We start from the raw sequence: 576,716 nt of genomic DNA, 5'->3' as shown, positions 1-576,716 counted from the left end.
GAGGATTTGAGGAAAGACCAAGAAAAGCGTGGAGATGCCAGTTTCTCCACCGAGAGCTGTGGGCTGATGGTCCTCACGTCTAAGCTTCATGGAAGCGGAAAGAGGGGGTTCCGTTTACTGAGGTTGTAAAGTTGGTCAACAGAAGAATTTAGAATAAAAGTGGACTTAATACACCCCAAGGTGCTGAAAGAAAGGTGAGCTGCCACAAAGGAACGGAAGTGTCCATTTTTCATAGCAAGAGAGCCAATATATATTATCTAGCAATGGCAACCCTAGAAATCGGCGTACGTATCATCTAGAATAGTGGTAATAACCGCCAGGCAGCCCCCAAACAGCAGAAGTTATAAGTAAATAAACAGCCTTTGGGAAAGGAAGAATTTCACTTTTCCTTTACACCATGCTCTGCTGGGTGGTCTTTTACAGTCATTTATTTGCATGTTAGTTTTATAATTGAACAAAACAAAACACGCCCTGCATGTTCTTTGTAAACGCGGAGAGGGGTCTCGAAGCACATGAAGTGGGTAATTCCCGGCTCTGCTGAGTCTAATCCCCGCTGCCCGGCCGTCACCCCCCTCACCAGGACCAGCGTGAGCATCGTGGTGTCTGACGGGATAAACGGGGTCACAGGGAAACGCTGTCCTGTCCTCCACCAGCATTTATCGAGTGCCTGCTGTGTGCATTGCACTGAGCCCTGTGTGGTGGGCAAAATGGGTGGGAGTGGATCTTTCTTTGGGGGCTTTGCCATCTTGGAGGCTACCTCATGGTGAAAGGACCCCAGACACCCAGGCTACAGGGACTTTCAAGTCCTCCCCGTGGCCGCTCCCTACACCAGGGAGGGACCAAGGTGTAGGACGGCGTTTTAGGCGCAGTCATGATCTCTATTTCCCTGCCAGGCCACCCAGATGAGCCTGGAATCCTTGTCAAACAGGGGGCTTGCTATGGGGGCAGCCTCTGCAGGACCTCCAGACACCCCTCCAGTGGGACTGCCCGCCCCAAGCTCCAGCCCTAGAGAAATCCTGGAGCTTCACTGCCCGCAGCTTCCGGCCATCATCTGGGCTCCGAGAACTGTGACCCCCGGGCTGGCACCGACCCCCGAGCCCATCGGCCCTGACAAGGACAGGCAACCCTCCATCTCGTATGCAGAACTCGAGGGCAGCCACCCGCTGCTTCGGGGGCCCCGTGCCCCAGGCGGTCATTATCCAATGGGCCCCGGTCGGTTGGCCAGGAGAGCGGGGCGCAGACTGGAGCCGTGCCCGCTGCCTTGTCGGAGCCCACCCTCCTCTGCGTGGAGCCGCGTCCGCCCTCGGGGTCACTCCTCCCGGCACCGTGCAGCCCGGCTTCGCTGCGTGGTTTGCAGCAGGTCTGCCTGTGGTGTCCCCCACGAATCATGTCCTCATCGAAGTGGGCAGCGAGGGAGATCACCTCTGTGCTTTGTGACCACCTAGAGGGGTGGGATAGGGAGGGTGGGAGAGAGGGTGATGCAAGAGGGAAGACATATGGGAACATATGTATATGTATAACTGATTCACTTTGTTGTAAAGGAGAAACTAACACACTATTGTAAAACAGTTATACTCCAATAAAGATGTTTAAAAAAAAAAAACAAAGTGGGCAGCGAACCTCACAAACCTGCCCCGGGGAGGCCTGAGAGCCGCCCTTGGGGGCGTGGGCACTGCGCTCAGGCAAGGGGTGAGCTACCTGGACCCTCAGGAGTCTCTCCACCCCCCAGACCCCTGGAGGGTGAGGTGTGGGCTCCTGCAGATTGGAACGAAGGTCACTTTTGGGTTCCTGTTCCAGATTGGGGGCCACGGGCATGGCCAGGGAAGGGGCAGGGAGGGAACACCCAGGCTTCTTCTAGGGCTCTCAGGCCACAGGCTGCACACAGGCTGGACACTCCCCTGGAGCAGGAACTGTGGTGCTTCAGAGGACAAATGGCGGGGAGGGGGCAGGAGGCAGGGCTTTAACCCTGGGGCGGGGCCGGCAGGGGAGGATGCCAGGGAGGAGGGAGGAAGAGGCTCAGTCCAGACGGTGAACCAGGTACAGAGACCAAATTTAAAGCCTGAACAGAATCCTGCCCAACCGCCCATGTCACCCCCTTCCACCTTGGTACCTGAAAGCTGGCAGCTTCCAGGGTTGGGGGCCAGGCTCTGCCCATCTTGTTGTCACATCTTCCTGGGCTGGTGCTCTCAGGCCAATGGCCAAGATGGCTCAGCACCAGGTCTACCTTCCAGCCAGCGAGGAGGGGAAAAGAAAGACGAGGAAGATTCCCTGTAAGCGGCACAGCCGGGAAGTCAGACCTGGTGTTTCTCTTTCATCCCATTGACCAGAACCTGGACCCTCACCACCCCAAGCCGAGCGACTGTTCTGGGCAGCCCTGTGTCCAGGTAAGCATCTGAGGCTTTGTCCCTATAAACGAAGAGAGCAGGGATATCGAGGAACAGAAGGCATCCTGCTCAGAAGCCCCTGGCAAGATAGATGAGCTCACCACAGGACCACCTAAGCCTGGCCCAGCTCAAGGGGAATTAAAACAAATATCCCGTGGAAGTTCAAGCCCCTTCCTTGTCTGCTTCCAGCTGGGGCCACACTTACGCGGAAGCCAGCTCTCCACCACTGGCTGCTGTGTGACCACAGGAAGGTAACCTAGCCTCTCTGTGCCTTAGTTCCCTTATCTGGAGGATGGAGATGCTAACAACCACAGGTGGTTATGGCTATGAGCATTAAGTGAATTAATTTATGTGAAACATTCAGAACAGAACCTGGCCCAGAGTCAGTAAGCACTCATCCATGTAGCTCGGGAGAGAGCACTCAGAACTGAACTACGGTCGGGGCACACAGCACACCTGGGGGCGGCCGCCCTGGGCTCTTCCTAAGCCCTGACCCCACCCGGTGTGAGCAATAACTGTGATGCAGTCCTTTCCATTTCTGGAGCTCTCCGAGTGGCAAGCACTTTGACGCACGTCTCTCTGTCTCGGAGCCCAACAGTCATGAGAGGTGAGTACTCTGGCAGCGGCCCCATCTCACAGAGGAGGAAACCTTGACCCAGAGAGGAGGCGTCCCTGCTGTCCCACAGCCACGTGGCCGGTAAACCGCCGGGCCGGGATGTGAGCCCAGGACTTCGGAGGCCAGGCTCACCCACTGAGTCGTCCCCAGTCACCTGCTGGGCAGAGCCCCGTGCCAGGGGCAGCTGGAGGTACTGGCCACACGGGGCTCAGGACAGGCAGGTCCCTGACTCCTTGGAGCTCACACTCAGGCGGGGAGGGGGCTGCTGTGGGCAGGGTGGGCAGGAGGGGCTCGCCGAGGGACAGCATCCCAGCAGGACGAACGGCCGGGGCAGAGGCCCTGGGTGGGGACGAACCTGCCGTGTAAGTGGCATAGAAGGAAGGGCAGTGAGTCCAGGAGAAGGAGCGGGAAGAGTGGGCAGGCCCCCCCGCGCTTTGACCCCAGGGCCTGCGCTTCTGGAAGCATCTCTGTCTCTTCAGGCATATTTTCCAGGCAGAGAACACTCCCACGGGGCAGGGAGGGCTCCCTGTGTGGGCGGGGAGGGAGTGGGGGACGTAGAGGACATGCCTCCGATGAGCCTGGGGGAAGCGCAGGCCGCCTAAGCCGCCCGCCTCAGCCCAGGCTGGGTCTTTCCTCGTCAGGCCTCCCCCGTCTGGTTGGGGCATCTCAGGATGAGGAGCAGGAAGTGTGACTGTCACTGCGAACACCTGCCTGCAAATCTCCTGACTCAGGCAGCAGCCTGTGACCGGCTTCCCTGTGCCGGTGGCAGGGACACTGACACGGGGGTTCCCTCCCTTTTAATCCCCTTCTGGTTCTGCCCATGTGAAATCAGGCTGTTTGAGCCTGCTGTTCTCTGTTTGGTTTTTATACCTTCCAGACAAGATGTAAAGGCAGAACACATGCATAAGGCATAATTATGACACATGGATTTGTTTAACTTTATCCCTGCAATTTCTCAAATATTCACGCAGTTAAAGAGTACCTTTGCATGAGACGCTCTCGGGAACAGGGACAGGACCACGGCTCACAGGAGTGGAAGACACTGTAAAGACACTGAGTTACTCATTCAGTCCTGTGTGCATTCGCGTGTCCCGCTGGCGGGCACACCCATACAGCAAGCACCACAGAGACTCACTGGTCCCCTTGTGTGTTTAGACAACATGTCACTTTGCATCACAAAACACGCAGTGATGTCAGAGGCGCCGTGAATCGCAGCAAAGGCTCCGGGCCTGGTATCCAAGAGACCTCGGCTTGCTGCTAAGTCACCGTCCCCGCTGTGAGAACCGGTGGCCGTATTGAGCCTCCCGTTGAAGGGAACTAAATTACATCTAGAATGACCCACATTGTGCCGCAGCCAATGACCCAGTTAACCTCTGGTTCATTTTCTGCTTCTCGGTGTCCTGGGAACGGGTGGTGTTTACTCCGATTGGGACAAGCCTTCATGACCATGCGTTTGTGTGCCAGCGCGTTGGCTGTCCTGGGCCCAGTGCTTTAATAGAAACCGGCCGATGGGCCAGGGCCCTGTGAAGCTGCAGAAAAAGAACGAGGTCCTTTTCTTTACCCTCCCTCCTTCCTCCGCCCTGATTTGCATGACTAAGCTTTCTGCTTTTTTTTTTTTTTTTAACGTGTTTGTTTGTCGAGTATTGATGTGTCTCGTACAGAGGAACAAATTATTTGCCCACTGGGCGGTGGCCTAACTTTGGCAGAAGGCTCAGCCGTGTCTGCGGCAAACTGGAGCCGGACAGCCCTGCTTGTCCTGGTCGAGGCAATTCCAGGAGGAGGATTTCCAGGGATGTAAGGATCAGAATTACATTGGTCTCCAGCTGACTCATGAAGGGGGATCTTGGCAAAGGAAGCCTGGATGGATAGGAAGGAAAGAAAAGATCCTCTTCTGTGGTTTGAAAAAAATCTAGCTAAATTTAACAAAAAGCTCAAAATTGTCTCTAAATGAGGCTGCAGCTTCCCTGGGGAAAGAGAAGACTTGCTGATTTTTCAAAAAGTGGGTCTCACGTCTCTCAGCCCCCATGTCACCTTTTCTAAACAAATATTTTATAATTTCCACATTGGTATTTTGAAACGAAGTTCATAGATAATATAACCTTACCTACATGTTTTTTAAAAATTCAACTTAATGGCTTAACTGTAATATAAAAAGAACTATAAGAATAGTAATTTATGTACAGTAATTTGCAATAAAGCAATGCATATTTCAACACGCAAATGCCCTGGCATGACCACGCTAGAAGAACCCAGGAAGCGGTAAATGCAGACTGGGATCTAGCGAGCAGCGTAAACATCTGAAATGTCGGATTGAGGGATGCGGTGGTTCAAAGGGATGCACCACCGCCGGCAAACTTTCTCAACAAAACGAGTACGAGCTTCCCTTGATTTACGCCATGGTTTCTGTCCCGGGAAACTCGGGGAATATTAAAACAGTGCAACAAGCACTATTATTGCTTCCACGTAGAATGGATTCTCCTTTGGGGACTCAGAGCATCGTAAATAGGGTTTTTTCACACGAACATCCAGTGGAACCTTTGAAACTGATGCAAGATGCAAGACAGTTCTGCAGGGTGTGGGCCTGGCCTGTGTATTGTGGTCACCTGGTGTCCCCAGCCTCCACCCACTGAACACCAGTAGCCCACAGCCCATCCCTGTGCCATCGACGTCACCTCTTAGGGGACGACACCCCCGTTTTGTAAGCACGGCCCCACGGGTCAGCACACACGTGTCGGAGGCTGAAGCCTACAGTTGTCTCACCTGAAGTTCCCCTTGCATGTGGCCTTTCCCTGGCTGGCTGCCCACCCCGCCCAGAAAGAGAAAGGCAGCCCAAGGACACCTCGACTACCTCAGGCCTCCCCCGCCCCTGCCCCCAACCCCACCCCAGGCAAAAAAGGGCAGCGTCCTCAAACCCTGTCCCTGCAGAGGGGGCTGGCCTCCTGGTGTTTGAGGGCTCCGATACAGACATCCATCCCTCAGTATCTTCAAGGCATTTGTTCCAGGACCCTCCGCAGAATCCCAGGATGCTCAGGTTTCTGCAGACCGTCCTCCACGTCCACGGGTCCTATCCAAGGCTGGTTGAACTCACAGGTTCGGAGGGGCCGATGGCACCTCCGTTCCCAGCTCCTCAGGGGCCTGAAAACCTCCTCCCTCTGTAACACTGACTTAGGAAACCCCTCAACACCAGTTGTGCCTGTCATGTGGGTCCTGAGGGTCTCTACCAAGGGGCCTCTAATTATTTATCAGTTTCTTTGTTTATCCATTATCTCTATTACTGAAACTCTATCACGATAACTGCATAAGTCAAGATACGTATGGTCAACCCAGCCACACCCTAACCAACAGGGCGCGTCTCCGTGATCACGGTCCGTTTTCACATACAGGCGGACTCTGTCCACAACCATTCTCCCAATATTCCGCCACGCCTCCCTCCTTTCCAAGTCTGCTCCAGTGTTCACCCCCTACTCCGTCTCCTTCCCCCTCCCTGCCCCACTCCCAGTGAACAGCTGAATAAAATGTGCATCCTTTTGCAACTTCCTACACACTCCCAGACTCACATCCAAACTTAGACACACTGATAGGGATTTCCTGACCTCTCTTCGTAAGGATCTGGGCAGGGGGCGGGGTTCCCCCCCAAATATGATTTTACTACATAAATTACTCAGCACCATGCTTTCTCCGTCCTCAATATATTATGGACCTTTTCTGGATCAACAGATCAAGATCCAACTCAACATCCTGAACCAGCTGTCCAACAGTTCATAGTGGGCATCTGCTGCGTTTTAAATAGGTCGTTTTCAGAGTCTGGGGTCAACTGTAATCAGCTATAGGAGCACGGTGATGAATATCTCAGAAGACATGTCCTTGTACTGGGGAGCCTTTGTTTCTATGGGATACACTCCTAACAATAGCATCCGCTGGGTGGAAACGTATGCGTGTGTTGAAGTCAGAGGTGATGGAGAGATGAATTCTGCCAGGGGCGGGACAAGACAGGATTCGTGGTGGAGGAGGCATCTGAGGCAGTTTTTGAAGGATAAGGAAGGTGGGTGGGCTGGGGAGGGTATTCCCTAAGACAGGTGACAGAACCCCACTGTGCGGGAAGAGAAAGAAACCCACAAAGAAAAAGTCTTCCAAACCAATTCCATGGAGGGAACAGCACATTTTTTGGAAATCAGAAGAGCCAGATTCTGGCTCATTGTCTGCAGGTCACTCTCTGGGTGACCTTGGGTAAGTCCTTTCCCTCTCTGGGCTCCAGTTCCCTTATCAAATTAAGTAGTTGGACTAGATGACCCTTTAAACATCTTCCATGTGAAGTTTCTGTGATTAAATGAGAACCACGTATATGATAGTTTTCTGGAGTCTAAAGCACTAGTGGTCATAACAGATTCCTCCTCCAATGATGACCTATGTCCATTTGGTTAAATCTGATACAGCCCTCTCTTATGCCCGCAACACCTTCCCTCCCTCCCTCCCATCATTTCTTCCTTTTTTCCTTCCTTCTACAAACATTTGTGGGATGCCTCCTATATGTGAAGCAACGTCCCAGAAGCTGGTGTGAAAAAATCGACATGATCTTGCCATCATGGGCATCCTGAGACCATCCACCTGAGAGTTTTCTCTTGGCCTGTGGCCAGGGGTGCAGACAGTTGGTGGCACATGGGAATCAGGGGGTACGCGATCAGGACTGGCTCCAGCTGCCCCAGGAGGAATGCCCCGGCTCCTTCCCCTTCCCCAGTGTGCTTCCTGGGACCATCCCTCACATGGACAAGTTGCACTAAAATCCCTGTCTAGAGGTCTGCTTCTGGGAAACCCAACTGAAGCCACATAGAGATCAAATGGGAACCTGGGATAACAAGATAGAGAGTAAGCTGGGTGAGTGAGGTGCTCTGTCAGGGCTGTCCCCAAGGCAAGTGGAAGCTGCAGGGTGAAGGTCTGGGGGAGGGGCATTCCAAGCTGAGGGTCTGCACGTGCAAAGGCCCTGAGGCAGGAACAAGATCAGCATATTGGCCAATACTCCTGATAAATGAATCTAAACAGGATACATGATGATGATGCTAATAATAATAGCAGCCAATGCACACAAGGCACTGACTGTAGGCCTGGCACTGTTCTAAGCACTTTTGCTGTATCCTCCTAACAGCCTCATAGGGGATGTGCCCTTATTGCCCCATTTTCTGGAGGAGGAAACCAAGGCACAGGGAGGTGAAGCCGTCCCCCCATCCAAGGTCATCCAGCTGGTTACTGGTGGGGCCAGGATGTTCCTCCCCTCTGCTCACGCTGGGAAAGGTCTGAGGGGAGGGTGTTCACTTTGCACTCCCCCAGGGCCCTGCTCAGAAACTTGGCAACCAGTGGACAGCAGTACTAACTGCGACATTTGTCCAGCACTGACCCTGTGCCAGGCCCCTTCTATGCACTTCACACGGACTAATTCCTCTGATCCTCACATCAACCCCATAAGGTAGGGGAGGTGGTCACCGTGTGACGGAGGAGGAAACTGAGGCACAGAGAGGCTGAGGGCTGGGAAGGACTGAGCCCGGCTTCCAGTCCAGGCCGATCTAACTCCAGAGACCCTGCTCATAACTGCTGTACGTACACAAACGAGTGTGTGCGCGTACACGTTAGTGTACACACACACCTGCGTGTCTGTGAGGCCTCCACATGCGTGTGCGCACACAGAAGTCAAGGGAATTATATCGCAAGGGCTGAAGCGTTCTGCTGCTGATCACACAGCAGCTATGAACCAGAATTTAAGCCCAGTCAGGTTACTGTGGAGCCTCCCCATTTGGAGCAGAATAAAGCAGATAATCAAGGTTGAAATGATGGACACCAGGATTCTGTGCTACCCTAGTCCCTCCTCGCGTGTGATTATAAACCGAAGAGCTGAAACCCAGTCAGGCACCATCAGCGCAAAGCAAGCTCGCGGATCCTACCGGGGATGCTCTCCTCAAAGTGTTATTTGCTGGCTCAGTGTCCTCGTCTGTGAAATGGGGCTAACGAGCATCCTCCCCGCCAAGGGCTGTTGTGAAGATTAAATGAGATGACACCGTGAGTGGCTAGAGCCAGGCCTGGCACACAGTAGGTGCTCCATACCTGCTGGCTGATATAATTATTGCCCCAAGGATAAGCGGGCCCCTCCCCGACTCCACTGCCTGCCTTCCTGAAGGAGAGTCACGCTGGTATCATTGTTTCACAGCGTCCTGGCTCCCAAAGCCCAGTGAATGGTTACAACCAGAGACTCGCCAGCCTTTGTCTCCCTGCACTGGGCTGACATGACCCAACGTCACGGGATTTTATTCTTTTCTTTCCTTTGCCTGTTCCTTTCCTGTCCGGATCAACAGTCAGATAACAGCTGCCCCTGGATCTTGTGTTTTCACAATTTTAATAACGCACAGGAAATTGGGTGGCTTAGGGATTGCGACATCAGGGGGTGAGCTGTCACCGTGTGGACCGAAGACGGAGGGTCAAGGGCAAGAAGGAGCCTTGATAGGCTCCAAGGGCCCAAATTAAATTAAATGCAGGGAGTGCTTTGTTCTTGTGAGAAGTTTCCGGTCAGAGGAGGAGTGGGCACCTCCCAGCGGTGAGTTGCAAACGAAGGATTCGGTCCTTTGTTTTCCCTTTGGGGGCTGAGTGTCTCCCCACCAAGGCCGGAAGCCTGACCCAGGCCCTGCCGCCTCCCCGTCTTACTCTGCGCGCCCTGCTGCCAGGCACGCGGTCCCTGCTGTTCCCCGAGACACAGCCAGGTGGTGTCCCCTCCCCAGATTTTGTCCTTGATCCTCCCTCCACGCCATCTTCACAAACTGGCCTCCACCTCCACTCTCGGCCTCGGCTCTAACAGCGGCTCAGAGGGACACAGTGTCTTAGGGGCCCCGATGCTGCCCCCGCCCTCTGCTGGTCCACCGCCCTGCTGGATTTCCTCGTAGCCCTGTCACCATTTTAAATATTCTGAGTGTATCTTCAGTGTGAGCTCCAGGAGAATAAGGATCTCATCTTTCTTATTTACCTCTCTCTCCCAAACACCTAGAAGGTGCCAAGCACATAATATACATAAGTGCTCAATACAGAAATCCCTGTTGGGTGAATGAGTGGATGAATACCTGTGTGAATGAATGAATGAATGACTTGATCACTAGCTCCTCAGTAAGAACTGTGGCTGAATCATTTTGCCCTAGAGTTGTTGAGCGTTTTTCCTCTCAGCCTGTGTGAACCCCCATCTCACTGGTCATTTGACCCCGTTGGCACCAACAGAGCCCCCATAGCAAACTGGACGCTGAAGTCAGGGGTCCAGCTGATGGGAAGACTTATGGAACCGTGCCCACCTCTCTCTGCCTGGATGTCTTAGCTTTGGGCAGATTCAATCTTAGGTGACGAAATCAAGCTGTCCCTTCTTTCCCTCCACGCAACTATAGCCCTCTTTATACCACGACTGAAAGCTCATCTCCTCCACAAATCCAAGAAAATGGAAAATTTTCCCAGTATTGTCTCTAGTGCCTAGAAAGGCCCTGGTGGTGTTTTCTACTTTTCTTTACCAAACGAGTCATTGGGCACCAAATCCCAAGTACATGTGCTCAGCGATCACCTAGTGATGCCTTGAATGAACAAAGATCGTTTATTCTGGTTTCTCTTTTCATGCCTTTGCTCCAGGGAGAGCCCCCTGAAGGCAAGAGCTGTGTTTGAGTATCTTTGTGTCTCCCTTTCCTGAGGCAGGAGGAGCTCAGCAGACGTCTCAGATGTGATGTGATGTGATTTGTAAGGGACATGAAGAGCTGACAGTCATCATCTAGAAAGTGTGGTCACTCCGGGGGTATCCTAAACAGAGCAATCACTTTTCCTTCAGCAACAGATCTTTGGTCCTGCATTTTTTAATATCATGAATATTTCAAGCCAGTCAAAACAATATAAAGAAGAATATAATGAATGACTATGATCTCATCAGCCAACTCTGAAATCTTATCATACTGTATTTGCTTCAGATGTTTTTCTTCTAAAATACCACACAGCTTGATTAAAGCCCCTTGTGCCCCCTCACCCCAGCTCCTTCTCTCTGCCCACAAGCCTCCACCTGGTGCTTATCATTCCCCCGCAGAGCTTCATGACTTACCATATCTGTGTGTCTGCAAATATTATACAGCACGGTTTGTATGCTTCAAATGGTGCGTGAATGCCATGTGGCTTTCTGCAGCTTGCTTTTTTGTTTAAACCTAACTACCATAAAGCATTCCACTGGATCTAGGTGTAATAAGCAAATAAAAATAGACATGCTGTGTAGGGACAGGACGTAAGAAGTAGGATGGAGGGAAATCAAGTGGGGTTCAAGGATCGAGGGGGATATGAGGGGTGTGATTTTACACAGTGGTTGGGGAAAACTCAATTTGAAAAGGAGACATTTAAGCAGAGATCTGAATGAAGTAAGGGTGTAAATGTGGCTGAGAGTGACCAACTAACACATCACAGTTTCCCAGGGACTTTTTCAGCCCTGAGCGTCTCAAACAAACCAGGGCTCCCTGATGGAAGAGCATTCCGGAGGAGGGAATAAAAAAATCAGGGAGTAGAAAAAATCAGAGGTGAGCAAGTTTGGCTTGTTGAAGGAAGAACAGGGCCCAGGGTGGCTGAGTGGGATAAGCATTTCTGGAAGGGGAAGCTGATGAAGTCCAAGAGGTGTCCCAGGGGAGCACAGAGAGGTCCACATACACCACGTACATCACACAGGGGGACTAACGGGTGAGTTATGCACCACTGTGAATTCAAACTTCACTCCTGACATTTTTAAAATTTAAAATAAATTTTAAAAATAACTTAAAAAAATTATCATCCAGGAAAATTGATATTTTTTTCTTTTCTATGTGTATATTTCTAATAATTTTAACACATGTAGAGATTCATACAACCACCACCTCCATCAGGATCCAAAACAGTTGCATCATCTCTCATAATTCCCTCATGCTGTACCTTTAAGAAATCCCTGACAAGTATTGATCTGTTTCCCATCACTACCGTATTGTCTTTCTGGGAATGTCAAATAAATGGGATCATCACAAAGTACGTAAATTTGGGGAACTGGCTCTCTCCCCAGCACAGTGCCTATTAGACTCATCTAAATTGTAGTATGTAGCAATATTTCCTCCCTTTGTACAGCTGCATAGTACTCCATGGTGGGTTTGTTTATCTGTTTACACATTGGAGAACATTTGGGCTGTTTCCAGCTTTTGGATTTTGTATCTGTGTGTTATTTTTGAGAATTTCATAGCAATCGTACTCTGGGTATTACAATGCCTGCAGGAAAGTGCTATAGACAGAAGCTCTGCTCTATATTAGAATGTCCTGCATTGATTAAGATCTTAGGATTTTAGGGAGAATATCTCCTTCCCTCCTCTACTTCCTGGTGGCAAGCCCCTAATTTGTCAGGATGTTCACTTTAAATAGTAGAGAATAAAATATTTTCAAGCCCTATTTCTAGCTTTACTACATACCTTAGGTAATAATTTCTGCCCCTTCCTTTTAAAAGGACCAGGGCTATTCAAAAAATAATACATTTCGTTATGTAACTTTAAAATAAGAACAAAATCCAAAGATCAAAGAAGGGTCCCTCTGTTCCAAGTAGCTCAATCAGAATATCTAGAAAATATGAAACTTGCCCTGTCCCCTGCTGTCCGGATGGAAGGAATTGGGGTTACAAAGGAACCCACGGAATCTCACCACTAAATCTTTTCTGTTTATGAGCTTACTCCGTCAAGCCCTGGTGGGTTCGGTTTTGTTTGAGGTTTAACAGGATTTCAGACTTTTGGGGTGGTCTCTTTGGATTTTCTCCTTCTTTTTCCTTTTGATGCTTAAAAATACCCCACAAGACCAAAGAAACAACTGTGGCAGAGAAGATTGGAATTACACAGGCTGTAGTTCCTTTTCACATAAACGTTAAAGTGTGGATTGGAATTACACAGGCTGTAATTCCTTTTCACGTAAACGTTAAAGTGTGTCACCCCTGGGGGTGTGTGATTTTCTTGGCACCAGAGGCACAAAAAGTGCGAGGCTTGTTTCAATAAAGATGCAGACTTGGCTACATCTAAGTAGAATAAGTGTAAGCAGGTATCGATCTGTCTCCCTGCACTAGAATGAAAACTGCATAGGGGCAGGACTATGCCTGGTTTGCTCATTGTGAGTCCCTGGTGCCTTGCATGGCACAGAAGCTCAATGGACAGAATCGAGACACTTGCTCCTGGATCATGTCACCATACAAACATAGCCATAAATGTAACTGCCACGTAGAAAAATTTCCATGGGCCACCTAACTCACTTCTCCAAGCACCAGTGGCAAGCAGGTCACAATTTTGGAAGCATCGTCCCTGCCCCAGATCCCTCCTGCTGTTCGCCTCGGTGGACCTGCCCATGCTAGCAGAGCCTTATTTCCATCTCGGGCCTCTCCCTCCCCACCTGGCTGTTTCTGGGCCCAGGACCCCTCACTGCCTGAGGCTAAGCCCACTTGGGACCATATCCAACTCCTGGGGCTCCTGTCTCTTCTGGCCTGACCCGTCCCTCCCGCTTCCTCAGTTCAGGGCTCTCATTCTGACAGCCTCCCTCTGAGCCTGAGATGCTGACATAATTAGCATTCTGCATTCCACCTGGATTTGCATAATCATGCACATTTAGTGACCTCATCTGTACTGTAATTACTGACTTTGCTCTGACATTCCAAACTTCAACTCTGCTATCAATACATGTCTCTTCTCCCTCCTACATTTGCTGCAGTGGGATTTTTAAGGTGGTTTTTGCAGACCCCTGGCTTTCTCAGACATGACTCTGGCTACAAAAATGCAAAAGGATCAATGCCCCTTTATGTAAGCATTTCTCCCTCTAAAGTCAGGGCAGGTGGGTGGCATGGACTTCGGTGCCATCATATTTAGTACTTGGCGGAGGGACAGAGGAGGCCTGTCATACTTTCCATACAAGCATCTGCTCCCTGAAAACACACAAGACCCTCATTGTCCCCTGCAGAGAGGGAAATGTGTCCCGGTCCCAGTGAATCAGATAGAATGCCTTGACCAAGATTTCCAGGATAGCCGAGTCAGAGGAGTTTGCAAGCGGTGGTCCTATTGACTTTGGGAAAGATGGGTGGGCAAATTCTCTAGAGCAGGCTTTTCCACTCTTTTTTGACTGTGTTGTGGATTCAGTGTTTGTGCCCGCCCCAAATTCCTAGGCTGAAGCCCTAACTTCCAGTGTGGTTAGATCTGGAGATGGGGTCATTAAGGAAAGTAATTATGGTAAAATGAGCTCATAAGGGTGGAGTCCTGATCTGACAAGATGGTGGCCTCATAAAAAGATGGTGGCCTCACCAGAAAGCTTGTTCTTTTTCTCTCCCCCTTTATGTGTGGAGGAAAGGCCATGGGAACACACACAGCAAGAAGGCGGCCATCTGCAACCCAAGAGGAGATCACTCACCAGACACCAACCCTGCTGGCACCTTGATTTTGCACGTCCAGGCTCCAGACCTGTGAGAGAATAAATGTCTATTGTTCAAGCCCCCCAGCCTGTGGTATTTTGTTTTGGCAGCCGAGCTGACCAAGGCAGCAACCCACAGTTAGAGATGCATAGCTTCTCAGACACAGGGCAAGCACACGTGTACACTCACACACTCTCACACTGCATGAAAAAGCAGCACCTTCCCCACAAACGGACACGAGGTATTTTCTCTTCCATTGCATTCCATCTGATTCAATTCTGCTATATTCTGTTCTGTTTCCTACCTTTAAAATGCTGATTGTGACCAACTAAATTGATTTCATGACCCATTAATGGGTGGCAAGGTCAGCCTGAGAACTTTGCTCTACGAGGGCCCCGTTCTTTCTTCGGTTTTTGAAAGACAAGCCCCTCCAGATGCTTCCCTAGAAGAGACCCCAGGAGGCAAGATACCCGGCATCAGAGCATCGTGGAATAATAGTTTTTTTCAATGAAAACCTCCTATGTCCCCAGAGACGCAATCAGCAAATTCCACAATGCAAGAAATGACCCGTCTTTCTTCAAAAAAACAAATATCAAGAAAAAAGGGAAGGATGTTATACACTGGTGCCATCTAATACAGCAGCCACTAGTCACCTGTAGTGCACTGAGCCCCTGAAATGCAGCTAGTCTGAACTGAGATGTGTTCTAAGTGTAAAATACACATCTAATTTTAAAGACTGAGTATGAAAAAAATATTGTAAATATCTCTTAATAATGTTTAGATAGATTATATGTTAAAATAACATTTTGGATACATTGATTAAGTAAATATATCAGAATTAATTTCATCTTTTTCTTTTTTTTAAATTTACTGTCTAGGAAATTCAAAATTACACTTGTGGCTTGTTATTGAATGATGCTTTTATAAACTAAAACAGACTCAAGAGACACATCAATCAAAGAAAATATATAGAACTTTTCTGGATCCTGATTCAGAGAAACTAACTGAAAAGAAAATGAGACAATTGGGGAAATTCGAAAACTGACTTGGTATTTGGTGATATTAAAGATATTAAAAATTAGAATTTTAGGGGTGATGATTCTGTTACAAAAGAGAGTTTTTTTTAGAAATATGTACAAATGAAGTAATATTGGGGATTTACTTCAAAATAAATGAGAGGAAGAAAAAAAACAAGGAGAGGAGGTCACAGATGAAACGAGTTTGGCCATAGGTGTTGAGGAGTTCATTACGCCTTCTCCTTACTTTCACATCTGTTTTAAATTTTCCAAAATCTGAAATAAAGTTTTGAAAGGCTGTAAAAATCTACTGCATAAAAAAATTGTAAACAAAATCAAACCCCAGACAGACGGCACATGTATTCCATGTGGTAAACAGTGCTTATCAGGGTAAACTCCAGAGAGGGACTGCCAGCGTTCAGATCCGAACTTTCCCCCCACCAGTAAGCCGTGCGATCTCGGGCAAGTGACGTAGCTTCTCTGTGCTTCATTTTCCTCCTTTTTGAAAAAATATTTATTTATTTGGTTGCACCAAGTCTTAGTTGCAGCACGTGGGCTCCTTAGTTGTGGCATGCGAACTCTTAGTTCTGGCATGCATGTGGGATCTAGTTCCCTGACCGGGGATCAAACCCAGGCCCCCTGCATTGGGAGCGTGGAGTCTTATCCACTGTGCCACCAGGGAAGTCCCATTTTCCTCCTTTGTGAACGGAGATAATAGTAACTGGATGATGGGGGCATCCATTTCCAATAGCTGCTGTAACAGCTGACCACAGACTTAGCGGCTTAGAACGACACATTAGTATCTTACGTTTCTGAAGGTCAGAAGTTTAAAATTAGTCCACAGAACCGCGTTCCTTCTACAGGCTCTCAGGGACAATCTGTTTCCTTACCTTTTCCAGCTTCTACAGACTGACTGCATTTCTGCGCGCAAGACTCCGTCCTCCATCTTGAAAGAAAGCAGCGTAGATTTCGCTCTTTTCCTTGACCTCCTGCCTTCCCCTTATAAGGAGGCTTGTGATTACTTTAGGCCCACGTTGATAATCCAGGCTCATCACCCCATCTCAAGAACCTTAACTTAGTCACACCTGCGACATTTCTTTTGCCAAGTGAAACAACATATTCACAGGTTCTGGGGATTAGGACACGGATGTCTCCCAGGAGACATTATTCAGTGAGCACAATGGGGCTGCTATGAGAATTAAATATGTCGAGCACTTACAAGTGGACCTGGCACATTGTAACCACTAGTTAAGCATTAATGATTATTATTACATAGTATTCATTAATCAATTTTTAAAATTTTGAACCCATCCGAAAAAAAGTTGCAGCCAGGTATAGTTTGTAACTGAAGGAGTAAAAATGGAAACTACTTAGAAGAATCCTGGAGTGTGTCCTTTGCCCCCATTCAATTCCATCTCTTCCTCTTTCCTGCTGGCTGGGCAGTGGGTATAATGGCTGGAGCTGGAGCCACCATCTTGGACCATGAGGTAACCCGGGGAATGGAGGCCTCTTGTGGCAGAAAAGCTTGGTAGAGCACAGCTCCCACCCCCAGCCTGTTACACGAGTCAAAAATAAATTTATATAGTGCTAAATCTTCTTTAATCTGGGGCCTGGGTCACTCACAGCAGAATGTAATCCTACTGATACTTTAATTTTAATCTGTTTCCCATAAATCATAAGAGGCGCCAAATATGCAGAGAGGCCACAGCATGAAATAAGAAAACAGGCTGCATCTGGAGACCCAAAGGGCTTTGTTGTTCTCTTTCAATATACAGAACCGAGTGGGGAGCCAATGTAATCAGCCCAGTTTGTCCCAACCGGGGTTTCATGTATTTCTTCCTTTTTGATCATCTTTTTAAACATCATGATCCTTGATGAGGCAAAAAACGTGAAAAGAAAATTGAACTCATGCTATAAAACCACGTGTAGAAAGAAACGGATGGTTCAGGTAGAAAGTACGAGTGAGTGATGGTTCTGTAGCATAAAGCCCAGGACATCAGGGTGCTGCCCTGGTGCCACAACCAGCCCAGATCCCTGGTGGGCAGAGTAAAGTGGGAACAGAAACTAAGAATACGGGGATGGAAGCAGGGCAGCCTTGCCTAAAAAGCATTGAACCCTGTGGACAGAGAGAAAGAGAAAGAAAGATTCATCTTGAGAACACAACCTTGAATCCTGCCAGCCCATGGATGCCCGTGAGAACTAGCTGTGTGGTTTTCATTCCCTGCACATCCTCGGAGGCACCCTGTTTTGGAGGAGGGAAGCCCCATCCAACACTATGTTAACTTCATTTGGAATTCTAGCCAATTCAGCCCAACACACACACATGCTTAGGCCGGTACCCAAGGTGATCAAGACGCCTTTGTGACTGTGCAGGGGTGGGTATTGCTGACAGCTGATCTGGCATCTCCCATCTCTATCCTCACTACTAAGCGGTCCTTGGCTTGGTCAGGAATATCCTGCTCCCCTCTGCATCCCGGGAGCCTCAGGGAGGCGGACCCCACTGCTGCTACAGAGCTGCTCCGTCGGTAATCCCATCTTCCTTGCCTGTGATTGGGTGAAATGTGGACACGTGACCCAACCAAGGCCGAGGACATTCTAGGAGGTATTTTCTGGGGGTTTATGAGCAACGCTCCGGGAGAGAGTCCAGAAATGGCTCTATTTCCCCTGCTGGACAGGAGCAAAGAGGTCAGACAGGAAGGAGATGAAGCCTAGACTGTGGCAAGCAGAGTGTCCTCGAGGACACCTGCAGGTTGCCGAATCAACCGCCCCTGCAGCCCACCTGCCCCCTCCCTTCCAGTGATATGAGCCAACACGTGGTGTGACAGAGCAACCTTTATGAAAGTTGGGCAAATTCATCTTACTTCATATTGAATCCATGGTGTGTGATGGACGACTGTGAACTAGACTTTTTGTTGCTGTCATTGTGATCATTGTCATTTGTTTGTTTTGTCTACTTTTAGCAAGAATACCCACAACCATGTTTGAAAGTTACCTGATATCCATCACCCTGGAGATCATGAAGGGAGAGCACCACAAAGGTGATAGTTTAATGATCAAGAATGAGTGGACTTTTGAAAATATAATGGTATTAAAAAATAATGAATAAAAACGATCACAAGTTCTTCCTAAGATGATAAACCAAATAAGATGATTTTTACCCAAGACCAAACCTTTCTCTGATTCCATGAGCGGCTACCGTTGACCCTTGAACGATGTGTGGGTTAGGGGCACCAACCCTCCACGCAGTGGGAAATCCGAGAATAACTTATGGTTGGCCCTCCCTATACACCAGTCTTCTGTATCCGCGGTTCTGTATTCACGGAGTCAAGCAATCGCGGACCGTGTAGTACTGTAGTAGTCACTGTTGAAAAAAAATCCATGTATAAGTGGACCGGTGTTGTTCAAGGGTTAACTGTACTTACTTAAAATGATCTCTTTTTCCTGGGACCTGTTCAAGTTGGCCCAGCTGACCACGATCAGTAAGGAAAGTGTGCAAAGGTAAAAGTTGTGATCACACTTTCTATTTGATTGTTCTTTCATGTGCACAACATAAGTGTGCAAGGGATACACGGAAAGGGAGAATGAGACAAGTGCAGCTCATGCCTCCAAACTCATCATCTCCCATCTTGTTTTTAATCGGTTGAACTTCCTGTTAAACTCCACTCCCAGGTTGGTGACATGAATCAGGGGACACAAAGAATGTCATCATTTGTTATAGTCCTGAGACCCAGACCGGGAGAATCCCTTGGGAAGATTTTAATGTTTAACATTTTTTAACTTAATTTTTTATTTTATATTGGACTATAGTTGATTTATGATATTGTGTTAGTTTCAGGTGCACAGCAAAGTGATTCTGTTATCCATATATCCATTCTTTTTCCGATTCTTTTCCCATATAGGTTATTACATAATACTGAGTAGAGTTCCCTATGCTATACAGTAGGTCCTTGCTGATTATCTATTTTACATATAGTCGTGTGTATATGTTAATCCCAGACTCCTAATTTATCCCTCCCCCCTCAATGTTGAACATTTTCACTAAATTCCTATTTCCTATAGATTTGTCAGTATAATTCCCAATGTGATCCGTATAGATTTTTCTTTTTTCTTTTTTTTTTTGCGGTACGCAGGCCTCTCACTGTTGTGGCCTCTCCCGTTGCGGAGCACAGGCTCCGGACGCGCAGGCGCAGCGGCCCTGGCTCACGGGCCCAGCCGCTCCGCGGCATGTGGGATCTTCCCGGATCGGGACACGAACCCGCGTCCCCCGCATCGGCAGGCGGACTCTCAACCACTGCGCCACCAGGGAAGCCCTAGATTTTTCTTTTGTCAGGAGAAAATAGGAGTTCCGTGAGAATGCCGGTCTCCTAGATGCTCCCTGACGCCCTCCGCCCCGACGTGCACTCAGCACTAGACTCACTCTGTTAGGAGGGAGAGGCTGCGTTCCATATAAATGCAAAACGCTCCAGACACTCAGGATTATCTGTGCTTTGCATGAAGAACGACAGCAGCTTGCAAGTGGGCAGGACTTGGCGGAGAGGCCCCGTCGCAAATCCGCCACCACGCTCCTCGGAAGTGCCTGTGAAATCTGCCTTCAGTCGCTAATTTCACACTCCAGGGACAGAGCTGTGAACAGCTCAGAGCACAGAATTCCCATTTGCAGAACAGTTTCCTTACCCCTCAGCCACCCTTTTATGGCTTTTGTTTTTTTCCTTTTTGCCACCTTTTAAAAATCGGAATGCTTGGGTCCTTTAAGGTATCGGGCTTGCTTTTGCTTTATCATCGCTTTAATTTCCGTGACTTTACGAATCTCAGAGATATTGTTTTGTTTTGTCTTTCGACATTTTGCAAAGCTTTCTCTGGCTGGGTTGCATTTTTGAAAAATCAAAATGACTCGCTCGCATATTCTGCATTCATTATCCCCTCTCCTGCAACTTTCTAAATAATGTAGGGACTGGGGATGCTTCTGCGATGAGCACGAATGCATTTGAAATGCGCTGTTAAGACATGCCTTTCATCTCCCTTCGGATCATAAAATGAGTTTTCTTCTCTGGATTTCCGCAGACCTAAGAAATACTCTTCTCATCTAGAATGAGTTGCAAGACACAGGGAAGGTCCCTTTGAGACAGACAGGGGGCTAGTCGGTGTTGTCTGAGCCGATCAGATTGACAGACAGGAAGTCATCACTCCAAAGAGGGGAATTTGTAAGACTCTTGGCGGCCAGATTTATAAAACCCAGCAGGTTTGTGTTTGGGATCAGGGTTTGATTATTCCTCTTATTCACTAACTTGGTTGAGTTTTTGCATCAGTGACTCAGTCCAGATGGGACAACTATTATTCAGATCACACTCAGGTTTTTCCCCCCGCCTGTCACACCTCCCACTCCCTTCAAGACCAGCTCACGTCTCCCCTCCTCTGGGAAGCCTTCCCTATGCATGGGAGTTCCTCTGGATCTTTTCCTCTCCTGACTGCCTATATGCCTGCAACTTGGATGTCTCATTTGTCCTTTATCCATAACCCAGATCTGGTGCCTTTCTCCCCAACTGATGTCCCTAAAATGCAGGCATTACCTCCATCATAGAGAGTTCAAAGACTTCGTTTTGATACCCCCTACCCATTCAAAGGTACAGTTCTCCTTTGGGCAGATAGCTGCTTCAGACATGGCTGGATCCAGTAGCTCAAGTCATGTCAGGACTCCATTTCTTGACTCTGTTTTCTTCTGTGTTGGCCTGACACACAGGCTAGCCCTTCTCAGCTTGGGGCCCCAGTTTTCCATCCTGACAGTAATGGGTTCTGGTTTCTTTTTCCAGATAGCTCTTATCGGCCTGGTTTGGGTCATATGATCATCAGTGAATGACTTTGGCCAAAGAGAGGGGAGAGTAGAATATATTGATTGGTCAGACCCAGGTCATGAACCTAAATCTAGAACTGGAAGCCAGTGCAGCCAATTCTTTCAGATGGAGTAAAGAGGGGATGGGGGAGAAAAAGGTCACCAAAAAGGAAATCAGGCTGGACTTCCAGGAGAAGAAGAAACAGATGCCCGGCAGACAAAAGCAACCACTGTCCCTTTGTGAGTGAACGAGGCAGGGAAGAAACCCATTTAGAGTGTTGAGCATGCTGTGAGAAATAAGAGGACGCAGTTGGAGGCAGGGAAAGAATACATTTATGAGAAAGTCAGCAGGACTGTGGGCATTTTGTTATTATTGTTAGGTTGAGAAAAAAGTTGTAATGATGTGTAACACATAAATACTTATTAATGGAGGAAAATGTACAAGAGAATGTGTGTAAAGTATGACATATTATGCAAACCAAAGACACTGTGGAAATTACTGCTGAAGACTAAAGCCAGTAAATCCTTATTTCCCTCAGGACCCCCAGTTTCTATGGAGAGATTAAGTTTTATTTACCTGTTTTTAAATATTAAACTGGCAGTCTGGGGCCCTAATTCCATAGCCAAGAGAAAGGATGTACAGTTTTGTTTAATGAGGATCACTGGCTCCATTTCATCTAATGTTCTGTCTAAATCTTCAATCTGATTTGGGCCTTGGTTGATAAATGTTGATGTGTCTGCTCTTAGCTTCTGTTAAACAAAGAATAATGTCACAGGCAGTAACTGGATAGAGAGAATGGGCTTCGGTAGTGGTGAAAAGTCAAGAGAAAACTGGGGTGATCGTGGGGAAACTCTCCTCTCCCCTGATAATGAGAGTGGACCAAAAAATGAGAGAAAGGATTGAGGACCCCAAAACCCCACTGTGGCTGCAGGAATCAAACATCACTATTCCCTCCTCTTTCTGTCCCACTAAGCAGTTCGTAAGGTAGTTCCACGTCCTCATTTCCCCCACACTCACTATTCCCCAGCCCACACACACACTTGCCTCATTTCTGGTCCTTTGACTTCCCAGATCTCTTCCCTCCTCTGAGCCTTTGCATATGCTGTTCCCCCTGCCTAGCACACTGTTCCCTCAGATCTCTCCATGGTGACTGGTTCTCATCCTTCAGTACTCAGCCCACACGTCACCTCTGCAGAGAGACCCTCTCAGACCCCCTAACATGAGACAGTAGCCCCACCCCAAGTCACTATTCATCCTGTCACCCGATCTGTTTCCTTTACTGCATTTTTCACAACCTGATATTATGTTCCTTTGTAAATTACCCATCATCCCTCAGTAGACTGAAACTCCTGAAAACAGATGAACCTTGTCTACCTCGTTCACTGCTATTTGCTTAGAACCCAGCCTCTTTTCTGATGTAAAGTAGGCACTGAATAAATATCTCGTGAATTAATTTATTACTTCATTAATGGAAGGTGGTGTCACACATTTTCCTTTGGGGACGTGTTGCTTTGCATCCATTGCCTGTGTGTGCATCTCATCTCCAGTGAAATGATGAACCCCCTGAGGGGGTCAGCCTCTTGTATGACACCAGAGTTTCTCAATCTCAGCACTACTGACATTTTGAGCTAGGTAATCTTTGTTGTGGGGGTCACCCTGTGCATTGTGGGAGATTCACCAGCATCCCTGGACTCTACCCATAGATGCAGTAGCACTCCACCCCAGCTGTTACAACCAAAACAGTCTGCAGGCATTGCCATTATCTCCTGGGGGGCAAAACTGCCCCCAGTAGAAAACCTCTATGTTATACCAGTGCCAAGGTCAGTGCCAAGTGAATGTCCCATTTACCCTTGTTGGCTGAAGAAGTGGGCTTCCGTTTTATCTCCTTTGAGGGTTTTAGGCCACTGCTTTTTAAAAAACTTTGCACCTTTGCTAATGCATTGGTTCATGTATCAAGCACTTAGTGAGCACCTTATATATACTAGCACCAAGAAGGGGAGGACGGCCAGGCTGGGTGGTTGGAAGAGGGCAGCTAGGGTTCATAAAGCAGAAGTTCTCTTATGTTCACAGCTGCACCTCCAAACCATAGAACATTTCTTAGCCCACAGTAGGCTCTCAGAAATATTTGCTATTGAAACATCTCCAAGAGGAGTACAGATAGAAACACTGGAGCAGATGACAATACTCGTGACTCTGAATGCATGGCACAGAGTGCCTGTTTTTATTCTAAAGAGACAGATGAGCAAATTAGCTCCATCAGGAAATCTGGAAGTATATCACAGCCCAGAGTGGTTCTGGGGAAAATCCCAATGACTAACCTTAGGTAAGGAAAGATGTTCAATGTCATGAAAAACCCAGGAAATGTGAGTCCAAGTGACAATAAATTCCTTTGTCAATGCTTGAAATACAGAAATGGTATACACTTTTGCTGAATTCAGATATTCTAGTGGTGCATATAGCTCTCTGGGAAATCTCAATAAAAATGTTAATAATAACAATAATAGCTATTGAATATTAACATGTGTGGTGCATTGCTTTAACAATTATTTATTACCCATGACTCATTTAACCTCCACAGGAAACCTATGAGGTAGGTATTATTATTATGTATCTCTGACTGATGAGGAAACTGGAGATCAGAGAATTCACTTTTCCTAAATCACTCACCTAGTAAATGCCAGAGTGGAATTTGAACCTAGGCATTCTGCAAGAATATTTGAGCTCTCAACCTCACTGCTATGAAAGTACAAAAGTTCTTTAAAATAGATATAATAACTAGTTTAAAGAATTTAGAAGAAAAGATGGACAAAAGACTACGAAGTGGAGCATTTCAACAAAGATATTGAAATGAAAACTTTAAAATAAAGCCAAAAGGACATTTCAGAACTAAGAAATTCAATACCTGAAATTAGAATGTCTTTAATGAGCATGATAACAGGCTGAACATACAAGAAGAATCAGTGAACCCAAAGTCAGGTTGATAGAAATTATCCAAACTGAAGTAGAGAAAGAAAAAACTGAAGATTTTTCTAACAGCAAGAGAGCCTATGCAACGTGTGGGACAATATCAAGCAGTCTAACATATGTGTAATTGGAGATTCAGAAGGAAAGGAAAGAGAAGAAATGACATTGGCAGTCAAAATGGGTGAAATTTGCCCAGAATTGATTAAAGGCATGAAACCGAATATCAAGAAGCTCTGTGAACACTAAGTAGGATAAATACAAAAAAAAAAAGCCACATCTAGGTACATTATAATCAAACTTCTAAAAACCAAGGTAAAGAGAAAATCTTAAATCCAGTTAAAGAAAATACATGATATTCAGCAAAACAATCAAAATGATGGCTGCTGACTTCTCTAAGAAACAGTGGGCGTTGTGAGGCAAAGAATAATTTTTAAATGCTAGGAGGTTAAAAACAACAACAACAAAAAACAACAAATTGCCAACTTAGATTGCTATACACAGCAAAAATAGCCTTCAAAAATGAATATGAAATAAAGCTATTTTCAAACAAACAAAATCTGAAAGAATTTGTCACCAATAAGTTTACCCCACAAGAACTGTAAAGGAAGTTCTTCAGGATGAGGTAAAATGATGCCAGATGAAAGCACAGGTCTACTGAGAGGGATGAAGAGCAACAGGAAGATAAATATTTAAGTAAATATAAAATACTACTTCAAATAAATTAAGTACTGACTTAAAGTAACAATACCAATTAATATCTTGAGTTGATCGCTATCAACTTCAACTGGTCTACCCAACTGTGGAGCAGCGTCCAGTGAGAAATCTCCAGCACAAAACTTTGCAAACCACTTTGCTGGGACATGTTCGATCAGTCACAGCATCTTCTCCATACACTGCACAAATCTTTTTTTGCATTTCAGTTGTGTTTTTACCTTTCTTGAAATAATAAAGCCAAATAATAATAATAAATAATAAATAATAATAAAAATAATAAAGCCATATAATAATATGCCAAAAATGTTGCTTTTTTTCTTCCACCTTCAATGGAAGAAAAAATGGTTACACAAAAATTCACCAATTCTGACGTCTTTTTTTAAATGCACGCTGATATGACAGCTGTCACATACAATCTAACAAAATTGTTTTGAATGAAGTTAAAGACAACTAACTTGCTTCTCCCTCCCACCTTCCCTATCCCACCCCTCTAGGTGGTCACAGACCACCGAGCTGATCTCCCTGAGCTGTGCGGCTGCTTCCCACTAGCTATCTATTTTACATTTGGTAGTTATGTATGTCGACATTACTCTCTCACTTCCTCCCAGCTTACCCTTCCCCCTTCCTGTGTCCTCAAGTCCATTATTCTCTACATCATCTGTGTCTTTATTCCTGTCCTGCCCCTAGGTTCATCAGAACCTTTTTTTTCTTTTTCTTTTTTTTTTAGATTCCATATAAGATTCTATCATCAGCTCCTGCTCCAGGTTGGGCAGGGGAGTTTTCTTGTCCCTACATGGTCAAGCCAGGACTGTCATGCTGTTAGACCAGAACGGTCTCTGAGGGGTCCCAGTTCGCCCAAGAACCGCCAAGAGTCGAGAGTCGCTGCAACACGCAAGAGGTTTATTAGGAGCCGGTGCACCGGGGTTCCTTGGTCCTCACGCAGGAGGCCGAAGAGGAACCCCCCCAAGCGGAATTACATACATTTTATAGTTTTCATTATGCAAAGTGTGGATATATCAAGGGTTTTTTCCTCATTGGTTTGTTTGTTCCTGGACCGGAGTGGGGACTTGGCTCTAGTTCCTTGATTGGTTAGCTGTTGGATGCCTGCTTTACATTTACCGGAGTGGGGGTTGAGTCACATGAGTTATGGTTGGCTAGGGCGACCTTTAAACTCTGGCTTAATCATTCTTATCACCCGCCATACTGGTTTGCTGAGGTTTCATCCCCCGCCATACTTGTTTGCTCGGAGCGGTTTCTGCCCAGGGCGGGGACATTCCATTATCTTATTGCCAGCGAAAAAGCTTAAAGCTCAAAAGTATCGATAGGGAAGTAGGGGTGTAAGTATAGTTGAGGCCCTACATTCCCCCCTTTTCTTTTTGCAACTAATTTCAATCATGAAATTTCAGTCTCTCTCTGCAAGCTTTGATATTGTTGTCTTAGCATTAACACTTGTACTGCACTGACACGTTGTCTGATAAAGGCTATCAAGCGATTTAAAATGTATGGTCCAAAAGTTAAGAGCAGCAACAAAATAATGAGGGGTCCTAACAAGGTGGAAATTAAAGTAGTAAGCCAGGGTGATTTGTCAAACCATGATTGGAACCATCCTTTTTGATTTTCCCTTTCTTGTTGCCTTTTGTCCAGGCGCTCCCTAAGCCTGTCTATAGTTTCGGTGATAGCCCCAGAATGATCAATATAAAAACAACATTCTTTTTTTAATGCGGCACAGAGTCCTCCTTCTTTAAGAAATAGTAGATCTAATCTCCTCCGGTTTTGTATCACTACCTCAGAGAGTGAAGTAAGTGACTCCTTTAACTGAGTTATAGAGCTTTCTAATGCCCGGAGTTCAACATCCACAGCCTGTCTCAGGCTATCATAATAGTGAGGTTGCTGGATAAGGGCTGTTGCGCCTGTCCCTATTCCAGCCGCCATTCCCAACCCTAAAAGCACAGCCAGGGTAAGAGTCACAGGTTCCGGCCCAAATTTGAGGAAAAATTTTATCCGAGTTATCATGTGGGGTGTTAGCTAGGTCATAATGATCAGACATGCCCCATGCTGACATCCCAATTGCCAACTTACATACATCAGGAAACAGATCAGGCCACCAAGTCCAAGGGGGTGCGGTGTGACTAACCGACCAGATCACATCTCCAGTCTGGGAGATGACTTGCCAGGTCAGCCGCTGGGGCATGTGAGGGCTAAAGTCACTCACGATTAGCTGAGGCAGCAGAGTCGGGATTATGAGCCGGATGATCGCAGGAGCTTGAGCTTGAGCGGGTTGCTGGTTTTCTGGACTTTCCATTCTGGTGTTGCTGAAGTTGGGAATGGGGTCAAGCCTCCGGTGGATGTTGGGGCCGCCTTAACGTGCGAGGCGTGGATCCAGGCAGCTATGCCGTCTACCTTGACTGCAGTTGGAGTGGTGAGCAGTACAATGTAGGGGCCCTTCCAGCGGGGTTCCAGCGTCTGGGTCCGATGCCGGCGGACGTACACAGAGTCTCCGACTTGGAAGGGATGGGCTTCTGCAGGGGTCCCCGGCCGGTATGCCTCTGCCAACTGAGACCACACTTCCTTCTGAACCAGCTGGAGCCCCAACAGCCTGGCATACAGATCAGTGTTATTTTGACAGTCGGGGCTGATACCTTCCCCCAGTGTGAGCAGAGGGGGAGGTGCCCCGTACAGAATTTCGAAAGGAGTGAGGTGATAGCGAGAAGGAGTGTTTCTGGCCCGAAACAGGGCCAGGGGAAGGAGCACCGTCCAATCAGTACCGCCAGTCTCTATGGACAATTTAGTCAAGGTCTCTTTTAGAGTCCTATTTATCCTTTCTACCTGTCTTGAACTTTGGGGTCTATAGGCACAATGTAATTTCCAATCAGTCCCCAGGTATTTGGCCACACCCTGACTTACCTGGGCGACGAAGGCGGGTCCATTATCAGATCCTATTACCTTAGGAGCTCCAAACCTGGGGAAAATTTTTTTTAATATCTTCTTGGCTACCACATTCGCTGTCTCCTTTTTGGTGGGGAAGGCTTCTATCCATCCTGAGAAAGTATCTATAAAGACTAAGAGATATCTGTTACCGTATCTTCCTGGACGGATTTCAGTGAAGTCGACTTTCTAGTAAGCTCCAGGTCGGTCTCCTCGGAGCCTCTTACCGCTGGCCACATTTCCTTATTTTTGATTTTTTTTCCTGCCGAGGTCAATAAGCCCCTCTGCTGGTAAATGGCACCGTAGACATGTGCAGTGGCAAAAGCATACCTGCTGTCCGTATAAATGTTAACCTTTTTATTCTCTGCTAACTCTAAGGCCTTTGTCATGGCTATCAGTTCAGCCCGTTGAGCGGATGTTCCTTGTGGCAATGCAGCCGCCCATATGACTTCTTTTCCGTCTACCACCGCAGCTCCCGCCCGCCGCTTACCTTTATCCAGAAAACTGCTTCTATCCGTGAACCAAGTGAAGGCGGCGTCAGAGAGGGGCTGGTCCATCAGGTCGGGCCTTGTTCCATGGGCTGCCGCTAGTACCTCCTGACAATCATGGATAATTGTGGTGCCTTCTAGGTCAGGGTCAGGCAGCAAAGTAGCTGGGTTCAGCCCCGTGGCTGAAGTAAATTTAATGCGGTCCGAATTCAGGAGCAGAGTCTGATAATGTGTCATTCTGGCGTTGGTGAGCCATCTATCAGGCGGTTGGCGAATTACACTTTTTAGTGCATGAGGTGCAGTTATTGTCAGATTTTGTCCCAAAGTCAGTTTATCTGCATCTTTTACCAGTGTGGCCACGGCAGCAATTATTTTCAGACAGGCAGGCCAGCCAGCTGCCACAGGGTCTAATTTCTTTGATAGGTATGCAACAGGGCGATTCCAAGGGCCCAGCTTTTGAGTCAGTACTCTCTTTGCAATACCTTTGTTTTTTGCCACATATAGATGAAAAGGTTTAGTTACATCGGGTAGCCCTAGGGCCGGGGCTGATAGCAAGGCTCTCTTAATTTGGTCAAAAGCCCGTTGTTCCTTGTCACCCCATGTGAATGGGGTGCCGCTCTTGGTTAGGGGGTACAGAGGGGCTGCCAGTTCAGCAAACCCCGGAATCCATAGTCTGCAGAATCCAGCCGTCCCCAAGAATTTTCTGACCTGTTTGGGACTCTTAGGGGCAGGTATTCGGGCCACAGTGTCTTTTCTGCTTTCTGAGAGCCATCTCTGTCCTTCTTTTAGTAAATACCCCAGGTAACTGACCTGTCGCTGACAGATTTGTGCTTTCTTTGCTGAAGCCCGATATCCCAGTGTCTCAAGTTCCGTTAATAGCCTTTCAGTTCCCCCTGACGCAGTCTTCTTGGGTCTCTGCCGATAAAAGAATATCATCAACATATTGAAGCAGAGTTACCTGGGGGTTAGATTTTTTGTACGATGCCAGGTCCTGATGCAGCGCTTCATCGAAGATGGTAGGAGAATTGTTAAATCCTTGAGGCAGGCGTGTCCAAGTCAGCTGGCCTGCCATTCCCGAGGCAGGGTCCTTCCACTCGAAAGCAAAGTAGGGCTGGCTGAGGAAGGAAAGTCTCAAACAAAAGAAAGCATCCTTAAGATCCAAGACAGTGTACCAAGTATGTTGAGGTGGGAGAGTACTCAAGAGGTTATAAGGATTTGGCACAGTGGGGTGCAAGTCTGTTACCTGCTTGTTTACCTCTCGTAGATCCTGTACTGGCCTGTAGTCATTAGTCCCTGGCTTCTTAACAGGCAGGAGAGGCGTGTTCCATGCTGATTGGCATCTCACCAGGATTTCTAATTCCAGCAGTCTCTGTATATGCGGACGGATGCCGTCCCGAGCCTCTTTGCTCATAGGGTATTGGCGGATTGTTACTGGTGTGGCAGTAGCCTTAAGTTCCATTACCACCGGGGGGCGGTATTTTGCCATCCCCATCCCAGCAGTCTCAGCCCAGGCCTGAGGGAACCTAGTCATCCAGTCCTGCATATCAGTTTGTGGAGGTGAGGGTTTCTCATAGATCCTGTGTTCATCGTCTAATTTCATAGTTAAAATCTGGAGGAGCCTTCCCTGGCTATCCGTTATGGTGGGTCCCTCGGGCTGGAAGTGAATCTGTGCCCCGACTTTGGAGAGTAGGTCTCTCCCCAACAGCGGATAGGGGCATTCTGGAATGACCAGAAATGAGTGGGTCACTTGCCCCATTCCAAGATCTACAGTCCGGCGGGTGGTCCAAGAATATTGTTTATTTCCTGTAGCCCCTTGGACCCATGACCGCTTGTCTGAGAGAGGCCCTCTTGGTTGCAGGAGGACTGAGTGCTGAGCTCCAGTATCCACCAAAAACTGAACTGGTTCCCCCTCAACTTTCAGGGTTACCCTGGGCTCGGGGAGAGGGTCCGAGCCCTGACTTCCCTAATTTTCCTCTTCCAGGGGTAAAATTTTGTCTCTGGTTGGTTTTTCCCCATTCTTCTTTTTAGGGCATTCTCTTACCCAGTGACCTTTTTTTTTTTACAGTAAGCACATTGATCCTTGTCTAATGGTCGCCTTCCTGTCCGCCCTTCCTGTCTATTCCTGTCTCTAATATTTCCTCCTCTGACTACAGTGGCCAGTATCTTACTCAAATTCCTCTCTTGCCGCTTGTCCCGCCTTAATTCACGGGCCTCTTGCTCCCTCTGCTTCCTTTCTTCCCTTTCCTCTTCTGTTTCCCTCTTATTACATACTTTATCTGCCTCTTTTACTAAGTCCTGAATTGAGAAACCTTGTAGGCCATCCAGCCTTTGTAACTTCTTTCTAATGTCAGGGGCCGCCTGGTCAATAAAGGCCATTGCTATGGTGGCCTTATGTTCCTCAGAAGTTGGATCATAAGGAGTGAACCGTCTAAAAGCCTCCATTAAGCATTCTAGGAACACGGTTGGCGACTCCTGGGGCCCCTGAGTTACCTCTCTTACCTTGGCCAAATTCGTGGGGCGCCTGGCTGCTCCATGGAGACCTGCCACCAGAGCCTGGCGATACATCTTCAGGTGCTCCTTACCTTCTGGGGTATTGAAGTCCCAAATCGGCCTGACGAGTGGAAAACCGGCATCAATCTCGTTAGGCAACTGGGTAGGTTGCCCATTGGCGCCTAACACATTCTTTCTAGCCTCCAAGAGAACCCGTTGCCTTTCCTCAGTTGTGAGGAGAGTCTGGAGGAGCTGTTGACAATCGTCCCAGGTGGGTTGGTGGGAGAAGACAAGAGACTCTATTAAAGCAGTGAGAGCCTGTGGATTTTCAGAGAAAGTAGGGTTATGCATCTCCCAGTTATAAAGATCTGCAGAGGAAAAGGGCCAGTATTGGAGGGGCCTCGATCAGAAGGACTTGGGCCCCCCCACGAGCGGCGCCGGGGGAGGTGGAGCATGAGCGCACGTGTTAGAGCGCGGCGACGGGTCTGGTTCCCTCGGCCCCGGGATTCGGCGAGCCCTGCTGCCGGGGGGCTGTAACACTCGGGGAGGGGTGGGCCCGCCGCCGCCGACGCCGACGCCGCCGACGCCGGCGCCGCCGCCGCTGGCCAGCCGCCGAGACGATGACGACCGCGACGACGACGACGGGGCCCCCCCGAGCCACCTTCCCCACCGGCCTTCCCAGCCGTCCCGGAGCCGGTCGCGGCGCACCGCCGCGGTGGAAATGCGCCCGGCGGCGGCCGGTCGCCGGCCGGGGGGGCGGTCCCCCGCCGGCCCCACCCCCGGCCCCGCCCGCCTACCCCCGCGACCCTCCCGCCCCCATCCGCCCGCGGAGACGCGGGGGGGGGGAGAGGCGAGGGGCGGAGGGAGGGCGGGAGGAGGGGTTGGGAGGAACGGGGAGCGGGAAAGATTCGCCGGGCCGCCGGCACGGCCGGACCCGCCGCCGGGTTGAATCCTCCGGGCGGACTGCGCGGACCCCATCCGTTTACCTCTTAACGGTTTCACGCCCTCTTGAACTCTCTTCAAAGTTCTTTTCAACTTTCCCTTACGGTACTTGTTGACTATCGGTCTCGTGCCGGTATTTAGCCTTAGATGGAGTTTACCACCCGCTTTGGGCTGCATTCCCAAGCAACCCGACTCCGGGAAGACCCGGGCCCGGCGCGCCGGGGGCCGCTACCGGCCTCACACCGTCCACGGGCTGGGCCCTAGACTTAACTTCGGTCCAGTGACTTAGAGTGAGAGAGAGAGACGTCGTCATAGTTTGTCCCATTATCGTCCGTCAGGAGAAAGATAGAGCACAGGAGAACAATAAAATTTCAGAAGACACACATTAATATTGCCGCCGCGAGCTCGTTTTAAAACTGCAACTAACTCAGATTCAGATGGCAGTTTGTATATCCTGCCAGGACCGATGAAGGGGAGACAAAATTTGTCTCTCCTTCCAGATGGACCACCAGGGCGTCCCCCAGGGTCCGTGGACACCAGCTATTGGCACGTCTGCCTAGCCAGGAGTCCAATACAGATTTCACAGAGAGCCGGTTCGCACGGCTTCTTTCTGATGGCGGCTTACAGAGGACAGAAGACGAACAGACAGACAATTAGGCCTACCTGATACCTCCAACTCCCGAGGTTCCGGCGACCCGGGGCGAGTGGGGATCCCGGACGAGCCCCCAATCTGTTAGACCAGAACGGTCTCTGAGGGGTCCCAGCTCGCCCAAGAACCGCCAAGAGTCGAGAGTCGCTGCAACACGCAAGAGGTTTATTAGGAGCCGGTGCACCGGGGTTCCTTGGTCCTCACGCAGGAGGCCGAAGAGGAACCCCCCCAAGCGGAATTACATACATTTTATAGTTTTCATTATGCAAAGTGTGGATATATCAAGGGTTTTTTCCTCATTGGTTTGTTTGTTCCTGGACCGGAGTGGGGACTTGGCTCTAGTTCCTTGATTGGTTAGCTGTTGGATGCCTGCTTTACATTTACCGGAGTGGGGGTTGAGTCACATGAGTTATGGTTGGCTAGGGCGACCTTTAAACTCTGGCTTAATCATTCTTATCACCCGCCATACTGGTTTGCTGAGGTTTCATCCCCCGCCATACTTGTTTGCTCGGAGCGGTTTCTGCCCAGGGCGGGGACATTCCATTATCTTATTGCCAGCGAAAAAGCTTAAAGCTCAAAAGTATCGATAGGGAAGTAGGGGTGTAAGTATAGTTGAGGCCCTACAATGCCACTCTGGAAAAATTATTTCAGGTCTCAGTGCAATAGGGGGTCTTTCACTTTGAAATGTCACCTTTCCATAAATTATTGTTTTTTATGTGTGCAAAGAGCATGTCCTAGGGGTCATTAACTCACTGAGCTCACTGGGCAGGATGTGGGTCTCATGCCACCATTGTTTTATTGTTTTGGGGCATGTCTCATGCTTCTGTTGCATGGTTTTGTTGCTAAGCAAGCCTGCTTGGTTTCGTGGTTAAGCAAATCTGCTTTCTTGAGTGACCATTAACTTACAGGGGTCTCCGATATTTTTTCTTTACTTACAATCGCCTAGTGGGATTAACTATTTAATTACCTACTTTGTCCCTTTACTCTTTCCCTGTAGAGAAAAAGCAAGAGATCAAGGGATTGACAAGGCTTTCACTTGAAGCATGGGTGAGGGCTGACTGCGCTGAGGACACCTGAGGAGGAGCCAGCCCCCCTGCCCTCAAAGCCCAGCCCGAGGCAGGAAGTAGACTCAATGCTTTCCATTCCTCTGCTCCCAGGGGACTGTTCCCAGAGGCCAGAGCCTTTGTGTGCAGGGAGGGGGGATGGTTCCTTGTGGTTGGGCCACGATTAGAAAGGCATGCCAGGCTGTAACTGCAACAGATTTATCCCTCTCCTCACCTTAATTAAAGCCCCCAGCGCATTCCATCCACCAGGGCCTGGGAGCTTGGATCTGTCTGGACTTGCTGCTTCTAACCCAGGTGGCATGTCGGCCCAGGCGGTTCTCTAAACCGTGCCCCCTAGTTGTCCTAGGGCCAGCTTTTCTGGGTATAAACCTTACAGACTCTGACATTTGTAAAGAAAGAAAATAGGGGTAGAGAGTCGGGGAGATGAAACAAATTCTCCTGTGACCTTTATCTCAAAACTTTGAAACTTCAAGCCTCACTCAGGGCTTCTCAACAGTGGGTGCTATAGGCATTTTGTGCAGGGCAATTTTCATTGTGTGGAACTGTCAAGAGATATTACAGGACATTTAGTGTCCCTGGCTTATGCCCAATAGATGTCAGCAGATCACCCCTTTCCCTAGCCATTGTGACAATCCAAACACCCTCGCTCATTTCCATTCACTGAGGTTTGCATGCAAATCTGACACACAAAATGCCTTTGGAACTCAGTGCGGGAGGGTGGAGATGGGGACTGGGGTGGGGGACACAGTCCCAGCGGCATTACTGCCTGGGGGAGGCTCTTTACTCGATGCCAAGCCGTTTAGTTCTTAGCGCTGAAGCCTGTCAGAGAATCCCATTAAACCCTCACCATTTCTGCAAACAGAATGGGATGCTATTTACTGAGCATTCAGCGTCCCAAAATTAGACAGTTATAACAAAATGGGAGAAAAGGAGAGAAGGATTCCTGTTTCCAGCCAGCAATCAGATGCCAGGCACAGTGCCCAGTATGGGCAATGCCAATAATCAAAGGAACTGACCAGACTCACGGAGTTCATGGTCTGGTCAGCAGAGAAAAATCATCCATGGCAGCAAGAGCCGTGAGAGAGAGCCCTGTGACAAGGTGGGATTTTCAAATGGGCAGGTGAGGAGCTATTGTGGATCCTTACACCTATCTAGTGCATCTTGGACAGCAGTTTGAAGTTGGATAAGAATGGAATAGAATAGAATATTACCAGATAGTAAAAGTAGTGTTCATATTTTGGCTCAGATCTGTACATTCGAGTACATGTTGGCTCGTGATGCAAAAGAGTTCATATCATGAATCATGGGCCAAAAAAACTGAGAAGCAAAGAGTAAGCAGCTACAACGTAAGGGGCTACTTTTGCAATAACTGATCTTAAAACAGGTATATGGGCTTCCCTGGTGGCGCAGTGGTTGAGAATCCGCCTGCCGATGCAGGAAACACGGGTTCGTGCCCTGGTCCGGGAAGATCCCACATGCCGCGGAGCAACTAAGCCCGTGAGCCATGGCCGCTAGGCCTGCGCGTCCGGAGCCTGTGCTCCGCAACGGAAGAGGCCACAACAGTGAGAGGCCCGCATACCGCAAAAAAAAAAAAAAAAAAAAACAGGTATAAAACATGTCAGGAGAGCAACTACATACGCTGCACCAGTTTAGATGATTCCCCAGCAAGCCTGAGAGAAGGCAAGACAGGATAGTTCTTGTTGCAAACATGGGGAAAGGAGAATAAGCAAGGCTGAGACACTCTCCAGAGGTCACACAGGTGAGAGGCCAGAGCCCCAGGCCTGGGCCCCGAAGCCCCAGACTCTGACCCAGGAAGGTCCCATCACACCAGCTGCCGCCCAGGACAAAGGCTCCACCCACGTCACCCAGGACCTCTGCTGCTGCCACGCGCTCCCACCACACACCATCTCCAGGCGCCTCTGCAGTTAAAGCCACAGGCTGGTAAGAGTTTTAGGAAAGCAACTCCCCCGCCAAGACTTCGTGGGCACAAACCTCCCACAGTCCCCTCCTGGGAGAAGAGCTTCCTCCTGTGACCGTGACACTTTTCTTCAATGTCACCGACTGTCAGCTCCTAAGGACGCCACCTGGTTTGAGCTCAGGATGTGACAAGGGAAGCAAATCTCCCAGGTTTTTATTCCACCGCAGCCCATGGCTCATCATCACTCCTCAGACTAAAAGAGCCAAAAAAAAAAGAAATGTCAGGATTTTTCCAGAGGAGAAAAGCCATGTGAAATGGGGTGGAGTGAACATCGTCCTGGCGGGGGACGGTGAGCCATGCCCCTCCCCCGCGTATGTTCCATCCCCCCCAGTACAGGTGTGCGTGGAGGGGTCCTGTCCACGCGCCACCTCCCCGCTCCGTGTCCCTCTGAGGGGCGCGGAGCCGTGGTTGGTTGGTTTGGGACGTCCACGTGCGGTAGGACCTGGGGGCTGAGCTGAGTCTTGGGCACAGACGGCTTCGTTCTTGCCGGAGGGCCCATGGCGACCAGTGTCATGCGTGTCCACGTGGCAGTGCAGCCGGGGGGGGGGCAGGGCACGCGTCCTCTGTCGAGTGAGCAGCTTGGGGGTGACCTTGGGGATTTCTCCGCGCGCGTGTCGTCCATCCCACGGGCGCCGGGGAGCCCGTGCTCCGTGCCGGCCACGGTTCCAGGCCCTGGGGACGCAGCCCAGACCTTGCCCTCGTGATGGGAGACACACAATGAGCAAGAAATCAAGGCAACCCTGCAGACAATTCCAGAGAGTGAGACGTGTGCCGGGCAGAACTTTAACCAGGCTGCAGTGATGGAGTGGCGGGCGGGGGTGGGCCTGAATAGGGACTCGGGGAATGAGGAGGGGGCACTGGCCTGAGTCCTGGAGGAGGAGGAGATGGTGGGAGGGGTCAGGGACGGGGCTCCCGGCAGAGACCTTCACGGCCAACCCGCCCTTCCCAGCGGGCCCTGCGGACCCTGAGAGCAACAGGCTCTACCGGGCCCCGCACAGAAGTCTCTGCGCTTGCAGCCTGGGGCCCTTCTGGGGGCCACACAGAATAGTAGTTAGAATCCTGGAGCCTGGCACCAGGCAGTCTGGGTTCAAATCTCAGCCCTCTCACTTACTAATGAACCTAATTACTGCTCTGTGCCTGTTTCCCAATTTAGAAATAAAACAGAACTGTTGTGAGGATCCAATGAATAAATCCTCCTGTGGCACTTAGCCCAGCGCTGGTGCGCGGTGGAGTCCGAGTGGCTGGACAGCCAATCAGCAGATGTCCTATGAGGTCACAGCAAGCACTTTTAAACCAGCCCACAATCAGATCAGACCTCTGGGGAATCTTTAATGAGAAAATTGCACCTTTTCAGAATAACCAGGAAAATCAGTGCTCCGACTCCCAAATGTCTGTCTTCTGTCCTGACACCAAATGATCTTCCAGAAAACCAAGGCTTGCCCTCAGACCGGGGACACAGAGGTCAGGCTTGTCTTCACTGGGGAGGTAAGAAGGGGCCAGTGAACCACAGACCCTAAAGACAGGAAAGACCTTTGGGGCTATGGTAGAGGTTACAAGTCAGGGATCTGAGGCCAGATGTGGGTTCCAATCCCAAGCCCACCACTTACCAGCTGAGCAAGTTCCTTACCCTAAGCCTCAGTTTCCTCATCTGTAGAGTGGAGATACTAACCATAAGCGTGGTTATAAGGCACAAATTCCCTAAATGCACACATCCATCCATATAGTCATATAACGTAGCATCACAGGGATGTGAGTTGTCACCATTCATCCTGTGGTCATCACCCAGGGCGAGGGCAGTCTGAAATCCTCAGTGCCGGTGAGGTGTGTAGACAGGACCTCACGGGAGGCGGGGAGGGGACCCATGCTAAGCACAGTAATCCCAGGGGCCCAGAGATAAGCCACTGGGCCCCACGGCCCTGTCCAATGCCCGCAGCTGGGATGGAGGCATATTTCTGTGTTGTGGTCACACAGCACTTGCTTGGGGCTCAGCCCTTTGTTGACACGACCAGAGCCTACCGAACTCATTGACTCCAGGGCCTGCCACCAGCCAGGCTTCCCGCCTTCTCAATTTCTCCTTCGCTGGGATGGAAAACAATGTGCTCTTGTCCTGCTGGAGTCCTCACTCCCAACCTCCAGTACAAGGTCCTCTGCAAACCTGGAAATGTATTCCTTCCCTTAGAAAGTAACTGCTCTCTGGTAGGGTCTTCACATCCTTACCGCACAGAAACCCAGCAGTGCACGGAGGCTGCCAGCGGAGTGCTGTCTTCGGTCCCACCTTGGGAGCTGTCTCCCAACTCTGGGCGATGTAGAAAAGCCCCACAAATTGCACAAGGATTCCGCAAGGCAGTGAAACAGCCTGTGATTAAACCGAGATGTCAAAATCAATATGCAAAGAGTGTGATTACAAGACAAGCATGGTGGGCACCGGAGCATCACTGTTAATTGAGCCTGTGCCTACTTTTTTACATGCGACCAGGAAATTAACGACAGGGTGATAAACCTTCAAGAGAAATTAACTACCCCTGCTGCTTGCGCCTCTCCTGTGCTCTCTGTTTAACCTGCCCTCTCCCTCCCCGGCAGCCAGCCCTAGAAGGGCCCTGGGGTTGCTGATTATACATGCAGGGCTGCAGCATTCAAAGAGCCCCAACTCCTCCTCAGGCTCTGAGTGAGTTTGTTTTCTGGCCCCCTCTGCACAGATGCGGCCCTGGGAAGAAAGAGCCAATGGGTGTTTACCGCAGAGGAACAGAAGAAGGAAATAGACGGGGTGGGAGTCCGTGCAGGGTTAGAACGGGGTTGGTACATTGTGTGGTATGCCACGTGGCTTCCCCTGGGACTAGACTTGTACTCCCACAGGACTAGGGAGGGAGGGAGGAAGGGAGAAGGGGTGAACGTGGCGGTTTCAGCAGAGGCAGAGCTAATAAGCAGGGTGTGCTGGCCTTGGCAGGCCTAGGCAGAAGTGACACGTATACTATATGGGATGGGAGGTCACCAAGGGCTTCCAGAGTCATTGGGATTCGGGGCAGAGGCTCCAAGAAAAGAGATGATGGGAAAACAGGGGAAAAGGTGGAGATGAAAATTCATCAGCGCTTCCCCAACCCCAGGCGCTGCCGGGCTGCAGGGTGGGCTTTCTGCGGGAGGCGGACATCAACCCTGGGAGCGAGCCTGGGCTGTCACTGCTGGACAGACACCGAGAACCAGGAGTAGAGGAAACAATCACGGGGCAGGGCGTGAGGAGAGGGCATGAGCAGGCAGCACCAACGGCCATGACGGCGCTGAGAGCATCGTCTTTGCAGTGACCAAAGGGAGACAAAGTGCCAGAGGCTAGCAGGTTCCTGGGTGGCGGGTCCCCTCCCAGGAAAGTGGGTTTGGGAAGGCAGAATGCACCTTGGCTGTCTCGGCCACCCCAGGCTTGCTGGTCTCTACCACCTGCCGGCCCAGCCGCACTGAGACCCCACGTCTCAGCCCCTGGCACGGGGCTCCCACCTCCACCTCTCTCCATCTTTTGGGACTTGTCTGAGCACCGACGTCTCCATCCATGCTTCCGGCCCCAGGTGCCCACGACCTGTCCCTGTTTTCCAACCTCCCTCAGTCGTGTCCTGCACACCGGACCCCACTTTGTGCCCATGCGCGACCTCAGACGGGCGCCCCTCGGGATGGGGAAGGCCCGGGACACTGCCTGTGGCCCCTTCCGACAGCAGGAAATGGCGCTTGAATCACGCCCGTCACGCCTGGCCCCGGGGCTCCTGTAGACACAGGAGAAGGCCTTGGAGCCGCATCCCCGGCCAGAACCATCTTCCATCGGGGATGAGAAGCAGAAGAGGAGGCGGCTGGCCGATCCCAGCGGCCACAGTTTACAAAACATCTCCCACCCGCGGACGAGCGCCTGCCCCCAGGTGCACCCAGGCGCCTGAGACCAGCAGATAATAGGTGCCCGTGAACTTGCAGAGTCCTGCCCGGATTTCAGTCTTAAGAGTTAATTTGCAAGAAATAATTTGCCCGATTGATCAGCTGCCAGGAATCTGGGCTGACTGGCGTTTTCTCTTGGCCACTGTTCTGGACTCCGGAGCCAGACTGGGGCTGGGGGCTCCCCCTTGGCCTCAGGGGGCCCTCACGGTCTGCAGGGAGTGACAGAGCGCACGGGCTGATTTAATGGACGTCTATGCAGCCCCGCAGGAGGCCATAGCTGAGCATGTCCCCTCCTGATTAAAGGACAGCGGCCACTTGTTCCCCATCAGTGTGGACAGAAGAGGATTGCTTTGCTCCTGGGAGCTTATGGGAGCTCCTCAGATGCCAAAATCTGGCACCTGCCACCTGGCATTCTTAAAGTGACGCTTTCAGGAGAGAAGGCCACTCTGAGGGGGACGGTTGTTATGGGGCCTCCATCCAGGCTGGGGTGGGGGGGGTCTCTCTGCCCACGCAGGGGCAGGAGGACAGTGTCCTAAACCTGACCCTGCCCTGGCCTGGCGGGGAGAGAGGGGGTTTGCATGGGGGCGGGGCTACAGATGCAAATGCCTACAGGCCTGGGGGGTCAGGGGACTCCTGCAGAGGCTGGGGGAGGGGCACGGCCCACAGGATGAGCCCATCTCCAGCGTGGAAGCCACGTGGAAATACAGGCCCTGCATTGCCCAGCCTTCCAGCCGCCAGGGCAACCGCGGGAAAGTGGAGGTCACTGTCCACCCAGGGAGCGTGAGCTGCGTCAGGACAGGGCCTGTCCCATCGGGTCCCTGTAACCCCGAGCCCCGCCCCACCTTCCCTGCAGAGAGCCCTCCCCGGCCACCCAGGGGGAGCGAAGCAGGTGCCCCTCCACGCAGCATCAGCTCTGTGGGCGGTGCCCCCTGAACATGACAAAGTCTTGGGGGAAAAGCCCTCCTCTCACACCAGCCAGCCCAGCACCACACACACCTTGATGCTCACAACTTTCCAGAACGATTTTCTCTCAGTGAGTCAGAGGTCACACTGTGGACCCAAACCAGCCAGCAGATGTGTCGAGTTTGTCCCTCCGGGTGTTTTTTGAAAAATGTGAATCCGATGTCAACACGTGAAAAACTTGAGATCTCACTTGAGCATCTGATACTTTGATTCTCTCAAGGTGTCAGGACACGGCACCACTCTGCGCCCAGTCCTCTCCTGGTGGCTTGTGGTGGCACCGGGGCCAGGGCTCCAGCCCCTTTAGACAGGCTCGTGCTCCGCAGTTTGCCACCGATTCCACCCCTCCCCCTATTGTCCCCACATGGAGACCCAGGATCTGCCACCCAAACTGCTGTGCTGCACTGTCCACAGGCCACTTGCTGGGTCCCTCCCCGGGTCTTTCCCCTTCTACAGGGAAATGGTAACAAAACCACACCACAGGGCTGGGGGGACTGGCCGAGTCAGCATCCAGAACCTGCTTGGAACGTGGCTGGCAGGTGGGAATCCCTCAGGAAGTGCTGGCTGGTGGCTGGTCTAGCCCTCTTCACTCCTTTTGTTACCTGCCAGGCCCGTGGGGACATTGGCTTTGAGACCGGCTGCAGACAGAGGAACCAGATGTGGTCGTTTCTCTCCAGCTTTCTCCATCTCCACCGCTTTCCCCCAGCCCCACCTCCCACCTCGTCCCACACCCAGAGGGCGGGGGACGCAGAGCCTGGAGTCCCGCCACGTGGGTCCTGGGTCTTCCGCTGTCCTGACCCCCACCGTCACTGCCGACCCGTCTGATGGGCATGTTCCTATTTTCTCCCACGTCTCCTACCTGGATGTTAATCCCTCCGTGCACCGGCGACTTCAGGACCGCATGGGAGATTTGATCAGGCTTGCAAGGGTGTTCTTTCTTCTTACAGCCCATGTTCTATCAGTGAGACACTTCAGAATTCACTGGATGTCATATATCTGTGGGATTAATACACTGTGTTAAGTACTTTGAAAGCAATCAACAACTATAATCCAATTACTACTGGCTGTATTTTTAATGCTATTTTGCCCCCAGCCCCTCATCTCAACCGTGCGCCAGACTCACGCCCACACACACACGCAGAGCAGATGCCAACTTTGTGCCCCGCTGCCTCGCCTAACAGTGAGAGCCCTGAATAGTGAACAGCTGATCTGCGTGAAGTAACGTGAGAGCTCCTGTAGTCCTGGGGCTTTTAAACTTACAAACAGGTATCAGCCGGGTTGCCATGGAGAGCAGTGGACCGACGCCAGGGCTCACCCTCCGGACCCGTGGCCTCCTCTGATCAGCAGGGTCACGTGGGCTCTGCGAGGAGGCAGAGGCATGGCCTGGCATTTTAATGACACTGACTTGCTGTGTCTGAGCGGCGAGTGTGTACGGATGAGACAGGGCACGTGTGTGTGTGTGTGCGCATGTGTGTAAGTTCGCACGCACAGCCCCACACACATGGGATGAAAAGTGAATGGCCCCAAGGATCTGCTGGACACCTTTCATGTTCTAACAGAGACCGTGAGGCCTGAGGGGTCGCTGGATGGACAATTCGAGTTTCTGAGTCAGGGCGGCTGCTGACTCAGCACTGAGGAAGCTGCTCCTCTGGCCCCATCAAGACCCCCCTCGCTCCCTTCTCTCTCTCACGTGCACCCATCCCCCCTTTTCAACTTCCTCTTCCCCCTCCATTCACCGTCCTTGCCTCCCCCCCCGCCCCCCCTCTCATTTTCTTTCAGGGCTGCGGGCTTTGCCCTGCAATCCCCCTCCCCCGCCCCATATGGATGATGGGAGGAGAGCCACATCCTTGCTGCCTGACATATAAAACTCTCGACACCGGTTTGTACCCATTTTTCGGTCTTGCAAATCCACCCCAACTCAGGGAAAATACTTACACACATACATACACGCATCACATGCACAGAATGTAAACAGACCAGAAGAAAGCCCTCCATCCTCTGTCTCTGTTTTGGTTTCTCCAGAAGCCGACCCTGAGGCAAGGCTTCAAGTCGCAGGATTTCCTCTGGGGGCTGATCCCAAACAATACCGGGCGGGGCTGTGGGGCAGGGAGACCCGACAGGGACGGAGGCGACGAGCATCCTGCCTGTTCCTCTGGGAACCAGCCAAGGCGTTGTCTGCAGCCCGCGGAGTCCAGCCCCAGAGCACAGTCAGAAGATGGGCCTGAGGTTCTTGGGAAGGGGCGTGTGCCCACCTCCAGCAAGTTACGTCGTGGGAAACAAGAGGCCAGTCCCGCTGGGGAGCCCGCAGCACAAACAGGCAGCGCAGCCGAGAGAGCTGGGCGTGGCCCCAACTCCATCAGGCCTGGGCCCCCTGGGGCGTTCATTTCCAGCCCCTCGGGTCTCTGGGGCTCCCACACAGCCCAGCCTGGCAGCTGGGACCCTCAGGGACGACGCAGGGGCCGCAGCAGGAAGCCAGGCAGGGGGCACGTGGTGGGCGGGGCCAGGGGACTCGGGGACTTTCAGAAAGAGGAGCCCCTCCCCCTGCCGCGCTGCTCTCTGGGGCTCACCCCTGCGCGGCACACCTCCCCCCACCCCAGACATCCTCCCAACAGGTGAGGCCCTACTGTGCACCGCGCAGGGCTCGAGCTGGGGTGCATCGGGAAACGGGCTCCCAGGAACCGGCGCTCCAGGGAGGCTCACAGAAGAGAAGCCAGAGCCAAAGTCACCGTGGTAACATCTGACCTGATGGGTGCTGGGGAAAGCAGAAAGCGGGGACACGGGCTGCAGAGACGTGACAACGGGGCAGAGCGGCTTAGCCAGGGAGGGAAGGGGGGGCGGCCCGGGGCTCTTTGCTGCGCCAGCCCTGGTGCCATCTCCCGTGACCCATTCTCTCCCACCTTCATTTTCCAGGCTTTACAGTCTCCTCCCCGAAAGCAACAGAGCCCAGACCTGCTGGGCCACGGCGTGGCTGTCACACCTAGTCACACAAGTGTCCTTTGTGTGACACGAAGCCCATGAGACAGTCTGTCAATCATTTTTTAACGCAACCGCAGTAAGAAACACATGTCACATGGTGTTCCATACACACACACACACACACACACACACACACGCCTATTTATGTGACAACAAAGCAGAAGTTTCCCCAAACACCCCTTCACTGCACGCCACGCACTCTGATATTTCCTCATCTAGTCTATTCTGGTCTATTGCAGAGTTTAAGCCAGGGCTCCACCCTCCAAATTGATTTCAAGACCCACTCATGCACCACACCCTGCAATTTGATAAACTCTGTACCAGGAAACATCCGGTGGTGGGTGTGCTGGACCAGATGCCGTTTGTCCCACAGTGAGGCCGGGGAGGCGGGGGCAGGAGGAGGGCCGTGCCCACTGGAGCCTCAGACGTCACCCCCTCCAGTGTTTGCCCAGCAGCCTGCCAGGCCGGGGGCCTGGGGTTGGGGGCACAGACCGGACGGCAGGAACTTGGCCTGTGGCCGCTCAGCCCGGCATCCTCCCGAGCCCACCAGGAGCAGCCCCCCGGCGTGGCTGTGGCGGACAGGCCCCCGACGGACGTCTGAGCTGGGCCCACTCGCCCCTTCCCAAGAACCCCAGAGCCGCCCTGGACCCACACCCGGGAGCAGGCTCGGAGGGGCCGGCAGGCAAGCGCTCGGCCCAGAGAACAGGCAGAAGCCGCTGTAACCCCTCAGCAGGAGCCGCTGCTACTGCTGCCACGGGGCCCCGTCAGCTGACTTGGCCGCGGCCAGTGCACTGGGCCCTACGTGCGCCACCTCGCTTCCTGCTCCCGACGGCCCCCAGAGGCAGATACGGTGGTCTCACTCCTGGTACTCTTGGTGGCAGCAGCACGATGAGATCGCAAACAGCACCTGACTTTCCCGAGCACCTGCCAGGCCACCAGCACGGTGCCGAGGGCTCCATTTGATCCTCGCTAGTCTGGAGTCCTAACCACAGATAGCATCTGTGTGACCCCAGGTAAGTGACTTAACCTCTCTGTGCCTCTATTTTCTCAGCTGTAAATGAGGCTGCCCCTAGGAATTAAAGATGCTTAACCAGGGCCTCGCACCAGCAGGCAGTCCGTATAGGTTGATATCAGCCCCACTCGACAGCTGGAGAAACTGAGGCTCAGAGTCACTGGCCTGGTGGGAAGTGGGGCTCGCTTCCCAGTCTGTCCAACGCTGAGCTCTTTGGCTTCCCTCCCTCATGGCCACCTTCAGAGGGACAGGGCAGAGGGCCATCACCCCCCACACACAAAGGGGCTGAGCCTCTGAGGACCCCACCATCTGGCCAAGATGCCCTCCTAGCTCCCAGGAGACCACCAATCGCTCCTGTGTGTCCGACGTTCCAGCCTCCAACCACATGCTACCGACCGCGGGGGTATCTCCCCGTCCTGGGCCAGTTCTCTGTCTGCTGGGGACAGGTCTGTCCTTCCATCGTCCACGACATTCCCTCCTCTGGCTCCCCTCTGGACACATGCTGTCCCTCTCATCTCTGTCATTTCCACGCAGCTGACAGTGACAGCCACACCGGCCATGCTTGTGACACAGCCTTTTGGTTTCTGATAGACTAATTTACAGCCAGGTTTCACCTGATTCCACTTACAAGGGCAGGTTTTCCTTCCAGTCTCAACTGGGTGGTCTTGGGATTGGAGGCCTGGGACTGGGCTGCAGGCTTGGAGGATTAGAGGGGAGCAAATAACACAGCCCTCACCCCGGAAAGGGGTTAGCGGAGCTGGTTCCACCCTGGCCACCTGGGGACAGCCAGCACTCTAGGCCACCACAGGCCTCCCACCTGATCTGGGGGTTCTGGGTCCCACAGCCTGGGAGTCCTGTGCCATCCCCCTGCCTCCCAGAGAAATCTCTATAGTATTCCGGGAAGACATTCTCATTCCCTTTTGCGGCCTAGGAGGTGGCAGAGCCGACTGGGGAACAGCATGGGCTCTGGAGTCACCTCCCTGGTTCAAATCCAGCTCTGCCACTGCCTGCTGTGTGACCTTGGGTAAGTTGCTTGAATTCTCTGTGCCTCCGTTTCCTCATCTGAAGAACATACTATGCAATAATCTGAAGTGCGAGAGTCAAAACCTCACAGCCCCACAGGCATCTTCACCCATAGCCAGGGTGTGTTGGGGAGAGTGTGGAGAAAATATTTTTTAAATGAAAGTATTTGTCAACATTTTAAAGTCAGGAGGTTTTACATAAAAACAGAATTTCCAGATTCTCTTTAAAAAAGAGAGCATGTGTCAACACCGGGGCTCCCATTCCTGCCCAGCACTGGAGCTGATAGCAGCCACTCCCTTTAGACAAAGCAGAAGTTCTCCAGTTCTCTCCAGTCCCCACCACTCCCTCCTGCCTTACTCCCTGCCCGCCTCATTCTTTTATGTCACTTTCCTGCCATGATCAGCTTTGGGGTTTGCCACCCTGATGCAGCACCAGTGGGATCACAGTAAATAATCTGGAGGTGGGGATAATAAGGGCTGACATTTACAACACAACCAGCACTGTTCTAAGGATTTTACGGTCATCACTTAAGCTCACAGTCACCCATGGGGCGGGGACTAGCACCATCCCTATTTGACAGATGAGGAGACTGAGGCTCAGAGAGATTAGATGACTTTCCCAAGACCTCGGAGATGTCAGGGGCAGCCCCAGGATCTGACCCAGGAACCCGACTCCATACTCACCTGCCCCATTAGATGGAGAGCAGTAGGTAGGCCTCCCTTTCTCCCGGGTTCCTCCCATCTTCCCTCTCTCCCCTCTGCCTTTATCCTTGACCTTCCCTCCTCCTCCTCGATTTCCCTTCTAGATCTTCAGCCCAGCACCTGCCTTCCTGGGCATCTCCTGTCCTCAGCAACAGGTCCCACTGACACCCCTGAACCGCACACCTTCCTGCCGGGCCCTCTGTACAACAGCAGGAGCCTGGTCTGTGAAGACCCTGAGCACAGGGGTCCCTGATCTCACTTCTGGCTCCCCGAGAGGACCTTCTGTCCCTGCACCTCGTCAGAGAGCCCCTGGGGTCCGCAGCCCACGGTCTCTATGCTGAGCACCATCGGACCTTTGAACAAAGCCTGCAAATTCTAAATGAGGCTCAGGCAGCCCACCAGGCACCCACCTCGCAGAATGGTCACTAGAACGTCAGTCTTGTACATGCGGAAATTCCACGGGATGAGGACAGGTGTGGATGCAGGAGAAGCAACATTCCTGTGTTTGTCCCAGCTGCCGTCAGCTGCCTGGAAAGCTGCTCCCACTAATTGGCTGCCGAGGTCCCTTCGTGTCCTCCTGACAGATGGGACCCAATTCCACTGGGCTGATCTTCCCTTCCTGGGAGGATAACGATGTGCCCAAGGAGACAGGCAGCACAGCTATGTTTCACTGTTTTTCGGAATTGGCCTCACACTGCCTTGACTGCAGTGTGCCTTGACGGCTCCTCCCTCTCTCCATATCGTCTACCACCTCTCAGATGCCAGGTGCCCACTTGGCCATGAAGAAGAACCTTGTAGCAAACCTTGACAACCTTGTGTCATCAGTCAGGCCCTGTTTTCTTCTCACGTACATTATCTAACTTTCAACATTACTGAACAAATATTAGACAAGCACCTCCTGTGTGCCAGGCACTGTTCCAGGCACTGGGGACACAGCAGAGAATAGGCACAGTCCCTGCCCTTGTGGAGTCCACAGTCCAGTGGGGCAGACAGGTAATAAATCAATAACACAATAAACAAAAAGCTTTTTCCGACTCTGGTACATGCTATGAAGGAAATACAAGAGGCTCAGCTGACTAAGAGTAGTGGGTGGAGGTGAAGACTTTGAGGAAGGTCTCAGAATGTCTGAGACATGAAGGTTGAGCAGGAGCAGGCTTGTGAAAAGATGGGAAAAGAGTATTTCTGGCCATGAGGATAGCATGTGCAAAGGCCCTGAGGCAGCACAAAGCTGGTTCTAGGTGGTGAGAAACAGAAAGCAGGCCTGTGATACTGGAGTCTGAGCTCCAAGGAGAGAGGTATGTGGTAATGAGGGAGAAGCAGTCATGGGCCAGATCAGGTGGAGCCTTGGGATCATGGTGATAGAAATAAAGGGTCTGACAAGACCTGATTTTCTATCTGTCTTTAGTAGATCCCTCTGGCTGCTGTGTGGGGTGTGGGCTACTGGCGCAAAGGGGGAAGACCAGGACCAATGAGGAGGTTACTGCCACCATCCCTGGGGAGATGGTGGGGTCTGAACCTCCAGCTTTGAGCAGTTCTGCTTTCCTCCTTATACCCCAAGTGGTGAACAAACTCCATACTCAAAGGAAACCCCTCCTTTTTGAGCTCAGCCCTTCAACCCCCCGAATCTTTACTTTGAGGGTGCAGTTCCCCAAGCTCTCTGCCCTACCCGCCCCTCACTTATCACTACGCAAGCCTCACACCAGACCTTTAAGTCCTTCTGTGAGTTGAATTGTCTCCCCAAAAAGACATGTTGCAGTCCTAACCCCCGGCATATATAAATGGGACCTTGTTCGAAAATAGGATCTTTGAGGATGTAATTAACTTAAGATGAAGTCCTATTGGACACCAGTATGACTGGTGTCCTTATAAGAAGAGGGAACTTTTAACAGAGACACAGAGGACAACACCAAGAAGAAGAAGGCAGAGATGGGAGAGATGCAGCTACAAGCCAAGGAACGCCAAGGATTGCCGGCATCCACCAGAAACGAAGAAAGAGGCACAGCGCAGTTTCTGCCTCAGAGCCTGCAGAAGAAACCAACCCTGCCAGCACCTTGATTTTGGACTTCTGATCTCCTGAACTGAGAGAGAATACATTTCTGTTGCTTCAAGCCATGCAGTTTGCAATCATTCATTACAGCAGCCCTAGAAAACTCACACAGGTCCCTCTCTCTGGTCCCCTCCTTAAATTCTCTTCTGTTCTCCAACCAGGGTGACCAGCTCCCCTGCTGCACAGCCTCCACTCCACCCCACCCCCTGCATCTGGCCTGGTGGTATCTGGGCCTGTCATATTTGGATCTTGTTCCCACATTCTGGAATGCAGGATGCTGCAAGGCCACCATCCTGATATCCCCTAACAGAACCTGCAGGTCAGGATTCATTCACAGATTGTTTTTCTGACACAATAATTTTACTATTTCAAATTGGATGCTAAGATTTAAAAATCAAGAAGTTTCCTAATAAGATTCGGGTTTTTTAGGATTCTCCCATAAAGAAATGTCTGTCCACAATGAGCTTGCCTTCTCCAGTACCACAGTTAGCTGGATTGAGTCACGGATGTCCCTGTGTGGACAGGCCCTGCTGTCCCATGTGCCACATGCAGCCGGAGTCGCCCTGACTCATGGGGCCACATACACTTCTGGAGGAAGAGAGTCCAGGCTGAGGAAAGAGCATGTGCAAAGGCCCTGCAGTGGGAATGATCAGCGTGGCCTGAGTGGAGTGACATAGAGCAAGGGAGGCCATGAGGTCTGAGAGCCACCCAGGGCCCAGATCAGCACGGTGAGGACTGTGGGCTTTCTTCTGAGTAGGAGACACTGGAAGATTCTGAGCGGGGGGGGGGTGACACTATCCGATTCATGTTTACAAATGACATTCCTGTGCCTCCTTGAGACAGCTGCATTCTATCTGTATTTTCACCTGGTCACAATTCAGCTTTCAGTCACTTTTTTTACTCAAGTACCTTTAAAAAGGGAACTAGGTATTCCACTATCGCAAATGAAAAAATTAATGTCACTTGCCATAAATAGAAGAGAATCCATAAAAACAAATACAATGAAAACAAAGCAGTGATATCACTTTCTAGCCAGAGGCTGCTGAAGCCTGTGCCCCCTCCCTCTGGTGACGAGAGGTAGAAAGCCCCAGAGAGGCAGTAAAGTCACACCAGCACCGAAGGGCGAACATCCAGGAGACCGAGGGAGCCTTGGTAAGGGAATGCGTTTTGCACTGTGGGCTTCTGTGACGTTAACGCTGGTTCAGGTATTATCTCCTGTGGGCACCTGCCGCTCTTTGGGGAAACATCATTTTGAAATAGTCTCAATTCAACATTTAAGGTCCTCGAGGGTCAAAATCACAAGGTTTTGTCTTCCCCCCGCCCCAGCACCTGGCAGTGCTTCATAAATATTCACTGCTACCTTTTTACTGCAAAAGCCATAGACAACAGACACACTGTGTGTGGGTTCTGTTTTGTTTCGTTTGGGGGTTTTTGTTTTTTGCAAAATTGTTCAAAAGGTAACTGTGAGCCAAAGGAGAAAGAGTGCAGTTTGGGCTTTGCTTCTGTTTTTCCTTGACGGTCCTGGTAGGTATAATCACTCCCACACCAGTTTCAACCCATCTCCCAGGTCCACCCCTGTTCCCCTCAGTCTGCTGTCAACAGGGCAGCCTGAGGGGTCTTTGTAAAATGTGAAGATTGCGTCTCTGTCCTGCTCAAACATCCATGACGCCCCATTACTCTTAGAACAAAACCCACCCTCCTCGAGGCAACCTGTCCCATCTCTATGCTCCAGCCACAGGGACCTCCTTCTGACCTCTGAACTTGCCAAACTCTTTTCCATCTCAGGTCATTTGCACTGGCCGGTCCCTCTGCCAGGAACACACTCTTCCCAGATTTTCGCGTGCCTCGTTCCGCCTCATCCTTCAGACCCCGAACATCACCTCCTCCGAGAGGCCCCCCTCATCACGCCGAGGCTCCCACCATCACCGTCAGCTCTGTGCCCCACGTATGCCCTTCAGGACACTTACCCCGCCTGCAAATGTCTCGTTCACTTGTGAGCTTATGTCTTCACTCTCCCTCACCCTCCACTAGTACATAAGCTCCATGAGGGTGGGGACACGTGTGTTTTGTGCCGTGTCATGCCCCAGCACTGGGCACAGTGTCTGGCATACTGCAGGCGCTCCAGCGACGCTTCCTGAATAGTCACCTGGGAGAATGGGGCCAGTGCGGTCTGTCCGGGTTCTCAGTGTCACAGCCGGACGGAGCTTTTTTTTTTTTTTTTTTTTTGTGGTATGCGGGCCTCTCACTGTTGCGGCCCCTCCCGTTGCGGAGCACAGGCTCCGGACGCGCAGGCTCAGCGGCCATGGCTCACGGGCCCAGCCGCTCCGCAGCATGTGGGATCCTCCCGGACCGGGGCATGAACCCGCATCCCCCGCATCGGCAGGCGGACTCTCAACCACTGCGCCACCAGGGAAGCCCCTGGACGGAGCTTTGAAGGGAGTCCTTCGGCAAAGGGCAAGCAAAACCCCAGAACGGTGATGTGTCAGGGAGCTTAGGAAGCAGTGATAACTCTTCACCAAAGAATCAACCTGACGGGGGGTCTGAAGTGGTTCCGCAGGCCCTTTACAACACCTTCTAGAGACCCCACGTTGAAACCAGCCTGGATGCGGAGCATCTGTCCTTATCAGGTGTACGTGTGCTCTTGGGAGATTCCATAACCATCTCTGCCACGCATTCTGAGGGCAGACAATGCAGCCATCTGGCCAATGTCGATTGGTGGCTACTCTGTGCCAGGAAGTGCCTATGCCACTAGGCTGTGAGGAACTACACAAGGTCCCTGGTGCCCTGGGGCTTCGCATCCTGCTGGGGAAGACTGTCACTGGATGCCTAAGCGCGTGAAGTCACACAATAGGAAGACCAGTGAAGAGATAGCTGGTGTCAACCGGGCAGACGGCCTGGACCAGGTGATCACAGTGGGGAGGGAAGACAGAGAAGGACGATCTTCGGGGCTTCCTAGTGTCCAATTTGCACCCTGTGGCTGCATCTCATTCCTTCCCTTGTTCCGCACCTAATACCCATGTGGACGACCCTCCATCAGCCTGAAGACCTTTACGGAGCCCCAGCCCCGTCCTCTTCACCATCTCTTCCCAGACCAAATCCCATCATGCGAGTTACCACGGCCCTTTCATCAGGGTAGCGGCTCACAGCTGACCTCTGAACGGTTTCGAAACTGCAGCTGCATTTAAATGCCTCATGTTTTCCCAGGTTTTGTTAATCAGTGTTTTCCTCCCAAACATGAAATGGGGTTATCAAGGGTGTTCACTTGAAACTGCCTGAGTGAAACAAATGTCAGAACATTTCTGAAGCTGCTCTCTGTAGAGAGCTTTCCGGAAGGCCCAGCTCAGGGACCAGCATTAAATGGGTGTATTCGTTTTCTCTTGTTGTGTAACAAATTACCATACACTTAGCGGCTCACGGCAACATGTATTTATTCCCTCACGGGTTCTGTGAGTCAGGATTACGGGCATGGCTTAGCTGGGTTCCCCTTTTCCAGCACCTCGTGCAGGCTGTATTCAAGGTGTCGGGTGGGGCTGGGGTCTCACTTGAAGGCTCTGCTGCAGAAGGGTCTGCTTTCAAGTTCATATGGCTGTTGTTGGAAATTAATTCCTTGCAGGCCTTGGACTTAGGGTCTTAGTTCCCAGCTGGCTGTTGGCCAGAGGCCACCCTCAGTTCCTTGACACTTGAGTCTCCCCAACATGATAACTTGCTTCATCAAAGCAAGAGAGAGTCTGCTAGGGAGACAAAAAGTCACAATCATAAGCTAAGCCACTGAAGCGACACCCCATTACATTTCCATATTTTAGTGCTTAGAATCAAGTCCTAGGTCCCACCCACACCTGGGGGCTCGGAAGGGAGGTATCATCACACAAGACAGGAGTACCAGGAGACGGGCATCATTGGGGGTCATCTTAGAGTTTGTCCACCACAATCCACTGCAGTAGGCATCTTCTGAGATGACCCCAAAGATCCTTATCTCCTGGATCACCGCCTTGTATGATCCCTTCCCGTTGTGTCACTTGCTTTTCACCAATAGAAGATCTCAACATTGATGGTGTGTTGATTCACGATTAGGCTACATAAAATAGCAGCTTGCATCTTGCTAGACGACTTTCTCCTTTGCTAAATTTCATGAAGAATGTTACCGTGTTGGGGAGAACCCCACTGGAAAGGAAGCAAATGTGCCCCCCAGCCAAAGCCAGCTAGGAACCGAGGCCCTCAGCAAAACCACCCCCAAAAGAGCCAAATCCTGTCAACCACCACGTGAGTGAGTTTGGCAGTGGATCATTCCCCAGTCAGGCCTTCAGATGAGAGCCCAGTCCTGGCTGACACCTCAATTGTAGTCTGTAAGACCCCTGAGCAGGGGACCCAGAAAAGCAGTGACCAGATTCCTGACCCATAGAAACTAAGACATAATAAATGAGTGTTGTTTAAGCTGTTAAGTTTGCCATGGTTTGTTCACAGCAATGGTAACTAATATAGTGGGTGCTCAATAAATCATCACTGAATAACTGGGTGACTGAAATAATTTAACAGGAAATACCGTGTGAGTCCGGATAGGTGTGACCAGGAGAGCACTGGGGCCGATTTCCCTCCTTGCCTGAGTCACTGAGCAGAACCCATTACCTGACATTAACCCCGTACCTGCACATCTGGTGTGGCTGAAGCAGGTGCCAGGCACCATGTGCCATGAATCCGAGAAGAGACCTTATCCCTGCCCTCCCGGAGCTTACCGGCCTGAGCGTGGAATCCTCCAGAACCGCCTCTCCATACACACAGGGCTCACCTGGGTGGAGCCGGCAGGGGGGCTGGGGGTGGCCTGACCCCCCACCCCTCACCTGGGAGCAGCTCATGTAAAGTGCTTGTAGCTCACCCCGGGCTGATGGTTCCAGCCTCCAAGACACCTCGAGGCCTCCTCGGCTGCTTGGTAATCAGACCAGGTGTCTGTAAGGAGACGCGACTCTCATTTTCACTTAACTGAAAAATCCACATCATCAAAGAGGCGTAGATGCTCAGTGGCCCTTTCTTCCCTCGCCAGTGACCGTTAACCTTTAAAAAGATGCTTCATGAGCCGTTTGCTGAGCCTCGTTCTCTGTGCCAGATGTAATGAGGCTCAAACACGGGCCAGGCTCGGGAGGGGGTGAACGTGAGAAATGCCACAAACGGGAGGCCCCCGGGGAAGAGTGGGCCCCGGGGCCACTCAGCCTTGCCGGGGGCCTGGAGTGGGTGTGTCCGCTGCCATGCGCAGCCCAGCCCTGGGGCTCTGGGACAGCTAAAGCCAAGTCTCGTTCAACAAGTGAGTTCTACTGAGACAACGGTGGCAGAAATTAAAAAGCCAGGTCCTGTCACTCCTCTGATCTAAACCCTCTGCTGCTTCCACGTGACTCAGAGTAGAAGCCAAGTCCTCACACTGACCTTGGGGCCTTTCTGACTCGGCCCCTCCTCACCGCTCTGATTCCCCTGCCCCTCGACCCCTTCCTCTCTCCTATCTGGTTATACTGACCTCCTTGCTGAGCCCGGAGAGCCAGCTCCATGCCCACCCCAGGGCCTTTGCACGAAAGCTCCTCCCCCAGGGAGTCTTAGGGCTGCTCCCTCTCTGTCGCTTTCTCAGGGGGCCTCCCTCACCCCACTTTTAAAATAACACCCCGACCGCATCCTCCACACTCAGTGTCCCCCTCCCTGCCTCACTTCTCGCCAAAGCACCGACCAGCGCTGACACCGTCCCTTTTACCAGCTGACGGCAGCGTTCGTCCCTCTGTGTTAGGACCGACGGGTCCTGTAGGGAGGGGTCTTTCTGTTTGGTTCACGGCTTTGTTCCCAGCGCTCAGCACAGGTCGGACACGCAGCGGACGCTTCGTAAACATCTGTGCAGTGCGTGAATGAGTGAGTGAATGCATGAATGAATGAAGAAAATCATACCTGCAGGACAAAGCCCTGAGACCTGGAAGACTTGTTGATTACAGGGGTGAAGTTCTAGAGTCCACGTCCCTCCATTTGCTGAAGGGAGAGATTAAGAAATACAGTTATCCAGTGGGGCGGCCTCGTGCCCGGGGCCTGAGTTGGCAGCCAACTGGCCGTCACGGTAACGCCCTCCGTGCACAGGGGCAGAGACTCGCGCAGAACAGCAGGGCCAGCCGCGCGGCTGCTGCCGCCACCCCCCCCCCCCCCCCGCCAGCCGCGTGCCTGCTGCCGATTTAGAGGCTGTGGGGCACCTTGCTCAGGTTCCCGCTCTGCCTGAGCCCCCCCGCCACAAACCTCCCCAGGCAGCTCCTCCCCAGCGTCTGGGGCTCAGCTCACATCCAGCTCCTCAGAGAGCCCACTCCCCACCTCGGGATCCAGCGTGACGCCTCCTCCCCCGATCACGCGCCGTGGTTTCGATTCCTCGACGCACTCACCACTCCCTGACTTCCTCTGGTTCACTCCTTTATGCGCTTGCTTATGCTCGCCGAACCCCCCATGAGGACACCAGCTCCGTTTGGAGGGGGCCCTTGCCTGCCTTGCTCACTGCTGAACAACCCCCAGCCCCGTTCAGGGTCCAACACACAGTAGGTGTTCAATAAACATTTGTGAAATGAATGGCTAGAGGAAACCAAGTGTACATACACTTTGAAGATTTATAAAGTAATATGGAAATTACCAATTCTTTGAGGGCCTGCGAGCAGCATTTACCATCACCCCAGGGGGGTGAGATGTGGCCTGATGTGAAAATAGCTATGAAGACCGAAGGGTGGCCCAATTAGCTTCCCCACACCCCCTCAGGCTTTTCTATACTTCAATAAAAATGCTACATTTCCTTCTTTTGACTCTGTGTTCATTGAAGCAACCAGTAATGATGGAATATAGCAATTACTTGCTTTTTCTTGTTTCCCCTTTAGGACACAACATGATTTTTTACTGTTGGTTCAGTGTCTGAACGCCCTCCTCTGTCTTGGGAGGACCACGGGTGGTTGGGCTGCCCAGGAGTGACCAGGACCCTAGCGCCCCTTCTGCCCCTGCTACCTGCCCAGGTCACATCACGCCTGGGCCTCAGGGAGGCCGCTGCCGCTGCCACCTATGGGATGAGAACTGTGATGAAATGACCCCTGAGGTCCCACCAGCTTTGACCTGCTTTACTCAATGGGTCCCTGACAAGGTTGTAGCGGGTAGAATCCGGCCGGGGACCAGCTCCTGGAGTGGGCGTTGGCGCTCTGGCCCTGCTCCCTCCTACGGATAAGGGCCCGTCCATCCTCCTTGGAGGATCTAATTCACCCCGATTCCTACCTGTCTGTCCGTCTTGTCTCCTCCCGCGGCCCAGACCCCAAGGACGCCCTGGCTCCTCCGAGGCCCGGTGCTCTGCTTGCCCGTTTCCTCCTGGTCAGTTCCTCTTGTCCTGGCCTCAGAATCCAACCTGCAACCTCAGATCCCGGGTGACTCGACCTTTTACCAGGAAGGTTCCCGAGTCTTCAGGCCCCCAAGGGGCCTTCCTGGCACACCTCGGATAACGGAGCACCTCCAAGGAGCCGCAGGACCTCAACACCCTCAGAAGCATCAAGAGCTTCAGGAGGGACCCCCGTTGGGAGACCACCACGGGGACCGTGGGGACCGTGGGCCGGGCCGGGCGGGGGCACCACTCAGGCCTCGGCGTGCTGACTCGGGTCGTGGCTTCTGTTCCCCTGCCTCGACTCTCCCGCCAGCAGACCAGCCCCCAGCTCTCCCGCTCACGCCCCGTGTCACCTGTTTGGACCTGCGGGCTGGCCGGGCTGTCCTCACCGACCCCCACAAGGAGCAGGAGGCTGTGGGAAGGGGAGGGGCGGCGACTGCCTGTAAACACGGGCGTGAACAAGGTCAGGAGCTTGAAGTCCTCTGGGGCTGAATCGGCTCCGGGAATAATGCTCCCGCTTAATATTTAATTAGACGTTTATCAGATGTGCTTCCATGGGGCCCCATCTTCAGAGGGGATTGGATCCCATCACTGTAGCTGTCGCTTCACACATCAGCTGCATCAAATGATCAGACACACTCTGCTGCCCTCCCCTTCCGGCCGCAGTCCCCTGACCACATGTCCCCTAGGGCCCCGCCGTGCGACTTCTGTTGGGACCCAGCACAGAGCCTGGTGGGGTTCGTGCAGTTCCGTCAGGTGGTAAGTTGAAAATGACCGGGAACCGGGCCGTGCTGGGATCCGTGGTGACCAAGTCCCTCGTGAATTAAATCATTTAACAGATGAAATGGAAAAGGCCTCCTCGTTTTCCTTTTGAATGAGCCGTGAAATAGGCTCTGGGACCGGCCTCCAGGGCGAAGCAGTCGGCAAGGCCTGGCACCCAGAGGGACTGATGAGGTGTCAGGAGACGGGGCGCCAGGAAGACACGGTGCTCGGGAGAACCTGTCACCGTGCACAGTAGTGGAGCCTGTGTCCACGGGAACCCCGACCTCGAGAGGCTGGAATGGGCGAGAGGGGTGTCTCCGGGGTGCCCACTGCCCAATGCTAACGGGCGTCCCCGCTCTGGGCGACCAAGCACCAGAGCTGAAATCCTCGGCCTCCATCAGGGAGCGGGTTCAGATTCTGGTCAGAGAAGCTCCTGTCTACACTCTGGGTCACTGACGCAATTCTTCTCCACATGCTGGAGTTCCTCATCAGAGGGAGCTGCTGGGGCACAAATGACCCTCAGTCAGGCAGCGACTTGGTTTCCTCATTGGGTCGAAGGCGGTTCCATCCAACCCTGAGAAGGTGGAACCCAGGACTAGCGGGTCCCAGCAATGAATTCTCTGCAAATTAAAGAACAAAGCACATCAAATCAGATTTGCACACTTTTCAACATGTGGTACTCTGTGCCTGTGAGGACACAGCCACGTGGACACAGACCGCTCACCAGGTGGGGCTCTCAGGTGGGAGACGCCACCTCCCAACGCAGGATCTGAGAAACAACGCCAAGGGGCGGTGCTCTCGGGTGACAGACACACCCCTTGCGGACCAGCTCCCTGTGCGTCAGAGCCGCTCCATTGTCCTGCTGCAGCTCTTCTGCAGGGTCAGCCAGGGCAGGACCCGCTCAACTATGCAGGCTTCAGGGCTGGGATCAGACCTGAATCTCCTTGAGCCATCGAGAGTTGATTCACGTTCCCTATTCATCAAAAGTGGTTCCTAATTATTGCGAAATACTGATTAAAAGTAATGAATGCCTTAGAAATGTTCTCTTGAAATGAGTTTCTTAATAAAAATATGGACACTACTTGATCATCCAGTGGCCCATTATCCACCAGAGAGATGGACGGTGCCCTTGGTGTCTCTTTCACTCCCCTAAAGAATGAGGTAGAGTTCAAACCACATGGGTTTTGGAATCAGAATGCCATGGGTTCAAATCCCAGGTCTGATATTTGCTGTGTGACTTTGGGCAAATTATTTAATTCATCTGGACTTTAGTTTCCTCATGCGTAGAATTGGTATGATATCTACCACATAGGTTGACATAATAGTAAAGGAAATAGCACAGGTAGAACCCTCATCCCATACCTGGCACATTAGTTCCCTTCTTTTACGCCCGGCTGGGAAGCCACCAAACATGCTTTCACCACGCACTAGGTGGTCATTAATTCGGGTGATGCTGTCAGGAGCCTCTGAGGAGGGCACCAAATGCAAATCATCTCCGATCATCTATGTTTTTTCTCCTTTATTGCTAACGTTGGTGATTTAGAGATGGCACAAAGGGAGGTATTCGTGAGAGGTGCTGAGTGCTTTGTGTCACAGGCTCCCGGTCCTGGAACTGGATGGAAATCTTAACTCTCTCAGGGGGCAATGTGCTGATGGTGCTGGCGGCTGTAACACTCACTGAGCACTCACTGTGTGCTACAGGGGCACACGCTAGCTCACTTAATCCTCACACCCACGCCTGGAGGCCGATATTATCAGACCTATTTTACAGGTGAAGAACTGGAGGCAGACCTCAAGTTCAAGATCACAGAGTTGTAACTGGCAGACCCATGAGATCTGACTCCAGAGCCTGTGTATTTCACCTCTGGGCTCCATGAAAGACTGGCCAATGGCCACACTTCTGCAGGGGTGACCTAGCCCCCGAGTTGGCCTTCATTCCAGCCACACCGTGTCACCCTTACATGAGTGTCAAAGACCCTGTTGTTCCCAGGAATGGTCAGGAAGAGCGTGCCATGGCCTTGGAGGGTGAAGAGCTGCCCATGGTGGGCCGCTCAGAGAAGGGACAATTGCAGGGTGTCTGCAATTGTCAACCCCCATTCTCTGAAACCTGTGTTCAGGGAAGGCAGGCTTGGAGCCAGGAGTCGGAGAGGATAGGGCTGAGTCCTCCAGATCAGAGGGGGCAACAGAGACACATGCCCTATGAGCAACAAGAGAGACAGACAAGGATGAGTGTTCGGACTTTATAGGTTGGTTCACCTGCATCTGTCACTCCTTCTTCTGGCTCCTGATTCCCCTTTGGAAAAGCCACCTCTCCCCATCTTTTAGTCTCTGGGGTCTGCGTGGACATGACCCATGCCTGGTTCATCAGTATCTGCTTCTCCCTAGCCACTGCAATTGGTTCAAGGAGGAGCACATGAGAATAACTGTTCAAGTGAAATTCAATCGAAGGGTTGGTCTGGTATGAATGGAAATGGGGGTGGGGAGAGCTCCCTTTCCTCTGGGATGGCTCAGCGGGAGAAGGTAAGCCTGGACTTCTACCTGCAAATGAAGCCAGCACCAAAGAACATTAAACATGAGAGATGCAGAGAAACTGAGTCCAGCCAACATTTTGTGAGCATCTGGATACAGCCATACCTGAGGTCAGTTTGCCTCGGAACTCTTCAGTTACATGAGCCGTTAATTCTTCTTTGTTTTTCATTTGTTGGCTTGTTCAAGCCAATCTGAATTGAGATTCTTCATTTAACACCAAGAATCCTGATTCAAACAAAGACCAAGAAAATCATGGATCAGTCTCGTTTGGAGTAGCCAGGCTCATTCACATACCATCTCTATACAAGTATGTGGTATTAATTATGGAAGTCATCCCCAGAACTCAATTTCTCAGGCTCTACAATTCCCTGGGGGTGGAGGGGAGGCAAGAGAGGGAATAAAATTATTTTTTAATTCTTATGTCATTGAAAGTTGGCTAGGCACACTGAATAAGAAATCTCTTGCTCAAATTGCATATAATTTGATTGGCTTGTGAAAGAAATCCTTCTGGAGGTTGGTCCGGGTGCTGCTCTTGCCACAAAAGTAAAATTAATGGCCTCTGATGAACCTTACGAATTTCAATTATCATGAAAGGAGAAAGACTCTCACAGTAAGAACACTAGCTCTTCTGCTCCCCAAGCACGCCCCAAAGGAGCCCACTCATTAAAAAGGTGTTGAAATTTTTCTCCGACTCGGGATTCTAGTTTCAAAGGAGGGATCCTGGTAAGAGGTGGCACTGGAGGCTTATCGTTCTTCTGGCAGCAGGAGGGTGGGTGGCGAGAGTGTTCTCACCTGGGTGGCCAGACGGGCCATGGGGCCGTCAAGGCTCTTGGCTGGGAGCTGTAGAGACCCACGTGGGTGACGTGAGCACAGTGGGCTTTCCCTGCAGGATCTTGAGCCCCACAGACTAGAAGAGACGCAGAGGACCAGGCAGAAACCACGGGACTCGTGGGGCCAAGAAAGAGCATCTCACACCGGCACGGGCTCATCAGGACGCTGCCTGGGAAAAGCGACCTCCCTCCGGTCCCCCTTCTTTCCTTCTCTTGCTCAAAGCAGAGTTCAGGCGAGAGCGCGCGGGGGCCGGACTCAGACCAGTGCCGCCCCTCGGGAAAGCCGGGTGGAGGGCGAGGACCTCGACCCTCAGCTTTCGTGACGGGACGTGTCACCAGGGGCTACCCCGCACCCCGCCTGCCTGGGGGAGGAGTGATTCCCAAAAGGACGACTGGAGCTTCAGCGAGGGGATCCCACTGTGGGCAGCCGGAAATGATCCCTGTCCCCCCCACCCACGTGTCACTTGGGACAGGACCCCAGTGAGCCTTGGGCATGGGGCTCATGTCCGCTTCCCCTCTAGGGGCACCGGGGGGCGGGGCCCACATGGCGGATCTTTATAAAGGCAGCTCTTGGGACCCTCGACTCCAGCTGAAATGCTACAAGGCTGTACTCGTGGGGTTCTTTCTTTCTCCAATGAATATTTATCACTTTCATAGTAAAAGTGATTTTTCATTTAGAAAATTAAAAAGCTCCCGTCTCCGCGAGCAGCACACCCGAAGTTGGGGCTAATGGGTCCAAGTGCTTGCAATCAAGTCATCCGCACGCTTCTGGTCCCCACGGCGGCTCCAGCGCTGTGGTCGGTGCCCAGGGGTGCGGGGGCCGTAACAAGGAATCTCGTGGAAACACCTGCCTCCAGGGGCCCAGCTGGGCGGACCGTCCCTTAAATTGCCCGCAGTGAGGTTGATCCGGAACAAACTACCTGCCGCGCTTGCCTTGTGTAGACCCAGTCGACACACACACACACACGTCTCGCTGCCGACCTTTCTTGGGAAACAGTGTCGTTGTCAGATTTCCACTTGCTCTGCGGTGGCCCCTCTCCTTAAGGCCCCTCGTGCTTTGTCCCGAGCAGCACGTTTTCAGGGCCTCTCCCCCGATTCCCTCAAGAGCAGCACTGAGGCCAGCAGATGTGATCACGTGGTTTGCTCCCTGCACACCTCCAGGGGGCCCCGTTCCCACTGCGGTGGGCGTGAGTGGTGTCCCAGGGTGTGCAGTGCCAGCCTCTGCCGGCCTCCCTCTCCTCCAGTCCTCAGGGAGACCCTCACCCACCCTAGAATGTCAGTCTAGAAGGTGCCTCGGAGACATCTCATCCGGGGCTTTCATCTCCTTTCCTTCCAGGAGAACTTTGCTCCAAGTGGTCGTGCTCCTTGCCCTCAGGTTTTTCGAGACATCAGCCAGCAGAGAGCAAACCTCAACATCACGGCTCCAGGCCGCTGTCCTCGGTGAAAGAAAGAGGAACTTGAACCTGGAGAGGAGGCACGTCTGCCAAGGACGCTCTCCAGGCAGAGCCGGGGCGAACGACCGAGCAGCCTTTTATAATTTGCAAATGTCTCTCCAGCCCGTGTTGTTACATTTGACCTTCATGATAGCTGGTCACTGTCAGAGGACACTGCATTTCACACATCGAAGACAAAACTGACCAGATGATGCATCGTTGTTTCATGTGCCACTAAGAGAGAAAACACTGACAACGAAATTACGATGCAACAATGAGACTCCATCGATTCTGTGACACAACCAGATTCAAGAGATATTAACATGTGAAAAGGGTGCACCTTAGAATCAGTGCAGTTCGGTGTTCTTCCCATTTTACAGATTTAATTTTATGGAATCAGAAACTGATTCCAAGGTCTGGTCTGTTCACACACACACTGCTGGCCAGAGGACAAGCCTGGGATGTAACCTCAGCCCCCTGGTGACCACGTCCAGTCTGGTCCAGGACGGGGACACGCACTGCCCCCATCTCCCTTCCAGGACGGATCAGCCGCCCAGTGTGGGACCTGTGGTCAGCAGACAGCCCCCTGCTCCTTTAACAGGACTCCCCGAGCTCACTGAAGGACAGACGCGTGAGCTGTGTAACTAACAACAATTTAACGCTGTGCGTCCTCATTTCGACTGTGAAGCAGCGGCCTGGGCTCGGTGGGAGGACTGAGATGCACTGAAGTGAGTTGCTTGAAAAATTCCACAGTCAGGCAAGGAAGCGAAACCACAGGTGGTGGCAGGGCTGGGACCTGAACACCTGCCTTTGGCTCAAGGAATTTCAATGATGCTTCCACGTTTCCACTGAATGTTGGCATGTCCCTGAGGTTCTTCCACAAGAAGAAAGGATGGAGAAACTATGGCAGAATCAACAAGCTGTGCCTGGATGACTATGATGCTTCCAATAAAAGTCTTTTTAACCTGAATTACCTGGGACATCTACCCTGCTTTCCCTTTCTCGGTCTACGCTGCTTTCCTGAGTCCTCGGACATAAATCCACATTTGCATCTAAGCTTCTGTTTGTTTTCTTCTGCCCGTTGGAAGGAAGGCAAAGTAGGGGACATGTAGTAACCTGTTTCCACTCTCTGGTTCCATGATATTAAATTGACTACACAGGATCTTTAATGCTGCACCATCACAAAGACTCAGTTTCCTACATGAATGAATCGATGTCAAATGGGAGGAGGAGGTGGGGGGGCGTGTGCCATGTTTTCCTGACACCTCTTAAATGCTTTCTTATTTCATATTGATACAGATCGGGGACCGTGGATTATGCTGACAAGCTCATAAATTATCTGCTACTCACCAACAATACCAAGGTCTTGTTTTCTTGATGGAGTAGTTGATCTTGATTGCAGGGGATGTCTGTGAACTTGAAATTGTTTCGACTGCTGTTTACCCGCCAGGGACCTTGAACGTGAGACCTTCCTACTCCACACAGAGGTTCAGATGACACGCAGGGTGGCAGTACTGTCGAGGGACATAAATCAGAGCAACTAGAGTGAGATGGAGAAAGGGAAGGATGCATTACTAATTGAGGCGTCATTACAGGGCTTCTGAGAAGCTAAGAGAGATACAGTATCAACATCGAAACCCCAGAGTGACAGGCAGAAGTGACCACATCTAGAGCCAGAGGTCATTACCACGGGCAACTGACAGGCTTTATGACTCTGAGGGGGAGGCGAAACCACTCTGACATGTGACAGTATGTTAAAGTGGGCGTTTTATTATTTTCCAGAAGCCGTAATTTCAGATGATGACTTCAGGGATCCTTTAAGGAGGATAACTGATTACCTGACAAAGAACTTGTAGCACTTCCTCTTTACAGTGGAAGAGAGAAAAAGCAACAACCCAGCTCTTTCAAGCCGAAAAGGAGCATTTTTCAGAAAAAACATTGCAAAGTTTATAACAATGGGAGCCGGAGGAAACACAAATACATCTCGCCTTCTTGACAAATGAGATTTAATTAAGAGACTCTTCATGCTAGAAAACAAAGTCTTGCCTGTGCCATGAAGGGAAAAGCGACAGGCTGAGGGGGAGGGTGTCGCTGACAAACAGCCCTGCGTCGGCCCGTTAATTATTCATAAACGTCCTTGTGATGGAATTCCACTGCTTCACCTATTTTTAGTTAATTCTCTATATTTTTGCTCCAAGTGCTACTTGTGTTGATTAATGAAATAGTTAGTCCAGCCCACAATAAGCACAGATGAAACAGAGAGGCTTGGGTTTGTCCGTTCGAGGGATTTTAATAATTTTACACTTGGCAGGGATGTAAGCCACGGGCACTGAAGGTACTTGCACAGAGATGCACCTGTGTCTCCCCGCTCCCCACGCAGACCTGCAGTTTAGTGGGGTCTAAGCCTCCCGACCAGCTGGTGCTCGCCAGCCGACACTGCCAAAGCGGGGGGCTTCCATTCTGACCCTTTCGCCGGTGCCCCCAACCATGGTCCCTGTGACTCCAGGTGGTCCTGAGGCTTCTCCTCAAAGCCCTGCACCAGGCTCAGTCCCAGAACAAGATCCATTGCTGACTGACTCTGAGATCCCTGCTGGCCACGCCAGAGCTCCTTTCTGCATATTTCCTGACCATCTCTCTGACTTTCTCCTGAGTTGTGACCAAGGACCTAAAACTGAGGTGTGCCATCCCACCCAGGTTCTGAGCTATGAAGCAGGCTGTGGTGGGGAATGAGGTGGAAAAGAACAGCCCTAGACAAGGAGAACTTCCCGTTACAACTGGAAACATCCGAAGAGGCAAATCTGACCCCAGTCACACCCCTGCTTCAAACCTTCCAGAAGCTGCCCACAGCCCTCAGGATGGAGCCCAGACTCCCAGGCCCTGACCCTCACCAGACCCACCTCCCACCACTCACCTCTGTGTTCACTGGGTCCCGGCCTTGGACAGACCAGGCTCCCAGCACCTCAGGGCCTTTGCACATGCTGTTCCCTCCTCCTGGAATGTTTTCCCACCCCCACCCCAATTCCTCACCTAGTTACCTGAAGCTCACCTGCCATGTCTCAGATGAAATGTCACCTCCCTGAGGGATTCTTCTGTGATTCTCAGCATGCCCACATCCTGGCCCAGGGACCAGGTCAGTTTCCCCGAAGCTCCTCTCATGACACCACGGTGCCTTTCCTTCCTCACAAAAACCACATGTAATGACATGAGGTCTTTATTATCTGAGGACAATCCAAACAGATAAAAAGCCATTTGAGACAAATCCAATTAAATTGGGTACCAAAGCTTTACAGCAAATATTTTGTGATTTAACAAGCAGGAACCTGGGATTTACTTTCGGCAAGTGCTGTTCTCAGTACCCTACACGTACTAAATTGCTCAGTCCTCCGTACCGTGGATACTGTTACTATTACCTCCATTTTACAGATAAGAACACTAAGGCATGAGAAGGCTGCCCAGCTAGTAATTGGCACTGGCAGAGTTCCTGCTCTCAACCACCTCTTCTGAACGAAAGGCCTTGTCTAGAAAAAATGAAACTAAATTCTGCTCCTCAACGTCTGTCCGCTAAGCAACCCACGGCCTTGTTCTAGGACATATTCAGTCCGTACACGGATGTACACTGAGGGCTCACTATGTATCGGGAGCTGTCCCGGGTGCTGAAATGATTTACCTCGGGAGCAATCAGACGCTAAGTTGTTCAAAGATCTCAGACCTATGACTCTAGTTGAATTCACCTCTCAATCAAGAAGAGGTGGTGCTAGTTTTTAATAAACAGGCCTATCCTCTGAGGGCCAAGCACACACAAAAAACAGACGAGAGTGAAGAGTCAGTACCTCACTCCAATTCAAGCAACAGATCCCAACCCATGCCGTGTCATCACCGTGGCAGAGAAGCAGGTGGGGTTGGGGCTCCTCTGGTCACCTGCCCCCCAAGCTGTCGGTTGGCAGTGTGCCCTAAGTGTCACGTTCCCAGGGAGCACCACGGAACTGCACCTGAGCCAGCAGGGAGACTGACCACACACCCCACCAGCTCCCTGGACTGTTCACCCACCCCAGAGGCCAAACCTCTTCTGGTCCCCAGTGTAGCCAGTGGTCAGTCGCTCAACCCAGTCCAGGACTATGATGGGGGGAGGGGAGGACAGGAGCCACTCAAGACAACATAACCTCAGAAAGGAGCTTCAAAAACACAGTTGGCAGACTTCCCTGGTGGCACAGTGGTTACAAATCCGCCCGCCAATGCAGGGGACACGGGTCGAGCCCTGGTCCGGGAAGATCCCACATGCCGCGGAGCAATGAAGCCCGTGCGCCACAACTACTGAGCCTGCGCTCTAGAGCCCGCGAGCCACAACTACTGAGCCTACCTGCCACAACTACTGAAGCCCGTGAGCCTGGAGCCCGTGCTCCTTAACAAGAGAAGCCAACGCACTGAGAAGCCTGCGCACCGCAATGAAGAGTAGCCCCCGCTCGCCGCAACTAGAGAAAGCCACGTGCAGCAACAAAAAACCAAAGCAGCCAAAAGTAAATACATAAATTTATTTTTAAAACACACACAGTCGGACCCACCGCCTTGCGAAGCTTCAATAGCCTGCAAACTGGCTCTGCCTGCTCTGTCTGCTTTCACACATGGCGTCCATCTCCTCCCCGGACTGCTGTCACCTGGATCTCAAGAGACACCAGACACCAGGAGGTGTGGACAGAGGGGTCAGATCTGCCACATCTGACTATTTGATTAAGATCCTCATTGTTCTACTTTCCACAGATTTTTTCCTGTCACACCCGATATGTCATACGCCCTGAATGAATATTTTCCTGACGGAATGATAGAAACTTTGGTTTGCGAAGGTGCTGCTGGATTTTGACCTTGGAGTGAGAAGCACCTCACGTGCTTTCAATAATCAAGAGATCTTTCCTTTTAATTTGCTCATCAAAGATATTTTTTTCTTTCTGAGATGTTGATTTGTTCCCTCTCTCAGTTTCTTTGTCCATGTGGAAAGCAGACAGCAAATTGCGTGAATGTGAAGTCTTTAGCAGAGCTGCGGTGATCGGCTAATTTGCTTCTCTCTCTCCCGGAGCACAATCAGGGAGTGTCTTCACGGGAGGCTGGCACGGGAGCCTGTCCTTTCCTTCCGCAGCAGCGGGTGGCCTGGAGCGGGGGCGGGGCCGGGGGAAAGGTGGAGCAGAGCCCCACCGTTCACCCCAAATAGAAACATCCTAATTCTCACACGCTGGCCACTACATTGTAATACAGTACAAAGCAGAAACCTGCGTGAGTCCCAACAGTCTTGGGAGCTTTTCAAACGAAGGAGGAAGCCCCTCCGTTTCTGCTCGTGGAGTTCTGAATCCCATGCAGCACTGGGCGGGGGTCCAGAGGCCACCCAAACCAGACCCAATGCCCATCCATGGGCTCACCCCAGCAGGCCACGTCCCCACTGGCTTCCTTTCCTGCTGTGAAGCAAAGGGGAGGAGCTACCTGATCACTAACCGTGTATCAAGCCCAGGAGACGATACCGGCTTTTCCCAGACTCACCCTTGGGGGCCAAAGTTCAGCCTAGGTGAGAGGTCCGGCTGCCTCCACTGATATTCCAGCCCAAAGGACTCAACCCTTCCTGCTACAAAGATTTCTTTGAAAAACAGATGAACTGCAGTCGGAATTTAAAAAATCTCTGTGTTCAGGTTAGCTTTTGATCCTTTCTCCTTATGACCAGTTGGTTACACTTCTTCACTGGCACCTTTATCTGAGATGATGGGTTTTTACTAGGAAACAGGCTTCTGACTTCTCTACGACTTGATTCTCTGGTCTTTTAAAGGTTGTCGTTGGAGTTACATAACTAATGGAGGAGGAATGAACCAACACGAGAGGCTGCTCAGACGTCTGATTAATCAATTCCTGCCTTTCGCGTTTCACTCCCTCCCTCTTTTCCTCATTAGCTCTTTCTCTTGAATAAGAGAGAGAATTGTTCTTCAAATCTGCCTGGATGTCATCCTTGGGAGGTTAAAAAAAAAGCCTGGCCAGTTCCTCTTGTCACAGCATCAGCCTCAGCCTGGGACACGGGGGCCGAAAGCCCAGCTGCCCACAGTCCGGACCACAATTCCAACCCTTCTGAATTTTTTTTTTTTTGCTATGTTTTATTTTCTTTCTCCCAACTTATTTTGTTTTAATGTCAAACCTATAGAAAAGTTTTAGAGTAATACAGTGAATATTCACATAATCTTCACCTAGATTCACCAGCTGGCAATACCAGGCCACGTGTGGGTCATCTCTCTCCATGGGCATTATTTAGAGTGTGTTTGTGTGTGTGTGTGTGTGTGTGTGTGTGTGTGTGTGTGTGTGTGTGTGTAGTTTTCCTTTTCTGGCTAAATGATTTGAGACAATGGTGCAGAGATCATATTTCATTTCTAAACACTGCAGTGTGTATCTCCTACAGAAAAAGACATTTTCTTACATACTATCGATACCATTTTCACACTCAAGACAGTTAATGTTGACACAGTAATATAATCTGACAGTCCAAATTTAGTGGGGTTTTTTCCATTTCAGATCACGCACTGCATTTGGTTGTCACGATTCTTTCATTCTCTTTAACATGGAACAGTGTGCCATCATTTGGTCTCGTATAATGTGGACTTTTTTGAAGATTCCAGACCGTCACTTTGTACCATGAATCCAGGAAGTGCTCAGAGTATGACAAAAGGCTTCCCCTGGACAATGTAAAAATATTTGAGCATAAAAAAATGTATGCAAATGGATAGGAACACACTGAATATTTTTCTAAAAATCTGTGAGTTCACAGTGATTGAGGCCAGGGACAATTCTTTCTGAATAATGCCAGCTGATATGTGTAAGTAAGAAATGATAGAATTAGAAAAATAATTGACTCAGGTGCAGACCATCAGTGGGCCCCCCAAACCACTGGGGGAAACCATCTTGGGGAACACAAGATCCCAAAGTATCACCCTGTATGTTACTTAGCAATTACAAAGGGGAAAAGGATCCTTTACAACAGAGACATCTGGCAAACACCACCTTAACCAAGGACTCAAACCTGACGTCTCAATGACAGATGAACGGACATTATGTCCCTGAGATGGGCTCGCAGAGCCTCCCTCTGCAGAAATCCCGGCCTTAATCTATCAGGAAACACTCGGCCATTCTGTGGGACGTCCTCCAGGCCAGTGGGCCGGCTCCTGTCTGACCTCACCTGGGCAGTCAACAGACACTCCCTGCTTTGAGCTCTGCCTCGTGCCAGGCCCTGTGCTGGTGCCGGAGATGCAGAGATGCAACCTTGTCCTTCAAGGATGGAGACGATGCTCAGGAGTCTGTGTCCTCGGGTCTCAGACATTTGGATGACCTTGAAATGATTTCTAGACGACTGCAACTTCTCCACCAAAAGGAAAAAAGAAAAATACATATATTTGTTGTTTTCTTCTCCGGATCAAACCAGATGGGCTGGTTTCAGAATAACCTGTCACTAGAGAGGCGCACTCAGGAGCAATCTGTGGGCTCCTGGTCACCCCATCAAGCGAGATGGCTGGGGTAAGTGGGACCGTTCCCATCACGGCTGCCATCAGGATCTGTGGCCGTGACACCATCAAAGGGCATCAGCCAAGCACCCGCTGGAACAGGAGCTTTTGTCAGTGGGTCCGAGCCCCTCTGCAACGCCGCTGCTGTCGAGAAAGCAGACTGGGCCACAAGTGGCAGCAGCCTCAGAACCAGCCAAGAAAGCAACGGGAGTAAGGTCTGCAAAATGACAGGGTCAGATCATTCAGTCTAGAATTGGGGATTTTTTTTTTTTTTTTTTTTTTTTTTTTGCGGTATGCGGGCCTCTCACTGCTGTGGCCTCTCCCGTTGCGGAGCACAGGCTCCGGACGCGCAGGCCTAGCGGCCATGGCTCACGGGCTTAGCTGCTCCACGGCATGTGGGATCTTCCCGGACCAGGGCACGAACCCGTGTCTCCTGCATCGGCAGGCGGATTCTCAACCACTGCGCCACCAGGGAAGCCCTAGAATTGGGGATTTTTAAAGATTCTCAATCTCCTGCTCTACAGCCTAAGAGGCAGATCTCTGAGCCTTCACTCATTCCTTCTGCACATATGTCGGGAGGACCAACTATGTGCCAGGCACGGCTGAGGTCCCTGGAGATGCAGCAGAGAACAGAACAGATAAAGACCCAGCTTCAGGAGCTCATGATCTACAGAGGGAGACAGTGCACAACGAGTGACAGCCCAGGACAGTGAGCGTAGCACACAGTGGTACTGCATATCCCCTCGTTCCTCACCATTTTTGCCCCGTGGTGGCTTCTTACTGCCCCTGAGCCTCTCCCTCTGAGGCCTCCAGCTGCAGGGGCCCGCGTGGCTGGGAGCTGACATCCTGGGAAGCAGCCTTCAGCGAATGCAGAAGGCAGCTGGTGCAGCGGTCCCCGGCTGCGTCACCCTCGGTAGCGCATCCCCTCTGAGGCCTGTTCCAATCCGTCTACCAGGGCGGCCAGTAGGACGGAGCCTGGCGTCCCACGGCGGTCACCTGCTCAGGACGCCAGCAGGGTCAGTGTGATAACCCTCCTTCCGTCTCCCTTCCCCGGTCTCCTGCCGGAGCTCCCTGGGGTTTCCTCCTGATACTGCTGATCACACCCAGTCTCAGGGTCAGCTTCTAGAAGAATCCAGCTTTAAGTCATATGGAAGGCATAAAGCAGTCAGATGGCAGTGAGTGTCCTGTGAAAAACGGAGCTGGGAGGGGGTAGGGGTGGTCCCGGAGGGAGGGGCTGTGGTTGTATAGAGAGCAGGTGGAAGGCGACATTGGAGCAGGGGCTCAGGAGGTGAGGGAGCAAGGCGGGTGGGCGTCTAGAGGAAGAGCGGGGAGTGCAGAGCAAATCTGAAGACCCCGCGGCCCCTCCCGGGAAGAGCAGGAAGCCTGTGCAACAGGAGCAGAGGGTGCACAGAAGACAAGTGGGAGAGAGACTGGGGCGGAGGGAGCCAGAGTGAGGCGGGCCTCTTCCACCGCGGAAAGGGCTTCGGCACGGAGCGAGGTGGGGAGACGGCGGGCCCTGCGCAGGGGACTTGGCTGACCTGACGTCCCCCTAACGGGTTCGCTCTGATCAAAGGTGGAGAGCAGACTGCAGGGGGCGAGGGCCAAGCAGGGGGACCAGGGAGGACTCTGTGACGACAATCCTCAAAGAGATGATGGTCAGAGATCTAGGGGGCGGGTGGTCAAGTGCACGGATTCTGACCCATGTGGACAGCAGGGTGGAGGTGCGACCAGAGAGAGCAGCTGGCCGGCGTGAGAGGAGGAGAGGAGCTGAAGTGAGCGGAGCAGCCCCGGGAAGGGGAGAGCTGTCCCCCCGGGGGCTGGGGACCGCATGGGGTGTGAGGGAACCCGATGCCTGTTAGCCGGGGAGGGATCCAGAACAAAGCTGAGCCTGCGAACGTGGCCAAGAGAGAAGAGGTCTGGTCCCACGTAGAAATAACTATTTAAAAATAAGAATACCAGGCTATTCCCGATGTCTCAGACAAATCAGATCACATCACAACCCCCTGAATATGACAAATTTTATGTTTGTCAACCTGGAGCCCCTCCAACTGAGGAAACATGTGAGCTTCCCAATGAAAACGGAGAACCAGATGGAGCTTGTGCCATTAGAGCTGAACCACAGTCACTCCCCACTACATCCTCACACCAACCCATTTCTCATTGCTCTTGCCTTGGGTGCGAGTCCCCAGGGGCAGAGACTGGAGTTTTCAGTTCAAGATATTTTGGGGGATCAACACTTGTGAAGTGAAGTGGGGGAAGAAGGCCAGGCAGGGGAGAGTGTGATCTTTGATGCAGGCCTGACAAAACCTCAGCAAAACCTGTGGGGAGCTCTGGAGCTTGTAAGGGTCAGCCCACGTTGGGGCCAAATGTCCAGGCTTTATACCCCTGCCTCGTTCAGTCACCAGGAGTGGGCTCTCCAGGAAGGGCACGACCATGGACAAGAAAGCTCCCTGAAGCCAAGACAGAACCCGAAGGAGGCATCTTATGCCTTGTATAAAAATTTTGCCAGAAAATCTGGGATATTGCAAATACGATTTAGAGAGGCTGGTGAGACGTTACAAACCAAGATAGATAATCCTGAAAGCACAAAAGGGGGAAAAAAGACATATTGAAAATATTAAAATTTGCAACTTTTGTACATAAAATGATTACATAAACAGTATATATGTCTGTAAAAGTATTTGTAAGTCAATAATAGATGAAGAATTCATTTAATATAGTTCAATATACAAAGAACTCTTACAAATTGATAAGAAAAAGAGGCAATGGCTATAAATAGACAATCCATGGAAAAATGCATCTCTTCGGAGCTCAAAAATTGTTGGAAATACATCCCATAGAAGTAAAAGTACTTATATCTTGTACCAATACACACAAGGATGTCACTACAGTGTTGTTTTTAGTGGCCTGGAACCGGAAAACGAATTCCCTTTACTAATGGACTGGCTAAGTACTTTACGAGTATATCTGTGGAATATTGCACAGCCGCTGTAAAGAATTACTTTAACTTAGAGCTATAGACGGTGACTTGAAGTATTTAATTTTAAAGTAATGAATTACTTTAATTTAGAGCTATAGAAGGTGACTTGAAGTATTTCTACCAGGAATTGAGTGATAAAATCAAGATGCACGGGCTTCCCTGGTGGCACAGTGGTTGAGAGTCTGCCTGCTAATGCAGGGGACACGGGTTCGTGCCCCGGTCTGGGAGGATCCCCCATGCCACGGAGCAGCTGGGCCTGTGAGCCATGGCCGCTGAGCCTGCGTGTCTGGAGCCTGTGCTCCACAACGGGAGAGGTCTGCGTACCGAAAAAAAAAAAAAAAAAAAAAAGATGCAGAAAAATGTTAGTTATGGGTTTATCAACTCTGTGATCTTTGTAAAGAACTAACTTTTAGCTTTGTTAATTTTATCTATTGACTTCTGTTTTCTATTTCATTTGCTTTAGTTCCTTATCTTTTCTTAATTCAACTTATCTGGTGTTTGCTTTCATCTTTTTTCCTAGTGTCTTAAGGTGGAATCTTAGGTCATCGATTTTTTATCTTTCTTCTTTTTTAACATATGCATTTAAAGCTATAAATTCTCCTCTTTGCACTGTTTTGACTGCACCCCTCAAATTTTGATGTTGTATTTTCATTATCATTCAGCAAAATTTCTTTTTAAAATAAACGTATTTGGAAAAAAAACTGAGTCTATTTAGAATCTTTTTAAAGGCAAAAAATAATTCAGTTGATACACAAATGTGTCCAAAATGATGAAGGAAAGACAAAAGTTACTGAGGTTTGGGACATAATATTGTAGCATTAATTTGAAGAAAAAAAAACAACTTTGCTTCAAAATTTGTTAAAGAGGTTGAAAACCAAGTAATCTCCATCTGTCAGGAGTAAAACTGAAAGCTAGTTGAGAATCTCTGTTGAGACAGTAGGATTTTGTTTTCTTGTTTTTACTCTGAGTTGGCTACCTGTCTGCTTGCAGTAACTAACTGTCCCTCATCATCTATACACCCTTTCTTCCTTTAGTAACAGAACCCCTGTGGTTCAGCAGGCACATTTATCAGTGCAGAATTAGGACTACAGTTTCAAGCCTCCCTTGCAGTGATTTGTGGCCAGGTAAGTACTGGCCAGTGGAATGTGAACACAGGTAAGGAGTATCCCTGCCAGGCTGTGCCAATGAAGGGAAGCATGTGCCCTATTCCTCTCCTTTTCTCTCTTCTCAGAGTTGAAATGCAGACAACTGTGGGGCATCTGCCCCAAGTGGATCAAGCCAGTGGTTTTGGCATAGTGGAGCAAAAAGATAGAGGGGGCCTGGGCCCCTGACAGCTTCATGGGCCAGAACTGCCACACCAGCGAGTGAGAAATAAACACCTATCTTGTATAAGCCAAGGTCTCTGTCATAGCAGCCAAAACTAACTCCTAATTCAGAGCCCACAGACACTGGATAAAGACCTTACAGACATTCTGATTGGGGCTGTTGAGATATTTCCCACACAAACCAAACCTAAAGGAGAATAAGGGAATCAGGTTTAGAGCCTTTAAACATAACCCATGGCAGAAATAGAAAGAGCTGATTTTGTGGGTAGAAAAATTGAGTCTGAGACAGATGAAATGAATCATTCACCAAAGTTAAGAAGCAAATTTTGCTACTTAAAATGTAAAGTTTAGGGCTTCCCTGGTGGCGCAGTGGTTGAGAGTCCGCCTGCCGATGCAGCGGACGCGGGTTCGTGCCCCGGTCCGGGAGGATCCCACATACTGCAGTAGCGGCTGGGCCCGTGAGCCATGGCCGCTGAGCCTGCGCGTCCGGAGCCTGGGCTTCGCAACGGGAGAGGCCACAACAGTGAGAGGCCCGCGTACCGGAAAAAAAAAAAAAAAAAAAAAAAGAAAATGTAAAGTTTAACAGTGCACCCCAGATGGCAAGTAACAGACCTGAGACCACATCCAGCCAGGAGATGTGCTGTGACCAGCCCTCAACTCGCTGGTGTGTGCAATTGGTTTTTAACACTAAAAATGAGGGGTTTCCATGGTGGCGCAGTGGTTGAGAATCTGCCTGCTAATGCAGGGGACACGGGTTCGAGCCCTGGTCTGGGAGGATTCCACATGCCGCTGAGCAACTGGGCCCGTGAGCCACAAGTACTGAGCCTGCGCGTCTGGAGCCTGTGCTCCGCAACAAGAGAGGCCGCGACAGTGAGAGGCCCGCGCACCGCGATGAAGAGTGGCCCCCCGCTCGCCGCAACTAGAGAAAGCCCTCGCACAGAAACGAAGACCCAACACAGCAAAAATAAATAAATAATTTTTTTTTAAAAAAATGAGAAGATTCCATAATGTATATTTCAATATATCAGATCATCACGTTGTACACTTTAAATGTCTTACAGTATTAGCTGTCAACTGTACCTCAATAAAGCTGGGAAAAAAATAGAGAAGGTTTCACATAAAAATCTAGATTTCCAACTTCCTCTGAAAAATGAAAGCCATGGCAGGTTGGATGTACCTTCCATCAGGCAACTCATGACCTGAGCAAGTCACGGCTGCCCTCACTGGGCTGGGTGTGAGGCTGAACTTGACACAGTGCTTAACACCCTCTGTTGGCCCTGACGGTCATTACTATTTATCATCTCTCTGACTGCTGGGCTTTTTTTGGTAAACAAACCTCTTTACCCATGTCTCTGCTAAGAACAACAGAACAAAAGATGAATCAAGAGAGCCAAGTTTTTCAAGAAAAATGAGAGCATTTATTTACCATGCAAACAATACAACTGGGTGGAAAAAACACACTCAACCAGCTTTCCTCACATACACCTGCCCTCCGGGAGGCGCCCTCTGTAGACATGTGAGCTTTGATCCCATTCGCACAACCTCTGCGTGCAACCTCCTCTCTCCTTTCACAGTTCCTCTAACCAGAGCAAGGTTCCAGGGCCCCTTCATTCAGGGGAACCTGCTCATTTTTCCAAAAGACATCATCGCGTCTGGAGCCAAGTCTCTATTTGGAGGTGTTCTCTTCCATTCTTTGTTGCTTTTTCCTTCTTGGACCCAGGGAGCAACTCCAGCCTGCTCGCTTCCCCAACATATTAACACAAACAGCCTGCTTCCCAAACTAGAGAGGCACATGCTAGCTTAATTACAGTGAGGGAGACTCAGCCACTACTGAAACAGTCGAGTGACAGACAAAACCCCTCATTTGGGAGGAAAATTCGTTGTACACAAACAGGGACACATCTCATCTTGAATCAAAAGCTGCGACACTCCCTTGGCAGAGAACTCTGGCTATTTCTTTTCTCTTCTGCATTCTGTCTCCTCCTCCCATGAGGGATTTTCTTGGCAATGGGCCGCGCTTTGAGGCCCCACGAGGGTCCCTCCTGTAATCTCCCTTCATCGGCCAGCCGTCGAAGCTTCGGTTGCCCCAGCCCACCTGGAGCGGGACCCTCCCTCCCAGCCCTGTCCCCTCCTGCGCCCCGTCCCCTCCCCGCAGCCCCTGAAGAGTAAAAACTGTCAAGTCAGGGACAGCTGCTCCGCCCCAGGGCCCCGGCTCCTGGAGGTGAACAAAGGGTTAAACGTGGTGAATAACAGCGAGCGAAAGCGACACACGCGGGGAAAGTGCTCGCTTTAGCCCAAACTCCCCGATTGATGGAGAGGGCCACAAATAACGAAATCATCCATCTTCCACCCACGGAAGAGGAGTCCGCTGCGGCCAGCTGGAAAAGGGCAGTGAGAACGTCCCGTCTCCTCCTTGCAGTGATTCGTGCTCTGGGATGTCCCTGCTCCTGTTGCCCAGCTAATCCCCGGGCCCCTGGGGACCGTGCCCAGCGGACACCCCACAGAGGTCTTCCCTGGGGAGGGGGGGGGCAACAGCCGGACCCCACCCACAGGGGCCCGGTGGTCCCTAACCCCACAACCTGATAACTCACTTAGGACTTATACCCTCAGTGCCCCTGAGGAAAGGAAGCCAGTCAGCCCCTGCTTCCTCAGTCACGGTCACACTCATGTGTTACTGACATAAAACAACTCAATTTTCATCATTTCGCTGGGAACATCTCCATAACACTCTCCCAGGAATCTGGGATGGAAAAATGCATTTCAAGGCTGCCAGAATCCAGGACACACTTTCAGAACTTTCTATCATCCTAATGACCAAACCGTTGGGACAGGCACTGGAGTCCCAGCATCAGGTGGACGGTCACCACCTCACCTCTACTGTCCCCTGAGAAACACACCTTGCTGTTTTCCTCTTCGCTACCGTTATTATTACCTGAAGTACTCGAGCATTTCATCAAATCTAAGATGCCTTGGGAAGAAAACACGGGGATGTCAGGGAGCAAAGAAGTGCAGAAAAAAAGGGGACACCAGGGAGGGGCCGCTCCCCGTAGAGACAAGAGGGGAGGGGGAGCAAGGTGGAGATGAGGTTTTGAGTTCCGGGCAATGTAAGGACACCTAAAACTACCAATAGAATTAAGATTGCCCCATGCCAGAAAACACATGAGGCAGTTTTTAAGGATGTAAGGGGGAGGAGATCATTAAACTAAGTTACCAGGGCTTCCACAAGAGAGCGGGAGTAATTTCATGAGAGGCCCTGACATTGCAGAAAAATCTAAATTAATTCTTTGTTTGGCTGCTCTTGGAAGGGGATGAGGAAGTAGTTGCTGGAAATAAAAGGTAACTAGAATATGTGATTTTTTTTTTTAGGAGACAAAATGCGTGTGTGTGTGTAAATATACAAATATCAGAGAAAGTAAGCGAGATACAGAAGAAAGGTAAGTGGAAGAATGAGAGGGAAAAGGGAAATGATTTCCCATAATGAAGGGAAATCAAGGTTAATCATTTCTTGATGTTGTAGCGGGAGTTCCTCTGACACAATAAAACTTGAGAGGCCACCTTCAGCCTGCCCTTGGAGCCAGAGCTGATAGCTACCTGCAGGTATCAGCTCTGGCTAGGACCACGGCCGCCCCACAGAGTTCTGAGGGAGCCAGCACTGAGGCCACATCCACAGTCCTTTGCCCTGTAAGTCCTGCATCCCCCTCCCCCCACTGCCTGCATAGGGTCTCCTGACTCACTGCTCCAATGTGAAAGCAAGGCTTCCCACCCTCCCAGCTCCCTTCTCTGGCTTCAGAGCTTCACAAAGCACAATGCATGAGGTCATTTCACAAGACAAACATTGCACCCTGTAATGATTCTTCCTCACCTCTTCCAATTACCTCAAAGACAACATCTTGATTTGGTGCTAATATGCCTTTAGCACCTCTCTAAGTCTTGCGCATCATCCTTTGAAACAAAGAAAGAACAGGCAGGCCCCAGCTTAGTGCAGAATGCAGCCCCTCTGTTTAGGTGTACTGTTTTTATTTCTATGGTTACCATCCTCCTGAAACAAGACATGCTGGTTTCCCATTTACACCAGTGATATGCTTTCCCTCTCAAATAAGTCTTTCAGTGAAAACAAACATGGGTTTATTTAAAGAAAAATATTGAGTGAATATTCAGCAAATTTCGGGCCAACTACCTGGAGATGCAGGTAGTTGTAAATCAAGTTTTACTGGAACACTGCCATGCTGATTCATTTACATGTTGTCTCCCGCTAAGCAGAGGGAAGAAGCCGCCACAGAAAGCAGGTGCCCCACAAAGCCTAAGAGAGTTTCTCTCTGACTCTTCACAGAGCACATGTGCCCGCCCCTGGAGTGAGGGATCGTCCTGGTGATGGGTGGGTGTGGCAAAGTGGAGACGTGGCCTGGGGATGATTTAAACTGGGTGACCAACAGTACGGAGGTTCCTTAAAAAACTACAAATAGAACTACCATACGACCCAGCAGTCCCACTACTGGGCATATACCCTGAGAAAACCATAATTCATAAAGAGTCATGTACCAAAATGTTCATTGCAGCTCTATTGACAATAGCCAGGACATGGAAGCAACCTAAGTGTCCATCGACAGATGAATGGATAAAGAAGACGTGGCACATATATACAATGGAATATTACTCAGCCATAAAAAGAAATGAAATTGAGTTATTTGTGATGAGGTGGATGGACCTGGAGTCTGTCATACAGAGTGAAGTAAGTCAGAAGGAGAAAAATAAATACCATATGCTAACACATATATATGGACTCTAAGAAAAAAAAAATGTCATGAAGAGGTTAGTGGTAGGACAGGAATAAAACACAGACCTACTAGAGCATGGACTTGAGGATATGGGGAGGGGCAAGGGTAAGCTGTGATGATGTGAGAGAGTGGCAGGGACATATATATACTACCAAATGTAAATTAGATAGCTAGTGGGAAGCTGTCGCATAGCACAGGGAGTTCACCTCTGTGCTTTGTGACCACCTAGAGGGGTGGGATAGGGAGGGTGGGAGGGAGGGTGACGCAAGAGGGAAGAGCTATGGGAACATATGTATGTGTATAACTGATTCACTTTGTTGTAAAGGAGAAACTAACACACTATTGTAAAACAGTTATACTCCAATAAAGATGTTAAAAAAATTTTTTTAAATTTTTTTAAATAAATAAACTGGGTGACCAGTGAGCAATGGGTAGGAGCTTGGACTGTAGGGTGAGACAGCACCAGGCAAACCCCAATTCCCCCGATTACCATCAAGGCCTTTCTCCTGAATCATTCTCAGTTTCTTCATCTGTAAAATGGGAAAACAGTCTCTACCTCATGGAGCTCAGGTGCAGAATAATGAGATCATAAGGAAAAAGCACAGGCCCAGTATCTGGCATAGAGCAGACAGTCAGGAAGTGGCCATGAGTGAGTGTCAATGGGGAGAAAACACATCTCTTCTCAGCTGGGATGAGAGCTGCTCAGACTAGAGGAACTTCCGTAATTGTGAGGAAATTATCCTGAGAAGCCACTTGGGCTTGGAAAATGTAGGCCCCAAATCGGGAAAAGACCACAAAAAAATAACTACTCAGACCTAAGTGGAGATACAGAGGTGATATCGGGCTGGAGAAGGTAGAAGGAAATTCGGTTGCTAAGCAACACATCCTGATGCTGGATTTGAGAGAAATGGCCAAGGGACCAGGGCATACATTGATAAAATCACCAAATCACCTCGCTCTGTGTTGCTCCACAGTCCCCAGTAAAAAGTGCCCATTTTGGACTCCTGTAGGTGCAGGATTTGAGCACATCTACCAGCCAACACCTGGGTTACAATGAGATTCTGTGGTCCTTTCAAGGCAGAATTGTTTGTGACCTTAACAAAGCTGCTGTGAAAACAACAGGTGCAGGTAAGACAAGCTGGGTCCCCAGGCCCAGAACAAAGAGACAGGGAGAGCTCCTGTAATCCACGAGTTTTCAGAGCCTCGGGTGCTCTGACCACACTGTCCGCCTCCCCATCAATCTGCTGTGTTCCTTGAGCTTTACCAAGGTCGAGCCTGTCTGTGTCAGTGTGACCGTCATTTCACCTGGGGTGCCACAAAAGTGAGATGAAATAAATGTTTATCTTGTTAAAGAATGCCTCCCTTTGGTCTCCACTTCTTCCTAAGTCATGCCTGAGGCAGCCCTTTCTGGAAACATCCACGTGCCTAAGCCAAAAAAAAATCCCTTTTTACCTTGGCCTTGCAGTTGGGTTTTCCACCTTACGGCAAATGAAAAAATTCCTAATTTACAGAAATCAGAGGAAGTCAATACAATTACCTATCAATTGCACAAATAAGGAAACTGAGTGTCCTTCTGTCTTTTAACTCTGCATCCCTGTTCTCTCCCAGCCAATGGAAAGAGAAAGAGAGACGATGCTCACACCCCACTGGCCACTTCTGGTAACAAGGGAGTCTGGGAAATGTAGTCATTCTTCTAGGCAGCCAGGTTCCCTGCTTTTATGAGAGACGTGAGAGAGGGAAACTGGGTGGGGAGGGACACCCCGAAACCTCTGCCACAGCTCAGAACACCTGCCCAGTCTCCGACCAGGGGGACAGATGACCCTCAAGCCCGACACCAATGTGACAAGGTATCCTTTTCACACTGGCCTGGCTGGGTCGTCCCTGCAAGAGGACAGCACTCAGATCTGGGCAGAATCAAGCCTTCTGCAAACAACACTCCAGAAGGGGAAAGGTGGGGAGCAAGCATGCGGAGCACCACCCGCAAAGGACTTCACCCCCTTCCTGGGACTCCAGGGGAGTCCAGGTCTTCCCTCCATGCAGCTGGCTCCGTCCCACATCAGACACCAGAGACGGATGCTGAGCTGAGGGGACCCACTGGGCAGTCACTCTGCACTGAGTTGGAAACACCACCCTTTGAACGACATGCTAATTATAGTTCCCTGCGTGCCCTCTGTCACCTGCTAAAAATAGGCTGTCTTGTGTTTTCATCTCCACAGGTGCAGCTGAGTTTGGGGAAATAACGACGATTTTAGCACTGGTGCAAGTAGATGACTGACTCCTAGACTCAGGGAACCAGGTCTGTCTCTGCGGGAACTTGCTTCCGGGAGTAAGACCCATGGCAGCGGGCCAATCAGAAGAGGTTCTGCGAGCCCACGGGCTCAGCGGGGATGGTGGGGGGGAGAGATGGTGGGAGGACAGCGCTCCTGGGTCAGCCTCACACGTGGCGGCGGCCTGCAGGGCTGGAGCATCAGCGATCGGCTGCCAAGGCTGAGTCACTTGTCACCCAGGCAGGAGGCAGGCAGTTAAAGAAGGGCACTGGCAGTGCACAGGGGCCCCAAATCCACGATGAAGGCCAGGAAACAGGGATGTTGGAATGAGATGGGGAGGGGGTCCTGAAGGTGTTAGAGGTGTGGGGGGTGGGGGGAGAGGGGATTGAGAAGTTTCATTCATTCATTCACTTATTTATCTGGCAAATATTTATTGAGTCCTACTGCGTGCCAGGCTGTCTGCTAGGTGCTGGGTTGAAAGGGACAGATAGGATCCCTCATTCCTTTATTTTTTTGTTTTGTTTTGGTTCTTTTTTGTTTTTTTGGCTGCATTGGGTCTTTGTTGCTGCACGTGGGCTTTCTCTAGTTGTGGCGAGCTGGGGCTACTCTTCGTTGCGGTGTGCGGACTTATTGCAGTGGCTTCTCTTGTTGTGGAGCACGGGCTCTAGGTGCACAGGCTTCAGTAGTTGTGGCATGCAGCCTCAGTAGTTGTGGCTTGCAGGCTCTAGAGCACAGACTCAGTAGTTGTGGCGCACGGGCTTAGTTGCTCTGCGGCATGTGGGATCTTCCTGGACCAGGGCTCAAACCCGTGTCCCCTGCATTGGCAGGCGGATTCTTTTTTTTTTTTTTTTTTTTTGTGGTACGCAGGCGTCTCACTGTTGTGGCCTCTTCCGTTCCGGAACACAGGCTCCGGACGCGCAGGCTCAGTGGCCATGGCTCACGGGCCCAGGCGCTCCGCGGCATGTGGGATCTTCCCGGACCGGGGCACAAACCCATGTCTCCTGCATCAGCAGGCGGACTCTCAACCACCAGGGAAGCCCTGGCAGGCGGATTCTTAACCACTGCACCACCAGGGAAGTCCTCTCATTCATTTATTAATTTAACATTCCAACAAACACATACTGAGCCAGACACTGCCCTGGATACAACAATGAACAAAATCCCTTCCCTCCTGGAGCTAAAATTCTAATGGGGGGTTCAATACCCTCTTCCCCAAAAGCAAATGAACAAACAATGCCATGATCCAGTGATTTTTAGTAAAGGAAAACACCAGCTTCTGGGAGACCAGAACCCACCAGGCACTAAGAAAGGGCGTGGGAGTTGGAGGAACAGGTGTGGCCTTTATGATGAGGAACCTTCTTCCAGATCTGCAGGGAAACCCAGTGTTGGCTGCAGCCTGAGAGAGGGACCCATGGCTCCAGGGCCCCAAGCTCCCCTTAGATGAGCCCCTCCCAGCAACCGAGGGGATGCCCCAGGCCAAGAAAACTCCCCCACTGGCCCATTCCACCCCTGTGTGCAGTGAAGCCCCGAAGCCAGAAGAGTCTCAGGACAGGACGTGGGCTTCTGAGGGTCTGAGCCAGGATGTATGACATTGTGAATGCAGCAGAAGGGAGGCCCCACAGTTATAAATTTCTCACAATTTCAAGGAAGACCCAATTCTTCTGCCAGCTCAGTCTCAGGGAGCCGCTACTGGGCTCAGTGTGATCAGAAGGGTTTGCTGTGCCCTGCAGACACTGCACCAGCCGCCTGCAATGTCCAGATGGCAGGATTCTGCTCAGCTCAGATGCAGAGTTCACCCGGTGTGAATATTTAATCGTCTGGTCCCTGGAAACTGTGTTTCCATCATTACTGCTCCGGGACTGAATCTCCGCCAAGCTCCTCCTGTCCCTGGCAGGCACTGCTGTGAGCGGGTCGGAGACAAGCCTTAGGAAGCTGCTCCAGCCCAGCGGGGGTGGGTCTGTCTCCGCGGCACAGAATGGGGCTCAGGTTCAGCTACTCTCTGGCCTCCTGGGAGGGGCCATCGTTGCTGTCGTCTCTGGTTTTAGGGTCTCACGTGAGCGATGGAAACCTCTCAATCCAGGAATAACAGCTCGAAGCCCCTTGCTTTCCCCACTGCAGGCGGGTCCCAGTGTGTAGCGTGAACTTGAGCGCAGTCCATCGTGGGACATAAAGCTACAGATCCTGCCTATTCTCACCTGGAGGTGAGGGCCCAGAGCCCGCCTGCCAGCTCTGCAGCCCTGCTCTGCAGGCACTGGGGAATCAGGCTTTGCCTATTCTTAGCAGGGGCGGTGGATGAGACAGGAGCAGAGAGTGGGAGGTCACAGACGGGGTGGACGGAGTCTGGAAAAGAGGAAACACCTGGGTGAAGTATTTCCATCTTGCCTTTTTAGAGGCCAGATGTTGGAATACCAAGAAACGTGACCTAAGATGGTCACAGAGTGAAACCGTTCCTGAGTGTTTTCTGTGCAGGCAGACAGCACATCACAACAGTTAGCTTCCTGAGAGCACGGCCTCTGGAGAAGGATTCTCTGGGTCCAAATCCCAGCCGGTCACACCACTTACTAGCTGTGTGACCTCAGGCAAGTTATGTAACCTCTCTGTGCCTCAGTTTCCTCACCTGAAAAATGAGGATAATGAGAGTCCCTGTTGCACAGGATCATGGGACAGATTAGAGCAGAAAGTAGCAATGAAGTGCTCAGCACCGTCTGCCCATAGGACTCAGGGCTTAAACTTCTAGATGACATCATCGTCACCATCCTCATCATCATCACAACTGCATTTGATGACACTCTGGTGACCTTCATTCCTGGCCTTATCAGCTCCATGTGGTTTTTTGCTGGGACCAGTTCCATCCCCTGGTTCAGACCTTTATCCTGTAGAAACGCAGGCTGAGAAGGATGCTCCGAGGTCATCTCCCTCATCGCCGTCACCATCAACAGCCTCAGAGGTCACTGAGCCCACGGCAGGTGCTAGCCCGTCGTCCCTCAGATGGCGGCACTCTACAGTTTGCAGAGCGCGTAATTTCTCATTCACTTTTCTAGCATCAGCTGACCCTCGATGGGCCTGCCCCCCCTCCTGCTCACGAGCAACCCCAGTGGAAGGGCCCCTTTCAATGCCTGAATCAGATCACGGCTGCTCTCTAAGTGAAGCCCCCCAGTGCCCCCTCGCATGGGGCTGTCTCCTCTCACATGCCGTCTCTGCCTGCGCTCCCCGCACCCCAGCTGTCCTGCCCGTCACTGCTGCGTAACCACATCCCTCAGGCTTGTCGCACTTCAGGTCGCAACACCACGAGAGACCTTCCCTAAATATGCCTGCCCTCAGCTGCCTCCTTCTCATCAGACAAGGCAGGGTAAGTGGCCCCTCCTCAAAAGACCTGCCAACTCCCCAGTCCACAGTCGGCCACCCCTCCCATGTGTCATGTCAGCCCTCCTTTCCTTCATGGGACTCAGCATGGTCTGACACCACCCTGCACTTACTTCGTTCACACATTTACTCTCTATCTCCCCCATTCAAATATAAGTTCCAGGAGGACAGGGACACTGGTCACCACTGCATCCCCAGCACCCAGTAAGTGCTCAGTAACATTTACGCACGAATGATGAATCACAGTGGCCCGGGTTGAGGGGAGCGGGCAGTGTGCCGTTATTATAATGGAAGGTCATAAGTAACAACATCACCTTGTGTTTACAACCTGCTTTACAGCCTGCAGGTACTTAAACATCTGCCAGCCCTGAGAGGGAAAGAGAACACAAATCTAGACATTTAGCCAGAAAAGGGAGGGAAGGAGAGATTTAAGAATGAGCGAGGGGGGCTTCCCTGGTGGCGCAGTGGTTGAGAGTCCGCCTGCCGATACAGGGGACACGGGTTCGTGCCCCGGTCCGGGAAGATCCCACGTGCCGCGGAGCGGCTGGGCCCGTGAGCCATGGCCGCTGAGCCTGAGCGTCCGGAGCCTGTGCTCCGCAACGGGAGAGGCCACAGCAGTGAGAGGCCCGTGTACCGCGAAAAAAAAAAAAAAAAAAAAAGAATGAGCGAGGGATGCGTTTTCCAGCATTGAGTGAGAACACGTGTTTCTTCCTGGTCTCAAGATCAAAGAGGATACCCAGAGGACAAAAGCACTCAAGGAAGACTGTGCTTTATCCTCAAGACTGGTCCACTACAGAGAGTCAGGGAATCTGTAGTAATGGAGGCTTTGGGATTTTTTTTGTCAATTAGGAAGCAGGAGGAGAAAGAGCAGAGGCCCTGGGCCCGAGCTTTGGGAGGTGCGTCTGTGTCTGGCCGCCTGACGGCAGCTCAGGGTGGGCGCACCCCGGGGAGTCAGGCCGCCGTTCCCCCCCACCCGCAGCCCGTTCTGCTCTCGGCTTGAGGAGAAACGACCTTTTATGGCTTGTCTCTCGAGAGCTACTGGAAGCAAAGCCGCCAATGACGGGCTAAATCTCCAAGCATCCCTACAGAAATCTCTCTTCCTAAACCCAAAGCCCTGATTCCAGGGCAGCCTCTTGACCAGACTCATCTGTGACCCCGACTGGCGATCCGCTGACGACAACGGGCTGACCCCACAGGCACTTACCGCGTGGGGCCTGGGGCCTGGGCGCTCCTGTGCGTTAACTCGCTTAATCCTCACCTGGGCGCAGTCACACGGCCCCATCGGGAGCCTCAGGTTACAGGGGCAGAGTCAGGCTGGGCAGGGTTGACACCCCCTGGGGCCCGTGGCTGCAGGGCTACAGAGCCAGAGTCCCGGCCCGCAGCACTGACCCCTGACCGCCGGCCAAGCACTGGCTGTGTCCTTGTGGGTGGAAGAGGGGGCCTTGGCAGACACCAATATTGCTCCCAAATCCTCTTTCCAAGAAAAAGTACTACTCTCCTCCAGTGGACTTTGAAGGAGACTTTCCTGAAGGACTTGGAGTTTTGGCTGAAGTCCCAAAGCTAGAAGTGTTGTAACCTACTCATTCTGAAGAGAGTTCTGGAAACATCCATGGGAGCCAGTGACCACCACCGCACGAGACAAGAGGGACATCTGGAAGGAGATTCCCGGGAGGGGATCACAGCAGGAGACGCTCTTCGACCCAGGGAGAGTGACGGGGGGCTGTGAGAGACCCGAAGAGGCTGCGGTGCTGCAGGGAGGGTGTCACATCTCTCCCCCACTGGATGTTCCCAAGGCTGCCATGAAACCTGAGCTGAGGGAGGCCTCCCAAGAGCCTGGCCTGGGTTCCCTGCAGGTTGGAGGGAGGCCAGCTCATCCTGGATCCCTGGGGAACTGCACAGCTGCTGAATCTACCCACACTGAAGTCTACCTGACGGCTGGTCTCTGTCGTGGGAGATAATGAACTCCCTCACCATGTGAGTCAGGTTCATTACGAGCTGCTCTTACTTGCCACCAAAAGCAAGCTAATGGACACGCCATCACCTCCAAAAAGCCTTCTCTGACCCCCTGCCCCCAGCAATCCCTCGCTGCTCTGAACCTCAGGACGCTTCACTGCACTAACCCACTGTCCATCGTGTGCTAGTTACGTCCATGTTCATGTCCCCCACCAGCCAGGGGCTCCCTGAGAACAAAATCTGATTCAGCCCTCTCCTCCTTAACCAGGGCCCTATACTTAGTAGGTGCTTTGTAGATTTTATTGCACAAATGAATAATTAGAAGATGGGCACTTGCATTTTTATTTTAAAAGCTAGGTAAATGAGTTTTCTTGTTTCTGTTTTTAAAGAAACACGTCAGTGTCACAAAGAAACACATCACTGTCACATAAACTGCTCTTTCAGATTGTACAGCAAAACTTATCCAATAGCAGTGGATATTAAGATGTTTTATTTAATGTGATAAGCTACACGTCTATAAAAGCCCCTCCCTCTTTTATCCCAGGTGATAGCATTTGAAGATGCAGGACTCTCCTTGCAGCAAATATCCCTCATTAAAGTTCACACTCCCTGACAAACACACCTGGACAGAGATAAAGCTCCGCAATGGGCCCAAGGGACTTGGGGCCACCAATGAGTTTCAACGATTCATCCGCTCGCTAATTGTGAGGGCTATTCATCCTTCTCAGGAATAAACCTCGACTTCAGGATATAGTCCAGGCTGGGCTCCCTGGGCAACCTTGGAGCTGGGAATTCAGGAAGGGCCATGATGAGTGGACATGCCAGGACCCACCGTGCAGATGGAAAGAGGCCATGGGAACCAAGGGCGGGGCTAGCACTCAGCATCAGGACCACGAAACGCCACTGCAGGTTTCGGAAAGCTCCATCTCCCCCCAGAGCCTACCGCTCCCATAGCCTTCCTCGTCACAGTAAATGGCAACTCCACTTCCAGTGGTCCAGCCACATCCACCGCAAACACCATGGTCCAGACATCTGGCATCTCTCACTGAACTATTGCAGGTGCCTCCTCACTGGTCCCAGCTTCCACTCCTGCTCTCTGTACAGTTAATCCTCTGCCCACAGCCAGAGGGAGCCATCATCAAATCCTCCATCCAAAACCCTTCAGTCCTGTCCTACCTCGTCAGAATATAATCCAAATTTCTGTATCACGTAGAGCAAACAACTTGTCCACGTTTGTCTCGGGCTTTCCCGGAAAGTTGAAATTCGTGCTTCCTCCCAGGCCAGGGCTCCTTCCTGATGGAAGTTTCTGGGAGCCTTGGCCCTTCCCTCACCACTCCTGGTGAGTCAGTAGGACAGGATTACTAGAGCCCAACTTGGCAAATGAGGAAACTGAGGCACGGCCAAGGCAAGTGATTCACCTTTCTTCAAAGGGCTCATTACTGAGGGGCGATTACAGGTGGTTACAGTGTGGGCCTGAGCCAGCGGCCTGGGCTGGGTCCCGGCTCGGCCACTTTCAAGGTGAGAAATTGCTAACCTCTGTGTGCCTTGGTCTTTCCATCTGTAAAATGGGTAATAAGCACAATTGACCTGTGGCTTTTTATGAGCATGAGGAACCCCAGGCATCAGCATGGGGAGGAGCCTGACTCTGGAACCGGATGGCAGGTCAACCCACCAGCCCATCCACTTGCTGCCTCTAAGACCTCGGGAGGGTCACCAACCTCCCTCTGCAGATGGAGACGATGGCAGTGCCCCCCCCCCCCCCACACACACACAGCTGGCTGGAAATCACTGAGAATTAAAAACCCCACCAACCACCACCACCACCTTCCAACCAACGACACTTAGGAGTTAGTGTGTAAATAACTAACCAAGAACCCAGTGTGATTTCCTGATTTTCTCCCTCTGGGGAGGTTCTTGACCTGGGGCCACTGCTTTATTCTGAGATAAGGACTTCCAGCTTGCACCTTCCAAGGTCTACAAAAGAGAATCTTTTAGGTACAGTGGGTTTAGGAAACGTATCATAACCCTACCATTCCCACCAAGAACGTCGTTCTCCCCACACCAACTGAAGGGTCTTCCCTGGCTTTCCCCTCCCCGAGCCCGTGTCAGACCCCAGTCCTGTGAGATTCAGTCCAGAAAGGCCCTGAAGGCACCTGACTGTGAAAACCAGGAGTCAGGAAGGGCCTGCCTGGAGGTTTCCTCTGGAAGGGGCTGATTGCTGTCCATTGAAATATCATTACATGGCATCGATTACTGAGGGAGAAAAATGGGAATGGCTTTGATCTGCTTTGCAGTCTGAGAAGCCCGCTCCAGCTGCTGCTATAGAGGGTGGACTTGAGCAATGCCAGCGGGATGCCTGCAGCCTAATCAGGAGGTTGATGCGAAGGTCCAGGCGAGAGGTGGAGCCAGCCCGGGCAACGGGGGTGCTGGCGAAGATGGAGGGGCCGTTGCGGCTGATACAGAGCGTGACATAATAAAAAGTGTATTTGGTCTTTGTCCCCCGTTACTGGCCCAGAGACCCAATAGCTCTTGGGAGTGTTTTGCTATTCATAAGAATCCCCTTTTGAGTGCACCCGATTTTATGCTAATGAGGTGACTTAGGGTGGGGTCCCCAGAGAGCTTCAGGATGCTGGCCGGTCACCAGAAGAACCAAACAGGATTAGAGGGTGGAAACTCAGCCCCATCCTCTGACCTCTGGGAATCTGGGGAGGGGAGCGTGCAGCTGGGTTATAAACACTCTCAAACAAAGATGTTCAAGAGCGTCCGGTCAATGACCACATCAAAGTGCTGGGAGGGTGGTGTCCCAGGAGAGGGCAGGGCAGGTCCACACCCCTCTCCCCATGCCTTGTCCTATGTATCTCTTCCATTTGGTTATTCCTGAGTTTTATCCTTTATCATAAACTGTAAACGCAAATAAAGTGTTTTCCTGAGTTCTATGAAGCTGTGCTTGGAAATTATCAGACCCGAGGAAGGGGTTGTGGGAAGCCCCATTTCACAGCCAGTGGGTCGGTGCCAACTCTGGGTAGTTAGTATCTGAATTGAATTGAATTCTCCACCCAGTTGGAGAATTGGTGGCCGGTGTTTTTTTCTAAACACATCACACATAGGAAGTGAAATCAACAGGCATACGTAATGGATAACATGATGGAAATGAGGAAGAGGATATTCCTGACTTAGGCAAATAGATGGGTGAAGGTGCCATTCTCTGAGAAGACAAACACCGCAGAGGAGCATGGATGGGACGGGGGCAGGAGATCACGGGTAGCATCTTAGGCTGAGTTGAGCTGCATTTGGAATATCCTAGTGGAAATGTCAGAAAGCCTAACTAATCGTCCCTAACTAGGTCCAGGGGTCTGGAACCCAGAGAAGAGGTGTGAGTTATTGAGACCACCTGCCTAGAGATGGTAAATGAAGGAAGAGAACCTTGAATTACAGATGGGGAAACTGAGGCACAGAACGGGAAAGAGATTCGGCAAGGTTCACGCTACCGGTAGGTTAGCGGCACGGTATCTTTGTCTTGGTAGGCTGAATGATGGCCCTCTAAAGATGCTCATATCCTAATCCACAGATTTTGTCAACATTTCCTTACAGGGTAAAGAAGGACTTTGCAGATATGATCAAGCTAAGGATCTTGAGTTGGGGAGATGATCCTAGATTATCCAGGTGGGCCCAGTGTAATCAATGGGTCTTTGTAAGAGGGAGAAGGTAGTGTGAGAAGGGGTGCAGAGATTAGATTGATGCAGCCAAAGAACGCAGGCAGCCTCTAGAAGCTGCAAGAGGCAAGGAACAGATTCTCTCCTGGAACCTTCAGAAGGAACCAGCCCCAAGACACCTCGATTTTAGTCCCATAAGACTTATTTCCAAATTCTGCCCTCTAGAACTATAGGAGAGTAAATTTGTTAAGTCACTAAATTTGTGGTGATTAGCTACAGCTCCCTCAGGAAACTGATACAGTTGAACTTATATTACCGTTGACAGCATGAGCTTGGCTCTGCTGGGGAGTCTTCTGGCCATAAATAACAATGTTCTGAGGACATTTACTGTTTACTTAACAAGAGTTTCTGGGATTGGTTCAGCGGCTCAGGCTATCTGCCTCCTTCTCAGCCTTCAGGTTAGTAAAGTCTCTGCCCAGAATTAAAATAGGGCTGTCGTAACCCCAAGCATCATGACCTCAGATGACAGCCTCTAAAGCAAAGAGGGGACAGGCGGCCGGGGTCTCCACATTTTGAGGACCTCTTGATTTAATGGAGAGAAAAGTCTTTCTGCGAAGCCTTGGGAGACTTCCTTTTCCACCTCCTTGGCCAGAACTGCTCACATGCTCATCCTGGGATTGTACTGATTGGCTTAGAGCAGTGATGATCTATTTCCTTAAGCAGGAGCCATTGTTGTCTGGGGGAAAGAAATGATCAAATGTTCTGCTCTGAGTTTACTTCCATGATCCCAGGTTCTGAGAGACTAACCTCCACCCTCTGAATTCCTTCTTTAAGTCAGTGATTCTGAGAACAGGATATAGTGGACAGAGTCTGGCCACTTCACAAGGAAGTCCCTTTCTACAGGGTTACAACAGCTGTCTGGTCAGAACCCACCAAGGTGCAGCTGACACTCTGCCAATCTGCTTTCATTGCAGCATCCATTCCATTGCAGTTTGAGTCTCAAGAGGCTTTTGAAAGTTCAACATGCACCCCCAAAAAGCAGATTTCTATTTCCAAAGAAGAGGGGGCATTGGATATTGGGGCAGTGACCAGTAGTTGCTGCCACAAACTCTTTATCATGCTCACTGGTTATATCCATTTTACCTACTAGACTTTAACCCAGCAGTTCTCAGCCAGGGACGGCTATGTCCCCTGAAAAACACTGGCAGTATCTGGAGTCGTATTTGGTTATCACAGCTCAGGAGATGCTGCTACTAGCATCTAGTGGGTAGAAGCCAGGGATGCTGTTGAACATCTGACAAATCATAGGACCAGCCCCACAACAAAGAGTTATCTGTCCCCAAATGTCAACAGAATCGACGACGGGAGAATGCTCTAAGCCCTTGCGAGCAGGATAGGGTTGGCAGGTTTAGCAGAGGACACACTTGTGTTTATACTTAAAAAGTACTCATTGTTTATCTGAAGTGTAAATTTAACTGGCTGTCCTGTATTGTATCTGGCAACCCTAGAAGAGGATCATACCCTATACCGCCATGTTTGCTAAGGCCTGGTGCTGAACAACTTAATAAACATTTGTCAAATGAACAAGCATCTCACGGAAGATGTGCAAGGCGGCTGCATGCTCTAATAACCCCTGATCAAAGCATTTCCCCCAGGGAAGGCCTGGCTTCCTGTTCTGAAATGCACTGCTAGAGCAGAACTCAGCCAGTGGGTAACCTAAGAACAATGCCTGTTTGGGGGTCTTTCACTGTTGCCTACATCCAGGCTGAGGCAGACAGCCTGTGGCCTTTGGTCCAAAATGGTGTCTGCTAGTGGCGCCTGGGGGTGTGGTCTCTGTTCAAAGAAAAGAAACAAGCCCTCAACCCGCTTACAGTCTAAACAGACACCACCAAGAGCCCGTATGGCCTGGCTTATGATTCCTTACAAGGCTGAGTGAATGCAGCTATACTCAGGCCACACTGATTCCTTATCCACAGGGGAAACTTTTAGAAGGTTGATAGTAGGGCTTTAGATTTCTGGACCAACTGCCCTGGATTTTCAGTCCAATTTTGCAGACTCTCAAGGAGTCTCTCAGGGCCCATAACAATCCATTTCCGATTCTTTTTTTTTTTTTTTGCACCTTTCCAATTCTGATTCAATGAACACTCGTTGTACACCTTCTGTGCCCCAGGCATCCTGCATGCATTTTATCCCGGTTAATCTCACCTAGTCCACGTGACAACCTGCAATACCCTCAATATCATCCCATTCTCAAGATGAGGAAACTGAGGCCCAGGGAGGTCAGCTAAGGAGTCACCAGTCAGTAGGATCAGAGTCCAGGTTAGTGACAATGTCAGCCCCGGGACTGCTCTGCTTTTGCTAAACGCCACCAACATTAATCATCTCACAAGCGCACTTTCTGAAAGGTGATTGTAAAACGAGGTGTGCTCTCAAGACAGATGAAATTGAATTGCATTTACGGTCATGTGGACCCTGCTTTCCCCTTTAGAAAACTATCATCCCCCAGAGACCCACAAGCTCTGCCTTGTCCACGGAGATCTGCAGCTGTGCTGCCGGGGGCTGTAGTACTCATCTGAATACTCAGTTCCTTGGGGACTAACGCCACTTGGTGTCTGTTTCATCACACAGTAAAATCCATGTGTTTAATCTTTCACGTCCACTTACAAAAGCGAGCTATTCATGGACAGTTAAGCAGCTAGACAAATCGTCACTGTTATCTGTGCTCTTAGAACAGTGTCTTAACTGGATGCTGCCCCACTGTCTTTCACTGATAAGAAGTCTGATTAAATCTCATTGGTCTCCAGCCCCCAAGAGGCTGCAGTTATTCCTGTTTATAATTTTCCACCTCCCAAACTAACCCTTTATTCCTGAACACACACTTTTAGGCATTGGGCATTAGTATAAATTACACTTTACAATTATTTGTAATTAAGGGAGAAAATATGTACTGCGCTGCAAAGATGAGCCCTACTCGGCTGAAGTTAATCATGTCTGTGCCAGAGCACTGGCCCAGGGAGGCAGCATGAAACACGATTAACTTTCATCTGACTTAATGGAAGTTTATGTTGCTGTTTTTTCATAATCGTAATATCTCGAGACACATAAACAGTTTTTCTCCAATGTTATTGCATTTCTACCAACAAGACACCTTGGGTTTAACTGAAAGTTCGGGCAGAATTAACCACAAGTGTGTATTCTATGGATGATGCTAGGATTTTGTTATGAAACCCGTGCAGGACTGTCCCCATTCAGGAGCTGAGAAGTTGATCACAACCCCCTGAGGGAGACCCTGCAGCCTTTTCTGTTCTCCTGGAAATAAGTTTTGGCCCCATTTTTTGAACCATTAAAGCCCCTTGCTCTAGTCCTACGCCCTTGTGCTCTGGAGCGTCCAAATGCATCCCAGGCCACGTTTTTCCTACTTTTAACGTTTCTCCTCTTCACATCGATTTGTTTGAGACACGTTAAAAGCTCGACTTTTATAACCCCGATAAAATCCAATCTGCTCAAAGCTCCAACCCACACTCAGCCAGAAAGTACCAGGACAAAAATGGCTCAGATTGTATTTCAGCCTCTTGATGCAAAGATATACACACAGCAACAGCAATTACTTTTGTCACTGGGTGTAAGTCAGGTTTTCTCCACAAAATGCCTCCAAGAAGGATGCAGAAGGAAGAAATGAGGTTTATGCAAATCAAGGGAAAGGTCCCCCTGAGGTTAAACCAACAAGGAGGTGGGGAGTGGCGTGAAAAGCCTGATTATCCAGCCAGGACCAGGAGATCACGGAGAGAGATGCCATCAGGGTGAGGAGGGACACGGAGGAGAAAGGCTGGTGGGGTTGGAGCCAGGCAGGGGCTGCTGAATCAGGAGGTGGAAAGTTCTGAGAATTCCAGAGGCCCCACCCAGGTTCCCACCCAGTCATGGCTGAGTGACTTCCCAGGCTGGGGGGCATCTGAGCCCGTGGCCCCTGTGTTTCCCAGGCGGACCCTGAACTCCTGAATGGGGCCAGGAGTCCCCACCTGCCTGGAGAGAACCTGGAAAATTTAGGCTGAGGCCTCAGACCCCAAGAACTGTGGAATGAGCTATAGGAAAGAAACATGGCCAGAGGGAACTTTGCAGACCCTGCGACCTGTGAGTGTCTGAGCTGATGAGTTACATCCTGACCCCGATCCACAGCATCTGCCTGCAGTGGACACACACACGAGCTTACACGTGCACACAGGCACACGTGCATACACACAGGCACTCACATACAAACACACGCATAAATACAAGCATACACGAACACACGGCAATACTCAAGAAAGAGATCTTCCCCTCCTCCCTAACAAAAGAAAAGGAGCAAAACACACAGACGTCACCATGTCTGGTCTCTGAACAGCAACAGTGGGAAAAGTAATCAAGTGACACCAACTCAGCCCAGCCCACAGCCCCCATTTCTATTGTGAGCCTATTTGCCCTGCCTCTATTATTGTGTTTCCTGGATGGGGAGAGAGAGGTGGAGCCAAAACTGTGGGCAGGGCTCAGCCTGGGGCAGTGAGGCCTCATGAACTTGGGGCCTGAAGGAAGGCAGTGTGGTAATACAGTGGTTTTCAAAACTTTTTTGCCCCTACACATACACAAACACAGGCTGCCAGATATAGGGGGAGAAAATTGCATTTCAGATAAAGAATACTTTCTAGTATAAATATGTACCAATAATTACATGAGACATGGTTATACTAAAAAACGACTGGTGTTTATCTGAAAGTCAAATTTAACTGGGATTCCTGTATTTTGTCTGGCAACCCTACTACCCTCCACTGCCCTTCCACACATGCACACGCACTCACACACTTTTATCCCAATGAAGTCTCATCTACAACCCAACATAAAAAATAGTTAAAAGTCAGATCCTACCCCTGGCCAATCCCCATGGCCTTGCGGCACCTCCATGGCCTCTGAGGGCCCAGTTAGAAAAGTCACTGGTACAGTGGGATGGCTTTGTGTCCCAAAGCCGGGCACAGCTTCATCTGGGTCCAAACCCCACTTGTCACCCTTGTGACCTTGGACAAGACCTGTTACCTCTCTGAGTGCCGGTTTGCTCATAAGATTCAGCTTACGTTTGACTCTGGGTCTTTGCACACCTGTGCATGTCGGGAGGCCCTCCCACATGCCCCTCCATCTGTCCCCTGCCTCTTTCCCACAGTGCTGCTCTCCCTTCCTTTGGGGCAGAGAAGGGAGGCTGCTCTTGGGCAGGTTCTCTGGGGGCCAGAGAAGCAGGGAGGATGGGCTTTCCCTGGAGGACACCCAGTGTCTCTTTCCAGATCTGTTCATCTTGTGATTAATAGTGAAGAGGATTTCTTACTGTAATTCCACCTGACATTAGAGAACCACTGGAGGGTTTTAATTGAATTAAAGCCATTCATACATATAAGGAAGGGTGGTGAGGAGGACAGACCCGAAGATCCCTGACCCTGTTGCTTGTCCTCTTTTGTCAGAAAGGAGAGAAAAGTCATCACAACAGCCCGTCCAGGTGTGTGATTTGGTGTCCTCGTAAGTAGCTCAAAGGGCAATGGTAGCAGGAGGACTTGAGAAATGACATGTTGGACGTTTGCACATGAGGGATCTTCCTTTGTCACGCCAAGTTTATGGACGTGCCATAGCTGAGGGGTGGATGTGAGGCTTAGGCTTTGGGTATATTTGTTGTGTCATTTTGGTTTCCTCTTTTTCAATCTAGGAGTCCCCCTGGAACATTAGTAATATGTTACATTTGAGGACTGACGTCAGCAACATGGCAGAAGGAAACCTCACTTTTGTCTCCCCTCTTCAATCTCCAGCCAGGAAGAGAGCCACAATGCAACAAGGCACCTCTGCCCAACACACTAGGGCACCAGAGAATTCCACACATCTGTACATCTAAAGGTGGGTGGACTAGAACACATAGAGAAGGCAGAACTGGGGGAACAGTGGACGTGGTGCCTGCAGTTCCAGACCTCTGGCCACAGCAGCTGAGTCTGCAGCCCCAGAGAACCCAGTGGTGGCAGCGGGGACAACGCATACAACTCCAGCCTCCCAACCACAGTGGCACCTGTGGATACAGGTAACTGGGCAGCAGCAGCAGTGGGACCCCATCCCTCCAGCCACTGAGGTGCCCATGACTCCAGTCCTTCACCGCCCCCCCCAAGTGGTGGAGCCCACAAACCCTACCACACTGGACATGGCAGAGGCCCCTGGGTGACTCTGGCTTTCCCCCACCCTACCCTCCTCCTGCAGTGGCAAAATCCCCTGCGACTCAGGGACACAATGGAAGAGCCCGCCATCCCAGGGCCCCAGGCGACAACGTCAGCAACCCTGGCAGCAGGAAGGCACCAACAACTGCAGGGTTACAAGGAGCAATAATGAGGGCACGGGGCCACAGAATGACACCTCTGCCAGAGGTGGTGGAGTAAGGAAGTGCCAACTCTCAGAGATAAGCAGGGGCAGCTCAGAAACAAGCAGAAAGTTGTCCACTTCTTCAAATGCACTGGCGGAGGAACAACTCATTGAGGACCATGAAGAACCACAGTAACAATGCACCACAAAAATAAAACAACAGTTCTCCAGAAACCAAACTTAAAGTCACAGAATGCTGCGATCTAACTGACATTCAAAATAGCTGTCATAAAGAAACTCAATGAGCTATAAGAAAACTCAGAAAAGCATCAAATTAATAAATACTAAAGTATTTACCAAAGAGATTAAAACCCTGAAAAAGAACCAAAAAGAAATTCTGGAGCTAAAGAACTCAATAAATTAGATAAAGAATGCATTACAAAGCATTGGAAATAGGGCAGACCATATGGAAGAGAGAATTAGCAAGCTCAAAGACAGAAATCTAGAAATGATACGGGTAGAAGAGGAAAGAGAAACAAAATATGTTTAAAAAGAGGAAATTCTATGAGAACTATCTGACTCTTTTAGGAAGGACAACATTAGGGTAATGGGTATCCCAGAAGGGGAAAAGGGGGAGAAAGGAACAGAGTTTATTTAAAGAAATAATAGGTAGGCAGTTCCCAAACCTGGGGAAGTAACTGGATATACAAGTCCATGAAGCTAAGAGAACGCCTTTTACCTCAATGCAAAAAGATCTTCTCCAAGACACATGATATTAAAATTGTCAAAAGCTGATGACAAAAAGAATTTTAAAGGCTGCCAGGGAAAAAAGAATGGTAACCTACAATACAAAACAACAAAAACACACTACATTAGGCTATCAGCAGATTTCACAGCAGAAACTCTACAGACCAGGAAGAAGTGGAATGACATTTTCAAAATACTGAAAGATAAAAATTATCACCCAAGAATACTCTATCCAGCAAAGTTATCAATCAGATAGGAAGGAGAAATAAAGACTTTCCCAGACAAACAAAAGCTGAGGGAGTTCATTAACGCTAGACCCGCCTTACAAGGAGTGTTGAAAGGAGCTCTTCTACCTGAAACAAAAAGGCAGTATTACACAAAACTGAGTAAGGTGATAAGTAGACAGAATCAGAAAATTGCAACTCTGAAACAAAATAGGGTTTTGAATACTTTATTGTAACATAAAGGTTAAAGGAGGGGAAAGGCAGGAAAAAATAACTATAGCCACTTCAATTTGGCAACAAACTCACACTATAAGAAGGAACGCATTGAGACAACAAAAAAACAAAAGGGGAAGAGGAAAAGGATAGAATTTGTATAGATACATGAAGGTAAGACGCTATCAGCAGGGAAAGGACTATTTTATCTACAAGACATTTTATATAAACCTCATGATAAATATAAAACATAAATCTACAGAAACAAAACATTTAAAAAAGAGGAAACTGAGAAAAATATCATAGAAAACCACCAAACCAAAATGGTAGACAGAAACACAAGAAAAAAGAAACAATACAGAGCAACCAGAAAACAAATACAATGGCAGTACTAAGTCCTCATCTCTCAATAATCACCCTAAATGTAAATGGGTTGAACTTACCAATCAAAAGACACAGAGTGGCTGGCTGGATAAAAAACAAGACCCAACTATATGCTGCCTCCAGAAGACCCAACTCAGCTCTAAAGACAAACATAGGTTCAAAGTGAAGGGATGGAAAATGATACTTCAAGAAAATAGCAGCCGAAAGAAAGTGGGTATAGCCATACTCATATCAGAAAAAATAGACTTCAAGCCCCAAAAGGTAATAAGAGACAAAAATGGACAGTACATAATGATAAAGGGGACAACTAATCAAGAAGACATAACAGTTATTAATATATATGCACCTAACAGAGGGGCACTGATGTATATAAAACAGTTATTAACAGACCTAAAGGGAGAAATTGACAGCAACACAAGAATAGTAGGAGACTTTAATATCTCACTTATATCAATGGATAGATCATTTAGACAGAAAGTACACAAGGAAAGAGTGGCCTTAAATGAAACATTAAACCAGATGTATTTGATAAATTTGTACAGGACATTCCATCCAAATGCAGCAAAATACAGATTCTTCCTAAGTGCACACAGAACTTTCTTAAGGATAGACCATATTTTGGAACACAAAACAAATCTCAATATATTAAGTACGTTGAAATCACATCAAGCATCTTTTCTAATCGGAATGGTATGAAACTAGAAATCAACTCCAAGAGGAAAGCTGGAAAAATCACAAATGTGTGGAGACTGATCAACATGCTATTGAACAGCTATTGGGTCAACAAAGAAATCAAAGGAGAAACTGAAAATTACCCAAAGACAAACAAAAATGAAAACACAACAAACCAAAATCTATAGGCTACAGCAAAAGTGGTACTAAAAGGGAAGTATCTAGCAATACAGGAGTACCTAGAGAAACAAGAAAAATCTCAAATAAATCTAACCTTACACCTAAAGGAACTAGAGAAAGAAAAAGAAATGAATCCCAAAGTCATTAGGAGGAAGGAAGTAATAAAGATCAGAGTGGAAATAGATGAAATAGAGACTAAAAAGACAATAACAAAGATCAATGAAACTAAGAGATGGTTCTCTGAAAAGATAAACAAAATTGACAAACCTTTAGTTAAAGTCACTAAGGGAAAAAAAGAGAAGGCTCCGATAAATAAGAGGAGAAATAAAAATGGATACTACCGAAACACAAAGGATAATAAGAGAATATCATGAACAGCTATATGCCAACAAATTGGATGACCTAGAAGAAATGGACAAATTCTTAGAATCACACAACCTTCTAAGACTGAATCATGAAATAACAGAAAATCTGACTAGACGGATCACTAATACAGAGAATGAAACAGTAAGCAAAAAGCTCCCAAAAAACAAAAGTCCAGGACTAGACAGCTTCACAGGTAAACTCTACCAAACATTCAAAAAAGATTTAATACCTATCCTTCTCATATTGTTCCAAAAAACTGAAGAGAAGGGGATGCTTTCTCACTCATTTTATGAGGCCAACATCACTCTGATTCCAAAACCAAACAAAAAGAACACACAAAAAAAGCATAGGCCAATATCTCTGATGAGCATAGATGCAAAAAAATTCTTAACAAAATAGTAGCAAACCAAATACAACAATACATTAAGAGGATCATACACCACGATCAAATGGGATTTATTCCAGAGATTTAAGAATGGTTTAACATCTTCTAATCAATCAATGTGATACACCATATTAACAAAATGAAGGATAGAGATATGGTCATCTCAATAGATGCAAAAAGGCATTTGACAAGATTCAACACCCATTTATGATTTTTAAAAAACTCTCAATAAAGTGGGTATAGAAGGAACATACCTCAACATAATAAGGGACATATATGACAAACCCATAGCTAATATCATACTCAATGGTGAAAAACTGAAAGCTATCTCTCTAATATCAGGAACAAGACAAGGATGTTCATTTACATCACACTTATCCAACATAGTATTGGAAGTCCTAGCAAGAGCAATGGAGCAAGAAAAAGAAATAAAAGGCATCCAAATTGAAAAGGAAGAAGTAAAACTGTCACTATTTACAGATGACATGATTTTATATATAGAAAACACCAAAGACTCCACCAAAAACAATTAGAAATAATAAATGAATACAGTAAAGTTGCAGAATGCAAGATTAAAATGTGCAGAAATTGTTGCTTTCCTATACACTAGTAATGAACTATCAGAAAGATTAAATTAAGAAAACAATCCCGGGGGCTTCCCTGGTGGCGCAGTGGTTGAGGGTCCTCCTGCCGATGCAGGGGACACGGGTTCGTGCCCGGGTCCGGGGGGATCCCACATGCCGCGGAGCGGCTGGGCCCTTGAGCCATGGCCTCTGAGCCTGCGCGTTGGGAGCCTGTGCTCCGCGACGGGAGAGTCCACAACAGTGAGAGGCCCGCGTACCACAAAAAAAAAAAAAAAAAAAAGAAAAAGAAAACAATCCCATTTACAATCACAACAAAAAGAATAATATACCTAGGAATAAATTTAACCAAGTAGGTGAAAGACCTGTACACTGAAAACTATAATCACAGCATTACTTACAATACCAAGATATGGAAGCAACCTAAGTGCCAATCAGTGGATGAATGGATCAAGAAGAACATGAAATATATACACTGGAATACTACTTAGCCATTAAAAAAATGAAATCTTCCCATTTGCTACAACATGGATGGACCTTGAAGGCATTATGCTAGTTGAAATAAGTCAGAGAAAGACAAACACTATGATTTCACTCATAGTGAAATTTCACTATGACTTTTCAATTTCACTCATGACTTTGGGATTGTTCCCTCCACTGCAATTTTTTGGAACAGTTTGAGAAGGATGGGTGTTAGCTCTTCTCTAAATGTTTGATAGAATTCGCCTGTGAAGCCATCTGGTCCTGGACTTCTGTTTGTTGGAAGATTTTAAATCACAGTTTCAATTTCATTACTTGTGATTGGTCTGTTCACATTTTCTATTTCTTCCTGGTTTAGTCTTGGAAGGTTATACCTTTCTAAGAATTTGTCCATTTCTTCCAGGTGGTCCATTTTATTGGCATAGAGTTGCTTGTAGTAGTCTCTTAGGGTGCTTTGTATTTCTGTGGTGTCTGTTGTAACTTCTCCTTTTTCATTTCTAATTTTATTGATTTGAGTCCTCTCCCTCTTTTTCTTGATGAGTCTGGCTAATGGTTTATCAATTTTACTTATCTTCTGAAAGAAACAGCTTTTAGTTTTATTGATCTTTGTTACTGTTTTCTTTGCTTCTATTTCATTTATTTCTGCTCTGATCTTTATGATTTCTTTCCTTCTGCTAACTTTGGGTTTTGTTTGTTCATCTTTCTCTAATTCCTTTAGGTGTAAGGTTAAATTGTTTATTTGAGATTTTTCTTGTTTCTTGAGGTAGGATTGTATAGCTATAAACTTCCCTCTTAGAACTGCTTTTGCTGCATCCCATAGGTTTGGGATCATTGTGTTTTCATTGTCATTTGTCTCTAGGTATTTTTTTATTTCCTCTTTGACTTCTTCAGTGATCTCTTGGTTATTTAGTAATGTATTGCTTAGCCTCCACGTGTTTGTGTTTTTTACGTTTTTTTTTCCCTGTAATTCATTTCTAATCTAATAGCATTGTGGTCAGAAAAGATGCTTGATATGATTTCAATTTTCTTAAATTTACTGTGGCTTGATTTGTGACCCAAGATGTGATCTATCCTGGAGAATGTTCCGTGCACACTTGAGAAGAAAGTGTAATGTGTTTTTGGATGGAATAAATAAATATCATATAAATATCAATTAAATCTATCTGGTCTATTGTGTCATTTAAAGCTTCTGTTTCCTTATTTATTTTCATTTTGGATGATCTGTCCATTGCTGTAAGTGAGGTGTTTAAAGTCCCCCACTATTATTGTGTTACTGTTGATTTCCTCTTTTATAGCTGTTAGCAGTTGCCTTATGTATTGAGGTGCTCCTAGGTTGGGTGCATATATATTTATAATTGTTATATCTTCTTCTTGGATGGATCCCTTGATCATTATGTAGTGTCCTTCCTTGTCTCTTGTAACATTCTTTAAGTCTATTTTATCTGATATTGAGTATTGCTACTCCAGCTTTCTTTTGATTTCCATTTGCATGGAATATCTTTTTCCATCCCCTCACTTTCAGTCTGAATGTGTCCCTAGGTCTGAAGTGGGTCTCTTGTAGACAGCATATATATGGGTCTTGTTTTTGTATCCATTCAGCAAGCCTGTGTCTTTTGGTTGGAGCATTTAATCCATTCATGTTTAAGGTAATTATCGGTATGTATGTTCCCCTTACCATTTTCTTAATTGTTTTGGGTTTGTTTTTGTAGGTCCTTTTCTTCTCTTGTGTTTCCCACTTAGAGAAGTTCCTTTAGCATTTGTTGTAGAGCTGGTTTGGTGGTGCTGAATTCTCTTAGCTTTTGCTTGTCTGTAAAGGTTTTGATTTCTTCATCGAATCTGAATGAGATTCTTGTCAGGTAGAGTAATCTTGGTTGTAAGTTCTTCCCTTTCATCACTTTAAGTATATCATGCCACTCCCTTCTGGCTTGTAGAGTTTCTGCTGAGACATCAGCTGTTAACCTTATGGGAGTTCCCTTGTATGTTATTTGTCATTTTTCCCTTGCCGCTTTCAATAATTTTTCTTTGTCTTTAATTTTTAACAATTTGATTACTATGTGTCTCAGCGTGTTTCTCCTTGGGTTTATCCTGTATGGGACTCTCTGCGCTTCCTGGACTTGGGTGGCTATTTCCTTTCCCATGTTAGGGAAGTTTTCAAGTATAATCTCTTCAAATATTTTCTCCAGTGCTTTCTCTCTCTCTTCTCCTTCTGGGACCCCTATAATGCGAACATTGTTGCATTTAATGTTGTTCCAGAGGTCTCTTAGGCTGTCTTCATTTCTTTTCATTCTTTTTTCTTTATTCTGTTCCACAGCAATGAATTCCACCATTCTGTCTCCCAGGCCATTTATCTGTTCTTCTGCCTCAGTCATTGTGCTACTGATTCCTTCTGGTGTATTTTTCATTTCAGTTATTGTGTTGTTCATCTCTGTTTGTTCTTTAATTCTTCTAGGTCTTTATTAAACATTTCTTGCCATCTTCTCGATCTTTGCCTCCATTCTTTTTCCAAGGTCTTGGATCATCTTCTCTATCATTATTCTGAATTCTTTTTCTGGAAGGTTTCCTCTCTCCACTTTATTTAGTTGTTTTTCTGTGGTTCTATCGTGTTCCTTCATCTGGTACATAGCCCTCTGCCTTTTCATCTTGTCTATCTTCCTGTGAATGTGGTTTTTGTTCCACAGGCTGCAGGGTTGTAGTTCTTCTTGCTTCTTCTGTCTTCCCTCTGGTGGATGAGGCTATCTAAGAGGCTTGTGCAAGTTTCCTGATGGGAGGGACTGGTGAAGGATAGAGCTGGCTCTTGCTTTGGTGGGCAGAACTCAGTAAAACTTTAATCTACTTGTCTGCTGATGGGTGGGGCTGGGTTCCCTCCCTGTTGGCTGTTTGGCCTGAGGTGACCCAACACTGGAGTCTACCTGGGCTCTTTGCTGGGGCTAATGGCGGACTCCGGGAGGGCTCACACCATGGAATACTTCCCAGATCTTCTGCTGCCAGTGTCCTTGTCCTCACGGTGAGACACAGCCACCCCCTGCCTCTGCAGGAGACCCTCCAACACCAGCAGGTAGGTCTGGTTCAGTCTCCTATGGGGTCACTGCTCCTTCCCCTGGGTCCCGATGCACACACTACTTTGTGTGTGCCCCCCAAGAGTGGAGTCTCTGTTTCCCCCAGTCCTGTCGAAGTCCTGCAATCAAATCCCGCTAGCCTTCAAAGTCTGATTCTCTAGGAATTCCTCCTCCCGTTGCTGGACCCCCAGATTGGGAAGCCAGAGATGGGGCTCAGAACCTTCACTCCAGTGGGTGGACTTCCGTGGTGTAAATGTACTCTAGTTTGTGAGTCACCCACCCAGCAGTTATGGGATTTGAATTTACTGTGATTGTGCCCCTTGTACCGTCACATTGTGGCTTCTCCTTTGTCTTTGGATGTGGGGTATCTTTTTTGGTGAGTTCCAGTGTCTTCCTGTCGATGACTGTTCAACAGTTAGTTGTGATTCTGGTGCTCTCGCAAGAGGGCATGAGCACACGTCCTTCTATTCTGCCATCTTGAACCAATCCCATATGAACTTTTGTGTGTCTGTCTGCCCAGAATGTGGTTCACATTCAATGATCTTAAAGATACAGTTAATGTATTTACAAAGGCAATTAAATACAGAGGATGTCCACTGATATTTGGAGGTCAGTCACCTTGATTTGGGGATAACTTTTCTCTCCACTGGTCTGGAATTGGTGAATTTAAGTGCTGAGACCTGCATCACAAGGGTGGTTTCCAGTCTCTTGATTTAGGCTGGATGGGGAATATTCTCAGCCCATCCTGTCCAAGGGCAGACATTACCTGTTCTTAGACATCATTTCCCACAGAAGCAGGGACTTCTCTTCACCTACAGACCACTCTGGCTTGAATGCTTCATGCTCTTAATGAGTTTGAAAAACGAGTCCACATCCCTTAGTGGCCCCACCTTCTTACCTATAGCTTCATCTTATGAAAAACCTGGCCCATAGCTTTGCCTATCGTGACTCAGCTTGAGACTTAGTTAAATTCTATCCCAGCCTAGAATCATTTTATGAGCAGCTCCCATGTGTGTGAGCTGATGAGCAGGGCCATCCTCTGTAGACCAAGAGCAGTACCCAAGCAGCATTTGGCCAGGTGGAAACCAGATGTGTTAGGGTGGCCAACAGCCTTCCTCACTGGCTCCCAGACAGGACCCCAGGGGTGACCTGACCCACCTCAGTGGCCACAGGAGGGGAGCTTTTTGGCTAAATGGTTGAGAAAACTATTCATGTACAGAAGTTCAGGAGCTGTTCATGCTCTGGTGAAAATGAGATCACCAGAAAAGCCGCATGTGGCCCGCACTAGAGATGGACACTGTCCCGAAGACACCAAACCTCTGAATGCAGTGTATCTGGCTGTTTCAGAGAACAGGGAACGCTTGTGGGGCTGGAATCCTTAGTGCCTTGGAGTCCTGACTATTTGAATGGGAATCAAGATTCGTTCAGCTGCAAGGCATAGAGTAAATAATTAACAGTGGTTTAAGACAGTGCTTTCCAAACTTTAATGCGCATGCAAATCTCCTGGGTTCCTTGTTAAACAGCAGCTTCTAATTCATTAGGTCTAGGCTCATGGCTATAACATCCTCCCAGGCGAAGTCCAGGGACCACACTTTGAGTAGCAAGGGGCTGTACATTACAATCACCTGGGGAGCTTTAAAAACCCACTAATGCCTGAGTCCTGTCCTCAGAACTTCTGACAATTGCTGTGGAGTATGGCATTGGCATCCACGTATTTAAAATCTCCCCAAGTGTTTCTAATATGCAGCCAAGATTGAGAACTGCTGGCTTAAGCAAGAGAGACATTTAATTATCTCACATAAAAATAAGTACAGAGAGGGGCATTCCTGGGGCTGGGTTTGGAAGTACAATGTTGTAATTAAGGAGCTGGAATCTTTCTGTCCCTTTGATCAAAGATCTTCATCTGTCCTCAAACTTAATGCCTAATGGTTTCAAGATGGCTGCACAGTTCCAAACATCACAATCTCACAGAGGGAAGAAATGAATGTCAGACTCTTTGCTGTCTCTCTCTTAAGCAGGGATCAAAGTCCCTCATGGAACCCAGCTGCCAGCTGCACTACCCATACCCCCTTATACATCTCCTTATGTATTTTTGGCCCGGAGTGGGTTATACTAGGGTTGCCAGATTTAGCAAATAAACATACATTCAGTCATGAATTTAGGTTGTGACATATTTATACTAAAAAACTATTCATTGTCAGAAATTCAAATATGACTGGACACCCTGTATTTTATCTGGCCCTAAGTACACACCCAACCATTAACCAATCACTGACAAAGGGAAACAGGATTATCATGCTTAGTTTAGCCTCCAGGGCCCCCGTCCCCAATGACCCATCCTTATATCCTTTTCTCAGCCTGAGTACTTCTCTCTCAGTGACCAGATCTGGGTCACATGTCTGTCTCTGAGTCAACTGCTGGGCTAGATGAGTGGAATAGGCTGACTGGCTTTGCTTGGCTCACATATTCCACCCTTCACAAACGTACTATAATGAGAATAAGGGAGAAGCCATGCCCCCAAACACAGCTGGAGTGCTATCAGCAGGAGAAGGGTGAACTAACCCTGTCTTTTATTTTCTATATTCTTGGGCCTTGCTGACCCTGGAGGGACTGCCCCTCCCAGGGATGGCCAATTCCCAGAGACAGTAAACAGCTTGCCTGTGAGTGTACTTTTCAACTACAAACCAACCAATCCAGAGCCCACATCCCAACCGCCTCCTTTTTCAGGCCCTCACACTCCAGGCCACTATCCGCCTGCCCTAATCACCCTAGGGCCAGTATCAGACCACCAGAGACAGACCCTCTGCCCCAGAGCCCCCTAAAACCATTCAAACTAGACAATCCTAAGCCTGCTTGCCCTCCTTCTTCTACTCCTTTCAACAGAAACCACACAACAAGGCTCCTGCCCACAGTTTCCCCCCCGCCCCACCTCTACCCTACCAGGCACTTCCCGGTGGGTGGCATGCTTCTCTTGGGAACTGTAAAAAAAACTACCTCTTCAATGGCAGCGATCTTCTGTTGGCCTTACCATACCTCAAATTTTCTGTTCATACACTATACTTTAAAACAGAGGGAAAGGATTTTTTTTTCTCATTCCTTAAATATACATGAGCACCTATTGTATGCCAGGCACTATTTTAGTGTCTAGGATATAGCCACGAACAAAGCCTGCACAGTGCTTCTGAGACAGACGTTCTCATGAGGTAAGATCAATAAACACATAAAATACGTATCATGTCGGATAGTGGTAAGTGTCGACAGGGAGGACAGGGAATGGGCAGGGATGGGAGGGAGGCTACAATTTTAAACAGAGCAGCCAAGGAGGGCCTTACTGAGAAGGTAACATCTGAGGAGAGACCTGAAGGAGGTAAAGGAGTGAGCCACACAGACAACTGGGAGAAGAGCAGTCCAGGCACAGGGAACAGCAAGTGCAAAGGCCCTGAGGTCAGATGGGTTTTAAACTGGCTCACCCTGGCTATTGGGTGCAGAAAGGGATTTCAAGGGAGAAAAGTGACAGTGGTCATCTGGACAGAAACCTGCTCTTCCCAGCACCCACTGCCCTGCCTGGTACATAACAGACCATCAATAAATACCTGCAAAATGAAGGAAGACCCAGAGATGGGGCTTACTCACCTCCTTGGAAGGATCCTCGCCTTTGTCACAGGATCTCTGACTGCAGCACATGGGGGGTCTCCACACCCCCCCTCCCACTACCACAATTTCCTTTCTTCACGCCTCTCGTGGAAGTTTTTGCATCCCACCAGCTCCCTTGCTCTGTCTCTGGCCACTTTTTCCTCTTGTCAAATTCCTCTTCCCTCCTCTTGTCGGGTTTGGGAATCCTCAGAGGGAAACATCCATTTGGGTCTTTCCAGCTGGACCTGAGTGAGGTCCCGACCACTTCTCCACAGCTGTGGTGTGTGCGGCTGGGGCTCCTTGGTCACCTGGGGACCAGTTCCTCTTTTCAGATTCAGCAGAAAAATCCAGAAGCAAAAGTGATGTTTCTGAACACTCTGGACTAATGAGCTGTTTTCAGAGACGGCTGCCAACCAAGGTCCACGAGAAGACGAAGAGAAAGAGTGGTGCGGCCATGAGCAGGGAATGGGGACCAAGAGGGGTGTCCATCCGTGCTGCAGACAGGATGTCAGATCGGCCGTGCCCTAGGCACGCTCTTGGCTCAGCTACTTTAAGTCTTTTACTAAAAGAAAAAAAAATTTTTTTTCATGTCACTTTTCCCTGACATTTTATTTTGAAAAATTTTAAACGAATTTTACAGTGAACACATTATACCCACCACCTACATTCCACCCTGAGCATTTTACTATAATTGCTTTTACTATATCAGTTTGTCTCATATCCTTCCAACAACTTCCTCAGCATCTGGAGGGAACGCTGGCCCCGGGCCAGAAGGAGAAGGACTGAGGGATTTCCTTAGAAACCAGCCCACTGATGGCTCCATCTGATGGAATAATTCTCTCTGGTTTCTCTCTAGCCCTGGCTCACAGAGCAGGAAACAAGGCTGAACCCAGAGAAACTCAGCTGGCTGATAATTAATGCCTGGGAGTGCTCTGAGAGGGCCGGAAGCGGGGACAGGGCAGCGGGGACGGCGCAGCATGACCCTCTCCCTGGCTCCATCCCACCTGGACCAGGGCAGCAGACATGAGCCGCAGCTCCAGCCCTCCTTCCTGAGAATCACAGAACCCAGGGCTAGAAAGTCTCTTGAAGGACACAGGCCCATTTTTATATTTGTTTTTGACAAATGAGGAAACAGAGGCACAGGACTCTCACGAAGATTATGTGCTTCCACACACGTCTACTCATGGGCCTTGAGCTCCTGGTGCAGGAAGACTGGTGTCAACATGTACAGCAGGCTGGTAAGTGGATTTAGACCAAGACATGGGAATTGCAGCTGGATTCACAAGGATAATCACCTCCATCCCTTTTCTAATGCAAAACTGTTCCTGCCCCCAAACTTTAAGCAGAATAGATGTTAAGAGCAAATCATGTTTCCAACAAATATCTTTCGAGTACTTCCTTTGCCCGGCAATATTCCAGGGCCTGGGGCTACAGTGGTGAATAAGACAGACACAATCCCTACTCTCAAAGGGTGGAGGAGACAGACAATCACATTAGAATATGAATACATGCAATAATTTCAAAGAGAAAAAAAATGCTAAGTAGGAAATAAAGAGAGGAAGGAATGTCAGATAGCAAGGGTCGGGGAGGCTGCTGTAGATGGACGATCTGGAAAGATTAAGCAAGGCCATGGTGAGGATCTTGTTCTATTTAGTTTTTTTTTTGTTTAAGATTTTTTTTTTTGGGGGGGTGGGTACTTCCCTGGTGGCACCGTGGTTAAGAATCTGCCTGCCAATGCAGGGGACACGGATTCTAACCCTGGTCGGGGAAGATCCCACATGCCGCGGAGCAACTAAGCCCGTGCACGACAACTACTGAGCCTGCGCCTTAGAGCCCGCGAGCCACAACTACTGAAGCCCACGTGTCACACCTACTGAAGCCCGCACAGCTAGAGCCCGTGCTCCGCAACAAGAGAAGCCACTGCAAGGAGAAGCTCGCGCACTGCAACGAAGAGCAGCCCCTGCTCTCTGCAGCGAGAGGAAGCCTGTGCGAAGTGATGAAGACCCAACGCAGCCAAAAATATAAATAAATAAATTAATTAATTAATTAAAATAAATTTTCTAAAGGTTTTTTTTTTGATGTGGACCAGTTTTAAAGTCTTTATTGAATTTGTTACAATATGGCTTCTGTTTTATGTTTTGGTTGTTTTGGCCGCGAGGCATGTGGGACCTTAGCTCCCCGACCAGGGATCGAACCCGCACCCCCTGCCTTGGAGGGCGAAGTCTTTCCCACTGGGCCACCAGGGAAGTCCCTAGATACTTATTTTTTATTTATTTAGGCTCTCATTCCTTTAGATTTTATTCTAAATGGATGAAAATGGGGGAAGGGGCTTCAAAGGGGGCGGGGCGTGAGCTGACATAGGTTCCAGCAGGGTCCTTGTGAAGAACAGATTATGGGAGCCCAGGGTGGAAGCAGGGATTCGACATCAGAAACCGGTGCCTTTGTCAGGCCAGAACAAATGAAGTCTGGACCAGGGCGTGCAGTGGAGGTGGTGAGAAACATCACTGTACAGACTCCATCTGTATGTGGGGGACTGGAGGTAGGAACTGAGGCAAAGAGAAGAAGGAGAACACCCATCTTTTAACCTGAACCACCAGGTTGCTGACCGAGCACCAGCTCTTCTCTCTTGGAAGCGATAAACATTTACTGTAGGATCTGTGGTTCCAATAAGCGTAATGTCAGGCTCTGATTGTACTTTTGCATCAGTGACTCTTGATGAAAACCAGTGGGGACGGAGGGGAGAGCTGAGCAAAGAAAACCAGGAAAGTCTTAAAACATCCTGATATGGTTTCTCTCCTTTATAAACATGCAGACCCTGGCGCACAGTGAGGCTAAGAAACTTGTGCTAGGTCACACAGCCAGTAAGTAGTAAAGCTAAGATTTGAACCCAGAGCTCATGTTCTTAACCACTGCACTATTTAACCAGTATCCTGGTAGAGGATATTGGGTTGTTCCAATTTGAGAGGTTATTTTTCACTGTTACCAATAATAGTGCTAGGAATGTCTCTACACTAGTTCCTTTGCACCCTTGAGCAAGCACTTCTGAAGATGAGTTCCAGAGAGTAGATGAGGTGGTCTTAGGGTCCCTCACATTCTGTGGCATCTCTTGACCCCCATCCTGGTGACTCTCCATGCTTAGATCAGTGCCTGAAAGTCTTTCCTTCTACAAAGGAGCCGGGATTTCTCCCCAGTGATTGAACTGGCCCCGGCAGGTGGCCGAGTACCTTACAGAAGGTGAGGGATGGGCGGGACGAGTCTTCTGAACCGCCAAATAGAGGCAGATCAATGCTGCCCACCCCCAAGGCCCAGCACACTGTGTCATCGTCGGCTACAGCCAAGGCGCAAAGGGGCTCCTGAAAAACGTATCATTTCTTTTCTGTTCATCCAGGTGGTGCCTCTGACATTTCTCTGGGCTGGAGATTTCTTGGCTGAGATAATCCCGGGCTCCCTTCTAGTCCCAAGGTGGAGAACAGCCGTCCATCCTAATTAGGGTCTGGTCGAGAGGACTGCTTCCAAGACACAGCAGCAAGAAGAAGGACTTGTCCTGTTTCCTTTTTGCGGGGTGGCGGTCTGGGGATTGTGAACCATGAACGTCTCTGCATTCCCTCCATGGAGTGGTCACGCCTCCCTGAATTGTCACTTGGAAGTATCGAAAGCTCAGAGGATCCAGTCTATGAGCTTCTTGGTCAATCAGAGCCGTAACTGTTACCACATTTTCCAATCAATTACAAAACTCCTTATGTTTGGGTGACATTTGGAGACCTTAGGCTTTTGTCACCAGGAGGTTAAGAAAGGGAGGAAAGCGTGGATGCTGAGACCTTTGGTCAAGGAGGCGTGGCAGCCATGGACATTGTCCAAGTGTTACTGGCTTGATTCAATCCAGACACACTGTGGTGAGCCTCTCTGGGTACAGGGCTTTCCCAGGCCCCGGGGGACACCCAGGTAAGTATGGCCTTTACCTTGAGGAGTGAATTATCCAGGTCAGGGTCCTACCAGCACCAGCCATCCATCTATGGCCTCTTGATTTTGCAGCATTCCAGTGACATCTGAGCACAAAAGGACGCTTGCTGACATGCTGTGCGCTGCGCCCCTTTTCCTGGGATGCCCACGAGCCTAGCCTGCAAGGGCAGGGGTGCTTCTGTGACTAAGCGAAGCAGGAGTCTCTCGGGAAAGCAGGACAAGGACTGCTCGGTGTTCATCTGGACTTTGCCCTGGGCAATTTTACAGCCTCGGCCAAGACATTTTCCCACTTGGGCCTCAGCCTCTCTGACCCTATAGTTAGAGAAGTGTGGATCACAGCATCACCACGGCCCGTCTCCCCCTCTATAACAGCCTGGGGTTCAGTATCTGAGAGATGACAGTGTGAAACGTCAGTCTCGTCATGAAAAGCCTTGCCCAGGTCAGAAAAGCAGAGCAAATGTATCCTGAGGACATACAGCTTTTCACAGTCCACCTGTGCTGGCAGGTAAGTCCTGGACTCTGAGGACACACCCTCAAGTCTGAGCCCACAGTTAACAAAGGTCATTTCCAGAGTGAGGAATCCAGGTGCGGTCCTGGATCGGGGTCTGCTTTTCCCAGGACTGCCTCCACTCCAGGGAAGGTGAAGCACAGCAAGGAGCCATTGTTTACTCCCTGGGGACAGGAGTAAGGACAGAGAGAGAACATAACTTCCTATGTGCCCACCTACATGACTTTATCAAGGGTCGCTACGCCTGGCATCTAACAGGTTCACATGTCCTCAAGCAGGTGGTGAGGATTTAGAGGGACGCCTCATACATAGTTGGGGCACTTCAGCCACTCAGAGAGAAGAGGCTTTCTGGGCCTGGCTTACTCTACTTGAATAGCCTCTTCTGGAGAATCTGACACGTCACCATTTGAATTCTTCTCCCTTTGCCTCCCCATCACTCTGAATTTTCTCAGTTACAAGGGACAGAAATTCAACTCAAGCAAGACTGAGCAAACAAACAAACAAAAAGTTCATCTCACGAAAATTAAAAGTTCAAATATATCTTGCTTCAGGTATGGCTGGATCCAGGAGCTCAAGCTGTATCTCCTGAGTCCTCATCTCTCTGATCTCAACTTTCCCCTTCATGGCTTCACGCTCAGGCCAACTCTCCATGTGGTGGCACCTGTACAGCAAGCCATCCCATAGGGACGATGGTTACTCATTCCCATTATGGCAGGAAAAGCCCCCAAACTGAGTCTCATTTGGCCTGGCTTGGTCCCCTGGTGAACTCTGAATGAATCAGGGACATGGAACCCAGATCTGGCCTGTGGACTGTGTGGTTTAGTATTCACCTGCAGAGAGAGGTGGGTTCTTGCTCCAGGGTCTCCACTACACATTTCAGATTATGCCATTTATAGTGTCCTTTCCTCAGGTGTGAGATGATGGTGGGGTGGAGGGAGGGAACAGAGAAGTCCCAGACATCTTGGTTCTTATCCAGACTTGGTTGTTTCTAGACAGTTCTCTTCTTTTTTACTTTGCCCAGTGATCTTAATTACATGAATAATATCATTGTAATTTTTAAAATTCAAAAGTAGCAACTCCCTCTTCACCCACTTCTCAACTTGTCACCCCAGGCCACTATCCTTTTCAATGTGACATGTATCCTCTAAAAATATACAGAGGGCTTCCCTGGTGGCGCAGTGGTTGAGAATCCGCCTGCCAATGCAGGGGATACGGGTTCGTGCCCTGGTCCGGGAAGATCCCACATGCCGCGGAGCGGCTGGGCCCGTGAGCCATGGCCGCTGAGCCTGTGCGTCCGGAGCCTGTGCTCCGCAACGGGAGAGGCCACAACAGTGAGAGGCCTGCATACCACAAAAATAAATAAATAAATAAATAAATATATACAGAAATACACACACACAAAGAAAAATAAAGAGAGAAAGGCAGAGCGTAACAGGGTGACCTCTTAGATAAAGGGACCATTAGATAATGGGAGAGCCCCTCTGAGGAGGTTACATCTGCAGAGAATGAAATAAGAGAATGAGCTATACAAACATCTGAGGGAAGAGAAGTCCTGGCAGAGGGATGAACATGTGCAAAGGCCCTGAGGCAGGAGCATTTTCAATGTGTTTGAAGAACAGCAAGGAGGCCAGTGGGGTTGGAGCTGAGTGAGTGAGGCAGGGGAGTGATAGGAGTTGGGGTTGAAGAGAGAATGGGTGGTCAGATCACATAGAGCCTTGCAGACCTTGGTGAAGACTTTGGCCTCTATTCTAAGCAAGAGTGGAAGTCAGTGCAGGATTTTTTCATAATAAAATATGATTATCTGACTTAATGTATAAAAGGACCACTGGCTGTCAAGTGGAACACACAGGGTGAAGGCGTAGGGTGGATGCCAGAAGACCAATTAGGAGACTCGTAACAGTCCAGGCAAGAGATGACAGCTGTTCGCACAGATTTAAGTCAAGACCCTGGGTCTACCAACTCCAGCTTCATTATTCTTACTCCCAACCTCCCTCCCTTGACTTACCCAAAACGTTCCTGCCATCACATAAACTATTTGTCTATATATTAAAGACATCATCACATTAGTTCTCTATCACTCACAGTCCTCCTGGGTCCCCCAGGTCCAGAATCGGTCTGGAGGTAGCCTTGCGGGCATCAGCTACCCGGGAGAAGCAGGTCTCTTGGACAGAAGTCTCTGGACTGTCAAATTAGGTCTTAATCATCATAATGTCTAGCAAATGCCAAATCCCAGTAAACAGTGGTTGTTTGGACCCAGTCCTTGGGAATACTGAGTTAATTCAGCATTTCCAAAAGTAGGTGCCCTGTGGTGACACTGGAGTACACAAGGTAATTTTACATACCATGTCCATAAACATTATCTATTTTTAAGGAATGCATTCATTTCAATGTATATTAGGAAAAAATAGAAAACATGGACATGAGCTCCATGATTTCACAGCCATAACTGCATGGGCTGAGGTTTAATTTAAAAGAAGTCAAGTTAAAGAAGAATATTAAATAGTAGTACAGGCAGTGCACAGAGATGGCCCAGAACAACAGTCTTGACGTGGAGTGGGAATGGGTGCCGCTCGGAAGCCGCTGAGTTGATGGCATCCTGGTGTCTGGGTACTGGAGTTCAAGTCCCATCGGTCTGGGGACGCCCCATCCCCACCCCATTAAAGTCCCAGAGAGAGGTGTCAGGGTGACCTCACCCCCAGCCCAGTGAGGTAAGAAGGTTTGGTCATGAAAAGAAATTGGGTCTGTTTTTCTCCACACATCCCCAAGTTAACACTGGAGAAAACAAATTTTAGTTGGCTGGCCTGGCTTCACTCAAAATATTTAGAACTGGCTTCTTTTGCCCTTCATGGCGATGTCTTCCAGGTGCTTACCTCCCTTCTGGGCTGTCTGTCTGCGGCAGGGAGGGGCTGCAGAAAGGGTTTCGATCATATGTTTTTGTGCAAAAGATGCTAGTTAATAAAGCCTCTTCATTAACAGCTGTTTTAATGAAGCAGGTCCCCGAGGGGAGGCTTAACACAGTGTTACTTATGCATAGATGCCGCTGTCGTTTAAAAGGACGGCTAAAATTGTACTTCAACAGCGCATTGACATCAACCTTCCACTGGCCTATTTGGACAGAGATGAGTGCATCTAACAAGTAGTGTGCAGAGGAGCTTACAGGCAAAAGTACCCAACAGCTAATTGCCTCTGAAATGAGTAGGACGGGAACGTAAGCGCCCAAGACCCTGGTTGTACATCTGGTAAAAATAAGAAACGGTTCTGCAGGCTGCTTGCTTTTTGCCAACACAGCATTTGGAGCTGCTGACTGGAGCAGGTGAATTATTCACCAGGTGGCGGCTTCCCCTGTGCTCAGGAGACGGGTCTCACAGGTGAATGGGCAGCCAGCTTTTGCTCTTTTTGCTTCTGCAGTAGTCTCTGGAGACCCACAGAGGACACGTTCTCCACACAAACTACTTCATCATTACTTGTGAACAGCAGGCAAAAGGTTGATTCTGCCTCAGGTGCCCCGGATTCTGCATTCAACAAATATTCATTGAGCACCTACTATGCGCCAAGCACTGTACTTGACCCGGTCACTAAGGGTTTTTAGTGGAGAGAGAGATAACATGGACTGAAATTCCCCCTGGCTGCAGGGTGGTCCCTGGGAGACAGAGGGGTAGAGTGGACATGATAAGGCAGGTCCGGTGGTTACCACGACTCCTGCCCCCTCCAATAAGTAGCTAACATTTAGCTCACTTTTACGGAGCTCTGTCCCCCACGGTAGGTGAGGCGTGGCTCTAAGCCATCTACCTATATGAATCACTTTATTTAACCCTCATAACCCAAGAGGTGCACAGCATTACTAACTTCATTTTATAGGCAAGGGAACGGAGGCACATAGACATTAAGTAATTTAATCTAGTGAGTAAAAGACACGGTCAGAATTTGAACCATACTTCATTGAATTTCACAGTCTATTTTAATCACTCTGCCATCTTGCCTCTTCTCCAAGGAAATGCAATGGCTAAAAAACAGATGCTGAGCGCTGAAATTCAATAATCAGGACCCTGGCAGGATTTTGCCAGCCCTGTAATGGCAGAAAAGAGACAGGAGCTGGCTGCTAAGCAACCCACTTGTCAGTGAGCAACTCTTGGGAGCTGGGTCAATGTTATCATGTGATCAAAATCTGACCAACCAGAGCACCCCATTCTCCAGACTCTGGCGACTGCCTCTGGATGTGACCCAAGTTGCTCCAGATAAAGTGAGCCTGGGACTTTTCAGTGATGTTGGGAAAGAGGTGCTCTCCATCTTCTGGGGTAGCTAAGCTAGGAGGATATCAGCCCAGAGCTGCTGGGGATCATCCCTGATGCTTCCAGGGGAAGGCCTGCCTTAGCATAAAGCTACTATGGAGATAAAAAGAGTCCAGACGACACTGTCAGTATCGGGATTAAGCTGAGCTTTATATAACCCAATAAATTCCCTTTGTGCTTAAGCCATTTGAAGTCGGTTTTTCCATCACTTGTAACCAAAACTGTCATGACAGATATTGTAGGGAAAACATTAGTGCTCCCATTCGACAGGTGATAAAACTAAGGCTGCAAGCAGAAGACAAGAAAAGGGAAGGAACTGATGGTTATTATCTGCTACTTTCAATCCACTCTCCCATTGCTTTATTTAGTGTTGTTAAGCGGGGTTACAAACCCTAGTGTGACAGTAACTCACAGTGCGGTATTGCAAGTCACATCCTTCCAAGCCTCAGTTCTCCATCTATGCAATAACTGAGCTGGGTTCTATCAGTTTGTTCCCAAGGATGTTCCTTGTGGTGTCAGTACCATGTAAAGCTCTGCTATAGAAAGGTTCCAGGGTCAATGGGTCAGGGAAGAGCTGCGCCCTCTAGCCTCCTGTTTAGAACATTAGCATGTTAAAGGCTCTAAAGAGCCCTGCAGCCAAGACACACGTGTAGTTAAACTAGCATTTCCAAAATGTATGAGTTTGGTTCTGAATTCATCATGGATGTTAAAAACATGAATAGAAAGAAAGAAAAAAACGATATCCAATATGTAATATCCTGTTGTCTTGACATGTCAAAAACTGTCATAAGGATTGAAATGTCTGATTCACTTTGGAAAAGCTCATTTCAATTCTCTCAAAGGCTGAACAAGTAGGAAGTCATCAAGCTGCAGCATGTGAGCCACAGGTCAGACAAAGAGAAAAACTGTCCTATAGAGCAAGCTGTCAACCTAGACAAGGAGTAGTAAGCCCTGGATGGGGAGATGTCCATCTGTGATTGTCCAAGGATTAGGTGACCTCCCCTTGAAACTGAAGGCACAAAACAAACGTAGAAAATTCTTCTTCTGACAACATAGTGCAGAGCACAGAGGGGCGACCTACAGAAGCTCACATCATGGGGACACCCCCGTTTCTGTCCGTTCCAGTTATCTGAGGTTTCTCAGTATTATTATCCTGAGGGATCAACCCCAGCTGGGCTGGGGGTGGAGGGGGCAATCCTCCCACGGGCAAACTTTCCTCTGACCCTTGCTCTGTCTCCACCGTGTATGAAGTTGAGCTTTCCTCTGCTGGCTTACCTGTGCCTGCATCTCCAGACAGACCTCATACCAGCGGCCGCAACAGTCTCTGTCCCAGGCTGGGTCCTAGCAGGAAACAGATGGCAAATCTCAAGAGGGAGACTGAGCAGGGTGTGACGGAGTGAGTGTTGACAAGGTGACTGCAGGTTAAGGGAACCGAGAAGGGATGGTGAGGGCCCCGAGGATTCGCATCAGAAGGAAACTGTTACCTCCCCAGGCCTGAAGACTCAAAGGAGGCAGCTGATATGGAGCCTAGGGAGGGTTGTGGTTGCAGGAGAGGGTAGCCTGACATGAGCAAAGGAAGGAAGAGAAACTCAGCCTTTGCCAACCTCTGCACTGCAAGTCCTTTCCCAGATATATTGGGGGGAGGGGGCAGAAGTTTTTAATTTTTATGAAGTCCAATTTATCTTTATTTGTAATTGTTATGACTATGTATGTCCTGTCTAAGAAATATTTGCTTTCCTCAATATCTCAAAGATTTCCTCCTCTGTTTTCTTCTAGAGTTTTAGCTCTTATCTTTAAGCCTATGATCCATTTGAAGTTAATTTTTATATGGTACGAGTTAGTGGTTGAAGTTCATTTTTCCCCATATAAATATTCATTTATTTCGGAACCACTTGTCAAAAAGACTTTCTTCTCCACACTGAATTACCTGGGCACCCCTGTTGCACACCAATTGAATATATATGAGTGGTGTATTTGCGGAGTGTCTCTTCTGTTCCACTGATCTCTACATCTTTCCTTACACCAATACCACCCTATCTTGATTATTGTAGCTTTATAGTAAGTCTTGAAATCACATAGTGTATAATTCCCCGAACTTAGTTATATTCAATTTTTTTTTTTTTCACTATTCCAGGTCCTTTGTGTTTTCATTTAAACCTTATAATCAGCTCATCAGTTTCTCAAAATGCCTCCCGGAATTTCAGTTGGGATTCCATTAAATCTATAAATCAGTTTGGGGAGAACTGCCACCTTAACGATAATATTGAGTCTGTTAATAATCCAGGAGCTAGGTATATCCTTCCATTTATTTCAGTGTTTAATTTCCGTTTGTAGTTTTTAGAACACAGGTCTTGTGTATATTTGGTTAAATATATCCCAAGGCATTTTAACATTTTCTGATGCTATTGCAAATGGCATTTTAAAATTTCATTTTCCAACTGTTCATTGCTGGTATATAGAATTTAAATTGATTTTTTCCTATTGATCTTCTATCCTGTGATCTTTCTAAATTCGCTTATTACTTATCAGTTATTCTGCTGACTGTTTAGGACAAATGTCTCTGTTATCCAGCCTTGGTCCCCTCCCTGGAAGTAACCTCTGTGATCTGTTAAATGCATCTTTCTAGATCATTTTTCATATATTTTTCTCCTATAAATACGGGCCCACAAAAAGAACATAATATTTTATCTTATTTCATGCAAATGGTATCAAACTGTGTTATCATTCTTCAACTTGTTTTACTCTTCAACTCGCTTTCACTCAACACCATGTCTTTCAATTTTTTCAATTTTTGTTTTAACATCTTTATTGGGGTATAATTGCTTTACAATGTTGTGTTAGTTCCCGCTGTATAACAAAGTGAATCAGCTATATGGATACGTATATCCCCATATCCCCTCCCTCTTGCGTCTCCCTCCCACCCTCTCTATCCCACCCCTCTAGGTGGTCACAAAGCACTGAGCTGATCTCCCTGTGCTATGTGGCTGCTTCCCACGAGCTATCTATTTTACATCTGAACACCGTGTCTTGAAGATGTTTCCATGACAGTAATAAAGATCTAAAAATTCTGTTCAATCTCTGTATTCTTTAGTTTGGAGAAAATCATATTTATTTCGCTGTTCTTCTGCTGAGGGACATTTAGGTCAACTGCAATTTTTTGCTATTACGAGCACTGCTGCAGTGAGCATCCTCAGACATAGCTGCACGTCCATGTGGGCGCAACGTTCGCAAGGACAAACTATGACTCAGGGCGGACTAGCTAGGTCATGGGATACACACACCTGACGTTTTCAGAGATGAAGATCTCCCTCTGCCTGGAGCTCCTGGTGAGACTCAGACCTGCAGGGCATCATGTTGAGTCCAAGAGGAAGGGGATGGAGGAACTGGCCCTGACGGGGAGAGGAGGGATGTGGCGTGCATGGGGCGTATGGTGTTCATGAGTACATGTGTGCATGGGGGACACAGATTACGGTGTGCATGTATGCATGGAGGTGCATGTACGTATGGTGGGCATGGGTATATGTATGCATGTGAACACATGTATGGTGCACGTGGTATGCGTGTGGATGCTGAGTTGCAGGAGTCATGTGCAAGTTTGCAGCCTGGGCTTGCTATGTTTGTGCACATATGAACATGCATCTCCCTGTGTGTGCCGCCAAGGCTGGTATTGGTTCAAGTGGGGTAAGTGCAGGTGCATGCAGGTAGGTGCTTGCAGGGGGTGCATGTGTAGAAGTGAATGTGTGGACCTGTACATGGGATTGTGATTATGACTGATGTCTATAAAGTGTCCACTGTTTGCCAGACATTCTTCTAAGTACTTTCCATGTATTGACTCATGTGATCCTCACAACAGCTTTATCTGAGACAGGTTCTTAGTTTTAAGAAACCGAGGCACAGAGGGGTTAAATCGCTGAGCCAAGTCACACAGTTTGGTGCTGGGATCTGTACCCAGATAGTCTGGCCTCAGAATCAGTGATTCAACTCCTTATATGTAAGGGTGTATGCACACAGTAGGGCGCTATGCATACAACTGTTACAGGCAGCGTGTCCACATGTGTGTATGAGACGTTGGGAAAATGCTTTGTGTGTGTGCACATGCACGGCTCCATGGATGCGTGCATACATGGGAGTATACATGTGTGCAAACACATGCATGTGCTGTAGACAGGCTTTGTACAAAGGTGGATATGTGCTCACACGTGTGTATCCACAGGGTCCCTGAGGGTGTGTGCTCAGGCAGGCACGCTCATTTGGGAACAAGGTGTGGATTTGCACCCAGGTGTGATGGAGGGATCTCAGGGCCCTGGAGGAGCTCTGACGGAAGCCGACATCCCCGCTTCCCTCATCTCCACCCCCCTCCCCACACTCCCGGCCCTGCAGCTTCTCCTCCTCCTCCCACTGTGTCCCTGCAGGGAGGAGAAAGGCAGCCTGACGGATGAGCCTGCGTTAGATGCTGCTCATTTGTGTTCTCCAAGCTGGGGGTAGAGCACTGGTGGGGTGTCAGCAGCCCCTGGGGAGGAGGGCGGCTTCCTGGGGTTGCTCATATGTCACAGGTTGCTTTTCAGGGTGTGCACAGGAGGCTTGCCCTCGTGAGACAAGAGGTGCGGTTCTGGAGCGAGGTCTCCACCCAAGACCCCGGGCCTCCTGGGAACTTCACAGGTGTCATGGATGGAAATGAATGAGGATGTCGCTCCCCCAGGCACCACTGCATGTGAAATCCTAAGCTGAAAACCCTCCTCTGGATGGTTGGAGCATCTTGACCTTGGCTGAGGCATGTCCCACCTCTCAGACTCACTCTCCTGCTCTGAGATAAGGAACCTCAGTGACATCCATGATTTCTGTGTTTAAGTGTCCATCCCTGTCCGCCTTTGATTTCCCTCTGTGGACCAGGCCCCCCTCACACTGAGCCACTGTGTGAACTGGGCAGGGCTGACCCCAAACCCCAACACTGGGGTAAGCGTGCGACCTAGGAGTGGCCAAGCAGACCCATCCAGCCTCTTGGACACTTGGATTGGCTGTGGGATGGACGTGTGACCCAAAACGGGCCAATGAGGGCCTGCCCTGGGGCTTTTGCTGGATCTGGTGGGAAGAGACTCTCTCTGTGCGATGGGGCTGCTGGGCTGGTGGGACGGAAGCTGGGAGCCGCTGACGGTCACCTTGGTCACTCCATGGAGACAACCTGCTTGAGAGTGAAGCCAACCCAGAGGAAAGCAGAGCCCAGACACGGGGAGAGACTGAGTCATGACTGAATTGTTGGAGTCCCTGGATCCAGCTGGGTCAAAAGCCCAATACGCCTGACTTTTATTACCTGAGACAGTAAATTTTCTTTTTTCACTTAAGCCTGTTTGGATCGAGTTCTGCCACTGGCAACCAGAAGAATCCCAACTACTAGAACCCAGAGTCTGCCCTGGGGACATCTAAGTGGTGGGTCCAAGCAGACCCTCAGAAGGGAGCTGCTTCAGGAAGGCTGTGTCCTGGGTATCTGGGACCAGGCATGCGGCTGGAGCAGGGCTGCGTTCCCTCCCCCACCCCAGGATGGCCCCGGGCTCGGGGGACCATGGGGAGTTGAGCACCCCGCTCACAGCCCTCTTTCCATGGACCACACGGGTCCTGCCCAGTTGCCTCCACCAGGCCCAGTCGGGTGGCTCTGGACAAAGAGAATCAGAGGAGGCTTCCCGGAGAGCAGAATCTGAGTGGGGTGAGGGAGGAGAGGTACACGGGACACGTGCCCGCTTGAAAAATGGATGGCTGCCCCCTCTGACGCTGCCACCGTCCTCTGTCCCGCTTTCTTTCTCCACAGCTCTGTGGTCATGATTACATGTAATCAATCAATAAATCATGTAATTAACGCATGATTACATGTAACTGATACATGTAACTGGTAAATTACATGACCAGCTCTGCAGTCATGATTACATGTTTTGTCTCTTCCCCAAAACTAGGCTGGAAGTTCCACGAGGGCAGATCTCCATCCACGGTCTTCACTGCACAGCCCTGGCACATAGTGGGAGCTTTATAGAAATATGTTCACAGGAGGAATGAACTCTCCCTTCTGGGCACAGCACCCCAATTGTCCTTTGGGGAATCTCTGTCCTGCACTCTTGGCTCACGAGCTATGAGGGGGCGAGCCCCACACCCACTGCATGCGGGTCCATGACCCAGGCCTGGCAATTGGCATATCCAGGACCGTTGGCTACACCTGGGCAGGTGGTACCCGCACAAGGGGCTGAAATCCCAGCCCCCCACCCCCCACCGCCAAGCCAGTGTCCTGGCACAGGGCTGCTTCTCCCAGGAGAAAGGGGCATATTTCCTGACACCAAGGCACCTCAAGGGGTAGCCCTGGCCGTGAGGTAATCCTACCACCTTGACCCTAGTGTTTGGGTCAGAGATGGGCATGTGACCTGGTTGCTCCAATCAGATGAGTCCTGAGATCTCCGCAGGTGCCACTGTTACTGGCAGAGCCCATTAAAAATTCCTGGGAAATAAAAATCTGGAGAAACAAAATAAAATCTAACCTTTTTCTTTTCCTGTGTGATTCGTCTGGTTTTGCTTGTTTACAGGGTGCCGCATGCAGAGGGCTCGCGCCCGGCCCTTCAGACCAGAGCTGCTGGTGGGAAAAGGCTGTGCGGGAACCTCAGCCCCGGACGGTGCGCCGTGTCGCTCAGTCTAAGATGGCGGCGGCAGGCTGTGTGCAGACACGCTCTGCAGAGCCCTGCGATCTGGAGCGTGAACAACACAGCTGCGCCTGCGCCTGCGCCCGCCCTGGGAAAACTCTGCCCCTCCCCGCCCCACTGAGGAAACCCTATAAGGCAGGCCCGCCCACGGCCTATGGGAGGTTGGGGGAGAGTGTGTGCTCTGGAGCGGGAGCTGGCACCTCTCCATTCTTGAATCAAAGAATAAAGGTTTCCTTTGCTTCTGAACTGAACTCTGTCTCCTTCTGTCGGCTCAAACAACACGGGGTAGGAGGACCCTTGTTCGGAATGGACTCAGGAGGGTGGAAGGAAGAGAACATCTTCCTTCTAGGGTTGCTGCACTGGTGGGGGCTTCTTCACGCAGCGAGGGAAGAGGAAGGGTGAAACTGACTAGAGCCCTTGGATCCAGCGCTACCTGAGGCCAGAACTATCCTCGGGCCTTTTCAGTTCTATGAGCTCAATCATCCATTCCCTTTTTGCTCACATCTGTTGGCACTGGATTTTATATCACTGACATCTGCTGGAAACCTTTTTATCTGACCCAGGAGGTGGGGCAATGATACCTTGCAGGTATCATTGTGTGTGGTTAAATGAGACCCAGTCCTTGGAAAGCACTTTGTCTATTTTAAGCACTTCATATATAAGAAGGGCTGCTGGAGGTGCTGCAGACATTGACCTCATCCCCACCATCCCTCCTCTGCCCCCAGGTTGCTCTCTTCAAGAGTCCAGACCCTTCCCCAAGGCAGCCACTGCTTCCTCCTCCAAAGGGAATTTCAGGTACTCACAGCTCCTCTCTTTTGGCCGAGTAATTTTCTTTTTTCCCATTTTGTCATCTGGAAAGATGGCAAACTGAAGCACTTAATTTTCCTCCTCCAAACCAATTAATATGAAAGTGAACAGCACTGAAGTATGACAGTGAAGACAAGTCATTTATATCAATTAGCAAAAATAAACATGAGCTTTGTGCAAACTCGGAATAAAGAACAACCTTAGAAGCATGAAGCCCAGCAGGGAAGCCCAGGAATTAAGATCCCTGGAGCCTCTTGGAGGAAGTGGGGATTTGAGGGTGCTATTAAAATTACATCTCATCCCCTCTCCATCCCACGAGGTCCTGAGGTGAATATTTCCAGGAATCAAGAGAATTTCCAGGCAAAGCCACACCTCACTGTTCCCAAATTTCAGCTCAGCCAAGCTGGAATGCTGAGTCTATCTCCAAAGCATGTCCTCTGTCCGCCCACGTTTCTCCATGGCCACTGCCTCCCTGGGTTGAGCCCCATCATCCATCATGGCCTTCCTGTATAATTTTTTTTCTTCCTGGATAATTATAACAGCCTCCTCCCTGGTTTCCTGGCTTCCACCCAGCTCCCTTTAATCCAAACCCCCAGTCGTTCAACACATATTGCAGTCACGGCGAGGTTTAGAAATCTAAATTAAATCATGTCACCCTCTGCTCTGAAACCTTCAATGGCTCCCCATAAAATCTAAACTCCAGCTCCTGGCCTCCAAGGCCCTGCATGGTCTGACCATCTCTCAGACTCATCTCCCTCTGGTCTCCCCTGGCTCAGTCCACTGCAGCCACACCGACCTCTTTATTGTTCTTCCAACTCACTAAGCTCAATCCTACCCCAGGCCCCTTGCACCTGCTGTTTACCCACATCTTTTCCTGTTGGCCCTTTCTTACTGTGCATATCTCAGCTCAAATGTGACTCTCCCACCCCACCCCGTGCAGGCTAATGTCACTGCTTTTTATCTCTTTCACATTCATTCAGTCCACAAAAATCTGTTGGAACGTCTTTTGTGCGCCAGCCACATTCTAGGCCCTGGGGATACAGCAATAAACAAGACAGATTAAAACCCTGCCTGGTGGAGCTACATTCTGGTCTGCTGAATGGGGTGGGTAAGAAAACCAGCAAGTGCTCCAAAAAATTTTATCGAAGGGTGAATCCCCTGAGTCCTGAGCAGATGGAAAGCCCCTTGGGTTGACTGGAGAGGAGCCTGGGATAAACGCCAAATTCCAGAAACGCAGATCAAAGACAGGGGCGACAGACTGCCTACAGGGAACTGAATCGCCCAGCAGAAAGTGACAGGTGTCACCAGACCTTCTTCTGAATTCTAAGAGGACAAAGAAGTGTTAATGAAACATTTGATGTCTGCTCCAGCTCATGTGCAAGTTGTAGGTCAAATTTATGGGCCAGAGAGAGTTGTATTTTAAAGTGCTGTGTATATGTTTTATTACATAAAATAAATTTGTGTAATCAATATGTTTTATTAAGTCCCAGTTCGTATGTTCATTGTTTTAACTATTGATGGAGATGGAGGCACAGCGTGGAGTCTCTGCACCCCGAGAATTCAGCAGAGCCGGGGCACTGGGGGCGCTCTGTGGGGGACAGAGGGATGGTCTGCTGGGTAGCCAAATAGCAACGAAGTCTTCTGATTTAATGAGCACATACTACATGCCAGGTGCCGTGTCAGCGTTCACATGTGTGATTTCCTTGACTCCTCAGGACGACCCCATTCTGCCGAGTCTCATTATTATTTCCATTTTACAAATAAGGGAACAGAAGAACAGAGAAGTCTAGCACTTTTCACAAGGTGACACAGCTCTTAAGCAGCAGAGTTTGGACTTAAACCCAGGTTCACATGACTTATCTAAAGCTAGGGTGATCAACTTGTCCCAGTTTGCCCAGAACTGTCCCATCTTGAAAACTGAAAGTCCCACATCCTGGAAACCCCTTGAGCCCCAGAAAACCTAGGACTGTTGTCACCCAAAACAATGCCCATACTTTGAACCACAAAGTTAAACGGCCTTTTTTGGGAAAGCATACAAGGGGGGTAGTAAGGGTTTCCCAGGAGGTATAAACACATGAATAGGGACAAGGATCTCAGAAAGGGATGGGAATGCTTGAGGAATGGGAAATAGCCATATTTCGTTGGAATTTTTTAATTTTTAATTTTGAAATAATTATAGATTCACAGGAAGCTGCAAATAATATTACATTGAGTCCTGTGTACCCTTCCCCCATCTTCCCCCATGGTGACATTTTATATAGTTGTAATTCTATAGCAGAGTCAGGAAATTGACCTTGATACACAACTGTTAACTAGACTACAAATCTTATGCAGTTTCATCATTATTTATGTTCACTCATTTGTGTGTGTGTGTGTGTGTGTGTGTGTGCATGTGCATATAGTCCTATGCAATTTTATTGCACATACAGGTTCATGTAACCACGACAGCCATCAAGATATAGGACGGTCACTTCGTGACAAAGGAAATCCCTTCTACTGCCCCTTTATATTCATTCCCACTCCACTCAAAACCCCACTCCCATCTCTATCATCTGGCAACCACTAATCTATTCTGTTTCTATAGTTTTGTCATTTCAAGAGTGCCATGTAATGCAACCTCACAGTTTGTAACCTTTTACAATTGTCTTTTTCATTCAGTATAATGCCCTTGAGATCCATGGGGGCAGTGGCACATATCAATAATTCACTCTGTTTTACCGGTCAGTTGTATTCCATGTTCTGTGACATGGATCTGCTAGAGTTTGTTTAAACATTCACCTATGGAGGACATCTGGGTGGTTTCTTTCTCGCTTGATTTTTTTAAGCTCTGTCAGAGGTGAAGGAAGATGGGCCTGGCTGTGAGGAGCTGGAGTGCCAAGATGGAAAGTTGGGGCTTGATCCTGTCAACCTGTGCAGTCAGAGCAGAGTCTAAATGAAGGGGCAGCTGGGGTGTGAGGAGGTATTTGTTAGGAAGTATGGCAAAAGGGGTAGATTTTTGGCTTATGGAACTGAAGAGTCCAAGAATTGTACTGCTTCAGGCATGGATGGATCCAGGGGTTCCAATGATACCATCAGACCTGGTCTTCCTCCTCTTCTCTCTCTTCTTCCTCTTCCTTCTCCTATTCCTTCTTGTTTTTCTTTTTCTTCTCCTCCTCCCTCTCCCTCTCTTTCACTCTCTCTCTCTTACTCCTTTTGGCTCTACCTTCCTTTCTATTAACTTTATTTCCCACAAGCCCACTCTGAGTAGCGCCACAGGAAGCCCCCCGCCTCCCTCATACCCTCTCAGTACCCTGAAGGAAACAGAGTGCCTCTTTCCAACTGGTTCCAGGAGCTCCACCTCCTGAGCTAATCACTGAGGCTGCAGGAATGCAGTACTCTGACTGGCTGACCTTGGTCACATGCCCGTCCCTGGAGCCAGAGTAGAATCAGCCTGAGAGTGCGAAGGGCAGATTCTCCAAAGGAAACTCGAGTCACTGTCTCCAGAAGACAGAGGAGGGATGGACGCTTGATGGGCACCTACATCAGGTGACCACTGCTGAAGGATTGCTCTGCCAGCGTGTTTGGGATGGGCTGCAGATGAAAAGTCAGCTATGCCATAGGCCAGTGGAGAGATGAACAAGGCAGAGTGCGAACAGTGCCTAGAGCTCATGATACTCCTGAAAGTCCATAAAAATATTCTAATTTCTTTGAAAACCATGAAGAAAAAAAATGAATATAATCCATTCTGGAATATATTCATCTTTATACTAATATAGTCATAAAACATCATTTTTATTTATTTATTTTAGGAAGAAGGGGCCCATGAAGAGTAACAGGACTAAGTGTTTGCGTGGACATGGTGGACAAAGGGAGGCAATTAGGAAATGTGATCAAATTTTGACTCTGGTATATAAAGGAATGGTTTGCTCATCTGAAAGAAGTTGAGTGAAGAGTTAAGTCTCAGTTGACTTAGTTGGAAGTACTAATGCAGGGCTAAAGTTATAGACTTTGGGGTTTCAATCCTGAATCTGTGACCACCTGGCAGAGCAGCCTTGGGCAAGACCCCTCACCTCTCTGAGGCTCCTGTCACCCATCTGTAAAATGTGCCCACGAATTTTCTTCTCTGGGTTGTCACGGAGGTTAAATGAGACACTTACGTGCTTAGCAAAGGATTCAGCATATAGTAGGTGCCTAATAAATGGAATCAGAATCTGAGTTTGTGGAAACCTAGGATTAGAATTTGAGAGACCAGAAATGAGGTGACACTTGAAGCTGTGAGCAAAGAGGAGCTGCCCAAGGGAGCAGGTGGAGGGAGGAGAGGGGGAGGCAAAATCCTGGGACATGCTGATGTTAGGGGCGGGAGGAAGGAGAAAGCGAGAGAGGAAGGAGGAAAATCCTGACGTCAGGATCTTGGAAGCCAGGAGAGCATTGGGCATTAGGAAGTTGGAGGTCATTACCAGGGTTGGATCCTACAAAACAGTCCAAAATAAGTGATGGGGAAAGAATTGGGGAAGAAATGGATATCTGTGGTATTGTCTGAGCAGTTTCTAAGCCCCTTCCTTTTAATTAATTAGTCATTCATTCAACCAACAAATACTCACTGGGCTCATTCCATTGTGTATTGGTCTCAAGGTCACCCACTTAGGGAATTCCTGCTGCAGGGTTGTTCTGGAACACTCCTGATCTTCACCTGTTCTAAGTCTGTTTCTCAGCCATCTCTGATCATCTGAACAACTTTTTTGCATCCAGTAAATTCCCATTTTTGCCTCAGTTAGATGAATTCAGTTTCTGTTACTGGAAAACAAGGAAACCGAATGAATAGCTCATCTCCCACAGATGGTTCATGTATTTTGGAGGAGATGACTCCTGCACCCTATGTAAGGATGGGCATGTGACCTAAGCCTGGCCAGGCAGAGCAGACAATCCTTTAGCCAGAGTGAGTGATTCTCACTATAGTCCAATGAGAGTCAGTCTGGGATATTGCTGGAACTCTCACAAAGGAGAAAGTATCTTTCCACTGGGGTTGCTGAGCTGGTGGGCTAACACACTACAGTTAATGGGGACCATCTCTATCACTGTGAGGGAAGAGTCTTCCAGGGAATGAAGGATGAGAGATGGAGACAAATACTTTATAGTCACATTCAAGTCCTGGATCCAGCCCCTCCTGAAATCCCTGGACTTGCCCATGGCTGGGCCTGTAACTTCCCATTTTAGCTTAAGTCAGTTTGAATTGGCTTATATCCTTTCAATCAAAAAACCTTCTGTCTACTACAGAGACTACAACACTCTAAAGCAAGTGGCAATCTCCATGATTCTTCATGGACAAATGGCTTCACAGACAAATGTTATAACTAAATGTGAGAACACAGCACACAGTAGGTCCTCCATATTTGATGCTCACCTCCCACATGAGACTCACACAGTAAGAAGTTTGCCAGTAAAAAGAAAACAGGTGGGAGGGGCTGCAGGCTATTTTTTCAAATCAATAATATTCCAAGGTCAACAACAGGAATTTTATACCTCCCTGCTTGCTAAACTCACACACCTTCCCACATCAGCTTTTTACCACTTTTTTATCAGTCTTGTGCCACCCAATTATTCCAAAATAGACATCCTAATTTCTAAGAAGACAAGCAAATCTAGTGTTAATGAAATGCGTAATGCCTGTTATAGCTCATATATTAGTTTTACATCAGATTTATGGACCTAGAGAGGTACAGTTATAATGTATGATGTGTACATTTTTATTACGTTGGAGGACCCACATATAATCAACATGAACTCCTGATTTATGACTATTTTATAAACCTTGGAAGATAATTTCATTACTTTTCAATATTTACAGAGCTTCAAAGTTGTAGTTTTGCCTTTAACGCAAATTGTGACAAAACGTGGTCCTATCTGAGACTTGTTTGATGCTAAGCCCTTGGTTAGGAAACAACCCCCAAGAAGAACGTTGGGCCTTTGGTGGGCACGAGTAGTGTTCTGATGACCCTGGAGGGAGGGAGGCAGGCAGTGTCCAAGGGCAGAGCATGGGGAGGAGGGAGGACATTTAAGTGGAAATAAAGCCCCAGTGAGTGGGCCAGCAGGGCTGCCTCGGGGCTCAGATAAGACCCCGGTTCCTGTGAACCAGGAACTGCAGAGCAGACTTGGGGGAAGAGACAGCACTGGGCCAGGCCTTGAAGGGCAAGTGGGGCCTCAGGAGACGGAGGAGCTGGGGGCAGAGCTTCCCCAGGGAACCATGTGACATTATCCATGTAACAGTTGCCATCGTGGAAAGGTTTCCTTCCTTCCCAAGATGCTCTGGTTGACGTCCCTGAGCTCTCAGGAACTCAGGTTTCACTCTGTTATTTCTTCCATAAATATTCTCCAGATGCTCCTGGAGTAAAGAAATGAAAGGACAGAACATAAACCCACAAGGGGGTGATGACGCTCTTTGCTCAGAGGAGGGAGAGTCTAAATGAATACCTTGTTCTGGGTGTGTAGTTGTCAGTGGGGCATGTGGGTGGGCACTGGCTACAAAGCGGGATCAGTATGCAACCCCTCCAAGGGATCTGGGTGATGTCATTGGACAGAATGGATCCTCCCAATGGTTTCCACAAGTGAGGAAAAGAGACGCGCGCGCGCGCACACGCGCGTGTGTGTTTGAATCAGCAGTAGATTCAACTGCAAGTGACAGTAAGTCTATTTTAAAAGTGTCTTAGGCAAAACACAAGATTATTTTCCTCTCTGGTAAACAAAGCCCAGAAGTAAGCAGCCAGGGCTAATGGGATGGCTTCACTCTGATCAAGGATTCAGGCTCCTTTTATATTATTATTGTGTCAACCACAACACATAGCTTCCACCTCATGATCCAAGATGGCTGCTTGAGCATCAGCCATCACACTCACATTCCCGTCAGCAATGAGGAGGAAGTTACAAAGACGTGTGTTCCTCTTCCTTTAAGACACTTTCCGGAAATTACACATGGTACTTCTGTTCTCCATTGACAATGACCTAATACACAGCCACATCTAACTGCAACGGAAGCTGAGAAATGTAGTCATTATTTTGGGCAGCTATGTGCCAGTTAAATTCTTTCTTCCCTAAGGAAGAAAGGGAAAACAACACTGGAGAAACAGTTAACAGTATCTTCCACATTGTGCATGAGTGTTTATGCCCCTAGGTATATTGTGCACATGTGTCCCTTCCTGTGTTTGTAACAGGGCTTGCTATCAGTTACTAAGCACCCACTCCATAAATACTGCTGAATGAATGAATGAATGAAAAAACCAATAAGTATGGGCCATGAATGTCTTAGAGATGTGCACGTGTGTGTGAACAGACAGGGGTTAAGCATGAGCGTGTATGCTTACACACTTGTGTATTCACTACTTCACTTAGGTATTCAGCAAATATTTACCGATCACCTACTGTATGCCTGGGACTGTGCTGCACACTTGTGAATCAGCAAGTTAACATGGCAGTCAAGGTTGCTGCCCTCATGGAATTATAGTCCAATGGAAGAGACGGACAAAATCCAAGTACATCAAAAACCAAGTAAGATAATATTATGATGACATTAGTGTGATGAAGACAATAGACAGTGTGATCCCTTCGGGATCAATGGGGAAAACAGAGCCATCCATTAAGGACAGGTGGGTTGTGGAGGATGTCCCTGAGGAAGCGACATTGAAGGAAACACACACCCCTAGACATCTGCCTCCAGCTCAGACCCTTTTCATGGCTCCAGGCTCTGAGCTCCAGATGCTAACTCAACATCTCCCCCAAGGTCCGTTCTGACGCGAGGTCCATGTGGCTCAGGGCTCGCCGGTCCCTGGCCCGTAGACCGGTACCAGTCGGCAGCCTGTTAGGAACCGGGACGCACAGCAGGAGGTGAGCGGTGGGCGAGCAACCGAAGCTTCATCTGCTGCTCTGCATCACTCCCCATCGCTCACATTACTGCCTGAACCACCGCCCACCCCCGTCCATGGAAAAATTGTCTTCCACGAAGCCGGTCCCTGGTGCCAAAAAGGTTGGGGACCACTGATGTGGATGAAGGGAAGCTCCTGTTTCTCTTGCTTTCAAACCTGCCCTTCCCCGACCCCCACAGTCTTCCCCAGCTCAGTCTGTGGCCCCACTATTTACTAAAAGATGGAGGGAGATAGTATGGGAAGAGCCAGGGAAGAAGCAACCCAGATACAGTGAGCAGTAAGTGCAAAGGCCCTGGGGCAGGCAAAATCTTCCTGGAGTGGAAAAACAGAGAGGAGGTCAGGCACAGCCAGGCCAAGTTGACCCCCTTGGGAGGGAGAGAGGCAGGCAAACCACCACCCTCCCCGTCCTTCTGGTCTCCTGCTGGGGCTCCCCACTAGCGGAACAGACACAAAGCCAGAACAAAAGCCCGGTGGTGTGGGCCACCTCAACCGGCCTTGCGGGTCACAGAGCAGGGGGAGGCGGGGAGAGTGGACGTGGAGGACAAAGGGAACATGGGTGGCACAGGCCTGCAGCCAAGGCCAGGGCCCTGGTATTTATTCTGAGTTAGGTGGGGAGCCGCAGGGCACAGTGAGCGGGGAGATGACAGGGTCGGATTTGCATGTTTGAAGCGTCATCTCACTGCTGTGGGGACAGTGGACTGTAGGGGGCCACTGAGGCCAGTGGGGAGGCGCCTGCAGGGTCCAAGGAGAGGTGACGGTGTCTCGGACTATCTGGGGGCTGGGGGGGGCTGTCCTGGAGTCAAAGCAGGAAGACCACACTGAGGGCTTCCCGGTGGCACAAGGACCAGGGACGGGCTCAGGCCCATCTTGAACTTGAGTGGCGGCTCCGTCGTGAGGAGAAGCAGCCTGGATGCCTGAGTAGATGGGGGCGGGGTTCAGGCGTCACGAGACGGTGGGAGTCAGAGCTGGAGCCTGACCGAGAGCCCCTCTCGCCCTGTGCCTCCCGAGAAAGTCCATCTGGCCTCGGAAGGGGCAGCAGAGAGAGTGAGGCGCCCCCCGACGGCTGCGCCAGGGCAGCGCTGCCCTCACGCTTACCCTGCCGTCCAGCAGGAGGAAACGCGCTGGGGCGAGAGCAGGCGTCCTGCTGGAGGAGCGATGGCTCCTGAGAGGTCGCCTTTGCCTCCCGCCCCTGCCCGAGAGTCACTAGAACTGGCCTGGAGCGAGCAAGACTCCACCCGCGGAGGGACCGCAGGCAGGACCTCGGTCCTCCCTACGGGGGCGCACGGGCAGGGCCGCCCCTCAGCCCCAGGGCCCGGCCCGAGGGCCGCCCCCCGCCTGCAGGAAGGTGACCCGCTGCAGCGTGGACGGGAGCAGCGCCGTCCGCCTGAAACCCCAGCCCCAGCCCTCGCCGCCGTGGGACCCGGAGGAGTCGCCTCCCCTCTGAGGACTCGGTCTCCCCATCTGTAAAAAGATACATCTGATACTTTATCGTCAGCGCAACAGAGTCACTTTGTCAACGTGTGAGCGAGGCGCGTCCTCCGCGCGGGTCCAGTTTCCTTGTCTGGAGGCTCTCTGGTGGAGCTTATGGGGAGGGGGGACCCCCAAACGCTGCCCTCACAGCCTCACCGCAACCTTCCGTGAGCCCACAGCCCCCCTGGGGACGAGCCTGGCCTCCCCCCGGCACTCACTGGCTGTGGGACCCGGGATGGCTGTGTGACCTCCCCCCTCCCGGAGCCCCGGGGTGCTGCTCTGTGAAACGGGGGTGATGGAAGCATCGCCCCCACAGGGTGGAGGGGGCCGATGTGTATAAAACCGCCTGGTACACAGCAGGCACTTAGAAACAAGCGGGTGTCCTGGTCCTTCCCTCCTGCCAGGAGCCCCCGTGGAGGCAGAAATGATAGCAGAGTCTGCATCTGCCCTTGGTCAGTTACACGAGGTGCCACACGAGAGTGAAACGCACCTCCTGGCCGTATTAAGGGCTCAATAAGAGTATTAGTCAGAAGGAGATAAAGTGGCTTGGTCGCGCGCTGCAGCAGTGAAGGAGGTGAGAAGAGAATGAATTCGGGGTGCGTTCAGAAGGAGGGCCGCATGATTGGACGGAACGTGGAATGTGTGAGAAACGGGGAGCCGCTGGTGGGATGTGACAAGCCAGAAACATACCTGCTCGCTCTACTTTTGTCATTGACAACTCCCAAAACTGTACTAGCCCCGAGCAAGAGCCCCAGGGGCGTCGGGGTTGGGGTCCCAGCAGGGGCAGGATGCATTTCCTGCTCACCCAGCTGTATGGACCTGCATTCAACCCACAGCCTGACTCACGCTCATACCTGTGGGACAGGAGTGTCACTAGGGTGGGGACAGAGTCCCTTTCTTCCTTGCGTCCCCAGCACCCAGCCCAGCCCCAGCCCCAGGGTGCACACACACTGTCTCCACGTGGCACATCCCAGTGACGGGCCTGCAGGCCACATCCCCCCAACCCCAAGACTGAGAGGTGGCGTCACCCCACCCGGCAGCTGCCCGGGGCCCAGCAGCTGCCAGGTAATTCCTCAGCCCCAGGCGCGTGTTTGCTCAGACTCCACAATCTCTGACCTTTGGGGGCTCGAGTGTCAGTTGTGCCTGATCAGAGAGGGAGGAGGGGGACAGCAGAGTGAGAAAGAGAAGACGGGCAGAAAATCCTCGGGGGCCCTGGAGAAGGCCCCCCTTCGGCAGGTGTTGCGGCCCGTGGTGCCCCGTGACAGGCCTCACCGCCAGCTCAATTACATTTACCGAATGCCCGATGTGCAGGGCCCACGGCTGGGCATCCCAGGGGCAGATCCAGCCCGAGGGTGTGCGAGGGGTAGAGGGTGTTCAACACCCAGACGACAGGTAAATCAAGATGGACAGCAGTCCTAAAGAAGTGGCACTGCCCAGCGGGTGCCCACCGTGTTAAATACCTGCTCTGCCCTACGCCCTGTGGTCCTGCCCTCACTTGCCTGCAGATTCTGGGACCCTCTAGCTGTCACTGATGAGGCCCTTGTCAGAGCCACTTTCAGAGACCTGTGTGCACCCACCTGCCAGGGCGTCCAGGAGGCCAGGTCCCCAGTGTCCCCGCCTGTCACAGCCCTTGCTCTACGTGCCCAGTTCTGGGAAGCAGTCCCCTGCCGGGAAGCTTCGGCTGACAGCGTATTGATCAGAGTGCTGATTGATGGAAGCCTTAAACCGCCCAGGCTTCCCGCTAGACCCCTGTGACCCTCTGCTCCGGGAGACCATCCTCTCAGGGCCAGGGGAGCATTCTGGAGGCTTCTGTAGGAGGCAGGTGGGCACAGGAAGAGGACCCCAGGGGAGTCAAGACCCGGGGTTCTGCCCTGCCACCATCGGGGCCCCAAAGGGTGGCATTCTTACTTTTCAATCTTTATTATAGGAGCAGCAATTTACTCTCTGTGCTTTACACATGCCTGGAGTCCAGGGACAGGAACTCACAGGTCCTGGATCTCATGCTGCTGGAGCAGGAATTTAAGGCTTTTTTCCCCACTGCTGTATTCACACAGTGCTTAGAAACAGCACCTGGCACTTAGTAGGAGGTCAGCAGACAATAATGGAATAAATGAAGGGAGGAAAATGAATACAGAGGGAGCAGGACACGGACGGCACTTTGGGTAACACTCCTGTGGAGCCTATTACGTGCAGGCACCTCTCTGAGGGCTCTACATCTCATTCATTCATTCACTATTCATTCATTATTTCACCCAAACAAGTCTTTACTGAGCACCTATTACATGCCAGCAATTATTATTGGTTCTAGAGTTAAAACAATGAGCAAAATAGACAAAAATCCCTTTACATTGGTGGTGGAAGCCAGACAAAGAGCAAGAGAGAAAGAAGTACAACACACGGTGTGTCCGATGGGGGTCAGGGCCGTGGAGAGAACTGAGGGGGGGAGGGGGGAAGAGGTATCAAGGGGCAGGTTTGGGACTTTAAATGGGGCGGCAAGGGACAGTCTCACTCAGAAGTGATTTTTGAGTCAAGACCTCAAGGAGGCTGTTGGCTCCTTCCAACAACCCTAGGAGGGGGAGACCAGTCATCCTTCTTTTCCACGTGAGGAAAGTGAGGCTCAGAGGGGGTCAGTTGCTGCCCCACAGCCACACAGCCGCTGAGGGACCGAGCCGGTTGCAGCCCCTGCAGACTGGCTGTGACTCTGCTCCTCCTCTGTCTCCCTCAGACCCTCGGGTGCTCCAGGTCTGGGGGTGTCCTGGGCTGCGTCTCCCCCCTCCCCAGCTCTGGGGCGCTGCAGCAGCTGCCAAGGAAGGAGCGGAGGACCCCACACGCTTCCCCCTGGGGCTCCTCTCCCTCCATCCCCCCAATCTTCTAACAAGCAGGGAGGAAAGATGTTGGAGAGCACAGCTAGAATTCATTTCAATACGAATTCTGCAACCACATTTTCAGCAGATAATGAAATTACTTTCTAATTACAAACAGCATATGTGTGCATTCCCCTGAGTGGGCTCAGGCGGGCGTGGAGGGGACAGAAATGAAGACAGCTAAGCAGGAAGGGGCCAGGCTGCCATTTCCCGTCCACTTTCCCGCACGTCAGAATCCACACGGGCCGCCCTGCTGGGGCCCAGCGAGAACGGTCCCTTCCTCCGTCACGTCTGAAGGTCGTGAGCGTGTCCAGGTGCCCCTCCTGCCCGGTCACCAGTCAGACCCCTCAGATCCTCCCTCGGGCTCTGCTCCACGCGGGCAACACCTCCTCCCCCAGCCCGCCTCCTCCTAAGGCCTGCAACAGCTCCAGAGGGAGCGCCCCCGAGTTTCAGCTAAAACAGGGAAAAGCAATCACTCTGAGGTCAGCGCTGTCAGATGGGCTCAGGCTCCGGCCCAGAGGGGCGTCTGCAGTGAGCGAGCGGGTCATCCTGACCCAGGGGCGTCTGAAGCCAGTGGAGGGCCCACCCCAGGGTGCAGAGTCCCTGCAGAGAGAGGGACCGCAGACCCTCCTTCCTGGAGACGCGGGTCTGCAGTGGTGCTGGCAGAGGATGGGCCGTCGTCCCCTCCCGCTTGCTCCCTGGGAGAGCCCCTCCCTGCGCCCTTGACCTGGGCCGCCCCTGGCTGGAGTGTCCAGACTCCAGGCCAGGTCAGTATTGAAGAGAGGTTCCCAGGGGGGCAGCCAGCAAGTGCTTCCTGGGGACTGTCCCCAGCTCTGGCCACCAAGTGACTGAGGCAGGATGGCCTCGTGGGCAGACCCTGCAGCCAGAGGGAGGCTGTGCAGATCCTGGCTCCGTGGCCGCCCGCTGAGAAGGGCTGAGCCGCCGCTGCATCAGAGCAGCGTGGCCCTGGGCGGGGAGGGGACATCTGAGAGGGGCTGAGCCCAGAACCACCTGGGAGGGACGGGCCCAGATGGTGACAGCGACCCCGAGTGGCCCTGCCCCTCAGAGCCACCCTCGTCCCTGAAAGCGCCTTCTGTCGGCTTCCTCCTCATCCTCGACCCTCCGCCCTTGTGGTGGGACCTGGGGTCCCAGTGCCACGTGCTCCACGAGCGGATGGCGGCCCCCAGTCCCCGTGTCGTGTCCCGCCTGCCTTTCACATGAAAATGGGGGGAGACAGCCAGACAGATGTCCACCGAGCTGGCCGGGCCGGGCAGTGGGGACCCGAGGCCACGTCCACACCAGGCGCCTGGAGCGGCCCCTGGACCAACGGCCTCCGGTCGGTGCTTCTCCTGCCCGTGGCCTCGCTCCCTGCCAGCCCTGTCCATCCTCTGCCCAGAAAAGTCACACCTGTTTCCTCCCCTCCCCCAAGCCCAGCCCCGCCTCCGAGGCCACAGGACGGGGTCGCCCAGTGGGCTGGACCGGCTGCGGCCTCCCCTTCTGAGGGGACACCCAGTGCCCCCGACACAGTGAAGAGCGGCGCGGGCATCTCTGCTGGACCAGAGGCCGCCCCCAAGGAGGGACTCCCGCCCGAGCGCCTCACAGGCCCGCCTCTGCTCCCTCACAAGGCCCCGGGGCAGCGGAGAAGGGGGTCACCCCAGTGTTCCTTTGTTCATTCATTCGCTCAACAAGTGCTGTGGGGGTTCCCCAACCAGAGGGGGAGGAGGACGAGAGTCCCCACTGAAGGGCAGTTGGAGGATTAACTCGAAGGTGCTGGGAGCCCCTGGCAGGGCCTGGCTCCGAGGGCGCGGTCGCTAGTGTGTCCTCGCAGGCCCAAGCTCTCCTGGAAGCCGATGGTGATTGGATTCCCTTATCTATCTTCTCTAGCTTGTCACTCCCTGAAATTACCTTATTTATTTGCTTATTCTCTATTTTCCCACCAGAATGAGCCCCCTGAGAGCAGGGACCTTGTCTGTTGTATCTAGTGTTGGATTTCCAGGCTCTAGAACAGCAAGTCCTGGCACATAGTGAGGCTACAAAGGTATTTATTGAAGGAATGATTAGGTAAATGAATGAATAAATGAATGAATGAAGGGCTTTATACAAGCTTGGCCTTGCTCCTGACCTGGACTCAGCACACACCATTCTCCCTCCTCCTCACTTACCCCTGCCTCAGGACCACCCAGGAACACCTGAGTTTCCTGCTCCTGGAACACTCTTCCCCAGATATATTCATGCCCCACTCCTTACCTCCTTCAGGTGTCTGTTTAACTGTCATCATCTCAGGTCCTCTCTGACCACCTTGCCTAAAATTGCAAAGGACCCCCAACTTCTGGCATTTCCTACCCTCCCACCCCCACTTCGGCTCTCTTTTCTCCATAGCACTTAGCACCTTCTAATTTAATAATAACTTCTCTACTTTGTTTATTGCTCCTCACTCTCCATGAGAACATCAGCTCCAAGAAGGAAGGGATTTTTGTCTGTTTTATTGGCTGTTCTATCCCATGCTCTTTGAACACAGTAGATGGTCAGTGAAAACTTGCCGCATGAATGAGTGAACTGGAGGCCAGACAAAGGAGATGGGGTAAGTAGGCTGGGGTAAACAGAGAAGACTTCCTGGAAGAGGGGACTTTAGTTGGGACTGCTGGGATTAGGAAAGGCATAAAGTTGGTGGGAAAAAATTCCAGGCAGCATAAACGACTCAAAACCAAACGCAGTTTCCCCAGGGCGAGATAGCACAGGTACAGACTCCCTTTTTGTCCCCCCTCAGATGCTTAGATCTTATGCTGTCTGACAACAGTTCTTTGAAAATTTATTCAGTGTTTTATTCATCCTTAAATTCTTTAAAGCCGCAAATCAAACAGTCACTGGGTGCTTTGCTCACCAAGTTCCAGGCTCCTGTGCTGCAAATAACTCTGCTCTTTTGCATACCAAGCAGACCTTTCTCTGTCCCCAGAAATGAACTTCTCCTGGTGTTCACTGCTCTAATTGCATCCACAGTGAGGCAGAGCAATCATCTTCTCTTCCCAATTTGCATTATGCAAAACCTTAATCTCAGATTTCTAAAAGCACTGTGAATGATTCACGGCCTTCTGACTCCAGGAAATGCATGACTTAAGCTGCCATACATTTATATGGCATTTAATTTATTTACATATAGATTTATTGGGGGAAAATAAAGGAGCCTTGATACTAGAAACTGTTGGGGAATAATCATCCCTGAGTGTGGATGCCCTATAAATCTGCTTCTTAGGGGAAAGGGGTAGCTGACCACACACATATTGCTGGAGTCACGGCCTTCGTTCAGTTATAAAATCGAAAAGGACGGTGGACTTCTGTCTCGGGCAAACTCTTGTGCTGTCTGGGATGGGCCTGGTCCTCTGTGAACTAGGGGCAATCTGGCCTAAGAAAGGCCCCTGGAAGGTAAGACAGGAAAGGGGGATACTCAAGGTTGTAGCTAGAGCACAGTATGAGAGATACGGCTTGGTAGACCAGCTGTGCACGTTCATTGCTTTGTGACATCAGGCAGGGGACTTAATCCCTCTGGGCTTGAGTTTCCTCACCTGGCACTGGGGACAACAAAACCTACCAAAACAGGTGGTGGAGGGTTAAATGCAGTTCTGAATGGAATCGTTGTTTGGGCACTTTCTCTGTGTCAGGCCCTGGTCTATCCTCTGGGGAAGCAGGAGACATCAGGATGGACAAGGCCCCTGACCTCAGGGTGCTTGGAGAGAAGAGACAAGGGAAGAAGCCCGCTGCCTAGGGAAGCACAGACAGTGATAAGGTCTGGGAAGTGAGTGCAACAGGACCTGTGACAGTGACTAGGGAGAGGGACAGTAAACATTAGCCAGATAACACATCAGACCCAGGACTGTGAGAGTGAGTGAGGTGAGAACAGACCTTTGTTCTGGCCCAGGTCATCAGAGCCTATTAGAGCCATAAATCCATGCAGATCTGGTCTCCAGCAGCCACCAGCTATGGGTGTGCTGAGTTCTGTTCCTGGGTGTCAGGACTGAATGCTACCAAATATATTCATTAAGAGATATATTATTATCGTTACTATTTTCATGACCATTTTACAGATGAGGAAACTGAGACCTACTGTGGAATCTATAACCAGCAAGACATTCCTATTTGATACATACCTATCTTCCATCTCTAAATTCATTTGCCTGGACGACTAAGGAAGGGAATGCCTTGCTCCTTTTACCAGTTCTTAAACTATTGTCTCAGCTGAGAACCCTGCCTTCTATGTGTTACCCTGGGATACTGGGGTTGTCTCTGCAAACCATGTTTCGGCTTCCTTAGCGCTCCAGCAGGGAGGACTAGAGGAAGACCTGGAGACTGGACAGGAAGAAGAAAGGATGTGCTCTTTCCTGTCTGCTTCCTGTCCCTGTTTTGCTGCTTCTTCCTGTTTGTTTTACTGTCTTTGTTAATATCACCTTAGTGCCCTCAGGCGTACCAGCGCCAACCAGCCAGAGCTAGATGATTCTGAGCCAACAGTTCTAGTTCTGCAAGGTCCCTCTTCCAAGCTTCTATTTTACTCATTACAGCTCTTCCGTTGGTTGCCCAGCCCTAAAGCAGTAGCTGATTCCTGCAGTTGCCACCTCTGTGACACCTTAGTGTAAGGGTGGCAAGTTTTTTTAAGAGCCATATAGTAAATACTTTACATACCACAGACAATATGTGGGCGTGGCTGTGTGCCAATAAAACTTTATTTACAAAGGCAGACTGCTCACCCATGACCAGTGGTTTGCTGATCCCTGCCTCTCTTTGCATTGTAACCCTTCAACACCTGGTTAACCATTATACAAATATACTATTTTTATTGTTCTTAAAATAACTGGCATGGTTTCTGTCTCCTGACTGGACTCTTCCTCCTACAGACACTGGAACCAAGATTAGGGTTCATAACTGACTTACTAAATAAGGCATTTAATGTGCTTGCTACTTTCTGCCCATTGAGTCCAAACAGCAGAATGCCAACAATGTAGTGGAGCAGTGTGATGTTTGGTACAATGAAAAGAATCTCTGAAGACAATATACTGTGGCAAAAAGCAGGAGAGTTGCCATGGATCAGGGGCAAGATTTTGAATGTGTACTGCTGGCTCTGAGCAATAAAAGCAAACTGCTTCTTAGGTCCTGGCAAAGTGGTCTAGAAAAAGTAAAGCATCTGCCAGGTCAATAGCTGCATAGGAGGTGAGGTGTCGGGGGTGGGGGGTGGGGGGAGTTGATCTACTCAGACAAAGATAATATGTCTGCAACAGCAGCTGCAACTGAAGTCACCACCTGACTAGGTTTATGGTAATCCACGGTCATTCTCCAAGGACCATCTGCCTCTGGATAGGCCAAACAGGCAAGTGAAATGGAGACGTGATTGGATACCCCACCCCTGCATCTTTCAAGTCTTTGAGGGTGGCACTAATCTCTGCAATTCACCCCAAAATGCTATCCTGGTTAGGAAGAAAATTACCAGAGGGTTTCACTTGGGTCTTATTACTATCATGGACTTTACTCCATGAGTCCTTCTAGTTGCCAAGAAGCTCGGGAAATGGCATAGGGTGGATCTGCAGACCTACTGGGTCCACTGGGATTTGAACGTAGGTCAAAATTCAATTTATTACCTGATCTCTCAAAAAAAATTAGATAAGAGGTCATGACTCTCCACTGTAGCGGTTTCTGACCACCAGATCTTTTTCTATTATACAGTTCAAATTATATTTTGACTCACTGCCCATTTATTTCATTTCTAAGGACACCATGACGAGTAAGCTGTGAAAAGATTTCCTGAGACATTCTGATTACCACTTCTTTTCTTCTGGAAAATACGGTAAGTGTGCCCATCTTGTGTCTGGGGGACAAATGCTGTCACTTGTCCTCATCCCTACATCTCCCTCTGGCATCTCCACCGTTACATCCGGCCTACTGAGAACAGACACAGGGAGACTCTCAAGGATGCAGGTGCCCCCCTGCTGCTGTACTCCTTAATGCCTTAGTGAACGGAGCGTCCGCCAGACCCTTGGGGGCATACAGTGGGCTGGGGGCATGGTTGTGCATGTCATTCACGATGAAGTCACTCCAGCATCCTTGTATCCCCAAGCCTTTGCATTTCTTCCTTTACGTCACGCAAGGAACACTGTCATCCCAACCTCGTTAAATGAGAGCCACCATTGAAACCGAGGTTCGTCGCCACCAAAATAAACAGAGGCAATTTGCAGCTTCATGAGCAAACCATTAAATTTAGAATCCCTACTAAGTGTATCCCCATCAAAAATGTCCCTTGATCCAATGTTATTAGCTGTCCTCCTTAGTCTAACAGTCTTATCATTCGTAGACATACCCCCCAGGTTTCTGCCAGTGTGAATCAGCCAATCTTGCAATCACTTTGGTGTATATGCTGTCTCCTCCCAGGCAAGACTTTGTACTTGTCCCCCTGGAACATGCTGACCTCTGACCCTAGTTTAGGAGCAACAAGGGTAGTTGGGGGTGGGGCTTGATGGGAGTAGGTAGTTGCTTGCAAGAAAACCTTGTAACAATCTTGTAGGGAGACCTGGGAAGGAGGCTGCTTCTACTTAGTTCTACCTGCTTCTATTTGGTCCCTGTTCCTCCTTTTCAATGTTTGTGTGATTTCCAGTGCTCACTACAAGGGCAGGCACTTGGTAGCTACACAATAAATATTGTTTGGATGGATAAATAACATTTTAAGGTAAGAGTCAAGCATTTGAAATTCTATTTTATTTTTAATTTGTAATAAAGCAACTACCAAAACTTAGCCTTTTCCTCTAGTTAAACCTCCTTTAAACAGAACCCCCAACTGTCCAGCTCCTCAGAAGTCCTCTCTCTGACTAATGAGAAGCCCCAATAGGGCAGGCTCAGACCCGGTGCCTCCCAAACTTTCACATGTGGGAACATCATTCTTGGCACCTAATAGATCCTCAGTAATGGCTGAGTGAATGAATGTGGGGGATTGCTTCCAGAGGCCTCTTCCAGAACCATCCATCTCTGCTGGGTAGTGGTCACACCTTTGCTGCCCTGTCTTCTTTGGGTCATACTCAAAGAGATAAACTAATCTTTCATTTCAACCAGCAAGTTCTCTCCTAGGTGTAAACTGTTGCAGTTCTACAATCAACAGCTGGCAGGCCATGAGCGTGATGGGTTTCCACTGTCGGGTCTCAGGGCTTAACACAAACCCAGACCTGCCTCAGTGGCCCTTTTGGCATCCTGAAGCCTCTCCATGGCACTCCCTCCCAGACAGGTACTGAGACTCAGTGGTAGCTAAGGGGCTGTACATGGGTGATAAGGTCTGACATCATGGGTGCCAAGCCAACAGCTACTCCCAGCCTCCAATCTCAACCCAACTCTGACGTGGTTCAGGTACCAGGAAGCCATGAGTTTCAGAACACAGACTCCCCTCCCAGCCCCAGGATGTGAATCTTGATGGATTCAAGCCAGTGGTTCTCAATCCCATCAGACCCAATGACCTCTCCAGAGAAGAAATGTACTTAATGACCTTTCTACCTCCTTGAAATAAAAGTCATAAATAATTAACCTACAACATCACAAGTACTTAAAAACAAATTATAATGCTCTAAGTGGATTATCAAAGAGAAATAAAAGGAAAATAATTTGTAATAAAATAAATCATACTTCAGTATGCAAATGAACAGGCACAGACACACAAAAACACATGATGAGTAGTTAGATCCTTGCCGACATCTGGAGAATAAGTTTGGATGTAAGAGAAGTTAAGATCAGGAGTCACCCCACAACAGAAGGGCAGGAAAATGAAAGAGATACTAGAATATAAATAGCATATTCCGTATATATTAAAATCTTGCAAAACTATTTTGTTTGGATATAAAGTTGACACAGGTTCTAGGATAAGATGATTAAAGTGTCTCTTCACACAGGTGCACGACCAGTCTGTCCTGTGTAGACTGTCCTACACATTGTAGGACATCCAGCATTCCTAGCCCCACCCTCCTAAATGCCAGCAATGTCACCAATCATTGAGACTAGCCAAAACGCCTCCTATTTCTAACACGTCTTTGGGGGCTTACCTCTCTGGTAGAAAACCACTGGCCAATCGTGCTCAGTCCATTTCTTTTACCAGCAGCTGGTCTAGGAATAAGCACGGGATGCAAGTTTGGCCGAAGTAACCTGAGAAAAAAAACCTGCTGAGGGCTTCTGGGACAGGTGTCCTGAGTCTTATAAAGAAGCAGTAAGAGGAAACACATTTTTCTTCTCTTTCTGCTTCTGGACACTGTCGCATGAGGTTGTGATACCTGGAGCTGTGGAACCTTCCTGCAATGATCAGCGAAAGAACCTGGGTACCTGAGACATGGCCTCTGAGCCGGCCAAACCCAGAGCTACCTGGAATGCCCCCTGGATTCCTTGGTTTATAATGTAGTAAATTGTCCTTATTATTTAGCTACTTGTTTGGGAGTTCTCTGTTCCTTGAAGCCAAAACTATCCCATCTGTGAGAGGTAGGGCCACTTCTGCTCATTACCATAATCCCTTCTGTTTGGTGAGCAAAGATTGTAATTGACAAAGCACCAGAATTACATTCCTATCACTCTGTGAGGTGTGGTTTATGACCCCCATTTATAGGTAGGAATGTAGAGGCCAAGGAAGTCAGACATACAGGCAGAGGCTGAGCTGAGATTTGCTCTGGTCCTGTGCTGAGTCCCACTACAGAGCTCCTCTCACCCCACACTGCAGCCAGGAGGCTTCCTCAGTCCCGTGATTTGATGTGTCTTCCAGGCCTCCATGCCCTAAATGTCCACATCCCCTCGTCATCATCACTTTACATTCTCATTAGTGCGGAAACTTCCCTGGATTAAAAACCCGAGTCTCTAGACAGTTCTCATTAAAATATGCACATTTCATCTTGAAAGAACTAATACATATTTATTAGCACAAATGAGTTCTTCATTAGTTCTCAGATGTGGCAAGCTTTGAAAGAAACAGGACATGGGACAGGTAAGTTTTGAGCTGAATCTACTTATAGTATCGGGGTGAGTTTTCATTCATTCATTCATTCCTACACTCAGTGAAAATTTCACTCACTCAGTGAAAATTTATTAAGTGCATCCTATGTCCTGGAGTCCCAGCCTTGGGCCAGCCGCTGTCCCACCCTCACAGAGCTGGCTTTCAGGTGGGAGATGGTCAAGAGTCACGTGAGTAGGATCACAGATTTGATAAACCCCATGTACAGCGTGACGGAACAGGAAGAGACTCCACAGGAGACAGGGGCTTCCTTAGACAAGGTGGTCAGGGAGACCCCAGCTGGAGGAGCTAAGACCCACCTAATGGACAGGCCCCTCTCCCATGTCAAGGTGGGCCTCTGAGGATGGCGCCTTGTGCCCAGGGAGCCTGGCCTGAGGAATGAACAGGTGATGCCAGGCAGAGAGGGAAGCCGGATATAAAGGTGGCACAGGAGGCCAGAGATGAGCCCCTCATCTACACTTCCACGAGGGGCTTGACGTTTGGGGGCACTGAGGGGTCAGGAAGGAGCACCAGAGCAAACCGGAGCCAGGCTGAACTGTCTTTGCTCTGGAATTTTCTGCACCCAAGCTGGCATCTCCAGTGTGCAGAGTGGAGCTGGAGAGTCACTGTCCAAAGTGAGGAGGAATAAGAAACATCTACACGGGGCTCCTTTACCACGTCTGCTCTCGGGGCTCTTGTGTTTGTTTAATCGGGCCTCTGAGAGCCAGGGGCACTGATGAGAGGCAGGGGTTGTGCAAGCTTGGAAGCCTTGTGAGAGCCTCAACACACACCCCCATATGTACACATACATACACACACACACACAGCCATGAGTGAGACTATTTATTAATTGCTGTAATTAAGACAGAAGCTCTTTCTGCAGCAAACAGTTCTCTTTGGGAACTGACATGCAGACGGAGCATGATCCCTGCAGAATCAAACAAACCCTGTTTTTACCTCCTCACAAGGTTAGTTTTTCAACATTAAAGGGATTATCCAGGAGGGGAGACCAGAGGGAGAATTAGCTACAGGCCACGCTGTTCTCCACCGAGGCGTCTGTTGTTGAACCTGCGGCACGAATGAGGAGAAGGATGTGGAGCCCCTGCTGCCCTCCTCTGCTCGCCCTGATGGAGCAGGGCCACACCGTCCACCGCTGGCCGTGCTCTTGGAAGAAGTTACCAAGTTCTAGTCCCCAGGGAATCTGGAAGTCAGTGGTGCTGTCCCCACTCCTGGCACGCACAGGGCTGTACTTCCTGGTCCCCTGTGACTGGGGCCACGTGACTCCTTCTGGCCAGTGAGCTGTGAGCAGTGACCACGTCACCCACAGGCGGGGGCGCTTAACTGCCAGGGTGAGACTCCTCCCCCAAGCTCGTCTTCCTCCCGCCAAGGCAGTGGTGACGCTGGAGAGGGCAGCTGCCCCTTCACCCTGGGTCACGAGGTGGAGATTGAGCACGGTCCCAGCCGCCCCTCTGGGGACCTGCAGTTTGAGCAAGAAATCAGCCTTGATGGTTCAGGCCTTCTAGCTCGGGAGGCTGTTTGTTATGCGGCATAACCCAGCCCACCTGACTGGGTATCCGGTGTTCAGACGGATCCACCCCCAAGAGGAGAACTGTCCCCATTTGCTGAGCCCTCGACATGGTACAGACACTGTGCTTGGTCATATAATGGATATAATATGTATGACAAATATTGGCGTGGTAATTAGTCTTCTCCATTTTACAAAGGAGGAAATAACAATAACAGCCCACATCCACTGAACAGTGACGACATGGCAGGGACTCGCTACGCACTTTAACAGAACTTCTTCAAGCCTCACAATAGGCCTGGGAGGGAAGTGCTTTTGTTTATTCCCATTTTACAGAGGAGGAAACTGAGGCTTAGAATGGTCATGCATGCACCCAGGACCACAGAGCCAGTAAGTAGCAGAGCTGGAATCTGAACCAAGGCCCATCTGACTCCTCATTTCTGGTTCCTGCTGAAGTCACCCTGGGGCACTGGAGGTGACCTGAGCGCTAGGACAGGCTGTAGGGTGCAGATGCCCAGGGGCTGTGTGTTCTACACCCTCTGCCACATCCAACCCTGAGGGTGCCCACCAGGAGCAGCACAGGCTTGAATCTTGCAGTTCCTGGCGACTGGAAGGAGGTGACACCCGTGGGCAGGGGGCTGTGGGGTCAGCACAACACTTCACCCACTTTGCATTCAGCCAAGCTGGTGTTCCTCCACTAATCTCCACACCTCTTGGTCTGGAATGGGCAGGGGGCTGTGGGGTCAGCACAACACTTCACCCACTTTGCATTCAGCCAAGCTGGTGTTCCTCCACTAATCTCCACACCTCTTGGTCTGGAATGGACCCCTCCTTTGAGTTAACCTCATTTTGATTCCTCCTAATTAGCTCCTCAAACGAAATCCTGGGTTATTTTGGGAGCAGCAACCTCACAAATGTTTCCCTGGAGCATTCAGGTGGAAAATGCAGATAAACAGCCTCTTTGTCAAATAAATGAATGCAATTCCGCCCCAGGGCCCAAGCCTATCCCAGGCCCTGGGCTTCACCTTCACAAAAGGCATGAATCTTAGACTTTTGGGGTTGCCTCCAAATGAGGCTACATCTTGAGTCAAAGAGAAACAAACTGTGGGCTGTGTGTCTGGATAACCATCGCAGCAACCTGAGCAGTTCCTGTGACCCGGCGCTGCCGAGGCTTTACCTGTGCTCACGCAGCCAAGCCCCAAACCAGCCCTGTGAGGAACATGCTGCTGTGAGCCCATGCTACAGATGCGGACACTGAGGCACAGAAAGTCAAGGCACTTACCCAGGAACTTGAACCCAGGAAGTCCAGCCACAGAGTTCAAGCGCTAAATCACCTACGTCTTCACCTGTCTCTCCGTCTTCACCTGTCTCTCCATCCCCGTCCTCATGCCCGAGCGCATCTGGAATTAGCGTGGTTGTTTTTAATCAGTGTAGTTCTTACTCTGTGAACAGCACCACGAAAGGTGTTCATTGTTCATCTCAACAATTCAGACGGCCCATGGTTTTCACAGCCCTGTTTTGCCATTTCTTCATTTTTTATACACCAGGAGGCCCCCAGGAGAGAACCACCCCGAGGCTCCCCTCTCTGATGGGCCCTGTGCTCAGCAGCAGCGTCTCTCATTCCACGAGTGGCGGGCAGGCCTGGGGGTTGAACGGAGCAAGATCCTGGGATCAGACACCACGCTCTCCAACTTTGGCTCTGATGCTCCTGACCCTTGTGAGCCTGAGTGAGCCCTCCGGCCCCCCACCTCCTCCATCTCCTCCACCTCCACAACAGGAAGGTGCTGATCACGGAGCCCCTTCCTTGGGAGGAATCAAGGAAGTGACATGCACATGTGAACACCACGCCCAGCACATAGTAGGTGTTCAAATAACACTACACATCACACCGAGTCTCCAGTCCCAGACAGGCACGAGGATCCCACGCCTTTATTAATCGGGAGGAGAGAGGCTAGATTTCCTCTCATGCCCATCAGGCAGGGTCAGACATTCTGGCCGCTGCCACTGCGTCGGACCCAGTTGGGACAGAGAAGCGGCTCATGGGTGAGGGAGGCATCGTGGCCTGGGCCCCTTTTTACAGCTGAGGCTCTGCACACAGGACCCTGGTCTGGCTTGGCCCCTGCCAGGACACAGACTTGGCAGCCCTTCCCAAGGCCCCCCAGGCGACAGCAGCCAGGACCCCCGCCAGCTCCCTGACAGCGGGTGGCATGACGGATGGAGGGGCAGCCCTGCCACCCGCACCTGAGCTCCCCCACCCCCGGCTCCTGGCGGGCTGGTCCCCAGGAGCCTGTAGCTCCATCGTCCTCCAGCGTTAGCCACACACCATGGAAACAAGTCCCACCTGCCACGGTCACCCCGCGTTCTTTTCCTAAGAGCTGTTTGGGCCAAAAGCCAAGCAAGAGAGCGGCAAGTCTGTACAGGCCCCCAGGGCTGGCCCTCCTCCAGCCTGTTGGCCTGCAGTGTTCCTCTCCCGGGAACAGCCCATCCCCCGCCCTGTCATGGTGTCTGAGACCCCCATTTGTCACTCCCACAGTCAAGGGCGGCTCTGGTGAAGCACTGATAGGTAACTGGGGGCAGCTCCCCGTTACCCATGGGCCCCCGTGCACTGTGACGTACATGTCCCTCAGCAGGGCCAGAGAGCGGGGGACAGAGGATGCATAGGCTTTGATTGGAGAGAGGGTGACATGGCCAAAAGGATCTGGAAAGATCTGGAGGCCAAACCCAGGTCAGCAGGGATGGACCCCATGGTGGGCATTCTGGGGCAGTTCTGTCCTGGGAACCTGGGCCTGGAAACTGCTGGAAGGCAAACAGCAGGGAGGACAGGGCAGTGCCCTCCCCCCATGCTGGGCAGAGGCTGGCTAAGGCCTGCCCAGGAGGGGAGTGACTTGTGGGACCGGGCCCCTCACTGGGGCCCCGCGGGACTTCTGGGCAGGAAGGGAGAAGGGCCGACCACTGCCGCAGTGGTTCAGGGAGCGGACCCTTCGCCCTCCCCTGCTCCTTGCACCCAGGACCTGCCCCTGGGCCACGCCCCAGCTGGGCTCAGATCACAGCCACTGTCCCTGTGAGAGGGTTTCCACGGCAATAACGAGATGAAACTGGTGAAGGTGCTGAGCCCCTGCACTTCCTCACCTCTGTCAAGGAGAATCTGGAACAGGAGGGCCACGGCTGGCAGGAGCTCTGCTGAGTCATCGGGGTCCCCGCCCAGGCTCCCCATTCAGCTCTGCCTGACTGTGAACAGAGACCTGAAGGAGGGGGGGAGGGAGCTGAGGGGGTTCCTGGGGAAGAGCATTCCCAGCACAGGGAACAGCTTATGCAAAGGCCCTGAGACAGCTGCCTGGTGATTTCAGTGAGGCCAAGTAGCTGGAACAGAGCGAGTGAGGGGGAGAGAAGCAGGGCCGGAGGTCAGGGAAGGGGTGGGACAGGGGTCGAGTGGGGTCTTGTAGGGGATGGGGGGTTGGGCTCTCACTCAGAGTGAACTGGGCAGTCCCTGGAGCGTCTGAGTGAGGAGGGACATGGCCTGACTTAGATTTGACAGGATCCCTCTGGCTGCAGTGGGGGTGACGGGTGAGCGTGGCAGCAGGGATACCAGTGAGAAGACAAGGACATTCTAGGCCAAGGGTGATTATCTGGATCAGGGTAGTAGCAGTAGATGTGCACAGAAGTATCCAAGCGTCCAAAATCCAAAGCAGAAAGACACGGGGCACAGAGAGAAAAGGAATGTTCCTCACAAGCCGTCTCTTTTCCAGGGAGAAAAGACTTTCCCAGGATCCCTCAGAGCACAACGCTTACATCTCATTGGTCAGACGTGGGTTAACATCCACCAATCCCAGCAAAGGGGTGGGATCCTATAATTGGCTTATATCCTCAGGCAAGACCACCTTCATAATTTGCGGGGGCCAATGCAAAATAAAAATATAGAATCCCTGGGACTTCCCTAGTGGTGCAGTGATTAAGAATCCGCCTGCCAATGCAGGGGACACAGGTTCGAGACCTGGTCTGGGAAGATCCCACATGCCGTGGAGCAACTAAGCCCGTGCACCACGACTACTGAGCTCGCGCTCTAGAGCCCGCGAGCCACAACTACTGAAGCCTACACGCCTAGAGCCGGTGCTCCGCAACAAAAGAAGCCACCGCAATGAGAAGCCCGCACACCGCAACGAAGAGTAGCCCGCGCACAGCAACAAAGACCCAACGCAGCCAAAAAATTAATTTAATTTTAAAAATGTAGAGCCGCTTGTTCAAAAATTATTACGAATTTGAAGACTGTGACAGCAGAGACTTAAGCCAATCACGGGCTCTTCTAAGCACAGATCCCTGTGGAACTGCCTAAGTCACACACCAGTGAAGGCAGCCCTGACCCCATGATTCACCCCCTGGGCTGACCATGGGCGCCACCCCCCCCCCCGCCGCCGAGACAGACTGCAGGAGGGAGGGCAGTGGGGAGGTGGCACCCGTGTTGGCTGCAGCCTCAGCAGCATGAGATAAGGGTACATGAGTTACTGTGTCCGGCTTTGCTGGTCCCTATAATGGGGTAATGGCCCAGGGAGCTGCTGGGAAGACGTGAGCGACACATATCAAGTGTTTAGAACAGTGTCACTTATTATTTTCATTACCTCTAGGGACGAGATCTGCCTCATTCCCAGCCTATTGGTGTCACTCAGTTGTAACACCAGGACTCCAGGAGAATTTCTCTTCCCCACCCCACCACCAGCCGGAGTGCCTGCAACTCCCCAATCAGCCACGTACGTCATCTCCAGAAGAGCCTTGAAGCCCCTGCTTTGGAGTTCATCAGAGAGGTGGCCGCAGAGAATAGACAGATGTATAATTATATGTCACCATAATGATACATATTTCATAAAACACAATAGGAAAAGCACAACATATTATAGAAATAAAATGTTATAATACCACTTTCACTCTGGAGAGTACTCTCGGCTTACTTTTGAGAGCATTCAAATGGACAGGCCTGGTAGGCGGGGAGCTATGATTGCTCTGTTTTCATATGAGAAAACTGCTTGTCCTTTTTGCTCAAAACCCCCCATGCCTTCCCGATTCTAGACGTGAACTCCAAAACCACCAGCCACCTATGCGCCCTGGTCCCTGCCTGCTCTGTCGTATTCTCCTCACCAGCCTTCCTGCTCCAGTGGTCTTCTCACTCCTCCTCCAATTCACCAGGAGAATTCCCACCTCCAGGCCTTTACACCTGCTGTTTCTTCTGCCTGGAACAAGCTATCTGCTCGTTACGTCTCCATTCATGGGAGAAATATAGATCAAAGGAACAGGATAGAAAGCCCAGAGACAAACGCACCTATGGTCAACTAATCTATGACAATGGAGGCAAGGATATACAATGGAGAAAAGACAGTCTCTTCAATAAGTGGTGCTGGGAAAACTGGACAGCTACATTTAAAAGAATGAAACTAGAACACCCCCTAACACCATACACAAAAATAATAAAACTCTTAGAGGAAAACATTGGAAAAACATTCTTTGACATAAATCACAGCGAAATCTTTTTTGATCCACCTCCTAGAGTAATGGGAATAAAAAGAAAAAATAAATAAATTGGACCTAATGAAACTTAAAATCTTTTGCACAGCAAAGGAAACTAGACAAGATGAAAAGACAACCCTCAGAATGGGAGAAAATATTTGCAGACAAATCAACGGACAAAGAATCTCCAAAATATATAAACAGCTCATGAAGCTCAATATTAAAAAATAATAATAACCCAATCAAAAAATGGGCAGAAGACCTAAATAGACATTTCTCCAAAGAAGACATACAGATGGCCAAGAGGCACATGAAAAGCTGCTCAACATCACTAATTATTAGAGAAATGCAAATCAAAACTACAATGAGGTATCATCTCACACCAGTTAGAATGGGCATCATCAGAAAATCTATAAACAATAAATGCTGGAGAGGGTGTGAAGAAAAGGGAACCCTCTTGCACTGTTTGTGGGAATGTAAATTGATACAGCCACTATGGAGAACAGTATGGAGGTTCCTTAAAAAACTAAAAACAGAATCACCATATGACCCAGTAATCCCACTACTGGGCATATACCCAGAGAAAACCATAATTCAAAAAGACACATGCACCCCAATGTTCACTGCAGCACTATTTACAATAGCCAGGTCATGGAAGCAACCTAAATGCCTATCAACAGATGAATGGACAAAGAAGATGTGGTACATATATACAATGGAATATTACTCAGCCATAAAAAGGAACAAAATTGGGTCATTTGTAGAGACATGGATGGACCTAGAGACTGTCATACAGACTGAAGTAAGTCAGAAAAAGAAAAACAAATATCGTATATTAACGCATATATGTGGAATCTAGAAAAACGGTACAGATGAACTGGTTTGCAAGGCAGAAATAGAGACACAGATGTAGAGAACAAACGTCGGGACACCAAGGGGGGAAAGTGGGGTGGGGGGTGAAGCGGGATGAAGTGGGAGATTGGAATTGACATATTTATACTAATATGTATAAAATAGGCAACTAATAAGAACCTGCTGTATTAAAAAACACAATAAAATAAAATTCAAAAAAACACATAAGAGATTCTGAACATTGCTCTTGGTCCTTCAGAGAAGTCTAGGACAGGCTGGCTAGAAGACCAGAAGTTCTTTTTGAGGAATTGAGTTGTATGTCCTCTCATCATAGGTGGGAGAACTAAGGCACAGAGAATGACAGGGCCCTGCTCAAGGTCACATACCTCATCAGGGGACTCTAACTTAGGCCCTGCTGTCCTCTTCTCCTCCCAACCCTCCAGGGATGTTACTAGTGCCCAGAGAGGGGCAGCTTTTGGCTAGGCTTTCTGATTCACCTCCCCTCAAAGCCCCGAAACCCTGGGGACTTAAAACCGAAGGCCCTGCAGTTGCTCTCAGAGGCTCGGTCAGGACAGCCTGGCCCAAAGCACCACCTGGTGGTCAGCGATTCCAGGCAGGTCAGGGCTCATGGCAGTGGAGGGGTGGACATTAGTAACTGCAGGTTCCTGGTCACAGCCCTCAGGAGCACCTCACTTCACAGTTTACAAGGGTCTTTCACATCCTTCTCATACATCCAATTGCAAGGGAAGAAAGAAGGGAGAGAAGGAAAAGCACACAAGGGAAGAGAATATAAAAACAGAGTGCAGCTCACAAACATATGTTACAGGACAAAGAAAAAAAAACTAAAAAGTTGGGAAGGAAAGAAAATGGAGAGGAAAGAGATAAAAATAAGAAAGAGAAACAAAGACAAAAATGTTTAATAGAGAAAAAGAAAATACCCATACCAAGTTAGGCCAAGCTCAGGCCAGAAGGGCAGGGGCCAGTACCCATCATCTAGACAGTCTCAGTCCCTGCCTCCAGGCTGCCTCTGTCCCAAATGTGGGCACCCAGGAACAAGTATTTGGGTTGGAAGTCAGCTAGGCAGGACTCGGCAGGACTCAAACCCAAGTAACCGCAAGCTCTGGGCACTACAAGGTCCCTAGCGCCATCTGCTGGAACGATAGGGCATTGCATGTATCCCCTGAAAGTTAAATTTGGGTGTGAACGTCTCCATTTCTCAGAGAAGGAAACTGAGGCTCTGAGAGAGATGGTGACTTCCCCGCAAGTACAGCAGCCTGCCAGGTCAGGGGCAGGTGAGGGCATCTGACTTCAAAGGTCTCGGCCCAGGCCTTCCCAGTTCTCAACAATCCAGCCCAGTCCCAGAACAGAGCCAGGTGCTGAGCATGTGGTTAGAGGCATGTGCCTTAGGACACACACAGCTGGGGTGTGGGTTCCTGGCTCTAACAGTTATGAACCTTCTTTCTTTTATTTAGCCATGGTTCACTGATGCCTGGTACTGGGCCAGACACTGGGCCACAGCAGACAGGATTGATGTGACTCCTCTCAGGGTGCTTTCACTGATGGAAGAGGAAGATGGTAAATATATAAACAGTTAAATTTAGATAAAATCACAAAGTGGCCAGCACACTCCATCCCACCTTTGGTTTCCTGAGTGGCCCCTAACACAACCTATACCAAAGGACCTTATCTGAGTCAGCTCTGAGGCTCAAAAGGAGCAGAGAACCAGGGTTCGAGAGACTCATCAGCTGCGGAGACTCACCCACCTCTTGATGCTCCATTGGTCAGCACTGCAACTCCTGGTCACCAGCTCCTCTCTTAGCCGACATCACCATGGCAACTCCAGAGGTGAAGATCTGAATGGTCAAGAGGCCAGCGCTGGAAGGGCCATCCTGGAGCCGAGCAGGTGAGGTAAAGGACTGTGTTGAGCCAGGTGGGGGATGGAAAGCTGGCACATTGCCCAAAGGCAGTGGCCACTCCTCGGCTCCAGTGGATATGTGACCAGGCAGGACACGTGGTACCACAAGGGCCACTGGTACCAGAGCTTCTGAATTTTCAAGACAAACCCCAAATCAGAATTTGGAAGTGAAAGCTGCTGGTTCTTAAGTATGAGTGTCTAATTCAAAATTATAAAAACACCATATCGGGAAAACAAAAACAAAACCCATGTCAATTTCCAAGTTTCAGTCCACTGGCTGCCAGTTTGAGACCTCTTGTCTCTTACAAAACACCCCCCTGCTGTAAGCAGCCCTTCATACTTCACTTTGTACTGAGAGAGAGGCCTTCCAGAGAAAGAAACAGCCCTGGGCTTCCACCTCTGTTTGCTGATGCAGCTCTGTTGTCTAACAAGGAATGTGACTCGCTCAAGGCCGCAGAGACCCCACTTCTCAGCTCCTAAACCAAAGCTGCCCCTGTCCATCACCGCAGGAGAACTCACTTTTCTCATTGCAGGCCCTCAGGGTGCAGAACGGGCAGACACTCCTGCTTCCTGTAAAAGCGTCTGCCTGGAGGAAGGCATCAAATCCTCCCTGTTTGACCCCAAATACAGATCGAGGTGATGGCTGTCCCCTTACAGTGATTTTCCCTGTATCCAAACACTGGCTTCAGATAATCCAAACAATCAGTCCATCACTGGGCCCGAAATCCCACCAGGATTCACTCTGGTCAATTACAGTATTGAGTCTTTTGAAACCTGTAATTGAAAGACACAAGGCTTTCTCTCTGGGAGGAACCCAGTTTGGGCCTGGAAAGAATGAGCTCTGGGACAGGTAGTTTCGAAGGAAAAGAGATTAAGAGAGAAGGGGCTCTCTTCCAAAATGGCAGGACTTAGGGGAGTCCCGAGTGTGGCCATGATAGTGGGGGGCCTTCAAGAGGAAGGCACCCGAAAGAAGCCTTTCATAGAAGTCAGTGTTTTCCAAAGCGTGGGAAAGGAGGGAAAGAAATGAAGGAGGGAAGAGGTCAGGATGAAGGAGTGGGGAGGCAAGGAGGGAGGGAGACGGAGAAAGACAGGCATGGGGCAGGCCTGGCAAAACAGGTCTGCAGGCCAATTCGGCCCACGGAATGAGATTTCTCTGACTCGGCAGACGGACTCGGGCAGCTTCATAAACACGGCTCCGGCTTGGGCCGGTGATAAGGCACTCACAGCATGGGACCCAGGAGACCACAGGTCCAGGTGGGCAGGAACAGCATCAGTGCTGGCGTCTGTTCTGATTGGTCCGCTTGCGGCCAGCGTGGATTCTGATTGGCCAGGAACCCGCCCAACCACGTGTTGAGTACTTGGAACTCCACTCCAGCGGATTCCAGACCAACCGGGCCTTGCAAGTTGGGGCGGAGGATGGCTCATCCCTCAGACCCACCCTGATCCGTAGGCACATGTGAGACAGAGAGTCCTAGCATGACAGCAGAAGGAGGCAAGGGAATGCCTGGAAGAACAATCACATTTTTCCACCATCACAGTGAAACAGGAACTGAGAATCCAAAATAAAGGTGAAATACATATAAAGACGGTAATTTTCCTGGCACACCTGAATAGCAGAGCCACGGTACAATCTTGGGTATTCCTCACCAGTCCCCTGCAAGGGAATATATATACTGCCATTTTAGAGAAGGAAACTGAGGTTCAGAGTGGTAACTCACTGAGCAGGGGTCGCTGCCTCAAGGACCCTGACGGTATCGAAGCGATCGTCCTCCGTGCCATCTTCAAAACCGTTGCTCACTCCGCCTGTGATGCTGGCCGGCCTAGCCACCTCCACGCGACCAGGGATGGCCCCAAAGGAACTCGCCACAGATCAGGATCTTTGTATTATAAACCGACTTTTAATAATAATAATAAAAAAATCTATCATGAATTGAATGAGAAGATCTGTACATTTCAAAGTAAACCAGTACACGACGCCCTTGCCCTCGGGGGCCCCTCTGCGTTTCTGCCATGGGGTCCTCGTTTGTATCTGTGCCACCTCTGTCCTGCAACAAGCCCACCTCTTGCAATCTGGTGTACGGTGGCAAGAGAGGGAAGGCGGCCCCTGGGGGTACAGGGGGCCAAGATGCTGATGGGTCTTCAAGCCTCCAGGGCAGCGGGAATCCCACACCGGATTTCACCCATCAGCCAAGGCTGGAAAGACTCCTCCCTTCTGTCCCAGCTGTGACATTTCCCTGCTGGCAACAGAACCTAGAGGGGACAAACTGCTGGGGGGGCGGGCAGAGGGGGGATCCTGTGTGGGTCCCTGTGCCCAGGTGGGCAAGGTAGCTTCCTGTCTCTCTAGCTGGCTGAGAAGTCCCAAATGCCCTGCTCTGAGTTAACATCAAAAAATAAATTACAGAAGGTACCACTCAAGTGTTTCCCGGCAGCCCTTCTACCTGCAGAGGACAGACACCAGTGTAGGACTGCCTCTCCAATGGATGGTTCCACCCCTTCCAGCCCCCAGGCCTGGCCCAGCCACCTCTCAAACCCTTGTAGCCAGTCGTTCAAAGAACAAAGTAATTCACCCTGATACAGACCAACTGCTGGGGAACCGAGGGTGGGTGGGAAAAGGAACCCTAGTCGATACCAGTAAGCCATATCTTAAGACCCTAATATTAAAAAGATGAAATACTGACATCTTTTGAATTTTCAATAATTTAGTTTTTCTTTTTCTTTTTTAGTAGAACTGGGAAAAGCTGTCAACACTACCTTATGCTGGTCCCCTGTTAGACAATATAGCTTTCTTTGAAATTTAAATGTCAAATATATAATCGCGCAACCTGGGGGGAAAAAAATCTCAGCGATACCACCAACAACATAGAAACCCCAAAATATACCATAGAGAGTTCACGCCATATAAATAAAGTCAGAGCAAATCTCGTGCCCAGGGCTGATGGCTCCAGTTCCAATGGCGCTGATGGTGGAAGCCGGTGTGGCTTTCGACCGTCCTCTTGGTAACAGGCGTCGTGCCCTGTCCCTCTGTCTTTACTGGCAGAGGCCCGGCTTTTCCGAGTCCATCGGGCAGATTAGTACAGGGTTAGGGGGGAATCTGGAAGCTAAGGTGAGGAAGAGGAGCAGACACATGTGGTCGCCTGGAATGTGGACATAGAAGGAAACCAGAGGTTTCCAAAGTGCAGGTTGAGCCATCCCGAGGGAGCTGGGGCCGCGGGCCTCCAGCTGCGGTGCCCGTGACTTCTCCCCTGTGTTCTGGGGACCTGCAGGCCGGAGCCCAGGCCCTGGCTGCACCCATCAGTTCTGTGGGTCCCCAGCAGCCCTCGGGCTTCTGGCAGAAGTGTGAAGAACATGCCAGCCCTGGGCCGATCCACCAGCTCATCCAAGAGTGGGGGCACTGCTTATCTTCCCAGGAGGTGATGGAGGAGGCCGGACAGATCTTCAAGCAGGCGGGAGAGGAGGTCTCGGGCCAGCTCTGGAGAAGGCCACACGGCCCCTTGTGTCCTCCCAAATCCCAGCTCCAGAGGGCGCAGCCAAGCACCAGGCACCTCAGTGCCTAGAGGTCTCCGTCCACCGGCGGCTGGCAGAGGCGGTAGAGCCTGGTGGATGGAGGTGAAGAGGATGAGGCGCAGCCGGGCAGGCCCAGGCCTATTGTTATTATTGCAACATATGATTCATGTGAACGTGTAATCCATGCCCAGAAAACGAAACTCAACAGGTGTAAAAAGATGCAGAGTGAAAAATTATTGATGCCACCGACTTTCCCCTAGTGCTACAGTCCCCGCCCTACAGGAGTCTTGCTCCCTCCAGACCGGCAAGGGGTTTACCCAAACAGACACATATATGTGCGCATGTTTGTGTTAAGATACTTGAGTGGGTGTGTGTGCCTTTTTCCACGCTAATGGTGGCAAAGTAGACCCAGTACTCTGCCACTAGAGTCTTTTACTTAATATATCTTGGGGGCCTCTCCCTGCAGCACATGGGGAGCTACCTTCGTTTTCTTTCTTTTTTTTTTTTTTTTTTTTTTTTTTGTGGTATGTGGGCCTCTCACTGTTGTGGCCTTTCCCGTTGCGGAGCACAGGCTCCGGACGCGCAGGCTCAGCGGCCATGGCTCACGGGCCCAGCCGCTCCATGGCATGTGGGATCTTCCCGGACCGGGGCACGAACCCGTGTCCCCTGCATCAGCAGGCGGATTTCTCAACCACTGCGCCACCAAGGAAGCCCTGTTTTCTTTCTGCATTGGGAGGATTCTGAGCTCTACCCTCAAGTAAGAAGGAGCCACAAATGGGTTTCAAGCAGGGGAGACGGTAGATCTGCTGTGGGGAGAATGATGGCAAGGGGACCAGACAGGAGGCTGCTGTGGTGACACGGACAAGACAGGGAAGCAAGGTGGCACAGTGGTCAGGAGCATGGCCTCTGGGTCTAGAATGCCTGGGTTCAGAAGCGCAACTCTGTGATTCTGTGTGCTAGCTGTGTGACCTTGGACAAGATACTTAACCTCTCTGGGCCTCAGTGTCCCCACCTGTCAATGGGAGATAGTAATAGTACCTTGCTCACAGAGTTGTTGTTTGGAGCAAATAAGTTAATATAGGTAAAGATACTAGAATGGTGCCTGGAGCGGAGGAAGCAACATATAAAAGCACTTAACAGTAACGAGGGGAGGGACCTCCCTGGCGGTCCAGTGGTTAAGAGTCCATGCTTCCACTGCAAGGGGCACGGGTTCGGTCAGGGAACTAAGATCCCGCATGCCAAACAGTGAGGCCAAAAAATAAAAATTAAAAATAAAAAAGTAAAAGTAATGAGGGGAATTCCCTCGCAGTCCAGTGGTTAGGACTCTGCACTTCCACTGCTGAGGGCCTGGGTTCAATCCCTGGCCTGGGAACTAAGATCCCACAAGCCGTGCCACGTGGCCTAAAAATAATAATAATAATGAGGGCTAAGAGAGTGCATGCAAAAACTAGTGAAAACATATATAAGATCTGTATGAGTCCTTGTATTGCTCCAACACCATTTCCTGGTCTTGCCAATGTCCTGTGGTTACGTGAGACATTATTCTTGGCTGGGGGAGCTGAGTGAGGGACCACATGGAAACTCCCTGTACGATTTTTGCAACTTCCTGTGAGTCAAACTATCTCTAAATAGTCAGATAGTCAAACTATTTCAAAATTTAAAAGTTATTTAAAAATTGTGGGCCTATGTCAACAGCAAAGCAGGGCAGTGTGGATGGAGAGGGAGGACGCACAAAAATGAGTTATTCCTGGGAAAGGGGGCTGCACACAGTACCACGAGAAGGTCTGACATCAACGTGGAGATGACGGGCCGCGAGGACAGGATGAAGCAGGTGGGCTAAGGGCTCTGAGGGCAGCAGGGCGCCAGAGAAGGGCGCTGGGTGAGCCGGTGGGGGGCACACAAATTACTGCCCCATGGCTCACCGTGGGGGCCCTGCCTCACTTTTCCAGCCAAAGTGGGAGCTCTGGGAGGTAACAGACTGAGTCGTATTTGTTGTTTCCCAAATGGGGTCCCGTAAATGAGAGGGGAAGCCCCATCTGAACACCAGCGGATCTGTCTGGGGTGAAGCCCAGCCCAAGTCCTGGCCTTCACGGAAGGGAGGAGAGGAAAGGAGACGGGGAGGGACAGCCACTCACCGCGGTGCACCCTGGGGCATCTGGTCCTTGACTCGGAGGTTTTTGGCCAGAATCTCCACCCTGGGGCCCTGGGAAGAAAGAACGGTGAGGCCCTGGGTTGCCCCTGCACGGAGTCCAGGGCGCCTGAGGAAGCATGTGGGTGTGGGTGCGTGTAATGGGGGCTGAAATCCTCAGCCCTCTGGATGGGGAGACGGGCATCAGCCCAGTCCCCAGACGGCCCCTCATCCCCCCACACCCCGGGCTGCGAGTCCGCCTCTCCCTGTGCCTACCAGGCCTGGATCCAGGGGCCCCGCACGCAGCCTGGTGGGGCCCCAGGGGACGGGTCCCCTCACCTGCTTCCGCATGATGTCTGTGGCCTGCATGATGCACTTGGGCAGCAGCCCGTGGCTCCGCGCCAGGACGGCTGCCTGCTCCAGGGAGAGGCTCAGGGTACTTCTGCAGGGGGGCGGCAACGGGGGCGGCAGGTGAGACGGGGGCGGCTACCTGCCCCCCCCCCACGGCCCCCAAGACCCCAGTCAGAGCAGCAGGGACAGAGGACAGAAGTGGGAAAGTGTCCAGATCTGCCCCAACCAAGAGGCACGATCATTCCTGCTCATGTGGAATGGATGCTCCAGCAGAACCAGGCTGCAGAGACACTCAGTCACACCGACCAGGGGGAGAGAACCGGGAAGCTCAGCAGCCCTCCGAGGACCACCTCCTCCCGAGGTCCCATTTCGCAGCAGACAAACTGAGGCTCGGTGGGGGGGGCGGGGGCAGCCACGGCCTCGTCTGGGCTCAACAGGCAGCGGCAGAGTCGGGATTCGAACCTGGCCTTCGTCCTCCCGTCCCGGGCCCCCCCAAACCGCCCAGCGGCCCGCCCCCGCTCAGGGCCTGCGCACCTCTGCATGCCCGTGCCGCACATGGTGATCTGGCAGGCCCCCAGGCGGTAGCAGAGCTCAGAGGAGATGGGGATGAGGCCGGCGCCCAAGCTCCCCACGGCCCCAGGCTTGGGGTAGATGAAGGACTTCATGAGACGGCAGAGCTCGTCCAGGGCATTGATGGGGCGGATCAGCTGCGAGGCACACACACCCGGACGGTCGGAGGAGGCCCCCACCTGGCCTTCCTCCCCGTCATCACCTCCAATCCAGCTCCATTACAGCAGCCGTCCTCTCGGCTCACCTCCCGTGCTCACGATATATTTCAGGCCTAACCCTCCCGTCTAATTCTCTTCACCTGCCCAGGTGTGCCCACGACCGAGCCTCAGCGAATACCCACTCCTGTCCTCTCCAGAGAGCAGCACCTCCCCAGGATCAGCCTTCCCTTCTGCTCTGCCCCACCTCCCCTTTCCGGCGTCGCCTGTGCAAGCACAGAACACTGGCCAGGGCTTCCTGTGTCGTCTCAAGACTCTGCCAGCCAGACTATTATACAAACTCCCGAAGGGCTGTGCCCAGCCCTTCTCTCGGAGCCCAGCCTCACGGTCCGAGGCCAGGAGCCCCAAAACCATTGTCAAAATCAACGCCTGATAGGGACTTCCCCGGTGGTCCAGTGGTAAAGAATCTGCCTTCCAACGCAGGGGACGCGGGTTCGATCCCTGGTCGGGGAACTGAGATCCCACACGCCGCAGGGCAACTCAGCCCGTGTGCCACAACTACTGAGCTCGCACGCCTCAACTGGAGCCCGCGTGCCGCAAACTACAGAGCCCACGCGCTCTGGAACCCATGCCACAACGAGAGAAGAGAAAACCCGCACGCCGCAACTAGAGAAACCTGCGCACCGCAACAAGCGCTGCAACGAAGATCCTGTGTGCCGCAGCAAAAACCCAATGCAGCCAAATAAATAAATTAATTAATTAAAAAAAAAAAAAGAAATCGAGGGGGCTTCCCTGGTGGCGCAGTGGTTGAGAGTCCGCCTGCTGATGCAGGGGACACGGGTTCGTGCCCCGGTCTGGGAAGATCCCACATGCCGCGGAGCGGCTGGGCCCCTGAGCCATGGCCGCTGAGCCTGCGCGTCCGGTACCTGTGCTCTGCAGCAGTGAGAGGCCCGCGTACCGCAAAAAAAAAAAAAAAACAAGAAGAAGAAATCGAGGCCTGATAGAGCCCAGGCAGAGGGGAAAAGGCCTGCAGCACACGGCGGTGGGGAGGGGGGCACAGCCCCCATAAGGCCGAGTGCAACACGCAGGAATGTGGCCCAGACAGCCAGGTATTTCCACTGCTCAAGATAAACTAGAAGCCTCCGCTTTGCAGGAAATCTTTTGACTTTTAAATGCTGGCAACAAATTGGAAACGCACAAAAAGAGCACTGCATGGCCACATCTGATGTCGGGCTCCAGCCTCAGAGAGATGCTGCGATGAACAATGGAGATGCAAGAGGCACAGGTGAGTGGGTGCCAGTGAGAATATATCATCGAAGGCATTCTGAAGCGGGTGGGGAAGATGTCAGGATTTCTCGGATGGGGAAGGAGTTATCCCAGAAGACTTCCTGGAGGAGGGACAGCAGAGGCCTCTGGGGCATCTCGGCCAGGATTCTGGCTGGAGTGTGACCCTGGGCCCTGTCTGACCCCTGCACGAACCCCCAGCCCTGCCCAAGCTCCACGGCAGGTGAGGGGAAGGAGGGCACACCTGGTCTATCTTCACTGCTGTGGTGCTGGCGTCCGTGGGCAGGTTAGACCGTTCCAGGTAAAATGCCCTGAGAGAGAAAGACAGGGGTGAGGGTAGGGCGGCCATGCCCACCGTCCTCCAAGCCCCTGCCCCACTGCAGCCGCAGCCTCTTTGCCCTCCAACAACTGGAGGAAACAAATCATTAAGAGCGGCTGGCACAGCTCTCCATGCCCACAGTCACCTGTTCCTCCAACGGCCTTGGGGAAGCAGGAAGGCGCCTCCCGGTCACTCCTCAAATGCCACCTCCCCCCGACTGGCCATCAGAATCAGCACTGACACCCCATCCTGCTGTGTCTCTCCTCTGCGCACCCTCATCACTTGACACTCCACACTGCCCTGTTTACTGGGTTATTGCTTATCTCCCCTTCTAGAACAGTGCTCGGCCAACTTCTTCTGTAAAGGGCCAAAGAGTAAGAGTAAATATTTTAGGCTGTGTAGACCAGTCAGTCTCTATCAAGATGCTACTCAGCTCTTCTGTTGCAACACAAAAGCAGCCAGAGACGATACACACACAGATGAACGTGGCTGTGTGCTAATAAAACTTTATTGACAAAACAGGGGGTGGGCCAGACCACAGCAGCTCTAGACTCTACCCTCCATGAAGAACAGGCTTTGTCTGGTCACTGCTGACTCCTAAGCGAGCACCCACAACAGAACCTGGCCTATAGTAGGCCTTGAGTGACAGGTGCTGAATGAAAGAAGAGATGAATGAATGATTACAGTGGCAATTTTTTCAATATTCAGCAAACGGCACAGTACAGATCGATGGCATCGAATGATCCAAAGAGATGCCAGTTATAATAATACAGGTAGGTGTTTTCCCTGAACGGACATATGAAAGCATCATTCTTCCATTTCCAAACAGTAAAGCCCTTACCACACCCTGAAACCCCGGGCTCCTAATTCTCAGCCCACCTTCTTCACGGAGGGAGACGGTGAGGCAGAAGTAGGAACGGGCTGGGGTGGGGGCAGCAGTAGTGGCAGCTGCCTCCTTGGGCCCCAGGCTTCCTCCTGGCGGATGTGACCCCTACTCTTCTCTTCTCTCTGGGGGGCTCCCCTGAGCAGGGCCGAGGCTCTGAGATCATGTCCCTCACTCACAGGCTCAAGAATCCCAGGGCCCCTGTCCCACCTCCCACCCCCATGCAGGATGAAACAGGCATCTCCTCCCAGATGGAAGGACCTGCTTTGAAGCCAAGCAGACCCAGTCTAGCTGCGTGACTAGGGCAAGCTGGGTGTGCTCTCTGGGCATCAGTTTCCTCATCTTCAAAGTGGGTTAGAATGGCTGCCAGTGACTGTTGTGAGAATCTGATGAGCTCGTGTAGGCAGAGGGCCTGGCGCACAGTAGACGCTCAAGAAAGGGCACTGCCTGCCCCCGCACTGGGGGCCTGTCTGGTGCCTTACACGCTAATGCTCACTCCCCGTGACAGTGTTCAGAATCCCGCCCCCATCATGTAGCCCGTGCAAAATACCTGAGTTTGCGGTAATACTGCTGAACCTTCTCCAGGGACTGGGCATTGATCTCCTGCTGCAAATCTTCCACCATCTGGCTGCCTGGAGGAGGCGGCGCCTCCATGTTCTCCAGAGCTGCGAAGGAAGAAGAGCGAGGGCAGGTGCTTGGCTCCCGGTGTGCACGGCCATCCCCAGTGGGCCCCACTCAGCCCGTCCCTGCGGCTCACCTTTCGTGAAGAGCACGGTGTGCAGCCTTAGACTGGCCCCGCTCTCCAGGCGGGAGGGCAGCTTGGAGAAGTGATAGCTATCCAGGTAGAAGATGACCTTCAGTGCCTGCCGGCTGCCCTCGATATGGTAGAAGACGTTGGTGTCTGGTGGGGGACATGGTGGGGCAGAGGGCTCACCATCAAGGCTGGAGGGGCCCTGCCCCACCTCTGCGAGGGCAGCTATAGACCTCCTTCAGATCGCCACTGTGATGTCCCAGGACCTCCCTGTCTGCCCACCCCAGAGACGCGGCTTCAGACCTTCCTGCCCTCCCACAGTCTCAGGCACCTCAGATAGCCCCGGCCCCCTACCACTCAGAGGAGTAGCCTTTGACCGCCCTTTTCACCTCCCTTGACAGGTCCCAGTTTCTACTGCTTAATTCTTACACCTGACACTGATTCTGCCCAGCTGCGGAGGTGTCCGTGTTTATCTTCAGAGCCTCACCAATGCTCCTTCGACCCCTCACCTGGTAGCCCAGGGCCTCTACCTGGCAAAAGCTACCCTCAAACAGCACCTGCATCTTATTTACACCCATAGCAAAGAGCCTGTGGCAGGGGTGGCACTAACACCCCATCCTGCACCCATAGCAGACATCACTAATTGATGGATAATTCTCCCTGAGCCCAAGCTGGCCTACAGACAGGCAGCCACTGCCAACCAATTCCAATTGGTACCCGAAATGAAACCCACTGTGCTTCTAGACTCTAGTTTGCACATTCTCAACAGGGTGATATCACCTCCGAGAAGGTAAAAGTTGGTTTTGGGGGCAAAGGCAAAAAAAAAAAAAAACACCTTACTCTTTTTATATGTAAAGCACATATACACATATAGTACATAAACAGATATATAGTATATCCATGATATAAAACTTTCATGGGGGTGTGGCGATTAGGAAAAAATTGTCTAAACAAGCTCCTTAGGGAGGTGATAATAAAAAAACAACAAAAAAAGCAGGGGTTCTCAAACTAGCATGCTTCAAAATCACCGGGAGGGCTTGCTGACACACATTTCTGGGCTCTACTTCCAGTTTTGGATTCAGCAGGTCTGGGACGGGGCCTGAGAATTAGGCTAACAAGCTTCCAGGTGCCGCTGGTCCAGGGATCACACTCAGAACCAGGCTCTCGAAGCGAGCACAGTGATTCCCAGTCCTGGGTATACATCAAAGGCACCTGGCGAGCTTGTCTTGAGTGGCAATGCCCAGGATCCACCCCACAGACTGAATCTAAATCACCAGGGCTGGGACTGGGACTGAGGCATCAGTATCTGAAAAGCTCCCTGGGTGATCCCAGTGCAGCCAGGGCTGAGACCCACTGGACCACAATGTGAGCTCCAGGAGGGCAGAAACCATGGCCGTGTATCGCTCCACTGTGGCCCAGAACCTAAAACTGAGCCTGACACGTTCCATGTGCTCGAAATTATGGGTATGTGGATAGATGGATGAGTGTGTGAGTGGATGGGTGATGGGCGGATGGATGGATAAATGGATGGGTGGATGGATGGGTGGGTAGGCGAGTGGAAAGATGGGTGGGAGGGAGGGAGAAAGAAAGGAAAGAAGAAAATTATGCTGTAAGTTCTTAGAAAATCTTAACACGTCTTCATCTCACAGAAGGTTATCTCTAGGACTTTTAATAAGAACTGGGTACTGGCTGTTTTTCTCTCCTAAGCGCTGTTGGAGACGGCTGGGTTTATGAAAAAAGAGACCCTCTCCTTCCCTGTATGTTGGGAGCATGAGGGTTGAAAGCACTGGGTCCTGAGTCAACTTTAGGCAGCTGGCCTGGTGGCAGGGGGAGGGACAGGGTGACCCCAGAGCAGAACCTTCCACCCCAGAACCCCGACTCTCACGGTGGGCCCGGGAGGAGTCACTCACTGGCCACGTAGCTCTCATCCAGCTGCTTGAAGGAGAAGGTGACGTTGTCCAGCTCCGACAGGGTCACCCAGATGTCCTCCAACATGGTCCGTTCCTCCTTCTGCAAGAGCAAGACAGAGTGGAGGAGTCACAGGTGCCCCCCCTGCCCCAGGTTTCACTTCAAGATGCTGTGATTCAACTCTAGTTGACACACCAGGCTGTGGCGCTACCAGGCATGAGGTCTTGCGCAGGTCTCTCTGGGGCTGGACGTGAGATCATGTTTGTTCCAGGCCTGTCCTGCACCTCCCAGGTAAGAGCCCATCTCTGCTCTAACATGGTGGGTGGCTCTCTTACCCGGGTCAACCCACCAATCCCACTGAACCATTACAGCGCAGCACCCAGCTCAGAGCCTGCATGTCCTGGCAACTGCTGAGTTAACACACTGGGTCCCGGTGTCCTCATCAGAGAAGAAAGTGAGGGCTGGGTGCTCAGTTCCAGAAGCCAATGAGAGGGTGTCTCCCACCAGGCAGGCACCTGTCTGCAACATCGGCCAGCAGAGGGCGCGCCACGGCCACTCTTTCCCAAACCGCCGCAGCTGTGGCTTCCTGTCCAGCCTGGGAAAATGTCTAGGAGGCTCAGGGCTGCAAGGTGTGGTGAGCTCAGGCCTGGGCACATGGGTGGAGGGGCAAACAGCACAGAGCAAGTGCAGCTGCCGGCTGGATTTCCGGGGGGGCATCGGCTCTGGGTACCAGTACCCCGAAATGCTGAGTCATTGGCTCTGCCTCCTCCCAGGGCTGCTAGAGGGACCCAGCCTGATTCTGAGCCCTGCGAGTGGCTGGACAGGGCACTCATAGAGATAAAAGAGATGTGGAGAAGGCAGAGCAGTCTAGGGGAACCAGGTCTAGAGTCAGACTCCCAGGTTCACACAGGTTCCCCGGGCCTCAGTGTTCTCAGCCTTAGAAAGTGGGTGCTAAAGGACCTGCCTGGGGGCTGCTGCAAGGACTAGACAAGATGCTATTCGTATCAACCAAGTTCACCTGGATTACCACAAAGGCCTGCTCACGGGTCTCCCAGTTTCTGCCCTTGCCCTTCTACACTCTTCCCCACCCCGCAGCCTGGGTGATCCTTTTAAGTATCAAAGTCAGATCCTGTCCCTCCTCTTCTCAAAACCCTCCCCTGACTGCCACCCACTCAGATGAACAGTCAAAGTCCTACAACAGCCTGCAAGACCCCGAACAGTAAGACCCCTGTTAATTCTCAGGACTCACCTCCCCCACCTTCCCCTGGCTCACTCACTCTATTCCAGCCACACTGGGTACCTCGTTGTATCTCAAACACTGCGTGCATCCTCCTGCCTCAGGACCTTTGCACCCGCTGTTCTCTCTGCCCGGAGGGCTCCTCCCCAGTGTCCTCATGGCTCACCCCCTCCCCTCCTTTGGTTCTTAGGTCAGATGTCACCTCTCACTGAGGCCCTCAGTGGCTGCCTTATCAAAACTTTCAACTGCCACCACCCCAGACCTTCCCCTTAGCCCTTAACACTATAAGTGAGGGTTTCTCAACTGCAGCACAACTGACACTTGGGGCCAGATAATTCTCTGCTGGGGGGTGGGGACGGGGGTGAGCATTCTGTGTGTTGTAGGAGGTTTAACAGCCTCCCTGGCCTCTACATACCAGATGCCAGTAATATTTCCTCTTCCCTCAGTTGTAACAACCAAAAATGTCTCCAGATGGGGCTTCCCTGGTGGCGCAGTGGTTGAGAGTCCGCCTACCGATGCGGGGGACACGGGTTCGTGCCCCGTCCGGGAAGATCCCACATGCCGCGGAGCGGCTGGGCCCGTGAGCCATGGCCGCTGAGCCTGCGCGTCCGGAGCCCGTGCTCCGCAGCAGGAGAGGCCACAACAGTGAGAGGCCCGCATAGCGCGAAAAAAATAAAATGTCTCCAGAGATTGCTGAGTGTGCCCTGGGGACAAAACTGCCCTGGTGAGAACCTCCAGTCTGTACCATCCGTGGTCCCTAGTTGTTTATGTCTATCTCCCCAAAATCAGGGTATAAGGTCCCGGAGTAAATGAACTCTGTTTTGTCCACTGCTGGGTCCCCAGTGCCTGTAACAGTGACACATAGTAGGTGCTCGATAAGCAGCCGCTGAATGAAGGAACGGGGTGAGCGACAGCCTGAGCAAGACCTCCCCCGCCCCCACTCACCGCGGCCGGCGAGAGCAGCGACTGGCAGCGCAGGAGGACGCCAGTGGCCGCCACCTGCTCCAGCCACTTGCGGCTGGCGTCCCGGCTGCTCTCCTCGTACTCGCCATTGTTGTTGTAGCGGTAGCTCAGGGCCGCCAGCAGCTGCTCCGAGAAGGTGCACACGGCGGCCACCAGTGCCTGGCAGAAGATGCTGTCCCTCCGCAGCTGCAGCTCCGTGTCTGTGGGCAGAGGGGGCGGGGGGGGCTCCTGTGCCATCAGCAGGCCTGTACCCCACACCCCAGGGCCTGGGACCAGCCTCCTCTCCCGGACACGACCACCCATCCGGGGCCAACTTGGCAGACAGAATTCATTCATCCCAGGCACCAAAGGCAACTCCACAAAACTCAACTCTCCAAAAGCCAAGCCAATCCATGGAAAAAGCCCTCTCAATGACTCATCTCCCTACGTAAAACAACAAAACAGCTTGCGGGGCTTCCCTGGTGGCGCAGTGGTTGGGAGTCCGCCTGCCGATGCTGGGGACACGGGACCGCAAAAAAAAAAATACAAAAAACCAAACAAACAAAAAAAACCAACTTGTGATTTTCCAAAGGCTTTCCCCAAACCCTTACCCTCAGGTGTTCATTTATTAGGAAATTTCTCGGCATTGATTGAGAGTGACGACACCAGCTCCATGTTTTAAGAAAGGCAGTTTACCATTTTCTCTATTTTTGAGAAGTATGCCTTCTTCTTGTCATTCCCCCACCACCACTTCCTTGTCCCCTGCTTGTGATGTGATTTACAGAACTGGCCAATTTGGGGCAATCAGTCATTCAGGGTCCTAATATCCCGGAAGGGATTTTTTTTTTTTCTTTTGGCTGTGCCACGCAGCTTTCGGGATCTTAGTTCCCTGATCAGGGATCGAAACCGGGCCCCAGCAGCAAAAGCACCAAGTCCTAACCGTTGGACCACCAGGGAATTCCCTGGAAGGGATTATTTTTGATGACTGGCTCTACGCCAATGGGTTTTCAATGACCATTTTTGACCCAGATCCTATTCTAGCTGTCCCTTGGCTGAGAATTTCTGGAAGGAAGGGAGGACAGAGAACACCTCCAAGATTCCCCTAGGCCCCCGTCAGCCCCTCCCCCTCCCCACCGTCTTCTTCAGGGTAGGAAGCCCCAGGCTGGGGCTGAGGGCTCTACCGGCAAAGAGCCTCCCTAATTGTCGGTGCTCTATCCCGTGTCCTCGTCAAGATCAGCCCAGGCCTGGGAAGTGGCAAGAGACAGTGCTCCTGGCTCCAGGGCCCTGAGACTTGTCGCCTGGACACAAGAGGAAGAAGTGAGGTCTGAGTAGTTCTCGGAGGGGCTAGAGGCCATGGTGTTACCTCCCCCTGTGCGGACCCCAGTGACCAGGGGAAAGTCCACCTTGGCTGGCAGAAGAGGCCTTCCCCGGGCTGCAGTCATGGGCACTGGCTGCCAGGGGGGGCCTCTCCCAGATGCACCTGGGTGTGTGCAAATCACAGACAGCTGCCCCTTCAAAGCCCTCACCTGTGCATTTCAGCAAGGCCAGGAGCAGCTGATTCTTTCCATCTGGAAGGAGAAGGAGATGGGCTGAGAGGGGTTAGTAGGAGCAAGCCGAGCCAGGCCTCCCCACAGCCCACGTGCCTGACCCCTTCTCGTAGTGAAGCTCTGTGTACACAGAGCCGTGCTCAAGAAGCTTTGACTGAATGTTGAGCAGACTCCAGAAACCCCTGGACATCCAGGGCATGAAACCCCAACTGCTAGCTGCACCCCAACTGTCTATACAGAGACTGAAACAGCCCTTCCAACTAATGGGCCAGAGCCCCCAGCCCACACCTTGTACCTGTGCGTGGGCACACCCTGACACACGCATGTACGTACATGTGGGAGCACACTCAGACCACGTACACTCACACGTGTACTCAGGTACTTATTCACATGGTCCTACACAGCCAAGCCCTGCCCACGTGTAGACAAAGCCCAGACCTTCCAGACACAGGCCTAACACCCTGGTCTCTTTCCGTCAAATAAGGCTCTTGGGCCCAAAAGGGGCTTAAAAGAAAAATCTGAAAGGCCCCTGGATTTGCCCTCTTGTGATACATTCTGTCCTGGGGAGGCACTAAGATGCAGGGCAGGGTGTGGTAATAACACCAGCAAATGCTTACTGAGGACTTACTGTGTGCCAGGCACTGTACTAAGTGCCTTGTTTGTACTGACTCATTTACCCCTCACAACAACACTATGAACCTATTTTACACATGCAGAGACTGAAGCACAGAGAAGTCAAGGAACTTGCTAAGGTCGCACAGCCAATAAGTGGGAGAACTGGGGTTTGAGCACTGGCCGTCTGGCTCCAGAGTCCATGCTCTTCACCAGTGACAGTTTTGGAAGACAGGACAGCTCAGGGCCAACACAGACTTCCAGCTCAGAGGGTGCTGTTCCTGGGGTCATGACCCTGGGCCCAAGCACCTCCTGCTGTCCTGGTCAGATGTCTCCCTGGCCTGGGATCCTTCTAACCCAGGAGTCCCAGGCTCAAATGCTGCCAAGGGCCAGGCAGGTAACATAAGGTGCATGAAGCAGACCCCAGGCCACAGGGCACGGTGGGATCCATGTGGACTGGAAGGCACCCTTCCCCCACCTCAAGAGGGTGGCCACCACTCATCTCCATCCAAGTGTGAAAGCAGAATTGCAGGCCTGTTATTGCCAGATCTTCTGATTGTTCAAGAACAGCCAGAAATCTAGACTTTTATGTGGGGTCTCAGATTATAAATGCTGGCAGCAGATTCACATTTTTTAATGCTGTAGCATCAAAAATTACCTGGGGGCCCAAGTCTGATCAGGACCCACCCACCCCCCCCCAACTTGTAACCTGGTTAATAAACAAAAGGAACTGAACTACATCCACAATTTTGGAAGCTGAGAAGGAACAAGTTCAGCCTTCTTAGCTTCCAGACTCTGCAAGGAAGCCCCAAGCACCCCAAATCAGCGGTTCCTTGATCAAGTGTGTACCGTCCCAGGGCCTTGCCCAGGGCAGGACACAGCTGAGAAAGGGACACTAGCTCTTCCCGTCCTCTCCCTGGGCCTGGAGAGACATGGGGCACAGAGATGGACCCATTCCTGATCCTTCCACATTCCACATCAAGAACCAAAGGCCACAAAACCTCCACGTTACAGCCTTCCCTGCCCAACTGACCTTCCACGTATCTCTGAATGTTGTCCACCAGGGTCTTGATGGAATTGGGGAGGTTCCAGGGGTCCTCCTGGATGCTGATCTGGATCAAGCTGCGGCCACGAATTGTACACTCCTCTTTCTGTTTGAACTCTGGGGCAGAAAATGACATGAGGGCAGGAAAGGGATAATTAGACAGCTTTGGAAAATGGTGGCACAAAGGCCTCTGTACCATCACTAGATTCCAAGGCTCAGAATCTTCGGTCAAGGATGCTGGCAGGACCCTAGGGTACTATCTGGTCCATGGAAGGCAAGTACATGGTAAGTGTGCTACGAATTCATAGTATCACGCTCATGGAAGACATTGCTGATCAATCTCAGCACTCCTTCCTGCTCGTCTGAGGCGGTGACTCCTCCCAGGTGCAACCAATCCAATGCAGACATCACAATTCATCAGGGCATTCTTGTCTCCCAAGCCTGGATGTAGTCACGGAAGGATTCTCGGGTACAACCTCCTCACAGCCACAACCAATCGAGCTGGCACATGAGCTGTAACCTAGCGTAACCTTTTCCCTACACCGAGGGGGAAGTCCAGGCACAGAGTGGCAAAGTGACTTGCCTCAAGTCACACAGCAGGGTAGTGACAGAAAAGGGACTTGAACCTGGCCCCAGACAAGCAAACACAGGTCCCCGCTCCTTTGGCCTCTTCCCAGCTACAAAGTCCCAGGTTTCTGAGATATCTGTGGTTTTGTTTCCTCTGAGTTTGACAGTTCTTCTTCCTAAGGTCCATCTCAGGGAGACATGATCCTGAGACAGCAGGAGAGCTGAGCTAGGGCACCCCAACTCCTCACCACTTCCGACCCTCACTTAGGAGCAACTGCCTGTTTCTTTTCCTATCTCCTGAACTCTACCGGAAGCTCCTTGAGGTCAGAGGCAGTGTCACTTTCATCTAATGGGCCCCAGGGCCCAGCACAAGGCCTGACACAAGCTGGTTCTTGGAAATTATTTACTGGATGTATGAATGCATGGATGCATGGAGTAGACAGATGGGTGGATGAGTGGGTAGGTGGATGGATGGATGGATAGAGGAATGGATGATGGATGATGGATGGATGGATGGATGGACAGATGGGTGGATAGATAAATAGGTGGGTGGATGGGTAAATGGGAGAAGTAAATAGAAGGACATAAAAGTCAATCTTTTTCTCTCAATCATTTCAAGAAGAAGGTCTCAATTTGGTGCTGGCAAGTCCTTAACACTTCTTTAACTCACTAATCCCCCTCAGGAATAAAGAACAAAGAGCTCTGGGCAGGCAACAGTGCCTAACTACAGTACAGTGGCATTTTCTGTTGCTGTTTCTATTGGATTTATCATTATTTTATGACATTTTATACTGGTTTTCCATTTATGGAAAGTTAAATAAGTTCCTTTCAAAACTGAATTTTTTAAAGGGAGACACTTTGATCTATCAATAATACGGGCAGCAAATGAATATGGTTTAAAAAAATGTAAAGATGTTGGCAGATTCTATGAATATGTCTAAAACGATGAAGGGGCTGGGGGTGTCTGAGGTTTGGCAAATTGTGCTCCAGTCCTTCCCCTCATGTTATAAACAGGCAGACGGAGGCCCAGAAAAGCTCAGGGACCAGCCCAGAGGTCCACACACTTTTTCTGTAAAGAGTCAGACAGGAACTGATTTAGGCTTTGCAGGGCATACAGTCCCTGTCACATATTCTTTCTTTCTTTCTTTTGTTCCATTTTGACAATCCATTATAAATGAAACAGCATTCTCAGCTCACAGTCTGTACAAAAACAGGCCATGGGCTGGATTTAGCCCACGGGCTGAACCTGCTGACTGCCCCTGGACTGACCCACGGCCATTCAACAGGTGAGCTGAGAACGTGGCCCAGGTGGCCTGCCGCCTGTCCAGCACACGTCACCCGTTGGAGCCTGTCTCCCGGACGGATGCTGGATGTCATCCCTCGCCCTGTCTGGGCACTCTTCTCTGCTCACCTTGTAAGCTGTGGTCCATGGGGAAATGCCTCGTCTCTTCAAAAGCTCTGCTCATGACTGGCCCCTTGAGGAGTGCGTGGATGGAGTCCACCTGGGTGGCAGAAAGCTCTGGGTTAGTTTGGCCCCCAGGGCCCGCCAAGTTGCAGGGACCCATTACTCATAGCCCCTGCCCCAGCTCCTGGCTTATGGGTTCTTACCAGGGGTGATGGGAAGAACTCAAGTTCAGGCCGGGGTTGGGACAAAGGTCCTACCTGGTTAAAGAGGTGCTCCAGGCAGCCGTGAAGTTTGTCCTGCTTGTCTGACGGGATCCTCATGTCACAGGGCAGCTCGTCCCCTTGCAGAAGGAAGAAACCACCGCCATCAACTATTCCCGCCCTATCTCACACTTTCCCAGCCTCTTTCTCAAGAAAGCAATGTAGCTACAGAGCTCCAAAACCCACAGTGGACTTGGAGTCTGATAGACCCAGGTCCTGGCTGTGTGACCCTGCACAAATCACTTGACCTCTCTGCATCTCGGTTTCTTCATCTGCAAAATGGGCAACAGGAACGAAAACATTACACAATTGTAAGTCAATGTTATTAGTTTTCACTCTGCAGACGAGGAGACAGAAAGCCAGAGATAAGGAACCGGACCCCAGTCTCCCGATTCATCCCCCAGCCATTTCATTTAAATCAGCTGCCACACGTAAGCGCCCCCAGGGATAGTTTTTGCAGCTGAATATCTTATGTGATGAAATATTTATCTAAAGTTCAGAAATATCTCTGATTTTACTTGAGCTTCTTTTTCTTCTGTTAAACTGAAGTATAATTAAAATTAAATTTTTATGCACAGATACTACCTCTGGAAGGACACATAGGGTAGTCGTGACAGTGGGAACTTGGGAACCGGGAGGCCGGGTAACAGGGTGGGAGGGAGGTCTGTCACCACCCACGCTCTCATGCCGTCTGAATTATGAACCCTGTGGATGTCTGTCCTATTCACAAAATAAAATTTTTAAAAGCTGAAATCAATAAAACTAAAATAAAAACAAATTTCAGTCTTTCAGTAAAAGTTCCAAGTACCATATAATCTAATTTATAAAATCTTATTTACGTCTGTCTGTCCCTCCAGCCGTCCACCCACATTTCTCCACATCTGTGCAGAAATACATGTTCACCAGCAATCCCCAAATGCAATCAATAGTCATTTCCGGGGGAGAGGCTGAGATTCTGATTTATTTTCATGTACTTCTTTTGAACTTTCCTGTGTCATTTGAATTTTGGGTTCGAGCATGTGTCATTCATGGAAACCATCAGCTTGCCCTATTTCAGCAACGTTGGAGCCCTCACCACGACATGTAACTGCATCGTGTTTGTTTTTATTTGTCCCGTGTCCGTGGCATTCACGGAGGACGTGAGGGCCGGATCTTTGTCTTTTCATTCACTACTGTGGTCCCAGCACATAACCGGTGCAGCAGTAAATGTTTGCTCAAGGACTGAAGGAAAACCACTACCACACCATGCAAAGTAACAGAAGACAATATAACATGGAGTAAAGCATAACAAAATAAAAGTAAACAAAACAGAGTCACGCTGGGGGGCCCCTCTCCTGGAGCACGATCCTCTGCACTCACCAGACCCCATCTCGTCGCTGCCCAGGTAGGAGCTGTTACTTCTCACGCTGGTGTAGGACAGGACGGAGTCCCGATTACTGTTACACTCACTGCAAAGCAGCAGAGACGAAGGCGTGAGTCACCCTCGCACTCACAGCCTCTGGTCCCAGCACCCGGAACCCACTTTCTGGAGTGTAGACAAAACCCTTGGGTGGACGACTGGCCCAGAGAAGGCACCACGGGCCAACCACCAGAGCCACAGACGGGCAGGGTTGACCTGGTGCGTTTTCTAGGTCTGACGCTGGGGAAACATTTTCAGGCCTCGGTACAGAAGTGGTAGGTGGACAAATGAATCATTTTCGTTTGGGTGTAACTCCTGCCCCTGTCTTCGTGGGACAGCCTTGTCCCTGGACACACCTGCATTCGCCACACTTGGGCACATGGTTCCATGTTTTGTCTCCCCAGCCTGGCTAGAAACCTCCTAAGAACAAGGGCTGTGTTTGCTTGGCTTGTATCCCAGGAACTCAGAAGGTACGGGGAATCAAAAACCACAACCCTGAAATTCTTTCCTTCACCTTTCTGACAATTAAAGGAAAAATCGAAGGACCCAAAAATGTCAGAATGGAAACTCAGAGAGATGGAGAGATCTTGGTCTGTGGACAAGAGGCTCCAAGAACACACGGTACCCAGTCAGCCAGACCATCTTGTAATACAGACAGCAAGAAACATCGACCAATCCGGTCCCTTGAAGACTGAAAGGATATAAAAGCTGGGAGGATGGGGCCCAAGGCCTTTCTTGCCAAATTCTATCAGTTCTGTATTTTACCCAGAACAACTGAAGTGCCCCTTCAAGATTCTACTTTAACCTCAATGGTCAGATGTTATATAACCTTTCACTGGAGGCTATGGTGCTTGTTGATTTGTGGTAAGGAATTCCCACTCACTCTATGGTTTATTACAGGAAATTGGGGTTTTAGTCTATTTAACCCACTAATTAAAACGTCACTGATCTTGTTAATAATTAACTTAACCAGGAGAAAACAATTCAGATCCTCCCAGTCAGCAGGGAAAAAAAATGGTCTTACTCCCTGGACCAAGCAAAAATAGTGTTTGTTGCAGAAACCAGAGGTCTTATGTTGATTTTAAAACACAATGCAGACCTTGACTTTTCCTTGGACCACATTCCATCAACGTGCGTGGAGTGGAACCCAGGCAGAAAGGATGGGTGGTGTCCACCAGGGGACGGGGCCTGCAACGGTAGCGCAGGGCAGGGGAGCCGAAGGGGGCACCTGGGGCATGCTGTGGGGCTCAGCCTAACCGCCCAGGACCACATGGCTAGGCAACAGTGCCCCCTCCCACTGCTTCCTGGGAAATGTCCTCTGATTCTGACTTTCCCACGGCGGGGCCTCAACTGTGCCACTGGCCATTCACACCAAACCCCACGAGACGCCCCAGCTTGCCCCACCTGTAGGAGTCCCGGAAGCTCATGGTGTCATGACCCGAGTCCTCCTGATCCTCCTCAGACACCTTGAAGCACACTTTCTTGCTGCCCCCGTGGTCGGTCCTGTCCATCTCGCTCTCCTCGCTGACCAGTTGGGGGGATGAGGCCTCCTCGGCCGAGGGTGGATCGCAGGACCCACCCGAGGTGGGCTCCGTGATGGTGGACAGCAGCCTGCAGGAGCAAAGACTTTGAACTTAAAGGCAGAGGCCTGTGGCTCCACTTGCCTCCATGGAGGCCGCAGGCAAGGCTCTGACCTCAGGCCTCACCTTTGATCCTAAGCAGAGGGAGCCATCAAATGCTCTGTGTCCCTTCCCTGAAAATCCCACCAGCAGGACTTCCCTGGTGGCGCAGTGGTTAAGAATCCGTCTGCCAATGCAGGGGACGTGGGTTCGATCCCTGGTCCGGGAAGATCCCACGTGCCGCGGAGCAACTAAGCCCGTGCGCCACAACTACTGAGCCTGAGCTCTAGACCCTGCAAGCCACAACCACTGAGCCCTTATGCCATGACTACTGAAGTCCGCGCACCTAGAGCCCGTGCTGTAACAAGAGAAGCAACAGCAATGAGAAGTCTGTGCACCGCAACGAAGAGTAGCCCCCTCTGCCCACAGCTAGAGAAAGCCTGCACAGCAACGAAGACTCAACGCAGCCAAAAATAAATAAATAAATAAATAAATAAATAAATAAATAAATAAATAAATAAGAAAATCCCACTAGCAACTCTGCAGATGTGAATACGTTGTCCCTCCTGTGGGGGGCGTGACATACAGATATTCTTTATTTCACAGCCAAGCTACACCCAGCCTCCAGAGAAAAGAAGGCAACTGGGAAACGTGGTCTATAAGGGCCATATGGTCTCAGTTACAACTATACACTCAACTCTGCTGCTGTACTGTGACAGCACCATAGACAACATGTAAAGAAATGGGCATGGCTATGTTCCAATAAACCTTTATTTTTTTTAAAAAAAAAGCAGTGGGCTGGATTTGGTCCATAGGCCCTAGTGTGTCAATCCCTGGCATAGAGTATAATTGTTAAGACTATAGGTTTTTAAGACAGACAGACCCCAGGTTCAAATCCCAATGCTACAATTTCCTAGTTCAGAGACCTAAAGCTAATTATTAAACCTCTCTGAGACTCAGTTTCCTCATCTGGAGTAATATCACTAGCTATTTCCTAAGCTGCTGTAAAGATTAAGGGAGTTAAAATATGTAAAGTGCTTAGAAGAGTGTCTGGTGCCTTATAAGTGATCAGTAAACCCTTGCTGATATAATCCTACTACATCTCAATGAGGTCAGTATTATGATTAGCCCCATTTTAACAGGTGAGACCATCAAGGCTCAGAGAGGTTAAGTGACTTGCCTAAGGTCACACAGCTAATAAGTGGCAGGGCCAGGATCAAACCCAGGCCACCTGCCTCCAGACCCTACATTATTTTTCCTATTCTCATTGACAATTTCTATCATACACAAAAGGAGAGGGACCAGTATGATGGACCCCAGGTAACCAGCTGCCAGCTTCAACAGTGGCAACTCAGGATCCACTTTTCTTTCCTCCATCTTTCCTTTTGCTTTTTCTGGAGTGTTTAAAACAAACCTAAGATATCATATAATTTCCCCTATAAACACTTCCACATGTGTCTCTAGCACATAAGGATTTATTTTTAAAGCAACGGTTCTCAACTGAGGGTGCTTTCTGTCCCCCACTCCCCCACCCCAGGAAACAGTTAGCAATTTAGCAAGTTTTCTCAGGCGCAAACATTTAGCAACATCCAGAGACATTTTTAGTTGTCACAACTGAAGCAGGGCAGGGAGGGGTGGGCTAGCTACTGGCATCCAAGGAGTAGAGGCCAGGAATGCCACTAAGAGCCCCACAACAAAGAATTATCGGGCCCCAAATGTCAGCAGTACTGAGGCTGAGAAACACTGTTGTAAACATAACCAGTCACTCTTACCGCACCTAACAAAATCAATCATTCCATAATACCATCTAGTTCCCAGTCCACGGGATCCCTGATGCTCCCCAAAGTGTCTTCTCACAGATGGTATGTTAGAAACAGAACCCGAACCAGGTCCAGACACTGTATTTGGTTGATGTGTCTCTCAAGTCTCTTCCTTAACAGTTCCTCCTCCCCCTCCCTGTACCTGCTTCCCCTCCAATCATTTATTTGTTAAAGAAACTGGTCATTTGTCATCTAGAATCACCCACCCTCCGAATTTAGCCCACTGCGTCCCTGAGGTGGCATTTCATCCTCCCTTAAAACCCAGTCCCCTAGCTGAGTAGTGAGACCTAGAACTTTGATCAGAGAACAGTGCGACTTGTGTTGGCAAGAACGCTTTGCAGGTGGTGCAGTGTGTGTGTCCTGCTGCTTCGCACCAAAAGGGAAATCACGTCTAGCCGTCTCTCTTTCTGCAACATTAAAATGATAAGATTCCCCCCAAACCTCTCAACAAATAGTTTTAGCCTCTACTGATGATGCTGCCTACATCCATCCTTTCATTAGATCAGTGGTCCTCAATCAGGGGTGATTTTGCCCCCCAGAGGGCATTTGACAATGAAGACATTTGTGATTGTCACAACTGGGGAAGGGGGTGCTACTGGCATCTAGTGGGTAGAAGCCAGGGATACCACTAATACCCTATAATGTACAGGACAGCCCCCAGCTCCGAAGAATGATCCTACCCAGAATGTTGATGCTGCTGATGTTGAGAAATCCTGACCCTGACACTCGGGCCATTCCCTTCTGGGCCTAGGGCTCACCTGTTGATCTGGGTAACATATTGCTTCATCTCCTTCAGGGCCACATCCAGTCTGGTAAAGAGCTGCAGGTAGGCATCCTGGATCTCACGGTCCTCCTGCTTGAGTAGGAAGCTCAAACCCCGGTCCTCCTGGCCAAGGGTTCCAATGGCTGACCCAAAGCTGCTGTTGTTGGGACCCTGGCTTTGGGGGTCCCCATCCACAGCAGGTAGGCACTTCCAGGATGGGGCAGCCATGGTGGTGATGCAGTGCTGGGTGTAGGACATGGGGTTCAGGTGACCTACAGTGGAGGGAGGGAGAGTTCACTTGGAAACAGCCCCCAGACACCCACAAGCCACTTAGAGGTATACAAACTCATTTTAAGGATACCAATGAATGAGAAATATTTCTCTTTTATTTATTTATTTATTTATTTTTCTTTTCTTTTTTCTTTTTTTTTTTTTTTGCAGTACGCGGGCCTCTCACTGTTGTGGCCTCTCCCACTGCGCAGCACAGGCTCCAGACGCACAGGCTCAGCGTCCACGGCTCACGGGCCCAACTGCTCCACAGCATGTGGGATCTTCCCGGACCGGGACACGAACCCATGTCCCCTGCATCGGCAGGTGGACTCTCAACCACTGCGCCACCAGGGAAGCCCTATTTCTCTTTTAAATATTCTTTTAATACATTAAATTACTTCAATAAGAAAGTTTCAGTTTGGTGTTAATATGCTTCTAACTACTGTGATCTTTTTCCTGCCTGGAATGTAGACATGATGGCTGGTCCTCCAGCAGCCATTCTATAAACCATAAGGCATCCTTCAGGATAAAAGCAACATCTAGAGATGGTGGCACAGAAAGATAGAAGGAGCCTGGATCCCTGATGACCGTGGAGCTATCATTCCAGCTCTGGACTGCTGGCCTTCAGACATGCTTCTGTTTAAGTATCTGTAGTGTGAGATCTGGACACAGTTTTTGACAGACACACACAGTTACCTTGCTCTGGGTCAAGGCCGATGAGGGAGGGTTTGCGACCAAAGCGGATGCTGAAGGACCTGCCAACCGAGGTAGTAGTCTTGGGGTAGGACACTTCCATGAGGTTGACGTGGCAATTGGTGGGGCAAAAGTCCAGGCCACAAAGCGGATGGGGTTCCAGGGGTGCTTGTTTGAAGGGCGGGCTGATTCTGCTCTTTAGCTGAGCTGCGAACTGAGAAAGGTAGGGGACATGGAGTCGTGATACAGGGGTCTGGAAATTCTGGCCCACCACCAGTACCCACTTTATCCTGGCCTAGGTCAGACAATCCAAAATTGGACAAAATGTCAATAGTTCCAAATGGAAAAGTAAATTCCCCTGCAGTGCCTTTTACTGGACCCAGATTTCAGGGAAGGCTTGGAGAAATGTGAGGCCTCCAAGTACCTACCCGCGTTCATTTCTCCATTTTAGCTGCACCTGAGCTGTCCTTGAGGAGCATCTCTCCCTGACCCACAGTCTGTGAGGTTCAGGTAAGGTTACCTCCCCATCCTTGCAGAGACTGGTACAGGCCTAGGCAAGGGACCCAAGCCAAGCCAACAAAAGCTCTCTTTGAGTTCCTTTTCTACTGGGGTTGCTAAGGCTAGAGCCATTGGGGGCCATTTTGTCACCACATGAAAAGGAACTGCCTGAGAGCAAAGCCAATACAGAAAAATAAAGTCAAGAGAAAGAGAGAGGCCCTGTTCTTGTAATAGTGTGATATTTGTTTGAGTGCTTAGACACAACCATGCCTGAAGCTCACCTCTGGATGCTTCAGTAATATAAACCAATAAATTCTCCTGTTTGTTTAAGCTAAATCGGGTGGGGTTTTAACATTTACAACGAAAATATCCCGAGTTGAGACCCTGTAGGGTGCAGGCACCTCCTGGTATAAGGCGATCCTCTGGCCGATGCTCTCCAGCTTGGTGTCACAGATGTTGCGGAACTCATAGTGGGACATGGTCCTTATGTTGTTGCTCAGGGCCATAAGCCGCCCACAGTTCTGCACAAAGACACTGTCATCGGTGGCAAAGGCCTCAAGGATCTGCAGAAATATTAACAGCTACTGAGCACTCACTGTGCACCTGGGAGGGTCTTAACGGGTTTATCTGGGGGTGACTACTATACGCCTCATAATACGTGTGTGAGGTCAGCTCTATTACTGGCCCATTTCGCAGATGAGTAAACTGAGGCCACAGGCTGACAAGTCAGTCTCCTAAGCCCCACAGCTACCGAGTGGAGAGGGAGGAACTAGGATGCAGGGCTCCAGGTTAACTCTGAGGACATGGGAATCAGGCTGCCCCACCCCCCAGGGCAGGGCAGCACCCAGCAAGACCTTGGCAGTGAGGCCGAAGCAGCCACGGGGCTCCACGATCTTCTCCAGCACGTGGCACTTGATGCCTGCTGTGCTCACATACTCGTACACCACGCCATGCTCCAGGTGCACGTTGTCCACCGTCAGGCTGACCACAGGGCTGTCCTCGTGCAGGCTCAGCTGGGGACCCAGGGACAGCAGGGGGAAGGCTGGAAGCCAGAGGGACAGGCAACCCTGAGGAGGGAGCACCACCCCACACCAAGCCAGCCTCCTGACCCAGCACCGCAGATGGCTTGTATTGGATGGATGGGGGGACTCAAGTGCTGCAGCTCTGTTCATTTTTGCCAGCCCGCTATCATTCACCTCTTGTTCTAGAAGACTGTCCTTCTAGGAATCTACCCTTGAGCCCCTTTCTCAGTCTATGTGGCTCAGAAAAGGGCCCCCCCCAACCACACCCTCCCCCAGAGGCAAAGACCTGGCCAATCAGCATGTTTGATTTCCTCTATTCATAGTGATTGGTTCAGGAGTGAGTATGTGACCCAAGCTGAGTCAATGAGAGTAAAGTCTGGCACTTTTGTTGGATCTACAAAGAGAAGGAGACATTCTCTTTTTCAACTGGATTCCAAGTTACTAAAGCCACCAGGTGGGAAAAACAGCATGTAAGGGGGAAACCAAAACAGAGGGAGCAGAGCTGAGAACTGGAGAAAAAGAAAGAGCCTCCTCACTATATAAAGTGCTGGACTGAGCCAGACCTGAAGCTTGTTGACCCTACTCAGACTTTTTAGTTTGCTGAGCCAATGTTTTTATGCAGCGCAGTTTCAGTCCTGATTAATATGGGCCCAGAGAGTCTGTGACTCCTCAGAGCCACACAGCCAGGTAGTGATGTATCTAAGGAGAAAGTAGACACTTTATTGGAGTGAACTGCTTTCCTCCCCACCTGCTCCAAAGAGGACCTCTCAACACACACCCTGTCACTCTTTCTCCCCTCACCCTCATACTGTGTCACCACTCGTCAGTTCTTTTGTTGTTTTGTTCACTGTCTGGCTCCCCTCACATCAGTTTCCTGAGGGCAGGGACCTGTCTGCCTTGCTCACTTGTGTCTCCCCAGCTCCTAGAACAGAACCTGGCACATAGTAGGTGCTTCTACTTGTTGAACAGAAGAGTAGAAACTGCCAACTCCTCTCGGCATGGATTACGGTCATCATCAGGGGTCGCCCACATGTTGGGGAAGGAGGCCCACAGCCCTTTCCTCTCAGAGGGGCACAAACTGAGCTCACACCTGCCAGCTGGCCTATCCCCCCTCCCCATCAGCCTGTCCCCTTTAGGACCCCTCAGCCAGGCTGTGGGTGTTTCAGCAGTGTGGGACAGCTCCCCAGCCAACCCCATAAACCCTGGTTCTTTTTTGACCCCATAGTCACCAGCCAGGAGCCCAGAGCTGTTAGACACAGAGGCACCCAAAGCCCCTGGTCGACCCATGGCGTCTGCCCCCACCCCCAGCCCAGCAGAAGTACGGGGCAGAGTCCAGAGAAGCAACCGGAGAGGAGGGGCTATTATTCAAACTACAAGTATTCACTTAGCGCCTACTATGCGCCAGGCACAGTTCAAGGCTCGGAGCATACAGCAAGGAATAAAACAAACAAAATCCCTGCCCTCGGGGAGCTTACGCTAGTGGGGAAAACAGAGAAAAGCAATAAATAACTGTATGATATATGTCAACTAATACACATGGTAAAGAAAAATAAAACAGGATAAGGAGACACTGAGGGACAGAAAGGGCTTATTTAATTACAGCATTCAAGGTGGCCTCTCTGAGGAGGTGACATTTGAGCAGAGAGCTGAGTGAGGTGAGGAGCATGAGGTAAGAAGTACTCAGGGGGACAGCATTCCAGGCGGAGGGAACTGCAAGTGCAAAGGCCCTGGGGCAGGAGTCCATTTGGTATTTAAGAACAAGAGGCTGGAGTGGATGGAGCAGCGAGGGCAAGTGGGAAAGTGCTGAGAGGTGAGGCTGGGGAGCAAGGCTGGGCCTGGAAGACCATGACAAGGACTTGGTCTTTGCCCTGCATAGGGTGGAAGCCACTGGAAGGTTCTGTTCTATTTTTTGAGACTAGCCTACAGGAGGAGAGGTAAGGCAGGGCAGGGAAAAGAGTGCGCAGGCTACTACAATAGTCCTGGTGAGAAATGATGGTGGCTCGGACCAGGCAGCGATGGAGGTGGTGATTCTGGTTGCAAGGGGAAGGTACAGGCAATGAGCCTGGATGCTGGAAGCAAGGTGGTGGGATACAGGAGAAAGAACAGTCAGGGAGAACTCTTGAGTTTGGGGCCTGAGAATCTGGAAGGATGGAGAAGGGACCCTGAGGTGAGGAACAGGCTTCAGAGGAAGGTCAGGAGTTCAATTTTGGCCATGATGCCTGTTAGACATCCGGGGATGTCAGGTAGAATGACAGGTCTGGGGGTCCAGGGAAAAACATGGGAGCTCATTGGTGGACAGACTAACGACAGCCCCTGGGGCTTCCCTGGTGGCGCACTGGTTAAGAATCTGCCTGCCGATGCAGGGGACACGGGTTCGAGCCCTGGTCCGGGAAGATCCCACATGCTGTAGAGCAACTAAGTCTGTGTACCACAACTACTAAGCCTGCACTCTAGAGTCCACGAGCCACAACTACTGAAGCCCGCGTGCCTAGAGTCCGTGCTCTGTAACAAGAGAAGCCATCGCAATGAGAAGCCCGCGCACCGCGACAACGAGTAGCCCCCGCTCGCCGCAACTAGAGAAAGCTCGCACGCAGCAACAAAGACCCAACGCAGCCAAAAATAAAATAAATAAATTTATAAAACAAAACAAAACACTGCACCAAAATATTAAAAGAAAAAGAATAACAACCCCTAAAAAAAACACCCACATCCCATCCCTGGGCCCTGTGTATATGCTATGTTACCTGGCAAGGAGGATTGGGGTTGCAGCTGGAAATAGGGCTGCTAATCAGCTGACTTTACAGTAAGATTATTCCAGATGATCCAGGTGAAACCAGTGTAATCACAAGGGTTCTCAAATGGGGAAGATGGAATCAGGAGAGTTAGAATTAGGGAGATGGCAGTGTGAGAAGGACACAGGCCAACACTGCTAGCTCTGAAGATGGAGGAAGGGGGCCATGAGCCAAGCTTCTAGAACCCGAAACAGGCAAGTGAATGGATTCTCCCATAGAGCCACAGAAAGGAATGCAGCCCTGCTGACACCTTGATTATAGCCTGGTGAGTCTCATTTCAGACTCCTGACCTCCAGAACTGTAACATAATAAATGTGTGTTGTTTTAAACCACCAGGTTTGCGGTAGTTTGTTACAGCAGCAGTCAGAGACTAACACAGAACCCATGGCGTCGAGATGGACTGGATGGGATTGGGAGGAGTGTGGACACAGAGGAGGACCCAGTCCCTGCTGGCATCTCCATCACACGGCCCACCTGTCCTGTTACCTGAGTTGGACTGGTCTTCCTCTCGGGCCCCCTCGCCACTAGGGTCCTCGCTGGGGGCCTCCCGGGCCTCCTGGGCATCCTCGTGGGTGTGGTAGACCCACTGGTACAGGCCCTGTGCAGGGAGCAGAGTAAGAGGGGCGGCCACGACGCCAGGAGCCCAGGGAGGAAGGGAAGGGGCCAAGGTGCACACTGTTCCCTAATTCCAAAGCTCAGGCTTTTAGCCTGTCGGCAACACCACCTTCAGAGAGCCCTCCCAGACTTCACTCTGGAACCTTCCTGAGGGACCTGCAGTCACACTCAGCCCTCACTGTCTATAGTCTATGCTCCACACAGAAGCCAGGGAAGGAGGAGCCTTAGGAAATGTAAGTCAGCTCCATGGGAGCAGAAACCTTGTCTCTCCCGTGGCCCCAGGGCCTCGAAACATGCCAGGCACACAGCAGGTGCTCAATAAACACTTATTAAATGAACCAATGAGTTAGGATCACCCTCCACAGAACTCTGGCCCCCAACCCAAGTATAACATCAATTTTTTACCGCTGACGTGACTATTTGCCCAATGTGCCCATGTGGTAAGGAAAGAGGGTCTTATCACACCCATTTCACAGCTGTGAAAACTGAGGCCATGAGGTTTAGGAAGTAGAGAGGTCCTAGAGCCCAAGCCCAGCTCAGCCCTGCCAGGTAGGCAGCCCCACCCCACCCAAAACGCTGTGGTGCCTTCGGGCTTTTCCCCAGAGAAGGGAACGTGGTCCTCAGCCCCTACCCCAACGAGCAGGGCTTCCCTGATCCCCTTAGCTGCCAGGTGGCTCACCAGGGCCTCTTCTCGGTGGCTCCGGAAAGCCTGGAAGTGCTCCAGGACATCTGAGGCTCCATCGTTCATCACGTTGTTGCCATTGACCTTCAGGATGCACTGGCCAGCACAGAGGCCTGCGGCCACAGCCTCAGAGCCTAAAGGGGACAAGAGTGCTCGAGGCTGGATGCCAGGCGAAGAGAGCCCGGGGCAGTGCCAGGCAAGGACAAGTAACCAGACGAACCTGTCCCCCACCCCACCCGCCACCCCAACTCCCCCAAATGCCACCTCCATCCCCCGCACCCTGTGGCCACTCTCCACCCCATGCCAGTGGGCAGGACGGGGTCTGGCATTCCCATTTCGCAGAAGAAGAGACTGAGGTTCAGAGAAGTAGCAGCTAGCCCAAGGTCACGCAGCAAGGGAGGCTGGACTTGAACCCAGAAACGTTTCACTCTAGAGCTTCATCTCCTTTAAAGTCCCACTACAACCCATGATACTGGGGCCAGGATCAGCCCCATTTTGCAGACAGGCAGACAGAGGCTCGGAGAGGCAAAGTGACTCTCTCAAGGTCACATGCCTAGGATAAGGCAGGTTTCGAATCCAGGTCTACCAGACTCTAAGGGCATGTTTTCTCAACTATACCACAAGTCCCAAACTGCAGGGCTTGGACCCCAGGGTTTTGTGTGGTTAATATGAAGGGTCTAGAAATGCAAGTGAATGTCGAGGTTTGTACACAGGAAAAAAATCAGGCCTGCATGGTGTGATGGTGACAAGTACAGGCCTGGACCCCAGGAGCCCGGGTTCACATTCTGGCTCTGCCATTGACCAACTGTGTGACCTCAGGCAAGTTCCATAACCTCTCTGTGCCTTGGCTGCCTCATCTGTAAAATGAAGACACTAATAATATCTACTCATAGGGTTCTTGAGAGATTCGGTGAGTTGAAACATGTTAAACATTTAGCCCCGTGCCTGGCTCTTAGTAAGGACTCAAGAAATATCAGCTGTCTTACTATTTTTGCCTAGTTTGCCTATAAACACCTATTCTGCTCTAAGGCAGGGTTTCTCACCTCGACACTTACTGACATTCTGGGCTGCGTGATTCTCTGTTGCGGGGAGCTGTCCTGGGCACTGTAGGATTGTTCTGCACCATCCCTGCTCTCTACCTGTGAGATGCCAGTAGCACCCGCACCCCAAGTTATAACCACCAAAGATGTCTCCAGACATTGTCAGATGTCTCTGGAGAGTGAAACTGCCCCCAGCTGCGAACCACTGCTTTAGGGATAAATAAAATTAAAATCTACTTTAAGATATTAACAAATTCTCAGTAGCTTTCTATCGTGACGTGCACTTTCGATCAATACATATTAAAAGTACAACTATGACCACGAGAGTGGGCAATGAATGTTGAAACTTTAAAAACGGGGCCCTCAGATGCAAAGAGGGCTCCTGGACAGGGTAACCTCTTAAACAGCACACAAGGAGAAGGCAATAAGAAATCAGAGGTCTCAAACTGCTGGCCTATGGGCTGGATCTATCTGGCCACAGAAGTGTGGTCAAATTCCTATTTCCGCTTTCTTTAAAAAAATCAAATCTGGGGCTTCCCTGGTGGCGCAGTGGTTGAGAGTCCGCCTGCCGATGCAGGGGACACGGGTTCGTGCCCCGGTCCGGGAAGATCCCACATGCTGCGGAGCGGCTGGGCCCGTGAGCCATGACCGCTGGGCCAGCGCGTCCGGAGCCTGTGCTCCGCAACGGGAGGGGCCACAACAGCGAGAGGCCCGTGTACCGCAAAAAAAAAAAAAAAAAAAAAAAAAAATCAAATCTGGCAGGAGGAGGTCCACATTCCTGCCTGGCAATAATGAGCTTCAGCTGGAGAAAAACTGCCCCTTTTTGAGTGAACACGTATTTTTCTCACTTTGCCATAGTTCTCACCACTCCCTAGTGCCTTCATTTTAGGTGCCCATTTGTAACTGCCTGACCCCCCTCCACAAGCGTTTGCAAGCCTTGGCTTCAAGCAAAGAAGGTAAGTGCTAATGGTGCACTAAGAGGCACAGGCCTGGACGTAATGGTTTGGGCGCCTCTGAACTCCTTCCACAGACACACACACAGACCCATCTCCCCAAAGCTCCCCTCTCCATCTCTCAGGCTCCCGCTCACCTCTCCCCACAGCATAGACGTAGGGCGGGGCAGCTCCGCGGATCTGGAAGCACAGAGCCTCTGGACGATCGGGGACTTTGATAGTCCTGCACCAAGCAAAAGCAGCCATAAGGTAAAGCAGTACCACTCCCGACAGCCCAGGGGCTCACCCTGGGAGCCCCTGCCCCCCAGGCTTTTGGGAAATCAAACCCCAAAGAGCAGCAGCACCACGCTGTCCAAATGTACAGGGAAACCTCGTCTAACCAAAGCCCACGGCAGCAGGATCTCTGATTGATCAGAACCAGCAGGTGGCCCACCCTCGGAGATTCACTCCATGCACAGAAATTCCCACTCGCCCTCCTACCCCTTCTCCATCATTCTCTTGGCGAGAGGAGGCCTCGTGGCAGCCAGACCAGCACCTTGGCCGGTGAATATTTTATTCAATAATCACAGATTTGGGATAGTGACAAGTGACCCAGCACATCTTAGTGCTGACTGTGGGAAAATGCCCATGTGTCCCCCAGAGAGCATGATTTGAAAGCCCAGGTGTTGGCCATTCTGCGGTGGGTCACCAGGGCAGAGTGGGCAACACCTTCCCAGGGTCATACAGCAGGTGTCATTAATCCAGGGGCTTCCCTACCAAGGGCGTGCCCCTTACATTGGGCCTTGCATCGTCCCCACCTGCCAGATAAAGCCGTCTTGAGAGCCTGTTCTCAAACCCCAGGTATTTCTGGAACTTGAAGCAGGAACGTTCCACCTTGGTGATTTCTGCCACTTCTACATACCAACCAAACTATCAATCATTTCCCTAAATTGACACATCTTTTTACTGAAATAATCCTATTTAAAACTTTCCATCACTCTCATCAATAGAAAACCGGGAGCATCTGCCTTAAATAGAAGGGAGAAGTGAAAACCAAATCCACAGGTTATAAAATAGAAAATGCTTCTCCCTGTACCTATATCTGGTACCCGACCACTTCTCACCACCCCACCATTGCCACGCAGGGCTGGGCCACCAGCCTCCTTACCACTCCCCCTGCTTCCACCTCTGCCCCTGACAATCTAGCCCCACCTGCAGCCAGAGAGATTCGGCCAGAACCTACATCAGATCGTGCCACCCCTCTGCTCAGAACCTTCCAGCTCCATGGTCCTTACTGTGGGCACAGGCCCTATAGGGCCTGGCTGACCTCATCGCCCAGCCCTCTTTCTCATTCACGCTCCTCCAGCCCCATCAGCTTCCTCATTGTTCTTCAAACACACCAGCCACAGTTCCACCCCAGGGCCTTTGCACTCGCTGTTTCCTCTGCCTGGAACCCTCCTCCTCCAGAAGTCCCCTTGACTCGCTCCCTTACCTCCTTCAGGTCTTCACCTCAGCTCTCAGTGGCATCTCCCTGACCACCACCTCTCCACACAGCCCATCTCCTGTCCCAGCTTTATATATTGGTCCACACTCACTACTACCTGAACTACCTGGCTCAGTATGTCTCTTACTCTTCTGCTTTGTTTTTTTGTCTGTCTCCTACTCTACCCTCCAAACAGACTGAGATCTACGAGGGTAGAAATGAATCTATCCAGACGGGGCTGCGTCCTCAGAGCCTGAAACACCAGTGGGCACACAGCAGGCACTCAAACATCTGTCGACTGAACAAAGGCAGCAGCACTGTGTCACGTGCCTCTGCAGAAGGAGCCCGAACCACAGGGAATCGGGACGGCTCGGGCCCCCACCAACACCTCTAGGACTCGGGCAACTCCTCAAGCTGAGAGGAAGGTCACCAGACACTCCACCCGGGGGGGGGACACTCACTCTTTGGCCTTGGTGGCTACCAGGAGACGCAGCGGGCGGCGGGAACAGAAAGACTGGCTGAGGATGGACTCCACCTCTGAGAAGGGCCGCAGGAACACCAGGTCCTCGTTGACGGAGTAGATCTTCCTCCCCACCTGCAGGCCGGCCATCTGGGCGGGGGTGGAGCGGGAGACAAGCACACCAGGTAACTGGCCCCTCCCCTCCCTTCTCCTCCTCACTAAGGAGCCTTGAATGCATTCAGGCAGCACAGATCCGGCACCAGGCACCAAGCGCGACCAGCGGGAGCCCCCCAGGGCAACCCCGCTCCCCTCTGTGGTAAGCAGTTAGGGCGCCCGGGAGACCCGTTCTGGCCAACGAGCTATGGAGGGAGGCCTACAGGGGGCGCTAACGGGAAAGACGCTTTTCCCCTGAGGAGGAGCTGTCAGTCCGCCCGTGCTTCCCGCCCAGCCGTGCGAGGACACGAGGCATGGACCTGGGGCGGCCACCTTGTGACCACGAGGGCTTGGCCAGGAAAGTCAAAGAGACATCGACCCCGAACCAAGACACAGCCACCTCCTTCTCACTGCTTATGTTTTTAGAAAAATGAAGCCCCACGGTTCCTGCCATGTATGTGGCTGTTTGCAGCCGTACACATTGCTAATCGCTACGAGGAAGCAACCAGAGCACCTGGACAAAGCGGCAGGTGCCTCTCTCCCACCCACCTGCACACCCCCTGGGAACAGCTGAGAGGACCCGGGGCTGAATCCTTGGCTGTCCTCCTCCAGACCTGGTATCCACGTCACAGCAACCCCGGATATTTTTTCCATAATTGGAGCTGATTCAGACCCTTGGGTCGTTTTCATGCACCACCCCGTACGCTCAGCAGGGGGAGCTGGTGGCACATGCTGGGAGGGCAGCCCCAAGCCGTGGGTTCTGCAGACAAGACGGCCCCACACTCAGTTTCCCCACCAGGGCAATGAACGAGGAGGGACCACTGACATCCCAGGGCTTTCTGAGCTGGCCTGCTTCGAGAAACGAGGAGAGATGCCCCACTTTCCCATCCGCACCCAGCCCGAGCCAGGGTGGCCCCTCTGAGCGGCCTCACCTCTGCCAGAGAGCCCCTCTGGACCGACTTCACCACCACGGCCTTGTTCTTCTCCTCGATGTCGAAGCCATAGTCGTCTTCCTGGGGCAGGATCTGAGGGTCCGAGGCAGGAGAGATGGTGAGGCAGGGAGGGGGGCCTGGAGCCAACCCCACCTTGGCCCCCATGGTGAGAACCGTGATCCTGCCAGCTCTTTCGTGCCCCAGATCTACTCAGGGTACAGATTGGGGGGTCGGGTGCGGCAGGATGGATTTAAACACTAGCAGCACCCAGGACACAGAAGATGCTCAATACGTATCTGTCACGTGAAGACCCGCCACTGGGCTCGTGCTTCAGCCTGGTGCTGACCACATGTATTTGTTTACTTTTCATCGCCCGTCTCCCCTTCCTCTCCCCACCCTGAGGACAGAGCCTCCTTATTTATGCACCACTGTCTCCTCATCTGCTGGCATACAGTAGGTGCTCAATAACAACTTACTGGCTTAATGAATAAAATAGATCCAAAGGTGTCCAGCCACCAAGAACTTGGGGACAGGAAGGGGGTTTAGGGAGGAGTCATCCCTCCCCATCACAGGATGACAGGCAGGTTGGTGGGTTCGGTGGGGGGGGGTCAGTGGTGGTGGGGATACAGGGAAATGCATTTATTCATTCAATAAATATTTGCTGAGCTGCTGCCTATTATACGGGCCAGGTACTTTACCGTTCCAGAAACAGCACTGAACAAGACAGACAGTTCCTGCCCTTGTGCAGCTGACTATCTACTGGGGGAGACAGAGTACAAACAAATAAAGAACTATAGAATGTGGTGCAGGGAGTGTATGTAGTTTGAATTAAAACAAATGACTTAAAGGGACAGGATGTGGTGTGGCAGCGGGGCCAGAGAAGGTGATATCTGAGCTGAGACATGAATGAAGTGAGGAACAGAAGTTTATAAAGGGTGGAGAAAAGTGCTTCAGGCGGAGGGCACAGCATGTGCAAAGGCCCTGAGTCAGGCTCCAAGGTACTGGAGGATAAGAAAGAAGATCAGGGTGGCTGGAGTGGCTGGGGTGGGTGGGATAAGGAAGGGGAGAGCACAGGAGATGAAGCTGGAGAGGCATGATGAGTCTTGAAGGCCATGGTGAGAGACCGGATTTATCCTAAGTGTGATCACTGGAGGGCTTTGTTGTGCAATAAACTGGACTTGGAACAGCAGCCCCCATAAGTACTATAGGAAAGAAGTTAATGGAGCTGCCTTTCCATCAGGTGGACTTCGGCCTCAACTCTGGCAATGACAAGAGACCTAACCTCTCCAAGCCTCTCTCCCGGTTGCCTGCTGTGGGCCAGGCCTTAAGATGGAGGCTGCTGCTCACCAGTGGGAGAGAAACAGGATTTGGTGGGCTAGTCTAGTAAAATATCTGAACAGGATGGTAAATGTTCTACCTTAACTGCAAGGCTATTTACAGCAACTGAACAAGGACAGGGTAACAGCCCAGAAAACACAAGGTTTTGGTGTGCAGGAGGAGTCATTTCAGGAGGCCATCCTCCCTGCACAAGGCTAGGCTGGGGTGTGGGGCAGACAAGGGGAGATGGGAAGGAAAAGAAAAGGAGCCCAGCGAGCCCAATCTCATCTGTCAAGAGGGTAGTCTGTCCAGTAAAGCAACCTGGCCTCTGGGCAGTGTTGCCAGCCACCACCTAGAATCCCCCATACTCTTGGGTATTCCAAGCTGACCTCAACTTCTCCAGCCATAACCTGAAGGTTGCCCAGTTCCTGGGCTTGCAGGTGGGTCTGGGAAGGAAGATGCAGCAGCACAGCTCTGCTCCTACCAGCAGGCGCTTGGCCAGAATGTTCTCCACCAGCTTGAAGTCGCTGCGAAGCTGTTTGTTCTTGCTGCTGGTTCCCTCCATCTCCTCGTCTGCGTGGAAACGGAAGTACTGGGACTCATCCTTGAACTCGCTCTTCTCTAGCACTGTGAACCCACAGACATGCACGTACAAGGTCAGGCTCACACAGGAAGCTTTCAGGAGCATCTGCCAACTGGCAGCCACGGGCCGGAACCAGCCCCTGGACAAGTTTGGTTTGGCCAGCACGGTGCTCTATTAAGTAAAATCCTGTGCCAATACTAACATATTAGGATATTCATCATAAAAGCCTGGCTTTCTGACTTCCCTTGAAAAATCTGAACTCGCTCCACCTGCTATAAAGGCATGTTACAAAGCCATGGTAACAAAACCTGTGTGGAACCACAGCAGAAGCAGATTAAAAGCCAGCAGAAGAGAACAGCAATCACATAAGAGGACACTGTGTTTATGGGAACTCAGCATGTGATGGATGATGAACGATCACACGGAGTGTTCCACAGATGGTATGGGGAAAACTGACTCACGGGGAAAAAAAAGAAAACCGGATCCCTACCTCATACCATATATAACAATAAATCCAAAAGGATTTATTGTTATATATGGTATGAGGTAGGGATCCGGTTTTATTTATTTATTAATTATTTAATTAATTTAATTTAATTAATTAATTAATTATTAATCCTTTTGGATTAAAGACCTAAATAGGAACAGAAAAGCTAAAGCTCACCAAACAAAATGCTCTGTCCTAGAGCAGAAAAGGAGTTCACATACAAGACCCCCCAAAAAGCACTATGATAAAGTTAAGGACTCCCACTCAGTAGGAAGGCCATAGGCAGGCCACAGATTCAAAACTAATTGTACTGTCTAAAACCAACAAAGAATAAATACGTAGAATATACAGGAAACTCCAACAAATCAACCAGACTTTGAAAGCTGGGAAACTCATAGATAAAAGGGCAAAGGATAGAATGGGCAATTAACATATGGGAAAATCTAAGCAGGCAGCAATTATATGAAAAGGAACTCACCCTCTGATCATCAGAAAGAGACCACAGTGAAACCCTTTAGACCAGGGACTAACACACTCAGTCCCTGTGGGCCAAATGTGGCCCACTCCTGCTTTTTATAAATAAAGTTTTATTGGGACACAGCCACACCCATTTATTTACATATTGTCTGGGGATGCTTTGGGGCCACAATGAGAGAAATAAATAATTGCAAGAGACTGTATGGTCCACAAAATCTAAAATATTTAACTATCTGGGCCTTTGCAGAGAAAGTCTTCTGACCTCTGTTCTACGACAAGGCAGGAAAATGAATAAAAAGAACCAGTAACAATCAGCATGTGATGTGGTCCCTGTGGATTACAATTTAACTAAATACCTTCTCGTGCAGGGCACGCCGGGGATACAGGCTTAAGTTCACTTACTCCGCAGACAAAGAAGGACCTGCTGCACCCCTTTTAAAGACAGGAAGACTGAAGCCCAGAGGAGCTAAATAAACTGCTCAAGGTCACAGAGCCCAGGCTCCTCCTCTTCACCATACTGCCCAGCCTGGCCTGGCAGATGGGGGCGAGGACAGATTAAATAAAGGGGAGACATCGAGGCAGTCGTCTGAAGTCAGCAGGTCCCTGAAAGAAGGACAAGCAGCTGCCTTAGCTTCGCGATGTCCCCTCCATCCCCGAAGACCTTTGGTGACATGAAAAGTCTCAGGAGCCCTTCCCTGCCATCTCCTTTCTTTCCCGGAACAGCTAGCTGTTTGTGAGCACCGTTCTCAGGCCACCTCCATTACCTCCTTGGAGACAACAGACACACAAATTGCTGCTTTCCCCAGGGCTGGGAGCCAGGCCCCAGGAGGCCGGCCGGCTGCCCCTCCACTGTAAACACGAGGCTAAAAGACTCAGGGAGTGGGAAGAGGAAGCACCGTGTTGTGTCTCGTGTCTCGGCTGAAATATGTGGGGAAACGTCTGGAATCCCGGAGTCCGGGAGCTCAGCCAGGTGAGAGCCAACCACTCCGAACTTCCAGTCGAGGCCACTGGCCAGGCTTCATGAGACTGGCACAGACCCACGTTCAAATCCCTGCCCCTCCCAACTTCATGGCCGTTTGGCCTCTCTGAGCCTCAGGTTCCTCATCTGTGGGGATAATAACCACCGACTTCCCGGGGGGGCTGCGAGGATTAAATGGTGAGCCTCAGTTTCCCTGTATGTGCCTAAGGCACTGGACCGCTGGCCTCTGGGTCCCTCCCCGGGGACACCTCAGAGCCCCGGGAGCTCGGGTCGGACACCACGGGAGGTGCCACACAGGCCCCGCCCCACGCTCCACCCTGCACCCTAGCCTGCATTCTGCAGCGGCCACAACCCTAGGAGCTGGCCCTTTCCTCTCTCAGCCTATCTTTGAGTTCGTGGCAGGAACAAGGGAGCAAGGGCCGTGCCCTGCAATTTGTCTCCCTGAGCGACCCTGAGGGTGTTGCTGTTACCCAGGGCCACCCCCTCCGCAATGTCCTCAGCCAGCCGCCTTCCCGAAATAGTAGCTGGGGTGGACCCCTAATTACTCTCACCCACAAATGAGAGGCTCTGCCCAGCTGACGGGAGTTGGGGATGGAGCTGCGAGGGCCCCCCCGCAGGGAACAGAGCGGCTTTCGGGAATGACCGAGGCTGCCGGGCTCCCGACCTGCCCCAGGGTGAGTCCCAACCCCACAAAGCCGTGGCCACGCTGAGCTCAGACGGGAAGGGAAAGATGGGGAAACTGAGGCCGGGGAGGAGCAGGGCTTTGCCGGCAGTCCGCAGAGTCAGGCCCCAAACCGGGCGTGCCGGCTACGAGGCAGGGGGCAAATCCCATGACCTGTCACCCCAGAGGCACCTCTCTCTCCCCGCTGAAGGGAGAGTAAATCCAGCAGCTAGACCAGGGGTAGAAAACTTGTTTTTCTAAATGAAGTTTTACGGGCTCAGAGCCACACCCACTTGTTTACACATCCCCCTGCAGCTGCTTTTAGGCTACAGGGGCAGAGCTGGGCTGTGACAGCGATTGCATGGCCTACAAGGACTAAGATATTTACTGTCTGACCCTCTGCAGACAGAGTTTACCAGCCCCTGAGCTGGAGCACAGAGCAGATGCTGGGAGGAGGAATGCAGAAGCCCTGCCCGAGACTCAGGCCTCCGCTGCCACCACATGCATCCAAGCAGCGGGGTCCCTCCTCTGGACTATGACAGCCGCCTTCTCCCTGGCCTCCCTGCTTCCGCCCTCACCCTCACGGACACTCTCCACAGGCAGCCAGAGGGGCCTGTAAGGACCCCAGGCAGGCACGCGCTTCCTCTGCTCAGAACCCTCCCGGGACGCCCTCCTCACATGCTCACATAGTCCAGAAAATGGACTTATGTACTGTCGTGTGCTCACGTGCACACACGCGCGTACAGGCACACAAGGGCAAGGCTTGCACCCATCTTGCTCACCCCGGTCCCCAGAGCCTAGCACGGTGCCTGCACGCAGAAGGCACCTTCCGGAAGACAGCAGGATGAGCGAAGATGGAGGGGAGGTGTGGAATCAGCCTCGCAGGGACAGAGCAGCTCCGGGAAGAAAAGTGAATCTGAGCTGGTCCAGGGGGTGAGGAAAGAGAGGAGCCATTCTAGCAGGTGGCCAGGTGACCTCGCTGGGGAGGCGCGAATTGAGCAGAAACCAGAGTAAGTGAGGGGGTGAGGCAGGGAGGGAGGGACACCCGGGCAAGAGAAACTGCAAGTGACAAGGCCCTGGGGAGTGTTCTGGAAACAGGAGAAAGGCTCCTCAGTAGAGGCTCAAAGTCCACTCGTCCCAGAAGGGTGGGAGCCTCAGGGCTCCCCCAGGGCCACAAAGAGAGGCCACAGAGCTCAGTGGTTGATATGTGGCCTGCGACGCCAGCCTGCCTGGGTTCAAATCCCAGCCCCTCCTTGTCAGGGGACCTTGAGCAAGTGTCCCAGCTGCCTGAGCTTCCATTCCTTGTTTACAGATGGGGATGACATTCATACCAACATCAAAAGATCGATCGTCCCAAGGACGGAACTCATTACTACACGGAGAGTTCTTAGGAGGAGGCACGGCACGCAGAGTATCACTTCTGTGTTAACTGAAAATTGCGTCATTGGTACCATTTTCTCCCTCCCTCTCCCCAGCTTCCTGCCCCAGGACCATCTCGGACCGTCTGCCTCTCTCCCCTCATAGGTGCTTCTCCTTGTGTGTGGAGGAGTGAGGCGTCTGAGGAGCGAGGCCCCGCCTGGCCTCCTTCCTCTCAGGCTCACAACCCGCCCATCCTCTGTCCCCACGGACCCCTCTCTTCTCCTCTCCTCTCCTCCCCGGAAGCCCGTGGGCCAGGTCCGCGTCGTCCACCCTCACCGCCCACCCTGGGGTGCCACATCCCACGAGGGAGGAAGGGCTTAGGAAGCCCATGGATTTGACCTCACATCCGGTCTGTGTTTTGCAGCCGAACTTTACCAGCCACCTTGGTCCCCACTGGCCACCTGAAGTGATGTCCCCATCAGTGCAGGACGGGGTGGGTGGGGTGGGGCAGGGTGCAATCCACGAGCTGCAGCACAGGCCCACCTGGCATCCAGCCCGGGCTCCCCCACAGGCATGCTGGGCAGCTGCCAGCCCACCACTTGCTCCCTCTAGGCCTCAGTTTCCCCCCGCTGTAAAATGCACCAGGGACCAGGGTCCCTGCCAGCTCTTCTGATCCAGGACAGGACCCCCACCCCACCCCGGGGGAGGCTGAGCTAAAGGGGAAGGGGCAGATTACCGTGGTGCATGAAGCCATTGTTACACAGGCCCACACCAAGCGCCACCGCCTCCTCGCGTGTCTGGCAATCGCCCTGCAAGAGAACAAGAAGCAGAGGGTGTTAGGTGGACCTGCTGAGCCAAGGGGCTGAGCCAGGCTGGGGAAAAGCCCACCACCACCGGGAACGGAGACTCCACGAGGGCAGGGATGTGTGTCTGTCTTGTTTACTGTGGTATCCCCCAACCATGTCTGTGATTGTTATTAATAAACCCCAAACAAGAAAAGTATTTAATTGCATGTTAATTATTTACATGTGAGAAATGCATGGTGTACCATGCCATAAACACCACAAACGAGAAATGGCAATTTTATGTGGCAGACACTGCTGGTTGCCCAGCAACAACCCTCCCCCGCCCCATCCCACCCTAGTACTGAAACCCTCACTCTTACAGACAGCAATTCATCTACCTAGACAACCACAGATCCCAGCCGCCTTTACAGCTAGAGGTGGCCAATGAGATAGAAGCAGAAACCACTGATAGGGAGCTCTGGCAAAACACTCTTTGTCCCCGGCCCTTCCTTTCTCTTCCTTCTGCCTGGAACAAAGGTGTGATGGCTGGAGCTCCTGCAGTCATCCTAGAGCACAATGTGACCTCAAAAATAGAAACACACTAAGGCTGGCAGAGCAGAAAGAAAGAGCAGGAGTGGTCTTCAAAGTTATCATGAGATTGTACGAGCAGCTCTGGACCACCAACCTCCGGGCTTCTCTCATACCAAAGAAAAATAAACCCCTAATCTGTTTCAGCCTCTGTAGTTGGCTCTCTGATACTAGAAATCAAGTTCAACTCCTAACTGACCTGGCTCCTCCCTGAGCAGAGGAACCCAAGGTCAGGGAACAGCTGGTGCCGACTCTCCCCAAGAGTGTGCCCTGGAGACGGTGCCCCTCCGCGCCTGCTCCCGAGAAGCTGGGAGTCTCCTGGTGCCAGTTCCCCCTAGGACCTGGCTCCTGGGTCTCCCCCTGACTCTGTGGGTGCTCCATTGCCTTCTCAATACGTCATCTTCTCTTTTTTGCTTTTCTTAAGTTAGCCAGATACTGTTTCTGTTTCTTGCAACCCAAATAATCTCAGTATATCCAGGCAAAGTATGCGAGTTGTGTGTGTACGTAGGGGACGTGACAGGCAAAGGAAACAGCACGGACAAAGGTCCAGAGGTGGACAAAGCTTAGAGTACAGAAAATAACATGGCCGGCAAAAACAGGGTGAGTGAGAAGGTCAGCTCTTTAAGGAAAAGGCCTTTCTTTGATCTATTGTGTTCCCTGCTGAATCCTAAGTGCTTAGAACAGAGCCTGGCATGCAGTAGGCGCTCAGTACATACTTGCTGATTGAATAAAGACATTGTCTGCAGGGACTAACTCATGCATTAGTGTGTAGCCAGGTCAATGAGCTTCGCTCCGCTCAGCTGGCCTCTCGTTTAAAATACTGCCCAAGTGAGAAGTTATTCCAAGAGGCGCTGGCCCGACACAGCCAGGCCAGAGGCCTCCACTGTTGGTGTATACCCCCCCAGGCCCCTGCCAGCAGCGGAGGGGCCAGGGAGGGAATTCCTCAGCTACAGGAGAAATGAATTCAGAGCTGCAGGCCTCAGCCTGCCAAGGCCCCAGAGCAGAGCCTGGGGGGGGCCACTGGCCTCAGCTGCTCTAGCTGCCCCAGGCTGACTCACAGATGACAAATCTGTCCTGTGGGACCGCGGGCCAGCGGGTGGAGAGCCAGCACGCTCACAGCCCTGCCAGTGGGGTGGCCAGCCATGCAAGAGGCCGCATCCGGAGCAGCCGCCCCCAGCTGTGAGGGGCCCAGGAGGCGGGCAGGCCCAGCTCTGCAGCCCAGGGGGCCCAGGCAGGCGTCTGGAGCCCACCTAGCTTTCTGAAGCTCTCACAACCTGGGCTCCCAGCCCATCCCAGCCCAGCCCGGCCTCTCTTCTCTCCAAGGGCCCTGGGGCGACCCATGGGGTGGCTCCCAAAGTGAGAACAGCACAGGGATTCTCTGGTCAAGAGTGAAATACGCCAACCCTGGACGTGTCCACCGCCTGAAAAGCAAGCCCCCACCCCCCATCCTGCCAGCCGTGGGGAAACCGAGAGTCATCCAGTCCCCATTTTCTCCCCTCCCAGAGGAAGGCACAGGCACACACAGCCCTGTGCAGTCAACCTGGGCAGCACACTTCTCCTTCATCCCCCACTCACCCACCAGCCCCCCTCGCTGCGGGCTCCATCCACGACGGCCTCCTTGCTGCTCCTTCCACACACTACATGTGACCCAACCTCAGGGCCTTTGCACCTATTCCTTCCTCCCCCTGGAATGCCCTGCCCTGGTTTTTCAGGTCTCAGTGCCCATGTCAGCTCCTCCTACCTACCTTGATGGTCAACCCAGAGGCAGTCGCTCTTATTAACCCCATTTGACAGATGAAGAAATTGAGGCACAGACAGGCTTGGCACTTGCCCAAGTTTACAGCATGAGAATGGAATCCTTTTACAGCCAGACCTTCCCTCCAAGTTACAAATAGGGAAACTGAGGCTCCAAGAGGGGAGGAGAGTTACCCAGCGTTACGGCCAGGGCTCCTGTCCTGTCCTTCTTTATCCTTTGTTTCCTCTGCTGGTGCCTCGAGCTGCTGGCCTGGCCCTTTGCCTGCTCACCCACCCCAGCCTTGCCACCCCACCCCGGGTGCTAGAAACCCCGCTGCTGTCAGCACTGCCATCTGCCCGAGCATGGGCGTCAGCGTAGCGGGCGCTCAGGGCACATTTCTGCGGAGCCGGCACAGGAGCCAGCAGATATGAGCCCTCCTGCACCTGGCTCCTGGCCTGTCCCTGCTCTCTCCTGCCCCAGCCCACCGACCCCCGCCCTCCTTTTGACGGCCACAGCCTAGGGCATCCCGGAGCCCAGGCAGCACAGACCAGAGAATCATGAGCAGAGAGGTGAGGAGAGCAAACCCTGGAGCTGGATCCCCCGGGCTCAAACCCCTGTTTGGCCAAGCCGTGACCATGGGCAATTGCTTAACCTCTCTGACTTTCATTTCCTCATTTGTACTTTTAACCCCCAGATTTGCCCTTGACTTTCCAAGGCCTCTGCCACCTCTCACTGGTATTCCCCACTCAGACTCCACAGTACAAGCTATAGTCAATACAGAGGATGTTATTATTAAAATTTCTATTATTATTGACTACCAAGGCATCATGAAGGCCCACCCCCCACACACAATCGTATAAGAGCACTTCATTTCTGTGTGTCCTGAGGCAAGTTACATAACCTGAGCCTCAGTTTCCTTATCAGTACAATGGGATAACAACTGTTTTCTGAAGATTAAATGAGATAATACACACAGAAGGTCAGAAGTGATACAGTACATAGCTTGTCAATCAAAGGACTAATACCATCCTTATCCTCTGAGCTAAAAGAACTCTCATTCATCTGAGTAGTTGGTAGGGAGCCCTTCCCCCAGCCTCAAGGGATGAATTCTGAGGAATTCTAAGGCACTCTCAGCAATCCTTATTGTTTTCCCCAGGGAGTGGTTTAGGGGTATGTGAGGGACCCACCTGGCCATGAGACCTAAGGGGAAGACCACTGGGCAAGGGAGGGGACTGGGGGAAGTTTCCTCTCCTAATAAACATAGTGAGAAAGCTCTTTCCAACTGCCCCTGCTGCCTGCCTTTGGCCATAGGTCTACATAGACGTGATACCTGGAGCTGCGGCAGCTGTCTTATGACAATGAGGCAGCTGGCAAGATGGCAGAACAAAAAGATGGAAAGAGCATGGGTATAAATGGCATTGTTGAGCTCTAGGACCATGAACTCTGGATGCCTAGTTATATGAGCAAAAAATGTCTTTATTGTATAATTTAGATTTTCTATTATGTGAGAGAAAAATGTCTTGACTGTGTAAGTCAGGTTTCCTACTATGTGCAGCCAAAAGTATTTCTAGCTGATCTAGGGGGTTTCAATCAACGTTTCATTTCAAGGAGCAGAATGACCTAGAGTTAGAAATGAAGATGTGTTCAAAGTAAAATAACCCTGCTGAACTACACAATTATATGTTTTCTTCTTGACTTTCCTGCTAAAGTGCAGGTGGGGATGACTCTTGAAATCAAGACTTGCTGTTAAGCAGTCTTCAAGGTCACATCCTCATCACCAACCTCTCCCCCACAGAGAGACCCACACGCACACCGTCCCCGCCTTTCCCTGACCCAGAGCCAGATGCCAGCTGTCGTTTGGTCAATCTCATGGAAGCCATCCTATGTCAACTCCAATTAGCTTCCCTGTGTCCCCAGACCAGGCCAAGCCATGCGAGGCCTGCTGAAGTGGACAGAGGGTCAGCTGCAACCTTCACTCCACCATCCGCCCCCTGCCTCCACTGTGACTGGATGCTGGGGGGTGGCGGCAGGGGGGCAGGGGGGTGTCCTCCGGACCAACTGACAATGACTCAGGCTACTCCAGGGGGCCTTCGGCCAGGATCACAGCTAACCTGACAGCACCGACCACAGGCAGGCCCCTGCCGTGCCCAACACCGATCATAAAGAGAAACCAACAGAGGCCATTGTTCTGGCTGGTTCTCCTCCTTGCCAGGGTGCTCCAGGGCGCACTCTTGAGCCTCCCCAGCTCAGCCAGGGGCGTTGCAGTCATTCAAAACTCCTGTGTCTCTCACCACTGTCGCCCACTCTGTCCATTCAACAGCAGACTTCAAAAAATCCGAAACCTGACCACTCTTCCCCCCTCCCCCACGGCCACCCAGTTCTGAAGCCTGCAGTTCTGAAGCCGCCTCCCCGCTGGTCTCCCGATGGCCAACCTCGTCCCCCGACAGCCCGAGGATCTTATCCCACCGAAGTCAGATGCTGTCCCATCTGTGCTCAGAGCCCTGCAGCGGCCCAAAACCTCCCAAGGGCTCACAGGGCCCCTTGAGGCTGGCTGCCCACCAGCTACCTCATCACCCTCCCTCTCGCTCATGCCATTCCAGCCGCACTGGCCTCTCCCCACCCCCAGACCCTCCAAGCTCACCCCACTCAGGGCCTCCGAGCTGCTGTCCGCTCAGAGAAAGCTCCGGCCCCAGATGGCCCCCTGGCTCGTTCCCCACCTCCCTCCGGTCTCTATTCAAAGGTCCCTCTGCCCAAAACCCCACCTTCTCTGCCCCCTGCGAACAACCACATCCCCACCCACCCACGTGAAGGGTCGACTCCCGCCCTTGGCTCCCACCGAGCTGGCACCTAGCACCAGCTAACAAAGTATTTTACTACTTTTCCTTGTTTACTAAATGCCTCTCCTACCCCTCACCAGAATTTAACGTCCACGAGGGCGGCAGCGCTGTCTGTCTTGTCCACTGCTGTCCCCCCAGAATCTAAAACAGTGCCTTATACACAGTAGGTGTTAGGAGGAAAAAAGGGATGAGCCCATGAGCCCTCTTGCCAGATTTTTCTACACTCTCTTCTGCCCCCTCGTTGTAAATACCGCCCAGGAGCTGACAAGGAACAGAGTATCCGTGGTAGAGATGCCTCCTGAGCAGCAGGTGTGCAAAGCCTGCCCCTCCCCGCCCACCTCCTCCACTCCCCTGGGGAGTACAGTGGAGCACCCCAAAGGCAGCACCTTCCCCCAGCCAAGGAGAACACTCAACTTCTCCCCCCACCCCCCGCCTTCCCATCACTGTGAACGAAGGGAAAACCCACCGCGCCAAAACCCCGGGACCCATTCGTGACCCCTTCCCAGCCCCAGAGCGGTGCATCCTGTGCATTCCATCTCCAGATACTTCCCAGGTCCACTGACTTCTCATCAGCTCGGTAACCCACCCCACTCCCAGCTCAGGCCTGGGATTTGCCATTTAAGGCAAAGTCCACGTGGCGCTTTGAAACCAACAGTCAGCTGTGGAGCTCAGGAAACATGAGGCCACAAAGGTCCAAGGTGGGGAGAAGCAGTGTTTCAGAGAGCCCTACACCCCGGCATGTCTGGGGTCTGAACGAAGAACCTAAACCACAAAAGAAATCGGCCCTCCCCTGTCACAACCAACTCAGAAGATGGGACCCCAAACAGATCTCCCCCTCAACCCTCCCCAGCTGTCTGTTCCTGCACCTCCAAGTCCCTCTGTAATTTCTTCAGCCTTCCTTCCACACTGCATGGAATTTTGAGGCATCTTGAATCCTTTGGGAAGGAAATGAGGAATTATTATAATAACAGTTCCATTTACTAAGCAATTACTCTGTGCCAGGCACTGTTCTAATAAGCACTTTAGATGATTAACTCACTGAATCCTCAAAATAATCTAAAGGGGAAGGTACTGTTTTGAGCTTCATTTTACTGGTGTGGAAACTGAGGCACAGAGACATTAAGCGGCTTGTCCAAGGTCACTCAGCTGAGAAGTGGCAGTGCTGAGATTTGAACCCAGGTCTGCCTGGCTATACATAAAGCATATGCTCTGAGCTGGCTTCAGGGGATCCTAAGGAGGGGTCAGTGTGCAGTGTAGTGCAATGGTTAGCACCTCTGTGCTTCCCAGCTGTTCAAATATGAATTCAAATCCAAGGTCATTTTAAGACCTCCCGCGTCTTAGGGCCCCACATCATAGCAAACATATTAAAATGCACCCAGAGCGGGCTTCCCTGGTGGCACAGTGGTTGAGAGTCCGCCTGCCGATGCAGGGGACACGGGTTTATGCCCCGGTCCGGGAAGATCCCACATGCCACGGAGCGGCTGGGCCCGTGAGCCATGGCCGCTGAGCCTGCGCGTCCGAAGCCTGTGCTCCGCAGCTGGAGAGGCCACAACAGTGAGAGGCCCGCGTACCGCAAAAAAAAAAAAAAAAAAAAAGCACCCACATCCTACATTAGATACGTTTTGGGGGCTTGAAATTTTTTTTTCAAGAATTTTTCTAAACTTGTTTTTGAAGTTATTTGATGCCAAGAAGCATTTACTTTACATAGATGGACTATGATTTCTAGGCAATCATCAGGAATTTGTTCGACATGAGAAAATCCAGGCAGCAAATTGTTTTTGAATGGAATGAAGTTTCTATGAATGCTAAACTTAACAATTAATAAGGCTGCCATAAAGCTGCACTCTATGAAAGTTTAAACGTTCAGATTTCACAGTTGTCTTCTTGTCTTTGGAGACGTTACTTTCTTCTTATAGACTATGAATGAACATTCTTGCAGGCTCCCTGAAAAGTCTGCAGAAATGAGGCCTAAGTATGTAAGATGCGCCCATCCAAGTCCCAGCTTTACTGCTGCCAGGCTGTGTGCCCTTGAACCAGGCACTTGGCCTCTCTGGGCCCCAGTTCCCTGTCTGGAAATGGGTTGGAGGACTCAATGAGATACTGCACAAAGCCCAGACAGGGCCTGGCCCAGAGTAAGTGCCCTGCAAACAGAAGCCATAAGGTAGAAGAGGCAGGTAGGTAAGAGTGTCCATGGCACCTCGATGGAACAATCACCTTTGGGAAGTTGCAGCAAAATCAGCACAGAGATTTTTTCCAAGACTCTGCCTGGCCCCCACTCACTGGGAACCTAGGATAAGAGAATAACTCGGCAAGCCCCATATGGAGGCTCCGGTTTGATGGCAGGATGAGACCAACTCGTCCCAGTTTGACCAGCACCGTCCCACTTTTTTTTTTTTTTTTTTTTTTTTTTTTTTTTTTGCGGTACGCGCAGGCCCAGCGGCCACGGCTCACGGGCCCAGCCGCTCCGCGGCACGCGGGATCTTCCCGGACCGGGGCACGAACCCGCATCCCCCGCACTGGCAGGCGGACTCTCAACCACTGCGCCACCAGGGAAGCCCACCGTCCCACTTTTAAAAAGGAAAGCCTCAAGGTGGCAGCCACCCAAGTGTCCCTTAACTGATAGATAAATACAATGTGCTCCAGCCTCCAAACAGAATATTATTCAGCCTTTAAAAGGAAGGAAATTCTGATACAGATTACAATGGGGATGAACCCTGAAGACATTAAGCCGAGTGAAACGAGCCAGACACAGAAGTACAAACACTGCATGATTCCACCTACGCAGGGCGCCTACAGCAGGCAAGCTCAGAGGCAGAAAGTAGAAGCATGGCTGCCAGGGGCCGGGGGGACGGAGGAATGGGAAGGTACTGTTTAATGGGGACAGAGTTTCAGTTTTGCAAGATGGAAAGAGCTCTGGAAGTGCATGGGGGTGATGGCTGTGTAATAATGGAAATGGACTTAGGGCTACTGGACTGTACCCTTAAAAATGGTTGAGATGATCAGCGTTATATTATGTGTATTTTACTGCAATTAAAAAAATAATTAGGGGCTTCCCTGGTGGCGCAGTGGTTAAGAATCCGCCTGCCAATGCAGGGAACACGGGTTCGTGCCCCGGTCCGGGAAGATCCCACATGCCGCGGAGCAACTAAGCCCGTGAGCCATGGCAGCTGAGCCTGCGCGTCCGGAGCCTGTGCTCCGCAACGGGAGAGGCCACAACAGTGAGAGGCCCGCATATCAAAAAAAAAAAATAATAATAATAATAATAATAATAATTAAAAAAAATTTTTTGAAACCTCAGAGGTCCACATTCTGGTTAGCCCCTCAGGCCTGGGCAGAGGGGGACGACGGGTCACACTTGCTCAGAGGAGCTCTCACCTGGGCCAGCAGCCAGTCCACCAGCTTGCTCCCAGGCAGCACCGACTTGTACGTCTTCAGGTGGTAATCGCGGTCCCTGTGGAGAGGAAGCAGGCTGTGAGCGGATCGGGGAGGAGGGAGGGGAAACGGTCCCAGTGTCCCTACTCAAAGAGCTTGGGGTCCGAGGATTTCCAGGCTCTCCAGCCACGGGTCAGAGGCAGGGCGGGCCGGGGAGAGCACCAGGCAGGGAGTCCAGCCCTGACTCCACACCTCACTCGCAGTGTCACTGAGGGCAGGTCTGTCCCAACCCAGGACCCCATCCTCACCAACAGCATCAAGGGGCAGGAGGAGGTGGCTCTAAGGCTCTGGAAGCTCTCCCCAGCCTGGGGTTCTCAAGCAGGGATGGCTATGCCCCCCAAGGAACACTTGGCTGTGTCTAGTGACATTTTTGGCTGCCATGACCTGGCTGGGGGCTGGAGTGCGGAGGTACTACCAGCAACCAGCAGATGGACACCAGGATGCCGGTAAACATTCAAAACTGCCCAGAAGAGCCCCCAAACAACTATCTAGACCAAAACGTCAAAAACGCTGAGCCTGCAGAACCCTGATTTACTCTGAATAATGAGAAAAACTTCCAATTCTTTCCTTTTTTCTTTTGTTTTGCTGTTAACATTCATGTGTCTAAAGGTAACGAGATGATACTGACATGGGAATCCTTCTCTGTGGGCTGCTGTGCAGAAGGCAGGGGGCTGTGACGCTCCTGGCTCTTTGCTTTGACCTGTTGCAGCATCTAATTCCAGCCAAGTCTTGGTACAAAGGGTTGTGCGGACCTTGCCGCCAAACTGCAACAATTTCTCAGCCTTTGAAGCTGACAAAAGTGAGTTTCTGCAGCCAGCCCCTGTAGGGGACGAGAAAGGCCGGTTGGGGAGTTCTTCTCAGGCTTTCAGGGACTGAGGAACCCAGCAGGTCACGTGTGTGGTAAGTGGGGACCCACTGCCAGCCCAGCCACTTCCTCCTCTTGGGGCTGATAGAGAGGCCTCTCCTGCAGGGCCAAGGCTGGGCCAGGGTGGCCCCGCCTGCCTCCTGGGCCTGCACAAAGGCAGCAGGGGAGGAGCCAATGGGGCAGGTCTGGAGGTGAAAGGGACTCCCTGGGCCTGGCCTCCAATGAATGTTGGGAAAAGACCCTTCCTCTCTGCTCCTGAGAGGTGACAAGAGCTGTGAAGACAGAGGGCAGAGGCCTCTGCAGCTGGTAAGGACCAGGTCACCCTCCCTGTCCCTTCATTCACAGCCACAAGCTTCACGGTAAAGACAACCACCAATCGTTGGCACCGATAGAGCCTTCACTGTGTGCCAGGTGCCAGTCAAATTTAATCTTCATGACCAGCCAAGGGGCGTGAGCTGTTCTTATGCCCATTTCACAGATGCAGAAACAGAGGCAAAAGAAGTTAATTACCTTTCAACAATCACTCAACAAACATTTACTGAGGGCTCTTTGCCCTGGACTGCGTTCTCCAGTACATGGCGGTTTTTCAACCAATTAATGTTAAATCAGAGTTAAGATTACACTCTTCAGTCTCAAGAGTGTGAAACCCATGTGTGACTAGTGGCTACTGTATTGGACAGCACAGGCACAGAGCATCTCTATCAGTGCGGGAAGTTCTACTCGCCAGCACCGCTCTAGGTGTTGTCAACGGTACGGGGACACAGCAGTGAGCAAATTCCCTGCCCTTGGTGAGTGTACAATTCCCTGGGGTACAGACAGTATATATTTTTAGTATACAGACTAAAAAATAAATATATAGTATGTCAGCTACTGACAAGCTTCAAGAAGAAAACCAAAGTGAAGTAAGGAGGGTAGAGTGTTCCAGATGGTGTTTTAGACACATGGTCAGGGAGGGCCCCTCTGACTTGGAGACATTTGAAGTAAGTAAGGAAGCAGATATGCAGATATGTAGGGGAGGAACACCCCAGGCAAAGGAAACAGCAAGTGCAAAGGCCCTGAGGTATATCCTATTATTATCCCCATTCCACAGAGGGAGAAGTTGAGGCCCCAGCAGGTTAAATAACTGCCCAAGAGCACATAGCTGCTGACTAGCAGGCTGAGATCCAGAACTAACACCCTTCACCACCACACTGCAGTGTTTCCCACAAATTAACTCACTTGACCCTCATGACAAACCTACAGGGTAGGTACAGTTATTAGCCCCATTTGATGGAGGAGACTGAGGCTCAGAGAGGTAAAGTTATTGGCCCAAGGCCACACAGCTGAGAAGAGACAGAGGTGAAACTGAAGCTTGGCGAGAGTAACTTACTTGATCACAGGGGTGTAGAGGCTGTGAAGACGGCAGTAAAGCCTCACACCCTGAAAGAGAAAAAACGGGAGTCTGGGATCAGGCCACATCCTTCAGGGGCCTCCAAATCCAGGCTGCTGGGAGAGAGGGTGGGGCCAGAGGGGAGACTGGTGAGGGCAGTGGAGAACAGGCCACTGGGGCACAGGCCTGCTCTGCGGTGACTGTGGGGTCAAGGTCATGGGGTCAGGGTGGAGGGGTTCCCACCTTGGACATGATGTCCTCCAGTTCACTCCGGGCCTTGTAGGTACCATCGTCGTAGCGGAAGCGGTACATCACCTGCTCGTTCTTGAACTGGTGCTTGTCAGAGACTGGAGGGACCCAGGGCTGGTGAGTCTGGGCGCTCCCTCAGCCCCTCCTGACCCACGCCCACCATCCTCACCCTCCACTCGGTCAGGCTCCATGCCAAGCGCAATTTCACTAAAGACCCTGCCCACACTCCAGGTCCTCCTGCTACGTGCAGGGCCCTGCTGACCCCCACAGCTGGGGGCTGGGGCATCTGCCGGTCTCATGAGAGGCCCAGAAATGCCCGCTCCAGTCTGCCCTGAGGCCCACCTGCCCAGCATCTCCCTGGAGCTAGATCACGAAGCAGGCTGGGGTGTGAGACCCCACCGTCAAGATCTGTGAACCCATCTCTACACAACGGCCCTGAGTCGCCCCTAGGGCTTCTCTCTCTCACTCCCCGCTTTGGATTCATTAGCCGATCTGTTAGGTTCTTCCTTCAAACCATGAAGGAACAGGTGGCCACACAGAAGTGTAGAAATGGCCTCTGAGTTAGTGGAAGCACAGCACTGTTGAGGTCTGACCTGGCCCTACTGCTCGGCCCCCCAGGCCTAGCCCACACTCACCATGGTGGATAATACCATTCTCCAGCAAGGCTTGGCCCAGGTTCACGCCTTCTTCCGTTTTGCTGATTTCGCCAATTTCCAGGAGCCAGGCAACAAACTCACTGCCAGAAACATAACATGCAGTTGAGAGGACCTCCCCAGTCCTGAGACCACAGGGGCCAGCACTGAACTGGCCTGCCCCCACCCCCAACTCCCAGGAGTGACAGCCAGAACTGCCCACAGGAAAGCAGAGCTTAGGACACCACAGGCCTGGGGGTCATGCTGAGGCCAGATGCTTTTCCCCAAGACCAATGGCAGAGAGGTGGGTGTGAGCAGACCCCAGGGCCCGCCTCAGGCTCATTGGATGGATGGATGCATGGATGGATGGACGGGAGGATGGATGAGAGAGACAGAGAGAGAGGATGGACACATGAGTGGATAAATAAATGAAAAGTGAGCAGATGACTGGATGATCTGACAGACAGATAAATGATTAGGTGGCTGGGAAAATTAGTGGGTAGGTGGGTGGGGAGATGGATGCTGGCTGGCTGAACAGACAGAAGGAATGAAGAAACCAATAAGCACTGGAAGAAATAAGGACCCAGAAAGATGACTGTGGAGAGTCAGAAGAGCTAAGGGTGATCAAGTCATATCATTCTCCCACTTAAAACCCTCCGGCGGGCTTCCTGGTTACTCTCAGAAAAACATCTAAACTCTGCCCACATGATGACAAGGCCCTGACATGAACTGCCCCCTCCTCATCTCCTATACCTTTCACTTATTCTGCTTTAGCCTCACCTACCATCGTCCCCTGCTTTAAAAAAATTGCCAGACTCCTGCCTGCCTCAGGGCCTTTGCACTTGCCGTTCCCACTGCCTAGAAACACCCTTCCCCAGCTCTTCACACAGCCTTTCTCTTTCGTCTTTAGGTCTCAGCTCAAATATCATCTCCTCGGAGAAGTCTTCCCTGACCACCTCATCAAGACACCCCACACCCACACAAACCATCCCCATCTTTCCGTTTTACTTCCTTTTTAGCACTTATCACTGGAGTTGTATTATACTATTTACAGATTTATTTATGTGTTTATCAACCATCTCCCCAAACCAGAATGTCACCTCCATGCTGATGGGGAGCTTTGTCTGATCCATAGCTCTACACCCCCTGCACCTGGAGGATGGTCCAAAGCACAGCAAGGCTCAATAATCTTTTGAACAAATTAAAGGAATGAACCATCAAACAAGAAGGAATGTTCTGGGGTAAGCAGGAAGGTCTCAGCAAGAAAGAAGTGCTCAAAAGCCCAGAGGAAATGAGGCAAATCCAACGTGACTACCCAGAGGGGCAGAGGCTCAGCCAGAGCCCAGGTCCTGGTTCTCGGAGTAGAGTTTGGGCTCCATGCAGAGCTCAACGCACTGGAAGTCAGCTGGCCAGGGGAGAGCTGGGGATGTGGTCATTCTGTACTCAATGAAAGCGGGTGGCAGCTGGCCAGAGTGGGGAGCTTATCAAAACCAGCTGTCCTGCCTCCAATTACAGGGCCAGAGGCGGGCAGGGCTATTTTTAGCTTTGCAGTGTTTGGCTGAGCAAAGACCTGCCCTGTGTGTAGGTAGCAGTGTGTGCTGAGGCATTCAGGGAACCCCAGGGAGAGCCGGGGGGGGGGGGGCGTGTAGAAGAAACGGATCAATTCTGGGGAGTGGGAGCCCCTAGTGGGGAAGAGGTAGTTCTGGGTCCTGTCCTCCCCCAGGTCTATTCTTGAAGTCCCAAAAATCAGAGGCAGAAAGAAAGCTGCCGGCGGCTGGGGGAGGTGAACAGATGTTGAGTGCCCACTCTCCGAAGCTGGAGCCTCAGCCTCCGGGTGCCCACCAGCTGTCCCATGGGGGGCCACCTCTGGCACGAACCGGCAGCCCTGTGGCCAGGGTGGGGGGACAGGAAGTTGCCCACAGCAGCTGCAAGGGCAGAAAAATGCAGCCCAGAGGACAGCAACCGTGACCTAGGTTTCTGCCCTGAGCTGAGTCTTGAGCCTTTTTGAGGAGCAATTTGCTGGGCAAATTTGGGCAAACTGCTGTCCCTCTCTGGGCCTCAGCCAGGTCCATCTGGCAAGTGGTTCATTCAGGGGTCTTCAGGATTTAGTCGGTAACTTTCAAATCATGTTGAGTCCTAAGCTGGGATCCAGCCTACAAAACCAGACAAAATTCACCTCTAATGCAGGGACCTTAAACTCTCATAAATGAGTAAAAGGGGCCAGGTGGAAACTCTGCTGAACCAGCCAGCGTTTCTGAAAACGGCAGCCACTCACTGCGGCCAACTGTGGCCGCATGGGAAGGCTAAAGCATCTTATGACTTTTCAAGAGAAGCTGGAAATCCAGCATTTCCTGTGAAATCTCCCAACTGTTAAATGTTGATATTGAATCCAAAATTTTCTGAAAGCACCGTGTGGCCCATGGAAAACACATCTGCAAACCACACTGTGTCCACGGGGCGCCATGTGCTACCGCTGGGTGCAAGGAAATGTGTTACAGGCACGAGGGTCAGCATACACAAAGGCCCTGAGTAAGGAGTAAGGTTAGAGAACCAGCAATCTGCCAGTTGGTGGGGGTGGGGGCAAAGAGAAGCGAGATCCAGTCTTCCAGAAAGACCTAACCGGGAGCGGGGTGAGGTACGCTCCGGAACACAGGGAGCAGGTCAGCCTGCTTTGGCGGGGCGTCTGAGATTCAGGGAACGGGGGAGTAGTTGAGAGCATGTGTCAGCTAACGGCAGCATCCCTCTTCCTTCCTGCCCCCCAGTATCGTGCACCCAGTAAACATGAATTTCAAGTGTCGAGTCCAAGGCTAGGCACAGGGGACACACAGGTACACCCTGGCAGTCTTTCCGGGAAAGCCCCCAAGCTGAGATCCAATGTCCACTCATCCCCAATACAAGAATCCCATTTCACTTGCCCGTCTCCTCCATGGCCCTGAGCTCCACAAGGGCAGGAACTGGGGGTTTTACGTTCATCCCTGTGACTCCACTGCCTGAGATGCTTCCGGGTGGTGTCTGCAGCAATGCCTGACGAATCATTATTGATCAGCTATTACGCACTAATACCTTGTACCTATGCCCACAGGTGGATGAAACAGTGCGGCCTCTTGCACCTGGGTGCTCCCATTCTGGCAGACTTTAGTTAATGAATGATATCTAACTCTGTCTAGAGTACGGCCAAAGGCCTTCTCCTTCCAGGAAGCCTTCCCTGACTGCCCTGCCACACAGACCGTCACACCTTGTGCCCTGAGTTCTTAAAGCTCTGACAGTGCCCTCGTCCCGGGCCTGTATAATGAGTTCATCCTCTCTCACCTCACTCTCCCACGCAAACTCTTTCAATGGATTCCCAGAGCACCTGGGATCGAATCTGAACCCCTCACCCCTTACCTGCCTGATTTGGCCCCTGCTACCCCCTGTGGCCTCATCTCAACACCCCCCAGCCACTCACTCCCTCCAGCCACGCTGGCCTCCTGCTGTTCCTCAATTTACTCAAGGCTCAGTGCAGCCTTGGGGCTTTCACGCCTGCTGTTCCCTCTGCCAGGAATGTTGTTCCCCCAGATCTTCTCATGGTTGGCTCTTGCTTGTCATCCAGATCTTGGTTAAAATGTCACCTTCCCCAAGAGGCCCTTCCTGACCACCCTGGCTGAAATCACACCCCCTTTCCTCACCTCCTCACATCAACCTACTTATTTCCTTAAAGCACTCATCAAGTCACTGAAATTCCCTTCCTTATGTGTATTTATCTACTTTCTGATTCCCCTACTGGCCCGTTATCTCCAGGAGGGCAGGAGTTTCCTCTGTCCTGTTCAGTGCTTGCACGCAGTAAGGGCTCAATAAACAATGACTGGGATAGATGAAGGAATCAGTTTTGTCTCCCTAGAATCTGAGGATCCTAGAGGGCAAACGTCATGATCCTCCCATGAAGCCTCCACAAAAATACACAGATTTTATTCCTTAGTTTTTCTTCACGTGGCATCCGTGAGTTTTGTCTCTGATGAGGGCAGAAACAGGCCACTCCTTAAGCTCCATCACATTTCCATCACTCTTGCCCACAATGTGCTGAGCATGTCACATGTGTTTTCTCTCTGTATCCTCCGACAATCCGGCAAGGCAAACATTTCATTCTCTCTCATTAATTGGTCATTTACTGAGGCTCAGAGAGGTTAAGAAACTTGCCCAAAGTCACACAGCTAGAAGGCGGGGGAAGCAGGACTTGAGTCCAAGTCTGATGCAAAGCCTAACCCTTGAAGGTTATAAAGATAAATCAGACACTTTTTGTATTCCTGGAGTCCCCCATCTAGTTGTAGAGACAGGTGATGATCAAGGAAAAACAAAATGTGCTGAATAGAGACAAAAATGGATAAACGCAGCAGAGTGTGGTGAGAGAAAGTACTGGGTTCAAATCCCAGCCCCCAATTTGTGCCCGTGTGACCTTGTGCAGGACCTTTTCCCTCTCTGCCTCAGTGTCCACACCCTTAAAATGGGAACAATGGCAGTAAACTGCCTCACTGTGTCACACAAAGATTAAAAGGCAGGGCCACATGGCAGCACCTGGAGCAGAGAAAGGCTCCACGACTGTGTCTCTGTAGCTGCTGGTTCCTTCCATCGCAGGGGGCCCAGGTGCTCCTGGAGGAGGAGCTGGGTCCTGACCAGGAAGGAGGAGGATCACCAACCCGGGGGGCTGTGTGCAGAGCACAGCCGAGCAAGGAAGAGAGTTTTTATCAGCAGGATCTCCTGCAGGAAGTCTGGTCCTTCGGGGCCCGACGACTGCCAAACAAGCTTCAATCCTGGCCCTGTTTCAAACGGGCGGTCAAAGAAATCTCCCCTAACCCTTCCTGAGGAGACAGAGTACCCTGCTGAAGCCCTAATCACAGACAGGTCAGCCCATCCAGCTGGACTAAGCTCGCCAAAGGGTTTGGCAAGAGGAGGGGAGGTCCTCTGACCCCGGGGGGCCAGAAGCAAACCCCTCCTCGAGAGAAACCTCCTTTCTGCCCAGGGATTAGGAATTAGCTGATGGAGACTAGCCCGGCTGGCCCCTCCCTGCTTCCCACAGGTCTGGGGCCCAAACCCTCCCCTCCACGGACCCTCCCAGGGAACATGGAGCTGGGGTCAACTAACCCTGAGGGCAAAAGGGCAGCCTGACTCCAAGGCATCCAGGCCAACTCCAGGGGCCCAACCACCCCAAGATCCCCTGCCTGCTGCCCCAAGCCATGACCAATCAGCTCCCCCTGGGCCCCTGCCCTGGCTTCACACTGGTCTCCAGCAACGCATCCAACATCTGTTCAATGTGCGAACATCTCCTGGGCATCTCGACCTTAACACGTCCCTCAGCTGGCTTCCAGATCACTGCACTCGCCAGCGTGCCTCCCACCTCTCTGCCCGCTCCCTCTCAGTCTCCTTTGCTGCTTCCTCCTCCTCCCCAGAGCCCAGTCCCTGCCTCACCCCTCTCTCTACCCATCCCCCTGCAGATTTCATTCAGTCTCATGGCTTTGAAAACCATCTAAATGCCCACATCCCCTGCACTTAGGTCTCCAAAACAGACTTTTCTCCCCGAGTCAAGATTTCACATCCAACTAACAAGTCGACACCTCTGTCGGGGAGCCTGTCTCGGTGTAAACATCCAAATGCAGCCTCTGGGCTCTACTCTCACCCTCTGAAACCTGCCTCTGTCTCCCCTTTCGCAGCAATCAGCACTCCGGCCCTTCCAGGTGCTCAAGATCCTTAATTCCCTTTTTCTCCACCCCATCAGCCAATGCTGTCACCTTCCACATGATCCAGAATGCAACTACTTGCCCCCATCTCCACGGTGACTACCCTAGTCCGTGGCACCTCTCACCTGGTCTATGGCAATACAATAATTACAGCCGCTTTTACCCCAGGACTCTTCAAAATCTTTTGGGAAGCGGGTGGGGTGTAAGTTAATAAATTCTCAACAAAATGCCAGCCTCACAGGCAAGCTTCTCTCCCCACAAGCTTCGTGCAGTCAGGAGCCCTGGGCATTCTTCTACCCTCTCCAGAGCACCGACCACTAGGGCTAACACACAGTAGGGCTGGAAACAGCCTGATGGTTTTATTTTATTTATTTATTTTTTTAATTGCAGTACGCGGGCCTCTCACTGTTGCGGCGTCTCCCGTTGTGGAGCACAGGCTCCGGACGCGCTGGCCCAGTGGCCATGGCTCACGGGCCCAGCCGCTCCACGGCACGTGGGATCCTCCCAGACCGGGGCACGAACCCGCGTCCCCCGCATCGGCAGGCGGACCCTCAACCACTGCGCCACCAGGGGAGCCCCTGATGGTTTTATAGGCACTGCATTTCTCCTGCTTCTCCCAATCCCCAGCCCCCTCCCCCAGGTGAATGAGATTTAAACCTGGGTTTAGGATCCAATCCCATCTCACCTGTGCTCTGACCCTTTGATCATTGGTTATAAAATAGGGGCGGGGGTAATAATGTTTTATTATTAGGAAATAATGTAATTCCCAGACAGAGAAATTGGAAGCCCTAAGTACTGAAACCATATGGATCTCCCCTTCCCCTTGTGTATCTCAGGAAGGGAGGCCTCACCAGACACCAACCCAGCCAACATCTTGATCTCCGACTTCTAGCCTCTAGAACAATGAGAAAATTAATTTCTGTTGTTTAAGCTGCCACGACTGTGATACTTTGTTATGACAGTCCAAAAAGGCTAATTCAAAGGTCTACATTTGCTCTTCCAAAACCTTTGAAATCAACTCCCTGCATTAAATACCTTTCTGCTTGACATATCTATAGGGGCTTCTCTTTGCTTGAATGCCAGAGCAACGTTTTTCAATCCATGGTGGAAAACCCGCTCACAGTTCGTGAAATCAATTTCATGGGTTTCACTCAGCACTATTTTTGAAATGAATGAAGAAATGAGTAGAATAGAATAGAATAGAACAGAATAGACAGGTATTTTCAGAGTGTAACAAGCACAGTGTGAAACTTTGGCTTCAGTCATATACTACATGGATGTGTGTAATAGGTCACAATATAAAACCTACAGTTTGCAGTGAGTTGTGGTCAAAACATCTGAAAGCCCTGATACGGGTACCCCACTATCCTTGATCTCCAAGGGCTGTTCCACAAGGATTCGAGGTGCTTTAGTGGCTCTGCTCATGGCAGAAGGGGCAGGGCTGGGAAAAGCCACATGGGTGCAGATGGTCTGCCCACCTCCCGTCTCCAGCCGAGACCCAGGGACACAGCAGAAGCCAGGATGGGGTCACTCACTTGCCAAGGAAGCACTTGGGGACGGTGCTCAGCTTTCTCCGACGGTCCTTGATCAGGTTCACCTTCTTGTTCATCATCATGTGGTAGAGCTTCTCCCCCTTCTCTGCGATCATGACGTAGGCATCCCGTTCCATGCCCAGCTTCAGGCCTGCGGAGGGGACACAGTCAGCACCAGCGCTAGGGAGCAGAGCAGGCGGGCATGTGGTTCCTGAAAGCCTTTCCCCCAGCTGCCCCCAACTACCGCCACAGCCAGTGGTCACCCATAAAGCACTCCCTGCATGTCGGACACTGTTCTAGGCACCTGCCAGGGACCCCACACAAGACCTTGTAGAGGAGGGTGGGTAAGTCCCCCATTTCACAGATTGCAAAGTTGAGGTCCAGAGAGGCTAAGTCCCAGGGTAACAAGCAGTCAACCCTTCAACCTGAGAATGGGTTTCCAAATTCTGAGGTTATCAGAAAACATATTGAGACCTTCCTTCCAGGCCAGGGATGGAAATTTCCCCGTTTCTCTAGACAATTCACACAGAACTATGATCCCAATCACTGCCCCATATTTTCTACCTGGTCCCCATCCAATCCTGACAATGGGAGCAATGACAAATTATAATAGCAAATGCTTTTATAGTGCCTACTCTATGCCACAGCATTACAACCCTCTGCAGCAGGAGCTTTATCCCCATTTACCAGGCCACATCACTGAGGTCTGGAAAGCTGAAGCAACTCACCCCCAAACACACCATGGCCTCCCCTTCCAAGCACGGTGGTCTCTGCACAGCAGTTCAGAGTTTCCCACACCCAAAGTGCACCCAACTATCACCCAGCTCTGCACTTCCTAACGCAAGGGGCCTCAGAAGTGCCTGGGCTCAAGCATTCATGACGATGGTTAGGGGCAGCCCCCACGGACCCTCCTCCCAAAGACTTGGTGAACTGTCAAACAAAAAGAACCCCAGGTGAAGGGAACAGAACCGTGGAGGGGACAGAGGCACGCAGGGAGCATCCTGATTACTAACCCTCAAGGGTGAAGGAAGCAAAGAATCTCAGGACGATCAACTTCATCGGCATGACCTTGGGCAATTCCCTTCCACGGGGCCTCAGTTTTCCCATCTGTCTGGTGGGCTAAACCAGATGAGCTGAGATCCCACCGAGTTGTAACAGTCCCAGAGCTCCCTGCCACTTCAAAGACCTGCTTTCTGTAGCTCTGACCTTTCTGGAAAGGACCCTAGACACAGCTCACTGGACAGAAGGGACCAGACAGCAGGAAGCCACATATGCTCCAGGGACCCGGGAATGACCCCAGCCACTCACTCTCGCGTTGCTCCCGCTCACGGATAATGGCATCCAGCCACTTCTGCTTCTCCTCCGCTGTCTTGGCCATGCAGACAAACCACTTGTTCTTGGCCGTGTTGTGGATCTTCCAGCCGTTGGTGACGGTGTAGCCATTGCTGTGATAATCCGCTGGCAAGGCAAGGAGGCAAAGCGGGGTCAGCAAGAGCTCAGCCACACGACCCAACATTCATCGTTATATGCTTACGAGCGAGGTCACAGGACCAGCCCTTCCTCCTCCAGAAAGACAGGGCGGCAGAGGCCCCAATGGGATCAGGATTTGGGAGTTGAACTTACTATCCTCCAGATGCTCCCCCTCCTGTCTATTCTCTGGTGGGCAACGAAGACCTCGAGCAAAGAACCTCCCAACCCCTCGACTGCAAAGGGAGACACCTGATGCCTCCTTGCCCATCTCATTCTGGCACTTGGGCTACATAAAACCCTAGTGTAAGCCTGACGATGTCAAGTCACGGGCCCTTATGAAGTTGGCTGGGATGGGAATTGGCAAACCTCTCTGAAAACAGGCTGACATTATCCAGGAACATTGCAGCCAGCTACGCCCTGAATCTGAGGAGGGGTCCACAGGCTCCGTGAGACGGCCAAAGGGGTCTGTGGCTCAAAACCAATTCAGAACCCCTGTCTTGGACAAGCTCAAGGACAAATACACCAAGAATACTCACAGGATCACTGTTTATAATGGTGAACAACAGAAACAACCCAAATGTCCCTCACAAAAGGAATGGGTAAACTGGGGACTATCTGTGCAAGAGAAAACTACACAGCAATGGAAACCGACAAGCTACAGAGAGCTACGTGCAGAAACGCAGATGACTCTCACCACCTTGCGGTTGAGTGAAAGAAGCAACATGCGAAAGAACACACAGTATATGTCATGACCATTTATATAATACAGAGAACAAACGAGTGGTTACCAGTGGGGAGAGGGAAGGGGGAAGGGACAAGATAGGGGTATGGAATTAAGAGATACAAACTACTACGTATAAAATAGATAAGCAACACGGATATATTGTACAGCACAGGGGAATACAGCCACTATTTTGCAGTAACTAAATGGAGTACAATCTATACAAATATTGAATCACTATGTTGTACACCTGAAGCTAACAGAATGTTGTAAATCAATTAAACCTCAATTTAAAAAAAAAAAAACAAAAGAATCCACATTCTGGGTCAGTGCTACCCAGAGAAACACAGTGAGAAGCAATAATAATAATAAATACATATATATCATTTTATATGTATTTGTAATCATAGAACCATTTAAATAAGGTTCGAAAACAGAATTTTTTTTTGTTTTTTTTTTGTTTTTTTGCGGTACGGGGGCCTCTCACTGTTGTGGCCTCTCCCATTGTGGAGCACAGGCTCCGGACGCGCAGGCTCAGCGGCCACGGCTCACGGGCCCAGCCGCTCCGCGGCACGTGGGATCTTCCCGGACCGGGGCACGAACCCGTGTCCCCTGCATCGGCAGGCGGACTCTCAACCACTGCGCCACCAGGGAAGCCCCGAAAACAGAAATTTTAATTAAAATGTTTAGCAATGCACATTTAGGAGGTAAAAATATGTTTAAAAAGCAAGAAAATAATCATCACAAAACTCAGAGAGTGGTTACTTCTGGGGAGAAGGAGGCACTGTGGCCAGGGAGGGGCATGTGAGGGGCTTCTGGTGTGCAGGCAGCAGTTTATTTCTTAACCTGAATGGTGACCACCCAGGGGTTTGCTTTACGTGCATATGTTTTAGGCACTTTTCTGTGGGCAGGTTATCTTTCCCGATCAAAGGAAAAAAACTGGTGAACCGCAGCAGAGACTGTGCTGTGCAGCAGGGGGGCTGGGTTCAGGCAGGGCATGGGTGGGGACCTACCTGTCCCGTCCTCCACGTTCTCCACCTCCATGACTTCAGTGTTGATTCGACCCCGGAAGATATACAGGGAGCCGTTGATGGATTTGGTCCTCTTGGTGGATTTCTTGCTCCCAGTGACCCTGAAAGACAGTGGGAAGTCAATGTCCCCTATGCCTCCTCTCCTTGGGGCTCAACCGTCTTCAACAGAGCAAAGGGAAGCAAGGCAGTAACACAGAAGGGAGCCCGGGGACAGGAGAAGTGTGGGAACCAGGTCAGAAGTATGGCATTTTGGCTGGTGGTTGGGTGACTTGAGCAAGTCACTTTTCCACCCTCAGCCACAGCTTCCTCATCTGGAAAATGGGCTAATAGCCTTGCTGACCTCCCAGAGCTACTTCTGAGCCAACAGGAGATGTGGATGTGAAACCCACAAGAAGCAACAGAAACCTACTCTTCTAGGCTAGAAAATGGGTGGAGATTCTCAGGGTGCCTAACAAACAGGAACTTTCTGAAATAAAACCAGAATGGAAAGGAACTTGGAGTAGGAAGTCCATCCATCCATCCACTTACATCTACCTACCCACCATTCATTCATTCATTCATTCAGGTGAATTCTCTTGCTCACCCATTTAGTCACTCAACAAACAATCTGACCAGTGCTTCGTATGGGAAGGATACCAAGTCGGGACCAGGGGAGTCACTCACCCATGCATTCAACACGCACTCAAGAAAATACCTACTGGGCACCAAGCACGATTCTAGGTGCTAGGGCTGCAGCATGGAACAAAACAAAGTCTCTGAGAATATACCTTCCGATACAGGAGGGCAGAAGGTACCCCCAAAGCCCTCCATCACACCCCCTTCTGGTCACTACCCGCTGCAAGGGTAACCACTACCCTGATCTAAACCCATGGATTCACTCTGCCTGTTTTGGAACTTCACAAACATGGAATCACACAGGGTGATGGTGATGGACATTTGGGTTGCTTCCAGTTTGGTGCTGCTGTGAATGTTCTGGCACATGTCTTATGAAGACCATATGTGTGCATTTCTTCGGGTTATCGACCTAGGAGATGAATTGCTCAGTTATAAGGAATGCATACGATCGGCTTTGGTAGATACTGCTAAGCCGTATCAATTCTCCCACCCCTAGCAGCATAGGGACATTCCAGTTGCTCCACATCCTCCATAACTGGCATTGAATTTCTCATTTTGGCTATTCTGGCGGCAGAGAGAAGTGTCTCTAATAAAGATTTCATCTGTATTTCCCTGATGAGTAATGAGGCCGAGCACTTTTTCATGTTTATGGGCCATCTGGTGTCTTCCACTTGGGAAATGACTGTCCCTTGACCACTTTTCTGTTGGGTTGTCTGTCTTTTTCTTAATGATTTATAGCAGGGCTCGGCAAACTTCGTCTGAAAAAGGGCCAGAGAGTAAACACTTTCAGTTGTGTGGGCCATATGGTCTCTGTTACAACTACTTAACTCAGCCCTTGCGGCATGAGAGCATCCACAGACAACACAAAAATGAATGGGCATGGCTGTGTGCCAATAAAACTTTATTTATAAAAATAGGCAGAGGGCCAAATTTGGCCTATATATTTTGGATATGAGTCCTTTGCAAAGTGGATTGCAAAGATCTTCTCCTCCTCTGTGGCCTGCCTTTTTACTCTCATCTTGGTGTCTTTTGATGAACAGAAGTTCTTAATTTTAAGGTAGTCTGATAAATCTATTTTTCCTTTATAATTATACTTTCTGTCCAATTTAAGAAATCTTTGCTTACCCCCAGATCATGAAGATAGCCTCCTATGCCTTCTTCTAGAAGCTTTTTTGTTTTATCTTTCACAGTTAAATCAATAATCCATCTGAGGTTGACTTTTGTATACTGTGTGAAGTAAGGGGTCAAGACTCATTTTTCCCACTGGATTATCAAACTGACCAAGCATCATTTATTGAACCTCATTGGTGCTTCTGTTGAAATTCAAATGACTGCTTACATGTACGTCTGCTTCCGGACTCACTACTCCATTCCATTAATCTTTTTGTCTGTTTTTACACCAATACTACGTTGTCTTAATTACTATAGCTTTATAGTAAGCCGTGGTATCAGTAATAAAAGTCCTCCAGCTTTGTTCTTCTTCAAAACTGTCTTAGCTATTTTTGTCTCTTTCTGTTTCCACGTAAATTTTAAAATCATTTACGTACATATACACACAACCTCCCTCCTGGAATTTTTATCGTAATTACATTGAGTTTCTGACCAACGTTTGATGAGAGAATGCAAAGCACTTGCTGGTGATGGGGGGTGAGGCAGGGCAGAATCAAGGACAACTAAGATTCTGGCCTGAGATCCTAGGTAAATGATGGTGCCATTTACTGGGAATGATGACGACTCAAGGAGGAAAAGGTTTGGAGCAGGAGTTACGATGAAAATGAAGAGTCTTGTTTTAGACCCAAGTTAAGTGTAAGCTGTCTGTGACACACCCAAGAGACGACACAGATTTAGATTTCTTCTACCTTACATACCATGTGCCAGGCAACATTCTAACCATGTTACATGTTTTATCTTAATCTATAAAAACCACCTCATGAGATGGAGACTGCTTTCATCCCCATTAAGCAGACAGGAAAACAGAGGCACAAAGAGCTGACATAACTTGCCCAAGGTCACATAGCTTGCAAGCAGTAGCGTCTCTGAGCCTTTAACCACTACACGCTGCTGACGCCTCTAAGATGTTAAACAAGCAGTCGAGATACATGAGACATAGCTCTCCTGTGTCTCAGTTTTGCCTTCTGAAGAATGGGGAGGTGTGTTTTTCAAACTCTCCCTTCCACTTCTGACATCCAAGGAGCCTCTGCTTTTGCATCAGACCAGAAGCACCCTGAGTCAGAGACCTCCCCTGACCCACAACCCGGACACGCAGTGCCTGGAATGACCCAGGCAAAGACACGACCATAGACAGACACCTACCAGCATCAGGCGTTTCCTGTGACGACATCAGAGCCAGGCTGGGAGTTCCATCCACCACTGCCCGATCCCTCTCAGAGCCCAGCCCTCTGGCTCCTGACCCAGAGCAGGGACGGAGGCCGCCTGCCAGGTTCTCCCAGACGACAGATGTGCCCTCTCCTTCTAGCCAGCCCGGCTCACGTGCAGGCCTGAGGCACAAACGGCCTCACAAGAGTGCGTGCGCCCTAGACGACCCACTGGGTGTCCAGTACAATCGGCATCAGCTGATACTGCTCCAGTGGAGGAAGGGCCCACGACAGGGTGGCTGAAGGCTGAGCAAACGTGGCCCAGGCTGGGGGGTCACAGAGGCCTGAAGGGACATTCTGCTTTCTAAACCCCAGTGTTCTGGGAAAAGTGCCTGCTTCAGACAGCCCACGGCAGGTGGTGGGGAAGGGCTAGCGGTGGACGCTGGCAGTGGCCTTGGCATTGCCGAAGGACTCTCAGGATGGCTCCGGTGAGAACAGGCAGGAAGCAAGGAGGAAGGAGAAGGGGGCATTGATGGGGGGATAGGAGGACATGAAACAGATGCAGACAGACTAACAGGAATAAAATATGAAATGAGAAAGAGACACACTGACCCAGCCACTCAGAGATGGTGAAAGAGGGAGATGGAGGCCTCTGACCAGAAGGACCAAGTCCCAGGACAGGGAGGAAAGGGGGGAAGGGGAGGGGCCTGTGGCTAAAGCACCTACTATGTGCCAGGTGCTGTACCTGTGGGATCGCACTGAATAGGAACACATCACATGTGGAGGTAAGTTAACAGTAATAGCAGCTACTCCTCATTCTGGGCACTTACCACGTGCCAGGCACACTTACCATGTTTGCCCTTGTACATGGTACAAGATACAAGATAATTCATCCTAGTTTACAGATGAGGAAACTGAAGCAAAGAGAGGCAAAGTCACAGAGCTAGAGAAATGGCTGAGCAGGGATTCAACAGTAAGGAGCCTGGCTCTTAAGCAAATGCTACTGTAAGAAGGGGTTTATCAACCCCATTTTACAGAAGAGAAAACTGAGGCTCAGAGAGGTCAGGCTGGAGGAGGAAGACAATGAGAAGCTTCCCCACACTCACACGGAAAGCCCTCATTCATCCTGTGGAAAGGTTCCTCACCACCACCTTAGGAGGTCAGCAGAATCAGACAAGGAAAACGAGGCTCAGACAGACAGTAAGTGACAAGCCCAGAGCCACAGTAGAAGTTGGAGGTGATGCTGACAGTAGGATCCAGGATCTGGACCTCCCCTCAGCCCTAACTTTTGCTAGATAAAAGAGTAAAGAAGCCTCTGGAAAGTCACCATTTCATCCCTAAAACAAAATAACAGGAAGCTTAATTCAAAAAGGGCTGCACTGGTCAGTTGTCCTGTACCTCCTCAGCGAGAAAGCTGAAAGGCAAGAATTCTCTTGGTCCACCAATCTACCCACCCACTCATGCATCCAACCACCCCCTCGTGCCCCTACCCCTCCGTCTCCTAACTTTCCGTCTCTCCAATCACTCATCCACCTATCCATCAACTCAACCATCCTACCAACCAACCCCCCATATCAGAGTCCAACCAGCCTGGCAACTATCAACAAATCATCCTTCAACACACCCATCCAACTGATCATCCATCCACTAAGCTCCAAACCTCCACCACCCACTCAGCCTCTCAATTTTATGACCATCCAACCATCCATCCATCTACCCATTCACTCAACAAACCATACATAAAGACCCCAACACACTCCTAGCGACTTCCACAGTAGTGCAGTGGTTAAGACTGTGCTCCCAATGCAGGAGGCCTGGGTTCAATCCCTGGTCAGAGAACTAGATTCCACAACTAAGGAGCCCGCGAGCCATAACTAAGACCCGGCACAACCAAAAAAATATAAATAAATAAATATTTAAATAAATAAATAAATACAACCTCTGCCAGCTCATCATGGCTTCATTTCTATTTCTCCAACTACCCAAACATTCACAGATTCCCCCAACTTTCTATCTACCCCTCCATCCAGCCATCTCCTAAACCTCCAACCACTTGACTGCTCACTCATTCACACACTCGTTCATCCATCCAGGAATCAATTCATAGACACATCCACAGTCACCCCCATTCATCTCCCAAACCTGCAACTACCCATCTATCTCTCCTCCCATTTGCCCACACATCCAACCATACATACATCCGCATCAGTCTACCACTCATCCCCCCATCCAGTCACTCTACAAAGTTTAAGAAGCTCCAGTGAAAGACACAAAGATGACAAAGACACTATCTTTCCCTCAAAAAACTTAACAGGAGAGGACTTCCCTCCCCTCAAACCATCTACCTTTGGATCTTAGAATCACAGGGTTCTCGTGGCACAAAGACTCTCCAAACTTCCATGACCGTCTCGACCTACACCGTCCGCTGTGGCAGCCACAGGCCACAGGTGGCTACTGTACACTTAAAAGGTGCCAGGTACAAATTGGGATGTGCTATAAGTGTAACATACAGAGCAGATTTTGAAGCTTTAGTGTAAAATTTTAAAAAGAATGCAAAATACCTATTTAATAAATTTTTTAAGTGGATTACGTTGAAATAATAATATTGGGGGCTACATTGGGGTAAATGAAATACGTTATTTAAATGCATTCCACCTATTTCTTTTGCTCTTTTTAATGTGACTACCGGAAAATTTTAAATAACCTATGTTCTTGGATAGGGCTGAGCTAGAACAAATCCCTCAACTCAGAAGAGAAAAGGGAGGCCCAGAGAGGGAAGTGACAAGCCTATGTCAAGAGTTCAACCCAATCCCAGCCTCCCGGCCCACCCGGGCAGCCCTGTCCCAGTCTCCCCAGCAACTCACCTGGATTTCCGCTTGCAATAGACAAGGAGGTTGTCAAAGAGGAAGAAGGCTCTCTCCTGGATATTGCCCGCGGAGATTTTTAACAAAGTCCCTTGGAGGAGGAGCTGAGTGCAGATGTCCGTGAGGTTGGAGCCCTGGGAGAGCGATGGGGGGTTGCGGTGCATGAGCCGGCAAATCCAGGAGCTCCCTTGGGAATGCCCCCCTTCCTTCCCACAGACGGAACCTGCACCTGCCTCCCTCGCACCCCCAAAATCTCAATGTACCACTGGAGGCACATCTGCGAGCAGACAGAAACCCAACACAGCCTGATCGATGGCTTCCCTCTGGTGAGTGTGCCAGGACAATGCTGGCAGGAGCATACAGAGATGACCATTGCACAGAACAGGGACTTGGGGCTCAGCGAGATGAAAGGACTCATTCAGCTCACACGGCCCTAGTTGACATCTGGTTTTGTTATGGGTTTTGTTGCTTTTTTTGTTTGGTTGGGTTTTTGCCTCTCTCCTCTCCCCCTTATTTATTTGTGTCTTGACTTGTCACTTTATCTCCTCCACAAGAATGCCACTTCCATAAGGACAGGAAGCGTTATCAAGCATCTATCAAGCATTTGCCACAGTATTCCCAGCACCTACTGCACTCTCTGGCACACACTAGGTGCTCAATAAATGCTTGCAGAACAGGTGACCTATGCAATGTGAGCTCCAGCAGGGGCAGAGGATTCTGAGAGCACCCTCTCTGGCTCAGGATGTGAAAATAGATGGGAACAGTTCCCAAATTCTACCTGGTCATCTATGCTAAATGACCAAGATGTTAGGTGTGCATGACGTTCACTGAACCTCCATGGGGTTCAGGGCGATGTGGTCAGGAAAGGCACAGGGGAGGAGCAAGATGGGCCTGGGAGGACGGCGAAGATAAAGAGGCTGAGGATAGGGATAGGCAAGGTCTCTGCTGGGAGGAGTCCTCAGAGCCAGGGACCACACAGGTCCATCTGGAACTCTGGGGGGACCAAGGCAGGGGCAGAGAGATCCCAAAGTGCTAACGGAGAGGAAGCTGGAAAGAGACCTCGGAGGGCACAGAATCCCGGCTAAGGAAGTCCCCGGAGGGTTCCCAAATCCGTGCTCCTCTTCCGTCACAGGAATGGAGTTTCAGCTGGCACGTGGCTGCCCAACCACAGACTCCACCTCCCAGCATCCCCTGTGCCAGGCGTGGTCACGTGACTACATTATGGCCAGTATGCCTCACTTCTACATCATTTCCTTGAGAAAACTGCCTCCCTCCCTTTCCTCTCTTCCCTCCTCTTGCCATAGGCTGGAAGATGGCCACGGTAGTGCAATACACTGTAGCAAAGGACGGAGGAAGGTGTTGGAAGGGACCAGGGTCCGAATGGAGCAGAGATGCCCCACCCCAAGCCTGCATCACTACTGAGAAATAAACTTTTATCTCATTTAAGCCGCTGAAGTCTCTCTTTCTTACAGCCGCCAACTTTAAATACTTGACATACTTTTAAATACATCAAGATAAGGTTGGAGGCCCCATCAACAGGTGGGCAAGGGGGTGCCTCTGACATTTAGGCCCAGGGGATATTATGCAAAAGTGGTATTTTAGGCTTCCCTGGTGGCGCAGTGGTTGAGGGTCCGCCTGCCGATGCAAGGGACACGGGTTCGTACCCCGGTCCGGGAAGATCCCACATGCCGCGGAGCGGCTGGGCCCGTGAGCCATGGCCGCTGAGCCTGCGCGTCCGGAGCCTGTGCTCCGCAACGGGAGAGGCCACAAGAGTGAGAGGCCCGCGTACCGCAAAAAAAAAAAAAAAAGAAAAAAAAAGTGGTATTTTAGGGGAAATTCATTTCACCAACCTGCAGATCACGGTGAAGGGAGAAACAAAGAGACGTGATGCTCTCTCTGCCTGGAAATGAACTTGGGGAGGAAAGAAGGAGAATTCTTCATAGAATCTCCTTCCCCAGACACTCAATGCCCAGAACTGACAAGGAGTTCATACCTCATAAAGATCTGCTAACTCAATTATTTCTGATACCCAGTATGGGAAACTGGTTTTGGCAACTCAGAAATCAGGCTGTTTTCTAACTGCCCACCGCAGTCTCCCCAACTGCTGTCAGAGCTGGTTTGCTCTGTGCCCATGGGCCGGCTAGAAGCAACAAATCCATTTGTCCAATGGTGCCAGAGACCATGCCCCTGGGGCCCACTTGGAGTCCTGGGAAACCAGCTTCTTTGCAGTCAAGAGCTGTGCAGCCCAGGACAGAAGCACACACCCGCTAACAGAAATCACAGCCTGGACGCTTGCGTGCCACAGGCAGATATGTGATGCCCACAGCACAGCGACCCAGCGAGGTACCGCCCCTGCTGCCCTGGGGCTAGGGGATGAAGAGCCCCTTGGAGCCCCAGCATCCTTGCAAACAGGGAGAGTGTGGCTGATGAGACTCCATCAGGGGTCCATGGGCCAGCTCAGAGCACAGAGCAACTCGACAGTGGTCCATGGGCCAGCTCAGAGCACAGAGCAACTCGACAGTTCCTTTGAGACCATGTGCTTCCTGTCTCCTCCACCTCACTCACGTCCACCCACCACCCCTTCCAGGCTCCAAAGGGAGATTCTGGCTGCTTGTACAGTAAGTCTCCTACATACGAACCTTCAAGTTGCAAACTTTCAAAGATGCGAACATGTGTTTGCATGTCCAATCACGTAACTTAGTTTTCGTGTCTGGCGTTATCTGTAAAAGTTGGGTACCGGGCTTCCCTGGTGGCGCAGTGGTTAGGAATCCGCCTGCCAATGCAGGCAACACGGGTTCGAGCCCTGGTCCAGGAAGATCCCACATGCCGCAGAGCAACTAAGCCCATGTGCCACAACTACTGAGCCTGCGCTCTAGAGCGCGTGAGCCACAACTGCTGAGCCTGCGCTCTAGAGCCTGTGCTCCGCAACAAGAGAAGCCACCGCGATGAGAAGCCCACACACCGCAAGGAAGAGTAGCCCCCATTCTCTGCAACTAGAGAAAAGCCTGTGCGCAGCAACGAAGACCCAATGCAGCCAAAAATAAATAAATTAAATAAATTTTTTTTTAAAAGTTGGGTACCTAGGCTAACTTTGTTGGACTCGTGAACAAACTGGACTTACAAATGCACTCTTAGAACGGAACTCGTTCGTATGTAGGAGACTTACTGTATATGAACCTAGTACCTGGCCCAGCTGTAAGGCCCAAGAGCCTGGAGGTCACACAGACCTAGACCAATGTCAGGGGACGGCAGAGAAGAAGCACACCCAGCCTGGGAAGCTGCCTCCCTGGCCTTGGCCAAGGACCACCCAGCAAACTGCATCTGAAATGCCAAGGACACTACAGGGGGAGGCCCCTTCCACCCCAGGCCTGCTAAGAAGCCCAGCTGACACTCGGTTTCCCCGGAATCCTTGAACCCAGGTCAGGGGTGGGGCTGAGGATCAGATACACAGGAAAGAGGCTGAGCACCAAGCTGTCCACCCGTCAGGGCTGGGGTCCTCTTTCAGACAGTGCAGAAGTGAAGTGGTGACATTCAGAGAAGGTGACAAAAGCTAACGCAGCCATAGCGCTTACCACCCACCAACTCCAGTTTTAAGGATCTTACAAAACTCTGTTAATCCTTACAACTCTCACTTTACAGATGAGGAAGCTGAGGCACAGAGCAGTGAAGTGACTTGTTCAAGGTCACAGAGTTGGTCAGTGAGTGAGCTGGGACCTGAACCCAGACAGGTGGTCCCACCATCCTATCCACTCACCTCTACTACCCTGTGCTGCCTCCTAGAAGGTAACCTGAAGGTTTTTTTATGCAGTTGTTGGTCTAGAGCAGGGGTCTTCGAAGGGGCGAGAGCACGAGGCATCCCAGGGAGGGTGGGAAGAACATACAAGAACTTCTATTTATGGTCCTTCTTTTTATTTTTTAATTTAATTTAATTTTTTTTTAAATTTATTTATTTGCAGTACGCGGGCCTCTCACTGTTGTGGCCTCTCCCGCTGCGGAGCACAGGCTCCGGACGCGCAGGCTCAGCGGCCATGGCTCACGGGCCCAGCCGCTCCGCGGCATTTTCCCGGACCGGGGCACGAACCCGCGTCCCCTGCATCGGCAGCCGGACTCTCAACCACCGCGCCACCAGGGAAGCCCAGGTCCTTCTTTTTAATGGTCTTATGTTTCCTCACCCCTATTTCCTTCTGTCCCTCGTGGGTGGGTGCAGTTGATGGTCTCTTAAAGCAGGGCTTCCAGAGCCAGCAAGAGTGGTGTGTTCTATTTCTTTCTTATTAAGAACATGCACTTCTTTTTATGACCGTGAGCTTCTCACGAAAGTCTGCGGGGCCCACGTCCGGAGTGTCCCTTTGCAGGAGGGTCAGCCCACACTGGTATGAGCCCTAGGCAAAGTTGCATGATGTTTTCTCATCTAAAAAAAAATGAAGAAAGAAATCCTGCTTTGCTGCCACGGCTCCTCCTGACGTTTATGGAGCGTTTACTCTAATCCAATAAAGAAAGCACCGTTCTGAGCGCTTTGCATGTGTCCATCCCTGAATCCTCAAGTGACCCGTGGGGCATCCTGCCATTAGCCAGACTGTACAGATGAGGAAACTGAGGCAAAAGTACCCCACCAAGCAGAGGGGGTGGGCTCATACACTCACATCCACAGTATTGCGACATACTCCCATTTACGTGTGCTCCGTAAAATGGATTTATGGGTTAACTTACCCGGTTTTAACTAAACCAGTCCCACAACTAAAAAGGACAATTGGCTTACAGAGGATCAAGCCAAAAAAAAAAAAAAAAAAACCCAGAGATTGGAGATCAAACTAACGATGCAAGCCCAAGCTCATCGCAAGAAGTGGCCAAGAAAAGACTCCCTCCTCCTCCAGAAATAAGTCCCTTGTCAGCCATATTCCAAGAGAGATGACAGTCCTCTAATCGGATTGGCAAGAGGTCAAACAAAAAGATTAGAAAGGATCAAGGAAAGAAACAGAAATCAGGATTTGCAACCACCATCGTTCACTGTGAACTACACCTGTAAGTCATATTGTCCCCTGAAGTTCTAACTACTGAGGGCATGAAGCTATTACAAGCAGCTTCACTGTTAAACATTATTTTTTATAGCTAGAACGTATTATTTTCCCAAGCCACCTTGAATTAAACTTAAAAACCTTTCTACTGGGCTTCCCTGGTGGCACAGTGGTTGAGAGTCCGCCTGCCGATGCAGAGGACGTGGGTTCGTGCCCCGGTCTGGGAGGATCCCACATGCCGCAGAGCAGCTGGGCCTGTGAGCCATGGCCGCTGAGCCTGCGCGTCTGGAGCCTGTGCTCCGCAATGGGAGAGGCCACAACAGTGAGAGGCCTGCGTACCGCAAAGAAACAAAAACAAACAAACAAACAAAAAAAACCCAACCTTTCTACTATACAGAAAACCATTTCACATTTTCTGAAGAACATTCGTGTTCTATCCTTCACTTGACCCTCACAATGACACCAGGAGTTAACTTCAGAGATGTTATTTCTGAAATTAGACAAGTAGGGGAAAATGAGGCCAGGAGAGTAGGACAAACTTGCATAAGGCAGGATAATCTGTAAGTTAAAAGGCTGGGGGCTTCCCTGGTGGCGCAGTGGTTAAGAATCCGCCTACCATTGCAGGGGACACAGGTTCGAGCCCTGGTCCGGGAAGATCCCACATGCCGCGGAGCAACTAAGCCTGTATGCCACAACTACCGAGCCTGTGCTCTAGAGCCCGCAAGCCACAACTACTGAGCCCATGTGCCACAACTACTGAAGCCCGTGTGCCTCGAACCCGTGCTCCACAAGAGAAGCCACTGCAATGAGAAGCCTGTGCACCGCAACAAAGAATAGCCGCTGGTCACCGCAACTAGAGAAAGCCCACGTGCAGCAACGAAGACCCAATGCAGCCAAAAATAAATAAATTAATTTTTTTTAAAAAAGGCTGGGCCCCAAAGCCAAGACCCTGCACCTCAGTTTTCTCATCTGTAAAATAGGGATAACAACTGCCCTCTCTTCTAGTGTTGAAAATGTGTAATAGGTGCTCAGTAAATTGCCAGCAATTCTTATTCTAGGTCACTTTATTTCCTACTGTACCCAGCGACAGAGATCAAAATAAGGGCCATTCTCAAACTGAAGATATCTCAGGGTCAACAAGGGCCCCAAAGACCCTTAGTTCCTATTTCCCTAGGCCCTTACCAGGAGGCATCTGGAAATCACTTCTGCTCTGGCTGCCAAATTGCTTGCTTAATACTCTCTCCACAGGGGCTCACGTGAGAAATTTCCCTTCTAGCTGGATGCCAGGAAAGTCTCTGTCACCCAGAAGAACTGCTCAGCTTGTTCCTTTTTTGACAATGAATGTTAAGTAACTTAGGTGTCCTGTTCTTTTTACCTTGGCTGCCAGGAAGCTCAAAGCCCAAACAGGCAGATGTTTAAACGTGTCCACTCTATGTGCTCTTTAGGTTAACATATTTGCTGAAAGTGGCCAAGTGACGCACTTCTGGCCAATGAGTTGGAAAGGGGCTTCTGGGAAAGGTTTTCCTCCCCTAGGGAGGAGAGCTCCCCCTCACTGCCCTGGCTGAGCCCCTGTCTCCTCCTGCTTTGGAACACATGATGCCTGGAGCTGCTGCCATCATGGAACCATAGAGGGGAAGGCTGAGAGGATCACAAGAAACCAAATCAGAGCTCTGACATCATGAAGGTGAAATGTGATTCCTTAGAGGACACATCCTGACACAATTTTCAGGTGCAGGAACAGAAACCAAGCAATTCATTTTAAGCAGAAAGAAATGAGGGCCTTATCCAATCCTTGGCAGGGTTAGAAGAGCCTAGAATCACAGCTGCCAGAAAACCAAGAACACTGTAGAACTGGCCCTCCAGGGAAGCCACTGCCCCTGCTCCAACTGGGGAAAAGGAGAATCAGACCACCACCTGCCCGAGCTGATATTCTAGGGAAATGCTGCCCAAGCTGCTTCCAGGCCCTCAGAAGCTGTTGCCTCAACTATCAGCTACAAAGCCACCCCATCCTGCTAGATACACACCAACAACACAACGGATGCCCTTCCTCTTGACACTTAGAAGCTGGAAACCAGGCCCTCTGCAAATGCTATCACAGAAGTCAACCACAACCACGGCTGTGCTTTGCTGCAAAAACAGCACAAGGGTGGCCTCCCTCCCACTCCTGCTTTCCAAATCTCAAGCAGCTGGATCTGATCTTGGCCAATCATATCCCAAACCTGAGCTACAAAGGAGTCTGAGAAATGCAACTATTTGTTCTCCAGCCTCAGCCGGGCAGGAAGGCCAGGCAGAGGAGAGTGGGTACCTGACAAACACTAATCCACAACACCCACCTCCTCTAGAACACAGGTCCCTCCCCTCTGCAGCCATACCCTCAACCTCGTAGCTATACAGTCTCATTTAGGACTCCCCAACACAGGGAGATGAAGTGGACATCCCAAATGTAGCAAGTGCCAGAAAATCCAAAGGGTCTAAGGCAGATGATTCAGAGAATTATCTGTGTCCGAGAGTCTTTCCTCTTTAATCTCCCATTCCAGCTGCACTTACTCGGATACTGACTTTTTTATTTATTCAGATTTTCCCATTTCATTCTACAGATTTTTTAGGACAGCTCTAATAATTTAAGGAAGACACAACAGAAGATCTCAAGAATCCCATCCCTTAATAATCATCATCATAGTAATATCCGTACCTATCACTTATTGAGTACCGACTATATGCAGGTATAGATAAGGAAACCGAAGTTCAGAGAAGTTAAGACATTTGCCTACAGTCACCCGGTAAGGGAGTGTCAAAGCCAGAATCCTATCCTGGAGTGAACCCTTAAAAGCTACCCTTGACCTTGGCGTCAAAAGCTCAAGGGACACCAGGCAGACAGGCAACATGTGAAGGAGAGTGACTGGGGAGTGGTGGAGATGGAGGAAAACTAGAGGCTCCAGAGGCTGCTGACCTGCAAAATGGGGGCCCAGTGTTACCAATTTTTTTAAGAGAAACTTTAAATCTAGACTTTTATGTGGACCTAATTGAAAAATGATTAAATTTTTTTTTTTTTTTTTTTTTTTTTTTGCAAACACCATGGAGGCCAAACAAAATATGCTACAGGACAAATCTGGTGCCCAGACCACAGTCTGAACCCAAGTTGTGCACCCCCCGGGCCTGTCCCCAGCCCAGAAGGTTCCTCCTGCCCCAGACACACCTCCCAGCCTTCTATGTGTGACTGCAGCTGCTCCAGGGCCTCCAGCTTCTCCATCTGCCGCTTGGTCTCATTGATGTTGGAACAGACGGTCTTCATGGCCTGCAGGGCACTCTGGACCGCGGGGTGGTCAGGGTGCTTGCCGGGGGTCCTCTTGGCGAGTTCCTAGGGTAGAGGAGAGGGCAGGAATGAGGGACATCAACCCAGAGGGCAACAAATAGCCTCCAGGACACCTGGGCCTGAACCAAGTCCCAACTCTACTCTGGACAAACTGTGTGATCTGAAGCTGGAGAACATCACTCATTCATTCATTCATTCATTTAATAAATGTCCCCTGAGCAGCTCCTCCACAACAGGCAGTGTTCTAGTCTGTGGACAACTTTGTTAATAAAACAGAAAAATTCCTCATCTGGTGGCTATTACATTCTAATAAAGGAGGTGGGCCAAAATGAAGAAAAGTCAATTACAAAGACACATCAGAACGAGAGGCTAGAAGGTCTTGGGAAAGGAGGTGTTCTTTCGGATAGGGAGGTCAAGGAAGCCCTCTGAGGGGGTGACATCTGAACAGAGGGTCTGGATAAAGCAAGCGAGAGGGCTTCCCTGGTGGTGCAGTGGTTGAGAATCCGCCTGCCGAGGCAGGGAACACGGGTTCGTGCCCCAGTCCGGGAAGATCCCACATGCCGCGGAGCGGCTGGTCCCATGAGCCATGGCAGCTGAGCCTGCGCGTCCAGAGCCTGTGCTCCGCAACGAGAGAGGCCACAACAGTGAGAGGCCCGCAAACCAAAAAAAAAAAAAAAAAAAAAAAAAAAAGCAAGGGAGAGAGTCCTACACAAATCTGGGGGAAGGGCATGCCTGGTAAAAGGAACAGCAAACGCAAAGGGGCGTGGTGGGAGCGTATGGAGTCTGGAAGGGAAACAGCCAGAGGCAGTGTGGCTGGAGAAGAGTAAATGCGAGAGAGAAGGAGAAAGAAAGAGACAGAGACAGAGAGAAACCGGTCAGCCAGAGAGGTGGCCATTGACACTGCCTCTCCCTAGCCCCCAGTTTTTCTCATCTGTAAAATGGGTATAAAGAATCCCTTGCCTTCACAGGGACGTGGAGGAAACATGTAAAGAGGACAAAGAGGCCAGTCGGGGGGCTTAATCTGCAAGCCCCTCCCCCACTGTTTCTCACTCTCATCTCACACCTCACCACCAGCACAGGCTGGGACACTCTAAAGGTCAGGCCGGTCTTAATCAAAGGGTTTGAGCCCCATAGTAAGTGTGATGAAGAAAGGAACTGAGACGGCAGAGACCAGCTGGGCCTCAAGATATCAGGGAAGATTTTCAGGTCGCATCACTCAACCGACAGGACAGCGCCGGCAGAGATAAGTTTCTCTAATCATCTGGCCCTGACATGCCCAGATGTTCCAGTATCTCTCCATCTCTCTGCTCCCTCAAAAATCACAGATATGACACTCCAGTGGGCTGGTTCCCAGTACAGTTCCACATGGGTTCCAGGGCTAGCTCTGCCCCTGGGCGGTGGGGTGACCTTGGGCCTCTGCGGCTGGGTGACCTTGGGCCAGACGCCCTCCATGCCGAGCCTCAGGTTCATCGACTGAAAGCCAGTGATGTGGGGGAGGATGGTGACGATGAGCCTTTACTCTGTGCCTGGGAGGTAGGTTCTGTTATTATCCATTTAACAGAGGAGGAGATGGAGGCTCAGCAGGACAGTCCAAAGGCTCCAAGAAGTAAGAGGAGGAATGTGGATTTGAAGCCGGTCATCTGGTTCTGCTCATGGTGAGGGGTAAATCAGACACCGCAGGAAACGCAGCTCCGAGGGCAAGTACAGCCTCAGTAAGCACTCAGTCTACGCTGGTCATTATCAGTCCTGCTTCCGTAGGACAATACACGTTAGCAGGGCCCGCCAGCAGCAACGGGCCAGGCAGGTGTTGTTCTGAGAATGCCCTGCCCAGCTCCAAAACTAGGTCTTCTCTAGTCACTTCATTTCTTCTCTGCCTGAACATGAACAGCCTCTTTTCTGGAGAGCAGATCCTAATGGCCCGAGGACCAGATGTTCTGTAACATCAGGACCCTGTGGGTTTGCTGAGGACCTGCCTTGGGCCCAGGGACAGGCCAGAAAGGAAGCAAGGGGTGGGGAAGGATGGAGCCCTCTCTCTGGAGGCAACTGAGCTGGGAAAGGTGCTCCAAGGGAAGGGGGAGGGAGGAAGGAAGCGAGGAATGGGGGTTGCGGGGGGGGGGGGGCGCACAAACAACAGCCCCAAGTGGTGAAAGCGCTCGTGATAAATCACAGAAGGAGAAGGACAGTGTGGCCGGAAAGGCTTCAAGGAGGAAGTAAGACAGAGGCAGGCGGGTCACTGAGGGTTGAGCTTTTTGTACAAAGGGGACATGTTTCCATTCACTCCTCACTCAACACAGACTGAGCAAGAGGTATGTGCCAGAGCACTGGGGTCTGGACAGAGACTGAGATGGCCCTCAGGGAGCTCACAGTCAAGAGAACAGTCCAAAAGTTGAGCATTACCACTAACAGTAATAATAAGAGCTAGCATTTAGTGAGCGCTTACACTCTTTTTGAGCTCACTCAATCCTCACATCAACCCTATGAGGTAGTTATTATTATCCTCATTTGACAGATATTTTAAAAAATAAATTTATTGATTGATCGATTTTTGGCTGTGTTGGGTCTTCGTTTCTGTGCAAGGGCTTTCTCTAGTTGCGGCGAGTGGGGGCCACTCTTTATCGCGGTGCGCGGGCCTCTCACTATTGCGGGCTCTCTTGTTGTGCAGCACAGGCTCCAGATGCGCAGGCTCAGTAGTTGTGGCTCACGGGCCTAGTTGCTCCGCGGCATGTGGGATCTTCCCAGACCAGGGCTCGAACCCGTGTCCCCTGCATTGGCAGGCAGATTCTCAACCACTGCACTACCAGGGAAGCCCTAATTTGACAGATTTGAGAACTGAGGCACAGAGAGGTCAGGTCACCTGCCTGAGGTCACGGAGCAGACTTGAGCCTAACCAGTCTGGCTCTGAGGTTAGCGCTCTGAACGTCTATACTATTTATAACCTTTCAGATAGTTAAATAGGAATACTTTCCTCTCTGGTAAATATAATTTATATTATCGATTAAGTGCTAGGTGAAACATCAGGCAAGTGAAGGGACAGAGAGTGAGGGAGGTGCACTGGTCCAAGAAGGTCTCTCTGAGGAGAAGGGCCCCAGGGTGGAGACCTGAATGAAGTAAGGGCACAGGCTATACAAACATCTGTGGGAACAGCACTCCAGGCAAGAGAAGAGCACAAGCAAAGGCCCTGAGGCAGTGAGAAACAGCAAGGAGGCCAGGGAAGCTACAGCAGAGTGACCAAGGAGAAGGACACGTGCTGAGGTTGGATGCACACACCAAACACAGATCAGGTAAGGCCTGGGTGTGGTCTCTGGGTTTCATCCCAAGAGCCATGGGGAGGCGATGGGGGGTTATAAGTTGAGGCCTAACACCATCCAATTTATTTAGCCTTTAAAAAACCCCTCTGACTGCCAAGTGGAAGATGCACTGGAGGGAACATAAAGTGAATGTAAAAGCAGGAAGACTGGCTAGTGGCTACTGCAACGGTGCAGGCAAGAGATGCTCAAGGCTGGAACCAGGAAGCTCTGTGCCCCATTCATCCATCCAGTGAGGCCTCCTGTGTACCTGGCCTCAGGCTGGGCCCTCTGTTGAGGACACAGATGACACAGACACTGCCCCAACTCTCCTGGAGCTGACGGCCTGCTTGCAGACATGTCCACAGATAAAACTACGATAGAAGCCTGTGACCTATGATGGGGAATTCAGCTGAACTCCCCAAAGCACCCCCAGCCCCATGCTCCAATATAAGTAATTTTGAGCATCTGAACCTCTGTCAATCCAGCCAAGGCACGAAAGGGGAGTGTACCCAGCCAGCTCCCTGTTTCCTCCAAGTGAGCAATGACAGAGGCTCAACCTGCAAAAGCAGATCCAGCATCCTCTCCTTCTAAAAGCAGGGGGTCAAATGAAAGCCTGCAGACCAAGTCCAACCCACCACCTGTTGCAATAAACGAAGCTTTATGCTCAGTCATTTCCCCGCTGTCCTCACTTCTTTGTAGCCACATCATCAGAGTGGAATTGTCGCGACAGAGACCATATGGCCTGTGAAACCTGTAATATTTACTATCTGGTCCTTTAAAGGAAAAGCTTGCTGATCCCTGGTCAAAAGCAACAGAACAGATTCTTAGCTGAGCACAAGGCCACCCGGAATAAAGGCAACATTCCCATCCACTTGGACACAGGTTCTGATCACTGCGGTGTGTGCAGCTTCAGTCTTCCTTGCCCGTCTCCCCTTTCCCTGGGCTGGAACGTGGACACGGTGTGAACATCTGAGAACCCAGGGGTGGAAGAACATAAACCCTGGACTGCCTTGTACAGAAATAACATTACACGTTAAGTCACTGTTCTTTCAGGTCTCCGTCACTGTAGCTACAATATATCCTGATACATGTGACAGATGAGGAAGCTGAGGTAGACCCAGAGCGAGGTCACTTGTCCAAGGTCGAAGATTGCTAAGGGGTGGAGCCAAAATTCAAACCCATGCAATTGAAGTCCAGAGCCCACGTTTTTAACCAGTACTCCATGCTTCTCCAGCCTGTGTCCGTGCGATCCTACCTCCTCCCACCTCCCTCCACAAGTGCAAAGCCCTCAGCTCTCTTATTCTTGAGACTGAGAGCTTTAGGGCCTGTCACACCGTGGGAGGCACTACCACCACATCCGAAACCCCTGGAAAGTTGGAATTTCAGCGATCCTCCACTGATGGGTTCCCTGAGGGGCTGCCAACACCCAGTAGCTAGTAAAAATGAGAAAAAGGTTATTTCCCTCTTCTACCTGGCTGCTCCCACCTCTCCTCCTGCCTGAGATCACTGCTGGGCATGGAGAATTGAAACTGAGCAGGACCTTCTGGCTAGGTTCCTGGCTGGGCCAAAACTGAGGGGAAGGTATTGGCTTTGGTGTCTTGGTTCACAAGGGAGTGTTGACTCTGCTCTGCCCAGCCACAAACTCAGGGTCCATTCCTGCCTCTGGGCCTTTGCACTTGCTGTGCCCTTTACTGGCACACTCCTTCTCCAAATCGTAAGAGGTGGTACAGTACTAGCATAAGGATAGGCATATAGGTCAATGGAAAAGAAGTGAGAGTCCAGAAAGAAATCCTTACATTTATAGTCAATAAATTTTTAACAAGGTGCTAAGACAATTAAATGGGGAAAGGACAGTCTTTTCAACAAATGCTGCTGGGAAAATTGGATATCCACATGCAAAAAAAAATAAAATTGGACCCCTTCCTCACACTACACACAAAATTTAACTCAAAGTGGATCACAGGGACTTCCCTGGTGGTGTAGTGGTTAAGAATCCACCTGCCAATGCAGGGGACACAGGTTCGATCCCTGGTCCGGGAAGATCCCACATGCCATGGAGCAACTAAGCCCGTGTGCCACAACTACTGAGCCTGTGTGCCACAACTACTGAACCCGCATGCCACAACTCCTGATGCCCACACGCCTAGAGTCCGTGTTCAGCAACAAGAGAAGCCACCACAATGAGAAGCCCGCACACCACAATGAAAAGTAGCCCCCGCTCGCCACAACTAGAGAAAGCCTGCACGCAGCAACAAAGACCCAACACAGACAAAAATAAATACTAAATGTAAGAGCTGAAACTATAAAACTGTTAGAAGAAAACAAAGGTATAAATCTTTTTGACCTTGGGTTAGGCAAAGCATTACTAGATATGACACCAAATATAAAGGCAACTACAAATAAATTAGATAAACTGGACTTCAGCAAAATTTAAAACATTGTGCTTCAAAGACTATAAAGAAAGTGAAAAGACAATCTACAGAACATGTAAATTATATCTATGACAAGGGACTTGCATCCAGTATATACAAAGAACTCTCACAACTTAACAAAAAGACAACTCAGGGCTTCCCTGGTGGCACAGTGGTTAAGAATCTGCCTTCCAATGCAGGGGACACAGGTTCAATCCCTGGTCCGGGAAGATCCCACATGCCATGGAGCAACTAAGCCTGTGTGCCGCAACTACTGAGCCTGCACTCTAGAGCCCGCGAGCCACAACTACTGAGCCTGCGTGCTGCAACTACTGAGCCCATGCGCCTAGAGCCCATGCTCCACAACAAGAGAAGCTACCACAATGAGAAGCCCATATACCATAACAAAGGGTAGCCCTCTCTCGCTGCAACCAAAAGAAAGTCCACACACAGCAACGAGGACCCAACACAGCCAAAAATTTAATTAATTAATTGATTAATTTTAAAAAAAGACAACTCAATTAAAAAATAAGCAAAGGATTTAAACAGACATTTCTCCAAACACGATACACAAATGGCCAATAAGCTCATGAAAAGATGCTCAATATCATTCGTCATTACAGAAATGCAAAACAAAACCACAATGAGATACCACTTCACACCCCCCCTAGAATGGCTATAATCAAAAAGACAAAGAATAACAAATGTTCTTGAGGAAGTAGAGAAACTGGAATCCTCATACATTTCAGGAGAAAATATAAAATGGTGCAGCAGCTTTGGAAAAGAGTTTGGCAATTCCCTAATGACAGCTGGATTTAGCCACACCCGAAACCATCTAGCCACATACTTTTCAGTTACATGGGCTCATTTTTTATTTTTTATTAAACCTGTTTGAGCTAGTTTTTCCATTCCTTGTATTTGAAAGAGTCTCTACTGCTTCACAATCCCAGAGAGACTGCAAGGATTCAGAAGCCCAAAGGTGTCCCCAGTCAGCCCCAGACAAGCATCAAATATGGGTACCCTCAAAATTAATGGAAGCTTGAGCTGCACTAACAAAAGCCTCACATGCAAAAGGAGGGAAGTGAGGAGGCTCCTGCCCAATTCAGAACTTAAAACACTGTCTTAATAAGTTACAACAGAGTCAAGCTCAAAAGAGACAGACTACGGTGTTGGAGACCCTGGAATCCACATCCAAGGTGGAACAGCTACATGAACTTACAGGGCTTGGCTCAGAGAACAGTATTTCTGGAAGGAACCCAAAAGCTGCTTGTTAAGAATCTTGGGAGAGCCACATAACTAAGAAGAAACCCTCTGGATCTGCAAGACCTCAGAGGATCCAAGTGGACCAGGTGTGCACATCTATGAAATGGGATCAGAATCAGATCCTAAGGTTGTTGCGCGGATCGAATAGAATGATGAATGTAAAAGTGTTGGTAATCAGTAAGGACACAATATTTATCATCATCATAATTATTTCCATACTAATCACAGCTGTTACATTTACTATTATTTCTAGTAATAACAGTAGAAGTTGTAGTCATGGTAGTAATCATAATAGCTAGAGCTTGAGCACTTACTAAGTGTATCAAGCACTGTTCCAAACTTCAGTTTCTTAAGTCATTTCATCCTCAAATCATCCCAGAGAGGCAGGTACTGTTTTTATCTTCACTCTACAGGTGAGGAGACTGAGGCACAAAGAAGCAAGGCCTCTTGCCCAAGGCCACAGAGACAGAAAGCAGGACCTGGTAGACACCTCACCACATCCACAGGCCCCTCCAGAAACAGTACCAGTAGGGCGTGAACACCCCCAAAAGTAGGCTCTTAGAACAAACACGGAATGTCTGAGCAGGGGCAGGCCCTGGGTATTCCTTAAAAACACTGAGGGCAGAGAAGGGAGGGGGTGTGCGGGAGTCACCCCGTGAATCAGCAGTGGAAGCCCCTCTAGAGCCAGGCTGGGTAACCTTTCCCCAACATCCGTCCTGCCAGCCCCATGTGGTTTCGCAAGCAGGGCTCGAGGTGAGGGCTTCCTGGAAGAGAGGATGTCAGAGTAGAGGAACCCACGGCTTCCGCTCCCCTCCCGTCACATTTACCAAAAGGGAGCCCGCTGGTGTCTGCTCTGTGCGGCCCCATCGTGTCCCCGGAGGTGTGGGCACTGGGCCGCAAACTCCAGGCCTAACCGGGCATCAAGGAAACGTGGCTGCAGCCAACTCCCCCTTTCTTGCTCAGCTTTGCTCGAGCTTCAGAAAAAGACCAGGAGAAAAACACAGGGCCCAGAGGCAGAGGAAGAGAGGGGTGCAGAGGATGAGACAGGGAGGCAATGGGACCCTGGTTTTCCCCTGTCCTCTCTCCCGCCCTGCAGTCCAAGAGGGGCCACTCCCGGCCAGCTCCCAGGGCGTGTTCGAGAGCCTTCCATCTCCCAGCCGTACCTACCGGCTCAAGGAGAGCACAGCGGGGAACTCCCTGGCAGTCCAGTGGTTAGGACTCCATGCTTTCACTGCTACGGGTGCAGGTTTGATCCCTGTGGGACCGGAGCTGACCTAACGAGCCCTTGGACATTTGGGAAAGACACACTCTCTTCTCCCTTGGTAGCCGTGCCGATCAGACGCAGGCCTGAGGTTGCTGGAGGCCCATGTTACCACCAGGAGAAGGGAGCCTCCAGGAATAAAGTTCACACAGAGGAAATCTGAGCCAGGAGATGGGAAGAGCCTGATTCTCGATGGCGTCATTTGAGCTCCTGGGATGCAGCCATAAAAAGACAGATCCATAAAACCACAGTGAAAACACAGCTGGATTTGTCACTGGAAGAAGTGACAATACCCATTACTTGCTGTGACTTGGGGTTCCTGGAGGCTCAAAAGGAGACATGGGGTTAGAAAGTCATGCTGTCTTGTCTACAAAGAGAAGAAGGCAGCCTTGAGGATGGGAACATCACCAATGGGGGCTGGATCCCATGGAGCACACCCACTTTCTAGGGACACCTCACCCAGCTCCAGGAGGGGCCGATCCTGCACCAGCTGTGGCTCTGTCCACAGACCTTTGCCCAAGGCACCACCATCAAAGTTCAGGAAGCCAAGCTCTGATCTCATTATCAAGACTTCCTGGTATTTCAGTTCTGGGTCCCTTCATGCCCTGTCTAGGGTGACAGCAAGATGCAAATGAAGAGGTACTAGCAAGACCCACCACCACTTGAAGAAGAAGAAAAAGAAAAAAGAAAAAAAAAAAGAAACGAAAAACATCTGTAAGTCCATGAAAACCCAGAACTGAAAAGCTGCCCGGCGTGGTAAAGAAAACCTCCATGCATACCAACTATATGAAATATATTTCATGACAATATATTTCCGATTTTAACAATTCCAGCCCCTGCTGCAGGTTGAAAACTGTAGCCCCTTGGATTAGGAATTAATGAGGGAAAGGAAATAATGCTCATGGGTCTTAAAAACTCCTTCCTTCCACTTGGAGAGATGGGGGGAGAGAGCAGGAAGAGGGCTCAGTTCTGGGAGTTCATGTTCTGGCTTTGACGAGGACATGCTATGTGACCTTGGGCAAGTCTCAGCCCCTTTCCGAGCCTTGGTCTCCTGGCTACGCAATGCATGACTGGATCAGAGCCTGGGTCACAATTCAGATGCTGCAGGCCAAATGCTATTGGCAAGCTCTCTCAGCAAAGCAGAAGTTCTAGCCACCTTTGGTCTGTGTTTCCACCGGACAACAGCAATTGGCTGACCTGAGTGGTGGCCACCCCCATAGACGGGACATGTGTGCTATAGAATCTGTCACAATCCCCATCCCAACCCACTGGGTTACATCCAATCTACTCACTCACTTCTTTCACCTGCCCTGCAGGCACCCGTGTTTGACACCCTGGGTTGGTGTCTACTGACATTCAGTAGTGGGGCTCCAACATCCAGTGACTGTATATCCAGCTTCCAAAGGAGGTCCTAGCACACCTTACTGCAAAAGTCTACATCCTGCACTCCCAATTCCAGGCTCTACAGAGGAGAGGGTAAAATTGGGAGAGGTAATGATGGTGGTAGTGGTAGTTTTAAATACCAATTTAGTAGAAGAAAAAAAAGAAAGGAAGGAAGGAAGGGGGGAGGGCAGGAGAAAGGAAGGAAGAAAACAAGAGTAACTAAACCAAAAAAACTAAAACTATCCAAAATAAAGCAAGAAAGGGGGAAAAAAAGAAGCATTAAAAAAAAGAGGACAGGGCTTCCCTGTTGGCACAGTGGTTGAGAGTCCACCTGCCGATGCAGGGGACATGGGTTCGTGTCCCAGTCCAGGAAGATCCCACATGCCGTGGAGCGGCTGGGCCCGTGAGCCATGACTGCTGAGCCTGCACGTCCGGAGCCTGTGCTCCACAATGGGAGAGGCAAGAACAATAAGAGGCCCGTGTACCCCAAAAAAAAAAAAAAAAAAGGACAAATAAAAGAATTTTATAAAGGTGGTAGAAACGAGATCAAATATATCAATAAATACAATAAATATAAGTAGACTAAATAAACTCTCCTGTTCAACGATAGAGACTGACAGGACAGATTTTAAAACTTTAACTTCATACTGATTACAAAAGAAGTATCTAAAATCTAAAGGTACAATACAGATGGCCAACAAACACATGAAAAGATGCTCAACGTCACTAATTATTAGAGAAATGCAAATAAAATTATAATGAGGTATCACCTCACATTGGTCAGAATGGCCATCATCAAAAAATCTACAAACAATAAATGCTGGAGAGGGTGTGGAGAAAAGGGAACCCTCTTACGCTGTTGGTGGGAAGGTATCAATAAATTGATACAGCCACTAAAGAGAACAGTATGGAGGTTCATTAAAAAACTAAAGACAGAACTACCAGAACTACCATATGACCCAGCAAGCCCACTACTGGGCATGTACCTGGAGAAAACCATAATTCAAAAAGAGTCATGTACCACAATGTTCATTGCAGCTCTATTTACAATAGTCAGGACATGGAAGCAACCCAAGTGTCCATCAACAGAAGAATGAATAAAGAAGATGTGGTACATATATACAATGGAATATTACTCAGCCATAACAAGGAACGAAATTGTGCAATTTGCAGAGACGTGGATGGACCTAGAGACTTTCATACAGAGTGAAGTAAGTCAGAAAGAGGAAAACAACTACTGTACAATATCGCTTACATGTGGAATCTAGAAAAATGACAGAGATGAACTTATCTGCAAAGCAGAAATAGAGACACAGATGTAGAGAACAGATGTACGGGTATGGGGAGGGGGATAGCAGGCGGGAAGGAGGGGGTGGGATGAACTGGGAGATTGGGATTGACATATATACACTACGGTGCATAAAACAGATAACTAATGAGAACCCGCTGTATAGCACAGGGACTCTACTCATTGCTCTGTGGTGACCTAAATGGAAAGGAAATCCAAAAAAGAGGGGATATATGTATGCACACAGCTGATTCACTTTGCTGCACAGCAGAAACTAACACAACACTGTAAAGCAACTATACTCCAATACAAATTAATTTTTAAAAAAGGGTACAGAATTGTTAATAGTAAGAGGATGAAATAAGATATATCATGAAAAGACTAATCAAAAGAAACCTATGGGGGCTTCCCTGGTGGCGCAGTGGTTGAGAGTCCACCTGCCGATGCAGGGGACACGGGTTCGTGCCCCGGTCCGGGAAGATCCCACATGCCGCAGAGCGGCTGGGCCCGTGAGCCACGGCCGCTGAGCCTGCGCGTCCGGAGCCTGTGCTCCGCGGTGGGACAGGCCACGACAGTGAGAGGCCCGCGTACCGCCAAAAAAAAAGAAACCTATGGTAGCTTATTAATATTGAACAAAACAGACTTTGAGACAATAAAAACAGCTCATACTTACTAGGCACTTATACCCTTTATAGGTATTATTTCATATAATCTTCACAATAACCAATGAGAGGCACTATTTGACAGAGGAGCAAACTGCGGCACAGAGAGTTCGTCATTTCTCAAAGAGGTAATACTAGAGAGAGGAGGAGTTGGGATCAATAAAAATAAAAATCATTACATTATTAGAGTAGCTAACATTTGCCAAGCATGACTGACTATAAAATGCAAAGTGCTCTCATGGGTTTTCTCAGGCATTGTCTCATTGATCTTTGCAACAAGCCTGGGAGGTAGCGACTTTACAGATAGGGTAATGGGGGCACAGAGAGGTTCAGCAACTTGCCCTCAGTCACACAGCTAAGAAGAGGTGGAGCTGCATTTTCGAACTTAGACTCTTAACCATCACGCAGAGCATGGCAGAAAGAAGAATGCAGGCAGGACTCCCAGGAAGAGTGGTCTGGGAGGGCCCCTAGTAAGATCAGGAATCGGAGCTTGGCTTTGAACGGGAGAGGAGAGAGCAGGTCCCCCACGCTGAGGGAGTTGAGCAGCCCGAGGCTATTGTTAACTCACACCACGGAAAGAGCCCGAATTGGGGCTGGTGCAGTCAGAGGTGCTGAAGCATCTGTGGGCAAGGTGTCAGCGCTCAGCCCAAGAGGCAAGGTGCAGGGCACGCACTGTGGTTGGGGGGAAGACGAGAGCGGTGGCAAAGGGGCCCACAGAAAAGAGACCTGTGACTTCCTGTGCCTTCTCCGCAAGACGGTAACAATGCCAGATCCCTAGCAGATTAGGAACTCACTTCGTAACATCAGGGTCAGAGAAGAATTCCAAAGAGATGACCCGAGGTAGCCAGAATGAAGAGAAAGAGCTCTGGCAAATCAACACAAAAGACAACTATCCAGCAGAAAATGAGCAAATGACGTGAAGAGGCAGTTCTCATAAAATGCCTCTGTCTCCACTACCACCACTCTGGTCCAGTCACCTCCTGCCTGGACCACTCGGATCAACGCCTCCCTGGTCTCCCCGCCCCTCGCCTCCACCCTCATCACCCCACAGTCCTTTCTCCACAAACAGCCTGAGGGATCCCACGAAAACTAAGATCCTGTCCCTCCTCTGCTCAAAACCTTCCCATGGTGCCCACCTCACTCAGAGCAGACAAAGACCCCACAAGGCCCCACATAATCCGGGCCCATCACTTCTCTAACCTCACTCCCCGACTCTCTCCCTCAGGTCCTCCCCTCTGGTCACACAGGCCTCCTCACTGTTCCTCAGATGCACTCCTGCCTCAGGGCCTTTGCACTGGCTCTTCCCTCTGTCTGGAAGACTCTTCCCCCAGGTATCTGTATGGCCCCCTTCCTCACCTCCTTGAGGTCTTGGCACAAATGTCACTTTCCCCATCCATCACTCCTGGACCTTACTAACCCTGATCTTTTTTTTTTTCCATAGTATTCATGCCATCTAAACAAGTATATACATTTCCTATTCATTCATTTGTTGTCTGTTTCTACCCCCCCACCACCCCAGTAGAATGTCAGACCACAGAAGAAGGGGTTTGGGCGGTTTTTGTTCACTTTGTATCTCCAGCACCTACTATAATGCCTGACATACAATAGCTGCTCAATGGTTGGTAAAAGAATGAACGGCTCCAAAAACCCTAGACACTGCAGCACCCACTGCGGCTCCCCTCCTGGAGATAATCAGGAAGACTGAAAGAGATTTGTTAAGAAAGTACTAGTCTCACGGTGTGATTCACTGTGCTTGGTGTTATCTTCTCCCCTCTCCCACCACCCACCCCACATAAAGTTTCCTCCTGTGCCACCTAAAATCCTTTGGCGAGCTGTGAGCGGTACACGTCCCACACTCTGGGAAACACAGCACTCCCCCGTCATCCCGCTGCACCAAGAACTGACGCCGACACCTCCGTAGTGATGGACCACGGGCCAGCCCCAGGGGCACCACACTCCTGACGGCCAAGGAGACAGAGGTAACAAGCAAATGGCAAGGTCCTCACTGTGTGTAGGTGGCAGCTGCATCACCCACAGACAGACGTGGGAGGTGCAGAAGACACCGGCGCCTATGCAGGGTCCCGAGGCTGTACCCTGAGCAGAGATCCTGCAAAAGCATCCCTGACACAACCCCTCCGCAGCTGCTGTCCCAGAAGATGGCTCCCAGGATGTGCCCAGTATGGGCCCAGAATGTTTGATCTGCCATTTACGGAGATGAGGACGAGGCAGTAGGTGGGAGGGGAGACAGGTCTGGGGGAAGGGGAGAGGCAAGCGTTTGGTTTGGGATATGGTAGGTAGAAGGTGCCTGTGAGACTTTCAAGCGGAGAAGTCAAGTGGGCAGGAGAACAAGACCAGGTTTAGGCGAGAGGTCCAGGCAGGAAGTCATTGGACAGAGACGGGGTCTAAAGCCATGGGAATGTCCACCTAGAAACTTCTACGTGGATGTCCACAGCAGCATTATTCATAATCTCCAGAAAGTGGGAGCAACCCAAGCTCCCATCAACTGATGAACAGATAAGCGAAACACAGTATACCCACACAATGGAATATTATTCCGCCACAAAAAGGAATGAAGTAGTGATGTATACTACAACCGCGATGAACCTTGAAAACATTGTGCTAAGTGAAAGAAGCCAGACACAAAAAGTTACATATTATATGATTCCACTCATATGAAATGCCCAGAGTAGGCAAATTCACGGAGACAGAAAGTAGATGAGTGCTTGCCGGGGGCTGCAGGGAGGAGGGAAAAGGGAAGTAGCTGTACGTGGATCCAAGAGTTTCTCTTGGGGGTGATGCAAACGTTCTAAAATTATTGTGGTGATGGTTGCACAACTCTGGAATATACTTTAAAAGGGGGGTGGGGCATGGAATGGATGAGGCCATCGCAGGTACAAATCTGGATAGAAAAATGGCCCATGGACTGAGCCCACCTACACTTGGAGGCCTGGAAGGTTAGGAATCAGCAAAGGAGACTGAAAGGAAGGGGTGAGAGAGGCAGGAGACAAAGGGAACAGGGGACTGGAGGCGAAGCTGCCCCTTTAGACAGATATGCCCCTCCTGTTTGTCCTCTGCCGGCCTCAACCTGCTTCCATTACATACCAGGCCCTTGTGGGTCCAGTCCGAGACTGAAGCTCCAAGGGACAGGCACTGGGTCTGTCTTGCTCACGACTGTGGCCCTGAGCTGTGCCAGCAGCTGGCGCGCATGCCAGTAAGATCTGCACGTCACCAGGCGATAACTAAAAGGGTCCGTGACAGTGGGTCTCCCCTCGGGCACTTGCCATTTGAGCACCAGGGGCAGCACCCCAAACCTGAATCATTTCCTGCGAGACGTTGATGGAAAACTCAGCAAAGCCTGAAAATGCCAACTGGCTATCCCAGACCTGGGCTGAAGGCTGAAATAGAATGTTCTGGCTATTCTTAGGCAACGTTTCAAGGTCAGCTTTGGGGGCTATTCCCAAAGAGACTTCCATTTTCGCCTCGTCCCCCTTCCCACCCAGGCTCCTCGACCCTGTTCGCCCACTCAATTCAAAGTTCAGCTCAAACAAGGGGGCTCAGAAGGCCACAGGGACATCTGCGAGGGTGTCAGAATCGGAGGGGGTGTGGGCAGGACTGAGGGTCCAGGCTCAGCTGCCCCAAGCTCATAGGATAATCTTTGAAAAGCCACTGGAAAATGTGACAGAAAAAAAGGAACTCAGGAGGAGTACGTAGAGTTCCCCTCAATCCCAGCTGTTTTCTGATGCAAACATTCCAGCTGTGGGTGCCAAAGGCCAGGACACTCTGAGCAATTCTGTCGGGCAGGGAGCATGGCATGTCCCCACAGGACTCTCAGGCCCTGCTGGCAGGTGCCCCAGTGCTCTCTGAGCCCCAGATAAACACAGCTGGAGATGGAGGAAACGGGACGTGTAAACAGCCATTTGGTCTGGAGGAAAACCCACAGCTCCGCTTCCTCATAGTTTCCTGTGGGCAGTTATGCCTCCATCAATTGCCAGCGGGTTCTTCTCTCTCTCTCTCTCTCTCTCTCTCTCTCTCTCTCTCTCTCTCTCTCTCTCTCTCTCTCTCTCTCTCTCTCTCTCTCCTCTCCTGGGAATCCAGAGCCCACGAATCTCACCGGGCCAGAGTGGCCCATGGGGCTGAGCAGGCCTCAGAAACACCTGGACTTCACAGCGAAAGCTTAGAGTCCACCAGGACACACAGGTCCAGCCCCACTGGTTGTTAAAATACATTATGGAAACTGCCACTCCAAGTGCCCACTGGGATACCAGACTTTCCCAAGATCCAGAAACCAAAGTGTTAATACCTAGGGAACCTTGGCTGTGGTCTGGGGCTGTAGCTAGCGATTCTTCCAATGGGTCAGATATTCAAGGTTTTGAAACCCAGGAAAGGAGGAGCAAACTAGCCACCAAGCCACAAAACACAAGGCCACCAACCTTCCCAGACCCCCACCTAGGGAACTGAGGTCAGCGTCCCCGACACCCCAGCACTTCGGCGGCTTAACTCTCCAAAGTGCTTCTCACCAGGCAGTGTAGCCTGATGGTTAGGGTGCAGAACTCTAGAATCAGACTTCCCAGGTTCCAATCATGGTTCCTCCTGCTTTACCTAACGTGAGACCTTAAACGGGCCACTTCCCTTGTCTGTGCCTCTGTGCCTCATCTCTGAAATGGGGCTGATCACAGTGCCTACTTCACTGAGTTGCTGTAAGAATTAAGTAAATAAATGTTTAATCATCATATCAACCCTATCAGTACTATTAATACAAACACTGTATTACAGACAGGGAAACTGAGGCCCAGGAAAGTGACCTTCCCAAGGTTAAGCAGCCAGTAAATGGCAGAGCTAGAATTCAAACCCAGACAGCCTGTGACTGCAAAGCCTGGCTCTAATCCAGGGGTTAGCAAATTTTTCCTGTAAATGGCCAGACTGTAAATATTTTAGGCTTTGCTGGCCACATTCGGTCTCTGTCACATATTCTTCTTTGCTTGTTTTGGGGGCTTTTTCAACAATCCTTAAAAAAATGTAAGGGCTTCCCTGGTGGCGCAGTGGTTGAGAGTCTGCCTGCTAATGCAGGGGACAAGGGTTCCAGCCCTGGTCTGGGAGGATCCCACATGCCATGGAGCAACTGGGCCCGTGAGCCACAACTACTGAGCCTGCGCGTCTGGAGCCTGTGCTCCGCAACAAGAGAGGCCGCGATAGTGAGAGGCCGGCGCACCACAATGAAGAGTGACCCCCGCTTGCCACAACTAGAGAAAGCCCTCGCTCAGAAACGAAGACCCAACACAGCAAAAATAAATAAATTAATAAACGCCTACCCCAGTATCAAAAAAAAATTTTTTTAATGTAAACACCATTCTTAGCTCATGGATTGTACAAAAACAGCCCATGGGCTGGATTTGGCTCACAGGCCACAGTTTTGCCAACCCCTGCCATAAACCACTGCAAAATACTACCTCTTAAATGCCGGCAACTGATTCAAGTTTGGAAAACACACCAAACAAATCAAGTGAAGCATATCTGCAGGTCCACTGCAGTCCACAGGTTACCAATTTACAAGTTCCACCTGGAGCTTCTTCAGCACCAAGATGAAGAGCTGAGATACTTATGGCATTTCCAACACCTGTCTGGGGATCAAAGCAGCTGCAAGAACAACTGCAGATGGTTCTTTCAGCTCCCTGGGAGGCAAAAACAGCAGCAGGCCAGAGGAGGCGCTGGGTCCCACCACCCACTGATATGCATGTTAAAGGCCTGTGTTCACAGGCAGAGCTGATGGCCCCCACGAGGGTCTTGTCAAACACTGTCTCCAGCAGAAAGGCAAGTTCAAGAATCCCTAGTACTTTTCCCCTTCCCTCTCCCTTTCAGCTCATGGAGCAAAGATGCATCTGGCCCCAGTGCACAGGTGCATGAATGAGGCACCACCAGCCAAATTAATCCACCAGCAGGGACCCCAGGAAACAGCTGTCAGACAGAAGGCCTTCAGGATGGAGCCAGGGCAGGCTCAGGCCAACAGCCACCACCTCCAAGGCTGGAAAAGCCTGGGCTGAAAGCAGTGGACGGAGGCAGAGCCATCCACCCAGCTGGAGATCTGCCTGGAAGCTGACTCGGAAGTTGAGGATGGAGGGGCCCTCCACAAGCAGCACATCCTCCCCTGGTCTGCCAGACCAAGACTAAGTCAAATGTGGCTGGGTGGGGAGGGAGACAGCAGGTGTGCCGATGGCTCTGGTTTGTCCCCGCAGCATCTGCACCCGCACCCCTCTTCCACCAAGAGCCCAGATTTGGGTGAAGGGGTTCCTCTCTTTCCATCACTGGACTTTTGGCCTGTGGGATCCCGTGACTGGTGGGAGCACATGACACAAGTCTGTGCCGATCAGAGCTGGCTTGCTCAGGGTTGATTGGTTCAGGGGTGGAGCACCTGACTGTGGTCTCAGCCAATCAGAACACGACACTGCCCTGCTCACTGTCACTGGACCATATCTCAGCCAATCAAAGCACAACACTACCCAGCTCACAGTGATTGGGTCAGGGGCATAGCGCAAGTCCAAGCATATGAGAGGAGGGCAAACAGCACAACAAAGGCTTCCTGTAATTGGTTCAAATTAAAGCACATGACTCAGGCCCAAAGCATTCCTAATATTGCATTCTCCTGGCCACAGATGACCAAAGCCTGGGTGACTCTCAGGATTTTTGTCAGAGCTAGTGGAAGAGAGGCTCACTCTTTCCCCTTGTCTTTGAACTTGAGAGGGAGCAAAGCCACAGTAACTACAGCCATCTGCTACCATGCTGAAAATAAGAGCTGAAAGGTGGGAAGCAGAATTGAACCAGGGAGAAAAAGGCAGCGTCCTGGCCTGGATGCAGCCGGGCCCCAAACCGGTGCTGCCCCTAAACTTCTCAGCTACCTGAACTAACAAGTTTGTTTTTTTGATTAAGCCAGGTAAAGCTGAATTTTCTGTCGCTTCAAAATGGGGGAAAGGAACAGGGGGAACGTCTCACCTTGAGGAGGAGGGGGTACTTGCAGATCCTCTGAATAGGAGATAACAGGTAGCCCTCCAGAGGGATGTCCGTGGTCTTCCGGCCTCCCAGGAGCATGCAGCTCTGAAAAGGGACAGGAGACCTTCGTTAGAACTCACCAAGGACAGCAAAGGAATTTGGCCACCCTCAAATAATCATGGGAAGCACTCTCAAAAATGCAGCTACAGACAATCACTTTTGAAGCAACTTAACAATACCTAGGGGAGGAAGAAACGTGTATACTCTACAACCCAGCACAAAGCCTAGATCAGAGGCTGGCAAACTATTGCCCGTGGGCCAAATCCTGCCTACTCCCTGTTTTGGCAATTACATTTTTACTGGAACACAGCCATACCCATTTGTTTACATAACGTCCGTGGCTGCGTCTGAGAGCTGAGTAGTTGTAACAAAGACCTTATAGTTGCAAAACCTAAAATATTTACTATCTGGCCTTTTACAGAAAAGTCTGCCAACCCTCATTCTACAGAAACTCACACACATGCACAGGACACAGGAACACGGACACTAAAGACTGCCTTGTTTGAAACAGCAAAAAGTGGAAAGCAACCTAAATATCCAACAACTGGAGAACGAAAAATGTTTGCAGCAGATTTCCACAATGGTACACTATGCAGTGGTGAAAATGGGAGAACTAAAGCTATGTATAACAATGTGGGTGAACCTCGAAAGCATGCTCTTGAGCAAAAAAGGAAAACAAAAGGATATGTATGGTGTGAACCCATTTACATAAAGCTTTTAATGACACACAAAACAAAACTAGGCATTGTTTATGGAGAACCTAGGGGTAGTAAAGTAGAAAGTCATGCATGGGAAAGAAGTGTAACAAGTTACATGCCTGTGGTCTCCCACCACACCCCTCACAGTCCTGGGTCCCTAGAGCTCACTGTGTGCCCAATGTACGAATGAATGAATGAACAGACTGATGAATGAATGAATGGACTAATGAATGAATGAACAAACTGCCAGCACATCCAGCAATGAAGGGGTCTCAGCCTTCTGCCTCAACACCATGCTAGCAGAATGGAACTGGAAAGGGACTCTTGGGAAAAGGGATTCTCATCCAATCAGTTATTCATTCATTCATTCATTCTCCAAATACACATTGTATGCACAGTTCCAAGCACTGGGGAACTGCCCAACAAAGCAGACAATTTCCCTGCTTATAGTCAAGGTAAATAAGACCAGAGAACATTTCCCGTGTGCTTACCATGCCTAAGGCTCTGTGCCTTGTGTTTCACCCATAGGTAAAGTTCATCCTCACAGCCCTAGAATAAGCAAGATCCCTATTCCAGATGGGCAAACCGGCACTCAGAGCCAAAAGCACTGGCCCAAGTCTCAGAGCTAAGTCCTCTGCCTCTCAGGGATCTTTGGGGACCCTCTCCTTAGAGAAGTAGTCCCAGGGACCCTGGGGGCCCCTGCTCTACTAGCAGGAGCTGCCTGGCTCCCAGCCCCACATCCAGCCCTGGCACAGATGGGGGGCCAGGGCTGCGGCAGCTGGGATGTGCCAGGCCCCACACTGCTCACACTCAGGCCTTTGTCCTCCAAGCCAGCGCTCCCCGCAAGCTGCCCTGATGATGTCAGCTCCAGGCAGAGAGAGGGAGCCTGGGAGTGGGGTGTGCTTTCCAGACGCCCCCAGGGCTTGGCTGGAGAAAGGCCTGTCTCTTTGTCCAGGATCAAGAAGTTTTCACAGGACTGTCACGGCCACCAATTCCTCTTCATCCCAAACACCCTAGATTCTCATTTAAAAAGAAAAAAAAAAAAAAAAAAAAGCAAGCACACACAGAGCTATTCACTATTCTAATAAGATGATGCCCCAGGCACTATGGGAAGAACTTTTGTGAATCCTCTCTTTAAACCATCCTAATTTCACAGAACTGATTCAGGTAAGGTGTCATCCTCATCCTCTTCCCAACCTCCTAATGGCAGCCATGCCCCTGGGTCGTCTTTTCCATCCACACTCATTCCCCGCCGACCTCATCCAGACCCACCACTTTAACCGATCCTTTCCGCAGAAACTACTCAGCTTTCTGTCTCCAGCCTGGCTCCTCCCTTCCCAAAACCCGAGACTCACATCTCTGATTCTAGGCCCAAATCCCCACCTGGACATCTAACAGGCATCCTTAAACCTCACACATCCAAAAGGGAATTTTGGGGGGGGGGCCGCACCCCGCAGCTTGCAAAATCTTAGTTCCCCAACCAGGGATCGAACCCGGCCTCGGCAGTGAAAGCGCTAAGTCCTAACTACCGGACCGCCAGGGAACTCCCCAAAAGGGAATTTTTAAATTTACCTCTCCTACCTGCTCCTACCCGACCTTCACTATTTCAGGAAATTGTACCTCCATTCTTCCAGTTGTTTGGGCCCTAATCCCTGGAGACATCTTTGATTCTTCTCATTCGTTAATAGCCCAAAGCCAACCACATGGCACATCGTGTCAGCTGGACAATCGGACTCTGTGTAAATCCAACCACCTCTCCAAGTGCTACCGCCCCACTCTCACCACTGTCATCCCCTGCCTGGACCATGGCAGCAGCCCCAGGTTGGGTTGAATGGTGTCCCCCCAAATGCCATGTCCACCCGGAAACTCAGAATGTGACCTTATTTGGAAATAAGGTCTTTACAGATATAATTAGTCCAATTAAGATGAGGTCATTCTCATTCTGGATTAGGGTGGGCCTGAAATCAACAGGCTCCGTGTCCTTATAAGAAGAGGACAGGACACAGAGAAGGCAGCTGTGTGAAGAGGGAGGCGGAGACTGGAGTTCTGGTTCCACAAGGCAAGAAACACGTGAGGCCACCCGAAGCTGGAAGAGGAAAGGCAGGACCCTTCCCCGGAGCCTTCGGAGGAAGCGGAGCCCTGCTGACACCTTGATCTCAGACTTCGGGCCTCAGAACTGTGAGAGAATAAATTTTGTTTTAAGCCACCCAGTTTGTGGTCATTGCCACAGCAGCCCTGGGAAATTCATACAAGCCTCCACCATGGTCTCCTTGCTCCTACCCTCACACGGCCAAGGGGAGCCGCTCAGAACGCAAATGACTTCACACCATTCCTCTGCTTGAAACCATCCCACAGTTTGCCATCCCACTCGGTCTAAAATTGAATATTCTATTGAAAGTCCTGCCACGTGCTCCAACCTGGACGAACCTCACAGACATTATGTTGAGCGAAAGAAGGCAGACACAAAAGCCTCCAGTGTGATTCCATTCGTGAAACATTCTAGAACAGGCAAACCTAACCTTTAGTGAGAGAAATCGGCACAGAGGTTACACCTCTGGCTGCACAGAGGGGCATGCCTGGGAAAGAGCACAGGGAACCTTCTGGAGTGAACCTCCTGGGGTAGAGTGTTTTGATCTCAGTGGATGGTTCCATGGGTGCACACATATGTGAATATTCATTATGCTGTGAGTACACTCACCACACGTATGCTATGCGGCAATAACAAAACTTTCTAAAACTCTCAGATTTGTCCCATTGTCTAAATGCTCCTTCATTATCTGGCCTCTTTCAATCTTTCTGACCCCATGCCCGCCCTTCTACTTTTCCTCTCACAGTCTCCAATCCAGCCACCTTGGTCTTCTTGCTATTCCTCAAACACACTAGGACCTCAGGACCTTTGCACTTGCAGGTCCTCTACCCAGAATGCTTTCCCTCCAGATACTCCTTGCCTCTCTCACTTAACTTTATCCAGGTCTCTGCTTGAATGTCACCTAAGACACTGTGTTCCCTAAGAGCCATCTAAAATAGCAGCCACCACCCAAACTTGCTCAAAACTCCTGCCATCCTTAACTCACTTTATTTCCTGCAGAGAACTAAATGCCATGTGATATACCATGGAAGTCCTCCCTACGAGAATGGCCACTCCATGAGAGCAGGGACTTTTCTTGCCTTGGTCACTGTTATATCGCCAGTACTTAGAATGATTGCTACCACTTGGTAGGTGCTCAAAACAAAGCTGTTGAATGAATAAATGAATCAATTATCCCCATTTTATAGAGAAGAAACTGAGGCACAGAAAGATGAAGTCCCCGCCCCATCTCTCTGCTAGCGTACAGTACATCATGAATGGAAAGCCAGATTGTGTCTGTTCCCAATGGCTTAACATCCTATAATAGACTTGAGACGGCTCTTCTGCAGGTGGCCAGAAGCTGGGAGATGCCAGCAAGGAGGGAGACAGATGGAGTGTGTGCTGGCGCCCCACACCTCCTCCCCCTGCCCAATCCGGCCCAGCCCAGCTGCTGCCAGGAAAAGGGCAGCCTGGCCTACCAGGAAGACTGCAGAAGAGAGAGGAAGGAAAAAGGAAGAAGTGAAGCGCTTCCTTCCCGCGCCCCTGCAAACACCTTCTGGGCATCTTCCTGCCTCCCAAGACACAGCTGAGTCCAGACGGTGGGACTCAGGGAGCCCAAGCCTGGGCAGCAGGACCACTGCAGAGCGGTGCTGCCTCAGAGTCCTAGGCCAACCACAGAACCGTGGCCGCGTGTGTGACCTTACACTACCTGACTTATCTTTGCTTGGTGCCCAGACTCTTACAAATATAAGTGAAAAACCAGAAATGTAAAGATGCAGATACCAACAATAAAATGCACCAGTCCTGAACACCTAAGACGCTTGAGACAAAAGTGGCAATCAGCTGGCCAAGCTCCCCTGCCTCAGATGCTTACTGGAAGTGGGCCAAGCAACACGAACTCACGGGTGAAAGAAACACACATTTTGAATCAAAATCCTGGAAGTATTTTCTTGGAGACTGTGCATTAGGGAGAAGTGCAATTAAGAATTGTTCTATAGGGCTTCCCTGGTGGCGCAGTGGTTGGGAGTCCACCTGCCGATGCAGGGGACAGGGGTTCGTGCCCCGGTCCGGGAAGATCCCACATGCTGTGGAGCGGCTGAGCCCGTGAGCCATGGCCGCTGAGCCTGCGCGTCCGGAGCCTGTGCTCCGCAACCGGAGAGGCCACGTCAGTGAGAGGCCCGCGTACCGCAAAAAAAAAAAAAAAAAAGAATTGTACTATATAGTTTAGCTCTCTGGACACATGGTTAAGACTCCTTATACCATGGCAGTTAACGGTTCTACTTTTGTGTGCTGAATTCTGTGTGTGCCGCTGGGAAATAAAACAGCATGGGGGCTCATGGGGTGGGTGGTCTGTGACTGAATGAACAGGGAATTTAGAGGCAAAAGAGGAAGACTGGAACCCATGAGAAGCTCAATCACTTTTCAAGTACGTACTCTCAGGAAGTCACTTAATATTTTGGAGTCGTCAAAACCACCTGTGGCAAAGGCTATGCGGTGTCCCTGAATGTATTCTTCTTCCAAAGCAACAGAATTTTCAGCTGGGCACAGGGCTGCCCAGAATAAAGCCTATATTTCCCAGCCTCCCTTGCAGCTAGGTGTGGCCACGTGACTAAGTTCTGGCCAATGGGATGTGAGCAGATGTGTGCAGCTTCCTACTGTGCCCTTAAAAGGGGAGGGGCAGGCCCTCCTTCCCACCCTTCCTGCAACCCACCACCTGGAGTGTGGAAGTGGTGAGAAGTCGTCTTAGACCATGTCAATGAGGGCACATACTAGGGCACTGGCCCCTGACATTGGGACCCCCATACCACCCCCAGACTGCCTACTTCCACATTCTTAACATGGGAGAGAAATAAATGTCTACCTTGTTTAGACCACTGTTACTTGGGATGTCTGTAAGGCAGACAAATGTATACCTCAACTCATAGACAACAGACAGCGGCCAGTAAAGCCCCAAGGAGATCACAAATGAGAACCTGTTTTATACACAAGTGAATCGTTTGATTGTAGGAAAGACCATCATGGGTGTCTGTGGTTTTGCCTGACCAACGTCCATTCCCAGCTTACTTCCACAAGTGCAAACCAACATCCTTTAGGGATCCACCCACAGCCTTAGGGCCTGTAGTATGAATGGAGTTGACCCCGCCCTCCAGCTCCAGAAGTGACCAATCCGAGCACCAGCCAATCCCTCTGTTTACAGCAACTTGTTCACAGATATGGTCTTGAGCCAAGCTGAGCCAATGAACATCAGACCCAGAATTTTTGTTGTTACCATTAGAAAAGAGGAGCCCTCTTTATCCTGGAGTTGCTTGGCTATGAGAGGTATAAGCCAGGCGCCAATGGAGGCTACGTTGCCACCACATGCGGAGAGCCTGCCTGGGAATGGAGCCAAGGTGAGAAAAGCAGAACCAAGAGACACACTCCTGATGATGTCACTGGAACACCAGATTCTGCTGTACCTGAAGCTCTCTCAGGTCCTTCCAAGAAAGTGAACCAGTAAATCTTTTTTTTTCCTTAAGCCAATTTTAACCAGATTTTCTTTCACTTATAATTAAATAATACTAATAATATTGAATACAATTGTTAATACTATTGTTATCAGTCTTATCAGGATCATTACTTTAGAACAGGAATTGGCAAATTTGGCCCTAGAGCCAATCCAGCCCTCTATGCCTATTTTTATAAATAAAGTTTTATTGGAATACAGCCATGCTCATTTCTTACATTTTACTTATGGCTGTTTTCACGCTACTGCAGCAGAGTAGAGTCGTGATGACAGGGCTGTAGAACGCAAAAAGGCAAAAATCATTCACCATCTAGCCCTTTACAGGAAACATTCACGATACCTGCTATACACAGACTGCCCTAGCTGAGGAAGGGATCAGGTACCATGGGTCCGTGTGGATTCGCAGGGCTGAGGCAGAGAGGAAGGAAGAAGCAAGGGTGACGGTTAACTCACCAAAAGGAAGGCCCGCACGGTGGGGATCTTGTTCAGCTCCACAAGCAGACGCAGGGCCTTCTCGTGGTTGCTGCAATATTCTTCGTATACGCAGAACTTGTCCTTCTGCAAGACAAGGACAGAGCCTGTGGGAGACAGGTCACGGCAGGAAGGCAGACGCTCTGAGATGTACGGACAGCTGGGCCAGCAGGCCCGGGAGGAAAGGCCTATCCCACACCCTGACCCTGAGACATACCCAGCAGGCGGGATTTCAGATGAAGTCGCTCCCACTCTCTACAGACCTCTCAGCCTCCACTCTTGCCCCAGTTCTGCACCCAGTAACCTCTCAGGAAGCAGCAGGGCCCAGGGTCAAGTACACAGACTCAAGCCAGGCAGCCTGGGCTTGAACCCTGGCTGTGCCTTTCTAGCTGTGAACTTGGGCAAGTTACCTGACCTCTCTATGCCTTGGTTCCCTCACCTGTTAAGGTGGAGTTGATTATAGCCCCTCACTCATGGGATTGTTACTGAAATTAAATGACTTAATAGGTGAGGTTTCAGCATACAAGAAGTGCTCAATAAATGTCTTTAGAATCAAAACACAAGTCAGATTGTGTCACCCCACTGCTTAAAACCCTCCAATGGTGTTCTATTACGCTAGGAATGAAATCCAACACTTTATTATACCTTTCAAGGGCCAGACAATGTGACCCTGAGTTTCTCTGATCTCATCTCACCAGCCTTCTATCTGCTCCTTGAATTTGCCAAGCCTGTTCCTACCTCAGGGCCTTTGCTCCTGCTGTTCTTTCTACCTGGAACACTTTTGCCTAAAGCCTGGCTACTCCCCAGCATTCGGGTCTCAACTCAAATGCCACCTCCTCAAATGACCTCTGGACTACCCTAGCTAAAGTGGCCACTCAGGTGTACTCTATCACCCCCACACCCCCGTCTTCATTTTCTTTATAGCATTCTCACAATCTGGAATTATCCAGATTATTTGTTCATCATCTGTCTTTTCCCACTTGGCAGTCGGCTCCCTGAAGGCAGTGACCACATCCTCTTGTTCACTGAGGTGTCCTCAGGTCCTAGCACGATGCCTGGCACACAGTAGGCCCTCAATAAATACTGACTAAATGAACTCTACACACCTACTAGGTGCAATGCCCTGTATATAAGAACCAGAAGAGTCTAAATAAGACTCAGGAATTTGGGGGAACAAGTAGATCTCTGGTCACTGCCACACAGCAGAGGCACTGCTGAGGCAGGGGGATAGCTCCCTTGACCTCCAGATACCCCTAAGCCCAAAGCTGGACTCTTTCCAGCCTAGAGGTCACCTGTGAGTCACCAGGTCTGTAACCATCAGTCAGGGTTTCCGGGACTGAAAGGGACAGGAGCCGACTTCGTTAGCAGGAAGCTCTCCACTGAGCATACTCAGTTCGCAAAGGCTCACAGAACACCTCCTCCCAACCCACCAAACCCCAAACAAGGATGTCCTGGGGAAGGCTGCAGGACAGGAAGGGCTGAAGGTGGCTCAAGGGCCTTGACCTTGGGCTGGGGGGTGGCCAGGAGACCCCAAGAAGCTAAGGAAGGAAAAGGTGGGTCTGCAAAGTAAGCAGCTCGTCTTGCTTCTGCACAAGCCCCCAGTCATCCTGCCGGTGGGTGGCTGCAGGAAAGAGGAAACCCACGAGGAGAGAGAATGGGTTTCAGAATTAGTAAGCCACCCCAACCCGGCCCAGCTCCCCCTGGGGCTCCGTGTACACCATCTGAGCAAATGCCCTGAGCAGCGAAGTGCCCGCAGCCAGAGCCGGGGGCCAACACGTAGTATGTACTGAGCAGTTAGGACATGCCACCCTCTGCTCTCCTGGAATGCGGGTAAGACTCACTCACACCTCACAGTAACCTGACACTGGAATCACTGTATTCAACCCATTCACACATGGGAAACCAATGAAAGGTCATGAGCCCAGGGTCTCACACCTAGCGAAGTGGCGGAAGGAGGATCCGACCTCTCTTAACCCCCATGCTGACGTCCGGCTCTGCAGCCAAGAGCCTAGAGGCCCTGCTATTAGCACAGCTCCAAGATAAGACACCAAAGCCCCCGTGGCTACAATCAGCATCAGCCTCATAAGTGCAAGTCCAGGTTCTACAGCCAGACCACCCAGTTTCACAGCCCGACTCCCCCAGCTCACCAGCTCTGTGACCTTGGGCAAGGCATGTAATGTTTCAGAGCCCCTGCATTCGTGCCTATAAATTATAGACAGTAATGACCTCCCCGTCATAAGGTCACTGTGAGGGTTTATCAGGTGAATTCACAGTAAATGCGTAAAACAGTGCATAGTAAGGGCTTAACTTAACTGTTAGCCGCTATTGTTATTGCTGTTGTTGATGTTGCTGTTATTACCACGGTTACTATTTCAGCAAGTTCCTCATCCCATTGGTGAATCCATCTATGACAGGTGGGACAGTGGATGGGTAGGTTTTGATGGCAACGAAGAGACAGGCAGAGCTGGGCGGAAGGGAGCTGAATGGACTCACAGGTCCGGGGAAGGCCACCAGGGAAGGCACCAGGCAGGTTTTGAGGACTGTGGTGGCTCTCGCCTCCCGGTATATTTGATTTCTCATCCTTGCACTGTCCACCTCCCCACAACCACCCCCTGGACCATGAGCTCCGTGCAGGCAGACTTTGCAAACTCATGAGGTCATGGCTACGGCCAGTGGGGACTGAAGTGCCAGACAGAGCGCAGGCCTCGTGACTATTTGATGAATGAAGCAAGAGAGCAGAGAGAGGAACCGAGTGGTGCCCGAGACCCTCGCACCAGCCCCATGCTTCTTCCGGACCACCCCGGTGCACCGCAGTGCGGCCTCGGCTCTTCGCTGGCCCGTGTGTTGTTTCACCCACCCAGCATCCACTCCCCCTTGTTCTGGTCCCAGACCCCAGTTCCTCCCCTGGGGAATCTGCCTCCTACACTCTGACCCCACTGACTCCACTCCATCCCAGGCACCATGGGTGAGCGTGTGACCCAGGCCACACCAATCAAAGAGCTCCCGGTCCCGGCAGCAATGGCCACGCGACCCAAACTGGGCCAGTGAGAGCCCTTAAGGACTCATGTTGGAACTGCTGTGAAGCAAAGCTCTCTTTGAACTTTTGTTACTAAGTTAGCAGACTGTCACCCTGAAACTGCTGAGGGCCACCTCTGCCACCATGCTAAGAATTACAAAACAGAGGAAAGCAGAGCCTAGAGATAAAGAAAAACCAAGTTCTGAAAACATCATATGGGGTCCTGGATCCAGCTATACCTGATGCCAACACACCCTGAATATTTCATTTGTAGGAGCCAATAAAGTCCTTTTTTTGTTTAAGCCTATCTGAGTTGTTTTTGTCACTCGCAGTGAAGATAGTACTAATATATGCACACTCTAAAAGGGGAAGAAAATGAAAAAAATGGACCCAAGTCTGGTGTGATGACAGTCTCTCTGTTCATCTCCATCTGTACCATGAAGGGGTTGGACCAAAAAGCACAGCCAAATCTGTTCATTCTCACATGCCAACCCCAATCAGTAAGTCCTGCTGTCTGGAACACTAGTGAGAAGAATTCTGGAACCCCATGGAGAATGCTGTGATTGACTAGCAATGTCTGCCACGGATGCAGGAGAGGGGAATAAGTCATAAGATCGCCACAGGTTTGTCATTCCTCATTCCCTGAGCCCCTTCTCTGACACACTGTGCAATGTCATCCTCTCCTTCAGCCTGTGAAAAGGGCAGGGGAGAAGGCTTGAGACTTGGAGAAGTTAAATTTAGCAAATGACAACACCCCTCTTCAAAACCGTGCCACGTTTCATCACTCCCATCTCCTTTCATTGAGCTCAACCCCAGCTGCATCGTAGGCCGAAGATGCAGCGAATGTGGAAATGCTACCCTTGACAGCTAAGAGGCCAAGTGTTCAATTTCCTCCTTAGGGGCGCCCCGTGGGGCTTTGCTCATTTGGCTTGGAGGAAATGGACAAACCGTTGTGCACACACAGACGTGGGGGTGGGGGGCGTGTGGCCGTGGATTTGGGCTGTGAAGGAGGAGAATGGGGACAGCTGCCAGCTGGGGACAGCTGGGGGAGAGGCTCTAGCCCCCAGAGAGAGCTCGAGGATTGTCAGAAGTGGTGGCTGCCGTCCACAGTACCCAGGGGGTGACACTAGCTCCACGGAGACCATCTGCTCCCTACCACTCATTTCACACCCACAAAGACTGAGACTTGGAGAAGGGAAGGAGCTGGCCATGTAGACCTCTCTGGTGGGGAGGGGAGTATGAGATTCAGGTCACTTTCCGCAAGCTATCTTCCACCTGTCCACACAGCTGTGGGGAGAAGAGGCTAAAACCTAACACAGACCACACCACTTCCTCCTAAACCCTCCAACTCTCATAATGCAGTCCCTACAGGACAGGGCCCTTCCCTCCATCACTGACTCTGCTCCAACCACTCTGGCCTCCCTGCCTTCCTCCAGTGGGCCAAGCCTGCTCCATCCAGGGCCCCTGCCCTGGCTTCCTCTCCATGTGGAATATCCTTCTCCAAGATCCCCTACGTCACCACCTCACAGAGGCCTTCCCTGACCAGGATCGCCAGATAAAACACAAGACACTCAGCTGAGCGCTCATGTCAGATAAACAACAAATCGTGTTTCAGTACAAGGATGTCCCAAACATTGTATGAGACATACTTATGCTAAAATATTATTTGTCGCTTACCTGAAATCCAAATTCATCCAAACACCCACCGTTCTGGGTGTTGTTATTTGCTCAATCTAGAAACCCTGTCCCTGACTTCCCAACTTCAGACAACCTCAAGGAGAGTCACTCCTCACATCTGCATTTTATATTCTTCACAAACCCATGTCCACATCTGAAACGACTTCCTCTGTCAACTGACTAACCCTCCTCCTGGAGCCTCATGGCAGCAAAAAGCAAGTCTGTCTTATTTAGGGCACCATCCTCAGCGCCAAGTACAGTGCCTGGTGCACAGCAGGTGCTTAAAAATGATATAAAGAGACGTTATCATGTAAGACGGTGGAAAAACACAAGTCCAGCAGTCAGACGACACTGGCTCAAATCCCGGCTCCAACACTCACTGCCTGGGTAAGCTTGCGCCCTGACCTACCCTCTCTGGGCCTCAGTTTCCTCATGCGTAGAGTGGGTATAATAACAGCACCCACCGTTAAAGGTTGTTGTGACGTTGTAATGTATTAATATACGTAAAGCGCTCAGACCAGCACCCGGCATAAAGAGAAGGTTCACTGAGTGCTAGTTTGCAATCACCTCAGTAGTCAGTGGTTAGGTTTGGGGGTGAGGGGGTGAGGGAGTCCCCCACTGTCCACTGGCTGGGCAGCAGCGGTGGGCTGGTCTGTAAGCCAGGGCCCCTCACAGGGTCTGATGTGCCCCTTCCTCTCCTGGAGAGCCTGTTCCACAGAGCTCTGTTCCCAGTCACCACCTTACAACCCCGATGCTGTCTGGCTGGCCCTGGTGCCCCCTCCCTTCGGGCCTGTCAGGGGATGCTGTGGTGAGTGTGTCCTATCCGTGAGTCCCTCCCCAGGGACCGTCCTCAGCCTGAGACAGCTGCCTGGCCGGCCCGAGGCTGTCCATCCACTCCCTGGGACAGCCCAAGTCCAATGGGGGTGCAAAGGCCCCGCCACCTCATGGCAATTCAGGGCGACCTAAAGGAAGAGGCACGCCAGCTCCAGAGTTCCCCCAACCCCAGGTGGGGTCAGGCCAGGTGGAGACTGTGCAACCTTCTTCAGCTGCTTCCAACAGGCCACCTGTACGCAGGCCTCCAGCTCCTGGAACCCAACCTACAGCAGCGGCTGCTTTTAAAAAGAACTCAGCACCGCCTTCCACGAGCCTGGGGGGAGCGGGGTGATGACTGCAAATGTTAAATGAAAAAGATGACTTTAAATTAAAAACACGGAATCAGACGTGGAGAAAGCTGACTCCTTTTTCAGCTGTTCCAATTACCTCAAGGAAGGGTCTCGGCGAGGTGTGCTGTGACGCCAAAGCCAGTCAGACACTCTTCATCTTCCTTTTGATCAAACCCAGCGCAGGTCTCAGGCTCAGAGACTCAGGTGGGCAAGAGTTTCTAGACGGAATGCTGTAACACAGCTTGGTTTCTATTGCATTTATTTTTAATAGCAAGAGATACTCATTTTCCACGTCCAATAATGATGCAAATTTCCCTTTTAAATAAGTTTTTTTGACTCTCCACAAAGGCCTGAACATCCACCGTCGGCACATCAGGATTCTGGGGGTAGGCACTGCCGTCACGGATGTCCAGTTTGATGAGGCTACGTGAGGAGGGTTCCGGGCAGCACAGGAGAGGGTATGGCAAAGAGGCTGCCTCCTGGGCTCTAAAATCCCCACCTTCCTTCCTCCAGCCGTCCCCTGCATCTCTGAGCAAATTAGCCCAAGTGGGGACTCAGGATCCGGAGACCCTCACTGGCCAGTGTGCTAAACCTGCTTACCACACCTCTGCAGCTCAGGCAGAGAAGTCGGGGGACACATGGGGCCTGGAGTTACTGGCAAGCTGGAAAATGCACCCTGAGGACCCCTTCCCCGCTTCGTCTAAAGTATGGACTATTCCACTTTCAGCTCAGATGTCATCACTTCACGGGCATCCCCAACTATGCCACCAGCGCCCAAAAGCCTTCCTTGGTGCCCCAGCTGGAATAACACCCATTGCTGACACTCATGCAGCACCAGCTTGGAGCCAGGCCAGATCTCACTGCTTTACTCGAATTAACTCATTTCATCCTCATGACAGTACCAAACAGCAGGTACTATCATTACTCCCATTTTACAGAGTTGGAGACTGAGGCCTGGAGAGGTGAAGTGGCTTGCCCAAGGTCACTCAGCTTTTCAGTTATGGAACAGGGAATGGAACCTAAACAGCCTGGCTCCAGAGAAATGGGGGCTCACTCCTTCCTCTGAACCCAAAGGGAAGACTGTCCCTCCTATCCTTTCTATTTTCCTATTCAAGATACTTGTCCTGGGGAATACCCTGGCGGTCCAGTGGTTAGGACTCGGTGCTTTCACTGCTGGGGCCTGCGTTCAATCCCTGGTTGGGGAACTAAGATCCTGCTAGCCTCGCAGATTGGCAAGAGAAAAAAAAAAAAAAAAAAAGATGTGTCCTTAACCAGTACTGCCACTAGCCCCTCTCACCACATGCACGGCTACCACCCTGCCCGATGGGCACCATCATCTCAGACGCGCAGTGACCTCTTCCTGGTCTCCCCACTTCCCCAGCAGCAGCCCTTTAAATGCAAAGCAGATCACATCCCTGCCCTGCACCACGCCCTCCATCAGTGCCCATGTCACCTGTCTGCTCTCACATTCATCCTATTTCGTACGCTGAGGAATGCTGGCCACGTGAAGAGCTAATAGCCAACATTCAGTGAGCATTTACTGTGGGCCAGGAGCTGTTCGGAGCCCTCTCCTTCCTTGTATTAGCTCACTCGATCCTCAAGGACATCAAGGGTCAGGTCTAGTTTTTTACCCATTTTACAGGTGAGGACACTGAGGCACAGACAAGTTAAAACAACCTGCCAAGGGTGACACAGCCCATGAGCAGCCTGGCTCTGCCATGCTAATCTCGGACCATACAGATGTGATTCCCTGGAGAAGGGAGTTAGTAATTATGACAACGACAACGAAAGTAAGCACCGACGTGGACCGAGTGCTTGCTCCAGGCCAAGGTCTCTCATCTCAGCACCGCTGACACTTGAGGTCGGATAATCCTCTGCTGTGGGGACCGTCCCGCACGCTACAGGATATTTGGTAGCATCGCTGGCCTCCACGCACTAGAAGCCAGTAGCATGGCCCCCTCCCCAGGCTGTGACAACCAGAAATGTCTCCAGACGTGGCCAAATGTCCCCTGGGGGCAAAATCGCCCCCTGGTTGAGAATTGCTGCTCTCGGCTACACACTTTGTTGCTTTACCTCTTTGAGTCCTTCCATCAACCCAAGGAGGCACCACTATCCCTACTGTTCCATCAGAGGAGGAAACTGAGGCTCAGAGAGGACAGGAGTCTGGCCCAGGCCTCGCGCCTGTGAAGCTAGTGCAGGTTTCCTCCCAGTGGGGAGGGTCCTGCGCAGCACGGGTGGAGAAAAGCAGTTGCTTCCTGTGGTCTAGGCTGCCCCCCCTTCCTCCAGCTGTCCCCTCACAATTCTAAGTGACTTGGGAAGAGAGTGGCTATTACAACAAGGATCAGTCTCCCTGTCCAGCAGCCCAAGGGGGCACCCAAGGGTCAGACACCCTCGGTGGCCGGTGGGAGGCCAGACCAGGACTCAAATGCAGGTGTGTCTGACCCGAGTCCACCCTCTTGGTCATGCTGCAGCAGAGGGGCCCTGCCAGGCCAGGAGGTCACAGGAGCCCCAGGACGCAGTCATTCAGCAAAGAGCTCTGAGGAAAGGGGGACCACACCCTACGTGACATTAAAGGGAGGGAGAGCCCACTAAAAAGAGCCCCAGTCTGCTGGGTCCAACCCTCTGCCCATTGTTCCTGGGGGTGGAGGCTGGACCCGCCTGCCCACCTGCCTCTCCCCCTCCCAGACAGACCTGCAGACGAAGCCGGCCAAGGGTGGACAGAATGGGGACCCAGGGGAGAAGCCCACTCCCCAAAAGCTGCAGGCTCCGGTAGGGGCTGGGGCATCGTACTCACGAATTTTAAGAAAACATTCCCAAGTTCATGCTGAGACTGAGGCTCCGGATGTAAACAAAACTCCAAGGCAGCCAAGAAATCCTTATGAACTTCCAGGATGTCTTCAATGTTTGAGAACAGGATCTGCGAGGGAAAAATGAGGCCCAAGGAGAACATTCATCGAGGCGTAGAGGAGACCAAAATGAAGCATAAAAAAAAAAAAAAAAATACATAGGGACTTCCCTCGTGGTCCAGTGGTAAAGAATCCACCTTGCAATGCAGGGGACGTGGGTTTGATCCCTGGTCAGGGAACTAAGATCGCACATGCCGCAGGGCAACTAAGTCCACGCACCACAACTACTGAGCTCACGCACCTCAACTAGAGAGCCTGCGTGCCGCAAACTACAGAGCCCACGTGCTCTGGAACCCGCATGCCACGGCTACAGAGCCCACCCGCCCAGCCTGCATGTCACAACTAGAGAAGAGAAAACCCGCATGCCACAACTAGAGAGAAGCCCACGCACCACAACAAAAGATCCTGTATGCCTCAACAAAGATCCCACGTGCAGCAACTAAGACCTGACACAGCCAAAAATAAATAAATAAAATAAATAAATAACAAATAAATCTTAAAAAGAAAAATACATAACCCCCCGGTGCAGGCAAGGAGGGTGTAGGAAAACGGGCACTCTCATACGCTGGAGCTGACAGAAATCAGGATACTAACAAAAATACTGCCAACATTTACTAAACAGGATTAATGCCTAATCCTGTGCCAGTAACTTTATATGCACTTATGGCATCTAATCCTCACTATAACTCCACGAGGCAGGAGCTATTATCATCCCCAATTCATAGATGAAGAACGGATGCTCAGAGAAGATAATTAACATCCCCAAGGTCACGTGGTCCAGTGAAGCAGCGGAACTGAACTTCACACTCAGCCTGCAGAGGAATATATGCCAAGACATCCATCACAATCTTCATCACGGCCAGACACGCCTGGTATGTCCAACCACGGGACTGATTTTTTTTTTTTTTATTGAAGTATAATTGTTTTACAAGGTCGTGTTACTTCCTGCCATACGGCGAAGTGAATCAGCCACAGGCATACTCATAGGACTGAGTTTTAAAACGATGAGCATACTTCCAGGCATCTATTAAAATGACCTGATAGAAGAAAATGCAATAGCGAAGGATGTTCCAAATGTGCCGTTTAAACTCTCACAAACAATGTATGAGTGCCTGTTTCCCCACAGGAACCTACAAAGTTTGAAATGCACAATCTGACGCACAATTCTACATTGCAGAATTTAACCTTCTGACCGGTCATTTCCAACCAGGGCTAGTTTTGCCTCCCAGGGGACATCTGCCAATGTTTGGGGACATTTTCAGTTGTCACAAACTGGGGAGAAGGATCCTACCGGTGTCTCATAGGTAGAGGCCAGCGATGCCACTACACATCCTATAATACACAGGACAGCCCCCGTGGCAAAGAGTCGTCCGGCCCAACTTGTTCATTGCACCAAGGCTGAGAACTGGGTGGATGGCCAAGACCACATACTGCAGCCTTATCTGCACTAGTAAAAGATTCGACAAAAGCCAAATATCCATTAATGGGGACTCGTCAAATAGTTAAATAAAGTGGACTGGCTATACTTAAATACATGCCAGATTCTGAAATACTTTGAGCCTGTGAAAAGAATCTGCAGGTCTGTAGAAATGGATCTGGAGCCCTGGAATGTTCCTTGATATATACTGCAGGGGGGAGGGGGGGGGATCATGGTGTCACATGGGATTCCAGTATGGGTCCACTTGTGTAAAATCATGCACGCAAAGGTCACTCCTCTCTATGCTGGCAGAAGCAGAGAGCCCCCTGGACAATAACACAAGCTGCTAACCGTCAGGGCCTCTAAGAAGAAGAACTAGGGGAGATTTTTCACTGACTTAAGGCCCTTTGAACTGCATGAATTCCTTTCTCTGTTTTTTGTTTTTTAAACAGGTGCATTTTTTCTTTTTAATTTGGCCACACGGGGCGTGGCTTGCAGAATCTCAGTTCCCCAACCAGGGATCAAACCCAGGCTCTGGCAGTGAAAGCTCCAATTCCTAACTACTAGACCTCCAGGGAATTCCCTAAACAGGTGCATTTTAAATTTAATTTTGAAGAAGGCATTCACAGGGTTCAAAAATCAAAACACAGTAAAATAAATATGGTACGGAGTCCCTCTCCCACCCATCCCCCCCGCTCACCACCCACAGCAGCTGGCAGCCAGGGGTCACCAGTGTCACTATGGCTATGGTTCCCTCTAGGGTTTCTCACCATTCATTCATTCAGCAAGTACTAACTGAGCCCCTACTGTGTGCCAGGCCCTGGGGACACAGCAGGGAACAACGACGTGCCTGCCTCCATGGAGGTAACATTCTACTGGAAGGGGACAGACAACCAACAAATAACTATAGTTTTCTAGGTGAAAAGAAGCACTAGACAAACATAAAACAGGAAGGGAGTCCCAGGGTGGAGCAGGAGGAAGAATTTAGACATTTAAACACAGAGACCAAAAATGTAAGGCCAGACACTATAAAACTCTTAGAGGAAAACATAGGCAGAACACTCTATGATATAAGTCACAGCAGGATCCTTTTTGACCCACCTCCTACAGAAATGGAAATAAAAACAAAAATAAACAAATGGGACCTAATGAAACTTAAAAGCTTTTGCACAGCAAAGGAAACCATAAACAAGACGAAAAGACAACCCTCAGAATGGGAGAAATTATTTGCAAACCAAGCAACCGACAAAGGATTAATCTCCAAAATATACAAGCAGCTCATGCAGCTCAACATCAAAAAGACAAACAACCCAATCCAAATATGGGTGTAAGACCTAAACAGACATTTCTCCAAAGAAGATATACAGGTTGCCAACAAACACATGAAAGGATGCTCAACATCACTAGTCATTAGAGAAATGCATATCAAAACCACAATGAGTTATCACCTCACACCGGTTGGAATGGCCATCATCAAAAAATCTACAAACAATAAATGCTGGAGAGGGTGTGGTGAAAAGGGAACCCTCTTGCACTGTTGGTGGGAATGTAAATTGATACAGCCACTATGGAGAACACTATGGAAGTTCCTTAAAAAACTATAAATAGAACTACCATACGACCCAGCAATCCCACTACTGGGCATATACCCTGAGAAAACCATAATTCAAAAAGAGTCATGTACCACAATGTTCATTGCAGCTCTATTTACGATAGCCAGGACATGGAAGCAACCTAAGTGTCCATCGACAGATGAATGGATAAAGATGTGACACATACATACAATGGAATATTACTCAGATGTAAAAAGAAACTAAACTGAGTTATTTGTAGTGAGGTGGATGGACCTAAAGTCTGTCATACAGAGTGAAGTAAGTCAGAACGAGAAAAACAAATACCGTAAAAAAAAAAAAAAAATACTGTATGCTAACACATATATGTGGAATCCACATATATGTGGAAAAAATGGTTCTGATGAACCTAGGGGTAGGACAGGAATAATGACGCAGACATAGAGAATGGACTTGAGGACACGGGGAGGGGAAGGGTAAGCTGGGACAAAGTGAGAGAGTAGCACTGCCATACATACACTACCAAACGTAAAATAGATAGCTAGTGGGAAGCACAGGGAGATCAGCTTGGTGCTTTGTGACCACCTAGAGGGGTGGGATAGGGAGGGTGGGAGGGAGACGCAAGAGGGAGGGGATATGGGGATATATGTATATGTATAGCTGATTCACTTTGTTATACAGCAGAAACTAACACACCATTGTAAAGCAATTATACTCCAATAAAGATGTTATTAAAAATAAATAAATGAACACGGAAGCCAGGGACAACTGCTCTGAGAAGGTGACATTTGAGTCAAGGTCCCAAGGAATGAAAACCAACTCCGTGGACCCTACGGAGGCACCAGACAGTCTGCAGGGGGAGAGCCCTGAAAGTGGGCAGGGAAGGCCGAGGGGCAGGAGACCACTCGTCAAAGCTGCAGTCCCAGAAGGCCAGGGTCCCTCTTCGTCCCCCTTGAACTCGCCCTGAGGGACACTTGTCACATGAAGTGGCTGGAAGAATCACCCACGCTGTTGGGTTATTTTTCTCTCTCTTCTTCTGTCCAGCTCACATGGTTAAATCTGCTTATGTTAAAGACACATAGGACAGATCCTATTGTTATACTTACTTCAAGGAATGGCTACAGAATTTCAAAATAAATATCTGTCACCTGAGTGTATACCCCAAAGAAATTAGAGCCTGTGTCCCCCAAAAGACATAGACAAGAACGGTCATCACAGCCAAAAACTGGAAATTGCACACATATCCATCCACGGAAGAATGAATGAGTCAATTGCGGCACAGTCGTACTACGGAATACTACACAGCAATGAAAAAGAATGACTTCCGGCTACATACAACAACATGGGCCAATCTCAGAGACATAACAGTGAGCAAAAGATGCCGGGCATGATGAAAGAGCTCATTTTTATATATAGTTCAAGAATAGGCAAATCTAATCAATACCACTAGAAGTCAGTGTTTATCTTTGGGGTGGGAGCATGTACCGGGGGGGGCACAGAGGAGCCTGCACTTAAGATTGTACCCTTTACCGTATGTGAATTATACCTCATAAAAAAGGTAATTTTTTCAAACTGTAATAAATTATATATTTTAATTATAATAGTTTTTAAGTTGTAATAAATAGTTTATAATAAACAGACCTAATAAACAGTAGGTACTCAGTAAGTATTTGCCCAAAGAATGAATGAATGCATGAAAAGCTTTGATCCCAGCCCTACCAGGGAACTGCCATGCACTGGCCCTGTGTAGGTCTCTTTACATCTCTAAGCCTCAGCTTTCTTATCCAAAATACTGGACTCAGAATTGTCAATGTACAAGGTATCCTTATTAACCAGGACATACACAAGGGGATGTCCTGCTTGACCAAGCCCTTTATATGCTGTATATGCTGGCACCTCTGACCCCGACCCTGCCCCGTCTCCCCTCTCTCTGAGGACCAGGACCCTGGAGACCCAAGGACTGGAGGCGGCTTCCCAGAGAGTGAGGCCACATTAGAAAGCCAGGCCTGGGGACTGCTGGGGCCTCCACCATGCACACAGAAAGTCTACTGACTTCCTCTCAAAACTCCCCAGAGCCACAGCCAAGACTTAGCCTGGACCCAATTACTCATCCGCCCAGCCTCGACACTCAACACCCAGTGCAGGGCAGGGGCCAGGGCTGCCAGGAGGGCAGATGGAGGTGCCAGGCTCCCAGGGACACTTGGGCAGGGATTTTCCACTGGCTCTAAGCCAGGGTCCCTGGCATGAGGAGGCTGGAAGACAGGATGGTTGCACTGAGCAAGGGGAGAGCCTCGAGGTGGGGAGTGGGGCCCTGAGGCTGAGTCCTCCTCACATCCTCCAAGCACTGTCTGCTCGCAGGACCCAGAGCCCTCCAGGGGCTGCAGGGAGCAAGCCATTGGGAGGCCAAAGACAGCTGCCCGCGGGGTGGACCCGAGCACCCTCTGAGCACCACCCGGGAGGAACGAGGCAGCTCCACACACAGCGGCAGGGACAGTCGGGAAAGGGGCCAGTCCCGGGTCCGCACCTTGACGTTCTCCTCCGTCAGGCCCTTCTCCACCGAGTCCGCTGTGTTCTGCCGGATGCGATGCAGGAACGCCTGGAGGAGAGAAGCAGGGAGAGGTGAGCGTCCACGCCTCCAGTCCCCCGGAGGTGGCCCCAAAAAAGGTTTACAAGTTCAAATGCCAACTAGGCCCTGGGAGGCACCACAATCCAGGGACATGGGCAGGAAATAAGCAAAAACCTACTCTGCCCTTCAGCCAACATGTGTTTATGGATCATCTACCCCACCAGGCTCCGCAGAGACCAACACAAACCCTGCCCTCATTGAGCTGCACTCACACCTGCTTCGTCACCCGCAGGACCCTCCCAGACTACAATTCATTTTCCTTTTCTGTCCCTCTTGCTTAAAAACTTAACTTCTAAATAATAACCATTCACATGACTCAAAAATCGAAACTATAAAAAGTCAAAGATATGAAAAGTCTCCTATACCGCAGGCCCCGTCCATCCAGTCCTCCCCATCCCCCATGGGAGCCACAGCTCCTAGGGGCCTATGTATCATTCCAAATAAACATACACAGGTTGACCAAAGAGTACAAAGTTCCAGTTATTGGATGAATAAGTCCTGGGGATCTAATGTACAGCATAGTGATTATGGTTAATCATACTCTGTTATATACTTAAAGCTGCACTACGGTGGTAATCATTTAGCAATATATAAATGTACTAAAGCAAGCCGTACACCTTAAACTTACACAGTGTTACATGTCCATTGTATCTCGATAAAGCTGGGGAAAAGAACACAAATATATTTATGTATATACAGATACGTATATACACACACACATACACATATATTCTTATTTTCCCCTTTTTACACACCAAGAGATAGCAGCGTACACAGGATGCACTGCACCTGCTTTTTCCACTTAGAGATCTCTCCATATCACTACCTGGGGAGCACCCTCGTTCTCTTTTCATGGCTGCCCAGGATCCTACTGTATGGATAGATCAGTCGTTCTGCCACTTTTTTCAAGGGCTTGGAACAGAGAAATCATTTCTCTCCTCTGTGATGTGACAGACGATAAAGGCGGGGCCTGGCAGGGATTGTGGGGAACAGGCGAGCATACGTCCATCAAAGCGGGGCGGCTACTCGTCCCCTCCGAGTGCGGCCAGGTGGGAGGGCAACAGGCCCAGTATCACCAGATGTTCCGGGTTTGGGGTTTTTTTTATTTCCCAAGAGAAACAAGAAATTAGGATTTTTTTTTTTTTTTTAAAGCAAAGTCTCCCAGCTTTTAAATGGTGGCAAAAGAGCCATCTGCTTTTGTGAGGAACTAGGTTTTAGGGGTCAAGCATGAAAGTGGAGGGACCAGGGTGGAGGGGTGCAGCCCCTCCACTGATGAGCAATGACAGCGGCCTGGCACTGGTATGGGTGGGACAGAGCAGGCAGGGGACAAGCCACTGAGAGATCCCGTGGACAGGCCGGGGAAACAGAACAGACATGGGGGTGGGGAGGAGGAGATGGGAGCATCTGAGGGAGACTGAGGCCAGCCCCGCTGACAGCAAACTCTGCCAGGTTTGCCCCGACTCTAGGGCTTGTCCCCAGGTTGACCACATGGAGTCCCCTGTGAAAATGACTTCACGGTCCACTGGCCACAATGAGGCATGGTGGCCCGTCAGTCACCTTCCTTGCCATGGGTGGTTCAAGCAAAGGGGAGATCTCTGAGTGGGGGGAGGTGGAAGGGACAGTCCAGGATGGAGGGAAGCAGGGGCAGGCCAGCAGAGAGGAGGTTGCTGGATCCTTTCCCATCATGAGAAGGGACATCCACGGATGTTATGGGGAGCCGGCCACCTGCAGACTCTGCTTTCCTAGGAAGAGGCGCGCTGACACTCCACATGGCAGGTCACAGAGAGGAAAGTCAGGGACACACGGCAAAGTGGCCCAGCCTCTCTGTCCACACTCACCACAGCGTGTTCTCGATCAGTCCCTGCAGCCCGAGTGTATATCCCCAGCCTGGACTTAGCTGGATTTCTGACACTCCACCTGGATGTCCAAGGGGCATCTCAAAGTAACGCATCCAAAACCTAGTTCCTGAACTTCCCTCCAAACCCACACACCACCAAGCCCTTCCCAGCCTGAGGAATGGCACCTCTGCCTTCCAAGTGCTCCAGCCAAAAGCCCCTCGTGGCGTCCTCAACACCCCCCCTCTTTCTCTGACACTCCATTTCCATCCATCAGCAAATGCTATCAGCTTCACCTTCAACATGTATTAAACATTGGACCACTTCTCCCCACCTCCTCAGCCACCCACCTGGTCCAAGTAACCAACACCTCCTGCCTGGACTAATGCAATCACCTCCTCCCTATTCCTTTCTCCACACACACAGCCAGAGGGATCCTTTTAAATATGTAAATCAGATCCTATCAATCCATGGCTTCAAACTCTCCATGGCTACTAGATACACTTAAAAAAAAAAAAAAAATCCACATCTTTCCACAGCTACAGTTCCCCATGACCTGTACTAGTTAATCTCTTTGAACTCATCTTCCAGCATTCCACCCCCCACACACACCTCAATAATCTTCAGCCACATCTTCAACCCCTCTATTCCTTCCAACTGCCAGGCACATCCCTACCTCAGGACCTTTGCACATGCTGTTCCTACCTGCAAGGATATTCTCTCCCAGCTTTGTCCTGAGCCAGCTTTTTCTCATTCATCAGACCTTAGCTCAAATGTCACCTCCTCCAGGATGCCCTCCTTGTCTTCATGCACTTATCACCTTCTCATCTTGCATTAAAAGCCCATTTGTCAGATAAAAAGACTAAGATTAAGCAGTCTACACCAGCGCCTAAGGGAAAGACCAAAATAAGAAGGGAGAATGGCTGGAATGAAACATTTATCCCAATCCAACAACAGAGGCCAGGTTTGGAGACTAATGATTTGGGTTTAAACTACATTCCTCCTCCTTCGTGTGGTGTGACCTCAGGAAAGTGCATTAGCCTCTCTGAGTCTCAGTTTACTCTTCGCAAATACGTAGATCATAGTAATACTGTCGTCCTACCTTTCAGAATGTACTAGGATAAAGTGAATGGGAGCTCCATGAGGGCAGGGTCTGCTTCCCAGCTGTACCCCCAGGGCCTAGACTAGTGCCTGGAACACAGTAAGCTCTCACAAATCAAAGGAAGGATAAAATTTGCCTGACACAGTGCCCGACACATGGCAGGAACCTCAACTCGGGCTACTTGGAAGCCTGATGATCTTTCTCTTTAAAGGACAATGGGTAGAGGGGTCAGGAGACAGGAGTTCCCAGAGGATGTTTTAACAGGGCCTGTGATGCTGCTGGGAAGTCCATCCTCCAGCCTCCAGCCTCCTCAGACAGGAGAGCGACAAAGGTAGCCTCATCCAGCACCGCCAGGGAGAGCAGGAAGCTGGGAGCGCAGCTCGGCTGGCCTAGATCACAGCTTCCTGTCCCACTTTCTCCACAAGAGCACTGCCACCACTATTGTGCTGGGACAATGCGAGGCTCGGGCCACCCACAGAGGAGCCGCAAACAGGCTGGTGTGATGGGCATAAAAGGCAGCTCGTGACCCGGAAAGAATGGGCAGGCAGGGGCTCCGGGCCCAGCCCTCGTGCTGCCCACAGCATGACTGGCTTTTCCAGGCGGCGCCAATGCCCTCTGTGCAAGCAGGATGGTGAAAGGGACCCTCCGGGGTGACTCCGTGTCCAAACCTTGACAGCTTTGAAACACTCGGCCAAAAGCAGCTCTCATCTTGGAAACCTCCCTTAGAGACAAGCCCGTTCTCAGGGTTTCCAGGGCTGCCTGAAACTCTCCTCTGGCCTTGGAATCTTTGTCCATGCCATGGCCATGCTGCACCCCTGCCTGGGCCGCTTCCCTGCATCTGGCCAAGTCCGCCCCTTCTCTTTATGATGATGATGAAATACGTCAAGGAGCCAGAAAAGGACAGAGGAAAATTTAACAAACACCCACAAACGCATCGCTACCCAGTTTCAGCAAATCTTATTAGCATTATGTCAAATTTGCTTTTAACCATTTTCAAAAAGAAATTCATCAAGTCTGGAGGAGGCGCAGACAGGGAAGGGCCATGAAGAAGCCCTCAGGGCGGGGGCTGGAAATATTCTACTTCTTGATCTGAGTCGCGGTTACACAGGCAAACGCATATGCAAAGGCTAATCAGTGTGCACCTAAGATCAGTGCACTTTACCCATGTACCCTGTAAATATTAAACCTCAATGGAGACACAGGAAGAAAGACATCATTACAGAGAGAGGTGAGCTACCTGCGCACCTGCCCACCCTGCAAGGCACCCACTGCCCTGGATAGGTGGTCCTCACCCCCACACATGCCTTCACCCGCTTACCAGGCACGTGTGAATCGAGGAGCAATGAAGAACACCGTTTTGCGTGCTTTTACGACATTTGTATAAATGACGTCCTGTCAGCAACTTCCTTTTCTCACTCAACATCACATCTTCCACCTTTACCCACATCAATACGTGCACTTGGCAACGCTGCCGCCCAAACCCCACCCACATGCCTTGGTTCTTAGCCCTGGGGTGCGCCCCAGCACTACTTTAGCCACCAACCAGCACCCGCGTCTCTGGGCGTGAGGACCCTCTCTCACATGCAGAGCAGGCTGCAAAGACAGACGAGGACTGAGGCACGTGAGGGCCTGCTTCCCCGAAGAAGCTTCCTCGAGGGCCCCAGGGGCCCACACTGGTCACCTGCTTGATGACACACCTTTCTCAGCTGGCTTCCCTTCCCTGCCTCACTCCCCAGCTCTGCTATTGGTGCTTCCTGGGGTGAACTCCCAAGGAAACTGCTCGCCCTTGAATCAGTCTCAGGATCTGTTTCCGGGGAGCCCCACACTAAGACCTCAAGTTGTGCATTTCACTGCTGAGCAGATGTAAGTAACCACTATCGGGCTGCAGATGTTTAAGTTGTTTCAAATGTTCTCTCTACAAATGATGCTATGATGAAGAGGCCCACTGGGGCTCAGGTACTCAAGATCCTCTAGGCGCACCTAAGTCTCCTGAGCACAGGTGTGCGAGTTCCTCCAAGTGTACACCTAGGTATGGAATGGTTGGCCGTAGATTAGAGACATGTTCAACTTGCCTAGTTAATGCCAAATGGCTCTCCAACGTGATCGTACCAACCTACACTCCAACCAGCTGCGGATGAGAGTTCCCACTATTCCACACCCAGAACAAGACCCACATGCTCTCATTCGTTCATGCAACAAACATCTGCTGAGACCTGCAAAGTCCCGACATGAGTTCATTGCAACCCCCATGATCAGCTTTCAGGGTAGCTATTTTGGCCGCACTATATAGATGATAAAAACTGAGGCTAATTAGGTGAAGTAACCTAACAGAAGTCACGCAGCCAGAAACCAAGAGAGCCGAGCCTGAGCCCAGGACTGTCTGGCTCCTGCTTGCTGCTGGGAGGAGGGGACCAGACAGGCTGCTCACAGAGCTCCTAACCCAAGTGCCTTCATGGTCCCCAGAGCTCTGAGCTGAACAGGAAGACACAGCATAATTGATTAGTGATGTCTGCCATGGCCATGGGAAGGAGAAGAGTATCAGGGTTGTGTGTTTGCCATGTCCAGCGAGCTCCAACTTGATTGAGAAACCCAGAGGGTGAGAGACACAGGTTTGAGTTCAGACAAAAAGTTGGTGATAAGCCACAGTTCAGAACCAGGTCTCCTGATGCCAGGCCAGCCTTGTGCCCGCCCCACTTTGCCTTAGAGCAGTGGTCCTTGACCAGGGGGGCATGATTGTATCCCCCAGAAGAGATGTGGCAATGTCTGAAGACATTTTTAGTTGTCACAATTGGGGATGTGGGTGCTGCTAGCGTCTCAAGGGTAGAGGACAAGGATACTGCTAAATATCCTACAATGCCCAGGACGGCCTCCACGAAGATGTATCTGGCCCCAGACGTCAATAGTGCCAATGCAGAGAAACCCTTGCCTTAGAAGTGGCTCTTACTGAAACCTAGGAAACAATCCGCTCCCTTCTACAGCCAACAAGATCCTGTAGGATAAGGGCCCTTCCCACTCCACTCGGGCTTACTCTTTCAGGTGCAGCCATGCTCGCTCCTTTTGGTTTCCGGAACACACTGACCCTGTCCTCCCACCCAGGCCTTTGCCGTTGCAGCTCTCTGCCTATAAAGCCACCGCTGCAAGATGTTCAACTGGCAGGGGAGCCCCCTCGTCAAGGAGGTCTCCCTCTTGGACTCCGTATAAAGGAGGGTCTCGCCTCACTCCTCACAGCCGTCTGAACCCTGTTACCCTTCACAGAATCCATCACTATTGGCAGCGCTCTTATCAACTAAGTTTTGTATATATTTGATTGTTCGGTAACATCTTCCCCAGAGAGCGTCCACCCTCTCACGGTGGAAGATGGTTTCGTTCACTGCTGTCCTCTTACACCCAGAACACTGTCTGACACATAGTAGGTGCTCAAGAAACATGTGGAGGAAAGGTGGGAGAGAGGGAGAAAAACTGAGGAAGGAGCCCAGGATAGGCTCCAGAAGTAACAGGTACAAAATTAAAAAGTATATTAATAATAATAATAGATTTACTATTTTTTAGCAATTATTATCATACCTTACACCTTTGGAACTTATTATGTGACAGGTGCTACTTCTAAGCGTTTTACTCCTCAAACAATCCTAGGAGGAGGTAGGTACTATTATTACTGTGCCCATTTTACAGAGGAGGGAACTGAAGCCCAGTGTAGTGAAGAGATTACCCAAAGCCACACAGCTAGTAGGTAGCAGAGCTGGGCCTCCAACCCAGGAAGTCTGGCCTGAGGATGAGTCTCCAATCCATTTCCAACATGCATCCACAGTGAGTAACTGTACACAATAAACCACATAAGCATAAGACAGGTAGCAGCTGCCCTTTGGGGTGCCCCTGGGGGGGCTCCATCTGTCTGGAACCTGTAGCCACAGCCTTGGGAGGATAATTCTCTCCCTGGAGATAAAAAGGAGGGAAAGAGGCCTCGAAGGTACTCTCTGAGACGGATGCCAGCAACCTGATCACTGAGAGGAGAGGGCCCGCCTGCCCCCAAGGACATCCCCGCCTCGGCTGGGGTGACCTCATCAGACATATGGCGAAACCTGAGAGGGCCGGGGGACCGGCTGGAAGTAGGGGAGGTGGGGGCAGGGCAGCCCCCATACCATAACAAGGACAGAGGAAAGGGGGTGCCCTGAAGACCCCAAACCCCTACGTGATCTGGGTGGCCCAGGGTCCAGGGAAGCAGAGTGTCAGAGAATAGCCTTGAATCCAAGTAATAATAATAAAGTAACAATAACAACAGCAGAAGGGGCTTTTTGAGAGCCTACACTAAGCAGCCCCACACAGGCCAGAGTTTGGGAAGACCCCCAAATGTACAGTGACTCCTACAAAGCCCAAGTGCTATGCTCCATCCATTTAAGTTCTGAGCGTTTATCCTACAGGAAAAACTAAATCTCACATGTGGCATCAAGATTTAACTTTAGTATCTGATTTAAAATTCTAATACTTGGGGTTTAGTTGAATTGTCCATCTTGACAAAAGGACATCATGCTAAAAATGGTTTGCAGAAAACCATATAATGATACAGAAAAAGACTGTTAATGTATCTCTAGGGGGAAAAAAGCCAAGTTACAGAAGAGTACATAAAATATAGTCTCATTTTTGGTTAAATAAATTATTTCTACGTAAGCATAGAAAAAAGAAGTATGGAATGAAATACCCTAAACTGTGTGAGAGTATGGCCAAGATTACTAGCTATTGCCCAATATCTGGTCTCTCCTTTTCCAGATTTTAGAATAAAGACTATATTTCCCAGCTTCCCTTGCAACTAGGTGTGGTCCCATTACTAAGTTTGGGCTAGGGAGGTGTAAGTAGATGTATTACATACGACATCATGGAAGTATCCTTGGAGATGATGGGAGGGACAGGCAGGGATTCTCTCTTGCTATCCTCCTTCCTGATGCTTGGATAGCAAATGTGATGCCTGGAGGTCAGGCAGCCATCTTATACCATGAAGTAAAAGCCAGGGCTTGAAGAAGATGGAGCAGCAATACAGAAGGAGCTTATGTCCCTAATGACAGTGGAGCCAACATATCTATCCTGGGCAGCCTATAATTCAGTAAGAAAGAAAATTCCATATCATTTAAGGCACTGTTGTTTGGGTTTTATCACTAGCCATGGAACCTAACTGAGAGTAGAATTAGAAGTAATTTCAATTTTCTTCTTTCTTCATTTCTGTTTTTTTCCAAATTTCTACTTTTAAATCAAAAGTCATTTTGTAACATAAATGTATGGTTTCCTTTTTTAATTTTGGACAGGAGAGGTTACTACACATACCAGGCTCTCACCCCAATTATCGCTTCTTCAGCATCAGGAAGACTAGTCTGCATTTTCCTCCTGGAGGGCATGTGTCCCCGGGTGGAAAGGGTAGTACCCACCGGCAGAGACGAAACCAGACACATGTGAGATGAGAAGTCTGTCCTTCCGCAGTGGGGCCTCTGAACTGCCCACCCCTCCTTCTCCGTGTTGACTCTGGAAACCACCAGGCTCCCCAGGAAGGTGCCCATACTGGCCGAGCCCCCCAGGAGCTGGCCTGGGGCAGAACGTAAGAGCTTCCCCCACCCGCAGCCACTACCACCACCCAGGGCAGAGATTAAAAACCTCTCCACTCCATTCTCCACAAGCACCCCCCTTTCCCCAGGCCTATGCCAGAAGCACAGAGCCACTGGCCCAGAACTAGCTTTCCCAAGAGACCCAAATTTCAGATTTGAGATGTCATCCCCAAGGAAGGTTACCTACTCACTCACAGTCCTACCTAAGAGGACTGAGAGAAGATAACGTTTCTGTTACAACTTCAGACTTCCTCCTTTACCTCACATCTCACATAGCACGTTATGTATCGATAGATCATGATATTTTATGGTAATAGCACAAATATGCTGCCTTGTATTGTGTCTTCAACAGACTTCTGTTTTAGCACTAAAAATGAGCTACAATTGAGGCCTCCCAACCGTTCTGTGAACATCCCAGGCACCGTCCTTACCGTCCCACCTCAGGGCCTTTGCATGTGCTGTTCCCTTTTCCTGGAAGACTCTCTCCAGAAATCTGCAGGGCCCCTTACTCACTTCCGAGAGGCCATCTCCCACCACCCGCTTTAAAGCAGATGCCCACCCTCCCCCCTCCCCCTCTTATCCTTCTCTATCCCCGCTACAGCACTGGCCTCCACCTACACGGATCTCTATCTCTGCTTGTTGCTACGTGTCCCCTGCAACATCAGCTCCAGCAGAGCAGTGGCTTGTTCATATGGCATCCACCTTGCAGGACTGACCAATGCCTGGCACAGAGCAGGTGCTCAGTAAAAAGGGCTTCAGCGGGCAACTGGTGACCAGCCTGCCTATCCGTGGTAACAATTCCATGAGGTATGTTGTGAGTAGCCCCTTTTTAGGAAAAAGGAAACCAAGACATGAATCACCAACGGGGCTCTGAAGTCCGACAGTCAAGCTTTGTGCCTGGAGCCCCACCCTGCCAGGTGCTGAAGTACGGATTAAATGCCACACTGCACGTCAACAATCCATTGCCTAGGGTCTCTCCCCACCCCACGCAGGGACCCCCAATCAGGCTCAGTGTCAGGCTCACAGGAGGTGCCCAGTGAATAGATGAGCATGGAAGGTGTGGGCACTTTTAATTCCATGTCGCCTTGAACAAGAAGAGGCCCCTTCCCGCCAGCCTCTGGCCACAGGCGGTACCATTCCCTGGACCTACAGAAACACTGGGGCCCTTTAAAAATACGGGTGTTGGCCCCAAATACAGAAAGAAAACTCTGCCATCAAAATGATTAAATCTTGATTTAAATGTCTGCAAAGCATAACCTGCATCAGCACATCAAGTACCAATCAGTTCCCCTCATAGCTGCACACACGGGGAGCATGGGCATGTCTTAGTAGCTTTACCACGACGGGAGCCCTGGGCTGGCTCGCCAGGAGCAGACCCTGAGACAAAGATCTGAGACAAGTAGTTGATCTGGGAGGTGACCTTGGCAAACGCAGGCAGGGGAGGGGAGAAGTGGGCCCAGGAAGAGAGGGCAGCCAATACAGGGTATGAGATCAAGCAAGTGGCCAGGGTGGACCATGGGGGCTCAATCCCTTTGAGGCCCCCTGAGAGCCAGAGTGGTCACCTCTGAGTGATCCCCGGGGTGGGGCGAGAGGCGGACGAGGGAGCTGGGGCATTTATACACCCATCCTGTTGGTCACAGGATGGAGGGCAGGAGGCAGGGCGCTAATTCACTGGCACTTCCAGTCTGCCCTGTAAGTGTGGAAGCAGCTCGGTTGTCCAGATAAAGCCACCAGGTGGAGGACTGCAGGTACTGGCAGTGGGAAGTCCAGCTGGAGTGCCCTGAGTGGCTGGAGAGCCAAAAGGAGCCTCCAGAAGAAAGAGGGTTTAGGGCCACCGAGGGTCAGGGAGCGGCTGGGTCTGCTCCAAGGCACAAGGCCATCCTCTGAAAAATGAAGGCTGCACCAGCTGGTTATTGTGACAGAGGGCCTCCCAGATCAAACTGATGTTCTCCTGGTCTGCACTAGGATGACCCTCCTGGTTGTGAAATACTTTGGTGACTGGCAACATCTCTCAGTGTGCGGGAGCTGAGGTCAGAGGAGGCAGCTGAGAAGCCGCGGGCAAGCCCAGTCAGACCTGGAAGGAACTTCGCACAGCGGCTGTGTCATAGGGCATCTGCACATATCCGCCATGAGGCCACAGCATCCAAAGGTCTCCTCCAGCTCTGAGAAACTCTCCCTTCTCAAATGACAGAAGGGTCCTGCATCTCTTAAGGAAGCAGTATATATGAGAAGGGCTGAGCTTCAGAGGTTGGAACCGGCCACCTGGTTCAGATCCTGCCTTTGTCACCTACCGCTGTATGATTTAGACTAGTGACCTCACCTCTCTGTGCCCCATCTATGAAATGGATGGGGATACTAAAGTTAGTGACACCACAGGCTACCATTAAGCTAAAATGAAATACTATAGGCAAAGTGCTCAAACACCAGCTCTACCACTGACAGGCTGTGTGACCTTGAGCAACTCACTTAACCTCTCTCTGCCTCAGTTTCCACCTCTGTAAAATGAGTACACAGGATTCCAATGAGGATTACAGACCCTAACACACACAGCAGGCACTTTGAAAGGTGCCTGGTACAGAGTTAAGTGCTCAATCGAGCATCAGCTGCTATAACTCCACAGCCCCATCTCAAGCTGATAGGGAGATAGACATGAACACACTGTGTTTCTTAAGGAAGCTTCTGGAATTGGAGCAACCCCATTTACAGACCTCCTACTATGCGCCAGAGACTTTTCCATTTATCCTACGTTACGTTGACTTGTTATTTGTCTTTTTCACCCTAAAAACAGTCCTATTATCAGCGGCTTCCCCGGCTCCAGGGTGAGATGAGGGGGAAGGCTTTACAGACCGTATTGTGTCACCACGTCTGCCTGGCACCATGCAAAGCCGTCTGCTGCTGCCACGGCACCTCGCCACCCTGCTCCATCCTCCTGCCAACCACGTGACTTCAGATTCACTGAACTTCTTCCTCGGAGCCTATTTCTTCATCCAAGGAAAAGAGGCAGTTGCTGAGGCGTAAGCACGATGATGCTGCTAAAAACTAACTACGAAGACTTCCTGGTAGAAGTGGCACAGAAGCGGGGCAGAGAGAGGTGGGCTGGACTATACAAGGAAACAGGAACTTGCTTATAATTGTATTCTCGGAGGAGAAGGTTGTCACCAAGGACCACCCACGCCAACAAGCATGACCTGGGGCGTACTGTGTGCCAAACATGGAGCTGGGCACTGGGGACGAAGACATGACCTTGCCCTGGGAGCATCGATTACTCCTGTGCTCACCTGTTTACTAAACGCTCACTGCACACCTACTGTGTGCCAGGCACTATTAGGAGCCAACGACACATCGGTAAATGAACAAATCAGACCGGATCTGCCCTCATGGAGCAGTGGTAAGACTGACCATAAAATTAAATGGCAGGTGGGGATGAGCGCTATGAAGAAAACTAAAGCAAGATGAGGCAACAGAGAGGGATCAGGTGAGGGAGCAATTTCACAGAGATGTTCAAGGAAAGCCTCTCTGAGGAGCCAGCATTTGAGCAGATACTCGGGGACTGAGGTGAAGAAGCCGCTCTGCAGGCATCTGAGGGAAGGGCATTCTAGGTAGAGGGAACAGTCAGTGCAAAGTCCCTGAGGCACATTCAATCCATCTAAGAGCAGCCTAACTAAAATACCTGTCCCTACTCCTGGTCTGTTTTCTTCACAACACCGGTCACTGTGGACATTACGTGTGTCCATTTATCTGTCTATTGTCCCTCTAGCCCACCAGAATATGGGTTCCAGAAAGGCAATGATGTTTTTGTCTACGTCACTATTGTATCCCCAGAGTCTGGGATTGGGCCCAGCACACAGAATACCCTTGACAAATATGTGTTTAATTGACTAATCAACTAATCATCTGGAAAAGACTCCTGCTACCCACCACACAGCTTCTAGGCCCTGAAAAAAGGTGCCCACGAGCTCTGGAGCCCCACCCCATTCCCCACCATGGAGGAAGTTAAAGCAAAAACTGAGTTGCTACAACCTGTTGTGAACAGGTCTGATGCAATAGAGGGGGGAGGGGGGGCCATAGAAGGGAAGCCAACACTCTTCCCCACACAGATCCCACCCCAGGGCCTGGGGCTTGGCCTGCAATCTCCCTGAATTCCTCCGTGATCCGTCATTCCTTCAGCAATGATACACCCAGTGCCTCCAACATGCTACCAAGCTATAATTTACTCTCATGGTTCTCAAATTGGTGGCCCACAGGCATGTTTAGTTTGACCAACAATGGGCTTTGAGGAAATTCAGGCCTAAGTCTGAATATCAGATTTCCCATTAAAATCTCAGCTTCTCTTGGAAAAGCTGACCACAGGTCTCAAAAGCCCACAGAGCCACAGCTGGCTGTAGGAGAGTGGCAGCTACCAAATTTACCCAGGGCAGGTGCTGTTCCTTTTTCACTACCCAACCTCTTGCTACAGTCATCTTCCTACCTAGCCCTGTGGGCATTTGAATGTGAGACCCCGATCCTAGACCTGGCAAATGTGAAGCCTACCGATTCTCCCCATATCGGTACCCAGAGCAGACATCACTGATGGAGCACAGATCTCTTTCCTGCTGAGTCTTCTCTACACTGTTGAGAATCTCTCTCCCGTCGCTGTTTTCACCCACACCCATAACATGATCTGAGATCCTTCCTATTCTAACCTCAACTTCTCCCCCTTCTCCTTTGGGCCCCTCAGCTTTTTTTCCTGAAGAATGGGCTCATCAGAGTGGGATTAGAGCAGGGTATCTCAACCCTGGAACCACTGACATTTGAGCAGATAATTCTTTGCTGTGTGGGCTGTCCTGTGTATTATAGGATATTTAGCAGCATCCCCGGCCTCTACCCTCTAGAAACTAGTAGCAAACCCCACCCTCAGTTGTGACAACCAGAAATGTCTCCAAACACTGCCCAATATCTCCTGCGGGGACAAAGGGGGAATCTCCCCCAGTCAAGAACCACTGTATTACATCATAGTTAAGAAAATATCTCTAGAGCCAAGCCAATCCTGGCTCTGTCATTTACTGGCTGTGTGACCCTGGGCAGCCTCTCTGTCTCAGTTTCTTTCTCTGCAAAATGCAGATACAAAAATGGTACCTGATTGCTAAGGAGTATGGAGTTTCTTCTGCGGGTGATGAAAATGTCCTTAAATTAGATGGGTAGTTGATGGTCGCACAATTCTGTGAATATACTAAAAACCACTGAATTACACACTTTAAGTGGGTAAATTACATGGTGCGTGAATTATATCTCAATAAGCTGTTACACACACACACACACACACACACACACACACACACACACACACGGTATTTTCCTCACAGGGGTATTGTGAGAATTTGATGATTTAGGATAAAGTGCCTTAGTAAGCGCAAAATGAGTCTGAGCCCATATTATCAGCATCAGCCCACAACGATCAGGGGATGCAGATGGGCGGGCAGCTACGAGGAAAAGCCCGCAACGACTGAGACAGTAGTGTCTGGGAACGGGCTCCACTTTGGGTGGTATTTCCCGCCGGAATGTCCCAGACAAAGCAAACCAAGTCACTCGGGGGGGCCCCAGGATGCAGGGTGGGGCGGCTGGACGTCCTGGGGTCCCTGTGCCTGTCTGCGGCAGGACAATGGGTGGAATGTGGTCTCCTCTCCACGGAGCTGACACTTGACATCTGAGGACAATGACTTTCAAGAGGTTTTGTTTTTTCCTCGGTCCAGCTTTTTTTTCCATTTCCCTAAACAATTGTTCCTCGGGCTGGTGGGGGAGCGGTCCCCCCCTGGGCTTGTGAAGAATTGTCTTTGGAGAGTCAGGAAACAATGCACAAAAGTGAGAGAATGTAAAAATAGTGGCACTCAGCGACGGGCCGGGGAGGGGTCTCAGCGTGGAGGTTTCCTCGGGTTTATTTTTCCCAGCGCCTGCTCAGGCCCCAGGGAAGGAATTCAGGCGCTCGAAGAAGCTGCTGACAGCCGTGCCAGTCTCAAGAGCACTGACAATTACTACGCAGATGGAGTTTGGGGTCTTAAATTTAGGGAGTGTCAGCTCTACTCCCACTTCCTCCCACACACTGCCTTAGCCCAGACACCGTCTCCCCCGTCTTGCAGAAAAGGAGACTGAGGTTCTCGCTGGATGAAGCACCAGCCCCAGAGCACACAGCTAAGTGCACAGAGCTGGGATCTGACCTCTGGGCCGCCAGGGTCCGAACACCGGCCTTCTGCTGCATCCGCTGACCTAGTCTTGTGCTCTTAGCTTCCCTGACTGACTACCCACCCACATCCTACTTGTGATGGGGCCACTTTGTTGAAGTCCTCTCCCTTCTAGCTCCACAAGGGCCGTCACCTTTGTCCCCATGGTCCAGCACAGCCTCTGGCCTTCCGGGTCCAGGAGATAAAAGGAGGGAGATGTTGCAAGGGGGGCCTGAGGACGCCAGGAGGCAGAGAGAGGCCCCTGCTGCCCTTGACCACCGAGGTCGGCTGAATAAGGACCCCCCCGGAAGACGTTCACATCGTAATCCCCAAACCTATGAATATGTGACCTTACATGGCAAAAGGGACCTTGCAGGTGTGATCTGGGTAATGATCTTGAGATGGGGAAATTATGGCAGATTATCCAACGGGGCCCTTTGAGGACATAGGGTCCTTAAAAGAGAAAGAAGGAAGCCGGTGAGTGAGTGTCAGGTGATACAGCGTGAGAAAGGCCGGCTATCCCTGGCTGTGAAGATGGATGGGGGCCTGGAGCCAAGGAATGTGGGCAGCCTCTAGCAACTGGAAAGGCAAGTAAATGAACGCTCCCCTAGAGCCTCCAGAGGGAACACGGCCCTGCCAGCAACTGAATTTTAGCCCTGTAAGTCCCACTGCAGACATGTGACCTCCAGAAATCTAAGATAATAAATCTGTGTTGCTTTAAGTCACCAATTTGGTAGCAATGTGCTACAGCAGCAAAGGGAAACTGATACAACCACCCACTTGGAGACACATATAGGGAAGAAAACAAAACCTCCATCACCTCTCCGTCAATAGCCTGACACAATCCTAATACTCCACTGTTCATTATTACGAATACATAATAGATACTATTATGTAGTACAGCTACACAGTTCATACATTTCTATTTAGTCTTATAATTAGTAAGCTGGGGCTTCCCTGATGGTGCAGTGGTTGAGAATCCACCTGCCGATGCAGGGGACACGGGTTCGTGTCCCGGTCCGGGAAGATCCCACGTGCCGCGGAGCAGCTGGGCCTGTGAGCCATGGCCGCTGAGCCTGTGCGTCCGGAGCCTGTGCTCCGCAACGGGAGAGGCCACAACAGTGAGAGGCCCGCGTACCACAAAAAAAAAAAAAAAAAAAAAAATTAGTAAGCTGTGAAATGTCTTCCTTCCCTACCACTGATGGTCTCTACTAACAAATATTCACTAAGGACCGGTGGTCTGAAAACAAAAGTTATCATAAATACAATAATATCAACTCTCCTTAACTACCCAGCTCTATTCAGTTCCTGAATTTAGAACGCAAGAAGCCAGTTAGTAAGATCAGATGTGGGAAACCACAGGATGCCGAGTTATCTGAACTATATGATGCTCACGTTTCCAGTGGAGTAGGACACAAGAACCAGCAGCACCATGAATTAAGTGCTTGCTGTATGCCAACGCCAAGAGTCTATGAGGAGGTGACTGCTGTAGCACTGTTCACAGACAAGGAAGTAGGATCTCTGGTCATTTGCTCAAGGTCACGCAGGCAGGAAAGGACGGAGCCAGTACTGAGCCCAGGCCCATGGAGCTCCAGAGTCAAGAGTCTTTCCCGTGGGACTAGATGGCCTCTTGGGTTCAAAAGGAGGGAGAATTTAGTTGGGGTTGGGGGAGTGGTGTGGTCTGGTGAGATGACCAGGAGTCGGGAGGCCTAGGTCAGTTAGGCATCCCTGGCTGGAGTGACCCTAGGCAAGTGACAAGGGGGGGTCTTTACAAAACGCAAATGTGGTCCCCCATTGCCCTGCCACACTTACCAAAGGCTCCCCACTGTTCTGAGGATAACAACCAAAAAGGCCATGCAGGACCCCACCTCGCCACCACCACCAAGCCTTTAGGCTCTTCAGGCTCTTCCAAAAAGACACCAAGCTTGCTCTTGCCCCTGGGCCTTTGCACATGCGGTTCCCTCCAACCACAACGTTCACTGCCCTCCCTTTACCCAGTTAACATCGATTCACCTTCCCTGCCCTCCCAACCAGGTCAAAGCCCACGTACAGGCTCCAGCAGCTCCGTAAACCCTTCTTAGAGCCCTCGTAGCTCTAATAACCTACGAGATTATTCAGTTCATGCCTGTCTTCCTCACCAGAACTCCTAGAGGTCTTGCTTAGTCACAGTTTTATTCCTGTTTCATTCACTCTGTTTTATTCATAGCTACAGCCCCAGCACTTAGTGCCTGGCACTCAGTACATTTCTGATGAATGAACAGGTGTGAATGAATGAATGAATGAATGAATGAGACATCCCTTTCTCTGGGGCTCAGTTTCCTCATCTATAAAACATGAAGAGTAATAGTGCCAACCACAAGGATCACCATGAGGATTATAAGAAATGATGCACACTAGCTGGGTGATTTGGGGAGACTGACTCCTCTCTGGGCCTCAGTTTCCCCCTCCGCACAGTGGGACCACACAGTGCCCCCTGCTCAGGACCCTCTGACTTAGTTTCCAAATGCAACCCTGCCATGGACTCACTATGTGACCCTGGGGAAGCCGTTCCCATATTCCATCCTCTATTCCCTCTTCTGTGAAATGGGGATAGCAGGGGTTGGATGAGAGGCTCCCTAAGGATCCCCCAGATCTGGAACTGGGGATCAGACCCACACAGTTTAATCCCCCCACACCCTGCCAGTAAAACAAGCCCCACCACAGACCGACAGGTCTGACAGGTCACCAGAGATTTTTCCAAGCGAGTCTTTCAACAGCTCCTTTCCTGGGGGACTCAACCACCACCCAGAGACCCCAAGAGGGAGGGGAGAGGAGGGGAGGGGGAGGCTTTGGTTCAAGACCCCACCTACCAGCGGGAGAAGGTGCATAAGTGTTAACTGCGGCTTCCTCTTCTGTAAACAGAGATTCAAACACCTGCCTCAGGAGATGAAACAGTAATGGACCTCAACTTCGGCATCGTGCCAGAGTGAGGCCTCGTGAAATGCCAGCACTCACATCCCCGTCACTGATGTTATTTTTATCTGTCAGTGCGTGATGACAGAAGAAACCCCACCCCCAACACACAGATCACAATGTATTTTCCTGGGATCTCCCCGAAACTGGGTGTCTCACTCTACTCCAACCACACTGGCTAATCTGCCTTTTCCTGTAACACGCCAGGTTTATTCCCACCTCAGGGCCTTTGCACGTGTTGTTCTCTCAGTCTGCAAGGCTCCTCCTCCAGGTTATTACAGCATAGGACACTCTCTGCCACCACACCTTGCTTTAATTCTCTATAAGGCAGTTATCACAATCTACATGTTATTTTATACACTGACGAGTGGTCCTTCTCTCCATGGAAGGCCAGCTCCACGAGGGGTGGGATTTCTGTGTGTCTGGTTCACTACTGTCTCCACGGCACTTAGACTGGTACAAGGCAGATATAAGACGCTGAAAAAATACTTACTAAGAGAAGAAAGGAAGGGAAGTTACATAAGCCCCTGAGCCTTCGTTTCTACAGGATAAATAAGAGCCTCTTTCTCTTAGGTTTCTTTGGGGGATTAAAGGAAACGTTACATATAATATAAAGTGCTTAGCACAGGGAAGAGAACACAATAAAAACTCAGATTTTAAAAAATCACAGGTAAAAAAATAAATAAATAAATAAATAAAAAATCACAGGTGTCCATCAACAGGTGAATGGATCACAAATTGTAGTGCATTCACACAGTGGAATACAACTCCACAATCAAAAGAAAAACTGCTGACACACACGACGACATGGGTGTGTCCTAAAAACACTGCCTGAGCCAAAGAAGCCAGACACAGAAGGGTATATCCTGTGGGACTGCAGTTCTACAAAAGCCAACAAACTGGCAAAATGCATCTTTGATAACAGAGGTTACCAAAATGGTTATTTTTCTCATCAAAAAACCAAAGACATTACTTTTTCTCTCCCAAGGGCATGAAGTGACCTCTGGGGTGAGTACACGTTCTAGAACTTCACCTGGTGAAGCACAAGTAAAAAGTCATGGAGATGTGCACTTAAGACTGTGTACTTTAATGGATGTAATTATACCGCTCTAAAAATTATTCCAAACTTTTTATTTTCAGCAAACGGATGGAAAGGAAACTGTTCCCATCCACCCTGGTTCATCCACCTGCCCACACGTGAGTCTCCCAGGCTCTGGCAGCCAACACGTCCCTCTGGCTTCAGGCAGACCGGACCCTCACCCACACGGCCCTGGCTTCGGTGGGACCTGTTGCCAAAGAGACAAGCCGCCCTCCACACACACCCCTTCACTGCCCCCCGTGGCCCAGCTTCTGAGAAGATGCAAGAACAGAAAGACTGTCTGCTCTGAGGTGCTGAAGCAGAAAGATCAGGGTGGTAGTGCAGGGGAAGGGGGAGCTGGGAGCAGGGAGGGGTCCCCACTGAATGAGAAGTGCCTTGAATACTGTGGGAGGATCCTATCCAGGTACTTGACAGGTGTCCCCCACCCACCATGGGCAGAGAGACATCCACAAACGTTTGCTGTACAGTTGCTGAGGGGGCACCTCCAGGAGCCCCAGCTGTGGGCACGCCCCGCACATCACAGTCTATCACAAGCCACTGCATGGTGCTTCCCTATTTAAAACCCTCCCACAGCGCCTACCACTCTCAGGATAAAACCACACTCCCAACGGCAGCCTTCAAGGCCCGACACCACTTCGCTTCCTAACCCCTCTGACTTCCTTCTCCCTCCTCTCCTCCCACACGGGCCCCCGTGATGTTCCAGGAACATACCCAGCAGGCTCCCGCCACGGCGCCTTTGCACTGGCTGTCCCCTCTGCCTGGAACACCTGTCCCCAGGTAGCCACACACTCATTTCCGCCCCTCCTTCAGGTCTTCGCTCAAACATCTCCACATCTCCTCCTCAGGGAGGTCCACCTTGACCACTCCTTCCCAGGACCCCACTGCCCTTACCTTGCTTCATTTTTTTCCACAGCACTTATCACCTACTAACGCTACAGACTTTTCTTCCTTAATATCTTCGTGGTCTAGCTTCACTGTAAACTCAATGGGGATGAGGGCTTTTGTCTGTCTTGTGCACTGCAGCATCCCCAGCACCTGGTACATAATACATGCCCAACAAATTGCTTATAGGCACAAGGAGGTAAGCCAGGGGCTTATCACAGGATTGACTTTCCTATAATTTTCTGCCTCATCTCAATCCTTTTCAATGTTATGAGCATGTGTTGTCTCTACAATTTAAAATTAAGGCACAACTAGAAGTCTGGTTTTAAAAGCCAAGTGAGGGCAATCCCTAGGTCAGGGGGTCTGATGTCCAAAGGGTGGTGTAAAAGTGACCCGGGGAGCTTTTCAAAAGACACATTTGTCCAGGAAGTGCTAATCTGATTCAAGAGATATGGGAAAGCCAGGGAACTTGTACCTTTGTAGAAGCTCCCAGATACGCTGCAGGGATCAAGGGAGCGTGGCGAACTCAGGAGCAGGCAGGCAGTCAAGGAGGGCTGCTCAGAGGAGGAGGACAGAGAGGATCCTGACAAACAGCCAAAATCAGACTAAGCCGATTCCTGGGCACTGCTCCTCACAGACTCCAATGCAGTGGGATGGGTGGAGCCCGGGCATCTGCATTTGTAATACACTTTCCCAGGTGCCTGGGGCAGGCACTGAAGTTTAGGAAGCGCTGGTGGAGTCTAATCTTCTGGTTTGAATGTGTACAGTTGCCTTTCAAGGCGAAACTTAATAAAATCACAATAAGAAAACTGGAAAACATGCATTCCAACCACACCCACTGCTAATACTGTGTGTCACTTTCAATGGTTCTTTCTGTGCACTTCTGAAAGCACAGATGCCAACACAGGCTGGACATAATCAGGCGTGTCACCTCGTCTGTCTGCGGCAGCTAGACAAGGGGGGATGCCTGGTCACCTTACCATTTCCCCATTTGGGGACATTTAGGTTGTTTCCAACGTTGAGCTCTCACACACGGTGCTCTGATGAACATCGTGGCACATAAGTGTCTGGGGGTTTCCCCCATGCTTAGGACTTTTTCTCGGACTCCGTTTTCAGCGTGCGATCCGGGGATCCCAGGGCATCATGTTTGGGAGGTTCCTGAAAACTCTGCTAAATGTTTCACCAAAGAGTCTGCACCAATTTACTGCCCCTAAATGATGCCCAAGGCCACAAGTAGAGCCTTATCAGAGGTGCACCCCACCACCTTACAGAGGAGGAACCGAGGCCCAGAGAGCAAAGTGTCCGTGGCTAACGCTCTCTGGAAACTGACTTTATGCTGGAATGCAGTTCTGAGTGATTCACCAACATGAATTCCTGTGACCCTCACCACGACCCTGTGGGCTGGGGCTGGTGACCACGTACTGGCCTGCAGTGAGCGCTCAGTAAGCGCGTTTCATCACCGTCATCATCACCTGTACTCAGTTTTCCTATAAAAGTGATTTGTCCACTTTTTTGGATTTCCTTCCCATTTAGGTCACGACAGAGTATTGAGTAGAGTTCCCTGTGCTATACAGTAGGTTCTCATTAGTTATCTGTTTTATACATAATATCAATCGATAGTGTATATACGTCAATCCCAATCTCCCAATTCATCCCCCCCCACTTCCCCCTTGGTATCCATACGTTTGTTCTCTACATCTGTGTCTCTGTTTCTGCTTTGCCAATAAGTATAGCTGATTCACTCTGCTGTACGGTAGAAACGAACACAACATTGTCAAGCAACTCTACTCCAGTAGAAATTAAATAAATGGAAAAAAAAAAGATTTGTCCAAGCACATTTTGAGCAAAATCAGGGTTCCAGGAAGCTGGCTGGGTTCTCAGGTGGCACAGGAGATGGCCTGGCAGGGCACCCACACCCCCGAGAAGGGACAAGAGGTCATCAGTCTACAACCTGTGGCAGAGGCGTTCCTGGTGACAAGCCAGCCCTGGTCCCTGCGACACTGGGTGACATGTATCCGGGGGCACGGCTGGACTCTGCCTGCTGAAGAGATGCCCAAGCCCGTGGCCCAGGGCCTGGGGCCAAGTCCTCGGGACGGCAGAGAATGAATGACTGAAGGAGGGCATGAGTCTGCAGAGACAGCAGCGGGCGAGGTGGTGCCCCTGGAGAAGAGCGCCCCAGTGCCCCGAATCTCACCCTGACCACCAGCCGCAAGCCAGGCGACACAGACCCAGGATCCCGTACTCAGCTCCACACAAACAGCCCAGTTCCCTCTTTCTCTTCGCGGAACTTCCCGCCGCATCGAGCTAAAAAGGAAGTCAGCTTCCCAGCGGGAGGAATGGCGACAGCAACACAAATCGTTTCACATCTGCTGAAGAAAGAGGAAGAGGCTGCTCGGACTGGCCGAGGGCTCGTCTGGCCACCGTGGTCCAGCCAGGGATGACCACGTGGCAGCATGCCAGGGCAGATGGAGAAGTGGTCTGGAGAAATCAAACAAGTCTACTCAGAGACTGTGTCCGTAGGTGGGTCACTCACCACCTTCAGTGGCCTTGGTTTTCCTCATCTGTAAAATGAGTCAAATGGTGCCTACGTGCCAGGGCTACAACGATGACTTAAATAAGAGAATACCTGTGAAGCACTTACTCAGGGCCCAACACACAGCATATGCTCCACAAATGTCCCTCATGATGATTAAGTTCAAGCTTTTCATCCTGGTGGACTGCAGTTGTCAGGGGGTGGGGCGGACAAAGGGAGCCCAGGGAGGGGGGGCGCTGGCATGAGTCCAGGTGGAAGATGATGGTGGACTCGACCAGGGTGGTGACGTGGGGGTGGGAGAAACGGTCAGATTCTAGATGTACTTCGAAGGCAGATACCATAGGATTGTGCTAATAGATGGGATGTGAGAGGTGAGAGAGGGGAGAGGAGGCTGACTCCCTGGTGCCTGGCCTGAGACACGGGCAGGATGGAGGTCGCTTTTACTGAGACAGGAAATACTGTGGTTTGGGCATGGGGGGAGCATGCAGAACAAGAGTTGAATTGGGGACATTTTAAGTGTCTCTCATGCAAGCTAGTCTGGCAAGAGAGACAGATGGTCAGCAAAACATTGCACAGCGTGGACCCAACGGCAATCGTGTTGAGTGCCAGGAAGCAGGACTGGGCGAGGTGACCCAGGCAGGGGCATTCAGGGAAGGCTGCCTGGAGGAGGCACAACCAGAGCTAAGGCAAGAGGGTTGAGGAGCCAGGGACGCGAGGGAGGTGGTGAAAGCTGCTACCTCTGTGTGTTCTCCACTTTCCCCATTGCTTCACCTCCCACTTCTCACCCGGTGGCGAAAGAGTCCAGGAACGAAGGCAACATGGCTTCTGTGGCTGAGCTGTGGGGTCAGACAGAGTGAGGTCAAATCCCAGACTCACCTCTTTCTCGTTGTGTGGCCTTGAACTGGCAACTTCACCCGGCTAGGCTTCAGTTTCCTCATTTCTGAAAGGGGGTGACTGTCCCTGCTTGTGGAGAGGGGCGGTGTGAAGCTCTGGAAACCCAGAGAGGGTTGCCATCCCCCTGCCCCGCCATACGGCGTGCCTCCCCCTAGGCTCAGTGAAAGCTCCTTTGTCAGGGAGGCTGCGGGACCTGCAGGGCTAAAACCACAGCCGGGAGCACTGGCTCCAGGGGAGCCTCCTGCCCCCTGCGGCCCTGGCAGGTCCTGCTGGGATTTTCCGTCAGTTCAAAATGGGACTCTCTGAAAATGCACAGCTTCCTTGGGGCTGGGGCGTTTTTTTTTCCAGTGAGGCTGTATTTAGTCTTAAATTGCTGTGCAGGGCAGCAGGGGCCACAGCCCTTTGGGGAAGAGGAGGGGGACTGGTCAGCGGGCAACCAGAACCCAATGTCTCCTCAGCTTTGGGGACACAGGATGCCCGCGGGCCAGCTCCTCTGCAAGCCAGCTGCCACATTCTCGCTCACACCCACTCTGCAGCCCAGAACACACTGCTTCTGCATCCGTGATAACCGTACGAAATCAGTCACGCACTCGCTCACTCAGCAAATAACACATTTAGCACCTACTAAGGGCCAGGCACTATTCTGGGCCCTGGGGATAGAACAATAAACAAAACAGGATGCTCCCACTGTCAGAGAGCTGATGGATGAGACACAGGCAATAAACAACAATATACTAAGCTTTACGAAGAAAACTCAGGAGCAAAGGGAGATATGAAGCAGGGGCATGGGTGCTATTTTAAATGCAGTGGCCAGGGAAGGCCTCCCTGATCAGGGGACGTCCAGTTGAGACCCTGAGGAAATGAGGAAGTGAGCCGTGGGGTACCAGGGGAGAGCATGGCCCAGGCAGTAGGGACAGCAAGTGCAAAGGCCCTGAGGCAGGGGCCAGCCTGGTGTGTCTGAGGAACAGCAAGCAGACCACTGTGGCTGGAGCAGAGCAAACAGGTGAGTAGAAGGACTAGGCAAGGTGACCTAGGCGGGGATGGGTCATGGACTCGGGCAGAAAGGTAAGCAGGAGCCGGACCATGCAGGTTAAGGAGACGGACTGTGTTCTAGGCGTGATGGGCGAGGCCCTGAGGAAGAAGGTCACCCAGCACCTTGGACGAGCAAGGGTAAGACCCTACTCCTCAGTGCTGGGGGGTGAGTAATGCCCCATTTCCCCTAGGCCAGTGCAGAGGACTCCGCGGCCCCCTTGGGGCCTTCCCCTCCCTGCCACAAGCCTCATTTGTCCCCATCTGTAAAACAGAGATGCAAGCCCTGCCCAGCCTCCTGTAGGGGCCCAATGAGGAACATGCTGAGACATTGGCACTGGAGGCTGGGGCATCCCAGACCCCAGCCTCACAGCTGCTCTGACCCCTTTGCCCCCTAGAACAAACCTCCCAGGTTCCAGTGTGTGACAGAAATGCTGGATCCCCAGGGACCCAACCCCCCTCAGACAGCCTGAAATAGGCTCTCTGAGAGCTAAGGTGTCCAAGGAGGTGGTGCCTGGCAACCAGGCGCCTGCCTAGCAACGGTGCGCTGGAATGGCAGCCGGACTCCATGGCAACCGGCAGCTGGGGCCTGAAGGCTGGGCACTGCTTCAGAGGGGGAGTCAATGGGGAAGGGAGGGTTCCCAGGCTCCTCTCTAAAGCGGCGTGACTCATGGGCCCTCAGAAAAGCCAGCAGGCACCGCTTGCAGTACTGGAGGCCCAGGCTTCACTCACCTGCCTAGCACTGGATCCCAGAGTGGTTCACTTTGCTTCTCTCCAGAAGGAAGACCAACACCTACCCCATGCGGACACGTGAGAATTCAGCATTAATAAATACTAATAAGAACAGCAAGCATATACAGGGAGCACTGCCTGTGTGCCAGGCTCCGGGCTATGTCTTTTTTTTTTTTTTTTTTTTTTGCGGTATGCGGGCCTCTCACTGCCGCGGCCTCTCCCGTCGCGGAGCACAGGCTCCGGACGCGGACGCGCAGGCCCAGCGGCCGTGGCTCACGGGCTCAGCCGCTCCGCGGCACGCGGGATCCTCCCGGACCGGGGCACGAACCCGCGTCCCCTGCATCGGCAGGCGGACTCTCAACCACTGCGCCACCAGGGAAGCCCCGGGCTATGTCTTTTATGTGCTGCTATCTCATTTAATTCTCCTGAGGTAGGTGGTATTCTGATTAATCCCATTTCACAGATGAGAACACTGAGGCACAGAGAGGGACAGCATCACACGCAAGTAGAGAGGGGCAGCGCCAGCGAGGCTGACCTCCACGCCAGGCCTCTCACCCATGCCACCATCCTGTCTCTGGTGTGTAAAGGGCCCGGGGTGCTTCTCTCACCCACTAGCCCAGTCAGCAAGTGTCTCTACAGCATTAATAATGATGGTAATAATAGTTGCTAATGTTTACTGAGCATGTTGTATGGTCCAAGCACTCTTCTAAGCACTCGACCGCATTGGCTCACTTTATCCTCACAAACTTGCACGGTGGCCGTTATGAGCATCCTTTTTTACAGAGGAGCAAACCAAGGCCCAGGGAGGTAAAGAACCTGCCTAAGAAGGTGAACTAAGAAGTGGTGAAACTGTAGCAAAAATGCGGGCATCCGGACACCAAAACCCGCCAGACGACACTAGGCACTTAGCAGGTGTTCGAGAATCACAACCCGGGTCTGAATTTGGAAAAGCCTCCAAGTCCCCAGTTCTCTGACTCTCCTGATTCCAGCCTGAGGCCCAGGGATCCTGGCCACACCCCACCATTATACTTTCAGTGGACCCCAACCTCAAGAAGCCACGCAGAAGGCTGCTGACCCAGTGTCCCTATTCATCCCACTCCTGCCACCCAGAATTATCTACAGATATAGCTACTATGAGGAAATGCATGGCCCCTTAATGTCACGTTACAAATATCTGAGAACAAACCATGACAGTGTAGAGCCGGGTGGGGAAGTGAGAACTGAGATGCTGACGAGGTCTCCGCCCTCAGCCTCCAGGCAGCCAGAACCACAAACAATGAACTCTGATGTAACATAGGCTTGAGGTCACAGCAAACCCAAGCTGTTATGGCCTGGGGCCAGCAGCCTCACCTACCTACCTCTCTGAGACTCAGCTTCCACATCTGTAAAATGGGCATAATGAGAGTTTTACCCTACAGTGGCAAAGATCTGAGGAGAGATCATGGACCAGGGGCTCAGAATAGCACCAAAAACAAAGCTCTGAGAGGAACTTCTATTGCTCCATCAGCAGCAGCAAGATTACCAGTAGGTCAGATCCCACAGCCAGAGGTGCCCAAGAAGTCTACACCAGGGACTACAAATACCAGAAGCCATGCAAGAAGGGTGCACGAGTGAAGCTGGCCAGGTGAAGGACAAAAGGGAGAGGGTAGGGACTGTGGCAAACTGGACAGCAGATGCTCATCTAAAAGGGCGGCCGCTACTCCGCTCCAATCAGCTGTCACCAGGCAGAAATAGAGGCAGGTCTCTCTGGTTTCCAAGAGAAATTGGAAATCTACATATTTGTAACAATTCTTCCAACTTTTAAAACCCTGTGCTAACTAAATCTAAAACGGGGCTTCCCTGGTGGCGCAGTGGTTAAGAATCCGCCTGCCAATGCAGGGGACACGGGTTCAATCCCTGGTCTGGGAAGATCCCACATGCCGCAGAGCAACTAAGACCGTGCACCGCAACTCCTGAGCCCGCGTGCCTAGAGCCCGTGCTCGGCAACAAGAGAAGCTACCTCAAGGAGAAGTCCACGCACCGCAATGAAGAGAAGCCCTCCCTCGCAGCAACTAGAGAAAGCCCGCAGGCGGCAACAAAGACCCAATGCAGCCAAAATTAATTAAAATAAATAAATTTTCAAAAAAATAAATTAAAAAAATAAAATGTACATGGAAAGGCAAAGAAACTAGAATAGCCAAAACAATTTTGAAAAAGAATAACAATGTTGGAGGGTTCACACTACCTAAATTTTGAGAATTACTATAAAGTTACAGTTGTCAAGACAGTACGGTACTGATGAAGTTCAGACACATAGATCAAAGGAATGGAATATAGTCCAAAAACAGACCCACACAAATACGGCCATTTGATTTTTGATGAAGGTGCAAAGGCAATTCAATGCAGAAGGGATAGTCTTTTCAACAGATGGTTCTGGAACAACTGACATTATATGCAAATTAATGAATCTCAACCTAAGCTACACACTTTACATGAAAGTTAACTCAAAATGGATCAGGGGGATCAAAATGTAAAACTACAGAACTTTTATAAGAGGACATAAGAGAAAATCTTTGTGCCCCGAGGTCAAGCAAAAAGTTCTTAGATATGACATTAAAAGCAAGATCTATAAAAGAAAATAAATGATATGTTAAAATTTAAAACGTTTGCTATGCCAAAGATACTGTTAAGAGAATGAAGAAACAAGCTACAGACTGGGAGAAAACATTTGCAAATGACATCATCTGACAAAAGATCTGTATCCAGAATATAACTCTAAATTCTACAGTAAGAAAACAAACAACCCCCCCCCCAAATAAAATGGGTACATGTCCCCAAAGAGGATATATGGATGGTATATTTGCACATGAAAAGATATTCAACATCATTAGCCATTAGGGAAATGCAGATTAAAACCACAATAAGATACCACTATCTTCTATGGGAATCGCTTAAAGAAAAAAAACCAAAAACCTGATAATACCAAGTGCTGGCAAGGATGTAAAACCACAGGACCTCTCAGATATTGCCATTGGGAATGTGAAACGGCACAGCAACTTTGGAAAACAGTTTGGCAGTTTCTCATCAAGTTAAACACCCACTTAGCATATCGCCCCACTCCTGGGCATTCACCCTTGAGAAATGAAGACTTCCGTTCACGTCAAAACCTGTACACAAATGTTTATAGCAGCTCTATTTATAATTGTCATAAACTGGAAACAATAGGTCCTTCGACAGATGAATGGATAAACAAACTGTAGACTATCCAAACAATGGAACATGACGCAGCAATGAAAAGGAACAAACTCTGGAAACACACAGCGCCGTGGATGAATCTCAAAGGTCTTATGTTAAGTGAAATAAGCCAGTCTCAAAATGCTACGTGCTGTGTGCTTCCATTTATATGGAAGATATACGTTCTGGAAAAGGCAAAACTATAGGGATAGAAACCAGATGAGTATTTTTCAAGGGTTGTAGGTGTGTGGAGGGGGTGACCTCTGGGTGGCAGCACTAGAGAGTTTTTTGGTGGTGACGGAACTGTTCTATATCCAGTAGTAACGTGACTCTCTAAGTGTGTTAAATCTCATAAAACTCTACACCCCCCAAAGTCATTTTTATTGTATATAAATTTTTAAAATTAAATCTTCGAAAGTCTTGCATTGGGTATCAGTATGAACTTGGAGGGTTTTTTTTTTTAATGTACAGTCGCTCCTCCATTACCACAGGTTCTGCATCTGAGGACTCAACCAACTATGGATCAAAAATATTCCCCCAAAATTCCAGAAAATTCTAAAAAGCAAAACTTGAATTTGCCACGCACTGGCAACTATTTACATAGCATTTACATTGTATTAGGTATTATAAGTAACCTAGATATGATTTAAAGTATATGGGAGGATGTGCATAAGTTACACACAAATACTATGACGTTTCATATAAGGGACTTGAGCATCCTCGGATTTTGCTATCTGCGGGGGTCCTGGAGTCAATGCCTCCTGGATACCAAGGGACGACTATATACAGAGAGAATGCTATAGAAATACAGATGTGTGCACATGTGTGAATAGTACATATATGTACATTTCCTAGCTCTATCCACCAACAGGGCCCAGAAGCAGTGACATGCAGTCAGAGTAGCAACAAGCACACCTGGCCCCCAGACCTCAGTTACCATCTTCCAATAAAAGGAACCAGAGCTCCTTGGATAGCAGTTGATTCCAGGGCCTTAGCGCTATCTTAATAGGGGAAATACAAGATGAACCTGGAATATCACACGGTACCAGCAAGTAAAGAAATGCTCAAAAGAAAGAGAAAGAACAGAAAAGGATGGAGGCATATCAAAAGAGCACAGGGGCCAACCAGAGAGAACTCCCAATGGCCAAAGTCGAAACAATTTGAACAGAATAAATAATGACAGCACTGGTGTATGAGCCCATACTGATATAAATAACTGAATGAATAAGTAAGTAAACAGGGAGGAATTCTGCCTTCCAGAAGAGCTCCAGTTAATGAAAGCAGAAGGAAGGAAGGAAATTAAAAGTCACCATTAGAACACTCCAGTAAGAACTGACACAGGCAAGATACACTGATGAATGCTAAACTTTGTGGGTGATACTTTAAGCTAATTTGGATATCTCCATAGTCTCAGTCTTCCCCCAAAATACCTAGCCGTGACAAGGGAACAGATAGTAACTGCCCTGGAGAATCCTGACTTTCAGCATCTCAGCCAAGTGATCAGGTTAACATCAGCAGCAGTGAATACTGACACCATGTGCCTCTGATAGGATGTACTGAGAAGGACACATCACCCTGAGGTATTCCTCCCAATAATGCACAACCTCAAACCCAAATGAGGGACAATCTATAGAACACCTGGCCAGTGCTCTTCAAGAGTGTCAAGATCATGAAGATAAGGAAAGACTGGGGAACTGTCACAGATTAGGAGGAGACTAAGGAGATCTGATATGTAACTACAACGTGGTGACCTGGCTTGGATCCTGGAAAGAAAAAAGACATCAGTAGGAAAATTAGTGCAATCCAAATAAATTCTGTAGTTTAGTTAACAGTATTATATCAAGACTGATTTCTTAGTTTTGCTTATTGCACTACATTTACATAAAATGTTAACATAAGAGGACGTTGGGTGAAGGATATGCAGGAACTCTACTATATTTGCAACTTTGCTAGACATCTAAAATTATCTCAAAATCAAGTTTAAAAAACCCTGTGCTCAAATATGGAATCTAAAAAAAAAAAAAAAAAAAAGTGGTTCTGAAGAACCTAGGGGCAGGATAGGAACAAAGATGCAGACGTAGAGAATGGACTTAAGGACACGGGGAGGGGGACGGGTAAGCTGGGACTAAGTGAGAGAGTGGCATGGACATATGTACACTACCAAATGTAAAATAGATAGCTAGTGGGAAGCAGCTGCATAGCACAGGGATCGATCAGCTCGGTGCTTTGTGACCACCTAGAGGGGTGGGATAGGGAGGGTGGGAGGGTGACGCAAGAGGGAGGAGATATGGGGATATATGTGTATGTATAGTTGATTCACTTTGTTATACAGCAGAAACTAACACACCATTGTAAAGCAATTATACTCCAATAAAGATATTTTTAAAATTTTTTAGATATTAAAAAAAAACCAAAAACCCTGTGCTGACCAAGCTAAATCATCTACTGGCCAAATAACACACATCCACACAACAAATGCAGCCTGAGAAACCACAGGTTTGCAATCCTGGTTGTTAGAGACTGAATGTTTGTGTCCTGCCACCCAATTCACATGCTGAAGTACTACTCCCAGTGTGATTGTATCTAGAGGTGGGGCACTCAGAGGTAATTAGGTTTAGATAGGGCCATGAGGGTGGGGTTCTCAACATAGGTTTAGTGTCCTTATAAGAGGAAGAGACAACAGAGCTCTCTCTTTGCCAGGTGAGGACACAGCCTAAAGGCAGCCCTCTACAAACCAGGAAAAGAGCCCTCACCAAGAACCAAATCTGTGCACCCTTTGATCTTGGACTTCCCAGTCTCCAGACTGTGAGAAAACAGACGTCTTGTTTAAGCCACCAGCCTGTGTGTTTTGTCATAGCAGCCTGAGGAGACTAATACACTGGTCTATGACTGACACCACCATTCCTCTCCAGGGAGGCCCAAGACAGAACTCTGAACTTGTGCAGAGAAGAATCCCCAAGTCAGGTTCCCCTGCCCCATCCTCTCAATTGGCTTTTTATGGCCAGACTTAGAGGATGTAGCAAAAAGGGCAGTGGCCTACAAAGAAGATCTGGGTTCAAACCCAGGCCTTGCTACAAACTCACTGGGGGATCCTGGATAAGGGACTCCCCTTCTTCTTCTGAAAATGCGGCAGGGGTCAACCTTCAGGGGTTATCATGAAGCTCAGATGAAAGTGCCTGGCTATGAAGTTGCTATGAAAGCTACAGTCCACTAATGTTGGGTGTTGTTAATTTTCTCATTACATCAACACATACAGGGGCTAAAGGACAGGTATGTTTCATCCATGATTTATGAGAGGAAAAGGAAATTCAAATTGAACACAGGCACAGTCACATCCCTTCGCCTACAGCCCTTTCCATGTGCATCAGAACTCTGCAAGGCAAGGATGCAGGGCAGAGCAGTGATCTCCTGTTGACAGCTGAAGGCGACCCAGCTCAGTTCCTAGTGCGGACATCCTCATACACAGGCACAAAAATGCTGTTAAAAAGGATATTAGGGCTTCCCTGGTGGCGCAGTGGTTGGGAGTCCGCCTGCCGATGCAGGGGACGTGGGTTCGTGCCCCGGTCCAGGAAGATCCCACATGCCGCGGAGCGGCTGGGCCCGTGAGCCACGGCCGCTGAGCCTGCGCGTCCGGAGCCTGTGCTCCGCAACGGGAGAGGCCACAACAGCGAGAGGCCCGCGTACCGCAAAAAAAAAAAAAAAAAATGGCTATTAACTACAGGACAATTTAAACAGTTCTAAACAGATGATGGTCCATTTAAGACACAGAAAACTGTGCAGCTGTGAAAAAGAATGAGGAAGCTCTTTATGTACTGATAGAGAACGAGCTCCAAGATACATTCCTAAGAGAAAAACAAGCAAAGGGGGCCTCACAACCCAGCACCTCCACTCCTCCGGCACACAGGCACCAGGAGATGTTTCAACAAGGTTCACAGCAACGTTGCTCAAGAGAGCCGTGAGGTTAGCAGCTTCTGAGATGGACCCCAGTGAAACCCCTCTCCCGGTATTCACAACCCCTGGGAGTGTTGTGGCCTCAGCACCTGGAAGGATGGAGCTGACATTAACTGGGGTGGAAAGATAGAGGGGAGCTGGTTTCACGGGCAAGATGAGGAACTCGGTTTGGTAGAGGTTTAGCATTGGATGTTATAAGATATCCATGTGGCAATGGTAAGGAGGCAGTAGCCACACGAATGTGAAATCCACAGGAGAGATGAGAGCACTGGGATGGAAAGAGGTCCGCGGGCTGAGCCTGGCAAACCGCAACAATCAGAGGCCAGGAGGAAGAGAAGGATTCGGCAAGCAGACTGAGCAGCAGCACAGAAGGAAAGGCAGGCACCCACGGCATCCTGGCACTGCCCCCTAATCGCCCCCGCTCGTTTCAGGAATGAGACTGGCCCCCTGGACCACTCTGCAACTTCTCCGCAACACAGACACATCCTAAGATGCTCCAAGGTCCACTCCAATGCACCTATCATCCGAGTCCTCCCAGGGAGAAAGGTCATCCTGTCTTCAAAATAGTCCAAACAAGCTGACCACTTCTAAAATTATCCCCCGAACAGCAAACTCCACTTAGCATCCCTTCCGTATCTTTGCAGAGCTCCTGCTGTCCCGAATATGCCACAATCAAAATATGAGGCAAAATGAAAGCAAATCAGTTGCAAAGTGAAACTGCAAGTTTTGCAAAAGATGCTAGATTTCATGACATCGATGAAAGTGATGTTGGCAAACGGCACTTGGTGCCAGGCAAAGCTGTAAACACATAAGGACCTAGCAGGTAGACCACTTCACACAGAAAGGGAGGAGGCAAGATCGCAGAGTTCCAGGAGATGATCAGACCATCAAAGGGAGGCAGGCGTGAGCACCGAAAACCAGCGCTAATGCTTTTGCAGAAGCAAAAGCATTACAGTCTTCAACATCACGCTGAAAAGGGCAACTTTATGTGAAATGACATCATATCAGACCACTTAATTTCATCAGAAAAATTATGCATCCCCCAATGTAGGAAAAAAACCAACACTTGAGTCCCTCTTTACTGATCTAAGAATTCATGCAAAGTTACTACTGTATCCTAAATCCTATATCCTACTTAATGAAAGGATAAAATTCAACTTATTTTTAGGATTCCTCCACAAAATAAAGTCCTCATCTAGCCCTTCACACCCACCCACCCCCCACTCCCAATATTGCTATGTCAGGGTTTATTTCCAGTGGATTCTTGGTCACAGTCCTCTTCGTGGTGCCAATCATTCTGGGACAGTGAGGTCGTCCTGGATATGCAGACTGCTGGGCCCTCCTGGACCTAAAGGCCTCCCCGCCTTCCCTGGAGAAACCTCGTCACCAGAGGCAAGAAGCTGATTTGCCCATGGGAACCACAAACCCACCAGAAGAGAAAGCCTAGTGGACCTTTGGGTGTGAAACCTTGAGTGACAAGTGCCCAGCGCCTCTCCTGAACCCATATGACCCCTCAGCAGCCCCTCCCTGCCCTGCTGTCTGGGCAGAAAGCAGCTGTCAGCTCCCCTGCCTGTAGCCAGTGGGCCCAGCCTAGTGAAATCTGATAGAGGCATGCCTTTAAATGGGTACATTTTATTTTACGTAAACTACATCTCAATAAAGTTTATATACTTAAGAAGCGTTGATCTGCCTGTGAGCACCCTGCCTGGGGTCTCCTGTAACAGCCCCCCACCAGTAATCGGTGAGAGCTAACAGCACCAGGGAGCACCATTAAGATTCATTCATAAACATGCAAAGGACGCTAAGAGCCACTGGTCCTCCACTGCTGTCCACTCTGCCCCAAGAAACTGGCTTCAGGGCACCTCCCTTGGTGGTGCTCAGGCTTAGCTCCAGCCACTGTGCCACCCAGGGCTCCCAAAACCCCTTCCAGGGGGCCTGGCACCAGGGCAGGAGAGCTGTCCCAGCCAGTTTCAAGCTCAGGAATCACCGCTGAGATACAAACTCTGGGGCTCCTCCTCTCACCCCATGGTCACAGCCCCTCGGCCGCAAGGACTCATCCCAACTGGCCAGCCTCTCTGGGTTTTTACGGCCAGCTTGCAAGATTTCACCTCCTCCGATAAGCCCCGGCCAGTGGCCCCTCTTCTTTCCCCCTTGAAGCCTGTGTACCTCTGAGGGTTTTGATCCCCCGATGTCCCAGCAGGAGAAAAAAGTTTGAGTACATTCCCCCAAATTATCTCCACAAATATTTATCGGCCTCCTACCACGGGCCAGACAATGGAGTTGCAGGAACAAGAGAAACCCAGAGCTGATTTCTAGTAAAAGGAGACACACGATCAACCAGCCGACAAACGTCCCGATGGACCCAGAGGAGAGGTGCTACGCGGAAGGATAAAGCTGGGGAAGGCGGGTTTTCTCAGACAGGGTGGCCAGGGAGGGCCTCTCTGCAGAGGGTATTTGAGGGGAGAGAGGCCTAAAGGAGGGAGGGTTCGGTGGATCCTGGGGGAGGCTGTTAGCAGCAGGAAGAGGGTGAGGCAGGGCTGTGCCTGGGGTGCCCCCTGACAGAGGGGAGGATGGGGGGAGGGGAGCGCCACTCGGCAGCCCCAGGAATCTAGGTTTGCACAAAGTTCCCTGGGAAAGGGACCTTGGTGCTACGTTGGAAGGGGTGGGGGGCAAGTGGTGAGACCCCTTTGCAGGACAAATGAGCAACAACTACCAAAATCTAAAATCCACGTGTCCTCAGAAGAAGCAAACCAATCCCCTTCCGGAATCAATCCTCCAGAGACCCCCAGCACCTGTGACCCAAGGCATTACATGCAAAGAGGCAGAGAGCCAAGGGGTGAAGAGCAAGGATTCTGAAGGCAGAGCGCAGGGAGAGAGGCAGGGGGAGGAGGAGGGAGATGGGAGGGGGAGGGGAAAAGAAAGAGAGGGAAGGGAGTGGGGGAGGGGAGGGAGAGGAGGGGTGGGAAGGGCGAGAGGTCACTGGGATGGGTCAGAGCATCTCTGGCCGATGACCCATGACCCTTCCAGCCCCCCCTCCCCACCCCATACTCCGGGAACCTCTCAGAAACCCCCTTGAGCACAGCATGCTGATGACCCTCTTGGGATTCACTCCTTGGGCCTCACTGGTGGCCAGCAAGTCTAGCAAAGCTGGGTGGGCCATTCAGGACGCCCTCCTTCCCCACCATGGTGGTGGGCAGCGCACCAGCGTCCTGAAGAAGGACAGAGAGAATTCTTTTAACACTGGAAACACTGACAGCTGCGTCTGCTTGCGCCCACGGGACTACACGTCACCTCTGAACATACCAATCTTCTAACCAGATGAAACGGTTCCAATGAGTTCTATTAAAAGGCATCATAAAGATCCTTTAAAAAAAAAAAAAAAAAAAAAAGGCTGATTCCAAAACATCACACGTAACAAGTGTTTGAAGGGGCAACGGATGCCCAAATACCCGCTGGCAGCAGAGCCTCTGGCCAACCAGGGTCCACGAGAGACTGCTTCAAAGACCTGAGCACTTTTCTAGTTCATTTCCTCTTTCTGTTGCTTACAACATTATAGATTTATACAAAGGTTAAAAAAAAAAAAAAACCTCTTGCAAAAAGAAAAACCCATTTTTGCAAGGAATTTTATAAGCAGATCTGGAGAGTAGGGGAAGGACTAAGAAAATCCCTAAAGAAGCCTGGTTGCAAAATGTTTTTAAAAGGAAAAAAAAAAAACTTTTAATATAGAAATACCCAATGATACATTTTTAAAGTCTAATTTTGAAGAATGATCAAAACACTTTTTTCCCCCAAACATCCCAAATTATAAGTGGCCACCAGATGCTGGGGTCTGGAAATATGACTGTGGTTTGTTTTATTTTCTTTGTTTTTAAGCAACCTAAACATTAGGGAAGTCACAAATACCCAGGGAAAGAAAAACTCAGAAAATTGCCAACGTGGTGACTAAACTTAACTTGCGGACTGCCAGAGGCTTCACGGTGAACGCACCCAGACCCAAACCTCTACAGCTGGAGAGGGGACCACGACAGGTTGTGTGCAAACCCAAATGGAACTTGCAATTCACTTGATGTGTTTAAAGGACCCACGGGAAGTGTTCTGTAAGCCAAGAACACTTTACTGTTAAGACTGCATCCACCACCCAACGACCAAGCAGGCAGTGTCCTACAGCCTTTTGCAGGATGAAGGGCAGATGTTTGAGGATATGATGTAACCTGGGTGAAGTGAATTCATCCAAGAATGAGTCATGAAAGCAGTCCTCAAATATCCTTCAGAAATCTCAGTTGCGGAACACTGGGCTTAGACCCAAAGACCCACCCACACCCACCTCACACAGGGCTCTCCCCTCTTTCAAGCGTCTCACCTTTTGCCATCAGCTTCTGTTTCCCCTTTTTGTAGTAAAGCACCCCAATGCAGCTTAAGGGGGTGTTACCTGACCTCCACCTGAGCCACACAGGGCATAAGAATGAAGGCAATGGGAAGGGCAGTGGAACAGAGACAGATACTGAGCACCTAGATGAAACTGTACCTGAAGGTTACATCCCAGCTGCATGAGCTATTACATTCCTCTCTTGTTTAAGTCAGTTTGGTTTCCGTTTTCAGTCACTCACACAGAGAGTCCACCATCCACTGACTAAATAAAACCCTGACCTTAGCTAGGAACTCAGAAGTCCAGCTATGCCCACTCCTTCCAAATAACCACCAATTCAGAATGAAACAAGTCCTTTATGTGCCATGGGTGAAGTGTCCAGCTTCACCCAGCATCACGATGAAATCGGGCAATGGCTTCCTCAATGTCTCCAGCCACCTTCACTGCAGGACAACCTACTGAGCCTCAGACCCTGACCCCAGTCCTCACCACAGTGCTTTTCTGGAAAAGGAGGGGGAAGGGGAAGGAAAAGAGACGAAGAAGAAGAGGGGGAGAAAGGAGAGGGAAGGTGAAGGAGGGGAGGAGGGGGAGGGGAGGGGGTGAAGAGGGGAATATCAACAGGAAGCTCTTCCTGAGAGCTCAGGATGGGCTGAGCAGCCACAAGCATAAGGCATAAGCACTTTGATGTAGTATCTCATTTAATCCTCACAAAACCCTCAGAGGTAGGTATTGTTATCATCCTCATGCTCCAGATAAGGAAACTGAGCTGCAGAAGGCTAAGTCACTTGCCAGGGTCACACAGCCTGTCCATGGCAGGGCCAGGCTATCAGCCAGCCCACACCCAGCCACCCCAAACGGTGACCTGTCCACTGCCAGGAACGGCCCACCCCTCCCCTTTCCCAGACCCACGCCTACATGGAGCACTCCAGCCCTCAACAACTGAGAGCTCTGCTGCTCTTTCACTGTTCTTATCAGTTACTGCTCTGCTGTCCAGTCAAGCAGCCTCAGCCTCTCTTGAGTCACCCCACTGAGAATCAAGTCCAACATTCTCACCAGCCCTCACCTCCTGCCACTCTCCGTGCAAGCTGCTCCAGCCACATGAGCCTTCACCACACCAGCATGACCCCCGTGCCCCAGGGCCTTTGCACTTACTGTTCCCTCAGCCTGGACTGCTTTCCCTGGATGCTACCATGGCTAACTTCTTAAAGCCCCCTGTTCAAACATCACGACCTCTGTGAAGCCATCCCCACTCAGCCTACCTAAGAAGAGCAACTCACTCCCACCCCTGCACCCTTTATCCCCGTCTCTGCCTTGTTTCTCTCACTAGCATTTATCACTAGCTGGCACTCTGTGTATTTGTTTATTTGTTCACTGTCTGTCCTTCCACCCATATGCAAGCTCCAGGAGGGTGGGGAACTCCTGGCCTTGTTCACTATCATAGCACCTAGGGTGGTAGGCAGGTCTGTGAATGAATGAATGCATGCATGCATGAGCATCTCTGCAGCCTCACAATCCATTTTGGGCTGTCTCAAACTCAGCCTCTCTCATGCACGGGTCAGTCATAGGAAGACAACCCTTGTCCATGAGAGAAAAAAGAGACACAGCATTAGTCACAGGTGAATGGAAGGAGGAGGCCCCACAAAGACCCTCCTGTGCAGAGCTCAGAGAAGGGGGTTCCCGGGCCGCCGTGGGAACCACAAATGCTCTGTGACTCCTCCCTCACGGAGCCCTGGCTGGAAGACCTCTCTCCCTCCTGAAGCCTCCAACTCAGATGCTCAGACAAACCCTGGAGTCATCTTCGGGGCAGCTATGTGGGAGAGGGAGGTGGGTGAGGAGGGACTCACCCTCAGGGCCCTGAAAGGTGGGGTCAGCCCCTAAAGGCACATCCCCCTTGCCTCACCCTAGTCTCCTGGGTCTCCCTGCACATCCAACCACCAGCAAACCCTGTCGGCGCCACCTTCTAAACGCCTGTCCCCTCTCTGCCACCTCCCTGGTCAGGGCCACCACCATCTCCCACCTGGACTACGGCAGTGCCTCTTCCCTGGTCAGCCTGCTGCCCCTCCTGCTCCAGCCCACACAGCAACTGAAGGATCCTATAAAAATAGAACCCACTTGGGCTTCCCTGGTGGCACAGTGGTTGAGAGTCCGCCTGCCGATGCAGAGGATGCGGGTTCGTGCCCCGGTCCGGGAAGATCCCACATGCCGCGGAGCGGCTGGGCCCATGAGCCATGGCCGCTGAGCCTGCACGTCCGGAGCCTGTGCTCCGCAACGGGAGAGGCCCGCGTACCTCAAAAAAAAAAAAAAAAATAGAACCCACTCATGTTCCTTCCCTGATCTCACCCCTCCAAAGGCCGGCTTCCCAAGCACCTAGAAACAAATCCCAATTCCTTACCTCGCCAGGAAAGATCTGGCCCCAGACACCTCCCCACTCACACTGCTCTGTACCGCGACCTCGCATCCCAGGGCCTTTGCACTTGCTATTCCTTTTGCCCAAACAAGTCTAGGTACTCTACACGGCTGCTCCCTCCCATGGCTCAGTGACAATGTCACCTCCTTGCCGGGCCTCCCTGCCTGCCCTCCTAACACAGACCATCCGGATCCACCCCTGATGCTATCAACCCCACCTCCTGCGTTACAGTTTTCACAGCCCTGACACAGTCTGAAGTGATCTGTGACTCATTCTTTCAGTTTCTGTCTGTCTCCCACCCACCCCAAGCACCCCAGCTGTGAGACCGACAAGGTCAGGAGTAACGCGCCCATTAACCCCGTATGCCCAGCACACACCCATACCAGGAACTAGAAAAATATTTAAAGAATCAAAATCTAAACTCTTATGTTGGGTTCCAGCTCAAATGTCACCTCTCCCTGACGCTCCAGCCAGAGGTGATCTCTGGTGTCCTCCCAGAGTTCTTTACCACAGCATGGCACCCTCCCCACTGTCCTCCAGCTGGAAAGTTCTGGTCAGAAAGACACCCAGCCACCCTGGGCCTGGCGTGGAGCTGCGAGCTTTGTCTCACCTCATGACAGGATTCTCCAGGTGGGCCCAGCAAGGCTGGGGAGAGGCGACCTAGGGGCAGCCCTCAAGAATACTTTTTATCTTGATCTTAATAACTATGGCTATCCTATCAAATCCATGAGTCACGAACACTCTTGCTTAAGAGCAGACTGAAGTTTTAGGGGCTTCCCTGGTGGTCCAGTGGCAGGGGCTCCACACTCCCAATGTGGGAGGCCCGAGTTCAATCCCTGGTCAGGGAACTAGACCCCACATGCTGCAACTAAAAGATCCTGCGTGCCATAACTGGGGATCCCACATGCTGCAATAGATCAAAGATCCCGCATGCTGCAACTAAGACCTGGCACAGCCAAATAAATAAATGTTTTTTAACACTATTTTTTTTAAAAAGAGGAGACTGAAGTTTTAAAAAAGGAAGGAGGGTCAGATTAAGTTAAAATATTATATAAATCATGTTGTAGCCGGTATATGAATATGACAAAAATCATGAGACTGATATTGCAGTAAGTCTTAGGAAACACTAATGGATGGATGGATTGATGGATGGATGGGTGGATAGATGGGTGGGTGGATAGATGGGTAGATGGATGGGTGGGTGGATGGATGGATAGAGGGATGGATGGAAGGATGGATGGATGGATATAGACGTATGGATGGATATGGATGGATGGATGGATGGATGGATGGGTGGATGGATGGATAGGAGGGAGGATGGATATGGATGGATGGATGGGTGGATGGATGGATATGGATGGATGGATGGATGGATGGGTGGATGGATGGGTGGATGGATGGATAGGAGGGAGGATGGATATGGACAGATGGATGGGTAGATGGATGAATGGATATGGATGGATGGATGGGTGAACGGATGGGTGGATTGATGGATAGGAGGGAGGATGGATATGGACAGATGGATGGGTGGATGGGTGGATGGATGGATGGATATGGATGGATGGATGGGTGGATGGATGGATGGATGGGTGGATGGATGGGTGGATGGATGGATGAACAGGAGGGAGGGAAGAAGGAGAAAAAGAATGAATTGAAAGGGAGGAAAGAAGGAGAAAAATGGGCCACACACATAGTAGGGGCTCAAAAAATATACTGAATTAACCCGTCAGCAAAGGAAGCACAGTGCTGTGGTGAGGAGCCAGAGCCCTAGAACCGCACTGCTGGGTCACATCCTGGTTCAGCCTCTCCTCCCTGTGGGGCCCTGGGCAAGTGACATAACCTCTCTGTGCCTCAGTTCCCTCATCTGTAAAATGGAACAATAAGAATTACCTCCATTAGGTGTTAGAAGGAATAAGCAAGCTCATGGGTGTCGAATGCCCAGGACACAGCTTTATACACCCTAAGTGCTTGATATGTATCAGCTAATAGTAAGAAAAAGTAATTGAATCCATCCTCAGACCAGGACAGGAAAATGACCCAAAATCTCACCACTTCACCTTTTCAAAAGCAGCCTGAAGTCCCACTGGCCTCCCCAGAAAGTTTTCCAGGGATGAAAGAGAAAAGAGGTGAACAAAGGCCTCCACAGCCCCCAGGCTCGATGGGAAAAGGGGGGCAGTGGACAGCAAGGTAATTTGAGAAGTTTAACAGGGAAAAAAGAACATGGGGTGGGGGAGAAAAAGAGGCTAAATTCAGTAGCCCAGGCTGCCTCTCCAGATAGCTAAATTCTGCTCTGCTACTTCTGCGTGCTTCAGCTTTTCTTAGCCTCCAAGGGGCTTTTGCCTAAATTAGTGCCTGCAATATGCCGCAGAGAAGAAAGGGAAGGTGAGGAGAAGCAGAGAAAGACTCAGAGCCTGCTGGGCCTGCCAAACCTGCACTGACTGCCCAAAGGGTCAAAGTCAAATCGCAGAGCCTTCCCTCAAGGCCATGGCCAGCAGGGTCACACCCACGGCCCACGGCCCAGCCCTCGGTGCCCCCCAACACTTTCCCTGCCACATCCTGACCTCAGAAGCAGCAAACACTTCCCCCATCCACCCACCACCTGTGGCCACCTACCCTCCCCAATCAGCTCAAAGGTCACTGGCTGCTCAGGTGGCTGGGTTCACTGCCCGAGAGCCCCAGCGTGTGTTTATTTCTGGAAAGGTGCCAAGGAGAGTGAGCACGTGCACACATAATGTACACAATCTACTAATGCATGGCGATGCCTATGCAGAAAATAGCGCCCCCGCTAACTAGCTCTGGCCCATGCAGACTCACGCTCGCGCATCACACAGTAACATCACTCCCTGCAGTAAACACACAGAGAAACGCACGCGGAAATAGTCACCTTCGCTCTGCTTCTGCCAGATGGCAGAGCCTTGGCGGTTACTGCATCTGTCTGCACGTCTGTCTGCGTTCGTGTGTGTAATATTAACGATGGCTGATGTTACTGGGTTCCTGCCATGTGCCAGGCACTGTCCTACGTGCTACATCAACCCCATAACGTAGGTATTATTATTACCCCTATTTGACAGATGAGGAAACTGAAACACGGAGGCAGAGTCACTTGCCCCGAGATCATGCTGCTGGTGAGTGGCAGAGCTGGAATTCGAACCCAGCGAGTCCGGCTCCCAAGCCTGCACCCGCATCACTACTTTATGCTGCTGCAACCAGCCAGGCTCCACGTGCACACTGATCACCAGCTACGTGTTAATTCCTGAAATAGTGGATTAGCCCCATTTTGTGCATGTACAGATTAGAGAACGGAGGCACCAAGAGGTTAAACAACTTGCCCAAGGTCACAGCTGGGAAGGGGCAGGGCTGGGGTTGGAACCAGAGGTTGACTCTAGATCCCAGGCCCTGATGTGCCAGGGGGCTTCCAGCTGTAGAAAGGTAGTTAACTCCTAAAGTCAAAGGCAGGGGCTGTACAGCGAGCACCCGTTATGGGCGAGCCATGCTTTCATGACCCTGGGGGTGAGAGGGAGGGATCCCAAATGACCAGCTGCCATTGGGGCCCTCACCAAGCCCACCATGCCAGTGAGGGGCCAGATTTAAACACGACTGGCACAGACATGAGCCCGAAACTCCCAGGGAAGGTCCAGAAATGCCCGCAGTCAAGGTCGGGGGCCCAGCGAGGCCCCTCCCCACCCAACAAGTCGCCTCCAGGGTAGAGTGTGAAAACTGGCAACCCACAGGCTTGGCCCACAGACGTGTTTTGTTTGGCCAACGCAGTGTTTGTTAAAAATATGATTGAGTTGCCAACTTTTAAAAATCGAGTGATTTCATACACAAAACTCCACATTTCCAGCTGTTGGCAAACATCTTTAAAAAGTCAGGACATCTGGCAACACTGGGCTTGTGTTCCCACACGGGAACTGCTGCTCGGGGATGAGGAGCAGCTGCCCCTTTACGCGGGACACGGGACCTCCGGTCCTCCAGAAGGCAAGGGGTCAGTAGCATGGGCTCCGGAGCTCGCCCGCCAGGCTCACTGCTTGCTGAGCTCTGCCATGTCCTCACTGTGTGATCGCGGGCCAATTACTGCTTCTGTGCCTCAGTTTCCTCATCTGTAAAAGAGCAGCCACCCAATAGGACAGGTGCCTGGAACCCAGTAAGCACTCAGTAAGTGTTAAATAGCATCGCTGTCTCTCCAACATCAAGGCCAAAGGCTTGAGGTACTGTTTTGTAACAGTAAGAGCTAGCACACATATAGTACTTGCTATTGCCTGGACCTGTCCTAAGAGTTGTACATTTTTTTTTCTTTTTTTTATAAATTTATTTATTTATTTTTGGCTGCGTTGGGTCTTCGTTGCTGCGCGTGGGCTTTCTCTAGTTGCAGTGAGCGGGGGCTACTCTTCGTTGCGGTGCGTGGGCTTCTCATTGCAGTGGCTTCTCTTGCTGCAGAGCACGGGCTCTTGGCGCACGGGCTTCAGTAGTTGTGGCACGTGGGCTCAGTAGTTGTAGTTCATGGGCTCTAGAGCGCAGGCTCAGTAATTGTGGCACAGGGGTTAGCTGCTCCACGGCATGTGGGATCTTCCTGGACCAGGGCTTGAACCTGTGTCTCCTGCATTGGCAGGCAGATTCCTAACCACTGCACCACCAGGGAAGTCCCAAGAATTGTACTTTTTTTTTTTTTTTTTTTTTTTTTTTGCGGTACGCGGGCCTCTCACTGTTGTGGCCTCTCTTGCTGCAGAGCACAGGCTCCAGACGTACAGGCTCAGAGGCCATGGCTCACGGGACCAGCCGCTCCGCGGCATGTGGGATCTTCCCGGATTGGGGCACGAACCCGCGAACCTTGAAAAAGTCATGCTAAGCAAAGGAAGCCACATACAAAAGGCCACACATTGTATAATTCCAAATCTGTAGAGACAGAAAATAGATTGGTGGTTGCCAGGGATGGGGGAGGTAAAGAATGGAGGGGGACTGCTAATGGGTTTGGGGTTTCTTCTTGGGGTGATGGAATGTTCTGGAATTAGAAAGCAGTGATGGTGCACAACCTTGTGACTATATAAAAGCCAGTGGTCTGGACATTGTTAACGGTAAATTTTGCAGTGTATGAATTGTATCTCAACTTTTTAAAAATTTAAAGAAACATCTATGAGACAAATATTCTTATCTCTGTTTTATACATGAAAAAACCAAGGCACAAGGAGATTAAAGATATCCAAGCTGATGCTGAAACAAGAGAAACAAAAAGACAGATGGTGAGGTGATGTAATTTTTCCTACATCTGGCTACTCTACCTGTCAACCCGTGGGCATCTGGATTTGCAACCTCACACAGGCAAATCATTTCTTCTCTCTGGGCTCCAGTCAAAGGCCAGACTGAGATGACTCTTATCTAGATCCCTCTAAGGTCTTCAAGGATCCTACAAGACTAGGGCATTGTAGTGGAACATTATTTATTCATATCCATAGGGACAGCTGTGGCCATTAATAAATGATGACTTTAATGGCCCACAGTGGGAAATGGCCCTCTCCCAGGTGCATGGGCAGAAAACATTCTGGGTTTTCTGAGTCCAAGCCCTTCACATGGCTGGCTCAAATGTCAGAGCAAGGGGCCTCAGCAGCCCACCTCCTCCTTAGAGGGTCTGACCAGGAGGACCATCCCATCCCATCAGGGGAGGATGCCTTACTCACGAGGCAGGAAAACTACCTCACCGGGTTGGAGGACCACCTCCCTCAGCAGGAGGAAACCCCACGAGACAAGACGAGCCTCTTGTTCACAGGGTGGGAGGACCACCCCTCCCTCACCTGGAAGACCCCTCCAAGGGACAAACAGAAACTCCTCCCTCGCAAGACGGGAAGACCATCCCTACCACGTTTGGGGCAGCAGGAGCTCACTGGGCTGGTGGTGGCTGGAGCTGCAGCTTTTCTGCAAACAAGCACCTAGAAAGTGCAGTCGTTTCTCTGAGCACACGGAAGGGTCCCCAAGGGTGCCCTGCATCGGGGGTCTCTGAGGCAGCCCCATTCTCAGATGCAGGGACCAATCTGCAAATGATGATGCATTAGAAGCCAGACAGAGAGAGGGAGAGACAAAGAGAAAGAAACAGAGAATATGACCGAGGAGGAAAAGCAGAGGGAAAGGAAGGGAAGGGACAGACCCAGGTGGACAGAGAGCTCAGGAGGAAGCTGGAGGCAGGGCTGGAGACAGAAAGCACACGGGCAGAATGAACACAAGTGTGCTCAAAGCCAGCAGCAAAGAGGCCCGGATGCAGAGGGAGGACCCCCCGGAGGCCTGCGTTCGGGGGTCCTTCCCACATGAAACGGCAGCACCAGCGCCACGGCCGCCGAGGGTTTCTCTGGCCAGTGTTGCTCCCACGGGTCTGCAGCACGGGGAATACCTTTGCAAACCTCTTCAAGGGCCTTTATGGCAAAAAAAAAGAAATGCGCGTTCTCATGGTGGGCCTAGATGCTGCGGGAAAGACCACCATCCTGTCCAAACTGAAGCTGGGTGAAATTGTGACCGCCATTCCCACTCTAGGCTGCAACGTGGAGACCGTGGAATACAAGAACATCAGCTTCACTGTGTGGGACGTGGGCGGCCAGGACAAGATCCGGCCTCTGTGGCGCCACTACTTCCAGAACACACAAGGTCTCATCTTCGTGGTTGACAGCAATGACGGAGAGCGTGTGAATGAGGCCCGAGAGGAGCTTATGAGGATGCTGGCAGAAGACGAGCTCAGGGGCGCCGTTCTGCTCGCGTTTGCTAACAAACAGGACCTCCCCGATGCCATGAGTGCAGCTGAGATCGTGGACAAGCTGGGTCTGCACTCTCCGCGCCACAGGAACGGGTACATTCAGGCCACCTGTGCCGCCAGCGGGGACGGGCTCTATGAGGGGCTGGACCGGCTGGCTGTCCAATCAGCTCCGGAACCAGAAGTGAGCTGTACTCCTCTCTCCTCCCCTCACACTCCCTCCTTCTGCCCTCGCTTTACTCTCATGTGGCAAACGTGCCCCTGGGGCGTGAGTGCCGAAGCTGTCTCCACAGTCGATCACAGTGCACTTCACCATGCTGTAAATGTGCAGACGCAGCCTGCAACTGGGTTTTTATTTAATGTAAATAGTTTTTGTTTCCAATGAGGCAGCTTCTGGTACTCCTATGCAATATTACTCAGCTTTTTTTATTGTAAAAAGAAAATCAACCCACTGTTTAGTACTGAGAAGGGATTTTAGGCACATGGGTCATCCAGGAGTCGCTGTGTCAGAAAAGCCCAATGTTCCTCTTTTGGGCTTTACATCTGTGTTGAGATCCATTTTGGTGGTTGGTTTTTAACCCAAACTCAGTGCATTTTTTAAAATAGTTACAAATACAAGATAAGGAGAACACTTGAACACACAGAAGGGAGAAATGTGCCCAGTGTAGGTTCTGCAGTAATGGCCTGAGTCCGGTCCACCAGTGGTCTATTTCCCGTTGGGAACGTGAAACGGGGCAGAACCAGCTATGATCCATTCTGCATGGTCACAGTAGGGTCCCTGTGATTTGCTCTGTCTTGGGTCATCCCACACAGCATAGCGTTTGTGCTTGTATCTGTGCTTACGTGGCTGCCCAGGAGATGGGCTGGAGGCTGCAGCCACCGCTCTCAGCGCTCTCAGACCCCCTGGAGGAACCCCAGCCTTTGCTTGGGTCAGCATGGGCACTTTGGTTGGAACGCTCTGGTTTGAGCGGGAGCCCTGCAGTCCCCTTGCTTGCCTGCTCCAGGCTCTCTGGGGTCTCACCAGCAGAAGCACAGGTGGTCATCCTTGAGCCCCAGCCCCTCGGAGCCCCTGTCTACATGTGCTTTCACTCCCTCAGCCTGCAAGGGTCAGATCTGCCATCGAAAAATGATAACCTCTACTTTTTTCTTTTGTATTTTGATAAACACTGAAGAAGCTGGCGCTGTTAAACTTTATCTTGGGGAAAACCTCAGAACTGGTTTATTTGGTGTCGTGGAACTTCTTACTGCTTTCAATACACAATTAGTAATAAAAAAAAAAAAAAAAAAAAAAAAAACCCAAAAAGAGAAATGGCAGCACCAGGCCTTCCCAAGAGCCCCCATCAGTGGGAGAGAGGGGAATGGGGGTTGGGGGGCGGCTTCCCCAGCCAGGCAGCAGCCTGCCAGGGCGGCCTCAGCCAAGGAGGAAGCCGGCTGGTCAGGCTGGGGGCTGGGCTTGGATGTGCCAAGAGTCCAGCCTGGTTGTCATGGCCACGGAGACAAAGAGAGGGGCTGATGAGGGGCCCCAGCCGCCTACAGTCCCCAGGGAAGCCCGATCTCTCTCTAGGACCTGCTTAACCAGGGCTCCAGGTTGTTGGCCAACCACACGTCCATGGGGAAGCCTGAAGGTCAGGGCCTATCCAGCTGCCTGGGTTGGAGAGGGGCATGAAAATCATGGCCCAGGCAGGGTCAGCAAAGAAAAGATCCCCAAGCATCTAGACCCTGCCGGCCAGTCCTAAACACCCAACCTGCCTGGGCCTCGATAGTTTCATCCATTAAATGGGAAGAAGATCCTTCAGCTCATTCTAGCTCCCAGGGGTAAGGAGCTTATATGGAGAGAACCAAATGTCAGAACAACAGATTAAATAATAAAGCTCACATTTACGGAGGTCATACCATGGGCCAGGGCCTGCTCTTAGCACTTTCCCCATCCTAACACAGAATTCCTCCAACTATCTGTTGGGAAGAACTATTTTTGTCTTTAATTTCTAATCCGTTTGAGACTAATACTTTCAAAAATTGCAGTAAAAGTGAATTACTAGAAAAACAAAGTAAAAAGGCAGACTACATGCCTAATTTTTCTAGTACTGCACTAAACTGGCATAAAATTACTCTGTGAAATTGATTTAAAACTTTAAACGTTTACTCTCAGTTTCTGACCTTATCTCCATGCAAACCACACTGAGTCATGCTCTTAGAGCAGGTGACCCTCACGACCACCCAGGAAGTAGGTCCTAGAGTAGGCATGAGGGCAGCCTGCACAATGGTTAAGAGTTCTAGCAACCCAGGTCCTTGTACCGGCCCTGCCACTTCCTGGCAAAGGACTTCAATACCTCTGTGCCTCAGTTTCCCTATCTGCAATATGCGAATAAGACTAATGGTATGTCGTAGGGGGTTTTGGTGGGGATTCAATGAGTCAATCCTGTGAAACTCTTTAGAACGGTAACTGATGTATTTAAACGCTCACTACACATCAGTCACTACTGTAAAATATCATTAAATGTCAGGTGGCATTGTTATTGTGACTCTCTATCTCCTCACCCTCACCCATCAACCACCGCCAGATGAGTCAGGTATCTATTAAGATGACTAGCTTACTGTCTGCCGTTCCCATAAGAGTGTTAGCTCTATGAGGGCAGGGGCTTGGGTAGGTGCTGGCACCCATTAAACACCCAGCTCAGCCTAGAACCATGCCTGGCACTTGGTGGGTGCCCTCAAAATGGGAAGAAGCATGAACTCAAATCCTGGTTCTGTCACGTATTTGCTGTGTGACCTTAAACAAATGACTCGACCTCTCTGGGCCTCCATTTCCTTATCTGTGAGACAGCAATACAATAATGATGCCATTGTCCATGAATACGGGGAGGCTTGAAGAACGATGCTCCCTGTAGCACTTCTCAGCACTACCCTCGGCAATGTCTGGAGACGTTTTCAGTTGTCACAACTGGGGGGGAGGGGGGGTTGCTACTGGCATCTAGTGGGTAGAGGCCGGGGAAGCTGCTAGACACCCTAAAGTGCACAGGAGAGCCCCTCACACCAAACAATTACGCAGCCCAAACTATCAATTATGTGAAGGTTGAGAATTCCTAATATAAAAGAAAAAGAACCACCTAGATAGATATCTATTAAGAGGGGAACGGATGTATAAACTCCAGTATAATTGTCCTGTGAAAGAACAGGCAGAAGTTAGAAGGAATGAGCTGGAAGTGTGCAAAACAACATAAAAAGATCCCCTAGACAGTGTACAAGGCTGCGGAATACTGGGTGATCACAAGAGACTACCCTCAGGGAGCAGGTGAAGGGACGGAGCTAGTATTTAAACCAGGAGGCTGGCTCCGGAGCCTACAGCTTTAAACATGGCCTCGGTTTGAGGCCTTTCACTTAAACAAATGCACACACTTAAAAACACACCCTGTCTTTTCCACAGGTTCATATTTATGTACATCAAACACACAGGGAAAGATCTGGAATGCTGCACAGTAGACTAGTAACAAGAGACACTAGAGGTGGGGGCAACCAGGGGTAGGAAGGAAAAGGTTCCCTTGCCTGTAATTTTCTACAAGGAGATTTTCCATCCATATCTGTCATGTAATTAAAGATGAGCGATAAATTACACATGGACAGACCCTTTGGGGTGATCACTTGGTAATGTACAGAAATACTGAATCAGGGCTTCCCTGGTGGCGCAGCGGTTGAGAGCCTGCCTGCCGATGCAGGGGACACGGGTTCGTGCCCCGGTCCCGGGAAGATCCCACATGCCGCGGAGCGGCTGGGCCCGTGAGCCATGGCCGCTGAGCCCGCACGTCCGGAGCCTGTGCTCCGGCAACGGGAGAGGCCACAATAGTGAGAGGCCCACGTACTGCAAAAAAAAAAAAAAAAAAAAAAGAAAGAAATACTGAATCACTACGATGTGCACCAGGAGCTAACATAGTGTTGCAGGTCAATTATACTTCAAAAAACAAACTCACAGAAAAAGAGATCAGATTCATAGTTACCAGAGCCAGAGGCAGGGGGTAAGAGAGAAAATTTGATCAAAAGGTACAAACTTCCACTTATAAGATATACAAATACTAGGGATGTAAAATGCACGACGTGAATACAATTAGCACCACTGTATGTTATTCATGAAAGTTGTTAAGACAGGAAATCCTGAGTTCTCACCACAAGGAAAAACATTTTTTTCCGTTTCTTTTGTTTTGTATCTGCCAGAGATGATGGGTGTTCACTAAACTTATTGTGGTCATCATTTCATGATGGACGTAAGTCAAATCATTATGCTGTACATCTAACACACAGTGCTGTAGGTCAATTACATCTCAACAAAACTGGAAGGGAAAATTAAATAAATAACTACTAAAACAGATGTATATACCCTTTAACCCAGAACTTCCCTTCCCAGAAATGAATGAACTTACAGGTGTGACGTAGTCTGCATCTGTCATACCATTGCTTGTAATGGCGAAAGATGGGAACAACCTCAGTGTCTATCAAGAGGAGACCAGCTTTAAAAAAGCCACCATGCATCCATCCAGGGGAATTCTATGTGCTATTACAGAACCACCTCCAGGGTACAGGATGAAAAGGGGGACAAAGCCAAGTGCAGAAATGTGAGTACAACAAGCCGTCACTTCCATGTAACAAAAGGGGTGTGTCCAGACTATCTGAAGGACCCAAGGTCAGCGGCTAGCTTTGGGGAGGGACCTGGGAGGCTATTTTTTTTTTTTGACTTATTTTTTTAGAGTAGTTTTGGGTTCACAGCAAAATGGAGCAGAAGGTACAGAAATGTCCCCTCTACCCGCTGCCCCACACATGCACAGCCTCCCCCGTTATCAGCGTCCCCCACCAGAGCGGTGCATTTGTTACAATCAATGAACGTGCGCTGATACATTACCGAGAATCACCCAGAATCCACAGCTTATATTATGTTGTGTACATTCTACAGGTTTGGACAAATGCATGACATGTAACCATCACTATGCCACTACACAGAGCAGTCCCACTGCCCTAAAACTCCTCTGTGCTCCACCCTTTCACCCCTCCACACACCCCAACCCCTTGCAACTACTGATCTTTTCACGGTCTCCATAGTTCTGGGAGGCTGACTTTTTAATCTGAATTACTTATGCCTTTTTAATTTGAACCATGGAAATGGTTACATACAATACATATAAAAATAATATATAGTATACGTATATATAATTTTTAGGTACACACATATATACATATATAGTTATGTATACTTGTATATTTATAATATTTTAAAAATTAAAAGGCACAAAAGAGCATATATACTGTATGATTCCACTTTACATAAAGTTCAAAAGCAGGCAAAACTAATCTGTGATGACTGAAATCAGAACAGTAGTTACTTTGAGGGATACTGACTTGGGAGGGAACACCCTCTGGGGTGCTGGCAATATTTACTAGCTGATGTGGGTGAAGGTTACACAGATAAATTACATGTAAAAATTCATCAAGGCATACACTTAATATTGTACGTAAGACATGCCTAAAAAAATGTAAGACATGCCTAAAAAAATTTGCATGTAAGACATGCCTAAAAAAATTAAAATTAAAAAATTTTCAGGAAAAAACAAAGTTCAATCACAGTGAGGGGGATTTCTAGAGAGCCCCCCATGGCCAGAGGGGACACTCTGCTTGGGGCCCTGGGAGGGGGCCAAGCTGGGGTCGAGGCACCACCCCCTTGGCCCCCCCAAAAGAAACCAAACGGGAATCAAGCTGGCCTTTGTGGCTGGGTCCAGCAGAACAGGACAAAGGGCCAAATGACGGCCCCCTGCCCCCTCCAGCCCCCCTAGGACACTGAAGCCCATTCATGTTGGAGGCTGGCCATTTCCCCAGGGCTCCAGCCGCCCTTCTCTCCGGAGCCGGAACAATATCCCCTTTGACCACCCCCTTGTCTCCCACTTCCGCATTTAATTGCAAGTTCATGGGTATTAAGTGGCCCATACAGCTGACCTAGCTCCTTCTCCCCTCCCCGCCCCCCAAAAAAGAGGCCCACAGCGCTGTCTCTGTTCACTGCCCCTCTGTGTGCCCGCTCCTCCTCAATGATCTGTCCAGAGAGAAAAAAGAAAGAGCCCCCCTTCCTCCCCCCTCCACGCCCTCCTCAAAAACTCTGTTCTCACCCAGAAAGTGCCTCCTTGCAAACCAAGCTGCTCTGGGACCTGGCACGAGGGCGGCAGGCCCTGGAATGGCAACCTCTGTTCCAACCTGCCAGGCTGCCGCAGGCTCGCTTTGCACCTCCCTGGTACCCCACTTGATGCTTGAGGAAACCGAGGTCCAGGAATGGTGGGTGGGTGACAGGCCTGCCGTCCAGCCAGGGCCAGGGCTAAGAGCCTCAACACTCGTCCGCCTGGGTGTCCTGATTTTCCCTTAACTGTCTTCTTGCCCGCACTCAAGGGGGCGACCTAAACCTTTGACCCTTAATCCCTTCTCTAGCTTCGAAATCCCAGGGACAGCTCTGAGCCGGTGACCTTTATGGGTGGGAAGGAGGTTACATAAGCCATATGAACTCACTGCCCTTCACATGAACACACTTTGGACCTTGCTCATGGATTTCTACTTCCAGAATGTCCCCTAGCCTGTAACGCCCATCCTAACCGCCTACACCTCCTCCAGGAAGCCTTCCAGGTTACACCAGTCAAGGTCTAACTTCCCCTCTGCTGAAAAGCCTCACCTCCCACATTCCTCCGCCACCATTTCAAGTCTGAGCCAGCTCTATCACCATCCTGAATTTGTTGCTCTCTCTTTGTACCACCTCCTGGTGCAAACTGCCACCGTCCTTTGCCAGTTACTGCCACCCAGTCAGTCTTGCTGGTCCTACAGCCCAGCCTCCACACTCTGACCCAAGCAGCCCCTTTTAAAACATAAATCAGACCATACTCCCACCTGCTTACAGCCCTCCAGGTCGGCCCACCGTGTCAGGAGGAAGGGCATCCCCCACCCCCACTCACCTTTACCTGCCAGGCTCTATACGAGTGCCCATTACCTTCCTCACCTGATCTCCTCCCCTCCCTCCCTCCACTCCAGCAACTGCTGCACTTCAAACTCACCAAGTTCTCTCTCACCTCCCAGTCTCTGCACTTGCCACTTCCTCCTGGGAACTCTCTTCCCCCCAAACTGTCACATAGCTGGCTCCCATGCATCATTCACGGCTTTGCTGCTAGGTCAGGCCTTTCCTGAGCACCCAGCGGAAGGCAGAACCTCCTCCAGGTTGCTCTTCATCACACGCACCATCCTCCCTGCCCTGATTCCATCCCAGCATGCAGGCGTTAAAATCTGGAATGGTCCTGCTCCTTTGCACTTGTTATTTCTCTGTCGCCCCCCTGTTAGAACATCAGCTCCACCAGGGCAGGGACTTTGTCTGTTTTGTTCACTCCTGTGTCCCCAGCACCTAGTACAGCATCTGGCACACAAGAGGTGCTCAACAGGGCTTCCCTGGTGGCGCAGTGGTTAAGAGTCCGCCCGCCAATGCAGGGGACACGGGTTCGAGCCCTGGTCCGGGAGGATCCCACATGCCGCGGGGCAACTAGGCCCGTGCATCACAACTGCTGAGCCTGCGCTCTGGAGTCTGTGAGCCACACCTGCTGAGGCCCGCACGCCTAGAGCCCGTGCTCCGTAACAGGAGAGGTCACCGCGATGAGAAGCCCGCGCACCGCGGCAAGCAGTGGCCCCAGCTCACCGCAACTGGAGAGGGCCGCGCCCAGCGATGGGGAACTAGGGAGGCCAAGGATAAATAAACAAAATAAATGCATTTTTTTTTTAAAAAAAGGAGGTGCTCAATAAAGATGAGGGATTTGATTAATTAGCAAAAGATTGCTCCTATTCTTCTGTAACTGCATTTAATTCAAGAGCTGCCTCATGCTCTGTTACAGTAAGCAGGCACTTACTAACCAATTGCTACTGACCAGCTCTTGGGCTACTAACTGGCCCAGCCAGGATCTCCCTGCAGTATGAGGAGGGTCTGCATTTCAGGGTTTCCGTACAGCTCCTGAAGCTGGAGCAGAGTGAAGGGGCGGGGGCCGCCTACCAGGTGCCGGGCGGGGACGGGCAAATGAAGGCTCGCTCTGGGGACTGATCACCCCACCCCTATGCTGGCCAAGACCTCCTCCTCTTGGCAGGTCCAACTCAATCAGGGTGCCCCAGAAGCCAATCCTTCCCCCACCACAATCACCCACTCCTTTCCCACATTCTCAGCTGCTGCACCGCTGAGTGGTAACATGACGGTCAAGAGCAGGGTTCTGGTGCAGGGAGGCCTGAGTTCAAATCCTGCCTCTCCTCTTGTCATAGACTCTTAGAAACTCTGCTGGCTGCGCGAGCCTGGGCAGGTAACTGAGCCTCTCCGTGCCTCAGTTTCCCCTTTTTTAAGGCGCTCTACCTCACAGGGTAGTTGGAGGGACTGAAGGAGGGAAAAACAGCCAAACCAACACTTCTCAAACTGCAGCGTGCTCGGAAATCATCGGGGGGCCTGTTAGGAGCGGATTCTGATACAGTGGAGCTGGAGTAGGTCCAAACTCCCTTGTGGATGCTGTCGGTCCCTGGAGCAAACCCAGAGGAGAGCAAGGACTCTGGGGTTTTTGCATATAGTACGTGCTCAGTAAAATGTATCTCCTGCGGTCACTGTCATCTGACTAAATGAGTCTGCAGAGGGCTGTGTATCTGTCCTCCTACTGGGATTACGTTGGAATCTTTTCAGATCTCTGCGAGACCCTGACTTAAATCTGTAAACATAAATAAATAAAAGTTTAATTTTAAAAAATTAGCAGCTACCGTTTCTTGAGAAGCCACTTATTTCCTCCATTTAATTCTCAACACTCCCCTGCACACTGGGCTGGGGGTGGCAGGGGCTCACTGCACGGAGATCCTCGCAACCACCAAGTTTAAGGTGCTCCCCAACACACTGTCTGTAGCTCCCTAAGAATAAAGAGCAACTTCTATAAATCCTGTAACCCTTCTTTGAGCAGCACAGTCCCACCACTGCCCTGGAGCTGGTGTGCTTTCAAAGCATCAGTTGGTTCACCATAAAGTATTTCAAACGCCACCATCTGGGACCCAGTTTGGTCCAAGATGCATTCTGTTAACACAGCCCAAGACTGGAGGGGCCCTCCCGAGCACCCCATGGGGAGACTCTAGCATCCCCATTTAGACAGGAGGAAAATGAGGAGCAGAGAGGTTGACCAGCTTGTTTGGGGTCCTGCTGGCGTGCAGGCTTCTGTCCACCCCAAGAGGACCAGTGAGGGCCTGTGCGGGAGGGGCAGGGGCTGCCTCCCCGCTGCCAGGCACCTCCGCCCGTGCAGATAGGATCTTGCTCTCATCAGCCGCTGCACCAGGGGCCCAGCAGCCCCTGCCATAAAGGGGCCCTGGGAGAACTTTGATGTGGTGGAGGATGGAGCCGGCCTGACTCGGAAGCTGGGGCCAGCTGTGGGGGAGGGGAAGACCCACACCCAGCCTTCAACATGGTCTCAGCCTCTCTCCAGTCCACTTGGGCCCCCAGGTAGTTTCAGTGTAACTGTTCCACCAAACCCTTTTACTCCTGATCGCATTTAAACCTCACAAAAATCTTTCGAGTTAGGTACAACAATCACTCCCCATTTTAGAGGTGGGGAAACTGAGGCACAGAGAGGCTAAGCGACCTGCTCAAGTGACAGAGCTGGATTCAAATCTAGACTCAGCTGATGCCAGGGCAGGCCTAAACTTATTTATAAGCACTTTAACCAGAGGGTGACCGACCACCCTGGTTTATCTAAGACTGAGGGGCTTCCTGGGATGAGGGACTTTTAGGGTTTTATTCTTGGTTTTGTCGGTTTTTTAGTTTTAATTTATTTGTTTGTTTGTTTTATTTTTGACTGTGTTGGGTCTTCGTTGTTGCACATGGACTTTCTCTAGCTGCGGCGAGCGGGGGCTACTCTTCACTGCAGTGCGCAGGCTTCTCATTGTCGTGGCTTCTCTTGTTGCAGAGCATGGGCTCTAGGCGCACAGGCTTCAGTAGTTGTGGCACGTGGCCTCAGCAGTTGTGGTGCACGGGCCTAGTTGCTCTGCGGCACGTGGGATCTTCCCGGGCCAGGGATCGAACCTGTGTTCCCTGCATTGGCAGGCGGGTTCTAAACCACCGCGCCACAGGGAAGCCCGGGACTTTTAGTTTTAAAACCAGGACGGTCTCAAGCAAACCAAGGCAGCTGGTCACTCTATTTACCACTCTACCCATCGATAATAATAACAGTGAAAGTAACAGCAGCTGAAAACCACTTGGCACTTACATGTGCCAGGCTCTGTCCAAACCCCTGAAGCAGGATTTTCCTTGACTCCTCACCACCACACAGGCCTGGTGGTGGGGTTTTTGTTGACCTCCCCTCCTCCCCCATTTCACAGATGAGGAAACTGAGGATGGGGAGGCTGCACAACTTGCCCACGGTCAGCACCAAGTAGAGGGCACACAGCCCCTCGGATGGCAGGAGGGTCCCACTCGCCACGTCCTGAGGCTCTTGGAGTGGGCCAAAACAACCCCAGGAGCCATGGTCCGCTTTCAGCACTGAACTTTGAGAGCGATGCCTTTAACATACATGACACAGGACCAAGGCTGCAAATCGTCACGGGATTTCTAAAAATATGAACTTATAATGTGCCACTTAAACTGGGTAGCCTTTGGGCGAGTTCCTGTAGTTCTCTGGGCCTCAGTTCCCTCGTCTGTAAAATGGGAATAATAAGAGTCCTCTCCTCACAGATGACGGTGAGCATCCTGTGAGATCACACTGCAAGGCTTAGAACATGATCTACAAAGGAAACACTCAATAAGTATCAGCTATTCTCATTAATGGCTGTAGTAGTATTGGTATCACTATGTATTGACATCACATGCAGCGTAGTTTTATGGAAACCATGTAAGCAAGATAAGGCACACTCCCTCTTTCAGCAACTCTCCATGTCTGTGTGGATAAATGATGTCAAACTGTGAGAGGCCAGGCCCAGCCGGGCCCTCCCCCTCACTGACAAGCATTGAGATGAGACCCTCCCATCCGCCCACCCAGCAATAGCCATCTCCACAGAAGCAAGTCCAGACCGGCCCACCACTCAGCAGCACCCAGAGGGCTCCTAAAACTGTCCAGTAATGGGATCCGTTCTGGCCAAAGCACGATCCTTTAGTAGGTGAGAGCCAAGGCAACAGTTTCCGCCACATGGAAACTGGCTTTCTGCTCAGAAACCAGCCCAAATCCTGAACTTGGCCACTCCTCTCCCCTTCTCCCCACCCATCTACTTTCTTCACAGCGGCCGGAGGGATTCTTCTAAGATAACTCATTCACTGTGACCCCCTGGCCAAAAACCCTCTGCTGCTCTTAGAATAAAAGCCCAGCTCCTCCCCTGGGCTCCCTGTGATGCAGACCCCACAACACTGTTCAGACCTCCTCCCCCACCCACTGTCCCCTCGCTCACTCCACCCCAGCCCCACACCGGCCTCCCTGCTGATCCTAAAACTGGCCAAGCTCATCCCTGCCCCAGGGCCTTTGCACAGGCTGCTCCCGCTGCCTGGAACACAATTCCTCCTGCCCTTCCTCCAATGGCTGGCTTCTTGGCAACCAGGTCCCAGTTCAAAAGTCATCTCACCAGACAGGCCTTCTTTGATCATCAGATCCCAAACAGCCCCCAACACTATCTAATTTATATCCCTGTATTACGGTATTCATAGCACTTGTCACTTGCAGGATTTTTCTTGTTTATTGTCCATCTCCTCCTATTTAGTTGCCAGGTCTTTGAGGGCAAGGATTTTTTGTCTGTTTTGCTCTCTGTTGCTTCTCCAATGCCTGGCACCTAGTAGGACTTTAATCAGTATTTCCTGACAGTATGAAGACATTAGAAAATAAGATTCCTGGAGCTTAAAATGTATCTAACACAGTAGATCACCTATTCCCTGTGTGACGAGGGCTCTGAGAGAAGACAGGCGGTGCGGAGAGCGATGGGGAATCTGACTCAGCCTGGGGAGGGGGAGGGACGAGCCAAGGAGTACAAAGTACTTTAGACCCTCGTCCCTCAGAGTGTGGTCCCTGGACCAGCAGCACGGGCATCTCATCTCCTGGGAGCTTGTTACAAGTGCAGCATCTCAGACCCCACCCCAGACCTGCTGATCCAGAATCTGCATTTTAATTAGACCTACCCCAGGCAGTTCTATGTAGAGTAAAACTTGAGACATCCTGGGTTAGACCCCAGGAAGAGTAGGCAATAGCAGGCATGTCTGGTCCAGGGTGCTCCTGGGAACCAAAAGACCCAGGGCAGGCCTATGAAGCCACCCTCATATAAAAAGTGTCCTCCCGGCACCACAGGCCAGAAAGAGTGGTGAGGCCCATCGGGGTCCCTGAGCATCCTTCCTCCCTCAGGCCCGAAATAGGATCCGAGAAGCCCAGAGCCTTGCATATGTGGCTGGGGAGGGAGAAGGGGGATTAGAACCCAACAGATTTGTGTGGCAGACTCCCCGAGAGCCACACCATCTGGAGCCCCTTTGTGATACAGGGAAGGGAGGACAGTGGAGAGGCAGCGAGCCGGAAATATTTACAAAGCATGGGGCAAAGGAGGTAAGTGCAGGGAGAGGCAGGGGGCCACCTGTCACCAGGAAACCTGCAGTACCCCCTCCTCCACCTCCCAGCCACCTGCAACAGACAGGGCCACACACCCCAAAAACTGCTTAGAATCTATGTGAATCCACCCTTTCTGCAGCTCCCGGAGATGTGACCTCCTGAAAGTCAACCCTGAGCCCTGCTCTTGGTACATGTACCTGCAGACAAGCTGATCCCTCACCTCCATCGATAAGGATGAACACGTGACCCAAGCCAGGCAATCTGAGTTCTGGGCTCCTAGATAAGCAATACTTGGTTCATGGATGGGTACGTGTCCTAAGGGTCAGGCCAGAGAGCACCTGGATCCAGCTATGCCTGAAGCCATTTTTCTTGAGTCAACTGAGCCCATAATAGCCTTTTTTTTTTCCCTTAAGACTCTGACTTGGAGTTTCTGTCATTCACAACCCAAAGAGTCCTGACTAATATATCTGTTAAAGCACTTACCACACTGTAATGTCATTACTTGCGTCCATTCTCTCCCCTGGATTAGAACTCCTTGAGGACACAAACCATTGTTTGATTTAGTGCTGTCCCTGATGCCTAGAAGAAAGCCTGACATACAAAGTAATCTCAAGAGATATGGGACAATGAATGGGTGGCTCTTCCTTCCTTCACTCTACAAATATTCACTGAGCACCCTCTCTCTATGCCAGACATTGTTCTAGCTCTGGGGGCAGCAGGGAACAGCAGGGACAAAAATCCCTGCCCTCCAGGAGTTTAAATTCTAGTGAGGGGAGAGCAGACAATTATCAAACAAGTAAGTAAAATCTAAGTACAATGGAGAAGGGGGAGAGGGAGCATGGGGAAGAGGTATGCTTTTAGATGGGAAGGTCAGGGAAGGTTGCACCGAGAAAGTGGGATATCAGAGCAGAGAGCCAAAGAGGTAACAAACCACATGAACACCTGGAGCGTGTTCTAGAGCAAGCAGATAGTAAGTGCCAAGGCCCTGAGGCAGGAATGTGTCAGGTATGTTTGGAGATGAAGTCAGAGAGACAGACACGTGGAGCAGGAAAAACAGATACCGAAGGGCCTCTTAGGTCATCATCAAGGCCTTGACATTTACAGCAAGTGAGATGAGAGTCACAGGAGGGTTTTGAGCAGAGGAGGAACGTAACCTGACTTACAGACAATGTGTGTGGAGAACCACATGTCCGGCGCAAGGGCAGAAGCAAGAGACCAGGGAGGAGGTGACCACGACAGTCCCGGCAGGAGACGATGGTGCCTGAGACCATGGTGGCAGCCGCAGAGGGGTGAGGAGTAACCCGATTCTGGGTGCTTGTTGAAAGTGGAGCCAGCTGGACTTTCTGATCGTTTGGATGCGGGCTGTAACAGGAAGAACGGAATCGAGATGGCCCCGGGAATGAGTCTGAGCAGGCGGAAGGATGGAGGGACCATTACCTAGACAGAAGGGGCTGGGAGCAGGGCGAGCTGCTGAACACGGGGTGTTGGCAATGCCCGCTAGACATCCAAGAAGACACGTCATCATCATCTGGATAGAGATGCCTGGAGGTCAGGGCAGAGGTCACAGTAGGAAATATAAATTTGGGAAATGTCAGCAAAGGGATGGCAGTTAACGTGACTGAACAAGACGAACTCAATCACAGAATGAGGATAAAATGACAGAGGGAGAGAAGGAAGGAGCCATCCCCAGCCCCCCGACACTGGGATCCCACCCCCACCGGTGAGAAAGAGTAATAAGGACATCAGCTCCTCCTTCTAGAATGACCTGCTGTGGACAAAGGAGCTGCACGTCCAGCATCTCACCTGTGTCCAAGAAAGAGGCAGGGGAGGATACAGTGCTGCCCGCCCCACGCCGTCACCCAGCTGAGGAATCTGAGGCTCGGGGAGGGACAAGGCTGCCGCAAGGTAATCCAAAGGCTGTCAGCTGGCAGAGCTGCCCGAATCAGGGCCCTGGCTGTTGACACCGTGTGCTGCTACCAAACACAGCTTTCCCTGAGCGGAAATAAAAAGAATCCCCCACCCCCGCCCCACCTTCCGGAGCTGCGAGCACAGAGGACGTGACAAAGACTGACACGTGGGGAGGGGGCCGAGAACATACCTTGGCCCGAGACATCGAGACATCATGGTGCCTGGCAGACGACAGTGCTGGCACCAAGCCGGGGGGCCAGGAGGGGTGGCCAGCGCCCAGCTCAGGCCTGGGTCTCCGGAGTCTCCCCAGCATCGAGGTCTCCCACTTCTTGGACTTACAGGCCAGCCCCGAGCCCCGAACTCCACCTGCCTTCCCCAGGGATGGGGTATCCCACTCCCACCTCGGTGACGACACCTCTCCAAGCCTCGGTTTCCTTGTTTGTGAGATGGGCAGCAAACAAAGACATGTTTACGTCATCTTTTCATCACAGCAGCTAATATTTGTTGAGCTTTTAATGTGTGCCAGATCCTGATCTATCCCATGGTTCTCAATCTCAGCACTACTGATATTCGGGACCAGATAATTCATGCCACAGAGGTGGTCCTAAGGCACTGTAGGTTATTTAGCAATATCCTTGGCTTCTACCCACCAGATGCCAGCAGCATCCTTCCTCTGCAATTATGACAACTAAAAACATCTGCACACTTTACCAAATGCCCCCTGGGGAGCAAAACGTGCCCTCGCTTGGAAACCCCTGTTCTAGGCACAGTTCTACACTGACCAGGATGTCAGCTCCACAAGGGCAAAGATCTTTGTCCATTGGTCAAATCTGGGGCCCAGATTTAACATAAGGGGCGTGGACTCAAAATCTTGTTCAACCACTCCGTTATCCTGATTCTCAAAGGACTATGGGAGGGTTTATATGACCCAATATTATGTACGGGTCCGCCACACATGAGTTAGAAGCCAGCAACTGTCTTTTTTTAATTGTCAGTTTATGCTAATTTGAAAAATAATGTGTTCATTATAACTAGTGAACAATGCAAAAAAAAAAAAAAATACAAAGATATACAAAATATCTTTCTCTAAAACCCTCCCCATTCTCAGCCCAAGGCCACCAATGTTCAGATCCTGGGATGCATCCTACAGCCTCTCTCAACATTGGTAAATACCCATCCAGAGGGTCTTTTGGCTGTTGGGTTTTCTCCTACAAAACTGGGATCACCCTCTACACTTGACTCACAACTTAACCTTTCTTGCTCAATAGTTCAGCACGTACAGCCAGCCCTTCACATCAAGAGAAGAGATCTAGTTCATTCTTTTAAACAGCTGCCCAACATCAAGCCACGGCTGAGCAAAAACCTTAGCCTTTTCTCTGCGAATGAATACCCAAGTGGTTGCCTTTTGTGCGGGGAAGGGTCATGATAAACAAAACCGGAACAAACAACTTTCTGACATCTTTACATACTTTTTCTTCTTGGTTCTACAGGAGAGATTCCCAAAGGAACTGATTCAAAGGGTATCCTGGGTTTTCACTTTTGAAAACATTGCCAGACTACAACATGATAAATATCCTTAACACGGCTGTACGTTAGATATGAAAGTCGTCAAGAGAGTAAATCCTAAGAGTTCTCATCACAAGGACAATGTTTTCTATTTCTCTTATTTTGTAGCTCTATGAGATGATGGATGTTCACTAAACTTATTGGGATCATCACTTCATGACGTAAGTCACATCATTACGCTATACACCTTAAACTTACACAGTGCTGTATGTGAATTATATCTCAATGAAACGAGAAGGAAAATAAATAAGTAAGAAAACATGGCCAGACTATTTTTCCCAAAAGACAGCAGCATTAATACTCCTGACAGCAATGCTATAGAACTGTCCACTTCCCAGCAGGCACACCAGCACTGGGTATTATCACTTTTTCCGTGCGTGAGAGAGAGATAATGGTGATGCCACAGAAGGTAGTGTTGACTGATGTGGATACTCAGCAGAAATGTGGCTCCGCATCGTTCTCGTTCCACAAAGTACTACCAGTTCAAGAGCATTCTGGACCCACATGAGGCTAGATGATTGTGCAGCAGCAGGCTGTCCCTCTACAGGGCCCTGAGATGTCTTCCTCCCAAGCTCCTCCCCAGCCTTGCGAGCTGCCTCCTGAGCCTGCACCATCCTCATTTCTGAGATGGATTTCACACCCAGGCATAACAAAGATGTCTTTGTCACTAGGAAAGAGGGAGCGACTGTTGCCAGAACATTCTGGGTTCTGTTCATTCAAATCTCCGTGTGTGGGGAGGAGGAGGGTGGAGTTGGGCAGGGGGACGGGATGCTTCCCGCTCTGGGGCTACCTCATGGGTAGATGCCTTGGGCAGAGCTGGAGCAGCCCCAAACTCCCTGTCGTTCACTCACTGGTTTATTCCACAAATATTTGCTGAGAGCTTACAACGTGCCAGGCACTCCGGGAAACACTTTACATTTATCATCGCATGTAACTCATGCCCACAGCCTGATAAGAGAAGTAACACCATTAACCCCGTTTTACAGATGTGAAAACTGAGGCTCAATGAGATAAAGCTAGGACCCAAGGTCATACAGCTAACGAACAACACAGGAACACAAAGGAGGGGCAATGAACTAACTTCTTGCCGCCTGTGGGACACCCCAGACCCCAGCTGCCACGTTGCTCCACCCGGGCTACCACGCAACCTCCTCCTCTGCCTCCACCCTGCCCCGCTACAGTCCACTCTCCACTGGTAGCCAGAGGGATCCTGTGACAACTAAGTGAGATTCTGTCCCTCCTCTGCTCAAAAGCTCCAAGGGCTCCCACCTCACTCAAAGTAAAATGCAAAGTCCTTACAATGGCCCATAAGACCCTGTACAATCTGCCCGCCAGCCTCCCCCATCCTTCTGTTACCTCCCTGACTTCACCTCCGATTCACGCTTCACCTGGCTCACTCTACTGCAGCCACTCTGGCCTCCTTGCTGTTCCTGAAACATGCTCCTGCCTCAGAGCCTTTACACTTGCTGCTCCCCGTGCCTGGAATGTTCTACCCCCAGATACAGAGCTTAAGCCATCTTCCTAAGATGACGACACCTAGAAGCGGCAAAATCTGGATTCAAATCCAGGTTGTATGGCCTTAGAGAAGACAAAACACACACGATGGAGCCTCCAAGGAGAGAAAAGGATGCTGTGTGACCCTCAAGCCTTTCTGGTTGCTGAACCTCTCTGAGCCTCTGTTTGCTCATGCATAAAACGGGCAACGTTGGAACATCTTTCCCGCCAGGTTCCTGGGAGGTTATGCTGCTTGAGACATGTCCACTGAAGACATCTCACACATGTGGATGCTGATGCTATTATTAGATCCATGGAAAGAGCCAGAACGGTCAGGGAAGACCTCTTGAGGAAGCAGGATATGAGCAAGGCTTTGAGGTAGGATGTGGAAAAGCCACGGGGCACTGCAGGCAGCCCAAGTGACAACAGGGTTCCCTGAGACCCAAGACTCGGGAGAAGGTAAAGGCTTCCAATCTGGGATGATGGTACCAGCACAGAGGAGGAGAGATGCTCCCAGCTGGCATCCCTCCCCTTCTTCTGGTCCCAGCACCCTGGAGTCTTCCTTCCAGGAACCATGGCTCCCCCACTGCCATGTGGTACAGGTGGGCCCCTCACCCAGACCTGGCCAGTCAGTCTCAGTGAAGGGCACATGACTCAAGGCAGCCAATCAGAGGCCACCCCAGGACAACAGACAGACCCTTCCTTAACACAAGCCAAGCAATTCCTGTCTCTGCTGAAGGCAGTTTAAGCTGGGTTTTCTGTCACTTGCAACCAAAGAACCTTGACAACCAGCATTTGCTGATCTTGTGAGTAAGAGCAGTGCTATTACTGTTGTTGTTATAGTTGTTGTTCTTATTACTGTGGTTGTTTCAAAACCTTCTAGATTTGGGAGAAACAAAGCAGGGGAGAGGTTTCCACGGGGCTGCACAAGCGCAGGAAGACACCAAGCCTGACTGGGATGGTACCAGGGTCCTGAAGTCCAAGAGGAGGCCCCAGACGGTAGCTGTGGGACCCCTTAACACCCTTGTAGGAGCTCACTGCTTCCTCTCTGGGATTTGCACCCCAGGATCTCCCAAAGGAGCATAAGTACAGAACAAGATTCAGGAAGTAGGACAGATGAATGTGGCAACCTCCAGTTCAACAGCTGATGGTGCAAAAAAGAAAAGAGAATGATTGCCCACAGGCCACAGGAAATGGAAGTCAGGATAAGAGAGTCACCCTCTCTAAGAGAGAACAACCTTCTCCCCCTCTACTCACTTCAGAGAATAGGAGGACCACCCACAAACTACAAGATGCATCTCAAATTCAGCTGCCTAAGTGGGGAGGAGGGGGGACTGGATGGGTGTCCTTCGTTATGACAATGAAAGTCACATCCTTTTAACAAAAAAGCACTTTTTTGCTTATTAAACACATCCTTCTTCCAATGGGAAACCTGCCCCTCCTTTGTTTCTTAAAATATGTGACCCTCTTGGTCTGGCTTTCAGTTTTCCATTTGATAGAAATAAGGGTTAGAAAAAATATTCCAATGTCCTCTTAACTGTATTTTAAAAAAAAACAAAAAACAGCAGAGCAAGTACAATGATAAATGGCAACCAATATTTGGTTTCAATGTCAGGGACATTAAGGAAGGGTGGAGACTGTGGCAAACTGAAGACTGCAAGCCCTGTCTAAAGAAGGCAGCTGCTGTTCAGCTCCAGCCAAGTGTTGGCCTGTAGGCATGCAAGCTTGATGTGGGCAGATCTTCTGATTATTTAAGAAATCAGAAGTATAAATTTTTGTATGAAATTTCTAGATTTTTCAATGCTGGCAACCAATTAAACATTTTAAAACACTGTACAGGCCTGACAAAACCTATTTACGGGCCTGCGCTGGCTTGAGGACCCCCAGTTTGGAACTCATGGTGCTATGGACCCATGGAGGATGAATGATAGTAAGACAGACAGACAGACACAGACACACAGACATACACATACCATTTATGGTCACTAAAGTTACAGAATCTGAAAATAAAGTTTCCCAAAGGCATCCTCTAGGCACACAGGATTCCTCCAACTCATCTGGACAGAACTTAAAGCTCCCTCTCTGCCCTCCAAGCATCTGAGCTGTTGGACAAAAGCAGAACAATCATGGGATAGGAGTCAGGAAAACTGCTTTCAATTTTAAGTTCCATCTCACCCACAAACTCAATTGGTAAGCCTGGACCAAGTCACTGAACAGTTCTGGGCCTCAGTTTCCCCTTCTGGAAAAATGAAATGAATGGGTGAGATGATGTCATGGTCTCTCTCAGCTCTGACAACCCGATTCTAGGATTCTAGGTGCCAATGATTTCCTTGGGTTAGTAAGGACCAAAAGGCCCAGCGCTCCCCTAGTGGCACAGTGGTTAAGAATCCACCTGACAATGCAGGGGACATGGGTTCGAGCCCTGGTCCAGGAAGATCCCACGTGCCACGGAGCAACTAAGCCTGTGCACCACAACTACTGAGCCTGTGCCCTAGAGCCCAAGAGCCACAACTACTGAGCCCATGTGCCACAACTACTGAAGCCCGCGTGCCTAGAGCCCGTGCTCCGCAACAAGAGAAGCCACTGCAATGAGAAGCCCATGTACCGCAACGAAGAGTAGCCCCCACTCACCCCAACTAGAGGAAGCCCACTTGCAGCAACGAAGACCCAATGCAGCCAAAAATTTAAAAGAAATTTTTTTAAAGACCAAAAGGCCCTAAACCAAAGTTTCTTCAGCCCCCAGTCACTGAATCAATAAAAGAACTGGCAACTTGAACAAAGACACGTGTACTCTGTAATTGTGAAAAGCTGAAATCTATGTAAATGCCCAATATAAAAGGAATGGTTAAGTGATAATAATTTTATTAGTACATTATTATATTATGCTATTATAATAATTATTATAATTATAGCTAACAAATACGGAGTGCTTACCATGTGCCAGGCACTGTTTTGAGAGCTTACAGCTCTTACTGATCTTAATTCATCTAATTCCCCATCAATCTAAGAGGTGGCACTATTTCCGGAAGTGAGGCATGCCCAGGCAAAGCAGCTTGACCACCATTACACAGCCGGTAAGTAGCCAGGATTTTGTTGCAGGATGGGGGACCCCTTCCAGGACCCGAGAGTGGGCTCTTGTCTATACCTGGAAATGAATTGTCCAAGGAGACACACGTGCTGACAAAGCACGAGACTAGTGGAAAGGGGCGCCTGGACAGAGAGCATCAGGGTCAGGGACCCCAGGAGAACTGCTCTGCCACGTGGTTCGCAGTCTCAGGTTTTATGGTAACAGGGTTAGTTTCCGGGTTGTCTCTGGCCAATCACCTTGCGTGGCCCATAGTCTGAGTCAGGGTCCTTCCTCGTGGCGCACGCATCTCTCAGCCAAGATGGATTCCAGCGCGAAAGGCTCTGGGAGGTTGGTTGTCTCCTCCCTCTTTAGGCCCCTCTCGAATTCTTTCGGTTAGTTTTCCACAGCGGCACCATGTTCCTTATCGGGACCTCCGGTTGTGAGACAACTCAGGCGAGCGGGCCCGGCCAAGGTGGGCGGTTTCAGTCAACAGTTCACTAACAACTCGACCTGGACAGAGCGGATCCAGAGCTCCACGTTTCACTAAGAAGCCATTAAAGGCTTAGGCGTGAAGAGTGCTTGGCAGGGACACGAGGAGCTGCACAGAAGGGGCAAGAGAAGACGAAACGTCGTGTGTGCGGCGTGATCACACCTCAGCTCAAACAGAACGCAAAGAGCAAGCGGGAAATGTACCAAAAGGTGAAGTGACTGTTTGGAAGGGTGAGATCTTTTTGCTTGTCTTTATTTTCCAAATGTGCTACAAAGCGCAGAGACAGCAAAAATGGCCAATGCGTGGAGGGCGTCCCCGGAAGCCAGCTCTGTGCCCAGCACCTACTATTTTACTCCACCTAACCTTCTCCTCTCAGCCGCTACCCCGGAGGCCCAGATGTTTGCCTGCCCTGTGACTTCTGACTCACCAGCATCTACAACACAGCCAGGCACTCAGTAGACACTCGATAAAATGTGTGGAAGAGAAGAAGGGAGAAACAGAGATTTCCCCTTTTTATAGCGGAAGAAACTGAGGCCCAAGAGGCATTTGCCCAACGTCACAGAGCTGGTAAGTAGTTGCCTGGGACAAGCACTGGCAGAGCCACATCTTAGTGGAGAGTTCCTACTACCCACACAAGGCTAAAAGTCACACGCTGTCAAAATCGCCAAAGGCGGCAACGAAATATGAGGCATGATCCAGGATTGGACCCTGGACTGGGGATGGGGAAGGAGGGGAGGGGAGGTATAAAGAACATTTTGGGGAAAATAGGTGAAATTTGAATACAGATTGCAGATTGTGTAATTTTATTTTCAGCTGTACCACATGGCTGGTGGGATCTTAGCTCCTCAACCAGGAACTGAACCTGGGCCCTCGGCAGTGAAAGTGTGGAGTCCCAGCCACTGGACAGCCAGGGAATTCCCATGGATTGTATAATTTACTATCAGTGTTACACTTCCTGATTTTGTTCAGTATCTTGTGGTTATATTAGAGAATGTGCGTGTTCTTAGGAGATACATGCTGAATTATTTAGGGGGATCATGTCTGCAATTACTCTCAAATGGATCAAAGTAATAATAATAATAATAATGATAATGTGTGTGTGTGTGTGTGTGTGTGTGTGTGTATGCACGCATATGTGTGTTTGTAGAGGGCAGGGGAAGTGGGGAGGAAGGGAAAGACGAGGGGAGAATTTTAAAACAAATGTAGCCCAGGGCCAACAATTGGTGAATTCAGGTGAAAGGTATACGGGGTGCTCTATATTCTTGAAATGTCAAAATTAAAAGTTACCAAAGGGCTTCCCTGGTGGCGCAGTGGTTGAGAGTCCGCCTGCCGATGCAGGGGACGCGGGTTCGTGCCCCGGTCCGGGAAGATCCCATGTGCCGCGGAGCGGCTGGGCCCGTGAGCCACGGCCGCTGAGCCTGTGCGTCCGGAGCCTGTGCTCCGCAACGGGAGAGGCCACGACGGTGAGAGGCCCACATACCGCAAAAAAAAAAAAAATTAGCAGTTATATAAATCAAGATAATCACATTATTTTAAAAATATATAAACATGTATACAGAGGAGAGGTTTTTTTTCCCCTTCATTCAACAAATATTTAATGAGGACCTACTATGTGCTAGGCATTGTTCTTGGTGCTGGAGAGAGTGAGTAAATTAAAAACCACCCAGAGAAAAGAAGACAGGAAGTGGTGAGTGGGGGTGGAGTACAATTTCGAATTAGAAGTGGGGGGGTGGTCAGAAAAGACCTCATGGAGACCATGACGTTCGAGCAGAGGCCTGAAGGAGTGAACCACAGGGATACTGGAGGAAGAGCATTCCAGAAAGAACAAGTGAGAAGATCTTGAGGCAGGAGCATGCCAGGTGCATCTGAGAAAGGGCCAATGTGGCTGGAGGGAAGTGAGGGAAGGACTGAGAGCAACAGGAGATTCTGGAATTAGATGGCAGTGATGATTGCACAACTTGTGAATACACCCCCAAACCACAGAATTGTACGCTTTAGGGGGTAAAATTTACCATGTGTGAATCACATCTCAATTAAAGAAAAAAAACTGTATGAGAAAAGAAGATGACTAGGAGAGGGATGGGAGAAGTGACAGGGGCAGAACATGCAGGACCTTCCAGGCCACTCTAAGGACGTGGCTTTTACTCTGAGGGCGGTGGCAGCCACAGGAGGGCTTTGAGCGGTGCAGCGGCATGACCTAACTTAAGTGCTAACTAGACTCCTCGGGCTGTGTATGGTGAACAGACCGTGGGAGGCAGGGGTGAGAGCAGAGGAGGCGACAGCCAGTTCCAGATGGTGTGTCCCTGGGCAAGCTACCCTCTGTGCCTCAGTTTTCCTCATCTGTGAAGTGGGTCTGAAAAAGACATTTCCCCCACGGGCAGGGGTGAGAGCTGACACCAGGTAAAGTGCTGTTATGACGGCTGTGAGTGGAGGGTGGAGTCCAAGGTTCCACCTAACAGTTTTTAATCATACAAATCAGTTTCTTGAACAGAAAACAAGGGGTGCCCCCTCCCTCCCGGGAAGCAGGAAGCCATCTCACCCCCCAGGGGCTCCTCAGCCCACTAAGACTCAAACCCAAACTGCTCACCATGTATGTGAGGCCCATGCCACCAGGCCCCCGCTGCCCATGCCAACCTCACCTCCCCTCCAGTCACCCTGGCCTCTTGCTATTCCTCAAACAAGCCAAACATGGTCCTGCCTCAGGGCCTTGGCACATGCCATTCCCTCTACCTGGAACACACTTCTCTCGACTCTTTCCACAGCTGGTTCCTTCTCTGCCACAGGAGTCAGCTCAGATGCCACCTCTTCAGAGAGGCCTCCCTTGACCACCCCATCTCAATAGATGCCACCGTCCCTGTCACCAACATATCCCCATTTTATCTCCTCCTTGGTGCACCCACTCTCAAACTGTGTGGACTTGAGCAAGTCACTCAACCTCTCTGGGCCTTAGTTTTCCCACCTGCAAAACAGGTATAATGATGGTCTCTACTTCAGAGGGTTGTTGCAAGGGTTCAAAGAGATAATTCATATAGTACCTGGCACACAGCAGGGCCTCAGTGGATTAGTTTATCATTATTACACCTCTTGTCACTTTCCCAAGTGACCTCTTTTTGTACGGTCCGAAGTTTCTATGAGGGCAAGAACCTTGTCCATCTTGTACTGGCCACATGCCAACACCTAGCCCAGTGTCTGGCACTTAGTAGGTGCTTAACGTCCATTTATTGAGTGAACAAGTGAATTTGTGAATGAAAGCACTGACTGCCCACGCCCCGCTCTGACCCTGGCCTCACCCCTCCTGGGAGTAGCCCCTTGCAGAAGCCACCCACCCTCTCCAGCGAGGGGACGAAAGACCTCAGATCTCCGTGGCAACTGGCCACCTGCCTCTACCAACCTTCAGTGGCCCTAGTCCCGCCAGCCTGAAATAGCCTCACCTCCCCTGGCCCAGAAACAAGGGATCGGCTGTCAGCTCCACCCTGGGGAAGGAACCGGGCGGGTAAACACAGATTGTGTGTCTGACCACAAGACAAAAGAGGGGCGGGCAGGCAGATCCTCTTCTGGTCCCTCCAGGAGCCGAGAAAATAAAAATAAACCTAAAAATCCACACTCGGCTGGGAGGCTGGAGGGCTTCCCTCCTTCCTCAGGGATTTCTTCTGTGGCAAGTACTTCAGGGAGGCTGACCCTGCCTCCGCACTCAGCTGTGCCAGGTGCATGGATGACTACAATCCATTCTTGCAGCCGCCCTAGGAGGGCTACGACCACCTTACACATGGGGAAACCAGGGCTCGTAGAGGCAAAAGGACTTGTCCAAGGTCACAGGGCTGGGTTTCAAACCCAGGCCATTTGTCTCTAGAGTCTGCGCTCTTAACCATGAGCCCAAGACACACTGCGGAGTGAAAAGAACAAACCGTACCATGCCATTTACGTAAACACGTACACATTTACACATACACATCAATGCTATACATGGCTATGTAGGCCTGTAAATGCCCTAAAATGGTCTGAAAGCAGAGCTGGTGGTCAAAGGAGGTTTTAGCCAGTGACACCCAGCCCGGGGCTATTTTGTCCCCAGGGGACATGTGGCAATGTTCAGAGACATTTCTGATGGTCCCAACTGGGGGAAGGGGATGCTACTGGCATCTAGTGGGTAGAAGCCAAGGCTGCTATGAAACATCCTGCAATGCACAGGACAACCCCACAACAAAGAATAATCCCGCCCAATATGTCAATGGTGTCGAAGGTTGGAAGATGGAGGGATTCACCCCAGACCAGGTACTAGGGCTGGAAATGCCCCCTGTAGAACCTGTTTAAGGAGGATGTTGAATCCAGGCTAAAACACAAATCCCTAGAGAAGGCCCCCAAGCCCTCTCTCCCCAGAACTCTCGGGGTGGAACCCTGACCAGCTGCAGAGTCACCACCCTTCACCAGGGCTCACCTCCCCCTTGGGGCCGCAACTGCTGCAGGGGGTCCCTCCAGGGGGGTCTCAGACCCTCCACCCCCTGGCTTGCTCGCAAGTTCTATGTCTCCTAAATTCTGGGGCAAGAACCAGCTCTGACCTCACCTGGTGCCTGCGAAACAAAGCCAGTGGGACACCACTCTCTGGTTGCCCACCTCTCACTAGGCTTCCAGCCAGAGAACCTGTGTCTATTGGAAAAAAGAAGAGAAATCACAAAACTCTGGGAGGTGAAGTTCTGCAGCAAGGCATGGCTTACTTCAAAGACTCAACTCTTCGCAAAAGCTTTAAGAGAGGAGCAGCAGAAAGGATGTGGGTTCTTAATCTGAGGGTGTGGCCCCAAGCCCAACAGTCTTCTGCCCACTGGCCCGATAAAGGGGGGATACTCTCTAAGAAAGAGATGCCCCTTGAAGCCTCCAGAAGCCAGGGACACCAACCCCATCCATCTCTTCTTACAGTGACAGAGAAATGGTCACAAGAGCAAACACCAGAATAATAGTGAATGGATGTCCGTGATGCTTATTTGAAGAGCGCTCTCGTTCAAATGCATGAGTTCTAGCATCCCTGAGTCATCTTTCTCATAAGGACAAGGACCACGTTTGCCCTGTTGACGGCTGCATCTTTGTGGCCTAAAACACTACCCGGAATATATAGCAGGTGCTCCCTATACACGTACACGCTGAGAAAAACAGTCTAATTTATTTATGGCTTTACCTGTATGTAGCTCTGTTTGCAATACACAAAAGATGGGCCTCATCTAACTCTTACTGATGCTTAGGTTTTTAACAGCACAAAATTTTGACTTGCTTCCTGAAAATGTTCAGCCCAATACAAAGTGGCCTGGTCCTGGCCCTCTAGCATCCTAAAGCTCAGATAATTTGGACCTTTTGGCTTAATTCTTGCCCACCTGGGCAGCCCAGAGGTCTCACAAAGACAGTAATTTGGGTCATGAACACAGCACCATGTTGGGGCAGTTAAGGGTAGCGGTAAAGAATGGGGGCTATGCAGCCAGACTACCTGGGTTTGAACCCCAGCTGGGTCAGGCTGTGTGACCTTGGGAAACTGACTTGGCCTCTCTGTGCCTTTGTTTCATTTGTAAAATGGTAAGCACAATAATACCTGGAACTTTTGAGCTGATACACAGAGAATGCTTTATACGGGGCTTACAAACATCTAGCACTACATAAATATTAGCAAAATTATTATTACTATTGCTGTGCATTCATCTAATAACCATGCTGAAAATACAATTCCTTCCATCGGCAATTTGTAAAAAATATATTCTCATACATATGCATAATTTTACATGGAAAGGGCATTACAAACAGCCTTTCTTAGAACATTTTTTTCCTTTTTCATCTTTCTGCTTGCCTCTCTTCACAAGATACACATCTTTCCATCTCTTTCTCAAAACTCCCGTAATGTTATACATACAACGTACATCATATTATGGTTAGTGTTTTTCCCAAGGCGGAACTTCTTAGCATCCTACTTTGCACAACACAAGCTTGTGAAACCCCCCCCCCCCAATCACTGGTTAGGTCATTCTGTTTCAGTGACCGCGGAATTTAAAATGTACCGCCCCATCCCCACTCCCCAGCACTGCTCCCTAGTGTCAGACTAGGACTACAAAATCTTAAAAAAAAAAAAAAATAGTGACAACACAAAACCACACAGTTTCTTGTTTTGGCAAGCAGAGCTCCAATGAAAAGAAAAGCTTTCGTCTCCTAACCCCAAAAAGCAGAACCACAGAAAATATTCTGGGAGCTTTCTGCCCACACCCCCTGATCCTCAGGGACCCTGGCCCAGCCAGCTCAGGCAGACCCTCTGGGTGCCTGAGAGTGACAGGTCTCTGTCCTCAGCCAAGGGGAGCCCTTCAGGGGGGCTGCTGACCACTCACTCCCCATGCAGGAGTCTCTTAGCTCATCTGCCCAGGCTGGATGGCACACCCATCAGGGGACCCACTGGCACCTACCCCTGACGACAGACCCCCCATCCCCCTTGCAGGCAGAGACCCCAAACCAATCCAACCAAGAGGCAAGTGGGTTCAAGGCTCACCCAGCCTCTCTTTAAGGGGGAAGGCTTTGAGCCCCAAAGAGACAACCTCAATTGCCCCCCATTGCTGCACATGCCCCCAAAAGCCACCAGAGCATTCTGGGTACCTACTTGTGCCTGGTACAGTGCTAAGAGCGTTAACCTCAGGCTCACTGAGGATTCAACAACACCCCTATGATGCAGCAGTTGCTGTACTATGCCCATTGTACAGATGGGGAAACTGAGGCACAGAGTAGGCTGGTGACCTGCCCAGGGCCACCTACAGGCGGTGTGGAGTAAAGGCAGGATTTGAACACCAGCAGCCTGGCTCCAGAGCCCCACATTCAACCCTCACGCCATGAACAGACACGGAGTGCAAAGGAGGAACCCAGCAGTCTGACATTTCCATTCTTCTAAGTTCTGCCCGTTGTGTGGAAGAGAGAACAGGAGCCACAGAGGGGAAGTAACCAGAGGAAGCACAGACAGAGGGTAAGGGTCACAGAGACCTGGGTTCGAATCCCAGTTTTGCCACCCTAATAAGGCAGGTGTCAAGCCCTTTATAAGCCAGAGGCAGTCTGTGAAGTGGCTAGGGACATGAGTTCTGGGGTGGGCAGCTGTCTACATGACCCAGGGCAGCTCACTTAAACTATCTATGCCTCAGTTTCCTCATCTGCCAATGGGGATAAGGATAGCACTTCCTTCATAGGGGTGTTGGAAAGATCAAATGAATCGATAGAAGGGTAAACAATGAATCAGTGTCAGCTCCTACACAGTAATGACTGTCATTGTTATTATCATTATTAATACTGCCCAAGAGTGCACACAGTGCACCCAACACAGCTGGGGCTTCTAGATGTTGAGATCCAAGGTTCAGCCAAAACCCAGGGCATTTTCTCCCACAATCTCTGTGGGGTCCCCCAAGAGAGATCCAGCATCCATACAAGAGGGCTGTCCTTGCCTTTCCATGACTCTTCAATAAACACACAAAATACGGCACCAAAGTCATCAGTCCCCATCGGAGATAGAGGAGGAGGTGCAATCCAGTTCCTGCAGGAGGTGGGCAATGATGGGGAGATTCTAGATGAACCAGAGAGCCCCGGGCCCGGAACCAAACAAAACCACTGGTTCCGGAGTGTAGATGGTCAAAAGGAAATTCACTCAGACTTCCCGTCCTCCTTTCAGCGCTGACTCACATCTCACTTCCTCCAGGCAGCCCTCCCTGACTACTCCTGCTTGCTAGATGCTAGAATCCTATAATCTTAATCATCTGTAATATTTAATTATCATATAACAATTAATGATAATAACTAATATTTAGAAATGCCTTACTACCTGCTAGGCACTGTTCTAAGTGCTTTATATATATTTATATAACTCACTTATCCTCTTAAAAACCGTATAAGATCTATTATCATTCTCCATTTCACAGATGAGGAAAGTGAGGTTCAGAAAGGTCAAGCCACTTGCCTAAGGTCACACAGCCCAAGACCCGACCCCAAGCAGTCTGGCTCGAGCCCAGCCTCATACTTGGATTTCTGTAAACACCCATTTCGCCACCCTTGACTAGAACCTGGCCCTCCTCTAGAGTAGGAACTAAGAACTGGCTTTTCTGCATTTCGCACAATGCTCAGTCTACCCCAAAGGCTTCATTTCTACTGGCAACAGGACCTTAAAACAAGGGACACAAGGAGGCCAAGGCAACTCTTCGAGACCTGCCTCTGCCACATGGAATTAAAAGCAGGGAGGGATTACCCAGCATTCTTCCAAGCGGGAACAAGCCCTTAGTAAGTATAAAGGCTGGGAGGAGAGAGTGGGAAGACAGGAGAGAATCACAACCTGCAAGCTGCCAGCCTCGCTGCCATGGAAAGCCTTGGTAATTAGCAGTTTGTGAAGCTCTAAGCCCTGGGTTCCAAAACTGAAAGATCGTGGGTTGTTTAGGGACCGTTTCTGATAGAGCCAAACAAGAGAGGTCTCCTACAGCTCACAAACGAAGTACCGCTAGTCAGGTTACACAACCAGTCTGTTTCTGGCACCACCCTGGGGACACCCAAAAGGACAAGGCAGAAAGAAAGCCTGGATTCCCCTTCCCTCATTTGACAAGTGGGGAACCTGAGGCCAGGACCATGTGCACGACTGATCCAAGACGTCCAAGTCAGAACCAGCTCATCTCAAAACTGACAGGTCAATACAAAAAAAAAACAAAAAAAAACTAATGAGCTCAGCAAATTCAAAGTGTCAAGGAGATAATATGGAAGTAGAGAAATCTTTTTTCTCCTGTTTCTTTAATAATAAGGATGGTTGATTCCAATCAATTTCCATCATTCCGGCTTCCTCAGACTCTACACAAGGACAATTTAAAAACCACAGTTACCCAAATGCCATCTCTATCTGTTCTGAAAGGCACCACATCATCCAGAGCAAGGATGTGGGAGGAAGACGTATATTTTCTTTCCTATTAATATAAAAATCGGCTTGTCTTTCCTCTTTCCCTTCCAGACTGAGAAGCAGGGAGTAGCTAGAAGGAGAAGTGAGGAGTTCCCTAGAATCTGACGTTGCTCAGAGATACCAGGGCTGTCTACATCTTTAATTCAGAAACTGCCAGCTTCAAACTGAGCAGATTCTTTTCTTTTCTTTTCTTTTCTTTTTATTTAACTGTGAGAGAGGGAGGGATGGGAAAGAAAGGCCAACCCTGCCTCACTCTCACAGGCCTTTCTAGAAGGGTCCTTTAGCCAAATGGTTTTCAATGCCTCTGCACAACTCTCCTCCCCGCCCATCCACCCAACACACACACCTCTTTTCACAGAGAGAAGGGCTCTGTCCTCCTTGAGTTAAAACTCGGACCTCACACAGTCTCAGCTGCACCCCCAAGCCACGGGGCACCCCAGAGGATGTCAGAGTCTCCCTCTTTCCCCCGGAGACTGGGAGCTGCAGGGCCTGGCTCTGGAGTTTCTGAAGGAAACACCAACCGCCCCCGCGCCCCCCCCCCCAACCAGCCCTTCCTGAATCGGGATTAAAAGACTTCCTAGAGCAGAGAAGGGAGTAAATGAGGTCCCAGCAGGAGGCTTGGAGATTAAAGCCCTCGGAGTCTCCTAATTTCCAGCAAGGCTCGCCCCACTCCCACCCCCTAGCCACTTTTCTCACTTCCTAGGAGAGTAGGGAAGTGGCCCCTTCCTCCCTCTCACAGAGAAAAAAAAAAGAAGAAGAAACAAAAAAAGAAATGCAGCCGAGAATAGGGGTTTGGAGCACTGGCTGGGACTGCCCTGGTTCAAAATCCGGTATCCCCAATTAACCAGTTGTTTGATTCTGGGCAAGTTACTCAACCTCTCTGGAGCTAAACTCTCCCATCTAAAAAATGAGGGAAATATTCGTCCCTACTTCATGGGCCACTTGTGAAGGTTCAACCTTCTCATGACAAACGTAAGCGCCTGGCACATAATAAGCGCTCAGTTATTTTACAGAATCTGACGCTGTGGTTTTGCAACTTGGAGTTGGGGATGGGGAAGATGGGACTGAACCTCGGAGTCGTGAGTTCGAAACCCACTGTCCCCAAGCTCCAGCAAAAGCGTGTGCGTGGGAAAGAGGGGTCCTACCCCAGGGTTTTGTCGACCTCTGTCCCTACTCCGGGCTTTGGGTTTTATCCTACTGTACTGGGCGCTTAGGGACTTTGGGCTCTAGGATTTCTAGGGTCCATCCTAGATGAGTAGTCTGTGATGCACTAAGTGGCGAAGAAATCCCCGGGAAAAAAAAAAAACGCAGAAACCCAAGCTCCCGGCGCCTGGCTCCCAGAGACCCTGCCTCACGGATGTAACTAATTTTAAAACTATTTGAAAGGCGGAGAGGGGGAAAGAAAAAGACAAAAGGGCAGCGTACCGTGGGGAGAAACGGAGTGAGGGAGACCCCGGGTCGGGGCCGGCCAGGGAGGCGACAGCCCAGCTCTGGAGGAGGCCGCCCTCCCCAAGTCTGAGGCGATTCTCGCGCCGCCCGGGGGCCGTGGCCACAGGTTGTGGGGACCACCCCGCGCCGGAGGCCCCTGCGCTCCGCAGCGGGGCTGGCGGCCGGAGCGGAGGCTGTCCCCGCGCTCCCCGGGCTACACTCACCGACTGCAAGAAGCGCAAGGTGCCCACGTAGTCCCTCTCGGTACCCAAGATCTCGTTGAGGACGCAGAGGCGGAGGCGCAGCTGGCGTTCCGACTCCCGGGCGGCCGCGCACTGGCCGGAGATGGGCGCAGCGGCGCCGGGTGCCCGGGGGTCCAGGTGGGCACCATCCCCAGCCCCGTCGCCGCTGGGATCGCTGCCACCGGGCACCTCCATCCTAGCGCGGCCGCGAGACACCGGCTCCTTCCCCCGCGCGGAGGTCGCGCCGAGCGGCGACTCAGGCGTCCAGGCACCCCATCCCGGACGGGGCGCGCCGGCGGGCCGGGCTCAGCGGCGGGCCCGGCGCATGGCGTGGCGGGCGAGCAGGCGGGACTGGGGGCGGGCGGCCAGGGCCGGGGGCGGAGGCAGCGCGCGGAGGCTGGACGAGGGGAGGGAGGGGGCCGGCCCTCGGGGCTCCCAGACGGCTGCCCAGGCCGCCGCCTCCCCCGCCGCCAAGGGAGCGTCTGCCAAGTGCCACGCCGTGCTCGGGCCGCAGAGGCGCTCCGCGCGCGTACTGGGCCCCTTGGAGACGAGCCGCGGCGCTAGGCTACTACGTCGGAAGCTCGGCTCGGCCTGAGCTGGCCGCCCGGGGCTCTTGGGCGAGAATCTTCCGCGAAGGGCCCCGCGGAGACACGAGAGTCCGAAGCAGCGCGCCCGCCGCGGCCAACGCACCAACTCCGCGCCCGGACGCGTGGCGCCCCCCCCGTCCGCCGCGGGCTACGCCACTCCCACCCCGACACACACTACACCCACCGCGCGCAGCACAAACACGCAGGTTCGGTCGCCGGCTGCCGCCGCTCGGGCTGAATCAACACCCGGTTGTAAAAGCGGGCAGCGGAGCCGCTCAAGAGTAAGCCCTCCCCACCACGCGCGCCCCCGCCGGCCCCGGGAAGAAAGCGGTGACCCCAGGCCCTGCCTTTGGGACACCAGGCCTTTGGGTGCCCTGGGGCGCTGCCACGACCTTGGGAAGGAAGACGCACGGCTCTCTCGTTCTCTCTTACCCCCTCTTTTCTCTTTCCTCTTCCTTTTTCTTTCCTTGATTCTTCTCTTTTTCTCTTTCTTTATAACTTTTATGCCCATGAGATGAGCCTGCCCTTTCCAACCTTTCCCAGAGGAAATTATTATTTGTTCTCCAGTCACTAATCAAGTGGCAGCTGCTCTGCCCATGCCTCCTTCCATACACCCCCAGCCCTCATAAGGCCTTTGGAAACCCGGCTTCTAGTCTAGGCTGCTCTGTGTGACCTTTATAATCAGCAAACTGCTAGACAAATGTCTTCACCTGCCGCACTAGAATGTGTGAAGGGAAGATCCCTCTGGGGCCTGTTCAGGTTAAAATCCCAGCTCCCGCACTTGCAAGTTTCCTTGGGTGACCTTGCCGTGGTATCCTTACCTCAAGAGCCTCAGTGTTATCATTACAGTGGGAATAATCATGGTACCTAGCTAATGGGGTCCTACAGGGTTATGTGTTAATCCATAAGGGTACTTGGAACAGTGCCCAGCACCTAGAAATTTCTCTATAAATGTTTATTATTAATAATAGTACATGTATGAACAGCCCTCTTAGCCCAGCCCCACTCTCCATACTGTCCACACAGTTCCTAACCTGCCCCTGTTCAAGGGCCAGAGATTGTGTCTCTACAGTGGATTGGCTGATTCATATAGTATCCCCCTGTAGACTTTCATCATCCTTTAGGCTGTTCTGAACACCCAGGATTATTCTCCCAATGGCCTCTGGGTAAATACTGCAAGTGCATAAGGACACAAGGAGAGAGTGGGGTGTCTTCTGCCCTCTCAGAGCTATGTTTCTTTGTGATCTTGGACAAGATGACATTTGATCTGGGCCTTGGGTGACTGAAGTTCCCCTGGACAGGTAGTCAAGGGTGTGAGGTAGATGAGCCTGCCAGGTTTGGGTAGTGGAATCAATTGTGTCCAAAAGGTGATTGGCTCCTGGGGTTCTCGGAAAGAGGGCTCTGGAGCAACTCTGCTCTGTGACCTTCAACTGGTCACAGCAACTCTCTGACCTTCAAATGCCTTGTCCTTAAATTAATCCTATCTACCACAAGGGGAGAGCATAGTGGGAGCATCCTGGCTGTGGAATGAAACTGGCTTGCATTTGTTTCCCAGTTCCAAATCTAACTGGCTGGGGTGACCTTGGTCAAAACACTTCACCTCTCTGAGCCTGTTGCCTGTTCTGTAAAATGGGAATCTTTGTAAGAGAAAAATGTATGTAAAGCAGTGTTTCTCAACCTCAGAATATTGACATTTGGGGCCAGATAATTCTTAGTTGTGAGGGACCATCCTGTGCATTGTAGGACATTTAGAGGCATACTGTACCCACTAGATGCCAGTAGCACCCCTTCCCCAGGTGTGACAACCAAAAGTGTTGCCAGACATCCCCAGAGGGACAGAATCACCCCCAGTTGAGAACCACTGATACAAAGTACCTGACACAGATAGCCAGCACATATTAGGCTTTCAACAAATGTTAGTCCCCTTCCCAGCTGTGACCAAGAAAGATTAGCTTCAACTTCAGAGATATTAGTTACACACACACACACACACACACACACACACACACACACACGGATCCCATGCTTCACCCAAGAATTGACCCGCCCTGCCAAAAAGAACAGCCTAACATTTCCGCGTTTCCGTGCATGGAGCCCACCTCTGGCTCACCCCATCTCTTCTACATTCTTTTACTCCCTCAGATTCCTCTGGGATATTTCTCCCCCACCATCCCATCCCTAGTGAAAGATAATACAACTTTTTTTTTTTTTTTTTTTTTTGTGGTACGTGGGCCTCTCACTGCTGTGGCCTCTCCTGTTGCGGAGCACACGCTCCGGATGCGCAGGCTCAGCAGCCATGGCTCACGGGCCCAGCCGCTCCGCAGCATGTGGGATCTTCCCGGACCGGGGCACGAACCCGTGTCTCCTGCATCGGCAGGCGGACTCTCAACCACTGTGCCACCAGGGAAGCCCAAGATAATACAACTTTTAATCAATTACTTAAGCTCTCGTTTTCATCACCTATGAACTGAGGATCGTAACTGTACCAACGTCGTGAGGTTGTTGCGAAGCTTCCTGAGTTACTACATGGAAAGTGCTTAGAGCAGATAGTAAGCGCTCTGGAAGTGAAGGCGTTTATTTAGTCAACTTGTGGACTGAGTGCTGAATCCATTGGGATGCATTTGGCTGCAAGGAGGAGAAAAACGGGCTACTGATGGGTTAAACCATAGAACATCATTTATTTAACAAGAGGTCCAGAGGAGGCTGGCTCCTCAGGCTGGTTGAGCACTTGGTGACATCATCAAGGATCAAGGCACCTGCGACCCTGCTATCCTCATCATGGTGGCTTTTCTCCCAAAGTTTGAGGCCTCAGAGACACAAGATGGCTGCTGCACTGGCCACATCACCTGCTAACACAACTCCAAAGCAGGAAAGAAGAGGGTAAAGGGGTCGCTCCTCTGTGCCTCTCTCTTATCAGAGGGAGAAAACTTTCCCCAAAGCCCGCAGCAAGCAGATTCTCCCTTACACTTCACAGGCAGAGTGGGTCACGTGGCCACCTTTAAATACTCCCTGACCTAGAGCAGGATTGTCACCATCAACTTAGCATAGTCCTGCTCCATCTCTTGGGACATGGCTGCCCGAACAACTTGGGCTTCTATTGTTACGAGAGAAGCGTCTGCCACAAGCACCTACTATGTGCTGGGCATGGGGCGAGGTTCTGGGACCGCAGAAGTGAACAAGACTAACACCATTCAGGCCCTCCTGGAGCTGACATCATGCCAGCAGGGAGAGCAGACAGTGATGAATTAAAGACAGCAAGTTCCTTCTGCCATTCATTCAATGAGCGTTTATTGAAGACCTACTATGCGCCAGTCTGGGATACAGCGGTGACCACAGCAGGTAAGGTTCCTGCCCTCCTGGTGCTTCCAATCCAGAGCAGGAGGAGAAAAACAATAACCAAATCAACAATCAATAAACAAGCAAACAGGGACTTCCCTGGTGGCGTAGTGGTTAAGAATCCGCCTGCCAATGGACTTCCCTGGTGGCGCAGTGGTTGAGAGTCCTCCTGCTGATGCAGGGGACGTGGGTTCGTGCCCCAGTCTGGGAAGATCCCACATGCCGCGGAGCGGCCCGTGAGCCATGGCCGCTGAGCCTATGCGTCCGGAGCCTGTGCTCCTCAACGGGAGAGGCCACAATAGTGAGAGGCCCGCGTACCACAAAAAAAAAAAAAAGAATCCGCCTGCCAATGCAGGGGACGGGGGTTCGAGCCCTGGTCCAGGAAGATCCCACATGCCATGGAACAACTAAACCCGTGCACCACAACTACTGAGCCTGTGCTCTAGAGCCTGCGAGCCACAACTACTGAAGCCTGCACGCCTAGAGTCCATGCTCCACAACAAGAGAAACCACAATGAGAAGCCCACGAACCGCAACGAAGAGTAGCCCCCACTCACTGCAACTAGAGAAAGCCTGCACGCAGCAACAAGACCCAACACAGCCAAAAATAAATAAATACAATAAATAAATTTATTAAAAAATAAAATAAAATAAACAAGCAAACAAATAAACGAGATCCTTTCAGCTTCTACAGAGTTGTTTGGTGGCACCTCCAGGCCTCTGCCTCAGGTCACTGCCTACCCAGGTCTCATTACTCAGATAGAGACCTCAGCTCTGGTGTGATCAATGGGGACTCCCTTGGTCCAGGGCTGGCTGCCTCCCAGCTAATCCTGGCACAGAGCAACCCACTGAACCGAACATGACTAAGGAATCAAAAGCTCAGGGAGATTTCCTTTATCTATCCCTGTGTCAGCCTGACCTCTCCCTTCTTCCTCATCACTTCCATCCCTACCCTCCAGGATCTTCAGTGGGGAGCTCTTAGATCCCTGTCTATCTCCAGGGCAGGGCCTAAAATAGGCTATAGCTGGGAAACATTCACCAAAAGAACAGAGAAAAAGGAGGAAAAAAAACAAAAAAGGCCCTCAATTCAGCAAGAAAAAAAAAAGCAATGGTAATGATAGGGAAATTCTCTTCTACAGAGACAATTTTAGAGTTTCTGTTACCACGTACTTTGCAAATAGCGGGAAATACCATTTCGTTTCTGTTGCATAAGTTTCACAGTTGTGAGGAAGAAGTTAATGCTGCTTGGAAACATTAGACAGATAGTTCCCTATTCTCTGATGAGACTCTCTCAGATTCTGCAGGCTTAGGATCTGAAGGTGGCCCCTTCCCAAGCTCTGCTTTTTAAAATGATAATAATAATTAAGATAAAGGAAGGGAAAACAAGGGGTGGTTTTTTCCATCCCAAGTTGAACAAGCCAGGTGAGAACTGAGTTATCGGACTGCCCGGGACAGCCAATCATTTCTCAAATGCAAATAAGTTCTCAGTAAGCCAGGCCAGCTGCCCAGAGAGTCTTTTCCCCATTCCAAGCACCAAGAGCAGCTTTCTGAGAAGAGAGGTGTCTCCACCTTTGGTATTGGACAAAACAGCTGGACAACCCGACGCAAGGCTGAACATGCAGGCCGGGGTTCATTTCTTCAGACCAAAATACAATTCTCTTCCTGCTACTCTTGTTGGAGCCACCCACAACTCCCCAAGTCAAAACTTCTCCAAAGAAAGCCTTGCTCTTAGAAGCAGATATCTCCAGAAGGCTCTGGTTCAAGGTCTGATTCGAACATAATAGATATCAGATTAAGTCAGGGCTCCAGAGCTTTGCCAAATCATATTCCCGCCAGAAAGCACTGGAAATATAGCCCGGAAGAAAGAGAGAAGAAAATGCTTAGGACCCTTGGTTCCAATCCTGGCTTGGCCACTGACATGGTACCTTCTTTTTTTCCAGGCTTTGGACATTGTTGTAGCTCTAGAGACCAGCTGCCTGGGTTCAAATCGCAGCCCCACCATTTCCCATTGTGTTACTTTGTGCAAGTGACTTAATCTCTTCCGGCTTTGATGTATCTATCTGTAAAATGGGGCTAATAAGAGTTCCTACCTCACAGGGTTATTGTGCGGATTAAAATACTTAATAGCTCCAAAGTGCTTAGGATGCTGCCTGATATTCAATTGAGTGTTAGCTATTATAATTGGGTGAGGCCATGATGTTTGGAGGTGTGGCAGCCATCTTGACACCATGAGGGAGGACATTGCTGACCAGCTGAAGATGGCAAAAATGACAGATGGAAAGAACCTGGATCTTTGATGTCAGTGAGCTCCTAAATTAACCAACTGTAGAGCCATCCTACCTCTGCATTTCTTGTATTATAAGATAAAAAAATTTCCTTATTGTTTAAGCCAGTTAAGTTTCCTTTATTTGAAACAAAAAGCATCCTAAATGACATGCTTCCCTTCCCCTAGATTTCTCCCCACTAGGATGACCTGAATCTTCTGTTCATAGGATGACCAAACACCTCAGTTTGCAGGGGACAGTCCCAGTTTGCACCTGTTGTCCCAGGCTAACTATTATTAATAACATCCCTGTTTGGATGATTATGGTCACCCAATCCTTTGAAATAAGCATTGCCTACTTCCTATTTCTCTCTTAAAATGCAGATGTCCCAGAGAGGACTGCTCTCCACCATATTGCTTTCCCAATGAAGCAAAGGTCTAAGATTTGTAACATGAAGCCTGGATCGGGGGTAAAAGTTAAGAAAAAGGTTCAGGAAGAGATTGGTGCATAAAGGGTAAATTCTATAACTTAGTCAAGCCTGGAAATTGACCTGGATGGTGTATCTTGAAATTCTGCAGCAAAGGATGCCAGATGGTTTTAACAGACATACTGGACACACATTTATATGTCTGGGTTATTTTTTTTTTCAGGTTCTTTCCTGGACTGAAACCTCAAAAATAGGGCTGCCCAGTCCAATTCCAGACACCTGGCAATCCCAGTAGTAACTTTTACTGAAAACTTATGGTTTCCTCTTTAGCCAGCAGAAACACAAACAGCCACACCCTCTCCAATGCCATTTATACTGCAGCCTGCCTTCCAAATTCCCTGGGCAAATTCCATTCTTGGAGCCTTCGTTGAAAGGAAGAAAGTTCTAATACCAACTGTTACCATTTTTTGAGCACTCACTATGTACCAGGCACTATTAAGAAGTGACATCAAATTTTCACAACTGCCCTTTGTGGTAGTTATTATTGTCCCTTTTTGTTTGTTTGTTTGTTGTTTTGTTTTTTTTGCTTTTTTTTTTTTTTGTGGTACGCGGGCCTCTCACTCTTGTGGCCTCTCCCGCTGCAGAGCACAGGCTCCGGACGCACAGGCTCGACGGCCCTGGCTCACGGGCCCAGCTGCTCCGCGGCATGTGGGATCCTCCCGGACCGGGGCAAGAACCCACATCCCCTGCATCGGCAGGCGGACTCTCAACCACTGCGCCACCAGGGAAGCCCTATTGTCCCTTTTTTACAGATGAGAAAACTGAGGCTCAGAAAGGAACCTGATCAAGGCGGCTATATTAGTTAGGATAAAGATAGACATTGTGACAAGACCCAAATAGTAATGAATTTTTTAAAACAGACCTTGTTTCTCTCTCATGTTATAGTCCAGGCATAAACAACCCAAGGCAGGTATGGAGACCTCAAGGTTTCAGGGCCCAGGTTCTTTCCAACTTCCTTAACATGTGGTATCCACTGTGTGCTCCAGGGTGGCTGCTCTGGCGCCACATTCCAACCAGCAAGAAGAGAAAAGGAGAAGAGAAGGGAACGCCTGGTTCTTTAAACACCCACAAGCCATAAGTTTCACACATCACTCTCACCCGATTGGCCAGAGCTTTGTCACCCAGGTGTGTCTGACCCTAAAGCCATGCCAAGCCACCTCTCTGGTGTTGCCAGAGGACTGTGAGAATCTTGTTTTCCTCATCATAGAAGAATGCCAGGCACACCTAAATATTAATTGAACAAATGAATGAATGAATGAATGAATGAATATCTCAGTACTCGTGTTTGGACTCCAGGTTGGGAGAAAGCTCACTGTGAGTGCCTGACACTGCTCTAGGCACTGAGAATAACAAACAAAACAGGTCAGAGTCCTCGCCCTCCTGGAGCTGACACTCTAGTGGCAAAAGAGATGGCCATTTAAGTCCCTAAAACGTCAAACACAAAGTCTGCCAGATCGTGGTGAGGACTATGGAGAAAAACAAAGCGGGGGAAAAATGACAGGGAGTGTCGGGCAAGAGCATCCCAGGGGGAGGGAGGCGGGGGAGAGAAGTCCTCACTCAGAAGGTGACATTTTAGCAAAGAACTGGAAGAAAGAGGTGAGGGAGCAGGCGCTGCATGTGTTCCAGGCAGAGGGAACAGCAAGTGCAAGGGCTTGGAGGCCAAGGGCCACAACTGCTGAGCCCTCGTGCCACCACTACTGAAGCCTGCGCGCCTAGAGCCCGTGCTCCGCAACGGGAGAGGACACTGCGGTGAGAGGCCCGTGCACCGCAGCAAAGAGTAGTCCCCGCTCACTGCAACTAGAGAAAGCCCACACACAGCAACGAAGACCCAACGCAGCCAAAAAAAATTTTTTTAATTAAAAAAAAAAAAGAGGGCTTACAAAAAAAAAAAAAAAAGCTAGAACCTATAGGTTTGCTGAAGTGCTGGGTATAAGAGAGACAGAGTTCAACTTGACTCCAAGGTTTTGGGCCTGAGCAACTGAAAGGATGGGCTTGGAATTAACCAGGATGAGGAAGGTGGTGGGAGAGGTGGGTTTGGGGGAGAAGATGGAGAATTTGGTTTTGATCATGGGAGACTGCAAATTCCATAGCCTGGTGGAGATGTCGGGTGGGCAGTCAGAGACGCAATCCCGGGGTTCAGGAGGGAGGTCAGCCTGGAAATAAGAATGTAGGCATGGTCAGAACATAAGTAATAGTTAAAAGCCACGGGATTGGGGGAGATCACCCAGGGAGAGCGTGTGGATGGAGACGAGGACAAGGACAGAGGCCTGGCCCCGACCAGCATTCAGAGCTGGGGCAGCCAGAACAGATGTAACAGAGAGCCCATTTCCAATTTGTTGAGATTCCCTGGCTTTCCTAGGAAGACTGGACATAGTGATGGAGTCTCCCATGACCTCGAGAAATGGAGCAACAGTCAGGTTCCCAGTCTCAGCTCAGTCAATTCCTTCATGGTCCTGAGCCCAGTTCCCTCATCTGTTAAATGGGGACGTTAAGAATACTGCTCTGCCAGCTCTCCAAGGGAATGTGAGGACATAGTGAAATCTTACAGACCTCAAAATGCTTGAAAAAAAATGAAGAGCCCTATACAAATGTAGGGAATTTATTTCCCTACCACCCGAATTTAGGTCCTCAGAAATGTGAAACTGAAGCAGAGAAAAAAAATACACAGCTTCAGAGAAGAAAAGTTGTGGCAGAGAAAGACTTACGTATAGCTCCATACAACAGCGTGTGGATGAATTTTTAAAACTTAATATGCCATATGCAGAGACATGGATGGACCTAGAGACTGTCATACAGAGTGAAGTAACTCAGAAAGAGAAAAACAAATATCATATAATATCACGTATATGTGGAATCTAGAAAAATGGTACAGATAAACTTATTTGCAAAGCAGAAATAGAAACGCAGATGTAGAGAACAAACATATTGGATACCAAGCGGGGGAAGGGGGTGTAGGGTGAATCGGGAGATTGGGATTGATATATATACACTACTATGTATAAAATAGATAACTAATGAGAACCTTTAAAAAAATGTAATATGGAGCCAGTGAAGCCAGATATAAAAAAGCACATTATGTATGATTCCATTTATATAGTGCTCAAAAGCAGAAAATATTAAACTACAGTACTTAGAGGTGCACACTTGGATGGCAAAGCTATAAAGAAAAGAGTGTAGGTAGCATTTACTGCACAAGTCAGGGCAGTGCTTTTCTCACTGACTAGGGAGTAGGGGTCTGGGATTTGGATGAGCTGTACAGAGGCATTAAGGGCCTGGCAGTGTTGTATTTCTTACCCTAGGTTGTGATTTCACAAAGGTTCACTTTATAATAATTTATTATGATTTACATGTGTGTCTTCTACACCTTTCTCTCTGTGTTCTCCATTTCTCAACCTAAAAAATGCATCAAAAGCCTTAAAAGTAAGCAAACACATCTATATTCATACCCTTGACCAAGTTATCCTCATTCAGGGAATCTGAACCACAGAAATAATCACACACTCACACAAACTTTAATTCACAAAGATGTTCACTGCAGTGTTACTTATAATAGCTCAGATTTGAAAGGACCTAAATTCCCACTAATAGGTAAATAGTTACATACATTATGGTATATCCACAATGTGGAAAATTATTTAGCCCTTTAAAAGTCTGCTATCAGAGTATATTTAATGGAATAGAAAAATGGTCACGATACATGGATAAATGGGGAGGAAAAGAGTGGAATAAATTACATATAGACTGTGATCCTAATATTGTCAATATATATTATATATTCATACAAAAAAAGACAAGAAGGAAATTACAAAAATAACAAGAGTAGTTACATCTGGGCAGTGGAATTACGGGTATCTGTTTTCTTCTTCTTTTTTTCTTTGGCCACTCCCCAAAGCATGCAAGATCTGAGCTCCCCAGCCAGGGGTCGAACCCGAGTCCGCTGCAGTGGAAGAACGGAGTCCCAACCACTGGACCACCAGGGAATTCCCTATTTTCTTCTTTACACTTATATTTCCCAAATTTTCTACAATGAATATATATTACTTTTATTCTTTAATACATTGCTTCCTCCGCTTTTTTTTTTTAATTTGGACCTCAAATGCACACAATTAGTTAATAACACTCCTCAGGCCGTGGCACACCATCAATGACATCAGAGTACGGCCTCTACTTTGTTTTATTTTCACTTATTTTTGCCTTCATCACCCATCTCTATTCCTCCTCCCCCCACCCACCCATGGACACCCACCAGGGTATATTTAAAGTGTGTTCTTTCTACCCATCTGCCACATATTTGTTTGGATATATGTGTATCCAAATAGACATAGTAAAAAATATATGAAGAGATAAAGTGTTGTTTTATGATTGTTTTTAAATTTTTACATAAATGGTACAGTTATGCATTCATGCTATGTTACTTTTTTCACCCAGCATCATGTTTTCTTGAGATCATTCCTTGTTGCTCTTTGTAAATATAACTCACTACTTGTGACTATTGCTTAGTATTCCATTATGTGCATTATCACAGTGGTAGACTGCTGGCTGTTCCCCAAATGTGGTTTCCTCCTCTTCCAGGACACACTGAAGGACTACATTTCCCAATATTCCTTGCAGGTAGGTGGAGCTACATAACGGGAGCTTTAGATGCTAGCAGATGCAATGCATGGCCTCCAGTCCTGGCCCATGGAACCTCTCCCATGTCCTTTCCTCCATGCTCTTTTCCCTTCTAAACTGATTGGGATGATGACCCCAGAGTGACCTTGGAAACCATGGGTTGAAGGTGGCAGAGCCACCCTCAGCCCGGGTCTGAATGTCTGCACCGAGGGGAGACAGACCAGTGATCAGTAACGTTCACTTTAGAGCACCTTATGTGATCAAATAATGAAATGTCCATGGGCTCTGAGACTTCACATACTTTATGGTCTATTTATTATAGCTAATATTAACCCTAACCGATAAAACTATGTTCTACTTATTCATTTCCTAGTATTGAAACGACTGCAAACTCTTTGAAGCAATGCTATAACAAACATCCTCATATATATTTCCATTTGTAGATGTGAGCAAGTATTTTTTAGGTTGTCAACCAGAAATGGAATTGCTGAGCCATAGGGTTTGTATGTATTTTGCTTACTCCTGACCAAAGCAATGGCAGAGGCATCAATCTTTGGGGGACAGTGACTGCAGAAGTTTTGGTTTTCAGTCACCCAGAGTCAGAATTGCCAGTTGGGGTGTCAGTGTCATCACTGGAGCCGTCCCACAGAGTGGTTTGGGCATCGTTCTTGGGGGCCTGGCTGCCAAGACTGACATCCTGGGCACCCTTGAGATTCTGTGAGCTTCCTATAACCATTCATAAAATTCTACAGTGGGTTCTGTTGTTTAAAACTGCAAATCACTGACCCAAGATCAGGAGCTGGCAAACTTGTTCTGTAAAGGGCCAGACAGTAAATATTTTAGGCTTTCAGGGTCATAAAGTCTGTGTCACAGCTACTCAATTTTGCCATAGCACTAACAGCAGCCTGAGACAATATGTAAATGAATGGGTGTGGCTGTGTTCCAATAAAACTTTATTTATACAAACAATAGCCAGCAGGCTGCAGTTTGCCAATCCTTGAGCTAGACAAAAAAGAGATCTCTCCTTTCTCTAAATCTCTATGTAGACATTTATGTCATGTTTCCCGGTCTTAGCTCTTTGGTAAGTTCCTTTCTTCAGTCCATTTTGGACTAACACACTACCTTGCTTGCAAAGGACTGATGGAATGAATAAAGGGGTAAATGAATGAAAAAACAAACGGCCTTGATTTAGAGGTGGTCCTAATGAACAACCCAGGCAAAGGCCAGTCAGAACGGGAGCCAACTGGAAACCATCTATAGGACAGAACTGTTGCACCAGCGGCATCCAGTCCTTCTCCATTGAGCCCACCCTCTGCCCCCCAAACCCCACACCCACCCAACCAGGCTTCATCCCACATGTCTGGCAGGCACCAGTTTGGGGGTTCAGTTTCCAAATCTCAGAAGCTAATAAGGAGCAAGGGTAACTGCAGGGGACTCAGTTCTCAAAAGCAAACCGTGTTCCAGTGACTAATCCATCTTTCACTCCCGATATTTTTACTCGTCCCAGCAGAAATGTGTATGCGTCACAGCTCCTGTTGGAGAATGTTTTGTTTTGTTTTGTTTTTGCTGTGCGCGGGCCTCTCACTGTTGTGGCCTCTCCCGCTGCAGAGCACAGGCTCCGGATGCCCGGGCTCGGCGGCCATGGCTCACGGGCCCAGCCGCTACGCGGCATGTGGGATCTTCCCGGACCAGGGCACGAACCCGTGTCCCCTGCATCGGCAGGCGGACTCTCAACCACTGCGCCATCAGGGAAGCCCGGAGAATGTTTTAAAATGCATTATTGTGTATGTATCTCCAGCCTGAAGACCAGCAGAATCTGGGTGCTGTTGGCAGGGCGCTAATGATTTCAGCACTAACAACAAAACCTGTCAAGTCACACTAACCAGGACTCCTTTCTCCCAGTCTCTTCAGCATCCAACAAATTTAAAAAAAACAGAAAGAAAAAAAAATAATAATTGATTTGGCATCTGATTGAGGATGTGGCCCATGGAGTACTGAGGTGGCCACAGACTTACACATTCTCCTACCAATACCTTTTCCTTCTTTTAAGATCCTGCCACGAAAGCAATTATACTCCAATAAAGTTGTTAAAAAATAATAATAATAGGGCTTCCCTGGTGGCGCAGTGGTTGAGAGTCCGCCTGCCGATGCAGGGGACACGGGTTCGTGCCCCGGTCCGGGAATATCCCACATGCCGCGGAGCGGCTGGGCCCGTGAGCCGTGGCCGCTGAGCCTGCGCGTCTGGAGCCTGTGCTCCGCAACGGGAGAGGCCACAGCAGTGAGAGGCCCGCGTACCGTAAAAAAATAAATAAATTTTAAAAAAATTAAAAAAAAAAAAAATAATAATAATAATAAAATAAAATTAAAAAAAGATCCTGCCACAACACCCCCGTCTTTTCAGGAAGCCTTTTGAATTAATCTGATCTCAGCATTTGGAAAGCAGAGTTTTAACTGCTGGACCACCAGGGAAGTCCCTTCCTCTCTCTTAGAACAGGACTCGGGAAAAGAAAAGGATCTCTTCTGTTCTTCTGACCTGTGGATGTTGCACGAAGACTCCATGTCTGGAGCCATGGCAGCCATCTTGGACCCATGAGGAGAGACTGTGCCATCGTGATGGATAGAAAGGTCCTGGACCCTTGATGCTGCTGCTGAGTCACTGAATTAACCAATCCTAGGACTGCCCTATCCCTGAACACATTGTTTAAACCACCTGGAGTTGGCTCTTCACTAAGTTGTAGAAAAAAATTATCCTGATGGATATGCCCCATATATGGTGAAACTTCAAAAAACATAGCTCTAGGGTCACTCCAGACCCATGTGTGAGGTGCAGAGGGAACATCTTTCCAAGCAAGCCTACAGGCACCTCAAAAACATGTCCCAACTTGAACCAATTATCTGCCGCGGTTGCCAAAAGACCTTATCCACTCTCCATTAGATGGATAGCATCTCCATCTATAGTCTCTCTCATGAGACTCTAAATCCTTTTCTCATTTCTGCATTCATTCATTTAACCAAATCATATTTACTGAGCACCTACTATATACTAGGCATTATGCTAGATGTAGGGGGAAAAACAGTGAATAAGACAAACTTTCACCACTTGTGAAGTTTATATTCTAGTCGGGGGGGAGAGATATTAAACAAACAAACACATAGTCAATGATAGCTAAGAAATAAACAAGGTATTTTCACAGAAAAATACAGGAAAGTACATACCTAGATAGGGTGATTCAGGAAGACTCTCTTAAGGAAGTAATAGTTGAGATCTCAATGCTGAGCCAGAACCAGCTCTACAAAGTATGAGAAGAGCTTCATAGGCAGAAGAAAATGGCAAGTGCAAAGGCCCTGAGGCTGGACCACACTTGGAACATTCCAGGGGTAGTAAGGAGGCCGGTGAGGTGGGAACAATGAGTAATGAGAACAGTAGTAGGAGTTGAAGTCAGATTAGTAATGCGGAGACAGTCCATGCATGCATGGACTTTATGCTAGTCACAGTGGGCAGCCAGGGCAGGAGTTTTAAAAAGGGTGTGATATGACCTGACTCAGGTTTTTAAATGGTCACACTGTTGGGTGGAGAATAGCCTGTAATAATAAAAAATGATCATAACCAACCCTTTTGGGTTTTTATTTTTTGTTTTTTTAATATTTATTTATTTGGTTGTGTTGGGTCTTAGTTGTAGCATGCGAACTCTTAGTTGCAGCATGCATGTGGGATCTAGTTCCCTGACCATGAATTGAACCTGGGCCCCCTGCATTGGGAGCGGGGAGTCTTAACCACTGCGCCACCAGGGAAGTCCCATAACCAACCCTTTTGTAATACCTACTGCGTGCCGGGAACTGTTCTAAGCAATTTCCATATATTAACTCATTGTGTCCTCATAACAATGGGAATGATTATGATGCCATTTTGTAGATGAAGAAACCGAGGCACAGAGAGGTAAAGTGACTTGCCAAGGATCACACAGTGAGTAAATCAGAGCCTGGACTATAGGAAACAGGGAGCCTAGCTAGAGGCTATGATGTATATGATGAGAGGGGGTTTCCTGGCTTGGTCTTGGCGGGCAGGACTGGAGACAAGAGAAGAGGATGGATCAAGAATATAACGTCAAGATATGGGAATTCCATGGCGGTCCAGTGGTTAGTACTCCACGCTTCCACTACAGGGCACATGGGTTGGACCCCTGGTCAGGGAAATAAGCTCCCGCATGCTGCCCGGTGCCAGCCAAAATAAAAAATAAAATAAAAATAAAGAAAAAATTAAAAATATATAATGTCGGACTTCCCTGGTGGCACAGTGGTTGAGAATCCGCCTGCCAATGCCGGGGACACTGGTTCGATCCCTGGTCCGGGAAGACCCCACGTGCCTCGGAGCAACTAAGCCCATGTGCCACGACTACTGAGCCCATGCGCCGCAACTACTGAAGCCTGCGTGCCTAGAGCCCATGCTCCACAACAAGAGAAGCCACCACAATGAGAAGCCCGCGCACCACAATGAAGAGTAGCTCCCACTCGCCACAACTAGAGAAAGCCCGCGCGCAGCAATGAAGACCCAAATGCAGCCAAAAATTTTTTTTAAATATGTCTATAATATATATGTGATGCCAAGACAAAAAGGAAAGAACTTTCTGAGGGAGTGCGCAGTATCCTGTCTGTACCTTCTGATTCCCTTCTCCAGCAGGACTTTCAACAGGACTCGGGCTGGAAGACAGGTCACTGGCCCCCGGTGTCCTCCCCGCCCACTTTATGGATGCAGGTCTCCACTCCACCCCAAACCCCGTTATCCTGCAGCACCTCAACTTGTGCATCTCACATGATCACCTCCCCTTTTGAGAACAGCCCAACGCTGCTACTACTGACTCCGACCTTGGTCTTGCCCTGCTCCTCCACGGCTTCGCCTGGATCCAAAGATAAAAAGCCGCCAAAAAGCCAGCTGGGCCGCTCGCAGCGCCTCGCACTCGGAGGAGTGCACTTTGTAGACACTCCCTGGGCCTCAGCAAAACTTCTATTGTTACGGGAGGCAGAAAACCACCCGAGTGGCCCGGTTGCTTGCCGGCCAAAGATTTCGAGCACACCCTGTCCCAGCCCGGCCGTGGGCCTGAGCTCCCGGGCGGGGGGAGGCCAGGGGGCCGGAGGAGAGCAAGACGCGCGCTTGACACTGCTGTCTGCCGCAGGTTACAGCCTCCACCCACCCAGGCATCTCAAGGAAGCCAGAAAGGGGGAGAAAGCAGGGCGGAGGTGACCAGTTTGGCCTTTCAAGACGAGGCAGTTGTTTCTACGAAGCGTCTGGGAGTCCCCTAAATATCTGTCCCCAACCCCGAGGGGATAAAAGGTCAACCTCTCGGTTCCTCCTCAGCCCAGGATTGGTTCAGTGTGGGGTGAAAGTGTGAAAAGCTAGGGACCTACCCACGCCTGGCTCCTGCTCTGAGGCTTTCTAAAAAAAAATGAAGTGCACAGAGCCTGAGCAGAGAACCCACCTCGTGCAGAGCACAGCGCTAGGCTCCGAGGATTCAGAGAAAAGGAAAGCACCCTGTCCTCCAGGGTCAAGGTGGAGGTAAGATGAGTCGTGCAGAGGCGCAGGTTTGAAGGAGAAAGCAAGGAAGGCTTCAGGGAGGAGCTGGCCTTTTTCAACTGCTCTTTTAGAGACAGAGAGGACTCAGCACAACTGTAAGCTTCTTGATTGCAGAATCTATTGCCCTGAATTATTTTCGTTTTCCACAGTAATCTGCACTGAATATTGCTGCTTTCCAGTTAATTTTTTTATATAAATTTATTTATTTTTGGCTGTATTGGTTGCTTCGTTGCTGCTCAGGGGATTTCTCTAGTTGCAGGGAGCAGGGGCTACTCTTCGTTGCTGTGTGTGGGCTTCTCATTGCGATGGCTTCTCTTATTGTGGAGCCCAGGCTCTAGGTACACGGGCTTCAGTAGTTGTGGCACACAGGCTTAGTTACTCCGTGGCATGTGGGGCTTCCCGGATCAGGGCTCGAACCCGTGTCCCCTGCATTGGCAGGCAGATTCTTAACCACTGCGCCACCGGGGAAGTCCGCCAGTTAATTTTTGTTGAAAATAAAATAATAGGACTGAAAGGATCCCTATTCTCGCCCTCCTCCCTCTTTCTTTCCTTCTTAAAAAAAAAAAAAAATCCTCAGAATGACTAAACAAATAAAATATGCACAAAAGAGACATATGTTCTTTTTTTATGTAAATGTATGGGCCATGTCCTTTACTCTTTTTCGCATCACTAAAGGATTTTATGTGCTTTGCTGGAACTTTGGAAAACCCCAGATGAGCAAATGAAGAAAATGAAAATCACCTATATTTTCACCATTTAGAAATAAACATTCTTAACACGTCAGAGTATTCCTCACCAGGCTTTGGTGGTTATTCTATTATTAATATTAAGGTGAAATTCGTTACAGTGCAACGCACAGATCTGAAGTGAATGATTCAATGAATCTTGACAAATCCCTACACCGTGTACACCCCCCAATCAAGATCTAGAACATTCCTATCATCCCAGAAAGTCCCCTCAGGTCCCCTGCCAGTCAACTCACAACCTCCACAGGCAACCACCCTTCTGATTTCTATCACCATAGATTAGTTTTGCCTGTTGTATAATTGGAATCATTATACAACAGGCAAAGTGCCTGGCTTCTTTCACTCAGTATAATGCTTTTAGATCCGTTCATGTATCAATAGCTTGTTCCTTTTTATTGCTGAGTAATGTTTTTATGTGTGGACGTACAACATGTTGGTCTAGCCACCCTGTGATGGTCTTTTGTGTTGTCTCCACTTTGGGGCTATTATGAATAAAATAAAGCCACTCTAAACATTGGTGGACACATATCTATATGGACATAGGTTTTAATTTTTCTTAAGCAAATGCTTAGGAGTGGAATTGCTCAGTCACATGCTTAACTTTTATCAGAAATTGCCACCAGGGAAGCCCCTGGTGGTTAAGAATCCACCTGCCAGTGCAGGAAACATGGGTTCAAGCCCTGGTCCAGGAAGATCCCATATGCCACGGATCAACTAGGCCTGTGCGCCACAACCACTGAGCCGGCGCTCTAGAGGCCATGAGCCACAACTACTGAGCCTGCACACCACAACTACTGAAGCCTGTGCGCCTAGAGCCTGTGCTCCGCAACAAGAGAAGCCACCACAATGAGAAGCCCGCGCACTGCAACAAAGAGTAGCCCCCGCTCGCCGCAACTAGAGAAAGCCCGCGCGCAGCAACAAAGACCCAACGCAGCCGAAAATAAAATAAATTAAATAAATAAATTTTAAAAATAAAAAGAAATTGCCAACAGCTTTCCAAAGTGGTTGTACCATTTTATATTTCCACCAGCACAGTATGAGGCTTCCAGTTGCTTACTATTATGAATTTTTCATCACACAGAGAATACATGGGTATATTCTCCCGTAAAGCTAAAGCGCCTTTGGGCAATCACCAGGCACCGGCCACTCCCCCAAGAATAACACTGTCAGCAGTTTGGGGTGCTTCCTTGCAGACCTTTTCCTGTGCATTTCTATACATAAATACATGCCGTAGAAAACACATCATATTATTTTGTGGTGATTCTTTTTATGGGAAAACATCTTCCATTATATATTTCTTCCTTGTGTTTACCACCCCCAGCATACAATTTTTTCCCTGCCTCTACTCTCCCCCTAGATAGGACGTTACCTCAGCTAACGTAAGGAGTTTGTTTTGTTCACTGCTGTATTCCAAGTGCCTTGAACAGTGTCAGGCAGAGAGCAGATGCTCCATAAATATCTATGGAAAGCAAGGATAGTGTAAGTATTGTTCTGGAACTCGTTTTTTCCCCCTCTATAAGTCATAGATCTTTCTAGGTCAGCACTTAACCAATCTATTTCCTTCCTTAACCTGCTGCATGTATTCTGTGACAGGAATATGCAAATTTTATTTTTCATTCCCCTATGGATGGGCACTTAGGTTGCTTCTGATTTTTCATTGTTAGGAGCACTGCTGCCATGAACATCCCTGGCTTGCCCCCTTGGGCACAGTATTTATCTAGAACAGTATCCCAGAAGGAAACAGGGGGTTCGGAAGGTCTACGCAGTGTAAATTTTAGTAAAATTGGCCAAAGAGGCAGGATCAACACATTGTCAACTTGAGGAATGGGGGGAAATTCATGGTAAATGGATAGAATTTCTTTTATTTGGCAACTTGGGGATGGTGGGGAGAAGGTAGCATAAGAGTCGTGCTGGAGGGTGATTATGTTCCCACATCCCGGAGTCAGATGCCCTGGGTTCAAATTATGGCTCTGCCACCATCAAGCTGTATGACCTCAGACAAGTTAAGTTATTCAACCTCTCTGTGCCTCAGTTTCCAATCTGAAAAATGGGAATAATAAACATAGCCACCTCCAAGGGCTGTTATGAGAATCAACACGCATATAAAGCACTTAGAGCTGGGATGGGCACTTGTTAAATATTCAGTAAGTGTCCTCCACTGTTACTATTTAACAACCAACATGTGTGTGTGTTTAAAAAAACACCTGTGGCTCACTTCGGTCTTTTCCTTCACCTTCCTGGCCTGTAGACATTGGCTTTTCCATCCACTGACTCAGGGCGTGTATTCCAGAGGAGAGAGGAGAGGCCTGGGAGCAGAGGTCCAAGGTGGGGGTGGGGGGGGAATCCAGGGAGTTACAGGAACCAGTGGAGTTTCCAGAAGCAAGGGCTGTTTGTTCAGTGGCAACAAAAGCCCCAGAGGTGGGTTCAGGTAAGACCTATAAGCAGCTGTCACCGCCAGGCAGTGGGGAGAGTCAGCAGTGACCTCTGGGAGGGAGGTTGGGGCCGAAGCCAGCTTCAGGGGGCCAGGGCCAGGGCCTGTGCTGGTGGGGAAGGAGTTGGTCAGGAACACCAATGCCCTTCAGAGAAATCTGGTCAGCCTGGACTGTATCTGGAAGGAGAAACACATGTCCTGATTTTTAAGTGTAGAAGACCTGAGCAGGTTTAAGGGAAAAAAAATTATTTCAAGAGCCGTGACTACAGGGTCTGAGAGAAACAGCGCCAGGGCTGGTATATTCAGGGCCTGACCCTCTCAGAAAGTTCCTGCTGTGGTTAGATGTTCCATAAATTTCTATGGAACAGATTAACCATGGGGAGGGAAAAGGTGCCTCACCCACCCCCCCACACACACACACATTCACTAATTTCATCATGAGACACCAAGAAATAAAGAGCACAGTCCCCGCCCTTAATTAGGGGTGGATTCCAATCTCGTTTGGAAAAGGACACAGGAACACGAAAAAGCTAAAATCATAATGAAAGATTTAAAACATGGAAGGCAGGCCTGGTTTAGAAGAAAGGCTGCAAACTAGCAGTCTATGCAAGGCTTTAGTGACCCAGAACAAGAGATTTTCAATTTTGACTTGGTTGCCATCAATTACATCTAGGAGGTTTTTGCAGTAAGATCTAAATGTCTCACACCCCACATCCTAAACGTCAGCAAATTCTATAGCTCCACCTTCAAAATGCACATATGCAGAGTCTGATGACTTCTCCCCACCTCCTTTCTCATCCACCTACCAGTCCATTCTCCAGAGGCAGCCAGAGAGACCTAAGTCTGGTCCTCTCTCTCTCCTCTGCTTAGAACCCTCCATGGCTCCCACCTACACAGAGCGAAAGCTAAAGTCCTGACAGTGGCCACAAAGTCCTGCGTGGTCTGCTCCCATTACTTCTCTGCTCTCAACTCCTTTGACTCCTCCTCACTTCCTCTGCTCCAGCCACACAGGTCCCTCACTGTTTCTAGAACATTACAGGCAGGCTCCCTCCTTAGGACCTTTGTATTTGCTTCTCTCTCTACCTGGCCTGCTCTTCTCCTGGGGGAAGGGTACCACACAGCCCATTCTGAGAATCTTTCCAGCCTTTAAGCAAACCTCAGAGGTTTCCCCAATACCCCACATAAAAGTTCGCAATACCCCTGACACTTCTGCCCCCTGCCCTGAATTGTTTCTCCATAGCACTTACTACTGTCTAACATGCTACGTAGTCTATTTTGTTCACACCTGTCCCCCATTAGTTTGTAAGCAGTGTCTTCAGGCTGCTTTGTTCTCCACGGACTCTCCAGCGCCTGGAACCATCCTGGCCCAGAGCAAGCACTCCAAAAACATTTGTGCAATACGAGCACTTCCAACTTCTCTTAACAATCAGAGGAGGGACTTCCCTGGCGGTCCAGTGGTTAAGACTCCTTGCTTCCAATGCAGGGGGTGCAGGTTTGATCCCTGGTCAGAGAAGAAAGATCCCACTTGCTGCGCGGACAAAAAAAATCAGAAGAATTTGGCATCAGTGGGCTAGAAAGAGAGGAGCCATCGCTCTTTTGTTCACCGCAGTCACCACCCAGCCTGCTTTGCTCTGCACTTTTGTCCCCTGGGCAGATGACAGATCACCGCATGGGGTGCCAAGAGCCGGCATTTTGATCCCCACTTTTCTGTTAAATCTTTTCCTCCCTGTCCCTGAGCCTGCCAACTTCACTGCCGGGAACACCCAGGGGTCGACGGAATCCGGCCACCCGTGGAATCCAGCCCACCGCCTGTTTCTGTGCAGCTAAGAATGGTTTTTACATTTTTTAATGGTTGGGGGAAAAAAAAAAAAAGGAAGACTATTTCGTGAACCATGAAAATTACATGAAATTCACATTTCAGAGCCCATAAATAAACTCGTATTGGCTCCAGCCATGCACAGCCGTTTACCTGTAGTCTGCGGCTGCTTTTGCGCTATAACAAACAACAACAGAACGGCAGAGACTGTGTGGCCTGCAAAGCCTAAACTATTTTATCTGGTCCTTTCCAGGAAACGGTTGCCAACACCGGTCTAAATCCCTTCGTAAGATGAACAAAAACCAAAAATCACCAACGTCTTTCTCAGCCTGAGCTCCTCTCTGAAAACTTCTCTTGTTCCTGGGACCCACTTTGGCCCTGGGAAGCAAGTCATATCACTGCACGGCCCACACTCGCTGGCCATGACTTGTTGGCTCTGTATTTGTCCCTTCCCTCCTCGAGGACCAGCACGTGCAGGCTGAAATCCCCCAGTGTTGAGCACGTTGCCTGGTAGTCAGTAAATACTGGTTAAACTTTTCTGCAGGCCTCAGGACCACCCTTTCTCTGCTCTGGGCTCCTTTTTGTCATCTGTAAAGTGGGAGCCTTGATCCCTAAGATCTCCAACGCTGCAGAGAAAGCACCCGTGAGTCCTCGCCAAGCTGAATGAGACTATTTGCCAAACAGTTTTGTTTTATTTTTTAAAGGGCATCGTGAGAGCATCAAAGGTAACAGACTCATGGACTGAGGGCCCGATTTCAGCCCAAATATGTTTTGCTTGGTTTGTACTTTTTCTAAATTTTTTTTTTACTTCGATGTCAGTAGAAACCAAACCTCCTGTAAACCAGCACACTTCAGTTGCGAGTAGTATCTATCCAGCCCTTGTGGGCGCTTGAGTTGGCCATCCCTGGATGGAGAGTTAAAGGATCATTACAGCCAGGATGCCTGCAGCCCTAAAGAAGCCTCTGGGGTCAAAGGTGAGGAATGTAATTAGGCCAGTTTTTCCCAAACCTGGATGGATATCAGAATCACCCAGACAGTATATACAGTGCAGACTCCAGGCTCACCCCACACCCACTGAATCCTACTCTCCATAGTTTGCAATGCTGGATATGGATTTTTTTTTTTTTAATTCTCCCCAAATGCTTATGCATTGCAGGTGGGACTGTGTGTCAAATCAAACTCTGCTGATGTCAATTTGTCTGTACCTGTCAAAATTATAAATATACCTATCTCTTGACCCAGCAATTCCACTTCTGGGAATCTATCTTCCCGACCAGGGTTTCTTAAACTTTAATATGCATACAAATCCCCCAGGCATCTTTTTTTTTTTTTTTTTTTTTTTGTGGTACGCGGGCCTCTCACTGCTGTGGCCTCTCCCGCTGCCGAGCACAGGCTCTGGACGCGCAGGCTCAGCGGCCATGGCTCACAGGCCCAGCCGCTCCGCGGCATGTGGGATCCTCCCGGACCGGGGCACGAACCCGCGTCCCCTGCATCGGCAGGCGGACTCTCAACCACTGCGCCACCAGGGAAGGCCCCAGGCATCTTTTTAAGATGCAGAATCTGATCCAGCAGGTCTGGGGTGAGGCCTGTGATGCTGCAGTTCTAACAAAGCTCCTAGTTGATGCCCAGCTGCTAGTCCTGGAACATTTTGAGCAGCAAGGCTCTGCATCTCCCCGCACGCATAACCAGTGATGCAGGTACAAGGGGACTCGATGTACTATAGTCTGTCATTGCAATTATTGGGAATAACCTGAATGTCCACCAACAGGATACCAGGCAAACTGGTGCCTCCCTATAAGAGAGTATTACATGGCCTTCAAAACTATCAAGGCAGCCCCTGATGAAATGGTATGGAATGATCTCCAGGGCATATTATTAAACAAACAAACAAACAAACAAAAAACCAAGAAGCAGAACACTATGTGGAATGTGCAACATTTTGTATATAAGTGTTGGGTTGGAATATTTATGTTCCTATTGACTTGTAGAAGCACAGAACAGCCTGGCAGAAGAAACTGGTAACCGCGTACCTCTGGAGAGGGCAACAGAGTGGATGGATGCCAGGGGAGAGAGGGTGACATCTTCCTGTACCCATTTGAATTTTGAACTATGTGAATATAATACCTTTTGAAAAAAACGAATAAAAATTTAAATTATAACGACACCTAAATAAAAAGACTCACTATGTGCTTCTAAGGCTCACACATGAATTTAGACCACCAGAAAAGCAGTTCCAGGGTGGGTTACCTCCCCCCTCGGTACACCATGTACATATGTGTGTGCACGCGCACACACACACACACACACACTTGCATCCAGCTTTGAGGAGAGTCTGTACAGGGTTTGGCCAAGCACGCTGGGCTTAAACGCGGCAAACCTCCATTGGATCTCAGTTCCACCACCTGAGTGGCATGGAGTAAGACATGCCACCTCAATAAGCCCCATTTCATGGGGATGATCAAAATAAGACTGGCCACCCTACAGACCTCAGATGGTGGGAAAACGCTTCAGAAACGGTCAAGCGTACGCATGAAAAGACTAATTATAACATGAACCCTGATGGTGAGCAGGGCATCGGGCAGCCCCAGCCTGGTCTCCACGGGGTCTCGTGCTTACCTCCCAGGGTGCCGTGCAAGGTGGAAACCCAATACCTTGACCTTTGCAGTCAGGCTCAGAGCAACACCTGGCAGTGCTAATCTCCAACTCTCCTCCCATCGTCTGGTCCAGCTGCCAGGCTGAGTCACACGGGGCTAGGGACAGCACATGACCTGTGTGTGGGACTGGTGTGAGAGTGGTGGCTGGGGAGGATGGAAAAAGCCACAAGAGGCTGCCACTCCCCTCTCAGTGGGAAACTTCCTGCCAGGGAAGGAGATCTAAGCTTGACCTTAGGTCCTGAAATCTACTGGTTGCCTGGCTGTCTGGCAGAACTCCTCCTCCAGGAAGCCCACTGTGTGTGTGTGTGTGTGTGTGTGTGTGTGTGTGTGTGTGTGTGTGTGTGAGAGAGAGAGAGAGAGAGAGAGAGAGAGAGAGAGAGAGTGTGTGTATGGCAGAGAAAGAAGTGTACAAGGAGATGATAATAAAACTAACAAATATTGAACAGTTAACCGTGTGCCAATCTCTGTCCTAAGTAGCTCACAGACTGGGACTTCCCTGGTGGCGCAGTGGTAAAGAATCTGCCTACCAATGCAGGGGACACAGGTTCGAGCCCTGGTCCAGGAAGATCCCACATGCCGTGGAGGAACTAAGCCCGAGCACCACAACTACTGAGCCTGTGTGCCACAACTACTGAAGCCCGTGGCGCCTAGAGCCCGTGCACCGCAACAAAGAGTAGCCCCCGCTCGCTGCAACTAGAGAAAGCCCGCACGCAACAACGAAGACCCAACACAGCTAAAAATAAATAATTAATTATTTTTAAAAAGTATTTCACAGATTAAACTCAGTGAATCTTTGTTGACAACGGCAACAGTGTCATCGTCCCCACTTTCCAGATGAGGAGACTGAGGCCCAGCACAGCTAATTATCTCATCCCAGGTCATATAGCCCAGAGTCAGAGACAGGCAGTCTGACTCCAGAGCCCCGACTCTGAACCTCTCAGCCACAGGGAATCTCATTTCTGGAAGGGATTTCTCAGGTGTCCCTTATGTTGGCATCTGGCAGTGTAACCTTAGGCAAATTAACCCTGTGCTTCGTGTTACAGAGTCTCAGTTTCCTCACGTGTAAAATGAGCATCATCATAGCAATACCCACCTTTCAGGGCTATTTGGAAGCTCAGTGATGTATTGAAAGTCCTGCATGCAGGACCTTTCACCTGATATAAACTCTCCTGAAAATCATCATTGTTAATAGGATTATCATACCCATTATTATCCAGTACTATTGAATGAAGTATAGAAAACACCCAGTCCTGTGCAAAAAGGAATCAAATCTCTTTTTAGCAGTTTGTCTATATCATTCGTCTACAACATGTAACCTAAATATCTTACCTGTTTTCCTGTTTCTGTCAACCCTGTAAGAAAGCAAGATGGGGTTAGCAAAAGAAAGTTTGCAGATCTTGGTCATGATCAAAACCACTTTCTTTTTTTTTTTTTTTTTTGCGGTACGCGGGCCTCTCACTGATGTGGCCTCTCCCGTTGTGGAGCACAGGCTCCAGACGCGCAGGCCCAGCAGCCACGGTTCACGGGCCCAGCCGCTCTGCGGCATGTGGGATCCTCCCGGACCGGGACACGAACCCGTGTCCCCTGCATCGGCAGGCAGACTCTCAACCGCTGCGCCACCAGGGAAGCCCAAAACCACTTTTTTTTAAGGCATCAAGAATCTTGATTTCTGCTGAGAGATTGGCACAGAAGAGAAATCTACACAGGGCAGAAAGTCCAGCCTGGGGACAGATGAAATTTATCTTTCAAGGTCACTTCGACTTCTTTGTCCCCAGGGAAACTAATTCAATTCAACAATTATTTAGTAAGTGTTTAGGCTGTTCCAGGCCTCTGCTGGGGACTGGGGAGATGGCACAAAATAAGACAGATAAACATCCCCATCTCATGGAGCTGACTTTCTGGGGGAGGAGACAGACAATAAACAAGTAAAGAGATCATCTAATGTTAAGTGTCAAGAAATGCCGCAAAGAAAAGTAAAACAGAGTAAGGGCATGGAGAGTGGTGAGAGTGAGAGGGTGGGGCTGTTATTTTAAGCAAGATGATCAGGGAAGCCATCTTGGAGACATTTAAGGAGAGAGCTAATGAAGTGAGGGTAGCCAGGGAAAGAATATTCCAGGTTGAGGGAGTGAGTAGCATGTGCAAAGGCCCTGAGGCAGAGCCAGGGGAGAGAATGGTAGGAAATGAGTTTGGGTAGGCAGGCAAGGCCTTGCTTCTCTCCTACTTTCTTCTCTGCCAAACTGGGATGAAGACAGCAGCCTGCTACCCCACCTCCACCCGGGAGCTGCCAGGAGATATTGGAGGGAAAGTGCTTTGAGAGGGAGACCAGGCAACTAATCAGAATGTTATGAATGGACACGCTTTACAAGGCCTATGCCAGAGGCACTTTGTGACAGCATCGTTTCTCCTCCCTCCTAGCGATGCCATTATCCTAAAGACCACACTGGGAGAGCCCAAGTTTCAAACATTTGCATTCTCTCACTCAAAGTATAGAAAAGGTAGGGCCCAGGGAGTGGGGAGACCTGCCTGAGTTCACATAGCATATTGCTGCTAGAGCCCCAGTTTTAAGGACTTGGCTCCAAAATGTAACAAATATTGACTCATCCCACTATCAGGTGAAGATGGGAGCAAATAAAATCAATAGCCTTATCTCCTTAAGAAATTGTTACTTCCCCCAAGGCAAGAAGGAGGTGAGACTATTTGTTGAGAGGTTGGACTGGGTGAGTAACACTTTGCAAAGGAAATTAAATGTGTTAAATGAGTAATTTCTCCTGTAGACTGGTTTCTTTGCTCTTCTCCACTTCTCATTTGTGCTTTTCAGAACGTTCCCCTGATCTTCTTAGGTCTTCACAGCCCACGCTGAGCAAGGGTTAGAGAAAACTCTGGGCTCTTCGTCACCTTTCCACAGATGAAGACACTAAGCCCTGGAGTAGCAAAATAGCTCACCTGAGGCTGTACAGCAAGTTTATTTGTTCAGCCAGGACATATGCATCACGGTGAACAGGGAAAATGGCAGGCAGCAGACCACCTAGAAAATAACATAATGAACAAGATAACTTCAGAGAATACCAAGAGTGTGGATGAAATCAAAGAAAGGGACTGACAGGACTAATTGTGGTCAGAGAAGGGCCCCAGGGGAGGTGACGTATGAATGGTGCCTGTAGCTTAAGAAGCAACCAGCCATATTCAAAGCCAGGAAGTAGTTCCAGGCTGAGGGACGGCACATGTAAAGGCCCTGTGGTTGGAACAAGCATTGTGTTGGAGGAACGGAAAGGAAAGGCCGGTGTGGCTGGAGCAGAGCAGACCAGTAGGAGGGAAGTGAGAGATGAGGTCAGAGACGTGGGGGCAGGGCCTTGCAGGCCACTGTGGATTCAGTCCTAAGGACAGTGGCTGCCTGGTGGAGGGCTCTATGGTTCGTGTCAGATCTCCTTCAGAACGAAGTCTCACTCTTCCATGACTCCCTTTGGCCTTCTACACGTCCTGGTACTTCCTCAGCTGACCCTGGAAGTTCCTGGTTGTGTTCCTGGCACGTGACTCTAACTACCCCGCCCCCCCACCCCCAGCTCTGATGTCCCACAAACTCAGCAGCAGCTGCCTTTCTCACACACAGGCAGATCCTCACCTCGGTTTCTCAAGTTCATGCCCTCTGGGAGCCTTGCAGCAGATGAATTTACTTCTCCCTCCTCCCTGTCGGCGGCAGGAATTGGGGGTAGGGAAAAAGAGAGCGAGAGAGCCAAGAAGTCTTTCAGGAGTGAATCTGCCTGCAGACTAGGTAGAAAAGCAGAGAGAACACGAGCCAGACCTGATGTGAGGGGCTTATCAGCTCTGCCCTGCGGACAGGCTTCCACGGGCCAGATCTGTCTCCTCTGGCCTCACTCCTGGTGTTAGACGGTGGCAGACGGAATCCCAGAGTGAGGCTGGCCAAAAATAACCAAGCACAGGGACAGCTTCTATGGGACCCTGGTGAGGAAGATGGGGGTCCTAATCCCCCACCAAATCACCATCAGACCTCCAAAACTCTTCCTTGGTGATAGCTCCCTTTGATGTAGGCAGTTGAGGTCTTTTTTCTTTTTTAATTGAACTGTAATTGACATATAACATTATGTTAGTTTCAGGTGTACAACATAATGATTCTATATTTATAAATACTGCAAAATGATCACAACAATAAATCTAGTTAACATCCATCACCATACACAGATACAATTTTTTTTCTTGTGATGAGAACTTTTAAGATCTACCCTCTTAGCATCTTTCAAATATGTTCTACCGTATAGTAAACTATAGTCACCATGCTGTATGTTATATCTCCAGGACTTATTTATTTTATATCTGGAAATTTGTACCTTTTGACCCCCTTCACTCATTCCACCCACCCTCAGGCCCTGCCTCTGACAACCATAAGTCTTCTTAATAATAATAATAATAATAATAATAATAATAATAATAGCTCAGAGTTATTGAGCACTTACTGTATGCTATGCACCGTATTGAATACTTGGAAGCTTTAATTCATGAAAGCACCTATGTCCGATGGAAATTAAAAGATTCTTAGATAACGTGGTGATTTTTATGTATTTTTCAAAAGCCAGCTAAGTCAAAACAACTACAAAAACAAGACCGGTGACTCTGCTTAATCCCCCTCCCTGTCCCCATGATATGCCACTTGGAAGAACCTCCTGCATGACTGCACTCAACTACTCTGGAACCATCCTTCAGGAAGACCTTCCAGACACCAGTCGAGATGCCTGCCTCACCTCACACCCATTAGGATGGCTGCTACTAAAAAAAAAAAAAAAAGTATTGGCAAGGATGTGGAGAAATTGGAACCGTTATGCATCGCTGGTAGGAACGTACAATGATGCAGCCACTGGAAAACAGTACGGCAGGTCCTCAAAAAATTAAAAATTGAATTACGATATATCCAGCAATTCCTCTTCTGGGCATATACCCCAAAGAACTGAAAGCAGCAACTCAAACAGGTATTTGCACACCCATGTTCATAGCAGCATTATTCACAATTGCCAAAAGGTGAAGGCAACCTAAGTGTCCATCGATGGATAATGGATAAGCAAAATGTGACATCTACATACCGCAGAATATCCTCCAGCCTTAAGCAGGAAGGGAATTCTGACACAGGCTACAACATGAATGAACCTTGAGGAAACGATGCTAAGTGAAACGAGCCAGTCACAAAAGGGCAAACATTGTATGATTCCACTTCTGTGAGGTACCTAGATAGCCAGACTCATATAGATGGGAAGTTTGACAGCGGTTGTCAGGGGCTGGGGAGAGAGGGGGCTGGGGAGGTTTCCTCTGAGGGGGAGGCTGAACTGCGCGGCTTGTGGGATTTTTAGTTCCCCAGCCAGGGATCGAACCTGGGCCCTTGGCAGTGAGAGCTTGGAGTCCTAACTGTTGGACTGCCAGGGAATGGGGAGTTATTATTTAATGTGTACGGAGTTCCAGTTTTGCCAGGTGACAAGAGTTCTGGAGATGGATGGTGGTGATGGCTGCACAACAATACGAATAGACTTAATACCACTGAACTATACTCTTAAAAATGGCTAAGCTGACAACTTTTCTGTTAGGTGTATTTTATCACAATTTTTTTTTTTTTTTTTTTTTTTTTTTTTGCGGTACGCGGGCCTCTCACTGCTGTGGCCTCTCCCGTTGCGGAGCACAGGCTCCGGACGCGCAGGCTCAGCGGCCATGGCCCACGGGCCCAGCCACTCCGCGGCACGTGGGATCCTCCCGGACCGGGGCACGAACCCGCGTCCCCTGCATCGGCAGGCGGACTCTAAACCACTGCACCACCAAGGAAGCCCTATCACAATTTTTAAAGAAAAAGATGCCCCAGACTCTTTGCTGGGGCCAGAGAGGAGGTCTCATTTTCTGATGGGGAGGACAGGGTTTGACTGCACCCCCAGAAGCCCTGTGGCCCCATCCAGCTCCCTCTGTACATGAATAATCTGAGGCTGACCTCTGTGACCCTAAGAGAAGCCATTTCAGATCTGCCCTAGAAGAGAAGGCCAGTGAAAGGAGGTGGAGAAGGATGAAGTCGGATTTCTTATACTGACTTTGGGGCACTTTGGACAATTCACTCTACCTCCTTGGGCCTCAGTTTCCCCATCTTTACAAGTGAGGGGGATGGACTTCAGAAATTGCCCCAGGAATCGTACCTGGCCCCCAGCATGTCTTGTTTGACCCTCACAAGATGTAAAATTGGGAGGTTTCCCACTAGAAGGTCCAGCCACCTGGGGCTCTGTTCCTCCATGGTCACTGCCATCTGGAGGTGGCACCCTTGGATAGGGCCAGTGTGCCCCAGTTCACTGCAGTCCCCGCCGTGGGCCTGACCCTTCCCTCCCAGGGCCCTGTGGGTGGCTGAGTCTGCAGAGCCGGGACAGGATAACATCGGAGGGACCTCCTACTTCAATGACAGTTTGGTTAGAGTTTCCTGGGTAAAGATTTATTCAAAAACAGAGCTCTGAGGTTTCTGATCGTGGGACACACTGTCTCTGGGACCTCTTTTTTCTGCCCTCCTATGCCCAGCATTCCACAGACCAGTTCCCTAAATGGGGGGAACCCACAACTTGACTTCCTACCTCAGTTTTCCGGGGTTGCCAGCAGAAAAGGAGAAAACCCTACGGTGAACCCCAGGCCTCCTTGTTTGAGGGGCTTTAAGACAATAACCTCCTTTCCACCTTCCATCTCAGAGCCTATAGCAAGTAAAAAAATAAAAACAAAATACACCCTTCTTAAAAGTCTTGTGATTCTTCCCTGACCAAAAAGAGAAACAGGAACTGACACTGTCATCCTCTTCCTCTTCCTTCTCCTCCTCACCATGAATTAATATGAATAATGGCTAACTTTATCTGAGCAATTTGCTACACACCAGGCTTTCTTCTAAGCATTTCGTGTATTGTTTCCTTTAATCCTCACAACAATCGGAGGAGGTCGGTGCTATTTTAACCCCCTTTACAGAGGAGGCAACTGAGGAAGAGCCCACTCAGGGGTGGTGAGTAGGCATTAGCTCTCTCACCTCTCATGATATGACCTTGGACAAGTCACTTCCTCTCTCCAGGCCTCAGTTTTCTCATCTGTGAAATCTCTGAGCTGTACAAGGTCATCGTGACAGTCTAAACTTTTTGTTATGCCTTGAACACATTTCCTAACAATCAAAGCATACCTAAAAAGAATGAATTTGAAACCACCTACATGCCCGTGTAGGACATGTAGGACATGTGCGTGTGTGTTTTAAAAGCCAATTAATCAGTAATCCATCGCAGTTTTTTCTTTTCAGCCTTCGTTACGATTGATGAGCCAATATCGACACATCATTATTAGCTAAACCCATAGTTTACATTAGGGTTCACTCTGTGTTGTGTATGCTATGTGTTTTGATGAGTGTATGATGACATGTGTTTACCATTGCAGTATCATATGGCACAGTTTCACTGCCCTCAAAATCTTCTGGACTCTGCCTGTTCAGCCCTCCCTTCCATCCCCCTAAACTCTGACAGCCACCGAATTTTTTTTACTGTCACCATAGCTTTGCCTTTTCCAGAATGTCATGTATGTAGCCTTTTCAGATTGGGTTATTTCATTTACTAATATGCATTTAAGGTTCTTCCTTGTCTTTTCGTGGCTTGATAGCTCATTTCTTTTTCACACTGAATAATATTCCATAGTCTGGATGTACCACTGTTTGTTTACCCATTTACCTATTGAAGAACATTTTGGTTGCTTCCAAGTTTTGGCAATTATGAACAAGGGCTTATACATTTTTTAATAATTATTTCTTCCAATGGTAAAAAGCAAAGATATAGGATCACCATGGATTAGGACACTATGGACAGGCACTGAGAATTAAATAAAAATCTCCCCTTTTGCAGATCAAGAAACCGAGGCTCAAGGAGGGGAAGTGACATGTTCATTCATTCATTCTTCCAGTGAATATTTATGGAGGACCTACTATGTGCAGGTACTGTGCTGGGTCAGGGGGCACTGCTGGGAACAGAAAGATTAGGTCTCTGCCCTCCTGGAGTAGACACTCTAGACAGACAATAACCAAGTAAATAAATAAATAATATGAATAACGAAAGAACAGCCAATATTTATTGTGTACTTTCTTTGCACCGGGCATTGTTCCAAACTCTTTGTGTGCATTAAGGCAGTTGACCCCTATAAGCACCCTGGGAAGTAAAACTATCGTTATCCCATTTGCAGATGGAAAACTGGAGTCCAGAGAGGTTAAATCACTAACCTAAGATCACACAGCTCGAAAGTGGAGGAAGAAGGATTTGAATCCAGGTCATGGGGCTCCCAAGTCTGTGGGCTTACCACTGCTCTAAAATAATGGGAGGTCATTTTAGCCCGAGGGTTGGTGGCAGAGCCCAGGCTAAACCCTGATCTTTAGCTTCTCGTGTTTATTGTGCTGGGGCCCCCCTGCCTTTCAGAGTTCTGAGAAGCCAAACTTCACTGTTCTTCTGGCTTCTTCCAGTCTCTTAGCCGTGGTCCCTGGGGGCTGGGGGGAAGGGCTCGTAGCCGGCCAGGGTTCCTGAGTGCAATTAGATCCCCTTTCTTTTTAAGCCATTAAATCCCTGATGACAAATTCCGCTCTTCTCGGAGGAGCAGGCTGACCTGACCAAGAGAACAGAGCTGCTGGGTATGGAAAAAAGCTACACACCTCAGCTGGTGTTTTTGACCATCAGGCAAGGAGGGGCAGTCTCGCCCAACTCTGCTCCCTGCCGGTGTGGTTCAAAGTCAGCAGCAGAAAAAGCCAAAATTTTCTGGAATGCTGTTGGTGAGGCTCTAGGGAAACAGGTACTCAGACACCAATGATGAGAGAAAGTGGCTATAGCTGCTTTGAAAAACAATTCATCACAACTACTCAGCGTTAAAAGAACACAGCCTTTGATCCAGCAGTCCCAGGGCTGGAAGTTCATCCTACAGACATCCTAGTTATCCACGTGCATGTGTCTAAGATGATATATGCACAAACCTAAACATTACAGCAGTTTGTAGCAAAAGAACTGGAATAACCCCATAGTTCTCCCATTCCCCTAAACAGGTCCCTGGTGAAACAAATGAGGTTCATACTTGAAAAGAAATTCTATGCTTTTGTTCAAAAGAAAAAGTCAGCTTTCCACCTACTGCGATTGAGATTTCAAGATAACTTGTTAAGGGGGAAAAAGCAAGCCTCAGAACGTTATATGCGATCTCAACTACAACAAAAAGAAGAGAGGAGGGAGGGCTTTGTCTATAGAGGTGTTGAATCGTGAAAGAGTGCTAGGACCTGGGGCCAGGCATCCTATTTCTGGCCTTCCCTTGCTGTGTAATGAAGAGCAAAGTACAGTTAGCCCTCCTTATCCGAGGATGCTGAATCCACGGATCCAGAGGGCCGACTGTATGCACTACATCATTTGATATAAGCATTTCCTTGAGCATCCACAAATTTTGGTATCCACAGGGGTCCTGGAACCAATCTCCCCCGGAGCCCAAGAGATGATTTACTCAACCCCTCTATGCCTCAGTTGCCTCAAAGCAAAATTGGGTCCTAATAGGTGGACTTGTTGGAAGAATTAAATAAAGTAAGCTACATAAGAGTCTCTGCTCAGGGTCAAGGACATAGGAAGTGGTCAGTAAAGAATAGGTATCAGCATTATGCACAAACTTTCTCTGGAGGAAGACACAAGAAATGGGGTACAGGGGCTACTTCTGGGAACAGAAGGATGTGGGTGGGAGAGAGGGCTACTGACTTTTCAGTGTATGCCCTTTTTGAAGAGTTTGAGTTTTTCTTTTTACCTCGTGTCTGTACCATATGTTTCAAGAATATTATTTAAATAGGGGAGCAGGGCGAATTACAAAGAAGGAGCAACTGAGTGATTTCAGGTGGTTTTCCAGGGGGATTTTTCTGACCTTTCAGCAACCCGGGCCCCGTGGTTCACAGTCTGGCCCCTCATTCACCTGGGGGACTGTGAGAAGGGCAGGACCTCAGCTCCACCCCAGACCTGCGGAAAGAGAATCTGCATCTTGACAAGCCCAGGTGAGTCGCATGCGTGTGCAAGGTTGGGAGGCACAGGTTTTCAGGCTGCAGCCCCGGAGGCCTCCAAGGGCCAGAAGACAAGTGGGGTTTTTTTTTTAACATCTTTATTGGAGTATAATTGCTGTACAGTGGTGTGTTAGTTTCTGCTTTACAACAAAGTGAATCCGTTATACATATACACATGTCCCCATATCTCTTCCCTCTTGCGTCTCCCTCCCTCCCACCCTCCCTCTCCCACCCCTCTAGGTGGACGCAAAGCACGGAGCTGATCTCCCTGTGCTATGCGGCTGCTTCCCACTAGCTATCTATTTTACGTTTGGTTGTGTATATATGTCCATGCCACTCTCTCACTTCGTCACAGCTTACCCTTCCCCCTCCCCGTATCCTCAAGTCCATGCTCTAGTAGGTCTGTGTCTTTATTCTCGTCTTACAAGTGTTTTTCAGTTTTGTGACTCAGTGGAGCAAAGGGTGAATGGAATGAGTGGCCCCTCCCTTGGGGTGGGGTTTGGGGAAGGGGAGAGAACAGGAAGAGTTCAGAACTCTGCTTGCTGTCTCCCCACAGCAGGTTGTAGCACGTGAGGTCTGAGGCATGTGGCTTTCAGCAGCTCCTCACTTAGAGTTTAAAATAACTTCCTGGTTAAAAAAAAAAAGAAAGAAAGGAAGGAAGAAAGAAAAGGGAACTCCCACTGTAGCCCACACAGCCCCAACATGAAAGGAGGCCTCTGCTCTCCCCACCCCAGCCCCAAGCCCACTTTCTGTCTCTTTGGAGACAGTGACAGAAATATTGCTCAAGGAGAAATCAAGTAGGAGATCCGTAGAGCTGAAGGGCCTCTAAGATAATTCACTTTAAGCTTCTCAGTTAACAGGTAGAGCAGTCAAGCCTCAGAGAGGGGAAGTGGTTTGTCCAAGGCCACACAGCAAGTTAGGGGCAGAAACAGCTCAGGAATCATAGAGGTCGGAGAGACCTTGAAACCATCTACTTAAGAGTTACAAACTTGAGAGGACACACAGTTGATGCCTGAAAGAGAAGCCAATCAACCGTTCTAGCCCAAAGGCTGAGAGCAGGGACGTGAGCGCAGATGGGCTCATGAGAATTGGTTCTGAAACTTTTGTTGGTACCAGCTATTCACAGGCATAGAGCCCGTCAACAGTTTTTTTAATTGTGGTAAAATGTACTAACATTTGCCATCTTAACCATTTTTAAGTGTTCATTTTGGGAACATTAAATGCATTCACATTGTTGTGTAATGAGCCTGTCACTCCTGGTCAAGACGTGGGGATAAGAAGTATATCATTCTTTTAGTTCTAGTCTAAGAAAAACTGCAGGGAGCAAAATGATAAATGGCCACAGACGCTGGAGTCAGGGAGAAAACAGGGAGTAGTAGGCACCATGGCAAACTGGAAAGCACGCAACCCCATCTGAGAGGCAGCCTACTTAGCTCCAGCTGACTTGTGCCTGCAGGGATGCTAGATCATCTATGTTTGAAAACACATGATTTTTTTTTTTATTTTTATTTTTTTTATTTTTTTTTTTTTTTTTTTTTGTGGTACGCGGGCCTCTCACTGTTGTGGCCTCTCCCGTTGCGGAGCACAGGCTCCAGACGCACAGGCCCGGTGGCCATGGCTCACGGGCCCAGCCGCTCCGCGGCACGTGGGATCTTCCCGGACTGGGGCACGAACCCGTGTCCCCTGCATCGGTAGGCGGACTCTCAACCACTGCGCCACCAGGGAAGCCCTAAATGTATTCTTTTGAAGTATAGTTGATTTACTATGTTGTGTTAGTTTCTGGTATACAGCAAAGTGATTCAGGTATATACACATACATTCTTTTTCATATTTTTTTCTTTATGGTTTATCACAGGGTATTGAATATAGTTTCCTGTGCTATACAATAGGACCTTGTTGTTTATCCATCCTATATATAATAGTTTACATCTGCTAATCCCAAATTCCCAATCCAACCCTCCTCCAACCCCCTCCTTCTTGGCAACCACAAATCTGTTCTCTATGTCTGTGAGTGTCTTTCTGTTTCATAGATAAGCTCATTTGTGTCATATTTTAGATTCCACATATAAGTGATATCATATAGTATTTGTCTTTCTCTTTCTGACTTACTTCACTTAGTATGATGATCTCTAGGTCCACCAATGTTGCTGCAAGTGGCATTATTTCATTCTTTTTTATGGCTGAGTAGTATTCCAGTGTGTGTGTGTGTGTGTGTGTGTGTGTGTGTGTGTGTGTGTGTGTGTACATCACATCGTCTTTATCCGTTCATCTGTCAGTGGAATTTAGGTTGTTTCCATGTCTTGGCTATTGAAAACACTGAATGTTTTAAACTTTTTTTCAAAATTGAAAACATTTTGAAAAGGTAAACAGAAAAATTCTCCCTCCCACTTGGGTCCTCCTCTCCCATAGGTAACAGTTATTGATTTCTTATGAATACTTAAAGTTTCTTTATAATTATACAGGCAAATAGTAACACATACATACATTTTGTCTTGTTTCTCCATTTTTACACAAAAGAGAGAGTAATAAACACTTTGTTTTACACCTGGCTTTTTTACTTAACAATTTATCCTAGAGAATTTACCTGATCAGTATTGGGCAGTGTCCTCATTTTTTCTAGCTGCATAGTATTCCATTCTATGGATGATCCATATTTGATCTAACCCATCCCCTATTGATAGGCACTGGCTATTTTTCTTTTAACCTCTTTATTGGAGTATAATTGCTTTACAATGGTGTGTTAGTTTCTGCTTTACAACAAAGTGAATCAGTTATACATATACATATGTTCCCATACCTCTTCCCTCTTGCGTCTCCCTCCCTCTCACCCTCCCTATCCCACCCCTCTAGGTGGTCACAAAGCACGGAGCTGATCTCCCTGTGTTATACGGCTGCTTCCCACTAGCTATCTATTTTACATTTGGTTGTGTATATATGTCCATGCCACTCTCTCACTTTGTCACAGCTTACCCTTCCCCCTCCCCATATCCTCAAGTCCATGCTCTAGTAGGTCTGTGTTTTATTCCCGTCCTACCCCTAGGCTCTTCATGACATTTTTTTTTCTTAGATTCCATATATATGTGTTAGCATACGGTATTTGTTTTTCTCCTTCTGACTTATTTCACTCTGTATGGCAGACTCTATTCTATCCACCTCACTACAAATAACTCAATTTCGTTTCTTTTTATGGCTGAGTAATATTCCATTGTATATATGTGCCACATCTTCTTTATCCATTCATCTGTCGATGGACACTTAGGTTGCTTCCATGTCCTGGCTATTGTACATAGAGCTGCAATGAACATTTTGGTACATGACTCTTTATGAATTATGGTTTTCTCAGGCTATATGCCCAGTAGTGGGATTGCTGGGTCATATGGTAGTTCTATTTTTAGTTTTTTAAGGAACCTCCATACTGTTCTCCATAGTGGCTGTATCGATTTACATTCCCACCAACAGTGCAAGAGGGTTCCTTTTTCTCCACACCCTCTCCAGCATTTACTGTTTGTAGATTTTTTTGATGATGGCCATTCTGACCGGTGTGAGATGATATGTCACTGTAGTTTTGATTTGCATTTCTCTAATGATTAATGATGTTGAGCATTCTTTCATGTATCTGTTGGCAATCTGTATATCTTCTTTGGCGAAATGTCTATTTAGGTCTTCTGCCCATTTTTGTATTGGGTTGTTTGTTTTTTTAATATTGAGCTGCATGAGCTGCTTGTAAATTTTGGAGATTTGATTAGACTTTTTGAGTTGCTATTTTATAAGCAAGGAATCTGGGGTTAAGATGCGTACCCAAGATCACCCACCTCTTCAATAGCTGGACCAGGATTCAAACCCAGGACTTTCCAAAAATTATTTTCATTACGATGAGGCTGTCTCTATAAAAGGGGGATCCAGTTATACCCGCAAACTTGTTACCAGCCCACTATGCCTTTCGTATGGGACCACAGAGAAGGCGATGGGTGTGTCTGTGTTTGTGTTTGTGCGTGTGTGTGTGTGCGTGTGCGCGTGTGTGTGTGTGTGTGTGTTGAGAGTGAGTGAGTTTTAGGAAAAGGAAAAAGGAGTTATCACTATGACCAGACTTGTGTTAGGAGCTTTGGGAAACATGATGTACAGAAAAGACCCTCACCCTCTGGTCACTTATAATTAAGCCAAAGAAACAAGGAGTTTCTCGTGAGGCAGTTGAACAACTCGGCAGGATGTGCCAGCTGGCTGATTGGGCACAGACAGGACGTTTTCTCTGTCCGTCTAAGAGCTGAATGCTGGAGAACATGAGCCTTAACCACGTTCCTAGAAAATGGGAAAATTTTAGAGAAAGAATGAATCTTGGCCTGAATTGGGAACAGTGGTGATTGCTACACTCGTGGGACTCAGCAGGTGTGAAGTGAGTGTGTCACCAGGGGGCTTAGTTTAGACCGGGGTCAGGGAAGGTTTCTTGAGGAACTGACCTTCAAGCAGAAGGCTGAGTGGGAATTAGGCAAAGAATAAGGGAAGAGAGAGAATGGCAAGTGGGAAAACCTTGAGTGAAGCCGGAGAGGGCTTGGGCATCAGAGGAAGAGAAGGATTCCTGGGTGGTGAGGTAGAGGGTGGGGTTGGAGGTAGGGAAGCCATGTGAGATAAGGCTGGGCGGTTGGCAGGGGCCAGGTTTGCAGGGACTTGAGCTGATCTGCATTGGGAAGGCAGATAAGAGGGGAAACGTGTGCGTGACCACACCTGGTGCCAGAGGAAGATGGCACACGTATGTGACCGTGCAAGAATGGCTTCATGAGCATATAAGAGGACAAGGGCAGGGCAGCACATGGCTCTGAATCAGGGCCAGGGGAGGTACTGGCCCTGATCGTGCGATGATTCTGGATATGATTTCCTCTGGTCAGGTCTGCAGCTAAAAATTCAAGGTTTCAGAAGGGTGTCTTGGATGGAAAAACTTGAGAAGCCCTTTACATGGAGTTTGAACAAAGCACAGAAGAGACAGACTCTGATGTGTTTGTGGTGTGGAATAGAGGAACAGGTGGGGGAGGGATTGGCATTTGGAAGGTGTCACAAGGTGACATCTGAGCTAGGTCTTGAGGAATGAATGGGAGCTCACTAAGCCAGGATGGGGGGGAACGACACAGCAGAGGTAAAGGCAGGGTGTTCTCAAAGTGCCCGATGGGTGAAGGAAACAGGTTGGAGGGTGTGAACTTAGATTCCTGGTGGAGAGGGGTGCAGGGAATGCTGGGGTACAGCTGGGGGTAGGCTGTGCAGAGCACCCCACACCAGGCACGGGAACTGGGAAGCAATAGGATCAGATGATTCGTAATAATATATCGGGCTCACCTCTGTGCTCTCTCACCACAAGGGACTAGAACGAGGCACCTGGGGCCCTTCCCCCTTTTCCTCTGCACAAAGACACACCTTTCGGAGAGGTCAAGGTGGGAGATGGGGTAACAGATCCTGTAATCCTATCCCCAATCCCTGAGTCAGGAAGCCCTTTCCCCAGCGGGCTCTAGCCCTAGTCTGCTGTTAAGACAGAGGTTGGAAAACTGTTTTTCTCATCCACCTGGACTCAGGTGGGCAGGATGGAAGCCAACCCGAGTCCTCTGGAGACAGTTCTCACTGCGGGATTGGCCCTTGGAGGAAACAGATGAAACCCAATGCAACATGAAAGATGGCAGAGGTGGCCAAGTGCTGATCTTATCAAGCTAACTCCTCCTTGGAATCAAAGAAAGAGAATAGAGCTTTCCTTGTTTTCTCTCCTTTTACCTCCTGGTTAATTGCTGGCCAGGGGTCTGTGGGATAGGAGTTGTGGGTGACTCTCAGACTGTAATCTGGCCTGGGAGGTGGGCAGGTTTCCCAGCCATCCTGGATTTTTAACATTTTCTTGTTGGAAGTCACATCCTCAAGCAAACTATTGAACACCATTTAGGGGGAGGGACAGAAAAGGTAAAAGACTATCTTTGCGTAAGAGGGGTCTGTAATCTAGATAAAGGCCGGAAAAGAGGCACAGATTCTTCATCTATCTCACTCAACTGTGAGCTCATTAGGAGCAAGGACCTAGTCAAAACCATACTGGCATTTGTCTCTGGAAACAAGCACATAATGGGGCTCAATATATATGTCATCTCATCCAGAATTCTTTGAGTTGTGAGTATTAGAAACCCAGTTCAGGATGGTTTAAATGAAAAGTGGGATGTATTGATTTATAGAACTGAGAAATCCAGGGCTAGCATGACTTCAGGCATGGCTGGATCTAGGGGTTAACCAAAGTCATTAGGGTCAGACTTTCTTCCATCCCATCACTTAATTCCTGTGCTCTTTGTGTTGGCCTCATTTTCAAGTAGATTCTTACTAAGTGGTGATTCTTGGTGGCAAGACAAACCTTTAGCAACCCCAGTGGAAAGAGTTTCTATTCTCCCAATAGTTACAGCAGAAGTGCCTGGACTGGCTCTTGCTGGACTGATGTGGGTCACAAGCTGATTCCTGATACAGTCACTGGCCAGGGGAATGGAATATGCTGATTGGCCAAACTTAAGCCCCATGTCCATTTCATATTTGTTACATGAATAAATATGAAAGGCTAAAGATAGCAATATAATATTTTACACTTGAACAACAGAGCAGCTACCAGGGTTCTTTTTCAAAACCTACATCAGATCATTTCACTCCTCTGCTCTGAACCTTCCACCTCACTCAGAGCAAAAGCCCAAGTCCTTACAATAGCTCACAAGGCACTGCGTGATCTGCACCCCTGCCCAGCTCCGATTCCTCAACTACTTCCTCTCCCACTAATCTCCCCTTGCTCACTACTTTCCAGCCAGGTTGTCCTCCTTGCTTATCCACAAACCATTAGGCATGCAGTAGCCTCGGTTTCTTTATTAATAAGATGGGGATGCTTGTAGGAGACATCTGACATCTTGTCTGCCCAGGAGTCCTCTTTTTCGGGCACCTCTGTGACATCCCCTCACCCCCATGTGTTTCAGGAAGTGTTGGCCCATCCCAGATCCAAAGATGGACTTGTAACTGACCAGTCAGAACGTTCCAGCAGCATTCCAAAACCATTCACGGAGCTTGGTTCAGGGGGTGGGCATGTGACCCAAGTCAATCTAATGAGATTCAATCCTGACACTTCCACTGGAATTATTAGAAATAAAAAGCTCTCTTTATGTTAATGTTGTTAGAAGGATAATACAAGAATTAAACCACAAGAGCTACCACATGGAGAGAGAGTGTGCTTGACAAACACCAGGGAAAGCAGCGCAGTGAGGCTGAGAGAGGAAAACCAAGTTCTGGTGGTATCTTTGAGCTCCTGGATTCAGCCATGCCTGAATCCCACTAGACTTAAAGTTACATGCCTTAGAAGATTCCCTTCTTTGCTCAGGCCAATTTGACTTCGGTCTTAGTCACTTGTAACCAAAAGACCACATTGAAGGGCTGCTGTTATAAGGGTTAAATGAGATTGTGAATTATACAGCGCTTAACACGGTAAGTGCTCAAAAACATGGGAGTCATTATTAGTAGTATTTTATGATTCCATCTTCTGCACACATATTGAAATCTGTTTTCACTTATAAAACTTTTACTTAAGAAAAAGGTATTTAAAATTCTGTGTCATCAGGGCTGATAGTCACTTGGTACCAGTGTGGTCATATGGGTTACTAGAACACTGAAATATTTTCATAATGGCTGGTAAATAGCACCACTCTGAATCTCCCAAGTACTCCCTGGATCTCTAGGACACACCCAACCCCTCTCTTGGGACTCTCCAGCCCATCCTATAATCTAGCACCTAAAGGGTTAACACCAGGGCTGGCAGGAGCCTCCTGGACCTGCTCTCTGACTAAGGCTGCATACTTTTGATATCACCTCTGGGTAATCTATCGACTCTTCAATATGCATGCATTAGATGGAAACCCTAAATTATCAACAGCTCCACGAAGTAAGAGCCTCACCCTCCATCCCTCAAATCACCAGTTATTGTTAATTGTGTAACCTCGTCTGATCCTAAAGACACCAGAGATATAGTTTGGCACGTTGGTGACCAAGCAGGCATGGGCACCAGGCCAAGTCCCTTTTGTCTCCCTGCCTGTCACCTTGTAGAGCTCCTTCCTTTATTCTTCATCATGGTCATATTTGTGATTCCTAGTGGCAATCTGATATTCCTTTGTTTTAACACACGATGGCTGGCCTTACCCTTCCTTCACGGTGAGACATATGGTCCGTTTTTGTTCAGCTTTTCAAATTTTAAAAACTCACTCTGTTGGAAATTGAATTTCCATGTGGTGCCCATCTTTCTGGTAATAAGCAACGGATTTCCTTCCTGATTCAAACTTCAGTTTTGCGAATCACAAGACGCAGTTTAACTTTTCGTCTGCAAATGATTTTTGTTGGCGCTCTTTGAAATAAGAACCCCCGTGCTCAATTGTGTAATGCTGCCATTTAATAAATTATTTATTTTGATTCTCAGTCCGTAAAGGATTTAAAGTGGTTTTTAAAAATATGTACAAGATGAAATCAATACATGAGGGAATCAGGGAGAAGAAAAAATGAGGAGCAGTATATATGACAGGTATTGCGCTCAGCTGCGGGTGAGAGAGACCAGAAATAACAGTGGCCCAAACACCACAGTCATTTATTTTTCTCTTACACGACTGAAATCTGGAGGGAGGAGGTCCAGAACTGCTGTGGCAGCTCCACAGTAATTGAGGATACAGGCTACTCCTAGCATCTTGCTTCAGTATCCTTAGAATGTGGCTTCCATCCTCAAGGCCACCTCGTGGTTCGAGATGGCTAGAGGAACTCCAGCAATTGCAGCCACATTTAGACAGCAGGAGGCCGGGAGGGAGAAAATCCTGCAATCCCAGCTTTCTTTAAGGAGTTTCTTGGAAGTTCCAGCCCCAAACTTCTATTTATCTATCACTGGCCAGAATTTAACCCTAGCTACATAGGGACCTGAGAAGTGCGGTCTCTTACCGTGCACATTGCCACCTCAAATAAAATCAGGGCTTAGTTACAAGGAAAGAAGGGAGAACGGATAACGGGTAGGCCACTAGAAATCTCTGCTACAGATAAGAAAATGGAAGAAAGTAAGTTCAGCTGGTTCACAAAACTGCCTACTGTCAAGATGTCTCAGGTGTCTGGCTGCCAGGTTGTCTCCACGCATCCTAGTGACGATGCAGAAAGGAATCTGTGGCTAAATACAAAGTGTACTATCCAAGCAGAGAAAGCAAACCCATTGCTCAGAAAAAACAGACAAACAAACAAAAAACAACTGGGAATTCCCTGGAGGTCCAATTGTTAGGACTCCGCACTCTCACTGCCGAGGGCCTGGGTTCAATCCCTGGTCGGGGAACTAAAATCCCACAAGCTGTGCGGCCAAAAAACCCCCCCCAAACAAACAAACAAACAAAAAATCAAAAAAACAAAAAAACTTACCTTTTCCCAATACAGAGATTAAAAAGAAAGTCTCCCCACAGGTCTTCATGAGGAGACACGGGACATGGTGGGTAATATCCTTAACAATATTCCTGCAGTAAAGGAACAACACGATTCTGGGATTTGCTTCAAAAATTCAGGGCAAGGGAGTGAGTGGGAGAAGAGCTAAAACCAGATGGGCCATGAATTGAAAATTGCTGGACTGGGTGCTGGAGACATGGGAGTGTGTTATATGTTTTCCTTTACTTTGGTATATGTTTAAAATTTTTCCATAATAAAAAAAGATTTAAACTGCAATAAGTCCGTTCTGACAATTGCTTTTTAAAATGTTCCTTTTAATAAACTTGCTTTAAGTTAAACTGACAGGCAGTTTATCATAACTAGTCCCTCAATTTTTTTTTGGCTTTTTTATCTACTTTATTAACTTACTTTTTATCAGCTTTATTGAGATATAATTCACCTCCTGTACTATTCATGCTTTTAAAAGGTACAATTCACTGGTTTCTCACAGTTGTACAACAATCACCACAATCTAATTTTAGAATATTTTCATCACAGCCCCAAAGAAACTCCATACTTATGAGCAGTCATACCACTTTACCCTCCCCCACCCCGCATCCACACTCAGCCCTAGACAATCACTTATCTACTTCCTGACTCTATGTATTTGCCTATCCTGTATATTTCATGTAAATGGAATCACACAATATTGTTTTTCATGTGTGACTGACTAGCTTCTTTCACCTAGCATAACGTATTCAAGTTTCATCCATGCTGTAGCACTCCTCAGTACTTCATACCTTTTTACAGCCAAGGAATATTCCATTTTATTGATATACCACATTTTGTTTATCCAATCACCCTCAGTTGGTGGACATTTTGGTTGTTTCCAATTTGGGGCTGTTATGAATAATGCAGATATGAGCTTTCACGTACAGCTTTTTGTGCAAATGTATGTTTTCATTTCTCTTGGGTATATAACTAGGAGTAGCATGGCTGGGTTAAATGGTAACTCTATGTTTAACATTTTGAGGGATTGCTGACTGTTTTCCAAAGTGGCTGCACCATTTTACATTTCCACCGGGAATGTATATCAGTTCCAACTTCTTCAAAGCCTCACCATCACTGACTATGGTCTGTCTTTTTTATTTTAGTCACACCAGTGGGTATAAAGTAGTGTCTTGTGGCTTTGATTTGCATTTCCCTAATGATTAGTGATACTGACCATCTTTTAATGGATTTATTTGCTATTTGTATATCTTCTTTGGAGAAATGTCTATTCAAATCATTTGCCCACTCTTCAATTTATTGTTTTGTTATTGTTGGGTTGTAGGTGTTTTTTTAATATATTCTGGATACAAGTCCCTTATTACATATATGATTTGGAAATATTTTCTACCATTCCGTAGCTTGTCTTTTCACTTTCTTGATGGCGATCTTTGAAGCAGAGAAGTTTTTAATTTTGATACAATCCAATTTATCTATTTTTCCTCTTTAGTCACTTGTGCTTTTTTGTGTTATATCTAAGAAGGTTCTGCTTAACTCAGAGTCACAAAGATTTGCCCTGATGTTTTCTTCCAAGGATTTTATAGTTTTAGTTCTTACCTTTAGGTCTGTGATCCATTTTGAATTATTCTCTGTGTAGAATGTGAGGAAGGGATCCAAATTTATTCTTTGGATGTGAATATCCAGTGGTCCCAGCACCTCTTACTGAAAAGATTATCCCCATTGAATTATCTTGGCATCCTTGTCAAAAATCATCTGACTGTAAGAGTGCGGATTTATTTCTACTCTTTTGATCTGTTTCACTGATCTTTGTCTGGCCTTATGCTGAAACCACATTGTCTTGATTACTGTAGCTTTGTAGTAAGTTTTGAATTCAGAAATTGTGAGTCCTCCAACTTTGTTCTTTTCCAAGGTTATTTCAAATTTTCTGTTTCTTCTTGAGTCAGTTTTGTAGTTTATGTCTTTTCAGAAATTTGTCCAGTTCATCTAAATCACATAATTTTTTGCCACAGTTGTTCATAGTATTCCTTTAAAACTTTTTTATTTCTTTAAAGTTGGTAATGATGCCCCCTCTTTCATTCTTGAGTTTAGTAACTTGAGTCTTCTCCCTTTGTTTCTTGGTCAATCTGGCTAAAGATTTGTTGATTTTGTTGATCTTTTCAAAGAACCAAATTGTGACATCATTTATTTTCTCTATTTTTTCCTATTCTTTATATCATTAATTTCTTCTCTAATACTTATTTCTTCTGCTTGCCTTAGCTTTATCCATAATATTTAAAATGTAGTGTTTTCTAAATTATTTTCCACAGGACCAAGAATAACATGTGGTGAAGAAAAAGGATTTTTGTTATCGAATAGTTTGGGGAAGCACTGAATTTAATCATATTAAATCGTTTCTATTTTTGTTTTTAACTATAGAGCTTCCCAGAAACTGCTATTTTTACTAATATTGTGGATTTCCAAGAGGGACTTCAGCATTCAGAATCTTCAATATAGAGAGAGTTATTCAATGAGGAAACTGTTTTTGTAAGGTAGCTTTGGATTCTGGGATTTTGTGAAACTCTGAAGTTTCCTGAAGTTTTTTACCATGCACCAAGACTTTGCGTGGCTAAGATGTAGACTGACCATATAATTTATCATCCAAACCAGCACACTTTTGAGACCAATGCGTGTGGCTACTAATAATTATGATAGAACAACAGGTGTAAAACCTAAACAATCCTGGGTTTTGAACCTGGACAGATGGCCTCACAACAGAGCCAGACAACCTGTGTTTGACCTCAGGTCCGTCATTTCCAGTTGTGTGACCTCAGGCAAGTTGCTCAACCTCCGTCTGCTTTTGTTGTCTCATCTATAAAATGGGGGAAATTATAGTAGTACTTCCTTTGAGTTAATGCATATAAAGAACAGCTTAGTGAGGAGTCTAAAATTAGCCACTATCATCACCATCACCATATATCATTTGGATCTAATAGATACAGCTGAGATAGGGACACCGTCTTGTTTCATTGTTATATCTCCAGCACCTGGAACAGTGTGTGTGTGTGTGGGGGGGGGGATTGTACATTGCAGGTGCTTAGTAAATATTTCTTTTCTTTTTTTTTTTTTTGCGGTACGTGGGCCTCTCACTGTTGTGGCCTCTCCCTTTGCGGAGCACAGGCTCCGGACGCGCAGGCTCAGCAGCCATGGCTCACGGGCCCAGCCGCTCCGCGGCATGTGGGATCCTCCCAGACCAGGGCTCGAACCAGGGAAGCCCGTAAATATGTCTTGGATGAATTCATGCCAGTGAATAAATGAATGAATGAATGAAATATGAGTGCAGTAGGGCTTTATTATTTTAAGCATGGATGGCAATACCGAATGCTGGCAAGGATGTGGAGAAACAGGAACGCTTCATTCATTGCTGGTGGGAATTTAAAATGCCACTTTGAAAGACAGTTTGGCAGTTTCTTACAAACTAAACCTACTCTTACCATACAATCCAGCAATCAGACTCTTTGCTATTTTCTCAAATGAATTGAAAACTTATGTCTACAGGAAAATCTAACATGGATGTTTATAGCAGCTTTATTCATAATTGCCAAAAACTTGGAAGCGACCAAGATGTCCTTCGGCAGGCGAATGGATAAATAAACTCTAGTACATGCAGACATGGCTCTATGGCTCTGGAAAGAACACCAACGACGTATCTGGCCCGGTTCTGAGTTTTTAAAAACATAAACTCATTTAACTCTCACAACAACCCCTTGAGGTCGGTACTATTATTATCCCCATTTACAGATGAGGAAACTGAGGCACAGAGAGGCAAAGTCAGTAGCCCAAAACTCAATCAGCTAACAGAGATCAGAGCTAGGTTGCGGACCCAGGCAGGCTGGCTCCAAGGCCCAGGCTCTGGATTGCTATGTACCCTGCGTCCCGTGTGCACAGTACTTTACAGTTTGCAAAATGCTGTCAGGCATGCACTATCTCATTTAAGCCTAACAACAACCATTAGAGGCAGGTAGGGCAGCTATTATTATCCCTATTGGGAGTGGCAATGAGGGGATAGCAAATGAGGAAACTGAAGCCCTGAAAAGACTGGTGATTTGCCCAAAGTCACATGATACACAGAATGGGACCTAGAGGCAGATGGGCTGGGTTCAAACCCCAGCACTGTTATTGACTGTCCACATGACCATGATCAAGTTAAAGCATACGTTTCCCCATCTTTCTTAGCGTTCTTATGAGGATTAAGGGAATTAATACACGGAAAGCACTTAGAAGGGTGCCTGGAACCTGGGCTGGGACTAGAGTGAGGCAAGTGAGGAACTTGCTTTGGAGCAAAATTGAAGGGGGCACCGAAAAACTCAGTGATTAAGATAAATGATCTTTGTAATACCATATTTTTTTAAAATCAGAATGAATATAAAAAATCCATGATGGATAAAAATATCCATCATGTTCAATAGACAGGAGCAGTACTACAGACTTTGCCTCTTGTCTCAGGCACCAGTAGGGCTCCACATGGCACTGTTACTGATCCTGTCCTTATAGAAAATGTTGGTATTTTGTTCATTATGGATTTTTTGTATGCATTTTGATTTTTGTAAATACTGCATTATAAATATCATTTCTCCCAGTTATGGAGGTTTGGGGGCACCCCCTTAAATTTTGCCTGGCTTACTTCCACCTACCTAGCCCCAGGCTTGTTTTGCATGGAGGAAGAATCCATTGCACATTTGCCATTGTTATTGCTACTGATTGCTAACTCTGCACCAGGAATTGTTGTGAAGAGTTTTATAAATATCTATGAGCTCAACAAGAAGAATAAAAACCAGAAACAAAGTTGAAAACCAAGGGACAGGATGGGAGAAAATATCTGTAGCTTATACAAGCAAAAGATTAGTGCCAAAACTATATCAGGAACTCCTACAAATTCAAGATAGGGGAAGAGGATTAAGAGGTACAAACTACTAGGTATAAAATAAATAAGATGCAAGGATGTAGTGTACAGCACAGGGAATAGAGCCAATATTTTATAATAACTTTACATGGAATATCATCTATAAAAATATTGAATTGCTATGTTGTACACCTGAAGCTAATATACTATTGTAAATCAACTGTGCTTCGATATAAATAAATAAGCAAATAAATAAATACCTTAAAAAAAAGAACTCCTACAAATTAATTAATTTTTTTTTTTTTTTTTGTCTGCATTGGGTCTTTGTTGCTGCGCGCGGGCTTTCTCTAGTTGCCGCAAGCGGGGGCTACTCTTCGTTGCGGTGCGCGGGCTTCTCATTGCAGCGGCGCATGGGCTTCAGTAGTTGTGGCGCGTGGGCTTAGTTGCTCCGCGGCGTGTGGGCATGTAGGATCTTCCCAGACCAGGGCACGAGCCTGTGTCCCCTGCATTGGCAGGTGGATTCTTAACCACTGCGCCACCAGGGAAGTCCCACAGATTAATTTTTTTTTAAGGACAAATGACCCAATACAACAGCAGGCAAAGGAGAGAAACAAGCAATTCATTGAAAAGGGAAAACAGATGATCATCAAATATATGAAAAACTTCAATCTCACTAGTTATGAAATACAAATTTTGAAATTGGTGTTATCAAGCATTGGCAAGGATATAAGGACACGAGATTATAAACTGATAGCAGCCTCTTTGGAGGGAAATTTGGCATATCTAGTAAATTAAAATTACACACACCCTCCTGCTGAGCTATTCCACTTCTTTTTACCCCAGGGAAAAACATACCCACGTGTGCAAGGATGTTTATTGAGACTTTGGTCGTGTCGGCGATAAATTGGAAACACCCTAAACGTTCTTCAGGAAGAGAGCTGATTTAAAAAAACAACAACAACAACAAAACATAATATGGCCAGCAGCACCACTCCTACTGGGGTGCCCAGGTCTATGGCAGCATCTCCTATCACCAGCCCTGATCTACAGAAGCCAGCTCCCTGGAGCTTTCCCACCCCAGATCTCTCTTGTGCAGATAAGTGGAGAATTCCCTGGGCCCGTTTGCAGAACAGACTGGCAGGGCGGGGTTTTAGTGTCCTCACTCTTACAAACTTGCCTTTCTGGGTCTTGGCTCCCTTCCTGCATGGTCTGCCGGGGCAGTCCTGGCACTTCTACCACACACAATTTTTCAAGCCGCCCTCCTGGGAGCATATGATTATCATCCATCTCCTGGGGATGTGCCAAGGTGTTAAATCACAGGAAAATACTCACAAATGGTAAACTCACTCATACGCAGTATCATGTTATCTCCCTACACTCCACCCCTTGATCCAGAGCCCTCTGGACCCAGTCCATCCACACTCTCCTGACTCTGGTTGCTACACGTGAAACTGATTGTACAGCCCCTTCAGTGTCTAATCCCCTCCTCCCTTAGCAGCCCAGAACATCCCCAAGTCGGGCTGTGCTGCAATGTGGCTCTTGGAGATGGGGGTGGATGCTGCAGGTTGGACCTCCTTGTCTAGAAGTGCTCAAGAGAGTTTGGAAGTGTCCTCGGCAAGACGGTGTCAACTCTAGCCTCTGCAATCACACAGCCCTGGGTTCAAGGTCAGGAGCTCAGCACTTCCTAGTTGTGTGGAAATTCACTCATCCTCTGCGAGCCTCTGTCTCCCCATCTGTGAAGGGCAGGGAGTAGCACCGGCCTCAATGGGTCGTTGTAAAGATTAAGTGAGATAACACCCGAATAGCTCCCCACAGAGTGCCTGCCTGGCTGGGCTGAGACACTTAGATGGGCCCTTCCAAACTTGAGATTCTATAAATAGGCAGACATGCTTCCCAGAAACCAGTGGGGAATTGAAAGCAGTGTCAGGCATTGGGGGAGGGGAAGAAAGGGACTCGAGGGAGAAAAGGAAACACACACTGGGTTCCGCTGCAGCTGTGGTGCGTGGTTGGGGTTCTCTCCAGATACTTCTCTGTTGTGGGTACCGTCCTGTGCATTGAGGGATGAGTAACACTCCTGGCCTCTACCCACTAGATGCCAGTAGCGCTCCCACCCCACTTTGTGACAACCTCGTATTCCCCTGGGGAGCAAAGTAATCCCTGGTTGAGAACCACTGGGGCAAAATGAATTAAGCCTCCCAGTAAAACCGGGATAATAACATGCCAATACCTGCCTTGTATGGCAGCGGTACAGATTGTGGTTATTATGATGTGTTTATTGAGCACTTACTACATGCCAATGTCTGTGCTGATGCTTGGCGTTACTCAGCTCACCTAATCCTCAAGCCCATCCTACTTGCCACTGCTGTCCTTATTCTCACTGTACAGATGAAGCAACTACAAACTTCTCTCTTTTCTTCAAGTCCAAATTCAACCAGTGCCTCCCAAAGGCCTGTTATGTGCCGGGACCCGGGGAGGTATTGTACCTGTAATGACCTCAATGGTTTCTGGATGGATTCTGCCAAATGGGAGGCAGTGGCTGGAGGCTGGAGGGTGAAAGGAAGGGAAGATCCAGAGCATTTTTCTCCTCTCTCCACCTCCAACAGCATCTTCAGCAGCTGCTGTGTCTCCAGCTCCTGCCTTCCAGCCCCTCCTTCATGGGTCCTGGTTCCCGCCTGCCTGTCAAAGCTTCCAGCAGGTGGCCCAGGCTCCCACTCCACTGTTAACGCCAACTCCTGTCTTTTCTCTCCCTCTACAAGGGTGGCAGCCTCTTCCTGCTATGGTCAATCCCCGGGCTGCCTAATATGCCCTGTTTGGCTTCTCAGCTCTTCCATCACCCACATGACCAACTCCCTGTATTATATTCCCTCAGTTTGAGTACCTAGAGGTGTTTCTGCTTCTCTGATTGGACTCTGACTGCTACATACAGGATCTGGTTTCCTTCCATGCTCTTAGATCAGAATGATGAGCTCTTGGCAACACATGAAGCATACCTCCTGAACACAAGAATAAATGTGCTTGATAAATGTATTAGTCAGGACTCTTGATCGCAAGTGACAGAAAACCTAATCCCAAATGGTTTAAGCAGCAAAAGGGAATTTATCAGCTTATGTAACTGAAAAGTCCTGAGGACGTACTGATTTCGAGCACAGTTTGAACCAGGGACCCCAATGCTATTGTCAGCATGAACGTGGATGTTTACAGCAGTGAGAAAGGCCCATATCAACTGTAAACTGCTGTGGGAAAGGCTATGAGTAGTATCCCAGTGGCTTTTTCTCCCCTTCTTCCTGAGTTAGGCACGGGGCTGTCTGGAATCAGACTACATTTCCACCAAACAAGTGATTTGGTGATCTACATAAAATGGTCTCCTTTTTATATTGCTAAGTAAAGACTTTAAGATAAAAGAAAATTAAAGAATTCTTTTCCTCATTACTTCACAAAGAACATTTTAACCACCGCTACCCGCCATAAAGGGAAAGAGATTAAACTATTAGAATAAACAGCAGTTGTTTAAGTTTATAAAATTTTTACTACATTGTTGTTTTCCCCAAAGTACCATGAACTGGTTAAAAGAAAAAAGAACAAAAACAAACCAAAAAACCCTCCTCATTGTCTAGCCAGGTTTTGTGTGTGTGTGTGTGTGTGTGTGTGTGTGTGTGTGTGTGTGCGCGCGCGCGCGCGCGCGCGCACACGCGCACGTAGCAGGGGGATATTGGGTACCCCAGCTCTGGAAAATTCTGAGATTCGTAAAAAGTGGTTCTTGCCCTAAGGAACTTCAGGTTCCAAGAAGAGGAAAAAAAAAACAACAGGATAATTGCTTTAATCGAGGCGCAAGAAACAAGAGAACCCAGAGAGAGAAATTAGTCCTGACTGTGGGAAAACCAGGTGGGGAGCAGAGATCTGAGTGGGCTGAGATGAATTCTATGAGCCCATAAGTCTGGGAGATAATTTTTACCAGACCAAAGAGAATCTGCAATTCCTAGAGTCTTGGTACCTTTAGGAGCAGAGATTCTATCGCCAAATAATCTCTTCCAGTTGGGGCATTAATGGAAACAGTGGGTGGGTTTCGTCCCCTCTCCTCCTGGGCCCCAGGGGCTCTGAGAACCATCACCTCTGATAAGATCCAGCTTGGAATTTAGCCTTAAAGTGCCTGCCAGTGCAGGTCTGAGAGGGAAGCAGCAGCCCCCAGGAGGGTCAGGAGATATATGGGGTCCTCGCACCATCATGAAGGACAATAAGGTACTTGGGACAGCAGATGTCAGAGGACTGGGATCCGTGAGACTCTGAGACCCTGCGGCCCCCCAACTCGTTAAAACCCCTTGGCGAATTCGCGGGCATACCGGGCAGTTGTAGCTGAACTCATTATGAGGAGGAATTATCCTCTTAGCTTTCCAGTCCCACAGCTCACTACGGGAAGCACAGAAATGAGAAAAGGCAACAAAAGAGAAGGTCATAGATGAGGGGGGGGGGGGGGCTCATAGGGAGTATCAGGCAGAAGTGCCAGCGAATCAGAATCAAACCTGACTGATTTTCATGCAAGACTAGCAATGAAAATAAAGAAGGAAAAGTCCCCAGACTTTGTAAGATGGGCTCATGGAAAATTGTGGTGAGAGAGATTTTTTCTGATTAGCTCTGGGGAATAAAATAAGCCGGTACCACACTCACACATGACATAGCTATTAGATGTTCTTCTGGTGCCAAGGTAGCGCATGAGAATGATTCTAAGGCAAGAGGAGGAAACCAAAACCGTTTTTCCTCCTTTTTTTCAGGGGGGTGGAAAACAGGACCAGGTGGTGAGTCTAATCAGAACTGCCAGAACATTGGCGCCCTCTGATGGCCAATATATAAATTGCAGGAAGGTTGAGGATGGAGGAGGGGTGGAGGGTCTTCTTTCCCTTTTACGAAAAGAGAAATGTTAGCTATACTAAGACATTTCAGAGAGGCTGGCATTGCTTAAGAGGAATGTCCATTGGAAGGGGTACTCTTGGAGTTGGAGTCTATAACACCCTTCTCCTTCTGAAGCCACCTTTTCCTGTGTTCCCTGGCTTGGTAAATGGCCTCACCACCAGTCTGGTTCCCCAAATAAGAAACCTGGGGGTCATCCTAGACACCCTACTCTCCCTCATCCTCAGATTCAGGTAGCTCCTGAGGCCTGGTCATGTAACCTTCTAAACTGGCCTTTTATCTGCCTGCTTTTCACCACCTCTCCTGCTGCGGCTCTGGTCCAGGCCAGCAACCCCTGTCAGCTAGAAAACAGCAGAAGTTGTCCGTTTTGAGCATTCTCTCTTAGACCGATTCTAGCAGGGTGATCTTCCCCTTTGTCATCAAATTATTTTTGATTAAATAACTGTTCTGGTTACCGAGCTACAGATCAAATCACCTCAAAACTTAGTGGCTTAGTGGGCTTCCCTGGTGGCTCAGTGGTTGAGAGTCCGCCTGCCGATGCAGGAGACACGGGCACGGGGTTCGTGCCCTGGTCCGGGAGGATCCCACATGCCGCGGAGCGGCTGGGCCTGTGAGCCGTGGCCGCTGGGCCTGTGCGTCCGGAGCCTGTGCTCCGCAGCGGGAGGGGCCACAACAGTGAGAGGCCCGCATACCGCAAAAAAAAAAAAAAAAAAAAAAACTTAGTGGCTTAAAACAACAATCGGTACCCCTCACTGTTTCTGTGGGTCAGGAATTCGGCAAGGGTGTGGTTTGGCAGTTCTGGCTGGAAGTTTCTTCTGTGGTTGCAGTGTGGCAAAGACTGCAATGACTGGAACTGGGACAGTGGGAGCCAGAGCGGCTGGGGGCTGGAGGGGCTCAGCATCTTCCTATCTCCACCTGGGCTCTCCATGTGGGCTGCTTGGGCTTCCTCACAGCGTGGTGGACTCGGGGCAGTGTGCCTGATTAAATGGCAGCTCGGGGCTCAGGCACAAGCGTTCCCACAAGCAAAGCGGAAACGGAACCACTATTTATGATCTAGCCTCAAAAATACATAACATCACTTCTTCCCTACTCTATTAGTTGATATAGTCTCAAAAGCTCACCCGGTTTCAAGGGTTGGGGACATAGATCTCACCTCTCAATGGGAGGAGTGTCAAAGAATTTGTGGACATATGTTAAACCTGCCACAAGAATTAATACTTGGTAAAAATTTAAACTATGATACAGATAAGGCTTCAACCAACACCCCCCCACACACATTAGTTTATGTGTTTCTTATCTGTTTCTCCACGTTAGAAATTAAGCTCGATGAGGGTAAGGACTTGGGCATTTTGTTCACTGCAGTGTTCCAGAACAGGGCTCGAGAACCACAGGGTGGTAGGACAGAAGGAAATATCTGTCGCTCTCCTCTGCCTAGATTAGGCCAAAGCATCCTCCACCATCCAGCTCCCTCCCTCCTCTGTGGCTCTCCCAAACTCCTGACCCAAGTCACTTAGTTGTATACTAAGTTGCCACATCTTAAAACACAGCACCCTATAGAGATGAGCTCAGCTGTGGGAGCCTGGTAGCCTGGATTCAAATCCCAGCACTAATGTGAACCTGTGTGTGACCTTGGACAAGAAACCTCATAAAGCCTCAGTTTTCTCTTCTGTAAAAAGGAGGTACTATTACTACTTATCTCCTGGGGTAGTGTTGAGTTAATTTAAGAAAAGCGCTTAGGGGGTTTCCCTCGTGGTGCAGTGGTTAAGAATCCACCTTATGGATTAAGTGGTTAAGAATCCACCAATGCAGGGGACACAGGTTCGAGCCCTGGTCTGGGAAGATCTCACATGCCCAGAGCAACTAAGCCCGTGTGCCACAGCTACGGAGCCTGTGCTCTAGAGCCCACGAGTCACAAGTACTGAAGCCTGCGTGCCCCAACTACTGAGCCCGAGTGCCTAGAGCCCGTGCTCTGCAACAAGAGAAGCCACCGCAACGAGAAGCCCACGTACAGCAACAAAGAGTAGCCCCTGCTCCCCACAACTAGAGAAAGCCCATGTGCAGCAACGAAGACCCAAGGCAGCCAAAAATAATAAAATTTTTTAAAAAAGAAAAGCACTTAGGGACTTCCCTGGCGGTCCAGTGGTTAAGACTCTGTGCTTCCACTGCAGGGGGCGCAGGTTCAATCCCTGGGGAAGATCCCACATGCCGCTAGGTGAGGCCAAAAAAAAAAAAAAAGTACTTAGAACTGTGTGGCCTGGGGGAAGTACCATATGTGTTATCCACTATTAGCTCTCATATTTCTGCATTGTTAGTTATTTTTCCAGTATATTTTCTTTATTTTTAGACAGCTTTGTTGAGCTTTAATTCACAGATCATACAATTTACCCATCTAAGGTATACAATGGTTTTTAGTGTATTCACAGACTTGTGAAACCATTACCACAATCTAATTTCAGAATGCTTTCATCACCCTCCAAAGAAACTCTGTACCCATTAGCAGTCATTTCTCATCGCCCCTCTCTCCACAGGGCCTGAAAACCCCTAATCTACGCTCTGTGTCTATGAATCCGCCTATGTCCATGATATTTTTTTTCTTGTATTGTTTCACCCTTGACTGTGTCTTATTTTCCACCCCCAATTATAATAAAGTATAAGATCCAGAGACCTTGTCTTCTTCTCTTTTTTGTCCCATCCTGAACTTCAAACTGTTCTTCACCCAGTGGGTATCTACTGATAAAGTAATAAACTGGTCCTTTGAGTGAGAACAAATACAGAGCACCTACTATGTGCCAGGTAATGTGCTAGGTGCTTTTTATATACATTGACTTATATTATCCTCACACAAACCCACGACGCAGGCACTGTTATTATCCCCATTTTACTAATAAAGAAACTGAGACACAAGAGGGTGAGTCACTTGCCCAGAGTGACACAGCCAGCAAGTAGGCAAAGTCAGAATTCCAACCCAGGGGCTTCCCTGGTGGCGCAGTGGTTAAGAATCCACCTGCCAATGCAGGGGAAACGGGTTCGAGCCCTGGTCTGGGAAGATCCCACATGCCGCAGAGCAACTAAGCCCATGTACCACAACTGCTGAGCCCCGGTGCTGCATCTACTGAAGCCTGCACACCTAGAGCCTGTGCTCCGCAATAAGAGAAGCCACTGCAATGAGAAGCCCGCTCGCTGCAACTAGAGAAAGCCGGTGTGTAGCAACGAAGACCCAACGCATCCAAAAATTTTAAAAAAATTGTTTTAATTAAAAAAAGAATTCCAACCCAGACCATTTGTATCTGGAGTCTGCACTCTTTACCACTGCGTCATACTTTCTCTTTTGAGGCCCTTTCACCTGGAAGGGCCATTCTTGTCCTTCTGATTTATCTAAAGATTACCTGTGGGTATACATGTACCATGCTTTTGGCCATTCTGTGTATATTTGGGGGATTTCCCACCTCAAGAGTGGAAGGCAGAGACAGACATGATCTCCAGCCTCCCTTGCAGCAAAGGGGCTGGCACGTGGCCTTGGCTCTGCTAATCACACACCCACACCAGCCTTCAGTTTGGAGGTAAGTGACTTGAAGAAGGCCCGCCTAAAATCCATCAGGTAAGAGTAGCAGAGAGGCCTGCAGTTTGCAGAAGTGGGGGTCCTGGAAATGGCATCCCATACCCAGCCTTGGCCGTGGAGCCTGTACCCAGGATGGTGGCAGTGGATCTTTCTGGTATAGCCCAGCAGTGAAATATAGACATTGCATCCGGCTGCAGAGCCTCCAAACCTGATTTTCTGGCCCTCCCAGCCTCTCACTGCTGTGGCCCCTCCCGCTGTGGAGCACAGGCTCCGGACGTGCAGGCTCAGCGGCCATGGCTCACGGGCCTAGCCGCTCCGCGGCACGTGGGATCCTCCCGGACCGGGGCACGAACCCGTGTCCCCTGCATCGGCAGGAGGACTCTCAACCACTGCGCCACCTAGGAAGCCCTTGGTATATTTTAATAAAACACTTTTCTGCCTAAATTATCTGGAGTGAATACTGTTGTTCACAATTCAGAACCTTGTCTGATACACTCACTGTCTAGGTATTAGTTTCTTCCTGCTGCTATAACAAATTGCCACAAACTTAGTGGCAATACCAGAAATTGATTACCTCACAGTTCTGGAGTCCCAAAATCTGAAATGGGTCTCACTGGGCCAAATTCAAGGTGTCAGCAGGGCTGTGTTCCTTTCTGGAGGCTCTAGGGGAGAATCTGTTTTCTTGCCTGCTCCAAATTCTAGAGGCGGCCCTTGGCTTGTGGTCCTCTTCCATCCTCAAAGCCAGCAAGGGCACCACTCTGACCTCTGCTTCTGTCATCACATCTCCCTTCTCTGGCTCTGACTCTTCTGCCTCCCTCTTTCACTTATAAGGACACTTGGGATTATATTCAGCCCACACAGACAATCCAGAATAGTCTTCCCATCCCAAGATCCTCAATTTATACAACTGAAACTAACACATTGTTAATCAACTATACTCCAGTATTAAATAAAAACTAAAAAAAAAAAATCCTCAGTTTAATCCCATCTGTAAAGTCCCTTTGGCCATGTAATGTTATAGTCACAGGTTCTGGAGATTAGCATGTGGGTGGGTCTCTTTGGAGAGTTACTGGTCTGTCTACTACCGTTGGGTTCCCCAGAAACTCATTCATTGTGAGATAAGGATCTGGATGCACATGGTTTATTTGGGAAGCATCAGTAGGAGAGAGGGGAAGTGAGAAAGGGGAGGGGAGGAAGCCACAACAGGGTGTGTGGCCAGAGTTGTCTCTTCATCGCTGGGTAGCTCTCCCCAGGGTGTCAACCCACTGGCATTTCTGGTGTGTCCTAGGCTCAGCCAAGCACACATCTGGGTCCAGGGAGAGCGCTCAGGCCAAGGGTCTGGCATATTTGAAAACAAAAAAATACCAAAACAGCATGTAGCAGACCCTGTCCGTGCTCCAGACATTTGCCCTGGGTACCCACCTCTCCTGGCTGCAGGAGGCTGCTTTGCATAAGCCATGGGGCTTGGCCAGCCTGTGAGAAGGACACAGTGTCAGAGCTGATGCCCCAGAAGCAGCCCGTAGTCAATGATGGGTGAGAAGTTGGTGAATGGACACACTTGCTCCCCCATCCCTTGGCTGGGATAACTCTGACACATGCCTACACTGGCTCCCAGAATTCTCCGATGGGATGGAACCCCAGCTGCCCTCAGTGATGCCGGGCTTGATAGCACACCTGTGTTGGTTGCAGCCCCAATCCTCTGCTGCTGTGTCCTGGGATCACCTCCCCAAACACACTTGAATCCTTGTCTTGGGGTCTTCTTCTCAGGGAGCCCAAACCAAGATCCAGGGACAAACGAACAACAAAACCCCACAACTGTGGTGTCTTAAATATTTACAGTGGGCGAGTGAACACTTTTTTAGTGCAGCTGGACACACGGACACAAACAAGCAGCATACAATTGCCGTATACATAACCTCCTTTGGAGACAATCTTGAAAATCGACATCTGAGGCTTTTCCTAAATATGAGGCCCCAACCAAATGGTGCTTCTGCCTCGAGCCCCCCCCCCACCACCACCACCAGCCGTGCTGACAGGCATCGAGGAGGCTGCACTTGAGCTTGGCCTTAAAGTAAACATGGAAAATAAATTTGTTTCCAGGGGAGCAGTGACACACAGAGGCACTGTGGGAGCAGGGAGGTGGGGGGGTGGTCATCCAGGACGGCTGGGCTTATAAAGAGGCTGTGTATCGTGGGAAGAAGCCAGACTGGCAGCTGGAAAGGCAGGCTGCAGGCACAGCCACAAGGGCCTTAAATGACTGGTGCTTGTTACCAAGTCAAGACATTACTCAGAGGAGAGCAGGAGTCCAAGCAGACAGTGTGGGCTGCCAACTTTATCCATGAGGACTAGGTTCAGCTGCAAGAGATAGGGAACTGAAAATAAAAGGGGCTTATTCTATCTCATGTAAAAGTCAGTGGGTCAGCACCCCAGAATTGGCATGGCACCCCAGAGTTGGCATGAGTGTCCAGAATGTCAGGGACTCAGGCACCTTCTCTCTTGTTGTTCTGCTGAGAAAAACTTCTATCCCAAAGATCGCCTCCTGGGTGCAACATGGCTGCTGGACAAAGTGGGCCGGGAGGAGGATGGCTAAATAGAACGCAACATATCTCATTAAATTTAAGTTTCAGGTGGACAGCAAGTTCTTCTAAAAATATAACTATGTCCAAATTATTGCATGGGACCTACTTATACTAAAAAAAAAAAAAAAAAAAAGGGATTTCTTATTTAGCTGAAATTCAAAGTAACAGCTGTAGCAAATGACCCCAAACTCAGTGGCTTAAAGCAACACAAATTTAGGCTCTCACAGTTTTGGAGGTCAGAAGTGTAAAGTGGATCAGCAGGGTGGTGTTCCTTGTGAGGCACTCAGGGCACTTGTTTCTCTGCCTTTTCCAGCTTCTAGAGGCTTGCGTGCCTTGGCTTGTGGCTCCACAATCACTCCAACCTCTGCTTCTGTCAACACATCTCCTCCTGACTCTGACCCTTCTGTGTCCCCCTTATAAGGACTCTTATTGTATTGAGCCAACAAGATAATCCAGGATAATTTCCCCATCTCAAAACCCTTAACTTAATCACGTCTGCAAAGCCCCTTTGGCCCTCTAACATAACATATTTACTGCAGATGAATTAGGATGCAGAAAACTTTGGGGACCATTATTATGCCATAGAAAAACAGAAGTTGTGTCCCCAAATAACCTGCTGATTAAATGACTAAGTTCTGTGGCCCCCAATCCAGCTCCCTCCCTCCCTGCATTCATTCATTCGTTCATTCATTCATCCCATAAGCAGTTATTGAGCACCTCCTATGTGCTCTGGGCATACAGCTGTGAACAGAACAGACAATGTCTCCACCTTCCCGGATGCACACTCTACCTCTGTTAACTATTCTGAATTGAAATTCATAGATAATGAAACCTTCCTGTGCACATAATTTTTTGGAAAATATAATGACCTAATAAAGACGCAACAAAAGGAAAGCAATGTGTAATTTGCAGACTTGATTTCAGTATATAAATGTTTAGGTGCTATTACACTAAAAGATATAACGAAGCAGTCAGCTGCTAGAACCTAAAAGTCAAATCCCCCAGATTACAACAGCTGCAAATGCAAGGGGGCCATTGGGGCAATGTGGCCTAAATGGTAGCAATGTGGTTTTGAAACAGTGAACAGCATTTGGTAACGTTCCAGGCAAAATACAGTTTTCCCTTGAATTATAATCACAGTTGCATTCCGTAAAATTCAATATACATTAAAACCGCACCAGAAATGCTTTGTGTTTATATGTAGGTTCTAGGTTCAGATCATTATCAATAGTTTTTTCACCTCCAGTAATGTCTAGTCCAACCAAGTGGGACATGTGTAATTCTTTGCTATCTGGGAATGTCCAGCTCTCTGCAGGATGTAGACAAGCATTCCTGCTCCCTGTCATGACAATAAAAATATTTCCTCCACAAAATTTAAAAAATGTCCCTGGGGGTGGTACTGCCCTCAAGGAGAAGCAATGATTGAGCAGAACAGAGGTGCATAAGTCAAGCCCTTGATGGAAACAAAATGGAATCCAGAATGGCCTGAGAGGCCTGACAAGGAGGAAAGGGGGAGAGAGATGAAACCAGAGAAGTTGGCCACAGTGAGATACTTCGACTCAATTCCAAGGACAATGGAGAGTGATGGGGAGTCACTGTAGGGTTTTCAGTAGGGCAATGACATGGCTTGACCTTGTCATGGGGGGATGGCTCCAAACACCTGTTAGTCAGTGGACTGTGCTGCTTTCTTCTGCGTTTCACACATTCATTCATTCACTCGCTAATTCATTCAACACGTGAGGACTGAGGAGTGTCTCAGTGATGTATGTATCGCTGTGTAACAAGCCACCCCCAAATGTAGTGGCTTAATAACAATCATTTGTTGTTTTCCACGAATCTGTGGGTTAGCTGGGCAGTTCCTCTACTGGTCTCACCAGGGTTTCTCAAGCTGTTGAATTCAGCTGGTGGGTCAGCTAGGGGCTGGGCTCAGCCAGGAGTGCTGGGATAACGGGCCTCTCTCTCTCCATGGGCTCTTTCTTCCAGATGCTTCTGCACATCTGAAGACCTCATGATGCCTGGGTTCTGGAAGAGCACAGTCTCACTTCCACCACATTTATTGGTCAAGGTAAGTCACAAGAGGGTAGAGAAACAGACTTCACTTCTTTCTTTCTTTTTTTTTTGAGATAACATTTATTCATTTAAACCCAACCCTATTCCCAAAAGGCTTTAAAAAAATTTATTGAAGTATAGTTGATTTACAATGTTGTGTTAATTTCTGCTGTACAGCAAAATGATTCAGTTATATATATATATTCTTTTTCATATTCTTTCCATTTTGGTTTATCACAGGTTATTGAATATAGTTCCCTGTACTATATGGTAGGACCTTGCTGTTTATCCATTCTATACAGACTTCACTTCTTAGCAGGAGGAGCTGCGGTCTCCAGACAGCAATGGAATTTATGGCCATGAAACCGTCTACCTAGCTGCAGAACAGGCCCTGGGGATGCAGCCTGCTTCTCTGTGGCCTAAACCCTAGTCAGACAACGAACAAGTCAACAAGTGAAAAAGGTCAGAAAGTGCTGTAGGGAGAGAGGGGCTACTTTAAACACAGTGATCATGGCGGGCCTCCCTGAGATGTTCGAGCTGAGACCTGAGCATCTGAGCATGTCTGTGTCAGAAGTTTCCTGAGATTCCAAAAAGACACTGCCCTTGCACGCCCAGTAGCACCACGGCTCCATTGGGGGAGGTGGGCAACATGAAAGGAAGGGCTCCAGTGGACAGCACATAGTGGGCCAGAATCTGTCTCCTTACCCTCATTGGCAGGCTGTGTGACACTGGCCATCTCTGTTTCTTCCCCTGTCTGATGCCCCCAAGTGTCCCCACCTGACACACTGCACTGGGAGGAACCACAGGTTTATGAAAATAGATGGATACACTCCAGAGGGAGGTGCACTCGGGATGGTCCTTTCTGGCAGCACCATGCACAGTTCACTGGACTGGGTGCCAGGAGTCGGGTCTACTCTAGGGACAGGAGGGTTGTGTGGAAGGTGTGTGTCTTGTCACAGGGGTGGTGAAATCCCATTTCTGGAAAGTGTGCATGAATACACCTCCTTTCGATCTCTCTCTCTCCCACCCTTTGCCTTCCTTTCACCTGCCCTTTCCCTCCACCCCTCCACACGCTCCTTCCTTTGCTCTCTCCCTCTCCCAGCCTGTTTCCTTGCCTTTCTCACCTCCTCCCCCTTCACCTCCCTCCCGCACCATTTCTTTCTATTCTGCCTCCCTCTCCTCCTAATTCCCCCCTTCCCTTTCTTTCCCTCCCTCTCCTCCTCTTTGTTCCCCCTCTCCTCTGCTCTGCTCCGGAACTCTCCTCTTCCTCCCTGCTCTCTCCCTATCTCCCCCTCCCCGCTTTCCCCTAACTTCTCCTCTTACCTTCCCGCCTCCCCTCCTCTCACCACCCCGCCTGCTCCTCCAATCCTCTAGCTTCCTCTTTTCTCCTCACCTCCCCTGACTCCCTAATCACCTCTCTCTCACTCACCAACTTTCTTTCCATCTTCTCTCTCTCCCTCACCTCCTCTCTTTCCTCCTTTTACCCCTTTAGCATCTCTCACTCTCTCTTTTATTCCAGTCTTCTTGTTCCCTTTCCTTTCTTCCTGTCCTATCTCCTCCGCCTCTATCTCTCCTTCTTCATCTCTTCTCTGACCCTGTCATCCCCACTCTCACGCTCCTCATGGCCTTTCTCCTCACCTTCTCTCCTCACACCCCCATCACCACCCCTCCTGCCTGTCACCACCTTTCTTCCGTCCTTCACATGCCCTCCTGCCTCCACCCACCTCTACTCACCTCCCAACTTTTCCCCTTCCTTCCTCCACCCTCGCTCCTCCCCTCCTCGTCCACCTGGCCCGCCCCGCCCCCAGCCTAGGCCCCGCCCTCCAGGGTCACGGGGTCGACGGACGCCGTAGCGCCCCCTCCAGTCACGTGGTCACGTGACGCGCTCCAACATGGCGGCGCCGTGGGGCCGCGGCGTCGCTTCCTGACTGGGCGGCGCGGACGGACGCGTATGGTGCCGGCGTGGACGCCGGGCCCTCAGCTTCGCTCATCCGCCTGCTTGCGCCATCCGCCCGCGGGGCTGCTAGCCCCCGCTGGGCCGGGGCCATGCAGGAGAGCCAGACCAAGAGCATGTTCGTGTCCCGGGCCCTGGAGAAGATCCTAGCCGACAAGGAGGTGAAGCGGCCCCAGCACTCCCAGCTGCGCAGGGCCTGCCAGGTGGCGCTCGGTGGGTGAGCCGCCCCGGCCTGGCCCCACGCCGGCCGTTACCCCACGGTGCCTCAGCCCGGCCTCCTGGGCGCCACTTCCCCACGACCCCGAGTCCCAACCTTCCGCCCTCCTTATTATACCCCGGGAGAAACTGATGCCCTGCCAGCTCGGGACTGGCCCAAGGTCACCTGGCAAGTTGGTGACAGCGAGGGCTGGCTCTTCAGCCTACCAGCCCAGGGCTCTTGCCACGGCTCCTTGCCTTCCTATTTCCTGGTTCCTTCTCTCGTCACCTTCAGAAGCAGCAGCCCTTGCTCTAAGTTTTTTCTTTACCTGGGTTCTGCTGGTTCGAGTTCCCCCATGTGAGCAGAACCTGTGAGAAGAGCTGCCCAGCTGGTTTAGGGAAACTCCTGAGGCCTGCTTTGGAAGTGCCCAGCTGGTGTGTGTTTTCTTTTCATTTGGGGATCGCCCATAACTCCCTCCAGGAGGGAATGTAGAGGGTTATCCTGCACCTTCAGGTATTGTAGTGTTAAAGAGATCTGCTTGTTCCTTGCGGTCCACTCAAATAGAGGGTCTGTGAGGGCATAGACACTTGTTTGTTTTGTTCACCGCTGGATCCCCTGCACCTGCAACAGGGCCTAACACGCAGTAGATGCTGACTGAATGGACCCACAGATGATTGTAAGAGGGGAGAAGTCTGATTCATCTCTAGTTAAAACCTTGGTAGTTAATTCCATCATCAACATCCTGTCTTTTAGTTTGTCACTCAACAAATATTTATCAAATGCCCACTGTGTACCAGGCACGGTGGCAGGCACTGAGGATACAATGGGGAATGAGACAGACAAGGTATTTTCCCTTACAGAGCTTCTACTCTAATAGGGGAGGCAGAATAAGTAAATTTAAAAATGAATGAGACATTTTTGAATGCTAATAAATACTTTCGTAAAAGCAGTTCTTAAAAATTTATTTTGTTTATTTATTTTTGGCTGTGTTGGGTTTTCTGCGCATAGGCATTCTCTAATTGCGGCGAGCGGGGGCTACTCTTCGTTGCGGTGCGCAGGCTTCTCATTGTGGTGGCTTCTTGTTGTGGAGCACGGGCTCTAGGCTTGCAGGCTTCAGTAGTTGTGGCACGCAGGCTCAGTAGTTGTGGCTGGTGGGCTCTAGAGCGCTGGCTCAGTAGTTGTGACACACAGGCTTAGTTGCTCCGCGGCATGTAGGATCTTCCCAGACCAGGGCTCGAACCCGTGTCCCCTTCATTGGCAGGTGGATTCTTAACCACTGCGCCACCACGGGAGCCCTAAAAGTAATTTTTTCATAATTACTTTACTTTTGTTGTAAAAGTAGATGCGATAAAGGGCCTGAGGACTGCTTTCCATAGGGTGGTCAAGAAAGTAATCCTTTCTGAGGAGGTGACATGTGAGCCGAGTACTGAAAGGCAGGAAGTATTCACCACGTGGAATTTCAGGAGAAGAGAGTTCTAGGCCGTGAGGGTCAATACATTTGACCAGAGTTGGCATCAAGTTAATTCATCACCCCAATGCCTTTGGTCTGGAATCTGTAAAAAGACCTGTCTTCCCTAATAAGTGACCACGTAAATGGAAAGTTTGATTTTCTGTCACAGAGTTGGAGGGTACCGCCGCCTGTCTCCTTTCGTTTGGTGCAGGGTACTCTGGGAGTCTTCTCTTAGGGCCTAGGAATGGGTTTGTGAACTTTGCGTTAATTTCTCTGGGAAGAAGGCCATGGCTTTCCTCAGCTTCTCAGAAGGGTCTGAGACTCCCTCAAGGATCAAGAACTATTGATACAAAGGTGGTTGTTGCTGAGAAAATCTGGAAACATACTAGTCCTGTGAAATTCAGGATCAATTAGAAGAATTTACTGAGATTTAGATTTGTAAAGCTTTTTTTATTCAGGAAACCAAGGCTAACTGTTGGATATTGTTTTATCAGGAATGCAGGATAAGCACTACGAAGCAGTTAGTTAGGCAAAAGCCTGGTACTTACAACTCTGCTTGGAAATCTGCCTGCATTCTATCCTCTCAATGTTACTTTAAGTGAATTGTTAGACGTTTCAAAATAGTTATTTGGCAGAGAAGTTTTCATTTCCCCTTCAGAACACTTAACATCAAATTTTCAGCAAATTGTGTATCACTTTGTTGGAACCTACGTATTAAATCGTCACATGGGTCATAGAGGGCCTTAACATTGAGAGCTTTTTAGATACTTTTGGAACATGCCTTGTTGAGAAGTTCAGATTTTTCCAACCCAAATTGTGGAATGCACATTCAGTGTTTGGGTAGTGAATTGTAAGAAATAGCCTATACTGAAAATATAAATTCTCCATTAAAAATATTTTTCTTGTCAAACAATATAGACGACTTAAATAAAATATCCCATATGATGTTATTTAAGAAAAAAAAAAGAGGGGCTTCCCTGGTGGCGCAGTGGTTGAGAGTCCACCTGCCGATGCAGGGGACACGGGTTCGTGCCCCGGTCCGGGAGGATCCCACATGCCGCGGAGCGGCTGGGCCCGTGAGCCATGGCCGCTGAGTCTGCGCGTCCGGAGCCTGTGCTCCACAACGGGAGAGGCCACAACAGTGAGAGGCCTGCGTACCGCAAAAAAAGAAAAAAGAAAAAAAGAAATAGCCTATAAAGGAAGTAATTTGACCACAGGTTAATTGAATAGCAAATTGTCATGGTGGCTCATCATCATCAAATTGAGTAATTATTACAAGGGAACCTATGTAAAGTGTTGAGTTAGACTGGCCATCTTTTTTTTTTTTTTTTTTTTAAGACAGTACTTGTGTGTCATTGCTGTTAAATAAAAATGACTGCAGAAGAAAGCATATAGCGAAGTATCTGGTGATATTTCACTCTGCATCTCAAGGTCCAGTTTTGTGTCCAGTAAAAGTACCTGAAACAAGCCTGTGTGTGAAGGATTGCATTGCAATGTGGCGAGTATTTTAGAGATTGCCATGTATAGATTATTACTCATGTTGATAAGAGGAGCTGTAAGTGACTGCTCAAAGTTGAAATGCTTGAACGATAGGAGCACTTCGGGGAAACAGCTTCTGTGACCTTCCACCAGTTGTAGCATATTAGGGGGAGGGGATCACGGATGCAGGGGCTGTGTAGCTTAGGGATTTGGAGTGTGTTCTGTGGACTCAAGACTACCTGGGTTCAGATACCTTGCCTTCTACTTGCTATCTTTGTGACCTTGGGCAGATCTTATAGCTTCCTGTTGGGGTTATTATAAAGATAAAGTTAGGGGGCTTCTCTGGTGACGCAGTGGCTAAGAATCTGCCGCCAATGCAGGGGACACGGGTTTGAGCCCTGGTCCGGGAAGATCCCACATGCCGTGGGAGCAACTAAGCCCACGAGCCACAACTACTGAAGCCCATGCGCCTAGAGCCCGTGCTCCACAACAAGAGAAGCCACCGCAAGGAGAAGCCTGCTCACTGCAACCAAGAGTAGCCCCCACTAGCTGCAACTACAGAAAGCTCGTGCGCAGCAGCGAACAAATAAATAAAATAAATTTATTTTAAAAAGAGATAGTTGACGTGTGCAAAAAACTTGACATGTAGTAGGTGCTCTGTGAAGGCTTGCTCTGTTATTTATTATTTTAAGCTGTGAGAAACCACGAGACACTCTAAGCACCCTGGCTTGATGTTAACTTAGGTTGGTTCCTCGTTCAAGAATGACTTATTGCTCTATTTGGTTTGTAGATGCAATAAATAAGAATGTAATTACATGACTGAAAGGCTGTGTTTATTAGAGTATTAACTTGCTAAGCTCAATGAAGACACGGGTTGTTCCTTGTAAAAGCAGTGATTACCAGGATGGAATAGGTTTGGAGTAGTCTCAGGGATTCATCTTCACTAAATGCCAAATGCAGAGCTAGGGTCTGCCCAATTAGAGGATCATGGGCTTCCAGCCTTGATTGAGAAATCGAAAGAGCCTGTGAAAGTATTCATCACCACAAAGGACGTTGTTGCTCTTTACTTTCTTAATGAAATTTTTATATATACTAATAATCTTGAACCTTTCAGCCCTCCAGTTGGGGTACATAATTACATTTTTAAACCTCCCTTTCCCAACGGTCTTATTTAAGAGCCGTTCTCTCCCATGGTCTCTTTAAATTATATTTCTGGTCTTAAACTCTATCAAGTTTAGAGACTTGAGAAGATAATCTGAGTGGTTTCGAATGGTGTGGAAATCTCGAAAACTTTAACTGAATTGTTTTCACGGTAGTCTTCATATATGGTAAGAGATTCAGTATCTTATTTAATAATTTAATACCCACAAAGTGCCAAGTAGGGGCTGAGTGCTCTGTAATTGCCAATTGTCATTCAACATACCTATGTTTTTCATATGAAATTGAGTAACTTTAATTTTTAGAGCAGTTTTAGGTTTACAGCAAAATTGCATGGGAGGTGCAGAGACTTCCCATATTCCCCTCCCTGCCCCCACTCATGCATGGTCTCCGCATTACCAACATCCCTCACCAGAGTGGGGCGATTATATAGTGACGCACCTAACTCTGACGCATCGTTATCACCCAATTGAGTGAATGACTTTTTAAAAAAAATAAATTTATTTTATTTATCGTTGGCTGCGTCGGGTCTTCGTTGCTGTGTGCAGCTTTCTCTAGTTGCGGCGAGCGGGGGCTACTCTTACTTGCAGTGCGTGGGCTTCGCATTGCAGTGGCTTCTCTTGTTGCAGAGCACGGGCTCCAGGCGCACAGGTTTCAGTAGTTGTGGCTCACAGGCTCTAGAGGGTAGGCTCAGTAGTTGTGGCCTACGGGCATAGTTGCTCTACAGCATGTGGGATATTCCCGGACCAGGACTCGAACCCGTGTCCCCTGCATTGGCAGGTGGATTCTTAACCACTGCGCCACCAGGGAAGCCCAAGTGAGTGACTTTTTAAAAATCACATGTTATATAATAGCTATATGATATCAGCCATGTACTAAGCACTTCTGTGTTCCAGGCACAGTGCCATACACTTTACATGCAGTTTAGTTCTTACTATTATTATCCTCATCGAGGCCTTAAGAACTTGGCTGACGTGACTTAACCAAGAAGCGGTGGAGCCAGGCTGTGAACACTGGCAGTCTGGCTCCAGAGCCCAAGATCTTAACTATTACTACCATTGCTCCTCCGTACGAAAGTTCTTGTGTTATATAAAATACTCACTGGAGTCTTAAACAATCATTATATTGGCAGTGAAGTTTCTATGCAGTGAACTTTTGGTGATGTTTCAGTAAGTAGAGCATTCAATAAGTAAAGAGACCGTATTTTTTGTAGTTGAATTTTGAGATGTAGTATATGAAAGCCTCTAATCAAAAAGATCACAGCTTTTTCTCTGCAGCTTTTTACTGCGTATGTCTTTGGTTTAATTTAGGGACTAACAGGAAGAAAGAAATGAAGTTAAAGAGCTGGTTTCCCACGAGTTTCATTTGAAGTGTTAAATCTTGCTGATTTATGACCTCCCTCTACATCAGCAGTAAACTCCCTTTATTCGTTCTGGAGTCGTGACGTGTGATTGATGTCCATCTTTGGGTACAGCAGGCAAAGGGTAACCAAAGCTCAGAGGGCAACTTGCCCACATCTGCACAGCCAGATGGGCAACAACTACAACGTGTAGCTGAAATAGAAATCATAAAATCCACTTTTAGATTTGCTACTCTGTTTAATATACGGGATTTAGAGACATGTGGGTCATTGGTGATCTTAGCTTGAGCTGTTTTGGTGGCACGCTGAAGGTGAAAACCAGACTAGAGTGGGTTGAGGTGTGAGTGGGAGGTGAGGAAATGGACCGTGAGCCCCACAACTCTTTCCCAAAGTTTGGCTATGCTGTGAAGGGGAGGAGGGAGATGTGGATCGTGGGGGTTCTTTGGTTTTTTTTCTTTTTCTTTTTCTGAAGGTGGAAAAGACTCAAACTTGTTTAAATGTCATTAGGATGAAGCCAATTAAGGGAGTATATTCATAAATTTTAGTTGCATATTAATATACAAAAAACATTCAGCATTCACATGTCCATATAATATATGGTAAATGGCTTTTTCCTGCGTACGATATTGTTGTTCTTCTAACTTTGATATGTTTGAAATAACTATTCTCATCATTAGGAGGAACGTAAGTGCAAAATTTGAAAAATACCAAAAATATCCCTAAATTGTCATAAAGTAAGGCTTTCAATTGAAACACAAAATAAAACCTTTAATGTTAGCAAAGTCGGGTGTTTTGATTAGACATCTTGTTTATGTGTGCTGTAGATTATAAAAATTTTGAGAAACAATAGGACTTGGGATCCTGACACTACTTTTTGTTGAAAAGCTTTATAGTGATTCTGCAGGAGGAAGTTCTCTGTCTAGAAGCAGCACTAAAAATTGGATTTTGATTATTGAAAAGCATTTATTTGTTGGATTGGCAGAAAATTCTTTGGGAGCTGCGTTTGAAACTTTGCTTATTGATTGGTCTTGTGATCCCGGACTAATCATTTAGCTTCTCGGAGCCTTGGTTTCCTGGGTTGAGAAAGGTGATAATACCTGTGTCACAGGATTATTGTAAAGGTTTTATGAACTAACACAATAAATAACTGACACCGTACCTGGCACCTAACAAATGACCTACTAAAATTCAGAGGCATTGGTGTTACCATATTTAAAGGAGAAGGAACTAAATACTTGTTCTTCTTGCCTCCCTTACTGGTTGGTTTATGGACATCTTTGCTGGTCTCTGACATTTTGACACTGGTGAGGCAAGTGGTTGGAAAAATAGCTCTGTCCTGTACTTGTAAATCTCAGGGGAGACTGTAAGCAGTGCTGGGGAAAACAGTAAGACCATTCTTTATGGAAAAGAGCAAACTTGTGAAAATGTGTGCTTAATCAGCAAGTACATGGAGTCTCCTATATAAATAGCTCAGAACTGTATTTGTATTTAGTTCTTTTTTTCCAGGCTGAGGGGACCTGCCTGGAAAATACTTGACTTTCTTTCCAGCAAGGTTATCTTAGAAAATACTTAACTGTTTGCAAATTCATTCCTGGAGTCTTCCTACAAGAAGCTTCTTTGAGTTTACTGTCTTGGTTGTAAATGAGTCTTTTAGCTTTTTTATTAGGTATTTCATTAGGTTTTATAGACTTGTGGGGAGAACAACCTCCTTGTGCTAGGACCTAGAATTCTTAAATTTTTCCTCTGTCCTAAGGAGTAGTCAGTGCATACTTGTTCTCTATTATAGTCCTTCTGACTAAACCAGGGTGACATTCATTCAGAAGATATTTGTTTGGGTGTCATACCAGGTGTCATGATGCAAGGAAAACAAAACAAACAAAGACCCTGTTCTCATGGTGTTTGCAGTTAATGGAGAAGAGGGGGACTGTTCAGATGATCACGTCCTCTGAGTCATACTAACAACCTGACAACTCCTAAGAAGGAGAGAAACCTGGTGCCACAAGGGGAGTGGACAAAGGGATAAAGGAAAGCTTCCCTGAGGAAGTCTTGAGAGCTGAATGATAAATAAAAATTAAATAAGTTAGGGTGAGAGGCATTATGGCAGCAGGAGGGGGAACAGCATATGCAAAGGCCCTGTGGCAGAGAGGAATACGGTGGTTAAGGAAACGAAAAGATACAACAGCCTGTGAATCTATAGTTACCTCAAAAATTTTTTAAAGCTTTAATAATAATTTTTTTAAAAAAGAAACTGAAAGAGGCCACTGTGTGGTTGGAGCATGGCAAATGAAGGGGGAGAGGTTTTGGGAATAAGGTGGGAGAGGTAGTCCAGGGTCCTACCATGCAAGACCTTGGAGGTTTTGTTGAGGAGTTTGATTTTTAGACCAAAAGCAATGAGATAACACTGCAGAGTTCTAAACAGGGAAGAAGGTGATGGGATAAACAGGTTTGTATTTTGGAAAGATCACTTGAGCCATTATGTTCAGAACATCTTCAGGGAAAACCGGAGGGACTGCCCAGGGACCAGTGAGAAGGCAGCTACCATCATCCAGGGGAGAGATGCTGGTGGTCTGGACTTAAGTAGTGACAGTAGTAACAGAGTAAAGTGAATGTATTCCCCACTTGTTTGGAAGGTAAAACTAAGAAAACCTGGTGATGGATTGGGTAAGAACACGAGAAAGTGGATCAGTAAAGCTGACTCTTAAGTTTCTGACTCACCCAACTGGATGGATAGTGGTGCAGTTCTTTTAGATGGGAGTGGGAAGACCATCTAGGGAGAGGTGGGTGCAGGAGCTTGATCTGAGTTGGGACTTGGATATGTTGAGTTTCACCTGCCTTTGAGCATCCAGTTGGACAGGTGGAATAGGAAGTGGATGGATGTACGTACGAGCCTTGTGTTCATAAGGTAGGCCGGTGCCGGAAATCAAGACTTGGGGGTCATCCGAGCCCAGGTGGGAATTGAAGATGCAGTTGAGGCTGCGAAGGCCTGTCGGGGAGAGTGCACAGAAAAAGAGAGACAGGAGAGCCTGGGCCCGAGGAACCCCGGCCTGCCTGGCTGGGCAGAGGAGGCTGAGTTTACCAAGGAAGTGGAGAAGAGATGAGACAAGAAGCAGACGGCAGAGGAGAATGGGTGCTTATGAAGCCGGACGGAAGTCGAGAAAATTTCAAGGAGGGGGAGGTCAGTAAGGTCAAATGCTGCAAGGAGGTCAGGTCAGATGGCAACTGGAAAATTGCCCATCAGATTTAGAGACATGCGGGTCATGGGTGACCTTAGCTTGAGCTGTTTTGCTGATGCAGTGAAGGTGAAAACCAGACTGGAATGGGTTGGGGCATGCATGGGAGGTGAGGAAACAGACACAACTCTTTCCAGGGCTTTGCCTGGGGTATGAAGGAGAGGATGGAGATGTGGATTGTGGGAGTTTTAGGTTTTATATTTTTCTTTGTTTAAAGGTAGAAGAGGCTTGAACTTGTTTAAATGTCATTGGGAAGGGAGCCAGTTAAGGGAGAGGTTAAATAATGCAAGAAAGAGAAAGGATAGTTTAATTCATTCAGCAAATACTGAGTGCCTGCTCTGTGTCTAGGAATTCCTAGATAATGGGGTTCAGCAGTGAACAAAACAGACGGAAGTCTCTGTTATCAGAGAGTTTATATTCTACTGGGGAAGATGGAGAATAAGTGAACTGATACAAAGTATGTCGAGGGTGGTAAATACTGTGATGAAAGACTAGGAAAAAATCGGTGTAAAGTGAAAAAATAAAGCAGGTAAAGTGGTCCAGAATCACAAGGAGGGCAGTTTTAGGTGGCGAGGAAGGCCTCTCTGAAGAGGTGGCATTTGAACAGTCATCTGAAGGAAGGGAAGGGTGAGCCTTGTGGATATCTGGGGGAGGGAGGGCATTCCAGGTGGCAGGAAGAGCAAGTGCAAAGGCCCTGAACAGGACAGGCAACAAGTAAGCTGGGGGCGGGGTGGTAGGAGGTGAGATCAGAGGGATAGCAGGGGGCCAGATGTTTTAGAGGCTTGGAGGCCAAGGTCAAGATGGTGAGTTTTTACTCTCTGAGATGAGAAGCCAGTGGAGTTTTGCGCAAAGGAGCAGATGTTAATCAGATTTACGTTATGATGGTTATGGATAATCTATTTTGAGCAGATGTAATCTGATTTACATTTTAAGGGAATCCCTCTGGCTGCTGTGTAGACAACGATGTGGGCCGGGAGGAAGGGTGAGAGCTGAAGCTGTGAGACCAGTTAAGAAAGAGGCTCTTAGTCTAGGTGGGAGATGATGGTGGCTTGGTCTGGGGTAATGGGGGTGGTCCAGCATGTGAGAAGTGATCAGATTCTAGGTAGTTCCTCAGGAGGCAGTAGGGATGGGAGACTGCAGAGTTGGAGGGGCTTGACAATGTTTTCTAGCAGGAGAGAGTGCAGGCTGGGTACAGAAGTAGGTGAGTTTGTAGATTGGCCAACAGGAAGTTGAGCTAGTCTCCTCGTGTTGGTTTCTAATTTCTGCATGGAATAGGCTGCTCCATCGGTTGTGAGTAAAGATGAATGGTGATGACTAGGAGGGAGAGATGGGGTATTTGAAGAGAGTAGAGAAATGTGCAGTAGTCTTTGTGGAGAGTTGGAGGTGGTGAGCTTAACTGGCAGTATTTAGGGTTCCATTGTGGTTGGTGATTAGGGCCTTTATAGACCTACCAACTTGCCCTGTAGTCAGAGGTCTGGTCGTTAGGTGGAGACAGGTCAGAGGAGAGGGTCATATAATCTAAGTTTGGGATTTTGCCAGAAGTTAAGACCAAAGGTCTGAGAGAGTCAAGCCTATTGTTTGGCTGTCATTCAGATAACAATCCTGTAATGGGATCAATCCTGGAAAATGAAAAAAGGGGAAAGCTGACAAGTTCTTGGCCTTGTCAGGTCTGACAGGCCAAAGAAGGGTCCTATTGGGAGCAGTTAGTAGGTCATCTGGAAGGAAAGGAGGTTGTGGGCGGAGAATAGGCAGCAGCTAGAAGTAGCACAGTTCCAAACAGGGACAAGATTCAGAGTGTGGCCAGCCACACCAGGCTGACTTGGGGTGGAGGAGGAACTGAGGGTAGTGTTGGTTTGCATAGTAGAGAGGGGTGTGCAGATCAGATGTGTGAGGGGAGGTGAAGGTTCCAAGGGATGTCGTGGGGCTTTGGGGGGTTGACCAGGGATGGCGTTGTTGAGCTTGGTCCTGGTCATTGTTGGACTTAGCTTGGGAGTGGAGCAGAGAATGTGAGCTGGTGCCAAAGTCATTGATGAATGGGGAGGTGTGACCTGAGGTTCCTAACTGACAGCCATGCCCAGGAAGGATTTCCCAGGAAGGATTTTCCAGGAAGACAGCGTGGCTTTTCAGCTGCAGCTGCCCCACCCAACTCAGTTCTCGATCCTTTCCAGCCTGCTCATTTATTGCTGCTAATTGCCCAGTTGGCTGTCGGGAGAGCAGTGCCTGTTAGAAGGCAGGGCAGTAAACTGGAGCAGGTGTGCCCCACCGTCTACTCCTCCTCCTTCACCCGTCCTCCTCCTCTTTGGCTCTGGAGCAGACAGCCTGGGTGTGAATCCTGCAGTGGCACTTCCTGACTGTGACTGTGGGCAGGTGACTTCATCTCTCTGTGTCCACATTCCTCACCTGTATATGGTTAGGAGATGAGTCTCTTGTCTTCTTGAGTTGTAAGGAGGACCAAATGGGCACCTGCCCCTAGAGAATGTCAGCAGTTATTATGATGATTTGTGTCCCACTGATTTTCTTCCTTCCCTTGGCTTTCCGTCCTTCCATCGATGGCACTAGAGATTTTGCACTATTACTGACTCCTGTTTTAAGATAAGAGCAAGAGAACGGACATTTATTGACCACCTGTGTATGCCTGACACTGCCTTAGCCATCAGTACTTCGGGTTTGTCAAAAGAATTACCTACACCATCTGCCTAGTTACAGTCTCTGGAGCGTATGGGGCTGCTTTTTATCATCCTCATTTTTTTTAGAGTAGGACGTCAAGATTCAGGGAGGTTTAATAACCCACCTGGCATCATTCAGCTAATAGATGTCCATCTTCTTTTGGAACTACCAACCCATTTCTTGTCTTTCACCACATCAGGCTATGTCAAGTGTTCTGTGGGACCCCATGCCACACACCATTTCCCTGTTGTTGTTTTTTTTGGCCACGCTTCATGCAGCATGTGGGGTATGGGATCATAGTTCTCTAACCCGGGATCGAGCCTGTGCCCACCGCAGTGGAAGCATGGAGTCTCAACCACTGTACCGCCAGGGAAGTCCCCTGCCTCTTTTCAATGGAAAAAAAATATTGTATTATCCAAATATATCTAGAAGCCAGCTGTTGGGTCAGACTATATGGAACTACTACCCTCAGGCCATTTCCAGCTTTCCTGTGGCTCCCCCTCATCCTTCCCGCCCCCCCGCCCCCCGCCCTGGCCCCCACGATTGCTTGCCTGGGTTGTTAGCAGCAGCCTCTTGATTGGCTTCCCTGCTTCTATGCTGTCCACCCTCCTCTGTATACTCAAAACTGCAGCCAGAGGGATCTGTCCAAACATAGGTCCTCTCAGGCCTCTCCCCCACTGCCCTCCAGGGGCTTCTCATCATCTGGACCCCTGCTGGGCCTTGTGGAGAGGATTTTTCAAAATTTTTTTCTTTAACAAAGAACGTTCTAGAGAGTGCAGCAATTCCTCATACTTGTGGGAATACTTAAGTATAGATTAAGAAGACAAAAGGAAATCTGTGATCACGTGTTTTGTGAAGATCGCAGTTTCTTGGTCTTCTGCAGTAGGTACTGCTCACTCTGGAGGGCTGTGCCCCGCCCTGCTCAAGTCACACTGGCCCTTGTTCATTCCCATCGGAAAACCAGGGTGCACCTTCCTGTGGTCCTTCCTGTCCCATCAGGCCAAGAAAAGAGGTGGGGGGATTCCAGAGCCTGGGTTGTAAATAGGCTCCCCGAGCCGGATGAGGCTCACGGAGCAGTATGAACACCAAGCCTTCCAACTGTGGTCGCAGCATTCACGCTGTGACTTAATGATGCAAAACCAGTGTTTATATTGTTTCACATTTATAGGTTACGGAGTAATTCGACATGCTTATTTGAGAGCCAAGTTACCCAAGAGGTTACGAACGCAGGCTTGGGAGCCTGATTTTCTGGGTTCAAGTCGCAGCTCCACCTCTCACGAGCTTGTAACCTCTCTGGATCTTGTCTCTTCATCTGTAAGATACAGCAGGGTTTGGCCTCGAACCCTGGTCCTCTGGCTCCTTAGTTGCTCTTTGTTCTTTGGCCAAGCAACATTTTGCTTGTATGAAACGGGGATGTTTTATTTTCCTTGTGCTGGTCATAGTCCTTTATCCCCTGCAGTTAGTTTTCAGCGACCAGTGAATTACTTTCTCCTCCATTCTTCCCTATCCCTTAAGGCAAAGGTTGCAAGCCGGTAGTCTAAGGTCAGGGCAGCCTGCAAACCAGTTTCATTTGAGCATAATTTTTTTTTTTTTGGCCATGCCTCGCAGCTCACAGAATCTTAATTCCCTGACCAAGAATGGAACCAGCATCCCCTGCAGTGGAAGCGTGGAGTCTTAACCATTGGATTGCCAGGGAAGTCCCTGAGCGTAATTTTTTTAAACAGTTGAAATTACTTCGAATTACAGTTGGAGTTTTCACTTAAAATCCAGATTTTGACTTCTGGAAAAATCAGAACAACGGGCACCTCTGGGCTCAATCAGCTGGGACTGAGACTCTGCTGTGCTTCATGCCCTGTTGGGTGGGGAGGGGGTCCTCCCTGCCCCTGATGTCTTATACCCACCCATGTTTCTCCAGGAGGTTTCCTGCCTGGCCTCTATAGGTCTTTGATTTGATTACGCTTAGTGCCTCAGTGAGTAAATAGCAGTCCTGGTGATTGATTCTTGGGTTGGCACCAGTGGCATTCTAGAACAGACTATTTTAGAGCTCAGAGGTCAGCCCAGACTCTAACAAAGGCCTAATTGCTTCAGATACACTTAACATGTAAACTTAACTCTAATAAGGTAACCATGACTGGAAGGAACCCTTGCATTTGAGTTCTGGCATCAGTGCCCCTCTGACACGTCACACAGTGACAGATGATATTACCACCAAGCAGAGTCTTGACATTATATATGTTGATTTCTGCAAGCTGAAAGCTTGGCCACCAGCCTCCTGGGCTGGATTTCCAGGGCCACTCCCACAGCCTGGGGCCTCAGCTAGAGGAGGCCAGAGCTACTTCCTGAGTGGATTCTTGTCCCAGAGGAGCAGGAACCATGCCACAGAGCTCTCTTTAGCAGACCCTGTGTGTCACAGGCCTTATGGTCCATGAGCGAAATGTTTGATATTAGTCATCTGGTGTTTCTCTTCTGTTTTCTTATGTGTGTAGTAAGAGGACATTGAAAGAGTGGCCTGAAGGTTAAAATTGCCACCTCTAGTGAGTCCAGTTACTCGGTTTTCACTTCCAAAATGTCAATCTAGAATAGAGTTGTCCAGGAAAAGGAAACTTGTCACTTCCAGAACTGTGTTCTGGGGTTGCTAGGATAACTAATGCCATATCCAAACCACTGGCTCTCAAGAGATTGTGTGAAGAAGGCTGGCCTTTTGGAGGTTATCTGAATACATGGCATTCAGGTAGACCTGTTTCACTGGACTGCTTTGATAATACCGTGAGCCTGCCAAGCCTGACACATAGGAATGCATTCGACTAAGTGGCTGTGGGGGAATCCGGTGTGTTTAGATAGGATGTTCTTGTCTCAATGGCACAGAATCTTGTTTTCCTGGAAATAAGATGATCTCTTTAAGACTGTGACTCCTGAGTGTTGGTACTATATCCATAAAGATGTATAAATTAACTTTAATTCGTAAAAATTATATGTGCCATAAGACAATATAAATGTACTTAATGCCACCGAACTGTACACTTAAAAATAGTTAATGTGGTAAATTTTGTGTTACACATATTTACCACAGTTTTTTTAAGTGCTAAAGAAAAAGTATATATACTTACAGAAAATGTGGAAAAGAGAAAAAGATCATCATCCCCCTACTTAGGTAGCTTTCAATATTTTGTTCTATATATATTTTAATATACATATTGCATTCTCCTAACATGCCTTTCTTTCTTCCCCACCAGATGAAATTAAAGCAGAAATAGAAAAGCAAAGGTAAGCCTGGGCATGTTCTCCTTGCTGAAGTGCGGTATGAATGGAGTAGTAGGTGGTGGCCGTGGGAACCCCTTTCACTGCATGTTTTCCCATATTTCTGATCCTCAGGGGTGGCACACACTCTCCTAGCACAGCGCTGGGCACGTGGCAAAACTCTGTATGTGTTTGAACCAATACCGAGTTAACAGGTTACTGGCTCAACAACTGCATATTTGGAGGAAAGGATAAGGAAGGTCAAGTTAATGCTGTTGTACCTTCTCTTGACAGAAGAGGCAAAGCCCTTGTCTCTTGTATGTCATGCTTCCTCAGGCAGGAGGGCAGCTTGTTCTGTTAAGGGGCTGCTCCTCATCTTCTTAGTAATGAAGCCAGTGAGTCCCATTTCAGAAATACAGCTCTGACGTGGCAGGTGCCAGGATTCAGTTCAGGCCACCGACGATACAGCTTGCTCATCAGAGACCTTGTTCTTTGCCTGTGACCCCTTGGTGTTTTTTCCTAATGCATGTGTTTAAACTTTTCATTGTCTAGCCCCACAGATGCAGTTTGCAGGCTCTTTTAGTTAAATGATTGCAAGTGGGATGGGAAGTTCGAGTGGGGGGGTAGGAAAAGCAAGCTCTTTTTTTTTTCATTTCCCCTCTCCGGCCCTCTCCTGCTTTTTTCCTAGGCTTGGTGCTACCGCACCACCAAAGGCAAACTTCATTGAAGCTGACAAGTATTTCCTTCCATTCGAGCTGGCTTGCCAGTCCAAGTCCCCACGGGTGGTCAGCACATCCCTTGACTGCTTGCAGGTACCATGTTTCAACTTGGTGGTATAAAGGATGTTCTCTCAAGCCACTGGTAGTCCTTTACACAGGAACTGTGCCCGTGACCCCCTGCTACTCAGAATGCTTCCAGAGGTGATGGAGAAAGGAGCATTTCAGCTCATTCTTTATGGAGGTCTTGTGAGGGAGGGAAGAACGAGAGGTCTAACCTCTTTACCTAAAAAAAAATTTGTTTCTCTAGAAGTATTTTGTTGATCTCTCTTATGTATGTTTTGCTAAATGAAACCTTTAGCATTGATTGGAATATTTGGTACATATGTGGGTACATAAGATATTTAATGCTACTTCTTTATTGATGGCATTAATATTCATAATGCCAAGTAGAGAAATAGATATCATCGACTCTCATTATTTGTGGTGATGGTCTATAAAGTTGCTGTGAACACAGAATTAGCAAATCCTGAAGCATTGTTCCTGGAGGGAATACAGGGCTAGGTTCCTGTGAGCCTCTCTGGTCACGTGTTCATCAGCTGATCAATACATAACTTTATTCTTTGTGTGTTTCTGTTTAAAGACACATTATTTAAATATATATTGTTGATTTGTTAGCATTGAACTTATGGTCAACAGCACTATGACACATGCCTGAACAAAGCTGATCACACGTCATTTCTCTGTAGGGCACATCCTACAGAGACAGCACTAGACAGCCCTTAGCACTCTGCGTGGGGGCCATTTTGTTTGTTTTTGTTTTTTGTTTTTTTGCAGTACGCGGGCCTCTCACCGCTGTGGCCTCTCCCGTTGTGGAGCACAGGCTCCAGACATGCAGGCCCAGCGGCCATGGCCCACGGGCCCAGTCGCTCCGCGGCATGTGGGATCCTCCCGGACCGGGGCACGAACCCGCGTCCCCTGCATCGGCAGGCGGACTCCCAACCACTGCGCCACCAGGGAAGCCCCTGTGGGGGCCATTTTAAATGGTGAAATCACCAACGAAAAGGACAAAAATGTGAAAACCATGGCAATAAATAGATCACAAGAAAGACACTGTTTACGATATGAGAGGTGAAACAAGAAATCAGAGCGTCTCCTTATTTGACCTTAGCCAGGAACTTGTGCATCAAGTAATTCAGATTTTTCACTGCACTGCGGGTGTCCACAAGTGACCACAAAAGCGTCCCAAATATTGATTGGGGACTTACAAATTTTAGTGAACCGGCACATTCACAAGTACAAACCTGTGGATAATGAGATCGACTGTACTTATGACCATAAGTAACCTTGTTATAAGTTACTTTTTACTGGTGAAAAAGCAGCAGTGGAGAAGTTAAGGTCATTTGTCCAATGACGTGCAGATAGTGAGGGACAGAAACAGGACTACAACTTGGGCTTCTTAATTCCCAGTCCAGCGTTCTTGTATTTTTCCTAAGATCTACTCATGAAGCTTCCGGTTACCTCAGAAACATTTGTTTTTAACCCCAGTGGGCAACCTACAGCAATGAAAAGAGCTTGATAAATTTTTAAAAATACAGTGGAGAGAGCCACAATTTACCAGTACTTTCTAGAACAGGAATAGTGAATAGGTTCTATGTTATATTGCTTGGAAGCTGTGTTGAAAAAATACCTGGAACCTCATCTGGGTTTCTTGAGAAAGTGCCATGATTGATTGGTTATGTCTGCTGAGGAACAGGACTGCCAAGTGGCGGTGGGCATGCCATATTTTTGGCATCTCTAGTCTAATATTTACTCTATTAATTTCTCTTGGTTGATATGTCTATACTTGAAAATTGATGAGAATTTCTTCACAGAAGCAGCTCTTCCATATGAAAAGCCATTTTCTCATTCAGTATGATTCTGTACAGATTGTCCTATGTGGAACATGTAATGAGCCAAGAATTTTAAAGTGGCAGGCTCAAATCCTACTTCTATCCTAAAATATTTGTTGCTGTGAACATTTTCAGAGGAAATTCGGCATAATTAGCTGTTTTGTCCTCATGTTAAGGTTTAGTTTGGAAGCTGGTGCTGATAGTTAACGTTATTGATGTTCTAAACAATGCCAGTGTATTGAGCACTCAGCCTGTGCTGGGCCCTGTGCTAAGTGCTTTATCCCCATCATCATGTTTAATCTTCCCAAGAACGACCTGAGGTTCATACTCTCATCCTCATTTTAGAATCAATGAAACTGACGCTTGGAGAATAAAATGACCATCCCTGCCAAGTTCCCCTGGCCAGGCAGTGATGGGATTGGGTGGGTGTCTAGGACTCGTTTACCCCAAGCCTATGTTCTTAATCAGGGGTCCTTAAACTATGCCATGAGCCAAATCTGGCCTGCAGTCTGCTTTGGTAAATAAAGTTTTATTGGAACATAGCTGCCTTAATCTGTTCAGACTGATATAGCAGAATACCACAGACTGGGTGGCTTAAACAAGAGACATTTATTTCCTACAGTTCTGGAGGCTGGGGAGTCCAAGATAAAGTACCAGCTGATTAAGTTCCTGGTGAGCCATCTTCCTGATTTGTAAATGGCCAAGTTCTCACTGTGTCCTCACATGGCAGACAGAGCAAGCTAGGTGTCTGGTCTCTTCTTATAGGGCATTAATCTCATCATGGGGACCCCACCCTCATGGCCTCATGTAAACTTAATCACCTCCGAAAGGCCCCACCTCCTAATACCATCATATTGAGGGTTAGGACTTCGACATAGGCATTGTGGAAACACAAACATTCAGTCCATAACACCAGCCATGCCCTTTCGTTGATGTATTATCTATATGTCTGCTTTCCAGCTACTACATCTGAGTTGAAGAGTTGGAACGGAGACCATATGACCTGCACAGCCTAAATATTTAGCATGTGGTCCTCTACAGAAAAAGGCTACTGACCTCTGCTCTTAACTATTGCCCTGTAGTTCTGGCCTCTTTAATTAAAAATATGCTGTGTTTTCCTGGAAATAGTCTGTTTCTGGAACCTCTGTACGTGTGAGTATGGTTTCTGATGGAAACATGGACGTCGTGCTGTACTTCAGCGACTTGACTGCAGTACCTGTCTTGAGGCTTTTGGCATGTGGTTAACTCTCTTTTTCAAAACGGAAGTTCTCTGTAGTGTGATAGGTACACTAAGATTTCTTTGGTTAGTATACAAAATGCAAAATGTATCGTCCTTTTTATGACATTAGAAAGTGGCTGGGTGCTCCCTGGAATACGGAATGAAAAAATGCATTTCCTCTTGGGGTTTGTCCTTGCAAACCTGTTTGACTGCCTTTTCCCAGTGTGGGTGATGTGACTTTTGCCTTGGAAATGGAGGGCCAGTTTCTAGGAGTAAAGGTTGGTTTTGGCAGGGTGGAAGCCAGCTGCAGATGCATCCATATTGTGCCCTGGGCATTTTAAGGAGTCCCTTTTTGAGCATGGAGAGATGATGGGGTAGCAAAGGTGCTTCTGGGTTTGGTTTGCTGTGAGTAGAGAGCTCAGCATTCCCTCCCCAACAGGGAGAAGCCCAGAGCCTTCCCTCCTCACTTCTCCCAAGTGATAAAGATTCTCCTTATTCCTTTCCTTCAGCACCTGGTCGCCACACACTCCCCCAAGGCCAGGACTGGAGGAAGGAGGGTTAGTTCAGTCTTGCCTAAACTAGTGAGTGATCTTCAAGTTTTTCTGGGCACATACCAACCACAGAAATTATTTTTGAGACTATTCTCTCAGAATAGTTGTATTTCTTCAATTATAAGATTATATACAGGTACTACTGTTATAAAATTATGTACATTATAAACAATACAAAAGCAGACCTCTTAAAAGGGTAGGACAAAAAAGTAGATAGAAACAGACTTCTAATATTTTCTTTCTACGTAAGGCTGTAGGAAACCACTGGTCTGAGCTATCTGGTTCATACCACAAGCATTATCTTTTTTTTTTAAAATTAATTTATTTATTTTTGGCTGTGTTGGGTCTTCATTGCTGTGCACAGCCTTTCTCTAGTTGCGGCGGGTAGGGGCTACTCTTCGTTGCAGTGTGCTGGCTTCTCATTGCGGTGGCTTCTCTTGTTGTGGAGCACAGGCTCTACCCGTGCAGGCTTCAGTAGTTGTGGCTCATGGGCTTAGTCGCTCTGTGGCATGTGGGATCTTCCTGGACCAGGGCTCGAACCCATGTCCCCTGCATTGGCAGGTGGATTCTTAACCACTGCGCCACCAGAGAAACCCACAATCATTATCTTTTAGCTCTTATTTCTAAAAGACTTCGGATTTTTTATTTATTTATTTATTTATTGTGTGTGTGTGGGGGGGGGGGGGGGGGGGTACGCGGGCCTCTCACTGTTGTGGTCTCTCCCGTTGCGGAGCACAGGCTCCGGATGCACAGGCTCAGCGGCCATGGCTCACAGGCCCAGCCACTCCGCGGCACGTGGGATCTTCCTGGACCAGGGCACGAACCCGTGTCCCCTGCATTGTCAGGTGGATTCTCAACCACTGCGCCACCAGGGAAGCCCAATTTTGGATTTTTTAATGCACATTTAAAAATCTATTGTAATAATATAAATTGTACCTGACTACATTCTCTGTTAGAAATTTCTTTTAGAACTTTACAGATTAAGGCTGAAGGCCCTTGGACTGCTAGCCCCAAACCCAGTTGCCTATTTAGGTGTATAGTTTTCTCTCTCTTTCTTTTTCTTTCTTTTTTTCTTTTTCTTTCTTTTTTTTTAACATAAATATCATTTATGATATCATTTTTCTGTGGAGGACTACATGCTAAATATATAGGCTTTGTAGGTCGTATGGTCTCCATTTCAACTCTTCAACTCAGCCGTAGTAGCTGGAAATGATATCATATATCATTTATACTTGTACAGATTTTTTTGTGGCTTGCTTTTTACAACAGTGTTTTTAATGCCAGAACACTACATGCAAATTGAGGGCATTCCTGTGGACTGATAAATGGTATGTTATGCAACTATTTTACTTATCCCTCCCCGTGTAGAGGGGCATTGACAGGTAGCATCCCTGTGCAAGCAGCCTCCTTGGACACAAGTCTCGGTGAGCCAGCTGCCCAGAGGCCCCCCGCCTCCGCCCTTCTTCACAGCCCTGCTTCGCCTCAGCAGAGAATAAGACAGGAACTTCTACTTTCCATCTCTGTCAGTCCCTCGTGGTCCAAGCCACCAGCATCTCCCCGCCTAGACAGCTGAGGTGGCCTCGTCATGGGTGCCTAGCTTCCACTGCTGTTGCCGTCCGGTCTGTTCTGTACTCAGGAGCCAGGCAGAGCCTTTAGAAATGTATCCCATCATGTCCATCCTTTGCTTATACCTGCTAGTACTTTCTCCCTCACTCACTGTGCAGAGCACCTTCCTCAGGTGAGCCTGCCAAGCACGCTTCTGCCCCCGTGAGAAAAAGGACTGTCTTATCACTGTTGTACCCCCAGTGCCGGAACAACATCCGGTACGAGGAAGGGTGAGAAGGCAGAACTAGAAAGACCACAGGTTGCAGGAGCTCTGCTTTCTTCCGGCCCTGCCTCACAAGGGAGTAAAATTATACTTAAAACCCTTTTCCATTGGAGCGGTAATGCGCCCCTTAAGGAGTGCATAGAGGGGCGAATACTTCTGATCGTTTTTTATATTTGAATTAAACATCTGTAATTTACCTCCATCTTTGCTTTGCGCCATCAGTGTTGGGTTCTGTGGGGCCTGCTTTTCAGCATTCACATTTTAGGAGCTCATAGACCATCCCACTCATAACCCAGTACTCAAAACGGACTTGAGTCCATTAGGAGTAAGGAGTCAGCAGTGTCCAAAGCCAGAGCTCATTTACCAGGTAGCCGGCACCAGAGCTTATTTACCAGGCGGCTGGGAAGCCCGCATGGGGAGCAGCGATGAGAGCAGATGAGGTAAAATGCATCTGGACTTGTTCTTCAGAAACACACTTGAGCACCTCCCCGCCTTGTCTGGAGCTCTCTGGGGTCGGTCTTGAGCAGCCGAGTGTGTGCAGGCCTCTCTCTCGTTCACTCGGTCACTTGATCCAGCAGTGTCGTATTTGTGCTGCTGTATTAGTCACTCTCTTTCCATCTGTTTTTCTTCCTGCTTATTGAATGGCGGCGCTTTCGAGGCTAATGATGGGGAAGAGCCATTGAGAAACGGCCTCTGGCCTCTGCAGGGCGGCGTATCTTCCTGTTGCGGTGGTGGCGGCACTGTGGATCGCCTCAGGAGCTGTGTCACTCTGGGCAGGTAGATCAAGAATGTGACACGCCAGAAACCAAAAAGATAAAGAACAGAACAGCAATTGTCAGAGTCTTTCCTAAGTCACAGGAAGCAGAGGGTGCCTTAGAATTCACGGATCCCAGAGGGCTTGTAGCAGATGAGTGGTTTTTTTTATCTGGTCAGCCATCTGGATAACCTGGGAGGCTTGGAGAAAAACCGATTCCTGGACTCCACCCAACAAGTTCTGTTAGAGGAAGTTTGTGTTGAGGTCCCGGAATCTGTATTTGTAATGAGCTCCCTCAGGTGACCCTGAATCTCAGCCAGGCTTTGAAACCATCCTGACCTTTGAGTTCCCTTCCAGCTCTCAGATTGTCCCTGATGAAGTCCGGGTCAGGAGTGAGATGGCCCAGGCAGGCAGGCGGCCCCTGTCCAGACTGACCTGTCACCTGACCGAGAGGGCACAGCTCAAGCAGCCTCTCATCTGAAGAGGCTGCTGCAAGGGTGACATGCAGTTTGATAACGTAGGTGCAGAAGTCAGTTGGTTTTTTTACTTTAATTTTTGGAATAGAAAATACACCAACATGATTTGATTCAACATTCAAAAAGAATGAAAGCCTGCTCTACAAAATGTGTTAGTCCCACCCCTGCCTACAGCTGCTTAGTTCTCCCTGTGCTCAAGCAAACCATGTTATCATTAGTTTGTTGTGTTTTTTTTGTGTGTGTGTGGTACGCGGGCCTCTCACCGCTGTGGCCTCTCCCGCCGCGGAGTACAGGCTCCGGACGCACAGACCCAGTGGCCACGGCCCACAGGCCCAGCCACTCCGCGGCATGCGGGATCCTCCCGGACCGGGGCACGAACCCGCGTCCCCCACATCGGCAGGCGGACTCCCAACCACTGCGCCACCAGGGAGGCCCCATTAGTTTTTTACGTATCTTACCGTTAGAAAAAAATAAGTTTTTTTAGCAGCTTGAGATATAATTCACATGCATACAATTCACCCATTTGAGGTATACAGTTCAGTGAATTTCGTATATTGACAGAGTTGTGGAGCCCTCACCACAATCTAATTAGAGACCATCTTTATCCTCAGAAAGAAGCCCCGTTTTTGCTCATCAGCAGTCACTCCCTATTTCCCTGGGATCCCCCCAGGTCTAGGCAGCCGCTGACTACTTTCTGTCTCTATTATGTATAGTTTTTAATCGCTCCATTTTTTACACAAGTGATTGTGCGTTGGGAGCTGTTCTACACGTGCCTTTTCCACCATCATGGGCTCTTCTGCCATCAGGAGTCAGGCTGGATGCTGTGCTCTCAAGGTGGCTGTGCCCCCTGCACCCAGGAGAGCAGAGAGATCTGTGGGAACAGGAAGTTAAAGGCCGAGCCCACTGCCTGCCTCTTACTGCTGTGGGTGGCCTCAGTCCTGGCCTGGCAGAAACTTCTCATGTCTATGATTTCTGTGTTTAGAAACTCATCGCATATGGGCACATCACCGGCAATGCCCCCGACAGTGGAGCCCCCGGGAAGCGGCTGATTGACAGGATCGTTGAAACCATTTGCAATTGTTTTCAAGGCCCTCAGACCGATGAAGGAGTTCAGTTACAAATAATTAAGGTATTTCTGTCTGTCTGCCTGGTCTGGATTTTAAATGAGAAAGCTCATTGCCCTTGGGAATTTGGCTTTCTAATTTACCATGTGTTAGTTGTCTCAGGAGGTGCTGAGCTGGAACAGAAAAATGTAAGCATCATTTAGATCTTTTGTTAAGTGTCAGAACTGATTAGTGTGGACTGAGACAAGAGTGGAACCAGGTGTGTTTTCAAAGTAAACAGTTCCCCTAATACTACGTAAATTGCTTGTGAATTAAATTGACTTCAAATCCTCTGCTCTTTCCCCTCAAAATTCTGGGTTCCCAGACTGCCATTTCTCAGCAGGTCCTCATGTTGATACTTTTATCACCAATTTGCCCCTGTCCTCTTACCCCCTTTCCTTCTCCCTGTTCCATTTCTGCTGCCAGGAATGGTTTGGCATGGGGTGCTCCCTTCTGCTTGTCAGAGAACCGATCAGGATGGGTTCGGTCAGTGTTTCAAATCTTAAATCCTGGATGTATTAGCTTTGTGAGGGAGTTCCCTGTTAGCCACACCTTTCCTGAAGCTCCCTTGAAAACCCACCAGGGAACTCGGAAACTGACCCTCCCCCCCATCAAAACATGTATATTTTGTGATTGGCGTAGGTGAGATCAAGTTGGAGCACTTTCCCTCCTGAGAGAAGAAGTGTCTGTACTTTTGGCTTTTTAAAAAGTAAGCTGATAGAAAGCCCACTTCAGCACAACTTATGTACTTTAAATGACTTGTATTCTATGGAGTTAATAATTGTGTTTAAACTCAAAGCAGTAGGGGGCTGGCTTTTGGTACTAATCCTCCACTTTAGTTTGCAGAGCCATCTTCTGAAACCAAACCAAATTAAAAACAAAGCCAAACCGTGTAGAAAAGTTTGGCTGTGAGAGGATGGGAGGTGGGTGCTCATGAAGGTGAAGGTTGCGGATTTCTGTTTTAGGCTCTTCTGACTGCAGTGACGTCCCCGCACATTGAAATTCACGAGGGTACTATCCTGCAGACGGTCAGGACATGTTACAATATCTATTTGGCCAGCAAAAATCTCATCAATCAAACCACTGCCAAGGCTACTCTTACTCAGATGCTGAATGTCATTTTCACCCGCATGGAAAACCAAGTGGTGAGCGGTAGCAGTTATCAGCTGATGGGGGGTGGGACACCATCCCATGCTGTGAACTGTTTCATGTGTGGCCTCGGTGCTTGGTGAAGATTCATAGCATTTTAAAATCAATCCCTTCCTCCTCTGAGTTCCCTGCACTCTGTTTTTATCCTTGCTTTAAAAAGCAGAGAGAGAATCTAGCATGGGTTTTGAAATTTGCATTCAGAATTTGCTTTGAGTTTGCTGCAGGAATTTATTTCCTTTTTTAAATTCTATCCTTCTGTTTGGAAATTTTTTATGCAACAGGCTGGCGTATTTTCTGTTCCTTATCAAAACGCTGGATCCATTTAGATTGAATCCCTTTTTCGTTGCCTTTCAGTTGCAGGAGGCCAGAGAATTGGAAAAACCAATCCATTCGAAACCCCAGTCCCCTGTGATCCAAGCTGCAGCAGTGTCCCCAAAATTCAGTCGTTTGAAGCAGAGCCAGGCACACAGCAAACCAACAACTCCTGAGAAGACAGATTTAACCAATGGTGAACATGGCAGGAGTGGTTCTGGAAAAGTGAGCGCAGAGAATGGAGATGTGCCCAGAGAGAGAGACCCGTCGCTATCAGGTATGGCCCATGCACTCCCTGTCCATCCTGTATCCGAGGGGCAGGTGAAAGAGTTGTCTGGTGTCATTGCAGGAAACCTCTGATAGCAACTCTTCTATTTCTGGGCCTCCCCCTTGACTTCCCTTTCGCTTTTCTCTTACGAAACACAGCCAGTGAGGCATGGTGTCTCAGATCACGTTGTCAGTTGTGCAGTTTTCTTTGGATAGTTCCTGGAATGTATTGATATCTAGCCACTGCTACTTGATGTCAGCTTCAATGCCGTGGGTTCACTTTGGAGCATTTGTCTCCCAGGAGCTAATCGTTTGGGTAGTTGATCATTCAGTGTCTGTTTTATCTCCCAGAGGAGGACAAGGACCTCCTCTGTCATGTATCCACAGAATCTCCATGCTTTGCCCACTGCCGGACAGTTAGTTGATATTTATGGACATCTGTGAAGGGAGCCAGAAGGTGGGTGGATTCATAGAGAAATAGATAAACAGATAGCTTTGTTTTTTCCTTCTGAGACCAAGTACACTATTTGGTCGTGTTTGCTTTTTTAATTGAAAGAGATATTCCACACCTGGTGATAGTCTTAAAGTAAGTAAAACATTAGGCATGAAATTTTGGACTGGGTTGTCATATATTTCTGAATGTTTGCATCTCTCTCTGGGCAATTTGTACAAACCAGATCCTAAGTTCATATATTTTTCAAGAATGTACCTTCTTCCCAAGTGATTCTGCCAAATAATTCTTCGCTCTAGCTGACGGCTCTACAGTGAAGTATCTGACCCACCTTTTTTTTTTTTTTTTAATGTTTTTTTATTGTGGTAAAAGTCACATAATATAAAACATACTGTTTCAACCATATTTAACTGTACAGTTCAGTGACACTAAGTACATGTCACATCGTTGTGCCACTCTCACCATCATCCACCTCCTGAAATTTTCACCTTCCTGAACTGAAACTCTGTCCCCATTAAACACTGGCTCCCCATTGCCCCTCCCCACCCCCTGGCGCCTGGCATCCAGCAGTGTACTTTCTGACTATGAATTTGACTATTCTAGGTTTTTCGTATAAGTCTCATATCTTCTTCTGCCCCATTATTGGTAATGACGTCTGTTGGTGGTATGTTCGCTACCAGAGAGACCATGCTTGAGCAGTTTTTGTTCATCTGTAATTTACCAGTGCTTGGCACAGGTAGGAACAGACCAAGTGTTGTTGCTGGAATGTTGTTCTGTATCAGTTTACCCAACCAAGGCAAGGATCAAAGAAAAAGTTGCCACAAAGAAATGCATGTGTGTCTCGTGTGAACACTGTTGCGAGCTCCTCAGTCCCACTGTCATGTGTCTTGGAAGGTGCTTAGGAAGTCCTGGCCCACCCTCTGTATGTGTCATCGTCTTTGCCTTATTAACTCTTAGGGCAAGGACCAGGCAGGTTTTTACTGTAACCTTTATCAGACTGTGGTCAATCAATCAATATTAATATTTAAACAGACTGTAGTAAGCATAGCTGTGCAGATGTAAAAGCAAGTCTCTCTGAGCTGTAAGAACATCCTTCCACTACAGCCCATTTTTCACATGGCAGCCAAAGTGATCTCTTAAAAGCATGAATTAGGGGCTTCCCTGTTGGCGCAGTGGTTGAGAGTCTGCCTGCCGATGTAGGGGACACAGGTTTGTGTCCCGGTCCGGGAAGATCCCACATGCCGCAGAGTCGCTAGGCCCATGAGCCATGGCCACTGAGCCTGTGCTCTGCAACAGGAGAGGCCTGCGTACCTCCAAAAAAAAAAAAAAAAAAGCATGAATTAGTTAGATCACCCCCACCCCCTGCTTAAACCCCTCTGATAATTTCCCATTCAGAGTGAAGTCTATGCCTGCCCCATCCCCACAGCTTCCAAGGCCTTATGTGGCCTGGCCCCGCCTACCTCCCTATACCCTTCTTCTACTTCCTTTCCCCTTGTTTGGGATGTTTCTGGTTCTTGAAAGTGTGGTGCTTGCTCTTGGTGCCTTCATGCTTACCATCCCTTCCTTATCCCCCCCTTTGTCTTTAGGTCTCTCAGTTCTAACTGATCCCTCTCTCTGAAGCTCCCCGTCACTCTGTCCCGTCATCCTCTTTTATTTTCCTCATAGCATTTTTTATTTTTCATCCTTTGTAAGGTTGCTTTATTTTGCTCTTAGTCCAGCGGCAGATTTTTAAAATATATATAATTTTATTTATTTATTGGCTGCATTGGGTCTTTTTTTTTTAAACATCTTTATTGGAGTATAATTGCTTTACAATGGTGTGTTAGTTCCTGTTTTACAACAAAGTGAATCAGTTATACATATACATATGTCCCCATATCTCTTCCCTCTTGCGTCTCCCTCCCTCCCACCCTCCCTATCCCACTCCTCTAGGTGGTCACAAAGCACCGAGCTGATCTCCCTGTGCTATGTGGCTGCTTCCCACTAGCTATCCACCCTACATTTGGTAGTGTATATATGTCCATGTCACTCTCTCACTTCGTCACAGCTTACCCTTCCCCCCTCCCCGTATCCTCAAGTCCATTCTCTAGTAGGTCTGCGTCTTTATTCCCATCTTGCCCCTAGATTCTTCATGACCACTTTTTTTTCAGGTTCCATATATGTGTTAGCATACGGTATTTGTTTTTCTCTTTCTGACTTACTTCACTCTGAAGTGAAGTAAGGTGGACCTATGCCTGCCCCATCCCCACAGCTTCCAAGGCCCTGTGTGGCCTGGCCCCGCCCACCTCCCTATACCCTTCTTTTACTTCCTTTCCCTTTGTTTGCGATAGTGTTTCTGGGTCCATCCCAGAAACACTAGGTCCATCCACCTCGCTACAAATAATTTCATTTCTTTTTATGGCTGAGTAATATTCCATTGTATATATGTGCCACATCTTTATCCATTCATCTGTTGATGGACACTTCGGTTGCTTCCATGTCCTGGCTATCGTCAGTAGAGCTGCAATGAACATTTTGGTACATGACTCTTTTTGAATTATGGTTTTCTCAGGGTATATGCCCAGTAGTGGGATTGCTGGGCCGTATGGTAGTTCTATTTTTAGTTTTTTAAAGAACCTCCATACTGTCCTCCATAGTAGCTGTATCAATTTACATTCCCACCAACAGTGCAAGAGGGTTCCCTTTTCTCCACACCCTCTCCAGCAATTATTGTTTGTAGATTTTTTGATGATGGCCATTCTGACTGGTGTGAGATGATATCTCATTGTAGTTTTGACTTGCATTTCTCTAATGATTAATGATGTTGAACATTCTTTCCTATGTTTGTTGGCAATCTGTATATCTTTGGCGAAATGTCTATTTAAGTCTTCTGCCCATTTTTGGATTGGGTTGTTTGTTTTTTTGATATTGAGCTGCATGAGCTGCTTGTAAATTTTGGAGAGTAATCCTTTGTCAGTTGCTTTATTTGCAAATATTTTCTCCCATTCTGAGGGTTGTCTTTTCATCTTGTTTATGGTTTCTTTGCTGTGCTGCATTGGGTCTTCATTGCTGTATGCGGGGAGGGCTACTCTTCATTGTGGTGCATGGACTTCTCATTGTTGTGGCTTCTCTTGTTGCGGAGCACAGGCTCTAGGTGAGCAGACTTCAGTAGTTGTGGCTCACAGGCTCTAGAGCACAGGCTCAGTAGTTGTGCCGCACGGGCTTAGTTGCTCCACAGCATGTGGAATCTTCCTGGACCAGAGCTCGAACCCGTGTCCTCTGTATTGGCAGGTGGATTCTCAACCACTGCGCCACCGAGGAAGTCCCCCTCATAGCACTTATTGCTACCCCAAATCACTGAGGAGTTTGTGTTCACTTGTTCCCGATCTAAGACCTTGGCTACCCTGTTCACTATATTCCCAACACCTGGTCTAGTGCCCAGCACACATATTCAGTAAATATATTTTTTAACTTAAAATTCTGTTTTAACAAAGTGTGCTTTACACTTAGTATATTGGTGTGGATTTTGTTGCCAGTATAATATACCCTGTGAGGCTTCTCCCAGGAACGTGGGCATCAGATTTCCTGTAGAAATCAGACTGCATACCTGCCAATGGTAGGTCAGAATGGAGGTGCACCGTCACCCTTACAAAGAGTGACTGGCTTCCAGTTCTCCAGATGTGGCTCTAAAGAAAGAACGAGTCCTTCAGGAGAACCAGTTGAGGAGGCTGGGAGGCCTGGGAGGAAGGGCAGCCTGCGAGGCCGATGGTGGAGGTGCCAGCCTGAGGGACACTGCGCCCCAGGGTAGAGTCCAGGCTGCCGAGGCCCCCAGGCTCCAGTGCCTCTGTGACGGAGGACACATCCAGCTCTCCTGTGGGTTCCATCCTGTGGAATGGCTGTCATGTAGCCACCCCTGGCTAGGCAGTCACTGTGCCAGGCGTGGTGCTTGCTACCTGGGTGCTTCACATACGTGGTCCTGCTTTCCTGGGAACCCTTCCTGGGCCTTCTTGGGATAATGTGCCTCCCAGTGAAGTTTGTGTGGATAACAATTCACCGACAGACCAGGGCATCTTGTTCCCCTCAGCACTTTTTCATCCCGAGTTGGTAAATCAACAATTTGTCGGTCTTATCGGCCTGATCAAGAAGTGGATCAGATGGCTCTTTGTAAATTCGCAAAATGAGATTTTTGAGCCTGTGACATGCTAGCTTATGTGAATTTTAGGGCATGGCCAACAGCCTTCCCTTGGGACTTCACCCCATTTGTCCATTCACACCCCTCCGATGGCCCAGCTATTCTTGTCAATTTTTTGAAAAACAGCTTGATTGAAATACAATTCACATTCTATAAATTCACCTGTTTAAAATGTACAGTTCAGTTCTTTTTAGTATGGTCACAGAGTTTGCAACAATCACCGCAATCAGTTTTAGAGCATTTTTATCACACCCAGCCCTGTACCCACAAGCAGTCACTTCCCCTTTTCTTTTAAGTTTATTTTTAAGATTCTGACTCTTCAACTCCCAGCATTAGACTTCAGCATTTTTACATGTATACAGCTAATATGTAGCCGTTGTAGGTACAGAGTTACCAGTGTGTTCACAGATTCCTTAGCTCACTTTCTTCATCTTGCAACCCATTCTTTAAGGGAAAAACAACCCAACTCTTAGGTACTACAAAATAGAGAAAATATATCCTCTCTCAGCCAGTGTGGAGGTTCTGATCAGACAGCCTGGGTTCAGATCATGACTGACCACTTAGTAGCTCTGTGACCTTGAGCAAAATCTTTAACCTCTCTGAGCCTCAGTTTCCTCATCTTTAAAATGAGAATACACCTGGTACTTATAGGTTTGTGAGAATTAATGAGAACAGTGTCTGGCACTTAGGGCTCTATAAGTGTGTGCTGTTATTATCTTTCATATAAGTTTCAGCTTAAAAAATGAGTTAGTTTAGAGAAAAAAATTACAAATATTTCAGATGGTAATCAGACGTGAAGATAATGGGAACAGTGCAGTAGGATAATGTGAGTCTGTTTTCCACGTTAACGATACCAAATCCTCTGCTTTAGGAATTTTATTGTTTTTGTCGATCAGAAAAAAAAAAAGGGTTTGGGGAATTCCCTGGCAGTCCAGTGGTTATGACTCCACGCTTCCACTACAGGGGACGTGGGTTCAATCCCTGGTCGGGGAACTAAGATCCCGCATGCTGCACGGTGCTGCCTGGCCAAAAAAAAAAAAAACTAAAATAGCTTTAAACAAACAAACAAACAAAAGTTCTCAGGCTAACACTTTATCAAAATAACAAAATGTACCCACAGGTTCCCCTTCTTTCTGACTTGTTTTTGACACAGCCTTCAGCTCATTGGTTTATAGCTTTTTTTTTTTTTTTTTTTTTTTTTTTTTTTTGGTGGTACGCAGGCCTCTCACTGTTGTTGCCTCTCCCGTTGCGGAGCACAAGCTCTGGACGCGCAGGCTCAGTGGCCATGGCTCACGGGCCCAGCCGCTCCGCGGCATGTGGGCTCTTCCCGGACCGGGGCATGAACCCGTGTCCCCTGCATCGGCAGGTGGATTCTCAACCACTGCGCCACCAGGGAAGCCCTATGGCATTTTTATTAGCTTTGTAATGGACATTTATTTTGGGACACTGAGTTTTCCAATGTATTTCATACACTTGAGGAACCGTATTGATGTATGGCCAGAATGTGACAGCAAACAGCTTTGTGCCTTGGTTTTTCCCTTTAGTTTTCTTACGCGTTACCAAATGCTTAGATGCTGGACATCACCAAAGCCTCGTTTCTAGGAAACAGGTGTATGTCATATTTCGTTGTCACCACATGCACACACTTGCCCCTTCTAACTCCAGGTCTCCCTTCTCCCACTCTACTTTTTCCCTGTCATGTAGCAGAAAGTATAATTTACTTATTTATTATCCTAGCTAGGATGTAAGTACCATGAGAGTAAGGATCTTTGACTGACTGATTAATTTTTATTTTTTTTAATTGAAGTATAACTGACTTACCACCTGATATTAGTTTCAGGTGTACAACATAGTGATTTGATATTTTTAGAGGCAACAAACTGTACACAGTTATCACAATATTATTGACTGTGTATCCTGTGCTGTGCATTACATCCCTGTGACTTATTTATCTTATAAGTGGTAGTTTGCACCTCTTAATCTCCTTCACCTATTTTGCCCCATACCCCACCCCCCTCCCCTCTAGCAACCACTACTCTGTTCTCTGTATCTGTGAGTCTATTTCTGTTTTGTTATATTTGTCCATTTGTTTTGTTTTTTATATTCCACTTATAAGTGAAAACAGAGGATTTGTCTTTTTCTGACTAATTTCACTTAGCATAATACCCTCTAGGTCCATCCATGTTGTCACGAATGGCAAGATTTCCTTCTTTTTTATGGACTAAAGGAACTCCTAGCCGAGTCACGCCCCTTCTAAGGAGACTTCCTGGAAGCCTGTGCCATCCCCGTTACTAAGGTTTGCCCCTCATTGGCTAAAACTGGGTCACATGGCCACCCTTTCTACTAGGAAGGCCAGGAAACGTAGGCATAGCCCCTTCCGAAACAGAAATAGAGCTCTCTGAGGAAGAAGGATTTGAGTTACGTAACTGGCAGTGCCTGCCTCAGGGGTTGTCTAGCTGGCTAGGGAGGGGGTGGCAGCAAGGGTTTCTCCAATCTGAACCTAGTCAAGGTGTCCATCTTAATTATACTTGGGGACAGAGTCTGTAAAACCGGTATGGTCTGTTACCTAATCAGTAACAGCCAGGTGGTGGCCACTGGACTTCCCCACAAACAAGCAAAACCAGTGTTTTTTTAAGTGTACTCTGAACTTTGCAAGGATTTATTTTGATTTGGTTGTCTCACATTTTCACAGCAGCCTTGAAACTTAAACGCAGCAGCCTTCTTAGTGGTCATTACAGCATCCAGGAAAGCCTCTTCTGAGTCCTGCAGGCGGTCATGGCAGCAGGGGAAGCGGCCCAGGATTCCTGTGTGGAGTCCTGCTCTTCTGGGCCTCTAGCGGGATTCCTCAGCAACAGCTCCCTCAGCAGGAACCTTCCATGGGAGCCGGGACTTCCTGACTCCCCACCCCTTCCTAGCCTGAGACTATTTTAATTTTGAATGGGTGCTGGTACGGATCCAGCCTGTCAAGGAAGATAGGTTAAACACTCCTATCCCTCCAAAAAATGGTGTTCCTGATGCTGTTTAAATGGGAAAAAGGCAGTGAAGGAAAGGGGAGATCCACGTTGAAATGGAAATTTTACCTTTCTCTGTAGGAGTGAAAGATAGTGAAGGCTTTAGCTATCTGAAAGTGCTTTCAACATGGCGAGTTGGGAAATTTCAATAGGGACTTAGTCTCCGGGGCCAGGCAGATGGCAGAAACGAGAAAGCCTCTGTCACCAGGGCATCGTGAATGTCTTAACGCAATTACGCTCTACATATAAAACACACAGGCCTAAGAAAAATTAACATTTGAGTGCTCTTCTTTTCAGGCATCATCTTAAACGCTTTACGTGTTTTGTCTTATCCAGTTCTCACAAACCCTGTGAGGTAGGTGCTGTTGTAATGATCCTTGTTTACTGCTGAGGAAACCAAGGCTCGGGACAGTTATTTAACTTAAGTTCCCACATTGGGAAGTGGTAGAGCAGGATCTGAAACAGGCATACTGGCTTCAGAGCCCTCACTCCTTTTTTTTTTTTTTTTTTTTTTTTTTTTTGGCGGTACGCGGGCCTCTCACTGTTGTGGCCTCTCCCGTTGCGGAGCACAGGCTCCGGACGTGGAGGCTCAGCTGCCATGGCTCACGGGCCCAGCCGCTCCGCGGCACGTGGGATCTTCCCGGACCGGGGCACGAAGCCGTGTCCTCTGCATCGGCAGGCAGACTCTCAACCACTGTGCCACCAGGGAAGCCCCAGAGCCCTCACTCTTAATCACTGTGTTGAGGAACATTTTCTCTCTGAGGTTCTTAAAACACCCTACCCTGTCAGTCTCCCGTTTTTACCACTCTTGTCAGAGATATGCTACTAGGCATGTGTTCCTTTCCTACTCTCTGTGCTTGACTTCAATGGAGGATAGACAGTTGGGAGTGCATGGAATGAGGCAGCAGGACATCTGCAGAGCTCATGCCCTGGCTAAAGGGGACAGCTGCTCCTGGTTCCAGCCAGTTGGGGCCAGTGTTACCAGATGTTCTTTTTTTAAATAGAAGCGAGATCTGGATTTTTATGACATATATCCCAGTTTTTAAATGTTCACAGCTAATTCAAAAGTTTTAGAAAGTGCATAGGCACAGCAGAGGAAACAATCAACAGAGTGAAAATGCAACCTATGGATTGGGAGAAAATATTTGCAAACTATATATCTGATAAGGGGTTAACATCCAAAATATCTAAGAAACTCATACAAGAATAAAAGACCACAAATAACCCCATTGAAAAATGGGTAAAGGACCTGAATAGACATTTCTCAGAAGAAGACATACAGATGGTCAGCAGACATTTAAAAAGGTGCTCAGCTTCACTAATAACCAGGAAAATAGGAATCAAAAGCACGATGAGATACCACCTCATGTCTATTAGAATGACTTTCATCAGAAAGAGTTGGAGGGGATGTAGAGAAAAGAGAACCCTCGTACCCTATTGGTAGGAATGTAAGTTGGTACAGCTGTTAAAAAAACAGAATGGAGGAAAAAAAAAACAGTATAGAGGTTCCTCAAAAAATTAAAAATAGAAATACTTTATGATCTGGCAATTCTGTTTCTGAGTATGTAGCCAAAGAAATGAAATCAGGATCTTGAAGAGATAATCTACACTCCCATGTTCATTGCAGCATTATTCACGATAACCAAGATATGGAAACAACGTAAGTGCCCATCAACAGATGAATGGAAAATGAAGATGTGGTTATATACACAGTGAAATATTATTCAGCCTTAAAAAAGGATATCCCGCCAGTTGTAACAACCTGGACGGACCTGGAGGGCATTATGCTAAGTGAAAGAAGCCAGTCACAAAAAAGACAAATACTGCATGATTCCATTTATATGAGGTGTACCTAGAGTACTCAGATTCGTAGAGATAGTGTAGAAAGGTGGCTGGGGAAATGGGGGGATGTTTGTCGGGGGTACGAAGTTTCAGTTATACAAGATGGATAAGTTCTGGAGATCTAATGCACAGCTGTGTGACCAGAGTTAACAGTACTGTGCTATACACTTGAAATTGGCTGAGTATAGATCTTAAGTGTTTTCATTAGAAAAAAAAAAAAAAAAGAAAAAAAATAAGGTAACTATGTGAGGTAATGAATATGTTAATTGGCTTGTTTGCAGTGTTTATTTCACAGTGTATGCATATATATGAAATCATCAAGTCATACACCTTAGATATATATAATTCTTGTCACTTATAGCTCACTAAAGTTTGGGGGCGGGGGGAAGCAGGGTGTAGGCTAAGCAGTGCGTATCTGCAGATCAGATGTACCCTGCAGCCACCACTTCCCAGCCTCTGATTTAACTCATCAAGCCTGCAGCTCCTCTGGTGAAATGTATGCATCAGGCTGATATTTCTTGGGTGTTGAATGTGTACAAGGGACTAACAGATTAGAAACTGTCATCATAATTCTATTAAATCATAGCGTAAGAGAATGTTGGAACTAGAAAGGAACTTGGAAATATCTAGCCACTTGTATACCAAATCATGGTGTAAATGAGATCTTAGACGGCTCATAGGTGAATGGTTTTTATTTTAATAGTTGTACATTTATTTTAACATGCATTCAGAAAGTATGATTAGTGTATGAAGCCTGTGATTTTGTGAATATTAATGACTGTTTAAGGTGAGTTAAAGAGCACTGTTAAATATGTATGTAATAAATATAATAAAAATAAATATAATAATATAAGTGGTGCATGAAAATGGCAAAAATTGTGAAGGTTGTGTGAGAATGACTGAAGTATGAGTAACACCGATCTAGACTAAATCATCTTATTTAGATGAAAAAACAGGTTTAGAAGATTTTGCCTGTGGCTGCGGACTTTTCTAACTTCCATTCAAGTTCTTACTTGCCCTCTAAGAAGAGCATATAACATCAGTATTTTCCACATAAATTTACTTACCCATTTAAATAATTATGATGGTTTTATTTGTCAGTTAGCCCTCAGTAAAGCTGGAGGGTGGAGAATAAATAAATAGTTATGGTGAGTCTCGACTGAAAAAAAAATGCACAGTTGAGAAAAAAAGTTGAGAATTATGTTTTATTGGCGGACAAACCTGAGGACTTAAGCCAGGACCCAGCCTCTCTGAGGGCCTGCTCCGAAGAGGTCAGGGAGGAGCCAGGGTATAGAGGAGTTTTTGCAACAAAGACCAGGTAGTCGGAACTTCAAAATATTACTGTTAATTAAAGAAAATCAGATATCTCAAGTTAATGAATTGAGTACTTTTCTGTGTATGGGAAGATGCAAGAGTCTGGTCTCATTGAAGTCATTCCTTTGATGTGCACCTTAACTATCTGGGGCCAGTATCCTGTGCTTTCCCATCCTGAGTCCCCTTAGGGTGCACCCTTTGGAGGTGGCTGCAGTGGCTGAGGGCCGTGGTGTCATTTGTCTCCATCCTGAGTTCCCCCGGGGCTTACCGTAGGGGGCGACTCTTCGTGGCTTGTTGGCTGCAACATCCATCCTTTGTTTACTGATATGATATGTGGGGCAACATTTTTCTTTCACATGAGTTAAGTGCTCAATGGAAATGAAAATACTTGGTGCTGCTTCTCCAGGATCTGGTGGACCAAGCCCAGAACTCATAAAAATAGTGGCCTGTTTGAAAATCCTCGTTAAGGAAGAATTTAAAGGGTTATTTTGGTTTTATTTAACATGATGGTCTTTTTGTCAGTGATGTTTTATAAATCAGTAATATTTACTTCCAAAAGTCTAGTCAAGTGCTGTTTACTAGTTCTCCCAGAACTAGTTTTCTACAAGAACAACTGGTACCAAACCTCTTCCACTTAAACAGTTAACATTTTATAGAATAATTCAATTTAAAATTTAGTAAATTCTCTACTGTCACATTAGAAATCTCATGCTAAATTCTGTGTTTACAGTGTGGGAAAACGAAGCAGCAGAAGGCATGTCATTTACCAGGGCTCTGTGGTACACGAGGTGACGGGACAAGATGAAGCGCTTTCTTCTGTTCTGCAGGAACCATAGCTGGATACAGTCCAGCTCCTGCCTCCAAGCCGGGGTGGTAGAGAGGGCCCTGGGCCAGCAGCTGTGACTCAGGAAGGAAGAATGTATAAGGCAGCGAGGTCTTAGTGTTCCACAGAGGGAAAACCGAGTCATAGCAGATGCTGCCTATGAGTTTCCAGATTTCCTGGGACACAATCAGATTTGGCTTTGGAGAGGGCTTATTTGTACCCTTGCCTTCCGACTGTGACTCTTAATCTCCTTAACCACCTTCCTTAGTTTTCCCTAGAAATTCCCACACGTATGTGTTTGCGTTTGTGTATTTGGTGTATGTGTAGGGACTGAAGATGGAGCTCAGGAAGTGGTGAAGGAGATCTTAGAAGATGTGGTCACGTCTGCAGTTAAAGGTAAGAACCAAGACCCCAGCCTTTCCTCCTACTCGTTCCTTCATAGAAGTCTCCAGCCAGGTATTTTAGTGCCGACGCCCAGTAAACTCATGGAAACTGAGTCTGCCCCTGTCTGCCCAACTTCCATGTGGAATTCAGAAATTACTTGTCGTTAGTGATTGGTGTTATTCTCACTTGGGTTGGGTTCGAGAAGCACAGTCTGACAATGTTAAGAGTTGGGTGCTCCACATGGAGATGCAGAGGGCCACTCCTGTATACAGCCAGGTTTTTCCAGAAGTGGGCGGGGAGCCCTGAGGTGGTGAATTTTCCTGGCCAGCCATTGATGTATCCAGGGGACCGTCCCCACGTCAGCAGGTATCAGATGCACAGGGAGGCTTTGTTCATTTTGTTAGACTTCATTCTTAACTCCCTCGGTTTTTGGTGTAGTTTCCGTGGAATTAACCTTGTATAGCTCAGAATGACTATCAGATGATTTTTCCTTTGTTTTTACCCAAAATCTCAGGTCAGTGGTTATGTGCTGAACACTCAGCTCCAGTGCCAATAAACCATTAATGGATTGAGAAGTCAATAAATTAGTGGGTTGCAATCAGCGTTGTCTAAATGGAAGAGAATAAAATGAAAATAGATGCAAGCTGAATGTGACTCATATAGTAACGTTAAGTATTGTTTCATGAAACATGTGTCAGTGATTTATTTATGTGCACACGTGTATACTGGGTCATGACTGTTAAAATGTATTTCTTAGTGAGGGTCATGGTCAAAGAAGTTTGACCCACTGCTCTAAGCCCTATCCTTTTATTAATTTAGGGTACCACCAAACTATATTCATAGATTTCATTATTTGTTTAACTTTTTATAGAAAAGTCTTTAAAATAAAATAATTTTATTTCATACCTTTAGATTTTTTTTTTTTTTCTGGGGCCAATGCAAGAAGTCCTCACGTAATGAACACTTATCTGTCTTGTTCACTGCTATATCCCCCAGCCCCTAGCACAGAGCTTGGCACATAATAGGTGCCTGATGAAGATTTGTTGAATGAATATGTGCTTCAAAAACCATTATGGACGATTATGCTTATTAAGTTGTTCGGTGTCCCTTAAATATATAATGATCCACATGGTAAATTCCTCATAGAGTTCAGCTGTTCTGCTAATCATCAGATATGCTTTCTTTCATTAAATGATGGAATCTATTTAATTCTTTGTCTTTCTTTTCCACATGGCTGCCAGGAAGCTCAGGTCTACATTTTTTTTTCCTGTGACTGAGGTTTTCTATCATAACTATCAAACTCTTTTCATTTACATAACTCTTGTTCTCTAACCCCTGTATTAGTAGCCCTTTAAAAAAAAAATCTGTGCTTTTTATGTTTAGCTGGTTCTAATCTTCTTTGGAAGTAGGTAGGGGTCGGCAGGGCTGCTGTATTGCACAATTCTGGAGGCACCACTGACCTGGACCACAATATGAAGGAAGCCACCTGGGAGTGGGGCTGTGGGTAATAGACACATATAGCCAGAGCAGGGCAGTGGCTCAGGGAAAGGGAAAAAGCAGTAAGTAGCTGGAAGGTTATGTGAATAACTTCTTCTTGGGGTGTGAGGCCACCTTTTAGGGTAAGTACTAACTTGGTAATGACTTTTGCATTGTATTTTAAGAAGCAGCACAAAAGCACAGTCTGACGGAGCCTGAGAGGGTCCTGGGTGAACTGGAGTGTCAGGAGCATGCCGCCACCCCAGCAGCTGATGAAAACTCACAGACCAATGGGATAGCGGACGACAGGCAGTCCTTGTCGTCGGCAGATAATCTGGTATGTTGGTGATCTTCGTGTCAGGCTTGTTTTGGTTTTTATTTTTTTAGAAGATGCAGAATTAAATCTCTATCAGAAGAAGCCAGTGAAAACCAACAAGCCCTGTTCAGTTCTTTAGTCACACCATCCTGGCCTGATAGTCTTTGTGTTAACAGGTTCCGTTCTTGGAACATGCTAATGTTGGTGGTATATAATAGGGTTGTTAAACTGTATTTATTCAGACTTTAAAAAATGTATATTTCCTGCCCTTTTTCTTTTCTCTCAAAATGGTGTACATTCATTATAGAAAAATAAGAAAATACAGAGAAGGAAAATAAGGAAATAGAAGTCATCCATAATCTTCTAACCCAGAGATAACATTTGTTAACATTCTACTTATATTCTAGATTTTTCTCTCCCTCCCATGTTTTTTACCACTTAAATGTAGTAACACAACATACATGCTGTTTTGTCACCTGCTTTTTAAATTTGAGGTATATTATGAACATCCTTTCAGGGCCCCCCTAAGTGTGTCTGCTACATTATTATTATTTTTTTAGGTAGCTTTGTTGTTCTCTTGAAAATAGTATATATAAACATTCAAAACAGGAAGAAATCATATTAACATCCCACCTGAACCCACTCTCTCCCTGTACCTTTTTACCAATGTTTCTCAACCTTTTAAATGATCTCTCTCTCTCAAACACACACACACACACACACACACACACAGGAGCCTTTTTATGTATTTTTCCCATTCATCACCCTGTTTCATGAAATTTTAAAGCTATTGGTAAACTAGATACCTGTTTATGTACTGTATGTATATCTGTGCTTTATACATAAAAAGAATGATTTTTTTCCACACCCTTTGCCCCCGCCCCCAACCAGTTTTTGCCCCTGTCTTAGTCTGTATAGGCTGCTATAACAGAATACTATTTACTGGATGACTTGTAAACAACAGAAATGTGTTTCCCACAGTCCTGGAAACTGGGACGTCCAAGATCAAGGTACCAGCGGTTTCAGTGTCTGGTGAGAGTCTGTTTCATGGCTCACAGATAACTGTCTTCTTACTCTGTCCTTCTGGCAGAAGGGGCGAGGGAGCTCTCTGAGGCCTCTTTAATAAGGACACTAATCCCATCCATGAGAGCTCCACCCTCATGGCCTAATCACCTCTCAAAGGCCTCACCTCCAAATACCCTCACATTAGGATTAGGTTTCAACATGTGAATTTTGGGGTGGAGTGGGGGGCACAGACATCCAGTCTATAGCAGTCCCCTTGGGGTTATATCATCCGCATTAAGAATGCACTTATATAGGGATGTACTTAAATCCACACTAGGTATTTGTGTGTTATGTATTAGGTTGCAACTTTGTTCACTCAACACTGTTTTATGGACATCTTTTTACATCAGTAGTACATATATGTCTAACTAATGTTTTTAATGGCCATGTGAAATTCTATCTTGGATTACCATAATGTAACAGTTCCCTGTTATGTTTTTGGGTTATTTTCAGTTTAATCACAGGAGACAGTTCTACAATGAACATCCTTGTAGATAGATCTTATGCCCATCCTTAATTCTTTATGATAAATTCATACAAGTGGTATTGTTGGGTCAGGAGTTGGAAACTTTAAGGCTTTTGTTTCCTTAACATCAAATTAGGCATCCAGGAGGGCAGTGGTCGAATTTCTGCCCACTTGGAGGCTCTCAGCACTCATTTTCCCATTCCCTCATTAAAACTGAGCAGTAGCATTCATTCAAATCTTTGCTGGTCTGATGGAAGAAAGATCCTGCCTTAATAATTAGTAGTAAGGTTATTTTGGTTTATCTGTTATTTGCATTTCTTGGTGAATTGCTTACTCGTGCTTTCTGCCTGTTTTTCATTTGGGAGTAGGGTTTCCATATTTCCTGAATGAATTATGAGAACTTTTTGTATGTTGAGGATTTAATCCTTGTCATATGTTGCAAATATTTATTTAAAACATTTTTAATGTAGCTTACTTTTTTAGTTAAAGAAGTTTATTTTAATTTTTTTTTTTTTTTTTTTTTTTTTTGGTATGCGGGCCTCTCACTGTTGCGGCCTCTCCCGTTGCGGAGCACAGGCTCCGGACGCGCAGGCTCAGCGGCCATGGCTCACGGGCCCAGCCGCTCCGCGGCACGTGGGATCCTCCCGGACCGGGGCACGAACCCGTGTCTCCTGCATCGGCAGGCGGACTCTCAACCACTGCGCCACCAGGGAAGCCCAAGAAGTTTATTTTAAAACAAACACCTGTCATTTTTTTCCCCCATTTATCCTGCAATGATATTCTTAGAAATACCTTTTTTACCCAGGCTGATATAAATAATTACCTATATTTGTTTGGGGTTTTTTTATGGTTTAACCTTTGCTCGTTTATCATTTTAAACCACCCACACCCACTTTTTGAAGGACAAGGAACAATTTTTATAATTGCTGTAATGACTCCCCCATAAGCTCCTGTTTTGACATATTGTTTCCTCCTCCACATCCCTCACTTCCCCATTGAATAAATATTGGGTGGACCAAAAGGTTCGTTGAGTTTTTTCCATAAGATGGCTCTAGTAGCACTTAGTTGTCTTTAACTTCATTTGAAACAGGTTTGTTAAATTGTATGTGACAGCTGTCATATCAGCAGACATTTTTTAAAAAGATATCAAAACTGGTGAATTTTTGTGTAGCCATTTTAATATTGAAGATGGAAGAAAAAAGCAACATTTTCATGCTTTATTATTTCAAGAAAGGTAAAAACGCAGTTAAAACGCACAAAAAGATTCGTGCAGTGTATGGAGAAGGTGCTGTGACTGATCAAACGTGTCAAAAGTGGTTTGCAAAGTTTTGTGCTGGAGATTTCTTGCTGGACGATGCTCCAAGGTTGGGTAGACCAGTTGAAGTTGATAGTGATCAAATCGAAACAATAATTGACAACAATCAACATTATACCACATGGGAGATAGCCGACATACTCAAGATATCCAGATCAAGCGTTGAAAATCATTGGCACTAGCTTGATTATGTTCATCGCTTTGATGTTTGGGTTCCACAGAAGTTAAGGGAAAAAAATGTTTTGACCATATTTCCATGTGCGATTCTCTACTGAAACATAATGAAAACGTTCCTATTTTAAAACAAATTGTGACGGGTGATGAAAAGTGGATACTGTACAGTAATGTGGAACAGAAGAGATTGTGGGGCAAACGAAATGAACCACCACCAACCACACCAAAGGCCGGTCTTCATCCAAAGAAGGTGATGTTGTGTGTATGGTGGGATTGGAAGGGAGTCCTCTATTATGAGCTCCTTCCGGAAAAACCAGATGATTAATTCCAACAAGTACGGCTCCCAATTAGACCAAATGAAAGAGGCTGTCAAGAAAAAGCATCCAGAATTAGTCAACAGAAAACGTAATCTTCCATCAGGATAACCAAGACTACATGTTTCTTTGATGACCAGGCAAAAACTGTTACAGCTTGGCTGGGAAGTTCTGATTCATCCACCATATTCACTAGACATTGCTCCTTTGGATTTCCATTTATTTCAGTCTTTACAAAATTCTCTTAATGGAAAAAATATCAGTTCCCTGGAAGACTGTAAAAGGTACCTGGAACAGTTCTTTGCTCAAAAAGATAAAAAGTTTTGGGAAGATGGAATTATGAAGTTGTTTGAAAAATGGCAGAAGGTATTGGAACAAAAGGGTGAATACGTTGTTCAATAAAGTCCTTGGTGAAAATGAAAAATGTGGTTTTTATTTTTACTTAAAAAAACCGAAGGCACTTTTTGGCCCACCCAATAATTTAAATTTTCATGAGATAATTACATTTCTTATTTTTGAAGAGTTACCCTTTGGTTTGGACCCTTTGATTTTTCTCATCTTTGTTCTAATCTTAGGAATCAGATGCACAAGGACATCCAGTGGCCGCCAGGTTCTCGCACATTCTGCAGAAGGACGCCTTCCTGGTGTTTCGCTCCCTGTGCAAGCTGTCCATGAAACCCCTGGGCGAAGGTCCCCCAGATCCAAAGTGAGCAGACAGCAGTTCTTGGCCGTCTATAACCCAAATGACCCAGGAGGATCTTGGGGGCTCCAAGAAACCCCAGGACCTTGTCCCCTGGTTGGTGTAAATTCAGGAATTTACAGGATGGTTTTACAACTTTTTCAGGCTCATGCAGGTCCCCTAGTCCTTTCATCATGAATTGTCTCTGTGTTCCCACCAACCATGATAATTGTACCCAATTTTCCTTTCCTTGGTTTACATGCTAAAAATAATCATTATATTAAACATTCATCTTCTTTTTACTGACTAATGAATTAATTTAATCTCCTGATCTGGGGGTCCACCATCAGGATGCATACAAACCTCAATTTCTTACCCTGATTGGAAACTTCTTTGTGGATACAGATTTAAGCCCCAGATTCAACTCAGAGAAGCCAAACCTTTAAGAGTCAAGGATGTACCACAAGGATGGTAGTACTGTGGAGTGTCAAAGCAGAAGTTTTGGAGCCACAGGGAGCTGTGTTCAGCCCTGGCTAACTTGAGTCCAACTTCATGGCCGTATGAGCTACTAAACCTCATCTGAAAAATGGGAATATGGAAAATCACCTCACAGGATCAATGATATGAAATGATAGAATGACATCCCAAGCATAGGGCCTAGTACTTTATGAGAGTTTTATAGTTACTATTATTATTATCATCATTATTAGTCACTAATAATAATCCTCACTCTTCTGTTAAGAATATGACCGTTAGGAAAAGACTCATGAAAGTTTTCCATTCTTTCCATCCCTTGTAGGCAGGGATGGGGAGCATGAGGCAGCTGGATGCAGAGCACGCGCTCCTTGTCTCTGAAGGTGGAGCAGGACACGCGTTTTAGTGTCACATGATTGATGTGAAGTAATTGGTTCTATGAGATGCGTTGCAGAACCAGCTTTCCAGAGTCAGTGTGCACTTATTTTGCTCCTGCTCGGTTCTGTGCTTTGTGACGGGGAGTTGGCAGCTCTTGTTCTCCCAGGGCCTGCAGTGCAGGTTCTGTGAGAACCCACCTCATGCCATCTGCCCTCATTCTCTTGACATTTAGGTGCTGTTGCCAATTCTCAACTCCCTGGCTTCTCAGAAAATCCTGCTCCACTGGTAGAGGAGTGAGACCTCCTCAAGAAACATCCTTTCTAAAATTTCACCTTTCAGCCCTGTCCTTGTTTTCCATTTCCTTCGCCAGATCCCACGAGTTGCGCTCCAAGGTAGTTTCCCTGCAACTCCTCCTCTCCGTGTTGCAGAACGCTGGCCCGGTCTTCAGGACTCACGAGATGTTCATCAATGCAATCAAGCAATATCTCTGCGTGGCGTTGTCCAAAAACGGCGTCTCCTCAGTGCCTGATGTCTTTGAGCTCTCTCTTGCCATTTTTCTTACTCTTCTTTCAAACTTTAAAATGCACTTGAAGATGCAGATAGAGGTAAGGACTCCAAATTGACTTTCTTTTTTTTTTTTTTAAGTTTGATGACGCTTTTGCATAACGCGTTAACTGCTGGCCGCATAGTCACCAGGAACTAGAGTTACACCGTCTATTTGCTGGTACCCCAAAGAAGAATTTTTTGAGCAAGAGAACACCTTTTCATAAAAAGTTACTGCCCCCAAATCTTATATACCTTTCATTTTAACCAAAGGTGTAAATCATATGGTCTGTATGTTGGGCTCGGTCCCCAAACATGTGCCTATAAGAATTAGTTTCCAGATTGAGAAATCAGATTCTCCATGAACATCCAGATTTGTGATTTCTCTCAAAAAAACACAACCCTGGTCCTCCCTTTCCACGTAGCAGCTCTTGGTGGTTTCTCAGGAGCAGCTGCTCCCTCTGATGGGGCCGTGTTCTCAGTTCACTGTGGTCCTACCCTAAGCTCTTCCCACCCAGGGTTTCAGTGCTGGTCAACAGTGTGTGCGCCTCACCTCTTCTCCTGCTCGGGCTGCTTCACTCATCGGCTCTGCCTGTTCTTCAAAGGCTTTGGGGGTTTTGAGCCCTAGTTTAAACTATTAATTGGTGTCCTCCTTTATCTTCTTCTTGTCGTATAGGTCTTTTTCAAAGAGATTTTCCTGAACATTTTAGAAACATCAGCAAGTTCTTTTGAGCACAGGTGGATGGTCATTCAGACCCTGACAAGGATCTGTGCAGGTATTTTCACCCTGAGGCTGCTCATCTATTTGACTTGCCCAGAAACGCTTTTGATGCTTTCATTCTCCAAAGTCCAGATTAAGACCGTTAACTCCTCCTTTTAGAGTTTTAATGAAGTGCTGAGGAAATCATTACCTTAAAGGCTACTGCTAACCTAATGACCAACTCAGACTGGTTTGCCCAGGACTTTGTGATTCTAGCCTGGAAAGTCCCACGTCCTGGGAAACCCCGTAATCCTGGAAAACCAGGACACTTGTCACCCTACCTACAAGCTGGACGTGGTTTGTAAGTCACAGGGTCCTGGGTCTTGGTGCTGCCAACCCTTGATTGGATGCTAAGGTAAATGTGGATTTCCCTTACACTGTACAATTGTGTAGCTATAAACTGAGCATCTGTTTGTTATCAGAGTAACGGCATAAAAGTTACACAACTTTAAGAATTGGATCAGGCAGTTGTTCTTCCTTTTTTTGATGAGGAAAGTGAGCTATAGAGAGGTAGAAGCAGCTGCCTAAGATTTCAGTTAGTACCAGGGCAGGCCTGGAAAGAGGACCTTCCACCCTCCTAGTCCTTCCAACATGCATTGCCAGAGTGAGGTGTGTCCAGCCTGAGTTAGTAATTCACTGGGAAAAGTTTTTGACCAAGGAATCTCATTTAATAAGATAACATAACTGCTGTCTGTGTACATTCAGAATTTCTAATATCCATGTGTTATTTTCCAAGATGCCCAGTGTGTTGTAGATATTTATGTCAACTACGACTGTGATTTAAATGCTGCTAACATTTTTGAGCGCCTCGTAAACGATTTATCCAAAATCGCTCAGGGAAGAAGTGGACACGAGCTGGGAATGACACCTCTGCAGGTACAAACACTGAGAACACTCATTTATATTTAAAGTTCATTCATTTCAGTAAACATTTGTCGAGAGTCACCATGTGCCAGGCACTGTCCTTGGTGCTGGGGATACAGCAGTGAAAAAAACACAAATACGCACATCCACGTGCACAATTGCTGTGGTCCCAACACTTAAAAGCAAACAACGAAGAAGTAAGCTGCAGAGAAAAATAAAGCAGGGACGATAGAGAAGGGATGTTGGAGGTGAGGTTGGTGCCGTTTTTAATGGGGCGTCAGGGTAGTCTCCCTGAGAAGCTGACACTTGAGCTGAGACCCGTAGGAAGCGAGTTCACTCTGTCACCTTTCCATAGATCATGTGAAAACAGGATCCCAGACTCCAGTAAAGGCAAAGGAGGTTGCTTCTTATTAGATTCCTTCATTATTAGAGTGCCTACAAAGAGAATAGGATTCTTAACCTGAGGTCTCTGAATAAACTGGTCAGAAGGTCTGCGAGCCACCTGGAATTCTATATAGAATTTTGGTGTATGGGCATTTTTCCTAGATGAAGGTCCATAGTTGTCATTAGATTCACAGAGAGAGATCCATACTATCTATTTTAGATGCTGTTTTGAGTCTCAAATATTTGCTTTTTTTTTTTTTTTTTTTTTTTTTGGCTGCGTGTCTTGTGGGATGTTCCCCCGACCAGGGATTAAACCTGGGCCCTGACAGTGAAAGCCCAGAGTCCTAACCACTAGGCAACCAGGGAACTGCAACATTTTTTAAGACATTTACAACTTGCATTCAACTTTTAAGAAATGCTACTTAAAAGAAAAAAAAACAGTATTTTTATTTACTTGCAGAATAAGCCTTAAAATGGAATGCTTTTGTGGGTGTTTAGGGGATAATGGTATGTCCACAATCATTCATCTGCTTCATAAGATTCTTTTCTCTTTTTTCAGGGTCACTAGTTAAGACCCTCTTATTTATTTATTTTTAAATGGTATTTTTAAGTGTTTTGTTTAATTTAAACAAGCAATGAATGAGAACTTTCTTTTTAAAAATCCAGATACTACTCTGTTTTAGGAATACACACATCCCATATGTTTGCTGCTGGGGAGTTTGTAATGAGCACCTTTACAGATGTTCATGGTTTTTGCAATGAACCGTCAATATTTATGTCACCCGTTGGCTTTTCCTTGGGTTAATAGCACCGAATGTCGGTACTTATCTCGTGTTGTCACAGGATTCGCGGAGCCCTCTAGATGTCGGCACTTAATTTATCTGCTGAGTCTCTGTGTCGTGTCACTTTTGTCCTTTAGGAGCTCAGTCTGAGGAAGAAAGGCCTGGAGTGCCTCGTGTCCATCCTCAAGTGCATGGTGGAGTGGAGCAAAGACCTGTATGTGAATCCCAACCACCAGGCCAGCCTCGGTGAGAGACCCCTGCCGCAAACAACCTCCCCATCCAGCCCTCACCCCCACCACGCACAACAGACTACTCAGTCGTCAGGAGAAGCTCTCCTGATATAGGTGTCTTAGAGTTAGCAAAATACTTTCATTTGCAAACTATGTGAAGTATTTTAAATGTTCTGTTTTTTCATCCATCTGGAATTTGGGGGGGAATAGTGTGAGTTGTGCTCAAACTCCATTTTTCCAAAAGGGGAGCTACTTATTCCAACATTCTTTTAGTAGTCTCTCCTTCCCTCACCGATTTGAAGCACCACTGATTTGGTTTATGATATACCAAATTCTCCTGTGTGTGTAAGTCTGTTTCTGAATATCCTGTTCTGTTGATTTGCCTGTTCTTGCACCAATACCACGCCTTTCAAATGCCTAGAGTTCTTAGCAGTGAGTTTTGATACCTGCTAGGACGGGTTCTCCTGTTCATTGTTCCTTAAGTGCCTTCACTCGTTTTATTCTTTTTTTTACTTTTTTTTTTTTTTCTTTTTTTTTTTTTTTTTTTTTACACTACGTGGGCCTCTCACTGTTGTGGCCTCTCCCGTCGCGGAGCACAGGCTCCGGACGCGCAGGCTCAGCGGCCATGGCCCACGGGCCCAGCCGCTCTGCAGCACGTGGGATCCTCCCGGACCAGGGCACAAACCCGCGTCCCCTGCATTGGCAGGCGGACTCTCAACCACCGCGCCACCAGGGAAGCCCTGTACTTTTATTCTTTCATGTGAATTTTAGCATTAGTTTATCAAGTTCCACAAACAAGTAAGTTGTTAAGTAAAGTAACTGAGTGATATCAAGGTGCTCATGACCCTTACAATACAAACTTTATTGTTACAGGTCTGGGAAAGGGAACTGCAGAGCCAGACCTCACCTCAGCCGTGTCTCTGTCCCATTTGTTTATTTGGTTTCCTTTGCTTTTATGTCATCGCAGGTCAGGAGAGGCCCACGGATCAGGAAATGGGGGACGGGAAGGGCCTTGACATGGCGAGACGGAGCAGTGTGACATCCATGGAGTCCATGGTGTCCTCGGGGACTCAGACGGCCGTCCAGGATGATCCGGAACAGTTTGAGGTCATCAAGCAACAAAAGGAGATGATTGAACACGGCATTGACCTGTGAGTGTGGCTGTCGCTCTAGCTGAATCTCTTGGGAACCTGGCACTGACTCCTCAAGACGAAATGCCTGTTTCCAGAGACCAGTGTTGGCACTTGTGGCCAGGCCGATCAGGCTGGGCTGAGAGTGAGTGCGTGTGAGAGAGAAACTTCATAGCTTTGTGTGGTTGATGCCTGGTCTTTTTTCCCCCCTAATTAAAAAAATCAAACCAGTTTAGAAAATACAGAAAAGCGTAAAGCAAGAATGTTAAAATCACTCATACAATTGCTACCTAGAGGAAATCACCATTGGTAACAGTTTTTTCTAACTGTGTGTTGTAAAAAATTTCAACATACAGAAAAATTAACTTTTGCCATATTAGTGTTATCTGTGTATTTTTTTCCTGAACCATTTGAAAGTAATTTGTAGCTATCATAATTTTTCAGCTGTACATAGTTGAAAAATAAGGACATTTTCCCATATAACCACATCATCATCATTACAATCACTGGTAAATCATAATGTTTCTTTTCAGTTTTTTATACACAAAAGTACATACACACACAATCTCACATCCTGTCCAACTTTTGAATGATTAGTTAATTTTGTAAACTCAATTTATTTTAAAAGTTGATGTTATAATACTCATTTATTAATTAAAATGTTGATCTCCTCATTTCCACTCTCACCATCCCTGCATCCCCCCAAGTCTTTTCTCCCACAGCAGCTAAAGGAATCTTTTAAAAATTTAAATCAGGTTTTGTCACTCCCTACCTACAGTCATTGCAGGTTTCCCATTTCCTCCCCACAGCCCGATCCAGCCTCCAGCCTCCCTCACTGACCTCATCTCCTTCCAGTACTCCTGGGTCACAGAGGGCGTTTCGGTCCCTTGAACTCCTCAAGCTTTTTGCACTATTGCACCTTCTGCTTAGAATATTCTTGGATCTTTTTCATTCTTTGGGCTTGGCAAAGCCTGTCCTCCTGAAAGCCCTATAACCACACTCTCTGAACAGTTCCGAGGTAGTCTCTTGTCCCTGCACCATAGTCATAGCCTGTCCTCACAGTCCTTGCCACAGTTTGTGCTTATACATGAAGATCATTCCCCAGTGCATGGCCTGGTAAATAACAAGTTGAATTTATACATCAATTAAGTTTGCCTGCCTTTAACAGAAAATCCAGAAATAACAGTGCTTAAGCACCATTAAAGGAAATCCCAAAGGGAACAGGCTAGGACAGTTGCAGTGGCTCTTATGGACGTCAGAGACCCAGGCTCCTTTTATCTTTCTGCTTCACCATCTTGAATACAGTTTTCATCTTCAGTGTTGCCTCATGGTTTAAGAGGACTGCTGGAGCTCCAGTCATCACACATATATTCTGGGGAAGAAAGGGAAAGAGCAAAAAATGTACGCCTCCCTGCCAAGTCAGCTTTGTTTAAGGATCCTTCCTAGAAGTACCCACACCACTTCTGCTCATCTCTCACTGGCCAGAACTTTATCACATGGCTGTACTTTGTCTAAGAGAGGCAGGGGAATGTAGTTCTTATCCCAGATAGTTGTGTGCCCAGCTAAACATCTAGGTTTTATTAGTGTTGGAGAAGAGGAGAATGGATATTGGGTGACAACCAGCAGATTCTGTTAAAGCTAGATCAAAAATTAAAAGTGGAATTGAGAAAAACTACCAGGACACACAGTTCATGGTGTTACTGTAATTTGCCTCAAATGCTAGCTTTTTTCTATCCTCCAGAGTTTGAAATAAGCAACCTGTGTCCCATCTCTTGAAAAAGGTTCAACAAGAAACCCAAGAGAGGGATCCAGTATCTCCAGGAGCAGGGCATGCTGGGAACATCAGTTGAAGACATTGCTCAATTCCTGCACCAGGAGGAGCGCCTCGATTCTGTAAGACTGGGGGCTGGGTATGTGCATGTGGGTTCTTTCGTGTGATTCTGAGACCTTTCTGGCTTTAACCTAGAGACTGGCCGACCCGGAGTGCAGAGCTATTGTCCACACCCCTGCTTACAGCAGTCCTATTTATCTCTTTGGCCAGTGTTGCAAAAAGTTCTTTAAAGGGAGTAAACCAGCCTCCTGACAGGTGGTTGTGTGTTTGGTGGGAGTGTCGGAGCTGACAGTGTCACTCGGCTGCTAGACGTTGTTCTGGGTGCTCGTTGGCAGCTCACGTCCCTCCTGAGTGTGCCCCTCATTCCTCCACTTCTCAGTCTCCTGTGCCTCCCCCTCTTCCTTCGTGGCGGGACAGTCTGAATCTGGAATGGTTGGGTGGGTGGGCAGGCTCAGGGAGTCGCCTAACTTTTCTAGCAGTTCAGCCCATTCTGGGTGTTCAGAGTCGGGGCATTTGGGCCCCCACCACCCGCCTTTGACTGAAGTGTCTTTCACTGGGTGTTCATATTTGACGATTTGTAGGTGTGAGTGAGTGTGTATGTTTCAGACCCAAGTAGGTGATTTTCTGGGAGAAAGCATGAAGTTCAACAAGGAGGTGATGTATGCCTATGTGGACCAACTTGACTTCTGTGAAAAGGAGTTTGTCTCAGCCCTGCGGACATTTCTAGAAGGTTTCCGCCTACCTGGGGAAGCTCAGAAGATTGATCGGTTAATGGAGAAGTTTGCTGCAAGATACATAGAGTGCAACCAGGGGTGAGCAGCGTGTTTAAGTCCCTTCTGCGCCCTCTTTTTGCCTTCCTCAGAGCACCAGTCTTAGCATGGTTGGGGTTTAATCTGTGCCAAGCTATTAAAGTTTCTGTTCACTGTGTCTCACGTTAAGACCTCACCTCAACCGTTCATGTCCCCTCTACAGGAGGTTGAGGACCAGAGAGGCTCAGTAACGCAGCAACTTGCCCAAGACTATGTAGGTAGAGCCCACGCTCTTAATTATGACAAAAGAGCAGTTCTGTGGGTTGAGAAGAGGCACTCAGGCATCTCTTCCCTAATCAAGAACAGCTCCCTGACTTAATATATGGGGTAGATCTGAAGAATTTTGGTTTTTCTTTGATTACATACTGATGGGCAGGTTACTGAAATGGCTCTGTAACTAATAAAACCCCAACTAAGTACATGATTTCACCTTGGGGCCTTTTTTTTTAAACTATTACTATTTTTTTAATTAAAAAATTAAATTTTAATTCTTTTACTTTTAAAATAGTTTATTTTGGGGCTTCCTTGGTGGCGCAGTGGTTGAGAATCCGCCTGCCGATGCAGGGAACACGGGTTCGTGCCCCGGTCTGGGAAGACCCCACATGCCGCGGAGCGCCCGGGCCCGTGAGCCATGGCTGTGGAGCCTGCGCGTCCAGAGCCTGTGCTCCGCAACGGGAGGGGCCAGAACAGTGAGAGGCCCGCGTACCGCAAGAAAAAAAAAAAAAAAAAATTAAAATAGTTTATTTTCCCTACAGTTCAATTTTTTTAATTATTATTTTATTTTATTTATTTTTGGCTGCGTTGGGTCTTTGTTGCTGCATGTGGGCTTTCTCTAGTTGCGGTGAGTGGGGGCTACCTTTCGTTGCACTGTGCGGGCTTCTCATTGCAGAGGCTTCTCTTGTTGTGAAGCACGGGCTCTAAGCGCATGGGCTTCATTAGTTGTGGCACGTGGGCTCACTAGTTGTGGCGCACAGGCTCAGTAGTTGTGGTGCACAGTCTTATTTGCTCCGTGGCATGTGGGATCTTTCCCAGACCAGGGCTTGAACCTGTGTCCCCTGCAATGGCAGGCAGATTCTTAACCACTGCACCACCAGGGAAGTCTCTTGGGGACTTTTTTGATAGGTAGTTCATTTTTGCATAGGAAATGGAAATTGAAAGGAGAGCTAACCTTTATTAAACACCTCCTGTTTGCCGGCCATGCCGTGAGTTTTACATGCATTTCATCTTAATTAACGGTAAGCCTGGGAGGTAGTATCCCTGTTTTATAGGTGAGAGAACAGGCTCTGAGATAGTGAGCAACCTGTCCAAAATGAATCAGCTAGAAAGTAGCAGAGATAGAATATGAATTTGTCTGACTCAAAAAAGCTCATGCTCTTTCCTCTGAACATGAAGTTAAGAATGTCTGAATATATTGTGAATGTGAAGTGGAAAATTTTCAGTGGAAACATTTTGAGAACAGTTTTGCCTCTTAAGTCAGCTTGGTTTTCATATTAATTGGTCCCAATCCTCCAGGTGCACAGCAGGCTGTCCCCATGAGATGACCTGGTCAGCAAAGGCAGCCTCTGGTCATTTTAACCAAATAGGTATTCGAATTTTCTGTGAAGACACAATTAGATGTTATTTACTTTAAACATATCTCTTATGTGGACCTAGAGAACTTGGTCTGTGTCCCCTAGTCGGTAAATATGTGACCTAATTAAATGTCATGTTAAAATGTAGACCTTTTACTGTGTTCTTCAGAACTTCTCCTTCTCCTTTTGGGGGCAGTTTGGATAGACAAGTTTTTCTTTAGCCTCACATATTACAAGGCTGTGCATCCCCAAGTATTTGTCTTTCTTCTCTTGCCTAAGGTGAAAAAGTCAGACTTCACCAGCATATTGTTTATTAAAGCAACATAAATATTTTTCTTTGTATTTCTGCTGTTAAATATTATAGTGCATAATGTAAACTTTAAATGGCTAATAACTGGACAGGAGTTTTAGTCGTCTTTCCACGCGGCGCCTAGCATACAGTAGATATTCTCAAGAACAGGACCAAGGTGAGGCAAGCGAAGCAGTAAAGGTGCAGACTGGTAAGGGCCTCGCTCAGAGTCATGTGCTGTAGGGTCGGCACCTGGGAGTAGGGGGGGCGCCTCGCTTGCCTCACCCTCGTCCCTGGCCCTGGAGGCTCCTTAAGGATCTTTTTTAAAAATCGACTTGAAACCGCTTTATTCAAAGAAGTCTAAATCTGACACATATTCTTAACTAGCTTTTTCTACACTCTGGATCATTAGTTGTCATTCAGTGATGATGAAAGCATCCTGAGGAGCAGTTGGCCTGCTCTGAGAGAAGCACATCTCCTTGAGCACTGTACCCTTCCAGCCTCGGCTCCATGTATGTTCTCACATCTGGAATCTTTTTTTTTTTTTTTTTTTTTTTTTCAGGCAGACTCTATTTGCTAGTGCTGACACTGCATATGTCCTAGCATATTCAATTATTATGCTAACTACAGACTTGCACAGCCCTCAGGTAAAATATTTTAATGATACATATACTATAATGGCTAAATAAGGAGCTTTATTTGGGCCATTGGCTGTCTTCTAAATGTGATCTTAATTTTTTTAAATTTCAGGTAAAAAATAAAATGACAAAAGAGCAGTATATTAAAATGAATCGGGGTATCAACGATAGTAAAGATCTTCCTGAAGAATATCTCTCAAGCATCTATGAAGAGATAGAAGGCAAGAAAATTGCGATGAAAGAAACAAAAGAACACACGATTGCAACCAAATCTACTAAGCAGAGTAAGGTCTAATGGCAAATTATTTCTATTAATTCCAATTTTCGAGTGTATCAGAATGCATGATTAAGTTCCCTGGTGATAGATTTAATTTGCATATCTAGCTATCTGAATAAGAAATGTGATTAAATTAGTTATTATGATTATGTTGGTGCTTTCATAATATCACTTATCTCTTGCTAGATTTGTAATTAGTTACAAGAGGGAATTTAAAATAACCTGAGAGCTAAATTATTCCCCAAAAATGTTCCTTAAAACTCTGCTGTAATACCAATGGTGATTGTGCCAACCTTGATTAGAATTCTCTGAGTTAACACCCCTGTGAAGCTATCAGTTTCTTTATTTGAGAGGCAGCAATGTGTATGGTTTAGAGCAGGGGTCCCCAGCCCCTGGGCCACAGACTGCTACCGGTCCGCAGCCTGTTAGGAACCGGGCCGCACAGCAGGAGGTGAGCAGCGGGCGAGCGAGTGAAGCTCCATCTGTATTTACAGCCACTCCCCATCGCTCGCATTACCGCCTGAGCTCCGCCTCCTGTCAGCATTATGGTGAGTTGTATAATTATTTCATTATATATTACAATAAAATAGCACAATAAATGTAATGCGCTTGAGTCATCCCGAAATCATCCCCTCCCCCCAGGTCCGTGGAAAAATTGTCTTCCACGAAACCCGTCCCTGGTGCCAAAAAGGTTGGGGACCGCTGGTTTAGAGCACGGGCTCTAGAGCCATGCTGCCTGGATTCAAGTCCCAGCTCTATTGCTTATTAGTTGTGTGACCCTGGGCAAGTCACTTAATGTCTTTGTGCCTCATTTCCTATCAGTAAAATGGCGATAATACTTGTAACAGACCCATGTAGTGGTCCTCATGAGCGTTTGTGAGTTAATTGTTGTAAATCTTTTGAAACAGAGCCTGGCACATAGCAAGCACTCAGTGAATGTTAGCTGCTATTATTCTCTTATTTCTTTGTAGGTGTCGCTAGTGAAAAGCAGCGACGGCTACTATACAATTTGGAGATGGAGCAAATGGCTAAAACAGCCAAAGCCCTGATGGAGGCTGTGAGCCACGCCAAAGCCCCATTTACGAGTGCCACTCACCTGGACCACGTCCGGCCAATGTTCAAAGTGAGTATCCTGAGAAGTTAGGACACAGCTAAGCCTGATTCTAGATCTGACCAGCTAGCAGCTCACCAGCGAGTTTATAACGGTGAAGAGATTGAGGAGAGGAAAAGGCCAAGCCTGGGTGTGTCTTTCTGGACAGCAACTAAAGCAAGTCCTTCCTAGAAGCCCTGTGATGATGCGAGGGATACGTCAGCATGGGCTGTACCATCAGAAGGTCTGGTTTAAACCCTGCTTTTGCCACTTCGTCACTCTGTGACCATGGTGAGGTTATTCAGCCTCTCGCTGTTCATCGTCTGTGAAATGGAGACAGATACAGAGTGCTGCAGGGCTGCTGGGGGGATTGAATGAACGAATAATTATTCAGGCATAAGAGACAGTTTTATTGTGACATCTCATCTTAGTGGCCTCAGGGTTAGTTTATCAGATGAAATTAGGTAGAAGTAAAAGACAGTATCCTAAGGTCTCTGTTTTTTAACTGTCTACAAAAAGGTACACTTTCTAAATACACAGCACTCATGTTTTTCTCTAAGATGTTTTTATAGTAACTGTTAATATCCTGTTAGTTGATCAGTTCTAGATTTTTGTGAGCTTTTATTTTCCGGGAATTCACAAGAAACTTGGAGGAAAAGTAAAGTCTAAATAATTTGAATTAGGAACCTTTTAATAAACAAAGTTTATAGAACACAAGTTGCTTATAGATTTCACCTTGCATGCTGGCCTCTGATTAGTGATGTATGCTTGCTGCACTGTGTAGAGGATTCTCGAGCCCTGATTAGACTCAGCAGGGAGTGGGATCTCTGATTGATCAGTGATGTCTGCCATGAGCACAGATAGATATGGTGGTGGCACACTAGCCGCATGTTTGCCATCCTTCCTTTAGAACTGTACGTTTAGTAAATGGCATATCTATAGTGACAGCTTTGACCACAGTTTAGGAGGAATTATTTTACTTTGTGAATGAATCAAAGTAGCAGTGAATGTGGCATCCTGGCTGTGCTCATAACTGACAGTGTGACCTCTTAAGTGCTCTTCCACACTGAGATTCTAGACGTTATTGAAACCGTCCTTCCTTGGTAGCTGGTGTGGACGCCACTGTTGGCAGCCTACAGCATCGGACTGCAGAACTGTGACGACACTGAAGTGGCCTCCCTGTGTTTGGAAGGCATCCGATGTGCAATCCGGATTGCCTGCATCTTTGGAATGCAGGTGGGTAGAAGCACAGCTCCAGAAATACTGGTGGGCCATGTTCTTTCAAATTTGGCAAAATTTAGAAACTATCAGACATTTCCAGTTAGCCAAAAACATCTCAGCAAACTCTGTACTCATGCCCACCAAGAGGAAGCCCACAGGTTTGTGCTGGCAACAGCCTCATTAGGGGAAAAAAATTGGAAATTTGGATTAAAACCTTCTTTGAAGATAGGTGGGGTCCAAGCTACTTAATTGGATTTGACAAAACAGTCTTTCTATCCATCTGGCTAACTGCCTGCCCTGGTGCCTAAAATATTGTTTTTCCTTTTAAAATCAGCTTACTATTTTAATTTCCCTTATTTCCAGGTCTTCTCTGGGGGAAATAAATAGTTCAATGCACAATGAATATGTCTGTAAATCTTTTGAATCTTGAAAAATTCAAATAAGCAAATAAGCAAAATACAGTTCTCAAAATGTTAGGAAATCAGGAAGTTGTCAGTCCCCTGTATCATTTTCTAAATCACTAAGAATTGGCACCCATTTATGTTGAAAAACTCAGTCTTCTGTTCCCGTTTATCTTACAGTTAGACATTTTCTTTTGTACCAAGACCCCGGGCTTTGACATCAGACAATCTGGGTTTCAAACCTCAGCTCTGCTGCTTCTCTAGCATTGGTCTAGCTAACTTCTCCCTAAGACACCCTTTATTTCCTCATTTGTAAACTTGAGAAAATAGACCTACCTTGCAGGATTGTTGTAGAAATTAGCATTTATGTGACAATCTTAGCATTCAGCAGATTCCTCCCCTACTCCCTCCGAAGGGAATGGGACGTGAACATCAGTTTGAGGTGGGCTGCAAAGGAGAGACTAGTTCTCAAACATGAGATGGGCTGTTCAGGTAGTGGGAGGATAGCAGCGTGGAGTAACTGGTGTGTTAATATACGTAAAGCCTGTCGACGTGTATACAGAAGGCGGCAGAGGATCCAGTGCTCAGTCCCTTCAGTGTGAAAACGGTCTTGCTCAGGGCGGGATCTCAGTGTTCCCTCTTGGCTTCCCTTACAGCTGGAACGAGATGCCTATGTTCAGGCTCTTGCGCGCTTCTCCCTGCTGACGGCCAGCTCCAGCATCACAGAGATGAAGCAGAAGAACATCGACACCATAAAGACGCTCATCACGGTGGCTCACACGGACGGCAACTACCTCGGGAATTCCTGGCACGAGGTGTGTGTTTCTGTGAAAGCCTGGCGGTTGCCTTTTCTTAGTGAGGATGAGTCCCAGCTTTCCTTCGATTCAGAGCCAGTCTCTCTTTGGTCAATTCCATTTTTCTTGAAGTCAAGCCTAACTTTAACTGGGTTTTGTCTCATTCCTCAAATACATCATGTATCAGAAAAGTCAGACTCCCTGGGGCATGGTAGGTGAAATGCCTCAGAGGCGCCACCTCACAAGGTGCTCCTGTCCCCGGTGGCCAGCGTCCACACAGAGAGCACTTCTGTTGTGGCAGCTTTCTTCCCACTTTTCCCAAGTCCTTATGTGCCTCCTGAGAGCTCTTACCACCAGGGAGTAGATTTAAGACAAAGCCAAGGAGCCCGATTTCTCCTAAGTGTATCAGAAAAGAGATGGTCAGCATCTACAATGAGCCATTAGGGAAATTGCCAGCGGTTTCACGTTTTTATTTAACTAAACGATATTCTAAGAGTTTCACGTAAGGATATAATTATCTGTGTGCACAAACAGGTGTTTGAAAGGTGGTTCATCGAAATTTTAGTCGTTCAAGGGAAAAATTAAGTTAGAAACAGCCTAGATGTTCCAACAATGAGAGATTGCTCTTTTTTAAAAAAAAGTGTGCTGGACCACTCCTTAGAATGCTATGTGGCCATTTAAAATGATGTTGCTGAGGGACTTCCCCAGCAGCCCAGTGGTTAAGACTGCACCTTCCAATGCAGGGGGTGCAGGTTTGATCCCTGGTCAGGGAGCTAAGATCCCACATGCCTTGTGGCCAAAAATCTAGAACATAAAACAGAAGCAATATTGTAACAAATTCAATAAAGACTTTAAAAGTGGTCCACATCAAAAAAAAATCTTGGGCTTCCCTGGTGGCGCAGTGGTTGAGAGTCCGCCTGCCGATGCAGGGGACGTGGGTTCATGCCCCGATCTGGGAAGATCCCATATGCCGCGGAGCGGCTGGGCCCATGAGCCGTGGCTGCTGGGCCTGCGCGTCCCGAGCCTGTGCTCCGCAACGGGAGAGGCCACAACAGTGAGAGGCCTGCGTATCGCAAAAAAAAAAAAAAAAAAACCAAACGAAACAAAATAAAATAATGTTGCTGAAGGGAGAGACAGCCGGACATGACATGCTCCCTGGTGGAAGCACACAATACCTCCTAAGAAATGTTTTTGCCCAAAACTCCAACCTGAGTCAATTCAAGCCTCCACTGTTAGTTTAAAGGAAACGCAGGGGACAGAGGAGCACGGTAAATGGTATCGTGAGAATGCAGCGTGCAAACTCTAGGGTATGACAGAGCCTCAGAGCCAGTGACCAGGTTCTTCAACAAATACATTGCATGGAAAATAGATGGTTGGGGGTGCGGCGGGGGCGGGCCTGTAAAAGAGACTTCAGAGAAAAAGGTAAAGGTGTTATTAAACACTGTCTAATACTGTGGGAAGGTGATTACAGTATATTAAATTGAAAAATCGTTATAAACATTGTGAGGCTTCGTCCCTCGTTCCAAACATACACAGAAAATGGATTTGAAAAGATAAACAGGAATGTTAACATCCTATCTGTGTGATAGCATTTTAGAGGCGATTTATTTTCTTTTTTTCCTGAAGTTTTCTAATTTCTCTACTGTCTGTACATGTTACTTTTTGTTTTAGAGACAAAACTGAAAGAGTAGAGGTGAGGGCATGGAGAGTAGTGGGGACAGTGATGACCTAGAAAGAAAATTGTTATCAGCCTCCTCCTGCCATGGGGACCATGTGGTTCAGCGGGAAGGCCTAGAGCCGGACGGCCGGCATCCAGTCTGGGCGTCACCCTTTTCCTGCCTGTATGACATGGCAAGTTGCTTCATCTTTGAGCCTCATCTTCCTCCTCTCTACAACCTTCATAGGGTCGTTCTGAGAAAAAAAGGGGGTTAACATATGGAAAAGGGCTCACAACTGCACTTGGCAAGTAGTAAGGGCTCAGTAGATATTTGCTGTCATGGTCGTCATGATCGTCATCATCACGGCACATTCCTCAGTCCCTTTTCACCGAATGTTTCCTTTCTCGGTCACCACTCTGGAGGGTTCCATATTAGAAATGATGGGGGGTGGGGCAGTGGTGGTGTTTTGAGTTGTGTGCTTTTTTAAGAAATAATTTCCTGTTTTCTGAGGAGTCATGATACCTAGTGAATCAATAAATAGCTGCTTTGTCTCCTAGAACTTTCTTTTTTCTTTAACCTGAGAGATATGGTGAAGGTGGGGTTCCTGCCAGTTGCCAAGTATATAGCAGCATCTGGAAATGTTAAAAATGAATCAACCACCTATTCGATATGCAGAAACCTTGAGAAATCAGGTTGGAATCAGTAAGTCCTCGGCCACAAGTGTTATTGACATACTTGAGATTCTAGCTTCTGGAAAAGGGAGGACACTAGCAGTTTACTAGTAATAATTTAACAGCATTATGCCATGTGGAACAGTCAGGGGTTGGCTCTCTCTGGCCGAATTAAGTACTTTTCTCAGTCAAGGGGAAGGCAGTTTATAAGTGAAAATACACAGCAGTGCTGTGTATAGTGGAGTCCCATACTCTGGGATTGGATTGTAAGGTCACCATGAAAAGCAAAACTCAGCTTTAGTCAGAAGTCCCCATGGAAATTCTTTAAGAAGGGTTTACCTGGAGGTCTACATGCTGTCGTCCCTCAGTAAGTTTTAAGCAGCTGGTTTTTGCTCCAGTAGAAGTTGAAACCAATCTCTGTTTCTTTGGGTAAGCTCCAGGTGAGAGAATGGCCTGTGCACAGGGACACGTTGTCAAGCACCTGCATCACTCCGTAGGGCTGGGAGATAGTCTTTTCTCCTACTGCACGCCATTCCAGGGCACATTCTCATCTATTTGATTAACCAAATAATCACCAATTATTTTAAGTGGTGGGGATTCAGCAGTGAACAAGACAGAGTTCATGCCCTGTTGGCTCTTAAGGCAGAGAACAAACAAATATCTGGCATAATGCCAAAAAGTAGTAAGTGCTAAGGAAAAAAAATATGCATGGCCGGGGAGGGTGTGTGATCTCAGGGCGGTTGAGGGAGGTCTGTCTGAGGAACACATGTCTGAGCTGGGAATCTAAGGGGTGAGCCATGGGGAGGAGCGTAAGGAACACGTTCAAGCATAAGGGACAGAGTGCAAAGGCTCTGGGGTAGGACTAAACGTGTCGAGGTAAAGGAGCAGCAGGGAGGCTGGGGCGGCTAGTGTGTTATATATCTGAGGGGTCGAGTGGAAGGGAGATGGGGGGTGGCTGAGTCAGACTAGATGGTGCACTTACTGAGTGGCATGGTGGTTGGAATCCCCTGCTCCAATCAAATGCTTTTTCTTTCTTTATTGCGCACTTATTAAATTTGCATAACTAAACATCTCTGTAGCATCACTCTACTGTACCAGTTTTTCTTTTGCTCGTTTTCTCTATCCCTTTTTAATAGTTAAAAAAAGAAAAAAACTGTGAAGTCTGTCTTCCAAACACACACTCAGAGGGTTGCCTAGCTGGAACTAGGGAAGCCAGTCTGAGACTCTCAGATTTTACTCTCACCTGAAAAGCTGCTTGTTTCAGAGAACTCTCTAACGGCTAATTTAAGATGATAATGCCCTTTTCAGCCAATGAAATGGGAACTCATCTCTTCACACCTTCTTTTCATCAGATCTTGAAATGCATCAGCCAGCTGGAGCTCGCTCAGCTGATAGGAACCGGTGTGAAGACGCGCTACCTGTCTGGGTCTGGGCGTGAAAGAGAAGGGAGCCTGAAGGGCCACACGTTGTCGGGAGAAGAGTTCATGGGCCTTGGCCTTGGTAAGATACCAGGCCCCCCAGCCAGCCGTCACGGACTCACCAGATAACCGGCACAAAACCCTTCTTGTCTCATCAGGACTGTCCTGTAGATCGTCTCTTCCTTACATGCCAGCTGACAGTATGTTTGTTGATGGAAGCGGAAGTGCTGCCTCAGCTCTCTAAATTGTGATTAAACTGTCGAGTAAATGCCTATTTTATCAACATCAGCAGGGCGCGTTGCTTTTCTTTCTATACATATAAGTATGTTGGAGGGAAAGCCATCTGGTATTCGAGGAGTGGGTGTGTGTATCTCTAGATTTTCAAAGGTAGATTCAACCTCTCTTCCATGTTCATCTTTTGTTAACTGATGTTCTTATCAAAGTAGAATTATTTCTGACGATACAGTGAAATGAGAGACTCTTGTCTGTGATATAACAATAATAATAGTAAAAAGGGTAAACAAATGTGCCAGGCCACATTCTAAGCACTCAGTTTATATATTTTAATTAATTTAAACCTTGTAACAACTCAGTGAAATTGGGGCTGTTATCATCCCCATTTTGTAAATGAGGAAAGTGAGGTACAGAGGGTGAAGTGACTTGAATAAGGTGACATTATGAGGAAGTGGCAGAGGTAGGTTTCAAACCCAGGCCATTTGATGCAGAGAGCAGGCTTCCTAGGTCCCACATACAGTAGTACAGTATAAAAGCACACTCTGAAAATGGGGGAGGGGTAACAGCACCTACTACTTGGGGTGTATATGAGGGTGACTGGAGTGAAATCCTAGAGAGCTCTCCACACCTTCTGCACGTGGAAACCATTACATGTTCTAGGAGCTCTGAGTTAGTATTGATCAATTTGAATTTGTTTTCCTAAAAAGAGACATTTAATACTATAAAAAAATGTAAAAGAAGCTTAAGAAAGGGAGATGAATGGTACAAGCCAGGGAGCCTCTAATAAGAATGTATTCTGAATGCCAAATGCCAAAACCTGAGTTTAATTTTATTCTGTCATCATTGGGGGGTTGTTTGTTTGTTTTGCCTGCAAACCATTCTCACTTATGTTTCCTGTCTGTGCCTATTGGATATCACAGGATACTTTGTTCTAAATACTTCACTGTTTTGGAAACACTGTTGATTTTGTGCATTGTGTTTCAGGTAATTTGGTGAGTGGTGGAGTGGACAAAAGACAGATGGCCAGCTTCCAGGAATCGGTCGGTGAGACCAGCTCACAGAGTGTGGTCGTAGCTGTAGACAGGTAATGATTTTCTTCTCCAGTGAAGCTGGACTGCCCAGTGGCTTGGCATCTTCTGTATATTTACTGGGTGTGAATGATCACTAATTTGTTTGACTGTTGTAAGTACTGTCAGTTCTAGATTACTCAAACTAGGAAAGATTAAAAGTGGCACATAAGATCTGCAACTACTAATTACCTTCACATTCGTTTGGATTTTGATCTTGAATTGTATCATAACCTTTTTAAAAATTATAACTGTGACCAAATTATGTCAAAAACAGAGTTTTTCCTTGTGCTAGTATTTTAAATCACCTTGTTTCCTTAGTGTAGAAATTACTTTTTAAAAAATTTCAAGAAGAGTTTTGGGTTTAAAGCCTACCCATGAGTGAGAGTTGGCCAAGTTGACATTTCCATTTCTTTTTCCTCAAAACCTTCCCACTGTTTCTATTCACTTAAAACTTGACCTAAACATCCAGGAGAAATACAGGTATTCCCATTTGAAGATATTCATTATATATGAGGGCTTAAAATAGGAATTTTCTTAAAATAAACGAACCTCTGAAAATTACCATAGATTAACCATGTATATTAAATACAGATAATTCTGAAATGATAGCAGTATAGAATTTTTGACATAATTTGTATTGCTCTCAGAACAATTTTCCTAGTATTTTAAACTCTTCATCAGCATATTTTGATCACCTTGCTCTTGTTGCTTTTCTGCTTCTCTCCAACAGAGATATTGTCTGTAATGTACTTTTGATGAGTTTTCCCTACTTTTCTCCTTAGGTTTAGGCTAATACAACAAAATGTTTGTTGTACCATTAACCGCACATTTCATTCCTGTTTTTCTGCCTTAGCCAGATAGTGCGCAATAGTAACTTGCCTAGCACCTTTTGTGTGCTGTTACATTGTTTTAAGTTGAGATATAATTCATACACCATAAGATTTACTCTTTTTAAAAGGTACAATTCAGTGGTTTTTAGTATATTCAGAGTTGTGCAACCATCACCACTATCTAATTTCAGAGCATTTTCATCACCCCCATAACAAAGCCCTGCATTTATTGCAGTCGCTCCCCATTTCCTCTCCCGCCGTTCCTGTAACCACTGATGTACTTTCTGCTTGTGTAGGTTTGCCGATTCTGGACATTGTTGAATTGTCTATTTCTCCCGTTTAATTCTGTGTTTTTTGCCTCATGATTTTGGGGCTCTGTTGTTAGATGCATATATGTTTATAATTGTTAGGTTTTCTTGACAGATTAAACTTTTTATCATTATAAAATGTTCTTTGTCTTTAGTAGTGATTTTAGTCTTACGTCTACGTTGTCTGATATCAGTGCAGCTACTCTTGCTCTCTTTTGGTTACTGTTTGCATGTTGTGTCTTTCATACTTTTACTTTCAACCTATTTGTGTCTTTGAATCTAAAGTGAGATTGGCAGGATGGATTAAAATAAACATGATCCAACTCTATGCTGTCTAAATATTCAGCCATTTTTCTTTTTCTTTCTTTTTTTTCTGTACGCGGGCCTCTCACTGCTGTGGCCTCTCCCATTGCGGAGCACAGGCTCCGGACGCGCAGGCTCAGCGGCCACGGCTCACGGGCCCAGCCGCTCCGTGGCATGTGGGAACTTCCCGGATCAGGGCACAAACCCGCGTTCCCTGCATCGGCAGGCAGATTCTCAACGACTGTGCCACCAGGGAAGCCCCAGCCATTTTTCTTGAAGGAATATTTTTACAAGCCTTTGGTAGTTTCCAGAGTTCAGGTCTGAAAAAGTTGATTTTGTTAAATTTTTGCCAGTTTTTTTGGTTGCTCTTATGGAGGAGCAGCTTTTTAAAGGTCCTCAGTCTGCCATTCCCACTGTCGTGACATTCCATGCTATCATATCTTGACTCTCGCCCATCCTTTTGATGTGTCACTTTCTCTTCCTATCAGTATAAGCATTTCAGCTGTCAACTCAGCTCACTGACCAGTTCTGTTCCTCTCATGCCTCATTGTTTATGTTAGTGGAAGTGCCAGACATGAAATGTTTCCTTTCTGTCTTTTCTCAGTGTTTGAAATTGACGCTGCAGCTTCCAAGTCTAATTTTTATTTTATTATGTCTGGAATTTTCTTCCTAGAATTTTTACTGGCTCTACCAGACTGGATGGAAATGCAATAGGTATGTATTTGACTCACCTGTGACAACTACAGAAGCCTCCTATCATAACTGTCTGACCATTACTAATGAGGCCTCGCGTGTATTGTTGGGTCTGGCCTGTAGTTGACTTTGTCCGCTGGCTGTGTGCCGTGTCCATGGATGAGCTGGCTTCCCCCCACCATCCCCGCATGTTCAGCTTGCAGAAGATTGTGGAGATATCTTACTACAACATGAATCGGATCCGACTACAGTGGTCCCGAATATGGCATGTGATTGGAGATCACTTCAATAAGGTAACTCTTCAAATTCAAAAACCCCACTCCATCAATGTCCAAAAAAAAAGGCAGGCAACTAACTTCAAAACAGAAATGATTGAGTGTGTAGGTGCGTATAATTCACATTCCCTGTGGAGTGGAGAACAGCTTGTAGCATACCTACATATTGATAGAGCTCATGGAGAATGAATTAAAAATCCATTCATATCTAAAATACTTTAATATCCCATATTTAGGAGGTAGGCTCACACCACAAAAATCATTATAATCACTGGACAGACATTGGTGTTTGAAAACATTGTGAAATCCTGAAGCACCTTCTGAATGACCAAAGATTAAGTTATGTTCTTTATATCAATAGTTTCACTCTAAATGTCACTACTTCTTGTATTCTGGCTTCCTTTGCCACCACTCTTCTAAAACCTTTGTTGAGGAAACTAACATTTATTTAAGTCAGAAACAAGCAGAGACTTCTGTGTTCTAAAACTGAAAACTATGGAGAGAAAACCAGATTTTTCTCCACTCGAGGTTTCATTATATACACATAGGCACATGCACATGTAAATTGAACAAATGAAATCAGAATATATTTTATGTATATGAATGTCTGTATCTAATGTCATTTGCTTTTTAGGGGAAAACTAACAGCTTAACAACACTGTTTGCTACCAAAACACATTACGTGATTTCAAAAAAATTTTCTCAGGCCTGGGGATAAAGAGTTGTAATAGAGATGCTTAAAAATGGTGTTAATAAAAGACAGTTTATCCAAAAGAGAATTGCCCTCTCTACATTGAATAGGAGAAAATCAGAAGAAGTAATCTTCTTGGGATATAGAACAAGCAGTAGAGCACTGGTAAATGATTTGTAGCATCTGCTGATTTCTATGGTGTAAACACTGCCCCATGATTGATGGAAGGTTAGCAGTGTGATGTCACTAAATGTGAACTGGGAAGAGTTGGGTACTGTTGGCTTTTCTGGGCAGCTGGGGAACCCCACTGAAATGAGGCATTGTCACATGTAGTCTTGCTTCTAACTTGGTCCATCAGCTAATCAGAGTTCTTTGTTTACTTTGCTTCCTTATCAGCTCTAAGTAAGGTAACTCTCAGCACACCATCTATTTAACAAGCTGTCTGAGTGCCTTGTACCAGGAAGTAGACAGATGAGGTCCCTGCCCTCCTGGAGCTCACTTGGATTTTATGATGAAATAACTGTTGGTAAAGGGTCAGGCAGTGCAGTGTGTCAGGCCTCTCCGGAGGTGACCTTTCTGAACCCTCAGTGAGGAGGTGGCCATGAGAGCCTGCAGATGCCCCAGAGCAACTGTTTGTTGAGTGAGTGGTAACACTGTCGTGTAAAGTAATCAGTCAGCTCAGCAACCATCTTTCCCACTATTGTGGGTAAATAAATTCTTAGTGGACATCACTGATGTGAACTTGTTTGAGAGAAAAAATGTGAACCATTGCCATGACTTATATTCTTGTCCAAGCTTATGACAAGCTTCGGATCTAGGCTTGCGGGTAGTAATTAGACATATCGTGGTTGTCAACCTCATTACAAATGTCCATTCCGTCTCATCAGTGCTGTTAAGCACAAAGTTGTGGAAAACTCAGTTGCTCACCCTGGGGCTCATCATTCTTTCCACTACCTCAGAAGGATGTTCCACTTCCCCCTGGGAGCCAGAGCACATGAAAATCCTGTGGGTTTGAAGAAGTAAATGGCCGAGTAGAGCTCTCAGGATTCTAGGACAGTCATTGGGACAGTCACATGTTTCTCTTCTTCTAAACTAGGGCCCAAATATGTCCCGGGGTGTGCAAAGCTGCATAGTAAGTGTGGTGTGTATTCCTGAAGCAGCCAGGGATTTTTAGCCGGGGAATAATATTCTTATTAGTCTCTAATTACATCAACATTACACGAACACTTAAAAAAAATTACAGCTAAAAGCACCTTTGACCATCAGCACCCCTCAACCAGACCCTCCCCAAAGCTAATTATTTTTAATCCATTCACTATACAGGCCGACATCAGAGGTATGGCGGGTTCAGTTCCAGACCAAAGCAATAAAGCAAATATTGCAGTAAAGCAAGTCACACGAATCTTTTGGTTTTCCAGTGCATAAAAAGTTATGTTTACACCATACTATAGTCTATTAAGTGTGCAACAACCAAACAAAATGTACATACCTTAATTTTAAAATAGTTTATTGCTAAAAAACGTGAACCATCACCTGAGCCTTCAGTAGGTTGTAATCTTTTTGCAAATAGTAACATCAAAGAACACTGATCACAGATCACCATAGCAGATATAATAATAATGAAAGAGTTTGAAATACCGCAAGAATTTTGAAAATGTGACACAAAGAGACAAAGTGAGCATATTTTGAAAGCATGTTTAAATAAATATGTTTCATCATTAAACTTAAAACTGTCCAGCTCATGCAAAGAAATACCTTTTTCTTCCTCCTGAGGTGTGTTTTCCCAGAGCATTTGTTTTGAAGGCAGGCTGTCCATGTTTGAGGTTCAGAACCCCATATCCACAGTTGTTCCACTGTGCCTGTTTCACCTCACCTCCTGTTCCTGCTCAGGTTGGCTGTAACCCCAATGAGGATGTGGCTATCTTTGCTGTTGACTCATTAAGGCAGCTCTCCATGAAGTTTCTTGAGAAGGGAGAATTAGCCAACTTCCGTTTCCAGAAAGATTTTCTGAGGCCCTTTGAGCATATCATGAAGAAAAACAGGTATGTGCATTATTCTGGAAGACCCTTAGTCAAATCCCTGCTAGGGGTCTAAAAAGGTCTCTTAACACTAACCACACGATTCGTTTTTTTCTTCTCTTGTTTGGCGGAAGGAAATAAAATGAGCGGACTTTGATTCACACCTATTGTCTCTAAGTAAATCACACTAAGATCTGTGTGTAACCTTTCCCAGAAGGACAGATCATACAGCTGCAGCTAGTAGAAGTATGTCATGCATCCTTACCGGGGGTCTGGGTGCTGAGGGAGTTCAGTGAAAGAGCCACTGCCAAAGCAGCCTCACACAGGGTCAAGAACTGTGTGACCCAGATTGGTTCAAGGTGGCGGAGTAGAAGGACGTGCTCTCACTCCCTCTTGCGAGAGCACCGGAATCACAACTAACTGCTGAACGGTCATCGACAGGAAGACGCTGGAACTCACCAAAAAAGACACCCCACATCCAAAGACAAAGGAGAAGCCGCAATGAGATGGTAGGAGGCGCGCTGTCACAATAAAATCAAATCCCATAACTGCTGCGTGGGTGACTCACAAACTGGAGAACACTTATACCACAGAAGTCCACCCACTGGAGTGAAGGTTCTGAGCCCCACGTCAGGCTTTCCAACCTGGGGGTCCGGCAGCAGGAGGAGGAATTCCTAGAGAATCAGACCTTGAAGGCTAGCGGGATTGGATTGCAGGACTAGAGACTCCACTCTTGGGGGGCACACACAAAGTAGTGTGCGCATCAGGACCCAGGGGAAGGAGCAGTGACCCCATAGGTGACTGAACCAGACCTACCTGCTAGTGTTGGAGGGTCTCCTGCAGAGGCAGGGGGTGGCTGTGTCTCACCATGAGGACAAGGACACTGGCAGCAGAAGATCTGGGAAGTACTCCTGGGCGTGAGCCCTCCCAGAGTCTGCCATTAGCCCCAGCAAAGAGCCCAGGTAGGCTTCAGTGTTGGGTCTCCTCAGGCCAAACAACCAACAGGGAGGGAACCCAGCCCCACCCATCAGCAGACAAGTGGATTAAAGTTTTACTGAGCTCTGCCCACCAGAGCAACAGCCAGCTCTACCCACCACCAGTCCCTCCCATCAGGAAACTTGCACAAGTCTCTTAGATAGCCTCATCCACCAGAGGGCAGACAGCAGAAACAAGAAGAACTACAAACCTGCAGCCTGTGGAACAAAAACCACATTCACAGAAAGATAGACAAGATGAAAAGGCAGAGGGCTATCTACCAGATGCAGGAACAAGATAAAACCCCAGAAAAACAACTAAATGAAGTGGAGATAGGCAACCTTCCAGGAAAATAATTCAGAATAATGATAGTGAAGGTGATCCAGGACCTCGGGAAAAGAATGGAGGCAAAGATAGAGAAGATGGCAAGAAATGTTTAACAAAGACCTAGAAGAATTAAAGAACAAACAGAGATGAACAGTACAATGACGAATGAAAAATACACTAGAAGGAATCAGTAGCAGAATAACTGAGGCAGAAGAACGGGTAAGTGACCTGGAAGACAGAATGGTGGAATTCACTGCTGTGGAAGAGAATAAAGAAAAAAGAATGAAAAGAAATGAAGACAGCCTAAGAGCCTCTGGGACAACATTAAATGCAACAACATTCACATTATAGGGGTCCCAGAAGGAGAAGAGAGAGAGAAAGGAACTGAGAAAATATTTAAAGAGATTATAGTCGAAAACTTCCCTAACATGGGAAAGGAAATAGCCACCCAAGTCCAGGAAGCTCAGCGAGTCCCATACAGGATAAACCCAAGGAGAAACACACCGAGACACGTAATATTCAAAATGGCAAAAATTAGAGACAAAGAAAAATTACTGAAAGCAGCAAGGGAAAAATGACAAATAACATACACGGGAGCTCCCATAAGGTTAACAGCTGATTTCTCAGCAGAAACTCTACAAGCCAGAAGGGAGTGGCATGATATACTTAAAGTGATGAAAGGGAAGAACCTACAACCAAGATTACTCTACCCAGCAAGGATCTCATTCAGTTTTGATGGAGAAATCAAAAGATTTATAGACAAGCAAAAGCTAAGAGAATTCAGCACCACCAAACCAGCTCTACAACAAATGCTAAAGGAACTTCTCTAAGTGGGAAACACAAGAGAAGAAAAGGACCTACAAAAACAAACCCGAAACAATTAAGAAAATGGTCATAGGAACATACATATTGATAATTACCTTAAACGTGAATGGATTAAGTGCTCCACCCAAAAGACACAGGCTTGCTGAATGGATACAAAAACAAACCCAAAACAATTAAGAAAATGGTCATAGGAACATACATATTGATAATTACCTTAAATGTGAATAGATTAAGTACTCCAACCAAAAGACATGGGCTTGCTGAATGGATACAAAAATAAGACCCATACATATGCTGTCTACAGGAGACCCACTTCAGACCTAGGGACACATACAGACTGAAAGTGAGGGTATGGAAAAAGATATCCCATGCAAATGGAAATCAGAAGAAAGCTGGAGTAGCAATACTCACATAAGATAAAATAGACTTTAAAATAAAGAATGTTACAAGAGACAAGGAAGGACACTACATAATGATCAAGGGATCAATCCAAGAAGAAGATATAACAATTATAAATATATATGCACCCAACCTAGGAGCACCTCAATACATAAGGCAACTGCTAACATCTAAAAGAGAAAATCAACGGTAACCCAATAATAGTGGGGGACTTTTAACACCTCGCTTGCACCAATGGACAGATCATCCAAACAGAAAATTAATAAGGAAACACAAGCTTTAAATGACACAATAGACCAGATAGATTTAATTGATATTTATAGGACATTCCATCCAGAAACAGCAGGTTACACATTCTTCCAGGTGCTCACGGAACATTCTCCAGGATAGGTCACATCTTGGGTCACAAATCAAGCCTCACTAAATTTAAGAAAATTGAAATCACATCAAGCATCTTTTCTGACCACAATGCTATGAGATTAGAAGTCAGTTACAGGGGAAAAAAAAAGTAAAAAACACAAACACATTGAGGCTAAACAATACGTTACTAAATAACCAAGAGATCACTGAAGAAATCAAAGAGGAAATCAGAAAATACGTAGAGACAAATTGCAATGAAAACACAATGATCCAAAACCTATGGGATGCAGCAAAAGCAGTTCTAAGAGGGAAGTTTATAGCTATACAAGCCTACCTCAAGAAACAAGAAAAATCTCAAACAATCTAACCTTACACCTAAAGGAACTAGAAAAAGAAGAACAGACAAAACCCAAAGTTAGTAGAAGGAAAGAAATCATAAAGATAAGAGCAGAAATAAATGAAATAGAAACAAAACATTAACAAAGATCAATAAAACTAAAAGCTGATTCTTTGAGAAGATAAGCAAAATTGATAAACCATTAGCCAGACTCATCAAGAAAAAGAAGGAGAGGACTCAAATCAATAAAATTAGAAATGAAAAAGGAGAAGTTACAACAGACAACGCAGAAATACAGAGCATCGTAAGAGACTACTATAAGCAAGTCTATGCCAATAAAATGGACCACCTGAAAGAAATGGACAAATTCTTAGAAAGGTATAACCTTCCAAGACTGAACCAGGAAGAAATAGAAAATATGAACAGACCAATCACAAGTAATGAAATTGAAACTGTGATTAAAAGTCTTCCAACAAACAAAAGTCCAGGATCAGATGGCTTCACAGGTGAATTCTATCAAACATTTAGAGAAGAGCTAACACCCATCCTTCTCAAACTCTTCCAAAAAATTGCAGAGGAAGGAACACTCCCAAACTCATTCTGTGAGGCCACCATCACCCTGATACCAAAACCAAAGATACTACAAAAAAAAAGAAGATTACAGACCAATATCACTGATGAATATAGATGCAAAAATCCTCAACAAAATACTAGGAAACAGAATCCAACAACACATTAAAAGTATCATACACCATGACCCAGTGGGATTTATCCCAGGGATGCAAGGATTCTTCAATGTACACAAATCAATCAGTGTGATACACCACGTTAACAAATTGAAGAAGAAAAACCATATGATCATCTCAATAGATGCAGAAAAAGCTTTGGACAAAATTCAACACCCATTTATGATAACTCTCCAGAAAGTGGGCATAGAGGGAACCTTCCTCAACATAATAAAGGCCATATACAACAAACCCACAGCAAACATCATTCTCAATGGTGAAAAACAAACTATTTCCTCTAAGATCAGGAGCAAGACAAGGATGTCCACTCTTGCCACTGTTATTCAACATAGTTTTGGAAGTTCTAGCCACGGCAATCAGAGAAGAAAAAGAAATAAAAAGGATACAGATTGGAAAAGAAGTAAAACTGTCACTGTTTGCAGATGACATGATACTATACATAGAGTATCCTAAAGATGCCACCAGAAAACTACTAGAGCTAATCAATGAATTTGGTAAAGTTGCAGGATACAAATTTAATGCACAGAAATCTCTTGCATTCCTATACACTAATGATGAAAAATCTGAAAGAGAAATTAGGGAAACGCTCCCATTTACCATTGCAACAAAAAGAATAAAACACATAGGAATAAACCTACCTAGGGAGACAAAAGACCTGTATGAAGAAAACTATAAGATAATGATGAAAGAAATTTAAAATGATACTAACAGATGGAGAGATATACCATGCTCTTGGATTGGAAGAATCAATATTGTGAAAATGACTGTACTACCCAAAGCAATCTGCAGATTCAATGCAATCCCTATCAAGTTACCTGTGGCATTTTTTACAGAACTATAACAAAAGATCTTAAAATTTGCATGGAGACACAAAAGATCCCGAATAGCCAAAGCAGTCCTGAGGGAGAAAAAGGGAGCTGGAGGAATCAGACTCCCCGACTTCAGACTATACTGCAAAGCTACAGCAATCAAGACAATATGGTACTGGCACAAAAACAGAAATATAGATCAGTGGAACAGGATAGAAAGCCCAGAGATAAACACACACACCTATGGTCAACTAATCTATGACACAGGAGGCAAGGATATACAGTGGAGAGAAGACAGTCTCTTCAATAAGTGGTGCTGGGAAAACTTGACATCTACATGTAAAAGAATGAAATTAGAATACTTCCTAACACCATACACAAAAATAAACTCAAAGTGGATTAGAGACCTAAATGTAAGACCCAACACTATAAAACTCGTAGAGGGGCCTTGCAATCATCAGTTGCTTGTGCCCTTCTGATCCCATAACTTGGTGCGTTCAGTTCCCTACCCCCTCTCGTCGATCGTTGCTACACTTTGAGGACCCGCCGCGGCTGGCGGCAAATGGCGCCCGAACAGGGACCTGACGAGAGGGACATCTGAATCTCGGTAGGTGAACCCCCGGAGTTACGAGTGAAAGTGTGGCCACATAGTAAAGTTGATAGTAACTCGGGGCAATAGTCAGAAGTAAAAAAATATGGGACAAAAAGTATCCAAGAACCGACCTGAGATCACTGATCAAGAGAAGGAGTTGTCCACCAGTGCTTTCCAGGCTTTCACAGCTGGAAATTATGATGTCTGTCTGCAACATCTTGCTTGCCTACAAGATATAAACAAAGACGATTATAAAATAATTTTGAATACGGCAGTAGCTGAGTTTTTCAAAAGTAACCAGACAACAACAGATAGTTTAAGACAGACACTTAACCAATTGAAGAATCGGGTGCACTCGGCTGTTGAAGAAATGGATGGACTAGATGATCTTGAAAACAGTATGTTGTATTACAATCAAGCAGTCATCCTGTATCATGTCCGACAGTATACAGAAGCCATATCCGTTGGTGAAAAACTTTATCAGTTCATAGAACCTTTTGAAGAAAAATTTGCCCAAGCAGTGTGTTTTTTGATCGTAGACCTGTATATATTAACCTACCAAGCTGAGAAAGCTTTACATCTTCTTGCTGTTCTAGAAAAAATGATTTCCCAGGGCAACAATAACAAAAATGGAAAGAATGAGACTGGTAATTACAGCAACAAAGATGGGTCTAATCATAAAGCTGAAAGTGGAGCTCTAATAGAAGCTGCAAAGTCAAAGATACTATTTTTGTGTTGAAGTATATGTAGGAGGACAAGGGACTTTACTGGCCGGCCTTAGTTTAAAGGTAGTTAAAGCTGTTACAAGTTTGAAGTTTCCCTCCTTTTTTCCTTCTGATTTTCCCCAATCTGATTTTGAATTCTCAAATCTGGTGCACCTTAAATTATAATAATGGTACCATTTTAATTTCCTCAGTTTCTGTTACTGATAATAGTTTGGCTTTTTATAAGCATTGGGATTTTGGGAAGTTTGCATTGTCTTATTCTTATCAACCGGTTATTACTTGTGTTACACCCTCATATGCCTTGCTAATAGGAGATTTACAGATTGAGTTTACTTCTGGTTCCTTAGGATATAATATAACTTGTCAGCATTGTATTTTTAGTACTTGCATTCTGCCTATGAAAGGAACTTTTTCTGTTATGATGTTAAAACAACCTTCCTATGTAATGCTGCCTGTAAATATTTCTGAACCATGGTATCATAGTACTAGTATGCAAGCTTGGCAAGAATTATCTGAAGTTTTAAAAAGACCTAAATGATTCATTGGAATATTAATATGTAGCATATTAGCCTTAGCCGCTTTAACAGCCATAGCCGCTACCGCCGGTTTAGCATTAAGGTAAAACTGTACAACAAGCATATTATGTTAATCAGTTGTCTAAAAATACCAGTATTGCATTAGCATGACAAAGTCATATTGATACTCAACTAAAAACTGAGGTTGATGAGTTAAAAAATGCTCTCATAGGTTTAGGAGACCACATTATGGCTTTAAAATTGAAAATGCGTTTGATTTGCCATGTTAAATATACTTGGATTTGTGTGACTCAACACGCTTATAATGAAACTGACTGGGATTGGAACAAAGTAAAACTGCACTTTGTAAGTGTATGGACTGATGGACACATTAGTTTGGACATACAAAAACTTAATACGGAAATACAAGCAATTCAAGAAGCTCATCTACAAGAAGACGGGCCCCAACAATTAATTCAAGGACTCTTGGATCAGCTTCAATGGTTAAACCCAATGCATTGGTTTCAAAATGGACTCACAGGATTGATTACCGTGGGGTCATGTGTATTGTTGATGTTAATTGCCTTACCTTGTTTATTACGCTTTATTGTTGGCCGTCTCGTCTCGCTGCTCTTCGTCAGGAGGTGTATGGGTTGAAATTCCATTATCAAGCTTTTAAAAATAAAAGAGGGGGAAATGTGGTGAGCATTGCCCTCTGAGGAAGGCGCCATTAAGACCCTCATAAGCCTCAGGGCCCGATTGTACTCTCCTTGGTATGCATCCTGGACTTTATGGTATGAACGTAAAAAAGGAGATGGCCTTTGGCCAAATCGCTCCAGGGACCTGCTCAGTTACTGGGAGTCCCTGGTTGTGTCCTAAAGCTAGGAAAAGCAACCCTGGAGGGGAAATTGGTGCCTTTGAGGGAGAAGCCGAGAAGCCAATCAACCAGCTGATGCCGATAAGGCGTGACTAAGCCGAGAAGCCAATCAACCAGCTGATGCCGATAAGGCGTGACTAAGCAAATTCCCTGCTTTAGGGGGATATATACGGCTACGCTTTGTTATTAAACTTGCCTTGCAATCATAAAAAAAATAAATTAATTAAAAAAAAAAAAACTCGTAGAGGAAAACATAGGAAGAACACTGTTTGACATAAATCACAGCAAGGTCTTTTTTGATCCACCTCCTAGAGTAATGGAAATAAAAAGAAAAGTAAACAAGTGGGACCTAATGAAATTTAAAAGGTTTTGCAAAGCAAAGGAAACTACAAGGAAGATGAAAAGACAGACCTCAGAATGGGAGAAAATATTTGCAAATGAATCAAGGGACAAAGGATTAATCTCCAAAATATATAAACAGCTCATGCAGCTCAATATTAAAAACAAGCAACCCAATCCAAAAATGGGCAGAAGACCTAAATAGACATTTCTCCAAAGAAGACATACAGATGGCCAAGAAGCACATGAAAAGCTGCTCAACATCGCTAATTATTAGAGAAATGCAAATCAAAACTACAATGAGGTACACCTCATACCAGTTAGAATGGGCATCATTAGAAAATCTGCAAACAGCAAATGCTGGAGAGGGTGTGGAGAAAAGGGAACCCTCTTGCACTGTTGGGAATATAAATTGATACACTATGGAGAACAGTATGGAGTTTCCTTAAAAAACTAAAAATAGAATTACCATATGACCCAGCAATCCCACTACTGGGCAATATACCCAGAGAAAACCATAATTCAAAAAGACACATGCACCCTAATGTTCATTGCAGCACTGTTTACAATAGCCAGGTCATGGAAGCAACCTCAATGCCCATTGACAGACAAATGGATAAAGAAGATGTGGTACATATATACAATGGAATATTACTCAGCCATAAAAAGGAACGAAATTGGGTCATTTGTAGAGATGTGGATGGATGTAGAGACTGTCATACAGAGTGAAGTAAGTCAGAAAGAGAAAAATATCGTATATTAACACATATATGTGGAACCTAGAAAAATGGTACAGATGAACTGGTTTTCAGAGCAGAAATAGAGACACAGATGTAGAGAACAAACGTATGGACACCAAGGGGGGAAAGTGGTGGTGGGGGTGGTGGTGGGATGAACTGGGAGATTGGGATTGACATGTATACACTAATATGTATAAAATGGATAACTAATAAGAACCTGCTGTATAAAAAAATAAAATTATAAAATTCAATTAAAAAGTTTATAACATGAGAAATGCTTAGTCACTTAGTGAAAAGAGCAGGTTATAGAATTGGGCAGTCAGTGTAATAATAAAGATTGTGACATAGTGTATCTCTCCATATGAAATGCCATAGCATCATATAAAAGAATCTTTTTCTTTATGTTTTTCCCTACATTTTCTAAAACACTGTCATCATTTATTTTAACAGTCAGGCAAAAAACATTTCAATAAATATGTATAGTTCTTGCCAACAAGTTGCTTTTTTTTCCCTGGAGAGGAAACTATTAATTCATTGGTATTACATGTTAAAGTCACCTAGGTATGTAGTCAGTCCTCCATTATCTGCAGGTGGCAAATTTTCTTTGTGGACTTTCAGCTAACTTTTAACTTTCTCCTTTCCTTCTCTAAACAACCTTTCCTATTATCAGTTGGTATAAGTCCAGCAGACAAGCATGAATGTTACCCTAAGCCAGATGAAATTTGCAAGCCAAGTCTCTCCTCCTAAAACCACTCTAATAACTTTCAAAGCTAGTGCAATAGAAGCATTAGGTTTGTGTTGCCTTGCTTCTTGCTATTTGTGAGATAATAGTGTTCACCCCATAATCATATATGTCTGAAAGACATATGTGCTAATCTGTTGTAAATATCCAGGTCACAGCATGTTGAACCTTGCAGCTGCTTCAGAAAATGGACCGTTTTTTCTGTCTTCATGTTTTGTTTTGTAATAATCAAATTTAAAATATTCATCTTAAGTTATATATGTATGCTCCCATCCAAGTGTATGTGTTTGCCATGCACAAATATCTCTGCCCAAAAACCTAAGAGGATATGCATTAAGAATTTAGGAATCGTTATCTCTGGGTGGCAGAATTATGAGTATATTAGTCTAAATGTTTGGGGCCAGAAAAATTGACCAACAGTGGCTTAAACCATAAGTCTATGTATTGTTTACTTAACAAGTCAGAAGCAGGCAGTCGCAACTTTGGTTCCATAGCCCAAATTGTAACCAAGCACCCAGGTTCTTTCTGTCCCTTTGTTTGGCCATAAACAGGGTGCTTTTCTTCCTTGAGCTTACTGTTTCATGATTGCTGGACAGAGACTTTAGCTCCAGGCATCATGCCGTGTTCACAGTGGGAGCAATTAAAAGAAGCAGAGCCCACCATCAGAATGGGAACAAGAGGAAAAGGGACAGAGCCTACCAAGTGTATTCCTTTTAAGACAAAAGCAGAACCTTCCTAGAAATCCCTCTCCTCCCATACCCATAGATTTTCTCTTACATCTGATTAGTTAGAACAGGTCATGTAGCTCCCCTAGGTGCAAGGGAGGCTGGGAGATTGAGGTCCTGGCACATGAGACAAGATTGTCATGTCTTATATTATTTATGATCGGTTCCCTGAGGTCTGGCATGTTGCTGCCCAGATGAAATCAGACTTATTAAGGAGGTGGGAAGATGACTGCTGGGTAGGCAACTAACTGACATGTTGACTGTCTTACTATTTTTTCTTTTTGTTGTCTCTAATTTTTTTTTTAGTGAACGTAGATTACGACATGCTTTAAAAAACGTTTTTTTAAAGTGCTGCTTCTAAGCGATGAGCTGTATTCATTTATCTTCCCACTGTCCAAAGTACAGATGACATGGGCTGCCCCATTCTTTCCTCAGGTCTCCAACCATCCGGGACATGGTGATCCGCTGCATCACCCAGATGGTAAACTCCCAGGCGGCCAACATCCGCTCAGGCTGGAAGAACATCTTCGCCGTGTTCCACCAGGCCGCCTCGGACCATGACGGGAACATCGTGGAGCTGGCCTTCCAGACCACAGGCCACATCGTCAGTAAGTCTGTTCCCTCCTGACTAATGTCCCACATGCAGGTCTAGAAGGGTGATCATTGCTTTCCCATCTATTTTACTCCCAAAAGGGGCTTCCTTGTTTAGCTACACTGTGATGTGCTAACGTGCCAGGTGGTGTGCTGGGCTCTTGACGTGTGCTCAGCAACCCTAGGAAGAGAACACAGTCGACCCTCATTATTTGCAGGTTCCACGTTTGTGAGTTCAGCTACTTGCTAAAATTTATATGTAACCTCAAAACCAACATTCCTGGCCCTTTTGTGGTCATTTGCTGACATGTGCATGCACAGAGCAGCAAAATGCTTGTCACCCAAGACACACGTTCCCAGCTGAGGTTGAACAAGGCCTTCGTGTTTCAGCTCTCTTACTGTAAATAAACAGGTAGCCTTTCTGTAGTAAAAACGTACTGCCACGTTTTTGGCATCTTTGTCTTAGTTGGTGACTTTGCCATTTAAACCAGTCCGTAGCCCAGTGCTGAAGTGCTGGCCGGTGTTCCTAAGGGAGACTGTGGTGTACTTTATGGAGAAAAAGAACATGTTTTAGATTAGCTCCGTTCAGGCATGAGTTGTAGAGCTGTTGGCCATGAGTGTAATGTTAATGAATCAATAAAATATATTAAATAAGTTAAACAGAAACACATGTAAAACAAGGTTGTGTGTTAATAGGTTGATGAAAGTATTGTAACCAGAGCCTCGCGGGAACCTAACCCCTTTTTCCCCTAGGAGACGGTTCAGTATTTGCTAATTCATTGTTCACAACGACTTTGTAGAACACAAGTACCATGAGTAACAAGAACTGACTACAGCCATCCCTTCATATCTGTGAGAGACTGGTTCCAGGACACACCTCGGGTACCAAAATCCACAGATGCTCAAGTCCCTAAGATGAAATGGATGTAATCTACACACATCCTCCTGTATACTTTAAATCACGTCTAGATTACTCATAAACACAACGTAAGGCTATGTAGATAGTTGCCGGTGCACAACAAATTCAAGCTTTGTTTTTGGAACTTGCTGCAGTGTTTTTTTTCCCTAATATTTTCGATCTGGGGTTGGTTGAACCCACTGATGTGGATACCATTATTTCCCCCTATTTTACTGAAGAGGAAAACAGGCACAGAAAAGTAAAGTAAGACGACTTGTGTGAGGTCATGCAGCTGGGAGGTGGTGGAAAATTGACACCTGGCAGTCCAGCCCGGAGCTGGTGCAGTGTCCCTCCACTCTGCACTGACCACAGGTCCCCAGTCCTGCCTGTCATCATGTCACAAGATGTTTACTTGTCTTGGTTTTGGTGGAAGTTGTAAAGCAGTGGGTCAGCTTTGATTTTTTGAGGTTGTTTAACTTTTTGTAAACCTCTCGCCCCTCGTATTCTTCTCTTAGGTGGTATTTGTAGGGTTTTGAAAACCTTCAGTTTCTAAATTGCCTGTCACCTTTAGCTCACTGCCTTTCTTGATCTCACTTTGTCTTTATAAGGCTCCAATGAGGTAGCATGAGGTGTGGTCTTAGGGTGGAAATGGCTGGGGAATTAAGGGACATGCTCAGAATCACAGAACTGGAGCCAGAGCTTTTGCTCAGTGCTCAGCTTCTGTCAGGCAGACCATCTGGGCCAACCCCCCACACACATCCATGTTTATATCTTATATGGTTACGCGAGCTCCATCCTAAAACGGACACCTTGGCATCCTGGTGAAACTTGGTTTTCTCTTGGCTGTCCTCTCTCACTTCCTTAGGGCCACTTCTCAGAAAGGACCTCTTCACAGAGTCCCCCTTCCCTCACCACCAGCCTTTTCTACTGTCCCCTTACTCAGCACTTACCCAAGCTGAGATGATTTTACATATCTACAGATTTAGGTGATTATTGTCCATCTTGCCCACTGGAGCAAAGGCAGGAAATTTGGTTACGTCTGTGTACCCAGGGCCCACAACCACGCTTTGCATGTAGTCAACACTCAACAAATGTTTGTTGAATCAATGACTGTTTAGGCCTTTACATCGTTGTGTGAGCTCAGGAACCAGTGTAGTTTAGCCCAATCTGTACTTAATGCATTCATTCCTGAATAATTTAATAAGAAACCCTATCTTCCAGAGACACTGACATGCTTTCCTTAGATTTTCACAAAAGTAATCATCCCTGGTATATGTATGTGTGTGTGTGTTTAATCCCCATTTCTAAATCCTGGGCTTATAAAAAATGTGCCTTTGTTTCCCCAGCAACCATTTTCCAGCATCATTTCCCTGCAGCCATCGATTCCTTTCAGGATGCTGTGAAGTGCTTATCAGAGTTTGCCTGCAATGCTGCTTTCCCTGACACTAGCATGGAAGCCATCCGGCTTATCCGCTTCTGTGGGAAATATGTCTCCGAGAGGCCTCGGGTACAGTTTTCCTCTCTTCACTCATTTGGGCTGTGAGGGGGGAAAGGAGTTGTAGGCAAAAACCCCTTGCTCCTGGCAAAGACCTTTCCAGGTACTCTTTTAGAAACGCATGCTTCCCCAAACTAGGTGTTTATTTCAGAATGCTGCCGTTACAGGGGTTATACCTTTTATGTTATTTTGTATGTATGAAGTTATTTTATTCACACTGAACTTTCATATGGTATTCTACAGATTGTTTTTGTAGATGATAATAGTAGTTTAGCTATGAATTTTGGCAAAGCTGAAGAAGCAAGACATTTCTATTTGAAAGAAAACGAACCTCTCTTTTAGGAAATGACATTATGCCACTGTGATGTGGTTGAGAAATCACATTTAAAGAGGACCTTTTGTTTACTTCCAAAAATGTTTAGGGTTTTTCTGTTACATCTCACCTTTCTAAAGAGGCCTGCTTGGGACTTCCCTGGAAGTCCAGTGGTTGACACTTCGCCTTCTCGTACAGGGGGTGCAGGTTCAGTCCCTGGTCGGGGAGCTAAGATCCCACATGCCTCGGGGCCCAAAATCCAAAACATAAAATGGAAGCAATATTGTAACAAATTCAATAAAGACTTTAAAAATGGTCCACGTCAAAAAAAAAAAAAAAACCTTTAAAAAATAGAGAGTCCTGTTTGGTTCAGCTGTCTCAAAACACTGAAATTGGGTGGAAATGAACACAACTAAACTGATGGCCTGTATAGATCTCTTCTTAAGCATTCTTTACAGAAGTGTAAACCCCTAAGATGATATGTCTGGTCCCCTGGTTCATTAAGATGTGATGATAGTGAGAGCCACTGTTGTTTGAGTATGTTTGAGTACTCACTACATGTCAGGCAACATTTTAGGCATTTTGTGTGTGTAGATTTGTTTAATCCCACATCAGACCTACGAGATGGGTAATTATATCCCCATTGTGCAGGGGAGTTAACCAAAGCAGAGAGAGAAATTGCCTAATGTTAAATAACCAGGGTTGGTTAAAGAGATTCCATTACCACAGACAATACTACTTCAAGAGTGGTTAAGGAACAGAGGGCTCAAGATCCCAGAGATAGGGCAGAAAGTAGGGCTTCCTACTTAGGCTGTGGAAAGATTGCCAGCTCCCAGCTGCATGACCTTGGGCAGCTTACTTAATCTCTTAGTTCCTCAGTTAACTCATCTGTGTAATGGGACCATTCTTTCTACCTGCTTCATGGAATTGTGAGAATTGTTAATCCATGTAATGCACAGTCACAGTTCCTGACCCATAACAAGCATTTAGTAAATAGTCGCTGCTGCCGCTATTATTTTATGTAATACGTGTTACACTAACATTCCAGAAAGACCTAAGATATTGAATCATCCTGGATATTTTGCTATCACCATTTGACCTTTATTGCTTTTCTTAATGTACAACCTCCTGCCCCCAGGACTCTTGTGGTCAGTCCCACTCAACTTACTCTAAAGCCCAATAAGTTCCGAAGGTTCATAAGGGAAAACTGCTCATGTGCCCTTGGAACAGGCTTGTCTCTGTCTCCTCAGGATTTCCCATCAGACCCTTGCTGAATGGGTATTTTCAGGAGAGGAAAATGTGCAGGGCTTTAATCTTCGTGTAGTTCTGTTTCAGTTCCTTCCTTTCACTTGCTTAGTCTGTCTCTGAGAGGTGATTCTCACTGTAGGTGCTGCAAGAATACACAAGCGACGACATGAATGTGGCTACTGGCGACAGAGTCTGGGTCCGAGGCTGGTTCCCCATCCTCTTTGAGCTCTCCTGCATCATTAACAGATGCAAGCTAGATGTACGGACAAGGTAACCGTGACCCAGGGTGGTGCCCCTTCCTTCCGTCCCCCGGCCCCAGGCTCTCCCACTGTGTTCTCTGCTGTCCTCTTCCGCCACCCGTTCCCTCTTCCATGCTGGCTTTCTTTCCTCCAGAGGGCTCACGGTCATGTTTGAGATCATGAAGAGCTATGGCCATACCTTCGAAAAGCACTGGTGGCAGGACCTGTTCAGAATCGTGTTCAGGATTTTTGACAATATGAAACTCCCCGAGCAGCAGTCGGAGGTGGGTGATGACTAAAGCGCTGCCCTGGGGAGATGGGAGAAGAGCCCCTCCAGCCTTTGTCTGTGTCTGGTGTTGCATCGTTATCCACAGCACACGGAAGTCTTAAATACTGAGCCGTTTGGGGTCTGTTTTGAAAATGGAAACACCCTTCCTGGCCTTCTACCAGTATCGAGTAGTGCTAAGAAACTCTCCCCATCCGGGGAAGAGTGAGGGGAAATAAATCACGACCATCTGCCTCCTTGGCCCTCAGGCATTGGAGTCGCAGGCACCTCACTGGTCCTCTTACTTATTTGCTTCATATTGACTTCTGAACAGTTGGTAAAATGTGGAGCATCTCTCGTCCCTTTAAAAATCCATTAAAAGGGGCTTCCCTGGTGGCGCAGTGGTTGGGAGTCCGCCTGCCGATGCAGGGGATACGGGTTCGTGCCCTGGTCCGGGAGGATCCCACGTGCCGCGGAGCGGCTGGGCCCGTGAGCCATGGCCGCTGGGCCTGCGCGTCCGGAGCCTGTGCCCCGCGGCGGGAGAGGCCACAGCAGTGAGAGGCCCGCATACCACAAAAAAAAAAAAAAAAAAAAAAAAAAAAATCCATTAAAAGGATTTTTAATGAAGTTACAGCTGGAGATAATGTTGGCAAATATTAGGCCTTTTTTTTAAAGAATGTTTGATACATCTAGAAGTCTATGTTATTTCTCCCCTAGGGACAAGGGGGTCAGGAAAGGATGTTCTATCCCAAGATTTTTAGATGGGAGTGCAACATTTTTACCTTCTTTTAGGAACAACGTTTCCTCCTTCCCCCTAGTATAAAAGTACCATATGCTTAATAAAGAATATTAGGAATATACAGAAAATTTGTAATTTTACCATTCCGAAATTAGACTTAATGCTGTGGCAAACTTCCCTCAGTCTTCTATATGGTTCAGATGTGGTTGAGGTTATAGTATACATACAGTTTTCTAATCTTCCTTTAAAGTAACATTTTCTTCATTATAAAACAAAAAACAGGAAAACAAAGAAAAAAATTTAAACACCCACAGTTTCAGTCTTCCACAGGTAACCACTGTTACCCTGTCAGATAGTTCTTGTGTGTTTGTATATCTTATACCTTTTTTCTTTTGACAAAAATGGAATCCCACCTCACATACTTTTTTTTTTTTTGCGGTATGCGGGCCTCTCACTGTTGTGGCCTCTCCCATTGCGGAGCACAGGCTCCGGACGCGCAGGCCTAGCGGCCATGGCTCACGGGCTTAGTTGCTCCGCGGCATGTGGGATCTTCCCGGACCAGGGCACGAACCCGTGTCTCCTGCATTGGCAGGCGGATTCTCAACCACTGCGCCACCAGGGAAGCCCCCACCTCACATACTTTTTAACTTAATACATAAGTATTTTTTCCACAGCTGTAACTTTTCTTCTACAATGTTTTTCAGGACTGCAAAACATTCCTAGTTGTGGATGTTCCATAGTCCACGGAAAATTCTTTGCCGTTTTTCTGTCTTTAAACAGCACTGAAATAAACAGTTTTTCCAGCTACACTTGTACTTATTTCTTTATTTGTTTAGGGCAAGTGGCCTGTCAGGTTTGGGGCATACATGTTACTGAGGCTTTTTTTTGTGTGTGTGGTACGCGGGCCCCTCACTGCCGCGGCCTCCCCCGTTGTGGAGCACAGGCTCCGGACGCGCAGGCCCAGTGGCCACGGCTCACGGGCTCAGTCGCTCCGCGGCACGTGGGATCCTCCCGGACCGGGGCACGAACCCGCGCCCCCCGCATCGGCAGGCGGACTCCCAACCACTGCGCCACCAGGGAAGCCCGAGGCTTTTGATATATACTTCTGAGTTGACCAAATACATACGTAGTCGTTTACACTGCTGTCAGCAATGCAGGAGAGTTCCTATTTCTCCATACCCACTCCAGCTCTTCATATTTTAGTTTATTTAATCATCAATTTGGTAGACCAAGAGTAAAACATTTAAAAGTTTTTTAACTGCTAGCGAGCTTCTGTTATTTTCCTTCACGTCACTGATCATTACATTTCTTCTTTTACAAATTGCCTTTTCATATCCTTAGCCCATCTATTGACTTATTCATCTTTTTCCTATTGATTTATGAGTTTTTTAGTATAAAAATAATATAGCATATCCTTACATAAATTGCAGATGATTTTGCCCACTCGGTTTCTTTTTTGTTTTGGAAAATTTTAGCTTTTAAGTAACCCAATCCATTAGTTTTTTACTTTATAGTTTCCACTTTGGAAATCATGCTTAGTAACCTTTCCCTTTTCCTTAATTTATAAATATCTCTATATATTTCCTTTGGTAATTTCATGACATTTTAATTTTTTTTTATTTTCAGCTTTCTGAGATAATTGGCATAAAGCACTGTATAAGTTTGAGGGGTACAGCAAAATGACTCAATTTACATGTATTGTGAAATGATTACTACAGTCAGTTAACATCCATTGTCTCATGTAGATAGAAAGGAGAAAAGAAACTTTTCTTTTTCCTTGTGATAAGAACGTTTAGGATCTACTCTCCTAGCAACTCTCAGGTATACCATCCAGCAATGTTAACTATAGTCATCATGTTATACATTACATCCCCAGGACTTACTTATCTTATTACTGGAAGTTGGACCTTTTAAACCCCTTCATCCAGTTCCCCTATTCCCATCCCGAACCACAAATCTGATCTTTTTTTCTGAGTTTGGTTTTGGGTGTTTGTTTTTTGTTCTTTGGGTTTGAGGGTTTATTTTTAGATCCCACATATAAGTGAGATCATACAGTATTTGTCTTTGACTTATTTCACTTACTGTAATGCCCTCAAGTTCCATCCATGTTATTGCAAATGGCAGGACTTTCTTTTTTATGGCTGAATAGTATTCCATTATGTGTATATATATCACATTTTCTATATCCGTTCATCTGTTGATGGACACTTAGGTTGTTGCCATGTCTCAGCTATTGTAAATAATGATGCTGCGAACAGTGGGTTGCATATATTTCTTCAACATAGTGTTTTTGTTTCCTTTAGGCATATACCTAGAAGTAGAATTTGCTGGATCGTATGGTAGTTCTCTTTTTAATTTTTTGAGGAACCTCCATATTGTTTTCCACAGTGGTTGCACCAATTTACATTCCCACCAACAGTGCACAAGGGTTCCCTTTTCTCCACAGTCTCCCCAGCATTTTTTATCTCTTGTCTTTTTGATGATGCCCATTCTAACAGGCATGAGGCGATATCTCATTGTGGTTTTGATTTGCATTTCTCTGATAATCAGTGATGTTGGGCACCATGTCTGTTGGCCATTTGTATATCTTCTTTGGAAAAATGTCTAACATCATTTTTAGTATTTAAATTTTTGGTGTAAGGTGTGAATATTTAGCATAATAAAAATTTTTTTGAAGTATCACTGAATGACTTAATATTCTGTCATATGGATGTACTCAATTTAATGGCCACATTACTGAGCATTAGTTTATGTCTGTGTTTACAGTATATAAATACCAGTGTTGGTAAACATCTTTATTCATAAACCTTCAGCCACAGATCTTTGCTTCTTCAGGGTCCATTATTGGAAGTAGTGTTATCGCATCAGTGGATGTGAACATTTTAAGCCAGTTGCTACCTATTGCTGAATTGCTTTTCAGAACATTTTGCCAATGATATGTGAGAATGCCCATCTCACCGCAGGGAGCATGGCTTTTAAACATTGTCTTTTAATTGTTTTTCCAGAAATCTGAGTGGATGACAACAACTTGCAATCATGCACTTTATGCTATTTGTGATGTGTTTACCCAGTTCTATGAAGCTTTGAATGAGGTTCTCCTTTCTGATGTATTTGCACAGTTGCAGTGGTGTGTAAAACAAGGTACTCTTTATGTGGTTAGGCATCATTTTTCTTGACAGTCCTTAATGAGAAATTAATTTTTTCAGTATATAAAAGCATGGATGTAATGCCAAGGAGTACAATGTATAATTTAATTGTAATGCCAAGGAGTACAATGAAAATGTGTATTCTTTAAATTTAATTAGAAAATAAAAACAGTCTCTCCACCAAGTCAGTTTATAAGGCATTTCTTTTAAGGTGGGATATAGTAAATTTTAAATCTCAAAAGATGTACCTTTGTATATTACTATTCTTTCTACTTTCGTGTATGTTTGAAATTTTCTAAAATAAAATGTTTTTTAACTGTACTGTGAGAATCAAGATCAACAGCTCCATCAATGGACATTTTTTGTTTTGAGTACTTGTGTGTTTATTTTAGCATGTATTACGAAAAAGAACCCACATAGCACATTAGACCTGGATCCCATAGATAAATCTGGCTTAGGACAAGGCTTAAGTTTTTCAAAGAGTACTCAGTTTTCAAGTAACTGATAAAACAGTTGGTACACAGCAAAAAGTGGAAATGTAATGTTTGAATGACTAAGTTTTCAGAAACACTGGTCTAATATTTTCTGTCTTACTTTACCATTTCTCGATCAAGGAGCCAGTTAATTAAGTAGCAAAATGTTGACCTTCTTCCATCCCTAGCAATATAGCATGATAAATAATTCTGCCTCTATATAGCCTACTTAAACTCTGAAAATTTTACCGTCCGTAGCAGTGCTTCATTAATTAGAAGCCAACAAGCCCAAACAGTTGCATTGTCTCTACCTCACGATAGGAAGCGTCAGCAATCAGGTTGGAATCAAAACAGCATTTGAAGTTCAATGATAAATGCTTTATTTTGCAGATAATGAGCAATTGGCTCGATCAGGTACAAACTGCTTAGAAAACTTAGTAATATCCAATGGAGAGAAATTCAGTTCTGACGTCTGGGACAAAACATGCAATTGTATGTTGGATATTTTCAAAACAACCATCCCACATGTGTAAGTGTTAATGTGATTACTGCTGTTTATTTCTACTTTCAGTGGTTATTTTAAAGCTCCGGGTTGCCCTTCACATTGATTGATTTCCTTCTCTTGCATTCCCTTTAGTTTGCTGACATGGAGACCTGTAGGAATGGAGGAAGATCCATCAGAAAAACATTTGGTAGGATTTTTTTTTTCAGTTGTCTTTTCTCTGATCACATATTATAGCAAAAAATTAAGCAGCCCAAAGGATTTGTGCTTTTCTGATGGGAAGTGAGTAGAAAAGGTTATAAGAGCCAAACACTATGTATGTTCATTAAAATATTTTTTAGAAAGTACAGAAAAGTACTAAGGAAATAAGTCACTTCACTCAATAAAAACCACAAAGCACTTCTAGTTTCTTATTTATGTGACTGAGCACACACAACCCACATGTTTGCAATTTGGGATCCCTTTGTACATAATGTATTACTTAACACCACTGTGGGCATTTTTCCATATTCCTTTTTTTGGAGGGGCCCTCTGCGTGGCATGTGGGAGCTTAGTTCCCTGACCAGAGTTTGAACCCACGCCCCTGCATTGGAAGTGTGGCATCTTTACCACTGGACTCCCAGAGAAGTCCCTCCATATTAAATATTTTCTGAGAACAGCCTCTTCAGTGGCTGCACTTTATTGTAATTTATTTAACGAATTTTCCCTTGTTGGACCCTCGTCAGTTCTGGTGTTTCACTGTTATAAATATAGCTTTGGTGTCACTATTCTTATTTATTGCCCTCCTACGTAAGGAGCACTTTCCTCTCCACCAATGAAATAGTAGTTTTTATTTTTTGTGTAAGGCCCTATAAAAAAGTTCTAATTCAAGCGTCACTTTAAAATACTTTGGTTTACAAGGGGGTTTGTCTAATTAGCTTCTATTTCCAAGTACCTATAAAGCCATTAGAGTTTAAAAGGCATTTGGGGTATAGCAACTTAAAAATGAAGCACATTATATAAACATCCTCTGTTTTTTAACTTTCTGCTGTCAACTTAAAAAAAAGCCTAGCTACCGTGCTCCTTTATTTTTGAACTTGAGCTCATTAAAACTTTGTCACACTCGTCATGAACTCATAGTATGTAGAGAAATGCCATCTAAGTTGGAATCAGAAAATGTGAAATTTTAATGGGAGGGAGAAGCAATTGAAATCTGTAATCTCTCCCATGCAGCCTCTGAGAAGTGCTACTTTTATACTTCAAGCTGAGCAAGACACAGATTCAAGTTGGGCCAGCAGTGTTAAAACAGGCTCATCTCTGCCCAGGTACTGAATTGTGGACCGAGAAATGAACGTTGTGTTTCTCTCCGGTTTACTTCTAGGATGTGGATCTGGACCGCCAGTCTTTAAGCAGCATAGATAAAAATGCCTCTGAGAGAGGCCAGAGCCAACTCTCTAACCCGACCGATGACAGCTGGAGAGCTAGACCGTATGCAAGTAAGACCACTTTCCTTATTGTTTTTGTATGTATGTATGTATGTATGTATTTAAAATAGGTAACATGTTTACATGATTCAAATATTCAGAAGGTGCAGAAAGGTAAACAGGATATAAGCCTTGCTTTCACCCCTGGGCCTCAGTCTGCCTGTCCCTTCCCTCGTGGCAGCCAATGTCACCAGTTTCTTATATACCTTTCTAGAGACATTTTGCCCATATACAAGCAAATGCATATTCACATACACAAGCATACAGTATGTATCTATGTTTATATATGAATTCTCCACTCCTTTTTATCCAAATTATAGAATGCTATGCATTATTCTTTTTTCACTTAATATAGCTTATAGATCATTCAAAATCAGTACCTCAAGTGCTTTCACACTCTTTTGTACTATTGTGTACTTTGCCCCAGGTTGTAGATGTGCTATTATTTGCTTAATTCGGTTCCTACCTGGACATTTATGTTATTCCCAATCTTTTTCTGTTATAAACAATACTGCATTGAATCACCTCATACATGTGTTATTTGTGAGTTTACCTGTACGGTAAATTCCCAGAAAAAAAGATTGCTAGGTTGAAAGAGAAAGTGCATTTGCTATTTTGATAGATGATTCCACATTGCTGCCCATTAAGGCTGTACCTATTTGTGCGATCTCTGGGAATACATAGGGGATATTTGGTATCTTTTGAGTAGTTTTAATCTGAAGTTTTCTAATTACGAATGAAATTGAGTGGTTTTTCATGTGTTTAAGAACAATTTCTATGAGCTATCTATTCATAATCTTCATTTTGTATTGATTGTTGTCTTTATTGGTTTGGGTGGGGAGCTCTTTATGTGTTAGATATCCCTTTTCTGGATATGCGTTTCAAATTACTTTTACTAATTTATCTCTTAATGTTGCTTATGGTATGCTCCCTGTCTGTCATTTAAACAGATAGGTTTCACAGCTGCTATCAGCCAGGCACAGTACTGTGTGTCCCATGTGTGTGCGCTCATGTGATCCTTATGGTTGCCCTTTGAGGTGGTACTGTCTTACATTTGAGTGAACTGGGCCTTAGATGACATGACTTGCCAATATGTAGTAGAGTCGGGATTCAGACCTTTTTGGCTGACTGAGAAATTGGAACTTTTCTGGTATTAGTCTGGTCTTCTTAAAGTTGTGGTCCCCATTATTTTTCTTCATAGCAGCTTCAGCCTCTCCTCAACATGCCAGTTTGTAGATGTTCACACTGACATTAAACTTCTGAAGCAGCACATTAGACAAAGCCCGGTGTGGTCACTGTTATCTTTTGAAGGCACAAAAAATATGGAATCCATTCAGGAGGCGCCATGTTGGAGGCTGACGGGCTGTTCCTCTGTGTCTGCAGCATAGCCAGTGTCTCTCTGGTGTCCAGGGAGAGAAGCTATTTCCTCATCAGCCCCAGATAAAGGGGTTGGCTTGTGTGGGGGTTGGCTTGTGTGGGAGGGGCAAGTGAACATTTCTTTAAATGGAACCACTGAGTGCAGCAAGATGTTTATGCTTTTAAGATATGCCTGGGGCTTGAGACCCCTACCATTCCTCCAAGGAACAGTGCTTTGTTTCTCCCAGGCTCCCATCTCAGCCTCCCTTCTGGGCATGAGCTCAGTGAATAGAGCAGCAGACAGAATCTCTTACACCACTTGTATTGTTTTTTTCTTTTTCTTTTTGGTCCAAGATGGTGTCATTGAATTGGCATATGTTAAAGGTAAATCTGTTGCAATTCCACTGTATACTTTTTCAATTAAAACTAATTCTGGGGAGTTCCTGGTGGTCCAGTGGTTAAGACTCTGCCTTTCCACTGCAAGGGCCATGGGTTCAGCCCCTGGTCAGGGAACTAAGATCCCACATGCCCTGTGATGCGGCAAAAAAAAACAACTAATTCTGCATGGAGAATTTTTATATGCATATATATAATTTCACAGTCACTTTCAAAAGTTTGAAGATGACCCAACTCCTTGTTTTTATTTAATGTTTATTTAATATTTTCAACATTCTGATTCTTTAACAAGTTGAAAAGGAACCTCTACTTTTACTGTAGTCAAATCAGCCAACACTTACAAAGTGCCAGACATGGGCCGTCCCTGAGCCCAGGGATTGAGAAGATGAGACATTAGAGTCTAATCAGTAGGCAGAAACCACACCAATAATTTGAACAGGGAAGGTTCTATATAAAGAATTGTTTTAAAAAAATAAATGATGGGGCTTCCCTGGTGGCGCAGTGGTTGAGAGTCCACCTGGCGATGCAGGGGACGCGGGTTCGTGCCCCGGTCTGCGAGGATCCCACATGCTGCGGAGCAGCTGGGCCCGTGAGCCACGGCTTCTGGGCCTGCGCGTCCGGAGCCTGTGCTCCGTGGCAGGAGAGGCCACGGCAGTGAGAGGCCCGCATACCGCCAAAAATAAATAAATAAATAAAAATAAATGAAAATTTTAAAAATAGAATAAAATAAATTTTAAAAAAAATTTTTTAAAAGAATTGTTAACTAGTCAAAGAGGGCTAACCACTGAAAGAAGTAAGAGAAGACTCTGAGGGATATGGAAACAGAAAATGTGGGAAGCAGCTACTACCTCCAGGGCAGACAGATAGTGATCCAGGAATTAAGAGCTTAAATAAGCTGCACCCTCCTCCCCCCCCAACCCCCGCCCCTCAAGACTGAGATTCACCCCTTTGGAGAGTCGGTTCCCAGCTGCCGCAGGAACCTGTAGCCTCCTATGGATAGAGCACAGTCCAGAACTGGTCTGTAGGAGTGACCCTTCAGGCAACAGAAAAACGTGCCAGAGGACATGGGACCTGCATCGCTGACTCCTTCCCCATCTTCAGGTCTTTGCTCAGGGAGCTCATTTTCAGAGAGAACCTTTCCTGACCAGCTTGTTTAAACTTGCATCCCCACCTTGACACTACCCCTACCATATCCCCATCCCTGCCTGATGTCCTCATCGTTTAACGTACTACATCTTAACTTAAGTAGCTTGTTTACTATCTGTCTCTGCCACGGGAGCAGGGATTTTTGTCCAGCTTATTCACTGTTAATGCCACAGCATCAAGAACCGTGCCTGGCACATAGTTGGAGCTCAGTGAATTTAGTACTGGCTGAATCATTATTAGGGTTAATCTTTATCATCTAATATAGATCAGAAACTGTTTGCCAGCCTCCTCATCAAGTGTGTGGTCCAGTTGGAACTGATACAGACCATTGACAACATCGTGTTCTATCCTGCAACGAGCAAAAAAGAAGATGCAGAGCACATGGTTGCTGCCCAGGTGAGAGTGGCCTGAAGAAGGGCCTCTGAGGGGAGGTTGTTCAGATGCAGTGGTGTGCTGGAGCCTGGTGAGACTGGCTTGCAAGAGCCCAGCATGCTCATTGCTCCCAGGACCACGTTCAGTGACAGGGAACTAGTACTTAAAATTGGCCATGATGGGAGTATTTACACCACTGAAACCACCGAACACTAAAAATCAGGCATTTTCTCCACCCCCACCCCCACCCCCGCCCACCACCGTCACCAAGAGCCAGTTTACCAGCATACTGCTGCTCAGACTCCACCCCCCACCTGGTGCTTTGAAAAAAATGTGTTATTAATCACAGGGACTATTCCTTATCATTGATATACAGTTTAACCACGAATCACTGAGAGGGGAAATATGTGGATAAAGGTACCAATTTTTCCTTCAGGAAGTACACTTTTTTGTTTTCTGTGTGCAACCTTTTATATATACGGTTTGCTTGGAAACAGAATTTGGTGTCCAAAAGTTGGACAGTAACCTTACACCATGGGTTGCAAACTTAAGTGCTTCAGGGATTGGGAGATGCTGTGAGTGCGGGCGGCGGGCTGTGTGGGACGGTGGGAACCACCGAGCCTGAGGCCTACCAGAGCCCAGCCATCTCCAGTTCCAGGAGCAAGTTGCTGTCAGGTGGGTCAAGCTGGGAATGGTCTTCCAGTTTTTCAAGAGGAGTCAGAAATCAAGATTTTTCTAATATAGGGCATCTCTTGTTTATTAAATACTATAATTATTGATCAACAAAATACATCTGTTGGCCAGATCCAGCACAAAGGCTGTCCTTTTTTGCTTTTCGGTTTTATTTTTTAAGTATACAATTCAGTGGCTTTAGTATATACACACAGTTGTGCAAATATCCCCACTGTCTAATTCCAGAATATTTTTTTAACATCTTTATTAGAGTATAATTGCTTTACATTGTTGTGTTAGTTGCTGCTGTATAACAAAGTGAACCAGCTGTACGTATACGTATATCCCCATATCTCCTCCCTCTTGCGTCTCCCTCCCACCCTCCCTGTCCCATCCCTCTAGGTGGTCAGAAAGCACCGAGCTGATCTCCCTGTGCTATGCGGCTCATTCCCACTAGTTATCTATTTTACATTTGGTAGTGTATATATGTCCATGCCACTCTGTCACTTTGTCTCAGCTTACCCTTCCCCCTCCCCATGTCCTCAAATCCATTCTCTATGTCTGCACCAGAATATTTTTACCACTGCAAAAGGGAATGCCCTAACCATCAGTGTCACTCCCCACTCCCTCCTTGCCCCAGCCCTAGCAACCGTTAATCTATTTTCTGTCTCTATGGATTTGTCTGATTCCGGATATTTCATATTACTGGAATCATATATGTGAGCTTTTGTGCCTGGCCTCTTTCACTTAGCATAATGTTTTCCAGGTTCATCCGTATTGTGGCATGTATCAGTACTTCATTTTTATATATGGCTGAATAATATTCCATTGTATGGCTGTACCACATTTTGTTTATCCATTCATCAGTTGATGGACATTTAGGTTGTGTCCATTGTCTGGCTATTATGAATAATGCTGCAGTGAACATTTTTATACAAATTTTATGGGGACATATGTTTTTAATTCTCTTGAGTATATACCTAGGAGTGGAATTGCTGGGTCATATGGTAACTCAGTGTTTACCTTTTTTGAGGAATTGCCAGACTCTTTTCCGAAGCAGCTAGACTATTTTACGTTCCCATCAGCAATGTATGAAGGTTCCAATTTCTGCACATCCTCACCAGTGGTTGTTATTGTCTTTTTTTAAAAATTATTATAACCATCCCAGTGTGTGTGAAGTAGTATCTCTTTGTGATTTTGATTTCCATTTCACTAATGACTAATGATGTAGAGCATCTTTTGTGCTTGTTGGCCATTTGTGTATCTTTGGAGAAATGTCTGTTCAAATCCTTTGCCCAATTTTAAGTTGGGTTATTTATCTTTCTATCATTGAATTGTAAGAGTTTTTATATATTCTAGTTATTAGTCTCTTATCAGATAGATGTATGATTTGCACCTATTTTCTCCCATTTTGTACATTGTCTTTTCAGTTTCTTGATGGTGTCCTTTGAAGCACAAAAGTTTTTAATTTTGATAAAGTCCAAGTTACTATTTTTTCTTTAGTTACTTGTACTTTTAAAGTTATTTCTAAGAAAGCATTGCCTAATTCAAGGTCACAAAGATTTAGGCCTACATTTTCTTTTAAGAGTTTCATAATTTTAGCTCTTACATTTAGGTCTTTGATCCATTTTTGAGTTTATTTATGTATATGATGGGAGATAGGGGGTCTGCCTTCATTCTTTTGCATGTAGATGTTTAATTATCCCAGCACCATTTGATGTAAAGACTGTTTTCTCCCCATTGAATTGTTCTGATAGCCATGTTGGAAATCTCTTGGCCATAAATATGAGGATTTATTTCTGGATTCTCAGTTCTGTTCCATTGATCTATATGTCTATCTTTATGCCAGTACCACACTGTCTTGATTACTGTAGTTTTTTAGTATGTTTTGAAATAGGGAAGTATGAGTCTTCCAACTTTTTGCTTCTTTTTTCAAGACTATTTTGGCTATTCCATGTCATTTACATCTCCATATGAATTTTAGGATCAGCTTGTCAATTCCTGCAAAGATGTCAGTTGGAATTTTGATAAGGATTACATTGAATTTATAGATCAATTTGGGGAGTATTGCAAACTCTGCCCTTTTGTAACCTCTGGCTTCTAGGGAGGGTTGTGGTCTATTCCTAGAGGGCTCAACAAATATAAAATCCTTAATTATTTGTAATAATCCCTAATTATTTTAGGCAACATGTTCAATAAAAATTTCTAGCATTCCATACCTATTTCTATGGTTTTTCCCTTCTCATTTGAAAACACAGTTGTCAATCTTATTAAAGTTCATTAATCACCTGATGAGGCTAAAGATGCCACTTGGGCTTTGCTTAACAATTTCTTTCTTTCAGTGAGTATGTTTTGAGACTCACACCTTCTATCACATGCATTACAGTTTGATTTTCTCATTTTCCAATTTCTTTATAAAATAAAAAGAGGACAGTGCAATCCTGTAGTGAAATAATTGGCGAAGTACACACTCCTGTTCATTCAATGAAGGCAGTACTGACAAAACTGAAACTCTGGCCAGTAAAGCCTGCCATCATGCTCAGCATATTCTTTCACCAGCCAGTGAGCAGAGTCTAAATGGGAAACATTTCAGGGTATTGAGAAATGAAGTGTTACTTATAGAGTGGAGGACTTCTGAGAGTTATGATGATCTCTGATACCACAGTGTCCAAAACCATTCCATCTTCTTTACTTAGCTCTCTTATCCTCCCCTCTCTAGCAAGATACGCTGGATGCAGATATCCATATAGAGACAGAGGACCAGGGCATGTATAAGTGCATGTCTTCCCAGCACCTCTTCAAGCTCTTAGACTGCTTGCAGGAGTCCCATTCATTCTCAAAGGCCTTCAACTCCAATTACGAGCAACGGACAGTCCTGTGGCGAGCAGGTAAGGGAGGAAGCACAGCAGATGGGACAGGTGGTCACACTGGTCATCGTCCTAAAACATTGCCCTTTGGAAAATTCCTGGCATGGTACACACAGCTGGAATAACTTACCAGATATTTCATGCTTGAGGGAGAGAGGAGGGAAATTTCATCCTAGTACCAGGAATATTGTCTGGCACACGGGAGACTCTCAGTAAGTATTTGATGGAAAAATGAATTGGTAGAGTTTAATTGATCTAGCAAAGGCAAGAAATTTTACATTAGGTTAAGATTGTACAGTTAGGGACTTCCCTGGTGGTCACGTGGCTAAGACTCCGCACTCCCAATGCAGGGTGCCCAGGTTCGATCCCTGGTTGGGAAACTAGATCCCACATGCACACCGCAACTAAGTGTCTGCATGCTACAACTAAGAAGCCCGCATGCCACAACTAAAAGATTCCACATGCCTCAACTAAGACCTGGCGCAGCCTAAATAAATAAATAAATAAATATAAAGTATGATGATATAAAAAGTGTGGTCGTCTAGGAGCAACAAAAGCATTCATACATTTTTTTGAGGCTTTTAGGGGTTTTCTCTCCCACCTGTACAAATAAATATATAAGTCCTGGAAGTGAGTGATACGTGTGTGTGTGTAGACACACATGTATGTGCAGGGGTGATGGTAGGAGTCTCATTTTGTCAACTGTGTACAAAAGTGATACTTTATATAATTCTTGTATTGTTACCATTACTTGAATTTTCCACCCAAATGCCTGTTTTAATCCATAATTTTAAAATGTCATTTTTCGCTATAGCTTTAAACTATCTAGGTGTTTTATGTCTTTGCCTATAATAAGATTTTGCTTAGGGACTTCCCTGGTGGTCCAGTGGTTAGGACTCTGCACTTCTACTGCAGGGGGCACAGGCCCGATCCCTGGTCAGGAAACTAAGATCCCACATGCTGCGTGGCGTGGCCAAAAAAAAAAAAAGATTTTGCTTATAAGAGTGGTTTACACGGGCTTCCCTGGTGGCGCAGTGGTTGAGAGTCCGCCTGCCGATGCAGGGGATGTGGGTTCGTGCCCCGGTCCGGGAGGATCCCACGTGCCGTGGAGCGGCTGGGCCCGTGAGCCATGGCCGCTGAGCCTGCGCGTCCGGAGCCTGTGCTCCGCAACGGGAGAGGCCACAACAGTGAGAGGCCCGCGCACCGCCAAAGAAAAAATAAAGAGTGGTTTACACATCTCTGTGGCGGATTGGTATTGCTTTGTTTAAGAAGACGTGTTATTCAGGGATGAGACACAGAGAAAAGGACACTTATGGAAGATTGTTCTGGCAGGTGTGTGTGGGATGGATTGGCAGAGGGAGGAGAGGTGACAGAGACACACTGAGGAGCTGTTTCAGGAACTGCTGTGCAGTTTTCATCTAGGGCAGTGGTCCTTATTTTCAAATGATAAAATGCTCTAATGGAGGGTCTAATTTGGAAGGCTAGAAAAATAAAATAATTATCATGTTGGTTCTCAGAAAAAAACAAAAACAAAACGTGTTCTTATATGTGGTTTCTGAAAAAAATCTAGCAAGTCAGAGACATGCTAGAATTCTGAAGAGCTGTTACACTTGAGAAGATGAAATGAATGGCTTCACCAGCCAGTGAGCAGAGTCTGAATGGAGAACAGCTCAGGGTGTTGAGCAGCAACGTGTATCTTGCAGGGAGGATGAGATGTCAGGGCTGCCTTGTCTGGTATCACAGTTGAGCCGTATTAAAAATGTGAGATCTTTCCGTATTTCCTAAAGTAACTCACTTAGTTTCCCACGTGATTTCTCAGCATTACCCTGGAAGTGTGCACTATTTATATGACTATATCTGATCTCCAGGTTTTAAGGGCAAGTCTAAACCAAACCTTCTAAAACAAGAAACCAGCAGCCTGGCCTGTTGTTTGAGGATCCTGTTTCGAATGTATGTCGATGAGAACCGCAGGGATTCCTGGGAAGAAATACAGCAGCGACTTTTAACGTAAGAAGAATGATTTCTGATTAAATTTCTTACCTGTAATACACAGATGCTTCATAACAATACTGTGATTTGAAAAGAGTAGGAGAAAAATTACCTATATGCTGACACCCTCACCAACTGTTTTCCTTTTTGTTTTTTCATCCTATCTGGTTCTTCTATTTCACTTTTCTTAATGCCCTGAAGAGGGCAGGGCCTCATTTCTTCCATTCAACGTTGTTTAAAGCACAGAAACATACGCAGGGAAAAGTGCTGTAAGCTCAGAGTCATCCAGCCTGGATTGAAGTCCTGACTGGGTCCTCTTTAGAGCACTGTCAGCTCTAACATCCCACCATTCCTTCTTCCCAAGAGGAACATATTAGAATCGTGTGGGTACCAGGATATACTTACTTTGTGTGGAAATGCAGCAGTGGGCCAGCAGTGGATGGCATTGAGAGAGCCCCCTACAAAGAAATAGATCTTTGCCACCCAGTTTCTTGGGCAACTGTGAGCAAGATGCTGTGTCTAAGCCTCCTTTTGCCCCTTTAAGATTTGAAAACATTAACATTCAGTGCTGGCAAACACGAGATAAAGACACTCACTCTCCGATTTCTGGAAATCACGGGCATTATATATATATATCAAGAGCCTTAAAAGTATTCAGTCTCTTTCTTTGACTCAGTAATCCACTGTTAGGGAATCAGGATTCTCACACAACATTCATTTCAGACTTACCTATAAAGAGAAAACACTGAAAGCAGCTCAGCTGTGGAATGGATAACGACATTGTGGTATATCCTATGATAGAATATTATGCAGCCTTTAAAAATGAAGTTCTGGGGAGTTCTCTGGTGGCCTAGTGGTTAGGATTCCGGGCTTTCACTGCTGTGGCCCGGGTTCAATCCCTGGTCAGGGAACTGAGATCCCACAAGCTGCACGGCGTGGCCCAAAAAAAATAAAAATTTTTTTTAAATGAAGTTTTAAAAAAATAATTTTCCTTGATGTGGGAACATGCTCATAATATAAGTTTCACCACAGAAAAGCAGGATATAAAACCATATATACTTGTGATTTTTCAGTAATGTTTTTTAAAAATCACAGACAAAAAAACTGGAATATTTCCTATTACAGAATATTGTTATGTGTCTCTTAGGATGACGGAATTATGGGAATTTTTTTCTCTTCTATAATTTTTTGCACTTTTCAATCGTCTTGCAGTGAGAATATATGACAAGTCATAAACTGAAAAATGAACTAAAGAGGACATCAGCAGCTCATTTCAATTTACATCAAGCCCAAAAGAGAACTACCTACACAGTCTCATAAAGTTTCTCTAAAAGAGATACATAAATGTTTTTCGCACAACATGTTTTAAAAATAGCCATTGTGTGTGATGTGGGAAAAGAAAGGCAAGTTCATGGTTAACTGTGGGTAACAGGCTCTTGTGCTGATTGTGCTGCAAACCCTGATTGAGCCCCAGCCACGTGCCAGGCCTGTGCTGGGCTAATGTTTAATGTACTTGCTTCATTTCATATTCACAGCAGCCCCTTGAGTTTGGTACAGTTATTTATTCCCATTTTACAGCTGAGCAAACTGAGGCTCAGGAATTTGTTCAGGATGGCACAGCCAAAGCAGGTGTTCACTAAATACTCATTGCAAGAATAAAGAGTTATTGGGACTTCCCTGATGGTCCAGTGGTTAAGACTCCATGCTTCCAGCAGGGGCCGTGGGTTCAGTCCCTGGTTGGGGAACTAAGATCCCACACACTGCACAGCGCAGCCAAAAGATTTTTTTTAAATAAATGAATAATAAAAGAATAAAGAGTTCTTCACTCCAGTGGAATGTGAGATATTCCTGTTTTATTTGACATCACCCCCCACACCCCCACCTTTGATTCTTCTAGTGTGTGCAGCGAGGCGCTGGCCTATTTCATCACGGTGAACTCTGAAAGCCATCGGGAGGCCTGGACAAGTCTCCTGTTGTTACTTCTAACAAAAACCCTCAAAATAAACGATGAAAAGGTATAAACAAGTAATGTCTCCACTGGGATTTGGGTTGGCTTTTCATTGAGACTTTGAAGTAACTACTTTCCTCATTCTTCCAAGGATGGTTACATAACTAGATGCATCTGAGAGAAGTTAATTAATTACAAACAATGGGTGCCTGGGGTTATTGGGGCTTTTTCTCTCAAAGAGCCCCAGTGGAGAAGGGCTGAAGTTGAAGCCAGGCAGGTTGCTGTTAAACAGCTACCGTGATTTTCAGTGTGGCTTTGCTGGAAGAGAGGGTTGAGATTGTGAAACACTGGTTTAGAACTGGAAACTTGATTTACTAAAATGAAAGTTGACTTGGTAGCAAGGCTGTCCCCAAATAGTTTGTTAGGAGTTAAATATAAATAAAAGAAGTTTTAATTTGCAAATTTTTTGCACCTACTTTCTAATAGCCAGAAAAAAACACCAATATTATTTGCAAGAAGTTCCGGGGTGAGATGAATACTTTTGAAAAACTAGTGCCAAAAAATAGTTCCATGTCTAATTTTCTCTCTCTCTCTGTTTCTCCCACCTCAAGTTTAAAGCACATGCTTCAATGTACTACCCCTACTTGTGTGAAATTATGCAGTTTGACCTGATTCCTGAGCTCCGAGCAGTTCTGCGGAAGTTCTTCCTAAGGATAGGTGTTGTGTATAAGATATGGATTCCAGAAGAGCCATCGCAGGTACCAGGGACCCTGTCACCAATATGGTAGCCCTGGCCCCTCCGGGCCACTGCTGCAGCTCTGCAGCACTGTCACCACACCGCCTCTGCCTGGCACATCTCGGGAAGGGTCAGACCGTAGAAAGTCGGCATCCTGGAGCTCAGAATGGCCTGGATGAAGATGGTTCCATCAGAATCCCCGACAGGCGTGGTATTTCCCTAAACTGTTGTGCACCCAGTTAACACAGTAGGTGGGGAGTCCGTCTCACCTCTGTCATTCCACTTTACCGATTGAACTGCCTGTCACATCTGTCATTGCATTTGCCGTCATTCTCAAGCAAAGTCCCATGATTGGCTATAGATGTTCTGTCAGAGGAAGTCGCTCTCCTTGAAGATACTGAACATAGCTGTATAGGTTCGTGATTATTAGAGAGTATGTTAATAAAATTTCTTGTAACGGCTAAGTGCCACCTAAAATATGCTGGGATCTTTTGTTGTTTGAGTGTGCTAGAGAAGTTTGAGTGTTTTTGTCAGTTGTGAGTCAGCTGTAGTTATATTAGTTTGGGGAAAGGTAGGGGGAAAAGGGTTGGGATTTTGGGGGGGCTTTTTTTTCTGTTTCGTTTGTTAACGTCTGGGTGATTTTTAAAGATTTGACAAAAAAGATATTACTGAGGATTTGATTGAAGGCAGAGTTTAGTAATTAAGTTAGGATTAAGAGCTTGCAAGGTTTAAAAAACAAATGTAGTGCCTCCTGGCTCTCCCTGTTTTAGTAACTGGGGGAGAAAAAGTCTATGGGAAAAAGTCAATAATTGAATGAAGATGATTAGTCTTCATTGAAATAAGTATTTGTGGAGGGGTATTAACATTTCCAGAATACATTGTCCATCTAATATATGAAGCAGTAACAAAAGTGAAGTAGTAATTTAAGATAATTAGTTTATATCTGAGTAACCCTTTTCTTTGTACCTCGGGATAGTGAGTGTACCAGTGGTTAGTGTCCCTGCTCGGGCACAGTCCCCACACGAGGTCCCTCCAGAGAGAGGGGCTGGGGGCTCTGCGTGAGAAGGGTGGCTGTTGTGAGCCTCCCCCAGCCACGTGTCATGGGTTGAACCCGAGCAGACCTGTGCTGTTGTGGGCCAGCACAGCTGACCATGACCTTGGCAGGAGGTGGCCTGTGTTCAGTGCTTCCGTTAGTTTGAACCAAGGAGCTGAGTTCTTTGGGAGGGTTAGATTCTGGGGTCCCTATCATGTTAATGACGGTGCAATACTCTCAGCTGCAGTAGAACTGAATTCTGGTGCAGCTTGTGTAAAAGCTGGCGGTCTAGGAATACAGCCCGAGGCCTGCAAGCAGTAAATTTGGGAGCTGAATTTCATTCTGAGTCAGTGAGAAAGAACACAGGCTTCATATCTGCCCTCTCATCCCCTGCTCACCGAGAGCAGCACTCAGTGTTAGAAGCGTTGCAAGAGTTTTTAAAACATGGAGACTGCTCCCTACGCCCTGTAGTCCTGTAAATTGGGTTGTATTGATGTCAACTCTGGTGCCTTAGACGTTAGTAAGTTGGGAACCTATCTAAACAATGGATAGTTTTTCTTTATAGAGAAGGATTTCTGGTGCTTTTGTTTACTAAGAGCCCGATTTCTTACATTTTTTGTGTTCTAACAGCCTTGAGCAACGTTTGGTTTGGGCCAGCAGTAGTACTCCGTCTACTTTATTCTTTCCTCAAAAGTGTTTTAATTTCTCTACCAAAGAAAAAAAAGAGCAGGTTTAGGTTTTTATGTTATTTACATACATGAGAGAAGAGGGGCTATGGAATTTAGCAGGAAAGGACCTGCTAAATATTTTACTGTGAATGGAAAATGTTAGCACATTTGACGTCCTGGTCCTGGAATTCGTTACAGCTTTACCCTGAAGCATGGACCCCACATGCTGAGACGTCCTCGCTGGTACTGTGGTGGTCACAGCCTCCGCAAGTCAGCCGTCTCCATTGACATTTGCACTAAAGGTATAAATGGGGAGCATGCGGGTTTGTTCATACTTACATTTTCTGTCCAGCTGTGTCCCTAGGTGGAGATTTTTCCTTTCCTTCTGAGGTTCTCATGTGACGTTTTCTCCACTGAATGTGACTGCAAGACTTTGCCCACGTGTTCTTGCCTTCTCTTTCATTTTTGCCCTCTCTTGCAGAGTAGGAAATGTGTAAGCGTGTTTTGTCACTTGCTAAAACATTCAGGTTTGAATTTCTCTTCAGCTGTGCTTTTTAAAAGATTCGATATTCTGAGTAAGGCATTTGAATTGTACCATCATGGACCTTTGAGAAACTGGATGTAAAACCATTTAGGGTGATTTTTCTTGTCGGCGGACTGTGACGTACAGAGGCGATCCCTCGCTTCCAATCGTAAGCCATTCAGCCCGAGTTCTCTCTTGTGGTGGGTCTGTTCCAGCTCACGGCGAACGTGGCTTGTGCCACTAACACACCAGGGCAAGGGCGGGGGGTGACCCTGCAGCGCCGGGCCCGGGGCCATTCATTCACAGGGTTATGGAGAAGAGCGACACATTTCCAAGGCCTTATTTCTTTCTCAGCATGCTTTAAGTGTTGATTTTTTGTGCTAAGTCTCTGGAGAAGTTTTTGTTTGTTACAGTACTGCTGCTTTGAGCAGTTTTGTTTTTCTTCATTGTCCTTTAGGGAGATCACCAGCTTTGGCATCTTAACAACAAACGGTGGGTGGGAAATTTTATTTCTAATATGCATCTTTAGAGTCAGATACACCTTTTCCCTGTTACTCCTCACATACAAGCAAAGAACATACATAATGGAAATTGTATAATAATACCTGGAAACAACATTTTCCTCTGAGAGGTGACTTTTGTACAAAATGCAAAAAAAAAAAAAAAAACCCTAAACTTTCTCGTCATTCTTTTGTGATTATGGCTATACATTTAGTAGTCTTTATAGTTATCAAAGGAACCTGCTGACAAATGCAAGTCTGGCCATCTCATTCAGACGTTTGTTGTTATGATGCAAATGGGTATTGGTTTAAATAGAAGCTGGATCCTTAATACTGCATTTTCTGAATTCTGTTTTAGTATTTGTGTTAAAGTAGACATAGTTTGAACTCATGTGAAATCTTGGAGTTTTGCTATCGGCAGCTTTGTAGTTTGGGAAACAAAGAAACCAAAGCTGAATATTTAAAAGAATGACTATATATGGAAATCCTTGCTCTCAAAAAAAGACACTCATCAAAAGTGTAGTTTTTCTCAGTGTTCTAATTTTTAAAAAATTTTATCTGCATATTTGCATCAAATATTTCTTTATGTGCAAATGTATGTTTTACCTCCTTAAAAATGCCTAAAAGTTAGTTAATAGCTACTTTTGTTTAATCTATACACGATGATTAAGTGCATTTAATATTGGTAATTTAATGAAAAGCATTCCTTGCCCAATGGATGTATACATTTTTGAAAGAATAAGCAGAATTATATAATATGAAATGCTATGTAAAGTTTTCTATGTAAAAATATTATGTATAATACTGTTAAAATAAATATCCCATGCTTTAATCAGGTGGTAAATCAATAAAGTTTTAAAAAGTAAAGCTGCTTTTAATGTAGTAATTAATGTATATCAAGCCACTATGTATATCAAACTTGGTGATGTATATCAAGTTTTGGGTTAGTCTGTTCTTGTGGCAGGTATTGGTGGTAAAATTTGGTCTTTACGTTTAACTATTATAATTATTAATGGGAGAATATTAATTGTGGGTTTTAATTTTTTTAAGTAAAATTCCCTTCATTCACTTTCCTCCCCCCTGTGAAAAGGAAGAATATCCAGTTATGAGGTCATAAGAAGATTCTTATTTATCTCATTAATTAGTTTGACCAGTGGATTAGTTCCCAAGAAAGACAGACATCTCCTCCTGCTGGCACTGAGGGCAAGATCGCAGAGGAAGACTCACAGGTAAGCCAAGTGGGTATGAGCCGGAGACAATTCTGAGGTTCACACAGGGAGCTGGCCTAGGAAGACGGTGAGCTCTAACCTTGCCTTTCCTGCCTCCAAGCGCAGAATCCATTCCTTCTGAAATATGTAAAGTTGTAAATCATGATTATATTTATTTTTTATTTTTATTTATTTTTTTTTTTGGCGGTACGCGGGCCTCTCACTGTTGTGGCTCCTCCCGTTGCGGAGCACAGGCTCCGGACGCGCAGGCTCAGCGGCCATGGCTCATGGGCCCAGCCGCTCCGCGGCATGTGGGATCTTCCCGGACCGGGGCACGAACCCGCATCCCCTGCATTGGCAGGCGGACTCTCAACCGCTGCGCCACCAGGGAAGCCCCATGATTATATTTAAAATAATCCACTGCTGGGAATTCCCTGGCGGTCCAGTGTTTAGGACTCCACGCTTCCACTGCAGGGGGCACACGTTTGATCCCTGGTAGGGGAACTAAGATCCCACGTGCCGCGTGGCACGGCCAGGGGAAGAAAAAAAAAAAAATCCACTAGTGAAACTGACTAATGCATGGTCGTCTTTATTAATTCACTGGTATAAAACATCTCTCTCTGGTGCCACATTTCAGGTGCTTCCAGGGAAGAACAAAGGGACAGCGCTTTCTTTTGGAAAAGTTTTCTGAAGTGTCTTTATCTCTTCAGAGCAGATAGTGCCTGAGTTTTATCTAGAGCAGTGGTTTTCAACCTGCTGCCAACCAGTGGTTTTCAGTTCTGGCCCCAGGGAACACGGGGGACACTTGGCAAGGTCTGAAGATATGTTTGGTTGTCACAACGGGGTGGGAGTGGCTGTGCTACTGGCATCTAGTGAGTAGAGGCTAACAAACAGCCCGACCCCCCCGCCCCACAAGGAATAACCCAGCCCCAATGTCAGTAGTGCCAAGGTTGAAACACCCTGAACTAAAGTGACTTCTTTCTTCTGCGTAACAGGGCTCCTTCAGCATGTGTTACAGGACCTAAAAGTCCCTTTGTGGCAGATATTTTCAGCTTTCTTTGGCCTTCCTGTAAAAAAAAAAAGTCTCTTCTGTTCGCCCCTACGGAGGGCATGCTGAGGTCACTGGTTAGGGAAGGGCCAGCTCCACCTTATTTCAAGTGCTACTCATTTAAGCTTTTTTTTAAAATTAATTTTTATTGGAGTATAGTTGCTTTACAATGTTCTGTTTCTACTGTACAGCAAAGTGAATTGGTCATACATACACATATATCCACTCTTTTTTAGATTTCCTTCCCATTTAGGTCACCACAGAGCATTGAGTAGAGTTCCCTGTGCTGTACAGTAGGTTCTCATTAGTTATCTGTTTTATGCATAGTAGTGTATGTATGTCAGTCCCAATCTCCCAATTCATCCCACCCCCCCTAAGCATTTTGAAAGGTCATTTTAGCATTATTCTGCATTTGTACCCTGCTAACAGACTGGAACACATTTTAGGCAAAAGTACGTTTCCTTTTTCAGAGGACCAGAGTGGTTCCCCGGAATTTTTGCAAACCTGTGTAACATGCCTGTTGTCCAGTTTAAGAAATCTAAGTTGTCCTTGGGTTAGTGATTTGTATCACATCTTCGGAGCGTCCAGCTTAGTAAATGCAGCTACATGCCCACAGCAAGAGGAGGAGGAGTAGGGGGGGGGACTCCCCAAGGGTTCTGGCAAAAATGATTGTAGTATTTTTTTAAATGCCTGTTTCTAGACACAAGCCAACCTTACCTGGTACTCAACTGAAGATTGAGCCTCTGAGGATAATTTTATATAATAGTCAATTTTCATCTTTCCCAGAGATTCCCAGTCTTTACATGAAGCTTGTATAGCCTCCTCTTCTTTAACCTAGTTCAGATTTGCCTAAAGAATTTATCTTGATTTATGTCCAAGAAATACCCATATGTTCTAATAAACTTCTTAGCTTGAGTGAATTTGAGCTTAAATAATGGCATATTGATTTCCTTCTCCAGAGTGCAAGGGTTTCTGAGAAGAACCAAGCACCACACTGTAGCAGAGGCCAGTGGTCAGATCATGGAAGCTGGAAGGAAGAATTCTTTTATTCTGTTTTTTTTCATATCTTTTTTTTTTATTGGAGTATAGTTGCTTCACAATATTGTGTTAGTTTATACTGTACAGCAAAGTGAATCAGCTATACCTACAATCCCACTACTGGGCACATACTCAGAGAAAACCATAATTCAAAAAGACACATGCACCCCAATGTTCATTGCATCACTATTTACAGTAGCCAGGACATGGAAGCAACCTAAATGTCCATCAACAGAGGAATGGATAAGAAGATGTGGTACATATATACAATGGAATATTACTCAGCCATAAAAAGGAACGAAATTGGGTCATTTGTAGAGACATGGATGGACCTAGAGACTGTCATATACAGAGTGAAGTAAGTCAGAGAAAAACAAATATCATATATTAACGCGTATATGTGGAATCTGAAAAAATTGGCATAGACTGTCTTATTTACAAAGCAGAAATAGAGACACAGATGTAGAGAACAAATGTATGGATACCGAGGGGGCAAGTGGGGTGGTGGGATAAACTGGGAGATTGGGATTGACATATATACACTATTGATACTATATATAAAATAGATAACTAATGAGAACCTATTGTATAGAACAGGAACTCTACTCAGTGCTCTGTGGTAACCTAAATGGGAAGGAAATCCAAAAAAGAGGAAGAACTCTGTGTAGAAGGATTTGTGCTAACTTTCTGCCCTTTCGGGGTATTAGCACTGAGCAGGCTATCAATGTCATTCATTCATTAACATTAATGATGTTCATTAACATCATTTTAAAATTTATTTATTTATTTAATTTCAGCTGCGTTGGATCGTTGGGTCTCTATTGCTGCGCGCGGGCTTTCTCTAGTTGCGGTGAGCGGGGGCTACTCTTCATTGTGGTGTACGGGCTTCTCATTGCAGTGGCTTCTCTTGTTGCGGAGCACGGGCTCTAGGCACGCAGGCTTCAGTAGCTGTGACATGCAGGTTCAGTAGTTGTGGCTCACGGGCTCTAGAGCGCAGGCTCAGTAGCTGTGGCACATGGGCTTAGTTGCTCCGCAGCATGTGGGATCTTCCCAGACCAGGGCTTGAACCCTTGTCCCCTGCATTGGCGGGTGGATTCTTAACCACCGCGCCACCAGGGATGTCCCAACATCATTAACATTTATTGATGTTTACGGCACTCCAAACACCTTACTAAGTGCTTTGCCTACAGGAAGTCCTTTAAACCTCACCACAACCATATGATGAAGGTCGAAGCATTAGATGAGGACACTGAGGCCCAAGAGGCCCACCGAGGGAGGGGATCACACCCTTGGGAAGTGGCAGCGCTGGGATTCTGACCCAGACTCTGTCTTCAGAGCACACACAGACCAACCACACTGCATCTCACTGCGCCGGGTGATCTGGTGGATGAGGTGGGAAACCCAGCAGGGCGTCCAGCAGAACACAGTCCTGGTCTCTGAGGAACTGATGTTCCAAGGCCTCTGTTTGTACGTTGAACTGCTTGGATATTACAAACACCTGAGTTAGAAACAGTCATTATCAGATCTCTTACACTACCTTGGTAGGGCTATACCCTCAGAGTCTTTCCAGACTAGCACAGACATTTAGAAGTCGAGGAAAGGAACGGTGACTGGCAGAGAAGATGTAAGAGGAAGCGAGCAGATGCCGAGGTTGGGCCAGTAAGCGCTTGTGGTTTGTGCCTTTATTTTTCCACTTTAATACACACCTTAAAAGTCACCAATTTGTAAATGCTGAAGAGGGTGTAGAGAAAAGGGAACCCTCTTATGCTGTTGGTAGGAATGTAAATTGGTGCAGCCACTATGGAGAACAGTATGGAGGTTCCTTAAAAAACTTAAGACAGAGTTACCATGTGATCCAGCTATCCCACTCCTGGGCATATATCCAGAAAAAGACAAAACCTCTAATTCAAAAAGATACATGCACCCCCAATGTTCGTAGCAGCCATATTTACAATAGCCAAGACACGGAAGCAACCTAAATGTCTATCAACAGATGAACGGATAAAGAAGACGTGGGGTGTGTGTGTGTGTGTGTGTGTGTGTGTGTGTGTGTGTGTGTGTGTGTGTAGGAATATTAGCCATAAAAAGGAATGAAATAATGCCATTTGCAGCAACATGGATGAACCTAGAGATGATCATACCAAGTGAAGTAAGTCACACAGAAAAAGGCAAATATCATATGATATCGCTTATATGTGGAATCTAAAAAAAATTATACAAATGAACTTATTTACAGTAGAGAAATAGACTCACAGACATAGAAAACAAACTTACGGTTATCAAAGGGGAAAGGTGGGGAGGGAGGGATAATTTAGGAGTTTGGGATTAACAGATATACACTACTATATGTAAAACATAAACAATAAGGACCTACTGTATAACACGCAACCATATTCAAGATCTTGTAATAACTGACAATGGAAAAGAACATGAAAAAGATATTTATATAGATATATTTATAGATATAGATATCTGAATCACTTTGCTGTACACCTGAAACTAACAACATTGTAAATCAACTATACTCCAATTTTTTAAAAAAAGGCAGGAATTCGTGACTTCTTTAGAGTCCCACACTTGCTCCTGCCTCAGGGCCTTTGCCCATGCTGTTCCTCTGCCTGGAAGGCGCTTTCTCTAGATTGCTTCATGGGTAGTTCCTCCTCCTGAGTTCAACCGAAACACTAACTCCTTGTGCCTTCTTGGTGTCTTCCTCAGAGCTCACCACCATCTGTAATGATCTGTTTGATATGTCTCCCCCCACTGAAATGGGGGAATGGAGGGGGGCAGGAACCAGAGCTGTTTTGTTTATGACAATCTCACCAAGCAGAACACAGTACCAGATATAAAATTCACTCAGTGAATTCTTGGTGAAAGAATGTGGGGATTTTTTTAAATGTTTTTTTAGTTTTATTTATTTTTAATTTATTTATTTTATTTATTTTTGGCTGTGTTGGGTCTTTGTTGCTGTGCGTGGGCTCAGGGCCTGAGGGTGGGGACTTCAGGGTCCTGCACGACTGGAACGTGATCTGGATGGGGGTGGCACAGGTTCAGGTGAGCACAGAAGGGCACCCACTTGGCCTGTGGACCCCTTGCCTGTGGGCAGGGAGTGGCTGGAGGAGGGCCAGCGTGGAGCCCTCTAAGGCACAGTGGCCAAGGTCCGAAGTCTTGCCCAGCTCTAAAGTGGCACACCTGGGAAAACGGAGGACTGGGGACAATGGGAGGGCGTCAAGAATACACTCCCACCGGTCATAACAAATGGTCCTAACAGCTAACACTGCTGGGAGCTGTTTCCCAGGTGCCCTTTTGTGGGCTTTATATATATTGGCTCTTTGATCCTCACTACCACCCTCAGGCAAAATAATATTATTACCCGTATTTTAGAGATTAGGCAATCAAGTTATAAGTAACTTGCCTGGTGTCACACAGAGATGGCATTGGGGTCTTAACCTCGGTAGTCTGGCTCAAATCCAGGCACTTAACTAGCATGATACAAAAGGATGAAAGAATTCTGGCAATAAAGGGATGCTGAAAGATACGTCAGTTATATCTCAAGGACTTCCTGGTGGCGCAGTGGTTAAGAATTCGCCTGCCAATGCAGGGGACACGGGTTTGAGCCCTGGTCCGGGAAGACCCACATGCCACGGAGCGGCTGGGCCCGTGCACCACAACTACTGAGCCGGTGCTCTAGAGCCCGCGAGCCACAACTACGGAGCCCGCATGCCTAGAGCCTGTGCTCCGCAACAAGAGAAGCCACCGCAATGAGAAGCCTGCGCACGGCAACGAAGAGTAGCCCCTGCTCGCTGCAACTAGAGAAAGCCGGCGCGCAGCAACGAAGACCCAATGCAGCCATAAATAAATAAATGAATGAATAAATTTATTTTAAAAAATTATATCTCAATAAAACTGGGGGAGGGGAAGGGCCAGGAAGTGGTTAACAGGAAGAAAGTAGGTCCAACCGTACTGATATCAGACAAGAATTGGAAGAGGAAAGCTTTGAAAGGGCCAAAGAGGAATATTTCACATTATCAAATGGTAGACTTCATCAGGAAGAAAGGGCAGGAACCCTTTATCCACCTAACAGCTTCAAACTATAAATCAAAAGCTGACTGAAGTACCCTTTAACAATGACAAAGCCAGAACCGCGATGGGAGACTCACACGCCTCTCAGAGAACATCAGATAAAACACATTTAAAAAATAAGAACATAAAGGGCTTAAATATTCAGTATATCATCTACAGCTAATGTCCTAATTAGTGAAAGACCAAAAGCTGTTTGTACCATGTGAATTTTCTACCATGTGCACAAGAAAGGTGCCTCCATTTAAAAAAAGGTCAGAAACAGCAATGTGACATGTCTCAATTTTAGCTGTCAACACTTTTCTGCATCTCAGCTGGGCTTTAAAAGTGAGATAGAACCAAAAGAAGACTTCTTCTTTCCAAGCACAGCCACATGTGTCCATGCCCTTCTGAATCCAAATAAAATGTAAGAGTATCTTCCTTTTTTCAGAAAATCTTTCCATACAGTATATGCATTGTTTTATCAGGGCTTGGAAAGAAAGAAAACTACATGCATACTCAGTTCTAGCTCCTGAAAATGGCTGAATTATTTTCCTTGGTTTCCAGCACAAGAGCAGTTGTGACAAACCTAAGAGTGTGTGTACGTTGGGGGAGGGAGGATGGGGATCCCCAGGGAATCTTCATGGATCACCCACGCCCCACAGAGGATGGAGAGAGAGGACCCACAAGTCTTTCTGTGGCCCTCACCCCTGTAGTTCTTTTTTTTTTTTTTTTTTTTTTTTTGCGGGCCTCTCACTGTTGCGGCCTCTCCCTTTGCGGAGCACAGGCTCCGGACGCGCAGGCTCATTGCCCATGGCTCACCGGCCCAGCCGCTCTGCAGCATGTGGGATCTTCCCAGACCGGGACACGAAGCCGTGTCCCTGCATCGGCAGGCAGACTCTCAACCACTGCGCCACAAGGGAAGCCCAGCCCCTGTAGTTCTTGAGGCTGCTACGGGTGAGGGGAGAGCACCCCGCTGGAGCCACGTCCACAGACATGATAACCTTGGCGCATCTTGAGGGCTTCCTACAGAAACGGGCAGTGATGCTAGAAAGACACAATATGCCAGCCAGCTTCCTTCCTGATTGGCTTTCGGGGATGTAAAACTGTTAAGTCATCAGAGTTGCTCTCACCAGGACTAGAGGAAAATGTCCAGTAAAGCAGACTAGTATGACCAAGATGATTGCTTATACTATTGCTGCAATGGTAAAAATATATCTTTTCCACCAGTGTCCTAATTATGTACACCTTTCTCAATGGACTTCACCTATTTGTATAGGGCATTTAATTCAACATTCAACAAATATTTATTGAACATATTGAACAGCGACGCTGTGCTGGGGGTATAGCTGTAAATAAGAGAAAGTCCTTGTTTTAATAGCGTCCTTAGGCTGGTGGGGGGGGGGGACAATTGAAAAAGAGACAATTGGGGACTTCCCCGCAGTCCAGTGGTTAAGACTCCGGCCTCTCAATGCAAGGGGCACAGGTTCGGTCCCTGGTTGGGGAACTAAGATCCCGCATGCTTCATGGCGCGGCCAAAAAAAAAAAAAGGAGACAATTGCAGGGAGTGATAAATGCTGTGAAGAAGATGATATAATGGGGATAGGGATGTCAGATAAAATACAGGACACTTGGTTCAATGTGAATTTCAGATAAACACTATGATTTTTTTAGTGTAACTACGTCTCACGTGATATTTTACTAAAAAATCATGCATTGCTTTTCTGAAATTCACGTTGCACCGGGTGTCCTGTATTTCATTTGCTAAATCTGGCAACCCTAAATGTCTCGTTATTGGGTGGTGAGGAGTGGGTAATTTCATTTGGAAAAAAGTGGAAGGCCTCTTTGAGGAGGTGACATTTGAGCTGGAATCTGAAGGTGCAGAGAAGCCAGTCTTGCAAGGATCTAGAAGAGCCTTCCAGACAAAGAGGGAAGGGCACATAGGAATGAGGTGGGAGTAAGCTTGGAGCTTGGAAGAGCAGAAAGGAAGGTGGGGTGGCTGAGCTGGGTGAGGGTGGAGGGAAGCAGAGAGGAAGGTGATGAGGAGCCAGATCTTGTAGGGTTTGTGGACTATGATGAGAGAGATTGAGTAATTTTACCAAAAACTTATAACTACAACCCTTCTACTCAAGCAACTTTTTACATTTTATACAGAGGAGTTGCTTTTACATGTCTGTAGCCAGGGTGCAATCAAAGATAAACACAGCTGGACATTGTTAAAGTGGTGAAAACAGATTTTATTCTGTAATTACTGGTAATTACTGGTGGGGAAAGAGCTGAGCTCATTCGGGACTTGTGCGGAGGTGATTGGATGTTTTAAAAGGAGAATGAGGGAGTAAGGAAAGAACGGGCTCAAGTGAAAAGTTAGAGTTAGTCAGTGTAAATGTGATGAGGCCAGCAGTGTCTGCTAGCTGGGAATTACCAAAGTTAGGCTTCTAGCCTCCCATAGAGACTGGGAGACAGAGACCCTACCTTCCTGATGATTACATTTCAAAGGAAGAGTTTTCAGGTCCTTAAGAACGAAATTCCTGAAGTGTAGGAGATACATATACAGATACATATACCTCTGAAAGGACAGAGGAAGGAGTTCACAATTTTAAGCCCTTTTCAGTAAATGCTTTAAGAAAGGGAGGTTGGAGCCCATCCTCAGATCTTGGTTAGAAAAAAACAGTAAATTCACCTGGTGGCACTGAGTTTTCTCAGGCAATCGTGAGGGGGTGGGAACACTGGGGTCATCCTAGGGACACAGCCTTGTGTTGCTAGAAGCCATGTTCGAGATTGGTCAGCGCTTAGTGTAAAGGTTTGGACGGAGTCACCACGGGCTGAGAGTTCTGCTGTCCTCAGTGCCTATATCCTTTTGTTCCTATATTTCTTTCCTCAAATGATGACCAAATAGCATGCCTTTCAGTCCCAGGATTAGCAAGCTAGCAATTCCAAGGGATGGGCTCTGAGGGGAGATAGCTGAGTCTGTTGAGGGAGGCAGAGGAGGTGGCCAAAACTGAGGGTTGGGATTTCCATAAGTCACCATTGGTTCCTCTTTCCCGCACTCGGTGTGTCATAAAATCCTATGGGCTCTACCTCTAAAATATACCCTGAAGCTGTCCACTTCTCTCCACATGCACTACTACTCACCCTAGTCCAGGCCTAACTTCTCTTTCCTGGATGCCTCCAGCAGCTTCCTCACTGGTCTCCCTGCTTCAAGGTCTTCCCCCCATACAGTCCAAGCAGAAACTGGTGGACCTTTTAAAATATAAATTTGATGGCCATCCTGTAATGGGTGCACTTAAGACATAACACTGGCTTAAGAGGCCTGCATCATCTGGCCCCTGCTGACCTAACTTCATCTCCTGCCATGCTCCATCCACTTTATTTTTTAAGCCCCAGCCTAGCCCAGTCCTGCCTCAGAGCCTTTGCTATTAGCATCCCCTCCTCCTGGAATGGTCTGCAGGCTGATCCACAGCTGTCTCCTTGTTGAAATTCAAGTCAATTGTCACTTGTTTAGAGGTCTCCTCTGCCCATCCCATTGACATTCTACGTCATTGCTGCCACATCATTCTGTTTTTAAATCCTATGAGAAGACTCATAGCACTTATCAAATTTGAAATTATCTTGTTTATTCCGTTCCTCCCTCTAAAACATAAGCTCCATGAGGGGCAAACAGTTCTCTTCGATTGGAGACGCTTTGGACATGACTTTGGGCAGTTCATTCAACAGTTATATAAGACCTACTAGATACCTGACATCAAAATAGGCCACAATGCAGCGGCCACTGGCCGAATCTGCGCTCGTCTCAGGATGGGCATTGTGTTGCCCGATGGAGCGTTCAAAGCCAAAGGACATTGTCGCTTGTGACGTCAGCACACACCGAGCGGGGCCGCGATTGGCGATTCCAGCCTGGGTGGAGCCGAGCTCCCTCGGCCCCGCCCCTTGCCTCGGCCCCCCTCACGCATGCGTCCCGACCACAGCCTCGCCGCCGCGCCATTTTGCCGGGGTTTGAATGTGCGGTGGAGCGGCAGCAGGGGTGGGTATTTCCGGCTACGGTCTGCGGCTGAGATTCCCTTTTCCGTACCCGTATCCCCACGAGGTAAGGCGCGGGCGTGCACGGCCTGGCACAGTGGCCTCTTGGGACCCGGCTGCGGGAGGGATGAGGCGTTCCCGGCACTTCCGAACGCTGGGAAGCAAGGACCGCACCTCTGGGCGAGAGCGGAATATGGGTCCGTGTCCCGGGCAGCGCCCTCGGGTAGTCTTCTCCGACGGGCAGTCTCGCCTCCCCTTTTGGCGTCCCAGGTCTGAGGCCCAGGCCCGGCGGCCCCCGAGCCTGCGAGGGGCGAGGGCAGCCCAGGCGCGGCCTAACCGGAGCGCCCCCAGCGCCCGCCCCTTCCCCTCCAGCGCCGCGCTGACTGGCCGCGCCGCTCGGGAAGGCCGCCTGTCATTGGTGGCTCCCGCGCGTCCGTTCTCGGCGCTCCGGGCCACCCGCAACGCGAGCGGAGTGCGGCAGCCAGGCCTGTCCGGCGGTTGAGCGGGCTTGCGGGCAGCCGCCCCGACCGCCTCTTCCTCTGGCCTTACTTTCTCATTACGGAGGCGGTGGACCGGCACCTCCCAGTGCTTCAGTCTCCGCGACTGTAACACGGGCTTCGTGATCTCACTTTGATGAGTTGCTCGTGAAGATTAGCTTGTAGTCCGTGCACCGGGGGGTCCACGCACCTGCGCGGTAACACGGGGTCCGCCTCTTGGGGGAGACGCCATGGCGTGGTATACCGTTTGGAGCGTGGAATTCAGCTTTGGAATGAGAAGGCCTGGGTCCGTTCCAGATTTAGCCTCTCCTTAGGGGTGTAACTTAGGGCTGGTCTCTTCATCTCTCCGGCCTCCACTTCCTTATCTGCAAAGTGGGGTTGAAAACATCTACTTCGTAAAGTGGCTGAGGATCCACTGAGTTAACTACCGTGGTTTACAAAGTCCCGTCGGTGGTGACCATTGTCCGCCTCTCCTATCTGTCTCTTCTCCTTAGCCACTGTAGCCATACTGCTGACCTTTCTTTTTCTTAAATGTTCCGAACTCATGTCCTCCATAAAGCGTTTGGACGCACCTTTCCTCTGCTTGGGGTCTTTGCTGGTTCCCTGTCTTTGGAGTTTCACTCCCCTTACGCCTTTTTTGACCAACCTCTCAAAGGATCTCTTTCCTTCAACTCTTCATCACATCGCCCGAGTTTTAGTTACTTCGCAGCTTTTATCATATTCTAGAATCACGTATAGTTTACTTGTTTGTTGTCTTCCTCAACTGCTAGAATGTAAAAAAGCAAGGACCTCGCCTGTCTCATTACTGCTGTACGCGGATGGCTGTTGCTTGCCACATGGTAGATGCGCAAGTATTATTCCTTGGAATAATAATGCACAGAAAGGGGCTTTTTACTCTTGGATCCTAACAGTGCTCTTTTTCTCCTCCACTTGGGCCCCCATAGTCAAGTTTTTGGCCCTTTTTTGTGTGTCTCCGTTTTTTGCATAATTCTTGGGGCTTGATCTACCCAGCCTCTTACCTCTTAAGACCCTTTATCTTTCATTTCTTTACATCAGTGCAAGAGAGTTCTCTCTCCCCTTCTGTTTACTTTGATTTCTGCTGGTTGGGGACTGGAATAGAGGAAAACCATTTCCTATGTAGTATTAGATGGGTTTGGGGGCAGTGCTCTACCTTTGGTATTAATTTGTTCCTTTATTCATTTAATAACTTGATTGAGCATCCACTTAATCTCTGTGAATACAATGAAGAAACAAAAATGGACAAAGTCCCTTCCTTTGGGAAGCTTATATTCTAGTGGGGGAAAGAAACAAGAATACAAATAAGTGACCTAGATAATTTCAGATAGTGACAGACGAAGGCTACTTCTCTGAGGAGGTGGCATTTGAGCTGAGACCAGCTATGGAAAGATGAGGGAACAGAACATTTCAGGCAGAGAGAATAGAAAGTACAAAGGGCTTGGGACAGGAACAAGCCTGGAATATTTGAGGAAAATCCAGCTTGCACAGAGTAGTATATGAAGGGAGAGGTATCCAGGGACCAGATCACATAGGGCTTTGCAGACAATGTAAAAAGTTTGGATTTGCATCTCATTGGTATGTTCTTGTGATTAGAAAGCAGAGGGTGGGGCTTTCCTGGTGGCGCAGTGGTTAAGAATCCGCCTGCCAATGCAGGGGACATGGGTTTGGGCCCTGGTCCAGGAAGATCCCACATGCCCACTAAGCCAGTGCGCCACAACCACTGAGCCTGCACGCTAGAGCCGTGAGAACCACAACTACTGAGCCCACGTGCCACAACTACTGAAGCCTATGCGCCTAGAGCCTGTGCTCCACAACGAGAGAAGCCACCGCCGTGAGAAGCCCGCGCACCGCAACGAAGAGTAGCCTCTGCTCTCTGCAACTAGAGAAAGCCCACGTGCAGCAACAAAGACCCAACGCGGCCAAAAATAAATAAATTAAATAAATAAATTTATTTTTTTAAAAAAAGCAGGGCTTCCCTGGTGGCGCAGTGGTTGAGAATCTGCCTGCCACACGGGTTCGAGCCCTGGTCTGGGAAGATCCCACATACCGCGCAGCAACTAGGCCCATGAGCCACAACTACTGAGCCTGCGCGTCTGGAGCCTGTGCTCTGCAACAAGAGAGGCCGCGATAGTGAGAGGCCCGCGCACCGTGATGAAGAGTGGCCCCTGCTTGCTGCAACTAGAGAAAGCCCTCGCACAGAAACGAAGACCCAACACAGCCAAAACTAACTAACTAATTAACTAAATAAAAAAGCAGAGGGTGGATTGAGGTGTTGGGGTTCTTGATGTGTGTGTGCGCCAGATAGTTCTCAGTTATTGGATCTCTCTCCCTTTCCCCAAATGCCGGGCTTCAGGAATGGTTCTCTAATGTGGGGGAACTATCTAAGGAAAAGGCACACATCTTGAATCAACTTATGTCACAGATGTCTGTGAGATGGCCTTGGAAAGCAAAGCTTTTATTCCAAAAATCTTCCATCTGTAATTGAGGGCCTGTGAGAAGAGGCTAGACTTAGGCCCAGCCATTCTTCCAACAGGAAGAACTTGGGATTTGGATAAGTCTGTCATAATTGATTTATTGTGGTACATTTTTTTAATTTTTTGTGTACTGGTAGGGATTTCCAAAAATAGCTCTGGAGAAGTAAAGTATCACCCCTTATTTAAAGGCAAAAGAGTGAATTTTTTCACTTCTTTAAAGTCAATAACACTTTTTACATTTATATATTGCTAACATTTCCAAGTGTCAAAGTACCTTCACCTGTGGCAAATAAGATAAATTAAATGTTGATCTTGCTGATATTTTGTGAAAACCTGTGGAGTATTCTCTAAAATTACCTGACTTGTTATACTTTCCCAAATCGAGGCTAAGCTTATAAATTGTGTGTATAGACATTGTCACTGAGGAGATAGAAAAAGGATTTGTTGACATTTAGTCCCTTAACAAACATTAAAAATATAGGACTTACATAGTATTTTAACTTTCAGGGTTGTAGCATGCATATTTATATCCTCCCCCACTATGCCTCACACAGTTTTTCCCCCTACACACTTTTTTTTTTTTTTTAATTTAAAAATAGTCCCACCCTGGGCTTCCCTGGTGGCGCAGTGGCTGAGAGTCCGCCTGCCAATGCAGGGGATACGGGTTCATGTCCTGGTCCGGGAAGATGCCGCAGAGTGGCTAGGCCCTTGAGCCATGGCCACTAAGCCTGCGCGTCCGGCGCCTGTGCTCTGCAACGGGAGAGGCCACAGCAAGCAGTGAGAGGCCCGCGTACTGCAAAAAAAAAAAAAAAAAGTCCCACCCTAGTACTTCAACTTTGTTGTTTTGTGGGGTCACTCTGTCATGTGCTCTTAGAATCAGGTGTCTCCAGTTCTTCATGTTTGTCACAGTCAATTGACCAAAATAAATGTGAAGAATGATAGTGCATTTTGATGGGGAAAAAAACTCAATAAAGGGTATGTAGCCTTTGAAAATCGTACAACAAATATGTAGTAGGTACCCATCACTGTTTTAAGGGTCTAGGGAGATTGCAATGAACAAACTGCAAAGTCCCTGCTCACATGGAACTTACAGTCTAATGGAGAGAAAAGCATAGTAAACAAGAAAGCAATTCATATGCCTGATAAAATTGACTTGGAAAAACAGAGTAAGAGAATGGAGAGTGGCTGAGGTGGGTGCTCTTTTAGATACGATGGTCCAGGACAGCATCTCTAAAAAGAGATATTTGCAAAGAGACCTGAATGAAGTGGGCAGTGAGCCACAAAGCTCTCCACGGGCAGAGATATCCAGGCAGACGGGATGGTAAGTGCAAGCCTCCGAAACAAAAGTGCTAGCACTGGCAGATATGAACAATAATACAGGACAGATTTCAAATTCACATCTTTCTTCAAGCATTTCTGAATGAACAGAACTAATTATGGCAGTAAGTTGGTCACTGTTTATCTGACAGGTGTAACTGAGTTCCTACATTATGTAGGGCCTGCTAGTAACTGATCCTCAGAGAATAGTCTCCAATCCAGACTGGATCCATGTTTTAGCTGGTTCGCTGACATACTTTCTTATCCATTAGTTCATGCAACAAATGCTTAATGAATGTCTGCTGTGTGCCCAGGCAGTATTGAAGGTCCTGGGTATACAGAGAGCAACAAGATCTACAAAGTCTCTGCCCTAAGGAGCTTACAAATAAGAGATAACAAGTCAAAGATCTCTCAGATGAGGATAAATGCTATTAACAGTACAATAGGGATGAGGTAGATGATAGTCATGGAAGGCTCTTTTGAGGATTTGACAGTGGGCTGACAGCTGAGTGATACCTGATATCAAATTAGAAGGAAGGGTGTTATTACAGGCAGAGAGAACTGTCTTTCTGGTTTGAGGAACATAAAGAAGGCTTTGGGGGCTGGAACATAGGGGCAAGAAGAAGGTAGGAGACGAGGTTGACAGGTGCCAGATTGCATGGGACTCTTGTCATGAAGAAAGTAAAATGTAGATTTATTGAGGAATGTCTTTAAAAATTCAACAAAATAGATTCAGTTAACATCTATAATGCCCTCAACACACAGAGTTTCTAACATGTTGCCTTGCATAAATCCCAAAAGGTAGAATAATTTGCATGTGGCAAAGTAAGTTTTTTTTTTAGTTCATATATACTGATGTAAATGGTTTTGCTTGGCACAGCAAACTTTCATGATTTCATAACAGATTCAGCATTGCAACACAAAAAAGAATGGGAAATGAGTTGATTAAATCACTACTTTGCAACATGTGTTCATAATAAAGTGGTTCATTGGCCAAGTGATGGGAGGAACTCGATTAAAGAACGTTAAATGGATAACTTACTCTTTGAGTTCCTGAAGACTTTAAAAAGTGAATCTCCAAAAGAGGGGGAATATGATGCGTCACATTTTCCAAACTTTTGGTATAAAAACCAGAAAGAGTAGCCTCTTGATAAATTATGTGTGTGTTTAAGCAGGACTTGATATTCATGCCCATAGAGTGGTTTGCCCTGGGTCAAAGGAGGTGAATATATAGGTGGGGGAATCTACTAAATGAGTCAGCATATTGGCTTCCCTTATGATAAAAACGACTATACCGAGGAGAATACAAATAGTTTCAAACAGATCAGTCTCCTTAGCAGGTGTGGTTTCTGGCTGTGGAGGAGTACAGTGCACAAGCACAGCATTAGCTATAGCCTTTTATAAAGTCTTTCTCGCTTTTTTTTTCTTTTTTTTAGTGACAAGATGAAGCGTTATGGCTTTTTTTGTTTGGATAAGTCTTGTTCAAAATCTGTCTTTGACTTCTTCCTCTCCCTATTTCTAATCTGGCTGTCTTTTTTCACATCATCCTCTCTATTGCTGTCGCTGGTGCTTCAGCTCTAGTTCAGCCCTCTTGTCATTATTTCCACTTGAGAGGCATCCTTGGGTAGTAGGAATAGGGTAGACCTCTAGGGTCAGACTGATTTGAATCTAATCTTTATTAATTGTGTGCTTGGGGAAGGTTAGTAAATCAGAGTTGCCTTCCTTGATTGTAAAATGGTTATCGTGTGAAATGATGTGAAGCGTATCATCTAGCACTGTGCCTGGTTCATGTTTGTGACCCTTCCCCCATTTTACAAGTGTCCTAATCTTCTGTTCTCTTCCTCGACTCCAATCTGTAAACCATTACCAGCCCAAAGTACATATATTCCACTTTCATTAAGTTTTTACCCATTTCAAAAAACCTTTAGTGCCTTCCTCTTGTACATTAAATCATGAAATTCTTCAGCTAAGTACTGGAGAACCTATATGATCCGATCTCAGCCTCCAAGTCCACTGTTCCTCAAAGGAGCTATGGATTCTTCCCATCTCTGTACTTTGCTCACACTATTGCCTATGTGAGATGGGTCCTCATTCCACTTGGCCTATCCAAATCTATATATCCTTCAAGTTCACAGCCTCTGGGAAGTCTTGGACTACAGATACCCCAGTGACGCTCTTCTTAACCCAGCAGTTAAGTTGTTGTCTGTGTGATTCATTTGCCACTTACACTCAAAAGTGTTTCAGAATTCAGATTTTTTTTTTTTGAAATGCACTTGCTGTAGATTACACAGCATCCCCAGTGGGGCATGGGGTACCACCCCGCAATCAAATACATTATTTAGTGAAACAAATTTACATACTAAGTGAGATATTTACATTTAACAGCCTCGGACAGTTCAGGCCAGGTTTTGTTGCCAAGTGGGTTTGCCACAAACTTGTTTAAAAAAAAAACTCAGTTTATAGATGTTTGGATCTCAAAACTGCAGGAAAGGGATTATAGGTCTGTAGTTGGTATTTCAGTTTTATCTTGTCTTCCAACTAGGCTTTTTTTGGGGGGCTGTGTTGGGTCTTAGTTGCGGCACTCAGGATCTTTTGTTGCGGTGCACAGGCTTCTCTCTAGTTGTGGTGCACGGGCTTAGTTGCTCCATGGCATATGGGATCTTCCTGGACCAGGGCTCGAACCCCTGTCCCCTGCATTGGCAGGTGGATTCTTAACCACTGGGCCACCAGGGAAGTCCTCCTTGTCTTTTTGATGATCACCATTCTAACAGGTGTGAGGTGTTAATCTCATTGTAGTTTTGATTTGCATTCCCTCATGTTTAATGATGTTGAGCTCCTTTTCATGTACCCTTTGGCCAACTGTATGTTTTCTTTGGAAAAATGTCCATTCAGCTCTTCTGCCCATTTTTCAATTGGATTTTGTTTTGCAAGTTGTATGAGTTTTTTTATATATATGTTTTGAAAATTAGCCTTTTTATCAGATATGATTTGCAAATATTTTCTCCCATTTGGTATGTTGTCTTTTCATTTTTTTGTTTTCTTTTGCCGTGCAGACACTTTTTAGTTTGATGTAGTCTGACTTGTTTATTTTTGCTTTTGTTGACTTTGCTTTTGGTGTGAAAAATTGCTTTTTAATTATAATCACAGCTGTCATCTTATGAACCCCCAAATTATCTTCCCAGGTGCAAATTCTCAGTATGTAGTTTGTTGTCAATACCTATGGTTGCATGTTGTACACAAAGGAATTTATTCTAGTTTTTTATCTCAGAACTCTATGGGATCCTTAGAGTTAAGGATGCTTAAAATTTTAATTTTTTATTGTGGGGCTTTAAAATATAAACCTAGTGATTTGTGTTTTTAACCCTTAGTTTATGGTATGTTTTTCCTTCTTTGTCTCAAAATTATCCCACTACTGTTTCAAAAAAGCCCACCTAATCTTCTGGAACCTTGTCTCAGCTAAGAGTAAGCAAGGCTTATAGCCACACATAAAATGTAACAAGTAGATGACTTTCAGAGAGGGGGACACATGTAATATAAAATGATTCTTTTATGTAAATCACTGTGTCTCCATGTGACCAATTACCCAAACCTCATTTTTGTTTTAGGTTCTGTGGCAATGGAGCTCAGCGATGCAAATTTGCAAACACTAACAGAATATTTAAAGAAAACTCTTGATCCTGATCCTGCCATCAGACGTCCAGGTAAAGAAAATAAATACTCTTTTGTGATTGATTTATTCTTAAAGGACAGGTGAGGGAAACGTTTGTGCAATATGCCTGATTGTAAATAAAATTAAAAAAAAAAAGATTTACACTTGAATTCTTAGGCATAGTTTATTTTTCATTCTCTACCCATAAAGTTTTTAGTTGGCTGCCTATAGCTGCTATAACATATAGTGCTGTGGGTTTTTTTGTTTTTGGTTTATTTTTTGAGTAAAATAATTTTTATCCCTTCTGGGGTAAAAAGGACTAGTAAGTTTAGGATGCTTTGTCCCTTCACCTTTCTGAAAATCACTATACACCTGCCTGTTTTAGAGATATAATAATTAGGGCAGAGAGGTAAGAGTTAATTGCCTAAAAAGTGATTAAGTGAATGAAACTAGGTAATCAGACACTGTCTCTTAAATCACCATGTTGGGTTTGATTTAATTAATATATTTTAAGATCTAGGGTTCCTCCTCCTCTCTCCCCCCTCCCAAATTTGACCAGTTTTCATTAGAGACTTAGTATATAAGCTTGGAATTATAAACTCAGATGCCCACAGGAGTCACACATAAAGGTAAATGAAGGAGGCAGGCCAAGGTGGTTAAGTGCCTTGGTTAAGGGGCAAATATTATTTGGAACCAGCTAACTCTGGGGGATTCACACCAGTCTTGCAAGATCAGATTTCCAGCTTTGCTTGAAAAATAAGGATATTTATATGAAGTGTTCTCATCTTTTTTTTTTTTTTTTTTAATTTATTTATTTTTGGCTGAGTTGGGTCTTTGTTGCTGCGTGTGGGCTTTCTCTAGTTGCGGCAAGTGGGGGCTACTCTTCGTTGCGGTACACGGGCTTCTCATTGCGGTGGCTTCTGTTGTTGAGGAGCACGGGCTCTAGGCTTGCGGGCTTCGGTAGTTGTAGCATGCTGGCTGAATAGTTGTGGCTCACAGGCTCTAGCGCACAGGCTCAATAGTTGTGGCACATGGGCTTAGCTGCTCCGCGGCAGGTAGGATCTTCGCAGACCAGGGCTCAAACCTGTGTACCGTGCCTTGGCAGGCAGATTCTCAACCACTGAGCCACCAGGGAAGCCCGTCCCTCTCGTTTTTAAATGATAGCAATTAACTTCAAAAATTATTGAAACACCATGCAAACCGAACAGATTTCCGGGGGCCACATGTGTCTTGTGGGTAGTAAGTTGATGATCCTTCTTGTAAGCCGTATTAACCAGAAATGCTCTTAATCTGCTGCTTCGGAATTTACTGATGTACCTTCTCATAAAGAGGATTTTGGAAGCACCCCATGAAGACCCAGATGAATGCATGCACATATGTTATATTTATATGTTATATATAGTACACAGAATTGTACACATGTTAATGCATCCGTCCTAGTCTAGAGAGGCCTTTGTGATTTCTGTGAGGGAAAATTGTGATTTTCCTATTAGTGCTTAAAGAAGTAATTTGTTCTTGGATAAAAGGAAATTAACGGCTCTAGTCTTAGACTTTCCCAGAAAGCCTCTGCCAACACTGTCTAATAAAAATTATTTTTAATTGTGTCTTTGTAAGGTTGAGGTGCTGTTGTCTTATGAATCAGGGACAAAATGTGGGAATAATTTGATGTTTCTGAGAAAAGTTAAGAACAGAGCATTTCCCAGGGGTTGCTGGATGTGAAATACTGACCAGCCAAACATTGACGCAGCCAAAGCCTTCTGTAAACTGCACAAACCATACAGAACCCGAGTGTGTCCCATCCTGGAAAATATTTTCCAGTTCAGCATTCTTCATCTTCCAAGGAACACATGGTAGACACAAAGCAGGGCAGCTTTGAGTGTGGAAGTTAAACTCTTGGGACTCAATTCGGAAAGAAGAAAGGTGTTAAATGATATTAAATCGTAGAAGATAATACATGCTAACAGCAGACCTTTTCAGTAAATATCGGAACCTTGGAATGGATGTTGCCTTATGAAGCTTAAGACAGGAAAAATTAGAAGTGCTATAAACCTTCATGGTGTGATCTGTAAACCTAGGAGATTCATTATTCCTAAATGTAGTATGAGTTTAAAACGTATGTATAAAATCTTTATAAATTTATTGCTGATATTAGAAATGTTTAATTCAAGAAGAAAACTGAGGGCTAGTATGGTAGAATAAGGACTGGACTAAAATGTTTTCAGTGATGAAATCTTCTAGCTGTGTGATCTTACTTAACCTCAGTGGCCTCGTCTTTATTTTCTTTTTAACATCTTTATTGGAGTATAATTGCTTTACAGTGTTGTTATTTCCTGCTGTATAACAAAGTGAATTAGCTATATGCACACATATATCCCCATATCCCCTCCCTCTTGCGTCTCCCTCCCACCCTCCTTATCCCACCCCTCTAGGTGGTCGCAAAGCACTGAGCTGTTCTCCCTGTGCTATGCGGCTGCTTCCCACTAGCTATCTATTTTACATTTGGTAGTGTATATATGTCAGTGCTGGTCTCTCACTTCGTCTCAGCTTTACCCTTCCCCCTCCCCATGTCCTCAAGTCCATTCTCTACATCTATGTCTTTATTCCTGTCCTGCCCCTAGGTTCATTAGAACCGTTTTTTGTTTTAGATTCCATATATATGTGTTAGCATATAGTATTTATTTTTCTCTTTCTGACTTACTTCACTCTGTATGAAAGACTCGTAAGTTCATCCCCCTCACTACAGATAACTCAATTTCGTTTCTTCTTATGGCTGAGTAATATTCCATTGTATATATGTGAGTGACCTTGTCTTTAAAATGAGGATACTACTACCTACCTCTCTGGGTAGTAGTGACAACTTAACATATTTGAGTAAAGCACCAGACACATATGGTTAATAATAATATGTATTAGCATAAATTAACTCATTTAATCTTAATCACAGTACTATAAAAGAAATATTACTACCATTACTAATAGTACTAATAATAATCATTCTGGAACAAGACGGGGTGTATGAATTTTGCCCTAAGTTCAGTTAATCTCTGAGAAACAGATTGTCCTTCACATGGGGTGATCATCTGATCAGGCCACCTTACAGGTTTGTGAGAATCGGGTGAGTTAACAGATGGTAAAGTGATGTGAAAACCGAGGTATTATATAAATTTAATGTAACATCATATGTAGTTCATTTAATAGATAAGAGAAGTGAGGCACTAAAAGTGATAGGTTCCGTAAGGGAAAAAATACCCTAATCTTTCCATGATGCTTCAATCAGAGATATACATAGTTCACATATTCATGAAGTCTTAAGATTTGTTTGTAGTAACAAATCTTCTAACATGGAAATTGTTTTACAGCTGAGAAGTTTCTTGAATCTGTAGAAGGAAATCAGAATTACCCACTGTTGCTGTTAACATTACTGGAGAAGTCTCAGGATAATGTTATCAAAGTGTGTGCCTCAGTAACATTCAAGAACTATATTAAAAGAAACTGGAGAATTGTAAGTATTTTGTGAGTACATAGTTTAAGACCCTGCATGTTTATAAGATTGATATATGCAGTGTTCCTGAACGATTCAGGCACAGATTAAAGATAAAAGCAGGACCCTCCTCAACAAAATATTAAAAGTCAAATCCAAAAATGTACCAAAAGTATAAAAATATCATGACCAACTGGGATTTATCCCAGATATGCAAGGCTGGTTCAACATTCAAAAACCTATCGACTAAGAAAAGATAAATCACATTATTATATCATTAGGTGCAGAAAAAGCATTTGTCAAAGTCCAGCACCTATTCATGGTAAAAACTCAGTAAATTTGGAATAGAGAGGAATTTTCTCGGCAATGTAAAGACTGTGAAAAACCTATAACTAACATCATACTAAATGGTGAGAAACTTGAAGCTTTCCCACCAAGATCAGTTACATACAAAGCAAGGGTGTCCCCTCTTACCACTCCTTTTCAACATTGTGTTGGAAGTATTTTTTTTATTATTGTTATTATTTTGCCATGGCATGTGGACCTTAGTTCCCAGACCAGGGATCGAACCTGTGCCCCCTGCATTGGAAGTACAGAGTCTTAACCACTGGACCTCCAGGGATGTCTTTGATAATGCAGTGGGCTTCCCTGGTGGCACAGTGGTTGAGAATCCACCTGGCGATGCAGGGGACACGGGTTCGTGCCCCGGCCTGGGAAGATCGCACGTGCCTCAGAGCAGCTGGGCCTGTGAGCCATGGCCGCTGAGCCTGCACATCTGGAGCCTGTGCTCCGCAACGGGAGAGGCCACAACAGTGAGAGGCCCGCATACCGAAAAAAAAAAAAAAAAAAAAAAAAAAAGATAATGCAGTAAGAAAAGGAAATACACCATTTGGAAAGACATAAAACTGTCTTTGTTCTCAGATGACATGATTGTCCATGTAGAGAATGCAAAAGAATTGACAAAAGTTAAACAGGACGTTTTTCCAAGTTGCTGTTTTATTTAAATTCATATCAGTTAAGTCAGCTTCATAACCCAGGTTGCTAGAGAGTGTGAGACTTCGTTTTAACATCCAGTTGGTTGAAATTTAACTTTAGCTTACTGTCTGCTGAAGAGATATTACATGGAAAGATATAGTCTAAATGAGTAATTGAAGCAATTTCTATTGTAAATAAGGAAAAATTATATAAAGCTGGAAAAAAACACATTTTTAATATATATATATGCATTCTATACATATATATGTGTAGAATAAAAAATAATTTAGATTTGAAGTTTTTGATAAGGGATTTGTCCTGTGTCTTGTGGGATATGGAAATATTTTCTAATCATAAGGTGAATCTTATTATACTGCAAGTTTAATGATCAGTATAGCTATACATTGAGACACGGGTATGTTCCCTACCTTAGCTATGACAGTGGTTCTAAATTGGGGGTAGTTTTGCCAGCCTGGGAATATTTAGAGATATTCTGGTTGTCCACGCTGGGGGTGGGGTGGGGAGGGTGTCTGGCATCTAGTGGGTAGAAGCTGAGGGTGCTGGGAACCATCCTACAGTGCACAAGAAAGATCCCCATAAGAAAGATTTTTCTGACCCAAAATGTCAGTAATGCTGGGGTTGAGGTAACTGTGTTAGGATAAAGAAAAAAGTGAGTAATGTTTTTAGTAATAGCAGTAATGATACTTAGAAAGTATTAAAGTTGACAGAAATGGTCAGTTTTTCTAAAAAATCAGCTTTAAATCTAGTTAAATATTTATTTAGAATCTTTTTTCCTCGTTCCATAGAAGAATTCAAAAATAGTAAATATTGTTTTTAAGCTTGTACAGTCAAGCGTTCTCACATGTGGTGAAGAAATGACTTGGTGAATTTTAGAATGTTTAAAAATCCATTCATCTGCTTGTAGACATGCAAGCCCTATCTCTCTGTCTTGATTTGTAAAACTAGTGAGACTTCTAGAATCTCTTTGGGCGATGTAGTCCTGGATGCATTCAAACTGGTAATGGTCAAGAAGTTTTCATTGAACAGACCTTTCTTTGACTTAAGGTAACGGTCAAATTGAAGCTTTTGAAGATGAATATCGGCTGAGTAGCATATATGTATAAAGATTTTTAACCACATGTTCTGATTAGTTTACTTACAGAACTGAGATTCTTAATTGGCATCAGGGTGTCAGAGAAGCTCCTTAACTTGTATGTAAAATATTTGCATTTGGGGAGGAAGGTACGTTTTTCTGCAGAAAAATGCTTCCATCAGATTATTAAAGGAATCTGTGACCCGTTTATGTAGAAGGAAGGCCCTACCTTCCTCTGTTTTTCTTAGGAAACCAGGAAGTGAGAAATGGTTCTATTTTATCTACAAACCCATACAATCATAGATACGGATTTATGTTACTTGCTCATTAATGTTTTGCTTTTAGGTTGAAGATGAACCAAATAAAATTTGCGAAGCCGACCGAGCAGCCATTAAAGCTAACATAGTGCACTTGATGCTTAGCAGCCCAGAGCAAATTCAGAAGCAGGTATGTGAGGCCCTGTTTGTTAGGTGGGCTTGTTTGTAGAGCTTTCATCTAATTAGTCTCTTTCCTCCCCACAGTTAAGTGATGCCATTAGCATTATTGGAAGAGAAGATTTCCCTCAGAAATGGCCTGACTTGTTGACAGAAATGGTGAATCACTTTCAGAGTGGAGATTTCCATGTTATTAATGGAGTCCTTCGTACAGCACATTCTTTATTTAAAAGGTATTGATATATAAATTCATATTTTTTAAATAATTTTTTCAAATATTTTTGCTTGTGTATATTTTTGTGATTATGTCATTTTATGATAATTCTAGAATAAGAGCATAAGCCTCTCATTATTGTGTTTGTTTCTTCTTAAGTGTAGAATGTTTATTTCATATTGCCCTATTACTTATGAAATACCTGGTCTTGATAAACTGTGCTTGAATTCCCTTTTCATTTCTGAAAGCTATCTAGCCATAGATTTTTCTCTAATCTAGCCTTGAAGACCTAAAGTCAGTTAACAAAAATTTGTAAATTTACCTCTTTCACCTTAATTTTCTAGATATCGCCATGAATTTAAGTCAAATGAGTTATGGACTGAAATTAAACTTGTTCTGGATGCCTTTGCTTTGCCTTTGACTAATCTATTTAAGGTATGTGATAACATCTTGGTGGTATTTTTAAATTACTTAATATTTTAAAATGCTTGAATATTTGTGTAAATTTTGTTTAAGAGATTGCTTTGAAAGTGTATTTGATAGGTAATGGTTTAGAGCAGCATTTCTTTTGAAAAATTTCAAATCTACACCAAAATAGAGAAGCTGGTAGAATGAAATCCCGTGTATTGACTACACAAGTTTAACGGTTACTAGAATTTTATTTCTTTTTAATTTGTTCTCTCCCTTTGATTTCGTACAAATAGTTAAAAGCAAATCCCAGGCGTCATATTATTTCACTCAAGTATTTGAGTATGTGTCTCTAAAGGAATAGGTCCGTATTTTTATTTGACTGTTTATGGAGTTTAATTTATATATCCGTACATCATCTTATAGTACATAAGCAACTTGCCTAAATATCTTTCTGAAACTCGTTTAAGATTGAAAGAGAAGCATTGTTAACCTTTTATTTCCAGATAAGGAAAGTGGAGGGTTCGGTATCACACAGCTAATAAAAAAGAAAGCCAGGCCTCAAACCTAGTGTTGCTAACTTGAGAAAAGCTGCTCATTTCCTGTTTTCAAAGGAAAGTTGTGTGATAATCAGAACTTTCTAAATTACAGAGTATGCACAGGATTTTTCATGGTTAGGATATCTTACTGATAGTACATTTTTATTTTTAAAAATAAAATTGGACAAAATGTCAATATTTTTCATCTACTGGGCTAGCAAAGATTTTTATTTCTTTTTAATGACATTAAAAGTTTTAGCCAGAAAAAAAAAAGAAAAAAGTTTTAGCCAGGAGCAGGGAGGGAGGGATGGGTGGGGGAAAAATGTTTTAGCCAGAGTCCAGTGAAATGAACACTAGTGTCCTGTCCATTGGATTATAAATGGTACTAGCTTTCTGGAGTTTGACATTTCATTGAGAAAACCATAATATTCATATTTTCTAACTCCAGGATATAGTTAGCAACATTTGTTGAGTGTCTTTTACATTGTAGGTGTGCACAAATTACGAGGACCTTTTATGTATATTTTCTCATTTTATTCTCATATTCTATGAGGTAGGTATTATTCTTAATTACAGACAGATAAGGAGATGGGGGCTCAGTAAAATAACTTACTCAGAGTCATGCTTATTATGAGTAACAGAGTCTGGGTTGTATCCAGATCTGTAGGGCTTCCAAAACTCTTACTCATAACATACTGTTCTGCACTGGTAATACAATTCTAGAATCTCAAACTCAGAAAACTAGAAGTGTGCCCAAAGTTTTATACATAAGCTTGTTTATTGCAGTTAGAATAACAAACAGTTGCAAACAACCTACAGGCCAGGTGGCAGGGAATTATTTAATGAGTGCATATAAAGACAGTTTTGTGTAATATAGTTATATACATGCACAGAGGAGAGTAGAAGGATCTAGTCCAAAATATTAATATTGGACTTTACAGTAGTGCTGTGATGGACAACTTAAAACTATATACTTCAATGTGTTTTTTCAAAAATCCTAAATGACTGTATACTACTATTTAAAAGCCAAATTTTGGAGAAGATGTATGAATAGTTTCAGCCTAGTACAAGGCTTTTTCACTAAGGTTTACAATACACTAAAACCGTCTTCCTAAATTCCTTTCCAAGGCCACTATTGAACTCTGCAGCACCCACGCAAATGATGCCTCTGCCCTGAGGATTCTTTTTTCTTCCCTGATCCTAATCTCAAAACTGTTCTACAGTTTAAACTTTCAGGTAAGTTTCGTTTTATTTCTTGCTTTTGATTCTTATTCTTGGATGTCAAATATAAAGTTTTTCACTTGATAAAAACTTCTTTCCTAGCATTGATTCCCACCCCTGAAAAAAGACATTAGTTGCTTGTTTTCTGATTCCCCCACATTCTTTTTTTTTTTTTTTTTTACAAGAGATAAATAAACTGACACCAAGCATTGTAAATGGATGATCACAACAAAAGCAACAATGATTGCAATTACCAAACACCAAACACACTCATACTATGTCATAATATTGACATTCAGTCCAGTAATCCTCCACTGTAACACCTCCTTTACTTTGCAGTGAAAATTTATTGGTATATTTTTTGCCTCTGAGTCCTTGTGGGATTTTTTTTTTTAATTCAAACAGAAAGTCACAAAAATTATAATCATCTTCATCAGTTCACTCAGTCCCATGTAATTAATTTTTTTTTCATCATGAGCTTTTGTTAGCACTTTTATGAATTCATCAGCTTTCCATTAGAGTTCTGAAAATGCTTATTCATTCAGTTCAGCAGTATAGTCAGTTACCAGAAACCTGTACGTGTCAGAGTCTTTTCCATGAATTCCTTGAAGATGAAACCCTTTTATAGGAACATTTTTGCCAAAGCATCAGTACACCCAGAACTGTCTGTAAATGACAAAAGACTTAAAAATGATCACGGTTAAAGATTTGATGGAAGTTCATAATAATGCAGTTGACAAGGAAATTTAGTTACTTCTGAGATATACATTTTAAAGTAATAACTAGAATTATGACTTATAACATTATACCAGAACATATAAGATTTTTAGAAATTTCATGTAATGTCTGAAACATTTATATTAACATATTTCCATACAAATAACCCAAAGAAAGTTTAGTATTAGTTGTTTTTTTTGTTTATTTTTTTATACTGCAGGTTCTTATTAGTCATCAGTTTTATACACATCAGTGTATACATGTCAATCCCAATCGCCCAATTCAGCACACCACCATCCCCACCCCACCATGGTTTTCCCCCCTTGGTGTCCATACGTTTGTTCTCTACATCTGTGTCTCAACTTTAGCCCTGCAAACCGGTTCATCTACCATTTTTCTAGGTTCCACATACATGCATTAATATACACTATTTGTTTTTCTCTTTCTGACTTACTTCACTCTGTATGACAGTCTCTAGATCCATCCATGTCTCAACAAATGACTCAATTTCGTTCCTTTTTATGTCTGAGTAATATTCCATTGTGTATATGTACCACAACTTCTTTATCCATTCGTCTGTCAATGGGCAATCAGACTCCCTGACTTCAGACTATACTACAAAGCTACAGTAATCAAGACAATATGGTACTGGCACAAAAACAGAAAGATAGATCAATGGAACAAGATAGAAAGCCCAGAGATAAACCCATGCACCTATGGTCAACTAATCTATGACCATTGTGGCAAAGATATACAATGGAGAAAAAACAGTCTCTTCAATAAGTGGTGCTGGGGAAACTGGACAGCTACATGTAAAAGAATGAAATTAGAACACTCCCTAACACCATACACAGAAATAAACTCAAAATGGATTAGAGACCTAAATGTAAGACCAGACACTAAAATTCTTAGAGGAAAACATAGGAAGAACACTCTGACAAAAATCACAGCAAGGTCTTTTTTGACCCACTTCCTAGAGTAATGGAAATAAAAACAAAAACAAATGGGACCTAATGAAACTTAAAAGCTTTTGCACAGCAAAGGAAACCATAAACAAGACGAAAAGACAATCCTCAGAATGGGAGAAAATATTCGCAAACGAATCATCGGACAAAGGATTAAACTCCAAAATATATAACAGCTCATGCATCTCAATATTAAAGAAACAAACAACCCAGTCCAAAAATGGGCAGAAGACCTAAATAGACACTTCTCCAAAGAAGACATACAGATGGCCAAGAAGCACATGAAAAGCTGCTCAACATCACTAATTATTAGAGAAATGCAAATCAAAACTACAATGAGTTATCACCTCACACCAGTTAGAATGGGCATCATCAGAAAATCTACAAACAATAAATGCTGGAGAGGGTGTGGAGAAGAGGGAACCCTCTTGCACTCTTGGTGGGAATGTAAATTGATACAGCCACTATGGAGAACAGTATGGAGGTTCCGTAAAAAACTACGAATAGAACTACCATATGATCCAGCAATCCCACTACTGGGCATATAACCAGCGAAAACCATAATTCAGAAAGACACATGCACCCCAGTGTTTATTGCAGCACTATTTACAATAGCCAGGTCATGGAAGCAAAGCTCATAGCTTTTAATGGAAGCGTATCTGGGAGACAAAAGGCTGAAGAAACAAACTTGGGAAGGTGTAAGGATCAGTGGCATTTGAGAGGAAACACAGCCACAATCTTATAGCAGAAAATGCCTGGTCACCCGGTTGCTACTGAGCTGGTGGCCTCCAGTCATTCTTTCTGTTCTTGTCATTACTTTTAAGATTCAGGGCTCCAGGAATGAGAAGGGAGTCTTACTGGTACAGACTCCTATACTGAGATGCAAGAGAAGGGATGTAGCCTTTTCGTTGCCTCTAGCCAGAGCCAAGTACTTGGACTTAATCCTCCCAACGTGACTGTACTCACGGTGGTAGGGAGAGCATTCCTCAAAAGGAATAGGTAGAATGAATAGGAGATGAACAGCCCAAAACGGCATACCTTCAGTGTTCAGCTAGACAGCCACTTGAGAAATTCTTAAAGGATACCGCTGGGTTTTTGTTTACCTTCTTTTGAATTCTACTTCCTAGAAGTCAGGTAGAATGAGGTGATTAATAACTTCTTAGTCACGGAAGCCTGACTAGGAAGGAGGCATAATCTTGGCATAATCTTTACCCTTGGGGGATTTATCCCTCATTAAGAGGGCAGTATTGTGCCACAGGAAATCAGTAACTGTATAAGACAGTAAGCCTGACTTGGTCATCTTACAGTAAATGCAGTAGTTCAGAAAGGAAAAGGAATGTATTGGTAAGCACTGAGTTTTGTAAGGAAAGTTTTCAGTCTCAGCTGAACCTTAAAGGAATAAGTAGCTTTACAGTGGGACAGGAACAGGTGGCATCATTTGTGGTTGAAAGCTTACCGAGACAGAGTGAGAATGGCTTACTCATCTGCCAGACCTAGCTGGAGCAGAGAATTCTTGTCAAAATAGGTATCCATTGTCTCAGCTGAGAAATGTGGGCTTGAGTCTATAGGCATGTGGAAAACATTTGGTGTGGTGGGGAAAACTTATTAAAATATAATAATTACTTCAACCAAAAGTCTCAAGTCACCATTTATTCTTTAGGATCTCCCTGAATTTTTTGAAGATAATATGGAAACTTGGATGAACAATTTTCATACCCTCTTGACATTAGATAATAAGCTTCTACAAACTGATGTAAGTATTATTTAAAATATTTCCCAAGTAGGCTTTTTTTTTTTTTTTTTTTTTTGCGGTACGCGGGCTTCTCACTGCTGTGGCCTCTCCCGTTGCGGAGCACAGGCTCCGGACACACAGGCTCAGCAGCCATGGCTCACGGGCCCAGCCGCTCCGCGGCATGTGGGATCCTCCCGGACCGGGGTACGAACCCACATACTCTGCATCAGCAGGTGGACTCTCAACCACTGCGCCACCAGGGAAGCCCTCAAGTAGGCTTTTTTAAAAGAATTATTTGAAATATAATGTTAAATGTCAATTATATCTCAATTTTTTTAATGTTAAAAAAATTATTTGAGTGCCCTCTGAGAACATTGGAGGGAGGATAATTGTAATGTGCAGAATTACCCTTCTTGTAGTCCTGACTTAAGTCACAATTTATAGATAAGGCTATTTTGTTACATTATTGAAAGTAAGGCCTCAAGAGTATTCACATTGTGAACATTTTATGAAATAGAAAATCATTTGTCAGTTGAAGATACTAAGAAAACTTAAACCTCTGTAATAATAGCCTCTTTTGAAAAAGTCATCTACAGTGTGGGAAAGAGGGGACATGAAAGTTCGTAACGTGTAAAAGTTTCTGATCTGAGTTTTGTAATATGTACTTTCAACATGTAGCACTCTGTTATTCATTTGCTTGTTTATTAATATATTTATGATTTACCTCTTTCTCAACAAACAAAAAACGTAAAAAGTAAAATATTAAGAATACTTCAACACCAGATAAAAATTACAGTTGGTGATGCAGATCTGTTTGGGTGGCATGCAGAGGGAGAGTCATTACTGTAGGTGTACAGCAAATTTTGTCTCAGATTTACACACAACAAGAAGCAACCAAAAAAAATAGAGTTCCAATAAAGTAATTCCTTCAGTTCACTAGGAAGAAACCACTCCCTCAGAAAACAAAGCTTGTCTTTACACTTAAGTCTAAAGGAAATTTTTCACATAGGATTCTTAAGGGAATTGTTTGCCCCTTTAAATGTGTCATCTCACTGTGTGACATCCCTTATATTTATGCCTTGAGGAGCTGTTCTTTTATCTCTTCTCAATTTGAGTTCTTTGGCACATAATATAGCTCAAAAAGTATTTGTGGATTGCTGTTATATGTAGTAAGCGTTATTATATCAGTCACTGTCATGGTTTCAGGTGGGGTTGGCAAACTTTTCCTATAAAGGTCCGGGTAGTAAATATATTTGGCTTTGTGGGCTGTACTCAACTCTGCAGTTGTAGTTGAAAGCAGCCATAGGCAATACTATAAATTGTACAAATGAAAACAAAGAATGTGTGTGGCTGGGTTTTAATAAAACTTTACTTCAGAAATTAGGCAGCAGGTTAACCCCTGCTTTAGGTTGTTCAACATTTTATAACCAGAATATTTTTTGTGAGAATGTTATAGCATTAGCTTATTGGGAAGAGAACACATTTTAATATATTTGAAATGAGAACCTTTTGGGAGATAGCAAGACTATGTTACAAAGGAAAATGTGATAGGATTTTTATTACTCAGGTTTTTGTAGGAATATATTATTTTTGATTTAATATGTAAATACTTTATAATTCAGCAACCAGAAGGAAAAGCTTTATTTATTTATTTATTTAAAATATTTATTTATGCATGCATGCATGCAACGCCAGGTCTTAGTTGAGGCACATGGACTTCTTGGTTGCGGCATGCACGCGGGATCTAGTTCCCCAAACGGGGATCCAACCCAGGCCCCCTGCATTGGGAGTGTGGAGTCTTACCACTGGATCACCAGGGAAGTCCTGAAAAGGCTTTATTTAACTTGAAAACTTTTGAGAACTGCTCTCATTGATTAATATATAAGAAGCATTTCATCTTGTATTTATTTGATAGACCAGGTGAATAAATTTACACTGACGTAGATGTAGTTCACAGCGCTTGGCTTTGATGTAAAATTTTTAAAGAGTTCAGGAATTACAGCTACTCTCCATGTTTACGATAGCGTTGAAGTTGTATGTTTGAGTTTTCCGTTTTCTCTTATGTGAGGATGAAGAGGAAGCAGGCTTATTGGAGCTCTTAAAATCCCAGATTTGTGATAATGCTGCACTCTATGCACAAAAATATGATGAAGAATTTCAGCGGTACCTGCCTCGTTTTGTCACAGCCATCTGGAATTTACTAGTTACAACAGGTCAAGAGGTTAAATATGACTTGGTAAGGTGACGGTGCGACAAATAATTAAGTCATCCCCTTCCCCCCATGAAATAAGTGGTTCAGTTTGCTCTTAAAAATATGCTTATTTTTGTGTTTTATTCCAGTTGGTAAGTAATGCGATTCAGTTTCTGGCTTCAGTTTGTGAGAGGCCTCACTATAAGAATCTGTTTGAGGACCAGAACACGCTGACGAGTATCTGTGAAAAGGTTATTGTGCCTAACATGGAGTTTAGAGGTAATTGTGGCAAAGTGTAAAGCTTTTTTAGGAGATTAATTAAAAATTAATTAAAGGCTTGTTTTTTAAAAGAGTATGTTAGTATAAATTTAAGAATTTAAGAAGTCTCTGTGTTGCTTTTTGTAACATATTCAGTCTAAGTTTTGTTGGATTTAGTATTTCACCAAGGCAGAAGCTATTTTTGAACAGTTGACTTGAGACAAGAAGTGATTGATAACTTTTAAATACAGAGTTGAAGCCCACCTAGTTTGTGCTTAAGGTTAAAATAGTCCTAAGAGTCTGTATTTGTACAAAATGTCTTTCTGGCAATTGGGAAGAGCAGTCATTAGATCAGTCAGTCAGGAACAAAATGAGGAAATAAAAGACAGTGTAACGTGGAGTTTTATTTCCTTTTCTTTTCTCATAAAACTATATGTAAAGGCCAGATCTTTAATCTGATACTGTCTGTCCTACTTGTTTTGGTGTTGAAATGACTATTTATGAAATAATGGTGATAGTAGTTGTTAGATTGTTTGTTTAATGTCCTTATCTGGCAGAATAACAAGTTGGCATCCCTAGATTGGTCTCCCAACACTTGAAGGTTGGTGATGAGGTCCAGTTCTGTGGATGTTCACATTAGAACAAGTGAGCCTATCTAGCAGCTGTATGAATTACCTATTACCTAATCTTTCAGGGTAGCGTTTGCTGCTCTGAGTAATGATTAAGAGCATATGAAGTAGTCATTTGTTGGGAAAGAACACTGCTGTAAAACATGGCAATTCCACATACTCTTCTGCACACTCAACTGTAAAGGAAGAATGACTTGCCACGTCTTTCAAGAGGTGATCTGAAATGTCATCTTGCTTTGTAGCTGCTGACGAAGAAGCCTTTGAAGATAATTCTGAGGAGTATATAAGAAGAGATTTGGAAGGATCTGGTGTGTATTTTGGTTTTTAGCTGTTGGTCTCTTAGCAAACCAGTTTTAAAGTTGCTTTCTTTCTAATAAATATGGGGAGGTAAGGGAGTCCTGATAAGTATGTCATTTCAGCTGGCTTTCATTGGAGAACTGTTTTCCTTCTTCAACTTGTACATGGTAAAAAGCAGCTCTTTATATGAGCTATATCAAAGTATCAGATGTTGAATTACTTGTCTTCTCTTTTTTATATACTTATTAGTGTTTATCATACTACTATGATCTTTCAGTTTCGTTCTCATTTTACATTTGTGGGGGGAATTTTTTTTTTTCCATTGTTTTTGTTGCTGTTAGCTCTCAGATGGCAGTTTGTTTTCTTATAAACTTGGTCAGTTGGTTGTTGGTGGTTTCTTTCTCCCATAATGTATTTCTCTTTGATTTTGTAGATATTGATACTAGACGCAGGGCTGCTTGTGATCTAGTAAGAGGATTATGCAAGTTTTTTGAGGGACCCGTGACAGGAATCTTCTCTGGTTATGTTAATTCCATGCTGCAGGAATATGCAAAAAATCCATCTGTCAACTGGAAACACAAAGATGCAGCCATTTACCTGGTGACGTCTTTGGCATCAAAAGCCCAAACCCAGAAGGTGAATCCTTTCAGTATATTTTTATTTCTAAAACATAGTTGTTGGTACCACAGAAGTCAAAAAGAAGTGATATATTTCTGATGATATAGCCTGCTCTGTTAGATAATGTGTTAGTTCTGATTAGAATTCATATTGTCTCCAAAGATGGCTTTATACTGATATATTAAGCAATTAAGTTTCTTATGGACCAGAAAATCAACAGGTGCTGCACTTGCTTCCTTAGCTGAGACTCAGTATATAAAACTTGCTGAACTTAAATTTAGCTGTTCTTTAATTTAGGGAAGTTTATTATCTATTAAAATAGTCTTATATGTAAGTAGTTTGTGTTTTGAAGTATTCGTTTCCATCTTTAACCTGGGTTTTCTAAAGCTGCCTAAATTTCCAGTGTGGTAAATAATTACATTATTTATAATAATATAATAAATAACATTTTTCATGTTATTTCACTGTTATGAATTTGTTTTTTAGCATGGAATTACACAAGCGAATGAACTTGTAAACCTGACTGAGTTCTTTGTGAATCACATTCTTCCTGATTTAAAAGCAGCTAATGGTGAGTTTTGTGAAATGTTTTTAGTACAGCTTACACTATATCTGCAATTTTTTTAAAATTTTATTTTAATTTTTTTTTTGCGGTACGTGGGCCGGGCCTCTCACTGTCGCAGTCTCTCCCGTACGGAGCATAGACTCCGCATGCGCAGGCTCAGCGGCCATGGCTCACCGGCCTATCTGCTCCGCGGCATGTGGGATCCTCCTGGACCGGGGCACAAACCCATGTCCCCCACATTGGCAGGTGGACTCTCAACCACTGTGCCACCAGGGAAGCCCTATACCTGCAATTAAAAAAAAAAAAAAAACACATTTATTTATTTATTTGTCTGCACCGGGTCTTAGTTGCAGCGTGCGGGATCTTTTAGTTGTGGCATATGGGATCTAGTTCCCTGACCAGGGATTGAACCCACGTCCCCTGCATTGGGAGCGCAAAGTCTTAGCTGCTGGACCACCAGGGAAGCCCCATACCTGCAATTTTTATTTGTATTTTTATATTAAACTACAAAATGAGTACCGTTACAGCTCTGTATCACCATAATACTGAAAATGGTGGCTCCTGTCCTTATTGCAGTTACTTTATTGGATAAAATCTCAAATGGTTGCCCCAGATCTTGCCCAGGTGAAATTAACTTTCCAGAAAGAAAATGTCTCTTTGTAGAAGGCAAACAGGAACAAGTGAGACTCAGTTGTCCCTGTATATTTCTAGTGTACATATAATAATGCACTAGAAATTATACTTTGGTGTTTGTTTTCCTTCTCATTTAAAAAATGAACTCTTGGGGGACTTCCCTGGTGGTTCAGTGGTTAAGAATCCGCCTGCCAATGCAGGGGACACGGGTTCGAGCCCTCACCCAGGAAGATCCCACATGCCCCGGAGCAGCTAAGCCCATGTGCCACAACAACTGAGCCTGCGCTCTAGAGCCCATGAGCCACAACTACTGAAGCCCGCATGCCAAGAGCCCGTGCTCCGCAACAAGAGAAGCCACTACAGTGAGAAACCCATGCACCACAACGAAGAGTAGCCCCCGCTTGCCGCCGCAACTAGAGAAATCCCGCGTGCAGCAGCAAAGACCCAATGCAGCCAAAAATAATTAATTAATTAATTTTTTTTTTTTTTTTTTTTCATGAACTCTTGGGGAATTCCTTGGCAGTCCTATGGTTGGGACTCCATGTTTCACTGCTTCACTGCCGGGGTTCAGTCCCTGGTCAGGGAACTAAGATCCCACAAGCTGCATGGCGACAAAGAAAATAAAAATAAAATATTGGGTTGGCCAAAAAGTTTATTTGGGTTTGTCCAGAATATGTTAAGGGACGAATGAACTTTTTGACTAACCCAATGAAACCAAAAAAAAAAAAAAAAAAAAAAAGAACCCTTAAAAATTGAAGTAAATTTTAAGTACTTGAAACTAATGGATACTTTCATATGTTTACAAAAATATGTTGATCAATAGATATTCTTCTAAAACTTTGTGGAAATTTTAAATACACTAATAGGTAGGGATAATATAAAGAACTTCCATGTTACTGTCATTCAGCTTCAGGAGCTTTTAACAATTGGCCGATATTTTATCCCTTTCACTAACTTCCCACTACTAGTGCAAGCTCATCTAGAGAGACTTGCTCTTGATTGAGAATAGCTTCAATTTTGGAAGAAGATACTATCGTTATTTCATGGTCCAAATCATTTTTGTTCAATTACATAAGTAACACACTTTCATTTGTAATGAAACTTTAAGGGGGAAAAAATAAAATTATTTATAAACTTGCCAGTATTAATAGCTGTGTAGTAGATCATTATATTATTAACTAAGCTTTAATTACTTGACATTTTGTTTACCAGAACCATGTTTTTAAAATCTGATAATGTTGTCACTAATTTGGGAGTTAATGGTCCTTAGCACTAAAATAACTGTGACTTTTTATTTTTTTTTATAGTGAATGAATTTCCTGTTCTTAAAGCTGATGGTATCAAATACATTATGATTTTTAGGAATCAAGTAAGTAGCTTTTCATTTATGTTATATGCCACTTAATCTCTTAAGAGTTTTATTGTATACTGGCTTCTCTTCCCTTCTACTGTGCAATGATATTCGATATCCACATCTGACAAAATTAACAATAACTCCTTGAACTTTAGGATTCCAGTAGAGACTGTCATACAGAGTGAAGTAAGTCAGAAAGAGAAAAACAAATATTGTATATTAACGCATAAATGTGGAATCCAGAAAAATGGTACAGATGAACCGGTTTGCAGGGCAGAAATAGAGACACAGATGTAGAGAACAAATGTATGGACACCAAGGGGGGAAAGCAGGGGTGGGGTGGGTGGGGTGAACTGGGAGATTGGGGTTGACTTATATACACTAATATGTATAAAATAGATAATAACCTGCTGTATAAAAAAATAAAATTTAAAAAAAATTTTTTAAATTTAAAAATAGGATGCCAGACCATAATTAATTTTCCTCAGTTTCTCTAAAATACTGTTTTATGGTGATTTTATTAAAATTCGGGATCCAAACAAGGTCTACACGTTGCTTATGGTTGATTATGTCTCATGTCTTCTAATTTACAACGGAGGGGTCCTTCTTCCCCCTTATTCATGTCATTTTTTGGAGAAACCAGTCATTTACCCGGCAGAGTTTCTTATTCTAGTTCTGGCTGATTGCATCCTCAGTCGTATGATTTACCTCTTCTTCCTCTGTTCCCTGTATTTCTAAATTGGTAAATCTGAGGGCTTGATTAGATTTTATTCCTCTGGTGGGTGGGGGGTGGCGAGAGTTTGTCACTGGTTTACTTTGCTTCATTTCACTAGGACACGTACAGTGTCTCATCCACTTTCAGTGATGCTAAGAGTGATCATTGACACATTGTTTAATTGAGATATAGGCAAACTAATATAATATTTACCATTTTTAAGTGTATACTTGTGTGGTTTTTAGTATGTTTATTCTTTTGTACAACCAACACCACTGCCTCATAGATTATTTAATTACCAACTTGAATGGGAAAAACAGGATAGATGTTTGTGTGTTTTTCCCCTGTGTCAGTTCAGAGTAATGAGTTTAAGTGCTTTACTAGCCTCCAGAGGACAAATGAGGGATTTTTTGACTCTCTCGTTGTTCCTTCTTTGGCCAGTAGGAGCCCCATTATGTAGGTTCCTGTGTCCTCTTGACATACACTTAGTAGCCTTTAACAGCTTCCCTTCTTCCATATATGACAGAATATTCCATGTTCATCTTGTACATTTCCCGCCCCAGACCTGAACTAGCCACACTTGAAGGTGGGAAATTTTATTTAGAGACCATAATCTAGGTGCTAGGGAAATTGGTTTTAGGCTTTTTCATAGGAGAGAGCCAGAAAATAAATAATATCAATATTATTACTAAAGTAATAGTGCTGAATGCTGTTTGATTTTGTGTTTTTTATATCCTTCGTATATTATCCTATTAGGCATGTATAGTCAAGAAATACTATGTTTAAAGCAACTTGAAATTATTCTTTGTGCATTTGTGCCATTAACTTGATAAATAATAAGATTCATCTGTTTGTGGGCTTTTGTTTTATTGGGGGGGGGGGCATGAGAAAGGCTACTTTACATACCTCCAAAGTCAGGCATGGTACATTCAGAAAGGTCTAGCTTTCCTCCCTGTTCCTTCTCTCTTCCTAAAAGTAACCATTTTTTTTTACCAAGTTTTGGTTTATGTTTCCATTAGTTAATTTTGAAAATATAACCTAATATTGTCCTAGACATATTTATGTATTTCCCCTCCTCCTACACAGAAGAGAGTGCTCAACACGCTGTTTTTCACTTCGGTGTTTTTTCTTTTTTGGCCATACCACGTGGTTTACAGGATCTTAGTTCCCCGACCAGGGATTGAACCCGAAAACTTGGGAGTCCTAACCACTGGACCACCAGGAAATTCTGACACCTTGCTTTTTTTCACTTAGTAAATCCTGGATGTCATTCCACGGTAGTATTTACACAGTTCCCTCTTTTTTTTTTTTTTTTTTTTTTTTTTTTAAATTTAAATAGCATAGTACTCTGCGTGGCTCTCCTGTGGTTTACTCAACCAGTCCCCCAAGAGGTAGATGGTTCTGGGTGTTTTCTAACTTTCACTATTTAAAATAATGCTAATTATTTGAAACAATAGCTTTGTATGTGTCACATAGTGTTTTTGCCATTGTAACTTTGAGATAGATTCCTAGAAGTGACATTACTAGATTAGAGGGTGAACTTATATGTAATTTTGCCAGATCTTGCCAAATCTCTATAGGGGTTGTATCATGTTGCATTTTTTTAAAAAAAGATAGCACCTATTTCCCCAAAGATGTTGGAATTTTGCCATTTTGCCAAACTCACAGATGTGAAATGGTATCTTATTGCAGTTTTACGTTGTATTTTTCTTAGAGTTTGAAAGCTAATCTTGCTGTTTATTTATTTATTCTTAGTTTTTATTGGAGTATAGTTGATTTACAATGTTGTGTCAAGTTTCAGGTGTACAGCAGAGTGAATCAGTTATACATATATCCATCCTTGAGATTCTTTTCCCATATAAGCCATTACAGAGTATTGAGTAGAGTTCCCTGTGCTCGACCGGAGGTCCTTGTTAGTTACCTATGTTATATGTATAGTAGTGGGTATGTGTCAGTGCCAGCCTTCCAATTTATCTCCCCCCCATCTTTCCATTTAAAGGGCCATTTTCATTTCTGCGAACTATCTGTTCCTATTTTTTGTCCATATTTCCATCTGATTGTTGGTCTTACTTTTTAGAAAACATGTTGTAATTTCCTTCTGATTATTATTATTTTTTAATGGTAGAAGACATTATTTCATCTACCTGTATATGTTCTCAGGCACGATCAATTTTATTGATTCCACTGGACCAATAAAAGCTAAAAGTCAGTCCAGCAAGTACACAGAGACTCTGGATCCACCCCCTCAAGTCACTGATGGAGTCTTTTGGTCACAACCCTTTCCTTGTTAAAGGTCTTCACAACAGCTCCCCAAACATGTTCAGAATCAAAATACCCTTCACATTTTTCATTTCTTGATTCATATATTTTCCAAATAGTTTGAACCCTGAATAAGAATTTGTGGATCATGAAGTATTTAGTTTTACAACATAAATCTCCTTTATAGAACTTTGTCTTCATATCATTCCCCGTTTTGATCAGTCACACTCAGGCTCCAGCCACCTGTAGCACTCTCAGCCAGAGAAAGGAAAACGGACCCACACCTGGGGCTGCCCCTTGTGCAGGCGTGCTCTGTTTCCCATGTTGGAAATACTGTGGGCATTTTTGAGCCACCAGTTATTCCACCATTAAGGTATCTGCTACTGTCTGTTTGAAGATCACAACAAAGAAATTTATTAACAGCCACCCCCCAGGGAAGACAGATAAATTCTATTAGTTCTGTCTACTTCAGGGCTGAATACCATTTTGACAGTTAGCTGTGATGGAGAAAGAGTGTAGCTTACATTTACTAAGTTTTTACTGTTAAGTACAGTGCTAATGCTTATGATGGAATCCCACCTCATTTGACTTACACACATTCAGTTATTGGGCCTCAGCAAAGAGAATGAAAGAGAAAACTTCCACCACCTGGTGCCTGTCAGTGAGCAGACCCCCCCCCCCCCCCGAGTGGACAGACTCCAATCTACTCTTCCCTCAGTGAGCCTCGTCTTTTTTTTTTAATTGAGAAATAATTGACATTAATTTCAGGTATACAACATAATGATTCATATTTGTATGTACTGTGAAATGATAACAGTAAAATCTAGTTAACATGTCACTATACACATGGACAGAATTTTTTTTCTGTTGATGAGAACTTCTCTGAGATCGGTTCTCTATATGCAGTATAGTGTTAACTGTAGTCACTGTACATTGCATCCTCATGACTTGTTTTGTAACTGGAAGTTTTTACCTTTTGACCCCTGTCACCCATTTCACCCACTCCCCGCCTCTGGCAACCACCAGTCTGTTCTCCGAAGGAGTTCGTTTTTCTGGTGGTTTCTTTTTTTTTTTTTTTTTTTTTTTTTTAAGGTTCCACATGTGAGATATGCGGTGTCTGTCTTTCTCCATTTCACTTAGTATAATGCCCTCAAGGTCCATACATATTGTTGCAAATGGCAAGATTTTCTTTTTTTTATGGCTGAATAACATTGCATCTGTGTGTGTGTGTGTGTGCGTGTGTGTGTGCGCGTGGGCACGTGTGCACTGCACACTTTCTTTATCCATTCATCCACTGATGGACACTTAAGTTGTTTCCAAATCTTGGCCATTGTTAATGCTGCCTATGAACTTGGGGGTGTGGATATCTTTTTTGAGTTAGTGTTTTTGTTTCCTTTGGATAAATAACCAGAAGTGGAATTGCTGGACCATATGGTAACTCTTTTTAATTTTTTGAGGGACCTCTGTACTTCTTTCCATACTGGCTGCATCAATATATGTTCCAACCAGCAGAGCCACTGGAGTTTTCTTGTCTTTGTGAGACTAGCCATTGTAACAGGTGTGAAGTGATACCACATTGTGGTTTTTTATTTGTATTTCCCTGAGGATTAGTGATGTCGAGCACCTTTTCATGTGCCTGTAGCCGTCTCTCTGTCTTCTTTGGGAAAATATTCAGGGGAATTCCCTGGTGGTCCAGGGGTTAGGAATCAGCGCTTTCACTGCTGGGGCCTGGGTTCAGTCCCTGGTCAGGGAATTAAGATCCTGCAAGCCATGCGGTGTGGCCCCCCAAAATAAGAAAAATATTATTCAGCTCCTCTGCTAAGTTAATTGGATTGTTTTTTGCTGTTTAGTTATATAATCCTTCTGATTCTTAACACTGTAAGTCACTTTAATTTTAGTGAGACAGACACAGTTCATCTTACTCCCTCCAATACCTCCACCAAATTACCCTGCAGCCATCTTGTAAATTATTTTTAACACACAAGCAGGAATAGAGAATAATTTAATGATACATAACCACCACAAATCTTAACTCCAGGCCATAATTACTTAAACCTGCACACACAGTGGAGGCACCCAGGGCACGCCCTCCCCATTCCCATTCTGTTCTCTTTCTCCCCAGAGATAATGAATGAATTCAGTGTAAGTGATTATTTATGGCTTTACACATTTGTTTCCACAGAAATTCTATAGTATTACCTAGGTTTAAGTTTTTTATTTATTTAAATGATACCATACTATAGGTATTGGTCTACATATCTAGTTTTCTTTTGTGCTTAACGTTGTTTTTAGTAGATGTGTTAGAGTTCATTTTTAATAGCTGTGTAGTATTCTATCATAAGAGTATGCCACAGTTTATTTCCTGTGGATGATTCTTCAGTTTCTTGATTTATACTTTTTATGTGTCTTCGACAGGTATCTACCAGGGTTACATGCAACCTTGTGAAGCTGTTCTGTTTTAAAGACTAAATGATACGCTAAAGTTTTAGAGGTTTTTAGTGAAGATTAGTATGCTTATGTTTATGCCATCACCCCCCCTTTTTTTTTTTTTTTTTTTTTTTTTTTTTTGTGGTATGCGGGCCTCACTGTTGTGGCCTCTCCCTTGCGGAGCACAGGCTCCGGACGCGCAGGCTCAGCGGCCACGGCTCACGGGCCCAGCCGCTCCGCGGCATGTGGGATCTTCCCAGACCGGGGCACGAACCCGTGTCCCCTGCATCGGCAGGCGGATTCTCAACCACTGCGCCACCAGGGAAGCCCACCCCCCCTTTTTTAAGGAGAGAAAATGAGGCACAAAGAGCTTGAATGACTTTTCTAAGAAATACTTGCTAGTGAAAAGTATGGTTCTAAGATTAATGAAATCTCTGCTTCTCCATGATATTATTATTTTACCCTAACCATAGTTTTATGCTCAGAGAAAGAGAATTGGAAAAGTGAGTGTGAGTTGAACCATTATGTGAAGGTAGAAGTTTTGATTCTTTGACCTGTATCATCTCCATTGTAATAGTGGCTGAAAAAAAAACATACTTTTTAGAATCAGCAAGTCGCTCTCTTACAGCTGTCTTTTACTCAAGATAGCATCAGTGAGTGACAGCATGTATATTGTTGTTTTTTTCAGGTACCAAAAGAGCATCTTTTAGTCTCTATTCCTCTCTTAATTAATCATCTTCAAGCTGAAAGTATTGTTGTTCATACTTACGCAGCACATGCTCTTGAGAGACTGTTTACTATGAGAGGGCCTAACAATGCCGCTCTGTAAGTATTTGATGCAATATATTTTTTCATCTTGGGGTGAAGACCATTCTGTACTGGTCAGAGATATCTCAGTATGTTCATAATTTCATTTAGTAGTTAGAAAAATAAGTGTGTATATTTTACTCGTTTATACTGTGCCTCATTCCAAAAGGATTTGAGACTGCGTGTGCCATAGACGACACATGATGACAGTGAAGTCGGAGCAAAGGAAAATAGCTGGGGTGTGAGGTTAATAAACAGAAATGTGTCAGAGGATCCTGTACAGTAGTTAAAGAAACTTGTGGATTTTATGTGGAGTCCTCTAGTGGCCAAGGCAAAGAGAGAAACTTGGTGAGTTAAAATGTCCATAATGTCCATGAGATTAAAATTAAAAGTTATTCAGAAGGCACCTCAGAAGTGGGCCTTTGTCAGGGGAACACTGTGTAGTGGCCCTGTTCACAGCAACGTCACGCAACAGCGTTATTTTCACCTGGCTGTTGTTTGTGATCTTATTTAGTGCTGAGACATGACACAGCTGAGTGAAAGTAATTCTCTAGGGTCCATGGCAGTAACTGCTGTGGCCTGATCCAAGGATAAAATGCAGAGGATAGGGTGGTCTGCATGTTTTTCAGGCCTTTTCTTCAACAGTGTTATTTCTTGAAACTGAGCTTTGGGTAAGAGATGGAAAACATTCTAGGTTCTTTTCTTCATCAAGAACTTGAAGTACAGATATGCTCAGTGGCCAATGAAGGGTTGAAAGGTTATCCTTTAGGCGAGTTCAGCCAGTACCTGTCTTCAGGCCCAGAATTTATGCAGAAAACAGTTCCGAACCTGCTCCACCTCCAGGAAAGCTCGCTGACTGAGAGTCCGGGCTCTGTTCTCGATGGTGACAGACGTGAACCAGGGGTGACCCCAACGGCCGTCGACGGTGTTGGGTTTGCCTGGTTTGGGGTTTAATTGTGTTTGGTCCCAGATATGCCTTCTTAGGAACTTAACATGTGTACCTATAAAAGCAGTATTTTCCTAAGCTGTCTGCCGGCTGTCGGTGGTGGGAGATGGCTCACTTTCATGCCAAGGAGTGTGATTTAGTAGTTGCGAAGGGTGTTCCAAAGTGACAAGCTCAAGAGTTGGTAGTGACTGAAAGCTGTTTTTTCATCTATAGCTTTACAGCTGCAGAAATCGCACCGTTTGTTGAGATTCTGCTAACAAACCTTTTCAAAGCTCTCACACTTCCTGGCTCTTCAGAAAATGAATATATTATGAAAGGTAGGCCGTTTTCCTGGTGTACAGACCATAAGTATCTAATCTCAGGCTACAGGGGTGGTAAACACTCTGAGTTGTACTTCAGGTTATGTAGTCTATGAACCAGATACTGTTTGTCAAGCATTAGGTAGGTTTAGATATTTTTAAATGAAAAATAGTTTAGTTTGTTGGTGTTTTCAGAAAAAATTTTACCCTAACTTGATATAGAACTCCTCTTACTAAAGAAAAGGTAGCAAACTCCTTTTTTCTTTTCCTAGGTTGACATTCTTGAGGGAAGATGAGCTCAGACAATGTTTATTGACGGCATGTTCTGCTAGGTCTTGGTGTGAAGCCTGGGTGCATTTGCTAGACCCTGCCTTCCTAGAAATACTGCCAAGGACACAGGCAGCTGTAACAATGTGCCAGGTGCTCCGTTAGGAGAGTGTCTTGGGAACGGCTCTGGGACAGTCTTAGTCTTACTGGCGCTTGCATTCCAAGAGTCTAGCATGGTAGAGGACTCAAAGGAAATGCTTTTTAAAGAAACGGTTCCCAAGGCCTCTGGCTTGGTCAGGACCCATGGGGGGGGTGTTTGTGTGTGTGTCTGTGTCTATCTATCTAGGCGTGTGTGTGTTTTCAGCACTGTATTTCTCCCAAAGTGATGTGTAACTACTCTCGTTTAATGTCCATTTCTGTGAGGTTGCTGACTGCTGTGTGGTCTTCATTGCTGTGCTCCTAGGGTTTGCGGGAGCGCCCAGTGTGTAACAGCTTCCCAATAAATACTGTTGTGTGAATGAATGTGAGGATCCCGTGCCAGCCCAGAGGAGGGGTGCTGATCCATCCTGTAACCCTCAGCTTTCTCTAACAAGTGATAGCTAAGCTGAGGTGCAGGATAGGTAGCGGTCAGCTACTTGGAGGGTGAGTCTTCGGCATCACCGCGAAGTTTAGGAGGCAGGAAAGGATAACTTTCTGTCCTGTGTGCCTAGCATATAGTAGGTGCTCTACTTGGGAAACATCTATTCTGTTTGTGCAGAAATAGCCATCATATATTTTTAGCTTAATAATGTATTTCTCTCCTATGCCCAGTGTTTTAAGGTGTCTGTTAATGAGCAGTTAATTCTGTAATATGGGCCTTCCATAGCTTTATGTGTATTTTTGGATTTTTCTCAGGCTCCTATAGTCTCTCTTCTGGGGGGAGATGGGCAAGTGGCCTTTTCTTTCAGCTTCTGGTAGGCTGTGATCATACTTCCAATAGGCTAGAGGTAAAATTTCAGGCCACTGATTTCTAAGTAAAGGAGACTCAAAACAGACTCCCTTCCACCTGCTGCTCTGTGTCCACCCACTACTTCACCTGCCTCCTCTTTGTCTGCTTCTTTAGCCACTTTGTTATTTTTTATTGTCCCTTAAGCCTTCTGGAAATAACACTTCCCAGCTAAATTTTGTTGCCCATTGTTGGCCTGATTTTAAAAGGGAGGGAAATTTAGATTATTTTTAAATGTAGAGAGCTATCTGGGGGTTGTTTAAGAGTCTTAAGATTTTAGTTTATGAATCAGTGGACTTTTTTCTCCCCCTAATCACTGTTTTATTCTGAAGTTTAACTGGACTATTTGTTTTTGCTCCTTGTCTGTTTCACAGCCATCATGAGAAGTTTCTCCCTCCTGCAGGAAGCCATAATCCCCTACGTGCCTACTCTCATCACCCAGCTTACACAGAAGCTCTTAGCTGTCAGCAAGGTAACAGAACCAGCTTTGAGAGTGCAGTTGGTTTTTAAGCTAAATGCTTCAAACTGTCTGAGCCTCAGAACTCCTTGGCAGTCGGTGGGACAGGGAGAGCTCTGTGACTTCTTCCCGACCAGCAGTTAATGTGTGATTCTGAAAGTGTGGGGTGACAGAGATGGGAGCCTTGGCTGCACCCTCCTCTAAGTGTAAAAGCTCAGAGACTTTGAAACATTTTATTCTCGCTTTAAAAAGTAACGGGTTCATTGAAGAGAACTGAGAAAGTACAAACAATCTGAAATGATCTTAGATGGAAGAAGTAGGCTTTGCACCAAATGGACACAAAAGAAGCTATTCAGACTAATATAAAATGATGACTGAAGTCCTTGTGTCTGTTCTTCCTGACTCATTTCCCCAAAAATAAAATTCACTCTTTTCTTTGATCAAAGATTTTAGATATTTTGATCCATACTTAAATATTAATACCAAGTTTTAGAAAATAAAAAAAAATCAGTTTAAGGCCAATAAAATTCCTTTGTAGATGCTTATTCTTAATTACTCTATGAAAAGGAGATGAAGTCATAGGAAGTATTAGAGAGACTTTGAGAATAGTGATCCTACTTCCGCCGAATTCTGGGTAAGGGCCTTGGGCCTACTTGAGTTTTGGGGAATTGAGAGAAAAGAGAAGTAGAGCCTCTCCACTTTCACCTGCCCCCGTACATACACACTCATCTTCTGAGTTCATCAGCTTCATATGGTAGCCTTCCAAGAAGGATTTTGTTGGAAAAAGAAAATTGAAAACCCCTGATATGAAGGATGTCACTGTGCAGATACAGACATACTGAGGCCCACGGAGGTTCAGGTTTGCCTGAGGTCCCACACACGGCTAGTGGCAGTCAGGCCTTTGATGTCCCTGCTCGTTTCACCCACCGCCGTGTGCAGTGGCGGCTCTAGGAGAGCACACAGGTTTAAGAAAGCTCCTTGCGCGCACTGGGAGCTTGAGCTTAATGCAGTCGCCTCCCTGTGATCCTCCAGTGTTTTTTCATAAGAAGACTTTTGCTCATTAAAAAAAAAAAAAAAAAATCCGAACAGGTATTTGTATTACTTCATTTTCTGAATTTTAAAGTCACTGTAAAATTTTAACATATATGCAGGCTTTTTAGTGTAATTTGTGGGGTTTTTTTTAATGATTTTTTAAAAATGGCATCTCTTTTAATGTGCTTTTAGTAAGGTTAAATGTGTTTTAGATTGTTTTTAATATAGTCAATTGGATTATTAGAGTCATAAGCTTTTTTTTTTTTTTTTTTTTTAATTTCAGAACCCCAGCAGACCTCACTTTAATCACTACATGTTTGAAGCAATATGTTTAGCCATACGAATAACTTGCAAGGCCAACCCTGCCGCCGTTGTAAATTTCGAGGAGGCTTTGTTTCTGGTGTTCACTGAAATTTTACAAAATGATGTACAAGGTAAGTAGAATAAAGTTATTTTCTTTCTAGTTGAATAAAATTATTCAAGTGATGATGAAGTGCAGTCTGCCTAAGAGATATGTGCTTTTTGTGTCAGAGCCAGTTCTGAAGCTGACAGCTCTGTTTTTACTTTTATCAACAGAATTTATTCCGTATGTCTTTCAAGTGATGTCTTTGCTTCTGGAAACACACAAAAATGACATCCCGTCTTCCTATATGGCCTTATTTCCTCATCTCCTTCAGCCAGTGCTTTGGGAAAGAACAGGAAATATTCCTGCTCTAGTGAGGCTTCTCCAAGCATTCTTAGAACGAGGTTCAAATACAATAGCAAGTGCTGCCGCTGACAAAATTGTGAGTCAGATTTTGATGTAACTAATTTTCTAAGGTAACTGAGAGAAACAAGGGATGGCAGATTCTTTTTAATTTAAACTTTTTTAAAATTTCTTAAACTTAATAAAAAGGGAATTAGTAGAAAATGTAACAGAATGAATTAGTAGAAAACGTTCATGTATATTTTATTGGAAGTAGGTATCTTTAGTTATATTTATCTCTGGTGGAAACTAAAAGAATAAGAGCCAAATAGGTTAATTTCAGGAACTTAACTTTAAAGGCTTATTGTGGTGGGTGTTTTTTTTTTTTCGTCTACATTTCAGAAGTAAGAAGAAAAGAAAGGATTAGATTATGACAGCTTGCACCCTTTTCCAAAATAGATCACCTGTTTAACTTCTGGAACAATTAATCCTTGCTTCTTTAACTAATTATTTAATCTAATTTGTTGTAGCCTGGCTTATTAGGTGTCTTCCAGAAGCTGATTGCATCCAAAGCCAATGACCACCAAGGTTTTTATCTTCTAAATAGTATAATAGAGCACATGCCTCTGTGAGTATGAATATAAATAACCTCATTGTACCTTTGAGGATTCTGTTAAGTACTCGGAAAAATGCTGAATTTATATTGCTGCTTTTTTATTCACTTCTTTAGTGAGTCAGTTGACCAATACAGGAAGCAAATCTTCATTCTACTATTCCAAAGACTTCAGAATTCCAAAACAACAAAGTTTATCAAGAGTAAGTAAAATCATTTGGTGTTCCTACAGAAATAATGAAGGAAAGAGGCTAAAAACCGTTAGACTTTATATGTGCATATAAACCTTTTAACAGTTATAAATTTTATATATAAAATATTTTAAGGTGCTCGTATTCTTCAAGCACTAAATCAGTTTCAATATATTGTGTTCCAGAGGTCAGTTTGTAAGTTTAAATATCAAAACATTTTTAATAGAAATAGCACAAAGAAATATAAATCAGAGACTGTATGTAAAGCCTTTTTATGACTGTGCTATAAAGGCAGAGATTCTGTATGTTAGATTGTATTAAAAGGCCAGTATTGATGCCAAAGTTAGTCACTGGGTTTTAATGATTTGCGAATATTTCATTTGGCAGACTTTAACTAAATCACTCATTTAATGCAGCGAGTCCTCTGTATTGATACTCTGCACCTCCTTTCAACAGGTTTCTTAGTCTTTATTAATTTGTATTGCATAAAATATGGGGCGCTAGCACTACAAGAAATATTTGATGGTATACAACCAAAGTAAGTCTGTTTTCATTATTTATTATCCTGTTTTTAAAAGCAAAACATTTGACCTCTTAGTCTCTGTTTTATAGATGACTTTATAGTTCTTGATGCACAGTTATAGTTATCTTTGTGGTTTCCAAAATATTCTTGGGGGGTTGGGTTATAAAGAAGGAAATACCTGCATACATTTTCCTAATTCCCGAAGGTCCCCCCACTGCCCCCTGCCCCATCCCCCGGCATTCCCTACAGCCAGTGTTCCGTGTTGTGGTAGACAGCTGACATTGTCTCCGGGAGCCTGCCTCTGTTAGGGCCAACTGTGATTTTTCAAATGAGATTAGTCTGGATCAGTGAAATTTTGCTTTTGACTTAGTATAGATGCATAAGAATGTAGTTAGGCAGCATCTCCCATGTAGTAGGGAAAGGAAGGATGGAAAGGAATGATAGAGGACAACTCCTCGGAGAAAAACTTTCCGCATCTGTATTGTACCAAAAATAATTCCAGATTGACTGAAATGTTAAAAAATGAATTAACCTGAAAAGTAGCAGAAAATATGCTTTTCGAGCTATAGGAAATTGTGAGGAAATCAGCAGTTTCATTCAGTGCTGGTGGTGCCTAAGTTGGTATGGTCTTTCTGTAGAGCAAAATATATGCACTTGTTACCTAGAGCATCAAAATGTCCATGCCCTTTGATGTCTACTATTTCCACTTGAAAGAATTTAATAAATTCTTAATAAAATAATGAGAGTATAAATTGAGAATTTTACACCATATAGAATTATAAAAAACTTTACTTCTAGGATGTTTGCAACAACATTCATAGGCCAAATCATTTTTAAAAAATGAACAGCCATTAACATTTACATACTTAAAGGTATGTAAGCATAGACAGTTGGGAAGCTTATAATCCAAAAATGTTAAAACTAGTTAATGCTGGATGGTGGGGTGATGGTAATTCTTTTTTTCTTCTTGCTTATCTGTTTTCTGATTTCTAATTTTTCAAAGATTTTATGAGTAATTTGAAAAAACATACAAGACCAAAAAAATGGCTCTAAAGCTTGTCCTTGAGCACAGGCTGAAGGTCGTTAGCATTCACAAAAGATGATGGCACTTGGTCACAGAGTAGAGCTTTGATGTTTTTGTTTTGTCATTTTTAGGTCTCTCCCATTCAGTTGACCAAAATTAACAGCCTTATTTTGTATTTTATTATATTCATAAGGAGTCACTGAGCATAGATAGTGTAAGCATCTCACTGTTAGACTACCGCTATAATGAAATATTGAATGAATTTATTTTGCATTGATTCATAGAATGTTCGGAATGGTTTTGGAAAAAATCATTATTCCTGAAATTCAGAAAGTATCTGGAAATGTAGAGAAAAAGATTTGTGCGGTTGGCATAACCAAATTACTAACAGAATGTCCCCCAATGATGGATACAGAGTATACCAAGCTATGGTAAGTACTCCATTCTAAAGGTTTTTTTGGAAATTACAGTTTCTTTCCCCTGTGACCACAACATTAACCAAGCTTATTCTCTTGGGAGCCAAGGGAATTTGGTTCTGACCTTAGCCTCCCCCCAGCAACCATGAGATCCAAGACATGACTTGTGGGTTCTTCTGAGCCTACCTAGAAAGATCTTGCTTCCTGATTAACCTTTTTTTTTGGGGGGGGGGGGGGGGCCGCGCTGCGCAGTGTGTGAGATCCTGGTTTCCCCAACCAGGGATCAAACCCATGCCCCTGGCAGTGTAAGTGCAGAGTCTTAACCACTGGACCTCCAGGGAAGTCCCCTGATTAACTTTTTTTTGTAGGGGAATTCATGGACCCCTTTGAAAAGCCTGGTGAATGAAAGTCCCTGGTTTAGAGATCTCTAAGACTTTTATGACAGTCACTCGACTAAACCGGCCTAAGTCCTTAAGAGGAGAAACTGAATGGGCCAAGGGAAGATTGCCGTGCTTGTGCTTGATGTCTAGCTCCATGTGACCTTGCTTTTCTTGACCTTTTGCCTCTCCCTTATTAATGGTTTCACTCAGGTAGCCTTCCATCAAGTGATGTGACAACTTGAAGCTTATTTCTTCTAACTTAGAAGCACTGGATCGCCTTGGTTTGGCTTGATGCCATATGGCCTTCGAATTAGCCAGGCCTGGGTCACACAAGCCAGCTCTGGCAGCTCTGGGGAAAGAGACGTTGGGGTGCTATGGCCAAAAGAATTGCATGGTTTCTGGTTAGGCATAAGCACCGTGCCATTCGTAATTGCAAAGGTACCTTATGACTCTTGAGACTATGAGTCTGCAGTTTTATGTCTCTGAGGAAGTTGCTCCTTATTGTTTAAATCTTCAAAGTAGTTACTTCAGACTTTCGTCATCTTCCAATCCAGGACTCCTTTATTACAGTCTCTGATTGGCCTATTTGAGTTACCTGAAGATAATACTATTCCTGATGAAGAACACTTTATTGACATAGAAGATACACCAGGATACCAGACTGCCTTCTCACAGTTGGCATTCGCTGGGAAGAAAGAGCATGATCCTGTAGGTCAAATGGTGAACAACCCCAGAATTCACCTGGCACAGTCACTCCACAAATTGTCTACTGCCTGTCCAGGAAGAGTAAGTGTCTTTGTTGTCAAAGAACTCTGTCATTCATCTTCGCATTTTTGAAGGCATGAAAGCAGCTGAGTTACTTGGGGATCCCTTAAACAATTATTGATGGGCTGCCCTTCTCAGAGCTGTGACAGCTCCCCCGTAGAAGGGTGGGAGGTGCGGGGGCGTTGCGTTTGTACGTTGGGATCTCTAGCAGCTGTATGTGTGCTTCCCATCTTTTGTAGGTTCCCTCAATGGTGAGCACCAGCCTCAACGCAGAAGCGCTCCAGTATCTCCAAGGCTACCTTCAGGCGGCTAGTGTGACGCTGCTTTGAACTGTATCTTTTGAATTGGCTTAGTCCGGGATGGTTTCTGAGGACATCATGGAGACGTCTGAGCACAGCTGCGTTAAAACAAAGCAAGTGTTCATTTTGAACTTGTCTATTAAATGTTGCTTTAAGCTGAACCTTGAGAAAATTAGGTGGTTTGTGTGATCACAAATATAAGTGGGTGACTTTTTCAGTTTGCAGCTACAAAGACAAGTTTTACTAGCTTAGTGTATGACATTGATTTGAGCATTTGCACAGTTTTGATAATTCTAACATTTGACAGACACTTAACTGTGGAGTTTTTTCTGTTACTAAATCCTTTTGTTTTGAGGCTGTTTGTATTTCTCTTGTCCTTTGTGTTTTGTCTGTTTCCTTAAGCTTTTATTGGAAATGTCAGTAAGCAAAGAAATCACTTGTGTAACTTGCCAAGAAATGCACATTTCATAGTTTTAAATCTGTAATCAGCAATAAAAAAACAAATCAAAACAAAAAGAGCCCTAAAATATATATCTAAGAACATCTTAAGGACAGGCTTTTAGTGCTGATATTTTTATAATGAATTTCATTTTTCCTCTCCTGGACTCCATAAAATCCTATTTCTAAATAACTCAAACTCAGGTTAGTCTTTTTTACAAGGGAAAGGGAACAATTACTGCAGGCTTGGGGCTCATCTGTTAGAACTTTCTAGCTAGTTCTAGCTACCCAGTTCCTGGGCGGCAGCATGAACTTTTAGGTAGATGGTTTCCTCTGTGCATTGGAAAAGCAAAGCTCTGCCTGCCTTCACGAGGCTGTTGGGGCTGCTTTAGACAGTGCAGGTGTTTGCTCGTGTTTGCTCTTTTTTACAGGGTCTTTCTTCTCTGAAGATCGGGGGTTACAAGGAACTTTTCAAACGGTGACATCTTAGAACCTGTGGTCTAGGAGGAACCTACAGGTGTCAGTCCATCTTGGCAAAGGCTGCCAGCCTGGCTCCTCCCTGGACTGGGCCCAGGGGTTCCATGGCCTTTATCTTTAGGGGGTAAAGAATCAGACTGTTGACATTTGGAGAGGCACAGTTTCTATGTATGCTGGAACTGTCCACTGGAATCTCATTCTGTGCAGATTATGTGCATTTGTTTTTTTTCAAATCTCAGGCACCTGACTTGAATGCTTTATTTTCTTCACATGTTGGTTTTGCTGTGTTGCTTGAGATTTCCAGCTTAATCTAGTGTACTGCACCAACCCAATAATTATTTTTGTTTTGACACAGTAATGGAAGTATTAAATCATATAATTACTACATGGCTTAAAAGTGGTCATTGGCAGGCAGATATTGAGAGAGCACTGAGATCCATTTTTCAACTATGAACATAATTTAATACAGGTGAAAAGTCTGAAATGGCAAACAGAACTGGTGGTGGTTTACGTTTGGCGCTCATATAAGCTCTTAAACTGTTATTTGGCTCTGTGCTTGCTAAAGATGTTGGTTAACAGTTAAGTAAATGCAGGGATAGTTACTGTTCTGGAGGGCCCTTGCTTCAGCATCTTGATCAGTCTTCTGAGTTTAAGGTTCTGAATTTTTTCCTTCCTCAGTTAAAACAGTTTAACGGAAGGTGGTTTCTCTGTAAGTAAGTGCACCTTTTTAAATAGTTTCTGAACAGGAAGGCTGGCACTTCTACACTTTTACTCTAGCATAATTGATGAATATTTTTGTTAATGGTTTTTTTAAAATGGCCTAAAGTGAGGTTTCTTACTCCATCTGAGACAGTTTTTATATCTAGCTTGTGAAGATGTTAAGAGATGGCAGGCTGAAGCTGCTGTGGTGTGTTGTGCTAAGTCTTAGTGACTGTTCCTCAATGGTGGTGCCAGTTCTTCATGTGCAGGGGGAGCTGGGCTCACACTTTGGGACCAGGCTAACCTGGGTTTGAATTCCATCTCTGCCGCTGACTGAGGCCTTGAACAAATGCCTTGACTGCTATGCCTTTATTTACTCTTATGAAAGATGAGGGTACTACTACTTAAAACTTCAGGAGAGTTTTAAGAATAAAACAACATAAAGTACTTGGTTTATTAACTGTTTAAGCTGGGGAGTTGGGGACCTGGTGGGGAGGAAGTGTTACAGAGCAGTGTAGAACACCGCCCTGTGTTACCAGCCTACGTAGCAGCCGTGGTAGGTGGGAAGACTGGAGGAGTCCTGGCCTAGGCAAGGCCCTCACTCCCAGGACATTTTTAGACTTTGCAAAGGTCATTGCAAAGTTCCTCATGAGAGCCTTGTGTCGGATCCACTGATTCTCCCTGCTGTTTGATCATTACCTCCTCTTTTATGTGTATTTTCCTTGTGGAAAATACAGGAAAAGATTTGAAAATAAAAAATCATCCATACTCCTACCTTCTTTAAGCATTCTTTTTTAAAAAAAATTTGTTTTTTGGCTGCATCCGGTCTTAGTTGTGGCATGCAGGATCTTTGTTGTGCCGTGCAGGTTTTCTCCTCTCTAGTTGTGTTGCAGGCTCTGCAGTTTGCGGCAAGCTGGCTCTCTAGTTGAGGTGCACGGGGCCTCATGCCCCAGGGCGTGTCAGATCTGAGTTCCCCCAACAGAGATCGAACCTGAGTCCCCAGCATTGGAAGGCGGATTCTTTACCACTGGACCACCAGGCAAGTCCCTGTAAATACAATTTTATATGCTTTTTTAAAAACCTTTTAACGTTTAAAACACTTACTTGGCAAATATATTTTTCAGTGGTTATGTATCGTTTATCATTTGGATATCACTACCAAATTAGTCATTGTTGGACATGTAGAGACTTTCTATTTTATAAATAATTCTTGAGGTGGACGTCCTATATTTCTGTCGCACATCCCTACCCACACTGGGCCTGCCTTCCCTGTTTCATTTATTTGTGGGCCACAATGAATGTGGCATTCAGTCAGACTGTTAGCTGCGTGTGGTCAGGCTAATTAATTAGTATAGTAAATAGGGCTTGTATCTGAGCAACAAGTCTCTGCCCTCCCAGAGGCAACACCTTTCAACTAGTGCCGCCTATAATCTTCATTCTTTACCTCTTAGTTCTTCAGCTTCTTGACACATCGACCGTAAGACTTCATAACGAACCCCCTGCTATGACAGACCCGAGAGCTTGGCGCGCACCTCGACCGCCAGCCTGCCTTTTACCGCTCTCTTCATCATTACTGACACCCCTGTAGCTGTAGTGCCGTCACCTGTGGCCCTCGTGTCGGGTCCTCTGTACTGACAACGGGATGCCTCCCACCCTCCACCTCTGCCTTCATTTTCACACCGTCACAGCAGATGGCTTTTCATCCTGTGCAGTAGTTCTTTTGTGTGCTTCATCCGTAGGTATCTTTTAAAAGGTGAAAACGGATAAACAGTATGTGAACTGTTACAATGGTGTGAATAGTATTCAGAGCTGGAGCTGGCAGTATGTAGAGATTACATTGTTCTTCCTCTCAAGGTTTGACTTCTGCATCCATCAAAAGAGAATGTTCTTAGAGTCCAAGTCAAATGGATTGGTTTTTCCCCTCATATTCTGTCAGTTGCTCAGAGCAAACCATGCCCCATTTTATCTTGTGATACATTCGGATCCTGACTGGTTTTTATTAGCTTTCTTCATTCTGAGTGTTACATGGAACCCCTTCCACTCTTCTCTGAGATATTCTTTTTACGGCTCACTGGCTCTTGTGGGCCACGCAGCTTCTTTAGTTATAACTGCTAGGACCCCCAGCTGAGCCTCCCTCTTCCAGTGTTTCATGGAAACTTGGGAACCAGATGTGAGTCTCTGGTCTGAGCATGTGACAGGTCCAAATCCTTCTTCCTGAGAGTTGGAGGGAATTATCAGCTCGCACAGCTGCATGGGAACTGGGATTCAAACCCAGGCAGCATGGCGTCCGGAGCACAGGACATGGCCACTATGCCATGGCTTTGCAAAAGTTAGGAACAGGTAATCAGTTAATAAGGGCATGACTGTGAGGTAAACACTGTGAAGAAACACCATCATCCACCAACCTACCAACCTTTCTCTGGGGTTCCTGCATGACAGGTAATAAATTTTTTAAAAGCTCACATGTGGTTGGAGAAGTCAACTTTCTCCCTTATAATATGGATGATGTGAGAGAAAAACTTGACAACGTGGGAGAAAAACTTGACAACGTGGAAGAAAGAGCCACCGCAGACAGGTCAGGGGGAAGTTTCTCAGACCTGATGCAAAAGGAGGATGACCGGAGGAGAAGTGGAAAGCAAAATGAGAGGTTTGTTTACCTTGCGTCGGAAAGATGGTCCATCTCCTTGGCAAGCAGTTAAGGGTCAATCCTCCTGAGTCTAGAGAGGGAAGTGCTACTCTCAGGAAACTGGATTTCTCAGCAGACGTCGGCTGAGAAGACAGATCCTAAACTGTCTCCTCGTGGGTCCGTAGGCCGGTGGGGAGGAACCTAGCACCCACCAGGTCCTGCCACTCTCAGAGCAGGGCGTAGTGTCCTAGGCAGGCCGTCCAGTCCCACTCCTGAGAGCCAAAGTTGAGCTGGAGCCAGCCCCACACAGAGGGCTGCCTCTGTCATGACTGTAGATTTCAGGCTGGAAGAAGTCTCTGCAATGGTGCCTGCAGAGAAACCTTCCCAAGGAGAAGCAGGGTGGCGGCAATGAACTAAGCGAACGGCTGCAGGTTGAGCATTCCACACCCCTACCCTCCTAACAGGCTGTTGAGGACACTGCCTTTAGTCCCCAGGACAGACTGACTCTGGGCTGGGACAGCACAGTGCAGAGCCTAAAACAGTGAGGCCAAAGCTGCCTGCCCTCTGTTTAGCCAAAGGCAGCATTTCTCAACATGATTAGAAAGATTTGGGGGTGCCATCCAAAGGAACATGTGTCGTTTATACTTGTATGTTTTGTACTAGAAAAAAAATCACTAGCAACTTCATGGGTGTTACTGCTTGAAGACAGTCGTTCTCAAAGTACATCTACATCACCTGGGACTTTATTAGAAATGCACGTTCTTGACCCCAGACCTACAGCATCGGCACATGTGGGAAAGGGACCCAGCAGCCTTTTAACGGCCCTCCCAGTGAGCTGATGCTGGCGGACAAGCCAAGAAAAACCGAATCAGTCCGAAAGACGCGCAGGCACGGCAGAAGCTGTGAACAGTTAAGAGTCCAAAGTTTCATGGCCTCAGAAGTCAGAAGGGATCGTATTGTAAAGATAGGAAATTAACAAAGGGTGGCAGGCGGAAGACAGCTGTGGCAGCTTAGGGCCCAGAGGAGCCACAGCCTTCGTGGGCCTCTTCCAGAACTCAACCACTCCCTCCAGCTGTAGCTGAGGCGGACATGAACTCCTGTTCTCATGGCATCTGTCTCCACACGTTTTCTTGGGAGAGACTTGGAAGTGGACTAGGGTCTGCAGCCCAGGGAGCAGAGCCCTGACAGCTGGGCAGGAGGGCAGGATGGGGAAGAGGAGGGCTCCGGACACCTCCAGCAGGGGGTCGGGCCAGTGCCTCTCTCTCCCTCAGCCACACCGAGCAGTGGGGCTCTAGAAACCGCCTGGGGGCAATAAGGGGCTTCAGAGTCTGTCTCTGGGCTCCGAGAACAACAGAAGGAACTGACTTGTGCAGTGTCCACGCTGCAGCCTCTGAGCCGCTACTTACATGTCAGTATTCACCCACCTATGCTGCAGCATCTTGGCCCTTCGTGAGACGATCTATTTACAGGCGCTCCTCACAGCACGGAAGCCTTATCCACACCCAATCCACCGTCTACCGGGCTGCTCCTCGTTCGGGGCCTTGGGAAAATGTTACCTGGCCAAGGGGAGCAATGACAAAGGTGGTCAAACCACCTCAGAAAGAGTTGGGCCAGGTCGGGGGCCGCTCACGCTTTGGGGATTCAGAGGACATACTGGTTGCCAACAAACACTCTAGGCCGTAACTCCCCAAACACAGACATACGACATGTCCAAAAATCACGGTCCCTGGGCTAGGGAAGGTCTGAGCATTTCCAGTTTTCTCAGCTGGATTCAACCTGGTTTACACTGTTCTTGTCCATGATCCCAAGGAGCCAATCAGAGAGGAAAGTAAGCTATTAGGGTCCAGATGAGCATTTTTAGATATGCGTTCTCAATCTACCAGGTGAGCATATGCTCCGCATACAGAATGGAGACGCCAGGCATACAGACCTGCAGGGAGGCGGCGATATTTGCGCAGTAAAACAGAGGCCCGAGGGAATCTCAGGCCATTTCCTGGGGAAGGCTTTCGGCAGCTGGAGCCAATACACGATTAAAAAGGGAGGCAAGAACAGTCTGAGGAAGTGACACAGGATTCCGTTAGATCTCACTCCAAAGTGATACCAACTGCCCACTACTGAATCCAGGCTCAGCAATGTCAAAGGTCACAGAGAGACACCCCTGTCACTGCTTCTACTGCAGCCTCAAGAAGGGAGGACAGCCACAGTGAGCTGAAGGCTGGATCCAACTGGCTCTGTAGGAGGGCAGCAGGGGACGGGCATACCTGATCCTCTCTGGGCCCACCGAGCTCCAGGTTGTTCAGCTTTACACTGGATGGCACCACTGCATGTGCACTGCAGACACAATCATGAAAGAAGTGCGTGTGAAAGTGGGTGGAAATAAACGATAGGATTTGTGTTTGGATAGAGGGCTTTTAGGGATAACTTACAAATTTTTCAGTTTACTTTTAAAAGTCCTTTTAAAATTACCACTACACAAAGACTGCTTTACAATTTGTCATCGCAGGCCTACTTCCAACAAAGTAGGTTTTGATGAAAATATTTGTAAAAGAATGTACAAAGGAAATTACTTTAAAAATATCAAACAAGTTATTAAGCACATATGAAGCAAAGCAGTACCAATTTCCCAAATTATGTATAGTTTTTCCTAATAAAAATTGGTATGCCAAGAAGTCTGATTAGAATATGGAGTTGTAAAAACTAGTTTCATATGTATATTCTATATATACATTGTATATATACATTAAACACACCACTGCAAGCACACAGTGCCAAATACCAAGAAAACAGCTCTGCTGCTTTGATGACTAGAAACCACCCCCCCTCCAGTCTATGAGTTAGCCTTGCATCTTAACACACATCTCTTTAAAAGCCTATTTCAGAAAACTGGCTA

General features: G+C 47.6%; 4 protein-coding genes, 5 long non-coding RNA genes and 1 pseudogene across 29 annotated transcripts; 4 read left to right on the top strand and 6 right to left on the bottom strand.

The window, feature by feature from the left end:
• Positions 1-25,832: 25,832 nt before the first annotated feature.
• On the bottom strand, positions 25,833-33,812 carry LOC136792561 (uncharacterized). Its single transcript, XM_067012973.1, has 4 exons — positions 33,726-33,812; positions 33,419-33,438; positions 31,320-31,649; positions 25,833-27,549 (listed from the first exon to the last, which is right to left on the bottom strand). The coding sequence occupies exons 1-4, from the start codon at positions 33,810-33,812 to the stop codon at positions 27,192-27,194; spliced, it is 795 nt and encodes a 264-aa protein (XP_066869074.1). The 3' UTR covers positions 25,833-27,191.
• A 1,322-nt stretch (positions 33,813-35,134) lies between these two features.
• On the bottom strand, positions 35,135-121,615 carry LOC136792499 (uncharacterized). Of its 11 annotated transcripts, none has more exons than XR_010836368.1 (11): positions 121,403-121,597; positions 116,163-116,228; positions 106,131-106,692; positions 68,221-68,397; positions 64,072-64,243; positions 62,376-62,565; positions 58,868-58,987; positions 55,372-56,853; positions 54,031-54,108; positions 41,215-41,351; positions 35,135-37,845 (listed from the first exon to the last, which is right to left on the bottom strand). It is a non-coding gene; the product is annotated as an uncharacterized lncRNA (long non-coding RNA). The 11 variants fall into 11 exon arrangements; XR_010836366.1 differs by having other exon boundaries at positions 62,376-62,539; XR_010836372.1 differs by lacking the exon at positions 68,221-68,397 and having other exon boundaries at positions 121,403-121,615.
• Positions 118,156-121,807, top strand: LOC136792500 (uncharacterized). Its single transcript, XR_010836376.1, has 2 exons — positions 118,156-118,213; positions 121,448-121,807. It is a non-coding gene; the product is annotated as an uncharacterized lncRNA (long non-coding RNA).
• A 26,499-nt stretch (positions 121,808-148,306) lies between these two features.
• Positions 148,307-154,443, bottom strand: LOC136792519 (uncharacterized). The gene is made up of 3 exons (XR_010836421.1): positions 153,885-154,443; positions 153,214-153,494; positions 148,307-148,347 (listed from the first exon to the last, which is right to left on the bottom strand). It is a non-coding gene; the product is annotated as an uncharacterized lncRNA (long non-coding RNA).
• Positions 154,444-155,243: 800 nt separating this feature from the next.
• PREX1 (phosphatidylinositol-3,4,5-trisphosphate dependent Rac exchange factor 1) lies at positions 155,244-350,215 on the bottom strand. Of its 10 annotated transcripts, XM_067014054.1 has the most exons (42): positions 349,845-349,874; positions 297,494-297,554; positions 295,715-295,798; positions 272,552-272,623; positions 266,928-267,050; positions 258,260-258,364; positions 251,482-251,583; positions 232,826-232,987; positions 224,618-224,751; positions 218,806-218,924; positions 216,910-217,059; positions 215,605-215,752; positions 208,365-208,465; positions 207,724-207,827; positions 207,481-207,530; positions 205,190-205,265; positions 196,606-196,678; positions 191,808-191,950; positions 190,007-190,099; positions 188,923-189,071; positions 187,137-187,222; positions 185,004-185,140; positions 184,184-184,307; positions 180,750-180,937; positions 180,297-180,458; positions 179,401-179,611; positions 178,430-178,706; positions 175,637-175,843; positions 174,193-174,281; positions 172,831-172,913; positions 172,580-172,670; positions 170,590-170,718; positions 168,924-168,965; positions 167,401-167,618; positions 165,221-165,320; positions 163,317-163,460; positions 163,110-163,224; positions 161,602-161,668; positions 159,883-160,055; positions 159,337-159,439; positions 159,005-159,072; positions 155,244-156,958 (listed from the first exon to the last, which is right to left on the bottom strand). In XM_067014054.1, the coding sequence occupies exons 7-42, from the start codon at positions 251,575-251,577 to the stop codon at positions 156,916-156,918; spliced, it is 4,455 nt and encodes a 1,484-aa protein (XP_066870155.1). In that variant the 5' UTR covers positions 251,578-251,583; positions 258,260-258,364; positions 266,928-267,050; positions 272,552-272,623; positions 295,715-295,798; positions 297,494-297,554; positions 349,845-349,874; the 3' UTR covers positions 155,244-156,915. The 10 variants fall into 10 exon arrangements, with proteins under 10 accessions (XP_066870155.1, XP_066870156.1, XP_066870152.1 ...); XM_067014055.1 differs by lacking the exons at positions 295,715-295,798; positions 297,494-297,554 and adding an exon at positions 273,282-273,314 and having other exon boundaries at positions 349,845-350,186; XM_067014051.1 differs by lacking the exons at positions 295,715-295,798; positions 297,494-297,554 and having other exon boundaries at positions 349,845-350,215.
• On the top strand, positions 317,724-318,425 carry LOC131740356 (ADP-ribosylation factor 1 pseudogene; annotated as a pseudogene).
• An 8,436-nt stretch (positions 350,216-358,651) lies between the features above and the next one.
• LOC136792498 (uncharacterized) lies at positions 358,652-393,914 on the bottom strand. Its single transcript, XR_010836364.1, has 4 exons — positions 393,829-393,914; positions 377,983-378,441; positions 377,307-377,388; positions 358,652-358,689 (listed from the first exon to the last, which is right to left on the bottom strand). It is a non-coding gene; the product is annotated as an uncharacterized lncRNA (long non-coding RNA).
• A 19,740-nt stretch (positions 393,915-413,654) lies between these two features.
• On the top strand, positions 413,655-517,717 carry ARFGEF2 (ADP ribosylation factor guanine nucleotide exchange factor 2). 2 transcript variants are annotated; one of them, XM_059036021.2, is made up of 40 exons: positions 413,669-413,972; positions 428,533-428,563; positions 429,225-429,348; positions 436,955-437,101; positions 438,041-438,220; positions 438,579-438,813; positions 450,743-450,811; positions 452,461-452,612; positions 456,501-456,631; positions 457,827-458,061; positions 458,676-458,775; positions 459,496-459,635; positions 460,927-461,035; positions 461,987-462,170; positions 463,931-464,042; positions 464,587-464,792; positions 467,212-467,296; positions 467,400-467,571; positions 468,059-468,112; positions 468,536-468,687; positions 469,762-469,890; positions 470,933-471,091; positions 474,752-474,899; positions 476,036-476,135; positions 478,236-478,276; positions 478,379-478,548; positions 481,112-481,263; positions 491,708-491,880; positions 494,108-494,268; positions 495,957-496,087; positions 496,211-496,340; positions 500,066-500,201; positions 501,070-501,208; positions 501,317-501,371; positions 502,542-502,656; positions 505,808-505,938; positions 509,306-509,474; positions 511,322-511,460; positions 513,340-513,457; positions 514,002-517,717. In XM_059036021.2, the coding sequence occupies exons 1-40, from the start codon at positions 413,852-413,854 to the stop codon at positions 514,176-514,178; spliced, it is 5,412 nt and encodes a 1,803-aa protein (XP_058892004.1). In that variant the 5' UTR covers positions 413,669-413,851; the 3' UTR covers positions 514,179-517,717. The 2 variants fall into 2 exon arrangements, with proteins under 2 accessions (XP_058892005.1, XP_058892004.1); XM_059036022.2 differs by lacking the exon at positions 468,059-468,112 and having other exon boundaries at positions 413,655-413,972.
• A 10,396-nt stretch (positions 517,718-528,113) lies between these two features.
• CSE1L (chromosome segregation 1 like) lies at positions 528,114-569,747 on the top strand. Its single transcript, XM_059036034.2, has 25 exons — positions 528,114-528,284; positions 536,129-536,224; positions 539,532-539,674; positions 542,067-542,168; positions 542,243-542,388; positions 542,714-542,804; positions 544,445-544,552; positions 547,880-547,972; positions 550,020-550,187; positions 550,292-550,421; positions 551,272-551,337; positions 551,760-551,962; positions 552,431-552,515; positions 554,450-554,511; positions 560,586-560,722; positions 561,864-561,967; positions 563,576-563,673; positions 564,974-565,124; positions 565,267-565,475; positions 565,906-566,003; positions 566,106-566,191; positions 566,636-566,717; positions 568,011-568,157; positions 569,077-569,308; positions 569,527-569,747. Exons 1-25 carry the CDS (start codon positions 528,149-528,151, stop codon positions 569,614-569,616), a joined length of 3,063 nt encoding a protein of 1,020 aa, XP_058892017.2. The 5' UTR covers positions 528,114-528,148; the 3' UTR covers positions 569,617-569,747.
• Positions 569,734-576,329, bottom strand: LOC131740359 (uncharacterized). The gene is made up of 4 exons (XR_009330905.2): positions 576,088-576,329; positions 575,251-575,382; positions 573,858-573,917; positions 569,734-572,247 (listed from the first exon to the last, which is right to left on the bottom strand). It is a non-coding gene; the product is annotated as an uncharacterized lncRNA (long non-coding RNA).
• Positions 576,330-576,716: the final 387 nt, after the last annotated feature.

Source organism: Kogia breviceps, chromosome 14 (genome assembly GCF_026419965.1).
Source record: "Kogia breviceps isolate mKogBre1 chromosome 14, mKogBre1 haplotype 1, whole genome shotgun sequence".
NCBI classification, from domain to species: domain Eukaryota; kingdom Metazoa; phylum Chordata; class Mammalia; order Artiodactyla; family Physeteridae; genus Kogia; species Kogia breviceps.
The sequence above is the reverse complement of the archived record's forward strand: the minus strand, read 5'-3'. Positions and strand labels throughout refer to the sequence as shown.

Bases quoted from the DNA above. Each gene is read 5' to 3' on its own strand.
- ARFGEF2 (XM_059036021.2), top strand. From the start codon at position 413,852: ATGCAGGAGAGCCAGACCAAGAGCATGTTCGTGTCCCGGGCCCTGGAG. The intron at 462,171-463,930 runs GTGAGTGTGGCT...CTCTTGAAAAAG, and splicing joins ATTGAACACGGCATTGACCT to GTTCAACAAGAAACCCAAGA. The intron at 467,572-468,058 runs GTAAGGTCTAAT...CTGTATTTACAG, and splicing joins AACCAAATCTACTAAGCAGA to CCACTCCCCATCGCTCGCAT.
- CSE1L (XM_059036034.2), top strand. From the start codon at position 528,149: ATGCGTCCCGACCACAGCCTCGCCGCCGCGCCATTTTGCCGGGGTTTG. The intron at 563,674-564,973 runs GTAACAGAACCA...TTTTAATTTCAG, and splicing joins AGCTCTTAGCTGTCAGCAAG to AACCCCAGCAGACCTCACTT. The intron at 566,004-566,105 runs GTGAGTATGAAT...TCACTTCTTTAG, and splicing joins ATAATAGAGCACATGCCTCT to TGAGTCAGTTGACCAATACA.
- LOC136792561 (XM_067012973.1), bottom strand. From the start codon at position 33,812: ATGCCACCTGGGTTAGAAGCAGCAAGTCCAGACAGATCCAAGCTCCCA. The intron at 31,650-33,418 runs GTAGGTAATTAA...TCGCGGGGGTAG, and splicing joins GGAAAGAGTAAAGGGACAAA to GCGGGCGGGGCCGGGGGTGG. The intron at 27,550-31,319 runs GTGCGCTCATGC...TCTGTATGCCAG, and splicing joins CCGTCGCCGCGCTCTAACAC to GCTGTTGGGGCTCCAGCTGG.
- PREX1 (XM_067014051.1), bottom strand. From the start codon at position 350,057: ATGGAGGTGCCCGGTGGCAGCGATCCCAGCGGCGACGGGGCTGGGGAT. The intron at 251,584-258,259 runs GTGAGTTAACCG...GTCCCTTTTCAG, and splicing joins CCGTGCGGGCCTTCCTTTTG to AGCTGCATGCTCCTGGGAGG. The intron at 179,612-180,296 runs GTGCCTGCACCC...TACCTTTCTCAG, and splicing joins GGATCGCCTTATACCAGGAG to TTCGCAGCTCAGCTAAAGAG.